Source organism: Fistularia commersonii, chromosome 1 (assembly GCF_037954325.1).
Source record: "Fistularia commersonii isolate RoL2024-O1a breed Wild chromosome 1, RoL_Fcom_v1.0, whole genome shotgun sequence".
Lineage (NCBI taxonomy): Eukaryota > Metazoa > Chordata > Actinopteri > Syngnathiformes > Fistulariidae > Fistularia > Fistularia commersonii.
The window spans coordinates 8,458,710-9,035,425 of record NC_141284.1 but is presented as its reverse complement, the minus strand read 5'-3'; the positions used below and the strand labels follow the sequence as shown (position 1 = coordinate 9,035,425).

At 42.5% G+C, this 576,716-nt stretch overlaps 2 protein-coding genes, 2 long non-coding RNA genes and 1 pseudogene across 9 annotated transcripts; 4 read left to right on the top strand and 1 right to left on the bottom strand.

Moving 5' to 3' along the window:
* Nucleotides 1–117,857: 117,857 nt before the first annotated feature.
* nlgn1 (neuroligin 1) lies at nt 117,858–363,388 on the bottom strand. 4 transcript variants are annotated; one of them, XM_086146633.1, is made up of 12 exons: nt 362,791–363,388; nt 358,875–358,911; nt 318,291–319,177; nt 206,087–206,146; nt 202,276–202,428; nt 138,518–138,730; nt 132,069–132,335; nt 130,257–130,618; nt 128,677–128,837; nt 125,520–125,676; nt 122,419–122,496; nt 117,858–120,333 (listed from the first exon to the last, which is right to left on the bottom strand). In XM_086146633.1, the coding sequence occupies exons 3-12, from the start codon at nt 318,826–318,828 to the stop codon at nt 119,737–119,739; spliced, it is 2,586 nt and encodes an 861-aa protein (XP_086002759.1). In that variant the 5' UTR covers nt 318,829–319,177; nt 358,875–358,911; nt 362,791–363,388; the 3' UTR covers nt 117,858–119,736. The 4 variants fall into 4 exon arrangements, with proteins under 4 accessions (XP_086002759.1, XP_086002768.1, XP_086002751.1 ...); XM_086146642.1 differs by lacking the exons at nt 206,087–206,146; nt 358,875–358,911 and adding an exon at nt 317,607–317,666; XM_086146625.1 differs by lacking the exon at nt 358,875–358,911.
* Nucleotides 301,621–309,341, top strand: LOC147237293 (uncharacterized). Its single transcript, XR_015106151.1, has 3 exons — nt 301,621–301,771; nt 307,187–307,225; nt 309,179–309,341. It is a non-coding gene; the product is annotated as an uncharacterized LOC147237293 (long non-coding RNA).
* Nucleotides 363,389–389,613: 26,225 nt separating the features above from the next.
* Nucleotides 389,614–405,766, top strand: LOC147237291 (uncharacterized). 3 transcript variants are annotated; one of them, XR_015106147.1, is made up of 5 exons: nt 389,614–389,658; nt 390,193–390,285; nt 391,075–391,200; nt 403,121–403,396; nt 403,480–405,766. It is a non-coding gene; the product is annotated as an uncharacterized LOC147237291 (long non-coding RNA). The 3 variants fall into 3 exon arrangements; XR_015106146.1 differs by lacking the exons at nt 389,614–389,658; nt 390,193–390,285 and having other exon boundaries at nt 390,657–391,200; nt 403,207–403,396; XR_015106145.1 differs by lacking the exons at nt 389,614–389,658; nt 390,193–390,285 and having other exon boundaries at nt 390,657–391,200.
* A 96-nt stretch (nt 405,767–405,862) lies between these two features.
* LOC147237290 (uncharacterized) lies at nt 405,863–409,260 on the top strand. The gene is given in 5 exon segments (XM_086167638.1): nt 405,863–405,884; nt 406,171–406,251; nt 406,254–409,027; nt 409,029–409,114; nt 409,116–409,260. Coding segments are annotated over 5 exon segments (3,108 nt in total).
* A 68,707-nt stretch (nt 409,261–477,967) lies between these two features.
* On the top strand, nt 477,968–572,308 carry LOC147237289 (glutaredoxin 3-like; annotated as a pseudogene).
* Nucleotides 572,309–576,716: the final 4,408 nt, after the last annotated feature.

The window sequence follows — 576,716 nt, the reverse complement described above, 5'->3', positions numbered from 1 at the left end:
TTTGAAAAGATTTAGTCATACGGTCAAAAAGTATTTATCTCACCGATTGGAAGCGTTTTTCAATAAAGAGTGTTAATAACTAAAGATTCCTTAGAAGCAGCTTACTGGTGCTGAAATATGTTGAAAAGTACCAGATTCTGCACAATATATGTCAAAATCATTGTGATCCTGCAACATTTTGAAAAGATATGCCATACTTTCAAGAAGTATTTATCACTGAGTTGAAGCATTTTCGATAAAGAGTGGAAATCACTAAAAATTCCGTCGAGGCAGGTTACTGGTGTTGAGATATGTTGAAAAGTACCAGATTCTGCACTATATATGTCAAAATCATTGTGATTCTGCAACATTTTGTAAAGATTTAGTCATACGGTCAAAAAGTGTTTATCTTACAGAGTGGAAGCGTTTTTCAATAAAGAGTTTAAATAACTAAAGATTCCTTAGAAGCAGCTTACTGGACCTTAAATATGTTGAAAAGGACCAGATTCTGCAAAATATATGTCAAAATCATTGTGATCCTGGAACATTTTGAAAAGATATAGTCATGCGGTCAAAAGGTTTTAATCTCATTGAGGTGAAGCGTTTTCGATAAAGAGTGGAAATCACTAAAGATTCCTTAGAAGCAGGTTACTGGTGCTGAAATATGTTGGAAAGGACCAGATTCTGCACAATATATGTAAAAATCATTTTGATCCTGAGACATTTTGAAAAGATATAGTCATTCGGTCAAAGAGTGTTAATCTCATTGAGGTGAAGCGTTTTCGAAAAAGAGTGGAAATAACTAAAAATTCCTTTGAAGCAAAGTTACTGGAGCTTAAATATGATGAAAAGGACCATATACTGCACAATATTTGTCAAAATCATTGCGATCTTAAAAACTTTTGAAAAGATATAGTCATACGGTCAAAAAGTGTTTTTCTCACTGAGTTGAAGCGTTTTCGATAAAGAGTGGAAATCACTAAAGATTCCTTAGAAGCAGGTTACTGGTGCTGAAATATGTTGGAAAGGACCAGATTCTGCACACTATATGTCAAAATCATTGTGATCCTGCAACATTTTGAAAAGATATAGCCATACGGTCAAAGTGTTTATCTCAATGAGTTGAAGCGTTGTCTATAGAGTGGAAATCACTAAAAATTCCTTCGAAGCAGGTTACTGGTGCTGAAATGTGTTGAAAAGGACCAGATTCTGCACAATATATGTCAAAATCATTGTGATCCTGCAACATTTTGAAAAGATATAGCCATACTTTCAAGAAGTATTTATCACTCTGAGTTGAAGCATTTTCGATAAAGAGTGGAAATCACGAAAAATTCCGTCGAAGCAGGTTACTGGTGTTGAGATATGTTGAAAAGTACCAGATTCTGCACTATATATGTCAAAATCATTGTGATTCTGCAACATTTTGAAAAGATTTAGTCATAAGGTCAAAAAGTGTTTATCTTACAGAGTGGAAGCTTTTTTCAATAAAGAGTTTAAATAACTAAAGATTCCTTAGAAGCAGGTTACTGGACCTTAAATATGTTGAAAACGACCTGATTCTGCAAAATATATGTCAAAATCATTGTGATCCTGGAACATTTTGAATAGATATAGTCATGCCGTCAAAGGGTTTTAATCTCATTGAGGTGAAACGTTTTCGATAAAGAGTGGAAATCACTAAAGATTCCTTAGAAGCAGGTTACTGGTGCTGAAATATGTTGGAAAGGACCAGATTCTGCAAAATATATGTAAAAATCATTTTGATCCTGAGACATTTTGAAAAGATATAGTCATTCGGTCAAAGAGTGTTAATCTCATTGAGGTGAAGCGTTTTCGAAAAAGAGTGGAAATAACTAAAAATTCCTTTGAAGCAAAGTTACTGGAGCTTAAATATGATGAAAAGGACTATATACTGCACAATATTTGTCAAAATCATTGCGATCTTAAAACCTTTTGAAAAGATATAGTCATACAGTCAAAAAGTGTTTTTCTCACTGAGTTGAAGCGTTTTCGATAAACAGTGGAAATAACTAAAGATTCCTTAGAGGCAGCTTTCTGGTGCTGAAATATGTTGAAAAGGACCCATTTCTTTACAATATATGTCAAAGACATTGTGAGCCTGCAACATTTTGAAAGGATTTAGTCATACGGTCAAAAAGTATTTATCTCACTGAGTGGAAGCATTTTTCAATAAAGAGTGTAAATAACTAAAGATTCCTTAGAAGCAGCTTACTGGTGCTGAAATATGTTGAAAAGGACCAGATTTTGCACAATATATGTCAAAATAATTGTGACCCTGGAACATTTTGAAAAGATATAGTCATGCGGTCAAAGAGTTTTAATCTCATTGAGGTGAAGCTTTTTCGATAAAGAGTGGATATAACTAAAGATTAATTTGAAGCAACTTTCTGGTGCTGAAATATGTTGAAAAGGACCAGATTCTGCGCAATATATGTCAAAATCATTGTGATCCTGCAACATTTTGAAAAGATATAGTCATACGGTCAAAAAGTGTTTATCTCACTGAGGTGAAGCGTTTTCGATAAAGAGTGGAAATCACTAAAGATTCCTTAGAAGCAGGTTACTGGTACTGAAATATGTTGAAAAGGACCAGATTCTTCACAATATATGTCAAAATCATCGTGATCCTGTACCATTTTGATAAGATATAGCCATACGGTCAAAAATTGTTTATCTCACTGAGTTGAAGCGTTTTCAATAAAGATTGGAAATAACTAAAGATTCCTTGGAAGCATGTTACTGGTGCTGATATATGTTGAAAAGGACCAGATTCTGCACAATATATGTCAAAATCATTGTTATGCTGGAATGTTTTAAAAAGATATAGCCTTACGGTCAAAAATTGTTTATCTCACTGAGTTGAAGCATTTTCGATAAAAAGTGGAAATAACCAAAGATTCCTTGGAAGCAGCTTACTGGTACTGAAATATGTTGAAAAGGACCAGATTCTGCACAATATATGTACAAATCATTGTGATCCTGCAACCTTTTGTAAAGATATAGCCATACGTTCAAAAAGAGTTTATCTCAATGAGTCTAAGCGTTTTCGATAAAAAGTGGAAATCCCTCAATATTCCTTAGAAGCAGGTTACTGGTGCTGAAATATGTTGAAAAGGACCAGATGTTGCACAGTATATGTCAAAATCATTGTGATCCTGCAACATTTTGAAAAGATATAGCCTTACGGTCAAAAGGTGTTTTTCTGACTGAGTTGAAGCGTTTTTTAATAAAGAGTGGAAAAAACTAAAGATTCCTTGGAAGCAGCTTACTGGTACTGAAATATGTTGAGAAGGACCAGATTCTGCACAATATATGTCAAAATCATTGTGATCCTGCAACCTTTTGTAAAGATATAGCCATACGGTCAAAAAGTGTTTATCTCACTGAGTTGAAGCGGTTTCGATAAAGAGTGGAAATCCATAAAGATTCCTTAGAAGAAGGTTACTGGTGCTGAAATATGTTGAAAAGGACCAGATTCTGCACAATATATGTCAAAATCATTGTGATCCTACAATATTTTGAAAAGATATAGCCTTACGGTCAAAAACTGTTTATCTCACAAAGTTGAAACATTTTCGAAAAAGAGTGGAAATCACTGAAGATTCCTTAGAAGCAGCTTACTGGTGCTGAAATATGTTGAAAAGGACCAGATTCTGCACAATATATGTCAAAATCATTGTGATCCTGGAACATTTTGAAAAGATATAGTCATACGGTCAAAAAGTGTTTTTCTCACTGAGTTGAAGCATTCTTTAATAAAGAGTGTAAATAACTAAAGATCCCTTGGAAGCAGGTTAATGGAGCTTAAATATGTTGAATACATAATATATGTAAAAACACTGTGATCCTGCAACCTTTTGAAAAGATATAGCAATACGGTCAAAAAGTGTTTATGTCACGGAGTTGAAGCGGTTTCGATAAAGAGTGGAAATCCATAAAGATTCCTTAGAAGAAGGTTACTGGTGCTGAAATATGTTGAAGAAGGACAAGATTCTGCACAATATATGTCATAATCATTTTGATCCTGCAACATTTTGAAAAGATATAGCCATACGGTCAAAAAGTGTTTATCTCACCGAGTTGAAGCATTTTCGAAAAAGAGTGTAAATCACAAAAGATTCCTTAGAAGCAGCTTACTGGTGTTGAAATATGTTGAAAAGGACCAGATTCTGCACAATATATGACAAAATCATTGTGATCCTGCAACCTTTTGAAAAGATATAGCCATACGGTCAAAAAGTGTTTATCTCACCGAGTTGAAGCATTTTCGAAAAAGAGTGTAAATCACAAAAGATTCCTTAGAAGAAGGTTACTGGTGCTGAAATTTGTTGAAGAAGGACCAGATTCTGCACAATATATGTCAAAATCATTGTGATCCTGCAACCTTTTGAAAAGATATAGCTATACGGTCAAAAAGTGTTTATCTCACTGAGTTGAAGCGTTTTCGATAAAGAGTGGAAATAACTACAGAATCCTTAGAAGCAGCTTACTGGTGCTGAAATATGTTGGAAAGGACCAGATTCTGCAAAATATATGTCAAAATCATTGTGATTCTGCAACATTTTGAAAAGACATAGCCATACGGACAAAAAGTGTTTATCTCACTGAGGTGAAGCGTTTTCAATAAAGATTGGAAATAACTAAAGATTCCTTTGAAGCAGGTTACTGGTGCTGAAATATGTTGAAAAGGACCAGATTCTGCACAATATATGTCAAAATCATTGTGATGCTGGAATGTTTTAAAAAGATATAGCCATACGGTCAAAAATTGTTTATCTCACTGAGTTGAAGCATTTTCGATAAAAAGTGGAAGTAACCAAAGATTCCTTGGAAGCAGCTTACTGGTACTGAAATATGTTGAAAAGGACCAGATTCTGCAAAATATATATCAAAATCATTGTGATCCTGCAAACTTTTGTAAAGATATAGCCATACGTTCAAAAAGAGTTTATCTCAATGAGTTGAAGCGTTTTCGATAAAAAGTGGAAATCCCTCAATATTCCTTAGAAGCAGGTTACTGGTGCTGAAATATGTTGAAAAGGACCAGATGTTGCACAGTATATGTCAAAATCATTGTGATCCTGCAACATTTTGAAAAGATATAGCCTTACGGTCAAAAGGTGTTTTTCTGACTGAGTTGAAGCGTTTTTTAATAAAGAGTGGAAAAAACTAAAGATTCCTTGGAAGCAGCTTACTGGTACTGAAATATGTTGAGAAGGACCAGATTCTGCACAATATATGTCAAAATCATTGTGATCCTGCAACCTTTTGTAAAGATATAGCCATACGTTCAAAAAGTGTTTATCTCACTGAGTTGAAGCGGTTTCGATAAAGAGTGGAAATCCATAAAGATTCCTTAGAAGAAGGTTACTGGTGCTGAAATATGTTGAAAAGGACCAGATTCTGCACAATATATGTCAAAATCATTGTGATCCTACAATATTTTGAAAAGATATAGCCTTACGGTCAAAAACTGTTTATCTCACAAAGTTGAAACATTTTCGAAAAAGAGTGGAAATCACTTAAGATTCCTTAGAAGCAGCTTACTGGTGCTGAAATATGTTGAAAAGGACAAGATTCTGCACAATATATGTCAAAATCATTGTGATCCTGCAACCTTTTGTAAAGATATAGCCATACGTTCAAAAAGTGTTTATCTCACTGAGTTGAAGCGGTTTCGATAAAGAGTGGAAATCCATAAAGATTCCTTAGAAGAAGGTTACTGGTGCTGAAATATGTTGAAAAGGACCAGATTCTGCACAATATATGTCAAAATCATTGTGATCCTACAATATTTTGAAAAGATATAGCCTTACGGTCAAAAAGTGTTTATCTCACAAAGTTGAAACATTTTCGAAAAAGAGTGGAAATCACTGAAGATTCCTTAGAAGCAGCTTACTGGTGCTGAAATATGTTGAAAAGGACAAGATTCTGCACAATATATGTCAAAATCATTGTGATCCTGCAACATTTTGAAAAGATATAGTCATACGGTCAAAAAGTGTTTATCTCACTGATTTGAAGCGTTTTTGATAAACATTGGAAAAAACTAAAGATTCCTTAAAGGCAGCTTTCTGGTGCTGAAATATGTTGAAAAGGACCAAATTCTGCACAATATATGTCAAAGACATTGTGATCCTGCAACTTTTTGAAAAGATTTAGTCATACGGTCAAAAAGTATTTATCTCACCGATTGGAAGCGTTTTTCAATAAAGAGTGTTAATAACTAAAGATTCCTTAGAAGCAGCTTACTGGTGCTGAAATATGTTGAAAAGTACCAGATTCTGCACAATATATGTCAAAATCATTGTGATCCTGCAACATTTTGAAAAGATATGCCATACTTTCAAGAAGTATTTATCACTGAGTTGAAGCATTTTCGATAAAGAGTGGAAATCACTAAAAATTCCGTCGAGGCAGGTTACTGGTGTTGAGATATGTTGAAAAGTACCAGATTCTGCACTATATATGTCAAAATCATTGTGATTCTGCAACATTTTGTAAAGATTTAGTCATACGGTCAAAAAGTGTTTATCTTACAGAGTGGAAGCGTTTTTCAATAAAGAGTTTAAATAACTAAAGATTCCTTAGAAGCAGCTTACTGGACCTTAAATATGTTGAAAAGGACCAGATTCTGCAAAATATATGTCAAAATCATTGTGATCCTGGAACATTTTGAAAAGATATAGTCATGCGGTCAAAAGGTTTTAATCTCATTGAGGTGAAGCGTTTTCGATAAAGAGTGGAAATCACTAAAGATTCCTTAGAAGCAGGTTACTGGTGCTGAAATATGTTGGAAAGGACCAGATTCTGCACAATATATGTAAAAATCATTTTGATCCTGAGACATTTTGAAAAGATATAGTCATTCGGTCAAAGAGTGTTAATCTCATTGAGGTGAAGCGTTTTCGAAAAAGAGTGGAAATAACTAAAAATTCCTTTGAAGCAAAGTTACTGGAGCTTAAATATGATGAAAAGGACCATATACTGCACAATATTTGTCAAAATCATTGCGATCTTAAAAACTTTTGAAAAGATATAGTCATACGGTCAAAAAGTGTTTTTCTCACTGAGTTGAAGCGTTTTCGATAAAGAGTGGAAATCACTAAAGATTCCTTAGAAGCAGGTTACTGGTGCTGAAATATGTTGGAAAGGACCAGATTCTGCACACTATATGTCAAAATCATTGTGATCCTGCAACATTTTGAAAAGATATAGCCATACGGTCAAAGTGTTTATCTCAATGAGTTGAAGCGTTGTCTATAGAGTGGAAATCACTAAAAATTCCTTCGAAGCAGGTTACTGGTGCTGAAATGTGTTGAAAAGGACCAGATTCTGCACAATATATGTCAAAATCATTGTGATCCTGCAACATTTTGAAAAGATATAGCCATACTTTCAAGAAGTATTTATCACTCTGAGTTGAAGCATTTTCGATAAAGAGTGGAAATCACGAAAAATTCCGTCGAAGCAGGTTACTGGTGTTGAGATATGTTGAAAAGTACCAGATTCTGCACTATATATGTCAAAATCATTGTGATTCTGCAACATTTTGAAAAGATTTAGTCATAAGGTCAAAAAGTGTTTATCTTACAGAGTGGAAGCTTTTTTCAATAAAGAGTTTAAATAACTAAAGATTCCTTAGAAGCAGGTTACTGGACCTTAAATATGTTGAAAACGACCTGATTCTGCAAAATATATGTCAAAATCATTGTGATCCTGGAACATTTTGAATAGATATAGTCATGCCGTCAAAGGGTTTTAATCTCATTGAGGTGAAACGTTTTCGATAAAGAGTGGAAATCACTAAAGATTCCTTAGAAGCAGGTTACTGGTGCTGAAATATGTTGGAAAGGACCAGATTCTGCAAAATATATGTAAAAATCATTTTGATCCTGAGACATTTTGAAAAGATATAGTCATTCGGTCAAAGAGTGTTAATCTCATTGAGGTGAAGCGTTTTCGAAAAAGAGTGGAAATAACTAAAAATTCCTTTGAAGCAAAGTTACTGGAGCTTAAATATGATGAAAAGGACTATATACTGCACAATATTTGTCAAAATCATTGCGATCTTAAAACCTTTTGAAAAGATATAGTCATACAGTCAAAAAGTGTTTTTCTCACTGAGTTGAAGCGTTTTCGATAAACAGTGGAAATAACTAAAGATTCCTTAGAGGCAGCTTTCTGGTGCTGAAATATGTTGAAAAGGACCCATTTCTTTACAATATATGTCAAAGACATTGTGAGCCTGCAACATTTTGAAAGGATTTAGTCATACGGTCAAAAAGTATTTATCTCACTGAGTGGAAGCATTTTTCAATAAAGAGTGTAAATAACTAAAGATTCCTTAGAAGCAGCTTACTGGTGCTGAAATATGTTGAAAAGGACCAGATTTTGCACAATATATGTCAAAATAATTGTGACCCTGGAACATTTTGAAAAGATATAGTCATGCGGTCAAAGAGTTTTAATCTCATTGAGGTGAAGCTTTTTCGATAAAGAGTGGATATAACTAAAGATTAATTTGAAGCAACTTTCTGGTGCTGAAATATGTTGAAAAGGACCAGATTCTGCGCAATATATGTCAAAATCATTGTGATCCTGCAACATTTTGAAAAGATATAGTCATACGGTCAAAAAGTGTTTATCTCACTGAGGTGAAGCGTTTTCGATAAAGAGTGGAAATCACTAAAGATTCCTTAGAAGCAGGTTACTGGTACTGAAATATGTTGAAAAGGACCAGATTCTTCACAATATATGTCAAAATCATCGTGATCCTGTACCATTTTGATAAGATATAGCCATACGGTCAAAAATTGTTTATCTCACTGAGTTGAAGCGTTTTCAATAAAGATTGGAAATAACTAAAGATTCCTTGGAAGCATGTTACTGGTGCTGATATATGTTGAAAAGGACCAGATTCTGCACAATATATGTCAAAATCATTGTTATGCTGGAATGTTTTAAAAAGATATAGCCTTACGGTCAAAAATTGTTTATCTCACTGAGTTGAAGCATTTTCGATAAAAAGTGGAAATAACCAAAGATTCCTTGGAAGCAGCTTACTGGTACTGAAATATGTTGAAAAGGACCAGATTCTGCACAATATATGTACAAATCATTGTGATCCTGCAACCTTTTGTAAAGATATAGCCATACGTTCAAAAAGAGTTTATCTCAATGAGTCTAAGCGTTTTCGATAAAAAGTGGAAATCCCTCAATATTCCTTAGAAGCAGGTTACTGGTGCTGAAATATGTTGAAAAGGACCAGATGTTGCACAGTATATGTCAAAATCATTGTGATCCTGCAACATTTTGAAAAGATATAGCCATACGGTCAAAAGGTGTTTTTCTCACTGAGTTGAAGCGTTTTTTCATAATGAGTGGAAAAAACTAAAGATTCCTTGGAAGCAGGTTACTGGTACTGAAATATGTTGAGAAGGACCAGATTCTGCACAATATATGTCAAAATCATTGTGATCCTGCAACCTTTTGTAAAGATATAGCCATACGTTCAAAAAGTGTTTATCTCACTGAGTTGAAGCAGTTTCGATAAAAAGTGGAAATAACTACAGATTCCTTAGAAGCAGGTTACTGGAGCTGAAATATGTTGAAAAGGACCAGATTCTGCAAAATATATGTCAAAATCATTGTGATCCTGCAAACTTTTGTAAAGATATAGCCATACGTTCAAAAAGAGTTTATCTCAATGAGTTGAAGCGTTTTCGATAAAAAGTGGAAATCCCTCAATATTCCTTAGAAGCAGGTTACTGGTGCTGAAATATGTTGAAAAGGACCAGATGTTGCACAGTATATGTCAAAATCATTGTGATCCTGCAACATTTTGAAAAGATATAGCCTTACGGTCAAAAGGTGTTTTTCTGACTGAGTTGAAGCGTTTTTTAATAAAGAGTGGAAAAAACTAAAGATTCCTTGGAAGCAGCTTACTGGTACTGAAATATGTTGAGAAGGACCAGATTCTGCACAATATATGTCAAAATCATTGTGATCCTGCAACCTTTTGTAAAGATATAGCCATACGGTCAAAAAGTGTTTATCTCACTGAGTTGAAGCGGTTTCGATAAAGAGTGGAAATCCATAAAGATTCCTTAGAAGAAGGTTACTGGTGCTGAAATATGTTGAAAAGGACCAGATTCTGCACAATATATGTCAAAATCATTGTGATCCTACAATATTTTGAAAAGATATAGCCTTACGGTCAAAAACTGTTTATCTCACAAAGTTGAAACATTTTCGAAAAAGAGTGGAAATCACTGAAGATTCCTTAGAAGCAGCTTACTGGTGCTGAAATATGTTGAAAAGGAAAGGATTCTGCACAATATATGTCAAAATCATTGTGATCCTGGAACATTTTGAAAAGATATAGTCATACGGTCAAAAAGTGTTTTTCTCACTGAGTTGAAGCATTCTTTAATAAAGAGTGTAAATAACTAAAGATCCCTTGGAAGCAGGTTAATGGAGCTTAAATATGTTGAATACATAATATATGTAAAAACACTGTGATCCTGCAACCTTTTGAAAAGATATAGCCATACGGTCAAAAAGTGTTTATGTCACGGAGTTGAAGCGGTTTCGATAAAGAGTGGAAATCCATAAAGATTCCTTAGAAGAAGGTTACTGGTGCTGAAATATGTTGAAGAAGGACCAGATTCTGCACAATATATGTCATAATCTGTTTTGATCCTGCAACATTTTGAAAAGATATAGCCATACGGTCAAAAAGTGTTTATCTCACCGAGTTGAAGCATTTTCGAAAAAGAGTGTAAATCACAAAAGATTCCTTAGAAGCAGCTTACTGGTGTTGAAATATGTTGAAAAGGACCAGATTCTGCACAATATATGACAAAATCATTGTGATCCTGCAACCTTTTGAAAAGATATAGCCATACGGTCAAAAAGTGTTTATCTCACCGAGTTGAAGCATTTTCGAAAAAGAGTGTAAATCACAAAAGATTCCTTAGAAGAAGGTTACTGGTGCTGAAATTTGTTGAAGAAGGACCAGATTCTGCACAATATATGTCAAAATCATTGTGATCCTGCAACCTTTTGAAAAGATATAGCTATACGGTCAAAAAGTGTTTATCTCACTGAGTTGAAGCGTTTTCGATAAAGAGTGGAAATAACTACAGAATCCTTAGAAGCAGCTTACTGGTGCTGAAATATGTTGGAAAGGACCAGATTCTGCACAATATATGTCAAAATCATTGTGATTCTGCAACATTTTGAAAAGACATAGCCATACGGACAAAAAGTGTTTATCTCACTGAGGTGAAGCGTTTTCAATAAAGATTGGAAATAACTAAAGATTCCTTTGAAGCAGGTTACTGGTGCTGAAATATGTTGAAAAGGACCAGATTCTGCACAATATATGTCAAAATCATTGTGATGCTGGAATGTTTTAAAAAGATATAGCCATACGGTCAAAAATTGTTTATCTCACTGAGTTGAAGCATTTTCGATAAAAAGTGGAAGTAACCAAAGATTCCTTGGAAGCAGCTTACTGGTACTGAAATATGTTGAAAAGGACCAGATTCTGCAAAATATATGTCAAAATCATTGTGATCCTGCAAACTTTTGTAAAGATATAGCCATACGTTCAAAAAGAGTTTATCTCAATGAGTTGAAGCGTTTTCGATAAAAAGTGGAAATCCCTCAATATTCCTTAGAAGCAGGTTACTGGTGCTGAAATATGTTGAAAAGGACCAGATGTTGCACAGTATATGTCAAAATCATTGTGATCCTGCAACATTTTGAAAAGATATAGCCTTACGGTCAAAAGGTGTTTTTCTGACTGAGTTGAAGCGTTTTTTAATAAAGAGTGGAAAAAACTAAAGATTCCTTGGAAGCAGCTTACTGGTACTGAAATATGTTGAGAAGGACCAGATTCTGCACAATATATGTCAAAATCATTGTGATCCTGCAACCTTTTGTAAAGATATAGCCATACGTTCAAAAAGTGTTTATCTCACTGAGTTGAAGCGGTTTCGATAAAGAGTGGAAATCCATAAAGATTCCTTAGAAGAAGGTTACTGGTGCTGAAATATGTTGAAAAGGACCAGATTCTGCACAATATATGTCAAAATCATTGTGATCCTACAATATTTTGAAAAGATATAGCCTTACGGTCAAAAAGTGTTTATCTCACAAAGTTGAAACATTTTCGAAAAAGAGTGGAAATCACTGAAGATTCCTTAGAAGCAGCTTACTGGTGCTGAAATATGTTGAAAAGGACAAGATTCTGCACAATATATGTCAAAATCATTGTGATCCTGGAACATTTTGAAAAGATATAGTCATACGGTCAAAAAGTGTTTTTCTCACTGAGTTGAAGCATTCTTTAATAAAGAGTGTAAATAACTAAAGATCCCTTGGAAGCAGGTTAATGGAGCTTAAATATGTTGAATACATAATATATGTAAAAACACTGTGATCCTGCAACCTTTTGAAAAGATATAGCCATACGGTCAAAAAGTGTTTATGTCACGGAGTTGAAGCGGTTTCGATAAAGAGTGGAAATCCATAAAGATTCCTTAGAAGAAGGTTACTGGTGCTGAAATATGTTGAAGAAGGACCAGATTCTGCACAATATATGTCATAATCATTTTGATCCTGCAACATTTTGAAAAGATATAGCCATACGGTCAAAAACTGTTTATCTCACCGAGTTGAAGTTTTTTCGAAAAAGAGTGTAAATCACAAAAGATTCCTTAGAAGCAGCTTACTGGTGTTGAAATATGTTGAAAAGGACCAGATTCTGCACAATATATGTCAAAATCATTGTGATCCTGCAACCTTTTGAAAAGATATAGCCATACGGTCAAAAAGTGTTTATCTCACCGAGTTGAAGCATTTTCGAAAAAGAGTGTAAATCACAAAAGATTCCTTAGAAGAAGGTTACTGGTGCTGAAATATGTTGAAGAAGGACCAGATTCTGCACAATATATGTCAAAATCATTGTGATCCTGCAACCTTTTGAAAAGATATAGCTATACGGTCAAAAAGTGTTTATGTCACTGAGTTGAAGCGTTTTCGATAAAGAGTGGAAATAACTACAGAATCCTTAGAAGCAGCTTACTGGTGCTGAAATATGTTGGAAAGGACCAGATTCTGCACAATATATGTCAAAATCATTGTGATTCTGCAACATTTTGAAAAGACATAGCCATACGGACAAAAAGTGTTTATCTCACTGAGGTGAAGCGTTTTCAATAAAGATTGGAAATAACTAAAGATTCCTTTGAAGCAGGTTACTGGTGCTGAAATATGTTGAAAAGGACCAGATTCTGCACAATATATGTCAAAATCATTGTGATGCTGGAATGTTTTAAAAAGATATAGCCATACGGTCAAAAATTGTTTATCTCACTGAGTTGAAGCATTTTCGATAAAAAGTGGAAATAACCAAAGATTCCTTGGAAGCAGCTTACTGGTACTGAAATATGTTGAAAAGGACCAGATTCTGCAAAATATATGTCAAAATCATTGTGATCCTGCAAACTTTTGTAAAGATATAGCCATACGTTCAAAAAGAGTTTATCTCAATGAGTTGAAGCGTTTTCGATAAAAAGTGGAAATCCCTCAATATTCCTTAGAAGCAGGTTACTGGTGCTGAAATATGTTGAAAAGGACCAGATGTTGCACAGTATATGTCAAAATCATTGTGATCCTGCAACATTTTGAAAAGATATAGCCTTACGGTCAAAAGGTGTTTTTCTGACTGAGTTGAAGCGTTTTTTAATAAAGAGTGGAAAAAACTAAAGATTCCTTGGAAGCAGCTTACTGGTACTGAAATATGTTGAGAAGGACCAGATTCTGCACAATATATGTCAAAATCATTGTGATCCTGCAACCTTTTGTAAAGATATAGCCATACGTTCAAAAAGTGTTTATCTCACTGAGTTGAAGCGGTTTCGATAAAGAGTGGAAATCCATAAAGATTCCTTAGAAGAAGGTTACTGGTGCTGAAATATGTTGAAAAGGACCAGATTCTGCACAATATATGTCAAAATCATTGTGATCCTACAATATTTTGAAAAGATATAGCCTTACGGTCAAAAACTGTTTATCTCACAAAGTTGAAACATTTTCGAAAAAGAGTGGAAATCACTGAAGATTCCTTAGAAGCAGCTTACTGGTGCTGAAATATGTTGAAAAGGTTAAGATTCTGCACAATATATGTCAAAATCATTGTGATCCTGGAACATTTTGAAAAGATATAGTCATACGGTCAAAAAGTGTTTTTCTCACTGAGTTGAAGCATTTTCGAAAAAGAGTGTAAATCACAAAAGATTCCTTAGAAGAAGGTTACTGGTGCTGAAATTTGTTGAAGAAGGACCAGATTCTGCACAATATATGTCAAAATCATTGTGATCCTGCAACCTTTTGAAAAGATATAGCTATACGGTCAAAAAGTGTTTATCTCACTGAGTTGAAGCGTTTTCGATAAAGAGTGGAAATAACTACAGAATCCTTCGAAGCAGCTTACTGGTGCTGAAATATGTTGGAAAGGACCAGATTCTGCACAATATATGTCAAAATCATTGTGATTCTGCAACATTTTGAAATGACATAGCCATACGGACAAAAAGTGTTTATCTCACTGAGGTGAAGCGTTTTCAATAAAGATTGGAAATAACTAAAGATTCCTTTGAAGCAGGTTACTGGTGCCGAAATATGTTGAAAAGGACCAGATTCTGCACAATATATGTCAAAATCATTGTGATGCTGGAATGTTTTAAAAAGATATAGCCATACGGTCAAAAATTGTTTATCTCACTGAGTTGAAGCATTTTCGATAAAAAGTGGAAATAACCAAAGATTCCTTGGAAGCAGCTTACTGGTACTGAAATATGTTGAAAAGGACCAGATTCTGCAAAATATATGTCAAAATCATTGTGATCCTGCAAACTTTTGTAAAGATATAGCCATACGTTCAAAAAGAGTTTATCTCAATGAGTTGAAGCGTTTTCGATAAAAAGTGGAAATCCCTCAATATTCCTTAGAAGCAGGTTACTGGTGCTGAAATATGTTGAAAAGGACCAGATGTTGCACAGTATATGTCAAAATTATTGTGATCCTGCAACATTTTGAAAAGATATAGCCTTACGGTCAAAAGGTGTTTTTCTGACTGAGTTGAAGCGTTTTTTAATAAAGAGTGGAAAAAACTAAAGATTCCTTGGAAGCAGCTTACTGGTACTGAAATATGTTGAGAAGGACCAGATTCTGCACAATATATGTCAAAATCATTGTGATCCTGCAACCTTTTGTAAAGATATAGCCATACGGTCAAAAAATGTTTATCTCACTGAGTTGAAGCGTTTTGGATAAAGAGTGGAAATAACTAAAGTTTCCATATAAACAGGTTACTGGTGCTGAAATATGTTGAAAAGGACCAGATTCTGCACAATATATGTCAAAATCATTGTGATCCTGGAACATTTTGAAAAGATATAGTCATATGGTCAAAAAGTGTTTTTCTCACTGAGTTGAAGCATTTTTTAATAAAGAGTGTAAATAACTAAAGATCCCTTGGAAGCAGGTTAATGGAGCTTAAATATGTTGAATACATAATATATGTAAAAACACTGTGATCCTGCAACCTTTTGAAAAGATATAGCCATACGGTCAAAAAGTGTTTATGTCACGGAGTTGAAGCGGTTTCGATAAAGAGTGGAAATCCATAAAGATTCCTTTGAAGAAGGTTACTGGTGCTGAAATATGTTGAAGAAGGACCAGATTCTGCACAATATATGTCATAATCATTTTGATCCTGCAACATTTTGAAAAGATATAGCCATACGGTCAAAAAGTGTTTATCTCACCGAGTTGAAGCATTTTCGAAAAAGAGTGTAAATCACAAAAGATTCCTTAGAAGCAGCTTACTGGTACTGAAATACGTTGAGAAGGACCAGATTCTGCACAATATATGTCAAAATCATTGTGATCCTGCAACCTTTTGTAAAGATATAGCCATACGTTCAAAAAGTGTTTATCTCACTGAGTTGAAGCGGTTTCGATAAAGAGTGGAAATCCATAAAGATTCCTTAGAAGAAGGTTACTGGTGCTGAAATATGTTGAAAAGGACCAGATTCTGCACAATATATGTCAAAATCATTGTGATCCTGGAACATTTTGAAAAGATATAGTCATACGGTCAAAAAGTGTTTTTCTCACCGAGTTGAAGCATTTTCGATAAAGAGTGGAAATAACTACAGAATCCTTCGAAGCAGCTTACTGGTGCTGAAATATGTTGGAAAGGACCAGATTCTGCACAATATATGTCAAAATCATTGTGATCCTGGAACATTTTGAAAAGATATAGCCATACGGACAAAAAGTGTTTATCTCACTGAGGTGAAGCGTTTTCAATAAAGATTGGAAATAACTAAAGATTCCTTTGAAGCAGGTTACTGGTGCCGAAATATGTTGAAAAGGACCAGATTCTGCACAATATATGTCAAAATCATTGTGATGCTGGAATGTTTTAAAAAGATATAGCCATACGGTCAAAAATTGTTTATCTCACTGAGTTGAAGCATTTTCGATAAAAAGTGGAAATAACCAAAGATTCCTTGGAAGCAGCTTACTGGTACTGAAATATGTTGAAAAGGACCAGATTCTGCAAAATATATGTCAAAATCATTGTGATCCTGCAAACTTTTGTAAAGATATAGCCATACGTTCAAAAAGAGTTTATCTCAATGAGTTGAAGCGTTTTCGATAAAAAGTGGAAATCCCTCAATATTCCTTAGAAGCAGGTTACTGGTGCTGAAATATGTTGAAAAGGACCAGATGTTGCACAGTATATGTCAAAATCATTGTGATCCTGCAACATTTTGAAAAGATATAGCCTTACGGTCAAAAGGTGTTTTTCTGACTGAGTTGAAGCGTTTTTTAATAAAGAGTGGAAAAAACTAAAGATTCCTTGGAAGCAGCTTACTGGTACTGAAATATGTTGAGAAGGACCAGATTCTGCACAATATATGTCAAAATCATTGTGATCCTGCAACCTTTTGTAAAGATATAGCCATACGTTCAAAAAGTGTTTATCTCACTGAGTTGAAGCGGTTTCGATAAAGAGTGGAAATCCATAAAGATTCCTTAGAAGAAGGTTACTGGTGCTGAAATATGTTGAAAAGGACCAGATTCTGCACAATATATGTCAAAATCATTGTGATCCTACAATATTTTGAAAAGATATAGCCTTACGGTCAAAAACTGTTTATCTCACAAAGTTGAAACATTTTCGAAAAAGAGTGGAAATCACTGAAGATTACTTAGAAGCAGCTTACTGGTGCTGAAATATGTTGAAAAGGACAAGATTCTGCACAATATATGTCAAAATCATTGTGATCCTGGAACATTTTGAAAAGATATAGTCATATGGTCAAAAAGTGTTTTTCTCACTGAGTTGAAGCATTTTTTAATAAAGAGTGTAAATAACTAAAGATCCCTTGGAAGCAGGTTAATGGAGCTTAAATATGTTGAATACATAATATATGTAAAAACACTGTGATCCTGCAACCTTTTGAAAAGATATAGCCATACGGTCAAAAAGTGTTTATGTCACGGAGTTGAAGCGGTTTCGATAAAGAGTGGAAATCCATAAAGATTCCTTTGAAGAAGGTTACTGGTGCTGAAATATGTTGAAGAAGGACCAGATTCTGCACAATATATGTCATAATCATTTTGATCCTGCAACATTTTGAAAAGATATAGCCATACGGTCAAAAAGTGTTTATCTCACCGAGTTGAAGCATTTTCGAAAAAGAGTGTAAATCACAAAAGATTCCTTAGAAGCAGCTTACTGGTACTGAAATACGTTGAGAAGGACCAGATTCTGCACAATATATGTCAAAATCATTGTGATCCTGCAACCTTTTGTAAAGATATAGCCATACGTTCAAAAAGTGTTTATCTCACTGAGTTGAAGCGGTTTCGATAAAGAGTGGAAATCCATAAAGATTCCTTAGATGAAGGTTACTGGTGCTGAAATATGTTGAAAAGGACCAGATTCTGCACAATATATGTCAAAATCATTGTGATCCTACAATATTTTGAAAAGATATAGCCTTACGGTCAAAAACTGTTTATCTCACAAAGTTGAAACATTTTCGAAAAAGAGTGGAAATCACTGAAGATTCCTTAGAAGCAGCTTACTGGTGCTGAAATATGTTGAAAAGGTTAAGATTCTGCACAATATATGTCAAAATCATTGTGATCCTGGAACATTTTGAAAAGATATAGTCATACGGTCAAAAAGTGTTTTTCTTACCGAGTTGAAGCATTTTCGAAAAAGAGTGTAAATCACAAAAGATTCCTTAGAAGAAGGTTACTGGTGCTGAAATATGTTGAAGAAGGACCAGATTCTGCACAATATATGTCAAAATCATTGTGATCCTGCAACCTTTTGAAAAGATATAGCTATACGGTCAAAAAGTGTTTATCTCACTGAGTTGAAGCGTTTTCGATAAAGAGTGGAAATAACTACAGAATCCTTAGAAGCAGCTTACTGGTGCTGAAATATGTTGGAAAGGACCAGATTCTGCACAATATATGTCAAAATCATTGTGATTCTGCAACATTTTGAAAAGACATAGCCATACGGACAAAAAGTGTTTATCTCACTGAGGTGAAGCGTTTTCAATAAAGATTGGAAATAACTAAAGATTCCATTGAAGCAGGTTACTGGTGCCGAAATATGTTGAAAAGGACCAGATTCTGCACAATATATGTCAAAATCATTGTGATGCTGGAATGTTTTAAAAAGATATAGCCATACGGTCAAAAATTGTTTATCTCACTGAGTTGAAGCATTTTCGATAAAAAGTGGAAATAACCAAAGATTCCTTGGAAGCAGCTTACTGGTACTGAAATATGTTGAAAAGGACCAGATTCTGCAAAATATATGTCAAAATCATTGTGATCCTGCAAACTTTTGTAAAGATATAGCCATACGTTCAAAAAGAGTTTATCTCAATGAGTTGAAGCGTTTTCGATAAAAAGTGGAAATCCCTCAATATTCCTTAGAAGCAGGTTACTGGTGCTGAAATATGTTGAAAAGGACCAGATGTTGCACAGTATATGTCAAAATCATTGTGATCCTGCAACATTTTGAAAAGATATAGCCTTACGGTCAAAAGGTGTTTTTCTGACTGAGTTGAAGCGTTTTTTAATAAAGAGTGGAAAAAACTAAAGATTCCTTGGAAGCAGCTTACTGGTACTGAAATATGTTGAGAAGGACCAGATTCTGCACAATATATGTCAAAATCATTGTGATCCTGCAACCTTTTGTAAAGATATAGCCATACGTTCAAAAAGTGTTTATCTCACTGAGTTGAAGCGGTTTCGATAAAGAGTGGAAATCCATAAAGATTCCTTAGAAGAAGGTTACTGGTGCTGAAATATGTTGAAAAGGACCAGATTCTGCACAATATATGTCAAAATCATTGTGATCCTACAATATTTTGAAAAGATATAGCCTTACGGTCAAAAAGTGTTTATCTCACAAAGTTGAAACATTTTCGAAAAAGAGTGGAAATCACTGAAGATTCCTTAGAAGCAGCTTACTGGTGCTGAAATATGTTGAAAAGGACAAGATTCTGCACAATAAATGTCAAAATCATTGTGATCCTGGAACATTTTGAAAAGATATAGTCATACGGTCAAAAAGTGTTTTTCTCACTGAGTTGAAGCATTCTTTAATAAAGAGTGTAAATAACTAAAGATCCCTTGGAAGCAGGTTAATGGAGCTTAAATATGTTGAATACATAATATATGTAAAAACACTGTGATCCTGCAACCTTTTGAAAAGATATAGCCATACGGTCAAAAAGTGTTTATGTCACGGAGTTGAAGCGGTTTCGATAAAGAGTGGAAATCCATAAAGATTCCTTAGAAGAAGGTTACTGGTGCTGAAATATGTTGAAGAAGGACCAGATTCTGCACAATATATGTCATAATCATTTTGATCCTGCAACATTTTGAAAAGATATAGCCATACGGTCAAAAAGTGTTTATCTCACCGAGTTGAAGCATTTTCGAAAAAGAGTGTAAATCACAAAAGATTCCTTAGAAGCAGCTTACTGGTGTTGAAATATGTTGAAAAGGACCAGATTCTGCACAATATATGTCAAAATCATTGTGATCCTGCAACCTTTTGAAAAGATATAGCCATACGGTCAAAAAGTGTTTATCTCACCGAGTTGAAGCATTTTCGAAAAAGAGTGTAAATCACAAAAGATTCCTTAGAAGAAGGTTACTGGTGCTGAAATATGTTGAAGAAGGACCAGATTCTGCACAATATATGTCAAAATCATTGTGATCCTGCAACCTTTTGAAAAGATATAGCTATACGGTCAAAAAGTGTTTATCTCACTGAGTTGAAGCGTTTTCGATAAAGAGTGGAAATAACTACAGAATCCTTAGAAGCAGCTTACTGGTGCTGAAATATGTTGGAAAGGACCAGATTCTGCACAATATATGTCAAAATCATTGTGATTCTGCAACATTTTGAAAAGACATAGCCATACGGACAAAAAGTGTTTATTTCACTGAGGTGAAGCGTTTTCAATAAAGATTGGAAATAACTAAAGATTCCTTTGAAGCAGGTTACTGGTGCTGAAATATGTTGAAAAGGACCAGATTCTGCACAATATATGTCAAAATCATTGTGATGCTGGAATGTTTTAAAAAGATATAGCCATACGGTCAAAAATTGTTTATCTCACTGAGTTGAAGCATTTTCGATAAAAAGTGGAAATAACCAAAGATTCCTTGGAAGCAGCTTACTGGTACTGAAATATGTTGAAAAGGACCAGATTCTGCACAATATATGTCAAAATCATTGTGATCCTGCAACCTTTTGTAAAGATATAGCCATACGTTCAAAAAGTGTTTATCTCACTGAGTTGAAGCGGTTTCGATAAAGAGTGGAAATCCATAAAGATTCCTTAGAAGAAGGTTACTGGTGCTGAAATATGTTGAAAAGGACCAGATTCTGCACAATATATGTCAAAATCATTGTGATCCTACAATATTTTGAAAAGATATAGCCTTACGGTCAAAAACTGTTTATCTCACCAAGTTGAAACATTTTCGAAAAAGAGTGGAAATCACTGAAGATTCCTTAGAAGCAGTTACTGGTGCTGAAATATGTTGAATAGGACAAGATTCTGCACAATATATGTCAAAATCATTGTGATCCTGGAACATTTTGAAAAGATATAGTCATACGGTCAAAAAGTGTTTTTCTTACCGAGTTGAAGCATTTTCGAAAAAGAGTGTAAATCACAAAAGATTCCTTAGAAGAAGGTTACTGGTGCTGAAATATGTTGAAGAAGGACCAGATTCTGCACAATATATGTCAAAATCATTGTGATCCTGCAACCTTTTGAAAAGATATAGCTATACGGTCAAAAAGTGTTTATCTCACTGAGTTGAAGCGTTTTCGATAAAGAGTGGAAATAACTACAGAATCCTTAGAAGCAGCTTACTGGTGCTGAAATATGTTGGAAAGGACCAGATTCTGCACAATATATGTCAAAATCATTGTGATTCTGCAACATTTTGAAAAGACATAGCCATACGGACAAAAAGTGTTTATCTCACTGAGGTGAAGCGTTTTCAATAAAGATTGGAAATAACTAAAGATTCCATTGAAGCAGGTTACTGGTGCCGAAATATGTTGAAAAGGACCAGATTCTGCACAATATATGTCAAAATCATTGTGATGCTGGAATGTTTTAAAAAGATATAGCCATACGGTCAAAAATTGTTTATCTCACTGAGTTGAAGCATTTTCGATAAAAAGTGGAAATAACCAAAGATTCCTTGGAAGCAGCTTACTGGTACTGAAATATGTTGAAAAGGACCAGATTCTGCAAAATATATGTCAAAATCATTGTGATCCTGCAAACTTTTGTAAAGATATAGCCATACGTTCAAAAAGAGTTTATCTCAATGAGTTGAAGCGTTTTCGATAAAAAGTGGAAATCCCTCAATATTCCTTAGAAGCAGGTTACTGGTGCTGAAATATGTTGAAAAGGACCAGATGTTGCACAGTATATGTCAAAATCATTGTGATCCTGCAACATTTTGAAAAGATATAGCCTTACGGTCAAAAGGTGTTTTTCTGACTGAGTTGAAGCGTTTTTTAATAAAGAGTGGAAAAAACTAAAGATTCCTTGGAAGCAGCTTACTGGTACTGAAATATGTTGAGAAGGACCAGATTCTGCACAATATATGTCAAAATCATTGTGATCCTGCAACCTTTTGTAAAGATATAGCCATACGTTCAAAAAGTGTTTATCTCACTGAGTTGAAGCGGTTTCGATAAAGAGTGGAAATCCATAAAGATTCCTTAGAAGAAGGTTACTGGTGCTGAAATATGTTGAAAAGGACCAGATTCTGCACAATATATGTCAAAATCATTGTGATCCTACAATATTTTGAAAAGATATAGCCTTACGGTCAAAAAGTGTTTATCTCACAAAGTTGAAACATTTTCGAAAAAGAGTGGAAATCACTGAAGATTCCTTAGAAGCAGCTTACTGGTGCTGAAATATGTTGAAAAGGACAAGATTCTGCACAATAAATGTCAAAATCATTGTGATCCTGGAACATTTTGAAAAGATATAGTCATACGGTCAAAAAGTGTTTTTCTCACTGAGTTGAAGCATTCTTTAATAAAGAGTGTAAATAACTAAAGATCCCTTGGAAGCAGGTTAATGGAGCTTAAATATGTTGAATACATAATATATGTAAAAACACTGTGATCCTGCAACCTTTTGAAAAGATATAGCCATACGGTCAAAAAGTGTTTATGTCACGGAGTTGAAGCGGTTTCGATAAAGAGTGGAAATCCATAAAGATTCCTTAGAAGAAGGTTACTGGTGCTGAAATATGTTGAAGAAGGACCAGATTCTGCACAATATATGTCATAATCATTTTGATCCTGCAACATTTTGAAAAGATATAGCCATACGGTCAAAAAGTGTTTATCTCACCGAGTTGAAGCATTTTCGAAAAAGAGTGTAAATCACAAAAGATTCCTTAGAAGCAGCTTACTGGTGTTGAAATATGTTGAAAAGGACCAGATTCTGCACAATATATGTCAAAATCATTGTGATCCTGCAACCTTTTGAAAAGATATAGCCATACGGTCAAAAAGTGTTTATCTCACCGAGTTGAAGCATTTTCGAAAAAGAGTGTAAATCACAAAAGATTCCTTAGAAGAAGGTTACTGGTGCTGAAATATGTTGAAGAAGGACCAGATTCTGCACAATATATGTCAAAATCATTGTGATCCTGCAACCTTTTGAAAAGATATAGCTATACGGTCAAAAAGTGTTTATCTCACTGAGTTGAAGCGTTTTCGATAAAGAGTGGAAATAACTACAGAATCCTTAGAAGCAGCTTACTGGTGCTGAAATATGTTGGAAAGGACCAGATTCTGCACAATATATGTCAAAATCATTGTGATTCTGCAACATTTTGAAAAGACATAGCCATACGGACAAAAAGTGTTTATTTCACTGAGGTGAAGCGTTTTCAATAAAGATTGGAAATAACTAAAGATTCCTTTGAAGCAGGTTACTGGTGCTGAAATATGTTGAAAAGGACCAGATTCTGCACAATATATGTCAAAATCATTGTGATGCTGGAATGTTTTAAAAAGATATAGCCATACGGTCAAAAATTGTTTATCTCACTGAGTTGAAGCATTTTCGATAAAAAGTGGAAATAACCAAAGATTCCTTGGAAGCAGCTTACTGGTACTGAAATATGTTGAAAAGGACCAGATTCTGCACAATATATGTCAAAATCATTGTGATCCTGCAACCTTTTGTAAAGATATAGCCATACGTTCAAAAAGTGTTTATCTCACTGAGTTGAAGCGGTTTCGATAAAGAGTGGAAATCCATAAAGATTCCTTAGAAGAAGGTTACTGGTGCTGAAATATGTTGAAAAGGACCAGATTCTGCACAATATATGTCAAAATCATTGTGATCCTACAATATTTTGAAAAGATATAGCCTTACGGTCAAAAACTGTTTATCTCACCAAGTTGAAACATTTTCGAAAAAGAGTGGAAATCACTGAAGATTCCTTAGAAGCAGTTACTGGTGCTGAAATATGTTGAATAGGACAAGATTCTGCACAATATATGTCAAAATCATTGTGATCCTGGAACATTTTGAAAAGATATAGTCATACGGTCAAAAAGTGTTTTTCTTACCGAGTTGAAGCATTTTCGAAAAAGAGTGTAAATCACAAAAGATTCCTTAGAAGAAGGTTACTGGTGCTGAAATATGTTGAAGAAGGACCAGATTCTGCACAATATATGTCAAAATCATTGTGATCCTGCAACCTTTTGAAAAGATATAGCTATACGGTCAAAAAGTGTTTATCTCACTGAGTTGAAGCGTTTTCGATAAAGAGTGGAAATAACTACAGAATCCTTAGAAGCAGCTTACTGGTGCTGAAATATGTTGGAAAGGACCAGATTCTGCACAATATATGTCAAAATCATTGTGATTCTGCAACATTTTGAAAAGACATAGCCATACGGACAAAAAGTGTTTATCTCACTGAGGTGAAGCGTTTTCAATAAAGATTGGAAATAACTAAAGATTCCATTGAAGCAGGTTACTGGTGCCGAAATATGTTGAAAAGGACCAGATTCTGCACAATATATGTCAAAATCATTGTGATGCTGGAATGTTTTAAAAAGATATAGCCATACGGTCAAAAATTGTTTATCTCACTGAGTTGAAGCATTTTCGATAAAAAGTGGAAATAACCAAAGATTCCTTGGAAGCAGCTTACTGGTACTGAAATATGTTGAAAAGGACCAGATTCTGCAAAATATATGTCAAAATCATTGTGATCCTGCAAACTTTTGTAAAGATATAGCCATACGTTCAAAAAGAGTTTATCTCAATGAGTTGAAGCGTTTTCGATAAAAAGTGGAAATCCCTCAATATTCCTTAGAAGCAGGTTACTGGTGCTGAAATATGTTGAAAAGGACCAGATGTTGCACAGTATATGTCAAAATCATTGTGATCCTGCAACATTTTGAAAAGATATAGCCTTACGGTCAAAAGGTGTTTTTCTGACTGAGTTGAAGCGTTTTTTAATAAAGAGTGGAAAAAACTAAAGATTCCTTGGAAGCAGCTTACTGGTACTGAAATATGTTGAGAAGGACCAGATTCTGCACAATATATGTCAAAATCATTGTGATCCTGCAACCTTTTGTAAAGATATAGCCATACGTTCAAAAAGTGTTTATCTCACTGAGTTGAAGCGTTTTCGATAAAGAGTGGAAATCCATAAAGATTCCTTAGAAGAAGGTTACTGGTGCTGAAATATGTTGAAAAGGACCAGATTCTGCACAATATATGTCAAAATCATTGTGATCCTACAATATTTTGAAAAGATATAGCCTTACGGTCAAAAAGTGTTTATCTCACAAAGTTGAAACATTTTCGAAAAAGAGTGGAAATCACTGAAGATTCCTTAGAAGCAGCTTACTGGTGCTGAAATATGTTGAAAAGGACAAGATTCTGCACAATAAATGTCAAAATCATTGTGATCCTGGAACATTTTGAAAAGATATAGTCATACGGTCAAAAAGTGTTTTTCTCACTGAGTTGAAGCATTCTTTAATAAAGAGTGTAAATAACTAAAGATCCCTTGGAAGCAGGTTAATGGAGCTTAAATATGTTGAATACATAATATATGTAAAAACACTGTGATCCTGCAACCTTTTGAAAAGATATAGCCATACGGTCAAAAAGTGTTTATGTCACGGAGTTGAAGCGGTTTCGATAAAGAGTGGAAATCCATAAAGATTCCTTAGAAGAAGGTTACTGGTGCTGAAATATGTTGAAGAAGGACCAGATTCTGCACAATATATGTCATAATCATTTTGATCCTGCAACATTTTGAAAAGATATAGCCATACGGTCAAAAAGTGTTTATCTCACCGAGTTGAAGCATTTTCGAAAAAGAGTGTAAATCACAAAAGATTCCTTAGAAGCAGCTTACTGGTGTTGAAATATGTTGAAAAGGACCAGATTCTGCACAATATATGTCAAAATCATTGTGATCCTGCAACCTTTTGAAAAGATATAGCCATACGGTCAAAAAGTGTTTATCTCACCGAGTTGAAGCATTTTCGAAAAAGAGTGTAAATCACAAAAGATTCCTTAGAAGAAGGTTACTGGTGCTGAAATATGTTGAAGAAGGACCAGATTCTGCACAATATATGTCAAAATCATTGTGATCCTGCAACCTTTTGAAAAGATATAGCTATACGGTCAAAAAGTGTTTATCTCACTGAGTTGAAGCGTTTTCGATAAAGAGTGGAAATAACTACAGAATCCTTAGAAGCAGCTTACTGGTGCTGAAATATGTTGGAAAGGACCAGATTCTGCACAATATATGTCAAAATCATTGTGATTCTGCAACATTTTGAAAAGACATAGCCATACGGACAAAAAGTGTTTATTTCACTGAGGTGAAGCGTTTTCAATAAAGATTGGAAATAACTAAAGATTCCTTTGAAGCAGGTTACTGGTGCTGAAATATGTTGAAAAGGACCAGATTCTGCACAATATATGTCAAAATCATTGTGATGCTGGAATGTTTTAAAAAGATATAGCCATACGGTCAAAAATTGTTTATCTCACTGAGTTGAAGCATTTTCGATAAAAAGTGGAAATAACCAAAGATTCCTTGGAAGCAGCTTACTGGTACTGAAATATGTTGAAAAGGACCAGATTCTGCACAATATATGTCAAAATCATTGTGATCCTGCAACCTTTTGTAAAGATATAGCCATACGTTCAAAAAGTGTTTATCTCACTGAGTTGAAGCGGTTTCGATAAAGAGTGGAAATCCATAAAGATTCCTTAGAAGAAGGTTACTGGTGCTGAAATATGTTGAAAAGGACCAGATTCTGCACAATATATGTCAAAATCATTGTGATCCTACAATATTTTGAAAAGATATAGCCTTACGGTCAAAAACTGTTTATCTCACCAAGTTGAAACATTTTCGAAAAAGAGTGGAAATCACTGAAGATTCCTTAGAAGCAGTTACTGGTGCTGAAATATGTTGAATAGGACAAGATTCTGCACAATATATGTCAAAATCATTGTGATCCTGGAACATTTTGAAAAGATATAGTCATACGGTCAAAAAGTGTTTTTCTCACTGAGTTGAAGCATTTTTTAATAAAGAGTGTAAATAACTAAAGATCCCTTGGAAGCAGGTTAATGGAGCTTAAATATGTTGAATACATAATATATGTAAAAACACTGTGATCCTGCAACCTTTTGAAAAGATATAGCCATACGTTCAAAAAGTGTTTATGTCACGGAGTTGAAGCGGTTTCGATAAAGAGTGGAAATCCATAAAGATTCCTTAGAAGAAGGTTACTGGTGCTGAAATATGTTGAAGAAGGACCAGATTCTGCACAATATATGTCATAATCATTTTTATCCTGCAACATTTTGAAAAGATATAGCCATACGGTCAAAAAGTGTTTATCTCACCGAGTTGAAGCATTTTCGAAAAAGAGTGTAAATCACAAAAGATTCCTTAGAAGCAGCTTACTGGTGTTGAAATATGTTGAAAAGGACCAGATTCTGCACAATATATGTCAAAATCATTGTGATCCTGCAACCTTTTGAAAAGATATAGCTATACGGTTAAAAAGTGTTTATCTCACTGAGTTGAAGCGTTTTCAATAAAGAGTGGAAATAACTAAAGATTCCTTAGAAGCAGGTTACTGGTACTGAAATATGTTGAAAAGGACCAGATTCTTCACAATATATGTCAAAATCATCATGATCCTGTACCATTTTTATAAGATATAGCCATACGGTCAAAAAGTGTTTATCTAACTGAGTTGAAGCGTTTTGGATAAAGAGTGGAAATAACTAAAGACTCCTTAGACGCAGCTTTCTGGTGCTGAAATATGTTGAAAAGGACCAGATTCTGCACAATATATGTCAAAGACATTGTGATCCTGCGACATTTTGAAAAGATATAGCCATACGGTCAAAAATTGATTAATCTCACCGAGTTGAAGCATTTTTGAAAAAGAGTGTAAATCACAAAAGATTCCTCAGAGGCAGCTTTCTGGTGCTGAAATGTGTTGAAAAGGACCAGATTCTGCACAATATATGTCAAAATCATTGTGATCCTGCAACCTTTTGAAAAGATATAGCTATACGGTCAAAAAGTGTTTATCTCACTGAGGTGAAGCGTTTTCGATAAAAAGTGGAAATAACCAAAGATTCCTTGGAAGCAGATTACTGGTACTGAAATATGTTGAAAAGGACCAGATTCTGCACAATATATGTCAAAATCATTGTGATCCTGCAACCTTTTGTAAAGATATAGCCATACGTTCAAAAAGAGTTTATCTCAATGAGTTGAAGAGTTTTCGATAAAAAGTGGAAATCCCTCAATATTCCTTAGAAGCAGGTTACTGGTGCTGACATATGTTGAAAAGGACCAGATGTTGCACAGTATATGTCAAAATCATTGTGATCCTGCAACATTTTGAAAAGATATAGCCTTACGGTCAAAAAGTGTTTTTCTGACTGAGTTGAAGCGTTTTTTAATAAAGAGTGGAAAAAACTAAAGATTCCTTGGAAGCAGCTTACTGGTACTGAAATATGTTGAGAAGGACCAGATTCTGCACAATATATGTCAAAATCATTGTGATCCTACAATATTTTGAAAAGATATAGCCATAAGGTCAAAAACTGTTTATCTCACCAAGTTGAAACATTTTCGAAAAAGAGTGGAAATCACTGAAGATTCCTTAGAAGCAGCTTACTGGTGCTGAAATATGTTGAAAAGGACAAGATTCTGCACAATATATGTCAAAATCATTGTGATCCTGGAACATTTTGAAAAGATATAGTCATACAGTCAAAAAGTGTTTTTCTCACTGAGTTGAAGCATTTTTTAATAAAGAGTGTAAATAACTAAAGATCCCTTGGAAGCAGGTTAATGGAGCTTAAATATGTTGAATACATAATATATGTAAAAACACTGTGATCCTGCAACCTTTGGAAAAGATATAGCCATACGGTCAAAAAGTGTTTATGTCACGGAGTTGAAGCGGTTTCGATAAAGAGTGGAAATCCATAAAGATTCCTTAGAAGAAGGTTACTGGTGCTGAAATATGATGAAGAAGGACCAGATTCTGCACAATATATGTCATAATCATTTTGATCCTGCAACATTTTGAAAAGATATAGCCATACGGTCAAAAAGTGTATATCTCACCGAGTTGAAGCATTTTCGAAAAAGAGTGTAAATCACAAAAGATTCCTTAGAAGCAGCTTACTGGTGTTGAAATATGTTGAAAAGGACCAGATTCTGCACAATATATGTCAAAATCATTGTGATCCTGCAACCTTTTGAAAAGATATAGCTATACGGTCAAAAAGTGTTTATCTCACTTAGTTGAAGCGTTTTCAATAAAGAGTGGAAATAACTAAAGATTCCTTAGAAGCAGGTTACTGGTACTGAAATATGTTGAAAAGGACCAGATTCTTCACAATATATGTCAAAATCATCATGATCCTGTACCATTTTGATAAGATATAGCCATACGGTCAAAAATTGTTTATCTCACTGAGTTGAAGCGTTTTGGATAAAGAGTGGAAATAACTAAAGACTCCTTAGACGCAGCTTTCTGGTGCTGAAATATGTTGAAAAGGACCAGATTCTGCACAACATATGTCAAAGACATTGTGATCCTGTGACATTTTGAAAAGATATAGCCATACGGTCAAAAATTTATTAATCTCACCGAGTTGAAGCATTTTTGAAAAAGAGTGTAAATCACAAAAGATTCCTCGGAGGCAGCTTTCTGGTGCTGAAATGTGTTGAAAAGGACCAGATTCTGCACAATATATGCCAAAATCATTGTGATCCTGCAACCTTTTGAAAAGATATAGCTATACGGTCAAAAAGTGTTTATCTCACCGAGTTGAAGCATTTTCGAAAAAGAGTGTAAATCACAAAAGATTCCTTAGAAGCAGCTTACTGGTGTTGAAATATGTTGAAAAGGACCAGATTCTGCACAATATATGTCAAAATCATTGTGATCCTGCAACCTTTTGAAAAGATATAGCTATACGGTCAAAAAGTGTTTATCTCACTTAGTTGAAGCGTTTTCAATAAAGAGTGGAAATAACTAAAGATTCCTTAGAAGCAGGTTACTGGTACTGAAATATGTTGAAAAGGACCAGATTCTTCACAATATATGTCAAAATCATCATGATCCTGTACCATTTTGATAAGATATAGCCATACGGTCAAAAATTGTTTATCTCACTGAGTTGAAGCGTTTTGGATAAAGAGTGGAAATAACTAAAGACTCCTTAGACGCAGCTTTCTGGTGCTGAAATATGTTGAAAAGGACCAGATTCTGCACAACATATGTCAAAGACATTGTGATCCTGTGACATTTTGAAAAGATATAGCCATACGGTCAAAAATTTATTAATCTCACCGAGTTGAAGCATTTTTGAAAAAGAGTGTAAATCACAAAAGATTCCTCGGAGGCAGCTTTCTGGTGCTGAAATGTGTTGAAAAGGACCAGATTCTGCACAATATATGCCAAAATCATTGTGATCCTGCAACCTTTTGAAAAGATATAGCTATACGGTCAAAAAGTGTTTATCTCACTGAGGTGAAGCGTTTTCGATAAAAAGTGGAAATAACTAAAGATTCCTTGGAAGCAGCTTACTGGTACTGAAATATGTTGAAAAGGACCAGATTCTGCACAATATATGTCAAAATCATTGTGATCCTGCAACCTTTTGTAAAGATATAGCCATACGTTCAAAAAGAGTTTATCTCAATGAGTTGAAGCGTTTTCGATAAAAAGTGGAAATCTCTCAATATTCCTTAGAAGCAGGTTACTGGTGCTGAAATATGTTGAAAAGGACCAGATGTTGCACAGTATATGTCAAAATCATTGTGATCCTGCAACATTTTGAAAAGATATAGCCTTACGGTCAAAAGATGTTTTTCTCACTGAGTTGAAGCGTTTTTTAATAAAGAGTGGAAAAAACTAAAGATTCCTTGGAAGCAGCTTACTGGTACTGAAATATGTTGAGAAGGACCAGATTCTGCACAATATATGTCAAAATCATTGTGATCCTACAATATTTTGAAAAGATATAGCCATACGGTCAAAAACTGTTTATCTCACCAAGTTGAAACATTTTAGAAAAAAGAGTGGAAATCACTGAAGATTCCTTAGAAGCAGCTTACTGGTGCTGAAATATGTTGAAAAGGACAAGATTCTGCACAATATATGTCAAAATCATTGTGATCCTGGAACATTTTGAAAAGATATAGTCATACGGTCAAAAAGTGTTTTTCTCACTGAGTTGAAGCATTTTTTAATAAAGAGTGTAAATAACTAAAGATACCTTGGAAGCAGGTTAATGGAGCTTAAATATGTTGAATACATAATATATGCAAAAACACTGTGATCCTGCAACCTTTTGAAAAGATATAGCCACACGGTCAAAAAGTGTTTATGTCAAGGAGTTGAAGCGGTTTCGATAAAGAGTGGAAATCCATAAAGATTCCTTAGAGGAAGGTAACTGGTGCTGAAATATGTTGAAGAAGGACCTTATTCTGCACAATATATGTCATAATCATTTTGATCCTGCAACATTTTGTAAAGATATAGCCATACGGTCAAAAAGTGTTTATCTCACCGAGTTGAAGCATTTTCGAAAAAGAGTGTAAATCACAAAAGATTCCTTAGAAGCAGCTTACTGGTGTTGAAATATGTTGAAAAGGACCAGATTCTGCACAATATATGTCAAAATCATTGTGATCCCGCAACCTTTTGAAAAGATATAGCTATACGGTCAAAAAGTGTTTATCTCACTTAGTTGAAGCGTTTTCAATAAAGAGTGGAAACAACTAAAGATTCCTTAGAAGCAGGTTACTGGTACTGAAATATGTTGAAAAGGACCAGATTCTTCACAATATATGTCAAAATCATCATGATCCTTTACCATTTTGATAAGATATAGCCATACGGTCAAAAATTGTTTATCTCACTGAGTTGAAGCGTTTTGGATAAAGAGTGGAAATAACTAAAGACTCCTTAGACGCAGCTTTCTGGTGCTGAAATATGTTGAAAAGGACCAGATTCTGCACAATATATGTCAAAGACATTGTGATCCTGCGACATTTTGAAAAGATATAGCCATACGGTCAAAAATTGTTTATCTCACCGAGTTGAAGCATTTTTGAAAAAGAGTGGAAATCACTAAAGATTCCTCAGAGGCAGCTTTCTGGTGCTGAAATGTGTTGAAAAGGACCAGATTTGCACAATATATGTCAATATCATTGTGATCCTGCCACCTTTTGAAAAGATATAGCTATACGGTCAAAAAGTGTTTATCTCACTGAGTTGAAGCGTTTTCAATAAAGAGTGGAAATAACTAAAGATTCCTTAGAAGCAGGATACTGGTACTGAAATATGTTGAAAAGGACCAGATTCTGCACAATATATGTCAAAATCATCGTGATCCTGTACCATTTTGCAAAGATATAGCCATACGGTCAAAAAATGTTTATCTCACTGAGTTGAAGCGTTTTGGATAAAGAGTGGAAATAACTAAAGTTTCCATATAAACAGGTTACTGCTGTTGCAATAAGTTGAAAAGTACAAGATTCTGCAAAATATATGTCAAAATCATTGTGATCCTGCAACATTTTGAAAAGATATAGCTATACGGTCAAAAAGTGTTTATCTCACTGAGTTGAAGCATTTTTTTAATAAAGAGTGTAAATAACTAAAGATTCCTTGGAAGCAGGTTACTGGAGCTTAAATATGTTGAATACATACTATATTTAAAAACACTGTGACCCTGAAATATTTTGAAAAGATATAGTCATACGGTCAAAAAGTGTTTATCTCACTGAGTTGAAGCGGTTTCGATAAAGAGTGGAAATCCCTCAAGATTCCTTAGAAGCAGGTTACTGGTGCTGAAATATGTTGAAGAAGGACCAGATTCTGCACAATATATATCATAATCATTGTGATCCTGCAATCTTTTGTAAAGATATAGCCATATGTTCAAAAAGTGATTTATCTCACTGAGTTGAAGCGGTTTCGATAAAGAGTGGAAATCCATAAAGATTCCTTAGAAGAAGGTTACTGGTGCTGAAATATGTTTAAAAGGACCAGATTCTGCACAATATATGTCAAAATCATTGCGATCTGAAAAAATTTTGAAAAGATATTGTCATAAGGTCAAAAGGTGTTTTTCTTACTGAGTTGAAGCGTTTTCGATAAAAAGTGGAAATAACTACAGATTCCTTAGAAGCAGGTTACTGGAGCTGAAATATGTTGAAAAGGACCAGATTCTGCACAATATATGTCAAAATCATTGTGATCCTGAGACATTTTGAAAAGATATAGTCATGCGGTCAAAGAGGGTTAATGTCATTGAGGTGAAGCGTTTTCAAAAAAGAGTGGAAATAACTAAAGATTCCTTTGAAGCAAAGTTACTGGAGCTTAAATATGATGAAAAGGACCAGATTCTTCACAATATTTTCAAAATCATTGTGATCTTAAAAACTTTTGAAAAGATATAGCCATACGGTCAAAAAGTGTTTATCTCACCAAGTTGAAACAATTTCGAAAAAGAATGGAAATCACTGAAGATTCCTTAGAAGCAGCTTACTGGTGCTGAAATATGTTGAAAAGGACAAGATTCTGCACAATATATGTCAAAATCATTGTGATCCTGGAACATTTTGAAAAGATATAGCCATACGGTCAAAAAGTGTTTATCTCACCGAGTTGAAGCATTTTCGAAAAAGAGTGTAAATCACAAAAGATTCCTTAGAAGCAGCTTACTGGTGTTGAAATATGTTGAAACGGACCAGATTCTGCACGATATATGTCAAAATCATAGTGATCCTGCAACCTTTTGAAAAGATGTAGCTATACGGTCAAAAAGTGTTTATCTCACCAAGTTGAAACAATTTCGAAAAACAGTGGAAATAACTAAAGATTCCTGAGAAGCAGCTTACTGGTGGTGAAATATGTTGAAAAGGACAAGATTCTGCACAATATATGTCAAAATCATTGTGATCCTCGAACATTTTGAAAAGATATAGTCATACGGTCAAAAAGTGGTTTTTCTCATTGAGTTGAAGCATTTTTTAATAAAGAGTGTAAATAACTAAAGATACCTTGGAAGCAGGTTACTGGAGCTTCAATATGTTAAATTCATAATATATTTAAAAACACCGTGATCCTGCAATATTTTGAAAAGATATAGCCACACGGTTAAAAATTGTTTATCTCACTGAGTTGAAGCGGTTTCGATAAAGAGTGGAAATCCATAAAGATTCCTTAGAAGAAGGTTACTGGTGCTGAAATATTTAGAAGAAGGACCAGATTCTGCACAATATATGTCATAATCATTTTGATCCTGCAACATTTTGAAAAGATATAGCCATACGGTCAAAAAGTGTTTATCTCACCGAGTTGAAGCATTTTCGAAAAAGAGTGTAAATCACAAAAGATTCCTTAGAAGCAGCTTACTGGTGTTGAAATATGTTGAAAAGGACAAGATTCTGCACAATATATGTCAAAATCATTGTGATCCTGGAACATTTTGAAAAGATATAGTCATACAGTCAAAAAGTGTTTTTCTCACTGAGTTGAAGCATTTTTTAATAAAGAGTGTAAATAACTAAAGATCCCTTGGAAGCAGGTTAATGGAGCTTAAATATGTTGAATACATAATATATGTAAAAACACTGTGATCCTGCAACCTTTGGAAAAGATATAGCCATACGGTCAAAAAGTGTTTATGTCACGGAGTTGAAGCGGTTTCGATAAAGAGTGGAAATCCATAAAGATTCCTTAGAAGAAGGTTACTGGTGCTGAAATATGATGAAGAAGGACCAGATTCTGCACAATATATGTCATAATCATTTTGATCCTGCAACATTTTGAAAAGATATAGCCATACGGTCAAAAAGTGTATATCTCACCGAGTTGAAGCATTTTCGAAAAAGAGTGTAAATCACAAAAGATTCCTTAGAAGCAGCTTACTGGTGTTGAAATATGTTGAAAAGGACCAGATTCTGCACAATATATGTCAAAATCATTGTGATCCTGCAACCTTTTGAAAAGATATAGCTATACGGTCAAAAAGTGTTTATCTCACTTAGTTGAAGCGTTTTCAATAAAGAGTGGAAATAACTAAAGATTCCTTAGAAGCAGGTTACTGGTACTGAAATATGTTGAAAAGGACCAGATTCTTCACAATATATGTCAAAATCATCATGATCCTGTACCATTTTGATAAGATATAGCCATACGGTCAAAAATTGTTTATCTCACTGAGTTGAAGCGTTTTGGATAAAGAGTGGAAATAACTAAAGACTCCTTAGACGCAGCTTTCTGGTGCTGAAATATGTTGAAAAGGACCAGATTCTGCACAACATATGTCAAAGACATTGTGATCCTGTGACATTTTGAAAAGATATAGCCATACGGTCAAAAATTTATTAATCTCACCGAGTTGAAGCATTTTTGAAAAAGAGTGTAAATCACAAAAGATTCCTCGGAGGCAGCTTTCTGGTGCTGAAATGTGTTGAAAAGGACCAGATTCTGCACAATATATGCCAAAATCATTGTGATCCTGCAACCTTTTGAAAAGATATAGCTATACGGTCAAAAAGTGTTTATCTCACTGAGGTGAAGCGTTTTCGATAAAAAGTGGAAATAACTAAAGATTCCTTGGAAGCAGCTTACTGGTACTGAAATATGTTGAAAAGGACCAGATTCTGCACAATATATGTCAAAATCATTGTGATCCTGCAACCTTTTGTAAAGATATAGCCATACGTTCAAAAAGAGTTTATCTCAATGAGTTGAAGCGTTTTCGATAAAAAGTGGAAATCTCTCAATATTCCTTAGAAGCAGGTTACTGGTGCTGAAATATGTTGAAAAGGACCAGATGTTGCACAGTATATGTCAAAATCATTGTGATCCTGCAACATTTTGAAAAGATATAGCCTTACGGTCAAAAGATGTTTTTCTCACTGAGTTGAAGCGTTTTTTAATAAAGAGTGGAAAAAACTAAAGATTCCTTGGAAGCAGCTTACTGGTACTGAAATATGTTGAGAAGGACCAGATTCTGCACAATATATGTCAAAATCATTGTGATCCTACAATATTTTGAAAAGATATAGCCATACGGTCAAAAACTGTTTATCTCACCAAGTTGAAACATTTTAGAAAAAAGAGTGGAAATCACTGAAGATTCCTTAGAAGCAGCTTACTGGTGCTGAAATATGTTGAAAAGGACAAGATTCTGCACAATATATGTCAAAATCATTGTGATCCTGGAACATTTTGAAAAGATATAGTCATACGGTCAAAAAGTGTTTTTCTCACTGAGTTGAAGCATTTTTTAATAAAGAGTGTAAATAACTAAAGATACCTTGGAAGCAGGTTAATGGAGCTTAAATATGTTGAATACATAATATATGCAAAAACACTGTGATCCTGCAACCTTTTGAAAAGATATAGCCACACGGTCAAAAAGTGTTTATGTCAAGGAGTTGAAGCGGTTTCGATAAAGAGTGGAAATCCATAAAGATTCCTTAGAGGAAGGTAACTGGTGCTGAAATATGTTGAAGAAGGACCTTATTCTGCACAATATATGTCATAATCATTTTGATCCTGCAACATTTTGTAAAGATATAGCCATACGGTCAAAAAGTGTTTATCTCACCGAGTTGAAGCATTTTCGAAAAAGAGTGTAAATCACAAAAGATTCCTTAGAAGCAGCTTACTGGTGTTGAAATATGTTGAAAAGGACCAGATTCTGCACAATATATGTCAAAATCATTGTGATCCCGCAACCTTTTGAAAAGATATAGCTATACGGTCAAAAAGTGTTTATCTCACTTAGTTGAAGCGTTTTCAATAAAGAGTGGAAACAACTAAAGATTCCTTAGAAGCAGGTTACTGGTACTGAAATATGTTGAAAAGGACCAGATTCTTCACAATATATGTCAAAATCATCATGATCCTTTACCATTTTGATAAGATATAGCCATACGGTCAAAAATTGTTTATCTCACTGAGTTGAAGCGTTTTGGATAAAGAGTGGAAATAACTAAAGACTCCTTAGACGCAGCTTTCTGGTGCTGAAATATGTTGAAAAGGACCAGATTCTGCACAATATATGTCAAAGACATTGTGATCCTGCGACATTTTGAAAAGATATAGCCATACGGTCAAAAATTGTTTATCTCACCGAGTTGAAGCATTTTTGAAAAAGAGTGGAAATCACTAAAGATTCCTCAGAGGCAGCTTTCTGGTGCTGAAATGTGTTGAAAAGGACCAGATTTGCACAATATATGTCAATATCATTGTGATCCTGCCACCTTTTGAAAAGATATAGCTATACGGTCAAAAAGTGTTTATCTCACTGAGTTGAAGCGTTTTCAATAAAGAGTGGAAATAACTAAAGATTCCTTAGAAGCAGGATACTGGTACTGAAATATGTTGAAAAGGACCAGATTCTGCACAATATATGTCAAAATCATCGTGATCCTGTACCATTTTGCAAAGATATAGCCATACGGTCAAAAAATGTTTATCTCACTGAGTTGAAGCGTTTTGGATAAAGAGTGGAAATAACTAAAGTTTCCATATAAACAGGTTACTGCTGTTGCAATAAGTTGAAAAGTACAAGATTCTGCAAAATATATGTCAAAATCATTGTGATCCTGCAACATTTTGAAAAGATATAGCTATACGGTCAAAAAGTGTTTATCTCACTGAGTTGAAGCATTTTTTTAATAAAGAGTGTAAATAACTAAAGATTCCTTGGAAGCAGGTTACTGGAGCTTAAATATGTTGAATACATACTATATTTAAAAACACTGTGACCCTGAAATATTTTGAAAAGATATAGTCATACGGTCAAAAAGTGTTTATCTCACTGAGTTGAAGCGGTTTCGATAAAGAGTGGAAATCCCTCAAGATTCCTTAGAAGCAGGTTACTGGTGCTGAAATATGTTGAAGAAGGACCAGATTCTGCACAATATATATCATAATCATTGTGATCCTGCAATCTTTTGTAAAGATATAGCCATATGTTCAAAAAGTGATTTATCTCACTGAGTTGAAGCGGTTTCGATAAAGAGTGGAAATCCATAAAGATTCCTTAGAAGAAGGTTACTGGTGCTGAAATATGTTTAAAAGGACCAGATTCTGCACAATATATGTCAAAATCATTGCGATCTGAAAAAATTTTGAAAAGATATTGTCATAAGGTCAAAAGGTGTTTTTCTTACTGAGTTGAAGCGTTTTCGATAAAAAGTGGAAATAACTACAGATTCCTTAGAAGCAGGTTACTGGAGCTGAAATATGTTGAAAAGGACCAGATTCTGCACAATATATGTCAAAATCATTGTGATCCTGAGACATTTTGAAAAGATATAGTCATGCGGTCAAAGAGGGTTAATGTCATTGAGGTGAAGCGTTTTCAAAAAAGAGTGGAAATAACTAAAGATTCCTTTGAAGCAAAGTTACTGGAGCTTAAATATGATGAAAAGGACCAGATTCTTCACAATATTTTCAAAATCATTGTGATCTTAAAAACTTTTGAAAAGATATAGCCATACGGTCAAAAAGTGTTTATCTCACCAAGTTGAAACAATTTCGAAAAAGAATGGAAATCACTGAAGATTCCTTAGAAGCAGCTTACTGGTGCTGAAATATGTTGAAAAGGACAAGATTCTGCACAATATATGTCAAAATCATTGTGATCCTGGAACATTTTGAAAAGATATAGCCATACGGTCAAAAAGTGTTTATCTCACCGAGTTGAAGCATTTTCGAAAAAGAGTGTAAATCACAAAAGATTCCTTAGAAGCAGCTTACTGGTGTTGAAATATGTTGAAACGGACCAGATTCTGCACGATATATGTCAAAATCATAGTGATCCTGCAACCTTTTGAAAAGATGTAGCTATACGGTCAAAAAGTGTTTATCTCACCAAGTTGAAACAATTTCGAAAAACAGTGGAAATAACTAAAGATTCCTGAGAAGCAGCTTACTGGTGGTGAAATATGTTGAAAAGGACAAGATTCTGCACAATATATGTCAAAATCATTGTGATCCTCGAACATTTTGAAAAGATATAGTCATACGGTCAAAAAGTGGTTTTCTCATTGAGTTGAAGCATTTTTTAATAAAGAGTGTAAATAACTAAAGATACCTTGGAAGCAGGTTACTGGAGCTTCAATATGTTAAATTCATAATATATTTAAAAACACCGTGATCCTGCAATATTTTGAAAAGATATAGCCACACGGTTAAAAATTGTTTATCTCACTGAGTTGAAGCGGTTTCGATAAAGAGTGGAAATCCATAAAGATTCCTTAGAAGAAGGTTACTGGTGCTGAAATATTTAGAAGAAGGACCAGATTCTGCACAATATATGTCATAATCATTTTGATCCTGCAACATTTTGAAAAGATATAGCCATACGGTCAAAAAGTGTTTATCTCACCGAGTTGAAGCATTTTCGAAAAAGAGTGTAAATCACAAAAGATTCCTTAGAAGCAGCTTACTGGTGTTGAAATATGTTGAAAAGGACCAGATTCTGCACAATGTATGTCAAAATCATTGTGATCCTTCAACCTTTTGAAAAGATATAGCCATACGGTCAAAAAGTGTTTATCTCACTGAGTTGAAGCGTTTTCAATAAAGAGTGGAAATAACTAAAGATTCCTTAGAAGCAGGTTACTGGTACTGAAATATGTTGAAAAGGACCAGATTCTTCACAATATATGTCAAAATCATCGCGATCCTGTACCATTTTGAAAAGATATAGCCATACGGTCAAAAATTGTTTATCTCACTGAGTTGAAGCGTTTTGGATAAAGAGTGGAAATAACTAAAGACTCCTTAGACGCAGCTTTTTGGTGCTGAAATATGTTGAAAAGGACCAGATTCTGCAAAATATATGTCAACGACATTGTGATCCTGCGACATTTTGAAAAGATATAGCCATACGGTCAAAAAGTGTTTATCTCACCTAGTTGAAGCATTTTCGAAAAAGAGTGGAAATCACTAAAGATTCCTCAGAGGCAGCTTTCTGGTGCTGAAATATGTTGAAAAGGACCACATTCTGCAAAATATATGTCAAAGACATTGTGATCCTAAGACATTTTGAAAAGATATAGCCATACGGTCAAAAAGTGTTTATCTCACTGAGTTGAAGCGTTTTCAATAAAGAGTGGAAATAACTAAAGATTCCTTAGAAGCAGGATACTGGTACTGAAATATGTTGAAAAGGACCAGATTCTGCACAATATATGTCAAAATCATCGTGATCATGTACCATTTTGCAAAGATATAGCCATACGGTCAAAAAATGTTTATCTCACTGAGTTGAAGCGTTTTGGATAAAGAATTGAAATAACTAAAGTTTCCATATAAACAGGTTACTGGTGTTGCAATAAGTTGAAAAGGACAAGATTCTGCAAAATATATGTCAAAATCATTGTGATCCTGCAACATTTTGAGACCATATAGCCATACAGTCAAAAAGTGTTTATCTCACTGAGTTGAAGCATTTTTTTAATAAAGAGTGTAAATAACTAAAGATTCCTTGGAAGCAGGTTACTGGAGCTTAAATATGTTGAATACATACTATATTTAAAAACACTGTGATCCTGAAATGTTTTGAAAAGATATAGCCATACGGTCAAAAAGTGTTTATCTCACTGAGTTGAAGCGGTTTCGATAAAGAGTGGAAATCCCTAAAGATTCCTTAGAAGCAGGTTACTGGTGCTGAAATATGTTGAAGAAGGACCAGATTCTGAACAATATATGTCATAATCATTTTGATCCTGCAACTTTTTGAAAAGATATAGCCATACGGTCAAAAAGTGTTTATCTCACTGAGTTGAAGCATTTTCGAAAAAGAGTGTAAATCACAAAAGATTCCTTAGAAGCAGCTTAATTGTGTTGAAATATGTTGAAAAGGACCCAATTCTGCACAATATATGTCAAAATCATCGTGATCCTGCATAATGTTGAAAAGATATAGCCACACGGTCAAAAAGTGTTTATCTCACTGAGTTGAATTGTTTTCAATAAAAAGTGGAAATAACTAAAGATTCCTTAGAAGCAGTTTACTGGTACTGATATATGTTGAAAAGGACCAGATTCTGCACAATATATGTCAAAGACATTGTGATCCTGCGACATTTTGAAAAGATATAGCCATACGGTCAAAAAGTGTTTATTGAGTTGAAGCATTTTCGAAAAAGAGTGGAAATCACTAAAGATTCCTCAGAGGCAGCTTTCTGGTGCTGAAATGTGTTGAAAAGGACCAGATTCTGCACAATATAAGTCAAAGTCATTGTGATCCTGCAACCTTTTGAAAAGATATAGCTATACGGTCAAAAAGTGTTTATCTCACTGAGTTGAAGCGTTTTCAATAAAGAGTGGAAATAACTAAAGATTCCTTAGAAGCAGGATACTGGTACTGAAATATGTTGAAAAGGACCAGATTCTGCACAATATATGTCAAAATCATCGTGATCCTGTACCATTTTGCAAAGATATAGCCATACAGTCAAAAAATGTTTATCTCACTGAGTTGAAGCGTTTTGGATAAAGAATTGAAATAACTAAAGTTTCCATATAAACAGGTTACTGGTGTTGCAATAAGTTGAAAAGGACAAGATTCTGCAAAATATATGTCAAAATCATTGTGATCCTGCAACATTTTGAGACCATATAGCCATACAGTCAAAAAGTGTTTATCTCACTGAGTTGAAGCATTTTTTTAATAAAGACTGTAAATAACTAAAGATTCCTTGGAAGCAGGTTACTGGAGCTTAAATATGTTGAATACATACTATATTCAAAATCACTGTGATCCTGAAATGTTTTGAAAAGATATAGCCATACGGTCAAAAAGTGTTTATCTCACTGAGTTGAAGCGGTTTCGATAAAGAGTGGAAATCCCTAAAGATTCCTTAGAAGCAGGTCACTGGTGCTGAAATATGTTGAAGAAGGACCAGATTCTGAACAATATATGTCATAATCATTGTGATCCTGCAACTTTTTGAAAAGATATAGCCATACGGTCAAAAAGTGTTTATCTCACTGAGTTGAAGCATTTTCGAAAAAGAGTGTAAATCACAAAAGATTCCTTAGAAGCAGCTTAATGGTGTTGAAATATGTTGAAAAGGACCCAATTCTGCACAATATATGTCAAAATCATCGTGATCCTGCATAATGTTGAAAAGACATAGCTATACGGTCAAAAAGTGTTTATCTCACTGAGTTGAATTGTTTTCAATAAAAAGTGGAAATAACTAAAGATTCCTTGGAAGCAGTTTACTGGTACTGAAATATGTTGAAGAAGGACCAGATTCTGCACAATATATGTCAAAATCATCGTGATCCTGTACCATTTTGAGAAGATATAGCCATACGGTCAAAAATTGTTTGTCTCAGTGAGTTGAAGCGTTTTCGATAAAGAGTGGAAATAACTAAAGACTCCTTAGACGCAGCTTTCTGGTGCTGAAATATGTTGAAAAGGACCAGATACTGCACAATATATGTCAAAATCATTGTGATCATGCAATCTTTTGAAAAGATATAGCTATACGGTCAAAAAGTGTTTATCTCACTGAGTTGAAGCGTTTTCGATAAAGAGTGGAAATATCTAAAGATTACTTAGACGCAGCTTTCTCGTGCTGAAATATGTTGAAAAGGACCCGATTCTACATAATATATGTAAAAACATTTTGATCCTGCAATATTTTGAAAAGATATAGCCATACGGTCAAAAAGAGTTTATCTCACTGAGTTGAAGCGTTTACGATAAAGAGTGGAAATAACTAAAGATTCCTTAGAGGCAGGTTACTGGACCTTAAATATGTTGAACAGGACCAGATTCTGCACAATATATGTCAAAATCGTTGTGATCCTGCAACATTTTGAATAGATATAGCCATACCTTCAAAAAGTTTTTATCCCACCAAGTTGAAGCCTTTTCGATAAAGAGTGGAAATAACTAAAGATTCCATAGAAGCAGGTTACTGGTGCTGAAGTATGTTGAAAAGGACCATATTCTGCACAATTTATGTCAAATTCATTGTGATCCTGCAACATTTTGAAAAGATATAGCCATACGGTCAAAAAGTTTTTCTCACTGAGTTGAAGCGTTTTTCAATAAAAAGGGTAAATAACAAAAGATTCCATAGAACCAGCTTACTGGTGCTTAAATATGTTGAAAAGGACCGTATTTTCCACAATATATTTCAAAATCATTGTGATCCTGGAACATTTTGAAAAGATATAGCCGTACGGTCAAAAAGAGTTTATCTCACTGAGTTGAAGCGTTTTCGATATATAGTGGAAATCACTAAAGATTCCATCGAAGCAGCTTACTGGTGCTGAAATATGTTGAAAAGGACCAGATTCTGCACAATATAGGTTAAAATAATTTTGATCATGCAAAATTTTGAAAAGATATAGCCATACGGTCAAAAAGTGTTTATCTTACTGAGTTGAAGCGTTTTCGATAAACAGTGGAAATAACTAAAGACTCCTTAGAGGCAGGTTACTGGACCTTAAATATGTTGAAAAGGACCCGATTCTGCAAAATATATGTCAAAATCATTGTGATCCTGCAACATTTTGAAAAGATATAGCCATACGGTCAAAAAGTGTTTATCTCTCTGAGTTGAAACATTTTCGATAAAGAGTGGAAAAAACAAAAGATTCCTTAGAAGCAGCTTACTGGTACTGAAATATGTTGAAAAGGACCAGATTTTGCACAACGTATGTCAAAATCCTTATGATCCTACAACATTTTGAAAAGATATAGCCATACGGTCAAAAAGTTTTTATTTCACTGAGTTGAAGCGTTTTCGATAAAGAGTGAAAATCCCTAAAGATTCCTTAGAAGCAGTTAACTGGTGCTGAAATATGTTGAAAAGGACGAGATTATGCACAATATTCTAAAATCATTGTGATCCTGCAACATTTTGAAAAGATATAGCCATACGGTCAAAAAGTGTTAATCTCACAGACTTGAAGCATTTTTGATCAGAAGTGGAAATCACAAAAGATTCCATAGAAGCAGGTTACTGGTGCTGAAATATGTTGAAAAGAACCAGATTCTGCACAATATATGTCAAAATCATTGTGATCCTGCACCATTTTGAAAAGAAATAGCCATACGGTAAAAAATTGTTTATCTCACTGAGTTGAACCATTTTCGATAAAGAGTGGAAATAACTAAAGATTCCTTAGAAGCAGGTTAATGTTGCTGAAATATGTTGAAAAGGACCAGATTCTTCACAATATATGTAAAAACACTGTGATCCTGCAACCTTTTGAAAAGATATAGCCACACGGTCAAAAAGTGTTTATGTCAAGGAGTTGAAGCGGTTTCGATAAAGAGTGGAAATCCATAAAGATTCCTTAGAGGAAGGTAACTGGTGCTGAAATATGTTGAAGAAGGACCAGATTTTTCACAATATATGTCATAATCATTTTGATCCTGCAACATTTTGTAAAGATATAGCCATACGGTCAAAAAGTGTTTATCTCACCGAGTTGAAGCATTTTCGAAAAAGAGTGTAAATCACAAAAGATTCCTTAGAAGCAGCTTACTGGTGTTGAAATATGTTGAAAAGGACCAGATTCTGCACAATATATGTCAAAATCATTGTGATCCTGAGACATTTTGAAAAGATATAGTCATGCGGTCAAAGAGTGTTAATGTCATTGAGGTGAAGCGTTTTCAAAAAAGAGTGGAAATAACTAAAGATTCCTTTGAAGCAAAGTTACTGGAGCTTAAATATGATGAAAAGGACCAGATTCTTCACAATATTTTCAAAATCATTGTGATCTTAAAAACTTTTGAAAAGATATAGCCATACGGTCAAAAAGTGTTTATCTCACCAAGTTGAAACAATTTCGAAAAAGAATGGAAATCACTGAAGATTCCTTAGAAGCAGCATACTGGTGCTGAAATATGTTGAATAGGACAAGATTCTGCACAATATATGTCAAAATCATTGTGATCCTGGAACATTTTGAAAAGATATAGTCATACGGTCAAAAAGTGTTTTTCTCACTGAGTTGAAGCATTTTTTAATAAAGAGTGTAAATAACTAAAGATACCTTGGAAGCAGGTTACTGGAGCTTCAATATGTTGAATACATAATATATTTAAAAACACTGTGATCCTGCAATATTTATAAAAGATATAGCCATACGGTTAAAAAGTGTTTATCTCACTGAGTTGAAGCGGTTTCGATAAAGAGTGAAAATCCATAAAGATTCCTTAGAAGAAGGTTACTGGTGCTGAAATATGTTGAAAAAGGACCAGATTCTGCACAATATATGTCATAATCATTTTGATCATGCAATATTTTGAAAAGATATAGCCATACGGTTAAAAAGTGTTTATCTCACTGAGTTGAAGCGGTTTCGATAAAGAGTGAAAATCCATAAAGATTCCTTAGAAGAAGGTTACTGGTGCTGAAATATGTTGAAAAAGGACCAGATTCTGCACAATATATGTCATAATCATTTTGATCATGCAAAATTTTGAAAAGATATAGCCATACGGTCAAAAAGTGTTTATCTTACTGAGTTGAAGCGTTTTCGATAAACAGTGGAAATAACTAAAGACTCCTTAGAGGCAGGTTACTGGACCTTAAATATGTTGAAAAGGACCAGATTCTGCACAATATATGTCAAAATCATTGTGATCCTGAGACATTTTGAAAAGATATAGTCATGCGGTCAAAGAGTGTTAATGTCATTGAGGTGAAGCGTTTTCAAAAAAGAGTGGAAATAACTAAAGATTCCTTTGAAGCAAAGTTACTGGAGCTTAAATATGATGAAAAGGACCAGATTCTTCACAATATTTTCAAAATCATTGTGATCTTAAAAACTTTTGAAAAGATATAGCCATACGGTCAAAAAGTGTTTATCTCACCAAGTTGAAACAATTTCGAAAAAGAATGGAAATCACTGAAGATTCCTTAGAAGCAGCTTACTGGTGCTGAAATATGTTGAATAGGACAAGATTCTGCACAATATATGTCAAAATCATTGTGATCCTGGAACATTTTGAAAAGATATAGTCATACGGTCAAAAAGTGTTTTTCTCACTGAGTTGAAGCATTTTTTAATAAAGAGTGTAAATAACTAAAGATACCTTGGAAGCAGGTTACTGGAGCTTCAATATGTTGAATACATAATATATTTAAAAACACTGTGATCCTGCAATATTTTGAAAAGATATAGCCATATGGTTAAAAAGTGTTTATCTCACTGAGTTGAAGCGGTTTCGATAAAGAGTGAAAATCCATAAAGATTCCTTAGAAGAAGGTTACTGGTGCTGAAATATGTTGAAAAAGGACCAGATTCTGCACAATATATGTCATAATCATTTTGATCCTGCAACATTTTGAAAAGATATAGCCATACGGTCAAAAAGTGTTTATCTCACCGAGTTGAAGCATTTTCGAAAAAGAGTGTAAATCACAAAAGATTCCTTAGAAGCAGCTTACTGGTGTTGAAATATGTTGAAACGGACCAGATTCTGCACAATATATGTCAAAATCATAGTGATCCTGCAACCTTTTGAAAAGATGTAGCTATACGGTCAAAAAGTGTTTATCTCACCAAGTTGAAACAATTTCGAAAAAGAGTGGAAATAACTAAAGATTCCTGAGAAGCAGCTTACTGGTGCTGAAATATGTTGAAAAGGACAAGATTCTGCACAATATATGTCAAAATCATTGTGATCCTCGAACATTTTGAAAAGATATAGTCATACGGTCAAAAAGTGTTTTTCTCATTGAGTTGAAGCATTTTTTAATAAAGAGTGTAAATAACTAAAGATACCTTGGAAGCAGGTTACTGGAGCTTCAATATGTTAAATTCATAATATATTTAAAAACACTGTGATCCTGCAATATTTTGAAAAGATATAGACACACGGTTAAAAATTGTTTATCTCACTGAGTTGAAGCGGTTTCGATAAAGAGTGGAAATCCATAAAGATTCCTTAGAAGAAGGTTACTGGTGCTGAAATATTTAGAAGAAGGACCAGATTCTGCACAATATATGTCATAATCATTTTGATCCTGCAACATTTTGAAAAGATATAGCCATACGGTCAAAAAGTGTTTATCTCACCAAGTTGAAGCATTTTCGAAAAAGAGTGTAAATCACAAAAGATTCCTTAGAAGCAGCTTACTGGTGTTGAAATATGTTGAAAAGGACCAGATTCTGCACAATGTATGTCAAAATCATTGTGATCCTGCAACCTTTTGAAAAGATATAGCCATACGGTCAAAAAGTGTTTATCTCACTGAGTTGAAGCGTTTTCAATAAAGAGTGGAAATAACTAAAGATTCCTTAGAAGCAGGTTACTGGTACTGAAATATGTTGAAAAGGACCAGATTCTTCACAATATATGTCAAAATCATTGCGATCCTGTACCATTTTGAAAAGATATAGCCATACGGTCAAAAATTGTTTATCTCACTGAGTTGAAGCGTTTTGGATAAAGAGTGGAAATAACTAAAGACTCCTTAGACGCAGCTTTCTGGTCCTGAAATATGTTGAAAAGGACCAGATTCTGCAAAATATATGTCAACGACATTGTGATCCTGCGACATTTTGAAAAGATATAGCCATACGGTCAAAAAGTGTTTATCTCACCTAGTTGAAGCATTTTCGAAAAAGAGTGGAAATCACTAAAGATTCCTCAGAGGCAGCTTTCTGGTGCTGAAATATGTTGAAAAGGACCACATTCTGCAAAATATATGTCAAAGACATTGTGATCCTAAGACATTTTGAAAAGATATAGCCATACGGTCAAAAAGTATTTATCTCACTGAGTTGAAGCGTTTTCAATAAAGAGTGGAAATAACTAAAGATTCCTTAGAAGCAGGATACTGGTACTGAAATATGTTGAAAAGGACCAGATTCTGCACAATATATGTCAAAATCATCGTGATCCTGTACCATTTTGCAAAGATATAGCCATACGGTCAAAAAATGTTTATCTCACTGAGTTGAAGCGTTTTGGATAAAGAATTGAAATAACTAAAGTTTCCATATAAACAGGTTACTGGTGTTGCAATAAGTTGAAAAGGACAAGATTCTGCAAAATATATGTCAAAATCATTGTGATCCTGCAACATTTTGAGACCATATAGCCATACAGTCAAAAAGTGTTTATCTCACTGAGTTGAAGCATTTTTTTAATAAAGAGTGTAAATAACTAAAGATTCCTTGGAAGCAGGTTACTGGAGCTTAAATATGTTGAATACATACTATATTTAAAAACACTGTGATCCTGAAATGTTTTGAAAAGATATAGCCATACGGTCAAAAAGTGTTTATCTCACTGAGTTGAAGCGGTTTCGATAAAGAGTGGAAATCCCTAAAGATTCCTTAGAAGCAGGTTACTGGTGCTGAAATATGTTGAAGAAGGACCAGATTCTGAACAATATATGTCATAATCATTGTGATCCTGCAACTTTTTGAAAAGATATAGCCATACGGTCAAAAAGTGTTTATCTCACTGAGTTGAAGCATTTTCGAAAAAGAGTGTAAATCACAAAAGATTCCTTAGAAGCAGCTTAATGGTGTTGAAATATGTTGAAAAGGACCCAATTCTGCACAATATATGTCAAAATCATCGTGATCCTGCATAATGTTGAAAAGATATAGCCACACGGTCAAAAAGTGTTTATCTCACTGAGTTGAATTGTTTTCAATAAAAAGTGGAAATAACTAAAGATTCCTTAGAAGCAGTTTACTGGTACTGAAATATGTTGAAAAGGACCAGATTCTGCACAATATATGTCAAAGACATTGTGATCCTGCGACATTTTGAAAAGATATAGCCATACGGTCAAAAAGTGTTTATTGAGTTGAAGCATTTTCGAAAAAGAGTGGAAATCACTAAAGATTCCTCAGAGGCAGCTTTCTGGTGCTGAAATGTGTTGAAAAGGACCAGATTCTGCACAATATAAGTCAAAGTCATTGTGATCCTGCAACCTTTTGAAAAGATATAGCTATACGGTCAAAAAGTGTTTATCTCAGAGTTGAAGCGTTTTCAATAAAGAGTGGAAATAACTAAAGATTCCTTAGAAGCAGGATACTGGTACTGAAATATGTTGAAAAGGACCAGATTCTGCACAATATATGTCAAAATCATCGTGATCCTGTACCATTTTGCAAAGATATAGCCATACAGTCAAAAAATGTTTATCTCACTGAGTTGAAGCGTTTTGGATAAAGAATTGAAATAACTAAAGTTTCCATATAAACAGGTTACTGGTGTTGCAATAAGTTGAAAAGGACAAGATTCTGCAAAATATATGTCAAAATCATTGTGATCCTGCAACATTTTGAGACCATATAGCCATACAGTCAAAAAGTGTTTATCTCACTGAGTTGAAGCATTTTTTTAATAAAGAGTGTAAATAACTAAAGATTCCTTGGAAGCAGGTTACTGGAGCTTAAATATGTTGAATACATACTATATTTAAAAACACTGTGATCCTGAAATGTTTTGAAAAGATATAGCCATACGGTCAAAAAGTGTTTATCTCACTGAGTTGAAGCGGTTTCGATAAAGAGTGGAAATCCCTAAAGATTCCTTAGAAGCAGGTTACTGGTGCTGAAATATGTTGAAGAAGGACCAGATTCTGAACAATATATGTCATAATCATTGTGATCCTGCAACTTTTTGAAAAGATATAGCCATACGGTCAAAAAGTGTTTATCTCACTGAGTTGAAGCATTTTCGAAAAAGAGTGTAAATCACAAAAGATTCCTTAGAAGCAGCTTAATGGTGTTGAAATATGTTGAAAAGGACCCAATTCTGCACAATATATGTCAAAATCATCGTGATCCTGCATAATGTTGAAAAGATATAGCCACACGGTCAAAAAGTGTTTATCTCACTGAGTTGAATTGTTTTCAATAAAAAGTGGAAATAACTAAAGATTCCTTAGAAGCAGTTTACTGGTACTGAAATATGTTGAAAAGGACCAGATTCTGCACAATATATGTCAAAGACATTGTGATCCTGCGACATTTTGAAAAGATATAGCCATACGGTCAAAAAGTGTTTATTGAGTTGAAGCATTTTCGAAAAAGAGTGGAAATCACTAAAGATTCCTCAGAGGCAGCTTTCTGGTGCTGAAATGTGTTGAAAAGGACCAGATTCTGCACAATATAAGTCAAAGTCATTGTGATCCTGCAACCTTTTGAAAAGATATAGCTATACGGTCAAAAAGTGTTTATCTCACTGAGTTGAAGCGTTTTCAATAAAGAGTGGAAATAACTAAAGATTCCTTAGAAGCAGGATACTGGTACTGAAATATGTTGAAAAGGACCAGATTCTGCACAATATATGTCAAAATCATCGTGATCCTGTACCATTTTGCAAAGATATAGCCATACAGTCAAAAAATGTTTATCTCACTGAGTTGAAGCGTTTTGGATAAAGAATTGAAATAACTAAAGTTTCCATATAAACAGGTTACTGGTGTTGCAATAAGTTGAAAGGGACAAGATTCTGCAAAATATATGTCAAAATCATTGTGATCCTGCAACATTTTGAGACCATATAGCCATACAGTCAAAAAGTGTTTATCTCACTGAGTTGAAGCATTTTTTTAATAAAGAGTGTAAATAACTAAAGATTCCTTGGAAGCAGGTTACTGGAGCTTAAATATGTTGAATACATACTATATTTAAAAACACTGTGATCCTGAAATGTTTTGAAAAGATATAGCCATACGGTCAAAAAGTGTTTATCTCACTGAGTTGAAGCGGTTTCGATAAAGAGTGGAAATCCCTAAAGATTCCTTAGAAGCAGGTTACTGGTGCTGAAATATGTTGAAGAAGGACCAGATTCTGAACAATATATGTCATAATCATTGTGATCCTGCAACTTTTTGAAAAGATGTAGCCATACGGTCAAAAAGTGTTTATCTCACTGAGTTGAAGCATTTTCGAAAAAGAGTGTAAATCACAAAAGATTCCTTAGAAGCAGCTTAATGGTGTTGAAATATGTTGAAAAGGACCCAATTCTGCACAATATATGTCAAAATCATCGTGATCCTGCATAATGTTGAAAAGATATAGCTATACGGTCAAAAAGTGTTTATCTCACTGAGTTGAATTGTTTTCAATAAAAAGTGGAAATAACTAAAGATTCCTTAGAAGCAGTTTACTGGTACTGAAATATGTTGAAAAGGACCAGATTCTGCACAATATATGTCAAAATCATCGTGATCCTGTACCATTTTGAGAAGATATAGCCATACGGTCAAAAATTGTTTGTCTCAGTGAGTTGAAGCGTTTTCGATAAAGAGTGGAAATAACTCAAGACTCCTTAGACGCAGCTTTCTGGTGCTGAAATATGTTGAAAAGGACCAGATACTGCACAATATATGTCAAAATCATTGTGATCATGCAATCTTTTGAAAAGATATAGCTATACGGTCAAAAAGTGTTTATCTCACTGAGTTGAAGCGTTTTCGATAAAGAGTGGAAATATCTAAAGATTACTTAGACGCAGCTTTCTCGTGCTGAAATATTTTGAAAAGGACCCGATTCTACATAATATATGTAAAAACATTGTGATCCTGCAATATTTTGAAAAGATATAGCCATACGGTCAAAAAGAGTTTATCTCACTGAGTTGAAGCGTTTACGATAAAGAGTGGAAATAACTAAAGATTCCTTAGAGGCAGGTTACTGGACCTTAAATATGTTGAACAGGACCAGATTCTGCACAATATATGTCAAAATCGTTGTGATCCTGCAACATTTTGAATAGATATAGCCATACGGTCAAAAAGTTTTTATCCCACCAAGTTGAAGCATTTTCGATAAAGAGTGGAAATAACTAAAGATTCCATAGAAGCAGGTTACTGGTGCTGAAGTATGTTGAAAAGGACCATATTCTGCACAATTTATGTCAAATTCATTGTGATCCTGCAACATTTTGAAAAGATATAGCCATACGGTCAAAAAGTTTTTCTCACTGAGTTGAAGCGTTTTTCAATAAAAAGGGTAAATAACAAAAGATTCCATAGAACCAGCTTACTGGTGCTTAAATATGTTGAAAAGGACCGTATTTTCCACAATATATTTCAAAATCATTGTGATCCTGGAACATTTTGAAAAGATATAGCCGTACGGTCAAAAAGAGTTTATCTCACTGAGTTGAAGCGTTTTCGATATATAGTGGAAATCACTAAAGATTCCATCGAAGCAGCTTACTGGTGCTGAAATATGTTGAAAAGGACCAGATTCTGCACAATATAGGTTAAAATAATTTTGATCATGCAAAATTTTGAAAAGATATAGCCATACGGTCAAAAAGTGTTTATCTTACTGAGTTGAAGCGTTTTCGATAAACAGTGGAAATAACTAAAGACTCCTTAGAGGCAGGTTACTGGACCTTAAATATGTTGAAAAGGACCCGATTCTGCAAAATATATGTCAAAATCATTGTGATCCTGCAACATTTTGAAAAGATATAGCCATACGGTCAAAAAGTGTTTATCTCTCTGAGTTGAAACATTTTCGATAAAGAGTGGAAAAAACAAAAGATTCCTTAGAAGCAGCTTACTGGTACTGAAATATGTTGAAAAGGACCAGATTTTGCACAACGTATGTCAAAATCCTTATGATCCTGCAACATTTTGAAAAGATATAGCCATACGGTCAAAAAGTTTTTATTTCACTGAGTTGAAGCGTTTTCGATAAAGAGTGAAAATCCCTAAAGATTCCTTAGAAGCAGTTAACTGGTGCTGAAATATGTTGAAAAGGACGAGATTATGCACAATATATGTCAAAATCATTGTGATCCTGCAACATTTTGAAAAGATATAGCCATACGGTCAAAAAGTGTTAATCTCACAGACTTGAAGCATTTTTGATCAGAAGTGGAAATCACAAAAGATTCCATAGAAGCAGGTTACTGGTGCTGAAATATGTTGAAAAGAACCAGATTCTGCACAATATATGTCAAAATCATTGTGATCCTGCACCATTTTGAAAAGAAATAGCCATACGGTTAAAAATTGTTCATCTCACTGAGTTGAACCATTTTCGATAAAGAGTGGAAATAACTAAAGATTCCTTAGAAGCAGTTAACTGGTGCTGAAATATGTTGAAAAGGACAAGATTATGCACAATATATGTCAAAATCATTGTGATCCTGCAACATTTTGAAAAGATATAGCCATACGGTCAAAAAGTGTTAATCTCACAGACTTGAAGCATTTTTGATCAGAAGTGGAAATCACAAAAGATTCCATAGAAGCAGGTTACTGGTGCTGAAATATGTTGAAAAGAACCAGATTCTGCACAATATATGTCAAAATCATTGTGATCCTGCACCATTTTGAAAAGAAATAGCCATACGGTTAAAAATTGTTTATCTCACTGAGTTGAACCATTTTCGATAAAGAGTGGAAATAACTAAAGATTCCTTAGAAGCAGGTTAATGTTGCTGAAATATGTTGAAAAGGACCAGATTCTTCACAATATATGTCAAAACTATTGTGATCCTGCAACCTTTTAAAAAGATATAGCTATACGGTCAAAAAGTGTTTATCTCACCGAGTTGATCATTTTCGATAAAGAGTGGAAATCACTAAAGATTCCATAGAAGCAGGTTACTGGTGCTGAAATATGTTGAAAAGGACCAGATTCTGCAAAATATATGTCAAAATCATTGTGATCCTGCAACATTTTGAAAATATATAGCCATACGATCAAAAAGTGTTTATCTCACTGAGTTGAAGCGTTTTCGATCGAGTGGAAATAACTAAAGATTCCTTAGAAGTAGCTTACTGGTGCTGAAATATGTCGAAAAGGATCAGATTCTGTACAATATATGTCAAAATCATTGTAATCCTGCAACATTTTGAAAAGATATAGTCATGAGGTCAAAAAGTGCTTATCTTAATGAGTTGAAGCGTTTTTGATAAAGAGTGGAAATAACTAAAGATTCCTTAGAAGCAGCTTACTGGAGTTTAAATATGTTGAATAGGACCAGATTCTGCACAATATATGGCAAAATCATTGTGATCCTGCAACATTTTGAAAAGATATAGCCATACGGTCAAAAAGTGTTTATTTCTCTGAGTTGAAGCGTTTTCAATAAATAGTGGAAATAACTAAAGATTCCTTAGAAGAAGGTCACTGGTGCTTAAATATGTTGAAAAGGACCAGATTCTGCACAATATATTTCAAAATCATTGTGATCTTGCAACATTTTGAAAAGAAATAGCCATACGGTCAAAAAGTGTTTATCTCACTGAGTTGAAGCGTTTTCGATAGAGTGTAAATAACTAAAGACTCCTGTGAGGCAGCTTTCTGGTGCTGAAATATGTTGAAAAGTACCAGATTCTGCACAATATATATCAAAATCATTGTGGTCCTGCAACATTTTGAAAAGAAATAGCCATACGGTCAAAAAGTGTTTATCTCACTGAGTTCAAGCGTTTTCGATAAAGAGTGGAAATAACTCAAGATTCCTTAGACGCAGCTTTCATGTGCTGAAATATGTTGAAAAGGACCAGATTTTGCATACTATATGTCAAAATCCTTATGATCCTGCAACATTTTGAAAAGATTTTGTCATACGGTCAAAAAGTGTTTATCTCACTGAGTTGAAGCGTTTTCCATAAAGAGTGGAAATCCCTAAAGATTCCTTAGAACCAGTTAACTGGTGCTGAAATATGTTGAAAAGGACCAGATTCTTCACAATATATGTCAAAATCATTGTGATCCTGCAACCTTTTGAAAAGATATAGCTATACGGTCAAAAAGTGTTTATCTCACCGAGTTGATCTTTTTCGATAAACAGTTGAAACACTAAAGATTCCATAGAAGCCTGCTACTGATGCAGAAATATGTTGATAAGGACCAGATTCTGCACAATATATGTCAAAATTATTGTGATCCTGCAACATTTTGAAAAGATATAGCCATACGGTCAAAAAGTGTTTATCTCTCTGAGTTGAAGCGTTTTCGATAAATAGTGGAAATAACTAAAGATTCCTTAGAAGAAGGTTTCTGATGCTGAAATATGTTGAAAAGGACCAGATTCTGCACAATATATGTCAAAATCATTGTGATCCTGCAACATTTTGAAAAGAAATAGCCATACGGTCAAAAAGTGTTTATCTCACTGTGTTGAAGCGTTTTCGATAAATAGTGGAAATAACTAAAGATTCCTTAGAAGCAGCTTACTGGTGCTGAAATATGTTGAAAAGGACCAGATTCTGCACAATATATTTCAAAATTACTTAAATCCATCAACTGGTTAAAAATATATAGCCATGTGGTCAAAAAGTGCTTATCTCACTGACTTGAAGCATTTTTCTTACAAATTGTGCAAAACTAATGATTTCCTTCAAGCTGCTTGTTGCTGCTGATATATGTTGAATGGGACATTATTCTGAACGATATATATGTCAAAATCACTGAAATCCAGCCACAGGTTTAAAACATATTGCCATGTGGTCAAAAAATGCATATATCACCGATTTGAAGTATTTATGTTACAAATTGTAAAAAAATTTGAATTCCTTCATGCTGATTTTTGCTGCTGAAATTTGTTGAATTTGACATGATTCTGCATAATATCTGTCAAAGCCACCATTATCTGTCCACAGGTTTAAAATATATAGCCATGTGGCTAAAAAGTGCTTATCTCTCTTAGTTGAAGCATTTTTGTTACAAATTGTGCAAAACTAATGACTTCCTTCATGCCTGTGTCTGCTGCTTAAATAAGTTGAATGGGACATGATTCTGCAAAATATATGTCAAAATCACTGAAAACCAGCCACAGGTTTGAAGGATATAGCCATGTGGTCAAAATTGCTTTTCTCACTGACTTGAAGCATTTTTCTTACAAATTGTGCAAAACTAATGATTTCCTTCAATTTGCTCTTTGCTGCTTAAACATGTTGAATGGGACATGATTCTTAACAATATATATCAAAATCATTGAAATCCAACAACAGGTTTCAAAGATATATCCATGTGGCTAAAAAGTGCTTATCTCACCAAGATGAAGCATTTATGTTACAAATTGTAAAAAACTAATGAATTCTTTCAAGCTGCTTATTGCTGCTGAAATATGTTGATTGGGACATGATTCTGCACAATATATGTCAAAATCACTGAAATCCACCAAGATATAGCCATGCGGTCAAAAGGTCCTTATCTCACTGAGTTGAAGCATTTATGTTACAAATTGTGAAAAACTAATAAATTTCTTCAGGCTGGTGTTCGCTGCTGTAATATGTTGAAATGGACATGATTGTGCACAATATATGTCAAAGTCACTCAAATCCAGCCACAGCTTTAAATGATATAGCCATGTGGTCAAAAAATGCTTATCTCACCAAGTTGAAACATTTATGTGACAAATTGTAAAAAACGTATTACTCTCTTCATGATGGTGTCTGTTTCTGAAATGTATTGAATGGAACATGATTATGCACAATTACTGTCAATATCACTCAAATTCATCTTCATTTGAAAAAGAAAATATAGCCATGTGGTCGAAATGTGCTTATCTTACCGAGTTGGAGCGTTTATGAAACAAATTGTAAATAATTCATGAATTCTTTCATGTTTGTGTCTGATGTTGAAATATGTTGAATTGAACATTTTTCTGCACAATATCTGTCAAAATCACTACAATCCAGCAATATGTACACAAGATATAGCCATGTGGTCGAAATGTGCTTATCTAACCGAGTTGAAGCGTTTTTGGCACAAATTGTAAAAAACTCATGAATTCTTTCAAGTTTGTGTCTGGTGCTGAAATATCTTGAATGGGATATGATTCTGGACAATCTTCTTCTTCTGCTTCTTCTTTCGGCTTTTCCCGTAAGGGGTCGCCACAGCGAGTCAACTTTCTCCATCTAACCCTGTTCTCTGTATCTTCCTCTCTCACACCAACTACCTTCATATCCTCTCTTACTACGTCCATAAATCTTCTCTTTGGTCTTCCTCGAGACCTCTTGCCTGGCAGCTCCAATTTCAGCATCCGTTTACCAATATATTCTCTATCCCTCCTCTGTACACGACCGAACCATCTCAGTCTGGCTCTTCTGACCTTCTCTCCAAAACATCTAACATGTGCTCTTCCTCTGATAGACTCATTCCTGATTCTATTCATCCTGGTCACACCCAAAGAGAACGTCAACATCTTCATCTCTACAACCTCTAGTTCTGCCTGCTGTCACCACTGTCTTGTACACCTTTCCTTTTATTCTGGCTGAAAGTCTTCTGTCACATAGTACCCCTGACACTTTTCTCCACCCATTCCAACCTGCTTGGATACGTCTCTTCACCTCTTTTCCACACTCTCCGTTGCTCTGGACTGTTGACCCTAAGTACCTGAAATCCTCCAGCTTCTTGATCTCCACTCCCTGTAGCCTCAATGTTCCACCCGAGTTCCTCTCGTCACACACATATATTCTGTCTTGCTACGACTAACTTTCATTCCTCTCCTTTCCAGAGCATACCTCCACCTCTCTAGATTTTCCTCTACTCGTTGTCTGCTCTCACTACATATCACAATGTCATCCGCAAACATCATGGTCCATAGGGATTCCTGTCTAGCCTCATCTGTCAGCCTATCCATCACCATTGCAAACAAGAAGGGGCTCAGAGCTGATCCCTGATGGAGTCCCACCTCCACCTTGAACCTCTCTGTTACCCCTACAGCACACCGTACCAGTGTCTCACAGCTAGCATACATGTCCTGCACCAGTCTAACATACTTCTCTGCCACTCCAGACTTCCTCATACAATACCAGAGCTCCTCTCTTGGCACCCTGTCGTGCGCTTTTTTAAGGTCTACAAAAACGCAATGCAACTCCCTCTGACCTTCTCTGTACTTTTCTATTAGCATTCTCAATGCAAATGCTGCATCTGTAGTACTCTTCCTAGGCATGAAACCATACTGCTGTTCACAAATGCTGACTTCTGCTCTCAGTCTAGTTTCCACTACTCTTTCCCATAACTTCATTGTATGGCTCATCAACTTTATCCCTCTATAGTTGTCACAATTCTGCACATCCCCTATATTCTTAAAAATAGGCACCATCACACTTTGTCTCCATTCCTCAGGCATCTTCTCACTCTCTAAGATCCAGTCAGAAAATCGTCCGCTGCCTCTCCTAGACACTTCCACACCTCCACGGGTATATCATCAGGACCAACTGCTTTTCCACTCTTCATCCTCCTCAATGCCTTCCTCACTTCACTTTTACTAATTTGTGCTACTTTGTGGTCTACAATAGTCCCCTCTTCTACCCTTGCTCTCTTTCATTTTCCACATTCATCAGCTCTTCAAAATACTCTTTCCATCTTCTCATCACTCTTCTAGCATCAGTCAATACATTTCCCTCTCTGTCCTTAATCACCCGGACCTGTTGTACATCCTTTCCATCTTTATCTCTTTGTTTCGCCAACCTGTATAGATCATTCTCACCCTCCTTACTATCCAACCGAGCATACAAGTCATCGTACGCCCTTTGTTTTGCCTTTGCTACCTCTATCTTTCCCATTCGCCGCATCTCCCTGAACTCCTGTCTGTTCTCTTCAGTCCTCTCAGTATCGCACTTCTTCTTCGCTAACCTCTTTCTCTGTATACACTCCTGCTGTCAGGGTTTCACACCTGATCCCAATTGTAATCGGCGCCAGCTGCAGCAGATGCTGCTAATCAAGATCCCTATAAAGGGCAGCGGCACGCTCTACCTGGCACCAGGGGATTGTGGCTCTCAGACCACTGCAGAGCCCTGCCATGACTGGTCCCCCAGACCTGTCTGCAACCTGCCCTGGTGAGACCCAGCCCTGTGCAACTCCGTCTCAGGGCCAGAGGCTTACCAGCGACACCCTGCCTGCTGTTTCAATGCAATAAAGTGCTTTTGATCCAGATCCTTGCTGAAGTGTGGTTCCCTGCTCGAGTCCGCCCCTGCGACATGTGACACCTGCACTTCCTCATTCCACCACCAAGTCTCCTTATCTACTTCCCTTCCAGATGACACACCAAGTACTCTTCTACCTGTCTCCCTGATAACACTAGCTGTAGTTGTCAATCATCTGGAAACTCACCCTGACCACCCAGAGCTTTTCTCAACTCCTCCCTGAAAACCATGCAACAGTCCTCCCTTTTCAGCTTCCACCACTTTGTCCTCTGCTCTGCCTTTGTCCTCTTCATCTTCCTTGTCACCAGGGTCATCCTACAAACCACCATCCTATGCTGTCTGGCTACACTCTCACCTACAACTACTTTACAGTCACACTGGTCTCTTTCAGGTTACCTCGTCTACACAAGATGTAGTCAACCTGCGTGCTCCTACCTCCGCTCTTTTAAGTTACCCTATGTTCCTGTTTTTTCTGGAAAAAGGTGTTCACTACAGCCATTTCCATCCTTTTTGCAAAATCTACCACCATCTGTCCCTCTGCATTCCTATCCAGGATACCAAATCTGCCCATCACTTCTTCATCCCCTCTACTGCCTTCACCAACATGTCCATTGAAGTCTGCACTAATTATCACTCTCTCATTTCTGGGAATATTCTGCATCACTTCATCAAACTCATTCCAGAACTTTTCCTTCTCTTCAGATTCACATCCCACCTGCGGGGCATAGCCTCTGACAACATTGAACATCCCACCTTCAATTTCCAATTTCAGACTCATAAGTCTATCTGACATTCTTTGCACCTCTAGGACGTTCCTAACAAACTCCTCCTTCAAGATAACTCCTACTCCATTTCTCTTCTTGTCAGTACCATAATAGTACAACTTAAAGCCTGCTCCTAAGCTTCTTGCCTTACTACCTTTCCACCTGGTCTCCTGGACACACAGTATATCCACCATCCTTCTCTGCATCATGTCGACCAACTCTACCTTTTCCTGTCATAGTCCCAATATTCAAAGTCCCTACTCTCAGTCCCAGACTCTGTCCTTTCCTCCTCTCTCTCTGCTTCCGAACACACACTCCTCTTCTTCTTGTTCTTGTTCTTCGACCCACAGTAGCTCAATTTCCATCAGTACCAATGGCGGTCGTTGTTAACCCGGTCTGCGACCGATCCGGTATGATATAGTTTTGGTTGACTCGCATGTTTGGTTTTGGCAAAAGTTTTACGCCGGATGCCCTTCCTGACGCAACCCTCTGCATTTATCCGGGCTTGGGACCGGCACAGGGAGACACTGCTCTGTGCCCCCCCAAGGCAGCCTTGGAGAGACAGTGCCGCCCTGAGGCTGCATTGGGATATGACTCTGCACAATATATGTCAAAATCACTCAAAAACAACTGTAGGTTCAGATGATAGAGCCATATGGTAAAAAAGTGCTTTTCTCACCAAATGGAGGCAGTTTTGGTAAAAAAAAAAAACCAAAACTTATGTATTCTTTCAAGCTTGTGTCTGGTGCTGAAATATGTTGAAAGGGACATGATTCTGCAAAATATCTGTGAAAATCATTTAAATCCAACTTCATGTACAAAAGCTATAGCCAAGTGGTCTAAAAGTGCATATCTCATTGAGTTGAAGCCTTTACGAAAGATATTGTAAATAACTCATTCATTCTTTCAAGCCTGTGTCAGCAGCTGAAATATGTTGAATGGGACTTGATTCTGCACAACATATGTCAAAAACACTCAAATCCATTGATAGGTTCAGAAGATACAGCCATGTGGTCAAAAAGTGCTTATCTCACCGAGTTGAAGAGTTTATGCTACAAATTGAAAAAAACATATGAATTCTTTCAAGATTATGTCTGGTGCTGAATTATGTTGAATTGAACATGATTTTGCACAATATCTGTCAAAATCACTACAATCCAGCTACATGTACACAAGATAAAGCCATGTGGTCAAAAAATGATATTCTCATCGAGTTGAAGCGTTGTAAAACAAATATAATGGTATAATTTCCTTCAAGGTGGAGGCTATATCTAAGTAGGAGTCAGAGTTTGACCATGTCCATTAGGGTGCATGGCTGGTATCTCCCATTACTGCCATATGCTTGCAGCTGGTGTCATTGTGCATGATGACAGTCCACTGCTACATCCATCACTAGCACGGGTATCTGCATCCTCTCTTAGTAAGGTATGTTAACATAGTTCAGACCTCCTGTTTTAACATAAAGTACATTAGTCCTCAACTAATGCCAAGATTCCATTCCATGTTTTAAAAGTACTTCAAAATAACACAACAAACAATTTTGTAGTCTTAATATTAATGAAAAATCTGAACTGAACTCCTAACTTTACAGTTACATTACTCTTAAACTCTACCAAATGTCTTATTCAGATGCTACAGTGGGCTGTCCTAACTGATGGTAAGTAAACCTTAATTTTGGTTTTCTCATTCTGAAAGGATACTTTCTCTGTTTGACAGGTGACTGTTCATCTTGGTCTTGATCACTGCTCACAGGTTGAGCCTGATGATCCTGGTCAGCATGTTGCAGGTTTTCACTCTCCTGTGTTTCTGCATCCTCATCGTGTTGATCCTGCTCTTTCTGTCAGAGAGTAATTCTAATTCATGCTGGTCTAAGTTGAAGCCTGTAAAGAGGAGACCGAGGTTATAACAAGAAATAACACGGACAAGCGACTATTCTTTTGAGCTCTGCAGGGAGGGAGACTCAGCGCGCTCTTTGGAGGCAAGATCCAGAGAATCCCACCGAGTTCCTCCTTGCTCGGCCTTTTATTGTGTGAAAGTGTATTGGTGTTGTTGACAAAATCAGATACAGGGAGAGGGTAATTCCTGTTTACATTCAGGGGGATAGGTTCCGTATCAGGGGGTAGGTTCCCATTTGGCAGACGCTTTCATCCAAAGCAACTTGCAGTGGAGGTGCCGGGGATTGAACCCAGGACCTTATGCATGCGCTCTACCACTGAGCTGCAACACCTTTATGCTTATTTGAGTTTACGATCATGGGGGTAGGTTCTTGTTTAAGGACGAAGGCCATTTGTGCTCACACATCCTGCTGTCTTCATGTGAGTAGTCGAAATAACATAGCCATGAATATAGCGAGAAAACTCTAACACTTTCTCTGGATCATCCTCACGCTCCAGATACTGTGGTACTGCTGGAACCTCTTCGGGTTCATGTTTAGGTCCCCTTGTCTGCTGATGCTGTCCACTCCATCCCTGGTCATGTGCTGGCAACACTGCAACTCCTCTCCAGTCATCCTCCTCCTCTGAACTGTGATCTTGTTCAAACTGCTCATGTCTTTTGTTCTTTTCTTGTCTTTTCTTTCTTGGTTCTGCATGTGAGTTTTCTTCATTGACTGGCAAGAAATTACACGGCAGCAAGAGATTCCTGTGAACCACATAGATTCGTCCTTTTCCATTTCCTGGCTTAATTTCATACACTGGACTGTCCTTATATTTTTTTCTGTGTCACTACAAACACTTGATCATCCCAGAATGACCTTAAATTTTCCTGGTCCCCCTTTTTCATTTAAATTTCTGACCAGCTCTCTGCATCCTGGATCCAGCTCTGCACCATGGATTTTCCTGTCATATAATGTTTTTCCTCGCCTACTCTCTTCACGTGCTGTCTTTGAGGCAAGTTTGTATGCGTCAGTCATGCGAGTCTTCCACCTCTCAGCATAGTCACTGTGCAACAAACTTTGATCCTTCACCGCGAGATAAAACATCAGGTCAATGGGGAGTCTGGGGTTTCTACCGAATAACAGGAAGTAAGGTGCGTATCCGGTGGCTTCGCTGCGAGTACAGTGGCAAGCGTGGACTACTTTTGCCAGCGATGCTTTCCAGTCTGCTTTAGCTGCCTGCGGGGAGGTTTCGGAGCATTGCAAACAATGTCCTATTAAACCGCTCCTCTTTACCATTCCCCTGGGGGTGGTATGGTGTGGCCCTAAACCCTTTCACTGCACTATATCCTTCTGGCTTGGCAAACAGTTTGTTTTCAAACTCCCTACCTTGATCATGGTGGAGTCGGGTAGGAAAACTAAATCTCAAAACAAAATCCCCAAAGATTTTCTCAGCAGCTGTTTTGGCACTTTTGTCTCAGCAGGGGTAAACCTGGGCGAACCGCGTGAAGTGGTCCATGACGACCAGGATATATTCATGTCCTCCCTTACATTTTTCTAGATGCAAGAAATCCATAGAGACCAGCCCAAACAGGTAGGTGGAAGTGATGTTGATGAGTGGTGCTCAAGTGGGTCTGTTAGGGCGCTTGTTTTTCAGACAGCTGCATTCTTTTGTTAGTGCTCAATCTGTTTCTGCATGTGAGGCCAATAAAAGCGGTCCCGGGTGAGGGTCAAAACTCTCTCAACTCCTAGATGGCCCATATCTTCATGCAGTTCTTTGTAAACAAGCTTGTGAAATTTCTTAGGCAGGAGGAGCTGAGACCAGTTGGGTGTTTTCCTATACAGTAACCCAACCTCGTCCAAGTGCAGTTTCTGTTTTTCTCTCAACAAGACAGCTATCCCCTTGTTGTGGGCTTGTTTTCCGCCTTTTGGCCAGTGGTTGGTGGTTACGTACTTGAACACTTCACCGATTACAGGGTCCTCCTGCTGAGCCTGTCTTAGGTCTGCTTTTGGAATTTACACCACTGACATCCTCACTTCATCGGATATCCCTGCTATAGCTGTTGAAATGGTCAGGGGACACAGCTAAGGCTCACCTTTTTGCAGCTGGACGGCCAGAGCCTCAGTCACACCATTCACTACCTCAGGTGACACAGCTTCTGTGCAGGTCCAGATGTACTGTTCCATACCCAAGGGCATACGTGAAAGACCATCTGCGTCTCTATTTGCCCTGCCTGGTCGATACTTAATGGTGAACTGGAAGTCTGTGAGTTCAGCTATCCATCGATGGGTCGTAGCATTGAACTTTGCAGTTGTGAGCACATATGTGAGGGGGTTATTGATGATTGAGAGAGTTATTGATGATGTAAATAGAGTAATAGAGGTAGTCTCTGAACCTCTCACATATGGCCCACTTCAAGGCAAGAAACTCCAGTTTCCCCGAGTGAAGATGGTAATTCTTTTCTGGGACAGAGTTCTTGATCCATAGGCAACCACAACCAGCTTTCCACCCTGTCACTGATATAGCACAGCCTCAAGTCCCTCCTGCAAAGCATCACAGTGTACCGTGAAGGGCTGTTCAAAATCCGGATATCCCAGAACTGGAGGCTGAATGAGGATGTCAATCAGATGACAAAGCACTTGTTGGTGTTCAGCTGACCACAGAACTGGGTGTGACGATGGTAACTGGCCCCCATTGGTTTGTGTCCTTTTGTTAATTTTTTTTCTTGTGTCTTTCTTTTTTTCAGTGTTTTCTTTTGAGAAGAGGTTATAAAGGGGTTTAGCTATTCGTGAGAAAATTGGGAATATAGTTGCGGTAGTACAAGATAAAACCCAATAACTTTCTCACTTCTCCAATGGTGGTGGGCTTTCTTTGTTTTAGGGCTTGGACTGGAGCCATGTCAGCTGGATCCATGGTGTGACCATCTGGAGCAGGCCTGGCCAACCTGTGGCTCCCAAGCCACATGCGGCTCTTACGTTCATGTCGATTCTTGTATTTGTGTGGTTTTTTTTGCTGTGCGCGGAGAACACTGGAGCGGCACGTGATTGCACAAGTAAAAAACACACAAACACATAAGTTGACATGAACGTAAGAGCCCCATGCGGCTCAGGAGCCACAGGTTGGCCAGGCCTGATCTGGAGTCACCAGCCTCCCCAAAAACCTCACTTTATTCTTAACCTTCTCCAGGCAGATGTTGCAGATTTGCGACAGCTAAATGCTACTTAGCTAATTACGCCACAACTTAATTTGAGCCTGAGAGGGTTAAAGACCTCACATTTTCTGGGTGTCAACTTAACTCCATGACTTTCATAATGTTGCAGGACCCTCCTGAGATCATTTATGTGGTCCTCAAAAGTCCGAGAATGAACAACATTATCATCCAAGTAGGGTAAGCATATGTCATCTCTCAGTCCGGTCAAGCATTCTTTCATTGACCTCTCAAACTCGGCGGGAGCAGAAGTCAAACCAAAAGGGATTCTTACCCACTCGTACAGTCCCCATGGTGTGATAAATGCTGTGAGAGGATGGCTTGACTCCTCCAGGAAGGCCTGATGGTACGCCTTTCCATGGTCAAGTACGGAGAACCATGAACTTCATTTCAGGGTGTTAAGCATATCTTGTATGCGTGGGATTGGATGGCGGTTGGGGACTGAATTCCTATTTAGCTCCCTGTAGTCACAGCACAAGTGGAGGCTCCCATCCTTCTAACGCACACACACAATAGGGCTGGAGTAAGGAGATTTTGATTTTTTTTTTTTACAATTTTTTTTTTTAACAAATCTTCGAGGTACTCTTTAACCTCTTTATGCAGGGGTTTCGAGACCGACATATAGGTTCGTCTTACCGGTGTAGGATCACTGAGGCGAATCTCAAGTTTCAGAGAAGGTATGGTGCAAACATCATAGTCATCACGAGCGAAGACTCTGCACTCTTCTCTTAACAGCTTCTTCACTTCTTGCTGCTGTCCCAGTGTGAGATGGTCAAGGGGAACAGGAGGATCCAAGGTATCTTCATTGCAGTGATTTGTCCTGTCATTTGGTTGTAGTGTTGGATTATTTTGTAATGTCGGTGATTGTTCAGTGGTTGGTGTGATGCTCTCTGTCTGCTTTGTGTTTGCGTTTGCAGGGCAATTGGTTCTGACCCTCTGAGTTTGTCCAAGCACAGTTCTTGGAGGCACTAATAACTCATGAGCTGTGTTAGTCGTAACCGGGATAGTGATGCGTGACCACGTACCTGTCTGTAACTGCACGATACCTTCTTGCACCTCCAAGCCCTCCAACAGCAGTAATGATGGGTTAGGCTCAAACAGGGCATCCTGACATTCTGGAAGTGGACCCACCCTCACGGAGCACTTGACAACTCTAGTCTGGCCAGCTGGGATGCTCATGAGTCTTCTTCCTGTCTTCACTGTACCCTCATCAAGTCCATCCTCTCTACCCTTCATCACACTGAGGAAGACTTCAGCTTTCTTACAGTTTATGGAGAATGCTGTACTGATGGCTTCTGTAGCAACACGTGGTGGTTCTACTCCCCTCTCCAATAGATGTTCAATCACATTGAAGCCAATGATTGGCTCCTCTGCCACCCTATCTTCCTGGGAGACAAGAACTGAGACTAGTAACTCTAGTGGTGCAGGTTTTGCAGTGGGCAGGCTGAATTTAGCTTCAACCCATCCTGATAAGGGGATTGGAGTCTGGTTTACTGCTCTTCAATCTAGGACGCCAGGTCCGATTATTTCAGTTAAACTTACACTTACCTTACACTGGTGTGTGGAATGTTCTGTTGTCTCCATCTTTCATTTATGAGGCAAACCTGTGATCCGGTGTCCCACAGTGCTCTGGTCTTTACGCCTTCCAGTAGACAGGAAATAATGTGCTTCTTCCCAATGAGGTTAAGGAGCTGCTTCCTCCGTTTTGGGGAGAGGAGGCTGATGTTGACTGGCTCATTTCTCTGGTCTTGACTATTTACTGCCATTTTTGTTTCTAAGTGCTTTATACTGTCTGTGATGAGTCTGTATGTGTCTTGTCGCTGTTCACTCTGGACAGGTGTGTCTTGGGGGGAGGTTACAGTGCTAGACTACATATCAATCTGCTCTGATCCGTCTGTGGGTCGGCGTCGGGCTCTGCACCCTTTGGACAGGTGACCACTTTGGCCACATTTAAAGCAATGATCACACTGCTTGTAATGATCCCCGTAATTTTGTGGCGGCACAGATCTTGATTGCTGGTGTGGTTTGTAGTTTTATTCACAACCGTTGAAAACAAAACTTAAAAAACGACAACCACCTAAAAGCTTGTGCCCTATTAAGGGTTCATATCAAAAGGTAGAAAAATAAAACTTCACATAGAGGATGCCGTAACTTTCTCTAGTAAGCGCTATCGCATTACAACCGTTTTTCCGGCGGAAGTAAGAAAATAAAATTCTCTTACCAAAATAAAATATCAAATTCGGAAAACACAATCAAACAACTTACCTAAAATAATAAAACATGTCAGGTGGTTACAGTCTGGAGCCGCGCCTCTTTGCTATCTGATGTGGCCTGGTGGTTCTCTGTGACTCCTGAATGGCACTTTAAATTTCAGCAATTTCTTCCTTTAACTGACTGATGATCTCAAGAAGTTCAGTTTCTTTCCAGGTCACTGTTGGTTGTGTTTTAAATGCTTTATTCTTTGTTGAGGTAGAACATGATCGTTCCTGTCCAGCTACTGCACCAATTATTGTTTCACGGACTGGCCGTGGCTCTACCCTGACCTCTCTCACCCTTGGCTCTCTGCTGTTTTTCTTAAATTTCTGTTGTCTCTCCCACTCAACACTTGCTGCTTCATTGGTCCTAGATATCAAGACATCATTAGTGATGGATGGATCATCTAGACAACTTTTTATCTGATACTTCACACTGTCTCTGATTAAGCCTGTGCTAACAGCTCGCAAGAACTTTTCTGTACGAGTTCAGCACTATACTCATCTGTACCTGGCTCTTTTGATGAGGCTAGAAGTCTCTCCTTCAGCTCTCCCTGAACAGAAAATTTTGTGGGGACTCATTACTTTCCTGAATGATATTTATGAGATGATTATAAAGATTAGTCGAACTGTCCTCTTGTAATGTCCCTTCAGAATGGTGCAAAGTTGTTGGAGTGTGAGGTCTGTTTTGATCTCTAACATGTCACGAAGGCTTAAACCAGGACTGATGGCTCAGACAACAGCTTTAATAATTTCAGCTTCACTGTGATTTCTTTTGAGTCCTATTTCAATATGATGAATCAGATTTGAGTATGACAACTTGTCTTTTTGGCCTCGTTCTCAAATTTGGCCATTAATCCTAAACTCTCAGCGGATGGTCAGTTCTGGTGGCTGCACTGCTGGTAAAGCAGTGAGGTTCAAACTTGGATGATGGACTGGTTTTTGGAAGCTATCGTCTGAGTCAGCTGTGCCATTTCTGCCTCCAACTTCCTAGTTGCCGTTTGGAAACTTAGCTGTAAAGCTGCATACTGCTCCTGCAGACTAGTCAAAGCAATAGCGTCTTGACTCACATCGTCCTCATTATCTGAATGGCCATCATTTTCTTTCAGTTCTTTTGCCCTTTTAATTCATCTTTCCAGAAAGACACATGAAACATCTTCCTTTCCAATAACTGTTTCTGTTGTTTCACTTATAGCTCTGATCAGCAAATGCTTCTTTGACAGTTGTTCTGTGGGGATCTTAACTGGAAAACAAACCTCCCGTAGTTGGTCAAACCTTAGCTGCAGCAGGACCTCACTCAGCTTATCTTGCAGTATCTCCAACTCCATCTTGTCTGTACTGTGATCCCTCGTTGTCAACAGCACCGCTGATCCCCATACGGGTGACCAAATTTGTTGCACACGTGGATGATGATGATTCAGTGTGTAGGTTTTGCGGGTTTTATTGTCGGCTGTAACAAAGACATTAGCCACATTACTGGCGTCTAACCTCTTTGCCGCCGACACAGCACTGAACTAATGCTGTGACCGCGTCTCAGCAAACTAATCACAGTTATTCTTATTTACAAAACCAGTATAGTGTTAAAATTCGCGCAAGATTCACGTGTGGGAATGCATCACGTGATGGCAAAAGTACACCCAACTTTGTATTTTTCCACTAACACCCCCAATGCACTAGCAATGACGTATCCCAAAGGTCCGGAGGTCCAGTCCAAGACACAGCCTGGTACCTAGTTGCCCACTTCCAAAGAATGTGAAAAACAACTCCATATTAGGAAGTAACCTTGACCATCGAGATAGTGGTATAAATCACTGCCACTCCCTGAGAGTGGGGCCGAAACCTCCTCATCTGGACATCCGACTGGACGCGCCTCAGCAGATGTCCAGAGAGGGCAAACGATCCCCTCGGGGTGACATTCATTTTGTATTTCTTGACCTCTAATAAACCACTCATTGCTTAAACAGTTCCTGACAGCTCTGATGTTTTTCTTGGATCACATCTGAACACACCGGGACAACAAAGTCCGGTCCCGTGGCAGAGGCTGCAAAAACGGACAAAGTGGTGACCCAGACGTGATCATCAAACGACGTGATGGTCAACTAACGTGATCCTACTGACGTGATTCTCAGCAGGAGAAAAGCAGGCTTGAAGGTATTCGAGGATGGGAAACCGTTAATTCCACACAGCGTGCACAATTAAAGGTAAGCAGTTTCCTTTTCTAAAAACTGCGATTGGATATTTTAAATTATTGGAATCGACAGGTGACCGTAATCTGATACAGAGTAGAACTTGAGATTGGAAAAAGAAAAAAAAAAGAAATTGGAAAATTAATCAGATAAGAAACAAAGAGAAATTGGAACTGGCTGAGCAAAGTGGAGAGATGGGAAAATTGTGTGGGATCCAGAGTTATCGAAAGAAAGAGAAGTCGAGGTTGAGAGAACCTCAGGAGGAGTCGAGGACTCCCGGAGACCGGTGATTAATCCGTAATCAGTCGAGGTTAGGGAAACCTCTGAGACACTGTGAAACGTGTCGGACATAGTGAGACAAAGGTCCGTGCTCTCCGTTAGTGTTCAATATACCCCCTCTGGAGAAAGGGAGGAGGTGATTTGATGTAAGATTAGTCAAGGTTAGGAGAACCTCTGAGACACTGTGAAAGGAGACAGTGGGAGTCGAGGACTCCACCTAGTGGATCAGCGGAACTGATCTCACCGTGTGGATCGCTAGTGTTCAAAATACCGTTCCCATTTTATAGTAAATGTTTGATTTTGTGTTGGTGTGAATGCTGTGCTGAATCGCTGCAAACGCAAACGGGCAGCCTGTTGAAGTAGGCGTGAAAGTGCAGATTGCTGTGTGAGTGAGAAAAAAAAAAAAAAAGGTCATAAGGTGGCATCGGCGGAGGAGGGTAAAAGTGGCCCCCCCACCTTCGCCGAGAGATGGAAGTTGATTGTTGAAACGCTCACATCTGGGGCGTATACAACCACCCCCCAGATGATGACTCGGAGAGTCAAAAAATTTGAGAAAAATGAGAAACAACGTACCTATTGGCCAAAAGCCAGATTATGTGGGATCGCTCACAAGCATGTTTAAATCACAGTTGTTGAGCGGGAAGGCAGAAGTGTCCTATTACAGGGCCAAGTGGGAGGGAGAACCAGGCAGCGCCTCACAGAAAGGACCGGAGGAAGTAGGCGCAGGCGCTAGTTTCTGTAATGATGATGTCAACAAGCGTATGAGGAAGTGTGAAACCATGATGGAATATTGGACAGATGAGTATGACAGAAACAAAGTCCTACTGGCTGATGCTGTGCAAACTCATGAACGAGTGGAAACAGCCCTAAGTCACTGCAAGGACTTGTTGGAGCGAGCGAAATTGGAACAAGACAAAAGTGCAGCGCTGAAGTGTGTGAAGAGGTCAGAGGTGAAGCAAGCATGGGAAAATCACCAGAGGTATTGAGACATCTTAGTGGTGCTCTCAAATGAAGCAGGACATCAGACAAACAAAACAACAGCAATGCAATCAAAAGAAAGGCAGAGGGTGAAAGGCAAGTCAAGACGATAAGTGAAGGTAAGGATGAAAAACAAGATGTTGTGATTAAAGGGCAAATGATAACAAGGTCAAAGGCTAGAGCCGCAAGAGCAGGAACAAGTTGCGGAAAGAGTAGATCCCACAGTGAGATGGAGAGCGGAACGGAGTCAGAGTGCACCGATGGTGATGATGATTCGGACGGAGCATTGCTGTGTTTCCGCAGTGGGTGTTTGCCCACAAGGCTCACCAGGTGATGCTGCGGTAGCATGGTTCCGGGCGGCAGTGCTAAATGGTTTGCCAGATGCGGTATCAAGTACCCTGAAAGATGCGAGTGGACAGAATGCTCTCTGAAAGCGGCCCATGCTGTGGACAGACATGCGGACAAACAGAAAAAGATTAAAGCCAACCATGACACAACACAGAACTTGTTGATGGAACTCCAATTGAAAGAGGCGCAAAATAAAGCCTTGGAATCTAAGAAGGGTTTTCTACCTCCGGCTTCCCCAATACATGTCGCCCGAGAAGACTTCCCCATCAATTTTTACCAGCAGGCTGCTGGTCATGACGTTGAGGTCATCCAATATGTGGATGACATCCTAATTGCGGCTACAAATCCCCAATCATGTCTAGAAGCCACCAGAAACATCCTTTCACGACTAGCAGACCATGGCTACAAGGTATCTAGGAAGAAGCTTCAGTGTGTTCGTCAATCAGTGGTATTCCTTGGACGCCTCCTTACTCCAGCAGGGCTTTCACTTACAACCACCCAAATGACCTTTTACAATATGCTAGGCCAGAGACAGTGCGAGACATGATGGGATTCCTCGGACTCCTGAACTATCACAGACACCACATTCCTGATTTTGTGAATCAAACGGCCCCCTTGAGACAGATGATGGCCGAAAGAGGATACTCTAACCTCTCTGCCCCTCTTAAGTGGGCTCAGGAAATGGTGCATTTCATCAAGGTAAAAGGCTTGATTAGCCAAGCTGTTGCCCTTGCCATGCCAGATTATTCCAAACCCTTTTGTTTGGAAGTGGCTGAAAACGAGGGCGTTGTCAACGCCGTTCTTTTCGGAAATTGCTCCCATTTTCCCTCTGTACACGTACATTTACATATATTCCAAACCCACACTCGACTCCAATACACAGTAGTCCCACTACGAGGCTACAGTTAGCTAGCGGCTAGTGATCACATGCTATTAGCACTACCCGAGCTACTGTTGACCTCAACCATACAAGTTAAACAGCCATTCACTCACTTCACCGGGACTCTTTAGCTCGTTTATACCTATTTAAGTGTCGTTATAAATCTTTACCTGTAACACAGACATTAGCCACATTACTGGTGCCCAACCTCTTTGCCGCCGACACAGCACTGAGCTATTGCTGTGACTGCGCCTCGGCAAACTAATCACAGTTGGTTTCATGCCATCCTATGGTGGAATGTGGAACTACATACTTAGGAACAGTGAGTGAGAGGAAAGAAGCAAAGTTGCTAACTCAGGGAATAAAATAAATTAAAAATCAAAAAAAAAGGGAGGGGGATGTCTAGTCTTTGCACTCTCATCATACAGCCATTTTGTCAAAAAGTGATATTCTGAACGAGTTGAAACATTTATGATAAAAATTGAAAAAAACGTATGAATTCTTTCAAGCCTCAGTCTGGTGCTGATATATTACGAATGGGACAAGAATTTGCACAATATCTGTCAAAAAAAAGCAAATCCAGCTGCATGTACAAAAGATATAACCATGTGGTCAAAAATTGCTCATCCCATTGAATTGTAGACTTTATGGTATAAATTGTAAATAACTCATGAATTCTTTCAAGCTTGTGTATCCTGCTGAAATATGTTGAATGGGACATGATTCTGCACAACATATGTCAAAATCAATCAAATAAAGCTATACGTTCAGAGGATATAGCCGTGTGGTCAAAAAGTGCTTATCACGGCAAGTTATAAGATTTTATGCTACAAATTGAAAAAAACCTATGAATTCATTCAAGGTTGTGTCTGATGCTGAAATATTTTGAATTGGACATGATTCTGCACAATATCAATCAAAATCACTACAATCCAGCTACATGTAAACAAGTTATAGCCATGTGGTGAAAAAGTGCTTATCTCAGTGAGTTGAAGAGTTTATGCTACGAAAAAAAAACAACTTATGAATTCTTTCAAATTTGTGTCTGCTGCTGAAATATGTTGAATTGGACATTATTCTGCACAAGATCAATCAAAATCACTCAAATCCAGCCATAGGTTCAGAAGATATAGCCATGTTGTCAAAAAGTAATATTCTCAACGAGTTGAAGCGTTTTTGGTACAAATTGTAAAAAACTCATGAATTCTTTCAAGCTTCTGTCTGCTGCTGAAACATGTCGAATGGGACAATATTTTGCACAATATCTGTCAAATAACTCAGATCCAGCTATATGTACAATAGATATAGTCATGTGGTCAAAAAGTGCTTATCTCACCGAGTTGAAGAGTTTATGATACAAAATGTAAATAACTTATGAATTCTTTCCAGTTTGTGTCTGATGCTAAAATATGTTGAATTGAACATGATTTTGCACAATATCTGTCAAAATCACTATAATCCAACTACATGTACACAATATATAGCCATGTGGTCAAAAATTGCTTATCTCATTGAGTTGAAGACTTTATGATAGAAATTGTAAGTAACTCATGAATTCTTTCAAGGCTGTGTCTGGTGCTGAAATATGTTGAATGGGATATGATTCTGCACAATGTCAAAAATCACTCAAACACAACTGCAGGTTCAGAAGATAGAGCCATATGGTGAAAAAGTGCTTATCTCACCAAGTTGAAGCAGTTTTGGGAAAAATTGTAAAAAAAATTATGGATTCTTTCAGGCTTTTATCTGCTGCTGAAATATGTTGAATGGGAAATGATTCTGCACAACAAATGTCAAAATCACGCAAATCCATGTATAGGTTCAGAAGATATAGCCATGTTGTCAAAAAGTGATATTCTCACCGAGTTGAAGCGTTTTTGATACAAATTGAAAAAAACGTATGAATTCCTTCAAGCTTGTGTCTGCTACTGAAATATGTTGAATTGAACCTGATTCTGAGCAGTATCTGTCAAGATCACTACAATCTAGCAACATGTACACAAGATATAGCCATGTGGTCAAAAATTGCTTATCTCTTTGACTTGAAGACTTTATGATAGAAATTGTAAATAACTCATGAATTCTTTCAAGCTTTTGTCTGGTGTTGAATTATGTTGAATGGGATATGATTCTGCACAATATATGTCAAAATCTCTCAAACAGAACGGCAGGTTCAGAAGGTAGAGCCATATGTTTAAAAAGGGCTTACCTCACCAAGTTGAAGCAGTTTTGGTAAAAATGTTAAAAAACTTATGAATTCTTTCAAGCTTTGGTCTGGTGCCAAAAATATGCTGAATGGGAAAAAATTCTGTACAATATCTATCAAATCCACCATAACCCAGCTACATGTACACAAGATATAGCCATGTGGTCAAAAAATGCTTATCTCAGTGAGTTGAAGCGTTAATGGTACAAATTGTAAATAACATATGAATTCTTTCAAGTATGTGCCTGCAGCTAAAATACGTTGAATATGACATGATTCTGCACAATACATGACAAAATCAATGAAATCCAGCGGCAGGTTCAGAATAAAAAGCTACGTGGTCAAAAAGTGATTATCTCACCAAGTTGAAGCGCTGATGATACAAATTGAAAAATCTCATGGATTCTTTCAAGTTTGCGTCTGCTGCTAAAATATGTTGAATTGAACCTGATTCTGAGCAGTATCTGTCAAAATCACTACAATATAGCAACACGTACACAAGATATAGCCATGTGGTCAAAAATTGCTTATCTCATTGAGTAGTAGACTTTATGATAGAAATTGTAAATAACGCATGAATTCTTTCAAGTTTTTGTCTGCAGCTGAAATATGTTGAATGGGACGTTATTCTGCACAACATATGTCAAAATCAGTCAAATAAAGCTATAGGTTCAGAAGATATAGTCATGTGGTCAAAAAGTGCTTATCTCAGCGAGTTGAAGATTCAATGCTACAAATTGAAAAAAAAAACTTTTGAATTCTTTCAAGTTTGTGTCTGCACAATATCAATCAAAATCAATACAATTCAGCTACATGTTAACCAGATATAGCCATGTGGTCAAAAAGTGCTCATCTAACCAAGCTGAAGAGTTTATGCTATGAATTAAAAAAAAAAAACTTGTGAATTATTTCAAGCTTGTGTTTGCTGCTGAAATATGTTGAATTGGACATGACTCTGCACAAGATCTGTCAAAATCACTCAAATTCAGCTTCGGGATAAAAAGATATGATTACTTGCTCAAAATGTATTTTTCTCACTGAGTTGAAGCGTTTATGATACAAATTGTAAATAACTTATGAATTCTTTCACGATTCTTTCACAATCCAGCTACATGGACACAAGATGTAGCCATTTAGTCAAAAAGTGCTTATCTCATTGACTTGAAGACTTTATGAAATATATTGTAAATTACTCATGAATTCTTTCAAGATTGTGTCTGGTGCTGAAATATGTTGAATGGGATATGATTCTGCACAATATATGTCAGAATCACTCAAAAAAGCTGCAGGTCAGAAGATAGAGCCATATGGTCAAAAAGTGCTTATCTCACCAAGTTGAAGCTTTTTTGGGACAAATTGTAAAAACCTTATGAATTCCTTCAAGCTTGTGTCTGCTGCTGAAAAATGTTGAATAGGATATAGTTCTGCAAAATATATATCAAAATCACCCAAATCCTGATACACATTAAAAATTTATAGCCATGTGGTTAAAAAATGTTTATCTCATCGAATTGAAGTGTTTATGGTACATACTGTCAATAACGTGAAATCCAGCAATAGGTTCAGAAGATACATCCATGTAGTCAAAAAGTGCTCATCTAATCAAGTTGAAGAGTTTATGCTACAAATTGAAAAAAACTTATGATTTCCTTCAAGGTGGAGGTTGTTGCTGAAATATGTTGACAATGACATGATTCTGCACAATTCCGTATTTTTCTGACTGTACGTAGCTCCGGATTAGAAGTCGCACCAGCCAAAAATGCATAATAAAGAACGAAAAAAAAACATATATAAGTCGCACTGGAGTATAAGTCACATTTTTGGGGGGGAAATTTATGCATGAAAATCCATCACCAAGAATAGACATTTCATCTTGAAAGGCAATTTAAAATGAAAATAGAGTAGAGAACAACAGGCTGAACAAGTATAGCCTATATGAGCATAAACAATGAACTGAGAACGTACCTGATAGGCTATGTTAACGTAACCTATCACAGTAAGAGTCATTCAAATAACGATAGCATATAGCACATGCTACAACAAAACAATCTGTGCCACTCTTAATCACTAAATCCAACAAAATCTTCTTCTTCGGTGTCACTTCTGAACTAGTTCGCCAACTCCGAAGGTAGACAGTGAACCGCTTCCTCATCTACCGTTACGTCTCTTACATCAGAGTCATCGTCACTTGCAGTTCCAATTATTCCAGCCTTTTTTGATCCCGACATAATGGAGTCCTTGCTCTGATAGAGGGGCGATTGCGTTGCATGACGCGGTAACACCAGGAAGGTGCTCCCACAAAGTCATTTATATTCATCTCCTTGGTAAATGCAACTGTACTGTTCACAAGCCTCTCAGCACGCTGTTCAAGCACCTGTCCGTTTTTGTGACTTCTGCCACGGGACCAGACTTTGTTGTTCCGGTGTGTTCAGATTATCATTCAGGGAAAAACGTCACAACGGCCAGGAACTAATCAAGCAAGAATGGTTCATTCAAAGTCAGGAAAATTCACTTACGAGATATCCCGGGCCAGAATGAATGTCACCCCAAGAGGATCGTTCGGCTCCTCTAGACACCCGCTGAGACGTGTCCAGTCGAATATGTAGATGAAGAAGTTCTGGCCCCGATCCAAAGGATCAGCCTCATTTTATACCTTTTGGCCAAAAGGGTCGGAGGAAGTCCTGACAATAACATCTCCGCCCCACATCTTGGCGCAGTGGTTGAGGTGGAACCACGTCTTATGGCCCTCTATCTGCAGGCTGTGCGATGTTCGCCGTTGCACTCTGAGGGGGCCGAACCATCTTGGCTTCCACCAGCTACTCTTGAACTTTTTTACGTACTCGCTGTGAGGCAATATCACCTTTCTTGGTCCACTTTCCAGTGTTGCGTCTCCATTTAGGCACGCTACATTCTTCCTCCCACCTGGCTTTACAATAAGATATTTCCGTTTTTCCACTTCATAACTGTGTCTTAAACATCCTTATTAGATATCCGGCGTAATCTGGTTTTCGCCAATAAGTTCGCTTTTCTCATGTTTTTCAAATTGTTTAAGTTTTACGCTCATCATCTGGGGGGTGGTCTTATACGCCCCAGACGTGAGCGTTTCTACAATCATATTCCATCAATTGGCAAAGGTGGGGGGACCACCTTTACCCTCCTCCGCCAGCACCATCTTACGATCAGTTTTCCTTGTCATTCACACAGCAATCTGCACTTTCACGCCTACTTCAACAGGCTGCCAGTTTGCGTTTGCACCTTTAGGTTTCCACAGAAACTGCTGCTTCAGCAATCCGGCACAGCATTCACACACAGAATTCAATATACGTATATTATAACCCTTACCCTTACCCTTATTTCCCCCCCTTTTTTTTTCTTTCTGATATTCTATTGTTTTTTGTCTTCCTAATATTCCATTGTTTTTTGTCTTTCTTTGGCTTTTTGAACACTAACAGTCAGCACGGGGTGATAACTCCCGATTGCCCTGTTAGGTGGGGTCGTAAAACCCCCACTGCGCTTCATGGCCAGTGTCTCAGAGATTTCCTTAATCTCGACTGGTTTCAGACCCAGCCACCATAAATTTTCTATATTATTTAATTCTTTTTGGTTCACAAAACAAAATAAACATAAATAATGGGAACGGTATTTTGAACACTAGCAATCCACACGGCACGAACAGTTCCACTGATCCACTAGGTGGAGTTTTCGGCTCCCACTGTCTTCTTTCACAGTGTCACAGAGGTTCTCCTAACCTCGACCAATCCTACATCACATCATCTCCTCCCTGTCCTCGGGGGCAATCTTTTGAACGCTGGCGTCGGCACAGACCATTGTCTCACTATGTCTGATATTCCGTTAGGTGGAGTTTTCGGCTCCAACTGTCTTCTTTCACAGTGTCTCAGAGGTTTTCCTAACCTCGACTGGTTATGGATAGATCAACGTTCTCCAGGAGTCCTCGACTCCTCCGGAGGTTCTCTCTTAACCTCAACTTCACTTCACTTCGGATCCCACACAATAACCCTCTGACTCCCCACTTTGATCGACTAGTTCCTCTCCGTCTCTTTGTTTACCTGTTTTATTTTCCAATTTCTTTTTATTTATATAATTTTTATTTTTCCGATTCCAGGCTCTGATACTCTGTATCAGATTTCGGTCATCCGTTGATTCCAGTAATTTATAATATCCAATCACAGTTTTTGGAAAAGGAAACTGCTTACCTTTAGTCATGCGCACTGTGTGGAATCAACGGATTTCCCTCTTCAAACACCTTCGAGCCTGCTTTTCTCCCGCTGAGAAATCACGTCGGGAAGACATTAGTTAGTTTAGTTTTCTTCATTTCAGTAAGAGTAACCTCCGCTTTTCGCCAGCCCCTAACAAGTTTCTCACATAAGTCGCTCCACAGTGTAAGTCGCATCCCCGGCAAAACTATGAAAAAAACTGCGACTTATTGTCCGAAAAATACGGTATATGTCAAAAGCGCTCAAATCCAGCCCCATGTTCATAAGATATAGCCATGTGGTCAAAAAGTGCTTATCTTACCAAGTTGAAGCGTTAATGGCTAAAATTGTAAATAACTTATTAATTCTTTCAAGTTTTTGTCTGGTGCTGAAATATGTCGAATGGGGCATGACTATGCACAATATGTGTCAAAACCACTCTAATTCAGCTGCATGTTAAAATAAATATATTGCCATGTGGTCAAAGAATGCTTATCTCACTGAGTTGAAGCGTTCAATTTACAAACTGTAAATAACTTGTGAATTCTTTCAAGTTTTTGTCTGGTGCTAAAATATGTTGAATGGGAAATTAATTTGCAGAATATATGTCAAAATCACTCAAATCCAGCAACTTTTTTAAAAGACATAACCTTGTGTTCAAAAAGTGTTTATCTCACCAAGTTGATGTTTGATTGCACATGTTTAAATAACTTTGGAATTCTTTAAAGCTAGTGTCTGGTGGTGATATATAAGGAAAAGGACGTGATTATGTACAATATATGTCAAATTCAGTCAAATCCAGCTTTAGGTTAAAAAGTTTTAGCCACGTGGTCAAAAAGTGTTTATCTCACCAAGTTGAAGCTTTATGGTACAAGTTGTAAATAAGTTTAGGTTCATTCAAGTTGAAGCTTGTACAAGTTGTAAATAAGTTTAGGCTCATTCAGAGGTGGTGCGTGGTGCTGAAATATGCTAAATAGGACATGAATCTGCACAACATATGTCAAAATTACTGAAATCCACTTACAGGTTTAAAAGATAGAGCCATGTGTTGAAAAAGTCTCACCAAGTTGAAGCTTTTGGCACAAGTTTTAAATAACTTTGACAGTATTTACAGCTGGTGTCTGGTGCTGAAATATGTAGAGTTTTATGTGATTGTAGCACTTTCTACAAATATAATCGGGTTTGATCCAAAACTAGGTTTGGGGTAAGAGCAGTTAAAATGATTACAAGATAGAGGAACCACTGACCAATAATTAGTTTAAATGTCAGCTTGTTTATGAAAACAATTTAAGCTGTTAGATCTGTTGTGTAGGACTAGGTATTGATATCCCTCGATAAAAGCATACTTAAGGCATGGATTCAGGTTTCTCACTTGTGCCTAGCTCTACCTCCTCATGGACAGTGGTATTGATGTCCTGCAGACTGTGGTTCGTGTCCTGGTGCTGGACTTTAGTCGACTGACTCGTCCTGCCTATCAAAAAGTAGCTGTCGATGCGACATCCCTGTTGACCCTTCTTTAGGCACCCTTTCTTGCCTTGGTGTATCTTCAGGGCGTGGGTGTAAGTAACCTTTGTTCAGCCACATACGCAGTTCTGGAGCCTGTGTCGTACTTTAGCTGTCAGAGCCTCCTGTGTTCTTTACCATGTTATCTGTCGATGAGCCATCTTCCGCCCATGCTCTCGCAGGCCCAGGGGGTATTTTCTTCATGGCTCTTTTCATTGCAAGTTGTGGGTGTGACCCATTTACCAGTTGTGCTGGATCCCGCCAACCACGTTTAGCTAGCCCATAATGGCCCTGTTGGGGTCTGTTCCCACCTGTCAGCTGGCTTTCCATGCTGTTGCAAGGTCTTTCCCTTGTTGCACTTTCACAGCAGTCACTGGTTAACCAGATCTGCTGCGTAGGACTAGGTATTGATTTGTCACAACGCGAGGGGGGCGGACTCGGGCAGGGAACCACACCTCAGAGCAGGAATCTGGATTGAAAGCGCTTTATTTGGATTGAACGGCAGGTAGGGTGTCGCTGGTAAGCCCCTGGCCCCGAGACAGAGTTGCACAGGGCTGGGTCTCACCAGGACAGGTTCCAGGCAGGGTGACGGCAGGAAGGACTGGGTCTCACCAGGATGGGTCCCAGGCAGGGTGACAGCAGGATCTCAGGCTGGGTCAGATGTTACACCGGCCGGGTCGGGTCGGGTCGTAGCGGGGCGGGGCGGGGCGGGGCGGGGCGGGGCGGGGCTCCGGTCCTGACAGGGATATGGGACAGCCACAATCCTCCGGCGCCAGGCAGAGTGCACTGCTGCCCTTTATAGGGATCTTGATTAGCGGCAGCTGGCGCCGATTGCGAATTAATCCCATCCGTGTCTCCTCTCGGCTGCCGAGAGGAGATCCTGACATGATTATCCTCAATAAAAGCATACTTAAGGCACCGATGAGACTCTGTGGGGTTAAAGTGAACGATGGCTTCCTTTGGGTTGTCAAGTGGGCGCCCTCCTTCATGGATGTTTTGCTGATTGGCCCACGACACCTCCAGAGGGTTCAGCAGTGAATCCCAGTGTCCCAGGTTCACTCCCAAGATGCCATCAGCTCATTTGAAGGCCCAAGTTGGATCCTCTCTCTTCATCCACAGCCACTGGCTCCCGTTCTCAGAGGCCCTGGAGAGGTCTGTTGGCCTCGTACTCCCATCTCCCTGAGATGTTGAAGTGGCTATGAAACCTTTGCAGGCTACTTCCACTGGACAAACCTTCACTTTCCAGCCTTGTTGCTGGGCATCTACAATGAGTTCAGCATATCTCAGCCTCTTCCGTTCATACGCCTCCTCCACTGCACCCTCCCAGGGCACCGTGAGCTCTATGATATAAACAAGCCTGGGGGACGATGACCACAGAACAAGGTCCGGTTGCATGTTGTTGGATGCAATCTCAGCTGGGAAGCAGAGTTACTTGTCCAGGTCCGCCAGTAGCTTTCAGTCCTGTGCACTGCCCAGTTGCTCAAGGTCGGCTCATATGGGGGCGAGGCTGGCTGGTTCCTCCATGATTGGAGTTGGCTGCAAACGGGATGACGGGGGAGGAAGGGCATTCATGCCTGCCTGGCGACTTTCCAGCACTGCTGCAAGACATTTTAGTACCTGGCTGGGCTGCCAGGTATAACGGCCTTGGGTGAGACTGCATAGAGACCTGGTCATCACCATCGACAACATTGTGGTAAGGCCACCCCAACTGAGAGAAACCTGGGTGTGGTCATAGACAACCAACTGTTGTTCTCATCGAACGTCCTAGCACTTGCATCGTCCTCCTTCAGAACACCAGGAAGATTCACAGACACCTCATGGAGGATACAGCGCAGATACTCATCTAGACTCTAGTCACCTCTCGTCTGGACTACTGTAACTCCCACCTTGTCGGTACCCCAGCGGGGACCATCAGGTCTCTGGAGCTTATTCAGAAAGCGGCAGCCCGCCGGGTATTCAGCTGTCCCAAGTTCTCCCACACAACTTCCCTTCTTATGTCCCTTCACTAGCTAACGGAAGCCGCCTGCATCAAGTTCAAGACCCTGGTGCTTGCCTACCGGGCAGTGAATGGGACGCCCCATCATATCTTCAGGATATGGTCAAGTCACATGCCCCTACCCCTCCCCTCCGATCTGCCACCTCTCAGCAACTGTCCACCCCATCCCCATCAGAGCTACTGGCTGCTGATGGCACCAGTCATGGCGCTTCTTGGTCTTGGCTCCTCAGTGGAAGAAGGAATTCCCAGAAAAGGTCAGAACAGCGGGGTCGCTGCCCGTGAGCTGAAAAGGTACCTCTTCACCAAGCACTACCCCACTAATCGCAGTAAGCCCCCCCCCCCCTCCCAAAAAAAAATTATGTATGTACAGTATATGGTTTTGAGATGGCTATTTGGTAGAGTGGTGACTTCTGAATAACAACTACTGGTACTTTGGCTCTTCGGTTATTGAATTGCAATTTTTGTAAGTCACTTTGGTTAAAAGCGTGTGCTAAATGACTGTAATGTAATTTAATGTAATGTGAGGCATGTCTTACATCCCGCTAGGATGTGCTTCAGTGTTGCTGGACGTAGCATAGAGGGCATGTAGGGTTTAGATTTGCAGGAGAAGGCAGGTGGGATATGAGTTTGAGGAGAAGGAGAAGCTCTGGAATGAGCTAGATGAAGTGATGCAGAATATCCTCAGAGATGAGAGGGTGGTAATTGGAGCATGCTTCAATGGACATGTTGGTGAAGGCAATAGAGGGGATGAGGATGCGATGGGCAGATTTGGTATACAGGATAGGATCACAGAGGGACCGATTGGTGTAGATTTTGAAAAAGGATGGAAATGGCTGTGGTGAACACTTTTTTTCCAGAAAAGACAGGAACATAGGATAGCTTATAAGAGCGGAGGTAGGAGCACGCAGGTAGACTATATCTTGTACAGAGGAGGTAACCTGAAAGAGATCAGGGACTGCAAAGAAGTTTTAGGTGAGAATGTAGCCAGACAGCATAGCATGCTGGTTTGTAGAATAACTCTGTTGACAAGGAAGATCAAGAGGACAAAGGCAGAGCAGCGGACAAAGTGGTGGGAGCTGAAAAGGTGCGAGTGTTGTATCATTTTCAGGGAGGAGTTTAGAAAGGCTCTGGGTAGTCAGGTAGAGCTTCCAAATGATTGGACAACAACAGCTAGTGTTATCAGGGAGACAGGTAGGAGAGTATTTGGTGTGTCAAGTAGATGAGGAGACTTGGTGGTGGAACGAGGAAGTGCAGGAGTATATATAGAGAAAGCAGTTAGCAAAGAAGAAGTGGGACACTAAGAGGACTGAGGAGAACAGACAGGAGTACAGGGAGATACAACGTAAGGCAAAGATAGAGGTGGCAAAGGCAAAACAAAGGGAGTGTGATGCCCTGTATGCTTGGCGAGTCAGTGAACAAAGAAAGGAACATATATCATGTATATCTGACGTTTATTTTATCTTTCCAAGTGTTTTATTTAATGTTCTGTCTATGTTGATAGACTGGGGTTACTTTGGACATTTTCCTGCTAAGTTAAGGACTGCATCGCAAGAGAAACGGTGAACTGTTGAGCCCATGCGTCCTGTGCATGGATATGAATGCTGGATGGTGAGCCAGCACAATACTCAACCGGATTTGACATCTGTAGGAGAACCTCCCTACTCTTCTGTTCTCTTTGCTTTTGGGGAACGTGGAGTTTGAGCTGCAAAACCAATAGTACAGTTTTTCCAACTGTCTACCGAGAGTGGATCTCAACACGGTCATAAGAAGGGACAGCTTTGCTTTAACTTGCTAACTCGCATTTACTTGCTAAAGGACTGGTCAAGTAGCAAGATTTTCGTAACTATAGAACTGTATATTTCCTATTGGGCTTCATTTTATGTAGCATATCTTGAAAATGTTGACCTGTGAATCTTATTGTTATTGCAATTGAGGGGGTTCATTTCCTTTTGGTTAAATTGAGATGCTTTCCTATTGGGTCAATTGAGATGCTTAATGTAACTCAATGGTTACTATAGTTGAAATAACCCACAATTAGGAAATAATACTAATACTGGATTTCTTAACACTATAATAGGACTATGTTGATTTAAAAGAAAGATAACTAGTTAAAACAAAATAGCTTACAGCTTAAACATTTAAAAGTTGGAACTGAATAAGAACCTATGATGGGCAAACTGATACTGAATAACTTTAAATCTATGGAAGAATAAGAAATTCATATTTACTTCTTTACTTTTAGGGGAACAACAGGTTGAAACTGAAACACATATTTGTATGTCTATGCAAATGATTTTGTGTACGTACCATTGGGTCTGTGTAAATGTCTATATGGTACCAATTTGTAATTACTACTATTTCTAACTGCTTAAATTGTTTTGATAAACAAGCCGACATTTAAACTAATTATTGGTCTGTGGCGTCTATATCTTCTAACCATTTTAATTGCTCTTCCCCTGAATCGGGTACAGGGGAAGTCCAAGGTTATTTACAACTTTTGCCATAAAGCTTAAACTTGGTGAGATAAGTCTGTTTTGACCAAATGGCTATTTTTTGGCTTTTATTCCTGCTGCTGGATTTCATTGAATTTGAAATCACTTTTTCACACTTTGTCTCCATTCTTCAGGCATCTTCTCCCTCTCTAAGATTCTGTTGAATAATCTGGTCAGAAACTCTACCTTTGCCTCTCCTAGACACTCCTACACCTCCACAGGTAAATCGTCAGGACCCACTGCCTTCCCACTCTTCATCCTCTTCAATGCCTTCCTCACTTCACTATTACAACTCTGTGCTACTTCGTAGTCTACAATAGTCACCGCTTCTACCCTGGCCTCTCTTTCATTTTCCACATTCATTAGCTCTTTAAAGTCCTCTTTCCATCCTCCCATCCCTCTTCCAGCATCTGTCAATACATTTCTCTCTTTATGCTTAATCACCCGGACCTGTTGTACATCCTTTCCATCTTTACGTCTCTGTTTCGCCAACCTTTATAGATCATTGTCTTCCTCCTTACTGTCCAACCGAGCATACAGGTCATTGCACGCCCTTTGTTTTGCCTCTGTCTACCTGTATTTTTACCTAATTTGACAAGTACTGTCCTATCGGTCTACCTGATAACACAAGCTGTTGTTGTCCAGTCATCTGTAAGCTCTCCCTGACCACCCTGACCATTTCTCAACGCCTCCCTGAAAACCATACAACACTCGTCCCTTTTCGGCTTCCACCATCTTGTCATCTTCTCTGCCTTTGACTCTGGTGATAAGGAAGATCAAGAGGACATTCTACCTATCAACATGCTATGCTGTCTGGATCCACTCTCACTTAATACTACTTTGCAGTCACTGATCTCTTTCAGGTTACCTAGTTGTGGTAACCTCCCCAAGTTGTGCAAAAAAGCTTCAACCTGGAGAGATAAACACTTTTTGACCAAGTGGCTATATCTGTTAAAGCTGTGACTGCATTTGAATGATTTTAACATATATTGTGTAGAATCCCCTCCTATCAACATATTTCTTCAGTAGAACCCAGCTTTTATGAAAGCAAAAGTTATTTAAACGTTGTGCCAAAAAGCTTCAGCTTGGTGAGATTAACACTTTTTGACGAGATGGCTATATCTTTTAAACCTATGGCTGGATCTGAGTGATTTTGATTTTTTTGTAGAATCATGTCTTATTCACCATAATTCAGCACCAGAAACCAGGTTAAAAGGATTCCAAAGTTATTTTCAACTTGTGCCAATGAGCTTTAACTTGTTGAGAAAAATTACATCCTGCTTCTTTTAAAAAGAAACGATAAATCTTTGTGGTAAAGCTGACCAATGAACAGAATAGAGTATAGTAAATTTGATCTGTATACAAAATTAAACAAATACCCAAATGACTGAAAACTTAGGGTCAACATAGACAAAGGTTAGAGATCTAAGATGACTCTAGGTTTGACCTCACAGCCAGAACGAGTATGGTAGTTAGTAGTTGGTAGTGACTTCGAGTTACAGTCAGTCCCGTCAGGTGCATGCTGAACTTCAGGATGGTCAAGTGCCATCCTATAGTCTGTCAAATTTGCCTTCAAGACTGGCCTTTGGAGTTTCTTTACCATCGGTCCAAGTTCCCGCGCTTCATGCCCAGGGGCCAAGGCAAAAGACTCATGAGGAGGGGAGGAGTCACTCATCATGTGCCATGGGAGCTGGTCGCTTGTTAACCTGCAGGTAGTTACTACGCCTTCCTGTCCTACATATATGTTTTGGGAGGGTAAATTCCATTCCTCACCCTCTATCAATTGGAACTCATCCGCATAGACATCATTGCCTTCCCTGTTGTAATAGAGTGTACAGTGGCAGGGGTCGGCTGGAACGCAGTAGTGGTGCAGAGTTTTGTGCCACGGTCTTCATAATTGGAAGACTGCTTCCACTCCTCTTCCTGGTTCAAGTTTCATCCAGTAGATGTCAGCAAGTGGGGGGTTAATTGGGGACATCAGGTTCTGACTGTGTGTTCTCAATGTTTGTCCACAGGGCCTTCTTCAAGATCGTTTCCAACCGCCTCATGAGATTTCTGCTGAAGAACACGTACATCAAGGCTTCTGGGCAGAAGGGAGGAGTCCCAGGAGTTCCAGGGTGTATCGAGCACACTGGTGTAGTGACCCAGCTGATTCGTGAAGCAAGAGAGAGCAGGGGTGATCTGGCAGTACTGTGGCTGGACCTTGCCAATGCTTATGGGTCGATTACACATAAGCTGGTGGAATTAGCCCTGAGCAAATATCGTGTCCCAGAAAAGGTGCGCATCCTCATCCTCATCCTCGACTATTATGACAATTTTAGTCTGAGGGTGTCCTCTGGGGCATCTACATCCGATTGACACCATCTGGAGAAAGGCATTGTCACCGGCTGCCCAATCTCTGTGTCCCTGTTCGCCCTTGCCACGAATATGCTGGTGAAGTCTGCAAAAGTAGAGTGCTGAGGCCCACTGTCTTGATCTGGTACCAGACAGCCATCGATCAGAGGCAACATCTTTATCCAAATGCAGATGGCTCCTGCAAGGTCTGGATCGACTCATCACTTGGGCAAGAATGAGCTTCAAGCCCAATAAGTCCAGGTCCCTGGTCTTGAGGAAGGGGAAGGTGACAGATCGCTTCTGATTCAGCCTAGGAGACGCTACTATTCCATCCATGGCAGAGACACCAGTGAAGAGCCTCCGAAAGCTCTTCACCAGCGATCAGAAGGACACATCTGAACGTCAAGCAGCCAGCACCTATCTCAACCAGTGGCTTTCTGCTGTTGACAAGTCTGGACTGCCCGGGAAATTAATTGCCAGATCACAATTAATCACAATTAATAATCACAATTAATAATCACAATTAATAATCACAATTAATCACAATTAATTGTGATCACAATTAATAATCAGCGCCAGCGGCCAGCTGCCGCTCATCAAGATCTCTTTAAAGAGCAGTGGCACGCTCCGTCTGGCACCGGAGAATTGTCATTCTCCACCTGACCTTGTCAGACTACCCCGGACCTTGAACCCTGACCCTGCGAGAGCCCCCCCTCCCTCCATGACCTTCAGACCCCGACCCTGCAAAGTCCCGACCTATCAATAAAGAGACTCTATCAAACTCCAGTTCTGGTGGTGTGGTTCCCTGTCCGAGTCCTTCCGTGCCATGACAGAATTCTCCGGCCAATATGGAGCTGGAGCACAGGGAAACTTCATAGACGAGGCCCTGGTTAAAGAGCTCCTCATCCCCCTACAGCCATTCAACCACCCTGCTGCGCTGTGTCCCTGAACAACCGCCGGCTGGCTCAGGTTCAGCACCAGACCGTCCGCATCCGGATTTCGGGTAATCATCAGAGTCAATCTCCTTCGCCATCCTGTCGGGACTCCACTCCCCACTGGTGCTCGGGTTCCCCTGGCTGCAGATACACAATCCCCACATCGACTGGGCTGCCGGTAAGATCCGAACCTGGAGCACATCATGTCATGTAACCTGTCTGACCTCCGCCCCAACCCCCGGTAGTTCCGCAGCCCCAGAGCAACCATCAACCCCAGACCTATCCTGCGTGCCTCCCGATTATCATGACCTTGCCCCGGTCTTCGACAAAGACCAAGCCCTGACCCTCCCCCCTCACCGGCCTTATGACTGCGCCATAGACCTACATCAGGACGCAGTTCTACCCAGAGGTCGGCTATTGTTAGAGTAATTTACCTTATGTGGCAAAACTGTCTGTGTTATATTATCATGTGTGAGAACCATATTCTGTTTTTGCAAGCTGTACAAGCTGTAATCTTATACTGTTGTACTTCTCTATGCAACCTGTACCCACATCCTCTGATTTAAGCAATCCTGTGAAAAGTGCTGGCTGTACTTAAAACATGATTATCCCGTGAGAAGCGACACCCCACAGGCGTCTACCCACTAACTTTTGTCTTGCTTACGCAAATGTAACAACACCAGTTACAAATAAAAGCTCATTCTATCGAAGGGAGGTCAGAGCTGTCCGGAGACTACTACGGTGGTGCTCCAGCTGACTCTCCTCACGAGCTGAACAGACTTGACTCGTCTCCTGTCTTCCTTATAGTGTTGATGTCGGCCTTTGAACCCCGACATTAATTTGGTCCTTCGAGCCGGATGCCAACATACCTGACGACCCCGACGAAGGACATCAATCAGAAAGACCTTGGCCAAGGCAATTCTCAATTAGACAGAGAATTTCGAGACCCTTTCCGGGACTGATGTGAGTCCTTCCGCCGGAGTCTGACAGTTGAAGGCAGTCCGAGGGACAGCAGGGGTGAGTAGAACTCTGGTTCGTAAATAAGAGTGAAAATTGTTATGAGAGATAACAATACGGTCAAGGATTCTAGACCCTGTTGACCGAATAGAAAAAGGTGGATTAGTAAACAGCGAGTTTTGGGAGGATGTTAGGAAGAAAACATTGGTCCTAAAATTATTTTAATCGCTGTACCACAAAGTATCTGTGTATACAAAATAGTGATTTTGTAGGACACAGATAGAAACTATTCCAAGATGGGAATAGGAAAGAGTACAAATAAATCAGGTCCAAGAGACGGACTTGCTAACAATGATTGGAAGTTACTGGATTGGCAAAAACCTGAACATGTGGGGCCATTAGACAAATGGATAATACATTTTGGGTTCAAAGGTGAACTGAAAGTCAAGCCATTGTTGGAGTTAAGAGAACAGATAATGAAGAAATGTAAAAACAACGCAGGAAAAGCAGAAAAATGGGGAATGAGCAGTGTAGAATACTGGATCCAAATTGCACAAAAACGAGAAGATGGTATGCGGAGAGCGCAGTCGGAGAAACAGGCCAATAAGAAAGATAAAAAGGGGGGGGGTAAAAGAGGAAGAAAAACAGTCAAATGATGAAAAGAAAGATGTGAGGTATCACAGGAAGGAAGATGACGATCCAGTGGTCAGAAGAAGGACCACTGGACCAAAGCCATGGGAACGAGAAAGTAGATCAAAACTGGGGGAACGAGGAAGTGATAGTGAGGAGGACAGTGAAGGATATAAGCGTAGTAGTCGTAATCCAAAAACAACACAGAGAAATATATATCCAGATCTTGGGAATCTGTCACCTCCCCCGTATGAAACAGGGGAGGATGAGAAACAAAATAGAGTGAAAACTAGAAGTACAGACCCAGGTAAAAACGACTGGTCTAAAACATTTGGGAAGGTTTTAAGTCCAAAAGTACAGGATATGAAAAATGACGGAGAATTGTGCGCAGTTAAATGTGACGAAAAAGGTTTGTTTCCCACGGTAGAAGTAGCAAATCCTAATGTAGGAGTAAAAGGGGAAAGACGTACTATTCTAGTGTTCAGAACATGGACGCTGGATGATGTCAAAGCTGCCTTAAAAGGCATAACACCTCACAAAGAAGATATAGAACGATGTGAGGAGGAACTGAGGTGTCTGATAACAATGTATCATCTAAACGGACAAGAAGTTCAAACAGTATTCATGCAACATTTTGGCCTAGATTGGCAGAAAATCAGAGGCGATTGGTCAAGTCTCAGGAATATCACTCTGGATGGTGATAATGAACCACTTACACATGATTCCACAGTACTCCGTGATCGAATCAATGAGGTATTTGAAAGAGCAAGAACAATGTTTAAGAAAAGAGCAAATTATTGCAACATAGGACGAGTCCGACAGGGGGACGATGAGAAATTTGAAGATTATATGTGTCGCATGAACATCTCTTTGAAGGCTTACAGCGGACTAAGGGATAACGGGGAGGCTGATGGTACATTTCAACAGCAACTAAAAAATGCTCTGCACCAGAACTCTAGAGAGCCTGTACAAAATTGGGTGAACAAACATATGATTGGATTTGGGTCAAAAACACTAACAGAATATACCGAACATGCAATACATGCTGATAGAATAACAAGAGCAAAAAAAGCAGCCAAAACTCCTGATGTATTCTTGGAAGATGAAGAAATGAGTCATGATGGCATCTTCTACCAGAATCAAGGGAGAGGACATTACAGAGGCAGGTCCAGAGGAGGTGGACCGAGAGGCCGAGGGTTTCATGGTCAAAGAATGACCAGGAAAGATCTGGGGAAAGAAGAATGCTGGTCATGCGGTAAAGTTGGCCACATGGCAAGAGATTGCCTGAATAATCGTAGTCAAAACCATACGGCCTGACTATCACGGGAGCAGACATCACCTGTACCGGAGGTGGAGTTAAATTTAGAAGAAATCTTTTCTATGAATGTGCCCAGACCTGAAGTCACATTGTTGGTGAATGGACAACCAGTTATATTTCTTTGTGACTCAGGGGCTTGTAGAACTACCTGCAAAGAATCAATACCAGGTGTAACCCCTAGTGATGAAACTGTAACTGTCAGATCAGCCAGCGGAACAGTCTCTACAGTTCCACTCTCTCAACCGGTGTGGATACAAGATCCCGAGGGGATAATGGAGCAATGTCCGGTAAATCTGTTGGGAAGAGATGGCATGGTACAATTACAACTGGCACTGATTCCAACAAATAATGGAAGAATGATTGTAAAAAGACAATGAGAATTGGCTGGTTCCATGGTCATACAAGGTGTAGAAAGCCCACAGATATTTTATACCTTAGATCTGTCCAACTCTGCTCCTACCTGGACAGGAGAAAATTTACTTTCGTTGGCTAAGAAATTGTTAGCAGATCAACAACAATGCCTAACAGCAGGAGAATTACATGTGACCATGTATTTTTGGCATAGTCCAGGACCAGACCAAAACTATGAGAAAAAATTGACATCAGCTACGCCTGCTCAAATTACGATCACACATCTGTATACGGATGGGGAGGGAGGGGCAGCTGCGGGCGTGTTACTCCCCCCAAGGCTGCAGCCTCTGTTTAGGACTGGAGAAACTCCACATATCTCCATATGCAAAAAAACAGAGCAGGAATGGCCTGTCCTATCTAATCTCATAATGAAAGGACAACAAGTAACTGATTGGGAAGAATGTGGCCCCGACCAAGATACCAGTAAAAGAACAGGCCTGATTAGAATGCGTTTGTATTGGTCAGTGCAAGTCTCTATGGGAATTCACATGCTCGAATCAAAAGAATGACAGATATTCTTAACAAAAGATGAAAGGGTATGGCTAAAAGAAGTTCCACAGTCATTATGGTGTAAAGGAGCATCTGATGTAGGACTCATCAGAGGAGCCCTACCGGTAAAAATACGACCCAAAAGTGAATTCAGACCACGAATGAGACAGTATCCCCTCAAACCAGACGCCCTCGAGGGAATACAACCAGTAATAGATGGACTAATCGAAGCAGGTGTTATCATCGAGTGTAACGACTCGCCCTGCAATACACCCATATTTCCAGTAAAAAAGCCTGCACACTCTACGGGTTGGCGCATGGTCCAAGACCTACAAGCTGTAAATAATGCTGTCATCCAAAGAGCACCATGTGTACCCGATCCTCATACATTGTTGAATACCCTCCGAAATGATGCGACAGTCTTCACCGTGGTGGACATCAGCAATGCATTTTTCTCCGTGCCAATACACAAAGAAAGTCAATTCTGGTTCGCATTCACCTTTAAAGGGAAGCGATACACTTATACGCGATTACCACAGGGATACTGCGAGAGCCCAACAATCTATTCCCAGGCAATAGGCTCTAGCATGTCTACATTCGAACCCCCAGGAGGGAGCCAAATTTTACTATATGTCGACAACATATTGCTGGCATCACCTAATCTTGAGACGTGTAAAATAGATACAATGGCGTTGCTAAAACATCTAGCAAAAGAAGGACATAAAGTCAACATAGACAAGGTGCAATTATGCAAAGACACAGTTAAATATTTGGGACATAATTTAAGCGGCAATGCCCGAACGATAACGCCAGGTAGAAAGGAAGCTATATTGCAAGCACCGCAACCGCTAACTAAAAAACAAATGATGTCCTTCCTAGGACTGACCAATTAGTGCAGAACATGGATACCAAATTATGCGGAACTTACAGGACCCTTACAGTCGCTAATATACGCACAAGAGCTAAAAATGAATGAGGAGCTGGTATGGTCCGACGGAGCCATAACTGCATTTAAAGAACTGAAACAAGCTATAGTGTCTAGCTCAGCATTGGCCCTTCCAAATTATAGCAAAACCTTTGTCCAAATGGTAGATTGCAAAGGCAGTTACATGACTTCTGTCTTAACCCAGAAACTTGGTGATGAGCTGCAGCTTGTGTCTTTCTATTCCTCCAAACTGGACAGTGTGGCGTGTGCGTTACCACACTGTGTGCGTGCAGTCATAGCAGCATCTATGGCCGTAGAGGCTCGTGCTGGGATAGTTCTGTATCATCCACTTGTACTGCGAGTACCCCACGCAGTATCAGCGCTACTGTTACAGACGAATATGGTTTTCCTATCACCTGCACAACACCTGTCATGGATGGCTATGTTGCTGTCACAACCTCACGTAACATTAGAAAGATGCACTATGCTAAATCCAGCAACACTGATGCCTATCCCAGAGGATGGGATAGGCATCAGTGTCAAGAAAATTGTCACTCGATACACTCGATTGTCAAGAAAAAGCTGAAACTTTAGCAAAAACCAGACATGATTTACAAAGTGAACCACTATCTGTGGGCGCCACGTTATTTGTGGACGGCTCATCCAGGCGAAATGATATGGGTAAACCTATCACCGGTTACGCAGTAGTAACAATAGACCAGGTGATAGAAGTCAGGTCATTACCATCCCATCACTCTGCACAAGCGGCAGAGTTAGTGGCCCTGACGCGTGCTTGTGAACTATATGAAGGCAAAGATGAAACAATATACACGGATAGTCAATATGCATTCTCCACTGTGCACACTTTTGCACAGTATTGGCAAAATCGCGGAATGGTAACATCAACAGGGAAGCCAGTCACCCACACTATCCTGCTAACCAATTTGTTATCTGCGGTAAAGAAGCCTCAGCAATTGGCTATATGCAAATGTGCCGCCCATACAAAAGGAACCGATTCAGTGACTAGAGGAAATGCATTTGCGGACCTAAACGCAAAGAAAGCAGCTGCTGAGCCGCTTCCTCCATCCCTCTGTACTCTGACACAGGATGTTGACACTAACGTTCTCAAGACTATGCAACTTCAGAGCCCGGCGACTAAGCGTTCTAAATGGACTGCACAGGGCGCGGTTCTGACAGAAGGTATCTATGTCTCCCCAGACGGTAAACCTGTCCTTCCCAGAAATTTGTTTAGGTGGGCTGTAATATTGAGCCATGGACCGACTCATGTCTCAACAGGGGGGATGGTCCAGCAAATGTCATCGTATTATACGATGTATGGATTTCAATAATTTGCAAAAAATTTCTGTAGAGTATGCCTAATATGTGCAAAACACAATGCACAAGGGAATCTAAGACCAAAAAGAGGTAAATTTCCTAAGCCAAATTATCCATTTCAAGTTATACACACAGATTTTATAGAACTCAGCCCAAGCGAGGGAAGGAAATACTGTCTGGTCTTCATAGATGCTTTCTCAAAGTGGGTAGAAATAGTTCCAACAAAAACTCCAGATGCAATAACAGGTGCCAAGGCTTTGTGCAAAGATATCATAGCTAGACACGGAATCCCAGAAACAATCTATAGTGATAACGGAAGTCATTTTGTAAACCAAGTAATAACTAATGTAGGGAAACTATTCAATATCCGATTAAAAAACTACTGTGCCTACCACCCACAAAGCGCAGGACAAGTAGAAAGAATGAATGGAACAATAAAAAACCGCCTAAGAAAAACCATGGAGGAGACTGGACGACCATGGACCCAATGGTTAGACTTAGTAAAAATGCACATTAATGTAATAAGCACAGGAGAATTAACACCATATGAAATTCTACATGGTAGACCATACAGACGACCAGATTTTGGAAATATATGGGAAACAAAGGAAGAGGAAACACTAGCAAATCAAATGTGAAAAGTTGTAGAAAATATAGAAAAAACACCTAAAACCCTGAATAACGATTCTGTCTCCCTGCAGAGCAACGAGTTGGTGAAGCCTGCGGACTGGGTGTTGGTACGCAGCATTAAGAAAAAGCATTGGTACTCGCCTAAGTGGGAGGGACCGTTCCAAGTGCTGCTGACAACGCCAACTGCACTAAAGATAGCGGAGAGATCCACCTGGGTGCACCTAACACACTGTAAAAAGGTAATCCAGTGCCAAGACGGGAACCCTTAGTCAGACCCTGTAACAGGGCAGTGAAGAATGGGGCCCAAAAATGTCTGGAGAAAACCTAAGAAAAGCAGCAGGATGCTGCGGATTTGTGATGTTTGTGCTCCTCTGGGTGGCTCTCATCTGGTTCCCATGGCAAACACCATTGCTCAGGGAAGACTTAGGACAACAAATACATAAAAGAAGTGAAACTGTTAACAATAACCAATGTGGACAGGCAACTAGAGATGCAAAAGACAAATCCTTAAATGTCAAAATATGTGCACCTGGCAATGAATCATCATCAATATTCATTCCGTATAAAGCAATGACGAATACACAAGGGGACAAAGGGACAGATTACCAAAATCATTATGAATGGTACACGCTACTGTCCTGTTACGAACGATGCTATTGTCACGGCTGGTCCTGCTTAATCGGAGAGACCGGGTATGACTGGAAAACATGGTCACAAGGCATAGCAGCTATAGAACGAACCAAATTTAAGATATACAAAACCAAAGAAGGCCTTACACTTGGCAACTACACTCAAGGTGCGCTCGAAGCCGTAGCTGAACAATTGTCAGTGACGTCACTCATGGCCTCCCAGAATCGAATAGCCGTAGATATGTTATTAGCGAACGAAGGAGGAGTGTGCGCTATATTCGGAGAAGCATGTTGTACATTTATACCTAACAACACCGCTGCAGGTGGAAACCTGACAAAAGCTATAGAAGGGTTGAGAACGCTCAATGGGAAAATGAAGGAACATTCTGGAGTAGATACATCAGTATGGGATGAGTGGTTAAGTGTGTTTGGAAAATATAAAGCCTTAGTGTCATCCATCCTGCTGTCAGTAGCCGTATTCTCTGCAATGTTAACCTTATGTGGATGTTGCTGTATACCGTGTATAAGAACTCTCGCCAACAGAATAATCATCACGGCCCTCACACCAGAAACTGAAGAACAAAAGCTACAGTCATACCCATTATTGGAGGATGAAGATAATGACACCAGAGGACTGAAAGAATTGTTCAGCAAGGACGAAAGAGAAGAAGAGTCTCCACTGTACTGAAAGAAAGATGAGCAACGGATGACCTCGCAGCTGAAAATCTGACAAAGAAGAAGCTGTGGAGCGAAGGAAACAAAGTGCTCACAAATGATAAACAGGGGGAAAATGTTAGAGTAATTTACCTTATGTGGCAAAACTGTCTGTGTTATATTATCATGTGTGAGAACCATATTCTGTTTTTGCGAGCTGTACAAGCTGTAATCTTATACTGCTGCACTTCTCTATGCAACCTGTACCCACATCCTCTGATTTAAGCAATCCTGTGAAAAGTGCTGGCTGTACTTAAAACATGATTATCCCGTGAGAAGCGACACCCCACAGGCGTCTACCCACTAACTTTTATCTTGCTTACGCAAATGTAACAACACCAGTTACAAATAAAAGCTCATGCTATCGAAGGGAGGTCAGAGCTGTCCGGAGACTACTACGGTGGTGCTCCAGCTGACTCTCCTCACGAGCTGAACAGACTTGACTCGTCTCCTGTCTTCCTTATAGTGTTGATGTCGGCCTTTGAACCCCGACAGCTATACAACCTGTCAAAACCAGAGAGGACCGCCATGGAAGAGTATAGTAGAGATTCCCTGGCGGCGGGCTTGATCCGACCATCCTCCTCCCCGGCCGGGGCGGGGTTCTTCTTTGTGGGGAAGAAGGATGGGGGCCTCAGACCCTGCGTGGACTACCAGGGTCTGAACAGGATCACCATCCGGAACAGGGTTACCCACTTTCCCTTATCGATTCGGCCTTTACCCCCTTCCATGGGGCCCAGATCTTCACCAAATTGGATCTAAGAAACGCGTATCACTTAGTTAGAATCAGGGAGGGAGATGAATGGAAGACGGCCTTTAATACGCCCCTGGGGCATTTTGAATATCTAGTAATGCCCTTTGGCTTAACCAACGCCCTCGCCGTCTTCCAGCATCTTGTCAATGACGTCCTGCGGGACTTCTTGGGCCGATTTGTCTTTGTTTACCTGGACGACATCTTGATCTTCTCCCGTGGCGAGGAGGAGGAGCGACATGTGAGACAGGTGTTGGAGTGCCTTCTAGAGAACCGCCTTTTCGTAAAGGCGGAGAAGTGTGCGTTCCACGTGCTGTCGGTGTCCTTCTTGGGTTATATCATCACTGCGGGGGAGATCGGTATGGACCCCTCCAAGATAGCGGCGGTGGAGGGTTGGCCGGAGCCCAAGGACCGCAAGCAGCTGCAGCGGTTCCTGGGCTTCGCCAATTTCTACCGCCGCTTCATTCAGAACTACAGCCAAATTGCCGCACCCCTCACCGCACTCACCTCCAGCAAGATTCGCTTCTCATGGACCCCGGCTGCCCGCAACGCATTCCTGACCCTCAAGACCCAGTTCACCACCGCCCCAATCCTCACTCAACCCAACGCCTCACGTCAGTTTATCGTGGAGGTTGACGCCTCGGATACCGGAGTGGGGGCGGTGTTGTCTCAGCGCTCCAGCGGGGACAACAAGCTCCATCCCTGTGCCTTTTTTTCAAAAAAACTGTCGCCGGCCGAGCGGAACTATGACATGGGAAACAGGGAGCTGCTGGCCGTCAAGCTGGCGCTGGAGGAGTGGAGACACTGGCTGGAGGGGGCGGAGATGCCGTTCCTGGTCTGGACCGACCACCGGAACCTGGAGTACCTGCAGACTGCCAAAAGATTGAACCCCAGACAGGCCAGGTGGGCACTCTTTTTCGATCGCTTCAATTTTTCCGTCATACCAACCAAGTGATCGAAATATTAAGCCTGATGCCTTGTCCCGTGTCCACTCTAAAGAGGAGGGTTCTGAGTTGCCCGAGGCCATCCTGTCTCCGTGCCACCTGGCCGACCTAGTCTGGGATGTAGAATCCGCGGTCCAACAGGCCCAAAGGAACCAGGTATTTCCGGAGGCCGGACCCCTGGGGACAAAGTTCGTCCCGGAGATAGCCAGGGCCGACGTTCTCCGGCGGGCCCACTCCAGTCAGTTATCATGCCACCCAGGGAGGTACAGAACTCTGAGGGTGGCGCAGCGGAGATTCTGGTGGCCCTCCATGTTCCGTGACTGCTGCCGGTACGTTTCAGCCTGCTCCGTCTGTGCCCAGAACAAGTCCTCCACCCAACCTACCTCAGGGTGGTTACTGCCCCTCCCGATTCCCCGGCAACCTTGGTCCCACATTGCTTTAGATTTTGTTACTGGTTTACCCCCCTCTAAGAGACACACTGTTATCTTGTCCATTATTGATCGTTTTTCTAATTTCGCGCACCTCATTCCACTTCCCAAACTTCCCTCTGCACTAGACACGGCTAAGTTATTAGTCTGTCACGTTTTCCGTGCTCATGGTATCCCCGTAGACATTGTTTTCGATAGAGGTCCTCAGTTCACGTCCCGCGTTTGGAAGGCTTTTTGTTTAGCAATTGGGGCCAAGGTCAGCCTGTCATCCGGATTCCACCCCCAAAGTAACGGCCAGATGGAGCGGCTGAACCAGGAGGTGGAGGCGGCCCTCCGCTGCGTTACCTCGAGAAACCCCAGCTCCTGGAGTGATCACCTTCCCTGGGTGAAGTACGCGCACAACACCCTCCCGAGCGCCGCTACCCAGCTCTCACCGTTTCATTGCGCGTATGGCTACCAGCCTCCCTTATTTCCCGAGCACGAACGAGAGATCGCGGTCCCCTCGATCGGCGTCCATCTCCGCAGGTGCCCTCGGACCTGGCGTCAGGCACGCGCCGCCCTCCTCCGTGCTTCCCGGCGAACTCAGACCCAGGCTAACCGCCGCCAATCCGAGGTGCCAATCTACGCCCCCGGTCACAAGGTTTGGCTATCTACCCGGGACCTTCCTCTGAAGGCATCCCCCAAGAAACTTTCCCCACTATTCATTGGCCCATTTGAAATCACCGCAATTATCAATCCGTCCGCTATCCGTCTCGGACTCCCGCCTTCACTAAAGATCCACTCTACGTTTCACGTTTCCCAGGTCAAACCGGCCCGCGAAGATCCGCTGGCGCCTCCCGTCTCCAATCCCCCCCCCTCCCCGTTTTGTGGATGGTGATCCCGTGTACACAGTCTCCAGCCTCCTGGACGTTCGCCAACGAGGTAGGGGGCTGCAATATCTGGTGGACTGGGAGGGCTATGGCCTGGAGGAGAGGTCCTGGGTTCCGGCTCGGCGGATTCTGGACCCCTCACTAATCCGGCAGTTCCACCGCGACCACCCAGGCCGGCTCCACGGGGCGCCAGGAGGCGCCCGTTGAGGGAGGGGTACTGTCTGGATCTTCTCTTAGCAGCCAAGAGGAGACACCTGATCACAATGAATAATCAGCGCCAGCGGCCAGCTGCCGCTCATCAAGATGTCTTTAAAGAGAAGTGGCACGCTCCGTCTGGCGCTGGAGAATTGTTATTCTCCATTCCGACCTTGTCAGGATACTCTGGACCTTTGTACCCCGACCCTGCGCGAGCCCCCCCCCCCCCCCCCGGAAAGAGCAGAGGCAAGGCTTCGGCACAGTAGCTTAGTGGGTACCGTGACCACAGGTACCCAATAAGCAGGGCAGGACTAGGCAGCAACACTAAGCCTTGCTACAGCAAGGCCAAAGGGAAGGAGAAGCTTAGGCTCATTCAAGACGAGGTTCGTGCAGAAGTGGAAGAGGCTCGCCTCACCAGAGCGATGGGCAGGGGGCCTGGACCAAGTAGGAGCATGTCACGAGCTGTAAGATCACCTGGACTAATCTGTGGAGGGCGGAGCCACATCATTTCAGGTTCCTCATACAATCTGTGTATGATGTCCTCCCAAGCCCTGGTCACCTGGGGCATGAAAGATGCATCCCAGTGCCAGCTCTGTCAGAGGAAGGGATCATTAGAGCACATCCCCAGCAGTTGCTCAAAGCCCTTGGGAGATGGGAGGTACCGCTGGCGCCACGAGCAGGTCCTCCAGGCAATAGCAGACACCGTCTGCCCCTGCATCAACATCAAGAAGGGACAACGGACCAACAAGAGATCCATTGCCTTTGTCCGAGCAGGGGAGAAACCTCAACCCTCCAAGAAGACAAAAGGGGGCCTGCTTTAAACAACAAGAGACTGGCAACTCTTGGTTGATCTGGGGAGGCAGTTCCGTTTCCCTAACAACATTGCAGCCACGACATTCCGTCCAGACATAGTGTTGATGTCAACTTCCAGCAGGCAGGTGATGCTCCTTGCGCTAATAGTTCCCCAGGACGACAGAATGGAGGGAGCCCAGGAGAGGAAAAGAGGAAGATACGCAGAGCTTGTGGCTGAGTGCCAGAGGAACGGTTGGAATGCCCACTGCGAGTCTATTGAGGTGGGCTGCATGGGCTTTGCAGGCAGATCCCTACATCATTGCCTTGGCGAAGAGCCACCAAGGACATCTAGGAAGCAGCTGAGAAGGCTTCATGGTGGCTCTGGTTGAAACGGGGAGAATCGTGGCATTGTGCGCTACCTGGACACAAGTCAGGGGACTGATCAACCCCAGCTGGGTCGCCTGAGTGAGGGTGTATGACTAAGATCCGAAACATCCAGTGATCTCGGGACAGTCACTGAATATGTGTCCAGGTTGCACCACCAGGTGTATTTCAGGTCTGTAGGATCATATCCTATTCAACATATTTCAGCAATGGTTAAGAGATACTCTGGATGTGCTCCAGAGTTCCCTTCCCTGGCACAATGTGCATGATTGCGTTTCATTCTGGCCCCAAAGAAAGAAGTTTGACGGGCTGGGTAAGATATCATACACCGACTGGATGAGGAATTTTATGCGGAGTGATTCAGCCCTCCACAACTCCGTCCACAAGAGCTTTCTGTCCATGGCTCCCTCCCATCTGGTCCATGCACCTTGTCTAGTCCATGAATGTCTAGTCCTAACCTGCACAAAAGAGGAGGTAGATGTCTACCTCCATGAAACATACAGCAACACTGTGAGGGAGGAGGACCTAGGAGAATGCAGAGAACTGATCAAGCCACCTGAACAAGCTTGAGAGTTTAACACCAAAGCCCCCAGCTGAAAAGAAATTCAGACTGTGGCCAAGACTGCAAGGAACAACTCAGCACCTGGACCCAATGGAGTCCCATACCTACTTTACAAGAGGTGCCCCAAGCTCCTTCAGCGCCTGTGGAAAATCATAAGGGTGATCTGGAGGATGGGGGAGGTTGCCCATCAATAGAGATCCGCAGAAGGGGTGTGGATCCCAAAGGAAGAGAAGTCTACCACCATTGAACAGTTTTGAACCATCTCACTGCTAAACGTCGAGGGACAGATATTTTTCAGCATTCTTTCCCATCGACTGTCTGACTATCTTCTCCAGAACCAATACATTGACCCCTCTGTGCAAAAGTGTGGGATCCCAGGAGTACCAGGATGCCTGGAACAGAGTAGTGACACAGCTGATGAGGGAGGCTCGAGAGGTGAAAGGGAACCTATCTGTGCTTTGGCTTGACCTGGCTAATGCATATGGCTCCATACCCCACAAGCTTGTGGAAGTGGCATTGGAATGGCACCATGTCCCATGTAACATCAAGGCCTTAATCATAGACTACTATAACAGCTTTCACCTGAGATTTTCCTCTGGAACAGTCACATCAGAGTGGCACCGGCTAGAGAAGGGACAATCACTGGATGTACCATTTCAGTGATACTCTTTGCCTTGGCTATGAACAAGTTAGTCAAGTCCACTGAGCCAGAATGCAGAGGGCCCACAACCAAGTCCGGGATCCGTCAGCCCATCATCAGAGCATTAATGGACGACCTGACGGTATAACTGTGTCAGTTTCAGGATGCAGATGGATCCTCCAGGGCTTGGAGAAGCTCACTCCCTGGGCACGCACGCACTTCAAGCCGGAGAAATACAGGTCTCTAGTCCTGAAGGGGGGAAGGGTAACCGACCATTTCCGTTTCTCCTTAGGAGGCTGCCAGATCCCACCAGTCACGGAGAAACCTGTGAAAAGCCTTGGCAAGATCTTTGACTGCTCCCTGAAGGATACAGCCTCTATCAGGGCTACCAACAATCAGCTGGAAGGCTGGCTAATATTAGTGGACAAGTCAGGTCTCCCGGGGAAGTTTAAGGTATGGATGTACCAGCACGGATATTGTGGCCCTTGCTTGTCTATGAATTTCCTATATCCACCGTGGAAGGGTTTGAGCAAAGGATCAGCAGCCACCTCCGACGCTGGTTGGGGCCTCCTGGGAGTCTCAGCAGCATTGCCCTCTATGGCAATAAAAACAAGCCGACCCTACCAATCAAGAGCCTTACTGAGGAGTTCATTGTCACTAGGGCAAGGGAGGTTATCCAGTACAGGGAATCAAAGGACCCAAAGGTTGCTCAAGCCAGTATCATGGTGAGGACAGGCAGAAGGTGGAAGGCGCAAGAGGCGGTGGACCAGGCAGAAGCTCGGTTGTTCCACAAGGAGCTTGTGGGGTCCGTGGCAGCTGGTCGGGCAGGCTTGGGAACTATTCCGACAACGCACCTCAGTAAGCTCAAGGGCAAGGAAAGGTGGGACCAGGTCCAACTCGAGGTGGGGGCTGGTGTCGAAGAGTAGCGTGCGAGCCAGTGGGTCGGGCTAAGGCAGCAAGGTGCATGGACTAGATGGGAGGATGCCACGGACAGGAAGCTCTCATGGACGGAGTTGTGGAGGGCTGAACCACTCCGCATAAAATTCCTCATCCAGTCGGTGTATGATATCTTGCCCAGCCCGTCAAACTTCTTTCTTTGGGGCAAGAGTGAAACGGAATTATGCACATTGTGCCAGGGTAGGGGAACTCTGGAGCACATCCTTGGCAGCTGTCCGAAAGCACTCAGAGAAGGTTGCTATCGTTGGCGCCATGACCAGGTACTTAAGGCGATGGCTGAATCCATCCACTCTGCCATTGACCAGAGCAAGCGCAAAGGACTGGCAGCTAAGGGGGGACCTCTTCAAACAGCTGAGGTTCCCTGAGAACATCATAGAAGCTCGCCTAAGACCAGACATCGTCCTACACCCAGAGTCCTCTAAGCAGGTCATCATACTAGAGCTGACAGAGGCCGCTGAGAAGGCATCCAGATGGCTCTAGATTCAGAGGGACAAAGTGTGGATGAGCGCGTCTTGGACACAGGTCGGGAACTGATCACTCCCGGCCGGGTCACCTGGGTGTGGGGGTCTGAAGTTGTAAGACCCGAAACTCCCCGTGACCTCAGGTACAATCACTGATGATGTGTCCAAGAAACTGCATCACAAGATGTATCTCATAATCATAAACCTGCAGTTTAATCTCAGTGATGGTGACACATATTTTGTAAAATCACGTGCTATTCAATATAATTCAGCATCAGACACCAGCTTTAAAGAAATCCAAAGTTATTGACAAGTTGTGCCCAAAAAATTTAACCACTTTTTGACTAAATTGGTTCGATGTTACGACCCGTCTACCAGACCAGCAAACTGCACCAAAAGATCTCTGTGAGCCAACTGCCCCTCCAGATTGCCAACCCTCTCTCTTCCCTGGTGGTGCGCCCAGAGGACACCTCACTCCTCTTCATGACCACAAATCCACTGCGGGTACAACGCGATCGTCATCAGAATCGGCCCTTCTGTCCTCAAACATCATACATTTTGCAATGAGACCTCCTGACCTGAAGTATGTACATGATAAAAATAATTTATACACATAGTGTGCAGTTATATAAAGTGTTGATTGAATGAAGTGTGATATGAGTGCACGGCAACTTGCCAACGACAGACCCCAATGGAGAAACCTGGTAGCCACGGTTGGCTCTACGCATCTCGTGCAAGAGGACTAACTAACTAACTAACTAACTAACTAACCCCAGAACACAATGGGCAGGCAGCGTCTTCACCCATCCATTGCTTTAAATTCTTCGGCGATGGCAACACGGCATACGTAGCCCATAAACCCATAAACTTAATTCTATTAGCATCCATGCTCCACAACTCTCTCCTCTTCAGGGTTCTTCTTTTCATATTCTCCCAATTCACCCACTGCCATATCATGTTGCTTATCCACCAGTTCCACTGACAAAGACACCCCTTCAGTTTACCCAAGACAGGAATTTATATGCCAAAATAAATAGGCCTGGAACTCCTTTTGGTGAACCGCCTGGCACTTTAGCGACACACACTGTCTCTTTACATTGGTGTACATTGAGTAATGTTTCCAAAATTGCCTCAAATCTCGGAGCAGCAAGCTCTACAAGCTGTTTTTTTTCCAGTACAGGTGTATCCGAAAGTGCTTAGGGTCAAGAATGGCGAGAAACATCATAACTTCTTGGTTCCTTAAATCACTCTGTATCTGGGAAAGAATGACTAGCTAGCATATGGTTTGGCTGATCTCTTGTCACAAGATCCAACTTTTCATGAAAGGTCTTGAAAATAGCGTGGTAAATATTTTCCATCTTTTCTCCTCTTTCAGCTATCATGGGTTAAAAAATACAGTGATAGCTGTTGTTAGCCAACGAATCTCCACGTTTAATTCAGATATTTTGCAAAGTGCCACCTTCCAGGCTCTCATGAATGCTTACCCAGTCTACATGTCAGTGTAAGACCTTCTAACTGGCCTTGGTGTCTCAAAATTGAGGTCTGATTGGCTATCCCAGCTGACTATTTCCATTCAATAACAGCATACATGACCTTGTTCTTGATCCTGAGGGCTTCACGCAGATTTCATCAAATCTGACAAAAGATGATTGCTGAAATATGGATAAAAACTTTACTATAGTATACAACACTGGATGCAATTAAGCCAAATGGATATATTATAGCAGAGAATGTCCAAATGGTCCACCACTGGTAAATACTTCATAAACATTAGATATTTATGTCTTTAATTGACGCAACTAAAACTGTTCAATTTTGAACACGCATTTTACTGTTGGTAACAATTTGTAAAGAATGATCAATGTAACTGAACTGTATAAAGGAAGAGTAGCAAGCTTTTCTCCATGAACTATTTCAAAGTTCTGACAATCCACAACATAGTTCTTGGATACCATCCACCCATCGTCTACACCACATATGTCAAAGTCAAGGCCTTGGTATGTCGAAAAAATTATCTCTGGCCCCTTGGATGAAACTGATTACTATTAGAACCGGCCGGCAGGCCGCAGCCTCCCACCGGTGTTTTGAATGCACCAATACGACATTCCCCACGATGTAATGGTAGCTTGCGAACTCACTGCAGCGCAGAAACCAGGCTTTGGCTTTATTCTTCATCAGCAGTCAGAGCAGATGTCAAATTTCAGCTACCTGCTCCCCAAAAATGGCTAAATGAAAGCTGGACGCTGAGAACAGGAGGTTTCAAGGCAGGTGGGAGGCAAAGTACTTGTTCACGGAGTTAAAAGGAAAACCTGTGCGTCTTTTATGTGGAGAACGTTTGGTTCCAAGATGCAGATAGAAAACTTGAGCCACTTTCCCAGCTGCCAGACCATGAAAGAGAAGCTCTCTATGGCTGTGTTCCCAAGTGCACAATTTGCCAATAGACTGAACATACTTGCTGCCGACCTCCGACTTACGATGCCAATTTGCTGACTTTGAAGCCCAAAAAAGCAGGTTTGCACTGCTTCGCAATCCTTTTGCAGTTGTCGTGGTAAGTGCACCACCAAACCTAGGAATGGAGTCAATTGAGCTCCAGTGCAATGACACACTGAAGGAAAAATATGAGAGTGGGTGCTAAGGAGTTTGCATGTTTCATCCCCGACACAATGCCCCAGCTGCGCATCCAAGCTGCTCAGACGCTCTTTATGTTTGGCAGCACAGACCTATATGAACAACTGTTCTCTATGATGAAGCTAAATAAAACATCACACAGGAGCCGTCTTAGTGATAACAACCTTCACTCAATCCTGAGAATTTCCTCAGCTCAGAGCCTGACCCCGAACATTGATTAACTTGTACAAAAGATGAGACACCACGAAGTATCGTTACATTACATTTACATGACAGTCATTTAGCAGACGCTTTTATTCAAAGTGACTTATAAAAATTGCAATTCAATAACTGAAGATCCAAAGTACCAGTAGTCATTGTTCAGAAGTCACCACTCTACCAAATAGCCATCTCAATACCATATACAGTAACATATACATTATTATATACATTACATTATATACATTAATTTCTTTGTGTTTTTTATTTTATTTTTTATTTTTATTTTTGGGGGGATGGGGGCTAAGTGCGTTTAGTGGGGTAGTGCTTGGTGAAGAGGTATGTTTTTAGCTCACGGCAGAAGATGGACAGCGACCTCGCGGTTCTGACCTTTTCCGGGAGTTCGTTTCACCACTGAGGAGCCAAGACCCAAAAGAGCCGAGACCTGTTCAATCGGTAGCCAGGGGCTTAGAGTGATGGGGTGGACAGTCGCTGAGAGGTGGCAGATTGGAGGGTGACGGGTAGGGACATGTGGCTTGACCATATCCTGAAGATATGACGGGGCTGTCCCATTCACTGCCCGGTAGGCGAGTACAAGGGTCTTGAACTTGATGTGGGCGGCTAGCGGGAGCCAGTGAAGGGACATAAGAAGGGGAGATGTGTTGGAGAATTTGGAAAGGTTGAACACCAAGCGGGCTGCCACTTTTTGATACAGCTCCAGAGACCTGATGGTCACCACTGGGGCACCGGCAAGGAGGGATTTGCAGTCGTCCAGACAAGAGGTGACCAGAGCTTGGATGAGTATCTGCGCTGTATCCTCCCTGAGGAATCTGCGAATCTTCCTGATGTTGTGAAAGAGGAATCTGCAGGAACGTGCGACTGCTGCAACGTTCGCTGAGAACAACAGTTGGTTGTCTAGGACCACACTCAGGTTTCTCACAGTTGTGGTAGGCCTTACCACAGTGTTGTCGATGGTGATGGCCAGGTCTCTATGCGGACAACCTTTACCCGGGAGAAAGAGCAGCTCAGTCTTGTCTAGGTTGAGTTTCAGGTGGTTAGTTGCCATCCAATCTGAGATGTGGGACAGGCAAGCTGTAATTCGGGTTTGCACCTGTGTGTCTGACGGAGGGAAGGACAGGATCAGCTGTGTGTCGTCAGCATAGCAGTGGTAGGAGAAGCCAAGGGAGCGAATGACAGAACCAAGCGATGTCGTGTACTGGGAGAAGAGGAGAGGGCCTAAAAATGAACCTTGTGGAACACCAGTAGACAGTCTGCATGGTTCAGACACAGCCCCCCACCAAGTCACCTGGTAGGACGACCTGTCAGGTAGGATGCAAACAGGGAGCGTGCAGATCCTGTGACACCCAGACCCTTGAGGGTGGAGACAAGGGTCTGGTGGTTGATTGCGGCTGACAGGTCAAGAAGTATAAGCACAGACGAGAGAGAGAGGCCGCTCTTGCTTCCTGCAGTGATTGTGACACTGCAAGGAGGGCCGTCTCTGTCGAGTGACCTACTTTGAGCCCTGACTGAAGAGGGTCCAGGAGTTGTTTTGCTGAAGGTAGTGAGAGAGTTGGTCAAAAACTGCGAGCTCAGGTGTTTTTGAGAGAAAGGGTAGTAGGGAGAGGGGTCTATAGTTTTTGATGTCAGATGGGTCAAGTGCTGGTTTCTTGAACAGAGGGGTGACCCGCGCAGACTTGAGGGCAGATGGAAAGCAGCCTGCATGGAGGGACGTGTTGATGAGGTGAGATGGGAAGGGGAAAAGATCTGGTGCTATGGATTGTAAGAGGGGGGAGGGGACCAGTATCAGGCTCAGCCTCAGACAAGTGAGCATCACAGAGCATGAATGTATTTTTAGTTTTTAATTCAGTTAAATTTTTACTTTTGTTTCAACAAGACTTGTGATTTTTCTTTGAACAAAGTATTGTGTTGTCTATGTGCCATAGATTTTTGTATTATATTGTATTTTATTTATTTATATTTATTTTCAGTCAATGGACTTGCAGATAGGAGCCATGAGAAAGAATACAACTGATTTTATTTATTTATTTTTATTTTCTCATTTCACTATTTGAAAGCAGTAATTGATATGATCATAGAGCAGCGCAATATTGCATTTTCAGATTATAATGCATGCAATTTCATTTATGCATTTAGTTCTTGGTTCAATAGGCTATGTTCAGTCAGTTCAATATGTTTAATAAACACTGAACTAATCCGGCCCTCGGCTTGAAACAATTTTGTTTTTTGCCCTCTGTGTATTTGACTTTGACATCCTTGGTCTATAGCTTATCCTATTCAGGGTCACGGTGGAAGCTGAAGCCTACTCCGGCTGCCTTTGGGTGGGTTGGGCGGGTCGGGTGGAGGGGGGGGGCACATAAACAGACAACCATTCACTCTCTCATTTGCATATCTGGGCAATTTTCACCATTTTTAACCTGCTATACATTTTTGGACTGTGGGAGGAAACAGGTGAACCTAGAGGAAACCCATGCAGACATGGGGAGGGCATGCAAAGGGTCCCTGCCACAATCGAACCAGGGTCCTTTGTGCGGTGCGGCCGAAGCGCGAACGACTGTCTGCTGTGCCGCCATGCCGTCCCGTTCTTGGATACCCTCCAAGAAATTAAAAAAAAAAAATCTTCCCAAATGATGTGCTGGAAACAAGCTTTAGGAACTCGGAAAGCAGACCAAACACAATGATATAGTTTTCTTCTCACTGGCCAGGGAGCGAGAACAAGTATCCTGTGTCTTGCAAAGTATGTAGAGGCCTGTAATTGATCAAACTTCCATAAGCACCATTTATGAATACACAGGACAAGATGTTACCGTCCCTTGTGCCAAAATCCAAGGCAAAGCACATTTAGAAGTCCATAGACTATTGACAACTATGTACTTTAGCCAACAGCAGTCTGTAGCATGCGTTGGGGTTTTCAAGTGGGCACCTTCCTTCACCTGTGTTCCATTAAGTCAGGCCCACAACACAGGCACGCAGGCAGCATCTTCACCCAACCACTGCTTTTGGCTGGGTGAGGATGTTACAAATATTTGGTGAATGGGGGAGGTTAGTGGTTTCATACTTCAACCCGATATAACTATTTACAAAATTAGATACATTATCTTCAGGATTGATTTTTATATGAACTCTGTAAATAATTTAAGTATTTAAGTAGGTTAAGCATAATATTGGTTTCCCAGCTTCATGGTGTATAACACATGTATGCAAACATTTTAAAATTAGCTATATGAGCCAGAGAAAACATGAGCAAATACAGAGGAAATGTAGGGAAGGCATCAGAATATTAAAATTATTTATTGTGCTCTAGAAGAGTAATTACTATTTAACCTGAAAGAAAGACAAGTAACAAACAAATAATCCACATTACAAATGCCAGACAAGCTCATATAGAGCCCCCTATTCAAGAACAACTCCACCTTTTGTTGTTGTCTGACTCAGCAAAAAATCAAAAAACAAACAAAAAACATGACCCCTTTAAAATTGGTGGTGTAAGCTGTGATTTGAAGACAAGTTGTGGTTGGTTGGCACTAGAATAAAGGTGAACACCCCTCAACCAACTCGCCAGAGATCTTTTTATTTATTCTTCATCTTCCTCAGCAATTAAATAGATTTAGTGCATTCCTCTCCGTGTCACTGTTGACAGTGGATGTGAGAAATACATTATACCAGTCAGGGTGCAACTTAACTAGTCATTCATCTGTCTGTGTCTCATTCCCCCTTGAGATTTAGTACAACAATGTTTTTGCTGTTAAAAGCACAGGAAATAAATTGCAATTTTGCGGAGATTATGTATGTTACATGTAAAAAAAAAATCAAAAGTGGTAGCAAATTGAACGTAAAAAACATGAGGAATGTTGCAAATGACATATGCAGTAAGGTTTAATGTTGACTGACAAAATTTGGTTACCAACAGACACAAAGCAAGTTACACAAAACTTATGTGATGGACAGAATTCTGGTATTGCTGACAAACTTTGCTAGGTATGTAATGGACCCACTATCTTTGGAATTATTTGAATGAGAACATTCTATTCATCTCACCTAGGCAGAACTAATTTGGTCTTCAGAATAATGCTCCATTGTACATTCATAATTAAGTCCAAATGTTTAATGCAGCCTCAGGGCGGTACTGGCTGGTGTGTCCCTGAGCCGGTCCCAAGCCTGGGTAAATGCAGAAGGTTGTGTCAGGAAGGGAATCCGGCGGAAAACCTTTGCCAAAACCCAAGATGTGAATCAAACCTAATAATCACATACCGGATCGTTCAAGGCCCAGGTTAACAACGACCGCCATTGGTACTGATGACCTACAGGGTGCCAATGGAAATTGGGCTACTGTAGGTTAAAAAAGGAGAGGAGGAAGGCGTGTTCAGAAGTACAGAGAGAAGAGAAAAGGCAAGAGTCTGGGATTGAAAGTCGATACTTTGAATATCGGGCCAATGACAGGAAAAGGGAGAGAGTTGGTTCACATGATACAGAGAAGGAACATGGATATACTTTGTCTCCAGGAGACCAGGTGGAGAGTTAGTAAGGCTAGAAGTTTAGGAAAAGTCTTTAAGTTGAACTATCATGGTACTGACAGAAAGAGAAATGGAGTAAGAGTTATCTTGAAGGAGGACTTTGTTAGCAATGTTCTGGAGGTGAAAAGAATGTCAGACTTAGACTTAGACTTATGAGTCTGAAACTCGAAATTGAAAATAGGATGCTCAATGTTGTAAAAGACTATGCTTTGCTGGTGGGATGTGAGTTTGAAGAGAAGGAGACGTTTTGGAATGAGATAGATGAAGTACTGCAGAATATCCCAAGAGTTGAGAGAGTGGTAATAGGTGCAGACTTCAATGAGCATGTTGCAACAGGGGGGATGAAGAAGTGATGGGCAGATTTGGTATACAGGATAGGGGCGCAGAGGGACAGATGGTGGTAGACTCTGCATAAAGGATGGAAATGGCTGTAGTGGACACAGGAGGGTAACTTATATGAGCGGAGGTAGAAGCACGGAGGTCGACTACATCTTGCAGTAGACACTGTGAGGTCTGAAGAGAACCGACGGTACAGAAAGTACAGGGATATACAGTGTAAAGTAAAGATAGAGGGAGGAAAGAAAAACAACGGACGTACGATGACTTGTTGGACAGTAAGGAGGGAGAGAATGATCTATCCAGGTTGGTGAAACAGAGATAAAGATGGAAAGGACGTAAAACAGGTCCAGGTAATTAAGGATAGAGAGGGAAATGTATTGACAGATGCTAAAAGAGTGATGGGATAATGTAAAGAGTACTTTGAAGCACTGATGAATGTGGAAAAAGAAAGACGGGGGGCTAGAGGAGGTAACTATTGTAGACCACATAGTAGCAGAGATAGGTAAAAGTGAAGTGAGGAAGGCATTGAAGAGGATGAAGGGTGGAAAAGCAGATGGTCCTGATGATATACCTGTGGAGGTATGGAATTGTCTTGTAGAGGAGGCGGAAGAGTTTCTGACTAGATTATTAAACAAGATCGTAGAGTGAGAAGATGCATGAAGAATGGAGACGAGGTGTGATGGAGCCCATTTTTAAGAATAAAGGGGATGCGCAGAACTGCGGCAACTATAGAGGTATAACGTATAACACAATGAAGTTATGAGATAGAGTATTGCAAATTACACTGAGAGCAGCATGTGGGAACAGGAGATTGTCTTCATGCCTAGAAAGTGCTACAGATGCAGTATTTGCTTTGAAAATGCTAATAGAGAAGCACAGAGAAGGCCAGAGGGGGCTGTATTGTGTTTTGTAGACATAGAAAAAGCATTTGACAGAGTGCAACAAGAGGAACTCTGGCATTGTATGAGGAAGTCTAGAATGACAGAGAAGTATGTTAGACTAGTGCAGGACAAAGGCAGCGCAGAGGACAAAGTGGTGGAAGCTGAAATGGAGGAGTGTCGCATGGTTTTCAGGGAGGAGTTGTGAAAGGGTCTGGGTGGTCAGGGTGAGGTTCCAGATGATTGGGCAACAACAGCTACTGTTATCAGGGATACAGGTAGAAGAGTACTTGGTGTGTCATCTGGAAGGAAAGTAGATAAGGAGACTTGGTGGTGGAATGAGGAAGTGCAGGAGCACATACAGAGAAGTGGGATACTAATAGGACTGAAGAGAACAGACAGGAGTACAGGGCCATACAACGTAAGGTAAAGATAGAGGTAGCAAAGGCAAAACACAGGGTGTACGATGACTTGTATGCTCGGTTGGATAGTAAGGAGGGTGAGAATGATCTATACAGGTTGGCGAAACAGAGAGATAATGATGGAAAGGATGTGCAACAAGTCTGGGTGATTAAGGATAGAGAGGGAAATGTATTGACAGATGCTAGAAGAGTAATGGGAAGATGGAAAGAGTACTTTGAAGAGCTGATGAATGGGGGAAATGAAAGAGAGGCAAGGCTAGAAGAGGTGACTATTGCAGACCACAGAGTAGCAGAAATTAGTAAGAGTGAAGTGAGGAAGGCAACAGGTAGAGGGAAATCTAGAGAGGTGGATGCATGCGTTGGAAAGGAGAGTGATGAAGGTTAGTTGCAGAAAGACACAGTATATGTGTGTGAATAAGAGGAACCTGGGCGTAGCAATGAGGCTACAGGGAGTGAAGATCAAGAAGATGGAGTACTTGGGGTCAACAGTCCAGAGCAGCGGAAATTGTGAAAAAAGGTGAAGAGACAGGTTTAAGCAGGTTGGAATGGGTGGAGAGAAATGTCAGGGGTACTATTTGACAGACGGCTATTAACCGGAATGAAAGGGAAGGTGTACAAGACAGTGGTGAGACCAGCGATGCCAGCAGTCAAGTAGGCAATGACAGTGTGACTTGGAAGGGCATGAGTGAGAGGAATGCCCCCCTCCTCCACGATCTGAACCTGATCTGAACCTGAGCAGTGTTTTGTTATTGGACTTCTGTGCTTGGATTGTCCATCACAAACACCATGCTTGGGCATAAAGGTGTCCATGAGTGCAGTTGGCACAAACGCACCTTAGGCCACAGTTCTTTGATCAACCTTGTGGTCACTTCGTTGGACTTGCAGCTGCATGTCCTGGACGCTTGGGTTAAGAGAAGGGCGGAACTGTCAACTGATCACCACCTGCTGGTGATATGGCTCCGATGGTGGGGGAGGATGTAGGACAGACCTGGTAGACCCATATGTAATGTGAGGGTCTGCTGCAAACATCTGGCAGAGTCCCTTGTCAGAGGGAGTTTCAATTCCAACCTCTGGCAGAACTACGACCATGTCCTGAGGGAAGTGTGAGACAGCGATTTTGAATGGGCCATGTTCCATGCTTCCATTGTCGAGCTGGCAGACTGGAGCTGTGGTTGTAAGCTGGTCAGCGCCTGTCAAGGTGGGGATCCTCGAACATATTGGTGGACTCCAGCGGTGAGGGATGCCGTCAAGCTGAAGAAGGAGTTCGATCAGGCCTTTCTTGCCTCTTTGAGCTCCAGAGGCAGCTGACAAGTCCCGGCAGCACAAGCAGCATGTGGTTTTGGTGGTTGCTGTGGCCAAAACTCAGGTGTGGGAGGAGTTCAGGGAAAACATGGAGAACTACTTCCAGTGGGTGTTGAGTAGATTCTGGTCCACCATGTGACAGCTCAGGAGTTGGAATCAGTGCTCCATTAACACTGTGTACAGTGGGAATGGGGTGCTGCTCATCTCAAATTGAGATCTCCTCAATCATGTCAAAATGCCCTCTCATGAGGAAGCATGGACCAGCTTTATACCCTCAGCAGGGTCCTTGAGGGGCATGGGAGTTTGCCCAACCAGTCAACGTGTTTTGTGGATCTGGAAAAGGCATTTGACAGTGTCCCATGGGCAATCCTGTGGGCGGTGCTCCAGAAGTATGCGGTACCGAATCCCATTATACGGGCTGTTTGATCCCTGTATGATGGGTGTTAGAGCTTGGTTTGCATTGCCAGTCGTAAGTCGGACCCGTTTCCGGTGACAGTTGACTCTGCCAGGGCTGCCCTTTGTCACTGATTCTGATCATAACTTTTATGGACAAAATTTCTAGCCGCAGTCAGGGTGTCGAGGGGATCTGGGTTGATGGCCACAGAATCGTGTCTCTGCTTTTCACGGATGATGTGGTTCTCTTGGCTTCATCAGGCCATGATCTCCAGCTCTCACTGGAGTGGTTCGCAGCCAAGTGTGAAGCAGCTGGGATGAGGATAAGCACTTCTAAATCTGAGACCAGGGTGCTCGACTGGAAACAGGTGCCCACTCCAGGTCGGGGAAGAGGTCCTGCCCACAGTGGAGGAGTTATCTCTGGGCATTGCTCATGAGTGAGGAAAGGATGGAGCGGAAGATGGACAGGTGGATCGATGCAGCGTCTGCAGTGATGTGGACTCTGTACCGGTCAGTCATGGTGAAGAGGGAGCTGAGCCAGAAGGCAAAGCCCTCATTTTAGCGGTTGATCTGCGTTCCTACCCTCATCTTTGGGTATAAGCTGTGGAAAGTGACCGAAACAATGAGATCACGGATACAAGCGGCTGAATGAGTTTTCTCCGCAGGGTCTCCCTTCGAGATAGAGTGAGAATTTTGGTCATCCTGGAGGAGCTTGGAGTCAAGTCGCTGCTCCTCCGCATAGAGAGGAGTCAGATGAGGTGGCTCAGGCATCTGTTCAGGATGCCTTCTGGAAGGCTCCTGGGGGAGGTATTCCAGGCATGTCCATCTGGAGGGAGGCCATGGGGAAGACCCAGGACACACTGGAGAGGCCATGTCTCTTGACTTGCTTAGGAACATCTTGGGGTCCCACCAGACGAGTTGGACCATGCGGCAGGGGAGAGGGGGGTCTGGGACTCACTGCTCCAGTTGCCGTCCCCACGACCCGACTGTGAAACGGTTGAAGATGGATGGATGGATGAAAAGTAACCCTATGTAGAGAGGCTAATTGGGTACAGTGTTAAAATGCAGGCCACATATTATAGCATGTACAGATCAATCCATTATGTGGAAAATTTACACCTCAATGAGTGTTTTTAGTACCACATCCATCATCTTTGAATTCTCTTACTTTCATCAAACATAACATTGAGTGAGGATTACACAAGCAGTCAGAATTGGTGAACACCAGTATGGCTTCATGCCAAAGATTACTAGAGATGGTTTGAGAATGCTAATAGAGAAGTACCAAGAAGGCGAGAGGGAGCCACATTGCACTTTTGTAGACCTAGAAAAAGCACAAGACAGAGTGCCAAGAGAAAAACTCTGGTATTCTATGATGAAGTCTGGAGGAGCAGAGAAGTATGTTAGACTGGTGCAACGTGCAAAATGCTGAGGTTCTCTTTGAGAGTGACGAGGATGGCTAGGATCAGGAATTAGTCTATCAGAGGAACAGCACATGATAGATGTTTTGGAGAAAAGGTCAGAGAAGCCTGACAGAGATGGTTCAGTCATGTATCAAGGAGGGACAGTGAATACCGTATTTTCCGGACTATACGTCGCTCCGGGGTACAAGTCGCACCAGCCATAAAATGGGTAATAAAGAAGGAAAAAACATATATAAGTCGCACTGGAGTAAAGGTCGCATTGTTTGGGGGGGGGATTTATTTAATAAAATCCAACACCAAGAATAGACATTTCGTCTTGAAAGGCAATTTAAAATGAAAATAGAATAGAGGAAAACAGGCTGAACAAGTACAGCCTATTTGACGCATAAACAACGAACTGAGAACGTGCCTGGTAGGCTATGTTAACGTAACATATTACGGTAAAAGTCATTCAAATAACGATAGCATATAGCACATGCTACAACAAAACAATCTGTGTCACTCTTAATCACTAAATCCAACGAAATTTTCTTCTTTGGTGTCACTTCTGAACAACTCCGCCAACCCTGAAGGTAGACAGTGAGCCGCTTCCTCATCTACCGTTACGTCTCTTACGTCAGAGTCATCGTCACTTGCAGTTCCAATTATTCCAGCATTTTTGGATCTCGACACAATGGCGTCCTTGCTCTGATAGAGAGGCAATTGCATTGCATGAAGCGGTAACACCAGGAAGGTCCTCCCGCAAAGTCATTTATATTCATCTTCTTGGCAGATGCAACTGTACTGTTCACAAGCCTCTCCCGGTAGCACATTGTTCAAGCACCCAAGTGTGAACTCATTCCTCTAGCCGTGGCCAGCTAGCTTTTAGCCCGCAATTAGCTTTTATAGTTTCTTCATTTCAGTAAGAGTAACCTCTGCTTTTCGCCAGTCCCTTACAAGTTTCTCAGCAACTTCAAACTTTCTCTCTGCTGCCATTTCCGGCTGCATATTTCACTACTCCCGGCTTGTAACCTGCAGAATATGATTTTCTTTTCGGTGCCATTTTTGTTCAGCCCTTCTCAGTCGTTTTTATATGTTAGTGCGAATGTTGAAATTATCAATTTTAATAGGTACAGAAGTTGGTGGTAGCTTCTTTTTCACACTGCACTTTTGCCATGACCTGCCCCCGCTGAATTTTGATTGGTTGGCATGTGTGTGTGACAATCGTTGTTATATTAAAGACACACGCAGACACAGACACACACACACCAGAGCAAAATAGCTCCATTATTTCACACATAAGTCGCTCCAGGGTATAAGTCGCACCCCCGACAAAACTATGAAAAAAAACGCGACTTATAGTCCGGAAAATACGGTATATTGGTAGACGGATGCTGGAATTGGAGTTGCCAGGCAGGAGGTCTCGATGAAGACCAGGGAGAAGATTTATGGACGTAGTGAGAGAGGATATGAAGGTAGTTTGTGTGAGAGAGGAGGATACAGAGAATAGGGTTAGATGGAGATGGTTGATTCACTGTGGCGAACCCTGACGGGAAAAGCCGAAAGGAGAAGAGCAGTTTTAGAAAAATGTTTTCTCGGTGTCTCTCGAAAATATTAATCAATCTCGGTCAAAATACATTGTGAGGATAATTTCAGTGTGAGTTATTAAGATATCTTGGCCTGCACTGTGTTTGGGATGTTTGGGTGCCAATACAACTATTGCGATTTGATGTTACAAGCTCAAGAATGATAGTCTGGTAGTGGGCTCACCATTTTGTCCTTATATGTTAATATTATGGAAGATATTATTTATTTTATATTGTTATACATGTATGTATATGATGTATTTTATTTTAAGTGAGGGTTCTGAATGATTCGCAGCCATAATCTGTCAGTTTCTTTTGTTTGTTTTTACTAAATATTAAGAAAAGAGGTCTTGGACTTTATGCTTATCGTGTTTTTTGCATTTACAGTCAAAATCTAACACCCTCTGTTTCATATGTTTCAATTTCAATCTTGTGATATTTGTTTTTATTTTCTGAGAAAGAAAAAAAAACAAAGCTGTGCTGCTTGTACATGCACATGCAGAATTTAGCAGAATTAAGGTAATGAAAAAAGACCTCGCTAATAAAATAAAAGAAATACAATTAAAAAAAAAAGGTTGATGGGTCTTGGAATGGTTGTGTTGGGCGTTTGCTGATATATGCATTGTCTGAATATTTTCCTTAGTGAAGATCTTTCAGTTATTTGTTGCCCAGATCCAATATTCTTTCCGTGTAAAATGTCTCTTGCACATAAAGTTAACATATGGTAACAGATCCCAAATTGTTCCTTAAAGTAATTTAAGTCAGAGAGACAAGTAGGAACAAACAGATGAAATTAGTTTATTCAGTTTAAGTCCCATCCCTAAAGGCAACCCCATGACAAAGTTGAATGTAATGCTCATGTTTCCCTTGTACCACAATGTTTTACTGAGTAAAATAAGTCTACACTCCTGTTTGAATGACTGGACAGTGCCTGTGAGTTGGCCTTAAACAGTAGAATATATAATAGCAAAGGAGGACTTCAAAAACCTGCACATCAGTATAGATTAAACAAAGAGATAACGTGTTCTGCTTGCTGAATGATGTCTATGACCCAGCATACACATTTGAATCCCAAGCATACAAATTACTTGGTATTCATCTCTGTATGACTTTGATCTTTGAAATATTCTATTCCAGCCCCAGCCAGTTTTGTTCTATGACTGACCTTACAACACTAGCAATGGCCTACCAAGAGATGGTAAACATGGGAAAGTGAGTGGTAAGTTCTTTGCTGAGGTCAGAATATAAGATAGTTGAATAGAGAAGGTCCAGAGGAAAAAAGACTTGAGTCAAAATGAGAAGTGGTAGCTCCACTAATTGAGCTAAAGAGGACTTACAATGGACATCAAATTATATATTTCCTTCTCTTTCAGACAGTGTACCTCTTTAGTAACTCCACAACTTGTGAATTGGCAACACACTACTTGATCTAAGAGAATTATAACAATCTGAACCCCTGAACATGTTGCCTCCAATGCTCATGTTATTTTTTTCCTTCAGTCAAATTTGTTTGTTTCAAAATAATTATGCTACTCAAACAAGCTGTGGTCAACCACAAAGAATCACAGAGGTAGGAAGCATGAGCCAAATCTTGTCTTAATTTTATGAAGAAAGATACAACATGATTGATTGTGATGTCGATACAATCTGGCAACCCTAATGTTATGAAATATTATGTAACACACATGGCCTTAAAATCCCAGGAAATGTTTGATGATGACAATGTATATGATGAAAAATACATTGTATGGAATGGGTTAAGAAATACAATTTGCTAACAAAACTGATAAAGAATCATCATGGGCTTGACAGACAAACCAATATACCATGGATTTACCCTGGTAATCAATTCCCAACCCTTCACCTTATGGCCAAAACAGAATTCCATTCTGTGCGATCAACTCTTGCTCTTCTTTTGCCTTCCACTTTGAATGTATCTTTTATTTTTGTCCTTATGTATTCATTATTATTATTATTATTAATAATAATAATAATACATAACACAGAATTACCTTGACCACAGGCACCTTCCATTTTTGGCATTGCATTGTGATCAATATGACAACAAAATTCTCAGTTGAAGAAAAAAAAAAATGAAATTGACAAAAAAACGCAAGTAATCCCCTCACTGCAACAACATGGTCCAATAGGTAGAATACCAAAGAACACTGATCTCAACTGAAGGTACAATGATTTTGACTGATACATTGTAATGACATTTAACCACTATCAAAAAGTAGTACCAACATATAGTACAAACAAGTCCTCATTTACCCAGCTCCACTCAAGCTATAATATTTAATGCAAGAAAGTTTACCATTTCCCAGCCTCTCCTCTCTTTGTCCCCATACCATCCACAGCCGAGGACTTCACTTCCAATGGTCCCATGGGGCAGAGGGGGGTGTTTGTTGTAATCCAGTCAGGACTGAAATAGCCCCAATGCAAAGGAGAAGGTGAAAATGAGCCTTAACAATGACATAATCAGCAGAGCAGCCATCAAGCAGGTAAATTGTCATGCGCGTCGTGCTAACATCCAATTATCCTTCTGTCGTCAAGCTCTGTGTTGAAGTTGGAACTCACAGCAAGTATCCATCTTGCTAGCAGATATACAATATAAACTCTCCCTCTAACACACCAGCAGAAGAGGGTTTGAAAAACCTTGGTGCTTAATGTACAGATCTGTATATGTAAATAGTTTCTATACAATAAAACTGCTCATGATCCTCAAAAATAATTGATGAAAAGTATCAATGACACATTTTTCTCAAAAAGTTTCAGTTGTGCATACAAGCTTTCTTCAAATGTTCCATCATTCTTCTACCCTGTTCAACAACTGTCTTATCTTACATTGTTTCCATTGATGAGGTTGACACATTCCTAACTTGTTTCGCTTATTATCTACTGTGCACCCAATAATAGTGGGTGTCTGTAGTGTAAACCCACAGGAAAATAACATGTTTTCATCTTTTTAAAAAATGCCCCCCTTTTCTCAGCTGTGTCTGAATACTCTCTTCTCCTTTCGGGTTATAATATCTGTCCAGAAAGCCATGATTGTGGCCAGATAGATTCTTTTTGGCTGTAAAATCAGAACAAAATAAATCATAGGCCGAAAAAGAGAAAATCTTCACTCTGCTGGGAGGATGTTTTTTCTTCATCTCCTTATTTTGCATTTCTTTCTTAATTAAAAAAAAAAAATATATATATATATAATCATTATTATTATTTTACCTTTATCTTTTTCTTTTGTGGTAAAACAGAATTATTCTACTTCCCTTTCCCCTCATATATCACTTAAATATATTTCTGAACATGGTGTTGTACAATCCCAATCAATCCAGCATACTCCAGGCTGCCATTTATCTCCTGACATATTATTGTATGTCATGATGGCCGTGAGTCACTGCATTAGTAAAGGCATTTGCTGTAGCCATAAGAGTCCTGCCTGTGTCGGTTCATCCATAGGGTTATACCCTAGTGGTGGAGTGTGAATGTGGATGGGGTAGGGTGTTATTCTGCCCACCGCTGGAAAAGGTGTTAAAAGAGTGAATTGCGGTGAGCCCTCCCATGCTGCTTGGGATCATGGATATGGTGTTTGGTGTCATGAGAGGGATGTCGTCCGGTGAGCGCCTCATTGCCAAAGTGTAATCTGGTGGGCAGGTAGTCCTCAGCAGCACATCATGAGGGTGCAAGGAATCATCCATCCCTCTGCAATCCTGGTCCAGGTCTGAGTGCTGCTTCATTTGCAAAGACATAATCTCTTCCTCCTGGGTGTGCGCAAGATCGTTAGCGGCATTCCTTTGAGGACTGCAGCGGCTATGAACATCAAGTCGGCGCTTGTCTTTCTTGTAATAAAGAGCAGCGAAGGCTAGAATATTAAGGAAGAGCAGGGAGGCACCCACAGCAATTGTAACTGACAACTCTGTTGAATAATCACGCTGATCCACAAGGTGGGGCTGGTTGTGACTATCCTGCGTTTCTGTTGGACTGGGAGTGGGGTTTGGGTGTTTGGTTACCAACATTTTTGTCTTTGGGGTGCGGTTTGTAGCTTCTATTGAAGGGATCTGAAAAAGAATAGGAGAATACATCAATATGTGATTTGAATTTTGTCAATGTCAAGATGTTGTTGCACATTTACACAGCGGCTCAGTTCTCCCTGTGGCTGATTGTATTGATTTTTTACTCTGGCCGTATCAACTGTTTTGAAAGAAATCAATGGGATTTATTACAACATCCTGATGTAGCAGAGTACTGTCATATTATACATACAGCACTGCATTGATAGCATCCCTGTAGACAGGAGGACGAGATGCAAGGACCAGGCGAGGCAAAATCAGTTTTCGGACTGAGGGACACATCAATGAATGAGACCTCCAGCGCATCTGGCCAGGCAGCTGACACCTCCCTAACTACAAGGGCATCCAGCATCCAGTGCCGGAGCAGCAACAACCACTCACTGGCTGTGGAGCTCAACCATTTTTTTGCTCGCTTTGAGGTAGTGGACCCTGCAGCTTCACGGCCAACATCTCTCAGGACAACTTCTCTCAGGACCTGCTGCTGTCTTTCTACAGATGATCTGTAGAAAGCAGCCTCTGCCACAGCATCCTGGTGTGGTTTGCAAGCTGCACCAAGGGTGAGAGGAGGGCACTACAGAGTGTCATCAATACTGCACAGAACATCACCAACGCACACCTCCCTGCCCTTGAAGATATCTACAGGTTGTAATGCATACATGCCAACACCATAATAAAAAACTAATCTCCTGGAAATCACCACTTCACCAATCTGGCCTCTGAAAGGCTGTACAGGTGATTCCATACTTCAAGATTCTTGTTCATCTTCTCCCCCTCTGCCATTAAGGAACTGAACAGCAATCAAAATAATCACAATAAACATTCTAAATAGAACAATAAATGAAGGGGTGTCCAATATCTCCTTAAGTGCAATACAAACATCAGAGGATTTCCGACACCGGTGTGTTCACAATTCTTTTTAAACTTTATACCTTTTATATATTTATATTTCATAGAGTAGGATCTGGGCTTCACAATGTCTAGGTCTGGAGTTGTTGAGGTGGTTAGAATGCTCCTCGGTGGCAAGGCCCCAGGGGTGGATGAGATCCACTTGGAGTTCCTCAAGGCTCTGGATGTTGTGGGGCTGTCCTGGTTGGCACGACCATAAAAAAATCAGGTTTGGCCACTGGGGTAATGCTCTGGATTAGCAGATTGGGGTGATGATCCCCCATTTGAAGAAAGGGGGATTCGGAGCATGTGTCCCAACTACAGGGATCACATTCCTGGTCTATTTTGGGGTCCCAGAGAGGCGAGCAGTGAGGTTTTCTTTCCACATGGATCAGTGGATCAGCTCTACATCCTCCGCAGTGTCCTTGAGAATGCAAGGGACATGTGCAACTAGTTTATATGTTTTGTGGATTTGGAGAAAGCATTCAACTGTCCCTCAGGGACTCCAGTGAAGGGGTGCCTGGGGAGTAGTAGCTATCGAACTCCGTAAAACCAGTCATTCTGTTACTGTGGGACTGGTGCCAGAGCCTGGTATTTTTTGCTGGCAGTACTTCCGATCAGTTTTTGGTTGGGTTGGACTACTGCCATGACATCCCTTTGTCATGATACTGTTCAAAACCTTTATGGACAGAACTTCTATCTAGTTGGGATGTTGAGGGAATGCGATTTGGTGACCTCAAGATAGGATTTCTGCTTCTTATAGATGATTTATTCCTAATGGCTTCATTATATCATCAACTCTCCCTGGATTGGCTTGTAGCCAAATGTGAAGCAGCCAGGATGAAAATTAGCAACTCCATATTCAAGACCATTGCTCTTAGCCAGCAAAAGGTGGCCTGGGGATTCCCTTGGCAGAGCTGGATGAAGTGGCTGGGGAGAAACAGGTCTGGGCTTCACTGTCTTTGCTGCTGCCTGGACTCACATAAGTGGTTGAAAGAGAATGGATTGATGGATATATTCCGAATAGTGTTTTTTCATTTTACTTAATATCTTGCCATATAATACAGAAGTAGCAATGGCCACAGTGCAGGGTAGTGGTCGTCGGGAAGATAAAACAGTCAAATACCACCTTGAATTTCTGCTTTGCAAATTCAGCTGGTTTCTTTTAAGGGACAGTTTGATACCAACCTTGGTGGTAGTTGGTATAAGTTGGGTAACCTCATTTAGGCTGTGAAGATGTGGAACCAGTTCTAACCACAAGTTTACCTGAGGAAACAAGATAAATTAATTCAGACAGACAGATCTAACATATGTCATGGAATGATGGATATATACAAAACCTCAAAGTAAGATTACTAAAGTAAGACTATGGTCCCAGTAACAAATTATTCTAATATTTTCTCAAAATATCTAATTAACATTTAAAAAACAAAAACATAACTTATATAAAAAAAAATGAAAATAAAACAATAAAAATTGAAAGGTTGATATTTTCTTATGAGGATAGAGGGAATGGTGTAGAAAGTGAAAGTTATTTTCCCGAATTAAGCTCTGCTTTGATAATTCATAGAGCACTAGTCGCCATTATCAACCCTTGATGTCATTTGTAAGTGACTGAACTATGATCACAACTGTTCAGGATACACCAATCAAAATATAATTAGTATACTATTATAATTGTTTCTCCTGCTGAAAGTGATGAAGCTGTTGTTCTGTTTGACAAACAGGAGTTGAATAGGATATAAAAAAAAAATCTCTGAGCTGACACTGTCATAAGTGTGGCAAATAGTGAATGTGAATTAGTCTTTTTATTTTTCATGCTTTTCATAGTCGCTTCAAAATCATGATGTGGATGCGAGAAACATAATTACCCATATAACTAAAACCCCTTTCAAATAGGTTTAATGAGGTTGTTGCTTGCAGGCCTAACCATAGGCAGGTGTAACTCATGTAGCTATAAATTAATCCTTAGCATGGATACCGATTTAGAAGGTTTTTCAGACAAATAAGCTATGTTTGCACGGCCAGCAATCAAAACTGGTGTATGTGTTTATTTGTTGACTTAAAAAATATGTCAGTTAAATAGAGCTTCTGATTTTGAACATCAATTAAGGGGAAGTAAGAAATACATTATATATATATTTTCTAACCCAAAGTTGTGTTTGTTCCTAAGTTGACATTTCCTTAACTTGTACTGCTTATCTCAAATTTACTCTACAAGGCACTGTCATCACATGTCAAATCCTGTGTGCATTGTACATTTTGGGATTAAAAAGATTCTGGTTCTGATTCTGATTCTGAAAAAACTGGCCATAAGAATATATGCTAGCATTGTAGGTAAAATGTTATATGAAAGAAGAAAACAAACAACAAACAAACAAACAAAAATAGTTGATTCTGAAACTCAAATAAGAGCCAAACTAATATTAAATTCTGATTTGGTCAAAGAGATCCCTTCTTAATTACGTTAACAAAAAATATATTTAAAATCTGATGGTATCCAGCATGGACTGTCTCATTAAATGCTTGGGAGTCCAGAAAAAGCGATCAAATTTTTATTCAAATTTTGACATTTTGAATTTTTTTTTTCCAAGATGGCCCTGGAAGCCGGCAGCCTGCCACAGTAGCTCCTACTGTCTTTACCTCAATTATTTACCCACCCACGCTTTCGTGGGTGGGACAAAAAAAGGTTTCCCCAGTGTACTGTGTTGTTTGCCCGAGTGTTCCCCCTACCAAAACAAAGGAAAATGATGAAATACACCCAGCGGGAACTTCAACTGAGAAAAGGAGCTGGACCTCCCACTGTGTGCATCCCAGAAGAGCTATGGCGGAGCATCGCCGGGGGAGGAAAGCCCCCACGAAGATGAGAGACAGGAAATGCAAGCCAAAAGAGACAGGAAATGCAAGCCCTTCCTGCCCTCAATCATCATGCCCTCAATCATCATGGGGAGCGTGAGGTCGCTTGCCAGCAAATCTGACGAACTGACAACCTCATCGAATACCTGCATGTGTACAGGGAATGTAGCATACTGTGTTTCACAGACACCTGGCTAAAGGTGAACATGCCGGACAGCGCCATTGATCTGCCCGGCTTCACGCTAATAAGAAGCAAGAAGCAAGAAGAGGAGCAAGAAGAGAGGAAGATGCCTAGCCGTCTACATTAACAAGAAATGGTGCAATCCTAGTCATATCACTGAATAGGTCTCTTTGTGCACCCCCAATGCACCCCCGCCATCAACACCTTGCCTCTCCCCCATCCGCCTCCTCCTGCCTACCAGCAGCAGCTTCTAAGGACAGCCCCAGCTCACTCCGCTTCACCATATCCTAAAACCCACATGCTGGTAGCCAGTGCAGTCTTCTTCAGTATAGTGTGCTGGCGGGGCGGTGTCAGGACTGGTTTGGTCAACAGGCTCAACAAGATAGTGAAGAAAGCCTGCTTGGTGGTGGGACTGAACCTTGACTATCATCAATGGGTGGCAGCGGGGGAGGGTGAAGGACAAACTGAGAGGTATCCTTAACAATCCCTCCCACCCGCAGCACGACGAGCTTGGGTTGATGAGGAGCTCTTTCAGCCACCAGTTCATCCCACCCCGGTGCAGAACTGAACGCTTCAGATGCTCGTTTGTGCCCATGGCCATTAGATCGTATAACAGCAGTCTGGATAGCACACAACTCTGACTGGCCTGAGGTGCATTTGTGCTACCACTACCTCACTACCTCACTACCTCACCCATTCACATTTCATGCTCTAACTCTGCTGTTCTTTTGATCCTTGTTGGTCCCGGCCCGCATGCATCCAGCCTATTTTTGTTTATTTATTGTATTCTTCTCATAGCTATTGTCACTCTTTTTATATTGTTTTTTAGTTTTGGTTGTCTATTTTTCACTGTTACTGTTCCATTCTGTTAGCCATTCTTATCCCTGATGTTGTTGCTGTTGTTGTGCCCCCTACTGTCTATTCGTGGATGTATTTGCTATTTCCTGTCTTCTAACTTTCCCCCTATTTATATTTACATTCATGTTTATTTTTTACACTATAACTGTTACGCTGCCGTGACACAATAATTTCCCCTTTGGGGATCAATAAAGTTTATCTTTTGTCTTATAATATCTCCACGTAGAATTCAGACACTATTCACTTTTTCCTCCCAATCTGAGAAATGACCATGTGGGCAGAATGGAAGTTATTTTTTAACTTTTGATTTAAAATTGTGTGCAATAAGGACAAAATTAGCCTACATTATCCTAATAAACTACATTTCCATCAAAAGGATCCTCATAAGAGCTACCTTGTTGGCACGATAATGCTCTTTGACACGAGGTTTCAGGCCAATATGCAGGTAAAGCTGGTCTTTCTGGTTGTAGCGGGTCCAGGCTACCTCCTCAAAGCGGTTTGGCTTGGTGTGGATGAACTTGGTATCCTGAGGTACTGGCTGATTTGGGTCTCTGAGAATAAGAATAAAGAAAAAAAATAGCGATTGGAAATGCATTCTTCAATTAATATAATTGGAGAACTTAAGTATGGGTGGAGCTACAAATCCACCTTAATACTCTACCTCTTTTTTATCTGAACAATACACAGCCCTTCAGAAAACATTTTGTACCTCATGGCCTTGCATTTTCTGAGGCTTGAACATTGAGGTAGTCAAAAAGGATTCACATATCACAGTCAGTTGCAAAAATCTTTACCCTCTTCTGGAGGGATGTGCCAAGGTTGACTTTTTTTGTCCTACAGCAAGGAATCCGTGGTGGCATCTGTATCTCCATCTAGTCCTTCCTTGATATTTTTAATTTCCTTATCAAGATTCTCACTTACCTGTTTTGTATTGAATGTGCCTTGCATTCAATACAATGTCTCTCCCCAATGTCGGTAAACTTGGGGTCATAATCATGTGTTGAAATGTGTGGGAAAAGCAGCGGAAGAAAAACATCTAGATGTAAATTTTGTAGCTGCTTGTAAGCAGGCTAGGGAAATTAAATTTGTATGTATGGAGAAATGACCATTTACCTTCAGGCACAGCTCATGACAGCTAAGTGTAGGCAGGGCTTGGGAGTTGACTCAGCCCTTCCTTGGAGGCTTGTGAGTGTAAGAGAGCTAGGTGTATTGAAATGGCAGCACATGTAGAGCAGCAAGGTTGGAGAGCCTGGGTGTGGACTGCCATGGTTTTGTGGCAAAGTCTGTCATTGCCCTACTAACTGAGTTGGGCATTCGTGGTCGAACCTGAAAATTGTGGTCAGTATAATGTGATTGGCAGCACATCGACCAAGTGAATTATTGTGATTCAGGAGTAAGCATGATTGCTGAAGAGGCAGCTATGGTAGGATTGTTTGCTTGTAGATCAACTATGTGGCATGGGGGGGGGGGGGGGGGGGGGCACTGTTAAGCCTTCTTGAAGTGTTGTGGACCTAACTTCACGAAACAGCAGTGAACATAGGTGTCCACATGAAATCCCAAATGACCCTCTGGAGATTGCTGTTGGTTAGGTTAGGTGGTTGGTGACAGTATATGCATTTTGTTTTTGCTTGTAGCTTGCTTGTAGATTGCTTGTTATTTTCTTCTTTACAATCTGGGTTTGGCTTCTTGATGTCTTGCCTTGGCTTTTAGCACAATGGAAAGCAACATCTTGTTCTTTATTTTTAAATGATTGCTTTAAATGGTAACATTTTTACCCAAAAGTTTTTGCAGTTTGCCAGTTTTTTTGTGTGAACAAATTACATTTATAGACCACTGCATTCACTCTTCATCTACCCTGAGCTGGTATAGACATGTCAGAGGCATCCCCGAAATTCCCCCTGAAGGAAGCCTCCAGAGTCTGTGATGGCGACTCCAAAAACGTTAACACCTTCCTCCACAGAGACTGGACATGCATTGTCTCAAATAAAATCCCTTTACCCCGAGCTAACAGTCTTGAAACTACTAGTTAACTTTTCAGGCCTCCTGAGTTCATTTTCCAGCAGTCAACTACAGGACACCAGAGACTGTGAGGAAACAGACAGAGGCAACACCTGTACAAAGACAATGGTGACTATGTCGTTAGATATTAGCTGGTGGACATGGGATTTGTGGTTCAAAAACACAACCACTGCTTTGTTTATTGCACATGTGAGGTTACTGTGTCCTATTGTGTCTGGCTGCTCACTAACTGCAAGTAGTATTCCTTAGACCAACAGTGCAATGTCTGGCAATGGTATCGGCACACCCTGCTGCAGAGTCAGTGGTAGCATCTCAGAAGGCGCCATGTCCCCAGTTAGCTGCCAAGCAGATGCCTGGGCACACATCCTAAATCAAACAATTCGATACAACACAACTACAAAAAGATAAATAAAAATAGAATTACAACCAAAAAAAGTGGTTCATATATATGCGAAAGTGAGTGAGAAAGTGAACCAAAATTGTCCAAAAGGACATTTTCAATCTCCTCCTCCATCCCAGTCCCATACCGAAAGAAAGAAAGAAAAAAAGAATGAAAGAAAAATAAAAAATGAGCGGCAATTGCTGAATTTTGTTTACAATTTCCCAATTGCAATATCTAATGTAACCGCAATCCTCTAGATTAATCATTATAGTCAAGACCCAACACTACTTGATTAATTTTGGGTATTGTACAAAAGTTTCTGCCACAAAGCTAAAAACTAACAACTCAAAGTCCTCTGGAAATGTCCAGTATTACGGATGGAATTTTTGTTGTTGTCAAAGATAACATTTGTCAGCACATATTTGTCTGTTAATGGTGAAATTAAATGTACTGTATGCAGGAGAATTTGAGTGTTCAGTATTAGAAAATTCTGAAACCTATTTTTGGTAATTGAAAAAATAAATACATGATCATGATGGTAGTAAATAAAGATAATTTTATAAAGCACTTTCCATGTAATTGCTGTACAAACAAGGAGAAATAGGAGTAAGAAAACCAAAAAGAAAATATAGTTAATTGACCAAATAATCAATTGATTTGCTTGATTGGTTTGTTGATTGATAAAATGCAAATCAACAACACAGGTCAGGGCTTACAGGTAAAAGAGTTGGTCTTAAGCTTTGCTTTGAAATGCAAAAGAGGTATCAACATTTTAAGTTGTTTGTGAGACATCAGCAAAATGATCTTTGGAATTTGGAGCCGTTTGTTTTACTAATACATACAGCAAAATGTCAACATTTCTACTTAAATAACATGACCCTGCAATCAGTTTTAAAAATTAGATGATGACATGAAAACATATACTCAGTGTAACACCATTGTGCTCAGAACATGAACCTTATGGGACAACACTACCACCGAGAGTTTTCAGAATATTATGCATATTAATTTTTGAGTTGCTGCTGTGGTCTGAAGCATTCATTGTGGACTAGCTCCCTTCCTTGGACTAAATTACATCTCAGGAGAATTTGAAACAGTTCAGATGCTGCTTTTTGAGGTCAAAGTTGTTAAGATTGTTGTGCCACTGTACCCTGTTTTGGCGAAGTTTGTCCAGTAGGTCATGACAACAGCACTCAACATCACATCATTCTTTGAAAAGTTACAGGGAAACAGCTCCGTAGATCCAATCATTGGCAGGCCAAATACATAAGGTATCTCATCTCCATGTGCTGCATCTGCCCATGGTGGCACCTAATAAGTAAAACCACATTAGCATTATTAAAGGAGTGACACAGGGAACAGGGCACGGCAATACTTAAAGTGTCATGCAATCACAAATGTAAATAATTTCAATACACAGGCCTTATTAAATAATAGGGAGGTTTTTCTATGAAAATTCTATGAATAGCATACTTGCTGATTAGATTATTACAGACCTGGAAAACATGGGAGAGAAAGAGACTGGTAAGGATTCAAAATATAAGTTTGGTGACTAGATTTGAAAAATCTGAAATTTGTTTTCCAAATTTATCTCATTGAAGGGAAAATAGGCCAAAATAAAATCATGGCAGAGTGTGTACCTCGTATCTAAACATATTCCGCTAGGAGCAAAAAGCTAATTAGGAAAATGTGTAATTTTTCTACAGGTCAAGTGCAACTAGATACATTAAAACACAAACCTTGAATATAGGTAGAAAATGAATCACTGGAATTGACAAACAAAATTAACATGCACCATTTGCTGTTTCGATCCCCTGTGTGTTTGCAAATATTCTTGCTCTGTTTCTGTTCTGTCTGTTTGCAACCATCCTAACTCCGTTTTTGTTCCCTGGATGTCCGTAACCATGATTGCTCTGTTTCTGTCTCTTAGGTTTTGCATTCACCCTTCCTCTGTTGCTGTGCCCTTAGACTCCTGTACTGTTGGCGTCATCTGTCATCCTTCCTCCAGTAACTTAAAGCTGTGCCTCTCACTGGTCCGCAACACCCCTGATGGGACCTCCATGTTCTGGTTCTAGTTCTCTCCTACCTGGTCTTGGTTCCAGCTACCTCGTACCTGGACCCCTGTTCTGGTTCCAGCCTCCTCCCACCTCTTCCCCCCTGCCCCCCGTTCTAGTGCCCTCCCACCTGGTCCCTCCTGTTACTGTCCCCACCTGTCATATACCTGCTCTCCCCATAAAAGTAAACTTAGTTTGTAAACTATATCTATTTTGGTGCAGAGTCTTTCGTTGACATCCAGGTCTGACCCCTAATCATGACACATCCATATGTCTAATAAATGAACACGAGAGCTCTTATATGGTGCTTGTTTATACATTTTGGGTCTCTTGAAATGTTACCCTTATGAAACCTGTCCCAATTAAACTACATATCAGTTAACTTGTTTTGGATAAAGTCATGAAGCTACACCTGCAAAGTTGGCCAAATTTATTTGAAATGAAGAGTAATTATTTAAATGTACATATAATGAATGGTTTATTTAGAGCTACAACAATTACTCTAGTAGCAGTTTGTTGGATGTAGCTATTCCCTCCGTAGACCATGAAAAGACATTTTAAGAAATATACAGGATAATTGATAAGTTGTATAAATACAATATGGATGTGTGCCATGTTCTCTTTGTCGAATAAGGGCTTAATCAAAAATACTCAAATCAAATCAAATGAGACCCACCTGATCTGTCTGACAATGGTGATAGAAGGCGTAGAAGTATGTAGGTGATCCAAAACTAGAGTGCAGGTCAGCTGTAGCAACAGCCGGTGCCACCCATTGATGATCAGTGAAAAGGGCCAGTAGTGTCTTCCGGCGTGTTTCTGGGTTGTGCCTATCAGCCCAGTCAGTGTACATGAACTTGATGGTCTCTCTGAGGATGTCTTTACCCTCTGGGTAGCCATAAAGGTCATCCACAAAGCTTGACACAGTGTAGTCAAAATCATTTGCCTGGACACCGTTTTCATTGTCCACAATCAGCTCCACGAATTTTAAGCCCTCGCCTTGGTTCACCCCCAGCATAATGTCATAGTTTAGAAACTCTCCTGGAGAAAGACATTTAGACACATCATGATCTTTCATGTCACAACATTATTGACTTTTATGCATGGAATTAAATGTTGCCACATTTTTTACCTGAGTGTATTGTAAAAACAAAACTGAACTAATTGACTTTTCTATCCCAGTAAATGCTAATGAGGATAGGTTTTTTTTTTAAAGGCCTATCACTTTGTGAAAAAATATCCCATACTCCTACTGATGTTGTAGCAACATGTATTTTGATGTCTTTCACAAATGAATTTAGATATAACAATTTTAGTTTGACTTCACCCATTTAAGTCACTGAATGGCAGATGAAAACAGATCACTTGTATTCAAACTGTGTTCAGTATCAAACTAATCACATCAATGTTGCTGACTGTGAAGCGTGTTTGACTTCAAAGGGAAATATTAACTGCAACACTTATAGTCACATGCAAACATAATATTATATTGTGCCAGAGTGATTCAGTTACAGTAATTACTTGTCTGCCGTGAGCATACACCATTAATTAATTAATTAATTCATCATCTATCGATCCATTATCTATCACAGGGCCATATGTACAAACAATCATTCACTCTCAGCACACTCTATCAAAACAAATAATGTGTGCCCGACTGAATGTTATAACGTGCATTTACCCATGTTATTCAAGATTTGTTTTCAAACAGTGCGAAATATAATATTGCAGGATATGAGCCACTGGTACAGCTTGATTCAACAAATGACCAAGATGTGGTGCTAATTATGCTTCGAAATTCCTACTGTGGTGGATAAAAGCAGAGCTTTTTATACAAGAACTAAAACTAGATCAACTAACTTTAGTCATATGCGAGTTGCACCCAAAAAAAGTCAAATTGATTGTGATTTTGGCAGACATAACCAAGACCTGAGACCCAGTGATCCATTCTACGTTCTACATAGGCAAATGTAATGACGAATGGCTTCTAGTAATGAGTAATTATTTTCTTTTCATCTACCAAAAGCAAAATATGTACATCCTATGATTTCATGTGAGCATCATATTCCACTTCTCAAGAGGCCCTAGAGTTACTGCATATCCGTATGAGGTGTAATATACAATGCACACAGACAAGAACCTAATAGTTAATTTACATTTACCATTCAAGTACGTGATTCATAATTAACATATAATTTCTAACTTGTTCATGTGAGGTGGGTCATGGAAAGAAAAAAAAAAAGAAAGGAAAAAAGTGAGGACCAAACAGCAACCCAAAGGTCTCTCAAGAGAGCAAGACCAAAATAGTTATGTCGGCCATGACCACATTTATTACAGTGCATGTTTATAAAAGTGCAAGTTCACTGTGGAGTTGTTGAGTCTTTAGATTTATATAGCGTGGCCCCCATATCATTAATAAGTAAATGGCCTTGGTATTTCTCATTAAACCCTTTAGAATTATTTCAGTAATTGAGGAAATAATATATTGTACCTTGTTCCATGAGTATTTGGGGATCATCAGGTATAACATCACCATCAATTACAGGTCCAAAGGCGATGTGGTATCGGGCAGGTTGGATGTCTTGATCAACCAGCTCTTTGTAGTGTTTTCTCTGGAGACAGACAACGAGTTCCACAGTGTCTTCCAAGTTACAGCCTACCTTGCGAGCCAGCATCCTGGCATATTTGGCGGGTTGAAAACTGACTGCCCAGCTGGAGAGAGCTGTGCCACTCTGGGTAATGGCCCTTTGGAACAGGCCTGAACATATGGGGAATGGGGAAAAGAAAATAAATTATGGGGATATTTAATAGTTATGAAATTTTCTAAAAGAAAGAATCCAAGCAAGTCAAATGTCACAGTTGAATACATATAAGCAGGGAATTACTTTTTTGCTATTGAAATGATTAATTTTCCTTAATATAATTCAAGTTGAATATGGATCAAGTTGCCAAGTGAACTGGATTCTCTGGGAAGAAGAAAACACATTCAATGCTGAGTTTTGTAGTAGGATGTGCAGACAAAATCAGACCACAATACAACCTAACTCCAAGGAATACTCCAAGCAAGAACATTATAAGCATGACTGCCGATGCAACTTGCTGCCTGCAGCATTTTCTTGGTCTCTTCTGTTGCTTTGTATATGACAAAAACCCAAAAAACTGAGCAGTTGAGTCGTTTCTGTGTTTAATGTGGAATCTAGAACAACATTGTTGTTCAACATTGATGATCCCCCCCACATTGATGAGGTGCTAAGATGTAATAGAAAAGAGCTTAAACCCAGCTGATTCTGCTTGAACTATGTAATAAAAAGTAAATGGATAGTTAACCCTTAAGTCGGTTCACTTGTGATGATTGTTGAAGAACTTACAGCGAGTCCAGATCTAGTTGCCACAATTATTGTAGATGTACTGGAGAAATTTCTTGGAATGCAAAGAATGTGACACATGTGTTATTATTCCTGTTTGGGTAAAAGCAGCTAGAAATTTTATTTTTAAATGAATATACAATTCTGCTTCTTCTTCTCGTGTGGGTATGAGAGAGAGAAGCAGAGATTGAAAGTGACTTTTTGGGCCATTTGGGCCATTTTCTCTACTAACCTTTTCCTGTATATGTACTTTTGTTTATTTATTTTATTTCTGTCTGTTTTTTCCCATCTATGCCCCCCCCCCCGTCTCTCCCGCATGGAGTACCGATTATGCCTCCTGACAGCACAGTGTCCAAGGAGGGTATACTGTGCTGCGACTACAGTGGAACACGAGATGTACGAAATGAACTGAGCAGTGGTTGCCTTCCTGAGGTCAGATGCGCTCATCCATCAGCTGATTGCTAGGTGTTCTGTAAGCAGTGCACGTGTCACTGACCAAGACAAAAGAGGTAATCAGGAATCTTGAATCTGAAAATCGAAATTGAGGAAGGGCTGGGTGGAGGCACAGGCGCTTCTGCTGAGGTCTTGTTGCAGGAAAGGAGACTTGAACTCCATACACCTCTCCAGGAAAGGGTGAAGGGAGCTCTGATCAGGTCCTGGGTCCCCCCCTTAAGATTTTGGATTCACCAAGCTCATTCTTTTTAACCCTAGAAAGATCTAATGTGCAACAAAAACTGATGCTCTGCTTGAGGCTACCTGGAGACAGAACGACCACTGACCCAGCAGAAATGAGGGCTCATGCACTCGGCTTCTACACAGATGTCTTTGGGAGAGTGGACTGCAACTGTGGAAGCTGTAAGGACCTCCTGAAGGACCTTCCTCAACTCAGCATGGAGGAGAGAGACTCTGGACCAGGACCTGTCCATTGAGGAGCTTACCACAGCTGTAAACCAGATGCCCCTGGGCCAGACTCCAGGACCAGATGGGCTCCCCATGGACTTTTTAAACACTTTTGGGACAGTATTGGCCATGACCTTCATGCAGTGCTGGTGGAGTGCAGCCCGACCAGCTCCCTGCTGAGCACGTGCCATAGAGCTATGATTCCAAAGACAGGAGACCTGCCCTTGTTGGAGAACAGGAGGCTGTGTCCCTCCTCTGTGTGGATTACAAAGTCCTGTCCAGTGCACTTTCCAATAGGCTGAAGCATTGTCTTGGTAACATTGTATACAAAGATCAAACCTATTGTGTCGTGGACAGGACTATGATGGACAACATATTTCTAATGAGGGATGTTCTTGATCTATGTGACACTTTGAGGGCTGGTGTAATCACGTTAGATAAAGACAAGGCCTTTGATAGTTTTCAGATTTTGAGCTCTGTTCATTTATTTGAAGCAAGTTGTAATCATGATTTTTTTTATGCAACTTTATCATGGATATTGCTGAAGTTAAGAAAAACAACAGGTTGGTATATAATAACGGTTTCAGAATTCATTTAAGTAGTCACAAAACTTTTTTTTATGTAATCTGTCAGTATGGTAAGTAAATGCCACTTGTTACATTTCTTTAAATAATATTGTTGTACTAACCAGCCCCTTCATCTCTGTGAGATAAGGCTTCTTAAGTTTGAACTACTCCTTCAAAAAGAAATGAAACATAGACCTGTTTTATTTTTTTCCCAATTTTATTTTGATAAATGTTGAGAGGTAATGCTTGTCAATGCAGCCTCAGGGATGCACTGGCCCGTGTCTCCCCAAGCCTGCCTAGGAGGGTTGCGTCAGAGAGGGCATCCGGCGTAAAACTTTTGCCAAAGCCAAACATGCGAGTCAACCATAACCATATCATACCGGATCTGTCGTGGACCGGGTTAACAACGACCGCCATTGGTACTGATGACCTACAGGGTACTAGTGGAAATTGGGCTACTGTGGGTCGAAGAACAAGAACAAGAAGAAGAGGAGGAGTGCGTGTTGGGAAGCAGAGAGAGAGGAAGAAAGGAAAGAGCCCGGGACTGAGAGTAGGGACTTTGAATATTGGGACTATGACAGGAAAAGGTAGAGAGTTGGTCGACAAATAATATCAGATAGACTTATGAGTCTGAAATTGGAAATTGAAGGTGTGATGCTCAATGTTGTTAGTGGCTATGCCGCGCATGTGGGATGTGAATTTGAAGAGATTGAGAAGTTCTGGAATGAGTTAGATGAAGTGATGCAGAATATTCCCAGAAGAGAGAGTGGTAATTGGTGCAGACTTCAATGGTCAAGTTGGTGAAGATAATAGAAGGGTTGGAGAAGTGATGGGCAGATTTGGTATACAGGATAGGAATGCTGAGGGACAGATGGTGGTAGATTTTGCAAAAATGATGGAAATGGCTGTAGTGACCACCTTTTTCCAGAAAAAAACAGGAGCATAAGGTAACTTATAAGAGCGGAGGTAGGAGCACGCAGGTACACTACATCTTGTATAGATGAGGTAACCTGAGAGAGATCAGTGACTGCAAAGTAGTTGTAGGTGAGAGTGTAGCCAGACAGCATAGGATGGTGGTTTGTAGGATGACTCTGGTGACAAGGAAAATGAAGAGGACAAAGGCAGCGCAGAGGACAAAGTGGTGGAAGCTGAAATGGAGGAGTGTCGCATGGTTTTCAGGGAGGAGTTGTGAAAGGGTCTGGGTGGTCAGGGTGAGGCTCCAGATGATTGGGCAACAACAGCTACTGTTATCAGGGATACAGGTAGAAGAGTACTTGGTGTGTCATCTGGAAGGAAAGTAGATAAGGAGACTTGGTGGTGGAATGAGGAAGTGCAGGAGCACATACAGAGAAGTGGGATACTAATAGGACTGAAGAGAACAGACAGGAGTACAGGGCCATACAACGTAAGGTAAAGATAGAGGTAGCAAAGGCAAAACACAGGGTGTACGATGACTTGTATGCTCGGTTGGATAGTAAGGAGGGTGAGAATGATCTATACAGGTTGGCGAAACAGAGAGATAATGATGGAAAGGATGTGCAACAAGTCTGGGTGATTAAGGATAGAGAGGGAAATGTATTGACAGATGCTAGAAGAGTAATGGGAAGATGGAAAGAGTACTTTGAAGAGCTGATGAATGGGGGAAATGAAAGAGAGGCAAGGCTAGAAGAGGTGACTATTGCAGACCACAGAGTAGCAGAAATTAGTAAGAGTGAAGTGAGGAAGGCAATGAAGTGGATGAAGAGGTGAGAGGTAGTTGGTCCTGAAAATATACCTGTGGAGGTGTGGAAGGGTGTAGGAGAGGCAGCGGTAGAATTTCTGACTATACAGGTATTATTCAACAGGATCTTAGAGAGTGAGAAGATACCTGAGACAAAGTGTGATGGTGCCTATTTTTTTAGAATAAAGGGGATGTGCAGAATTGCGGCATCTATAGCGGGATTAAGTTGATGAGCCATACAATGAAGTTATGGGAAAGAGTAGTGGAAACTAGACTGAGAGCAGAAGTCAGCATTTGTGAACAGCAGCATGGCTCCATGCCTAGAAAGAGTACTACAGCTGCAGTATTTGCATTGAGAATGCTATATAGAGAAGTGCAGAAAAGGCCAGAGAGAGCTGCATTGTGTTTTTGTAGACCTAGAAAAAGCATATGACAGGGTGCCAAGAGAGGAGCTCTGGTATTGTATGAGGAAGTCTGGAGTGGCAGAGAATTATGTTAAACTGGTGCAGGACATGTATTCTTGCTGTGAGACAGTGGTACGGTGTTCTGTAGGGGTGACAGAGAAGTTCAAGGTGGAGGTGGGACCCCATCAGGGATCAGCTCTGAGCCCCTTCTTGCTCGCAATGGTGATGGGCAGGCTGACAGATAAGGTTAGAAAGGAATCTCCATGGACAATGATGTTTGCAGATGACATTGTGATCTGTAGTGAGAGCAGAAAACAGGTAGAGGAAAATCTAGAGAGGTGGAGGTATGCTCTGTAAAGGAGAGGAATGAAAGTTGGTCACAGCAAGACAGTGTATATGTGTGTGAATGAGAGGAACTTGGGTGGAACAGTGAGGCTACAGGGAGTGGAGATCTAGAAGCTGGAGGAGTTCAGGTACTTAGGGTCAACAGTCCAGAGCAACGGAGAGTGTGGAAAAGAGGTGAAGAGACGGGTCCAAGCAGGTTGGAATGGGTAAAGAAAAGTGTCAGGGGTACTATGTGATAGAAGACTATCGACCAGAATAAAAGGAAAGGTGTACAAGACAGTGGTGAGACCAGTGAAGCTGTATGCCTAGAAGCTGTTACAATGACGAAAAGACAGGAGGCAGAACTAGAGGTTGCAGAGATGAAGATGTTGAGGTTCTCTTTGGGAGTGACCAGGATGAATAGGATCAGGAATTAGTCTATTAGAGGAATAGCTCATATTAGATGTTTTGGAGAGAAGGTCAAAGAAGCCAGACTGAGATGGTTCAGTCATGTACAAAGGAGGAATAGAGAATATATTGGTAGATGGATGCTGGAATTGGAGCTGCCAGGCAAGAGGTCTCGAGGAAGACCAAAGAGAAGATTTATGGACGTAGTGAGAGAGGATATGAAGGCAGTTGGTGTGAGAGAGGAGGATACAGAGAATAGGGTTAGATGGAGAAAGTTGACTCGCTGTGGCAACCCCTGGAGGTAAAAGCCGAAAGAAGAAGACGAAGAAGAAGAAGAAGGTTGAGAGGTAACTCTTGTCAAAATCTTCTTGAAGTAACTGGACCTGATTCTCTTCTCTTGAAGCCATTTTAGCTCTCATCCAAGAGCCTTCTTTAGTTCCTACTTAACTAAACTGAGAAAGGGTCTACAAGAAGAGGATTTTAACAAGAATTTCCCATGACCTCGATGACTGAGAATCTGCACAAACTTGAGAGATATTGGGACTTGAACTTGGAACATCAATACAAAAGAAAACACTCACGTAATAAATAGATTAAAAAAACGAAATAAAAAATAGAAAACACTTGAAAACAACAGTGTTGAGTTTGTCCAAAATATCTGTGGGAGAGAACTTTAAGACAATTTGTTTCTCAGTATCTAACTTTCTATGACTATGGCTATGTCAGAGAAAACTTAAGAAAACACCCAGTTATGTCTTACTATCACACTTTTGCTTTCTATCTCTACATCCCCTTATCTCTCTCCTTTTTACCGCCCACACTTCTCTCTCCCTCCCGTTCCCCCAACTGATTCACCTGCATTGACTTTGGATCCGGCCAATGTTTCTGCTCGATAAAAGGTGGTTTTTGCAGCTTACCCATTCAGTGTTTGTTGATTGTAGATGATTGTTGGGTTTCTGTTAATAATTTAGGTGTGTGGTCTGGACCTACTCTATATATAAAGTGTCGTGATACAACTCAGTTGTGAATTTGTAAATCGGTGCTATATAAATGAAGTTCAACTTGATGTAACCAGTTTAAAGAAAATAGATGTGTATTTAACCAGGATCTGCAGAGCTGACCTTTATGAATCTTCTTCCGTCCAAATACTAAATCATTGTATAGACATGAAAGTATGTCAATGCACCACATACACCTGGAAGTATACTTGACAATATCCTAAAACTCCACTGACTCATATGTGCATGTATTACCTTTGGTAGAATTGCTCCAACGGTTGCCCTCAGAGTAGTGAGATAAGGTGAGCAGATTGACACAGGAGGCCCCAGCACCAGAGCCAAACACAGTGATACGTAATGGATCGCCTCCAAAGGCAGCAATGTTCTCACTGGTCCAGCGGAGAGCTTGGATCTGGTCTAATAAACCATAATTCCCTTTGGCTGCCTGGTCACCTGTACTCAAGAAACCTGTGAAAAAACAACAAAAATAAAAACAGATATTTCTTATTGTAATTAAAGATACAAAACCAATCATGTCACATATTTATGTACTTGTGGATATATATACACAAAGACATATATACATTTACAGTACATTTAACTCCTAAATGTTCTATTTAGAAGAATAGTTACAAAGTATATACAAATATATTCAGTGGTGTTTGAAACATGGTGAATCATTTAAAATTTTCTGTTAAACATGTTATCTAACAAAAACCCTGTTGATCAAATATGCAAAAACAATAATAAATAGAATTGATTTGGTCATGTATTTATTGAAAAAAACAAAACAAAAAAAAAAACCACATTTGTGTTTGGCAAAAGAAAAAGATTTCTTACAGTGATGCCAAGTGGTTGTGATGGGTGCGGTATGTGGTTTAGTATTGTCTTGCCGGAATTTGCAAGGCCTTCACTTGAAGAGATATCTAGAAAGGACCATATGTTACTCAAAAACCTCTGAGTAGTTTCACCACTGGTGGCGCCTTTCCGAATGTGTAAGCTGCCCACACCACTGGCGCTGATGCAACCCCATCAGAGACGCAGGCTTTTGACTTGTTCATTTTTAAGAAACTGGCTGGTCCTTCTCTTCTTTAATCTACAGGACACAATGTACATGGCTTCCAAATATATTTCAAATTATGATTAATCTGAACAAAGAACTGTTTTTAACTTGCCTCAGACCATTTTAAATGAATTTTAGCCCAGAAAGAAAACAGTGTTTCTTGATTGGTTTCACATGTAGCTTGTCCTTTGCATGATACAGAATAAACCTGCATTTATGGATTACATGGCAAACTCTGTTCACAGACAGTATTTCTGGAAGTGTTCATGAGAACGTCCAGTGATGTCTAGAAGAAAATCATGCTTATTTTTAATATCATGCCCCGCAGACCCCAAAGATTGCAAGCATCCAGTTTAGACTTTTGCCAGTGTCCCTTCCACAAAGTGATTTGTTTTTCACCTGAGTCTTAACACTATAAACTGTAGATGCTAGGATCTCTCAGCTGTACCATGGTTCTCAGCGGGGAAAAAGGTTGAGTGCCCCCTCTGGGTCAGGGATGAGGTCCTGCCCAAAATGAAGGAGTTCAAGTATTTCTGGGTGTTGTTCATGAATTGGGAAAGGATGGAGCGGTAGAAAGACAGGCAGCATCAGCAGTGATGCAGAATCTGCTGTGGTGAAGAAGGAGATGAGCCAAAAGCTTGGGAATGCTGTCAGGAATCCACCCATACGCCAACCATATGTCCAACCAGGAGGAGGGCTCAAAGAAGACCCAGGACATGACGGAGGGCCTATGTGTCTCTGCTGGCCTGGAGATGCCTTGGGACTCCCCGAGAAGAGCTGGACCAGGTATCCGGGGAGAGGGAAGTCTGGGCATCTCTGCTTCAGCTGCTGCCACCACTGCTGACCCCAGCTGTCCTATTATGCTTCTTGGTTTTATATATATATATATATATATACACATGTGTGTGTGTCTGTGTGTGTGTGTGTGTATATATGTACACTTTGAATCTTGAATCTTAGAATCTAATTCAAAATGAGCTAATATTTTCCAATAAATCACAAAATGACTTAATTTTAATCTGATTTTCTATGGGTAATTAAATATTGATTTAGGACATAATGTATTATTATTTACATTTTGCGCAGTGTTCCAATTCATTTTCACAGTTCTTTTTCTAACCTTCCAAAATGCCATTTCCTTTTGCATCTTTTCCTACCATAAACTTGGCAAAGGCTGTAGGCATAACGTTTTCGCAGGCTTTGGACAGAAATGCAGAAGAGGCAGATTAAAATGCCTGATATCATGAGCATTGCATGGAATGTTAGAGCATGGTTTATGTGCCTATTATGATGATGTTGCAGGAGATAATTCATTTTGCAATAAGTTGCTGTGATTTTACCCCTTTGAAATTAGAAGTAGAATAGGGTACCTTGTTGAGGGACAGCTATTAATGAGGAAACATTAATGAAAGAAAAAAGTGAAAAGAAAACATACCAAACCTCCTTAGGAAACAAAATATTTCCAGGAGAACAAAATGTATCAAAATTTCATTGGTACCCACTCCATTTATAAAGCAGCCTATTTGAATTCTAATTCTAATAGGAAAATTATGTTATGTGATAACAACATCTCAAGCATTATTAAAAAAAAAGCAAAAAAATAGAAATATTCGCAGTTAAAAATTTTAAATGCACACAAGCAGGTCAAAGCAGGTTGCAACAGCCTTTGTCTCTAATTTGCCTTGTCATCTGAAATCTTCATTGTCTCACGAGGTTGGACTCCTTTGATCCAAGTCATGAACATGATGTGGTAAGATGTAAAAGGGAAAACAGATGGCTATGATTCTGGGTTGCTTGATGGGGGTCTGGCAAAAAATAATGTGTGCCTCTGCTCCAACTCCCCCCTCAAGTGTGCAGCAGTTTTTTTCATCAATGTATGTTCTGGATTGCATAGTGGTACCACGGTCAGCAGTTCTGCCTAACAACAAGAAGAATTTTGATTCTATTTTGACAGGGGACCTTTCTGTGTGGAGTTTTGATGGTCTTGCAGTGTCTGCATGTGCTTCCTCTGGGTTCTACAGTTCACACCCGCAATCAAAAAACATGTAGGAGGTTAAATTGGCCAGGCATGTGAATGCAAGTTAATTATTTGTTTGTCTCTATATGTGATTGGCAACTGGTCCAAGATGTACTCTACCTCTTGGCCAGTGACAGCTGGTGTAAGGATGACTTTACCCTGAGTGCAGGATAAGCAGTATAGATAATAAAGGAAAATTAATGTTTGTAGATAGAGTGTCATGGAACTAAAAGTTAGGGGTTTGATTCCTGAGCTCTTCCTAGTCTGCCAAAGTCCTCCCGAGCATGACATTGAACCCCTTTCTGCTCTTTGGGCACAACTCAGTGGCTATTGATTGCTCATGGTTACTTATGGCAGTGTTTCCCAACGACTGTGCCACGGCACATTAGTGTGCCGTGAGAGATTATCAGGTGTTCCGTGGAAAATTGACCACTTTCAACTGATTGATCCAAAAATGATTTATTCAACGCAAATAATGTGTCTCCCTACGTCTATCTATATAGGCAGCATGCAGTGAAAGGCAGAACAATTAAATACTCTTCCACTCGAGGACAACAGGTAGTAAATGAACCTGTCTATCTACCAACTAACATCCACTGAACTTACTGAAATAATATTGTCATCCGTGAGCTAGGATGAGAAACCAAATGCACAGCTTAATAACAAAGTTCGCACAAACCTATATTTGTCAAACTCAAGGCCCGCATGCTTGACCAGAACAGTCAATGAATTATCTTTGGCCCATACAATTATATTTAATTACGATTAGAGCTGGCAAACCGGTAGAAAGCAAGCACCATCATAATACCTTTGACAGTGTGGCAAACACTGGGCCAAGCAGCTGGTTTTATTGGTAATCTTTTATATAATTTATTCAATGACTAATGTCATGTTATAGGCTATAACATTTAGTGCTTGTTGGTTCCAGATTCACCATGTTCAATAAGGTCATTTCAAGTTAGGTTTTCAATAAATATTGAACCAGCCCAGCCCTCAACTTCTACCATTTTATATTTTTATTCTTTTTAATTCTGGCTCACTTTGTATTTGAGTTTGACACTCTTGAAATGAAACTCTGTAATGGCAAAGAAGATAGATAGATAGATAGATAGATAGATAGATAGATAGACAGACAGACAGACAGACAGACAGACAGACAGACAGACAGACAGACAGACAGATAGATAGACAGATAGATAGATAGATAGATAGATAGATAGATAGATAGATAGATAGATAGATAGATAGATAGATAGATAGATAGATAGATAGATAGGTAGATATCCCCTTTATTCTTAAAAATAGGCACCATCACACTTTGTCTCCGTTCTTCAAGCATCATCTCACTCTCTAAGATCCTGTTGAATAATACCTGTATAGTCAGAAATTCTACCGCTGCCTCTCCTAGACACTTCCACACCTCCACAGGTATATCATCAGGACCAACAGCTTTTCCACTCTTCATCCTCTTCAATGCCTTCCTCACTTTACTTTTACTAATTAGTGCTACTTTGTGGTCTACAATAGTCCCCTCTTCTACCCTTGCCTCTCTTTAATTTTCCACATTCATCAGCTCTTCAAAGTACTCTTTCCATCTTCCCATCACTCTTCTAGCATCAGTCAATACATTTCCCTCTCTGTCCTTAATCACCCAGACCTGTTGTACATCCTTTCCATCTTTATCTCTCTGTTTTGCCAACCTGTATAGATCATTCTCACCCTCCTTACTATCCAACCGAGCATACAAGTCATCGTACGCCCTTTGTTTTGCCTTTGCTACCTCTATATTTACCTTTCGCCGCATCTCCCCGAACTCCTGTCTGTTCTCTTCAGTCCTCTCAGTGTCCCACTTCTTCTTTGCTAACCACTTTCTCTGCATACACTCCTGCACTTCCTCATTCCACCACCAAGTCTCCTTATCTACTTTCCTTCCAGATGACACACAAAGTACTCTTCTATCTTTCTCTCTGATAACAGTAGCTGTAGTTGTCCAATCATCAGGAAGCCCTCCCTGACCATCCAGTCCCTTTCTCAACTCCTCCCTGAAAACCATGCAACACTCTTCCTTTTTCAGCTCCCACCACTTTGTCCTCTGCTCTGCCTTTGTCCTCTTCATCTTCCTTGTCACAAGTCATCCTACAAACCACTATCCTATGCTGTCTGGCTACACTCTCGCCTACAACTTCTTTATAGTCACTGACCTCTTTCAGGTTACCTTGTCTATACAAGATGTAGTGTACCTGCGTGCTCCTACCTCCGCTCTTATAAGTTACCCTATGTTCCTGTTTTTTTCTGGAAAAAGGTGGTCACTACAGCCATTTCCATCATTTTTGTAAAATCTACCACCATCTGTCCCTCTGCATTCCTATCCTGGATACCAAATCTGCCCATCACTTCTTCATCCCCTCTATTGCCTTCACCAACATGTCCATTTAAGTCTGCACCAATTATCACTCTCTCATTTTTGGGAATATTCTGCATCACTTCATCTAACTCATTCCAGAACTCCTCCTTCTCTTGAGATTCACAGCCACTAACAACATTGAGCATCACACTTCAATTTCCAATTTCAGACTCATAAGTCTATCTGACATTCTTTTCACCTCTAGGACGTTCCCAACAAACTCCTCCTTCAAGATAACTCCTACTCCATTTCTCTTCTTGTCAGTACCAGGATAGTACAACTTAAAGCCTGCTCCTAAGCTTCTAGCCTTATTACCTTTCCACCTGGTCTCCTGGACACACAGTATATCCACCTTCCTTCTCTGCATCATGTCGACCAACTCTCTACCTTTTCCTGTCATAGTCCCGATATTCAAAGTCCCTACTCTCAGTCCCAGGCTCTTTCCTTTCCTCCTCACTCTCTGCTTCCGAACACGCACTCCTCCTCGGCACAGGGAGGCACTGCCCCGTGCCCCCCCAAGGCAGGCTTTGAGAGACATAGGCCAGTGCCGCCCTGAGGCTGCATTGTTATGACCATGACCATGATTTTGAAAATTATAAGGATTATTATAATTGTTGACAATGACTGATTATTATCATTATTACAACACAGTGCCTCCTATTGGGTGGATAGGGTACCATAACCCATACAAGAAACTGATGTCTAAATGCCTGAAATTCATGTTCATTCATTTACATAAATTTTCACTGCTGCTCACTGACAATATATTTTTCATACCCCTATATAACTAACTTTGTTTGCAATAAAGATCTTTAGAAACAATTCATTAATATGAAAATAATTAGCATTTTCTAGACACTAAAAACCCCTCAATTCACCTTTGACATAGACTTTTTTTTTTTTTTAATAGTAAGTAACACCACTTTCATGATATGTTTAAGCCAAGTGTCCAAAACAGAAATGTCCTTTACTGAATAACATATACTGGCTATTTCACTGTCATCATTATGCAATTTGAACATATACCACAGGATTGTTGCTAAAATATCATTATTTTGCACCCTCACTACTTTTGTAACTCAGTTTAAGCGATTTATCGTTCTTTAGTAGTTTTTTACAGTACTTGAATTTTTTTTCGTGATAAAATAGCCATATTCTTGCCTAAGAAGAAAAAAAAACCAATAAAAAATATAGTAAAATTAAACTAAAAGTCATTTTATGAAATAAATACAAGATCTCCTTTGCTAAGCAAAGATACCCAGCGTTGCAAACTATCGCTCCGCCCATTGTACCAGCCCAAAATCTCATATGGAATGAGATTGGCTAATTAGATCCACACTTGGCATGCTGCTCTGTTCCTCATGTTGATTGGTTCATGGAGAAAAGCAACTGATTTCATTGTGGGTTGTGCCCAGCATACATTCTGGTCCAGCTCGCTGACGTTTGTGCTATTGAGTTCAATCCATTAAAATGTCCTTAATTTTTTTTGGACACCCCATGCCTCCTAAATGGCCAGCATCTACCCAAAAATCTCTTATAGACATCACAATAAATGTTACAATTATCCAAAAGTGTTTAATATACTGTATAACAGAAGCGTAATACAGTCTATGGGGGGTTGATAACAGTTTGCGGGAGGTTTGTAAAGGGTTGAGTGAGGTTTGTTGAGTTAATATATCTGTAAATAAATAAATAAATAAATATATATACCCAAAAAATGTTTTGTCTCTCAGACTCCCACTAAACCCTGTATAATAAACTGAATGACAAATGGATAAATACAAACCAGAAAAGGACCAAAGATCCAGACTTTGACAAACTAAAGATGCATGCAATAACAACCCACTGAAGTCGAGATGTTGTAGTGTAGTTCAATTGTATGGATTTTTTTCCTATTTACGATCACTTGTATTGCGGAAAGGCCTAACAATAGCACAAACTATGGGACAAGATAGCAGAGAGACATTTTATACGATATCAAAGGTTAGGGCGCTTTCTACTTTTCACTTCACTTCTCTTTTTCGTTAAAGTATGACTTTCCTTACTTCAGAAACACTGATCTAATGGCTCTATCTTCGCTCGGTATATCTCTAGAGCATTTGCTCATTTATGTCATCCCTTTGTTCCTCTGAATTTCTCTGCCAAGTTATTCATAATCTACTTCATTATTCCAATTATCATTGCCTAAACACACACACACACACACACACACACACACACACACACACACAAAAGAGAAGTATCAAACAGTGCACTCAGAAACCACGATTGTCTGCGATTCTATCTTGTTCCATAATTGTGAGATCCTTGTTGTAGTGTACCAAAAGCCAGCTTCTGTAGCCAAGGGTCAGACCGGAAAGGTCCCCTGCTCATGCCACCGCTATGGGCCTTCTGAGAGTGGGACAAAAAAATATTTAGTCAGCCTCCAATTGTGCGAGTTCTGTTGTTATATAGAAAGGATATATAACAACAGAACATTGTTGGCAATGTTGTTGGTAATGACGGAGCTCAAGCGTTTTCTGTAAGTCTTCCCAAGGTTATCACACACTGTTGCTGGTATTTTGCCCCATTCCTCCATGCAGATCTCCTCTAAAGCAGTGATGTTTTGGGGCTGTCGCTGGGCAACACAGATTTTCAACTCCTCCAAAGACTTTCTATGTGGTAGAAATCTGGAGACTGGCCAGGCCACTCCAGGACCTTGAAATGTTTCTATGAAGCCACTTCTTTTTTGCTCAGGTGGTGAGTTTGGGATCATTGACATGCTGAAAGACCCAGCCATGTTTCATCGTCAGTGCCCTTGCTGATGGAAGGTTTTTACTCAAAATCTCATAATACATGGCCTCGTTCATTCTTTCCTTTACACTGATCAGTCGTCTTGGTCCTTTTGCTGGAAAACAGCCCCAAAACATGATATTTCCAACCGGATGCTTCACAGTAGGTATGGTGTTATCTGGATGCAACTCAGGATTCTTCCTCCTCCAAACATGACAAGTTGAGTTTTTATCAAAAAATTCTATTTTGGTTTCATCTGACCATAGGACATTCTCCCAATCCTCTTCTGGATCATCCAAATGCTCTCTTGCAAACTTCAGCCTGGACATGTACTGGCTTAAGCAAGGGGATATGTCTGGCACTGCAGGATTTGAGTCCCTGGCGGTTTTACTGATGGTATCCTTTGTTACTTTGATCCAAGCTCTCTGCAGGTCATTCACTAGGCCCCCCTCTGTGGCTCTGAGATTTTTGCTCATCATTCTTGTGATCATTCTGACCCCACAGGGTGAGATCTTGTGTGGAGCCCCAGATCGAGACAGATTATCATTGGTCTTGTCTTCCATTTTCTAATAATTGCTCCCACAGTTAATATGCAATAGGTAAGAAGCTTGGTGTAAAGAAATTAACTTCGAACTTAGAAATTAACTTCAGACTGGGAAGTCTTCCCAGTCTGGTGCAGGTTGACAACTTTGTTCCTGGTGTCCTTTGACAGCTCTTTGGTCTTGGCCATAGTGGAGTTTGGAGTGTGACTGTTTTAGGTTGTGGATAGGTGTCTTTTTATCTGATAACCAGTTTAAACAGGTGGCATTAATACAGGTAACGACCAGAGGAGCCTTTTAAAGAAGAAGTTACAGGTCTATGAGAGACAGAAATCTTGCTTGTTTTTAGGTGACCAAATACTTATTTTACTGAGGAATGTACAGATAAATTCATTAAATCCTACAATATGATTTCCTGGATTCATTCTCCCCATTCTGTCTCTCATAGTTGAAGTGTGCCTATGATGAAAATTACAGTCATCTATCATCTTTTTAAACGGAAGAACTTGCACAGTTGGTGGCTAACAAAATACTTTTTCACCCCACTGTGTGGGTGGTGAGGCCAGGGAAAGAGGGACCCATTTTATCCCTTCGGTCTATGCCCGGCCCCATGGATGCCGGCCCAGCCAAATTGATCCCCACCCCCGGGCCTGGCTCCGGTGGATGACTTTTGGTGGTCTTCTGAGGTCGGCCATCTGGAAAGAGCTCAGTAAAGCTGCTTCTCCTCCGCAAAGAGAGGAGTCAGATGAGGTGGCTTGGGCATCTGGTTAGGATGCCCCTGGACGCCTCCCAGGGGAGGTATTCCAGGTATTTCCATGTGGGAGGAGTCCACGGGGATGTCTCTTGGCTGGCTTGGGAATGCCTTGGGATCCCCAAAGAAGAGCTAGACCATGTGGCTGGGGAGAGGGAATTCTGTGCCCTGGTTGCTGCCCCCGCAACTTGATTTGACATAAGGGGAGGGAGATGGATGGATGGATGCTGTGGCAGTGTTCGGGAGTACCATGCTATGAATCATCAGCAATACCCTTTTGGTGCATGACAGTACTTATTACTCATTTAATTCCTGAGTCAAATATGCAGCCACATTCTGGAAATGAAAAAGCATTTCTGCTAGAGCATTTTATTTTTAAAATTTGATAGTTCTAATTGAAATGTGCTTACAATTTGCTGGGATGTGTTTTGAAAATTAAATCTCACATATCTTTTTCTTTTTGATTTGGAATAAATTACAGAATGACCAGTTTGCATTTTAATCTGAATTATGATACCTATATGCTTCCACATGAGTAAAGCAAAATGTAATTCAGGTGAGGAAAGAGTCCAGCATCTTAAGTGGCTCCCATGCTTTGATGTTGGGCTAGATTGTGTGATAATGTTCAATATTTCAACACATACACAAATACACGTCACTCCTGATGGCTCAAGTAATATTAGCTGCAGGTATCATGGACCACTAGCTCACTGAGTGTACAAGAAGAGCTTGATATAGACACAAAATTACGCACATAAACACACTGGCATGAAATATGCAATGACATCAAGAGAAGACAAGAGAAGGCAATTTGCTAAATTTAGTGCTCATTTAATAATGACGCTGCCTGAGAACTGATAGATGCTTTCATCACCACACAGAGAGTCTCACTCATACATAGTCACTGACACATGCAGGCATCTAAGCGCACATGTGTGTGCTCACACATACACAAAATGTGTGCAGACAGATAGAAACACAGGACCTGAATGAGTGAAAGATTGCAGAAAGCTTAGAAGTTTTCTCTTATTTAGGCACTATAGCCTGCTTACAAGTGCCCATTTCAGGTAGTCCACCCTCTGTATATATAGAAAATGTCTTACTTTAAGGGAACCCCACCTGGGAGGACCAATAAGCATATCTATGCTTTACAGTTTGTCTCATACGAGAATGTGTTGTTAAAAAAAGCATAAAAATTATTACTTCAATAGCAAATTATATCATATTTTAACCAGTGTGTGCAGCCAGTGTTTTACTAACGTAATGCATGGTGGGATAATGACATATACAGGTTGCTCGTATTCACTTTGGCTTTCCACAAGTATTAACTTTTGCTCAGGGCGATATGGTATTTATGCAAATTGGGCCACATTGTGCTGCTTTTGGAGGGATTTTTAGTCCAACTGAAAAAAAGAGCTGACGCTAGTATACACAGCTCTCCAAGTGACAAGAAGTGAAGAAAGGAGTAGGAAATTGCATGTGGACAAACACAACACCCATGACTGTGTTCTCAGCCCTTCTCTCCAAATGCATTTGGTGAATTTAGCCAAGATAAGCTGCTGAAAGGGCTCAAGGGTGCTGCTAGTTTAAAACGGGGACTAAAGCCAAACACTGTGTCTACAGTTTTCTTTCACAACCATACAAAAAGTCCTCGGGAAACCAGTAAGACCTGCTCAACAGAATGCCGCAGGGAGGCTGGATGTTCCCCTGCAAGGTTGTCATTGACCTGCTTTGGCAGAAACCTGTCGAGAATGTGTCCTCATTTCTGATAGGACAACATTTTTTCATTCCCAAGCCTGCCTCACATTAGATGTGGCGTCCGATGCATTAGAACCACTTTCTCATAATTTTGACCTTCCTGACAGTCAGCAACTAGTCAAGCACCAAAGACCTCCGCAACCCCCAATGAAATTGAGGCTGAAGATGACGGACACACAGTAACAGATCAGGAAGGTAGAGGCGGTACAGGAAGAGACAGTCAAAATAAACAGGGAGCAGCATGATAGGTTTAACAACTCTGGAAAACGAGGCCATATCCGCAAATGCAATGTCCCACAACGCTTCTGCAGGGCAACCTGAAAGAGGGAGTGGAGAACAAGAAGCAGAGCAAGCTGTTCGAGCCAAGGTAGGGAAGCAAAGGGCAGACTTGGTCAGATAGCTGGAAAAGATCAGCTGAAATCCACGAAGCAGCGACAATAGTTTTATTGTGAAATTTATAAAAGTTTTAGAAATGAAGCCTCAGGGCAGCACAGGCCGTTGTCAGCCTCGGAGGGGTGTGGGCCATAGTCTCCTTGGGCCGGTCCTAAGCCTGGATAAATGCAGAGGGTTTAGTGAGGAAGGACATTTGGCATAAAACTTTTGCCAAAACCAAACATGTGAATCAAAACCGAATAACCAGATCATACTGGATCGGTTCAGGCCTGGGTTAACAACGACTGCATTGGTACCGATGACCTACAGGGTACCAATCGAAACTGGGATACTGTAGGTCAAAGAAGGAGAGGAGGAAGGCGTGTTCGGAAGCAGAGAGAGAGGAGCAAAGGCAAGAGTCTGGGGCTGAGAGTAGGGACTTTGAATATTGGGGCGATGACAGGAAAAGGTAGAGAGTTGGTTGACATGATGCAGAGACGGAAGGTGGATATACTGAGTGTCTAGGAGACCAGGTCAAAAGTTAGTAAGGCTATAAGCTTTGGAGCTGGCTTTAAGTTGTACTATCATGGTACTGATAAGAGAGAGAAAGGTAGGAGTGTACTGGGCGTATCATGTTGAAGGCAAGTAGATAAAAAGACTTGGTGATGGAATGATGAAGTGCAGGAGTATATACAGAGAAAGCGGTTAGCAAAGAATAAGTGGGACACTGAGAAGACACAAGAGAACAGACAGGAGTACAGAGAAATTCTACAGCGAGACAGCAATACAGGTAAAGATAGAGGTAGCAAAGGCAAAACAAAGGGCGTATGATGACTTGTACGGTCAGTTGGACAGTGAGGAGGGTGAGAATGATCTATACAGGTTGGCGAAAAAGAGAGATAAAGATGGAAAGGATGTACAACAGGTCCAGGTGATTAAGGATAGAGAGGGAAATGTATTGACTGATGCTAGAAGAGTGATGGAAAGATGGTAAGAGTAATTTGAAGAGCTGATGAATATGGAAAATGAAGGACAGGGAGGGGTAGAAGAGTTGACCATTGTAGACCACAAAGTAGCAGAGATTGGTAAAAGTGAAGAGAGAAAGCATTGAAGTGGATGAAGAGGTGAAAGGTAATTGGACTTGATGATATACCTGTGGAGGTGTGGAAGTGTCTAGGAGAGGCAGCGGTCGAGTTGCTGACTAGATTATTCAAGAGGATGTTAGAGAGTTAGAATATTCCTGAAGAAAGGAGAAGTGTGATTGCCCATTTTTAAGAAAAAAAGGGGGATGTGCAGAATTGCAGCAACTATAGAGGAATAAAGTTGATGAGCCATACAATGAAGTTATAGAGAAGAGTAATAGAAACTAGACTGAGAGCTGAAGTCCGCACTTGTGAAGAGCAGTATGGCTTCATGTCTATGCCTTCAAGCATATGACAGGGTGCCAAGAGAGGAACTGATGTATCATATGAGAAAATCTGGAGTGGCAGTGAAGTATGTCAGACTGGTGCAGGACATGTATTCTAGCTGTGAAACAGTGTTGTGGTGTGCTGTAGGGGTAACAGAGAAGACAGGAATCTCAATAGACCATTTGCAGATGACATTGTGCTATGTAGTGAGAGCAGAGAAAAGGTTGAGGAAAATCTAGAGATGTAGAGATATGCACAGGAAAGGAGAGGTATGACTATTAGTCACAGCAAGATATAGTACATGTGTGTGAATAAGAGGTTGAACTGTGAGGCTACAGGAAGTGGAGATCAAAAAGTTGGAGGATTTCAGATACTTGAGTTCAACAGTCCTGAGCAATGGAGAGTGTGGAAAAGAGGTGAAGAGACGGGTTCAAGCAAGTTGGAATGGGTAGAGAAAAGTGTCAGGGGTACTATGCGATCAAAGACATGCTGGAGGGAGGTTATAGGTTTTATACATCTGCCATACGTAATCCTATCAGTGGCTGAAATATATCACCGATACAGGAGATTTGAATGCATTTCAGGCGTGAAAACCATGATGGATGACATCATCATGTGGGATTGTTGCCAAATAGAACATGATGATAAATGACTGAGAAAGGTGCAAATAAACATTTTGACACACATTGCAAATAAACTTAAAAGGTAAATGACAATAAGTCATTGACATTTGTGGGGGATGTAGTCCAGACACCAGCCATCCAGAGCATGGAGGCAACCCAAATAAAATCTGAATCAGAGTAACTTTATTTGTCTCCGAGGGACAATTGGGGGGACATAGGGTAGAAGCATCAAATTGTGATAATCAAAGAATAATAAAAAAAGAAAAAAAAAAAAAAAAAAAAAATATATATATATATATATATATATATATATATATATATGAATAAATTCCTGTGCAAATTATAAGTAAGCTTGCTCTGCATTTTCATAATAGTTATATAATGAGCGGCAGGGTTTGCAGGATTGCTGGGAATTAAAGACTTGGACATCTCTGGGGATGACGGTCGCCCTTCTCCTCTGGGTTTTACAGGCAAGGCAGCAGAGTCTGCGACCAGAGGGGAACCACACAAAGGCCAGGTGTAACATGTGGGACTGATCTGCAAGGATCTTTTTGGCTGTTTTTAATATTTGGCTCATTGAAGTGGGAGATAGGTCTGAGGGGTTAGCCAATTATTTTGGAGAAGACCAAGGCAATGCACTCTAGGCAATTCCTGTTTTGTTGGGATGGAACCTGCAGGTGGAGAAGGTCACTACATTCTCAATGAAGGTGTAATAGAACATGGTTAGGATTGTGCTGCGAACCTCAAATGACTTTAACTTCCTGAGCAGGTACTGCCGTTGGTGACCTTTCCTGATGATCTCTTCAGTGTTACACGAGAACCTCAGGAGGTTGTGGTGGCGTGGTATCTATACTCCTTCACCGTTCCCCTTATTTGGTGATGGTGATTGCCTCTGCAAGTTGCCTCTGCCGACTGGAGAACGTGATGACCATGTCCTTGGTCTTACTCACATTCAGCTTCAAGAAGAAGGCTTTGCACCAGAGCATGAAGTCCTGGAGGGCTGAACCGTGGTCCCCTTGTGCAAAGGTTTGCTCCACCTTGTTCTCATAACTCAGCTTGGCAGTTCTTATGGCTTGTTTGACCAGAAGGTTTTGTTACTAAGATGTCTCTTGGAAGAAAAAGAAAATGACTGTACATGGTCACATGAACAGGAAGACCGCTTTATAAATCGCCTCAGAAAAGCGCATATTAGCCAATGCATCACACTATGGACTAGGGGCAATATTGCAGCAGCTCTATGAAAAAGAATGGAGTCTGTTGCCAATGTCTCCAAAGTGTTGACATAAATGGGAACACGATACACTAAAATTCAGTATGTGTATGGTCAACCTTTTGAGGTCGAAACGGATTATTAGCTCCGGTGTCCGGTGATTATTAGACCTGGTGTCCATCAGGTCAAAGCCAATCCACAACATTTTTGTCACAAACACACTTTCTCGTGCAGTTGATAAAAAAGAAAGTGCAGACAAAACAAATAATGCTCAAATACAGGCTTATGAGGACATGATAGAGTCACCCCTTCCTGTTACTGGAGAGAACTTGAAGCATCAAAAAGCGTCAGGCACAGATTTGACCTTCTGAACACTAAAAGAGACGACACTAAGGAGATAGCCTGAACAAAGAAAAACATGTCCAGTGCGGGACAACTGGATATGCTGAAGGGAAGTAAATGTTGTGGATGGCATAATACTCAAGGGAAAAAAAATGTAATTCTACCTGCAATGAGAAAGGAAATGTTACAAAAGACACGCAAATAATTAAGAGAAGAAAAATGAAAACAAAGGCCATGCAAAGTAATGTATGGGCAAAAGAATACAGACATCAGCCATACTACAGATTCTTTTGACCTATGTCTCATATACAGACCAAAAAACAGCAAGCAGAGCCACTGATGCCACACCCTGTGCCCAAATACCCATTCTACAAAGTTGGAGCAGATTTGTTTGAATGCAATGGCAAAAATCTTCTTGTGGTCACAGACTGCTTCTCTATCCATAAGTGGCAACATTACAGTCATAACTGACATAGTTGTCATAGCTTTTCGGAGGACTGTGTTTACAAAACGCAGAGTCACAAATGAACAGTGTTGAGGTAACGGAGCACAGATTTCAAGTTATAAGTTTAAAGAATTCACTTAAGAGTGGGTTTTTTGCCACAACATATCAGGTCCAAACTACCCCAAGTTGAATGGACTTGCAGACAGCTTGATAAGTTCATAAAAGGACTAATGAAAAAAGCTCGCAAAGGAAAAGGGGATTTCCAAAGGTATTCAGTGATCTCAAGGAGCGTGAGCATGCAAAATGGTCACCACCTCAGATGTTGATAGGACATCCCATTTGCACAAATATATCCGGCTATGAAAACCTGCTAAAGCAGGTGGCACGAGCAAAAGAAAAGGAGAAAGAAAAACAGAAAAAATGGCATGACAGAAGTGCAAACCACCGTACCTCCAACCAGGGGACAGAGTCCACCTTTGGGACTACTCCACGGGAACGTGGACACAGTCAGGACTTGTACAGCAGGAGGAGCAGCTCAAGTAATAAAAAGTACATATAGTCATGTCTGTGGAGGTTTTCAGTCATCCGAGTCATGGTCAATGCCTGTCATAATCTTCTTCTCATAGCAACTTGACTTGATATTCTTCCCTTGAAGATGCGCCACCTGTCATCCGGGATGCTTCTTCTGTTCACATGGACCGTGGGGAGTTTCCGGTTATAACCATTATGCTCCTGGTTTGTCAGTATGAGAAACAAACACAAACAAGTTTGTCAACAGAAAAAATAACAAATGTAATGTTTCTTTTTTTTTTAATGTTGCCCATTCTTCTTGTTTGGGAATGACGGTGACATGATAAAATAGATTTTAATATACGACTTGAAAGTCCGATTCGCTGACCTTTGCTGGGTTTGTAAAGTTAAATATTTCCTGTAGAGAGTGGAGGCCCGTCACCTCGTATTAAGCATAAGACAGAGATAATTCATCATTAATTAATCCAAAAAAGCAACTGAAGCCCCATTAAGAGCTACACAATTCGGTTGTGTCGGTTGAATTCACAATTCAACCGGCCCATTTTATGATGGGTCAGCTGTCAAAGAAGAAATGATGATAATTGCTAAAACTGTCTTTGAAGACCAGAAGTGCGGAATCGATGTTATCTCCACTCTCTCTGATGTTTGACTGGGTGCATCCACAATCGTAAGAAGAGTGGCGTCTATGTCCGCAAACTCGGCTGACGAGCTGGACCGTGATTTGGCGAGGTGCAGGTGGTTCAGTATCCAGTATGACGAGTCGGTAGACAGCAGCAGTACAACGCCGCTGATGGGATGGTGTTTGATGATTTCACCACAAAAGAAGTACTTCTTACACTACTGCCCTACCACGGGACAACTACAAGGGGAGTTGACATCTATGAGGCGGTGAAGAAGTTTTGGGTGAAGAAAAAGGTGCCGCTGGAAAAGCTGGTAGCAGTGGTTATGGATGGTGCTCCTGTTATGATCAGCTGACACGCAGGATACATTGCTCACTGTAAAGGTGACAGAGTTCCCAAGCTGTCTGCATTATCACTGCATCATACACCAGCAATCCTTGTGTGCAAAAGTGATCAGCTTTGAATGTGCGATGACTCCCGTTGTAAAGATCATAAACAGCATCCGTTCAAAAGCTAAACAGCACAGAACATTCAAGATACTATTGGAGGAGCTGTCAGCTGAATATGGTGACCTGCTACTACATACAGAAATCTGATGGCTCAGCAGGGGACAAATTCTTCATCATTTTTTTTTTTTTTTACTTTTGGGTCAAATCAAAGAGTTCATGCCGTCCAGAGGGGAAGACACGTTGCAGCTGTAGGACACTGACTGGACACTTGACCTTGCATTTTTAACGGACATTACTGAGAAACTGAATGGTTGACTTCCCACTAACTGACAAAGACACAGATACCAGATTTGGTGTCCAGTTCAAAATGTGTCGTTCATGTCGCTAAATGTGTTGTAAACCGTAACATTTGATAGCACAACTGTGAAGTACATTTTTTTTAGGGTTGTACAGAGTGTTTGTTAAAAATGTTAAAAATGCTGCAGAGGTACATTGTGATTTCCTAGGACTGTTGTAGAAGTGATCATTTGCAAATGTCCAATTTGAAAAAATAGAATTAAACTGTTGCATATTGATATTAATTTATTTCCTATCTTGTTATCATTGCTATTTTTTGTGAGAAATAATTAATATGATCAGTGTCTTTACACAGCTAAACAACATTAATTATTAATAATAACATATAGTTAAAGCTAAATTGAGCAAATTGGCTATTCACAAGTGTGTATCAAACCAGTAGCTCTTTGCCCTAATCAGTAACCAGGAAGTGGCCTTCGGTTTCAAAAAGGTTTGTGACCCCTGTTCTACATGGTCTCCTGGAACTTCTCCCACGCCTGAGTTTTTGCCTCATTTGTGTCTTAGTTTCTGTTCAACTTATATATACATGTATATATACATATACATGTATATATAAATCTTCTGAGGGTGACAGGCGTCGGTTCATCTTCATCGTCTTACATAATGAATGTATGGGGGGGAGCACAATGGGGAGAAGCACAATGAATGTATGATGCACTTAGATGAGATATAAAATATAAACCATATAATTGACTGCAAGCTGTAGCTGATTGCCCACATTTTGAATTATGCCTATTCAAATTAGTTTGGACATCCTTCATATTACTGTGAATGAAATATGACCTTGTGTTTTTTCATAGTGATAGTCCATGTGCTATTCAAGAATCTTCTTCTAACAAACACATTCTTACAATCAATGTTTGATATATTTTTTTAAATATACTGTACTGTAAGTATGTCCTTGCAGCTTCAATTCAGGGTGACGGTTGATCATAGGCAGTTATTGCCTTTGTGCAGTTCTCTGAAATAACTATGGTCCTTTGGTGGGAGGGAAAAGGGCTTTCAGACAGACCATGTTTGGGCTGGGTAAAGACTCAGATAAGGCTAAAAGCTCTGCATATTAATGCTCTTTGTTCATTCAATTCAAGAATCACAGCCAATGTTTTATAATATTTGTCATGTTTTTCTGTCCTGTGTATGACAGCTTTGGCTGACAACATCAGCGAAAGATGACCATCCATCCATCTTCTTCTGCTTATCCTGCACTTAGGGTCGCTGGGGATGCTGGACAAGAGGCGGGGTACACCCTGGACTGGTCGCCACTCAATCACAGGGCCACATATATAGACAAACAACAATTCTCTCACTCATTAGGGGCAATTTTGACAATTTTTTCCAATTACTCTGCATGATTTTGCACTGTGGGAGGAAACCGCAGAACTCGGAAGAAACCTACACAGACATGGGGAGAACATGCAACTCCACACAGAAAAGTCCCCTTGTCGGAATCAAACCAGGGTCCTTCGCGCTGTGAGGCAGACACCTTACTAACCACTGCACCACTGTGCCAGCCTGAAAGTTGACCATTTATTTTAATTCATCATGGATGGACCATGAGCAGAAGGCAGCTACTAAGCATCACCAGTAAAGCAGTTAGGAGATCAGTGTCTTGCTCAACAACACTTCAGCTGACTTTGAGGAGCACGGGAAACAAACCTGTTAGGTTCATGGATGACTGCTCTAACCCCTGAGCTGCTCCACCCTGCTGACTGTGTTGGGACTAATTGCACTAAGACTCAGTGATGCACACAAGGAGGAAAGGCAGGCCTGTGTGATCTGAATCAAAAGGTGTTTCTTAAAAACAAAACAAATGAAAAAACAACAACAAAAAAATGTTTTCATAGGGCATCAGAAGTTGCATCACTGTTTTTGCACATTAAACTACATGAGCACAGGTCAATCGAAGTGTCAATGCTGACAAAGTCAAAAATTTGTTTTTAGTTAATTGTCTATCGCAGTAGCTGACCACAAGGCGCACCTTCAATGAATGGCCTATAATAAAAAATAAAAAAAATCATATATAAGGCGCACTGCATTATAAGGCGCATAGAATAGAAACTACTGTGTTGGCTGGGGTTGTGTTATCCATCCACTAAATGTAGCTGCGGGAATGTCAGGGGAATGTCAACAAAACAGTCAGATAAGTCAGTCCAGCTTTGTTAAAAGAATACAAACCAATGTTCTGACAACTCCATTCACTCCCAAAACAAGTACCGTACGTACGGTAAGTTGCCCTCTGTAAGTGGCACCAGGAAGGTGTAGGCATACTGATGCTCCCCAACTAAACATCTTTATGTTTTAGTTGGACCTGTTGGAGGAGAGAATAGCTTCCCTCCACCTGTGCCACGGATTCTGAATCTGGCAACAGCACTTCAGACTACCCAATATTTGGAGTCCTTGGAGGGGCTGATAGTGCGCATTCCTAACAGGGACTCCCCTCATTCTACTGGGAGGCTTGAATGCTCACATTGGCAGTGACCGTGAGAGCTGGCAGGCTGTGATTGGGAGGAACACCCATCACACCCCAACCTGAACCCGATAGGTGTTTTGTTCCTGGATGTCTGTGCCCATCATGGACTGTCCATAACAAACACAATGTTAAGGCACAAAGGTGTACTTATACTGTATGCACTTGGCACCATTCATCCTAGGCTGCAGTTCAATTTAATTTGTGGTTGTGTTGCTGGACTTTTTGCTGCATCTTCTGGACACTCAGGTGAAGAGAGGGGCAGAGCTGTTAATTAATCACCTCCTGGTGACAAATTGGCTCAATTAGTAGGGGAGGATGCTATTCAGACTTGACAGACTGAGACATATTGTGAGGTTTTGTTTGGTACATCTGGCTGGATCCCCTCTCAGAATAAATTCAACTCCAACCTCCTGCAGAGCTTTGACTATGGGGGAGGCACAGGGCACAGGGCTCTGCTCTGTCGCTCCACTGTCAGGGGGGCAGACTGGAGCAGTAGCCGTAAGGTGGTGCACACCTGTTGACCCAGCTGATGCCAAACCTGTTGGTGGGTACCGGTGGTCAGGTATGCTATTAAACTGAAGGAGGAGTCATATCAGGCCTTTCTGGTCTGTAGGACTCTGGAGGAGGCTGACAGGTACCATCAGGTTAAGACTTAAGTATTTCAGTGGTCCACCAGCAGCTCAGGACGAGGAAACATTAATCTGTAAGTGTGTGCATACATATATACCGCATATATCTTCTTTCTTCTTCTCCTTTTGTCTTTTCCCTTCAGGGGTTGCCATGAAAAATCAGCCTTCTCCATCTAACCCGATTCTCTGTATCCTCCTCTCTCACACCAACTACCTTCATATTCTCTCTCACTACGTCCATAAATCTTCTTGGTGGTCTTCCTCTAGACCTCCTGTCTGGCAGCTCCCATTCCAGCATCTGTCTACGAATATATTCAATATCACTCCTTTGTACATGATCGACCCATCTCAGTCTGGCTTCCTGTCTAAAACGACTAACATGAGCCGTTCCTCTGACAGACTTATTGCTGATTCTATCCATCCTAGTCACTCCTAAAGAGAACCTCAACATCTTCATCCCTGCGAGATGACACTTTTCTTTACCCATTCAAACCTGCTTGAACCCGTCTCTTCCCCTGTTTTCCACACACCATCGTTCTTCTGGACCGTTGACCCCAAGTATCTGAAATCTTCATCTCCACTACAGGGAAATGTATTGACAGATGCTGGAAGAGTAATGGGGAGATGGAAAGAGTACTTTGAAGAGATGATGAATGTGGATAATGACAGAGGCAAGGGTAGAAGAGGTGACTATTGTAGACCACAAATTAGTCGAGATTAGCAAAAGTGAATTGAGGAAGGTATTGAAGAGGATGAAGAGTGGAAAGGCAGTGGAGAGGCAGCGGTAGAATTTCTGACTATACGGGTATTATTCAACAGGGTCTTAGAGAGTGAGAAGATGCCTGAAGAATGAAGAAAAAGTGTGAATGTGCCCATTTCAGAATAAGGAAGATGTGCAGAATTGTGACAACTACAGAGGGATAAAGTTGATGAGCCATACAATGAAATTATGGGAAAAGTAGTGTAAACTAGATTGAGAGCAGATGTCAGCATTTGTGAACAGCAGTATGGCTTCATGCCAAGAAAGAGTATTACAGATGCGGTATTTGCTTGAAGAGATGGTCATAGAGAAGTACAGAGAAGGCCAGAGGCAGCTGCATTGTGTTTCTGTAGACCTAGAAAAACCATATGACAGAGTGCCAAGAGAAGAGCTCTGGCACTATACAATTGAATCTGGAATGGCAGAGAAGTATTTTAGACTGGTGCAGGGCATCTATGCTAGCTGTGAGACACTGGTGCGGTGTGCTTTGGGTGTAACACATAAGTTCAAGGTGGAGGTGGAACTCCATCAGGGATCAGCTCTGAGCCCTTTCTTGTTTGCAATAGTGATGGACAGGCTGAGAGATGAGGTCAGACAGGAATCTCCATGGCCCGTGATGTTTGCAGATGACATTGTGATCTGCATTGAGAGCAGAGAACAGGTTGAGGAAAATCTAGAGAGGTGGAGGAATGCGCAGGAAAGGAGAGGAATGACAGTTAGTCGCAGTTTATGTGTGTGAATGAGAGGAACTCGGGTGGAACAGTGAGGCCACAGGGCGTGGAGATCAAGAAGTTGGAGGATTTGAGGTACTTGGGGTCAACAGTCATGGGCAACGATGGTGTGTGGAAAAGAGGGGAAGAGACTGGTTTAAGCAGGTTGGAATGGGTGAAGAAAAGTGTCAGGGGTACTATGTGATAGAAGAACATCAGCCAGAATGAAAGGAAAAGGTATACAAGACAGTAGTGAGACCAGCGATGCTGTATGGCCTAGAACTGTTACAATGACAAAAAGAAAGGAGGATGAACTAGAGGTTGCAGGGATGAACATGTTGGGGTTCGTTTTGGGAGTGACCAAGATGGATAGGATCAGGAATGAGTCTATCAGAGGAACAGCACATATTAGATGTTTTGAAGAGAAGGATGTTATTGAGATAAGATCAGAAAAGCCAGACTGAGATGGTTCATTTATGTAAAGAGGAGGGATGGTAAATATATTGGTAGACTGATGCTGGAATTGAAGCTGCCAGGCAGGAGGTCTCGAGGCAGACCAAAGAGAAGATTATGGACGTAACGAGAGAGGATATGAAGGTAGTTGGTGTGAGTAAGGAGGTTATGAGGGAGTACCCGGTGGGAGTGCTCTTTAGCAGCCCTTCTAGGGACCCTAAGAAGGGTGGGTAAAGTGAACTATTGTTGGGTACATAACCACAAACAGCAGTCAGATTCCGTCTCCCAACCTGAAGGCAAAGGGAGGCCACCTTCTTGTCCTCTGGGTTGAACTGCGCCAAGGCAATCAATATGCCCACACCTGCCCAACAAATCTCACTGGGGGCAACTCCAGAATAAAAAAAGAGTACAACCCCTCTCGAGCGGCCTGGTTCCAGACCCAACGCTATGCATCCAGGTGAGTACAACTATATGAAGTTGAAAGCTCTCAGCCTCGCGCACCAGCTCGGGTTCCATCCCTGCCAGAAACGTGAAATTCAATGTTCCAAGAGCCAGCTTCTGCAGCAAACCCGGACTGCTGCAAACCCCTCCATTACGGTAAGGTGGGGGCTCATGGAGAATACTAATATCATTTATTTGACAATGCCAGATTCTGGTGTGTGTGTGTGTGTGTGTGTGTGTGTGTGTGTGTGTGTGTGTGTGTGTGTGTGTGTGTTGGACCCGAAAAATGGCAGCAGCCTGCTACTATGTGACCGGGGCCGGCGGGCACAAGGATTGAATAGAACACCAATAGATAATGTCCTGTGCAAAAATTACGTGGGGGTTTGTTTGTTATAGAAAAGAAAGGAAAGCAGAAAGAGTTAGACAAGCAGCAAGCACCAACAAGGTAACACAGCAATGAGATGGGAATATAGTGATTCGAAACATTCGGTTATCACAGGTTGATGACGTCACAGCGTGTACCTTGTTGTGATCCAATGGGTGAGGGTGCTGAGACAGGCCCCCCCATAGTAGGGGGCCTCCCATTTCATCCCTCGAGTATGTACCAGAGTTAACGGGAAGGTTAAAATTACTTTATTGACGCATGGGGGTCGATCCTTGGAACAAAGGATTTAACCCCTTTTGGTCAGCATATGGTGGTTGAATACAGAAATAGGTTGAGTTAACAGAAATAAGTTTCTGTAAATGTCTCAACTTGAGGTACAACAATGTTCAACAAAAAAATAAAGTCCCCTACTCTGTTAAACATGTCCTGTGTTCATCTTCATATTTTGGTTTTGCTGTGAATTTTTATTTGGCCAACACTACTAAACGCATATACTGCAAAAATACACAAACAAAAAAATTGAATGTTAGAGCCACATGAAATCGGGCAAAGAGCTCCCTGCTGCTGAAACCTCAGTAAAGTTGTTTTTGAACTCTTCCTGTTGTTGCCCAGATGTGTGAATGAGACAGTAATTGGTTGTGTGACCATGCAATTGACTGGTTAAGGGTGTACCCTGACTCACCCAGTGAGACCTGGGATAGGCTTATAGTGGCAGTGCTGCCAAACTGAAATATTCCCTTCTCTCCAAACCTGCCGCAGAGAAAGAAACGATAAAGAATCCTCAGTATAATCATATATAAATATTTTTTACATTTTGTAGTGACAAAGTGACTTGGTCATTTATAAGCTCACAAGCTGAAAAATTGTGGGCACCCCTCTTTTACATTCATTTCATTAGTAGAACTAATGAAATGACTGGAGGCAGAGCAGGAGGAAGCAGACATAGCAATGTTGAGGTTATCTTTGAGAGAGAGAAGAATGAATAGATAGTACCAGCAGCATATCCATTGGGGGATGGCACATGCTAGATATAATTGAAAAAAGTCAGAAAGGCCAGACTGATATGGCAGGATATATATACATAGGAGGGATAGTGATGATATAGTTAGAAAGCTGCTGGGGTTGGAAGAGCCAGGCAACAAGACCAAGAGGAGATTTGTTGATGTAGTAAACATAGTGAAATTAAGTTGGTATTAGAGAAAAGGATGCAAAGAATGTCTGGTCTAGAAATAATGAGTTTGCCTCTGTGGCCAGGTGGATGTGAATGTGTGAAGAAAAACTTTACAACAGGATAGATGCATCAAAGTGAAAGATTTGAATTTCTATTCAGATATGTATTGAATATATACAGTTTTGTGTTATCGAGATGCCTTTATGAAAGTATTTGGTTCAGTTTTCCTGCACAGGCTGTGTCTGTGTGAAGCTGTGAAGCCCAGCTTGAACATCTTCATACAAAACATCAAAACATTTTCTGCTGTAAAATAATATTTAAAAAATATATATATATCAATAAATATATTATTATAGTTATTTTATATAAAACATTACTTGAAAATCAACAACTTTTTTTATGTTTGGGAAATAAATATATAAATAAGGGGAAAGAAAGCATATGGCACACACTCTGTATCTCACTGTGTAAGACAAATGATCCTGGCAGTTCCAGGGATGATAGTGTAGTCTATTGGTGTGCTTGTCTAGGCACTAGGCTATACAGAATACTTTCTTTCTCACCATGTATTTTGTCCCTGAGCAATGAGGCTGTGCTTCTCATTGGATTTGTTGAAGTGTGAATAAGTGGCTGACTCTTTAATGCTCATATTGATTTTAAGCCAATTCCTTGGCGAGCTATGGCAAAGTTTTCAATGTCTAGCCTTGAAAAAAACATGGTTATCTGTATGCCTTGGTGCTTCAGTGGAGAAAAGGGGATTACTACAGGTACTGAAGAGAAATTGTATAGTTGGGGGAAAAGAAAGGGAATAAATGCAAATAGAAATTTAGACACCTTAGGTTATCTCTGTGGTGTGTCCATGATGATATTGTCCTTTGAAGGCTGATGGCTGCCCAGTATTTATCTCAGCTCCATTACAGAAAACAGATGGAACTATTCAAAAGAAATCTTACACGATAAGACGGAGGAAAAAGTAAGAGGAGAAAACTATCTGCTGAGCTTTGCTGCAGGCATTAGCAGTGAAGATTGAATGCAGGTTATCAAATCTTAACCCAAAAGAAGTCTACTTCATCAAGCCCTGTACCTTATTCTTGCACTGACTTCTTTCTTTGAGCTACCTTCATAATGTATATAGGGTCCAGGATGCGATAATCAGCTGAGTTAGCAAAGCCTTAGACCAGTGGTTCTTAACCTGGGTTCCATCGAACCCCAGGGGTTCGGTGAGTCAGTCTCAGGGGTTCGGCAGAGGTCAAGACACACATTGGTGATGACATCACTGGCTGCAGGTGAGCACGCTACATAGCTTGGCCTATCCGTGCTGCAGGGATTTTGGCGCGCTCAGTTGTAGTAACTTGTGACTGTCGTGATGGTATGTCATGTGATTTCTTTCTTAATATTTTTATCCCTTCATACTAATTATGTCGGGCAAAAAAAGAAAGCGGTCGGAAGAATACGTACAATACGGATTCACATGTATGATGGAACGTGATTGGAATCGATGTCCTAACTGCATGATTTGGAATGACAAGATGAGCAATTCTAGTCCAGCACCGGCAAAATGAAGGAAAGGCTTCCTTCAGCTGCATGGAGATGGGAGCTACAAGAACATAGCGCTTGCTGAATTCAAGGGGAAGGGAGCCAGATTCGATGAAAAGGCTACTCTGCCTGTTCTTTGTACCCATCAACAAAACGATCCTCGATCCAATAAAGAAGGGTTCAGTGAATGAGCATGTAAAACAGGTGGGGTTCAGTACCTCCAACAAGGTTAAGAACCACTGCCTTAGACTCTTGCCATCATGCCCACAAAAGCTGGTGATGGGAGTTATAAACTCATTCTGTTGATTTATTTCCTTACATTTAATCCTTGAGATCATATTTTACTAATATAATCCTCAGCAATTGCGATGAGGATATTTTTTCATGTGAACTAATAATTGTTGATATATATTAGTTATTACGAACGGCTAATTCTAGATCCATCCACCCATCCATCCATCCATCATCCATCCATCCATCCATCTATCCATCTATCCATCCATCCATTCATCCATCCATCCATCCATCCATCCATCCATCCATCCATCCATCCATCCATCTATCAATCTATCCATCTATCCCTTCTTTTCCTTTCAGCTGTTCCCTTCATAGGGCCCCACAGTTAATAAACTTTCTCCCTCAAACCCTATTCTCTGTATCATCCTCTTTCACACCAACTAATTTCATATCCTCTCTCAGTACATCCATAAATCTTCTCTCTGGTATTCCTCAAGACTTCCTGCCTTGCAGCTCCAGTTATTATCAATATATTCCCTATCCCTCCTCTGTAGATGACCGATCCTTCTCAGTATGGTTTGTCTGACCTCCTCTCCAAAACATCTAAGATGTGCTATCCATCTGCTAAGCTCATTCCTGATCCTAGCCATCCTCCTCATTCCCAGAGAACCCCAACATCTTCATCTCTGCGGCCTCCAGCTCTGCCTCCAGTCTTTTTTTCATTGTCAATGTTTCTAAATCATAGAGCATAACTGGTCTCACCACTATCTTTTACACCTTTCCTTTCATTCTAGCTGGTCTACTCTTGGATAGTACCCCTGACACTATTCTCCACCTATTCCAACCTGCTTTAACCCATTTCTATACCTTTTCCACATTCTCCATTGCTCTGGACTTGAAATCCTCCAACTTCTTGATCTCCACTCCCTGTAGCCTCACCATTCCACCTCTCATTCACACACATATTATGTCTTGCTGTGGCTAACCTTCATTCCTCTCCTTTCATAGCCATACCTCCGCATCTCCAGATTTTCCTCAACTTGTTCCCTTCTCTCATTACAGATAACAATGTCATCTTCAAACATCATGGTCCATGGAGATTCCTGTCGAACCTCATCAGACAGTCTGTCCACCACCAATGCAAAAAAGAAGAGTTGATCCCCAATGAAGCCCCACCTCCACCTTGACCGTCTCTGTTGCACAAATAAACACTGTCTCACAGCTAGCATACATGTCCTGCACCAGTCTAACATACTTCTGTGCCATTCCAGATTTAGTCATACAATACCAGAACTCCTCTCGTGGCACCCTGTCATATGCTTTTCCTAGGTCTACAAAAACACAATGCAGCTCCCTCTGTCCTTCTGTGTACTTCTCAATTAGTATTCTCAAAGCAAATACGACATCTGATGTACTCTTTCAAGGCATGAAGCCATACTATTGGTCATTAATGTTGACTTCTGCTCTCAGTCTAGTTTCCACTACTCTTTCCCATAACTTTGTATGGCTCATCAACTTTATCCAACTATTGATAGCGCAATTCTGCACATAACCCTCATTCGCAGAAATGGGCACCATAACACTTCTTCTCCATTCTTCAGGCATCTTTTCACTCTCTAAGATTCTGTTGAATAATTTAGCCAGAAACTCTACCACTGCCTCTCCTAGACACTTCAATACCTCCACATGTATATCATCAGGACCAACTGCCTTGCCATGCTTCATCCTCTTCAATGCTTTCCTCACTTCATTTATACTCATTCTGCCTTTGCTACCTCTGTCTTTACCTTACTCTGTTCTCCCTGTACAGTTCTTTGTTCTCCTCTAACTCACATCCCACCTGTGGGGCATAGCCACTAACAACATTGAGCATCACACCTTCAATTTCCAGTTTCAGACTCATAAGTCTATCTGACATTCCTTTTACCCTTGTGAATATTCCTCACAAACTCCTCCTTCAAGATAACTCCTACTCCATTTCTCTTCCTATCGGCACCATGATAGTGCAACTTGAAATCTGCTCATAAGCTTCTAGCCTTACTACCTTTCCACCTGGTCTCCTAGACACACAGTATATCCACCTACCTTCTCTGCGTCATTTCAACCAACTCTACCTTTTCCTGTCATCATCCAAATATTCAAAGTTCCTCCTCTTAGCCATAGACTCTTGCCTTTCCTCTTTTCTCTTAACTTCTGAACACACCATGGATGGATGGATGATCCTGTTTATCAAAGCAACAGATGTGTGTAAAATATGTGTGTTAGCTGACAATAAGTGTATCATACCATAAAGCACTACTGAATTAGGTTTCTCGGCTTAACTAAGGGACAATGGACTGTACAGCTTTACATTGATGCTATTCATCTTCGATCATTATCAACACACTGCTAGTCATCAAAGAATCATTCCAAGATTATTCTGTGAGCTAAATTGCTAAAACCTGACTGTGTGCATCAAGATGACGTGAAGAGCAGGAGTGCTTAAGCAGAGCAATCTGGTTGTTGTCCTCACAGTAGAACAGCCATCGTCTCCTGCCTGTAGCTTTTCTTCGAGTGGGCTTCACATTTTGAATGCTTGCAAAAGAAAATTTTCAGCATGGCATTTGCCTTCAGTCTCCGTTTAAAAGTAGCAGCACCTGATTGACTAAATGCGTCAAATGTATCCAGAGGGAAGTGACGAGAACTTAGCCATTGCTTCTTCAGAAGTTCTGTTTGACCAAAAGCCATTTCCCTCTCCTTTCGTCTCTTTTTCGTCCTTTGGGATGCTGTGCAGACTAACATCAATCCCTGTGTTTCCCTTGGACAGGAAATTTTACACAAAAGCAGCACAATGTGGCATTATTTCCATATATACCGTGATGAGCAAACACAAGCAGAAGGCCAAAGTTAAAACAACACAACAGGTATACATCATCAATCCAGGATGTATCGCGAGTATGAGAGAAATTCTTCTTCTTCTTCTTCTTCTTCTTCTTCTTTCGGCTTTTCCCGTCAGGGGTCGCCACAGCGGGTCAACTTTCTCCATCTAACCCTATTCTCTGTATCTTCCTCTCTCACTCCAACTACCTTCATATCCTCTCTCACTACGTCCATAAATCTTCTCTTTGGTCTTCCTCGAGACCTCCTGCCTGGCAGCTCCAATTCCAGCATCCGTCTACCAATATATTCACTATCTCTTCTCTGTACATGACCGAACCATCTCAGTCTGGCTTCTCTGACCTTCTCTCCAAAACATCGAACATGTGCCGTCCCTCTGATAGACTCATTCCTGATCCTCTCCATCCTGGTCACTCCCAAACAGAACCTCAACATCTTCATCTCTGCAACCTCTAGTTCTGCCTGCTGTCTTTTGGTCATTGTAGTTTCTAGTCAATACATCATCGCTGGTCTCACCACTGTCTTGTACACCTTTCCTTTTATTCGGGCTGAAAGTCTTCTATCACATAGTACCCCTGACACTTTTCTCCACCCATTCCAACCTGCTTGGACCCGTCTCTTCACCTCTTTTCCGCACTCTCCGTTGCTCTGGACTGTTGACCCTAAGTACCTGAAATCCTCCAGCTTCTTGATCTCCACTCCCTGTAGCCTCACCGCTCCACCCGAGTTCCTCTCATTCACACACACATATATTCTGTCTTGCTGCGACTAACTTTCATTCCTCTCCTTTCTAGAGCATACCTCCACCTCTCTAGATTTTCCTCTACCTGTTTTCTGCTCTCACTACAGATCACAATGTCATCCGCAAACATCATGGTCCATGGGGATTCCTGTCTAACCTCATCTGTCAGCCTATCCATCACCATTGCGAACAAGAAGGGGCTCAGAGCTGATCCCTGATGGAGTCCCACCTCCACCTTGAACTTCTAGGTTACCCCTACAGCACACAGTACCACTGTCTCACAGCTAGCATACATGTCCTGCACCAGTCTAACATACTTCTCTGCCACTCCAGACTTCCTCATACAATACCAGAGCTCCTCTCTTGGCACCCTGTCATATGCTTTTTCTAGGTCTACAAAAACGCAATGCAACTCCCTCTGGCCTTCTCTGTACTTTTCTATTAGCATTCTCAACACAAATACCGCATCTGTAGTACTCTTCCTAGGCATGACGCAATACTGCTGTTCACAAATGCTGACTTCTGCTCTCAGTCTAGTTTCCACTACTCTTTCCCATAACTTTGTATGGCTCATCAACTTAATCCCTCTATAGTTGCCACAATTCTGCACATCCCCTTTATTCTTAAAAATAGGCACTATCACACTTTGTCTCCATTCTTCAGGCATCTTCTCCCTCTCTAAGATCCTGTTGAATAATCTAGTCAGGAAATCTACCGCTGCCTCTCCTAGGCACTTCCACACCTCCACAGGTATATCATCAGGACCAACTGCTTTTCCACTCTTCATCCTCTTCAATGCCTTCCTCACTTCACTTTTACTAATTTTTGCTACTTTGTGGTCTACAATAATCACCTCTTCTTCCCTTGCCTCTCTTTCATTTTCCACATTCATCAGCTCTTCAAAGTACTCTTTTCATCTTCCCATCACTCTTCTAGCATTAGTCAATACATTTCCCTCTCTGTCCTTAATCACCCGGACCTGTTGTACATCCTTTCCATCTTTGTCTCTCTGTTTCGCCAACCTGTATAGATCATTCTCACCCTCCTTACTATCCAACCGAGCATACAAGTCATCATAAGCCCTTTGTTTTGCCTTTGCTACCTCTATCTTTACCTTCCGCCGCATCTCCCTGAACTCCTGTCTGTTCTCTTCAGTCCTCTCAGTATCCCACTTCTTCTTCGCTAACCGCTTTCTCTGTATACACTCCTGCACTTCCTCATTCCACCACCAAGTCTCCTAATCTACTTTCCTTCCAGATGACCCACCAAGTACTCTTCTACCTGTCTCCCTGATAACACTAGCTGTAGTTGTCCAATCATCTGGAAGCTCTCCCTGACCACCCAGACCCTTTCTCAACTCCTCCCTGAAAACCATGCAACACTCCTCCCTTTTCAGCTTCCACCATTTTGTCCTCTGCTCTGCCTTTATCCTCTTCATCTTCCTTGTCATCAGAGTCATCCTACAAACCACCATCCTATGCTGTCTGGCTACACTCTCACCTACAACTACTTTGCAGTCACTGATCTCTTTCAGGTTACCTCGTCTATACAAGATGTAGTGTACCTGCGTACTCCTACCTCCGCTCTTATAAGTTACCCTATGTTCCTGTTTTTTTTCTGGAAAAAGGTGTTCACTACAGCCATTTCCATCCTTTTTGCAAAATCTACCACCATCTGACCCTCTGCATTCCTATCCTGGATACCAAATCTGCCCATCACTTCTTCATCCCCTCTATTGCCTTCACCAACATGTCCATTGAAGTCAGCACCAATGACCACTCTCTCATTTCTGGGAATATTCTGCATCACTTCATCCAACTCATTCCAGAACTTCTCCTTCTCTTCAGATTCACATCCCACCTGCGGGGCATAGCCGCTAACAACATTGAGCATCACACCTTCAATTTCCAGTTTCAGACTCATAAGTCTATCTGACATTCTTTTCACCTCTAGGACGTTCCTAACAAACTCCTCCTTCAAGATAACTCCTACTCCATTTCTCTTCTTGTCAGCACCATAATAGTACAACTTAAAGCCTGCTCCTAAGCTTCTAGCCTTACTACCTTTCCACCTGGTCTCCTGGACACACAGTATATCCACCTTTCTTCTCTGCATCATGTCGACCAACTCTCTACCTTTTCCTGTCATAGTCCCAATATTCAAAGTCCCTACTCTCAGTCCCAGACTCTTTCCTTTCCTCCTCTCTCTCTGCTTCTGAACACGCACTCCTCCTCTTCTTCTTGTTCTTGTTCTTCGACCCACAGTAGCCCAATTTCCATTAGTACCCTGTAGGTCATCAGTACAAATGGCGGTCGTTGTTAACCCGGTCCGCGACCGATCCGGTATGGTATAGTTTTGGTCGACTCGCATATTTGGTTTTGGCAAAAGTTTTACGCCGGATGCCCTTCCTGACGCAACCCTCTGCATTTATCCGGGCTTGGGACCGGCACAGGGAGACACTGCTCACATACCGCGAGTATGAGAGAAATATTAAAGCATATTTATGCTGATTACTCCTCCCAAGAGGGTTTCTCTTTCACTGTCCTGAAAATCTGTCTCATCTCCGGTTTCATGCAGTTCAAGTCCAAACATTAACCTGTAGCCTTTAGCAGACTCTTTTTTTATCAAATGAATGTTCTTTCTCAGCTCTAATTTATTTTTTCCTTTAATGGAAAAGAAGCTGTGGACTTTTATTGAAAAGACCAACTTTTCATGGTTAGTTTTGCGGTGAACTTCATTTGACATGGACATTTCATGAATGCCTCAACCTATATGATTATTCTGCTCTCAAGAAAAGGGAAAAGTATTTTGTGAAAGATCCCCCTATTCAACAGAAACAGCAGGCCATAGCAGCACTTACTGTCAACACAATTGAATCATGAACAAATTTCCTCTTTGTTTTCAATGTGTGACAAAAGATTCTCCTTATGCCTCTACCTTTCTTCTGTTGCTGCATTACAGAATACATCTGTGCTTTCAATACCCAGCTTTATATTCCATCACCCAGCTGAAATTGTCTTGCTAATTGCGATTATTGAAGATTTATTACCAAATCAGGCTAAGGCGGTAGGCGGGTGCTTAATTAGATGTCTTATTGTAGAACACTAGATGACCTAGGGAATTACTCGCACTGTAATGTTTTTATTTATCGTCGTCTTCTCCTTTTGGCTTTTCCTTTCAGGGTTTGCCACAGCAAATGAACCTTTTACATCTAACCCTTCTGCCTCCTGGCAGCTCCAATTCCAGCATCTATCTACCAATATATTCCTATCAGTATCCCTATCCCCCTATCCCTCCTCTGTACTTGACCAAACCATTTCAGTCTGGTTTCTCTGAACTTATCTCCAAAACATCTAACATGTGCTGTCCATCTGCTTGGATAATTCTTGATCCTAGCCATCTTCATCACTCCCAAAGAGAACCCCAACGCCTTCAACTCTGCGGCCTCAAGCTCTGCCTCAAGTCTTTTTGTATTGTTACTTTTGCTAAATCATATAGCATCACTGGTCTCGCCACTATCTTTTACACCTTTCATTTCATTCCGCTAGTATTCTATCGCATAGTACCCCTGGCACTATTCTCCACCTGCTTGAACCCATCTATTCACCTCTTTTCCACATTCTCCGTCGCTCTGGACTGTTGACCCCAAGTACCTCAAATCCTCCAATTTCTTGACCTCTACTCCCAGTAGCCTCACCATTCCACCCAGGTTTCTCTCATTCATGCACATATATTCGGTCATACTACAACTAACTTTCATTGCTCTCCTTTCCAGCACATACCTCCTCCTCTCTAGATTTTCCTCGACCAGTTTTCTGCTCTCACTGCATATCAAACCTAATCTGTCAGCCTGTCCATCACTATTGCTCAGAGCTGATCCCTGATGCAGTCCCACCTCCACCTTTAACTTCTCTGTTCCCCCTTTCAGCGCACCGTACCACTGTCTCACAGCAAGAATACATGTCCTGCACCAGTCTGGCATACTTCTTTGCCACTACAGATTTCCTTTTACAAAACCAGAGGTCCTCTCTTGGCACCCTGTCATATGCTTTTTCTAGGTCTACAGAAACACAATGCAGCTCCCTCTTTTCTTCCCTGTACTTCTATATTAGCATTCTCAAAGCAAATACTGCATCTGTAGTACTCATTCTAGGCATGAGGCCATACTGCTGTTCACAAATCCTGACTTCTGCTCTCAGTCTGGTTTCCACTACTCTTTCCTATAACTTTATTGTATGGCTCATCAACTTTATCCCTCTAGAGTTGCTGCAATTCTGCACAACCCCCTTATTCTTAAAAATGGGCACCATCACATTTCATATCCATTCTTCAGGGATCTTCTCACTCTCTAAGATCCTGTTGAATAATCTAGTCAGAATCTCTACTGCTGCCTCTCCTAGACACTTCCACACCTCCAGGGGGTAGATCATAGGGACCAACTGCTTTTCCACTCATTATCCTCTTCAATATCTTAATGCAGCCTCAGGGCGGCACTGGCCCGTGTCTCCCCAAGCCTGTCTTGGGGGGGCATTGAGCAGTGTCTCCCTGTGCCAGTCACAAGCCCAAATAAATGCAGAGGGTTGCATCAGGAAGGGCATCCGGCGTAAAACTTTTGTTGCCAAAACCAAATATGCGAGTCAACCATAATCATATCATACCGGATCGGTCGTGGACCGGATTAACAACGACCGCCATTGGTACTGATGACCTACAGGCTACTAATGGAAATTGGGCTACTGTTGGTCAAAGAACAAGAACAAGAAGAAGTGGAGTGCGTATTCGGAAGCTCTTATAAGTTACCCTATGTTCCTGTTTTTCTCTGGAAAAAGGTGTTCACTACAGTCAATCTTATCTTGTTTGCAAAATCTACCACCATCTGTCCCTCTGCATTCCTATCCTGTATACCAAATCTACCCATCACTTCTTCATCCCCTCTGTTGCCTTCACCAACATGTCCATTGAAGTCTGCACCAATTACCACTCTCTCATTTCTGAGAATATTCTGCATCACTTCATCTAGCTCATTCCAGAACCTCTCCCCCTCAAACTCACATCCCACCATTGCAACACTGAGCATCACACTTCAATTTCCAGTTTCAGACTCATAAGTCTATCTGACATTCTTTTCACCTCTAGGACGTTCCCAACAAACTCCTCCTTCAAGATAACTCCTACTCCATTGCTCCTCTTGTCTGTACCATAATAGTACAACTTAAAACCTGCTCCTTAGCTTCTAGTCTTACTATCTTTCCACCTGGTCTCCTGGACACTGAAGACATCATACACTTGCTTTTGCTCATGAAGTAGACATTATACACTTGTTTTTTGCTCATGAAATAGACACTACATTTGCTGGGCTCATGAAGAAGTCAACATATTTGCTTTGCTTATGAGGTAGACATTACATTTGCTTTGCTCAACATATAATCCAATCAAACGGTAGCCCGGACAAACAACGTGAGAGGTCGGTGCCCGAACAGAGACCGAACCAGACGTAGTATGGCACTAACAGCTCGCGGTTGTAGGTGAAAAGACCTTCTCTCAGGTCACAGCTGCTGGGGAGGCCAGGTTGTTTTCTTCTCCTTTCAGACATCAGTGTGAGACGGACGGGATGTGCGAGATAGAGAAGGATGGAGAAGGAACTGGGGCAAAGGGGAAAGACAGACGGGTGGAAAACAACTGCACACCTGGAAGACCCTATCACGCCTCTTATAAATATTCATGTAACAACTGTATGTAACACCCGGGCAGGGAAAGAAGGGGGCTTTTTGCTGGGTGTTCCAAGCATAAGACCCGTTTACTTCAGGCGCTAGGAAAACAGCACAAGTCCGGGCTCCTGTATTAGATGATTTTGTATCAGGGATTTTTGAAGAAACTTTGCTTAATAAACGCATCTCTAAATTGATCCATCTCGTCGCGAATCGTCTTACTCCAGCCCGATTCCCACGACTTCAACACACAGTATATCCACCTTCCTTCTCTGCATCATGTCGACCAACTCTCTTCCTTTTTCTGTCATGGTCCCGATATTCAAAGTCCCTACTCTCAGTCCCAGGCTCTTTCCTTTCCTCCTCTCTCTGCTTCAGAACATGCCCTCCTCAGTTTCTTCTTGTTCTTGTTTTTCGACCCACAGTAGCCCAATTTCCACTGGTAACCTGTAGCTCGTCAGTGCCAATGGCGGTCGTTGTTAACCCGGTCCTCGACCAATCCAGTATGATATGGTCATGGTTGACTCACATGTTTGGTTTTGGCAAAAGTTTTACGCTGGATGCCCTTTCTGACACAACCCTCTGCATTTCTCTGGGACCAGCTCAGGGAGACACTGCCCTGTGCCCCCCCCAAGGCAGGCTTGGGGACACATGGCCCAGTGCCGCCCTGAGGCTGCATTTGGGTGGAATCAAGTGTAACATGATTGAAATCACCCCTTGTGGCAAAAAAGGTATCTGTGTGTTGTTTTTGTAGCCTCACAGCAGTTGTATGGATGATCACAAGCATTGTCAGGAAGGGCTTGTGGTAGGATGTAAACACAATGGTGTGCAAGAACTCTCTGGGGATATAGTACGGTCACAGATTCAGTGCAAGGAACTCCTCGTCTTTCCTGCAGATGGTCTCCTTCACAGTTACATGTTCAGGAAGGCGCTGCTTGTTGTTAACATCACCAGTCCTCCGCCCTTCTATTTCCCAGAAAGTTTATTGTTTCTGTCGAGTCTAACTGAACTGTAACCCAATAGGTCAACATTAGCAGTGAGGATGTTACTCGTTAGCCACGTCTTCGTTGTGCAAATCAGCCCTGTACAGCTTTTGATTCCTTACCAGGGCCGCCAGTTCCTCTGTCTTGTTCACCACCGAATTCATGTTTCCCATCATGATTGCTGGAACAGGGGGCTTGTATCTCCACTTCTTGTCCCTAGCTCTCACAGCGACTCCAGATCTACAGCCTCAGAAGCCAAACACCCCCCTAGGGATGTTCATATTAACTGTGCCGGCAAACTTGTGTCAGCAATCAGGTGATTCCTTTTGTATGCTAGTTTGCTGCTGCCAGACTGTTGCAAAGACTTCGCCATATCCAATATATATTAAGTGCATTACGGGCTCATGAGAACAGGAGTGCATCAACAGAGCAATGTGTCCTCAACCAAAACAATATTTGTGCGGGCAGCTCAGGATGGAGAAGTACAGAAAAAAAGAGCATGCATTGCATGTCAAAAATTGTCATAAAAAATTGTCAACTTGGTACTGAGGGTTCTTTAGATAGAGGACATGTGTACATGTCATTCTTTGTATTATATAAACACTGGGTCAGGGAAACATAGCCAGACAGACTTTGTGAACTGACACTTTGCTTCTTGTCAGGGAATAGAAGATCAGTCCCAGAGCTTTGTATAGTTTATTTTGACTACTGAATTAGATACTGATCCAGGCCTTCTCCAATTGCTTCATCAACAAACATGCAGGATCCACCCACACATAGTGTCGAGGTAGAATGGGACATGATCCAACAATAGGATAGAATAAAGTTTAGAGAGACCAAACAATCTCTGCACAAACGGATGGCCCAACACAGGAAAGCTAACATTTCAGGACAGGATTCCGTGGTCCACCAACATCTGATGGACAAGGGCCATTAATTTGAATACACCAGGGGTGGGCAATTATTTTGGCTAGCAGGCCACATTTCTTATTTGATTCTTATGCGCGGGCCAACTACGTATCATGTAAATTTGACAAAATGAAAATTGCAATTTCAATATTTTCATTATTTGGCATTTTATTTCAACTTTAATATCATTAACAATCATATACTGTATATGTACCAACATTATGTTGTATGTAATCATCCATACAAAATCAAAGAAATTGAAAAAGCTCTTAATTCAATATTGATTGAAAATATTTATTAAAATATTCAAAGAAAATTGTTCGGCCAGCCGGATAGAAAAGCAAAATGGGCTGGATGTGGCCCACGGGCTGTAAAATGCCTAGGTCTGGGAAACAGCAATGTCCATATTCTGGCCAGAGAAGACAGATGGTTCGAGAGAGAAGTCAAAGAAACCATCTTTGTCAAAACGGAAAAAAACATCTCTGAACAGAGGAGGGGGGCCTCAGACACAACCTTTCACAAATGTACAATTCCGCTCTGGGACTACTACCAAGACGGATTTGCACACACAGACCAGGCCCATCTGCACCCACCAAACAAATAGGAAAGTACCACCACCAGAACCACCCCCCCGGCAACGTCCATATGAGCCTCAGTTCATGTGATCCAACAGGTTTCACTGCTTTGTTTAGCTTTACCTTTTCACATTCCAATCAAGATAATCCAGATGATTCCCCAATCCCACTAAATTGCTCTACATTTCCATTAGCATAACAACCCCCTTTACACTGAGTTTCTGCAGATCAACTCTTCAACATACATAACAAGCCACCATAATCTAGACCCACCCAAAAACTTGGCAGTTATATTCAGAATATATAAGAATATATTCAGAATACAAGTCATTAGAACTGAAGAAGCCTCTCTGATGACGTGTGAAATGTCTTCAGGTGAAGAAATTCAAGTTCAGTTCCCAGTACAAGGATATTTCGATAAAAATGTATCATTGTATAAATTTAAAAGTTTAAAAAGCTAAGAAAAAACAAAACAAAACACAGAGACAAACATAAATGACAGAGACACTGAGCTACTCAGACTTGCTGCCACTCTCATCAGCGCCCAGAAGTGACAGATGAATTCAGTCTACTGATGTACTGTCTTTGTCAATGGATAACAGTAATGGCACATTAAGGGAGTGTCGGCATTCGATAAAAACCAAAAACAAAAATGAATAATTAAATTACTGGGAACCTTCACCTCTATTGCCTTTTTGTTTTCAACTTGATCGGGTGGTGGGGCCATTATATCTCCTGATCCTGGAAGCAATGGTGGAAGCAAAGGTTTAACCACGTTGCATTAAAAAGACCAGACAAAACAACACCTGTGCCACCGAGGTGTAGGGTTGAGTGTGGGGCCAACCACCCACCCTTTAAAATTACCATTCCTATACAGAAAGTGCAAGGAAGACTAAAACCTCTATTTGTGGTACTGATGGAATCTCATGTTGAAACAGCAGTGGGGTGACCATGGTTGATGAAATCCCATGGATGGAAGTCAGACATGTGAAAGGGTGTCTACCCCAAACCACCAACTATTTGGCAGCAAGAATTTTGAGGTCAATGTTTGAAACATCCAAAACAGGTTAGGGAAATTCCTGAACTGTATTGTGGGTGCTTTGATAGACACTGGGATAGATCTCTGATAGACAGTCCTAAACAGATCCTGTCTCTCTCAGTGAAACAGTCCTGCAGAGTGCAGTTTCTGGGGTCCAGCAATTTATTTGCTTTGTTACAGCATTTATTTTGATCTTTAGTGAAAAAACAAAGATATATAGTCCAAATTCCAACATCGTTAAGAAAGGTCAGGCCATTCTGAAGCTAGCTAGGCCTGTTACAGTGAGGAAAAGGATTTGTCCGCTAACTATGAGCTCACAGGCTCTGAGGAACCCTGCAAATTGTATCGCTAGGCTTGTTTGTTATTTGCCACTGGTGTTTGGAGATGTTTTTATAGCCATCAAACAGTTTGTGAGGGGTGGATTGATAAATAGAGTATTACAGAAGGCCCAGGTGTGAAATGCACGGCCCGCCACTGGGTAAGAGAGAGTAGAGATAAAGATGGTGGAGGATTTATGAACGGGCAGTCAGTCAAGAGAGAGGGTGTCCAAACTCTCATCTCTGAGGGCCACATGCAGAAAAATATATGACAGGTCCAGCCTACTATGTATTAAAAGGTAAATAGGTTCTGTTGGTGTACTAAGGTTATCAAAATCAATAAAATGAATGCAAGTTATACTTGATAATTAACAGCTTACATGCTTTCTTGTTATTGTTGGCTTTTAATTTATAGTGGGAAGATAATAATACCGATTTGGCTTAGAGGTTTGACAGTCTTAAAAGAACTGCTGAGAGTAAGTTGGAAAAGATGGGAACCCATTCTATGGAAGTTGATAAGTTAGTTTGGATGAAGCAGGTTATACACTCACCGGACACATTAGTAGGTACACCATGCTAGTGATGGGTTGGACCCCCTTTTGCCTTCAGAACTGCCTCAATTCTTCGTGGCATAGATTCAACAAGGTGCTGGAGGCATTCCTCAGAGAGTTTGGTCCATATTGACATGATGGCATCACACAGTTGGCGCAGATTTGTCGGCTGCATATCCATGATGCAAATCTCCCGTTCTGCCACATCCCAAAGATGCTCTATTGGATTGAGTTCTGGTGACTGTGGAGGCCATTTGAGTACAGTGAAATCATTGTCATGTTCAAGAAACCAGTCTGAGATGATTCCAGCTTATGACATGGCGCATTATCCTGCTGAAAGTAGCCATCAGAAGTTGGGTACATTGTGGTCATAAAGGGATGGACATGGTCAGCAACAATACTCAGGTAGGCTGTGGCGTTGCAACGATGCTCAATTGGTACCAAGGGGCCCAAAGAGTGCCAAGAAAATATTCCCCACACCATTACACCACCACCACCAGCCTGAACCGTTGATACAAGGCAGGATGGATCCATGCTTTCATGTTGTTGATGCCAAATTCTGACTCTACCATCCGAATGTCGCAGCAGAAATCGAGACTCATCAGACCAGGCGACGTTTTTCAATCTTCTATTGTCCAATTTCGATGAGCTTGTGCAAATTGTAGCCTCAGTTTCCTGTTCTTAGCTGAAAGGAGTGGCACCCGGCATGGTCTTCTGCTCTTGTAGCCCATTTGCCTCAAAGTTCGACGTGCTGTGTGTTCAGAGATGCTCTTCTACCGACCTTGGTTGTAACGGGTGGTAATTTGAGTCATTGTTGCCTTTCTATCAGCTCGAACCAGTCTGGCCATTCTCCTCTGACCTCTGGCATCAACAAGGCATTTCCGCCCACAGAACTGACACTCACTGGATAATTTTTCTTTTTCGGACCATTATATGTAAACCCTAGAGATGGTTGTGTGTGAAAATCCCAGAAGATCAGCAGTTTCTGAAATACTCAGACCAGCCCTTCTGGCACCAACAACCACGTTCAAAGTCACTCAAATCACCTTTCTTCCCCATACTGATGCTCGGTTTGAACTGCAGGAGATTGTCTTGACCATGTCTACGTGCCTAAATGCACTGAGTTGCCGCCATGTTATTGGCTGATTAGAAATTAAGTGTTAACGAGCAGTTGGACAGGTGTACCTTATAAAGTGGCAGGTGAGTGTACAAGGTGTTGGGTAGAACAGGGGGAATCCTCATTCCCAAAGAAAGGTACTTGTTAGAGATAAGTCAGTTCAGATCAGTTTACTTAATGTTGAAGGGAAGGTTTCCTTTAGTGTTATGGCACAGAGGCAGTCTAGTTACCTAAAAAGAACAGACTATTTCATACTTCAGTGCAAAAGGCTGGAATTCCCAGCTCCTCCAGCTGCTTAAGTACACCTTTAAGATTGGCGCCAAATCCAGTCAGCTACACGTGAGAAGAGAGACTCCCGTGTAGTGTTCTCACACCTAACTAATGCTTTTGGTCACTGTCAAATAGTTTCTTGTGGGAGGCTTTGATATCTTTAGAGTGCCAGGTAGCATAACAAGTTTAGTTGACGCATACTTTATGAACAATAAACTGGACTGGACTGTGAACACCAACGTCATCTTTCAGAAAGGTCAGAGCCACCTGTTCTTCCTCAGGAGGCTCAGATCTGTCAACATCTGCAGGACCATGCTGCAGATGTTTTACCACTCGGTGGTGTCCAGCATCATCTTCTACACTGTTGTGTTCTGGGGCAGCAGGCTCAAGACAGCTGACACCAACAGACTCAACAAGCTCATCAGGAGAGCTGGATCTGTGCTGGGAGTGGAGCTGGAGTCTGTTGTGCAGGTGTCAGAGAGGAAGAAGCTCCTCAGCATCATGGACAATGCCCATCACCCCCTGCATGCCACACTGACATCCTGTCAGAGCTCTTTCAGTCGTTGACTGATACCACAGAAGAGCTCCACAGGAGGTCTTTCCTACCTGAGACTATCAGACTTTTTAATTTCTCTCCCTTCAGCCGCAGGGATCTCAAAATCTTAAACCATAAAAAAAAAAAAAAAAAATCTCACCCACTTACTATAAATCGTAATAATTATCTGTATATTTATTCATAACTATGCAATATTTTATTTCGTAACAGTTCCATGTGCAATATTTTTTCATACTCTTGTGCACTCCTTATCTTTCACCTGGTACTTAAGACCTTAAGAGACTTTATAGCCTTGACTTGTTACTTAGACACTTTATAGTTTTATTTGTAATTCTTATTCTCCCCCCTTTTCATACTGTTCATACAATTTCCTACCATTATTTATTATTGTTATGTTTTACTTGAAACTCTGGCACAACAATTTCCTTTGGTATAAATAAAGTTGATCTTATTCTTATTCTTATTATTTATAGATGTTCCACTCGACTTTGGCACTGTCAGGATCTCCTCTCGGCAGTCGAGAGGAGACGCAGCTGGGAATAATTCGCAATCGGCGCCAGCTGCAGCAGCTGCCGCTAATCAAGAGCGGCATGCTCTGCCTGGTGCCGGGGGATTGTGGATGTCCCAGACCACTGTGGACCCCTACCCTGTCTGAGACTCTGCCCTGCCTTCACCCCGCCTGGGGCCTGTCCTGGTGAGACCCAGCCCTGTGCAACTCTGTCTCGGGGCCAGGGGCTTACCAGCGACACCCTACCTGCCATTCTACTCAAAGCGCTTCAATCTAGATTCCTGCTCTGAGGTGTGGTTCCCTGCCCGAGTCCGCCCCCGTGCTTCGTGACAGGCACAGCAGAAGACACTACAGCAAGGCAGCAGCTGTAGATAGGTATTATAGCAGGGTGTGCAATTTCTCCATTGGCTTTTACCATAGCAATGGAGATAATCATTTGGGCTTCAAAATGGCTGGTAGGTTGAGAAGGGCTGCATCTCCCACCAATTAGGGCCTGCATGGATTACATGATGATTGCGGTGTCAGCCGCACCAAGTACAAGCAGTTTGTTAGATAACTTAAGTAGTAATCTCCAGTGGGCTAGGCTAAAAGTTAAGCAAGTCTAGGTGTATTTCAATCATTACAAGGAAGGAAATTAAAAGAGATTGGTTATAAATGGTGTGGGGTGCCTATGGTGCTAGAGAAACAAGTGAAGAGTCTGAGTAGATTGTTTGATGCAAGTCTTAGTGATAAGGGACAACTTAAGGGATTGAGGCAGAAATTATTCGAGGCACTTCAAGCATTAACAGTTCAGGGCTCCTGGAAAAGCTAAAATTGTCGTGTTTGCAGTGTGGGTTGTTGCCTTGGTTAGTGTCGCCATTGACAGTATATAAGAGACGGTGTGAATTGCGGGTTAGAGTGGTGGTCCGTGGAATCGACGTTCCAAGTTCAATTCCCATGCTCGTCTTAGCCTGTCGAAGTGTTGTTGAGCAAGACACTGAACCTCTAACTGCTCCCCTGGCACTGCTCAGTAGCCGTCTTCTACTCATAGTTTGTCTATGATGGGCTAAATGCAGTGGTTAAATGTCGGCTGATGTTGTGCATGTAATATCCACTGAAATGCCTGTAAAAATAAAGGTCTTTCATCAGGTCCGCCTTTCAAAGGTAGAAGAGCTAGAAAGGATGATTAACTCATTTATTAGGAAATGGTTTTGAGTTCCATGCTGCCAAAGCAGCACAGCCTTGTATGGGAAAGGCATATTCGAGTTGCCAGTCGCTAGCGCATTAGGCGAAAAGCTGAGTAAACCGGGTAAACCGAAGAACCTGGAGGAAACCCATGGAAATACAGGGAGAACATTCAAGCCCCATGCAGACAGGCCCTCCATGAGGAATGAACCCAGGGAACAGTGAGGTGGAAGCCCCAACAACTGTGCCACTGTACAGTCCCATTTTTATTATGTTGATTACAAATCAAATGACTCACCAGTTCATAGTCTATGGTGGATGCTGATTATCTGCCATGGAGGACAGTAATTAAATATGTATACATACAGAATTATTACTGAGTATTAGGTTAGACGTGTATTTGCAAATGTATTTGCGGTCCCTATGTCCTCTATTGTAAATTGCTTTGGATAAACGTGTCTGCCAAATGCAATGTAATGTAATGTAGACAAACGGGGGATTCATCAGTTAATATTGCACCACATAATATCATTAACTGCTTATCTTATAGTCAATCAACATGTCAGTCAAAATAGCTTGTATCCAATAAATGGAGTCATTGAATTTAAGCTCTGTATGGGGATAGAAAAAGTGGAAGGTGCTATGATTAGGTATGAAGAGGCAGGTTAAAGACAAAAAGACAGAGGGACTGGTTAAATCCATCGCCATAAAAATCAAATCCTGCAAAATGCTCTGAATAGAGGGACTGACATAAAGAGTCACAACCCTAAAAAGTAACCCTGGCAACAACCTCACTCCTGCTCAAAATCGTTGGTCGTGGGTCTTCATACTTCATTTTGTTCCATATCAGCATCTGTAATTGTCATAAAAATTAACTGAGTTCATAGAAAACCTAAAGTAAACGTACGGATTGCATTGGAAATATTAAAACGATATGCTGGTCATGACTTTGAGATGCTGTGATAGCACTTGAGTTTGCTCTTCCTTGATGAAACAATCAAATGAATGAACATAATTGGAAACATTAGTATTCTAATTGTTAGAGAGGAACTTCATTGAGGGCACTCAAGTGTTCCAGTTATTAACTGTAGTAATCTTAGGAGACATTTTATGCACCATGAAAATCCAAACAAGTTGGCAAATGACCAGATAAATTAGCTGGCTGACCAACAGTGTGTAGTACACAGAGATTGATGCATATAGGGATGGTGAATTAGCAGAGGTTCAATTTCTATTGATTTGTCACTATAATTTCTATAATTTGTCACTGTGAATTACAGGACTGTAGACATTTTGTGACTTCTTTTTTCACCACATTTGTTTGTATCATTTATCATGTTTTATTTAATAAGTTGACTAGGATCTTGTGGGGTTGACTGTTATGCGATAATCTTCTTTTTCTTCTTTCGGCTTTTCCCTTCAGGGGTCACCAAAGTGAATCAACCTTCACCATCTAACCCTTTTCTCTGTATCCTTTCTCTGTACCTTCATATCTTCTCTCACGACGTCCGTAAATATTCTCTTTGGTCTTCCTCGCAACATCCTGCTTGGCAGCTCCAACTCCAGCATCCATCTACCAATATATTCACTATCTCTCCTCTGTACATGACTGAACCATCTCAGTCTGGCTTCTCTGACCTTCTCTCCAAAACATGTAACATGTGTTGTTCCTCTGACAAACTCATTCCTGATCCTATCCATCCTCGCCCCTCCCAAAAATAACTTAGCATCTTCATCTCTGTGACCTCTAGCTCTGCTTGAACCTGCCTCTTCACCTCTTTTTGACACTCCTTTGCTCTGGACAAGTACCTGAAATCCTCCAACTTCTTGATCTCCACTCCCTGTAGCCTCAACGTTCCACCCAAGTTCACACTCCTGAATGTACTCACGAAAATGCAGTTTGACTGGGCTTGGACTCAGGCCTTCTTCACAACTACTGTGGTGTTTGCTGACCAGGAGAGGTCATCAGAGATCTGCATCCTAAGGCATTTGAAGTTGAGGACCCTCTCCAGCCTAACCTTGTTGATGTGAAGGAGGTGGGATCTATTTAGTGTCTCCTGTAGTCAATGAATATTCAGAGTAAGGTTTTTGACAGTAAACCAATGCTGTAAATTCAAGGATTTTATCCCTGTAAGCTGACTCATAAACCTGTGAATGAGACTCACCTCAGCCAAATGTCTGCAAATGTTATGACAATATCTGAGGAGTTGGTGTAAGTGTAGTCATCTGTCTACAGACTGTACATGAGGGGGGGCTCAGCACACAGCCCTTGGGTCAAGTTTAACTGTGTGTAGGCAGTTGGTAAGAAGGTCTCAAACAGATATAGACATTGGTGGGAAGTCTAGTTGAAATAGTTTTTCAACCAGTTTGTCTCAGGTGATGGTTTTGAAAGCTAAACTTCTTCAATAGTTATTGAAGATCATCCTGACAGAGCTTTCCACTAGTTCCAAGTGCCACAGAGCTAAAAAAGAGCTCTGGAGATGGGGTCTTCTGTGTCCCTGTTTGCCCTGGAGGCAACTTATGCGGGTCAAAGCAAGGAGCGCCCTGATGTGGTCAGCTACCAGCCCATTAAGGCTTTCTTGATAACAGACGTCAGTGCAATTTTCTGTAGGCATTAAGGCTGGGGGATTGGGATGATGGTGGACACTTTTACACAGGATGGAACAATACCCCGTTACAGGGATTGGGTAAATTCCATGATTACAAATATGTACCTGAAAATCATGAATACATTCTCTTTTAATATTGTAACATCAAGTATCATTCACAAAACATAGATATTGCCTTCATTCTTGAATATTCTTAAATATATACATGGTGTCCATCTATATCAATATCGCTGTCCATCTATCTATCTATCTATCTATCTATATATATATACATATATATATATACACACACACACACATATGTATATATATATATATATATATACATATGTATATATATATATATATATATATATATATATATATATATATATATATATATATATATATATATATATATATATATATATATATATATATATATGTTAGAGTTTTCTCTCTATATTCATAGCTATGTTATTTGGACTACTCACATGAAGACAGCCAGACATGTGAGCACAAATGGCCTTTGTCCTCAAACAGGAACCTACCCCCATGATCGTATATTCAAGTAAGCATAAAGGTGTTGCAGCTCAGTGGTAGAGTGGATTCATGTCTGCAAAGCAAATGGGAAACTACCCCCTGATAAGGAACCTAACCCCCTGAATGTAAACAGGAATTACCCTCTTCCTGTATGTGATCTTGTCAACAACACCAATACATTTTCACACAATAAAAGGCCGAGCAAGGAGGAACTTGGTGGGATTCTCTGGATCTGGCCTACAAAGAGCGCACTGAGTCTCCCCCTCTGCAGAGCTCAAAAGAATAGTCACTTGTCTGTGTTACTTCTTGTGATAACCTCGGTCTCCTCTTTACAGGTTTCAACTTAGAAACAGATGTTAACTATATTTTGGCCATGAATACTTATTAAATAATTCTAAATGGTCGGTTCACTTCCTTAAATGCAGCCGCAGGGCAGCATTGGCCAGTGTCTTTCCAAGCCAGCATCGGGGGGGCACAGAGCAGTGTCTCCCTGAGCCAGTCCCAAGCCTGGATAAATGCAGAGGGTTGCGTCAGGACGGGCATCTAGCATAAACTTTTGCCAAAACCAAAAATGCAAATCAACCATAGTAACCAGATCATACCGGATCGCTCAAGGATTGGGTTAACATTGACCGCCATTAGTAGCAATGAGCTACAGGGTACCAGTAGAAATTGGGCTGCTGTGGATCGAAGAAGAAGAGGAGGAGGGTGTTTTCGGAAGCAGAGAGAGAGAAGGAAAGGATAGAGCCTGGGACTGAGAATAGGGACTTTGAATGTCGGGACTATGACAGGAAAAGGTAGAGTTGGTCGACTTGATGCAGAGAAGGAAGGTGGATATACTGTGTTTCCAGGTAGACTACATCTTGTATAGACGAGGTAACCTGAAAGAGATCAGTGACTGCAAAGTAGATCTAGGTGAGAGTGGAGCCAGCCAGCATAGGATGGTGGTTTGTAGAATGACTCTGGTGACAAGAAAGATCGAGGAAACAAAGGCAGCGCAGAGGACCAAGTGGTGGAAGCTGAAATGGGAGGAGTGTTGTAGGTTTTATATATATATATATATATATATATATATATATATATATATATATATATATATATATATATTCCCTTCCCCTCTCCCTCAGAAGGATACTGAGGTTAGAAGATAGTTGCTAAGAATGTATCACTATTCCTCCTCTGGACTGGCATGGAGTGAGGTTCTTGGCCAATGAGGCAATGACTCCTTTGGAGACAGATTAAATGGTACTATATCCATTTTCTTTCACTCTCGGCTGTTCCCTTCAATGATCACCACAGCAAATCTAGTTCTACCATCTAACCCTATGCTCCACATCCTCTTCCCTCACACCAATCCTCTTTCACTACATCCATAAATCTTCTATTTGTCTTTCAAATTGAAAGTGTTGTAGTCCCTTATTAAATTGGTTGTACGCATATTGACTATTGTCAATGTTTCATATTTCATTAGCATTCATCTCACTCACACTAACACAAACACATACACTGGGACATATCTGGCCTAGAAAGAATATTTCATTCATAGCACAAAAGAGACAACATAGCAAATTTGTAATGTGACCTCCATATATTCTAAACAATTCATAGTCCTTCTAACAAAATAAAAGTATCGGGTGGGGGACAATACAATTTTATTTTTGACCCTTTGACTTGATTTTTTAATAGTTCAGTCTAGTGGTTAACCATATGTTGTCTTAACTCTATTTTTATATGAAGTGCACTAGCACCTCATGCATGCCCGTTCACCAATACAGCACAGTACTGTCTTCTTTCTGCAGTTTATTGTCTAATCAGTAGCAGACTAAATCTTGTTCACACGTCCATAAAATAATACCTGTAGAAACTCATGGCTTAAAATTAACCTTTCCACAAACATTATATCGGTGACATCCTGAGAAAAAGAAACAAGCACAGCCCAGTTTGTGAGGGACTGCTTATTCAGAGGTGAGGTAAGGCTATTGATTAAGATATCAAAACTCATTTCCCTTCTTCACTTTCATCCTCCTTTTTCAGACTATACCATACTTAGACTGAAGCCACCAAATCAATATCCCCAAAGTAAAATCTATTGATGTCTTCAACTGCTCACTGATTGTTGCTGCACATTCATGCTAATACTAAAAGACAATGGTTTGACATGAAATTTAGATACATAATATATGAATGAAATTATAAATAAGCAGTTTAAAGTTCTTGTTATCTTGCTGATGACCATTGATGGATTCAAGTAAAATTGTAATCCCCAATGTAAATATGTGTAATTCCAGCTTGGGGATAGTTAGGTTATCCCCAGCCTTCTATGTTTGTGGATTCACTTAATCTAGATAATGTTTTTTTATTGGACGTGGGAAGAATATAGGTTTTAGTATTAATAAATTAAAACCTGCAGCAGCAACCATCTTCTAGATAAGGTCAATATAAAAGAAAAAAAGAGATGAACAGAGATCAAAGAGCATATCAAAGAAAAAAAACAGATGAGCAGATGCTTCACTGAATGGATGCGCACAGAGAACAATAAATCAACATTCAATCTCCCAAACTGTGGCAAGCTAAATGCTGAAAGGCTTTTAAAATCACATATATTCAGTCCTTCTTGGATGAAGCATGAAACCCAATGGCCAATCTCAAACATGCTCAAAATTTTTGTTATATTCATTATTTTTTTCATGAATTAGATACTTCATTGGACATGCTTTGTGTAGGAAACACCACATGGGTGCAACTGAATTTTATTGCAGATAAAAGGATTCTTAGCCAAAAATATTTGATGTTCAGACAAGTCTCAGGGAAGTCTTTGAACTAATGATGTACTTATTAAAAGAGCGGACACCTGTCATGCGCACTGTGGTCATGACACACTTGCTAGTCTGAAGGAATATTTTCTTCCTGTGCGGATGTTATTTTTAGACTTGGAGCAGGCATCTTGTTAAACACATATGGGGCGTCATTTATATTTATGAACATTAACACATAAAGTACAGGATTCATGAGCTTGTTCTTGTTCTTCTTAGAACATGTGTATACATACACACAACTCATGGGAATGGATAAAACCTAGTGGGAGAACAATGAAACTACAAATAGAACACACCGAGTCACAGTGGTCAGCAATATTAAATTGCTCATGACACAGGTTCTTTGTTCCCTCTAATGAATAAGATTTCTCAATGACAGACAGATTACATAGGACAGCTTTGACAGGACAACTTGAAAAGACCTTGAAATGCTCGTGTCATGATTTATATTCCGCTTCTGGGGGATTCTGAGAACTGTGCACTCTGAGGGTTAGTAGACCCTGCTGATCTTCTCAGCAAAAGCACAGAGCGGCTTCTAAGTGGTGGTGAGCTGGCTCCGATGGTAAGGGAGGATGCCGTTAAGACCTGTAATGTAATTTGAGGATCTACTGGGAACGTCCAGCAGAGTCCCCTGTCAGAAGGAGTTCCAACTCTAACCTCCAGCAGAACTACAACAACGTCTTGAGGGAGGCAGGGGACATTGAGTCTGAATGGGCCATGTTCTGTGGTTCTGCTGTCGAGGTGGCAGCCTGGAGCTGCGGCCATAAGGCGGTTAGCGCCTGTCGGGGAGGCAACCCTCAAACCTGCTGGTGGACTCCAGTGGTGAGGGATGCCATCAAACTGAAGAAGGAATCCTATCTAGTTCTGCCCCAAGTGGAGGAGTTCAAGCATCTCGGAGTCTTGTTCACGAGTGAGGGAAGGATGGAGTGGGAGATCAACTGGCAGATTGGTGCGGCAGCTGCAGTGATAGGGACTCTGTACCGGTCTGTTGCTCTAAAAAGGGAGCTGAGCCAAAAGGCGACGCTCTCAATTTACCCGTCGATCTACACTCACCAGCCACTTTATTAGGTACGCCATGCTAGTAACGGGTTGGACCCCCTTTTGCCTTCAGAACTGCCTCAATTCTTCGTGGCATAGATTCAACAAGGTGCTGGAAGCATTCCTCAGAGAGTTTGGTCCATATTGACATGATGGCATCACACAGTTGGCGCAGATTTGTCAGCTGCACATCCATGATGCAAATCTCCCGTTCCACCACATCCCAAAGATGCTCTATTGGATTGAGTTCTGGTGACTGTGGAGGCCATTTGAGTACAGTGAACTCATTGTCATGTTCAAGAAACCAGTCTGAGATGATTCCAGCTTTATGACATGGCGCATTATCCTGCTGAAAGTAGCCATCAGAAGTTGGGTACATTGTGGTCATAAAGGGATGGACATGGTCAGCAACAATACTCAGGTAGGCTGTGGCGTTGCAACGATGCTCAATTGGTACCAAGGGGCCCAAAGAGTGCAAATAAAATATCCCCCACAGCATTACACCACCACCACCAGCCTGAACCGTTGATACAAGGCAGGATGGATCCATGCTTTCAGGTTTTTGACGCCAAATTCTGACCCTACCATCCGAATGTCGCAGCAGCAATCGAGACTCATCAGACCAGGCAACGTTTTTCCAATCGTCTATTGTCCAATTTCAATGAGCTTGTGCAAATTGTAGCCTCAATTTCCTGTTCTTAGCTGAAAGGAGTGGCACCCGGCGTGGTCTTCTGTTGCTGTAGCCCATCTGCCTCAAAGTTCGACGTGCTGTGCTTTCAGAGATGCTCTTCTGCCAACCTTGGTTGTAATGGGTGGTTATTTGAGTCACTGTTGCCTTTCTATCAGCTCGAACCAGTCTGGCCATTCTCCTCTGACATCAACAAGGCATTTCTGCCCACAGAATTGCCGCTCACTGGATATTTTTTTCTTTTTGGGACCATTCCCTGTAAACCCTGGAGATGGTCGTGTGTGAAAATCCCAGTAGATCAGCAGTTTCTGAAATACTCTGACCAGCCCTTCTGGCACCAACAACCATGCCACATTCAAAGTCACTCAAATCACCTTTCTTCCCCATACTGATGCTCGGTTTGAACTGCAGGAGATTGTCTTGACCATGTCTACATGCACTGAGTTGCCGCCATGTGATTGGCTGATTAGATATTAAGTGTTAACGAGCAGTTGGACAGGTGTACCTAATAAAGTGGCTGGTGAGTGTATGTTCCGACCCTAACCTAAAGTTAGGAGCTGTGGATAGTGACCGAAAGAAGGAGATTGGAATACAAACAGCCAAAATGAGTTTCCTCCACAGGGTGGCCAGACTCTCCCTTGGAGGCAGGATGAGAAGTTCGGTCATGTGGGGGTAGCTTGGAGTAGAGCCACTGCTCCTCCACATAGAGAGGAATCAGATGAGGTGGCTTGGGCATCTGGTCAGGATGCCTCCTGGAGGCCTCCCGGGGGAGGTATTTCAGGCATGTCCCTCTGGAAGGAGACCAGAGGAAAGACCCAGGACATGCTGGAGAGACTATCCCCCCAGAGGACCTGGACTATGTGGCGGGGGAGAGGGAGGTCTGGGCCTAACTGCTCCAGCTGCTGCCCCTGCGACCCAAATCTGGTTAAGCGGGGAAAAAGGGATGGATCCACAAATAATCTGCAATCCACATATGACTCTGTTAAATCTAGTTACCATTGGCATGAAGGAATACACGACTCATTCATTCTGCAGATCATCTTAGTGGATTTGTCACTCCAAGTAGACGCGGTTGAGGATGGGTGGCTGTTTGGTGACTCTTGAGATTTATATTCTGGGCTTCATGTGGTTATTATAACATATAGAATAAGATATATAACATACAATAAGAACTCCCTGATGATGCTGACAATAAGTGTATCCATGGGTGAAATCTTGGTTGTTGCTGGGCCTACTCCAGCCAAATATAAACTGTCTTTGGGCCATGACATGCTTTTTGGCAATGGCTTTTATAGGATTACCGCTATCATATATGGTCAATTGAAGGTGTTTCGGAATGCAAATGAGACGAAACAGGCTTGAGGATGGTCATTTCACACAGGTGGGATTTATCAACAGAGATCACCTCCAAGTGTGTGTACAACAAGTTCATCACGTTTGATAAGTACAGATTTTTTTTTACCCACACACACTCTAAATTTCAGTTGTAGGCAAGAATTTAGAACATTCTACGCACAGTTGATGAATGAGGGACGTGGTGTTTTATAAGGGGTGTCATGGGAGTATCAGATGACAAAAGGGTGTGGTTATGACCAGATCTGAGTACCAACAAGCTAATTTCCCCTTGGGGATTAATAAGGTGCCTACCTATCTACTTACCTACCAATCTACCGACCAACTTACCAACCTTTTCACACAAATTATTTTTGCAATCTTCATAATGCAGCCTCAGGGCGGCACTGGCCGGTGTCTCCCCGAGCCGGCCTCGGGGGGGGGGGGGCTTCTGGAATAAAACTTTTGCCAAAACCAAACATGCGAATCAATCATACTAACCAGATCAAACTTGATCGGCCGAGGCCCGGGTTAACATTGGTACCAATGACCTACAGGGAGCAAATGGAACTGGGTTACTGTAGGTCAAAGAAGGAGAGGAGGAAGGCGTGTCCAGAAGCAGAGAGAGAAGAGGAAAGGAAAGAGTCTGGGACTGAGAGTAATTACTTTGAATATTGGGATTACAGAGAAGGGAAGTGGATATACTTATGTGTCCAGGAGAGGAGGTGGAAAGGTAGTAAGGCTAGAAGCCCAAGAGCAGGCTTTAAGTTGTACTATCATGATGCTGACAAAAAGAGAAATGGAGTAGGGGTTATCTTGAAAGAATAGTTTGTCAGAAATGTTCTGGAGGTGAAAAGAATGTCAGATAGACTTATAAGTCTGAAACTGGAAATTGAAGTGTGATGCTCAATGTTGCAATGATGGGATGTGAGTTGGAGGGGGAGAGGTTCTGGAATGACCTAGATGAAGTGATGCAGAATATCCTCAGAGATGAGAGAGTGGTAATTGGTGCAGACTTTAATGGGCATGTTGGGGCAAGCAATAGAGGGGATGAAGAGGTGATGGGCAGATTTGGCATACAGGATAGGAATGCAGAGGGACAGATGGTGGTAGATTTTGCAAAAAGGATTGAAATGGATGTTGTGTACATTTTTTCCAGAAAAAAGAGGAACATAGGACAACTTATAAGAGCGGTGGTAAGAGCACCCAGGGACTACATATTGTATAGACAAAGTAACCTGAAACAGATCAGAGACTGTAGAGTAGTTATAGGTGAGAAGGTCACCAGACAGTGTAGGATGCTGGTTTGTGGGATGACTCTGGTGACAAGGAAAACCAATAGGACAAAGGCAGAGCAGAGGACAAAGTGGTGGAAGTTGAGAAAGGCTCTAGGTGGTAAGGGACAGCTTCCAGGTGATTGGACAACTACAGGGAGAAAGGTAGGAGAGTATTTGGTCCGTCAAGTATGTTAGACTGGTGCAGGACATGTATACTAGCTGTGAGGAAGAGGTGTGGTGTGCTGTTGGGGTAACAGAGAAGTTCAAGGTGGAGGTGGGACTCTCCATGGACAGGAATCTCCATGGAACATGATGTTTGCAGATGACATTGTGATCTGTAGTGACAGCAGAGAACAGGCTGAGGGAGTGAAAGTTAGTGACAGCAAGACAGAGTATATGTGTCTGAATTAGAAAAACTCATGTGGAACAGTGAAGCTACAGAGAGTGGAGATCAGAAAGTTGGAGGATTTCAGGCACTTGGGGTTAACAGATCAGAGGAATGGAGAGTACGGAAAAAAGGTGAAGAGATGGGTTCAAGCAGGCTGGAATGGGTGGAGAAAAGTGTCAGGGGTACTTTGCGATAGAAGACTATCAGCCAGAATGAAAGGAAAGGTGTACAAGACAGTGGTGATAACAGTGATGATGTATGGACTAGAATCAGTTACACTGACCAAAAGACAAGAGGCAGTGCTAGAGGTCGTAAAGATGAATGTGTTGAGGTTCTCTTTGGGAGTGACCAGGATGGATAGGATCAGGAATGAGTCTACTAAATGAACAGCACACGTTAGATGTTTTGGAGAGAAGGTCAGAGAAGCCAGATTGAGATGGTTCAGTCATGTACAGAGGATGTAGTGATTTATGGATGTAGTGAGAGAAGATATGAAGGTAGTTGTTTTGAAAGAGGAGGATACAGAATAGAGTTAGATGGAGAAAGTTGATTCGCTGTGGGACCCCTGAAGGGAAAAGCCAAAAGGAGAATAACAGATATAGAAAGAAGACAGTGTTGATGACAATGCAGTAACTGTTTTCAAAACCCTCAGGGTTTAACCTCTGCAATGGATTTGTCAATCTATGGTAAGAAATCATGTCCCAATATAAATGAAAATAAAGTCAACCACTACAAACTTTTGTCATCAAAAGGAAAACTCAAATAAAAAAAGGCATTGCATCAGACGTTTGCTAATGCTTGCAAATTGAATCTTTTACCATAATTTACATCTTACAATAGACTTTTGTTGAAAGGTTTAGAAGTGTTAGGCCCAGAATTTCTTTAACAGGATTCCAAAACCACATGCAAACCACCTCTATTTACAACAAAAATAGATGTCAGTTTATTGCACTCTTACTAATTCTGCCTAATACATCTGGAAGTCTAAAAACAATATGGGGAAAATCTGTGTTGTCCTTGTTGTGTTAAAAGCTGTGCAACACAATGATTCACTTCAGATAGAGCCAGTGGAAAAGGAAAATATCTCAAAGCCATCATAGAGAAGTTGTTGATATGTCATGGTTATCACTGTAGTAGTCTCTGGGTGTGTATGTGGCAAGTGAAATTAAAGGTTCAAATTTGCACACTTTTTGAAGCAATCAGAGAACCAGAGGGATGGTTGCACCCTGGAAGACTTCCTGGCAGTTTGAACCATATTCAGAAGCAGATAGTTAGGATTTCCCTCTAAAGGGAGGCTCAGTGGGAGCCAGCGAGAGCAGTTAAAGGCAATATTATGGCAGTTGGTGCATATGAGTGCAGCTCAGCTCATTCAACCTTGTCCAAGAGAAAGCAGGAGAAGAGTGGGGTGTTTAAACTGGATTGGAAAGATTAGGCAAAGACAAGGGCATGTCACAGGCCGCGGACTCGGGCAGGGAACCACACATTCATGGCTGAAATCAGGGTTGAAGCGCAGTTAGGCAGGCCAGGGTATATCAGGTAGGGTGTCACTGGCAATTCCCTGGCCCCAAGACAGGGTTGCACCAGGCCGGCTCTCACCAGGACAGGCCCCAGGCAGGGTGGCAGGGCTGGATCAAGGCAGGATCTCAGGCTGGGTCAGGTGGTCCACCAGGGGGTCCCGGTCTACACTCAGGGTCCGGTGGTCCACCAGGGGGCTCTCGCAGGGTAGGGGTCCAGTCATGACAGGGCTCCACCATCGTCAGGGTTGTTGGACAACCACAGTCCCCCAGCACCAGGCAGAGCGTGCCGCTGCCCTTTATAGGGATCTTGATTAGCGGCCGCTGCTGCAGCTGGCGCCGATTACGAATTGAACCCAGGTGTGAGACCCTGACAGGGAAAGGCAAAGGAATGCAGCCTCAGGGCGGCACTGGCCCGTGTCTCTCCAAGCCTGCCTTGGGGGGGCACGGAGCAGTGTCTCCCTGTGCCGGGCCCAAGCCCGGATAAATGCAGAGGGTCGCGTCAGGAAGGGCATCCGGCGTAAAACTTTTACCAAAACCAAACATGCGAGGCAACCAAAACTATACCATACCGGATCGGTCGCGGACCGACATTGGTACTGATGACCTACAGGGCCGACATGATGCAGAGAAGGAAGGTGGATATACTGTGTGTTCAGGAGACCAGGTGGAAAGGTAGTAAGGCTAGAAGTAGGCTTTAAGTTGTACTATGATGGTACTGACAAGAAGAGAAATGGAGTAGGAGTAATCTTGAAGGACAAGTTTGTTAGGAACGTCCTAGAGGTGAAAAGAATGCCAGATAGACTCATGAGTCTGAAATTGGAAATTGAAGGTGTGATGCTCAATGTTGTTAGTGGCTATGCCCCGCGGGTGGGATGTGAATCTGAAGAGAAGAAGTTCTGGAATGAGATAGATGAAGTGATGCAGAATATTCCCAGAAATGAGAGAGTGGTAATTGGTGCAGACTTCGATGGACATGTTGGTGAAGGCAATAGAGGGGATGAAGAAGTGATGGGTAGATTTGGTATACAGGATAGGAATGCAGAGGGACAGATGGTGGTAGATTTTGCAAAAAGGATAGAAATGGCTGTAGTGAACACCTTTTTCCAGAAAAAACAGGAACATAGGGTAACTTATAAGAGTGGAGGTAGGAGCACGCAGGTAGACTACATCTTGTATAGACGAGGTAACCTGAAAGAGGTCAGTGACTATAAAGAAGTTGTAGGCGAGAGTGTAGCTAGACAGCATAGGATGGTGGTTTGTAGGATGACTCTGGTGACAAGGAAGATGAAGAGGACGAAGGCAGAGCAGAGGACAAAGTGGTGGAAGCTGAAAAGGGAGGAGTGTTGCATGGTTTTCAGGTAGGAGTTGAGAAAGGGCCTTGGTGGTCAGGGTGAGCTTCCAGATGATGGACAACTACAGCTAGTGTTATTAGGGAGACAGGTAGAAGAGTACTTTGTGTGTCATCTGGAAGGAAAGTAGATAAGGAGACTTGGTGGTGGAATGAGGAAGTGCAGGAGTATATACAGAGAAAGTGGTTAGCAAAGAAGAAGTGGGATGCTGAGAGGACTGAAGAGAACAGACAGAAGTTCAGGGAGATGCAGCGAAAGGTAAAGATAGAGGTAGCAAAGGCAAAACAAAGGGCGTACGATGACTTGTATGCTCGGTTGGATAGTAAGGAGGGTGAGAATGATCTATACTGGTTGGCGAAACAGAGAGATAAAGATGGAAAGGATGTAAAACAGGTCCGGGTGATGAATGACAGAGAGGGAAATGTATTGACTGATGCTAGAAGAGTGATGGGAAGATGGAAAGAGTACTTTGAAGAGTGGATGAATGTGGAAAATGAAAGAGAGGCAAGGGTAGAAGAGGTGACTATTGTAGACCACAAAGTAGCACAAATTAGTAAAAGTGAAGTGAAGAAGGCATTGAAAAGGATGAAGAGTGGAAAAGCAGTTGGTCCTGATGATATACCTGTGGAGGTGTGGAAGTGTCTAGGAGAGGCAGCTGTAGATTTTCTGACTAGATTATTCAACAGGATCTTAGCGAGTGAGAAGATGCCTGAAGAATGGAGACAAAGTGTGATGGTGCCTATTTTTAAGAATAAGGGGGTTGTGCAGAATTGTGGCAACTATAGAGGGATAGAGTTGATGAACCATACAATGAAGTTATGGAAACAAAGTTATGGTTAGTGGAAACTGGACTGAGAGCAGAAGTCAGCATATGTGAATAGCAGTATTGCGTCATGCCTAGGGAGAGAACTAAAGATGCAGTAGTTGCTTTGAGAATGCTAATAGAAAAGTACAGAGAAGGTCAGAGGGAGTTGCATTGCATTTTTGTAGACCTAGAAAAAACATATGACAGGGTGCCAAGAGAGGAGCTCTGGTATTGTATGAGGAAGTCTGGAGTGGCAGAGAAGTATGTTAGACTGGTGCAGGACATGTATGCTAGCTGTGAGACACTGGTACAGTGTGCTGTAGGGGTAACAGAGAAGTTCAAGTTGAAGTGGGACTCTATCAGGGATCAGCTCTGAGCCCCTTCTTGTTTGCAATGGTGATGGACAGGCTGACAGATGAGGTTAGACAGGAATCCCCATGGACCATGAGGTTTGCAGATGACATTGTGATCTGTAGTGAGAGCAGACAACGGGTAGAGGAAAATCTAGAGAGGTGGAGGTATGCTCTGGAAAGGAGAGGAATGAAAGTTAGTCGCAGCAAGACAGAATATATGTGTGTAAATGAGAGGAACTCGGGTGGAACGGTGAGGCTACAGAGAGTGGAGTTCAAGAAGCTGGAGGATTTCAGGTATTTAGGGCCAACAGTCCAGAGCAACGGAGAGTGTGAAAAAGAGGTGAAGAGACGGGTCCAAGCAGGTTGGAATGGGTGGAGAAAAGTGTCAGGGGTACTATGTGATAGAAGACTATCGGCCAGAATAAAAGGAAAGGTGTACAAGACAGTGGTGAGACCAGCGATGACGTATGGACTAGAAACTGTTACAATGACCAAAAGACAGCAGGCAGAACTAGAGGTTGGAGAGATGAAGATGTTGAGGTTCTCTTTGGGAGTGACCAGGATGGATAGGATCAGGAATGAGTCTATCAGAGGAACAGCACATGTTCGATGTTTTGGAGAGAAGGTCAGAGAAGCCAGACTGAGATGGTTCGGTCATGTACAGAGGAGGGATAGAGAATATATTGGTAGACGGATGCTGGAGTTGGAGCTGCCAAGCAGGATGTTGCGAGGAAGACCAAAGAGAAGATTTATGGACGTAGTGAGAGAGGATATGAAGGTAATTGTTTTGAGAGAGGAGGATACAGAGAATAGGGTTAGATGGAGAAAGTTGACTCACGGTGGCGACCCCTGACGGGAAAAGCCAAAAGAAGAAGAAGAAGAACGGAAAGGCAAAGGGTTAAAAATTCTAAAGCACTTAAAACTGAGACACCAATCAAAATCTCTACACCTACATCTAACACTCTATCTTTCGCTTTCTGAGACCCTGAGAGATCCAATGGACTTGGATCTGGACTCCGCTCCGGCAATACTACGTCCCTCCAGACTTCCGACCCCAGTATATGCGCCAGTCACAACCTGCTAGCAGGCTCAACTTAGGCAGAAAGCGAAGCATGAGTCTCCCTGTCCGACTGCTCTGATCTCCCCTTCCATCACTGTGCCAGTGGTTGAGGTTTCCGATGCTTAGGGCATGATCCTGGTGTTCAGACCCTGGTCAGAGTCCGATGTGGCAAACGCTATGTCACCTATTACAGCGCCAAAGATAATCTCACAAAGTGGGAGACTGATCTTACAAGGCATATAAACCTACGATGTCTGAAATATGATGCCTGATGAACAAATCTTGGGCAATGACTATCACAAGATCCAAGGTGTGTTCACATCAGCTAGAATGTCCCACCGTCTGATCCACCCAGACTTCAAAATGGCCTAACCAGACCTGACCCCATGGGTGTTGAACCACTCGAGCCGTGTGAAGTTCACCCGAGAGAACATTTCCTTTTTTCTCTGTGCCTGACAGTCATTTCTGGTTCGCTTTCACCTTTAACGGTCAAGGGTATGGACAAGGTGACCAATGGTCATGAAAGTCCAGCCGTGTTTCATGGAGCTCTGAGTGAAAACCTGGAATGTTTACATCTCCCCGGGGGTCAGCACTTGTACAGTACGCTGATGATTTGCTAATCTGTAGCACTTCAAAAGAGGCATGCAAAACTGATAGAGTAGCACTACCAAATGAGTTGCTGTAATACAGAAGCTGTCAAATCCTGTAGCTAAAAAAGAAATGATGAACTTTCTAGGAATTACATCATATGGTAGACAATGGATCCCCTACTATTCAGAAAAGGGAATCATATGTTTCTTTACTGGTTCATGGGAAAATATTAGATGCACATGATAAATTACTTTGGACTACTGAGGCAGAGAAAGCATTTGAAGATTTGAAGACATCTATGTCTCAGGCCCCAACTCTGGCCCTACCTAGGCTAATTTACCATTTACTCATTTTATGGATAAGACATCTGGATTTATAACATCTATCTTGTGTGAGCCTCATGGAGGAAAAACTTCATCCAGTTATTCATTTCTCTTCTAAGCCCTAACAATAGGCCTTGTTTACCAAAGGCCCTCTTTCACCCTTATGCCAAGCTCAGTCATGGAAAAGACCACATGGGTAACAAGGTTGTTGTAAATGCTAATTTGTATACTAAAGGATTTTCAACATTTGCTGCAGCTTTTTGCAAACAATATGTTATCTGTGCAGCTAACAATGCAATCAGGAGCAATCAAAGTACAACAATAACACCATTCAGCCCCAGATAAATCTTTTGAACATTTAATGATGGATTTTGTTGAATTGACTCCATCAGAGGGGAACAAGTACTACTTGGTGATAGTGTGTATGTTCAGCAAATTGGTTGAATTGTTTCCTACTTCTAAACAGGCTGCATGAACAATGGTAAAAATACTATTGGAACACATCATTACACGCTGAGGAATACCTGGGCTCATAAGCAGTAACAATGGGCCCAGGTTTGGTAACCGTGCTCTCAATGAAATGTCACAATACTTAGGGTTTAGCATCACGCATCATTGCTCATATCATCCACAGTCCACAGTTGCAGTGGAGCAAGAAAACGGCAGAAGAGTAGGAGGACGTAGCGCCTACATCCATCAGCAGACTGCAAAGCTCCAATGATGGACTGCATTTTGCTAGATAACCCCTTCAAGACACTGTGACTGACCCAAAAGAAGGCTCAGGCCTGGTTCTGTTATTGACAACAATGGGGATGGCCCTTTATGTTATCGTGGAATTGTGGCATACTGGGGAAGACTCCAACTCAGTATGTAATGGCGGGAGGGTTCCCTCGTATTACATTGTCCTGCCACGCAGTGTTGTAAGGATAATTGCATGGTGTACACCATTAAGGATGAAGGTACTAACCTTATTTTAATGAAGGTTGAAGATATTATGACAGGCATAGCATGCGATAGATGAAGCAAAGGTGTCTGTTCCGTATTGTTGCATGAGATATTTGATACTAAGTGTACTCTTCCATTTTGGTGTGAAGAGTTTGGTGTGATTCCTCACAATCATGTGTCACACTCATGTGAGGAATCACCAGCTCACAGAGAATCAGAGTAAAAGGTATCAGCAGTGTCTGCGTGGTCCCCCTTTAGACCAGGTTCGATTAAATTTAAGCGTCCAAAAACAATGCCGTACGGGAGACGAATGCCAGATACACACATTAGGACTTAGCAACTCTAGATATGTTCGTTGGTGGGTTGTCCCTACAGAAGACGTTTTGTCTCAACAAAACAGCCAAAACATTTGTTCTGTTATTGTGTGTAGAAGATACAGTTCAAGTTACGAATATCCATATTGCCGCGATAGACCAGAAGACTGCAACATAGGACCAAACTACCCCACTGAGTTCAATTGGCGGGTCGCATGTAGAGAAAGTATGATAATGAAAGACCTCCCAAATCGAGCACCACTCTTCAAAGTCCCTAGTATAGTGTGTCTATTATGGCAGAGTTTGCTAGAAAGGGCAATTATTTGAATTGTTGAACATGCCACCATTTGCCCACCTCAACTAAATCCCTTATGTTAGTCCCAGTTCCATTTACTGGGGCAGATTGGAGTCTAGTCAATTTGGAGTCAGGGTGTCCATTGTTGCCTCCAATTCAAAGCAAGTAATAGATACTTCTTAGGTGACAGCAAATATTAAGGTAATATTATTACTCTCTTCACACTGTCACAAAAGATTTGCCGCTCCCAGAGCAAGTTTATTTTGTTGCGACATTGTGGCTTATTGATGCGTTCCCCGAATAGGCACAGCTGGAAGTTGTTATTTAGTTTATCTTATACCTTTGATTCTGTTCCATGTACAGTACCAGCACATAATCTCCCGAGGCTCCATACTCTTAAGCATCCTCATACCATCAAATGGTTCGTACATTCGCAAAAGGAAACTGCTGTGCTCTCATCTGTGCTTGAGAGACATATGGAAAAAAAAAAAAAAAAAAAAAACTGTAATTGTCCTTTCTACAATTCAGGGAGAATTGAATGACATTAGACACATGGTGTTTCAAAATAGAATGACATTAGACGTAATGGCCTCAAAAGGAGGTGTTTGCAAATTTATATGTTCAGAATGTTATACTTATATCTCAGATTCTTCTGCTGCTGTACACAATGTAATAGCTGACACAGAACAAGGAAGTAAAGAACTCCACAAGGAACATCAATGGAACCCCTTTGGGGACAGACAGGCGATGGCAGGGTCATAGGGATGGTACCTCATCTCAGGGCTTCTTTGGATAGCAGGAGGAACACTTTTCTTTTTATTTCTCTTTATTTTGATTCAAGCATGATCAAATTACGTATTAAAGGAACTGAAGTTACATTAGCGATAATGGAATACCAAGTCAAATCCGACTTGTTCCTCCTTCCAGGTTGGATTCCCACATATCATGGGAACTTTGATAGTGATGATGATTCAAGAAGTGTTTCAAAGTTTATGAAGAGCAATGACGCAATGTATTGAATCAGTGAGAATTTACATTGTTGATGTTCTACTCTTCACTTGTTATGCTAAGACAAATTAATGACAAAAGGGAGGATTGTGGGGGAAAATCGGGCTGTCCTTCTCATGTTAACCGCTGTGACACAGGCAACAGGCCACATTCGTTCCTCAGTGACTTATTGTGTCAGCAGCTGTGCTGTATGTATTTTACCTGTCTTATCATGCTGTCTGTTGCTCACGTATAGAGCCGATATGTGTATATAAAGGACAGGATAATTTACCAAAGAAAGAATTATTAACTAACTGATGAAATGTGTATGTGTTCTTTCTTTGCTTTTCTCTCTATAAAAGCCTGCCAATAACATTGTTCTGTGTCCATTTTGTAAGGATACTGCACCCTGTTTGGCAAAATAAAGGGACTTGAGCTCTGATTCTGATTGCAGATGACTTCCGATCACTGCTGATCGTTGTTGAATGTTGTTGGCTATCACTGGTTGTTCATATTTATTCGATGCATCATTGTTGTAATAAATTCTTGTGATCTCAGAAGATTTAATGTTGTCTTGCCTCCTCACCAAAGAGACTTTGCCTCTACAAACAGCACCCCAAAAGATTTGAGATCAGGATCAAGATATCTGAACTTGGCAGCAATGAAGTGGAATAAAAGTATTTATAACCAAAGGTAAACTGAAATCACATATATTTGTGTGTACATATTCACACATTCACACACAGACACATACATATAATCATATAATCACAGTCATACACACACATAACCAAACAAGATTAATTTCTGAGGAAGTGTGACTGAAACTGAAAGATGTCACCATAACAGTAAACTGTTAATATCTAATTATTGAACCCCAGCTAAAGATTTGTGTGTAATACAGGCCGGCATGAGCAAGTACCATTGAAGTATGGAAGACATTGGAAAGCCTGCCAGGAAACCACACAGAGGCAGAGAATTGCAAGCCAAAGAACAGTGCAATCAGCAGTAAAGAAAAGAAGGAATATTCTTACCTAAAACACCAAGCCGATAGTTGACAGTTATGACAATCACGTTTCCATAGCTGGCCAGGATGCTGCCATCAAACAAATTTCCTGTTCCTTCCATATAGGAACCACCGTGGATGAAAACCATCACTGGTTTGGGATTTCCGCTCTCCCTAATGTCTGTAAGAAGAGGGAGGATGAGGAAGAGGTGGAAAAGGAAAGGGTCTGATTAAACATCAGATTGAAGGTGGCAGTCAAAGAGACAATTTCACCAATTTGCTTGGGAATTTCTTTAAAGTAATTTGAGAAATCCAGTGAGACCAGCTTTTAACGTGTTTCCCAAGCATCAAACCTTTCACTTTTCTTCTCTGTGCCTTTTTTTGGCAAATGCAGCTTTATTTAGTTGCCCTTTTAAATTACTCAGGCATCCATAAGGGATATGCCAAAGAAGGCAATGAACTGTCAACAGTTAACATGACTGCTTGAACTGGAATTCTTGGGGGCTTGACATATTCGTATGGAGAAAAATTATTAAACTGAACATTTGGCTTGACATTTTTAAGAAGAACATACTAAACATAATACATAAACATATACATAATAAAACAGCATGTTATTGAAACTTTAATAAAACTCCTGCTTTGCACTGCCTTTACACTATTTCACATTGATACAGTGAATATGAAATATTGTAAGTGCTTAATGGTGAACCATAACAAATCATATTTTCTTTTTTAAGATGTTTTTTTTTTTTTTTTCTGCAGAAGTAAAGCTATCTATTTTGCTTTCTGATTATGACTGATAGCCATTAAACCGCAGAATAAAATGTGGTTGATGATAAATTGTCTTTCTGTAATGTTGTCACAGAGCAGGGCAGAGTTCTTTCAGTCGAAAATATGAATTGTGTGTCAAGATCTCAAGACAGAATTAAGACATGGTACATTTGGGTATTTTAAAAGGCATACAGTCGTCTTCAATGGGTTTTCGATAAGTGGAAAGTGATCAGATCAGATTCTCTTTCATCCTGTGATGGACCGTTTCCATTTGAGCTGCTCTCCAACAGTTTTTGCAGCATAGTACAATGTCTATGTCACTGATTTACCCACCAGGATATTTTATCTACATTGTATGTGATTAATAGAAGCTGCCTGACAAGTTTTTTTCTGAAAGTTTCAAGACATCGTCTTTGGTTATGTGTCTTGCCTCGAGGGAAAGTTGAAGTAACACATAAAGGGTAACTGAAGCAATTGTTTTCTTAAAGTGGTGAGATTTTAACATGCTTAATACGCTTGATGATGTAAGTAAAACAGTTTTTAATCCTTGCCAAGTTGCTTAACTGTCTGTGTGGCTAGAAGAAAGACGAAGAAAATGCTCAAATTTAATATTCCAATAAATATGTATTAATGTATTATATGTATATATTATATGTATATATGTATATGTATTATCCTATATATATATATATATATATATATATATATATGTATCCTTTGGCTGCTTCCACATTTGCTTTCTTCTGCCAGCAACACATACATCTACATGTATATTACAAAGTGAGAGATCAATAGTGCACAGGTAGATTAAAATCTCACATGCATTGCTGTCTTACACTATATATAGGCTGACAAGGGCTCTATAAAAGCACTATCATATCCTTGACTCTTCTGATGATATTCTCTGTATAATAGTGGTTGGAAGAAATCCTCAGCTCTTAAGTATCGTTCTGCTTATGTCTCAAATCACAGCAAAAAAGAGATTAAAAACAGCAGATGTACTGAGTTTAAAGGAATCGCACTAGTTGTCTACCCTGCATCTTTTATTAAGTAATACAAGATAATTGCCACAATTCAACTGAATTGAGCTGTGAAACTATTTTATCTTATTGGTGTGTCTGTTTGTGTGTGTGTGGACAACAAAAATAGGATGATGCCACGGATCAAAGGAAGCTGGAAAGTTCCAAGTGTTATTTAGATGAAAATGATGTCTACTTATCGCACTATACAGTAGGGTGTCTCATTAGGATGTTCTGAAACTTGCACTGCAGCAGCCTGGCGGGAAGAGTACAGTATCTCAGAACTTTTGCAGGACATGCTATCTCTAACATGGCTTCTATCTATCTATCTATCTATCTATCTATCTATCTATCTATCTATCTATCTATCTATCTATCTATCTATCTATCTATCTATCTATCTATCCATCCATCCATCCATCCATCCATCCATCCATCCATCCATCCATCCATCCATCCATCTATCTATCTATCTATCTATCTATCTATCTATCTATCTATCTATCTATCTATCTATCTATTTACTGAAAAAAAAACTTCAGTACCTATTTTGATTATGAATAAATTTGATAGATTTTTTTTTGCAAAATATCTATTTCTTTATATCTTCCACTATTGACATCATTAACGGTCATTGTGCCATTGTGAAAAAAGTGGTTAAAGACAACATGAACTTATGGCGGGTGATAAAAGTTCCATAAAAAGCACAACATAACTAGCAAAAAGTAGATGAACATTTTTTTTGTGAATAAAAGCTTGTTTTTAATAATTTTTGAATACAGTTTGCATCTAATGTTCAAGTTCAACAATCAACAGTTGGTTATTTTATCTGGTTTAATGCTTTATTGTAAGTTTCGACCTCAGATTTCGACCAACACATTAAATACTCCTGTTATGTGTCTCTTATTGTGTGTGATACAACAGTTCCCATTCGAGATATGTTCTGAGCATTTTAACCTTCTTCAAGCTAAACATTATCTATTACTTATAACACATCTTTCAGTCAGTCTTTGACCTCTTTTGTTTAACCTTCAATATTGCAAAATATGCTTGAGTTATCTATCTATCTATCTATCTATCTATCTATCTATCTATCTATCTATCTATCTATCTATCTATCTATCTATATATATATATATTTAGATAACTCACTACATTTCAGAGATAATACTATTTTTATCTATGTTCTCTATGTTTTTGTGTGTTTTTTTTGTGTGTCTTTAATTATGATGAATCTATACAGATTCAAGTCACTCAGTGATATTGCATTCTCTGGAATGCATGGATCTCAGAAGAAGCGTCTACAGTATATTTAAGACCTGCTATGACCTGCTAGGTGATGGTTTTGTAAGAAGCAATGTGATTGAAATCATGTATTGTATTATTTTAATTCACCAAACAGTGCTGCTTCCTATTTATTTTATTAAGTTTGTCATGTGGGAATGCCTATCCAACTGATTTTGGAATAAAATAAAATAAAATTAAATAACATGTTAAAAAATGATAATAAAACAACATGTTTGGTCTTGTTCATCCTTTTTGAAGTAAATTAACTAAAACTTTGCACACTTTGCACATATTGTTCAGAGATTTGATGCTTGGAATGGCCACTTAGCCAATTTCTTAGAGAAACCAATGAAAAAAAATGTCAGTCACATGCAAAAGTCTGCCAATATGTTAATGCTGTTTTGCTGGTAGGATGCAACATAGGAAGGGAAGGAAAAAGTTCAAAGAAAGAGAGAGAGCAAACCCAAGCATGTAGAATTCACATTGACAGTGTTAATATAAAAAAAAAAATGTTTTTGGAATTGTAATCTTTACACATCAAGCTGAAAAGGGCAAAACACATCCAGCCTAAAAAAAGATTTCATAAATGAAAAGCAAAAAGAAAATGTTCATCACTGAAAAAAGGTACAAGAAATGCAAGAGAATAAAAGAAGGTAAGAATTGGAAGACCAAAAGTCAATGTTTTTTGCCATGTTTTTCTGTTTTTTTTCTAAAATTCCTTTTCATGCAATTCAGTTGTGCATTAGGGGGGAAAAATACCTTCATCTTCCGTGTGGTCACTATCACTTAAACCATCAGTGTGTTTCTTTGTAAGGGGACCTATAAAGACCAGGGAGGAGAAGGAGGAGGAAAACAGGAAGATCAAGAACACACAGCCTTTAAAAGATGCTATCAAAAGATAAGAAAATCTGCCATTCACCATCACTTGGGGCCCCTTGTTTACTTAATTATTTCATTTTGAAAAATGTTCATAATGTCAACATAACATGTTGACAGAACAAATGTGTCACTTAAGAAAGTCAAGGTGCAAGAAAAGAGGGGCAAAAAGTGAGAAAAATATATTTTTTTGAAGAAAATCAAGAGTTAGCTGAGGATGAACCACAAAAGATAAAGGTTGTTGAAACATTTCAATTAGTAGCATCATAGACACATCATCACTTCAATTGAGTACAGAAGCAGTTAGTGTGTCTAATGGATAAATAGCATCTTTAAGAGAAGATATGAAGCCAGTGAAAGACTCCCCCTCTTTTTTTCAATGTCTGTGTATCATATGTCAGCTTGAATACACAAAAATAGCACTGATCGATGATTTACTAAATCAGAGCTTTATGGTTTTGAGTCTCTTTTGGCAGGAAATTTGCAGGTGAAACTAATGCACTTTTTTACTTCAGTGACTTATTAGTAGTTAAATTTGGATGGGAGGCTCTTTATACTGGTCACACACAGTATAATCATCCATGTTTTCATGGATCTACACCGAGAGACGTTTAAAAAACACTTGTCAAACTCATAAGAGCAGAAAGTTATTGAAACTGTTCTGAGTCAAACTAGACAGAAAGCCAGTCTGAGATTGACGAAACTGGCTTATCAGCACCTCTAAAAAGTATTTATATAATTCTTCTATCATTACTATAGTAAGTGCTAGGATTTTAATTTTTTCTCAACCTATCAGTGTTTCATTGTCCAGATTAATAGTATCTGATAATGCATATTTTATCTAAACAAGTCTCCATTGGTGGCAGTAGAAAGTAAAAAAAAATATTGCTCTAATGTGGGGTTACAAAAGAGTTTGCTACAGCCAAAGCATGGACAACATTCATGTTAGATGTGCTGTTTAAAATGCAAATAAAATTAATACTGATAATGTTTACATGTTTCTCACTTAATTTAAATATTCTTCCTCTGACAGCCATGAGTAATACTTAAATGTTTTGTCTGAGTTAGTAAGACTTGTCCTACTTATTCATTCTTGGCTGAACAGGGAAAAATCAAATGTTTAACAAACGTTCCCCTGGTGGACAGGAGGACAGACAATTGAAAACTGCAGTTATTTGTGAATCTTTTGAGCTGTTACTAATGTCTGAACTAGAGATGTCATGCCTTCCCAAGTATGATATCATCTTAAGCCCTCTGATCTACAAAGCTAACTGTGACTTACAAATTGTGTCTGCCCCAGTGAAAAACATATTTTTTGAACTGTGAACTTGCAAGGCATATTTATTACCCCCACAATGCAGTGTGTATCCATGAAGTAAGTTTCCATTGAGCTGTTTCTGTGATGCAGAGAATTGTGCCACAGAAATTGAAAAAACAATTTCCCACAAGCACACAAACACATGGTTGTCTATTGCTTCATTGAAGCAAATATAGTATAAAGAGTTCTCCATTAAGATTTCAGGAATGAAACAAAGTAGGCAGATGTAGATTTTGATAAATAGTAAGTTATGTTTACAAATTTTTCAGAGGCTAGACACTCCATATTTAGACAAAAGGCCTTGCACTTAATTTCAGCACAGCTGGTAAATATGACACTTTTTATGGGAGTCAGTGGGAGTAATATAATGTTTTAATGTTTAGTGTGCCATCAATGATTACAACGAAACAGTGATTCTTGTTCGGTCAAGGTGGATCGCAACCTTTTGATAGTGAAAATGGGTGTGTGCAGTGGGAGCTTGGCTGGCGCTGCTTGGTGGAATATGTTATGTAAAAAAACAACACTGTATTCAAAAGCACAGCACCCAGCTTCTATTCTTCTGCACAAAAGCAAAAACAGATCTGATTCTTCATTAACAACATTAATTTGACATTTAATACACGTCCTTTGGAAACATGTGCCACACATGCAGCGGTGCTCATGCTATTATGAAAAAGAAACTGACAAATATACATTCACACAAGCACACTGACGTAAAACACTGATTACGACAAAGCAACTAAGTTTACAACATGCACGATATCTTGTATGACAAGTTGATGTGTAGACTTATCATCTTACTATAGTTGTGATTAAACCTTGTGCGCGTGCGCACACACACACACACACACACACACACACACACACACACACACACACACACACACACACACACACACTCACACACACACACACACATACACAGAAGCCCTGTAGTGATAACACAGTCAGAAGAATTTTAAAATGCCTTTACTTTCCAACATCCTTCTTGAGCTGTCCAAAATGAACTTTTTTTCAGCTTATGACATATAATACATCATGAAATATGTGTATGAATAATAAAACATAAAAATAAATTTATACAGAAATGAATGCACACATGTAGAAATATAAGCATCCATTCACACGCGTATACAATTATGTTTGAGATCCCCAGGTGGATCCAACCCTCATCCCTCATTCAGTGATGATTATCTTTCCTTTCTGTGATTGCAAACCCTAATCCTCATCAGTGTTCTTTTCATTCACTTCATTTTGACTTCTAACACATCCAAGATACCATCACAGGCCTAGTGAGGAACTACTTCAAAAATCTGCAATCCTGTATTCATACAACAGAATGCACAACAGCTTGGCATTCTTTGACAAGTGGGAATAATGGCCGGATGTACCATCTGCCCTCTAGCCTTCACCACGGCAATTATCAGCCCAGCCTCCAAGTGGGTTGTGGGAGGAGAATGGCTGCAATCTGGGCATTGTCTACCTCATATTTGTGCGTATATAGATGATTTGACAACCTTGTCCTCGACTGCTGCATGGACGAAACAGCTACTGAGAAAACTTCAGGTTAACATTGACAGGGCACGGATGAAGTTCAAACCCAGTAAATCATGAAGTATATACATCATCAAGAGAAAACTTGTGGACCAGAGGTTCCACATCAAGGAGACACCCATTCCCTTGCTATCAGAGCTGCCAGTCAAGAGCATCTAGTGCGCTGGTACAATGTAAGCCTCAAAGACTCTGACCAGAGTGATCAGCTGAGGAAAGAAACCTGACAAAGGCTTTGACAGCATAGATAAGACCTTGCTTCCTGGGTAAATTGAAACTGTGATGCCTGCAGTTCGAATTGCTCCTCCACCTGATGTGGCCCCTCATTGTCTACAAGATCTGTATGACCAAAGGTGAGAAGCTTGAGAGGGAAATCTGTTCATACATCGAGAACTGGCTTGGTCTCTCAGGGAGATGGAAGAGAGCAAAATAGGCTTCATCATTTATGATATTCTTCCCACATCCACAAACCTAAACCAGTCGTTTGGTGAAGATCCTTATTGTGCACTGCATCAAACCCCCAAAACATTTAGGCACATTCTCAATGGCTGCAAAACCTATTTGTCCCAGGGCCGCTATACCTGGAGACACAACCAGGTTTTACAACTGGCCATCCCCCTGGAAGGAAGGCGAACTACCAACAACGACCTCCCCCCACAGTGCCTTAACACACAACCACCGCACTGTTTTTAAGAGCAGGAAAACTCCCAACAAAAGCAGCTAAAGGGTGGAACCAACTGTCTTAGAAAGTGCCCGGGATTGGAGAATGCAGATTGACTTAGACAAGACTTAGACTCACCTTTCCATAGTACTACCTAGTCCCATAAGCTCAACATTCCCTTTTTTTCCCATGTATTATTTTACATCCATCACATAAATAAACACAGCCTCAATTACCCTGAAAGTCGGGACAATGTGATAGCATAATAAAAGTGGAATGACATCTCACATATACAGGGTACATATCACATTTTATTCCCTACATGACAACAAGCTCCCAGCACCCAGACTCTTCTGTTGGAGAGTCATTTTGTTGTGATGGATAAAGTTTGTGGGTTAGCATTGGCTTGGTTGAAAAATGCAGGGCCTTCCCTGAAAGAGATATCTGAATAGGAGGGAGTATTGCTCTATAGCTTCTATGCACCCTAAAGTGTTTTGTCAAGATGTGTAAGCTACCCACGCTATAGGCACTAATGCAACCCTATACCATGAGCGAGGCAGGCTTTTGAACTGTCTGATAAAAAGCTTCTTCTTCTTCTTTCGGCTTTTCCCTTCAGGGGTCACCGGAGAGAATCCATTTTTTTCCATCTAACCCTATTCTCTGTATCCTCCTCTCTCAAAACAACTACCTTCATATCCTCTCTCACTACATCCATAAATCTTCTCTTTGGTCTTCCTCGAGACCTCTTGCCTGGCAACTCCATTTCCAGCATCCGTCTACCAATATACTCTCTATTCCTCCTATGTACATGACTGAACCATCTCAGTCTGGCTTCTCTGACCTTCTCTCCAAAACATCTAACATGTGCTGTTCCTCTGATAGACTCATTCCTGATCCTAAACATCCTGGTCACTCCCAAAGAGAACCTCAACATATTCATCTTTGCAACCTCTAGTTCTGTCTCCTGTCTTTTTGTCATTGTAACAGCTTCAAGGCATACAGCTTTGCTTGTCTCACCACTGTCTTGTACACCTTTCCTCTAACAGTTGTCTGCTCTAACTACAGATCACAATGTCATCGCAAACATCATGGTCCATGGAGATTCCTGTCTAACCTCAGCACTTCCTCATTTACACTACCAAGACTCCTTATCTACTTTCCTTCCAGATGACACACCAAGTACCCTTCTACCTGTCTCCCTGATATCACTAGCTTTAATTGTCCAGTCATCTGGAAGCAAGCCCTAACCACCCAGACCCTCTTTCAACTCTCCCTGAAAACCATACAACACTCCTCCCTTTTCAGCTTCCCCCACTTTGTCCTCTGCTCTACCTTTGTCCTCTTGATCTTCCTTGTCACCAGGGTCATCCTACAAACCGCCATCCTATGCTGTCTGGCTACACTCTCACCTACAACCACTTTACAGTCACACTGGTCTCTTTCAGGTTACCTCGTCTACACAAGATGTAGTCTACCTGCGTGCTCCTACCTCCGCTCTTATAAGTTACCCATGTTCCTGTTTTTTTTCTGGAAAAAGGTGTTCACTACACCCATTTCCATCCTTTTTGCAAAACCTACCACCATCTGTCCCTCTGCATTCATATCCTGTATGCCAAATCTGTCCATCACTTCTTCATCCCCTCTATTGCCTTCACCAACATGTCCATTGAAGTCTCCACCAATTACCACTCTCTCATTTCTGGGAATATTCTGCATCACTTCATCTATCTCATTCCAGAACTTCTCCTTCCCCTCAAATTCACATCCCACCTGCAGGACATAGCCACGAACAACATTGAGCATCAAACCTTCAATTTCCAGTTTCATACTCATAAGTCTATCTGACATTCTTTTCACCTCTAGAATGTTCCTAACAAACTCCTCCTTCAAGATAACTCCTACACCCTTTCTCTTCTTGTCAGTACCATAATAGTACAACTTAAAGCCTGCTCCTAAGCTTCTAGCCTTACTACCTTTCAACCTGGTCTCCTGGACACACAATACTGTATATCCACCTTCCTTCTCTGCATCATGTCGACCAACTCTCTACCTTTTCCTGTCATAGTCCCAATATTCAAAATCCCTACTCTCAGTCCCAGGCTCTATCCTTTTCTCCTCTCTCTCTGCTTCCAAACATGCACTCCTCTTCTTCTTGTTCTTGTCTGATAACAAGCTGGCTCGTAATAATCCACAAAACAGTTTTCTAGCTTGCCTCAGGCAATGAAATGAGCTTTTGCCTAGAAAAGAGAGACATTTCTGTTCATAAATACATCTTTTTTGCATGATACAACTGTCACTCACATTTGCTAATTGCACTCTGAGGTATGTTCACAGACAAATTTTTGGAAGTGTTGCTAACCTCATTTAGCGAATATACAGCACAGAATCATGCCTGTTATTCATGCAGTGCAGCTCAAGGGCTGGGAGATCACATGCAGTCAGTTTTGACCTACAGCCTTGTCTCTTGATTACACATATTCTTCCAAATTCTCTGAGTCTTTTGATAATATCATACAAAGTAGATGGTGAGCACTTTTCTGGAATGGTTTGAAAATTTTCAAACAGTTGTCAATGCAGTTGTCACAGATTGGTCACATTTTGCCCAGCTATACACCCGGAGGGCTCTGCCAATCTGAAACGTTCTTTGCTCTTGCTGTCATGTTTTATTATTGACAAATACTTTCCCAGCCTTTTGCAATGTTTGCTCCAACATATTTGAGATGTGTTGCTTCCATCAAAGTCAAAATGAGCAAAAATGTCCCAATGAGAAAATGTCTTGGTTTTAATATCCGCTATGCAGAGCAAACTATGTGTTTATGAGATTTGCAAGTCATTGCATTCTGTTTTAATTTACATTTTAAATGTTGTCCCAACTTTTGGGAATTGTGGTTGTATGTATAATACATACTCATTGATTAAAATCTTAAAAAAAATACCTGCAAAGTTTGACAATTAATGACGACTCAGATCGAAATTAACTTGAAGGTAGACAGAAGTAAAAGTTAATGAAAATAGAAAGTGGTCTATGTTGGGAAGAACCCTTATTTTACTGCCCTATGACTCAGATGTAAAATGCTTATATATGACAAAAATGATTTCTATTCTTTACAGGGATATCCTTATCATAAGAATATCTGAAATTAAATTGTATTCTAATAAGCATTCATAAAATGCCAGATATTATTGAATTTTGTCAATAATTGCTAACAAAAACATCATTAACTTATTTATCAGTATGAATGTCGAGTATAAAGTGCATCATTACAATGTTTTGTTGAAAAAGCTGACTCAAATAAACAAAAAAAAAAACTATCTTATTTGAGTCTATTCCTGATAACTGCGACATGAATTACTCCTCACTCCTCCCTTACAAATGTGATTACAAATTAAGTTTGACAAAGACAGGCAGGTTATCTTAGATGTAATTTTTTCATGTAAAGGAGAGCCTCCCCACAACCACAACCACAAAACCTATCAATTTTCTGCCGCTTATCCTACTCAGGGTTGGGGGGAGGCTGGAGCCTATTGCAATTGCGAGTGGGCAAGGGGCCAATCACAGTTGGAAGTCAGTTGCAAATGAAAATAGTCAGGGTTTGTGAACTCTAAGTGCTATCGCTGTGAGAATTATGGTCCGACTAAATCTAAAAATTACAGTCTAACATACCGTTTGTATCTTTGATTTTCAATTTCGGTGGTGTAAGAGGTGGTGTAAGAAATAGATTTTCAAATCTATTTGTATAGATTAGGCGTTGATTTTAAAGATGCCGTGTAGTTTTCTTACTTATGTGGTTGTTTTTAATTAAGATAATGACTGGGCAGGGGCTAAGAAGTCATACAGATCATAAAACAAAGAATCAATAATGGATAATGATTTAATGGGTCACTATATATCTATCTAACTATCAGGGTGCATGGATAGATTACTAGATAGAGAGCACATCCAGCAAATCCAGTGACAAGTGCAAAGTGACATTTCAGGTGTAGAGGAAAAATAGGGACCAGTAAGGTAAGAAAATACACAGACCATTGTCAAGGATTTTTTGGGGGTGAAATTAGATCCTATTGTTTTTGACCAATACATCATCCCTTTGATTGTATCGCTGTTGTGTATTTTGCTTGATCTGAAAAAGTGGATTGTGAAGGTTAACAGATGGTCATGTTGTTACTCTGTACACTACTGCAAGACAACTTAGGTTGTCTCCATTCATCATTTGGCTAATTGACTTTGAGTAGACAATTTTGAAAGGCAATGTCCTCTGGTTCTGATCTATTTATATTTCAAGTATTCAAGTATTAGTAGAACTCACACAAATCAGCAATTTTGTCTTCTAGAAAATAGCTTTTTATGTTTCCTAGAATAGACACTTTTATAGTCATCGGGATATAGAGATAGTCATTGTGGCATGGCATTAACAAAATGTGTTAGGACCAATGAAGGCTCAAGACACTAATAGAAAACTGTGCCATCTGACAACATTTGTTCAAATGACAAGAGTAAGGGGAATGAAAGATGTAAGCAGCTGTGGTAATGCTAAAATTCCACCAACCATTCTTTTACTCTATCTAAAATGTAAAGTGAAAAATCTGTGACGAAAACATGAAAGCTTTAGATTCTACAAACATATACCTGGCTTATCCAGGTATATGTTATCTGGAGAGCAGACAAACTGTTTCCTGTTCAGATACTCAAAATTCATATGCTTTCTTTTGTAATCACCATTCTATCTCCCAAATACATAACATTAAACCATAAAAAAGAAAAATGCTGACCATCATACAAGCTACTTTCTCAATGACCATGTGTACATATACACTCGAAGTCCTGCGAATGCGCTTTTTTGCGCAGGCAGGGTTGGAGTTCGAGGGGGGTCCTTAATGAGCTACTAACTTACACCTTCCAAACATATGTTGATGCTGCATGTATTTCACTCACTCATCTCCCAAACACATGTTAATGCTGCATGCAGTCCCCATTTTAAAGACAGACACATCCTCAAGTCCAGTTAGTCAAGCAAGAAAACCGAGGATGATCACAGACTACGACTGCTTGAAATGTGGTGTTGATGTGCTTGATCAACAACTGCGGGCTTACACAGTTGGCATCAGAACACGGAGATGGCCCATTGCAGTATTCTACAACATGCTGGACATCATTCTACAGAAAAATGTGGCACTTGCCACAAGTACACCGTTTGGAAATGTAGAAAAGGATCTCCATTTGTGTGTAAAAATTGCTAAAAAATGCTAAAACGAAAAAAAAGTGTAGAATATGCTCACAATTTGTTTTCAAGGCAATTTATTTGGAATAGTTTTCATTACAAAGTAAATGTTTTTCTTATTCACTCATGTCCTTGGTTTGCTTTCTCAATACTTTTACCCGTTTTTCTCTATCGACCAGAGAAGGGGGAGGGAGGAAAGTTATAGAATTTGCAATCGCAACGACCAGGTGATAACATTAACACTTCTTGGGAGGGGAGGGGGTCTGCAGGAGAAGCAGAAATTTCCGAGACTTCGAGTATTAATGTGAATAGTTAAACTGAGATGTAATAACACATGTATTGGCAAATTCATAATTCGTACATATACTATTTATTTTTCCTTGTCACGGTCTCGTCGTTGCCCAGACTAGGTGTAACACTAATACCCGATTGGCTAACCCCACTTGTCTGTCTTCTCTGTGTCCACTGGGCATTTGTTAAAAATATTACCATTGTACTGTTGGGATCTGGGCCTAGGGTTCTGGTTGCAACTCTCGGCACCAGTTCCTGTGACTCCTGGCGCATCCCCTTGCCACCTCTTAGTTCCTGTGACTCCTGACACCTCCCCTTGCCAGCTCCTAGATCCTGTGACTCCTGACACCACCCCTTGCCATCTCATAGTTCCTCTGACTCGTGAGCCCTCTCCTTGCCAGCTCCTTGTTCTTGACACCCCCAAGTAGACAACAAATAAACCCCTTAAGACGCCCTACCTGCTAAGGGTTATTGTTAAATTAAGTTATCAAGTAATTAAAATAATACATGATATGGTGACAGGACAGGACCTTGCCAATCAGGTTAGAACAAGTGTCAGGATCTACATTCTCCAGGAAAAGACCCAGAGACTATATATAGACATTTTTACTAGAAGAAGAGTGTCGGTTTGGTCAATACTGTTGCTGTTTGTATTGTTTTAACTTGTTATAATATGTTTGTGACTGAATTAATTTACTATTAGGAAAATAATCATGGTACTTCTAAGTAACTAAAACCTCAATATTTTAGATAAGGCATGGGATGACTTCAAGACAATATTGACCTTGTTAAGATGCCTTCCTTGAAGCAGTTAGATAAAACAAAACAAAATAGAGGATATGGCTAAATACAGGACATGCAGAAAGAATAGTAACAACTACTATGTTTGTAATAACAAATTAGGGTTCCATTTTAGTGGCGGATACAACTTTCTTTTTCATCAACATAAACACTGAAACACTGAACAAACAGCATCAGAGGCCAACAGAGAATTTTTTGTATCAAGAGATACATAACTATGAATCAGAGGTTGGGTTTTCAATGCCGGTTTAAGTTTTGCTCATAAGATCATCTTTCACCACAATAACCTGAGCATTGTTTTGCTAACATTTGACTGTAAGTTATATTAATGGATAAATTAATAAATTGAAGTGAGTAAAACTTAAAACCCAAGATCAGATAGCTTTCGCACAAGGGCATGTTAAACCTGTTAAGAATTCCTCCCTAACCTAAACAATAATTTTCTGCATACAGTTAAAACTCACTTCATCCATACAGCCAACTCTCACTTGCAAGTCTTAACTTCACCGATACTAAAAATTTTATTCTCACACCTTTCTGCTGACCCTGTTACTTGATGTAACAAAAAAGCCTTTTGTCAATGTCAGTGAGTCATTTCAAAGCAAAAATGTATAACATTAAACATAGAAAGAAAAAAAAAAAAGAATTAAATAAAATGCATAAATATATTGGGGCAGCGTAGCGCAGGAGGTAGAGCAATAGTCTGTGGTTTGACAAACCTACATTCGTGGTTTGATTTCGGGCTCCTCCTAGTGTGTCGAAGGGTTGTTGAGCGAGACGCTGAACCCCTAACTGCTCCCCTGGCGCTGGTTGAAGGCAGCCTACTGCCGATGGTTCATCCATGATGGGTTAATTGCAGAATATGAATTTCCCCATGGGATTTATTAATCATTATTATGTAAATAAAAAAGGCCTTGGACAGAAAGACATACAAAATTGCATGAAGGGTGTGCAAATTCGCAGGGCAACTTCTATGTGAAATGAAAAATTCTGTGAGATCTATTTTTTGTGTTTAATATTTTTTGTGTTTTGTGGGTTTTTTTTTGTGTTTAATGATAAAATAATGATAGTACGGATACCAATTACAATGTGTATTATTATTGTTATTATTATTATTATTATTATTAGTAGTAGTAGTAGTAGTAGTAGTAGTAGTAGTGGTAGTAGTAGTAGTAGCATTAGTAGTGGTAGTAGTAGTAGTAGCATTAGTAGTGGTAGTAGTAGTAGAAGTAGTAGTAATATCGAGTGGCAGGTCAAACAAAGGAAGCATTATACTCTTTCATGCCGTTATGGCATTTACTGGGATTTTCACAAATTCTACATTTAACAGATGTTAATTTTTGGAATGTATCAAACCTTGGAAGGGGAAATCTTTGTTTACACTTTGCAACAGTCATGCCCAACTTACAAACTGTAACTATCTGAGGGTAAACATCTTCATTCCAATCTAAGAGTAGGCCATTGCCTTACATTCTAAGTCTGACCTAACAGCAAAACAGTCCATGACAAGAGAAATATTTATTATCAAGCTGGAGAATCCATTTCCATAAACTAAAATGTATGGGGTTTGTTGACATTTTAATTAATACCCTTTGATACTTACCTAATGTACAAAAATAAACTTTGTATGGACTTGTACACACTGTCACGCAGATTTCCAACCTGACATGAGAACGTGCATACCGGCACTTAACCTCTGTCATATGACCGTACCAATCTAAAATGTGCTAAAACACCGTTAAAAGTTAAAATTATGTTCTATGCTTGTGTCTCATAAAGATGTTACACATGTCAATAAGTTCTTGGTTGTGAAGCACACAGATACACACATCAAATTAAAAGCACTCACTCTCACTGAGAAGAAAACAAAATTGAGGATGACCATATTAAATAAGAACAAGTCATGTGAGTTTTTAAATCAACAATGGGTAGTCAATAACATGCAATCTTTATAAATGACTGCATGACAACAGCAGCTTTGGCATTACTATAGGACATGGCCAGTAGAAGAGTTCAGAGTGAGCATATCTACAGCAACAAAGCTGAACTGCCAGAATGATATCTGACTTATCAGCCCATGTTGATTACACTTAACCTTTTTGGCTATCTGTGTTGTACTTGCAGCAACATTTCAGAAGGAGACGAAGGAGAAGTCCCATCAATACAAGTCCACACTTTGCAAAAAGAGGCTTAAAGCAGGAAATGGCTGACAGTTCAGGCATCTCTGAGCTTCGCGTGGCTGGAACACCTAACAAATGTGCACCAACTCACCCTTTGCATCTGGTGTCGAGACATTTTTTCTTTATTTCAGCTGTGATGCAATGTTCTGATCATGATCTGTTTACAGATGCAGTCATACCCTCCCACTCTATATATTTTCTTTTGCCTCTTACACCAGCAGAACAACAACCAAATAAAACATTATTTGAAATTATTCTTCCCTTTTGATGTTTCTAGCGTGTTTGCAATTGTTGTTTCGACAAAAGGTGACAGTATGGTCCATATCTATAATCATTTCAATACATATTATTGGGGAACACAGGGGAACTTGCATTTGCTATGCTCAATTATAAGTCAGTTGGAGTGTATCAAAATACAATAGGTGTGCAGGACCAAGCCAAAACATAGACTCTATATTTGATATTATCCTAGATTTGAATGGATGAAATCTTTCAGTATGAACACACTTTGAAAGATTTATTTAGTCCTTTGCATAGCTCATGTCACAGTGGGAATTAATGGACTGGATTGTAGTTTGATTTAAACTTGTTCACAAAAGTATTTTTTGGAACAATGTGCCTCTGTATTTTCACAAAACTATTTTTCTGAAAACCTTTAAGAAATTCTTCTAATTATACATAGAAAGAGAGAGAGAGACCTGCTATGCATTCTGAAAATGTTGCAGACATCAAAGAATATAATTTTCACTTAACCCTCAACACAACTCCAAAAGTTAAACAAATTAGTCACTGGGTGGCACTGTTGGATTATCTTCATTATTATTTTGCAAAGTGCACCTGTGATCTAAATCCAATTTTTTCTGTGAAGAATTGAGAGGCCTTACTGCAACACCCATCATGTAAACTAGGATGGAAAAATTTAAAATCTTGTAAAATATCACAGAACTTAGTTTTAAATTGTAAGTCATCAGAATGTGTCAAGATCTCAAAGGTGAAGTTGTGGTGTTTCAACGATGACATAATGGCGCAGGCATAAAGGAGTTCGGTTCTTTAATTTTAAACACCAACAAAATACAACTGAAACTTGAACATCCGGGATCATCTAAATATACCCGGCTTAACCACGCGCCGACCGTTAGTCCCATCGGGTGAGAGACCATGCCCCTTTGAGTCCGCCACACAGGGCCCCCCCGAACACCCAGAAGGGACTCAGGAAACACAACTTGCCCTGCACGGGAGTCCTGATGAGTCTGCCGAAACAGCTCCAACGTCCCTCGGGCACGACAACAGGAAGCGCCGGATGTTGGGTTTGCAGGGGTGTTCCTGCAGGCTTGGATGGGGGGCGACCCCGGTGGGGTGCCCGGAAAGGGGACACATCTTCACCTGCCACCCTGTGTGCCGGTTACGCCAGCCCATGTCTAAACAAAAACTCTTGGTGCCTGCCTCAAGCCGGAACTCATCATATGGGGTTGCAGTGGCGAGCGGTGAGCGTCATGCCTATTGAACACGAAACGAGCCGACATGAGCTTTGCTGGCACGAAAGACCACAGGAGACAATGGTGGGCCGGGCCCAGAAAACACGAACCTAGGGGTGCTAACGGCCGGGAAAGTTGAGCAGACCTCTCCAAAAACTCTCCTGGCACACGTAATGGCTGACCGAGCACTTGCTCAGCGGGGGAGGCATCGAGGTCATCCTTAGGAGCTGAGCGTAACCCTAGCAAGACCCATGGAAAATGGTCCACCCAATTGTCGCCTGAGAGCGCAGCCCACAATGCCGCCTTCAGGAGCCGGTGAAACCTCACGCACAAGCCGTTAGCCTAAGGGTGGTACGTCGTCGTACGGTGCACTGTCGTCCCCAAAGATCCAGCCAACGCCAACCAGAGCGACGACACGAACTGCGGACCCCTGTCCAAAAGTAATATCTGATGGGGTACCAAAACGGGCAACCCAAGAAGACAGAAATGCTCGAGACACGTCCGCAGCAGCCGTGGAGGACAACGGGACCAGCTCCGTCCACCTAGTAGTCCTATCCACAATGGTGAGTAGGTGGGTAAAACCCTGCGAAGGGGGTAGAGGGCCCACTAGGGTCAACATGGACATGGTCAAAACGCCTGGCGGGAATCGAGAACGGCGCAAGAGGTGCTCTTACCATGATGCGCTAGCGTGCCACACACGCAGCAGCCCACTCCTTCAAATCCCTACCAATGCCCAGCCAGACAAACTTGGCGCACAGAAGTTTCACTGATGCACGGACTCCCAGGTCTGAGAGCGAGTGCACAGAGTCGAAAACCTGACGCCGCCAAACCTCAGGGATCACCTGTCGGGGCGGCCAGTAGAGACATCGCAGAGAAGGGCAGGGCTACCTTCCTGAACAGCCACATCATCCAGCACGAGAACCGTACCCGACGACCACAGGGCGAGGACATCCGTGTCACTGGGCTGGTCGGCGGCCATAGCTGCAAAATTGATCCTGACATGCACAGGACAGACGATAACCTGCAACAAGCAATCTGCTACAGGGTTTGAACTTCCCAGCCACATGCCTAATGTCCCTGGTGAACTCGGAAATAGCTGCAAGGTGTCGCTGCTGGTGGCCAGACCATGGCTCAGCAACTCTCGACATGGCGAAGTCAACGGCTTGCGATACACACACGCCATGAAGGAGCAACCCTCCAGAAGAAAACGGAAGTGCCGCGTAGCCAGATGCAGGGCCAACAACACTGTAAAACACTGTATTTGCATTCACTGTCCCTCAGTTAGCGGCTAAAGAAGGCAAGCGGCTGCCAGGTATCTGCCACCCACTGTTCGACCACAGCCCCCACCGCCACATCAGACGATTAGTTGTCAATGCTATCGGCGCCGTGGGAGCAGGATGGGCGAGAGGGCCGCATGCGCCAGGGCGCGCTTAGCCCCGTCAAAAGCCTGAACCCATTCCGGAGTCCAGTCAACCTCGTCTTTTACACATCGAGGGAGGAAACAGTTGTAAAAATTGACCATGCCTAAAAACTCCTGCAGTTCTTTGACTGACGACGGACGCGGGAAATCAGTCACCGCTTGCACCTTCGATGGCAACGGAACTGCGCCCTGTGGTGAAATGTGGTGCCCTAAGAAATCAATCGACGAAAGACCAAACTGACACTTAGCTGGATTGATAATTAGGCCATGCTCAGCTAGGCTGCGGAAAACCTGAGTTAGGTGCTCCAGGTGCACATTGGCCGACGGGCTGGCTACCAGAATGTCGTCAAGGTAAACAAAAACGAACGGGAGATCATGCAGCACCGAGTCCATGAGCCAAAATTCTAACAGACCAAACTGTAATAGTTGCCACACAGACGCCAAGACCTGTCGGCCTTGGGCACCATGTGAAGTGGGGAGGCCCACGGACTGTTGGACCACCTCACGGTCCCCGAACGCTCCATGGTAGCGAACTCCTCCCGAGCAGTCGCTTGTTTGGCAGCGTCCAGGCGCCTAGCCTGCGGAAAAAAACTGAGGCCCCGCAGTAGGGATAAAATGCTCCACTCTGTGTCTCAATGAACCGGTGGAATATGTGGGCGTCGTCAGCGACGGAAAATCCGCCAACAACCGATGATAAACATCCCCTGAAACAAAAAAAAATTGGCATGTGCACGTGGCCCAAACCGCTCCGTCTCGCTGGGATAGGTGGCAAAAGACAATGCGTCAATAAGGCAGCGGTTTGCGACGTCCACTAACAGGCCGTTGGCGCACAGAAAGTCCGTGCTGATAATGGGGGTCATGATCGCGGCGATAACAAACTCCCACTCAAAATGGCGGCCATTAGAGCAAACTGACAACGACTGTGAACCGAAGGTGTTTATGGCGGACCCGTTCACAGCACCTAACAGCAGTCCGCTGCCTCTGGCCCGCATGCCCTCCCTTGTCGGTGGAGTCAGGAATCAGGCTGAGGAGCGGAGGAATCAGGCTCTTCTGCGATCCAGAGTCAACCAGGAACCTGAGCCCGGACCTGGAGTCCTGGCAGCTGTGGGCAACCGCCAGCTGCTACTGAGCGTGCCGGCTCTGCCATTTCCCGGCGTTGCGAACGAGCAGGGCGGGACACACCGCCGTGCTCTGCTGCCAAATCGCTGGTGAAAAAACACTCCTCGGCGCGGATACTTCAGCTACGACGATTGCGTCCTCGTCTTCACGCGCCATCCGCGAGGGAGTCGCACTCTGGACAACGAATGTTCTGAAAGTTAGCGAGATGCGCTCAGCCTCCTCCGCCAAGCCGCGGTAGTCGCCAGCGGCTAAACATCGAGCAATCGCCAGGATCGCGCGCACAGGAGCCAGCAGTTGAAGCAGAAAAAACATGTAGAAAAGGGAACCCGCCGTCGTCGGATCCCAGCAGCAACAACATGTTCTCCATAGGATCCACAGCAGACCCGTCTCCCAGGCCAGACATGGAAAGTAGCCTGTCCGTCCACTCCGTAGCAGACAGCTCGTACCTCCGGAGTAGGAACTCCTTTTTCGCGGCATACCAGCCGGGCCGCGGAGGGTCGCGCAACAGCTCCTTGGCCCGTTTCGTGGTCTGTTGGTTCAGCGCCATGACGACCAAAAAGTACTTGGCATCCTCTGACCAAACTCCCCGCAGTTGGAAAATCACCTCCGTGTGTTGGAACCAAGCGGCCGGGGCGCTCTGCCAAAACTCCAGCAGCCGGACGGCCATGACGGTCAAGTCAGGCTGAGCTGGATGGGGTGCCGTAGATGAAGTTGAATCGCGAACTTCACCTAATTCAGACATGCCTGGTTCGGGGTCACCATTGTGGTGTTTCAATGATGAAATAATGGCGGAGGCGTAGAGGAGTTCGGTTCTTTAATTTGAAACACCAACAAAATACAACTGGAACTTGAACATCAGGGATCATCTAAATATACCCGGCTTAACCACGCGTTTCGACCGTTAGTCCCATGGGATGAGAGACCACGCCCCTTTGTGTCCGCCACAAAGTACCTTTTTGAAAATTGTGTTTTGAAAATTGAATTATTTAGACTATGTATACTTTGGTGTCTATCTACTGTATTTAGCTCTGTGGTCATTGGATTTGCATTCAGTAGTACTTTATGTGGCTTCTATAAACAGGCACAAGACCCTGGCATATTGCCATTATTTTTGTATTCAATTATTTATTTATTTGACTACATGTTTGGTTTAAAGTTGATAAGGAAACAAAATGAGAGCAAGCAAAGAAAAAAAAAAATCCTGAGCATTGTAATTCTTGGATGATGAATGAATGTATTAGAAACTAGTTAAAACGAGTTAAAATTTAAAAAGTACTGATATTCTAAATGATAAATATATTGAATAGAAATAAAACTAGCATTAAATAACATGTTATTCAAATGAATATCAAAGAATAATGTTTGAAATATGCATTATGTTGAAAATTATATCGTATTGAATTATTGCAGTCTCTTGCATACTGTTACAGTCCTTAAACCCCTGCTCTTAACCTGTAAACACATTCGAAAGAACTTCAATCTTCCTCTCTACCACATTTTTCAACATAACATCTGTTTTGTGTACATCACCACAGTTACTGAATAGGGATAAAAAAAAGGGTCAGACTCTCACATTCTTGTGACTGGGGTGCTGGTGAAGTCCAGCTCTCCCATGAATATCATCCTCATTGCAAATTGTTGTGGAAATTGTTAAGAAAACGAAATGATGGGCCATAGAGATGGGACTTTTCCTGTCCGTGGAAAAATTCATAATGTACCACTGGTTTAAAATATCGGTGTACATTTTATGCAGACTTACTATGCAATGGTGGGGCATGCAGCTTCAAATGACAAAAGAATACATATTTTCGTGGTGTGTTACTCCTTGTTCTGTTGGAACTTTAAGTTCAAACAGTATAAATACATTATTGTTTGTTTTATATTTTTTTGATTTTTTTTTTGATTCAAACCTCTAGCATATACAGCAGGTAAGTAATGGATGATAAAATGTTGCATCACCTCAAGTTGACATCTACCAAATCCAGTTTAGAGATGAAATAATTGAGCTTAAGTCCGATCACAATTGGTCATTACATGTTGTGCAGGAATAAATTATGCATTTCTACATTGTATGTTACAGCTGATGAGCTCTTACTATCTCAGGCATGTTTGTGACATGCAGTGGCATGATAAAAATCTGAATGTTCTATTTAAGTCCTTATTGTCAGTTTCTCCACATGTACCAGACAAACTGGGGAATCGAGAAGACTTTTCTCACAATCCTACAGTGACATAACAAAAAGTAATAATGTACGCATTAAGCAGTTAAGTGCACAATGAAGATTAAACTATAGATTATGAGTTACATAATCATAAACATAGTGCAAGTTATGTTTTCTGTGTATCATATCTTGTTGCCAAATATATAAGTCTTGTGGATTGTTTTACCATCACACACAGTGACTGATGAGTGTTAGAGTGTGTGTGTGGGAGTGCGTGTCCGTCCATGTGAATGTGTTTGTGTGCGTGTGTGTGTGTGTGTGTGTGTGTGTGTGTGTGTGTTTGTGTTAATGTGTGCAAAAGGATGACAAAATAGTGCAAAATAGTTAAATATTGTGATGCAAGTGCCACAAATCCATCCATCCATTCATCTTCTCCCGCTTATCCGGAGTCGGGTTGCAAGGGCAGCAGCCAGAGCATTTAGGCTGAAACCTCCCTCTCCCTCGTCACATGATCCAGGTCGTCTGGGGGGCTCCAAGGCGTTCCCAGGCCAGCCTTGAGACTATGTCTTCTCCAAGACGGACATGTCCAGAATAGCTCCCCTGGGAGGCGTCCAGGAGGCAACCTAACGAGATGCCTGAGCCACCTCATCTGGCTCCTCTCTATGTGGAGGAGCAGCGGCTCTACTCCAAGCTCCACCTGGATGACTGAACTTCTTACCCTATCTCTAAGGGAGAGCCCAGCCACCCGGAAATGAGGAAACTCATTTCGACCGCTTGTATCCACAATCTCGTTCTTTCGAGATGCCTGAGCCACCTCATCTGGCTCCTCTCTATGTGGAGGAGCAGCGGCTCTACTCCAAGCTCCACCTGGATGACTGAACTTCTTACCCTATCTCTAAGGGAGAGCCCAGCCACCCAGAAATGAGGAAACTCATTTCGACCGCTTGTATCCACAATCTCGTTCTTTCGGTCACTACCCACAGCTTGTCACCATAGTTGAGGTTGGGAACACAGATCGACCGATACAGAGTCCACAGAGTCACTGCAGATGCCACACCAATCTACCTGTTGATCTCCCGGTCCATCCTCCCCTCACTCAAGAACAAAACCCCGAGATACTTGAACTCCTCCACTGGGGGCAGAACCTCTTCCCCAACCCAAAGTGGGCATTCCACCCATCTCCGATTGAGCACCATGGTCTCGGATTTTGGGGTGCTGATCCTCAACCCCGGACGCTTCACAATCGGAGTTGAACCGTTCCAGTGAGAGCTGGAGATCATGGCCTGATGAAGCCAACAGAACCACATAATATGCAAAAAGCAGTCAATCCTGCGGCCACCAAACAGGATTCCCTCAACGCCCTGGCCGTGCCTAGAAATTCTGTCCATAAAACTACAGAATCTGTGATAAAGGGCAGCCCTGGCTGTCCAACTCTCATCGGAAATGAGTCTGACTTACAGCCAGTAATGCGGACCAAGCTGTGCCACTGATCATACAGGAACCAAACAGCCTGTATGACGGGGTTCGGTACCCCATACTCCCAGAGTAGCCCCCACAGGATTGCCGGCAGCACTGGATGGAATGCTTTCTCCCTGTCCACCAAGAAACAAGTTCACATGTTAGGCAAACTCCCATGCACCCTCAAGGACCCTGCCAAGGGTATAGAGCTGGTCCACTGTCCCACAACCAGACCGAAAGCTACACAAGGTTCAATGACCTCTTCTCCACCACCGCTGAATAGACCCTACCAGGGAGGCAGAGGAGTCTCCTTAACTACTTCCAGATGACACATCGAATATTTGTCTCCCTGATACCATTAGCTGTGGTTGTCCAATCATCTGGAGGCTCTCCCTGACCACCCAGAGCCTTTAACTCCCCCCTGAAAATCATAAAACACTCCTCTCTTTTCAGCTCCAACCACTTTATCCTCTGCTCTGCCTTTGTCCTCTTTATCTTCCTTGTCACCAGAGTCATCCTAAAAAACACCATCCTATGCTGTCTGCTACACTCTCACCTACAACTACTTTGCAGTCACTGATCTCTTTCAGGTTACCTCGTCTATACAAGATGTAGTGTACCTGCGTGCTCCTACCTCCGCTCTTATAAGTTACCCTATGTTCCTGTCTTTTCTGGAAAAAATAGCTCACTACAGCCATTCCATCCTTTTTGCAAAATCTACCACCATCTGTCCCTCTGCATTCCTATCCTATATACCAAATCTACCCATCACTTCTTCATCCCCTCTATTCCCGTCACCAACACCCATTGAAGTCTGCACCAATTACCACTCTCTCATTTCTGGGGATGTTCTGCATCACTTCATCTAGCTCACTCTAGAACTTCCCCTTCTCCTCAAACTCGCATCCCACCTGCGGGGCATAGCTACTAACAACATTGAGCATCACACCTTCAATTTCCAATTTCAGACACATAAGTTGATCTGACATTCTTTTCACCTCCAGAACATTCCTAACAAACTCCTCCTTCAAGATGACTCCTACTCCATTTCTCTTCTTGTCAGTGCCATGATAATACTATAATAATTTGATTTGCATGTTTGGTTTTGGCAAACGTTTTACACCGAATGCCCTTCCTGACGCAATCCTGACGCAACCCATTTATCTTGGCTTGTCTCAGGGAGACAATTGATATTTTTAAATACATTTTTAAATAAATACCTTTTTCTTGAGACTGTGTTCCGTTATTTAGGTATCTGTTAACCTGTCCAACACCACTGGAAAAGAAAAACGGCTCAGAGCTGACACCCCACCACTGTCTTCCAGCTTGCATCTTTTGTTGAACGCTTGAAAATCAGGAACATTACATTGTGAAAAAATATAAATTTAAACATGTTCTATTTCTGCAACTTAATGAGCAGCCTCTATATCAGTTTTGCAAGATAATATGAACATTATTGCACTTACTTTCACTTAAGTCCATTCAATGGAACGTGCACAAATAATACAAATACAACAAATTGGCATCTTTTCTTATAGAGAAAAAATTAAAATCTTCCTATTATCCAAACATCCAAGGGGCCGACTCTTCTGTTCTGACAGGACATATCTAAAAGGAATGTCAAGTGGAAGTGTTCAAGTGTATCTAATTAGCACTTTGTAATTGACATAAGTCCAGCTCATCCACGAGGTGTTGGGATCCCGGGTAATGCACATCTGTGTGTGTCGAAGGCAGCTCGTTTCCATCCATCCATCCATCCATCCCTTCCTTCCTTCTTTCCTGGCAGGTCTTCAGCTCCAAACCGCTCGGCCCCGACCACTCCACTTCCCAGTTACAGGAAGGGTTCCATATATCATTAATAGTGGTGATCTGATTATTAAATGAATTGTCCGTTAAGCCTGAGAAGTATTTACATACAAGGCAAAGTGCCAGAAAGGGACGCCAGAGGCAGCAGGCAAGGCTGGGTCAAAAACCTGCTGCCTTGCATCCATTCACCGACTGACAGAGATGGTTTGTTTGTTTGAAACAAATTCTTCTTGAAACTGCACTGCAGAATGCAGGGTTTTTGGATCACATGGTCACATAAATCTCATCTGATCTGATTTTGATGTTGTTGATCAGCTTTTTTTTTTTTTTTTACAGAGACAATAGAAATGTGAAGAAATGAAAACAGCCAGTCAGTATGCAGAGTAACATTATGAATCAGGTTCAAACAAAAAGTAGCCTCTGTGTGTGTCTGTTTTTTGTGGGGGTCATATGGTGTTGTTTTCAGCTTGACAAGTATATCAACCAAAATAAATCATAAAATGTTCAGTTTGGTAAAATAACAATGGTATAATCACAGCCAATAAAGCGACGTACACAGTTATACATAATTTAAGTAGATGATATTATAATTGCCATTGTGATTTCGCTGATCACTTGATTTTCATAAGAATCTCCTTTCAAAACTTATCCTTTCCCACATAATTTCAGTTTAATCACAAGTGACCCATGGTGTCCATTCAACTCTGTTAACTGTCATGTTTTGTTTTGTTTTTAGCTATGGTGTAGATTGAATCTATTGAATGGAGGAATGCTACTTTTATGACAGGGTTTTATCAATCAAGTATATCATTCATTTTTTTCAATTACTTTTTAACAATACTACTATTTCACGGCCACGGAATGAAATTGCACTTACAGAGAGACGGTGATGAAAAATCTGAAATACAAACCATGGGTCAAGTGATTAGAGCAGTCATCTCATAAAAAAAAATTCCTGGTTCAAATGTTGAGCTCTGTTGAATTGTTGCTCAGCTTGACACTAACTGCTCTTGAGGCACTGCTAAGTTTCTGCCAACTGTTCATTGTTCATCCATTAAGGGTTTAATGCAGAGGTCAAATTTTGCCGATCTTGTGCTGCTACAGAATGTGACTAAATAAGGCCTTTTTTCCTTTTAATAAGAACCACCCGCTTGCTTGTCTTGGTTGAAAAGTTACAGATGACTGAAAAAGGTAAATTATCAGTCAAGACATTCTAGCCATTGTAAAGATATAGAGCACAAACAAATTGTAATATCTAGATACAAGACAGGCAGTTTTCTATATCACAGCTAACTGTATTAAATTTAGGTCAAAAACAGTAATTGTGGACTCCACAGTTTGTCAACACCGTCACATTTCAATGATACCACAAAACATTGATTTGGATTATAACTACTATACTGGTGTTGACTTTCTTCAGCGTTCCTCAAAACCTATGCCAGATTGAAGACAATTAATATTGAGCACCAGATACTAAAACAGCTGCAATCATGATGAACTTGGAACACTGAAATACATAGGAGTAAATGCGGGAGGTTCACATCAAAATGTATTTGAACTGAAATGTGGCATTAACTTGACTCAAGCTGAAGGAGATGAACTGCTACATTTAAAAGCTTAAAATATTATACAGTCATGTAAAATATTATCCTTGGTGCTACAGCAAGAAGAGTACCAGACTTATCAGACACATAAAATTACCAACAGGTTCGTCTTATTTTGTGTGTGTGTGTATGTGTGTGCATGAGTGCGTCCGTGATGTGTGTGTGTGTGGTGTGTGTGTGTGTGTGTGTGTGTGTGTGTGTGTGTGTGTGTGTGTGTGTAAAAGCCAAACAAGAGAAATAGACACTGAATTTGCGAAAATCTGTGATTCTTACCTCTAAACTCAAATCTTCAAAAAAAAATCTGAGTAAAATTAATCAAGGCTCTGTGATTTTAGAACTTTGTATTCATGGCACATGGCACCCTTTCAATAATCAAAGCCTGTCAAAGACAGCTGTCACCCAAGCCAAAGACACAAACACCCAAGAAGCTGTTCCTTTCATAACTCATATTTTCATTTCAGGATGTAATCTCTATGGAAGGATCAGCTTGATTCACGCTGGTATGCAAAATTGTGGCTATTTATATATATTCAAGGGTGTGTGCAGATCTGACATAAACTCCATCCTAATCAGATCATTCCTGATCTCTGCTCTTCTGGGAGCTTAACAGCTCACTGGAAAGGGGAGGGCAGCAGCAGAGACAGAGTGGAGCAGAACAGGGCATTTTTGCTCGGGGAGACGCTCATTCAAAGGGTTTGCTTGGCCCAGATGGGACCAGCAAAAACAGCTCATTTGCCACTGCAACTCTATTTTCACATCATTTCAATTTCAAAGAGCCTTCTGTCTGAATTAGCATTTGGCTCAGATAAAAGAAGAGTTGGTGATGAGGTTAAAGGAAAGGGTGGATGAACAAGCAGAGTAATGAATGTTTCCTGCTCATGCTAATACAGACCCTCTCGAACTACTGTTCACTGACTGCACTTGAACTTATACTTGCCCATACCACGCATTCCCAATATTCTTTCTGCTACAATTTTGATCAGAATATCATTATATTGGTGTCTGCCACTTAGAATATTTACAGCCTGGTAATTATACCAGCATATATCATGATGAGGGTACAAAAGAACACACTGGCCCAGATTGGACATGCAAATGAATGGGAAAAATGATTGTAAACATTAGACACAAGAATTTAAGATTTGCAATAGCTATGAACTCTGTATGGAACATCAGTTTTATAATTTGTAATGAAACTATGTAGAACTGTATCATCCCTTTCTAAATAGAATTATGTTTCTAATCTTATTGTGTCTTACTGCATCTCTTTCACTAATGCAACCATGTGGCCTTGTTTCAAATCATAAGCAAATTACATTTCTGTACATTTCTGTAGCATTCCAATGACTCAAAAACATTCCATGTGGAGTCTTGCATGCCCGCTCATTTAACTCATCCATGTCTCTTCAGTTGCTAGGTTTTCATCAAAGAAGGTAAAAAATGATTGTCCAACTCATGCAGTAATTTCTTTTCAATATCACTTGAATAACAGCTTAATAACACTTAAGTTTTGAAATTTTCTTTCACTACCCTGTAATAGCTCCATCCTGCCTTGCAATTTCTTCTGCTTAAAATCTGACAATGCATCATACCATCCACCAATCTTCTGTCACTTATCCTACTGTACACTCAGGGTCGCGGGGAATGCTGGAGCCTATCCCAGCTGTCATTGGGTGAGAGGTGGGCACGGCCACATACAGACAACTTTCGCACACTCACTCGGGGCAATTTTCCCAATTTTGCTGTATGGAGGAAAACCCACACAGACACGGAACACGCAACACAGAAAGGTTCCGTTGTCGACTCGGGGTCCTTCGTCCTGTGACGCCAAAGCACTAACCATTGCACCACCATGCTGCCCATGTTTCATACCACTACAACTGAAAACAAAATAAATTGTAGTAGTTCAAGGGAGTAAAAACTGAAAAAGGTATCTCAGAAAAATATATATAAAATAAAAAAAAAATATGTTAATAAATAAATTAATAAATTGACTGCCAACGAAATCCATCCACCGTCTACCACTTATCCTATGCTTAGGGTCGCAGGGATGTTGGCACCTATCCCAGCTGTCACTGGGTGAGAGGATGGGTACACCCTGGACTGATTGTCAGTTGATTGCAGATAAATCAATCATTGATTTCTCAAATCAAATTATTGAAATTGTATGGAAAATCCATTCTAATCTGAGGAGATGAAAAAAAGTTTTACACTTTGTGAAATCGAATATGATGCACAGTGTTGTCACTGCCAAGATTTTGCACCTTTTTTTACATGCCAGTCTCAAACAAATTGTCAGTGAAAAACAAACAAACATGTTTCACACTTGTCTCCACCATTCATGTTATTCTCTTGTCCCCCAAATAGACCATAGTTAAAGAGGTCTTTGATGCCATCGTACGAATTGCACATTTAGCTTTCTTCTTAATATGTCATCCCTGGCTCAATTCTTTCCAGCTTTCTCGGTCAGACTGAACTGTGAATGGGACAAGGGTCCATTGGCACATTTAGATTTAATTTTTTGATTGGTGGATACTGTTAAAACTGTGTTGTCAGAATTAAATAGTTTCAATAAGCAAACATACTAAAGATTGTTTTACCTTTTACCCTTTTTAAAGGCACAGCTATTGTGTTAGATTGAATCTACATAGCTCAGGGATACCACCACCAACGACAACAGCCAACTGTTACTTAACCTCTGCAGAGCCACCAACCTCTGCATCGCTGACTCTTGGTTCCCCCGAAAACGAATCCACCACTGGACCTGGTACAGCCCGGACGGGAAGACAAAAAAAGCCATAGACCACATCCTCATCTCCCGCCGCTGTAAGACATCGGTTACCAACTGCCGTGTCTTCAGAGGCCCACAGCTTGGCAACACCGACCATCGCATGCTGATAGTCGACCTGCGGCTAAAGCTCAAGGCTGGGGCCTCAGCCAATGCCTCCCCCAAGCTGGACTCTTCCCGTCTCTTAGACCCTGCCATCATGGAGCACTATAGCTGTTGCATCGCTAACCAATTTAGCGCCCTCACCAGCGGGATGTCCCAGGACTGGCCTCACTTTAAAAGCAAGGTGATCATTGCTTCGAAGGGAGTTGCCGGGCGAACAAGACCAGCCCCCAAGAAGCCCTGGATTTCCCAAGCTACGTTGGACATCATTAACAGCCGACGAGCTGCTCGACTGCGTGGGGACATGGTCCTGTACCGGCACCTCAACAGCCAACGGAACATTTCCATCCGTCAAGACAGGGAAACCTACTGGAGAGACCAGGCGATGACCATGGAGTCAGCCTCCAAAAACAACAACCTGCGGCAGCTTTTCAATCTGCCAAGGGAAAGCAGGCCCCCGCAAGCACTGCTTCCTGGTTAAGGATGCAGCCGGAAACGTCCTATCCACTGAAGCTGACTGCCTCAGTCGCTGGAAGGAGCACTTCAGTGAGCTCCTAAACCATCCTCCCCTACCAGAAGCCCCCACCTCCACCACCCACCCCAACAATAACCCAGACTGTCTCATCTCCCCGGTCACCCCAGCCGAAGTGAAGGCAGCCTTGTTAAAGCTCAAAAACGGCAAAGCCCCTGGCCTATGTTCCATCACAGCTGAGATGCTGAAGGCCGGAGGTAACAACATCCTCCTTTGGCTCACACAAATTATCAACCATGTGTGGGTCACTGAGTCGCTGCTTGATGACTGGAGGCGGGGCATTATACTTCCCTTCTGGAAGCATAAGGGCGATCAGCTGACCTGCAGTAACCACAGAGGAATCACCTTCCTCTCCATCCCCAGAAAACTATTCACCCGCATCCTACTAACCCGTGCTCTACCTGCAACCCGAAGCAGACGCCACCAACAGCAAGCCGGCTTCATGACCAATCGGTCCACCACAGATCACATCTCTGCCCTCCGGCTCATAATTGAAAAGGCCCGGGAGTTCAGGAAGGACCGGCACCTCTACATCGCCTTCATCAACCAAAAGCAGCCTTCGACACGGTGGACCACAGCTCTCTCTGGAATATCCTGACATCCCTCAGAGTCCCGACCAAAATAACCGCACTCTTTAGGCAGCTCTACCAAGGGGCCGAAACTGTGTGCATGTGAATGGCCGGGACTCTGAGTGGTTTCCCATCAACAGCGGGGTGAGGCAGGGCTGTGTCGCCGCGCCAGAACTTTTTAATTGTGTCATTGACCATCTGATGACAAAAGTCTCTGAGCGGATCCCTGGGGTCCCCATAGGCAGCTACACCCTCAGGGATCTCAAGTACGCGGATGACACCACACTGTTCAGTGAGACCGCTGACCAGCCTCGTGAAGCCCTCCATGTTTTTGATGAGGAGTCCAGGAAACTCAGCCTGAAGATAAGCTGGCCAAAAACCAAGCTTATGCACATAGGAGAGGGACCTGATCCACCACCACTCCTCTTTGACGGCAGCCCTGTCCACTTTGTCTCTACCTTCAAGTACCTCGCTCGATCCTGTCTGACACCGGAGACCTCAAAGTTGAGATTGACTGGCGCCGTGCCCTTGCGGCGCCAGTCATGCAATCCCTGTGGAGACCATCGTGGCACCACCTGCACGTATCCCGGATGACAAAGCTCCGGGTCTACAATGCCTCAGTCATCTCTGTCCTACTCTATGGCTCCAAAACCTGGCCGCTGAACAACACGCTGGCAGCCAGGCTTGATGGATTTGACTCCAGGGCCCTGAGGACATCAGAAGGTATCAGCGAGACCCAGCATGTCACTAACAAGACCCTAAGAGATCGAACCCAGCAGCCCCCAGCATCTCGCCTCACAGCAATGCGGCGAGTTCGATGGTATGGCCACATCATCCGCTTGCCTGCCGAACATTCCACAAGCACCATCTTGGCCTTTAATCCCCAGCTAGCCGGATGGAGAAGACCCAGAGGTGCCCCCCGCACCCGCTGGCTTGATGTTGTGGCCCAGGACCTCAGGGCCTGCGGTGTGAGCCCTTGCACAGGCACGGCAACTTGCCAACGAAAGACCCGGATGGAGAAACCTGGTAGCCAAGGTTGGCTCTACGCATCTTGTGCAAGAGGACTAACTAACTAACTAACTAACTAACATAGTTCAGATAACGAGACAGAGAAAACTGGAGAAACGATATACTAGCTGCAGTAGAGATGAAGTCAAAGCGAAGACAACTTTATCTTGTTTGTGAGATCCTGGGGGCATCCTTTGCCCCGAGGGGACAAATAAGAAGAAAAGGAATTTGAATTTGAATGAAACAAACACCAAAAAAGGTTAAGAATGACTGAATATATGTGATTTTAAAAGCCTGTCTTGCTTTCACCATTTAGGCTGCCACAGTTAGGGAGTTAAATGTTGATTTATTGTTCTCTGTGTGCATCTATTCAGTAAAGCATCTGCTCATCTTTTTTTCCTGTGATCTGCTCTTTGATCTCTGTTCATTTCTTTTTCTTTGATACTGACCTTATCTAGAAGATGGTTGCTGCTGCAGGTTTTCCAGGAAGTTTCTGTAATCTACGTGACATGTTTATGAAACCTATGCAACCTCTGCCTCTTATTGCAGTTCCACATATCTTGTAACTTGTGGACATACACGCACACACACAGACATGCATGTATTTAGAGACAATTAAGAGACCACTGCCAATCTTTCAGTTTCTCCAATTTTGCTTTTTATGGGGATATGTTTGAGTAAAATGAACATTTTGGTTTTATCGTATAAACTAATAGCACAACCCGCAAATTCCATCTGAAAATAGTCAGAGCATTTGCAGAAAATGAAAAAATACTAAAAAAGGCAGTGTGTTTTTGTGGCTCCAGCCACGGGACCGGACTTTGTTGTCCCGGTGTGTTCAGATTTCATTTTCGAAAACGTCACAATGATCAAGAACAAATCAAGCAAGAATGGTTTCTGCAAAGTCAAGAAATACACTTACGAGAATTCCCAGGCCAGAATGAGTGTCATCCCACGAGGATTGTTCCCCTCTCTCTACACACCCGCTTAGACATGTCCAGTCAAATGTGTAGATGAGGAAGTTCTGGCCCAGAGCCAGGGGGGCACACTCATTTTATACCTTTATACCAAAGGTCAGGTTTACTTCCTTATGAGGTCTTGTTTTTCACACTCTTGGAATGTGGGCACTTGGGGTGCAGGGCCACACAGGGCTGCGTAGGTGTTTTCCACCACTCCTTCACATTGAAATTTGGTGACTTTAGTCCATTCCTGACACAAGAATTTAGGCAGCTCAGCTTTGATGGCCTGTGACCATGCATCTTCCTCTTAATCACATTCCAGATGTTTAAATTGACTTCAAGTCAGGATATTGGGCTGGTGATGCCAAGGTCTTGACCTGGTGGTCCTTCATCCACACCTTGATCAAGCTAGCTTTTGTGGCATGGAGTAATGTTCTGGTAGAAAAAAAATCAAGAGAAGGGGAAAAGTATCACAAAAGAAGGCTGCAAGTTTTCTCCTGGGATTACCATTGCTTGGTTTATGCACCCTTCAAAGACTTATCTGCCCAAACCCAGCCTTGCTGAAGCATCTCCAGATCACCCATCTTCCAACAAATTTCACTGTGGCATGTAGGCCTCTCCAGGTCTCTGTCTAACCATTAGACAGCCAGGTGTTGGATTAACCTGCTAATAAGTCTCAGAGAAGATTACTTTTTTCATTGCTTTTAGCATGGCCACTTTTTATTCCAGTCACTTTTTCTATACTTCTAGGACAGTTTTTGCCTTCCATTGCAAGAGGATAGTGATGAGAGCGGCAATGGGTTTTATACTTTCCCTCATTAAATAAGATTTGGTTCAGGTAATCATCTTATCTCCATCCTATTTGTCATGGATTTTGCAAATACCTGACCCAAATGCAAAACACTCGGAGGTGCTAAGGAGTCTTAAGGAATTTATTACATAGAAATGAATGGATGATTGTGCTGGATCTGGGTTGTTTCTGGAGTTGTGGGGGTCTCAGGAATGTGGAGATGAAGATCCGCCAGGGAGGGACGAATGGAATCCAGGAGAATGAGGCACAAGATTAGGTCCAGGACACTGGTAGAGGTAACCACTGTAGGTTAACACTCTGGCACTGAAGGGCTGGCAACAGGCTCCTCTTAACCTCAGACTGATGAGACTTGATGATCTCTCGTTGTGCACTGCACACCCGTTAAAGTCCACCCTCCTGCAGGGCTGCTGCTCTATGAAACCCCCTGGCGACCTGCGAGAACTGAGAGGTGAAAGGAACTGTACACACTCATAATCCCGGATCCCAACACTATTAGGGAGAGGCACGTGTGCTTGTGTTCGGATTGAAGAAAATCTGGAATATAATTCTCTTCTTCTTCTTCTTCTTCCGGCTTTTCCCGTCAGGGGTCACCACAGCGAGTCAACCTTTTCCATCTAACCCTATTCTCTGTATCTTCCTCTCTCACACCAGCTACCTTCATATCCTCTCTCACTACGTCCATAAATCTTCTCTTTGGTCTTCCTCGAGACCTATTGCCTGGCGCTCCAATTCCAGCATCCGTCTACCAATATATTCACTATCTCTTCTCTGCACATGACCGAACCATCTCAGTCTGGCTTCTCTGACCTTCTCTCCAAAACATCGAACATGTGCCGTCCCTCTGATAGACTCATTCCTGATCCTATCCATCCTGGTCACTCCCAAAGAGAACCTCAACATCTTCATCTCTGCAACCTCTAGTTCTGTCTGCTGTCTTTCGGTCATTGGAACAGTTTCTAGTCCATACATCATCGCTGGTCTCACCACTGTCTTGTACACCTTTCCTTTTATTCTGGCCGATAGTCTTCTATCACATAGTACCCCTGACACTTTTCTCCACCCATTCCAACCTGCTTGGACCCGTCTCTTCACCTCTTTTCCGCACTCCGTTGCTCTGGACTGTTGACCCTAAGTACCTGAAATCCTCCAGCTTCTTGATCTCCACTCCCTGTAGCCTCACCGCTCCACCCGAGTTCCTCTCGTTCACACACATATATTCTGTCTTGCTGCGACTAACTTTCATTCCTCTCCTTTCCAGAGCATACCTCCACCTCTCTAGATTTTCCTCTACCTGTTGTCTGCTCTCACTACAGATTACAATGTCATCCGCAAACATCATGGTCCATGGGGATTCCTGTCTAACCTCATCTGTCAGCCTATCCATCACCATTGCGAACAAGAAGGGGCTCAGAGCTGATCCCTGATGGAGTCCCACCTCCACCTTGAACTTCTCTGTTACCCCTACAGCACACCGTACCAGTGTCTCACAGCTAGCATACATGTCCTGCACCAGTCTAACATACTTCTCTGCCAGTCCAGACTTCCTCATACAATACCAGAGCTCCTCTCTTGGCACCCTGTCATATGCTTTTTCTAGGTCTACGAAAACGCAATGCAGCTCCCTCTGGCCTTCTCTGTACTTTTCTATTAGCATTCTCAACGCAAATACTGCATCTGTAGTACTCTTTCTAGGCATGAGGCCATACTGCTGTTCACAAATGCTGACTTCTGCTCTCAGTCTAGTTTCCACTACTCTTTCCCATAACTTCATTGTATGGCTCATCAACTTTATCCCTCTGTAGTTGCCACAATTCTGCACATCCCCTTTATTCTTAAAAATAGGCACCATCACACTTTGTCTCCATTCTTCAGGCATCTTCTCACTCTCTAAAATCCTGTTGAATAATCTAGTCAGAAAATCTACCGCTGCCTCTCCTAGACACTTCCACACCTCCACAGGTATATCATCAGGACCAACTGCTTTTCCACTCTTCATCCTCTTCAATGCCTTCCTCACTTCACTTTTACTAATTTTTGCTACTTTGTGGTCTACAATAATCACCTCTTCTACCCTTGCCTCTCTTTCATTTTCCGCATTCATCAGCTCTTCAAACTACTCTTTCCATCGTCCCGTCACTCTTCTAGCATCTGTCAATACATTTCCCTCTCTGTCCTTAATCACCCGGACCTGTTTTACATCCTTTCCATCTTTATCTCTCTGTTTCGCCAACCTGTATAGATCATTCTTACCCTCCTTACTAGCATACAAGTCATCATAAGCCCTTTGTTTTGCCTTTGCTACCTCTATCTTTACCTTTCGCCGCATCTCCCTGAACTCCTGTCTGTTCTCTTCAGTCCTCTCAGTATCCCACTTCTTCTTCGCTAACCGCTTTCTCTGTATACACTCCTGCACTTCCTCATTCCACCACCAAGTCTCCTTATCTACTTTCCTTCCAGATGACACACCAAGTACTCTTCTACCTGTCTCCCTGATAACACTAGCTGTTGTTGTCCAATCATCTGGAAGCTCTCCCTGACCACCCAAACCCTTTCTCAACTCCTCCCTGAAAATCATGCAACACTCCTCCCTTTTTCATCTTCCACCATTTTGTCCTCTGCTCTGCCTTTGTCCTCTTCATCTTCCTTGTCACCAGAGTCATCCTACAGACCACCATCCTATGCTGTCTGGCTACACTCTCACCTACAACTACTTTGCAGTCACTGATCTCTTTCAGGTTACCCCGTCTATACAAGATGTAGTCTATCTGCGTGCTCCTACCTCCGCTTTTATAAGTTACCCTATGTTCCTGTTTTTTCTGGAAAAAGGTGTTCACTACAGCCATTTCCATCCTTTTTGCAAAATCTACCACCATCTGTCCCTCTGCATTCCTATCCTGGATACCAAATCTGCCCATCACTTCTTCATCCCCTCTATTGCCTTCACCAACATGTCCATTGAAGTCTGCACCAATGACCACTCTCTCATTTCTGGGAATATTCTGCATCACTTCATCTAACTCATTCCAGAACTTCTCCTTCTCCTCAGATTCACATCCCACCTGTGGGGCATAGCCGCTAACAACATTGAGCATCACACCTTCAATTTCCAGTTTCAGACTCATAAGTCTATCTGACATTCTTTTCACCTCTAGGACGTTCCTAACAAACTCCTCCTTCAAGATAACTCCTACTCCATTTCTCTTCTTGTCAGTACCATAATAGTACAACTTAAAGCCTGCTCCTAAGCTTCTAGCCTTACTACCTTTCCACCTGGTCTCCTGGACACACAGTATATCCACCTTCCTTCTCTGCATCATGTCGACCAACTCTCTACCTTTTCCTGTCATAGTCCCAACATTCAAAGTCCCTACTCTCAGTCCCAGGCTCTTTCCTTTCCTCCTCTCTCTCTGTTTCCGAACACGCACTCCTCCTCTTCTTCTTGTTCTTGTTCTTCGACCCACAGTAGCCCAATTTCCATTAGTACCCTGTAGGTCATCAGTACCAATGGCGGTCGTTGTTAACCCGGTCCGCGACTGATCCGGTATGGTATAGTTTTGGTTGTCTCGCATATTTGGTTTTGGCAAAAGTTTTACGCCGGATGCCCTTCCTGACGCAACCCTCTGCATTTATCCGGGCTTGGGACCGGCACAGTCCCTAAGTATTTATAATTACTATTATAAATAAATAAATAAATAAATAAATAAATAAATATATATATATATATATATATATATATATATATATATATATATATATATATATATATACTATAAGTATATATATACTATAAGAGATGCTGATTTCTGAAAATTTGCAGTGGTCTCAAAATTTTTTAGGGAGCTGCAGGTGCATGACCATATATGCATATGCATATTCATCCAAGAGTGACAAAATCAAACTCATTGATTTTGTCACCCCAGACCAAGGGAAGGCGCAAGACCCCAAGATACATGCAAAACATTACATGAAATGATACCTCCCTTCAACTACTTGATGTGAAATCCACCAGATCTGTTAACATGACAATGACCTGTGAGTCCCCCTCCCCAGCAGTGTAAACCCTTGCATCCTAGCAGGCCGCCACCTCCCTCATCTCTGCTCGCACCTTTTGTCTAGCTGCCCCTCTGTTCCAGACCAATGTTCCTCTGGCTGTTCCTGACCAGCGTTTTGCCGACTATTTCTGACCAGCTTTCTTCCATGGTCTGTGTATGACAGCACCTCGTTCCTGGCCAGCCGTGATCTGACCAGGCTTCTCACACCGGTGTATGGTATCGCCTTCCACCTAACCACCCATTCCTGACAGGGCCTGTCCCTTGACACTGTATGCGAGCATCTTCCATCTAGCCACCAATCTCCGACCGAGCCTCTCCCTCGTTGATGTATGCTAGTGCCTATGAATGCCCTGCGTCCCTTTAAGACAAAGGTTTTCAAAAAATGAAACACATTTGGACAGATTCCAGAGAAGTGATATGTATAATGTCCATTATTACAGGGAATATCTCTTAAGTCTGTCTGTCCACACGCATAATTTTGTTTTCCACATTCATGCAGTTTATATAGTCCATATTATGATGTGTTAACTTGACTCTTTTCCTGAGGAGGGCTCACGCTCAGTTGGAGATCAGGGAAACAATTTGTGGGGTCAAGTTGAGCCCTTCTCTCAGTATATAGCAGGAGGAGACTTGCTTCTTTTGGAGGTAGTTTTTACCTCCTGAATTCCAAACCTCTCTGCACCAGCTGGGTATGTCTTAAAACGCAATATTCAGAGTTAGCCATAGCATCTGAAGACCAACCGACCGACCAGACAACAGCTGACCAGCAGATAAAAAAACAGAGCCCCCCCAAAACATATGACCTAGCCACCAACAGAATACAGCCATACAAAAACGGTAAAAAACAAACACTTTCATCCAAGATTCCGTTCCTTAACTTCTCAACTTATACTTCCGTTCTCCATGAAGAAACAGAAGATGTTGAAGAATGCATCATAAGTATTTGTAAAAAATAAATACAAAATAAATAAATAATTTGAATTACCTATATTTCTAAAATGGCAATAAAGATTTGATTGCAACTTGAAGTGAGATACCTTTAAATATCTTAAGAAATGTTGTGGCCAACTGCATTTGTTAACTGAGAATCCTTTCAAATAAATTAAGGAAACATTTAAGAGCAACTGTAAAATATCTGGATAATTAGCAGGAGGGTGTTAGCAGAACAATGTGTCCTCAACCAAAACAATATTACGTGCACAGGCAGCTCAGCATGGGAAAGTACAGATAAAAGACAAATCGGGAGTGTCCCTGCTCAATCTGAAATCAAAAAAGTTATTACCATATTTAAACAAAGCAGATGAAAAAGCTATGGCAGATCTGGAGAGACAAAACCAGGATGAGAATTGACAGGATTGGTGGTAAAAAAAAAGTGGAAAAAGGAACTTGAGGAGGAGGATGAATAGTGCATGGGATGAAACTGGCATGCGCAATAGTGCACATGCAATATGAATGACAAGACAAGAAGCGTGTGACAGAGATGAAACCTGACAAAGACAAAGTCAACACTCAGATGTTGCAGCGGTCTCCTCTTCAGCCTCCAACACAAACACAGCAGTCTCAGCCCTCACCCACACCTCATATGACACCTTATAAAACTACTGGCCACCACAGCAATACTGGGGCAGTCCCAGACCCGTTCAAAGGGGGGATGGGAGGGAGGGGCAGGGGGACCGAAGCTCTCTATTCACAGCTGCCTCATTTGCCCTGCTTTGTGTGTGGCCAAACTGGTCACAGGCAGAGAAACTGTCGACACCAATCCCTGATCCAACCAACTGGGGTGGATATATCATGGGACCTGGACCACTGCCCAGTACCACGCCCCTGCACAGTCCAGTCCAACTATATGAGCAGGCCCCCATCAAACTCAAAAAATGGCTGCTGCTCCTCCTCAAGATGAGTTTCCATTGACTGACCGGCATGGATTCACCAAACCCAAAAAATGATATTGACGAGGTCCAGGGAATGCATATCAAATGGCAGACCCCTACATGAGAATGAGAGTAATGCATTGTGAACTGCTGTTTTTTGTTGATTCTGGGGCAGAATACTCTAAATTAAATGGTATTGTGCCTTCATCTTGCCTCTCTGACAATACAAATAGGTTTCTCGGGAGCACCCGAATCCCTGCCATTTAACACACCTTTGAGCACCACTGTAGAAGAACAGACTGTTAAACATGTGGCATCCCCTCACTGTCCTATGAATCTGATTGAAAGAGATATTTTGGTAAAAAGTGGAGACTACATTCTATGCAGCCCTGATGGACTGATTGTGACTGTCTGTAATGGAAAGTCCTTTAATTGCTCCGTGGGCAGACTTCCCTCAGGATTGCATATGTTGCTGGCTGCGGATAATTCTCCTGCTGCACTGGGCTAACGGGCTAACATTTACTGGGAATTGGTGTCACCGGTATCTCCAAAAAAGGGGGGTGCACTATCTCTATATAAAACCTGGAAAACATGGATCCACATGCTCCATCCCTACGCCCCTCCGCCTGACCCCTACAATGTCACACATTATAATGATTGCAATAACGACAAGGTGTACTACGACGCTTTTCAGGCTAGTATTGATGGGTATGGAAAGAGGGGCGTGGCAATGACTCTTACACCAGGGCAAGAGCAATGGTATGAAATCACTGATGAAGCTGTCCTGCATGTCACCCTGGCTGTCCACACTAACCATGAGGCAAAAGAACTCGGCCCAATGGGCAACTGGGCAAAAGCTGAGCACTAGCCCCTGAGTAACTAGGCACAAACTCAAATTCTAAATTTACTCTTGTCTCCATCAACAAAATCCTATAGGCTTGACATTGTATCACATGACAAAGTAATTTTGGAATGCAGGCTAATTGAGTGTTTCCACTGGAGAAAAAAAAATGATCACCCTTACTCAGATAGCATGAAGAGCCTACCTGGCTCACTGTGGTCTCAGGGTCTGTTGTGCACTGTTCTACTCTAGCCCCACACGGCGCACCATTTGTGACGCAGTCAGTGGAGCTTGAATTAGTAAAATACCAAGAAACTCCCCTTTTGAAATATAATAAAAGTTTATTTGACAATCCGAGATGCTGGTGTGTGTGTGTGTGTGTGTGTGTGTGTGTGTGTGTGTGTATGTGTGTGTGTGTGTGTGTGTGTGTGTGTGAGTGTATGTGTGTGGTGTGTGTGGTGTGTGTGTGTTGGACTACAACAATGGCGATGGCCTCAGAAAACTACAAATTGGGGCTCTGAATGCAGAACTAGCAAAATGGCTGTGGTTGTTGTCCGAAGGCTACCACCTGGTGCTACCACATGCCGGAGGGCACAATGGAATGCCACTAGATAATGTCCTGTGTAAAAACTACTGTACACGGAGGTATTAAGAAAAGAAAGGGAAGTCGAGAGTCAGATGAGCAGCAAGTAAACAAGGTAACGATAGCAATGACATGGGAATACAGTGATTTCCCAAGACACGACAGGAAAATAGCAGTTACAAACCTACCACAAAACTGAACAATAACTCATGCTTGCCTAGATGCCAATACTAGCCTCTTATAAAGATCTGATCAGGGATGTGCTGTTCCAGGATGGAAGGGCCGCTGTACCGATGACAATCGCGTCCGACGATTTCTGGTTGTCAACAGGAGTGAGGTGTCCTCTGGGCGCACCACCGGGGACGAGAGACGGCTGGCCATCAGGAGACGCAGGTGGTTCTCTGAGATCTTCGGGTGCAGTTTGCAGGTCAGATAGTTGAGTCGGTACATCAAGCTTGGGACCAAGGTCCGGATTGGCAGGAGACATTGTGTTTGCATCTATATACAGCAACCTCTTATGCACTCAAGAGTAGCTGTTAAAGCTGTGATTCAGTTCGAAAAGGCGTGGTGACAACAAGTTTTTGACGTCACAGCATATGCCTCGCTGTGGTTCAATGGGTGAGGGCACAGAGATATGCCCATCTGCAGTAGGTGGCCTCCCCTCTCATCCCTCGCCTCTGGAGTGTGTATCAGAGTTAACGGGAAGGTGAGAATTTGTTTATTGACGCGTTAGGGTGAATCCTTGGAACAACGAATTCAACCCCTTTTGGTCATCACATGGTGGTTGAACACAGAAATAGGTTGAGTAAATGGAAATAAGTTTCTGTTAAACTCCGTACTTGAGGCCCAACAGGGTCCTACAGACGTAGGTTTCAGCACTGCTACAGCTCCTGTGACCATCAAGTTATCCGACTACACACCCAGTTGGAAAACAATAAACCAACAAACCTCCGGCTGAATTAGGAATTGCTGACACCATCCAGGGCTTCATTCTATGTCCTTGGATTTTAATCAGGTTTCCAAAGAACAACTGGGTGACTTGCAGCTTCTCCCAGGGGTTGTGTAATTCAGATTCACTTTCAATTCAGTACATTTTCTGTTGATTACACAGACATGATTGACAGGGGTGAATGAGTATAGATACCTCTTGGTGGCCATGGATGCATACACTGGCTGGCAAGAAGCTGTGCCCAGAAACACCTGAAAATGCTCAAACAGTGATCATATTTCTAATGAAAACACATTAAGTCACAGAGAGTGAGATTGGATAATGGATCCCAATTTAAAAACAAAAGTCTGCAACCGGTTGAGTCTCAGCTAGGCCTGAAACACTCGTTTGGAGCAGTCAATCACCCTCAATCCCAGGGCAAAGTAGAGAGAATGAACCAAACTCTAAAAAAAAGCAAAATTGGCTAAATCTGCACTGAAATGCAGCCTCAGGGCAGCACTAGGCCGTGTCTCTCCAAGCTTGCCTTGTTTGGGCATGGAGCACTGTCTCCCTGTGCCGGTCCAAAGCCCAGATAAATGCAGAGGGTTGCATCAGGAAGGGCATCCGGCGAAAAACTTTTGTCAAAACCAATCATGCAAGTCAATCACAACCATATTATACAGGATTGGTCGTGGACCGGGTTAACAACGACCGCAATTGGTACTGATGACATACAGGGCACTAATGGAGATTGGGCTACTGTGGGTCGAAGAACAAGAACGAGAAGAAGAGGAGTGCATGTTCAGAAGCAGAGAGAGAGGAGGAAAGGAAAGAGCCTGGGACTGAGAGTAGGGACTTTGCATATTGGGACTATGACAGGAAAAGGTAGAGAGTTGGTCAACATGATGCAGAGAAGGAAGGTGGTTATACTGTGTGTCCAGGAGACCAGGTGGAAAGGTAGTGAGGCTAGAAGCTTAGGAGCAGGTTTTAAGTTGTACTATTATGGCAATGAAAAGAGGAGAAATGGAGTAGGAGTTATCTTGAAGGAGGAGTTTGTTGGGAACTTCCTAGAGGTGAAAAGAATGTCAGATAGACTTATGAGTCTGAAACTGGAAATTGAAGGTGTGATGCTCAATGTTGTGAGTGGCTATGCCCCGCAGGTGGGATGTGAATTTGAAGAGAAGGAGAAGTTCTGGAATGAGTTAGATGTAGTGATGCAGAATATTCCCAGAAATGAGAGAGTGGTAATTGGTGCTGAAGACGCTGAGTGGACAGACCACGAGAGTGAGGATGAGGGGTGTAAGGTGGGAGTGTATGGTATAAAGAGGTGATGGTTCTTTATGGGATACTGTGTTATAAGTTGTGTGAATATATTTCTGTGTAGGTTTGTCTACTTCTCTTATGCTTGTGTTGGTGTCATAAAATGAAACCAAAAGGGGGATTTGTGCAGCTTTACATTCATGTTCAATCATTATCAACACACTATTAATCATAAACAAATTATTACCATAATATTCATTAAACTAAATGTTATGAAGAGCAGGAGTGCGTAAGCAGAACAATTTTTCCTCAACCAAAACAACAGTATGTGCACGGGCAGCTTAGGATGGAGAAGTACAGATAAAAAAGAACATGCATTGCACATCAGAAACTGTCATACTTGACTCCAATAGAGGGCCTCAAGTTAAGTAGAGGTGATTGTAGAAAAATGGATAACAACTCTAAATGTTGATGATAAACAAACACAAACAAGTAGGTACTAAGGGTTCTTTAGATAGAAGAGGTGAGTGCTGTGAACATAATGAACTTTTAGTTGCAGCCCCCACTCTGAGGAACTGAAAAGGCGTAAGGATCCAGATAACAATGGTCCAATCCATGGAAGCTACATCTTGGGGAGAGGATCATAACAACAGTCAACGACCAAAGAAAAGAAGAGACCTAGAACTGCACATTACATTTTTTGTATTATAAAAGCACTGGGTGAGGAAAGCATTGCCAGTCAGACTTTGCGAATTGACACACTTGTTTGCTCATCAGGGAATAGAAAATCAGAGCCAAACCTCTGTATACTTTATTTTGACTGCTGAGTTCAATGCTGATTTAAGCCTAAATATCTTCTCCTATTGCTTCATCAACGAACATGCAGGATCCACCCACACATAGCGGCGAGGTAAAATGAGACGAGACAACAGCACAGTCAGTAATAAAGTGGTTTGTCTCTGGCCGCATCCTTTTCTAGATGCTGTAGACAGTTCACCACAACACCGTATGTATTGGCCAGGTCCCATTTCAGATTTCATACGTTGTTGTGTCCCCAAAGAGATTGTCCATCTTTGCTTGGTCTTAACTTGAGCCTCAGTTTATGTGATCCAACAGGTTCACATTCCATTTTGGGTAATACCCAAAAGTTGCTCCTTTGTCTCTAAAAAAACAACAGCACCATTAGCGCAACAACCCCCTCAGACTTGCTGCTGCTGATCAACATCCCATTTACATAAAAAACCTCCATTACCTAGACCCACCCAAAACCTTGGCAGTTATATTCCAAAACCCACAGGTGAGTAGAACTGAAGAAGCCTTTCAGACGAGGGGTAAACCATCTTCAAGTGAAGAAATTCAAGTCCAGTTGCCATTACAAGAAAATTTTGACAAGAATTCACCATGCCCTGGAAGACAGAGAACCCTCACAGACATCCTTGGTCAGTATACCTGTATACCCTGTGTTTGCCTCCCGTGTCATTCTGTCTCCAGACTCTTCATACAGGAGAGCCCTAACCTCCTTCGCCTGTCCCTCTCTTGACTATCCATCTCTTGACTATCCATGCGACACCTGTTGCTCGACCTGTTCCTGACTTCCTGTCTTCCCTTCCAATCTGCATCGTCAGTCCAGTGCACAAACATTGAAAATAAAGTAGAATTTGGCCTGAATTTCAAACTCGAGGTATGAGAAAACCTGGGTCATTACAGTGGTGCTTGAAAGTCAATGAACCTTGAATTATGAAAAAAGTCAATAAAAATATGTCCATAGTTTTGTATAATTGTTATGAGAAACATTGATTTTCAAACAAGTACTTAAAATACATAAAGAAACCATACACAAACAAACAAACAAATAAAACAACCATGAACAATGCTCTCAGTAAGACCCCCTTGTGCAGCAAAAACAGCAACAAAACAATTTTTGGTTGCTGTTTTGTACATTGATTTAGAGGACTTTTAACCCAGTCCTCCATACAAAACAGCTTCAACACCTAGGTATTGGTGGGTTTCACATGAGTGGCTTGCTTTGGGACTTTCTATGACTTTCAATAGGATTCAGGTCAGGACTTGGACTTGGCTATTCCAGAACATTTGCATTCACAAGATAATTTATACTTTATCAATCCCCTGTGAGGAAATTCCTTCTCTGCATTTAACCCATCATGGATGAACCATGAACAGTTGGCAACTGTCCATCAGCACCAGGGGAGCAGTTTGGATTCAGTGTCTTGCTCAGGAGCCGGGAATCAAATCAGGAATGTTCAGTTCTGATGACGAGCAGTTGTGTCCAATGCTGGAATGGATTGTGCTTTCAAGTATGAATGTGCTTTCATTTGAGCCAAAGAGTTATATTTTTGTTTTACAAAACAAAACATTGTTTTACAAAACATTCTTCAGGTATCCTGTGTTGGGCTATAGACAGAGAGCAAAGTTTTTCACCGAGAGCATGAATAAATGACCTTAACCACAACTGCTGTGCAGTATTCTCCTGATGGTGGGCTCATAGATATCAATATGATAGCCCTAAGCCCTCAATTGCTAGAAGTTATCTAGAAGTTATCCTGGGTTGCCTTGTGACTTATCTAACTATTACATGCCTCGTTCTTGGAGTTATCTTTTTAAAGATTCAAGACGTTTTTGTTGTTACACAGAGTGCAACACAATTTAGAGAGAGCAGCTCTCAGGTTCAGTGTGGTCAAAAACTGACACAATGTCAGGGTTCACACCTGATCCCCATTGTAATTGGTGCCAGCTGCAGCAGATGCCGCTAATCAAGATCCCTATAAAGGGCAGCGGCACGCTCTGCCTGGCACTGGGGGATTGTGGCTCTCAGTTCACTGCAGATGCAACCCAACCCAACCCAACCCAACCCAACCCAACCCAACCCAACCCAACCCAACCCAACCCAACCCAACCCAACCCAACCGTGGTCTTCACAAACCACTGTGAAGCCATGCCACGACCGGACCCCATTGTGGCCCTCACAGACCACTGTGAAGCCCTGCCAGGACTGGACCCCAATCCTTGCCGGGACGGGACCCCTTGCCGGGACGGGACCCCTTCCCTCGTCACGACCGGACCCCAGGTGTGACCTCTGTTCCCTTCCCTCGTCACGACCGGACCCCAGGTGTGACCTCTGTTCCCTTCCCTCGTCTCGGCCGTTGTGACCTCTGTTCCTTCCCGCAACCCGTCCAGTCTGCCACCCTGCCTGGGACCCGCCCCGTCTGCAACCCGTCCTGGTGAGTCCCTGCATCCTGTCCTGTCTGCAACCTGTCCCGGTGAGACCCAGCCTCTGCAGTTCTGCCCGGAACCCGCCCTGCCATGTCAACCAAATAAAAGCGCTTTCAACCACCCATCTCTGCTCTGAAGCATGGTTCCCTGCTCGAGTCCGCCCCAGTGCCTTGTGACACACCAACTTAAAAGGCTGGTCACAATACAACAATAGCAGCATCTCTGGGTTAGCTATAAGACAGATCAACCGATTCTGGGAAGTTTAAGAGTGGCCTGGAATTTCCTCCATTTGTATACAATCAGACGGACTGTATTGTTTTGAAACTTGTCACTTTGTCTAGCTTATGAGAATAAACTTTTTTTTCTAGATCATCCAATGCCTTCTTTGTTTGTGCCATGATACACATCCACCAATATGTTACCTGTGTGATCTGGCTTTGCAGGGTCCCTCTTTAGAAAACAAGGTCTCCCAGTCACACCTGACTGTTACTCCATGGATTGAAAGTACATGATAGTCCAAAAGAGTCCTTTACTTTTGCCACACACAATCCACATTGTATTGCTATATTGTACATATGTAAATATATGCTTTTGCTGAGCTTAAAGTATTGCACTTGGTTCATTGATTTTTTTTTTTTTTTTTTTTTTTTTTTTTTTGGCTGTCATACAATTCTGTTTAAAGTTCCTTGCGGTCTGAGCAAATGCATCTAGCTTATACTCTGTAATTAAATGTGACTCTTGCCTTTTGCAAATTTCCACCCCTTTTGCTTGTTCTTATAAGTATCCTTGCCTTATATACCTCTGTCTATTTTTGATGACCGAGGCGGCAGTAGACAATGGATGATAAAATGGATATAGATTTTTCTCACACAGACGACTATCCCCAAGATGATTTAGTAGTTCATCAGGCAGAAATATAGAATTCTTCCCAGCATGTTCATTGACCTGTCCTATAGATACATTAAAATGTCAGCAGGAAATCGTTTCAAGATGTGCCGCAGTGCACACTGACTGTGAACCTTTTCACTTTCATTGATCTCACTGCATCTTTGTGGCCTTGCTTGTTAAGTATTGGTCTCCAGAATGTGGCTCTGCTTTGCTCAACAGACAGAGTGTCATGTACAGTTCATTGCACATGATTGCAGGAAATCAGTATAACTGCTCTTTTGTCCTCATGGGTAGAAAGCATGCTGAACTTCAAATTGGCATCAATTTTCAAGTCAACTTTTCAGCTAAGGTATTTCCATGAAGATACATCTGTCACCTCAATCTAACAAAGTTGGAGTTTACAGTGATGGTATCTTTGGTCTTAAGGGTGCCATTTTTTTTTTGTTTGAAGCCATCGTACTGCAACTGCCGTAACAAAATAAAGTAAAATCAGTAAAATGGGTTATTTTTAACAGTGGCCATTCCAAATCATGAACAAATATATCAGTTAAACACAAAATTAAAATGCCTACATTTTATAAATTTTATAAATTTCTTGGTAAAGAAGTCACACCCTTTTCTAGAATAAAATGGAATCATTTTTTTCTTAAAACAATTTGATAACTGCTTCTTGATGCTCAAATTGCCTCCTTTAATCTATCAGATAATTATTTTTTGCCAAGTGAGAAATTCAATTGCTTTTTGCTATGATTCAGTTGAAGAGGCATTATTTGAAGGACAAAACAATATATATATATATTTTTTTTTAAAAGAGTGATGTTCCAAGACTTTGTAATATCCATGTTGCTAAGGTCTTCAATTAAGGTCTTCAATTTATTGTATTTTGCTCACCAAAAAAAAACCAACATCTCTCCCTTATCCAATCAATGTTGTTCACCTCAGAACAACCAGGGAAAATGCAAAATAGACAGCCATCAGGATTCCAACAAACTAGTCGTTCTCCTCCATGTTCCACAGATGTCAGATTTCTGTCCCTGAATCCAAAATCTGCACACAACTACACAATCATTAATTATGGGAAACTTTTCAGGGTACACAAGCTTGGAATTGAATAGAACTGTTGAACTAGAATTATTCATGTTTGAATAATCATGTAACGTAATAGAATCACAGTATTGTAGATTTTCAAACTAACTTAATCCACTATGAAACAATTGTCATAAACCATGTTATTTACTTTTTAGGGCTGTGAAATTGATACATTTGGACACCGATCTTATATGTTACTAACACCATTACTACAACATATATAGACAAAAACTGTGTTCTGTCTTGTCAGTCTACATTTTCCTTCCGTCCTTTATGATTACTGACGAGGCCTAAGTGTTTTTCACCTTTGTCTTAATAAGTCCCTTCCTCATCTGTATATAATCATCCATCTTCCCCCATTTTTTTTTTCTTGCTACAACTGAGTGGTTGGAAATAAGCAGAGGTTATCTTTCAAAGATATATTATAATAATATTATAGTATTATGGATATATTATCAGATAAACCTACCATACTTTCCGCACTATAAGGCGCATCTAAAACCCTTTAATTTTCTCAAAAACCTACAGTGCGCCTTATAATCTGGTGCGCCTTATATATGGATCGATATTAAGCTGCAAGAGGTCTCGCAACTGCGGGAAGCAGCCGCCGACTCAATTTTCTCCCCTAGAAGAAGTACCGCGCAGTGCATGCTGGGATATACGACTGCGTGAAGCGTGCATTTTCATTTCATTTGTGTGTGTGTGTGTGCACATGCGTCGCTGAAGTAGCAGGAGTAAAAACGGTAAAGGGGAATTCCAGTTCCACATCACTTGTGTGTGTATAAGGACCCCAAAATGTCCCCTTTATAAAGACACGCTTACGACGCAGAGTTCAAACTCAAGGTGATCAGTCACACAGTAGAACATGGGAATAGAGCAGCAGCAAGTGAATTCAACATTAATGAATCAATGGTGCGGAAGTGGATGAAGCAACAAGATGACCTGCGCCAAGTAAAGAAGACTAAACAGAGGGAACAAAGCGATATGGCTACAGTTAGAGGACAAACTTAAACAGTGGATTGTTGAACAGAGAGCAGTAAGTAGAAATGTCTCTACAGTTACTATTCGAATGAAAGCAACTACATTAGCTAAGCGACATGAACATCAATGAATTTAGAGGTAGTTCTTGTTGGTGCTTTCGTTTTATGAAATGATTGAACTGCAACAAATTGAGTTGGAAATACATTGTTTGAACGAAGAACCAAGTACCGGTAAGAGCTAGCGTTACGTACAGTGTGGTATTGTGAATGCACTAACTTGTTTTGGGAGTGAACTGAGTAGTCAGAACGTTGGTTTGTATTCTATTAATAAAGTTTGACTGACTTATCTAACTGTTTTGTTGACATTCCTTTTAGCGCAGTTCCATTTAGTGGATGCATAACGCAACCCCAGCGACTACTGTAGCTTCTATTATATGCGCCTTACAATGGGGTGCGCCTTATATCTGATTTTTTTTTTTAAATAGGCCATTCATTGAAGGTGCGCATTATAATCCAATGCGCCTTATAGTGTGGAAAATACGGTACATAAACCTCCAAAAATAAACATACCTTTCTTGCAGTCAGGTGATGGATATGAGTGATGAATTTAAGGAAGGACTTTATTTCACTTGACCAAACAGTTCTCATAGAAAGAAGTAATCAGTGGAACAATATAGGTCAGGGGTCACCAACCTTTTCGAAACCAAGAGCTACCTCATGGGTACTGAGTCATGAGAAGGGCTACTAGTTTGATAGGCTCCCCTGAAATAACAAATTTGCTTAGTTTGCCTTTAGTTATACATTATTTATAATGATTAATGATACTCATCAATCTGATGACACTGATCACATTAATGATTTCTCACAATAAATATCAACAATGACAACACGGTGGGAATATCAATATTCAGCACTTTATTAATCTAAGTGATTGTTAAATTTTTCAGATGATCACTTACATCACTACATTTCATAGGAAAAATGTCTCATTTTCATGTTGCATCGTATTTACCAATTATGTACTGTTAAAGAAAATCAACTTACATATTTTTGAATAAATCTTGAAAATCTGGAAATTTTAACTAATGACCACATTTTCATCATTTTTAACAAAATACTAACTGCTAAATGTCATGAACACACTTTTAAATTGAACACAATTCTTCAATACTATAATTCAATTTTGCCATGGCAATGCCATGTTGTCACTGACAAAGTCTGGTATCTGTTTCTTTGTTAATTGGAAGACTGACATTGCATTCTGTTCACCAGTGTATTGAAATCTGGTGTGTGACTTGATACAGCAACTGTGAGTGAGTCTTTCAGATGTGCATCAGTGAGGTAACTTACTAAGTTGCTTACTTAAAGCTGCCTTCAGCTCACAGAGTTTTTCTGCTCGTAGTGCGCTTCCCGCTGGTCAGTTAACATGGTAGCTTTTATGACATGTACTAAAGTGTCTCTCCACATTATGATGCTTTGACATTGCCACTCTTGCCCCGCAAATGAGACACACGTTGGTTTCTTTCATAGTTGTAAAAAAGAACTCCTCCTCCCATCCATTTTGAAAGTGATAGTTCTTTTTTTTTTTTCTGCCATGTTTTGGGGTAAGTAACTGCATTCAGCGTCCATCTGCGCTGCGCCTGCTAGCTTACTCTCCACTATCACTGGTTTTGTCACATGCACAATACTGACCTTTGAACTAGAGTAGGTCAGAGGTCACCTAAACTTATCTAATGTTCATGTATAATACACATATTTTTGAGATATTGTCATTTTCAAATCTATATAAATGCAAGTGGGATTATAAAAGAATAGCAACAGAACAAAAACAAATTTTAGAGATGGCTCACTTTTGAGCTGTGCTATTCTTAGAACAGCCTGAGGGCAACTTATCTGGTTGTTGGTGACCCCTGGTATAGGTAATTGAGATAACATCCAAAATTGTCCAGCTGAAAACTAAGAAGTGCTGTCAAATATGTGATGTTGGGTAGAAGTACATAGGATGATATGGGGGTACAATGGAAGTGGCTGTAAATAGGGCGGGTGTCCCTCCAATTGAAAGGTTAGCAGTCCTATACCCAACGAAAGCCCAAATTGCTCTAAATCGGCTGACTTGCACGGTAGCTTTGCTGCCATCAGTGTGTGACTGTGTGTGTGTCTGCTTGTTTGGTTGAATGTGAGTTAGTGTAAAGCGCTTTGGAACCACAATGTGATTAAAGTGCGATATAAGTGGGGACCTCTTCTTCTTCTTCTTCTCCTATCAGCTTTTCCCTTCAGGGGTCGCCACACCGAATCAATTTTCCCCATCAAACCCTGTTCTCTGTATCCTCCTCTCGAACAGACTTCCCTTATATCCTCTCTCACTATGTCCATAAATCTTCTCTTCGGTCTTCCTTGAGACCTACTGCTTGGCAGCTCCAATTCCAGAATCCATCTGCCAATATATTCACCATCCCGCCACTGTGCGTGACTGAACCATCTCAGTCTGGCTTCTCTGACTTTCTCTCCAAAACATTGAACATGTGCTGTTCCTCTGATGGACTCATTCCTGATCCTACCCATCGTGGTCACTCCCAAGAGAACCTTAGCATCTTTATCTCTGCGATCTCTAGCTCTGCCTCCTTTCTTTTCGTCATTGTAACTGTTTCTAGGCCATACAGCATGGCTGTTCTCAAGTGTTCATTCAAGTAAAAAAAAACATTCAAGGTTTTCTCCTTTCTTCTTGGTGAATGATGGAGAGCCTAACTTGCCCCTTGATGTTTTGTTGAACTGTTGTCCCACCCTAACCTCATCTACCCCTGGTAAACCAGCAGCTTATGCTACACACCTTGCGGCACACTTGTCATGTACTTTCAGAGAAGCAGCTCACAACTCTGCTGCAAACAAGCAGCGCTCAGCATGAAAAAAAAGTTGTGGTTCATCCACATCAGCCAGATGATTTGGTTCTTCTGGATGATCCGGCACACAAGATGAACAAGCTAGCACCCAGATGGAAGGGTCCCTATTTGGTTCGACAGCACATGAGCAATAATGGTTACCCAGGTGTTACATATGAGATCAAGGATCCAAGGAGCACTGGCTCAAGACAGTGGATTGTTCATCATTACAGACTGAAAGCCTACAAAAGGACTTTTCCTGCTTCCTCTCCTGTCAGACAGTCACCTGCTGCACCTGCTGAGGTGGGCACTGCACCAGCCCCTCGCCATACACCCTTGTCAGGGGCCTTGCCTTTTTGTCCTCCCACCCCTCCACATGTGCCTGTTGATGCTGGGAGACAGCCGACACTGACGTCCATCAGGGGTGCTATTTGGCGCGATATTCCACCTATGCCTCCTCAGTCTTCCCCCTCTTGAAGTACAAGGACAATAGGAAAATCTTGGAATTCAATGAACAATCCTTTTACAAAACATTTCATGAAACACCTCATATTTCCTTAGACAAAGTGCAATTTAATTTTATCATTCACATGTATGCATTGTAATCATGTGATCATGCGATGATTGTACAAAGGCACAAAACTAACAAGTAATTGGTATTGAAAAATATAGTAATGCACTTTAAGATCAAATGAGACTTGTAAATAAAGGGATTTTTACACCATTTACACATGTGCATATAAAATCTGAATTGAATCCCTGCCTACACCCTACAAACTAAAAAGAGTGCTATTAAATGTGTAGGGAAGAAAGTATTCACCTATCCTGTAAATGTGTAAACTTCATACATGAAACATGCTACACATACAATACATACTGAAAATGTATGGAATTGCATGAAATTGAATTCCACCATACTCGTTTGTAGTGAAGCTGGTGACTAACATTAAATTGCACATTTTCGCTAGCAATTAGGTAGCTGGCTTTTACCGCTGCTTCACTGATTTCTCAGCTATCAGTGAAAGTGGACTGCTGTTTCTTCTAACCCGCCAGCAAATCGTTGATCTTATCTCTGCTCAGTTGTCTTTTTAAGCTGTCATATTTTTCGCTCTGATGAGTCTCGAAGTGGCGCCGAATATTGTATTCCTTAAATACCGAAACTTGTTGCAAACACGACAAGCACAAAGGTTTCCCATGCGTCTCCGTAAATAAATAGGACGTAGTCCATTTTTCTTTGAAAATTCTACACTCTTTAACTACTTTTCTCTGTTTTGATAACAACATTTTGGCTAATGAGGGAGAAGCGGGGAAATAGAGAACGGGGTAAAAACAGCGTCATAACAAGCAGCAGGTGGTGCATTGATAACGTCTGCTGATTGGTCCGTCTCAGTGATGCAGATTGTCATCTACTCTGACCAAAATAGTGCGCCCCCGAGCGGAACATTCTTGATTTGCATTTAATTAAAGAAATTAAATCCTTGTCTTTTATGCCTTTTTTTTCACTTTCAAATTATCCTGCAGACCTGGATGAACCCCATTGCGGGCCGTCAGCCCGCCATCCAGTGGGGGATGGCGGGCTGCTGACCTTGACTTGGAGTATTGTTGATTGGTGAAAGCAATCCTTCCAAGGCTCACTCAAACCTGATGACATGCCTTTCAATAGGGAAACACAGTTGGGGGATTGTGTATATATGTGATTGTGTCTCCGAGTATTGAAAAAGGTGCCTAAAATAAAATACTTTCTTTCTTTCTCTGGAGTGGACACTATTTCTGGGACTGAAGTTGCTGAGGTAGTCAAAAAGCTTCTCAGTGGCAGGGCCCCAGGAGTGGGTGAGATCCACCTGGAGTTCCTTAAGGCTCTTGATGTTGTAGGGCTGTCCTCGCTGACATGCTACTATAACATCACATAGAAGGATTGGGTCTTTGCTTTTTGCAGATAATGAGATAATGCAGATGTGTAATGACAATAAAGTTTAATCTAATCTAATAATGTGGTTTTGTTGGCCTCATTGGACCACAATCTCAAGCTCTTGCTGAAGCAGTTCACATCCGAATATGAGCAGCGAAAATCTGAGACCATGGTTCTCCGCTGGAAAAAGTTGGAGTACCCACTCAAGGTCAGGGAAGAGGTCCTGCCTCACATTGAGTTCAAGAATCTGGGGGGCTGTGTCACTCGTAACGGAAGAATGAGGTGGGAGATCATCAGGTGGATAGGTGCTACATCGGCAGGGATGCAGCGTGCGCTGGTCTAGGTTGGAGAAGAATGAGCTGAGCCAAAAGGCAAAACTCTCAATTTACCAGTCTCTCTATGTTGCTACTCACAACTGTGATCGCAAATTGTGGGACATGTTTGAAAGAAAGATGATCAATGAAGCCTCAGGGCTGCATGGGCCGGTGTCTCCCTGAGCAAGCCTCAGGGGGCACCTGTATATTTTCCCCACTGTCAGGTAATCAAAGGATTATTGTACTCTATTCTTATATTCTACTAAATCTGAACAACAAGAAAAAGAAGAAGAGGAGTGCATGTTCAGAAGCAGAGAGAGGAGGAAAGGAAAGAGCCTGGAACTGAGAGTAGGGATTTTGAATATTGGGACCATGACTGGAAAAGGTAGAGAGTTAGTTGACATGATGCAGAGAAAGTGAATATACTGTGTGTCCAGGAGACCAGGTGGAAAGATAGTAAGGCTAGAAAATAAGGAGCAGGCTTTAAGTTATGCTATCATGGTACTGACAGGAAGAGAAATGGAGACAGAGTTATCTTGAAGGAGGAGTTTATTAGGAATGCTTTGGAGGTGACAAGAATGTCAGATAGACTTATGAGTCTAAATCTAGAAACTGAAGGTGTGATGCTCAATACTATTAGTGGCTATGCTCCGCATTTGGGATGTGAGTTTGAAGAGAAGGAGAAGTTCTGGAATGAGTTAGATGAAGTGATGCAGAATATTCCCAGAAATGAGAGAGTGGTAATTGGTGCAGACTTCAATCGGCATGTTTGTGCAGGAAATAGACGGAATGAAGAAGTGATGGGCAAATTTGGTATACAGGATAGGAATGCAGAGGGACAGAGGGTGGTAGATTTTGCAAAAAGGATGGAATTGGCTGTAGTAAACACTTAATTCCGGAAAAAACAGAAACATAGGGTAACTTAAAGGGGGAAGGGGGGGACTTACAAGAGTGGGGGGAGGAGCACGCAGGTAGACTATATCTTGTATAGATGAGGTAACGTGAAAGAGAGAAGAAGTTGTAGCTGATCTACAACTTCAAAGTAGTTGTAGCTGAGAGTGAAGCCAGACAGCATAGGCTGGTGGTTTGTAGGATGACTCTGGTGACAAGGATGATCAAGAGGAGTACAGGGAGATACAACGTAAAGTGAAGATAGAGGTAGCAAAGGCAAAACAAAGGTCGTACGGGGATGTTTAGCTCATTAACCTGCAGGCTGATGTGATATTGGCAGAGCAATTTAAGTCATTATCATTTCTAGAGTTTTACTTTTCACTAAAAGCAGATAACTTACCAAACATGAGGAGATGTGCTCAAAAGATGTTGGTTCTTTTTGGATCTTACTACATATGTGAGCAAACATTCTCAATGATAACGTTTGCAAATCCAGGTACAGAGCCTCTCTCACTGATGATCATCTGTCAGCTATCCTTTGCCTAGCCACCTCAGACATTCAACCTGATTTCGATGCAATGGTCATGCCAACAGAGACTAGATGTTTCTCACTGAACTAGAAAAACATAACCAAATGACATAGAATGAAGAAGAAAAAATGCTTCAAAATGCTTCATCATGCATAATAATTACATTACATTACAATACATTACAGCCATTTGGCAGCCGCTTTTATCAAAAGCAACTTACAAAAAGTGCAATTCAGTCACCGAATATCCGAAAGTACCCATAGTCGGAAGTAAGAAGTGACCACTCAACCAAATAGCCATCTGAGAACCATAATAGCCATCTCAGAACAATTATATAAATTAATATTAATGTCCGTGCCTGATGTCTGTCTAGGCAGCCACAGTATTTCAATGCTCCTGACTTTTTTCTAGTAGCTTCACCACCATACTATCAATACTATCCCTGTTATTCCTACTATTCTTACTACTTACTGTTTTTCATTTAGTTTTTTACTTAAAAATTTTTACCTAAAATGCCTTTCGTTTGTAGTTGGTTTTTAAAGTTTTGTTTTTTTGAGCATTTGATGCATCATGCGCCAAACTCACGACTGAAAGTCTCTCTTCTCCTAAGAGAGTTGATGCCTCTCGAGCTTTCCCCAACTTTTTTGACTCCATTGCAGGAAATTTAGGGCTCCATCCCTGCTGGAAGACCTGTAGTGCAGACTGGCAAACGAGCACCCTTCCCGGCACTACAGGAGGCGTGGGCCAGCGTCCAGTCCAGATAAGGGAGAAGAGGACGTTGACGTCCATTCCCTGCCATCTGCATATCCAACGTATGTTCTCTTCACAATAAAATGAATGAAATCAAAATACTCTTAAGGTCCAACAATGACTTCCAGAGGAACTCTGTTCCTTTTTTTCTGAAACCTCACAATGCAATTTCAAACGCTGGTGGAGCTACCTTGATTCCAGCTGCGAAGAGTGGACCGAGACACGTAAACTTGCAGGAAATTGAAGGGAGAAGGTTTGTGCTTTGACCTAAATAAAAACTGGTGCATTAATGCAGTGATATTACACCAACACTATTGTTGTATCCTAGAATCAGTTTTCATTGAGTGCAAGCCATGCTACTCCTCGAGAAAGTTTTTCACTATCATCCTCACAGGTGTTTACATCCCAACGCAAGTCCCCGAACATGAAGCACCTCAGTGACTGGCTGAGTAGGTCATAGTTGTGGAAAACTCACAGCCAAACTCAGTAGTTCTTGTTATAGGAGATTCCAACTCATGTAATTTCTCTTATGAGCTGCCAAGATACAAACAGCTGGTAACAAGTGCTACACGCATGTTAATACTCTGGATCACTTCTACTCCACGATAAAACCGCCTTACCGCTCCATCCCCCATACCCTCCTTGGACACTTGGACCACTGCATCATACAGAAGTGTCCAACATACAGGTAGCAACTGATGTTTTTCAAATCATTGAGGACCACAGTGAGGAGGTGGACTACAGAAATCCTCTGCTCTGCCTTTGTCTTCTTGATCGTCCTTGTCACCAGAGTCATCCTACAAACCACCATCCTATGCTGTCTGGCTTCACTCTCAGCTACAACTACTTTGAAGTCACCGGTCTCTTTCACGTTACCTCATCTATACAAGATATAGTCTACCTGCATGCTCCTCTCTCCACTCTTATAAGTTTCCCCCCCTACCCCCTTTAAGTTACCCTATGATTCTGTCTTTCCTGGAATAAAGTGTTTACTACAGCCATATCCATCCTTTTTGCAAAATCTACCACCATCTGTCCCTCTGCATTCCTATCCTGTATATCAAATCTGCCCATCACTTATTCATCCCGTCTATTTCCTGCACAAACATGCCGATTGAAGTCTGCACCAATTACCACTCTCTCATCTCTGGCGATATTCTGCATCACTGAAAGTCTCCTTCTCTTCAAATTCACATCCCACCTGTGGGGCATCGCCACTAATAACATTGCGCATCACACCTTCAATTTCCAATTTTAGACTCATAAGTCTATCCGACATTCTTGTCACCTCCAGAACATTTCTAACAAACTCCTCTTTCAAGATAACTCCTACTCCACTTCTTGTCAGTACCATGATAGTACAACTTAAAGCCTGCTCCTAAGCTTCTAGCCTTACTATCTTTCCTCCTGGTTTCCTGGACACACAGTATATCACTTTCTTTCTATGCATCATGTCGACCAACTCTCTACCTCTTCCTGTCATAGTCCCAATATTCAAAGTCCCTACTCTCAGTCCCAGACTCTTGCCTTTCCTCTTCTCTCTCTACTTCCCTCTAGGTCACCGGTACCAATAGCGGTCATTGTTAACCTGGGCCTTGACCAATCATCTGGTCATTATCTGGTCATTTGATCTGGTTATTATGGTTGATTCGGATTTTTGATTTTGGCAAAAGTTTTACGCTGGATGCCCTTCCAAACACAACATTCCGCATTTATCTGGGCTTGGGGCCGGCTTAGGGGGACACCGGCCCATGCCCCCCCGAGGCTGGCTCAGGGAGACGCCGGCCCGTGCCGCTCTGAGGCTGCATTTCAGGGTGGATCAGAGGTGTTGGTCAATTAATTTGGATATCTGACGGGCTTTGTTGGTGTTCATGATGCTGAAAGTCTACTCATATACATAGGTAAACCCAAACAGTGTAAATATCTTATGTGCTGTTGTTAAGAGATTTGGAAACATACATACTGTCGTCACTAATGTGAATGCCAGAATAAAAATTGCCTTGGTACTCGACTTTTGAATCGTGATTTGTCAGTGAATTTATCTACTTTTTTTGCTGAGTCTGTTAATTTGCCATTAATCTATGCTAACAGAAGTCAAAGCAAGAACGGCATCAATGGCTCAAAGTGACAGCTGATATTGTAATCTTTGAAAAACTGCAAGAGACCCTTGGGGTATCAGGCATACAGCTGTTGACCAGACTTGAGTGAAAAAATATTTTGTCTTCCACCTCTTATTCACTGTCCACTCACTGTCCACTTTTCCCTGATCCGAATTGTGCTCTTGAATGGAGGCACAACTGAGTTATACTGGCTGGGTGTGCATGTGTGAGACGGAGAAGAAGAGGTAGTGTGTTCTGTTTTACTGTACTTGCTGTTGACCATAAGTCAAGTAATATTATTATATGTTACAAGGTTGTCCTTATCACTCAATACACTACAAAAATTAATGACAAGGATTTTGGATATTCACGAAATGTCTGCACACGTTCCTAATGTGTTTGTGCTTTGTCTGGGAGAAGTGATCATGCCCTTTGATATGTGGCTCCGTATCTTCAGTCACTACTTGGTAATGATGCGGCAAGGAACTCTTGGCCAACAGGCTGCCAAGAGAGGTGCTTTACTGCCTTGACGCTGAAGGGCAGAGGATTTCTACTTGCTGCCGGATCCTAATACAACTTTTGAAGACGCTGTGACAGTGTGAGAGGGGCACTTCTCACCAAAAGCTAACATTGTAGTAAGGGCGACACACCTTCTGCTAACAGGTGCAACTGCTGTACAGACAGTGGCTCAGTACATAGCCGCCCTCCGGTCACTTTCCATTAAATGCGCATCGGTTGTTAAAACATCTTCACAGTGACAAAACCAAACTTGACATTGGAGAAGGCTAATACATTAGCAGTAAAAGGTGGAAGCTGCTGTAACCAACATTTGGTTGTTTCTGGTTGAACTGTGTCAATACTGTCATGCCACATCAACACATCTACTTCCAAGACAATCCACTGTTGACAGCCTCTACCAGGTTGGTGACTTACACCAGAGACAACATTCCTGTGCCAGGATACTTGCATGCTCAAGTAAACATGGACAACAGTACCACCATATTCTTCAAAGTGGAGAGAAGGATGGCACTGTTTGGTATGGATTCACTGCCCTGGACCTGTACTTCAGAGGTGATACTGGAGTCGCCGCTCACACCAATGATGTCTACAGATGCTAAAACACAGACTGATTTGGACGCTCCTGACATTGGATGTGTAAAGAACGTTGTGCATAAAGTGAAGCGTACCTCTACCATCACACTACTGCGTTCAGGACCTGAGCCGTCTGCCTTTTGTAAGCTCAGACTCTGAGCTGGATCACTTGCTGAGGGGCTGGAGTCATAGAGAGGATTGATGCTTCTGTCTGGGTTTCTCACATCGTGGTCACTACTAACATAAAAGTGGTTGAATCTGAATGTGTGCTGATCTATGAAAACCAACCAAGGCGGTGGTCACTGATAGGTATCCACTGCCTCCCATTGATCTCGAAAATGCAAACTATCAGTTGCCTCTTCACGAGAACAGTGGAGATCTCTGCTTTCATTACACACAAGGGTTTCTTCAGGTTTTGCAGGGTGCCCTATGGCTTCACACCGTTTGCCTTTCAAAAAATGATGGCGTCAATTCTAGAATGTGTACCTGTCGCACAAAACTTTCAAGATGACCTGATCATCTATGGAGTCACACCTGCTGACCATGATGTAGCCTCAGATATGTTCTGTGAAAACTAAATGAGGCTGGTTAAGTTCTGAACGACAAGTGCCATTTCAAGCAAACTACATTGTGTTTCCTTGGTCATGTCAACACTGCAGAAGGGATACTCCCCAACCAAGCACATGTTAATGCAATCATGAATAAAGTCATCAAGTTCAGCAGGCTGGATTAAAAAGCCCAGTGCGCTGCATATGGCCCATAGTTTGCCCATGCCTGTTGTAATGCATCGCTGCATCTCTTGGTAGTAAATATACTTTACTCTACAGATAAGGAAAGATAAGGAGTTATCAATTTATCTATTATCTACATCTTATCCTACACTTAGGGTTGCAAGGGAGGTTGGAGCCTATCCCAGCTGTCATTGGGCATGAAGGCACACCCTGGACTTGTCACCAGTCAACCGAAGAGCCACATATATAGTCAAATAACCATTCACTCTTAATCACACACAAGGGCAATTTTCCCAATATTTTTTTCAATTAACCTTTTTTTCGACAGTCGGAGGAAACCCACACAGGCATAGGGATGAAATGCAAATGCACACAGAATGATCCCCTGTCAATTGGAAAACCACTTTAAGAAGCCCCACAGGCCACTACAAATATCTGGTGATGCCTTTTGGACTGGAGAACAGCACTGCTGTTTTCCATAGTTTTATGAATAGGGTCTTTCCCCCTGTTATTGAATGAATTAGTAATTGGCTGTATTGTATCTTCATTTACTCAAAGAATAGATCTGACCACTGTTATCACATTCGCCAAGTGCTCTCCATTCTTGTCCAGAACAATCTATTTCTCAAGGCAGAGAAGTGCCAATTCGATCTCACTAAAGGGGAATTTTTTGGTTACTGGATAGGCGCTCAAGGAGACAGCATGGATCGCCGCAAGATTGAGGCAGTAGTAAACTGGCATAAATCCTGTTGTGTAAAGAAACTCCAGCGCTTTCTGGGGTTTTCCAACTTCTACCGTCAGCTTATTCAGAATAACAGTGGGATTTTCACCCCCCTGACATCCCTGCTCTGAAATGGACCCAAGGCCCTGATTTGGACATTAGAGGCAAATGCTGCAGTTGACTCCCTGAAATAGGCCTTCACCACTGGCCCCATGCTGAGATTACCAGACCTGTCTGGGCAGTTTATCAGAGGGACCTTACAACAAACCCACCTTCCTTCAACCCTGTGTGGGGTTGAAGGAACTACTATGTGCTTTTTGGACTGTCTGATGGAGCCAGAGAATCCAGAGGAAGCCCAAACATCGCAATGCAAACTCCTCACAGAAAGAATCCCTGTCTGAATTGAACTAACCTTCCTGGTTCTTGCTGTACTGCATAAATAAGATAAGATAAGATAAGATAAGATAAGATAAGATAAGATAAGATAAGATAAGATAAGATAAGATAAGATAAGATAAGATAAGAACAACTTTATTTATCCCGAAGGAAATTGTTGTGCCAGAGTTTCAAGCAAAACATAACAATAATAGATAATAGTAGGAAGGAGGGAGAATAAGAAATACAATAAAATATAAAGTGTCAAAGTTCAGGCTATCAAGTGTTTTAAGGTATTAAAAAAAAAAAAAAAAAAAAAAAGATTGAATTTTCCCTTCGGCTTAAGGAAGAGGAATTAAAAAGTCTGATAGTCTGAGGTAGGAAAGACCTCCGGGGCGTTCAGTGGAGCACTGGAACCAGGCATGAGGTTTTCCACCGGTCAGGAACAACCATCTGGATCAGGCTCAGGTTGAAGAGATATGTGAAGATCCCACACAGCTGAGAGGCACATCCTTTCAGCACTCTGGGGCTAAGTCCGTCAGGGCCAGCGGCTTCCCTGGGACGAAGGCGACTGAACTCTCTTCTCACCTCCTCAGCGGTGAAGGTGACAGGAGGGGGTGTAGAGAGTCCCAGTGGGGGGCAGGAGGGCTGAGGTGTTGACGAGACGTCGTCCAGGGAAGCAGAAGAAGTGCGTGGGGGAGGGGGGAAAGTCTTAGAGGTGAGGGGTGAATAAGAATAAGAATAAGAATAAGAACAACTTTATTAATCCCGAAGGAAATTGCTGTGCCAGAGTTACAGAAAATATAACAGTAATAAATAATAAAAGAAAGGCAGAATTAGAAATAAAAATAAACTATAAACTATGAAGTGTCTCAGTGAAACTATAAAGTGTCTTAGTAAGCAGTGATAAAACTATAAGTGTCTTAGTAACAAGTGAGGTAAGGAGTGCACAATAGTATGATAGAAGGGAACATTGTAGTGTAGCTGTTATAAGATGAGATGAAATATTGCACAGTGTAGCTGTTATGAGATGAAATATTGCACAGTTTCTGAATATTGCACAGAAATGAGATATTGCACATTTTTGTTTGTTTTTAGGTTAAAGAGAGGTTTTTATGGTTGCCGGCGGCTGAATGGAGAGGAATTAAAAAGTCTGATCGCCTCAGGGAGGAAAGACCTCCTGTGGCGTTCAGTGGAGCTCCTCGGTGGTATCAGTCTACGGCTGAAAGAGCTCTGACAGGACGTCAGTGTGGCATGCAGGGGGTGATGGATGTTGTCCATGATGCTGAGGAGCTTCTTCAGCATCCTCCTCTCTGACACCTGCACCACAGACTCCAGCTCCACGCCCAGGACAGATCCAGCTCTCCTGATGAGCTTGTTGAGTCTGTTAGCGTCAGCTGTCTTGAGCCTGCTGCCCCAGCACACAACAGCGTAGAAGATGACGCTGGACACCACCGAGTGGCAGAACATCTGCAGCATGGTCCTGCAGACATTGAAAGATCTGAGCCTCCTGAGGAAGAACAGGCGGCTCTGACCCTTCTTGAAGATGGCGTTGGTGTTAATAGTCCAGTCCAGTTTATTGTCCAAGTGGACACCCAGGTACTTATAACTGTCCACAATGTCCACCTCTGTACCCCTGATGGTGACTGGGGTCGGATGGGTCCTCTGTTTCCTGAAATCCACCACCAGCTCCTTTGTCTTTGTGACATTGAGCTGGAGGTGGTTCAGTCCACACCACTCCACAAACCTGTCCACCACGCTCCTGTACTCCTCCTCCTGGCCTCTGTTGATGCAGCCCACGATGGCAGAGTCATCTGAGAATTCCTGCAGGTGGCAGGACTGCGAGGAGAACCTGAAGTCTGAGGTGTAGAGCGTGAACAGGAAGGGAGACAGGACTGTCCCCTGTGGAGCCCCCGTGCTGCTCACAATGGTGTCCGATGCGATGTTCCCCAGCCTCACGTACTGCGGCCGACCTGTGAGGTAGTTGTTGATCCAGGCCGCGAGTGGAGCATCTACCTGCATGTCCAGAAGCTTCCTGTTCAGCAGGGCAGGTCGAATGGTGTTAAAAGCACTGGAGAAGTCAAAGAACATGACTCTCACAGTGCTTCCTGCCTCCTCCAGGTGTGTGTAGATTCTGTGCAGCAGGAAGATGATGGCGTCTTCCACTCCTATCCGTGGCTGGTATGCGAACTGCAGGGGGTCCAGCGAAGGTCCGACGACTGTGCGAAGGTGCCTCAGGACGAGCCTCTCCAGCAACTTCATGACGTGTGATGTCAGGGCCACTGGTCTGTAGTCGCTGTGTGTGCTGGGATGCTTCACCTTGGGCACTGGAACCAGGCATGAGGTTTTCCACGGGTCGGGGACAACCATCTGGGTCAGGCTCAGGTTGAAGAGATGTGAGAAGATCCCACACAGCTGAGAGGCACATCCTTTCAGCACTCTGGGGCTAAGGCCGTCAGGGCCAGCGGCTTCCCTGGGACGGAGGCGGCTGAACTCTCTTCTCACCTCCTCAGCGGTGAAGGCGAAAGGAGGGGTTGGAGAGAGTCCTATTGGGGGCAGGAGGGCTGAGGTGTTAACGAGACGTCGTCCAGGGAAGCAGAAGAGGTGCGTGGGGGAGGGGGAAAGCTCCTTAAAGTGAGGGGTGAGGGCACAGGGGGAGGAAAGTCCTGAGAGGAGCTGGGGGGAGGGTGGGCGGAGGAACCTTCATCAAATCTGTTAAAAAACAGGTTTAGTTTGTTTGCCTCATGCAGGTCTCCTTCCATCATCTGGATTGCTTGTTTTCCATGGCCAGTGATGGTTTTCAACCCACTCCACACCTCCCTCATGTTGTTCTGCTGGAGTTTGCTCTCCAGCTTCCTCCTGTAACTGTCCTTTCCCTCTGCGATCTTCTCCCTCAGCTCAGTCTGCACCTTCTTGAGTTCCTCTTTGTCTCCACTCCTGAATGCCGCCTTCTTCCTGTTCAGCGTGTCCTTAATGTCCTTAGTCACCCAGGGTTTGTTGTTTGAGAAACAACGCACAGTCTTGGTGGGGATGATGTTGTCCGTGCAGAAGTTAACATAGTCAGTTATACAGTCGGAGAGTTTTCTGATGTCGTCTCCCTGGTCTTCGCAGAGCACATCCCAGTCCGTCGTCTCGAAGCATCCCTGAAGAGTCAGTTCTGCCTCCTGTGACCACCTCCGGACAGTTCTGGTGATCACAGGTTGCTGCTGGACTTCAGGAACATAGCGAGGCTTCAAGTGGACCAGGTTGTGGTCTGCCCTGCCCAGAGCAGGGAGAGCTGTGCAGCTGTATGCGTCCTTGGCATTAGCATACAGCAGGTCCAGAGTTTTATTGTGTCTTGTCTCGCAGTCCACAAACTGTTTGAACGTGGGCAGAGATGATGACAGGGTGGCGTGGTTGAAATCCCCAGAGATGGCTATGAAGGCACTGGGGTGCCGGGTCTGGAGTCTCGCGACCGCGGAGCTGATAACGTCATTAGCCCGCGGTGCATCGGCAGACGGTGGGATGTAAACAGTGATCATGATTGCGTGGGAAAACTCTCTGGGCAGATAGTATGGCCGGAGACTCACCGCCAACAGTTCGATGTCCGGGCAGCAAACACGCTCCTTCACCGTAACGTGTCCGGGGTTGCACCACTTGTTGTTTACAAACACAGCGACACCTCCTCCCTTCTTCTTGCCGCTTGCCGCTGGGACAACTCCGGTCCCCTCGCACCAACTGAAAGCCGGGTAAACTCACCACAGAGTCCGGTATGTTGTTGTTTAACCAAGTCTCTGTGAAGCACAACACCGAGGCCTCACGAAACACACCGTCACTCCGTGTGAGTGCTGTTAACTCCTCCAACTTGTTGCCCAGCGATCTCACGTTTCCCATCACAATGGAGGGGAGATACGGTCTGTATCTCCTCTTCCTCACCCACCGTCTCCTCCCGGCCCTGCAGCCCCGGTATTTCCTCCGTAGCTCCTTAGGGATTTCGTGCCTCTCCCCCATCTCGCCGCTGTGTCGAAGCTCCATCAGCTGGTCCCGGGTGTAAACAATGGGGCCATTGCGCCAGGACCGGGATTCGGCTCGAAAAAAAGTGCTCCAAGCACCGCGAAAACAAGAAAGAGCGAATGGAGCATCATCTAGTATTGTGGCAAAAACTAAACTAAACTTAACTAAATTGTCACTAAGAAGAAGAGTGGATAAAAATTAAAAAGAAAAGTAGAAGATTTATGAGAGAGAGAGACACTCGGTGAGGAGCAACTCTGGCAGGCAGCCGCCCGAGGCAGCGCTGGAAGTTCCCTTGTGAGGGCACAAGGGAAGGAAAGTCCTGAGCGGAGCTGAAGGGAGGGTGAGCAGAGGCTTCTTCATCAAATCTGTTGAAAAACAGGTTTAGTTTGTTGGCCTCATGCAGGTCTCCTACCATCATCTGGCTTGCTTGTTTTCTAGGCCAGTGATGGCTTTCAACCCACTCCACACCTCCCTCATGTTGTTCTGCTGGAGTTTGCTCTCCAGCTTCCTCCTATAACTGTCCTTGCCCTCTGCAATCTTCCCCCTCAGCTCAGTCTGCACCTTCTTCAGCTCCTCTTTATCTCCTCTCCTGAATGCCGCCTTCCTCCCGTTCAGCGTGTCCTTAATGTCCTTAGTCACCCAGGGTTTGTTATTTGTGAGACAGCGCACCATTTTAGTAGGGATGATGTTGTCAGTGCAGAAGTTCACATAGTCAGTAATGCAGGCAGAAAGTTTTTTAATGTCCTCTCCCTGATCTTTGCAGAGCACATCCTAGTCAGTCGTCTAAAAGCATCCCTGAAGAGTCAGTTCTGCCTCCTGTGACCACCTTTAGACAGTTCTGGTGATCACAGGTTGCCGCTGGACTTCAGGAACATAGCGAGGCTTCAAGTGGACCAGATTGTGGTCTGCCCTGCTCAGAGAAGGGAGAGCTGTGCAGGTGTATGCGTCTGTGGCATTTGCATACAGTAGGTCCAGGGTTTTATTGTCTCTAGTCTTGCAGTCCACAAACTGTTTGAAAGTGGGCAGAGAAGATGACAGTGTGGTGTGGTTAAAATCCCCAGAGATGGCAATGAAGGCACTGGGGTGCTGAGTCTGAATGACGTCATTATCCCGCAGACGGAACGGGAGACAGTGGGATATAAACCATTATGATGATGGCGTGGGAAAACTCTCTGGGCAGATAGTACGGCCGGAGACTCATTGCCAACAGTTCGATGTCCGGGCTGCACACACGCTCCTTCACCGTGATGTGTCCGGGGTGCACCACTTGTTGTTTACAAACACAGCGACACCTCCTCCTTTCTTCTTGCCGCTGCCGGCACAACTCCGGTCCCCTCGCACCAACTGAAAGCCGGGTAAACTCACCACAGAGTCCGGTATGTTGCTATTTAGCCAAGTCTCTGTGAAGCACAACACCGAGGCCTCACGAAACACACCGTCGCTCCGTGTGAGTGCTGTTAACTCCTCCAACTTGTTGCCCAGCGATCTCACGTTTCCCATCACAATGGAGGGGAGATACGGTCTGTATCTCCTCTTCCTCAGCCACCGTCTCCTCCCGGCTCTGCAGCCCCCGTATTTCCTTCGTAGCTCCTTAAGGATTTCGTGCCTCTCCCCGATCCCGCCGCTGCATCTCAGCTCCATCAGCTGATCCTAGGTGTAAACAATGGAGCCGTTGCGCTGCTCTGCCAGGACCGGGATCCAGCTCGAAAAAAGTGCTCCAAGCACCGCAAAATCAAGAAATAGCGAATGGAGCAACATCTCTTGTTTTGGTAAATTCTTAACTAAATTGTTACTAAAGCAAGAAGAAGTAAATAGAAAAATAGAAGTAGAGAATTTAGGAAAAAGAGACACTAAGGTGAGGAGAAACTCTGGCAGGCAGCTGCCCGAGACAGCGCCAGAAGTAGAAGCATTCTACTAGCATAGAAGAAGAAATCATTGTAATAACAAATTAAAAGAACTTACAATAGCTTAACAAGACTCAGAACTCATGCAAAACCAACCAAAAAGGTCTTCAGTTTTGCTTGTACAATGAATGGAAAATGTTTGCCTGGTGTCAAGAAGCAAACATGTTCCACAGAGTTAGTGTGCAAAGAGAACAGGGCCTCTTGCTTTATGGACCTTGGGGTCACAACACTACTGGATATGGACTACTTTATATACTGCTCAAAAAAATAATCCAGACAAACGGCCATTTCAATCAGCAAAATGTGATAAAATAAAATGCATGGATACATGCATGTTCATGTATTTTAATGGCAAGGCGGGTCTGATTGTCCAATCCTTGGACCTTCTCAAGTCTATCCAAGAATATAAGATGATCCAGTGTAAAAAGTTGACTATGACTTCAAATACTAAGCCACATATTTACTTTTGAGGGCCAAAATGTGATCCAGTCAAGCTTAGCTAGTTAAGTCAGACTTCTGCTTGGACTTCAAAATACAAACAAAATCAATGCATTACTACTGTGCATAAAATGAAAGGACACAAAATAAACCAAGATAAACATAACAGTATCAGGGGTTGCTTACATGAGAATACTAGAGTAGTCTTTAAAGACAGTGAAATGCTGGCTGGTAAAATGAAAGCAAGCTTTTATGGGTCAATTTAGTCTGAAAAAAATGTTTGCACAAATAAAACAGGATTCATGCCTGCAGCCCTTTTGAAATCTGCTCTCAAAAAATATGTATGTGTAAAATTGAGTTAAACATGCCATTAATTTCAAGAAAACTATAGCAATCACCTCGCAGCTCAACTTTTTTTTCTTCATTACAACAAAGAAAGCCACAAGAGGGGACTCGTTCATTGAGATCCATAGTTTCAGGGCTTAAAAACATAGGGGGCATTACTCTTTCAGCTTAACATTTATAATGATACAAAGAATAACGAAAAAACAAAGAAAAATAAATAAATAAAGACAGTCTATTACAGTTTCATTATCATCTTTTTGCATTTTTTTCTATCTCAACTGCAGAGTCACTGGATTGGTGGTTACATAATGTGAAGAAAGTTAAGTTTGATTGAGCTGTATAAACCCTTGTACAATCTTCTAAAAAGGGCAAGTCATTCATTTTTTTTTTTGACAAGCAACATTTTTTCTTCATGCTTTGGATTGGAAAATAGGGAATAAAGGATAAGAAGGAGAGAAGGTTCTGTTCTGACTAATTGTCAAAGCAGGAGATCAATATCTGACTAAAGAGAAGAGACCATAGCTCAATGACGAAGACTGCCAATTGGTATCCCGAGTTTAAATGTTCCCTTGGATTACTTTTATTTCCTCTTCAGCACCACTTTTGGGATCTCAATTTGGCTGGGATGCAAATATCATGGACATTTATTTTGAGTCAATTTAGGATTCAAATTATTATAAAAATTAATTAAATATAAACTATATAACTATAATAAATCAATTAAAATACACAACGTTACTTCTCCCTTGACAAATTTGACTGTAGTGTCAAAATGTCAAAATATGTAATATCAAAAATTGTCAAAAGCCAGGAAGTTACAGTTTCAGACACTTCCAAAAAATTATAAATGCAGCCTGCTATCAACTCTTAGAATTGACCTATTAGCTATAAGTTTGGCCATAATATTTTTTTTTCCATAGTATAGAGAACTGCTTTATGTCTTTTTGACCTGTGTGCGATACCTGCTAACAATAGTGCTCCATATCACTTGACCTTCAAATTTGCTACAATTGTGAACATTGGGTACATCTGTTGGAGCCATTCTTCCAGCTTGGGGGTTACTGCTCCCAGTGGCTATCTCTTGCCACTTCTCTACCACCATTATATCCGATTGGTTCACTAACACCAGTTTGTTCATCTGGACCTTGAAGTACCTCAGTGTCTTGGCTTGGGTTTTGTGGATTACTTTTGGATGTATCTTCCGCCTCAATCCTGGTACCTCCAGCCCATACTATGCAAAGATGTCTCTGTGTATGATGTTAGCCACATGATTATGATGCTCCATGCATGCCTTGCCTGCTAAGTATCTTATACCCAGCTGTTATGTGCTGGATTGTCTCAGGGGTGCCTTTGCACAGCCTGCCCCTGGAGTCTTTTCTGGTGTGGCAGCCCCTGGGCTTGGTTCAAGGGATGCTCTTTTGTGGCCATGATAATTGTCTCTGTGCTGTCATTCAACCGTCTTTTTCAACTACTGGTATGGTTTTGCAATATCAACCACTCCCTCAAGCTCTCCACTGGAACTAAAGAAGCCTCTCGGATAAGGAGTGAAACGTCTTCAAGTGAAGAAATTCAAGTCCAGTTGCCACAACAAGAAGATTTTGACAAGAATCCTTCATGACCTGTATGACTGAGAACCGCCATAGACATAGGCTGGTTAAAATACCAAAGTGACATGAAATAAATGGTGCTTTTAAAAAAATATTTTTGTTGAATTCCAAGATGTTAATTTCTTCTTCGTCTTCTCCTTTCGGCTTTTCCCTTCAGGAGTCACCACAGTGAATCAACCTTCTCCATCTAACCCTATTCTCTGTATCCTCCTCTCTCGCAACATCTACCTTCATATCCTCTCTCATTGCATCCATAAATCTTCTCTTTCATCTTCCTCGGGAGCTCCTGCCTGGCACCTCCAATTCCAGCATCCCTCTACAAAAATATTCACTCTCCCTCCTCTGTACATGACTGAACCATCTCAGTCTGTCTCAGTCAATTTTATTTTTACAAAATGTCTTTGTACATTACTCAGTCATGTATGTATATCTTAGGGAATGGAGAAAACTTGCTGAGATTGTCTGGTGTTTTTGAAAGACTAACTTATTGATGTATTTTTAAATTAGTTTCCAAAGGAGGCATGGTGACAGTATTGTGCACATTATTCATGACTCATTCAGGAACAACACAAACAAAGGTTCAGATTGTGATTGTATCCCTATTTAATATCTATTTAAGTACTATTTCTGTCTGCTGCATTCCCCTGTCAGATATTGTATGTCTAAAGACTGTGACAGCCAGAAGAAAAAGAAGGAGCGAGTGATATATATTTTCAAATCAGGGTTGTTAATATTTCCAACGCCTGAGTGGGAGGAGGCTGGAAGTCTCTCTTTCTGGATGTTGGTAGTGGAATGCAGGTTGAGAGTAGGGCCGCAGACTAATTGCCCAGAACATGGTGGTGTGATAAAATGACAAGCAGTTCAGATGGATGGTTGCATTGAATAGAACCAGTTCAACACCATAAAAGCTAATTATTGCCAGACAGAGTTGCCCTTTCCACTGTCCCATTTGGAAAAGAGCAGAGAGAAAAACACTGTTAAAAACAATGAACAAGTGAATAACCTGCTGCAATAAAGACCTATCTAGTAACAATTAGTCCACAGTGCTGCTAATGAGAAAGCTGAGGTAAACCAATAGACAAAATTTAATTGTAGTTGATGCCATTGTCCTGTAAAGGCCTCAGTACTCAGCCTTGCCAATAATCGGTAAATCATCCCAGCGTCATCAGTGTGTTACAGAGAGGGACAAAGAAACAAGCACTCCTTATTGGCGGGGTGTGAATAATAAAGGCTTGAGTCATGATTTCTGATACCACTGAAATGACTGACCTGGTACAATGTGGAGGAAGGCTTCTACAAGAGTGCAGCTACGTCAAGTCAGTAATTGTTGTAATACACATAACACTCATTATATTGTGTAGATACAGTCAATCTGAAAAGTGCTCACAGCACTTCAACTATTCCTTGTTGCAAAATGGAATAAATACATTTTTCCGTCAAATATCTTCACAAATCAACCAAGAATGACACCAATTTTTTTCAGTGTTTGCAAAAAAATAAAATAAAATAAAAAATTCCCATGTACATTAGTGATCACGGACCATGCTCAAAACTCTATTGATGCACCTTTGGCAGTCTAAAGTCTTCTTTGATATGATGCCACACCTATCTTTGGGTAGTTTTTTTTTCCAATTCCTCCACGCGAAACCCCTAAAGCTTCATCATTTGGCAGCATTGGTGCGCAGCCATTTCCAGATCTCTCCAGAGATGTTCAATACTTAAATACATGTGACTTCTCAGCTTTTAATTTTTAATAAATGTGCAAAAATCATTGTCATTATGGGGTATTGTGGGTAGAAATATGGTGGAAAAAATGAATGTAATCAATTTTGGAATGGATTATAAAGAATTCAATCTTTGCCTTGTGAAAACAGACAAGTTTCCTCTGCTAATCCAAAAGGAAGGCTTATTTAGTCCAGGTGTCGGCCGGATCACTTATATTTGTCCTTAAGAAATTCAGGCTCTAACACAGCTATACAGCAATACATACCTTTTTACTTCAAGCTCCTTTATAATGTCTACGGTCCTTACACTAGGCCACACCCTAGTGCAAGCCCCCATTTAAAAAGAAAACTATCGATCAATTGATCGATCAATCCATCCATCCTACCATCCATCCATCTACCTATCTATCTAATAATATGTGTAGCTGCCGCTGAACTATGAGATACAATTAGTTATGGAACTAAAACTGTATTGTACCAAAAACCCTTGATTGGTTGGATTTGACTTTTTCATCAGAAACACTTGGGACAAACAATAAAAACAGACATTGCAAAGTGAATAAAGAGAAGAAAGATAAGCACAATGAGTTGACAACATAGAAATATAACTCACAGAATTCTACCTGTGTGAATTAGAGTCCATTCTGATAGGGGCATCCTTAAGAGAGGAAAAGAGTGGCAATTCCAGCAGGCCCAGTCTGAAATGAGGGGCAATGAGATTTGAAGCTGCTCATTACTATTACCTTGCACAGCAAGGATGCCACTTCTATAGGACAAAACCCTAGCCAGACCATTACATGTGGTAAGCACACTTGAATAAATAAAGTAGGGGAAGAGACGATGCCAGCTCTGTAATGTACTATAATATCATGTAAATTCTCCATCGCTTGCACTAAATGCTGACCAATTAGATGATTAAATGCCAAAGAGATAGATAACTTGTATGGTGAAGCTGTGCACAGTGGTGCTGTAAAAACCCACGAAAAAAAACGCAAAGACAATGAAAGTAGAACATTTGGTTGTTTCTTATATATAATACATTTTCATACATTTTTGCCGATGGAAAACACAAAGTGAAGACAATCCCATTTGGGGGTGGCACGGTTGGGCAGTGGTTAGTGCTTCTGCCTCAAAAAAAGTGGGTCCCTGTTTCAATTCTGACAGTGGTCATTCTGTGGGGATTTTGCATGCTCTTCCTATGTCTGCGTTGGTTTTCTTTGGGTTCTCCAGCTTCCTTTCTCAATTATAAAATATAGTGAGTCAATCAGAGACCCCAAATTGCCCAGATGTGTGAATGAGGGAGTGAATGGATATGTCTTTAATTCTGGCCTAGTTATTGACTGGTGATTGGTTCAGGGCGAGCCTCCCCAGAAGCTCCCGCATCCCAGCCCCTTTAGATTGCACCTCTTTCCGTTAAGTGCTAAGTGAGCCCATGTGGCAGCTTGTCCGTATGATGGAAGTTAGTTCAAATCAAGTTTTCCCAAACTCAATTCTGTTCATTCTCAAAGGTCACTTCAAAACACTACCTAATCATGATGAATTAAAATGATTAGAAATACAATCAATATAATTGTATGTCACCCCTACTTTTATCACCTTTTGTCTCCTCTATACAGAATATTAGAGTTGTCACAAGCGCACACATTTGAGTGCTGCTTGCATTTGTATGCAGTCATAAAAGGTTAGCAAGGTTGTCCATAGCAACGGGATAAGGAGTCTGCCATTCCACAACTTCTAAATTAACTTTCATAACAGTGCCTGGGCCCTGGCTGACAGACAAGAAGCAACACAATGGAGTAAACTGATTCTTAGTTACCCAACTGGACCAAAAAAATCAGGAAGAAAGTCTAATTGGCTGACTTGGTTCTGCATTGACGCCAAGCATATTGAAAGTTTTTGTTTTTTTCTTTGGAATAAGTGATTGTGATTTTTTTAAGAATTGTATTTTATTTTAAGGTTAATATATTTTTTCTCCTTCAGTTTTGTTTGGCATTGCCCAATATATTTGAAATGGAGCACAGCGCATACCAAATAATAACACCAACAAGTGTTGGAATTATTTCAAACATAATATGTGTTCCAGTGAAAAGACAACCAAGAAACATAATTTTAACCATTGGCTGGAAATAATTTGATAGTGGTTAGATGACTTAAGATAGTGGTTTAGATTACTCAATTTGGTTAATCAATTTTCTGTTAAAGTACAGGAAATTGATTTTCAGCCAATTTTTCAAAGTTGCAATTAAAAAAAACAAAAACTAATTGATAGCAATAGACAGACCCAAAAATGAGCTGATGTGACACAAGCCAACTTGAATCAAATGAATGGTCATTTGTATTTGATATATCTTGAGAGTTTCAAAATGATATTTTTAATTGAAAACCTGTCAGGTGAAATTTCAGCCACAAATTAGGGAACAATTACAGATGCAAAGGTATTTACCATGGCAGGAGGGGTTGAGTTTTTAAGTGGAACATGGGCTTATTTAATATTTTGTAAAGTTTTTTATAATACTGTTAAATCCTTGACAATGCTGCTTCATTCCCCTACTCAGCCACATTTAAATAGTAATGCCAGATTGTGCCAGGGTACCACTACGCTTATAAGGACAAATTAAGGATTTCGTTACTGATGAAGGTTACCTTGGAGGGACATTGTGATGATTATTAATGACCTTCATATGAGTTCTTCCACAACTCATTGCAGTTACCTGTCACACCATAAATCATTTTATTTCAAGGTTTAAAGCAGTAAATGAAAATATATAAAAAACATGGATACAATGAACAAAACAACAAAAAAGGCAAAACAAAAAGTGACACTCACAGGCTAGGAGCAAAAAAAAATATGATTGAGTGTCCCTTAAAATGGAGGACTTTTATGATGATTGTCATTTAACTGAATCTTTCACAGCAGCAATTTGGCAAGGTGGTTAGCATTTCTGCTTCACAGCAATAAGGTCCCTGGCTTGGTTCTGAAAATTAGCCCTTCTGTTTCTCTCATGTCTGCATATGTTGCTTCTGGGTTTTCTAGTTTTCCTCCAACAGAGAGGATGGGAGATGTTTAATTTGAGACCCTAAATTGCCCAGATGTGTGAATGTCTCTATATGTGGCCTGTTATCAACTGATATCTGGTCCAGGGTGTATCACACCTATAGACCGATGACAGGTGAGAGCAGATATCATAAATGATGAATGAAAGAATGTCGTTTCACTAGGGTCACTTCATTTTGTTGAGTTACAAAAAAAGAGAGCCATGGAACCTCAGATGTCTGAAAGGTTAAATAAATATCAAAAATGGTTGCAAATATCATAAATTCAAACTTTCCAGTCACTTACAAACATTCAGCCTATGTTTTTCCGGAAGGTGAAGAAGCTAGGGAGAACCCTCACAGGGAAAAGAACGCAAAATACAAAGTCCAGTCATCTACTGGATTGTGTATTTGAGATTAGTAAGGAGACAGGTCGTGGCCCAGCGCTTCACACTTCCACCTGACAGCACAAACGACCCAGGTTTAATTCCCACAGGAGGCCTCTTTGTGAAGAGTTTACATGTTCCTTCCTGTGTCTTTGGGCTCTCCATTTTTCACCCACGGTCTAAAAACATGCAGAAAATGAAAATTAGAAAATTGCTGCCTGGCACAATCAAGCTGTTTATCGATAAAAGGCTGAACCAGCCTTTTATTTTCAGTGTATGCTAGCGCCTTCCGCCTGGCTGCCCGCCCTGATCAGATTTCTTCCCTCGTTGGTGTGTGCCAGAGTGTTTCTATCTCGCTAACCGTCCCTGACCAGGCTTCTTCCTTCATTAGTGTATGCTTACGTCTTTCACCTAGCAGCCAGTCCCTGACCAGGCTTCTCCCTCATCTCCCCCATCGGTGTATGCTAGCATATACCCTGAGCACAAGATAATTAATATTATCATGAGATCAAAATTCATATTCACTATGTATGTGTATTGGGGATTGTAAAATCCTAAATCACATGTGTCAAACTCAAGGCCCGCAGACAAAATGTGGCCCCCACATCATTTTATGTGGCCCCGAGAACATCTTAAAAGGTCTGATTGTCTTAAAATAAATAAGTCAAATGTGTGTATTGACCATAAACAACATTTCCCACAATTTATGCTAATCATGTTACCTGCGAAGTGACGGCATCCAGCCACTAGATTGCGGTGAATCCACATCGGTGCAGTTTTCAACAAGTGGAATTGAGAAATTCAAGGGATCCCTAAATGTCCAGGAAGCAAAAAGTGAATGCAGGTGGAAGGCTGTTTCAAGTAAGATATGAAGGCGAATACATGTTTATGTTTCAAGGAGAAAAACCAGTATGTCTTGTACAACTTTAAATTCATGCTCAATTATTAGCACGATTATTCATTAACACATTATTACAATAACATTCATAAAGCGTAATGTCAAAAGCCTTATTAAGTGCATTGAGATGTCATGAGAGCAGGAGTACCTCAGCAGAGCAATGTGTCCTCAACCAAAACAACATTATGTGCACGGGCAACTCAGGATGGAAAAGTACAGATAAAAGAGTTCAGAAACTGTCAGACATGATCACTATAGAGGGCCTCAAGTAAAGAGCATGATTGCAGAAAAATGGACAGCAACTCCATTTACGATAAACAAAAAACAAACAAGTAGGTACTGAGAGTTCTTTAAGTATTTTGAAGAGCTAAAGAATAAAGAAATTAAAGGTAGGCAAGGGTAGAAGAGGGGACTATTGTAGACCACTAAGTAGCAGAGATTAGTAAAAGTGGAAAAGCAGTTGGTCCTGATGATATACCTGAGGAGGTGTGAAAGTGTCTTGGAGAGGCAGCGGTAGAGTTTCTGACTCAATTATTCAACAGGATCTTAGAGAGTGAGAAGATGCATGAAGAATGGAGACAAAGTGTGATGGGGACCATTTTTGAGAATAAGCGGGATGTGCAGAATTGCAGCAACTATTGAGGGATAAAGTTAATGAGCCATACATTGACGTTATGGGACAGAATAATGGAAACTAGACTGAGAGCAGAAGTCAGCATTTGTGACCAGCAGTATGGCTTTATGCCTAGAAAGAGTACTACAGATGCAGTATTTGCTTTGAGAATGCTAACAGAGAAGTACAGAGGCAGACCCTCCGATAAACCTTCAGCAAGGATTCTGATCACACTGCACTGTCAAGAAATCTTGGGATGTTTAAACAAGGTCAGAAATGTTTCTGAATCTTCTGTTGAATTTAGAACATTTGCTGCTGCATCTAGGTTGAACTCCTCCCCCCGTGCTTTAGAACACCTTTTTTCATATCCGGAACTAATTCAGGTCAGTCAAACCTGCCTACCCCAAGAGGAATGTCAGCAATGAATACGATCCAACCAATGCCTCTACTGTAGATCCTCTGTTCATTTCGTAGCCTTCTGTCCCGTTCAGCCAAAAAAAAGGGGATTTGCCAGAGGAGGCAGGAAGGCTGGTGGGCCATCTAAGAACAGGTACCTCATCTCGACTCATACTCCCTGCTACTCTTGTTTTTAATGGCAACTCTCATTGTAGATTCCGGCTGCAAGCAAAATCTGATCACCCACTCTCTGGTCCTGCAGTCCAATATACAAACCATACCTCTGACCTGAGTGGTAAAGCCTTGCCCCAGATCACCCAAAAGACCAAGCCCTTACAGTTCATTTCCAGAAACCACTGTGAACAAGTCCTTCTATGTCTTCCCCACACCTCACTCATCCATTGTCCTTGGGGTTGACTGGCTCAAATGCCACAATCTCCACAAACTGGTCAGAGTCCTGGTCTTAACTACCTGTCTTGCTGCCTACAGTCCCACAAGCCCCAAGGGTGACGACCCAGTTGATTTGTCCCTCATCCCTGAAGAATATCATGAGTTCAGCCAAGTCTATAAAGGCCCTTTCTCTACCACCCCACAGTCCCTATGATTGCAATAAATCTTCTCCCCGGGGCACCACTACCCTCCAGTTGACTTTATATTTCCCACCCAGAAAGGCAGGCCATGGAAAAGTACATCCATGAGTCAATCTCAGCAGGTGTCTGTCGCCATTCATCTCCCGTGGGGGCAGGCCTCTTTTTTCATCAGTGAGAAAGAAGACTCACTCCAACTTTGTGTCGACTACAAAGGGCTAAACTAAATCACCGTCAAGAATAAATATCCTCCACCTCTCCTTTCCTCAGCCTTCAAACCTGCTCAAGGAGCTGCCATTTTTTCCAAGCTAAACCTCCGCAATGCCTACCATCTTGTTCAGATCTGTCAAGGACATGAATGGAAAAGTTTCTGAATATTGCACAGAAATGAGATATTGCACATTTTTGTTTGTTTTTAGGTTAAAGAGAGGTTTTTATGGTTGCCGGCGGCTGAATGGAGAGGAATTAAAAAGTCTGATCGCCTCAGGGAGGAAAGACCTCCTGTGGCGTTCAGTGGAGCTCCTCGGTGGTATCAGTCTACGGCTGAAAGAGCTCTGACAGGACGTCAGTGTGGCATGCAGGGGGTGATGGATGTTGTCCATGATGCTGAGGAGCTTCTTCAGCATCCTCCTCTCTGACACCTGCACCACAGACTCCAGCTCCACGCCCAGGACAGATCCAGCTCTCCTGATGAGCTTGTTGAGTCTGTTAGCGTCAGCTGTCTTGAGCCTGCTGCCCCAGCACACAACAGCGTAGAAGATGACGCTGGACACCACCGAGTGGCAGAACATCTGCAGCATGGTCCTGCAGACATTGAAAGATCTGAGCCTCCTGAGGAAGAACAGGCGGCTCTGACCCTTCTTGAAGATGGCGTTGGTGTTAATAGTCCAGTCCAGTTTATTGTCCAAGTGGACACCCAGGTACTTATAACTGTCCACAATGTCCACCTCTGTACCCCTGATGGTGACTGGGGTCGGATGGGTCCTCTGTTTCCTGAAATCCACCACCAGCTCCTTTGTCTTTGTGACATTGAGCTGGAGGTGGTTCAGTCCACACCACTCCACAAACCTGTCCACCACGCTCCTGTACTCCTCCTCCTGGCCTCTGTTGATGCAGCCCACGATGGCAGAGTCATCTGAGAATTCCTGCAGGTGGCAGGACTGCGAGGAGAACCTGAAGTCTGAGGTGTAGAGCGTGAACAGGAAGGGAGACAGGACTGTCCCCTGTGGAGCCCCCGTGCTGCTCACAATGGTGTCCGATGCGATGTTCCCCAGCCTCACGTACTGCGGCCGACCTGTGAGGTAGTTGTTGATCCAGGCCGCGAGTGGAGCATCTACCTGCATGTCCAGAAGCTTCCTGTTCAGCAGGGCAGGTCGAATGGTGTTAAAAGCACTGGAGAAGTCAAAGAACATGACTCTCTCAGTGCTTCCTGCCTCCTCCAGGTGTGTGTAGATTCTGTGCAGCAGGAAGATGATGGCGTCTTCCACTCCTATCCGTGGCTGGTATGCGAACTGCAGGGGGTCCAGCGAAGGTCCGACGACTGTGCGAAGGTGCCTCAGGACGAGCCTCTCCAGCAACTTCATGACGTGTGATGTCAGGGCCACTGGTCTGTAGTCGCTGTGTGTGCTGGGATGCTTCACCTTGGGCACTGGAACCAGGCATGAGGTTTTCCACGGGTCGGGGACAACCATCTGGGTCAGGCTCAGGTTGAAGAGATGTGAGAAGATCCCACACAGCTGAGAGGCACATCCTTTCAGCACTCTGGGGCTAAGGCCGTCAGGGCCAGCGGCTTCCCTGGGACGGAGGCGGCTGAACTCTCTTCTCACCTCCTCAGCGGTGAAGGCGAAAGGAGGGGTTGGAGAGAGTCCTATTGGGGGCAGGAGGGCTGAGGTGTTAACGAGACGTCGTCCAGGGAAGCAGAAGAGGTGCGTGGGGGAGGGGGAAAGCTCCTTAAAGTGAGGGGTGAGGGCACAGGGGGAGGAAAGTCCTGAGAGGAGCTGGGGGGAGGGTGGGCGGAGGCACCTTCATCAAATCTGTTAAAAAACAGGTTTAGTTTGTTTGCCTCATGCAGGTCTCCTTCCATCATCTGGATTGCTTGTTTTCCATGGCCAGTGATGGTTTTCAACCCACTCCACACCTCCCTCATGTTGTTCTGCTGGAGTTTGCTCTCCAGCTTCCTCCTGTAACTGTCCTTTCCCTCTGCGATCTTCTCCCTCAGCTCAGTCTGCACCTTCTTGAGTTCCTCTTTGTCTCCACTCCTGAATGCCGCCTTCTTCCTGTTCAGCGTGTCCTTAATGTCCTTAGTCACCCAGGGTTTGTTGTTTGAGAAACAACGCACAGTCTTGGTGGGGATGATGTTGTCCGTGCAGAAGTTAACATAGTCAGTTATACAGTCGGAGAGTTTTCTGATGTCGTCTCCCTGGTCTTCGCAGAGCACATCCCAGTCCGTCGTCTCGAAGCATCCCTGAAGAGTCAGTTCTGCCTCCTGTGACCACCTCCGGACAGTTCTGGTGATCACAGGTTGCCGCTGGACTTCAGGAACATAGCGAGGCTTCAAGTGGACCAGGTTGTGGTCTGCCCTGCCCAGAGCAGGGAGAGCTGTGCAGCTGTATGCGTCCTTGGCATTAGCATACAGCAGGTCCAGAGTTTTATTGTCTCTTGTCTCACAGTCCACAAACTGTTTGAACGTGGGCAGAGATGATGACAGGGTGGCGTGGTTGAAATCCCCAGAGATGGCTATGAAGGCACTGGGGTGCCGGGTCTGGAGTCTCGCGACCGCGGAGCTGATAACGTCATTAGCCCGCGGTGCATCGGCAGACGGTGGGATGTAAACAGTGATCATGATTGCGTGGGAAAACTCTCTGGGCAGATAGTATGGCCGGAGACTCACCGCCAACAGTTCGATGTCCGGGCAGCAAACACGCTCCTTCACCGTAACGTGTCCGGGGTTGCACCACTTGTTGTTTACAAACACAGCGACACCTCCTCCCTTCTTCTTGCCGCTGCCGGCACAACTCCGGTCCCCTCGCACCAACTGAAATCCGGGTAAACTCACCACAGAGTCCGGTATGTTGTTGTTTAGCCAAGTCTCAGTGAAGCACAGCACCGAGGCCTCACGAAACACACCGTCGCTCCGTGTGAGTGCGGTTAACTCCTCCAACTTGTTGCCCAGTGATCTCACGTTTCCCAAAGCGAGGGAAGAGCAGAGAGGGGCATCTGGCTGCTATGGTAAAATAGGAGCTGAGCTGAGAAGCTGTTGATTTGATGTTCCTACCAGCACTCATGGTCAAGAGTTACGAGTGGTACTGAAAACAAAATCACAGATGCAAGCAAGAGACTTTCCTTGCAGGGTTTCTGGGCTTTCCCTTACAGATATGGCTAGAAGCTGGAGAAAAGCCATTGTTTGTCTGCATCAAAAAGAGTGAGATGAGGAGCTCGGGTATCTGGTGAGTTGCTCCAGGAATATTCGACCAGGAGGAGGTCCTTGGGAGGACCAGGACACACTGGAAGGACTGACTACCTTTTGACTGGCCTTGGAATCTCCGCATCCTTATGGAAAAGCTGGAGAGAGTGAAGTCTACCCAACCCTGAATAAGTGGCAGAAGATGGATGGATTTCAGAGTCTGGGATGCCTGCCCTTTACTGCCTCTCCCCAATCCCTGGAGAAACTATTGCTTTGCTACGGTACATCAGAGGTAACTTAAAGGAAGCTTTCCAATTGAAAATAGATACAGAATAAAAATGAATGGGAGGTCCTGGATTTATCCTCTACACAGACTTTATGTGTCGAGTTTGTATGTTCCCCATATGTCTGTGAATCTTAACTCACAAACACGGGTTTCAAATAGTCTGAAAATAAGTCAAATTGACCAGATGTGTGGATTGTGCAATTGACTTGGCTGTACCCCGCCTTTCACCCAATTGCAGTTGGTATAAGCTTGTGCATAATGTATAACTACAAATGTGACGCTTCCCAACAAAAACATGCCAAGTTATCTGGATTAGTCACAAATGCCAAGGTACTTAGCTGTGACCTATTATATTTATTACTGAAAACAATTTGAAAAATTCTCAATATTGATTTTGGTGGTTGCAAAATAAAAACATCTAGTCACAAGTAGATGTAATTATACTTTTAGACTACTCTAAATTCCTTTATAATTGCAAAGGCTCAGTGCAAGGAGAGCGACTGAGCCTCTCTCCCTGTAAGAGAAACAGAAAGTAGGAAAACAATGATTTCAATGTAAAATCTAGATAAAGTGCTGTTGGAAGACTAAACTCAATGATCAGCTAAACCCAATTGATAGACATTGTAAATCAAGTTTCATTACAGGCAATGCATGTTTCATTCATTCGTTCACATTGTTCTTTGCATTTTGTCAAACCTTTTTATCGCCACTAGTGCTTGCTTTGATAAATAGCATCTATCTTTTTTGCCTTTCTATTTCACAAATTGCCCACATCTTCTGCCTATAGGCAGATGCAGTAGCATCTTCCATAGCGTGCATTTTGCTGCTGTACGGAAATGCCTTGAGACACATATAAAGTGACAATCTTAGAGATTTTACAAAGTTCAAATTAAAGGATATTTGCTAAGAGATAAGTAGACAAGTTATAGGACTAAATTTAAGAAAAAGAGTGAGGTCAAGACCGTTAAGTTCTGATCTAAGGAGACTGAGAACCTGTGTACATGATAGCACTTTTGAGTGAAAAAGCGACACTTCAGTTGTATTTGAAAACCCAGAACAATGCAGAAAACAGACTCCAAACTAGAAAGATTTGACACCTGATAACCATCTCCATGTAAATGGGGAAAACACAACACTGAAAATGGGGAGAGGAGTTTCCATTTCCATGTACAGGTGGGTAGCCAGAAATATAGGGTTCCATGGTACTCCAAAGTATTTTTTTACTTCCAGTCTAAAAAATTGGGAAAAGTGGCCCCAAATGATTGAGTGAGTGAATTGTTTGTCTCTGTATGTGGCCCAGCGATTGCTTGCTTACTAGTCCAGGGTGTAACCCGCCTCTCGCCCAAAGACAGCTGGGATGGCATCCCAGCATTCCCCACGACCCTGAGTGCAGGATAAGCAGCAGAAGATGGATGAATGGATGGACTCCCAGTGTACATGTTCTTGGAATGTACCTACCTTGCAGTCTAGGTTAACTCAAAGCAACAATTTCCCCCCATAGGTGGTCCATACAAATACTCAATTGCTTACATTTGTTATTTACACGTGCTGTAGTGCCCACATATTTTCTATCAAACAGAGAAATTAAGGATGAGGTGGAGGAGCTGACCTCTCAGGTAAAGTTCCACCAGGACATGGAGCTACTAACCAAGAACTAGTTTGTTGGGCTTGTGTTGAGGTCCTCCCTAGAAGCTGAATGATACCCAAGCATAACAGAAGGTAAAAGGTCCACTCAGTTGCCATCTGAGAGCACAACACATAGTGCTGTTTGAGTGACCAGTGGAACTGTTCACACATGCAATTAGCCTGAGGTGGTATGCAGTAGTATGGTGCACCTTCACACTCTAAGAGATTGCAAGTGCAGACTAGAGCTCTGACACGACTCTGGACACCTTTCTGAGGTGTCCAGAGGGACGGCTCATTTTAGATGTTTTGGAGGGAAGTTCACAGAAACCTGACTGAGATGGTTCAGTCAAGTACAGAGGAGGGGGAGTGAATATATTGGTCGAGGGATGCTGGAATTGGAGCTGCCAGGCAGGAGGTCTCGAGGGAGACCAAGGAGAAGATTTATGGATGGAGTGAGAGGAGGATACAGAGAATCAGGTTAGATGGAGAATGTTGATTTGCTGTGATGACCCCTGAAGGGAAAAGCCAAAAGGAGAAGAAGAATTTTGAAAGAAAGATGAGCCACGCAGCCAAAGAGAATGTTCTCAGCAGGGTGTCTAGGCTCTCCCTTAGAGATAGAGTCAAAAGAGCCAACCTTTCATCCTAATGCAACTCAGTGCTGAGCTCTCTCCCGTGACGGATCAACACACGCATACTCTGCCTACTCTTCCTAGGCAGAGTACTACAGATGCAGTATTTGCATTGAGAATGCAAATAGAAAAGTACAGAGAAGGCCAGAGGGAGTTGCACACACACATATATATATATGTGTACACACACACACACACACATATATATATATATATATATATATATATATATATGTGTGTGTGTGTGTGTGTGTGTGTGTGTGTGTGTATATATATATATACACATATATATATGTATATATAACAGGAAGCAATGTTTCTCATGATTTATCCCCTAACAGAATATCCTCTTGCTATGAAAATAACAGATGCAGACAAAGACATCATACAGTAATTTGGCAGACTGTGTGAGAGAAAGTGTGACAGTTGATTAGCGGAATGGTTGTTTAATTTAGTAGTAGAAACTGTTACATGATGTGAATATCATATTAATGCACTAAAATTTCAGTCTCAGCGCCTTTGTTTTTGACATGTTTGTAGTACAAAGAGGTATACCTCCCACACACATTTTTCCACTAATTTAAAATGGTTGCTCTCCTACCTACACACACACACAACCACAGACACAAACTACTGATTGTGTGACTCCCTGGCAATACACTTCATGGGATAAGTGATGAGTTATTGACAGGTAGTGTGTAACTGAAGACGCAGAAGTGTCTTACAAATACACAAACACACACATAAACCAACTCAAAAGCTGCAGGAAAGACAGCTGATCTTGGGACACACCTGTATTTAAGTACCCCCTTGTGACCATGATTTGTGTGTGTGCGTGTGTGTGTGGGTGTGTGTGTGTGTGTGTGTGCGTTCGCATTGAGTACATTATGGAATTTGTTAGTAGCAATGAATGAGCAATGAACATATCCTCTTCGAATCTTTGAGAGTGCTTGTCTAGTATTGTTTTTATATACTGTGCTTTTCACTGATACTTTTGAATTTTATTGTACTTCATTTGCAGGAAATCAGCATTTAACCCATCATGGATGAACCATGAACAGTTGGCAGCCAGGAGAGCATTAAAGGGCTCAGTGTTTTGCACAACAACACTTTGGCAAACCAGGAGAAGCCGGAAATCAAACCAAGAATGTTCAGTTCCAAGGACGAATGCTCTAACCCCCTGCGCCACGTCCCCCCCTATGGCTGTGGGGGTTTGAGTTCAATTACAGCCACAAACTCACTGCAGCAGTAGGACTAAATTCTTGATTTATGATAATGAGATAAATAGATAGATTAGAAAATAACCCTTTATTGTCACATTCAGCTCTACATACAGCACAACACAAGCAAAATCTGACCGTTGTATTTAAGTCATTATGGACGAACCAAGAGCAGTTGGCAGCTGCATGAGCAGCGCCAGGGGACCAGCAGGAGGTCCTGTGTCTTGCTCAAGAACACTTTGACGGGCTTGAAGGAGTGTGGGCATCAAACCGGGAATGTTAGGTTTCAAGGCTACCGCTTAACCCCCTGAGACACGCCGCTTTCAAATACAAAAATAGATAAATAGAATAAGAATAAAGAAAAGATATTTGAATTGATACCTAAGTACCTGTATATTTTCCCCACTTTCAGGTAATCAAAGGATTATTGTAATCTATTCTTATATTCTACTAAATCTGAACAACAAGAAAAAGAAGAAGAGGAGGAGTGCGTGTTCGGAAGCAGAGAGAGAGGAGGACAGAAAAGAGCCTGGGACTGAGAGTAGGGACTTTGAATATTGGGACTATGACAGGAAAGGGTAGAGTTGGTCGACATGATGCAGAGAAGGAAGGTGGATATACTGTGTGTCCAGGAGACCAAATGGAAAGGTAGTTAGGCTAGAAGCTTAGGAGCAGGCTTTAAGTTGTACTATTATGGTACTGACGGGAAGAGAAATTGAGTTGGAGGACTTTGTTAGGAACGTCCTAGAGGTGAAAAGAATGTCAGATAGACTTATGAGTCTGAAACTGGAAATTGAAGGTGTGATGCTCAATGTTGTTAGTGGCTATGCCTCGCAGGTGGGATGTGAATCTGAAGAGAAGGAGAAGTTCTGGAATGAGTTAGATGAAGTGATGCAGAATATTCCCAGAAACGAGAGAGTGGTAATGGGTGCAGATTTCAATGGACATGTTGGTGAAGGCAATAGAGGGCATGAAGAAGTGATGGGCAGATTTGGTATCCAGGATAGGAATGCAGAGGGACAGATGGTGGTAGATTTTGCAAAAAGGATGGAAATGGCTGTAGTGAACACCTTTTTCCAGAAAAAAACAGGAACATAGGGTAACTTATAAGAGCGGAGGTAGGAGCACGCAGGTACACTACATCTTGTATAGATGAGGTAACCTGAAAGAGGTCAGTGACTATAAAGAAGTTGTAGGCAAGAGTGTAGCCAGACAGCATAGGATGGTGGTTTGTAGGATGACTCTGGTGACACGAAAGATGAAGAGGACAAAGGCAGAGCAGAGGACAAAGTAGTGGAAGCTGAAAAGGGAGGAGTGTTGCATGGTTTTAAGGGAGGAGTTGAGAAAGGGTCTGGGTGAGCTCCCAGATGATTGGACAACTACAGCTAGTGTTATCAGGGAGATAGGTAGAAGAGTACTTGGTGTGTCATCTGGAAGGAAAGTAGATAAGGAGACTTGGTGGTGGAATGAGGAAGTGCAGAAGTATATACAGAGAAAACGGTTAGCAAAGAAGAAGTGGGATACTGAGAGGACTGAAGAGGACAGACAGGAGTTCAGGAGATGCGGCGAAAGGTAAAGATAGAGGTGGCAAAGGCAAAGCAAAGGGCATACAATAACTTGTATGCTCGGTTCGATAGTAAGGAGGGTGAGAATGATCTATACAGGTCTGCAAAACAGAGAGATAAAGATGGAAAAGATGTGAAACAGGTCCGGGTGATTTAGGACAGAGGGGGAAATGTATTGACAGATGCTAGAAAAGGGATGGGAAGATGGAAAGAGTACTTTGAAGAGCTGATTAATGTGGAAAATGAAAGAGAAGCAATGGTAGAAGAAGGGACTATTGTAGACCACAAAGTAGCACAAATTAGTAAAAGTGAAGTGAGGAAGTCATTGAAGAGGATGAATAGTGGAAAAGCAGTTGGTCCTGATGATATATCTGTGGAGGTGTGGAAATGTCTAGCAGAGGCAGCGGTAGATTTTATGACTAGATTATTCAACAGGATCTTAGAGAGTGAGGAGATGCCTGAAGAATGGAGACAAAGTGTGATGGTGCCTATTTTTAAGAATAAAGGGGATGTGCAGAATTATGGTAACAATTGTGGCAAGGATAAAGTTGATGAGCCATACAATGAAGTTATGGGAAAGAGTAGTGGAAACTAGACTGAGAGCAAAAGTCAGCATTTGTAATAGCAGTATGGCTTCATACCTAGGAAGAGTACTACAGATGCAGTATTTGCGTTGAGAATGCTAATAGAAAAGTACAGAGAAGGCCAGAGGGAGCTGCATTGTGTCTTTGTAGACCTAGAAAAAGCATATGACAGGGTGCCAAGAGAGGAGCTCTGGTATTGTATGAGGAAGTCTGGAGTGGCGGAAAAGTATGTTAGACTGGTGCAGGACATGTATGCTAGCTGTGAGACACTGGTACGGTGTGCTGTAGAGGTAACAGAGAAGTTCAAGGTGGAGATGGGATTCCATCAGCTCTGAGCCCCTTCTTGTTTGCAATGGTGATGGATAGGCTGACAGATGAGGTTAGACAGGAATCCCCATTGACCATTATGTTTGCGGATTACATTGTGATCTGTAGTGAGAGCAGACAACAGGTAGAGGGAAATCTAGAGAGGTGGAGGTATGCTCTGGAAAGGAGAGCAATGAAAGTTAGGCGCAGAAGGACAGAATATATGTGTGTGAATGAAGGGAACTCGGGTGAAACGGTGAGGCTACAGGGAGTGGAGATTAAGAAGCTGGAGGATTTCAGGTACTTAGGGTCAACAGTCCAGAGCAACGGAAAGTGTGGAAAAGAGGTGAAGAGACGGGTCCAAGCAGGTTGGAATGGGTGGAGAAAAGTGTCTGGGGTACTATGTGATAGAAGACTATCGGCCAGAATAAAAGGAAAAGTGTACAAGACAGTGGTGAGACCAGCGATGATGCATGGACTACAAACTGTTACAATGACCAAAAGACAGCAGGCAGAACTAGAGGTTGCAGAGATGAAGATGTTGAAGTTCTCTTTGGGAGTGACCAGGATGGATAGGATCAGGAATGAGTCTATCAGAGGAACAGCACATGTCAGATGTTTTGGAGAGAAGGTCAGAGAAGCCAGACTGAGACTGTTTGGTCATGTACAGAGAAGGGATAGTGAATATATTGGTAGACTGATGCTGGAATTGGGGCTGCCAGGCAAGAGGCCTCGAGGAAGACCAAAGAGAAGATTTATGGACGTAGTGAGAGAGGATATGAAGGTAGTTGTTGTGAGAGAGGAGGATACAGAGAATAGGGTTAGATGGAGAAAGTTGACTCGCTGTGGTGACCCCTGACGGGAAAAGCTGAAAGAAGAAGAAGAATGAGTCAAATGATGGCTTTTCTATTACCTTGGAGTTAGTGGTTACCAATTTGTAATCTGATTTAAAAATTCTCCAAACAAAATCCCCATTTCCAAGTCTCTCTGTAAAAACACTTCCATTCTAAGAAAATAATTGTACTTGGGCCATAGTTTTTTCAAGTTCAGAAAAGTGTCATAAAAAGGAAAACTCTACAGAACTCCATCAATAAATTTGGTTATGCTTTACAACGGCTAATGCTGCACTCATGAATATGCGATTGGTTCACCTATTCTGTGGTCAATCAACAAAAATTTTGTTATTGTTTTTCATCTTTTTTGGTTTATGTGTATGTGTGTCAGTGTGTTAGTAGAAAGAGAGAAAGAGAGATAGAAGTCTGGAAAATAGCATGGTTAATAAGCAGCTTTATTCATTCTATATACCAGTGGTGGGCTATCAGGGTCTGCAAGGTCTTCTCTGCTGGCCTAAAAAAATATCTGAATCACAAACATTACTCATATTTTATTAAATAATTCCAAATGGTCCGTTCACTTCCTTTCACAGCTTTTCTCCTGGTTGTGCCGCTTCCAGACATGCATTTTCATATTAAAGCATTTAAACAATCACATTTCAGCCATAATCTGTTGCCAGGCAGGGTCAAAGTCAAAGGAATCTGCCTGGGGGGGGTCCTGCACAATCGGTTCTGCGAGCCCCCAAAATATAAGTGTTGATGACGCTGTTGCTTCAACCAATCAAATTTTGAGGTGGCAACATCAAAGACCAAAGCTTTCTAACAGGCTACAGCAACATCAGCTTATTCACACCCTCTGATTGCATAGTCAGAGTGGACAAGTGTATTAGCAAGGAGAAGCATACTAGACAGCTGCGAACAGAAATATCGTTGTGCTTGTTTAATTTTGGTGTTGTCAACCCACAATGGCTGTAGTCGGAGAAGAAACGGACATCGTAAAGAAAAGTCGGGCAACTCCTAAGCTAGCGAACCTGTCATAACCAGGAAAAGGATTTGTCCAACATTTTCAAGCCACGAACTACGACCGGTAGCCCTGGCTCACAGGCTCCGAGGTTCACTGCAAATTGTATTGCTGTGCATCTTGTATTTGCAGGTGTATTTGCAGTCCCTATGTCCTCTATTGTAAGTCGCTTTGGATAAAAGCGTCTACCAAATGCAATGTAATGTAATGTAATTGCTGGGAGTGCTTGGAGCTGAAGCGCACGGATAATCGTACAACAGAACAATTGAACTCTTTTTGAGGAAAGAAACGGAGATGGAGTTTGTCAACAAATGATCACACTTTTTGGTAAGTAAAATGCTGCTACTTTCCTAAATAATACTGCAAGTTTATAAGGTTATTATTGGTGTTTTTTCACGTTTCGCAGCTGCTTGCTATAAAGGCATTATAGTGGCTACCTTCCGTTTTTGTGGTCAGGAAATACACTTACGAGATATCCCGGGCCAGAACATATGTCACCCCCAGAGGATCGTTCAACCTCTCTGCACACCCGGACGTTCTGGCCCTGAGCCGAGGAGGCACAGTCATTTTATACCATCGCCTCAACTGTCAGGTTTACTTCCTAATAAGGACTTCTTTACACACTCATGGAATTTGGGCACTTGGGGTGCTGGACTACGCCCCGGACAAAGCCCCAGGGTGCGTGATCGATTACACGCGGGGGTTGTCACTGGAAGAGTACAGAGATGAGCATCCTTTTGTCGTCACGTGATGCGCTCCCGCAGGTGAATTTTCACACTACACGATTTATCTATCTGCAATGTACCTCTCTTAACACTGCATTTATGATTAATAAGATGTTTTGTTTTTTTTTTATGGCCATAAACTAATTATTGGGGGGTGGATTGATTCAGAGAACTACTGAAGGCCTAGGTGTAAAATGCACGGCCCGCCACTGCAATATACATTATCAACTGTCAACTTACCAACTTATATCTCCCCATTTCCTAAATGGGGTGGGAGTTCTGGGACAATCCCTCAGGAAAGCCATAAGTTCACTGTCAGAGGCAGCAGAGCGAAGCAGCAGGTGGATCTGGACAAAGAGGAAGGACCCAAACTGGGCAGTGAAGAACAGCAAAAAGGGTTGAAAGCGGAAAGGGGGCACACTTTGGAAGCCTCTGGATTTGTCGTTCTCAACAAAACACTAATGAAAGAGGGTGCCCAACTTAAAATCCTGATGTTGATCTTACCCCTTTCCCCGCTTGGATCAAGGAAATGCTGATTATTAGGGTTATTGACATCTAGCCGTATAGCTGAGCTGAAAATTTGGAGAATCCTATGACTGCTATGAAAGTGCAGCTGACAACTAAGGGATAGGCCAGGTGACAGAGCAGAAAGACAGCTGACAGGAGGAAAAGACCCCATTGGGGCTGTCATGGACTAGTTATCCATGATGGCAGGCTCAAACAGCTTGATTAGTGAATAGGAGCTACCCCCCACAAATTGTCCAGAGAAAAATAATCGTTGAGTCTGTGAGAGAGGGCAAAAGATGACTCATCACATGAATATACGTTAACGGACCCAGGACCCATTTCAAAAATGACAAAACGAATAACGGACTACAACTGCAAACATACAGTTGCAGCTGGTCCAGGGTAACATCTACCAGAGGCCTTAAAATGCACCGAGGGCGGATGAAGTGCTTAAAGGAGGCAATGCCAGGACCTTGCATTGACCATTATCTAGTAGTTCACATGCGCCTGCATGCAGCCTGTTGCGGTGGCGTCCTGCATGTTTTCCCACATTTTCCTATTTTTATCTACTAACTTAACTTTTCTTTTAAATTTATTTTGTTCAGTAACTCTGTTCAGTATTTTGTTCAGCAATACTGGTGGAGAGAGTTCTGGTCTACCTGTTTTGTTGAGAGCTTACTTTTTTCACCCTAGCAGGCTCTGCAACCACATGGCTATGTTGTTTACACGAGGGATCAGCCGATTGCTCTGAAGCCGGCCAGCATAGTGACTAGATCTGCGGACATTTCCGAAGAGATCTGGAGAGTGTCTTTATTGCTATCTCCAGTGACTTCAATCATGTCAGCATGGACAAAACTCTGCCAAATTTCACCAAGTATGTCAACTGCTCCACCAGGGAGGAGAGTAAACTGGACCTGCTATATGCTAACATGAAGGACGCAAATAGGTCAGACGATAACCTGGTACACCTCAGCGCCTCTAATGTGCCTCTGGTAAAAAGCCTGCTTGCAACCACAAGGACAGTGAGGAAATAGTCGGAAGAGGCTTATGAACTGCAACGGTGCTTTGAGATCACTGACTGCCAGGCACTATGTGAGCTAAATGGTGAGGAAATCAACGGTCTCACAGAGTGCATAACGCACTACATCAACTTCTTTGTCAACTCCATTGTCCCAGCGAAGCTTGTTCAGTGTTACCCAAAGAATAAGCCTTGGACAACAAAGGACATTAAAGTCCTCCTGAACATCAAGAAGAGGGCCCTCGGAATGGAGACAGGGAGGAGGTGAGAACCATCTAGCGACACCTAAAGCTGATGATCACAGAGGCCAAGGAGGAATGCAGTAGGTAACTGGAGAGGAAACTCCAGAAGAACAACACCAGAGAGGTCTGGAGAGGAATGAGGACCATCACTAGTTTTAGGTCAGCAGGAAAAAGAGGACAAACCATGGCTCAGAAGACCACCCATTAAGAGAAAAAAAGGTTTGGACCTTGTTTTCCCTTGCCCAGACACAGATCACCAAGGGGCAAAGGAAGGAAGTCAAAGGAACTTGTGGTGGACCTTTGAAAGACCAAGGAGCCAGTAACCCCTGCTTTTATCAAGAGAGTCAGTGTGGACATTGTGGCCGACTACAAGTATCTGGGGGTAGTCATTGATAACAAACTGGACTGGGGAAAGAACACAGAGACCCTGTAAAAGAAGGGCCAGAGACCCTTCTATCTGCTCAGGCGACTGAGGTCCTTCACCATCTTCAGGACCATGCTTAAAATGTTCTATAAGTCTTTGGTAGCCAGTGCTATCTTCTATACTGTGGTGTGCTGGAGCAGCAGGCTGAGGATAGCGAATGCCAATAGACTGAACAGGCTGAATTGTAAGGCCAGTGACATTGTGGGAGTTAAGTTCGACCCTCTGACGGTAGTGTCAGATCGGTGAACTCTTCACAAGGTAAAGGTGATCTTGGACATTGTGACTCAGCGCCAGACTAATACCACCGGGATGCACCACCGAGCACCATAGGAAATCATTCTTGACGGTATAACTCCTCACTCTGAGAGTCTGAAACTCGGCGTCAGTTGGCTGTCAGTGGAGTCATCATGTTCAAGAATTATCCGTATGTGCAGTAGTTCCATTGTCTTCTGTGCAATGAGTGTTTTACTGTACAACAACCCTAACTTATACACATATTTACTACATGTTATCATATGCATATACTTGTAAAAACACATGTTACATATATTTTTAAATACCTTTAGCTTTATTTTTATTTTTTTATTTTGATCTTTATTGTTTTTTTTTATTTTATTTTTATTATTTGCTTTATTTATTCTTTATTTCTATATAGAGCTCTATTTTGATTCTTTCCCACTTTACTCCCAGGAGCTGCCTTCAACAATAAGAAATTTCCTCTTGGGGGATCGATAAAGTATTCTGACTCTGATTCTGATTCTATCTCTTGAAAGAAAGGTCCAGCCAGGCAAGTGAAACTAAGTGGCCGGAGTCAGCCTACAGTCCAATAAGCATCAGTACCCCCGTCACTAAGACTAATTCAAGCAGCTTCTGAGAACAAGGGACAAAACCAGTCGCAGCCTGCTATAGAGAAGAAAATCGAAGGCCGCAGACCCCAGGTAAGGTGGCCAAAGTCCAGCAGCAAGAATGAGTAGGTAATGACTGATGTAGACCTACGTGTAATCCTGGTAGAGGATAGTGGAGAAGAAACTGGAGAGAATGGTGAACTGATATACTTGTATGGGGCAGAAAGGTCCAGAAAAGAAGAACAAAGGAAGGAAAAAACAACGCCTCCCTAGTTGAGAAGACCACAAAAGGACATAGGAAGGAAACGCCAATCCCTCCCTAGTCCAGGAGACCAGAGAAAATTGAGCACCATATCAGAGTGGAGGGATTTGGGGAAGCAATGAAAGTAATGATCAATGAAAGAGAGAGAGAGAGCAAAGAACTCCTGCAAGAAGGACTGGAGAGACATCTTGGAACTCGAAGGAGAGCAGAAAACCTCTGAATTTGACACAGGGAAAAGGAAAAGGAAAGAACATTCTTTTACAAGGATAGCTTCAGAATTTTCAAAGGCCTTTTTGAAAATGAAAAGAGCGGATCCCTTAAGGTGCCAAAGAGAGAGCTAGAGCACCACCTGTAGATGGCAGACTGAGATGAGCAAAAACTAGAACAAAGAGCACTGCCATTAGACATGATGCCAATTCCCCATCCAGGACACCAATTCAATGACACCCCCCTAAAGTGGTCTGAGATCAAAAACACAACGAGGAATACAAGGACAGCATCTGCACCAGAGCCAAATGGAGATCTTTACCAATTGTATTAGAACACTCCAAGTGTCTTGCGGTTCCAGAGATTAATGAAGACAGTATGGAAGAAACGAACCATCCTAAAAGCATGGCGAAGAGTAGAAAGGGTAGTGATTCACAAGGAGTATGCCTCAAACATCAACAAATCCATCTGCTGAATGTGGAAGGCAAAGTCTTTTTAGCATTGTTGCTCAAAGACTGACTTGTTACCTGAAACAAAACAACTTGAATTACATGTCGTTAAAGAAAACTGGGGCAACAAGTTTCTCAGGATGCCTTGAACACACAAGCATGATTTTGCATCAAATACAATCTGCAAAAAGGGAAACAAGAGACCTGCATGTTTTATTCCTTGATCTAGACAATGTTATTAAATCTGTCCCCATTCTATCACCTGAGCAGCCTTCAACCTGTTCAATGTTCCTGGCCCCATCACAAACCTTGTCAGAAGGTACATCCAAGATATGCAACAACCACAGAACACACAACATCGTGGAAGTCATTGGAAGTGGGCATTTTGGCAAGCTGCACCATATTCCATCTAGCCTTTACATTGACAATGGAGTTGGTCATCAGGGCATCTAGATGGATAGTAGAAAGGGAGCGGCACAGGGAGACGGGCTGTGATTCAAGTGTAGTCTTTACCTGCTGGGGAATTTTCCGAGCTAAAAACACTGTGTGGGGCCCTGTGATGGTCGAGGGGAGCCCCGACTCAAGGAGAGACGAGAAAGGAGCGAAGGTGGAAAAACTTCACCGGTCAAGACCGCAGCAGCAGAGGTAAGCTGTGTGCATGAGGGTGGGGACGTCAAAGGTAGGAATGTGACGCTTCGGCAGGAAGACAGCATGCTGCAGAGGGGCATGTGTGGGTCATCACCTGGCAGTCCTCCTGGGGACGGTGCCTATCCTTGCAAACCAGTGACACTTCTTTATCATCAAGTCCTGATTCAGGTGGTATGCAAGGAGTGACGGTACCATATTTGTTTCATTTTAGGTTGAAAGGCCTGACATACTTGATTTGTTATCTAAAGAGACACCGCAGTGATATCATTGTATTTTCTATTGAAGTAGCGTGACATTGTTTTGTTTGTTTTCTATTGAAGAGGTTGCCATCTTCTGTTTACCGCCCTTTGCCCCAACCCTGGGGTGAAATATTGAAGCTGTGGTGAGAGATACTAAATATTGAAACACAATTTTTGTTGCTTTAATTTACTTTACACAAGGGAACTAAATAAATAATCAATATATTGTTTTACAAAGTGAGCTACATCTCATGTGTGTTATTAACTTATTCAAGAGTTCATCTTGAGTTATTTGCTCTGGGTTGGGGTAATTGAGAGGAGAATTGAATCGGGGCGTGTCAGGGTTCACACCTGATCCCAACTATAATCGGCGCCAGCTGCAGCAAATGCCGCTAATGAAGATCCTTATAAAGGGCAGCGGCACGCTCTGCCTGGTGCCGGGGGATTGTGGTGCGCAGATCCCTGCCACGGCCGGACCCCATCCCTGCCACGGCCGGACCCCATCCCTGCCACGGCCGGACCCCATCCCTGCCACGGCCGGACCCCATCCCTGCCACGGCCGGACCCCATCCCTGCCATTGTGGCTCTCAGATCACTGCAGAGCCCTGCCACGACCGGACCCCATCCCTGCCATTGTGGCTCTCAGATCACTGCAGAGCCCTGCCACGACCGGACCCCATCCCTGCCACGACCGGACCCAGTCGGCCGGTGTAACCTCTGACCCCGTCTGCAACCCGTCCAGTCTGCCACCCTGCCTGGGGCCCGTCCCGTCTGCAACCCGTCCTGCCTGCAACCTGTCCCGTCCGCAGTCGCGTCTGCAACCCGTCTTGCCATTGTGGCTCTCAGATCACGACCGGACCCCATCCTTGCCATGACCGGACCCCTGGTGTAACCTCTGTCCCCTCCCTCGTTACGACCAGACCCAGTCGGCCGGTGTAACCTCTGACTCTGTCCTGGTGAGACCCAGCATCTTCATCCAGTCCCCCCTGCAACCTGTCCCGCTTGCAACCTGTCCTGCCATTTCAACGCAATAAAAGCGCTTTCAACCCATCCCTGCTCTGAAGTGTGATTCCCTGCTCGAGTCCGCCCCAGCGACTCGTGACAGGGCGAGGAGCTAGGACCTCTTTTGGGTTCTCCCAAACACGGGTGCTTTGCGGCTTCGTGGGTTTCCTCCCACATTCCAAAAACATGCAGCAGGTTAATTGGGAAAATTGCCCTGAATAAGTGAGTGAATGATTGTCTTTATGTGATTGACTGACCAGGGTGTACCTCTCCTGATGCCAGCTGTGAAAGAGTGCAGGATAAACAGCAGAAGATAGCAGACATACAGAACATGTCTAGATGAAAGGCAGGCTTAAATTATACAATAGCTTGAGTGAACATATAACCAGGTATATATCAAACTTCACACATCTTTAGCATTAATGTATTTCATTTCAAGCTAAGGGGCACAGTTAAATAGTTTAATTTTAGTCCTTTAAAATAGTCTTTTAATCTTAAACTTTTTTTGTCTTTGTTGTAGTTGATCTTTCCAGGGTGTGGCCTCTCACCCCATGGGACTAAGAGCAAAACGTGGTTAAGCCGGGTACATAGAGGCGATTCCGGATCTTCAAGGTTGTTGTTTGTTTCTATATTAAAATATTAAACTCCTCCACGTCTCCGCCTTAGTTTCCCCTTCAAAACGCCACATTGGTGACCCTGAACTGAGCATGTCCAACTCAGGGGAAATGTCTGAATCTACTTCAGCTACATTGTTTCATCTTGCTCAGCTTGCCCTGCCTGTTATGGCTGTCTGGCCGCCGGAGTTTTGGCAGAGCAACCCAACCGCTTGGTTCCACCTGCATGAAATTTTGTCGGAAGATGTCAGGTACTTCCTGGTTGTTGCAGTGCTGGACCAGCAGACCACGAGGTGGGTATACAGCTTTACATTCATGCTCAATTATTATCAACACACTATGAACAAATGATTACAATAATATTCATTAAGCCAAATCACTAAAGCCATAATAAGTGCATCAAGAGGGGATTGGGGTTGGTGTTGGTGCGTAACATGGGTGTGAACTAAGAGATTTGCTGTGCCCGGAAAAGCAGCCCCAAGAGTGAGACCGGGCCAAACATAGTTCTGTCTAGAAGCTTGTCTCACTGAGACCAGTGAATTGACCTACAGGAGTTATTCACAGCGTACATGTATAATTTCTATGAGTAGTACATGAAATAAGAAATACAAAAGTAAATAACAAAAATACCATAAAGATTATAAATTAATACATGATCAATTAATAAAATTAATCATTTAATTGAATAAGAAGAAGAAATAAAAATGTACAGAGTTAAATATAGAATGTGCAGAATCCAAAGGTTGTAGAGGACAAATAAGGCTCACAGCACGAGCAAAATGGGCGCAGACACAAGAGGAGCTAGCAAAAGGAATGCCGAAAGAAAAGCAGGAAAGAAAAGTTACAGAAAATAGATGACGGATACAGCAAAATGCAAGCAAGTGGGGGGTCCCCGCTCAATCTGAATCAAAAAAAGTTGTTACCATATTCAAACAATGCAGATGAAAAAGCTACAACAGATCAGCCTCAGCCAAACAGCCAACCCCTCAACTACAGTTAGCTAAGTTGCAATTAGATGATGCCATGCATAAAGCCACAAATGCTAAGAAAGCTCACAAAACCAGCCCTGAGATGGTGAAGCAGCCTCCCCCTCAGCCTCCAACACAAACAGAGCCCCGGTTGCAGTCTCAGCTTCCGGCCCCACCTCATGTGATACCTTCATACAACTTTTGGCCACCACAGCAACCACAACAATACTGGGGCGGCCCCAGAGCCGTTCATGGAGGAGGTGACGGAGGGGAAGAGGGAGAGGAGCTCTCTATTCACATCCACCACTGTATCATATATCTAAAAAACAAAATGAGCAAAGTCCGTGCTCAGACTAAACTCAACTGGCTTGAAGCTCTTCGTCTTGCTCTCTTACCAGAATGGAGTTCTGTCAGCTCTGTCACCAGGTTCACCCCTATGAGCATTTAACAGAGTGTCAGTTCCAGGAACCCAGTGCAGGCAGTATCACAAGTAAAGCTGATACTCCATTTTTGGCCTATAAACCATACTATGATCAAATGCTGCCTCAGGGCGGCACTGGCCCGTGTCTCCCCAAGCCTGCCTTGGGGGGGCACGGAGCAGTGTCTCCCTGAGCCGGTACCAAGCCTGAATAAACGCAGAGGGTTCCAACAGGAAGGGCATCCAGCGTAAAGCTTTTGCCAAAACCAAACATGCGAGTCAACCATAACAATATCAGACCGGATAGGTTGAGGACCAGGTTAACAACGACCATTGGTACTTATGACCTACAGTGTACCAGGGGAAATTGGGCAACTGTGGGTCGAAGAACAAGAACAAGAAGAAGAGGAGGAGGGCGTGTTTGGAAGCAGAGAGTGGAGGAAAGAAGAGAGCCCGCAGGTGGGTCGTGAATTTGAGGGGAAGGAGAAGTTCTGGAATGAATTAGATGAAGTGATGCAGAATATTCCCTGAAATGAGGGAGTAGTAATTGATGCAGATTTCAATGGACATGTTGGTGAAGGCAATAGACGGGATGAAGAAGTGATGGGCAGATTTGGTATAAGGATAGGAATGCAGAGGGACAGATGGTGGTAAATTTGCCAAAAGGATGGAAATGGCTGTAGTGAACACCTTTTTCCAGAAAAAACAGGAACATAGGGTAGTTACCCTATGTTCCTGTTTTTATAAGAGCGGAGGTAGGAGTCTGTAGGTAAACTACATCTTGCATAGGCGAGGTCACCTGAAAGAGATCAGTGGCTGCAAACTAGTTTTAGGTGAGAGTGCAGCCAGACAGCTTAGGATGGTGGTTTGTAGGATGTCTCTGGTGACAAGGAAGATCAAAAGGACAAAGGCAGATAAGAGGACAAAGTGGTGGAAGCTGAAAAGGGGGGAGTGTTGTGTGGTTTTCAGGGAGGAGTTGAGAAAGGGTGTGGGTGGTCAGAGTGAGCTTCCAGATGATTGGACAACAACAGCTAGTGTTATCAGGGTGACATGTAGGAGAGTACTTTGGGTGTCATCTGGAAGGAAAGTAGATAAGGAGACTTGGTGGTGGAATGAGGAAGTGCAGGAGTATATACAGAGAAAGCAGTTAGCAAAGAAGAAGTGGGATACTGAGAGGACTGAAGAGAACAGACAGGAGTACAGGGAGATACAACGTAAGGTAAAGATAGAGCTAGCAAAGGCAAAACAAAGGGCGTTCGATGACTTGTATGCTCGGTTGGATAGTAAGGAGGGTGAGCATGATCTATACATGTTGGCAAAAAAGAGAGATAATGATGGAAAGGATGTACGACAGGTCAGGGTGATTAAGGATAGAGTAGGAAATGTATCAACAGATGCTAGAGGAGTGATGGGAAGATGGAAAGAGTACTTTGAAGAGCTGATGAATGGGGAAAATTAAAGAGGCTAAAGTAGAGGAGGCGACTATTAATGATGGGATGAGCGACACTGGTGCGTCAGCACAGTGCCGAGAGCTCAAAAGTGACACCCCCTATCGGTGCGTGTACTGCTTTAAGAAAGAATCACATGACCGATACAGGAACTGTATCGTTTGGATGTGTCACGCCAAAGCGTGTTTATAAGGAAACAAACTGTATCAATGTGTCGTGGGTTTGTTGGATGGAGTTTTGCGTAATTATGGATTGTTCCAAGAGGTTTTCCCCAGTGTGGAATAATTTTGTTCTTGTGACACCAAACAAGGTAAATCTTTTTCTCCTTTGACCATTGTTTACTGTTATTTACTATTTTTTTACGTTGGTGCATTGCATTCACTTTAACAGTTTATCAAGTGAATGACCTGTGATACATATGATAGTCAGTTGAAGAGCCTTACAGTTGCTTTATTCATTTTATCTCGTAATTACGAAATTGTGATCTCGAAATCATGAGATAAGGTGTCTATTTTTTTAACAAGTGAATGCAATGCTCCACCTTAGTTTTGACTCTGTTCTGGTAAGAGGTTTGAATTGTTTTCAGATACATTAACTTTTTATGTTATTGTAGGTCAAGTGTCGACTCTGAAAGAGTATTTTCTAAGGCTGGGGAGCTGGTGTCTAAGAGGAGAAATTGCCTTTGAGTAAAGACACTCCACAAACTTTTGTTCCTCAATAAAAAAATCATAAACTAATAGCTTTTTTGTCTTTTATTTCATATGATTTAACAGTTAACAAAAATGTGTACATAATTTAAAAATTGTAACTGATTAGTTACTCAAATTTGCCATATTTTACAAACCAACTCAGTTCAGCATTTACACAAACAAGGAATTTCTTTACCTGCAATGATTTTATAACTACTGCAGGAGTCACTATTGGGTGACCAACACAGTATCAATACAGTGCCGACACAGTTTGTGTTGTGTGTCAATACACTCCTTGAGGTATCATTGTCCCATCACAAGTGACTATTGTAGACCACTATGTAGCACAAATTAGTAAAAGTGAAGTGAGGACGGCTTTGAAGAGGATGAAGAGTGGAAAAGCAGTTGGTCCTGATGATGGCAGCGGTAGATTTTATGACGAAATTATTCAACAGGATCTTAGAGAGTGAGAAGATGCCAGAAGAATGGACACGAATTGTGATGGTGCCCATTTTTAAGAATAAAGGGGATGTGCAGAATTGCGGCATCTATAGAGGGATAAAGTTGATGAGCCATACAATGAAATTATGGGAAAGAGTAGTGGAAACTAGACTGAGAGCAGAAGTCAGCATTTGTAAACAGCAGTGTGGCTTCATGCCTAGGAAGAGTGCTACAGATGCAGTATTTGCTTTGAGAATGCTAATAGAGAAGTACAGAGAAGGCCAGAGGGAGCTGTGTTGTGTTTTTGTAAACCTAGAAAAAGCATATGACAGGTTGCCAAGAGAGGAATTCTGGTATTGTATGAGGAAATCTTGAGTGGCAGAGAAGTATATTAGACTGGTGCAGGACATGTATGTTAACTGTGAGACAGTGGTGCGGTGTGCTGTAGTGGTAACAGAGAAGTTCAAGATGGAGGTTGGACTTTGAGCTCTGAGCCCCTTCTTGCTGACACATGAGGTTAGACAGGAATCTCCATGGACCATGATGTTTGCAGATGACATTGTGATCTATAGTGAGAGCAGACAACAAGTTGAGGACAATCTAGAGAGATGGAGGTATGCTCTAGAAAGGAGAGGAATGAAAATTAGTCGCAGCAAAATAGAATATATGTGTGTGAATGAGAGGAACTCAGGTGGAACGGTGAGGCTACAGGGAGTGGAGATCAAGAAATTGGAGGATTTCAGGTACTTGGGGTCAACAGTCCAGAGCAACGGAGAGTGTGGAACAGTGGTGAAGAGACGGGTCCAAGCAAGTTGGAATGGGTGGATAAAAGTGTTGGGGGTACTATGTGATAGAAGGCTATCGGCCAGAATGAAAGGAAAGGTGTACGAGACAGTGGTGAGACCAGCGATGCTGTACTGTTACAATAACAAAAAGACAGGAGGCAGAACTAGAGGTTGCAGAGATGAAGATGTTGAGGTTCTCTTTGGGAGTGACAAGGATGGATAGGATCAGGAATGAGTCTGTCAGAAGAACAGCACATGTTATATGTTTTGGAGAGAAGGTCAGAGAAGCCTGACTGAGATGTTTCGGTCATGTACGAAGGAGGGATAGAGAATATATTGGTAGACAGATGCTGGAATTGGAGCTGCCAGGCAAGAGGTCTCGAGGAAGACCAAAGAGAAGATTTATGGACGTAGTGAGAGAGGATATGAAGGTAGTTGGTGTGAAAGAGGAGGATACAGACAATAGGGTTAGATGGAGAGAGTTGATTTGCTGTGGCGACCCCTGAAGGGAAAAGCCGAAAGAAGAAGAAGAAACCATACTATGATCAGCTATTGGCTCTTGTCTCAGCTTTCTCTAAACATGTCTTTTAAGCAAAAGGGGGTGGAACGGTGGGAGCGCCTCAAGTAGCAGAGTGGGTCCTGAAGGTGACCAAACAGAGTTGGTCTGAACCAAGGTGGATAGGACCCTATAAGGTGGTAGAAAGAAGATCTCAGGCTGTCCGCTTACAGGAAAAAGGAAACGTCTGGTTTCACTGGTCTCATTGTGCAGCCACAGATCCTCCCAGTTGGACACTGGGCGAATTCATAATGTCACACTCTGAATGGCAGTAACAGAAATGCTTAGAAAAAACAAACAAACAAACAGACAAAAAAGGGAACGTTTTAATAATTTATTCCATGTTACTTTTGAGTTTGTCCTGTATTACCATAAGGTCAAAAAGGTCAAAAGGTTTAAACCACAGCGGTGGCACTTAAAGACGCTGAGTGGAGAAGAACATTGAAAAGAGTGTGCATTGCACGTCAGAAACTGCCATACTTGACCGCAATAGAGGGCCTCATGTAAAGAACATGATTGTAGAGAAATGGATACCAAGTCTGTAGATGATAAAGAAAAACAAGTATGTACTGAGGGTTCTTTAGATAGAGGAGGTGTGTGTGTGCTGTGAACATGACGACTTTTGAGTTGTATCCCCCGTTCTGAGGAACCCAAAAGATGTCAGGAGACAGATAACAACAGGTCAATCGGCAGGAGCAACATATTTGGAGAAGACAAAACAACTGTCAACGAACAATGAGAAAAAGACACCTACAACCGCATATTTTATTCTATGTGTTATAAAAACAATGTGTCAGGGAAACAGAGCCAGTCTGACTTCATGAACTCACAGACTTTATTGCTTGTCAGGGAATAGAAGATCGGACCCTTAGCTCTGTATACTTTGCCTCATTATCAACCCATCTAAGCGCCTGTTTCATCTGTCGGCAATTGATTTCTTGGGGCAACACATTTCGTTGCCATCGAAAGAACAGATGGTGACTGAATCCCCTCGCCAGGCATCGGTCAAGGCATTACAGGAGTTCTTGGGCATGGTTAATTTTTACAATCAGTTTCTCCCTCAGTTCCTCCCTCAGGCTGCCTCCCTCAAGCCACTTTGCAGGGCTTTACGATCCTGATGGGCTAAGGATGTGGGTGTCTGGACTCCGGAGCAGGTTCGGGCTTAAACAGGGCCAAGCAGGCCCTGGCTAACATGGCCCTCCTTGTCCATTCCGCGCCCAGAGCGCCCATAGCATTGATGACTGATGTGTCTGATGTTGTCATGGGGGCTGTGGTTAAGCAGCGGGCAGCTAATGTCTGGCAGCCCCTTGGGTACTTTAGCTGCAAATTATGGGACAGCCCAGTGAAATGGACGTCCTCTCACTTTTGTCATGACACATTTGCCTCAAGCTGGAAGATGTGGCTGTGCAAGACGGTAGCTCCGCCCTTCTCTGCGACGACTCTACCAGCCGGCCCCGCCCGGTGGTTCCCTTGGCCTGGGGGCGTCAAGTATGGGGTCCGGCCGTTGGTGAAACTTGTTTGTGCCACATTTGTCTGGCCTAGCATTCATCAAGCTGTCAAGAAGTGGGCGTCCGCTTCTATGGCATTCCAGCACACCAACGTTCATCGGCACGTCAGGGCAACCCTTGAGCAACCACATCCATGCCAACCTGGTGGACCCCCTACCTCCTTCGCAGGATTTTATGCACCTGCTCACCATGGTTGATCAAACCATCAGGTGGTCGGCGGTGGTCCCATTGTCCTCCACGACTACCGGGGATGTGTCTCAGCCTTTTCTGTCTTCTTAGGCTACCCATTTCAGCACCCCGTCCAACTTTACTTCAGACAGGGGTCTGAAGTTTGTCTCAGCACTCTGGTCGCGCTGGCAGGGTTTTTGGGGGTGACGGTGCACCGTACGACGGTGTACCACCATCAGGCTAACAGCTTGTGTGAGCAGTTTCACCATCATTTCGTGTTCATTAGGCATGACGCTCACTGCTCACCTCTGCAGCTCCTATACGATGGACTGTTCAGGGTACTTGAGGCAGGCCCTAACAGGTTTGTGATGAAAGTGGGCGGCCTTAGGGAGCACATTACGCTGCATCAGGGTCCCTTCTGGGTGTCTGGGGGTGGAGGGGCTGTGTGACGGACACTAAAGTGTATGGCCTCACACCCCACGGACGAAGAACTGGAGGGGCGTAGTTAAGCCGCGTACATATCGCCGATGCCAGAGGTCATTGTTTCCGTATTAAAATGTTAAACTCCATGCCTCCACCATTATTTTCTCATCAAAACACCACAAAGGGGAGATAAAAAAATATGATTATTACTTCATTTTTAATTATGATTATTACTTTTTTTTTGTTGGCATTTAACAATAACTTACTTATTTCCGTGGGGCTTTTTCAAAGCTATTCCAGCAGGAGTCAGATTTTTTTTAAACAAATAGAGATCTTGTTCAAATGCATACATTTTCATCATTTTTCTTCATTTCTCAATTTTGTCATTTGACTGATTAATTGGATCTACTATATATTTAAAATATCCATCCATCTATTTTCCTACCACTTATCCATCATGGTTGCGGTTTTTCAAATGTGTAAAAAAATAATACCAAAGCATGAATACCAATAAAATGAGTATAGACTATAATTTTATGACTATCTACCTTTATAGGCCTGGGGGACACTGGTTAGAAAGGAATCAGATAACTAATTTGGAACTAAAGAGAACTCATTTGGACTTTGTGTTACAGTAGCAAAGTGCAGCAACAGAAACAATTTAATTTATTATACTTTATTCATCCCTCACGCGAAATTCCTCTCTGTTAGATTCCGCCAAGGGGACCTTTCTGAGTGGAGTTTGCACGTTGTCTCTGTGGTTCTCCAGTTTCCTCAAACAGTCAAAAAACATGCTGCTGGTTATTTGGAAAAAAAAGGGAAAAATTCTCTGTTGCTGTATTTGAGTGGCTTTCCTGCCTTAGCAGTAATCTCACTCAGCATGTAGCCATTTTTCGACTGCTGCATCACTCTCTTTGCTTGCTTTCTTGAAAAAATCTTGCTGCCTCAGTATTAAGATTGTAGACCCGGTCATCTTGCTCGTCTCCTTTGTATTTTGCATACTCCCCAGCATGTCTAGTTGTGTAATGGCGTCTGATGTTGTACTCTGTGCACCACAACTTTATTCATACATATTAGACACGTTGGGATGACCCTGTCCTCAATACTTCTTCCGAAAGCGTCTGTGCTCATCGCTAACCTTTCTCTTCATTGCAGGGTCTGAAAAAGACATGACTGGGGGATGACTATGCCGAGGTAACAGGATATATTTCCCCTTCATTCGGTGACAGTCCCGAAACACATTACAAGTGACCATCATTGCTTATTCGTGACATTGTTACTAGCCTGAGCTATGGTAGCCCACAAGTGTTAGAAAATATAAAAGGCCCAAGGCAATGACTCATGCAGGTGCATGTGAGAAAAAATGTGTGGGCCACACCAACACCAAGCTTTGATTTCAGGTAGGGGGCCCCAAAATATCAACTGGCCCCCAGGCCGGAAATCTTAGACCCTTCCTTCAGACGAACAAATAAAATTGAGTTTGAATTATATTGCACATGACAAGCTGTCAGTTCAAAAAAGTTTTTTTTTTTTTTTTTTTTTTTTTTAATTTTAAGTCATTCTTTTACCAGATGGACTATTTACCTTCATGGCCATCAATCACAGGACATTGCTGCAACAGTCATGAAGCCACACAAAATCAAACAAGCCTAATGATCAAAAAAAGAAATGCCAAAACCTCATAAATAATAGCTTGGAGAGAAAATGAAATGATGAGAAAAGCTGTTACTTTTTATCATGCCATATCAGTAGACGTCTCAAACTATATGTTATGTCTGAAATACAGTATTAAAAATAAAAATAAAATTAAGTATTATTAAAAATAGTATTAAAAATGAAGTATTTCCCTGTGAGGTGAGAATCATGATTTAATTTATTTTTTGAAAGTTAGTTAATCTTAAGAGACATGGACAATGTTATATTTGTACCTATGGCAGTTTGTAAAGTGGCCATTGTTTCAATTTGTGCAACAAGAATAGTTGTTGTCGGCTCTGTGCCAAGGATAGAATGTCCTTCATTTAATATTTAGTAAAGGAAAAACAATAAGCCACTTATTTATGGTAACACAGGGCCATGAATATATATGAGCAGCTATCAAACCAGTCACCTTGAGCAGACTCTGATGTGCAATTGTGAGAGTGATACTCTGATTACAGATTTGGAGAATAAAATTTATGGTTATAAAGTACTCAAAAATGACAATGGACATTCTCTATCCCTTTTGTCACTTGTACAAGATAATAAATAATTAAAAATAAACACAAAAAAATGTGCAAAATTTCAACAAATCAAGGCATATTTCTCAATTCAGGAAGAAAATAGAATATTTCTTCTTCCAAGTGAAATAGTCATGTTTGTCTAGAGCATTCATTCTGCAGAGAGGAAAAATACACCAAATCCACAAAAATAAGAAAGCATCAAATTATAACATATAATGGATTTATATTGAGCTCAATGGAGCCTATGCACATCGATCTTTTTAGTTCTAATTGTCTTATAAAATATTTTTTGTGACCCACAAGCATTATAGAAAGGTGTTAGTGACTCAGTAGATGTATCTGCTGCTAGATATATATATGGTTATGTACCATCATTAAAATGTCATAATTCATTGAAAGTGGAAGTATGCTTTTAATACATTTTGAAAGATCATATTTTACTGATGTGGTAAAATCTGTTTTAAACTTTTCTTTTTTAAATCAGTATAACCATAGCAATAACCTCAAACATTTTCACATTGAATGAATGAATAATGAATCATTGTTTCTAAATTGTTTAACATATTAAGTGCTTGTATAACATTATTCATCATTATTTAAAGGCTAGGCTGCCTAAACTCACAAAAGGCTTCTAATTTGTTAAGTACATTCTAACAAGAGGTTTCCAACACTCAAGACAACTTCATCTTAGAAACAAACACATATACACAATCATGCACACACACAATCACACAAGACTACAGAACAAATTTGAGAGAAATCACACAGGATTTTTTTAAGAAATTACTTGATGACTCTTTTTTTTCCCAAAAAAGTAATTGAGATGTATATCTATTTACATGGAACCAAACATTGTGTTTGTGTGTGTGTGTGTGTGTGTGTGTGTGTGTGTGTGTGTGTGTGGAACCTCCTTCATCTACACTTTAAGTGGGACAAAGCCAGAAGAAAAAGGGAGACCACCAAAGTAGAAGAAAAGTTCAATGTGCAAGTTAGTCCAAAGGTCAAAAGATTGAGATGGATGGATACTTTAGAGAAGAAGCAAACCAGTGCAAGGACAGTAGGAATGATAAAGAAACAGTGAAAAGAAAATTCAGCACATGTGATGCTGCCTCCAAACTGACGTAAGTCACATCTACAATAATGCTTTCTATAGGGGGTTACCCTGGTGACAGACTGTTTATTTATTCATACAAGGTTCACCAGCACCAGTGGGTGAATGAAGAATGAAGAGTATAAACAGTTTGATGAAATAGGCTGTGCAAGTGACAAACAGAGCATGTTTTTAACAAGAATAAATGTTTACAAAAAGTTATACTCCATTCTTATTGTTCCTTTTTTGTAAAGAACATAAAAGAAATTACACCATACTATGATTAAACTCCATTGATGACGTATCAACTGTTTCAGAAAAGGTTGGCAGATGGGCATGGTGGTGTGGTGGCTCAGAGCAAGAAGGAACCTGGTTTGCTCCCCACAGGGCACATTTAGTTTGGAGTATGCCTGTTTACCACTAACTGTGTGGAGAACGGTTAACTGGAATGGTTAACTGTGGTGAATTTTAAGGAAGCGTTTTCCTCTTCAAGACTGCTTATTCTGTAACATAATCCAAATTAAATAGCAAAATATATTTAAGATTTAAATTTCAAAACATACACTGGAAAATTGTTATCAAATTTCAATTAGAAATTCAAATTTGAAAATTGAAAAGCATTAGCAGAAATGCTTTTCTTATTTTCAAAATGTAGCAGCATATTTTGACTCATAACTAAAAATGCGTAATAAGTAATCCTAACTGCATTTTCACCTTTTTCTTGACACAATTAGAAAGAAAACGAGAATACCACTGCTTTCTCTTTTTCATGTCCCACTGTACGAAACAGGTATCAAAATTCAATTTGGATTTGCAATCCGGAGTAACGCAGAAGAGTGACTTCAATATTCTTCCTTCCAGCTTATTTGGGCACTGGAATACGGTGCAACCTCAGCTGTTCACCTACAGGCTGATTGCTGATACTTGCTAGCATGGCACTCCCAAATGCTGTCACACAAATCTTACAGTTACAGGACCAGCTGGATTGCAGACAATTTGTGAAATTGGATGCCCGTGACAGACTTATGCAGATGATAGAGCTTGACTAAATACCCTGCCCTAACAGACACAGTTTGCAACGATGATGCCCGAGAGCCTCTTCCCACTACTCGATGCAGTGGTGCCTGGAAGGGGAGGTCCAACCATCAGCATTCCTTTTGATATAAACAAATATGTACATATAGATATTTAAAAAAAAACAATTCCAATGAAGATGGCATATTGTGTAAAATGTAAATAAAAATAGAATACAATGATTTGCAAATCCCTTTGAACCCATATTCAGTTGAATACAATCCAAATACATTATCTTCAATGTTTAAACAAATAAAAGTTATTGTTTTTTTGGAAATATTCATTTATTTTGAATTTGATGCCTGCAACACATTCCAAATAAGCTGGGATAGTGGCATTTTGATGTCAATGTTAAATCACCTTTCCTTTTAACAACATCCAATAAGCATTTTGGAACTGAAGGCACTTCATTGTTTTAGCTTTGTAAGTGGAATTCTTTCTAGTTCTTGCTTCATGTCCGTGGGAACTATTACATTTTACCCCTCCTTGAGCTGCCACCTTATCGTGGTGGAGGGTTTTGCATGTCCCAGTGATCCTAGAAGCTATGTTGTCAGGGGCGTAAAGCCCCTGACAACAGGGTCCCCCAAGACACTCTGGTCCCAGGGGAGGGACCAGACAAAGCACAGCTCAGAAGACCTCTTATAACAAAGGATGAATGGGACCCAGATTTCCCGTGCCCAGACACAGATCACTGCCCCATCCCGGAGCCAGGCCAAGGGACAGGTCTCAATGGCTACCGCCTGGTGGCCTGGCCTGCACCCATGGGGCTCGGCCGGGCATAGCCTGAAAGGACAACTTGGGCCTCTCTTCCCCTGGGCTCACCAGCCACAGGAAGGGCCAAGGGACTGAGGTGCAGTGAACCGTGTGGTTGCCAGGTGGGGGGACCTTGGCAGTCTGACCCTCGGCTGCAGAAGCTGGCTCTTGGCACATGAAATATCACCTATCTGGCGTGGGAAGAGCCCAAGCTGGTGCGCGAGGCTGAGAGATTCTAACAACATATAGTCGGTCTGAAGTCAATGCACAGTGTGTGGTCTGGAAAAAGGCCCCTTGAGAGGGGCTGGACTCTTTTTGGAGTTGCCCACGGTGAGAGGCGCCAGGCACAGGTGGACCTATTGATTGCCCCCTGACTCAGTGCCTGCTCGTTGGGGTTTAACCCGGTGGACAAGAGGGCCACCATGGGCTGGCTCCAATGGTAGGGGAGGTTGTCGGTAAGACCTGGCAGACGTGAGGGTCTGCAAGGAACATTTCGCAGAGTCCCCTGTCAGGAGTTTCAACTCCCACCTCCGGCAGAACTAAAACCACGACCCGAGGGAGGCAGGGGACATTCAGTCTGAATGGGCCATGTTCCGTGCTTCTATTGTCAAGGCGGCCGACTGGAGCTGCGTCTGTAAGGTGGTCACCACATGTTAGGATAGCAACCCTTGAACCTGCTGGTGGACCTCAGCGATGATGGATGACTCCGAACTGAAGAAGGAGTCCTGTCAGGCCTTGCTGGCCTGTGGGGCTCTGAAGGCAACTGACAGGTACCAGCAGAGCCAAGCAGCTTGCAGCTTCGGTTGTCATCAAGGTAAAAACTCAGGTGTGAGAGGAGTTCAGGGAGATCGTGGCGAATGACTTTCATAGGATTTCGAGGAGATTCTGGTCCACCATCTGACACCTCAGGAAGGGGAACCCCTCCGTCAACACTGTGTACAGTGGGAGCAGGGCACTGTTGACCTCAACTCAAGATGTTGTAGATCAGTGGAAGGAATACTTCTGAGACCTCCTCAATCCCATCTAAATGCCTTCCAATGTGCCTGGGGACTGTGGAGCGGACCCACCTATTTCTGTGGCTTAAGTTGCAGAAACAGTCAAAAAGCTCTTCAGTGGTGGGGCCCCTGGGGTGGATGAGGTCCGCCCTGGCTTCGCCAAGGCTCTGGATGTTGTAGGGCTGTCCTTGCTGATATGCCTCTGCAGCATTGTTTGGATGTCGGGGACAGTGCCACTGGACTGGCAGATTGGGGTGGTGATCCCCCTTTTTAAAAAGGGGGATTGGAGGGTATGCTCCAGATACAGGGAGATCACACTCCTCAGTCTCCCTGGTAAGGTGTATTCAGCAGTGCTGGAGAGGAGGGTCCACCAGGTTGTTGAACATCGGATCTAGGAGGATTTTGTCCGTGGTTTTCGTCCTGGTTGTGGAACAGTGGACCAGCACTATACCCTCAGCAGGGTCCTTGAGGAGGCATGGAGTTTGCCCAACTGGTCTACATGCATTGTGTGGATCTGGAGAAGGCATTCAACCGTGTCCCACAGGCAATCCTGTGGGGGGTGCTCCAGGAATATGGGGTTCTGAAACCCCTGTCTGCGGGCTGTTCAGGCCCTTATGACTAGTATGGGAGCTTGGTCTGCATTACCCGTTCTAAGTCAGATTCGTTTCTGGTAAGAGTTGGACTCTACCACAACTGTCCTTTGTCACCAAGTCTGTTCATAACTTTAATGGTCAGAATTTCTAGATTCTAGCACCCAGCACATTGAGGAGATCTGGTAGCCACAGGATAAAGTCTCTAATTTTTGTGGATAATGTGGTTCTTGTTGGCTTCGTCAGTCCACGATCTCCAGCTCTTACTGGAGCGGCTCACAGCCGAATGTGAAGCAGCCACAATAAGGTTCACCACCTCCAAATCTGAGACCATGGTGTTCAACTGGAAGCAGGTGGGGGTTGGGAAAGCAGTCCTGCCCCAAGTGGAGGAGTTCAAGAGTCTTGGGGTCTTGTTCAAGAGATGGAAGAATGGAGCGGGGGATCGACAGGCAGATTGGTGCAGCGTCTGCAGCTATGCAGACTGTGTACCGGCCTGTCGTGGTGAAGAGGGAGGTGATCGAGATGGCTAAGCTCTCAATTCACCGGTCGATCTCTGGTCCTATCCTCATCTTTGGTCATGACTTGTGGGTAGTGACCGAAAGAACAAAATTGCAGATTCAAGCAGCCGAAATGACTTTTCTCAGCAGGGTGGCCGAACTCTTAGAGATAGGGTGAGAAGTTCGGCCATCCGTGAGAGACTCAGAGTAGAGTCGCTGCTCCTCTGGATAGAAAGGAGTCAGATGAGGTGGCTCGGGTATTTCGTCAGGATGCCTCCCTGGGGAGGATTCCGGGCATGTCCTTCTGCTGGAGATACAATATGTATATATAAAAATCTGGTGAGAGCAGAAAAAAAACTTTGGTCTTTTTTCCAGTTTTCTCTGTGGGTGATTTTATAATATTTTATAGAATTTCAGCGAAATCAACATAAACTACCTGACACAATTTACATTTGCATTCTTTATTGGTTTTCTTTCATCAGTCAACCTTTATCCATCTAAAAAAAGCCTGATAATATGTGATGCTGTGGCCTTTTTTGATGGAGAAAGCACAAAGATACAAACATTTGCATCACTTCTGAATACATACAGATTCCAGCTAAACCAAATGCTTCAGCTCTGTGTTTTCAAGGCCAGACTCCCAGAGGATACACACTCGTGTGTTTAAACCTTTGCTGCACTCAGCCATCATCACAGCTGGAGGCTTGTTTTCAGACAGCATACAAATTTTAGTACATTTTGTCAAGAGGTGCGATAACATATGAGGCAATGATAAAATCAAAAACAGCAACCTCATTTCAAGCTGTTGCACAGATGGGAGAAGAAAAAAAACAAACAAAATAAGAAAAAATAAATTGACACCTATTTTTTACATCTACTTTCCTTCGCCCTCCCACTCTATGTATCTACAGGAGTAGTAATGTCTTCTGACAAGCTATGGGATTGAGGCACACAGATGCATGTAGTTATTTGACATCATGATGCTCAAAGCTCAGCACAAGCAAGGCGATGAGAGAAATTATCCAAGATATGAACACTGCCTTTGTGAAGAAGGCTTGCAGTACTCAAAATTTTCATTTTTTTTCCCTTAAACATTGATTCTTATTTTTCTGTATGTATTCATACATACAGAATATATATACCTAAAATACTTGAAATCCTCCAACTTCATACATTCTGTCTTGCTGCAACTAAGTTTCATTCCCTCTCCTTTCCAGGGCATACCTCCATCTCTCAGGATTTTCCTCAACCTGTTCCCTGCTCTCACAACAGATCACGATGTTATCTACAAACATCATGTTCCATGAGGATTCCTGTCTAACCTCATCTGTCAGCCCATCAATCACCAATGCAAACAAGAAGGGGCTCTCAGCTGATCCCTGATGAAGTCCCACCTCACGAATGTGGTTCTGGCAGAATGATCAAAAATTCCCATAAAGATGCTCCTGAACCTTGTGGATAGCCTTCTCAGAAGAGTTGAAGCTGTTATAGCCCCAAAGGGTGGACCAAGGTCATATTGACCCCTATGGACTAGGAATGGGATGTCACTTGGGTTTATATGTGAGTCAAGGGAGGTGAGCAAATCCTTTTGGCCATATAGTGTACTTCTTTGCCACACCTGACTTTCTCATACAGTACCTGAGTTCCTCTCTTGGCACCCTGTTGTATGCTTTTTCTAGGTTCATAGAAGTGAATTGAATTGGGGTCAACAGTCCAGAAACGGGTTCAACAGGTTGGAATGGGTAGAGAACAATGTCAGGGGTACTATGCGATAGAGGACTATCAGTTAGAATGAAAGGAAGGGTGTACAAGACAGTAATGAGACCAGCCATGCTGTATGGCCTAGAGCTAATTACAATGATGAAAAGACAGGAGGCAGAGCTAGAGGTCGCAGAGATGAAGATGCTAAGGCTCTCTTTGGGAGGGACCAGGATGGATAGGATCAGGAATGAGGAACAGCACATGTTCCTCTGATTTTGGAGAGAAGGTCAGAGCGGCCAGACTGAGATGGTTCGGGTATGTACAAAGGAGGGATAGTGAATATATTGATAGACGTATGCTAGAATTGGAGCTGCCTGGTAGGAGGTGTCGAGGAAGACTAAGGAGAAGACTTATGGATGTAGTGAGAGAGGATATGAAGGCAGTTGGTGTGAGAGAGGAGGATACAGAGAATAGGGTTAGATGGAGAGGGTTGATTCGCTGTGATGACCCCTAAAGGGAAAAGCCAAAAGGAGAAGAAGAAAAAGAAGAAGGCATACAATATGCTCCATTTATGTTTATATTTATAGTTATATAAATATTTAAATTTATTGACACTATAACTCTTATACTGCTGTGACAAAAGAATTTCCCCTATGTGCATCAATACAGTTTATCTTATCTTATCTTATAACACTTAAAACCCTCAAACTTAAACTCATCAAACAGCCATGGACTACCTGAGAATACTCATGCACTGCCTGCACTTGACAGTTTGAATTAGCACGTTCAATTTACACAGTCAGTGCTGCTACAATGCTACATAATCCTATCAATGGGACACTTTGTTAACATTTCTGCAGAGTTAAAATTTAATCATTAGTTAACCATCTGCCTTTTAATGTTTTGTTTTTTTTTTGTTGTGTGATTGTGTATATATTATATACTTAAGATTGTGCTATTTAGCATTCGCTGCAGACAACAAAGAAAAACGTAATTGTGTAGGGAAACCTATTTTCTTACTGTGCATATGACAATAAAGACTTTGAATCTTGAATCTTACAACCTTCAAACATTGGTTGATCATTAAGATGACAGAAACTCTTGTTCTACTGTGTTTTTTGTGACTTCAAAGAGAGCAAAATGTATTTTAGAAATGAAGTACTACAATGGTGCTGAACATATGCAGCATCACATAATTTTATGCAGTTCAAGAGGTCAGGGTTTACATGTATCTGTCTTAAGAGAACAAGCATGAGGTACACTATGTGTTCAAGCTGCTGCCAAGACAACATTAACACCTAGGCTTTATGAAGAACACTGTCAACAGTTGTCTGACTGTTAATGACCCTTTTTCTGTCTCTCTCATACACACACACAAACACGAACATACAAAGTTAGAACAACATTATATTGATGGAACAATGCTTGATACTGTAGCCTTCGCCAATCTGGACAAGCCTGCTTTCTTGAAATGATGATTATAAAGTCAAGGTCCAACTCATCTAGTAAAACACTGCACCAGTGTGACTGTCTGTGAGTGCCTTCATAGGCTGCCATCCCTCACTTATGCTGGGCTTACATTTTACAATTTTCCAGTTGCAGACTTAAAATTTGCAGCTGTAAGGAAATCTTAAGAGTCGTCAGGCAGTCTTAGTGGAGTTTCAGCAAGCTCTCATCATCTCAGCCATAAAGTTTGAGCTGGTAGTCTTTAGTCTTAGCGCAGTTGTACCTCAGTATTTTCCTAGTCTTAGGGCTTATCCAACATGTTATGATATTACCGCAAGTCTTAGCATTTCGTAAGCATTACAACTGATTCAACAATGCTGGGCAACAGATATGATCCAACAAAACCAGGAAAAGGAAACACAATAGATAAACAATCGCCACAGCTGTATTGGGGGCAGAGACTGTATTGCAGAGAAAGAGGAGTGGATGGTGGAGCTGACGGCAGAGCAGTCCAGTTTGTACAATATCAACTCTGCAACGTATCACTACCGATTGGAGAAGGAATGGCAATAATAATGATATGAATGCACCTTGTTTAAGGCGCCTTATTGATGTTAGAGTTACTGCGTTTTATTCTTATTTTATATATTAATAGATGTTTATCAGCAATTACCCCGAGGGGCAAATAAAGAGTCTGATTCTGATAACTGGACAGAAATAGTGGAGGCTCTGCAAATACCTGGTGAAAACATTGCATGGCAGTTAAATTTCTGCACCCTTTGTCTCACTGATCAGTTACATCACTGGTGCAGGGACCATTGTCATTGACACACTGTCTAAAGGTCTACAAATTTTATGACTGATTTGAAGGTGTTGGTAGCAATGTTTCATATCTGGAAGTTAAAAATATGAAAAGAAAAAATGAAATACATTCAAATGGTTGGGATACGGCTGATTAATGTATTTTTAATCATACTTAAACTCAATTAGATGGAGCATTTGGTGTTATGCCTCTAACTTTCATTTATTTTTTAAATTTTTAATAGCTAAGTTTTTAATATAGCAAATGCATTGAGTGGAGACTCGAATAATTTGTAGATGATAATTTGTAATGAGTGATCTATGTTGTATAACATTCACTGTTTGTTTCCTATTACTATTCACAATGTCTTTCTTTTTGGTGGCGTGGTATAGGTTATATCATACATACCTCCTTGTCTACATATTTTCTTGCCCGGTTTCCTGGCACATTCCTTGGAAATTCTTTTGACTGTAAAATGAATAGAAGACTAAAGAATAACATGGGCTCCTGGACGCTCAACGCATACAGGTACTTGCATGCACACACAAAAACACACACACACACGCACGCACACACACACACACACACACACACACACACACACACACACACACACACACACACACACACACACACACACACCGCTGATTGACTTGGGAAAGACACCAACTCAATCAGTGCAGGATTCAGTCTATCAATTTCGGATCCGGTCACTCAGCCGGTCAGACAAAGCATTTAGTCGGGATAATGACAAAGAATGTCTTGTTTAATGACCGCAGCCATTTTGGGGAGGGGACAAGGACTTTGGTGAGTACAGATGAGAGAGGCAGATACAGCAATGGAGACATAGAGAAGTGGTTGATCTTAAGATGGAGGGTCACAAAAGCACTCAGTCAGTCATGTACTATCAGAAGTTCATGCTTATCAAAGATGCAAATGGTCATGCTTTTCCACTACTGTTAGACAGACAAGACTGGAGAAAGGAATCACACACCAGCACAAGACACCAACAACACAATCCTGTCTCTACCAGAATGTTGTGGGTTGTCACCATCCACAACTATCCTGACATTAGCCAGCAGATTTACTCACCATCCTCTGTGGGTACGTAGATGTTCAGATAGAGGCAGTCCTCACTCTGGTCCTGGACGTACGCGGATACGACATCAATGCTGTTGGTGAACCACACGGGAAGCATGACATCTGGAAGGCGGCCCTCTACAATGCTTTGAGGGCACACTGGCGCAAATTGAGTGGCATTGCGGATGTCCGGCCATGGCATAGGTGGTTCAGGTGGCTGAAATCTGTGCTCACCAGTGGGTGGAGCAGCATATGGAACGCCAAGAAATTGCACCACAGGACCCAATATCTCATTGTTAAGCTCTTTTTTAATGCCTCGCAATTTGCCATTGCTGGTTGTGACCACAGGGTCATTCTCATCTAGTTTTTGTGCCCAAATGACAGCTGGAGAAGCATGAAGCAGCAGGAGGCCCAGCCACATCAGAGATGATGCCAATTGACCGGCGCTTGTGTGACTTTCAACACCAGAATATCCAATCACCTTGCAGCCACCATTAGCAGTCTGTAGTAGTCGAAACCCAGTCCTTGGATGGTTCCTCCAACGAGCCATATCTGCTACTTCCTCTGCAAAATGTGTCGTTTGTGGTTTTCTTGTAGATTTTAATTTTTTCGTTAATTTTCTTTCATTTACTCAACATGCAGATACAGACACAAATATTTGTTTTCAGGGTGAACAGATTTTCCCAAAAGTCCTTTGTTAATCCAACCAGTGCAACCTTCGATCAGTGTCCTCCTGTCAGAAAGGGAGAATCATTCCAGACAGCTGTCCTCACAAAGGTGCGACAACACAGATGGAGACATGACATCTTCGTGAAGCATCAGCAATACATATTTCCACTGCTTTTCATGGGTTAATGTGGAGGTGCAGTAGTTCAACTTTGAGTTGCTGGATTTTCTCCCTGAAACAAAAGAGAAAGGACAATTAAATTTGAGTATTGTAGAGTACAGAGTACTGCAGCCTTGTCAGACAGAACTTTATTATAGTTCTGAGCAGCTGAACAAATCAAATAACTAATAAATGAATATTTATTTTGTTTTTTATTGGTTACTTTTATTTCACAAAAGGTGAAAGGTGACTCATGAACATGTTCACTATCAAAGGACCAGCATTTAGCATTTATGTGTCCTCAAACCAGATCAATCCCTGCGAAAGAAATGAATACAGAACACGGCTGTGAACAATGTCCAATACTGATGCACATGGGAGGGAATGAAATATAAAGAAATGAGGACTAATGCCCCCTTCCCTGAAAAACAAAACAATTACAATGATATATAATCCTCATCCAATTGCTTTAAGAACCTTTTAGAAACATTACATTTCTAGAATAAATCACGAATCCCACCCATGCATTGTACTGTAAATTGACTACCTTCCAACCAGAATAATTTTGATTTGGAACATTCTAAAATTGACATGGAACAATTTCACATCATCCGCAAACTCTAAAATAATATCCTTTCTTAGTGATATGCGGTATGTTATGTAGCTGTTATGTAGTTTGGATAGTTAAAATTGTATAATGTGTTATAACTTTGAAAACGTGGAAGAGGAAGTTTACTGTTTACTGTTGAAGTCTACCGTTTCTTTTCTAAACTGTTTAAGCGAAAAAAGTGGTACAAAGCTTTTTAGATTTGCAATAACTAGCGCTATTTTTTTTTCAGAATGCTGTATCTACACTGTGTATTAATTATTTTCTTGTTTCATCATGCTCTTGCTACAAGACATGGCCAACATGTTCGGAAGCCATATACGGTACATTGGCAGTCACGAGCATTTCATCAGTACTTAGAGATTCTTTCTGCCATATTGGACTAAGAATCCTCAGATTATTCTTTTAGACTTTTGAGATGGCAATAGCAGTTTTTCAAACCCTTCAACATTTTAGCACAAATTTGTAGACAAATGTGTGCCAAGTTATGTTTATTAATCTCGACACCCACTGCAAGATGAGAACATGAAGATTGCTGGTTGAATAGTAATAGTAGGAAAATTTGACTTGTGTTTTGCATATACTGTACCCATAAATTATACAGACATACGCAATTGATTTATACCACATTGTGTAAAAAAAGTGAGCAAAAACTCAATAGTTTAACAAGCAATCTTTCAGTTTCCATTGTAACAGATTCTCCCTCTGAGTTTGACATGTTTGTCTAACAGATTAATTTTAGTCCTGCCAATTAATGTGGTCGTCCTCAGCTGTCATAGTGAAACTGCTTGTCAGAGATCTATAGGTACTGCACTACATAAATCATGCACAGTATGACATTCTGTACATTGTCTGCCACAGGGCTTATAATGTGTTAGCTTAAAAATAAAAACAAACAAACAAATAAATAAATAAATAAAATGCATTTGAATATGATGCAATTCTTGAATTAATGTATTTGAAACACATATTTCAACATTTTATCCCTGTTATGTTAGGGGCAGTATGGCGCAGCAGATAGAGCAATTGTATTTAAAAGTGAACATTCCTGGTTAAATTCAAGGCTCCTCATAGTCGAAGTGGTGTTGAGCAAGACACTAAACCCCTGGTGCTGATGGATGGCACCCTACTGCTCATGTTCCAGCGATGATAGGTTAATTGCAGTGAATAAACTTCCCTGTAATGAATGAATAAAGTTTAATTAATAATTATTTTGTGCATTCCATTTTGGTCCTTTTAAATGACATTCAATGAACAGCTGATGCAACCTAATAAGAGCTGATATTTTTAATCCTCATCAATGAAGTTCTTCTGGCAGATCATATTATTCTGCTGCACATTTTCAAGGAGTACCTAATCAAAATACTATCTGAGTCTGTATATATTTCTCACACCACTTAGAAGTCAGTGTTCCATTTGAATGAGCTCACCTTCACATTTCATACACTTAGAAAATCCTATTTGTTGGGCAACAACAAATATGCTGAACCCCCCCCCAAAAAAACAACAAAAAACAAACAAACAAACAAACAAACAAATAAACAAAACTGCATCTTCCTGAAAGGTCCAGTGGGGGATTGTTCTTACTTCATGCAAATAATGTGGCTTTAGCACTATTTGGGCCATCTTTACCAAAGTAATAGTTTGTCAAGAGGAAGTCTAATCAAGAAAACCATTAGTCGTAGTCGTGACGATTCGCAGCAAATACTATGCCCTATATAGGGGGGCCTCATTGGCCATTGTTGATCAAAATGAGAGTTCCTCTCCTTATCTAACCCAAGTTAACGTTGTTGTTATGCTATGCTTATATTCATGTGAATGAGAACTGGATTACTAAAAGGTATGTATGGAAACTAACAAACAGAACACAATATCAAAACATGAGCATATCTGTACACTCCCTCTTTTTAGTTTTGATTTTCTACTGTATTTTTTTTTTCCTTAATAACAGAGGCTTGAGACGACACAAGCACCAATGGAAACTATAACACTGTGGGTCAGCGAAGAAGAAGAGGAAGGTATGTTTGTAAGCACAGAGAAAAAAAGTAAAGGCCAATGTTTGGGACTGAGAGTAGTAACTTTGAATAATGGTATAATGAAAGAAAAGGCAGAGAGACTTTTGACAGGATGCAGAGATGGAAGGGAAATATACGGTGTGTCCAGGAGACAGGATGGAAAGATAGCAAGGCTAGAAGCTTAGACACAGCTTTTAAGTTGTCCTAACATGGTATCATGGTTAGGAAGAGAAGATAGAGTTTGAAAAGAGCGTCAGCTAGAGTAATGGGTCTGGTGTGTTGCTCAACATTGTTAGTGGCTATGGGATGTGAGTAAGAAGGGAATGAAAAATTCTACAGTGGGTTAGATGAAATGATTCAAAATATATTCAGAGGTGAAAGAGTTCTAATTGGTGGAGACTTCTTGGTGGACACAGTGCAGGAAACAGGGATGATAAAGAAAAGATGGGATGGTTTGGTATCCAGGACAGGAACACAGAGGGACAGATGGTGGTAGACTTTGCAAATAGGAGAGATATTCCTGAAGGGAATACTTTTTTCAAGATGAGATAGAAAGAGGAGTCAAGGCGGAAGCACACATGTAGACTATATCTTGAATAGATGATCAGAGGAGATCGGTGTCTATAAATTAGTGGAGGGTGAGTGTTAAGACAGATTGCACAGGATGGTGGTTTGTAGGAATGACTCTGGCAAGAGATAGGATAAAGACAAAAAAGGCAGAACAGAGGATGAAGTGATGGAAGCTGAAAAGGTAAGAGTGTTGTTTGATTTTCAGGGAGGAGTTAAGATAGCCTCTAGGTGGTCAGGATGAGGTTCCAGATGATTGGACAATTGCAGCTAATTTGCCAAGCGAGACAGGTAGGTGAGTGCGTGGTGTGTAATCAAGAAAGAAAGAAGATAAGCAGATTTGGCGGTAGAATGAGGAAGTCTTGGAGTATTTAAAGAGGTTTGAAAGTAAGAAGGGAGAGAATAATTTATATATACCTGTTGGCAAAGATAGATATAGAGATGGGATAGACATGCAGTACGTTCAGGTAATTAAGGATAGAGAGGGGGATGAATTGACAGGTCCCAGAAGAGTGATGGGAGTTTTTTTTTTTTTTTAAGAGCTGTTGAATAAGGAATATAGAGAGAAAGAAGAGTAGAAGAGGTTAACATTGTAGACCACAAAGTAGTGATTGGAAGAGGTGAATTGAGGTGGGCACTTAAAAGAAAGAATAGTGGTGAGGCAGTTGGTCCTGATGATATACCTGTGGACGTATGGAAGTTTCTAGGAGAGGCATTGGTAGTTTTCAACTATATTATTCAACAGGAGCTTACAGAGTGCGGTGTTGTCTGCACTTGTAAGATGCGCATTTTAAAGAATAAGGGAGATGTGCAGAATTGGGGTACCTATAGAGGTATGAAGTTGATGAACCATATAATGAAGTTATGGGAAAGAATAGAAAAAACAAGACTGAGAGTAGAAGTGAGCATTTGTGAGCGGCTGCATGCTTTCATCTCTTGAAAGAGTACTACTGTTGGGATCTGAGGTTATGAGTCTGTGTGCTGTTCCTTTAACCTCTCAGTTCCTGCAGTTCTACACCAGAGAGCCTCACAGAGCAGCAGCCCTGAAGGATTGGTGGACTTCAACTGGTGTGCAGTGCCCACCTGCAGATCATCAAGCCTCTGTAGACTGAGGAGCCTGTTGCCAGCCCTTTGCTGCCGGAGTGTGAATCTACAGTGGCTAACTCTACCGGTGTCTTCAGCCTAATCCTGTGCCCTCCTGATTTCTTGTGAAGAACTGCAAGCCCTCTGTGAGGAATAAACTGTCTCTACCCACAGCTGGCATCACAAGGCTCCTCTTCCTTCCTCAGCCACAGCATAACCTGTCTGTCCTCCAACAAACAACATGATCCAACTCTCCTTGAGTTCAGGATTCAGCTGTCTTCGTTCAATCGACATTCCTGAGTTATCTCCATATGGACTAATTCTCCTGGAATTCCATTCTTCCCTTCCTGTTGGATATTCAGCTCTACATTAAAATCTTTTATCTCCTTATCATTCCCAAGTCCAGAAATCTATGTCTCCTCTTTCCTTGCAGGTTCCTGAAACTCCCACGACTCCAAAAATAACCCACACCCAACACGATCATTCATTTCTTTGCAACTAAACCTCTTACCTCCTCAGTGTTTTGCATTTGGGTCAGGTACTTTCAGAAAACCATGGCAACTATAGATGCAGGATTTTGCTTTATGAATGTAGAAAAAGTACAGAGTGGTTCAGAAATCTCCTTTGTAGATTTAGGAAAAAGCATACAACAGGATGCTGAGCAAGGAAATAGGGTACTGTATGAGTAAGTCTGGAGTAGCAGAGAAATCTATTAGACCAGTGTAGGACATGTATGAGAGCTGTGACAGTGGTGAGGTGTGACAGTGGTGAGGTGTCCCATAGGAGTGTGTATCAAATTCAAAGGACATGTGTGTGGCTTCAATGCAGTAGAACTAGACACCAGTGCCTGTGGTGGGCAGTATAGTGCATACTGCTTCTGCTTTCAACTACTGTCATCAGCTTGCCCCCTTTGTAAGAGGGAAAAGAAATACCACTGCGTAAGTCTCTTCATGCTGGTATATAGCATTTTGGTAGACCCAAGCCAAACTGTAGGGGATCTCAAAGCAGCAGTGGGCCCCAGGGGCACTGTGTGCAGGGCCACCACATGGTGGGCATGCCCTGGCACCCAGCGAGTCCGAATGCCTTGTAGCTCACCCGATGGAGGTAAGGTCTAAGGGTACACACAGCCAAAAAATGCAAGACAGGCCGAAGTTGATGGGGATAATCACAATGGCTGGGAAAGCAGATGGAGGCTACAAAATAGATGGATCCCTGGTTGTCTTGGACTTAATGCCACTGACTCTTGAACCTGCACCAGCGTCCTCATGTTAAACAGCCCACACACAGGCTTTGTCCAGGAAGACCCGACCTCCCAGGTTCAAATTCCACGGCCAGCATCAGCAGGCGGTGATGGGGGCAGGTTTGTGTAATCTTGTAGTCATGTGCCAGAGAACTGGAGATATCAGAGCGACATAGCTGCTCTCTCTGAAACTAAACAGGCAAATGAAGGGCAACTGAAGGAAAAGAAAGTTGGCTACACCTTCTTTTAGAAAGGGAAACCAACAGACTGAATGCCTATTTGTCTCAAAGCACTTATGAGAAATATTAAACAATCCGTTCTCAGTGACCCTTTCCTCACTGCAAAATTTCAAGGAAGGTTGGCCTTTATTACCCCTAAACATCAATGGTTTTCACATACTCAACATGAAATGGGAAGAAAAAAACAAACAAAAAAAAATTCAGATAAATAAGAGGAAAATCTTGCACAAACTTTACAATCATTAGTGTATTGTATAAGATCCAGGTGATTGATGCATGAATAATAGACTCCTAATTATACTTCTAATTTATTCAATTTTCACCCTGATTAATTTCCCGAGTTCCCCCTTGCCTATCAGACTTGTTGAGCAAGAATCCCTTAACTATAACGCTCAAGCTGCTGACTGCATCATAACTATCATCTGATAGTTAAAATACAGCGGAGAATTTCCGGCAAAAGATAAATAATATATCCAACCATGTATAAGAAACTCTGGTACCCTGTAAACTTTGTGTCATCAGTAACTTTAATGCTAAATCATGAATAAAAACAAACCAAATTTAAAACATGAAAGTCTGCATCATTAGTATGTATTTTTTTTATTTAGAAAGCTGAGACATAACAGTGCAACTGCTGATGTTACATTCATTCCAGCACTCAGCAGAGCAGGGAGTGGGAGTAAAGCTTTAAATGGAGCTTTTTACCCTCTGTGTGGTTAGAGTTCGGGGAAGAAATGTCAATTTTTCTCCATCAAACATCTGTTGAGTCATACTTGGTTACTGTGAATGCCATTCAGTCAAGACACCATGGGAGACAGAAACTTTCAGCTCTGAATATCTGAAAAAAACGACTTCCTTGACGATATAATATACACAAAACATACAATGCAGAACAGGATGAGACAGATGCACATTAATGACAGGGGCTATGTGTGGTGTCCATCAAGGTCAAAAGAGTAGATATGACAATCAGCACTTTTATTATTTCTCTGATTGTTCACATGTAATGCTGAAAATATATTATGTTTGAAATTTGAAGAACTGTGTGTTTTTATCTTTTTATTCTTCCACAGACAGACATTGTGAATGACAACTATCCTATTCATCTCATGACAACCGTTGTCTTTCTAAGCTAAATTAATGTTGCATTTAAAAGGACAGGACAACATTCAGGCAGAATCACCACTTTTCAGTAGTCTTTGTAGTAAGATTATTGGATATCTGCTATCCACCCTAATATACTGCAGCTGTCCAGTGAGGTAGTCCGGGATCCAGGTAGTGATGTCTGGGTGAAGTTGCGTACTCAGCAGCTTCTCCATGTGGAGGGCGGGTTGGATGCTGTTGAAGGCACTGGAGAAGTCAAAGAAGGTGAGTCTCACAGTGCTTCCTGCACCCTCAAGGTGGGATAGGGCCCTATGAGTGAGGAAGACGATTGGATCCTCAACACCCATGTGCTGCCTGTACGCAAACTGCAGAGAGTCCAGGGAAGCAGATATCCAGTCATTCAGGTGCTCGAGTACAAGCTTCTAAAATCATTTCACGACATGTGACATTAGTGCCACCGGCCTGTAGTCATTGAAAGTACTTGGATGTCCCTTCTTGGATACTGGGACAATGCAGGCGGTGTTCTAGAGGTCAGGTACCTTCAGCAACCTCAGAGAGAGGCTGAAGAGGTGCTGGAAGACCCCAGCAAGCTGCCCAGCACACACCTTGAGGAACCTGGGGCAGATGTTCCCCGGCTCACTGGTTTTGCTCTCCCTCAACCTGGAGAACTCCCTCTGCACCTGGCTCGAGGTGAGGGTGAAGCTCTGGTTGGGGTTGTCGAGAGGGTGGAGGGGAGTGTCTGCGTCAGTATTCGGGGGGATGGGGGGCTGATGTGGGGGGATACTGACCGAGGGAATGGCTGATGGGCGGGGAGTAGCGGTTGTGTCTTTTTTAATGTTCCATGGATGTAGCAGGGGACTGGGGGGGCTGTCTGTGGAAGCTTCCGGTGGGCAGTGGAAGGGGGGGGCTGGTGATGACCATGTCTGTGCACAGGGAGATGGGATGGTGTGGGGTGGTCTTTGTGTCCGGGTTTGAGGAGATGGGGAGGCAGGGTGAGGGAGGTCTGTCCTTAGTAGCTGATGCTGTTCGCAAGGAGGGGGGACTGTGTGTAGAAGTTCCTTGTGGGCGGAGGAAGTGGGGGCAGGTAGTGGTTGCGTCCGGGTTTGAAGAGCTGATGAGGCGGGGTGATCAGGGGCTGTCCTTCGAAGCTGCTGCTGGTGGGAAGGAGGAGGGGGATGGGGCAGGCAAGGTGTTGATGGGGGGGAGCAGAGCATACAGCAGAAGTGTGAGGGAGTGAGGAGGAGGGGGAAAAAATAAGGAACGCTTCATGAATTTGCACGAACATCCTCCACTGACCATTAACGTATATCAACACCTCTCAGACAGATTCAATCAAAACAGAACATTCTAATCCGTACGAAGGCAGGATTTACCGCAGAGCTGCTGGATTATTTATCCGGAACCACATGTGCAATTCAGCGTATATATCTCATTTATCCACTCTTCCTGTTCACATTGTCATTATCAATGTTTTAAAGGACCTAAAGGAGTTCTTTTACTTTTGATAGGCTACTCAATAAGAAGACTGTGATCCTTGCAGTCCTGCCAGGATAACTGGGGATTGATAATATCTGTAAAATCACATAGTTGCCTCGTGATGTTTTCATTACATAAACATAACTTCAACAACTATCATAAGTCTTACCTTAATCACTCGTATGTTTTTTCTAGGTCTACAAAGGCACATTGCAGCTCCCTCTGATGTTCTCTGTAGTTCTCGACCAGCATTCTTGACTAATGGAGGACTAATGGGCATAGGTATGCTTTTATTTTTGTCTCATACTGGAAAGTATTGTTAAATAATGCACAAAGAATTGCTATTTCTTTAAAAATAGCAATTTACAACATTTTAACTGGTGGGTGCGGCCATTGTTTTACCCGCGCAATGCATGCTGGGTTGATGACCTAAACAGGTTGCATTGTGTTATCTTTGGCTTTCTGCGAGTGTTAACTTTCGATCCGTGAGGTATGGTATATACGCTAATTATGCCACACTGTGCTGCTTCTGATTGCAATTTCTAGAACATGAGAAACAAAGGGATTAATGTCCACACAGCTTTCCAAGGGACAAGAAGAGAGGAAAGGAGTGGGATATTGCTTGAGAACATACACAACTTCCTTGGAACCCGCAGCTGTGTTCTTGTAGCGTCTCTCCAGATGTATTTGATGCATTCAGCTGAGCTAAGCTGCTGAAAGAGCTCACAGGTGCTGCTAGTTTTTAACAGAGACTAAAGCCAGCGTGATTCAACCAGGCTGAAGAGTAATCAATATACTGACACAAAATTTCCACACATAAAGAACAAGTCAAATCAAACAGGCCAAATGTGGGGACATGAAAATCTCTTGACATGTTTGAGAGCCACACAGCAGAGAGAGCCATGACACAGCTCTTTGTGTGGAGGGTGTGCAAAATTAGCCATTGGTAAATCTTTGTGAATAATACGTTACTTTCAAAACATGTGCCATGTGACAATCATGCATCTTACTACAGGCTTCCAAAGCACTATGTTTAAATTATGTTGAGGACAGTGACTTTGAGCTGCGAATGATGTCACCATATCTGGAGGACTCAACAGTCACAGTCCCTGCGGGACAAAAGCGCATAGTAGTCAGCATCTGCCATTGAAGCATTCACACGGAAAACATGGAAAACACTCCTAAAAAGGCTCAGTGCTGCCGTGCAATCAACTCTACGCACACATTCACAACCAACTCCTTCAAGACGTTCAAGACTGCAGAGGCAAAGTGACAGAAAGCAGCCAATATGAGGCAGCTGAGACACAGCCGCTCAGATGCTACTGCACTTTCTTTTATAAGCATGCAATATCACAATAGCACAAATAATTGCCATATTTTCCAGACTATATACCACTACATTTTTCACACAATTTGAACAATGCAGCTTAAACAATGATGCAGCTAATTTATGGATTTTTTTGGGCTGATGAGCCTCATGCCACAAAAACATTTAGCCTTGTCACACCACTGGACCAATGAAATTGTGCTTCATTCATACACCCCCATCATCGAAAACACACAAAGAAATGCATATGATGCAGCTTTTCAGTTAAAGGCGATCTAAAGGCGATCGACCTTGCTGTCAAAGAAGGAAATAGAGCTGCTGCAGGTAGGCTTGGCATCAATGAATCAATGGTGAGACATTGGAAACGGCAGCGTAAAAAAATGGCTCAAAGCAAAAAGGCGGCAAAAGCTTTCGGAGGTAAAAAAAAAAGTAAATGGCCTGGACTTGAAAACGTTCTTGAAGACTGGGTGAATGCAGGTGGATGGATTGATGGAGCCCTTGTGTTATTTGTTATTGATCTTTTTCATCAGCCATGTTACAGGCACTGTTCGGCAAAAAGCATTTCCAGCACGTACAGTATTTGTGGATGTTACCGATATGTATTTAATTAAAAGTAAAATAAAAAATATTTCTGTGTAACATTTTCTGTGTAAATATCTCATGTTACAATGTGGACAGCTGCGGCTTATAGACAAGCGGGGCTTATATAAGTACTGTCGCATTTCAGTGATGAAATAATGGTAGAGACGTGGACGAGTTTGACTCTTTAATTTCGTAACACCAACAAACAACTCAAACTTGAACATCCGGGATCGCCCATATATACCTGGCTTAACCTCGACCCCCAGCCCTTAGTCTCGTGGGGTGAGAGGCCACAACCTTTTCTGTCCACCCAACAGCACATATACAGTATGTACACGTTGTGTTATTTGTTCATTTGTTATGTGTTCATGTTATTTGTGCCAGTGCAGCTTATACTCAGGAGCACTCATATTGTATGGTCGAGTATTTTAATTCAGACACATTTCTTGAAATCATTTTGTTTAGATAAATCAATATATTATATTTTCAATCATATATATAGTTTATGGTCAACTTAACAAATGGATATCTGAACTATTCAATATGCTGCAGGAAAACTATTTTAGACATACATATAATATCCCTAGGCTATTGCATGCGTGTTTGTATGTATGTTTGTGTGTCTATCTTTACATGATTATATTAGTGTTAGTTTCGAAAGTTTCAATGTGTCCAATTATTACAAAGCTGTATGTCAGATTCTTTCTGTTTAATATATATAGCAAAAAGACAAAGGATGTATAATATCTAAGGGCGTGTGTAGTAGAAATACTTTTTTGCAGCTTCCATTTACCCTTGGTTTTGATCATATAGCTTTAGACTTTATTAAGGCTTTTGGAGGTCAGGTAAAACTAAATGTATTCCTCCCAACGACAGTGTTTCAAATGAAATCACACGTTATGAATAGTGAAAGCTCTTCTTTTCTGGCCATTTGCCACAAGTGTTCGTGACGTTCAGTGAATTTCACTGACGTCGCCAATACTAAACTTCCGACTGAACTGAATAAAAAAAACAAACAAAAGTGATTTTAAAACGCAGTAATTTACTATGTGACTGACCAACATCTCTGACGTTATCTTGGCTCTAAATTCTAATAGTTTGTAGGCAGACAAAAATGCTGAACGGCCATGTGTCTGAATTGCTGCCTGCTTTTTTGATTTCATTCGCTCCCTCTGTTGGTCTTTTCACTTTGCAGTTAGTATACCCATTGTTTAATTTGACTGATGATTGAATGCCATGGGGAGTTCAGACCAATTTTTACATGTGGTCAGGACTGGTTAACCAACTGTAAAATCCCTCTTCAATCTTAACCTCACTTCTTCATTCCATTTCCTCTCTCCCACATATTTTCCACACCTCAATTCACTGGTATTGCCTACTTTTTACTGTTTCCTTCTCTCTTCATTTCTTTTTTACATTTACTTTGATGCATATAATACAATATTTAATATCGCTGCTCTCATCGACTTTCAGAAAATTATATGACCAAACAAATCAAGTTATGAATTTTTAAAGGTATTTGTATAAAAGGGAAGGAAGGGTACCTATTCCTGCTTCAGTCATCGTCAAATAAACAAAAAATATTTTTTGATCCCACAGACATTATTTTGCATAATTCCCGAGCTCTCCCGACATTCAGCCATCCTCATAATGGTAGATGTGGAAACTCAACTTCCTCAAACCAAAATGTTTTCCTATTCATAAATATTTTTCATCTTTCAGATATAGTTTGTTGCAACACAAATCAAGCTCCGAATGTAATCAAATGACACCACCCCTTACTAATGGAAAACACATGATTTAGATCTCAGTTTTCTTTTTAATGTAGATTGTATACAGGAAGCTGCCTCTGTTATTCCTTGTGTATTTTTGAGCTATCACCAAATATTTCATTTCTCTGATCAATTTTCTCCCCTTCCTCCTGCCTGATGTCATCCATTGACCATTTTGCCATCCTTCACTGCTCTGTCTCTCTCAGTCTCAACCCTGGGGCACGGGCAGGAGGCCTGCAGCAGTGTAACAAATTCCTTCTGAATCTGCTCACTTGAGCTGCTGTTGTATTGAGTGTGTTTGTGATATTTATGTGTGATGTGGTCGTTTGTCTGTGTCTGTGCATGCATGCATGAATCTTTGTACATGCTTGTGTGTGTTTCCTCCATCCATAGTCTGCCACTTTTCCTACTCAGGGCCTTGAAGGATGCTGGAGATGCCTATCATCAGGCTTCATTGGGCAGGAGGTGGGGTGCACCAAAGACTTGTCATTAGTCTATCACAGGGCCACATATTTCCATATTGTATAGACAGTCAACATTCACTCACTCCACTTCATCCCCCTGTTGTTAAGCCAGGATTTTCACACTTCTATTACCATAAAAGTCAATGCAATGAGATATCTAATTAGGGCTTCACAAGCTATTGTTTCATATTGATGAGCAGCAGTAACATCACGCAAAAATCAAAGCAAATTGACTTGATTGTTTAACAAGATAAAGTGTTGTCTGAGTGATACAGAGGGAATGGTATTTTCTATGAAAAATGTACATAAGCAAAATTTTTCTAAAAGGTTCTAAGACACAGGGTTTAATCCATGAGCAAGATGGAACTTTTATGATTTCACTGTAAACGTAAAAGGCATTGAGATTGCATCAAGAGCTGAAAGATCTGAAATATAACACACCAGTCTTTCCCAAAGGAATTGCTGATATAGCTTTGTCTACTGTTGCATGCTTTGTGGAGCACTGTGATGTTATGTTGGTACTGTAAAAGCTGACCTATGACCTTTTAATCGTAAAAAAGGTCAATTTCTTTCCTGCTTCCTTCAATTCCCGTGAAATATCACCATAATTACCACAAGGTTTCTTAAGTCATAAGCAAAAATAGCTTTTTTCGTGGTATCACCTGTACCATTGAAAGCAAAGCACTCTATCACTGAATCCAAAAGGTTTTTAACCTAAGATTTTATGAAAAAGGGGGAAAAATAACAAAGTATAATAAATTAATATGACATGCAAGTTATCAAAGTGAAAGTTGTCTGTTTTTTGTCTGTTTGTTATTATGTTATTATGTTGTTTATTTTTATTTGTTTTATTTTTGACTTGCCACGGGTTCATGCTTTTTTTTTCTTTCTAAATTAGGTGTGAATTGCCTTAATATTCTATGTAACGAATCCAAATCAACATTTGTATGTGGTTTGAAAGGATTTTCTCTTTCCATTCTTTAAATGTTCAATGTTCAATTCCAAATGTCTTTTTGATGCAACATTGGTGACTGTTGATAGAACATTGACAGTAAACGAAGAACATTGCATTCTGTTTTGGTGTTCAAAGTTCATACAGTCTTTTTGTCTTCTTTTTTGATTTTCAAATATATGACAAAAGAAAACACTGAAAAATATGCAATAACAGTGCCATTAATGATAGAAAACTAAATAGTCAGGATAAAAAGTTAAAAAGCACTTTTTTCTGGTTTTTATTTATTCATTTGAAATTTATAATTACTTATTCTTAGGAACATATTCAAGGCCTACAATGTTTGTTAATGATTTGGATGAAATGCAAAGATTTTTGCTCCTTGAAACTTGATAATGAGACCATTTTACTATAAAAAAAAATGGTCCATAGTATACTATAATGGAAGGTCAGATTTTATGTCTATACTCTTAAGTGTCCAACTACAAATTGCTAGATGCTTTTATCCTGATTGAGAGTTGAGGCAGTCATTTACGCATACCAGGTGTAAAATGTAAAGACATGACACTGTTGCCATTTGAAGCTACTCAAATTAAAGTTGCCAGACTAAACAATGGTAACATATAATAAAGAGTCATTGCGTTTTGATTTTCTGTAAGGGTAGTTGGGGGAAAACTCTGGTCCAATTATTTCATTCAAACTTGTCACCTCACAGAACTTAGTGTTATTTTACAGAGAGACTGGGAGAGAATGGATAGAGAAAGCAAGAGCATGAAGTGACTTATGGCTCACTCAGTCACTGAACTCAACATTCCATCAGCCAACACTTTAGTCACTCTCTAAATCTACTTTACATTTCTTATCATCCATCCAACTATCTCTCCACTCATCACAGTGCTGTAATAAATGTTTGCAACATCCCTGCACTGTAGTCATCCCTCTATCCTTTTCTCTGCCCTAAGCATCACACATACAGCCACACACACACACACACACACACACACACACACACACACACACAAACACACAGACACATCACAGTGTACGTATATTTACTTAAGAGGTGCTTAAGTCTATTTGAAAGATGGGCTTAGCTTGCAGGTTCATCCTGTTACAGCCCCATGCTGGCCGGAGATCCACTTTGCCTGAGAATATGATGTGACACACAGAATGAGCCAAGCTAGTAAGGGGAGAGGAGGGACAGAATTGTAATCGACCAGAGATAGCGCTCATCCATAGCCCGTTTGATGTAGATTTTGATGCAGTTCAACCAATGGCAGTATCTACATGTTTGATTACCATTGATTACCACCCAAACCAGTGGTTTAATCTATTCTTGATAAATCACAAAAGACAAACACAAGAGTCTTCTTACCCCGACCATTACAATCAGGGTTAAGGGTAATCCCCCCCCCCCCCCCCAGAATTAAAGAAATCTCCTTATTTACCTAACTTAACCATCACCTGGATGACTGAGAACCTCCATAGACAAGGATTTATTTTGTTATCCACCCATCCAAATTAGACCTTACAATCCTCTTTTCATATACTGAAACAGGTGAGAGACTGAATATCTTACCTTAGCTTCCCAGAGATGCACAGATTAACATTGCATTGCATCCACCAACATAACATACCCATTCAACTGAGAAAAGAGGCCAGCCTCTATGCCTAGTTGTTGTATTCCAGAAACATCCCTAAGTCTCTTTGGGGTGAATGGAAAAGGGCTCTTGGATGCAAACTCCAGTGAACAAAGTCTAGTTGCAATGATCAGATTAAATGGAGATATACTTAAGGAAGCGATGCCCAAACTTTTTGCAAAAAAGGACAGATTTGATAAAGCAAAAATGCTGTTGGGCTAATAGTTCCTTCTGACAATTTTTTAAACAACAAAAGTTTCATGCAAAATACACAATGTTATTAAAACAATTTTCATTCTCACTATTATCTTTATTTTTGAAATGGCAATGCAGATGCCATATAAGACACTTGGGCAGATGTGAACAACTCAAAGCACACAATTGACAACATTGATCAAACTGTATAGAATACCTTCAATTTCCATGAGTTTTATAAATATCTTTGCCTAGTAATAATTTTAAACAAGGAAATATGAGTAATACAAAGCTGTCTGTTGTAATTAAAACAAATGGAATTTCCTAATGTCTTTAACATGATCTACAGGTACAACCAACCAAATCTTATTCAGTAGGTTAATAAAACAACTGCTACAAGTCCAAGTGCATAAGTGAGCTTTTTTCTTTTTACTATAAACAGTGACAGATGTTACTATTCAAAATACTCAGTTTCGGATTCATCAATGATTCATCAATCATAAAGTCGTTATTTTCTGAGCACATGTTTGCTTTTCTGGAAACCTCTTGACCTCAATGACATCTTTCAACGTATGGGGCTCTGTTTGGGAAAAGTTGCAATTTGGTTCCAAAGACCTCAATGTGAGCTTACAGCACCTCTTGTGCTTGAAAATTAACATTCAGCGCATTTGGCCAAAAAAAAGCCAAATCTGCCACTCGTAGAATCCAACAGTTCTTTCATAAGTTACCCCTTTTCACCCCAAAAAAGTCCAATTTCCTCTCTGAGGGGGAAAAATCATTGCATTGCAGACCTCCAACTATCACGTTGTGATATACTAAATCTCTGTATTCAACCTGGATGTTAAGAATGGATGTTTCCTAATTTCCTGACGCGGAAATTCAATTCCCATAACAGCAATGCAAATAGCGCAAATAGAAATAAAAGAAATCAAACCAAAATCTAAGCTGAAAAAAACAAATATGAGAGAAACAAAAGAAATGCCATGTGATTGGGTGTAGTGCAAAATTGGCATGAGGGAGTTGGGGTGCTTGTGAGCAGCACTGGCACTGTGCTACATGCAGAGAAAGTGCTTATGAGCTTGTGGTGTGGAACGGGTCTCACAACTGATGGGATGGAGGACCTGCGGTAACTGTGCTTCTTGCAGCAAGGCTGCAATCATCTTTGACTGATGGAACTACTTAGAGCCCCACAGAGTAAAAGAGAGTCAGAGGGGTAGCATCCCTGATGGATGCTAGCTCAGCTAACATCCTCCTTGTGTTCACCACCTCAATGGAGTCCAGCGGGCAGTCCAGGACTGAGCTGGCCCACCTGACCAGCTCATTCAGTCTTTTCCCTCTGAGTTTCCACAGCCCCGGAGGACCACTGCATAGAGCAATGCAGACACCACCACAGTGTCATAGAAGTTCCTGAACAGTGTCCTGCACACCAAAGGACCTTAGTCTCCTCAGCAGGTGAAGATGACTTTGGCACTTCTTATACAGGACTTCTGTATTGTGGGACAAGTCAAGCTTGTTTAAGTGAACATCTAGGTATCTGTAATTCTCCACCTTGAAGTCCAGACCTTGGATGTTCACCAATGCAGCCTTCAGTGCACACCTCCAGAAGTCGATAGCCATCCCCTTTGTCTTACTGTCTCTAATCTTCAGGCGCTTAAGATCACCCCAGGTGAAAAAGTTGGGTGCAGATGACCTTTGTATTTCGATCATTTCCCTGCGATACACTTTAGAGCAAAGACAATTGTTTGCCTTTACCACTGGTTTCATCACATGATCAAACTTGATATTTTAGGTACAGGCAGCCTGAGGTTGAATTATACCACTGACTTTTTTGCAGATCAGTGACAATCTGCCTTACTTACAAGTCAAGGCATGTGCACCAGTCATGACCCCAGAAACTGTCTTCTAGTTGTTTCACATCAACACCTTCACAAACAAGGAAATAAAGCTGTTCCTAAAGCTGACTATCAGGCTTTGAAGATTAAGCAGCTCCTTTGTTGCGTTCATGTCATCAACTCCTCTTAAAGAAATCAGTAGCTATGCAATGTCTGATGCATCAGTGCTTTTCATCATGTTACGTGCAAACATTTAATTATTGCTTCTATGGGGCAAATGGTCACAATTTTTATTGCCACAATCTTTAAAAAAATGTAACTTCAAAGGTTTGAAATGTATCATCATTCACACATCCATTTTGTTGCTTGCTTTGGTGATGCTGCTGTTATGCCAGAGCAGCTTGGAGTTTCTTCACTTTTCACACAGTCACTCCCAGTTAACTTGTCGCATGCATTAGCATGTATAGCCTTAGTGTCACTATGATGAAATCCTTAAAGAAGTCAATCTTCTTAAATTAGACACAAATTCCCATCTCCCCTGAAAGGGATGGCTGTAACCGTCTACTTTCTTTGTGGTTGCCATAAGAATAATAAGCAGTGAAGGTTCACAGGAAGGATGCACAGCCAGATAACATTAGAGCAGTGTTGCCACAGTGTGGTTAACAGTGAGGGGGAACATGTTATGAAATCTGTCATGGTTTTTAGCAAGTGCCAAACACAAATGCAAGAACACTGATGAGGTAAGGCCTTTATTTACAAACACATGAATGGATGACAGTGCTGAGTCCAGGTTGTTTCTGAAGTAGCGCAAACTTGAGATGTAGATTTCTGGACTTGGAACACTAGGAGTTGCGGGAGTCTCAGGGATTTACAAAGAAAGGAGGGACATGGATTTCTGAACTTGGGAATGATAAGGAGAAAACAGATCTTACTGTGGAGATGATGAAGATTCACCAGGAAGGGATGAATGGAATCATGGGGAATGAGTCTGTTTGGAGGTAGCTCAGAGGAGTGTCAAGTGAGAAGAGACAGCTGAATCCTGTATTCACAGAGAGTTGGAGCATGGAGTTCATTGGAGGGTGTGGAGGTAGTCGAGAGGAGTGTTAAAGTATGGAAACAGCTGAATCCTCAAAGAGAATTTGCACTCAAGTACAAGAAGCCAGGAGGATGCAAGATTAGATCCAGGACACTGATAGAGGCAAATGCTGTAGTTTAACACTGACATTGAAGGGCTGGCAACAGGCTCCCCTTTACCTCAATCAGACAGAGCTTGATGATCTACAAGTGTGCACTGCACATCTCCTGAAGTCCAACCTCCTACAGGACTCCTGTTCTACGTCGCCATCTGGCGGAGAACTGCAAGAACTGAGGTAAAAGCAACTACACACTAACTCCTAAACCCAAATCCCAACATCTTTATTATCGATTTATTCTGTTAATGGGCTAAAAATGATACATTATAAGACTGAAGCTGTGGGTTATATGAAATTTGACCAGACCAAAGGCCAAAATTGGGCGTTTGGACATGCCTAACTTGAGGTGTTAATAACATCAGCCTCCAGCCATGTCTATTGTAAAAACAAAAATATAAATACATAATGAGTATACCAGGTCCAAAGAAGACTTATTTGCTCATGTTAATAATTTATCTGTAGGCTTATTTAATGAGATCAGGACTTTGGTACAAAGCCAAAAGAGAGACCTTTACTGAGCAATTTTTCAATTCTGGAAGCACATACTCAAGAGTCAGCTAGAATTAATGCAGGCTCGGGGCAACTACAGATGCAACCCAAAATTAAAGGCTTCTCAGTAACATCAGGTAAAACATTTCAGGGTGTCTTATACATCTTTTTGTTCTTTTTCTTCTTCCCCCACAGCGAATAAACCTTCTGCATCTAACCCTATTCTCTGTATCCTCCTCTCTAACACCAACTGCCCTCATATCCTCTCTCACTTATTTCTTGTTCTTCTCCTTTTGGCTTTTCCCTTCAGGGGTTGCCACAGCAAATCAACCTTCTCCATTTAACTCTATTCTCTGTTTCTTCCTCTCTCACACCAACTACCTTCATATCCTCTCTCACTATGTCCATAAATTTTCTCTTTGGTCTTCCTCAAGGCCTCCTGGCTGGCAGCTCCAATTCCAGCATCTGTCTACCAATATATTCACTATCTCTCCTCTGCACATGACCGAACCATCTCAGTCTGGCTTCTCTGACCTCCTCTCCAAAACATCTAACATGTACTGTTCCTCTGATAGACTCATTCCTGATCCTATCCATCCTGGTCACTCCCAAAGAGAACCTTAGCATCTTCATCTCTGCAACCTCTAGCTTTGCCTTCCTTCTTTTGGTCATTGTAATTGTTTCTAGGCCATACAGGATTGCTGGTCTCACCACTGTCTTGTACACCTTTCCGTTCATTTTAGCCGATAGTCGTCTATCACATAGTACCCCTGACACTTTTCTCCACCCATTCCAACCTGCTTGAACTAGTTTCTTCACCTCTTTTCCACATTCCCCGTTGCTCTGGACTGTTGACCCCAAGAAATCCTCCAAATTCTTCATCTCCATTGCCTGTAGCCTCACCATTCCATCCAGGTTTGACACACATACTCTGTCTTGCTGCGACTAACATTCATTCCTCTCCTTTCCAGCACATGCCTCCACCGCTGTAGATTTTCCTCAACTTGTTCTAGAATAGACTACAATCATTTGGCAGACGCTTTTATCCGAAGCAGCTTACAGTGGAGATGCCAAGGGCTGAACCCAGGATCTCATACATGAGCTACATGTTCACAGCCACTGAGCTACACGTTCTCTGCTCTCACTACAGATCACAATGTCATCTGCAATCATGGTCCATGGAGATTCCTGTCTAACCTTGTCTGTCAGCCTGTCCAGCACCACTGTAATCTAGAAGGGGCTCAGTACTGATCCCTGATAGAGTCCCATCTCCACCTTGAACTTCTGTTACACCTACGGCACACCCAACCACTGTCTCACAGCTCGTGTACATGACCTGGATCAACTAACATACTTCTCTGTAGTGATGGGACAATGATACCTCAAGGAGTGGATTGACACACTACACAAACTGTGTCAGCACTGTGTTGATACTCTGTAGGTCACCCAATAGTGACCCCTGGAATAATTATAAAATCATTGCAGGTAAAGAAATTCCTTGTTTGTATAAATGCTAAACTGAGTTGGTATGTAAAATATAGCAAATTTGGGTTACAAATTAGGGTTAAAAATTTTTAACTTACGTACACATTTTTGTTAACTTAACTGTTAAATCATATGAAATACAAGACAAAAAAGTGATTACTTTATGATTTTTTATTGAGGAACAAAAGTTTTTGGAGTGTCTTTGCTCCAAGGCGATTTCTCCTCTTAGACACCAGCTCCCCAGTCTTAGAAAATACTCTTTCAGAGTCAACACTTGACCTAAAATAACATAAAAAGTTAATGTATCTGAAAACAATTCAAACCTCTTACCAGAACAAGGTGGAGCACTGCATTCACTTGTTAAAAAAATAGACACCCTATCTCATGATTTCGAGATGACAATCTCGTAAATACGAGATAAAATTAATAAAGCAACTGTAAGGCTCTTTAACTGACTATCATATGTATCACAGGTCATTCACTTGATAAATTCAGTGCAATGCGCCACCGTAAAAAAGAGTATGTAACAATAAACAATGCTCAAAGGAGAAAAAGTTTTACCTTGTTTGGTGTCACAAGATCAAAATTATTCCACAGTGGGAAAAACTACTTAGAACAATCCATAATTACACAAAACTCCATCCAACAAACCCACGACATCTTGATACAGTTTGTTCCTTATAAACACGCTTGGGCGCGGCATGTCCAAACAATTCAGTTCCTGTATCGGTCACGTCATTCTATCTTAAAGCAATACATGCACCAATATGGGGTTTCACTCTTGAGCTCTCAGCAAGTGCTGACGCACCAGTGTCGCTCGTCCCATCACTACCTACAGTAGCCCAATTTCCATTGGTTCCCTGTAGGTCATTGATACCAATGGCGGTCGTTAATAACCCGGGCCTTGACTGATTCGGTATGATCTGGCTATTATGGTCGATTCACATGTTGGTTTTGGCAAAAGTTTTACGCCAGATGTCCTTCCTGATGCAACCCTCTGCATTTATCCGGGCTTGGGACCGGCTCAGGGAGACACTGCTCTGTTTCCCCCCCGAGGCTGACTCGGGGAGACACTGGCCAGTGCAGCTGAGGTTGGATTGAAATGTGCAGAATTGTGCAGAATGGGGTTGTGCAGAATTGTGGCAACTATAGATGGATAAAGTTGTTGAGCCACAATGAAGTTATGGGAAAGAGTGGTGGAAACTAGACTGAGAGCAGAAGTCAGCATTTGTGAACAGCAGTATGGTTTCATGCCTTGAAAGAGTACTACAGATGCAGTATTTGCTTTGAGAATGCTAATAGAGAATTGTGTTTTTTGTAGACCTTGAAAATGCATATGAAAGGGTGCCAAGAAAGGAGCTCCAGTATTGTATGAGTAAGTCCAGAGTGGCAGAGAAGTATGTTAGACTGGTGCAGGACATGTATGCTAGCTGTGAGACAGTGGTGTGGTGTGCTATAGGGGTAACAGAAAAGTTCAAGATGGAGGGGGAACTCCATCAGGGATCAGCTCTGAGCCCCTTCTAGTTCGCAGTGGTGACAGACATGCTGACAGACGAGGAATCTCCTTGGACCATGATGTTTGCAGATGACATTGTGGTCTGTAGTGAGAGCAGAAAACAGGAAGAGAGAAATCTAGAGAGGTGGAGGTATACGCTAGAAAGGAGAGGAACGAAAGGGGAAGCCACAGAGCCGGTTCCTGAGTCATGAGGGCAAAGGCTCAAATAATAAAGCATAGAGCTGGTCGGAGATGGGGCAGCTTTGTCTTATTTCACGTCTAAAGGCGATCGGCCAGCTCAGCCCTGTGCGCATTTTGACCAGACACTATGCATTATTGTAAAGTAGGCACAGCTAGGATACAAAGTTATTGCCAAAACCAAAAGAGTGCCAAAAATCAGTATAAGTGGTCCACCCTATCAAAGGCCTTGTCTTGATCTACAGCAATTGGGTAAGCCTTCATATAGTAACTGTTGCATACATCAAGCACATCGCTCATTAGAAATATGTTGTCCATCATATTCCTGTCCATGACACAATAGGTTTGGTCTGCGTGAACAATGTTACCAAGACAACCCTTCAGCCTTTGTAATCCGTACACAGGAGGGACCCAGGCCTCCATTTCTTGAGCAAGGCCAGGTCTCCTGTATTCAGAAGCACGGCAAGGATTGCCCCACGACAGGTACTTGGCAGGGAGCCGGTCCGACTGCACTCCACCAGCACTGCATGTGGGCCATGGCCCGTACTGCTCCATAAGTGTTTAAAAAAGTCCTTGGGGAGCCAATCAAGTCCTGGAGCCCAGAGGCATCTGATTTATGTCTGTTGTGAGCTCCTCAATGGTCAGGTCCTGGTCCAGAGTCTCTCTCCTCCATGCAGAGATGGGGAAGGTCCTTCAGGAGATCCTCATGGCTTCCACAGTCACAGTCCACTCTCCCAAAGAGATCTGTATCGTAGCCGAGTGCATGAGCCCTCATTTCTGCTAGGTCGGTAGTCATTTTCCCGCAAGGTGGCCTCAAGCAAAGCATCAGCTTTTGCTGCACACAAGATCTTTCAAGATTGAAAAAAAATGAGCTTTGGGCATCCAAATCCTTATAGTGAAGGAACCAGGACCTGATCAGAGCTCCCTTTACCCTTTTGTGGGGGGGGGGGGGGGGGGGGGGGGGTGCTGAGTTTGAGCCTCCTCCCCTGCAGTCGGGCCTCAGCAGAAGCCCCTGCTATCAGCCCTATCAGCCCTTCGTCGATATTATGAATTTCATGTTCAAGATTCCTGTTTACCTCTTTTGTCTTGGCCTAAGAGTAAGACGTGTACTGCTGAAAGAACAACTGAATCTGGGCCGGGCTCTCTTATTTCTGTCTCTCCCAACATTGATGTCATAAGAGCCTATCCTAAGAAATTATGGGGGAAGAGTGACACCAGGGTGAGAAACTGGACATGAAATACAACAGGGTGATTGAAAGAGCAAGAGTGATACACGGGCTTCTACTTTATTTTCCTAGTAGTTTTGCCTTTCGACTTTCTCACAAGTGTGACCTGTATCAGCTGGCAGTACCGTTTCCTTTCATCCAGAGGGTGCAGATCTTGCTGTTTGTTGATGCCGCTGACCAATTCACCAAAGTCACCAAAGTAGTCTGAGACGTCAACCTTCTTATAAAAGGTATCCTCTAAGAAGTTTAAGGAGCAAAGATCTTTCTGTGCTTGAATGCTGCACCTAACTGAAACAATGTCTGACTTTGACCCACATTCCATGTCTTCGCCCTCACCCAACTGGCATCCTGTCTACCTGTATCCACAATGGTGTCATCATGTGTGTGACCCAACAAGCTGGGAGGCTCACCTGTCCCTGCTGTCATCATGGAGGCCCCAGCTGCACCCCGCTCCGCGATGAGATTGGGGGGCTGCAGTGTGTGCCCTCTCCATACTCCTCATTGACGGGCAAAGGGGCTGGGCACAGTAGACCCAAGGAAACCGGCGGACGCAGTACCACTAGGCACCGATATATCAGCAGGTGGAGCAGCCGCAGCCCTCTGCAGCAGCGGAACCCCACAGCGCCATCATTGCACCATCATTAACCTAATTGCTCCAATTCAAGCTTATACAGACCTAATTGTCTAATCTAATCTAATTCCTAATCTAATTCTTGTCTGGACAAGCATCTCATTTGTGATCCACATCTCCACATTCAAAACATTTCATCTCCCTTGAACTGGCATACACCATATATAAGACATTTAGACAGCACCTCCAAAAAGACCTGCCTCCTCGGAGACTGAACATGCTTTAACCTAGGATCCTTGCACCCCAGGCTCACAGTTTTAAAGCCACTGGCGAACTTTCCAAACCTTTTTAGTTCACTTCCAATGGACCGTTTGGAATGGACGGCGGCAGACCGGAGACGGTGATCCGCATCAAGGGTGCGAGAAGGGGGGACACCTGCACAAACGTATCACCGATGACGACGCCACTAGCAATCAGCTGGTGGACGAGCGCTTCCAACTTCAGTAAGGACATCACAGCATGTCTGGACAGCTCTGTGCTCAGACTCATTGCTGGTAAATTTCTTTCACATTCAACACTGTGATCTCAGTGCCTGGTTGAGTCAAAGGCAAAAAACAAGAACAACAACCGTAATAATAATAATAATAATAATAATAATAATAATAGTATAAGAATTCCCTTTATTCAAACGCTGGTATCTAATAGGTATACATTCAACAAGAATAATGAAAGAATAGCTTAGTGCCAGGGAATCAACTCAGAATGAGAACATCAACTTGTCTGGTTGTGTTCATAACACAAAGCGCCTCTTATCGCCCAAGTAGAAATAAAGTCCCCCAAGTCTCCAGTTAAAGAGAAAAAAAATCAAAATCCACTTTTAGGCGAGTCTTAATCAGTGCTTTTATGCACTGGACTCTCGTTCCCTTCACTTCACACGCAATATCTGGTGGATGAGCGCTTCTGACTTCAGAAGGCGAAACCACATTCATTCTGGACACGTATGTCAGATTTTTGTGTCCTACCGACTCGCTTACTACAAGCAGAATTCCTTCCACAGACACCGTACTGTCAGGGGGCATTATCCATACTCTGTGCTTGAGACAGAGACGGGGCCAGAGGATGCCATGTCTCTGATTAGCTGGCACCACAGGCAGGTGTGCAGGCACACCTCCCAGACCAAACAATCAAACAAAGCAATTAAAACATGACAAAAAACACAGAAAAAAATAGACACAGAAATACACAAAAAAACAAAGTTCATATACAGAAAAGGTGGATGTAAAAAATGGCCCAAAACAAAGTACCGACACATATACAGAAAAGTTCTGACTTAAAAAATTCCCTTTATTCAAGAGGAAGAATATTTTATACATTTATGTATTATTTATTGATTTCAGCTCATGGATAATTGTATCTGATCTCAAAAAAAAAGATATCACAGGGCACAATTTAATTTCTAATAGTTCTAATATTAGCATTTAAGTCTTGCATTGCATTAAACCATCAATCTTGGGGTGCATGCTGACAGACAAGACCTATATTAAGGGAATGTAGCCTGTGTTCTGGCCTGTCAGTCTGAATCATGGTGCTCAGAGCCTTTAGGTCCTGTGAACAGAGTTAAACTCTGAAGCACAGAGCTTCTAGCATTTCATACACACAGCCTTGCTCACAAGCAGACACACACACACACACACACACACACACACACACACACACACACACACACACACACACACACACCCACACACACACACACAAGCGCATGCTATAGCCTAGGGAACAGTAAGGTGTGTGAGTAGTGAGAAGATGTGACAGCTCTCCCCTGTCTTATCCCTCACTTCAACTTCAGATCATCCTCCACCTTCTCCAGTCATGCATCTTATTCCAAATTGCTAACAAACTCAGTGTTTGTATTAAATGTTATAGCATTAGGTTTGAACACTTGATGCTGCATCAAATTAAGCTAGGATTTAAAAATTTTATTACAATCTAAACCCCTAAACTGAGTCTCAGTAAGCTGTGGATGCTGATTTAAAGTGATTGTGTTCAATAGGGTCCTTTATAGCTTGAGTTATTTGGATCAAAACAGCATTTTTGATATTGAAAGAAAGCGTTTGAGTTTTAAAAAATCCCTTTAAAAAATTCAATGGGATTTGACAAGAATACATTCAAGGGAACATGTAAGGATACTCGATTTAATTTAATGGCAGTGGCCAGCTGATCTACTTTGGACCAAAAATTAACAAAAGAAAAGTAGAAAGAAAAGTTACCCTCAGACCCAAAAATAAATCCTTCAAGAACCAGCAACCTGGGGTATTCAATAAACAAATGAGGCAATGTTTTAGGGGTGAGGGTCTTACATCAGCCACCAGCTTGGGGGGGGTCATAGTCAACTTACCAAAATGCTAGGACCTCCCAAGCTTGTTGGATTGAGCTATAGAAGGATGTGATGTGAGTCCAGTCTCATTAGGGATCCTTGGATGGATCAAAAAACCTATCTGTCCAGCCCTAACTGTCTAACCTATTTCAGATGTAGCTTTGCAGTGATCAGATAGTTTGGTCGATACTCATACAGTACCCTCTTTGCTATATGCGATCTGAAACCTGGTGCCTAGCTAGATTAGCCTCTAAGATTAGCCTTAGGATCTCTAGCAAACCCCTTGGTGGTGTTAGTGCAATAAACTTGTGCTTAAAAGTCAAGGCAACAAGGTTGGTGATGACCAGCACTGTTCTCCTATATGACAGCTGAGGGACTAGTCACCTCCACTTTGATAGCTGTGCACTTACTTTGTCTTTTACTCCCATCCAGTTTCTTCCCCACAAGGCCTCAATCTTTCAGCATCCTTCTGGCACCTTAAGCAGGGGTGTCAAACATACTGCCCGCGGGCCGGAATCGGCCCACAAGGAGGTTCAACCAGGCCCGCATGATAATTTGAAAGTGAAAAAAATGCATAAAAGACAAGGATTTAATTTTTTTTAATCAAATGCAATTCAAGAATTTTCCGCTAGAAGGTGCACTATTTTGGTCAGAGTAGACAACAATCCGCATCACTGAGACAGACCAATCAACAGACGTTATCAATGCACCACCTGCTGCTTGTTATGACGTTGTTTCTACCCCGTTCTCTACCAAATCTCCATACAATGGAATCTGCTTGATGAAAGATACAGTCACCCCTTTGTCATTGCCAAAGCCTTTCGCGACAAATTGTATGCCTGGCCTTGTGTGGGCACCCGAGATGGTACTGCATTAAGAAAATATTTTGACTTTCTACGTAGTTGTGACTGTGTCATGTCCCAAAACGTAAAATTGCACACTCTTAATGATCCAGTAGAGAACCAAACAATGGTGCTGAATACACCTCAAAGGAGTTTCAAGAGCATTTGAAGGCTCAAGGGATCCACCATGAAACGACTGTGCCTCACTCACCATAGCAAAATGGTGTTGCTTAAAGAAAAAATAGAACACTCGTCGAAGCAGCAAGGAGCATGCTGTCTCATGCTAAGTTATCGAAGATGTTCTGGGCAGAGGCTGTAGCCACAACAGCTTACATACAGAACAGGCTGCCTACCTCTGTCCTAAAGGGAGAGACACTATACCAAAGATGCTGTGGGAAAACACCTGATGTGAGTCACATGAAGGTGTTTGGCTGCATTGCCTATGCACTTGTCCCAGATGAAGAGAGAAGGAAGCTGGACAAAAAGAATGTGAAGCTTCGCTTTGTGGGTTAATGCAAACAATGCCAAAGGCTATCGCCTGTACAATGAAGAGAAGAGGAGGATTCTGATCCGTCGAGATGTCATCTTTGATTAATCGTAGGATCCAGATGGGTGTTCAAAGTCAAGCATCATAGTGATGGAAGAGTGGACCAATACAAGTGTAGACTCATTGCCAAGGGCTACACACAGTTGTATGGTGCTGACTATGATAAAACGTTTTCATCAGTGGTACGATTCAGCTCTATTCATACATTACTGTCCTTTGCTGTTCAAAAAAATCTAAATGTCCACCAGATGGATGCTATAACTGCATTCCTCTATGGACACCTGGAAGAAATATACATGGAGCAACAAGAGGGCTACATCAAACCAGGGCAGGAACATCTGGTATGCAAACTCAAAAAAATCAATCTATGGACTGAAACAGTCTCCTCACTGTTGGAGCAAGGCTTTTACAGAGTTCATGATGGAAATTGGATTCAAACAGAGCACATCAGACCCCTGCCTGTTTGTGAAATCAAGACAAGGGCTTGAAATACTCGCAGCTTACGTGGATGATTTGATCCTGATCACAGTCAACTGAGAGCATGGACAAGCTCAAAGCATCTCTCAAAGAGTGCTACAAGATGAAAGACATGGGTGAGCTGCTCTACATCCTGGACATCTCTGTGATCCAAGATAAAGAAAAGAATCATGTCATTCTTCAGCAGAAGCATTACATTGAAGCCATACTTTGGAAATATGAAATAGATAATGCCAATCCTGTGGCAACTCCTGCAATGGCAACGTCAAGCTGAAAAAAGAGATGGTATTAGTAAGTCAGTGCACCAACATACCTATCAGTCAATGGTTGGAAGTCTGCTGTATACTGCAATGGCAACAAGACCAGACATAGCTCAAGCTGTGAGTGCTGTGTCAAAGTTCAACCCCAATCCGGACGCTCCACATCTGACTGCTGTCAAGAGGATACTTGAATACTTGAAAGGGACATTGAATCTTGCTCTGAAGTATGAGAGGTCAGACTGGAGCTTTAATCTGATACTCAGATGCTGACTGGGCTGGAGATCAGGATGATCACCGGTCAACAACAGGCAAGATCTCCCTTCTGAGTGGAGGAGCAGTGAGCTGGCTCAGCAAGAAAGAAGCAACAGTTGCACTTTCAACAGCAGAAGCTGAATACGTCGCACTCAGTCAAGCAGTTCAGGAAGGAATCTAGATGAAACAACTACTGTGTGATCTCGGAGTAGATTCTGTGCCCACAGTGTTTCTTGAAGACAATCAAGGAGCCATCACAATTGCAAGGAATCCTGTAAATCACTCCAGGACCAAACACAAACATTCGCTACCACTATATCTGTGAATGTGTGCAGAATGGACAAATAGAACTGCAATATTGTCCAACAAATGACATGGAAATGGATATCTTTACCAAGCCACTAGTTAGACAGAGATTTGAATATCTTAGGGGAGAGATCAGACTTTTTCCTTTTTAAAAATGCTTGACAGGTGTACGAGGAACGCTGCCTGGTCCAAGCAATTTCTGAAAAATGTGGAAAAAGACTTCCAGTAAAACCAATATGAAAGGAATACTGTTTTTGAAAAAAAATGTCTGTGAAGAAGAGTGCCAGAAAAGGGAAGTGTAAAAGAAGTTTACAGTTTTTGGTGTTGTTGAAGAACAAAGCTCTGAAATATTTTTTTCTCAGGACTTGGTGCTATTGTAAAAGTAAGTGGGAGTGTTGTAAATGGGCAGTACTTTTACCAATAGTTGACGCTACTGCTCTATCATTGTGTTACTTCTACTTGTATGTGTCCAGTGAAGAACGAACAATCTGCATGTTCATAATGCTTCCAATAAAGTTCGAGTTCGAAGAACAATACTTCAAGTGAAGAAATTCAAGTCCAGTTGGCAAGATAAGATTTCGACATTAATACTACTACTAAAAATACAACAACAATAATAGTAATAATAAGAAGAAACACAAACATAGCTCAATAAAAACCATGAACAGAACTTACCCTATAAAATTGTAAAAATCTTTCCTTCCAGCTTTACCCTAAAACTTCTGTGACAAATTACCTTAGACCAAAACAAAGAGCTGATAGAGCTTCAAACCTTTATATTAAACAAATCATACCCAAATGACCTGTAATGATTTTTGATTTTTTGACACATTCTAACTCAATGTGAAAATAGAAATAAAAGGATGAAAAGAACCTCCCGCCCCAAAATAGGGCAAAACTTCTGTTTGTTTTTTTATCGATTTCAACATTTCAAAGTATTCATGTCTGGAAATTTCTCACGTCACAACCCTCTGGTATTTGATTTTGCCATTCCTGATGTCTTGCAGTATCTTTAGAAAGAGAACAAAGACCAGAATAGGATGAATATTCTATATTCTATCCAAAGACCTTACTAGAATGTGACACAATGTTTCTGTTGCACATTCCCGTATTTTATTAATGTTAACTCCCATCGATATAAAGGCAACTTCAAAATGGATTTATTTTAAATATTCCACTCGTGGAGGGTGACTCAGTTGTGCAGTGGTTAGCGCCCGAAGGGCAAGGGGGCCTCTCTGTTTGGAGTTTGCATGTTTTCCCCATGTCTGCGTGGGTTTCCTTCCAATTCCAAAACCATGCAGCAGGTTACGGTATTTGTCGGACTAAAGTCACACTTTTTCATGGTTTGGCTGGTCCTGCGTCTTATACTCAGGTGTGAGTACATTAAAATATATAAGGTCATTTCACATGTTCATTATTTTCACACTGACAGCCGCGCGAGTTGCACTCTAGACTTGTGTTCCAGAATCTGCTACTCCTGTACCACGGAAATTTTAAGCACAATGAGAGTCGCTTTCTTTGACTTCTCCAATGCCTCCAACAACGTCTAACACACCCTTCTTAAGGCCAAGCTGATGAGTACACAACTTCACCCTGACACCACTGCCTTGGACTACTGCATGAGACGGCCTCAACATGTCAGGGTGGGCGGCTGTATTTCTGAGGCTGTGGCATGCAGCACAGGAGTGCCCAACAGGATTGTCCTGTCTCCATTCGTCCTCAACCTCTTCACTTCCGACTTCCAGCACAACTCCAGTTCCTGCCACTTCCAGAAGTTCTCCGATGATTCTTCAAACATTGGATGCATCAACGAGGAGGAGGAGGAGAGGTACAGCAATCTGATTGCGAGTTTTGCTGAGTGGACAAACCGGAACCTCCTCCTTCTCAACATCTCCAAGATCAAGGAGGTGGTAAGTACCTCCTACAAGTACCTTGGGGTCCACAATGAACTGGACTGGACACATAACACAGATGCCCTCTACAGGAAGGGTCAGAGCAGGATCTTCTTCCTGAGGAGACTGAGGTCATTTGGTGTATGTAGCGGGCTCCTCAAGACCTTCTACCAGTCCATGATAGCCAGCGCACTCTTCATCAATATAGTGTGCTGCTGGGGCAGTGCCAGGTCTGGTTAGGTCAACAGGCTTAATGAGCTAGTGAGGAAAGCCTGCTCGGTAGTGGGACTATACCTGTACAACCTTGAATCGGTGGCAGTGGGGAGGTTGAAGGAAAAACTGGATGCTACCTGTCCTACCCCCTGCACGATGAGCTGGACTGGATCCAACCCCGGTGCAGACGCTTTAGATGCTCCTTTGTGTCTACAGCCATCAGACTGTATAACAGCAGTCTGGACGGTACACAACTCTGACTGGTCGGAGGTGCATCTGTTCTATCACAACCTCACTACCACACTCACTCACATGTGTCATGCCCTAACTATTTTTTATCCTATCCTGTGTCACTGCATTTGCATCCTGTTTATTTTTGTTGTTGTTATTGTCACTCTGTTTCTATTCTTATCCTTGTTATTGACGTTCTGGTTGTCTATTCTCACCCTTCCTGTTGTTTTTTCATTCAGTTATTTTTATCCTTGTTGTTCCTTTTGCGGTCTATTTTTTTGTGGATGTCTTTTCCTATCTTTTAATTGTCTCTTTTATTTATATTTATCCTCATATTTATTGATATTGCCATTGTTGAGCTGCTGTGACAAAATAATTTCCCCTATGGGCCTCAATAAACTATTATCTTACAAGCCATACCCTGCAATTACAGTCTCCTAAATATTAATCAGGAGGGAGCCCCTCGCAGACCCATCGTTAGCATCATCAACTCTGTCACCAAAAACTTTGCCAGGCATGTGGTAAGGCTTTTGGTACCTCTGGTTGGCAACACCACACACCATTTCCAAATTTCACAGGACTTGACAGGACCCAGATGAAGCCAGGGTGTTGGTTGATTTGACCTCATTGTTCACATATATCACCACAAAACACAGATGGGCCATTGACTAAACCGTATCCCCCATTGTGGCAAACCTTTACATGGAAGAATCTGGGGTATACCGCCAAGCCAATGGTCCACATATGTTGTTGATACATGGGTCAAGATTAAGAAGAAAGAGGTCAAGGCATTTTCTACGCACCTCAACTTGATCAACACCCCCATCAAATTCACTAAGGAGGATGTCATGGATGATAAGCTCCCTTCCTTGGATTGTTGCGATCATATTCAACTAAACAGGAGCCTGGACATAAAGATATACTGGAAACCAACGCATACTGATCCATTGTAGCTCTTTGACTAACATCACCCCATTGAACACAAACTAGGAGTTAACAAAACTCTACACCACTGGGGCCAAGAACATCCCATCAACCGCTCATCAGGCCTTGTCAGGCTGAAGATAAGAGGAGCCTGGTGCCAGGTTGTTGGTTGTTCTTGAGACTTGATGCCTCTCCTCGCAAGTCTCAAGGTCCTGCAATCTCAGAAACAACTTAGATCAAGGACACCCCTCCATTCATCTCTCTTGTCAAATGTCCTTGCGCTAGGGTCAGACACACCCTCTGAAATCATAACACAAGATTCAGTGAGGTAATTAGGGATTTACACCTCTATTCCCAAATATAAATGAAACAGCATCAATAAGTAGTGACAGACACACTGAGGCCTGAGGCGTTAGCTGTGACCATCACAACTTCTCCACAGGCTCATTTGGCTCCTCACAGCTCTGCAGGATAGCAACTCCTCAGTTCCCTTTCTCAATTTGACATGTTAATTACTGTCTTTGAAGCAGACTTTGACTGGGTGTAAACTCAGGTTAGGATGGATTCATAAGGATGAAATTGAATGAGGTGTAAAGCAATGTTTCACAGCCTTGAGATCCAGATTCAAGTTGTAGTAAATGTGCAAATTTTACTGCACAATTGTGTGACTGTTATGTCCCTCTGTCCAACGGGGATCTGTTTTTCACTGCTCCAGTATGGAAGTGAGGAAAGCCTGTTTCACACTAAAACTATTCCCTGCAGAACCCTTACCCTATCATGTGAATGTCACATTATATTCAGGTAAGCCAGTAAAACGGATAACTGATTCCGCCCTGTGTTTTATCTCCACTCCAGACTGCTAAGTATGGATGTCCACCAGTCAACTGTGCTACTGAGAGAAAAGATTGAACATTGAAAATATTGAATTCCACAGAGTCAAGATGATGTAACTGAATGTAGTCCAGGCAGATTGGTGCTTAATGAGCTAGTCCCTCATGTGAGGTTATTAGGTTACTCCTGCTATGTGGACCACATTTTAAAGAGGGTGTGTGTGTACAAAATAGATGCCCAGTCACAGCAAAAATCCCAGCCAGTTATATATGATGGCATTCTTAAACCAGCCAGATTACAATTGATTGATGTTCTGCTTCCCTGTTGTCAGACCGGGTAGTAATACTAACAGGCAGGCCACTGTGTGCAGTGCAGCAGCCCAAGTGGAATTATTAAAACAGGCCCACACATTCTCCCTAAAAATTGAAAGAAAAAAATATTGGAGTATTTCAATTTAATGACCTCACAACACAGTCTCTGCAATTTCTTTTTCAATATGCCATGATATGATTTATGTTATTAATTACCAAGATTTTCTGTTAAATTTACAAGATAACATTAAATGTTGTGAATTTTCTTTTTAACCCTTGAAGATGAGAAAATTGCTGCAGAACAATTTTATCTTTTATCTTTAGTATCTTTTAGTATCTTTAGTAAATAATCTATAATAAAAAATAAACAAATGTTGGAATATCAAATAAATAGAAATGTGTTTTATTGTTGAAAGTAGCATATATTGACAAAAGAAAAACTGTATGTATGTCTAAACAAATCAACCTTTTTTAGACAATTTTTCAATATTAATCTCTCTGTGATATGAAAGCAAGTGAATTGACTGAAGAGAATGTTTGCATTCCTGGAAAGCAATATCAAAACATATAAATTTTGGAAAGTAACCAGTGTAGTAGAACAAGTTTATCCCATGATTAGTATATAATTAATTTAAAGAATGTGTCAGAATATCCCTGCTGAAAGTACCTTTTTGACCCATTTGGGCCATTTTTTTTCTGTCTGTATGTTTGTCGAGGCTCTCTGTCTGTAGAGATTGTGCCTTATTAGTAAAGGGGTTGCTTCCTAACTGAATGTGCTAGAAAATGAATTGAACTATTTTGGGCTATAATTTCCATGTGCATCACCATTTCACCATTTATAATAGTAATTTATAATTTATAATAGTCTATGTTCAGTTTATACTGTAAGATTTATAATGGATATCATCTTATTGAGATATCTGAGGATTTATCTGTATTTTCAAGCAATTATTTTAATGGAAACAAGAAAATACAGATAATTCAAACATATCAAGAAAATTAGCAAAGACAAAAAAGAGAACAGCATCATTTCAAGAAAATGGCAGGCTTTGAATTGCAGCATGATGTATCCAACTATTGTAATTGGATATGTTACTTAATATGATAGTGGATACATTCAATTTATGTTTGGTGATTACTGAATTTCTAAACATTCCAGATGAGTGGATTTTAAAGAATTTCAATTTAGTTGGGTAAAAAAAGATGAATTTGAAAAAAGGGGAAAACATCATAGTACTTGGTATTGTTTTCTCAGACCTGGGTCTTATTAAATTAAGAACAGACGCAATCTCCCTCTGAATGGTCAAGCTGACACTCAAAAGTATGTTGCTTGTTATCGTGGTTTCACAACATAAAATATTAGATGTAAAAATCGTAGTTAGATTTAGCAGACCGGGATAGGTTTCCAAATATAGCATTACAAAATAGAATGCGCCTTCAACTGTCCCACAATGGGGAAATTTCAGTCATGTACATTGTGTACCCTACTCCTAGAAATTCAATCTAAAAAACAGAGAATTTACATTTGATTGCTGCATGTAAGAAAAGGCAAAGTAAAGGTGCAAAGTAAAAAGTTTTTTTTCTCTTTCTCTCCATCTGTGTCTTTCTAAGTTTCTCTTCTGTTAATGTTAAATTAGTGATGTTTTCCTTTCCTTTTTTTCACAATTTACTTGTTTTCTATCCATTTTAGTAATGTTTATATAAATATGTGTCACTGTTAAAAACCATTGTAACAGTGGCTTCTAACCAGGTCTTCATGGGCATTGTATCTGTTTATAATATACTGGATGATAAATGATTCAGTTTAAAATTGTGCCATTAACAGCGAGTAGATTTGAAGATTTAGTTTACATATAGTGTAAAGTTGCGTTGGATGAAATAAATACAGACACAGGATGTTTCTATTCAGATATTGTCCTTATACCTTGCACTTTTCCAGTCGCAGACTTAAAGCTGGAAGTCAGAAGGAACTCTTTGGAGTCGTAGTGGAATCTCGGTGTAGTCACAGCGGTTCGGTCTACTCAGTCATTAAGCATAAGCTTATTAATCTCATTATACTGCTGTAACAGTAGTCTTGGGTGTAAGCACAGCATGAGGCCTTCCTTAAACTGTCAACTTGTTTTCCTTTAGGTCTAGACCTGGAAAATTTTTATTTTAGATGTGCTAGCAATGGGTGTGTCCTTTTAACTATACCTTCAGGATCTGAGTGATTGGTTATTGTTGTTTTACTGTGTTGATATTGCTTAATATTAAACACAGATGAAAAGTACTTTATGATCTACATACTTTTTCTGTCTCTCTGTCTCTCTTTCAGACATAGATACAGGTGTATATAGACAAACAGACAGACAGACAGACAGATACATCTCACAAAATTAATGTGGCTGGTTGGCAACACATTTGTACCTTCCTTTCTAAAAAACAAGACAACAAGATTGAGGTGAAAATGGACCTTAAAAATGTGAGTCATCATTTATCACCTGTCATATTACAGCTTGAATTAGAATAAAGGGAATTCGTAGGGTACAATGTGGTCTGGCTGGCTGCAACATTACTCAATTCAGTGTGATCGCATAATCTTGTCCCAATCCATTTTGTCTGACTTTTTTTTTATCGCCACTAAGGTTTCAGTAGTAGCAGAGAAACAGACAGAATGCTAGATTTGACGTATATTATATTACATTGGACTTAAATCGTGTATACCAAAGGAATGTTCAATATTTGTCTTCTGAAAGGATCATTACAGCCAGTTCTTACCAATTATTTGAATGTAAAAATCAGTACATGGAGAGAAAAAAGTGAAAAGGAGCTTATATTCTCAGATAAGGAACAGCTTATCTACTAAACAATCCTGTCCGGACTTTGCCCCAGTCAATAACTAATTAATTTTCTGCTGTTGCAGTAAATACAGACACATGCCCAAATACCATGATTGCTTCTGTGTCTTAAACTGTCATGAGAGCTGACGAAAATTTGGACAATTCAGCAGCATTTGTCAACACTGATTGGATGACTTATCCTTGAAGACTGGTTACATGATATGTGCTCCAATTCTGACAAGTCCAGTCTTTTCTGGCCTCTGGTTGAAAAATATACACGCTGACAACACCATGATAAACCACATGATAAACACTCCTTATAACAATTCTAATTATAGCTAACCACATCATCAATGGTGAATTATTTTATTAATTTAGCATTATTTTCTTAAAAAAATGCAAATGGATTCATGTGGATTCATAAGAAAATAAATGGCTTAATTAAGATACGAGAAAAAGCATTGGAGCAATAACATAGAACTACATTTGCAACGCAATTTATAGAAAATAGTAAAGCATGGTGTGCATTACTAATAATCTATTATGATATTTTATTTCACAAATATTGAAATTGTTGGGATCTAGAGCTAAGGGTCTATGTGCATTTCCCTTTACCTCTGTTCTTCACCAGAGAGCCTGATTTGGATGTCAACTGGGGGCTGTGCACACCCGCACCTTGTGAGGCCTTGTCAGGGGGAGGATAACAGGAGCCTGCTGCCAGCCCTTCAGTGCCAGACTGCTGGTTGTTCCTCGCAAGTTCCTAGTTCCTGAGACGCGGTGCATCTCCTCGAAGGTTCCTAGTTTCTGAGACTCAACACCTCTCCTCACAAATTTCTAGTTCCTGAAACTCTTGTGACACGACCCGAGAAACAACAAGGACCAAGCAAAGCCTTCCATTCATCCCCCGTCAAATAAACCCCATTAAGATGCCTTACCTCCTGGGTGTCCTTGCGTTTGGGTCAGGAACACCCAGGAGGTAAGGCATCTTAATGGAAATCATGACAGAACAATCTGGCCATTCTGACCCAGCGGACACTCTCAGGTCTCTCAGTCAACCACAAGACAACACCAACCAGCACTTGGATCAGCTACTTCTGAGTCTTACGTCTAATCCATCTCCTCCTCCTACAGAGGTCCCCACTCCTCCGCTAGTCTCTCAGGCCCTCACCACCTGAGATGTCCGCTCAACCATTCGGGAGAAATTCTCAGGAGAGGTAGGCCGTTGTGAGGGATTTCTTTTACAGTGCGCCCTAGATTTCATTCGTCCTGGTACTCCTATCCAGCAAAACCTTAAGATGGGCCGAGGCCCAATTCCATGATCCTTCCAGCTTTGGTTGTACCTACAAGGAATTCATTCAGGAATTCAAGCAAACCTGCGAGAATTCCGACCACACCGCCCAGTCAAGAGATCTTGGGATGTTTAAACAAGGTCAGAAATGTTTCTTACTTCTCCACTGAATTTAGAACATTTGCTGCTGTGTTTCAAGCCCAGGTAAACAAGGTACCTACCGTCTTAACTCGCGTCAATCCTGTTGATCTCTTTTCTTTTCCTGATTCAACCTCCATCTTGTATCACCTAGGTGCCCAAAACTCTCAGCCAGATGCTCTTTCCTGACAGTTCTCGGCAGACGACAAGAAAACCCCGGCTCCTATCCTGATTCCTACCTGCACCATTGGGGCTCTTTCCTGGAACAGTGAAGATGTCATCAACCAGGCCAGGGGTGCTCAATAAGTCGATAACGATCTACCAGTCTATCCAGCCTACCTGCCTATCATCCATCCCATCACTTGAATGATATACAGGGCAGCCAGTCAGATGACATCTGATTTTTTCTGACACTGAGGTCCCTGCACATGCACAAACAACTGCGTGAAATGTAGCAATACTAACAAGCTAGTCAGCAATTTACCTCCAATTTTAAGCCCTCAGTTTTTTCTCTTAAAACTTAAGAAAGGGTATAAAATGAGTGGGGGAGCTGGACCAAGTGAGAAGACAAAAACGTATCACTTTCATACAGAATTGGGGGAAGACTTTTTTTTCCGGACATTTTCGAAGTGTGTTTGCCTCAACTGCCAGTCTAACATCCCAATATCAAAGAAGGGTAATGTGGATCGTCATTTTCGGACTGTTCATGGAAAATACGACACGGACATCCCGCTGAAAAAGCGAGCTGAGAAAGAGAAAGATGAAGGAACTAAAATCCCAGTTGTCCAGACAGCAGTCACATTTCACACAACATAATTCAAAAGCGAAAGCAACGACCAAAGCATCGTTCACCGGGTGAGTAACGTAACGTGATGTAACGTGACTCACCGGGTGAGTCACGTTACATTAATAAGGCTGGCTGTAAGCAGCTAATGTCCGGACTGTGCATACCTGGCTGATTCAATTCAGTGCAAGTCATCAGAGTGAACTTGGGTAATGACAAAAAATGTACATAATTATTTTGTGTTGTGCAATATTGGCTCATGTGGTTATGCAAGGTACATCAACATACATTGTACATATAAAGAATGTTTTACATATTTGTTGCAGGTAGATCATTTTGACTTGGTCATTTTATAAGTAGCTCGCATGGTGAAAAAGTGTGAGCACCCCTGAACTAGGCACTCTAGAAGGAACCAGACACATCCCCACCTCAGTCCGCTCACATCTCATCCAAAGGGCCCACTCTTACAGATTCTCTGCCCATCATGGGATCAGTCGATCAGTTGCCTGAATAAACGGCCACTTCTGGTGGCCGCCCATCCATAAGGACGTCAAAGACTACATTCTCGCTTGTCCTGTTTGCGCACCCAACGAATCCTCCCCTCAACCACCTCTGGGACTCCTTCAATCGTTAACCATTTCGAAGAGACCCAATGCGATGTCCCCTTTCGAGGTCTCCCTGGGCTACCAGCCACCAATCTTCCCCGTGGATGAGGGAGAGATTGTCGTCATCCCATCCGTCGCTGAAGGCACATCTGGTCCACTGCCCTGGCCACAATGCACACCTCCCAACAGAGCCACCGCTTTGCTGACCAGAGGCAGATTCCTGTTCCTGTTTATTCGCCTGGGCATAAGATTTGGCTCTCATTTCACAACATCACCTAGAAGCCCTCCTCTAGGGATTGTCTCCTAGATTCATCACCCCATTTGAAGTTAAATCCGTAATCAGCCTCTCTGCGGTTGGCCTCCGAGCCTCCGCATTCGCCCGACCTTCTTGCACCCCCCTTACGAGCCCCTTCTGTCCACCATTGGGGGGACACCCTGCATACACTGTCCAATGGATTGTCAATTCCCGTCGGGGGTGGCAGTATCTTGCAGATTGGGAGGGCTCTTCCCTCCTGTCTTGTTCCTCTGGGCTGCCAAATGGCGGCAATTGGGAGGGCGGGGGGTGGGGGGGTCATGTTGGGAGCCGGGGCTTTGGATTTAAGTGCATTTACCTTTACCTCTGTTCTTCACCAGACAGCCTGATTTCGAAGTCAACTGGGGGCAGTGCACACCTATGGCTCACCAGGCGAGGGTAAGAGGAGCCTGCAGCCAGCCCTTCGGAGCCAGATTGATGGTTGTTCCTTGTTCCTTGAGTTCTGCATCTCGCCTGTCCTCTCAAGTTCCTAGTTCCTGAGACTCATGACCTCTTCTCGCAAGATCCTTGTTTCTGAAACCCCTGTGGTGCGACCCCAGAAACAATACGGACCCAGCATGGGCCTCCATTCATCTACCTTGACACATAAACCCCTTAAGAGGCCTTACCTCCTGAGTGTCCTTGAGTTTGGGTCAGGCACACCCTCTGAAATCATGACAAATAAATGAAAATATATTTAAATCATACATTCAATGTTACACAAAGCTACTTATCTAATCTAACAATCACTACAATTACTTGTAGAACATTGCCTTTCCTGTTGTATCGTGGTTTGTACACAAACCATGCATTGTACGCAATGTAAAAAGCAGTCACTTCAAAAATAGATAAATCAGATGAATTTAGTTTTGTTTAGCAATGTTCAATGATATCCTAGACGTGGTTTCAGGAAATCCTGGTCAAATACAGTACAAGTTAGCCAATATCGAAAAAGTGTATTCAAGCAATTGCATTACATCGTTTTCAGGGCCTCTTAAGCACATCTCACTTTCAGATGGGTGATAACTTACTTTTATTGTAATATATCAAGATGTCAATTTTTTTTCGCAGTTACAAGTAGTCCTCAAGTAATCCCTGTGAGATGAGTTGCAAATTCAGTCAGACTGAGACAAGACATGATCCTTTCACACACATTCAGTTTCCACCTTCTATTGTCTAACATACTGACATGACATCTCAACAAACGGTACTGCTTTTTTTGGCAGGGGAAATTGTCAACATGATGGCGACAGGTCCATGTCAGAGAAACATTTTGAAATTATATTTAAAGTGGGAAATGTGTAATGTTTACAGGCAAGCAAAACCATGTCTTTGAGAGAGTTTCCTCAACTTTAAGATCGTTATTGATATATATAATTGTTTTGCCTGTATAAATAAGATCACCGCAATAGTTAAAGTTACATCACAGAATGTCCAGTGGAGTGCATGTGTGTGTGTGTATGTGTGTGTGTGTGTGTGTGTGTGTGTGTGTGTGTGTGTGTGTGTGTGTGTGTGTGTGTGTGTGTGTGTGCGTAAGTTTGCATGTGCATGTTTTAGAGGCCGAGATCTTTTATTGACCATCGGCTGAAAGTTAAATTTACCAAAACATTTCTGAACCTAAAGAAGCTGGAGCAATGTATCAATAAATTACACTGCAATAACACTTGAGTGTGCCCAGTTTATTAAAGGGTGCATGCTTCAAACTCCTCAAGTGAATCAGAACTCAAGCCAGGTTCCCATGTTTTATTTGTCACGCAGCACAGCCTCACTTCAGATTAGCTGCCTTTTACTACTAATTAGGTGTTGAGTTCTCTGCACTTAATACTTTATCATACTTTTCAAGTATTACATTTTAAGTGTTCCCTCATATATAGTGCCTTTGTGTTTACTGAAGCAAAAATGTACACAAGTGTATGACATCTTTTGGTTATGAAAACAATATGCAGTCACTGGGCAGTCAACAGAGAAGTGGACCATCTACATAAAAATGAATCTTATTTTTATCATTTTAACTTTGTTGTTTGTTTTGGTCTTGCTTTATATTTACTATCATTTCTGCCTATGCTGGTACAAATCAAACTTGAATAACCTGTTGTTAATAGAATAGGGCCATAACATAACCACAGTGGAACCATACGTGATTGTGCACAGGGACCAAAATTACACAATTTAATAAATTGATGTGGCAATTTTACATTAAAATTATACACTTACCCTAATATTTTAACTTACATTTTAATGTTCAAAATGAATGCTTAACACATTAGGGCAATAGATGGGCCTGAGAGATTCTGACTGCACAGCTGTCTATAGTTAACAACTAAGGTGTTACATTGTCGAGCTGCAACCCCCCTTTGGTGTGCTAGGGCTCTTGTCCTTGGTGAAAGGCAGCCACCAAAGTAGGACACACTTTTCAGACATTAGAAATGAAGACATCAACTCAGACTGGGGACTCATAGTTATTTGTCTTTTTTTTTTTGTTTTATCCTTAACAAACAACTGCTAAGATCACATAGAGTACTATGTGAACTGGAATTTTGATATAATATTCACAGATTGTATAATTTGCTGAAAAGTTAATTCATTTCAGGGAACTTCAAGTACAATCCAAACAAACCTCTAGGTAAGGTAGCCACTTTCACAGAAACAAAGGCACAACAGAGTGAGTCAACAAGGAATCTATAATTTATGAACTAGCTCCCACGTATATATAGAATCAGGAAGCAAAGTAAAAGGGGTTGAGGAGAAGAGGTAAAAGAACAATACATCAACAATACATTAGGAAGAAATGAAGACAGCAGTGAGCAGCAAGTAAATGTTTTCCTGGAGGGCTGAGCTATGTAGATCACAGCCCCTGGGATGCAGCAGTGTGAACTGCTGGAGCCTGCCCACCTACCTCTTGAAACACCAGCCTACACCACCATATGACAACTGCACAATGTCACATCACAAACCCCAAGCAGAAGTGGGCAGGGTCTAAGTAAAAAAAAAAAAATTGAAAAAACTAATAAACTTCATTAAAGGTCATATACAGATCATGATTTTCCTTTGTGCCACACAAGCTCACAGCTTCCATTCCAAACAAGGATCATTTTACTACATTATTCAATATGTTAAGAATGTTTTCAGCCCTGAAACATCAGCATTGTGACTTTTGAACATCATGCAACAGAGTAAAAAATGGCATTTAAAAAAAAGCATTCTAGTCTCAGTGACTCATGTCATATAAGCACATTTGCCCTTTTGCCTTTGTGGTATGTCAGTTGACTTGATTTTCAGAGAATGGAATAATTCTAGTGGACCTTTAGGTGCTGCCATGCAGCACAAGAACCCTCCTTCCTGATAATAAGATGACAAATCTCAATACAAAAGATCACATTAACATGTTGCACTGCTGGAGAGGAATCTCAGTGATTTCACTGAGATTCCTCTCCAGCATGTTGCACTGCTGGAGAGGAAATATAGATAAAATATAGATAAAATAAAATAAAATAAAATAAAATAAAATAAAATAAAATATAGAGAAATATAGATAAAAAGAACAAATAAAAATATCAGGGGCTGTAGGAGATCACCATCTTTTCATGCTCACTTACTTGCCGTCATAAACAATATCTATGGGTGTGCGAGCAATATTTTCATAAAGGATAAATCTACGTTGACAATGTCAAAGGTTCTTTCTGTGATGTATTGGGGAGACTGGTCCCTGGAGTGTGCACACACTAACACACACACACACATTTATGATGTTGGTGCCCCCGCAGTGGCTGATGGGTGCAACTTTCCTCTCCTTCTGATCGAAGAAGGAATGATAGAGGGGCTATTCACCGTGCTAGCGCATACAAACACATACTCTCCATCCTGTTCTGCAATCAGCCTGAGGGAAGTCTTCTTAAATTAAGGATGGACATTTGTGATGTATAATACATAAATAAGTAATTCTCTTTTTAAATGATTAATATGTTTTTTATATGTGTGTTTGTGTGTGTGTGTGTGTGTGTGTGTGTGTGTGTGTGTGTTTGTGTGTGTGTGTGTGTGTGTGTGTGTGTTTGTGTGTGTGTGTGTGTGTTTTAATTGAGACAACAATTTTAGACAGAATAATTACAGTCTGCAGGTGGCTGTGACAGATGGAAGGATGGAAGCTAAATTTGTTATTTCTGCCAGCTGGTTGTTACACTGTGTCTCAAAACAAATTCTTCACCGTACGACCCGCGCCATGATTTTTCTAAGCGGGCTGTTTGACGCAGCTGGCTGGGCGAGATTGTGCAGCTCCGTCCGTCCACACAATTGGCACAAAATGAGAGCATGAAGTGGCAGACAGAAAAAGAAGAAATCAACCTCCTCCTGACCAACCATTTCCACTAAACAGGACGGGAAAAGAAGATATCCTCTCAGCATCGACTTAAAAATATCCCTGGATTATCATTATCGTCATTATAAGTGTCAAATTCACACATCATAATTGCTGCCTTCCTGACTGAAGATGAAATCAAAATGTACATTTACCGTTATGGAAGACACGGATCCGCTGGCCCCTTTTCTTACCTGTGACAATATCCCTCTGTGCGCTGGATCCCGTTCGGAAGAGGTGAAATTCGTCCGAAATCCACAAATCCTGAATGTTTTAAATAAATGAAAACAAATATATATATTACTATATAAATAAAATCCCGTCGCAAATGAAAAATAACCGGGCGAATGAGGCTGGCGCACTTTTCAGCACAAAACATTAAATGCGGTCCAGCATTTTCACGCAAAATGAAAAAAGAATTCGGTAGCCCCCCTTAGTCCACACAGCAGGGTCCGTTGTTACTCCAAAATGAATGTTCTTCTTCCTCCTTTTTGCATCTCTTCACAACTGTGGGCAGAGCAATGTTCTCCTGGACTGCCGAGCCCATCACGCTACGGTTCTAACCGGTCTGCATGTTAATGGCGCTGATGCTGCCGGAGAATAAAGGACACAGGAGTGCGGATGTATATTTTTTGCTCTTCCTTCTATCGTTCGCTTCCCCCTACCCAGGCTCCACTTAGCTGATAAAACACCGTCCTCCCTACCGTCCCTTTCTGCGCCCCCATCCCCCCGCGCGCCTCCTCCAGCCTTCCTCCTGTTAGCATCCATGGAGTAGACACACGCCTAGCGGCCGCGGACATTACGCCTTAGTAGGGGCCTACCACCACCCCGAAAACACACCTCCCTCAGTCATTGCTCGCTTTTTAAGAATCACATAAAGGGAAGAGTCTTATAAAAAAAACATGTCGTAGTAATGTGATGGCCGTCTATAAGTCGTAGACCCACTTGGAGAAGATTTTTTTTTTGTCAGACACGTTTACTTATAGCATAAGAGAGACCCATGTATGCCAGACACACGTCCTTAAGTGCTCTGTATCATCTGTATCAGACATAGACACGTCGATAGCCCTGTTTGCGGTTGAGTGTAAAAATGTAAATACATTTTTTATGGTGTGGAATTTACATTGTCTTTTTTCCATTAAGTCCTTCCATCTGAATAGCTGTTAATTATATATTTATATAATTGTTATTTTGCTTGAGTTGACCTGAAGGTCTGGAATAAAAAATGGCCATCTTATACAAATGAAGATAGACCTGATATAAGAAAATTGTAAAATTTAATTGAAATACAGACCATTACTCATGTTCATAACTATCTACATCCTGAATTGAAACGACCCATGTGTCCCCATGCCTTCACTTCGTTCACCTGGGGCATGAATAATTCATTCCTATAAATTGATGTATATTTTTGGTCCATGAAAGAAACCAGAAAATAAATGTGACGAATTACTGATTTTCAATCAAAATAAAAACTAACGTGAAACCCCTGCATCTGGATTGTCCGGAAAACAGTGTACCTGCAAGCATGGAAGAAGCTAGAATTACTTGAAAATATATAATATACGTTATGTTTTAGCGCTGATGAGCTCCAAACCACTCAGAGGCATCGTAAACTTTTCTAGCTAAGCTCTCAAAAGAGAGAAGCATGAACATATGGGTTGGTAGATATTGGCATGGCAGTTCTCATTGATCTCATCTTGCATCGATTCAGATGGTACACTTCAAAACCTGCAGCTTGGACCCAAGGGTTTCAGTGGAAATTTCATTTCACAACGGGGGTTGGAGTATCGTCATTGTATTTTTAAAGTCAATTTCACATGCTGGGGCTCTGTGTATTGAAGACTTAGATTACAATGAGCAAGAGAGACAGAGGTAGTTCATGCTATTTTTGTTGCTGTTTTTTTTTTATTACATATGAAATTTGGTCTCACTGGACTTCACTCATCGACAAGGAAATGTAACACCTGTGAAACTGATGGTGGGCTGAGTGGTCCACAAAAAAAAAAAAAAAAAAAAACGGATTCTAAGCCTTATATGACATTGAGAATTATTATTGTTTGGAGCCTCAGATGAACTTTAATTGTATTTTCGTGTTTTAATTTTCTCTTTTTAGCCCCAGATCACATCGTTAAACAGTGCTGCAAGAAGCAAGAAATCCAATGACTTTTGAAATATGCCAGCTATATGTGATGCTTTTTTTGTATTGTATTTTTTTTGTATTGTATTTCTCTTAATGATGTTTGTCCCTGCCTCGAGCTGCCACCTTATCGTGGTGGAGGGATTCGTGTGTCCCGGTGATCGTAGGAGCTATGTTGTCGGGGGCTTAATGTCACTGGAAGGGTCACCCAAGGCAAACAAATCCCAGGTGAGGGACCAGACAAAGCGAAGCTTAGAAGACCCTTATGAAGAATAATGCGACTGGAACCAGCTTTCCCCTGCTCGGCCCCGGGTCACTGGAGCCCCCCAAGAGCCATGCCCAGGGGCTCAATGCAGGATGGGCCAAGGGGATTGAGTGCAGTGAGAGCTGGCCCGTGGCTGGATCAGGGGACCTTGGTGGTCTGACTCTCGGCTGCAGAAGCTGGCTCTTGACACATGAAACGTCACCTCTCAGGGAAGGAGCCAGAGCTGGTGCACGAGGCTGAGAGATTCCAACTACATATAATCGGAGTCACCTTGACACACAGAGCGGGATCTGGCACCAGCTTTCTTGAGAGGGGCTCTAATCTTATCTACTCTGGAGTTGCCCCTGGTGAGAAGAGCTGGACGTGGGTGGGCATATTGATTGCCCAGCAACTCAGCGCCTGCACATCAGGGTTCAATCCGGTGTAAAGGGGGTAGCCTCCCTCTGCCTTCAGGTGGAGGGACGGGCTCTGACTGTTGTTTGCGGCTGTGCACCCAACAGCAGTTCAGTTTACCCACCCTTCTGGGGGTCCCTGGAGGTGGCTGCTAGAGAGTGCTCATATTGGGGACTCCCTTGTTCTCCTGGGAGACTTCAATGCTCAAGTGGACTATGACAGTGTCACTCATAAGGGTGTGATCGGGAGGAACGGCCCCCCAGGTCTGAACCCGAGCAGTGTTTGTTTTTGGACTTCTGTGCTTGTTACAGATTGTCCAGTACAAACACCATGCTCAAACATAAAGGTGTCCATGCAGCTATGTGCACTTGACACCAATGCACCTTGGGCCACAGTTCTTTGATTGACCTTGTGGTCATGTCATCAGACTTGCGGCCAAATGTACTGGAGTGTACTATCCTGGCGGCAAGCTGGCTCTGATGGTGGGGAAGAATGTCGGTCACATTCGGAAGGGTGGCAGGGTCATTGAGTCTGAATGGGCCATGGTCCATGCTTCATTGTCGAGGCAACAGACTCTAGCTTTGGCCGTAATCGGTCGGCGCCTGTCAGGGTCGCAACTGCAGAACCAGCTGGTGGACCCCAGTGGTAAGGTATGGCGTCAAACTAAAGAAGGAATCCTACTGGGCCTTTCTGGCCTGTAGGGCTCTGGAGGCAGCTGACAGGGATCAGCAGGCGAAGTGGAATGCAGCCTCAGTGGTTGCCGAGGCAAAGACTTGAGCGAGAGGGGAGTTCAGGGAGACCATGGAGAACAACTTCTGGTGGGCTTCAAGGAGATTCTGGTCCACCATGCGGCAGCTTATCGTGGCAGGGGAAAGCAGAGCTCCATCAACACTTTGTACAGTGGGAGTGGGAAGCTGCTGACGTCAACTCAAGATGTTGCAGTTTGGTGGAGGAAATACTTCCTTAATCCAATGAGGAAGCAGAGCCAAGGAACTCTATTTCTGGGGCTGAAGTTGCTGAGGCAGTCAAAAAGATCTTCAGTAGCGGGGCCCAGGGGGTGGATGAGGTCTGTCCTGGGTTCCTCAAGGTGATGGGTGTTGTAGGGCTGTCCTGGCTGACATGCCTCTGCAGCATTGTGTGGACATTGGGGACCTTGCTGCTAAACTGGCAGACAGGGGTGATGATCCCCCTTTTTAAAAAGGGTGATCGAAGGGTGGGCTCCAAGTACAGGGGGATCACACTCTTCGGCCTCCCTGGTAATGTCTATTCAACGGTGATGGAGAAGAGGATCCGCCAGGTTGTTGAGCCATGGATCCAGGAGGAGCAGTGTGGTTTCATTCTGGTTGTGGAATAGTGGACCAGCTTTATACCCTCGGCAGGCCCAAAGTGGAGAAGTATCAATAAGACATTGTGTCATCGTGCCCTTCAGCAAAGTTCAGAATCAACCAATGAGCTGGTTGGCACCTTGCATAGCAGCCAGCATCGTATGTGTTTTCATGCGAGTTTTGATGGTAGAACAAGGTTACTGTATAAAGTGCCTTGAGTCAGGCGAAGACAGATTTTCACTATCTCACAGCGAGCATATTGGTCCTGCACCAGTCCAAAATATTTCTCCGCCATTCCAGACTCACTCATACAATACCAAAGTTCCTCTCTCGGGACCCTGTCATATAATTTTTCTAGGTCTACAAGAGTGCAATGCAGATCCCTCTGACCTTTTCTTTACTTCTCTAATATCATTCTCAAAGCAAATACTGCATCTTCTAGGCATGAAGCCATACTGCTGCTCACAAATGCTGACTTCTGCTATCAGTCAAGTTTCGACTACTCTTTCCCACAACTTCACTGTATTCTTCTTCTTCTTCTTTTGGGTTTTCCTTTTAGGGTTCGCCACAGCGAATCAACCTTCACCATCTAAACCTATTCTCTGTATCCTCCTCTCTCTCCTCCTCACTAACTTCATATCCTCTCTCACTACGTCCATAAATCTTCTCTTTGGTCTTCTTTGAGACCTCCTACCTGGCAGCTCCAATTCACTGTATGGCTTATCAAATTGATCCCTCTATAGTTACAGCAATTCTACACATCCCCCTAATTCTTAAAAATGGACACATCACACTTCAACTCAATTCCTCAGGCATCTTGTCACCTTCTGAAAAATCAAGCCAGAAACTCTACCACTGCCTCTCCTAGACACTTCCATACCTCCACAGGCATATCATCAGAACCAACTGCCTTTCCACTCTTCATCCTCTTCAATGCCTTCCCCACTTAACTTTTACGAAGCAATGCTACTTTGTGGTCTACAAAAGTCACCTCTTCTACCTTTCCCTCTTTTTAATTTTCCTCATTAATCAGCTCTTCAAAGTACTCTTTCTATCTTCCCATCACTCTTCAAGCATCTGTGAATACATTTCTTTCTCTGTCCTTATACCTCAGACCTGTTGTACATCCTTTCCATCTTTACCTCTCTGTTTCGCCAAACTATGTTAATCATTCATTCCATCCTTAGTGTCCCACTGAGCTTGCAAGTCATTGTACGCCCTTTGTATTGCCTTTGCTACCTCTATCTTTACCTTACACTGTATCTTCCTGTATTCCAGTCTGTTCTCTTGAGTCCTCTCAGTGTCCCACTTCTTCTGTGATAACCGCTTTCTCTGTATACATTCCTGCACCTCCTCATTCCACCACCAAGTCTCCTTATTAGGTTTCCAGATGAAGTGCAGACTCCAAGCACTGTCTTACTTAGCACCCTGATCACATTAACCTAGGTTGTCCAGTCATCTGGAAGCTCTCAACTCCCCTGAAAACTACACAACACTCCTCCCTTTTTAGCTTCCACCACTTTGTACTCTGCTCTGCCTTTCTCCTCTTGAGCTTCCTTGTCACCAGAGTCATCTTACATACCACCATCCAATGCTGTCTGGCTATACTCTCACCTAACACTACTCTGCAGTCACTGATCTCTTTCAGATTATGTTGTCTATACAAGATATAGTCTACCTGTGTGCTCCAACTACTGCTCTTATAAGTTACCCTATGTTCCTCACTTTTCTGGACCAAGTTGTTCACTACAGCCATTTCCATCCTTTTTGCAAAGTCTACCACCATCTGTCCCTCTGTGTTCCTTATCTGGATCCTAAATCCTAAATCTCCCAATCACTTCTTCATCCCCTCTATTACCTTCACCAACATATTCATTGAATTCTGCACCAATTACTACTCTCTCATCTCTGGGGATATTCTGCATCAGAGAAGGTCTGATGCCCAGTGTAATCAGTGGCTATGCCCCACAGGTGGGATGTGATTTGAGGAGAAGGAGAAGTTCTGGAATGAGTTGGATGAAGTGATGCAGAATATATGAAATCCAGGTTATAGGTATATGGGTATATAGGTAGGAATTATAAGTTGTTGGTTAGGTGTCCTACCTGGAAGGCCAATGGGCCGCTGAAGCAGGATGTTAAAATGCAAGATACTAAAGGCAAACCGCTAACGTGAAACGGTGAGCGCTATGATAGCTCGTTTTTGGTTGTACTTTGCTTGTGGATATGTTGCCTAACATGATGTATTGGTCTCGGGTGGAATAAATGGATCACTCTTGATTCAACAAAAAGATTGTTTACAGGCGACTCATCACAGTGAGTTGATAAAGTAGCAAAGCAAGTAACATTTGATCAGATCTAGTGCGTCAGCCAAGCCACCACCGGTTGTTCGGAATTAGTTGGCAAGTTGGAGTCTTCTGCCCTTGTGGAATTAGGAGCATTAAGAACTGTTCGTTGTGGATTTGTTGTTCGGATTCGTGGATGGGCCAGTGACAAGGAGTTTTGTTTGATGGAGAAACCATACATCGAAGCATTCAACAATCACCAGATGTTTGTAGGGACCTGACAAAAGAGTACCCAGGTACAAACACAACACATGTATTAAATGCCGGCAGACATTTGACTGTGGAAATCGTGCGTCGTTTGGACTGAGTGACTTGTGTTACTGATTTTTTACATCAAACTTTTGGTGGATCGATTTGTTTACAATTGACATGCACGATAAGCAGACAGCTGCTCAATCTAGTAATGATGTTAGTGGAGTCGATCAGCAGAGCAAGCGCGCTTGCAGATAAACTTTTGGCTTTACAGGCGGACAGAAAAGTAAAATTTGACAACGCAAGCACTATTAAGAAATCAATGGACGGCTTAAAACAAAATATTCCTCAGTTACAAAACACTCTGAAATGTTTGGTTGAAAAGTGTAATGATGACAAATATATTCATGATGCTTTGGTAAGTTAATTATCCGAAGAAAAAGAAGAAAAAGAAAGGGATGACATTTGGTTTAAAGCAAAAATGATTCCTATTAATGATGTTATTTGGGAAACTAAGGTTTTTCTGACAATGGGCTCTGAAAATGTTCACACTGAGTTGCAAACTACTTTGAATGCAGATGCTGATGCAAGTGTGTCTGTGAATGTAAATGCTGATTGTGGGTCTGGTATTAATCCAAATGACAGTGTTTCTTATGTGGGTAGCAATCGGTCACACAAAACTTGTAGTTGTAGTAGGTCAAACACAAGCCCAACCAGGGTGCTGACTGAGGCAGAAAGAGTGACGCTGATTTCTCACCCAGCTGCTTTCAAGGAGAAGCATGCAATTGAGGAGCAGGAATAACAGTTGAGGAAGTGAAGGGAGCAGCTTGACCTGGATGTAGAGTTGGCTGCGTCAGAGGCTAAATTAGCCATGCTGCAAGCCTCAAACAAAAGGTGTCACGCTGCAGCGCACTCAGATGGCCTGAACTCTTATCTGCATAAGGAAAAAGGGAAAGTGGCTAACCTTAATCCCAATGCAATGGAATTTCAACTTGGTCTCTACCATTAAGGGAGATAACAGTGTTCGACGGGGGCCCTCTCCACTTTTGGCCATTCATGAAGGCCTTTGATACAGGGTTTGGAGAGCATGGCTGGAAAGGGCGACTAGAGCAGTTCACCAAAGATCAGCCCCAGGAGATGGTGTGCAACTGCCAGCATAGGGTTCTCGAGCGTAGCTATGTAGTAGCAAAGGGCCTTCTCATTGAACACTTTGGCAATCCATTCAATTTGGCAACATGCATGAAGAAAGCACTTGCCTGGCAAGCTGTTAAAACGGAGGATGTGAAGTCACTGCAGGCCAACTTGTTCTCACGTGGCTGCTGTAATGTTATGCAGGAATTGAGATATGTGCAGGAGCTTGACATGCCTGTAAACATGAGGGCCATTCTCTCAAAGCTGCCATTTAAAATGAGAGAGCAGTGGCGCACTTCAGCTTATGACATCATGGAGAGAAATCATGACAGAGCCCACATCTTTGATCTGGTGCAGTTCATTGAACGATGTGTCAAAACTCTGTTTGATCCCTTGTTCGGCAATATACAGAATCCACCCCCTGCCTTATCTATGGCAAGGCCTCCATCAAAGTTCAAGCCACAGCCCAGGGGCAATGTAAAGGCAAACATTGTTGCTGCTGTAACATCAATGGCTATGTCTGAGGATAGCAAGGACCAGACTCAAGGTGCGGATGAAGTGAAATGCCTGTGCTGCAATTTTCAACATCTGGTGGAGGAATACAGGCAGTTCAGAGGCAAGAAGCAAAAAGGCAAAATACTCCTCTTGAGGCAAAAGGGAGTATGTTTCACATGTTTACGCACTGGACATATGAGCAAGGACTGTGGGCAGCGCTTGACATGTAAAAGCTGTGGAAAGACTCATCCAACTGTGCTTCATATTAAACAGCAACAGACCCCAGGACAGTCAAAGGACTCTGCTAACACCCAGTGCTCCTCCAGTGAAACATGTGGGCATACAGGGGCTGATAGGGACCAATGTGTATTATCCATTCTACCAGTAAAGGTGAAGTCTGCAAAGTGAAGCCTTATAACAACATATGCCTTCCTGGATCCTGGTAGCTCAGCTACATTTTGTTCGGAACACCTCATGCAAAAACTCAACATCACAGGCAAGAAAACAAGCCTCCTGTTAAGGACAATGGGGCATAAAAAGGTCGTTCCAGCATACACACTGTCTGGTCTTGAGGTGTCTGAGGTAGACAGTAACAACTATCCCGTGCCTGAAGTCTTTACACAGAAGGAAATGTCAGTCACTGTGGAGAACATGATCACATCTGAGGATTTGCCTGGGTGGCCCTACCTGTCAAAGGTGCGCATCCCAAGCGTGAAGGCAAACGTTGATCTGTTGATTGGTAACAGTGAACCTGGGGTATTAGAACCCTGGGAGGTCATTAATAGCCGTGACAACTGGCCCCATGGGATCAGGACCATACTAAGATGGGTGGTCAATGGCCCACTGAGGGAAAGCAGTGGCGCACCAGTACCCTCCGCCACAGTGAACCACATCTCTCTTCAAACTTTGGAGCAAATGCTTGTTAGGCACGACTTCAGTGCAAAGACTGTGGAGGAAAAGGAAATGTCCAGAGATGACTTCAGGTTTAAGGACACCATTGATCAATCAGCAAAGCTGCAAGATGGAAAGTACTGCCTGAAGTTGCCTTTCAAGAGGAAAGAGGTGTCTTTGCCCAAAAACATCAGGTCTTCATCGTGGTGAAGCAATGGATGCAGGGCTTGAGAAGAAGGTTCCTTCATAGCCAAGACTTGCACCAGGAGTATGCTGATTATGTGAATGGCCTTATCAGCAACTCCCGTACTGCTGCAGAAGCTTTAAGGCGAACCTGGTAAAGTGTGGTACATTCACCACCATGCAGTCCACCACCCAAGGAAAGGCACCCTTTGGGTCATGTTTGACTATGGTGCCACCTACCAAGGAGCATGCTTTTACAAAGAGCTGCTTCAGGGGCCTGACCTCACAAGCTCATTACTGGGAGTCCTGCCACGCTTCAGAGAGGAACCTATGGCGTTCCTTGGTGACATACAGGCTATGTTCCATCAAGTGAAGGTCACGGAGGAAGATAGAAACTTTCTCTGCTTTTTGTTGTGCAAAAGAGAGACATCACTCAGGAGCTTAGGAGCTTATTCGGTGCAGAATCCTCACCAAGCTGTGCTAGCTACACACTGAGGAAAAATACTGACGACCACCAGGCTGAGTTCCCCGCTACTGTAAGCCAGTCTGTCAAGGAAAGCTTTTATGTCGATGACTAGTTGAAAAGCTCTGCCACAGAACAGATGCCATTCAGATAATCAGGGACTTGACTGCAACGGGCCAGAAGGGTGGCTTCACCCTGGAGAAGTTTGTCAGCAACAGCCGTGGCATCGTGCAGGCCATAGCAACAGAAAGAAGGGCTAAGGATCTGAAGGAGTTGGATCTTGACTGTGAAAAGCTGCCAGAAGAGAAAGCCCTAGGTCTACTGTGGTGCGTGTAAACAGACTCACGCCAATTCAAGATCGAGATGAAGCAACGGGCACTTGCCAGACCTATGTTGTCCACCACCAGCTCAGTGTATGACCCCCTGGGTTTACTGGCCCAGGGGTCTGCCACCGAAAATAATGCTACAGGAGCTATGCAGGAGAGGATGCAGATGGGATGTTTCCTTGCCACCTGACATCTGGTGCCAGTGGAACTCCTGGCTAAAGGACTTGGAACTGCTCAACACCTTTGTAATACCCAGGTGTGTCAAACCAGCGATGTATGGGAAGGTTGCCTGAGGCCAACCGCATAACTTTGCTGACACCAGTGAAGCTGGATATGGAACCGTGACATACCTGAGCAAAGGCAAGTTCAGGTGTCCTTTCTCCTTGGCAAGCAAGGCCAGAGTTACACCACTGAAGGCAGTGACTATTCCTCAGCTTGAACTGACTGCAGCAGTTTTCGCTGTGCTGATGGACTCGATGCTGAAAGAAGAACTGAAGTGGACGTTTGAGGATTCTGTCTTCTGGATGGACAATGCATCAGTCCTCAAATTCATCAAGAATGAGGATAGGAGGTTTTACACATTGTTGGCAAACAGGATCTGAACCATCAAAGAGTCATCAGACCCATGGCATTGGAGGCATGTCTGGTCCAAAGAAAATCCAGCTGACGACACATCAAGGGGATTGAAGGTGGCAGGCTTCCTGAAGATCAGTAGGTGGTGGGAAGGGCCCTCATTTCTTTGGAGACATGAGGGGGACTGGCCTTACAATGCCTTTGATGTTTCCCTGAGTGCTGATGACCAAGAGGTGAAAAGAGAAGCAGCCACAAATGCTGTTACACAAACTGACCAGTTCATCAATTACTTTTCTGATTGGAAGAGCCTCAAGAGGGCACCTGCTTAGTTTCTCCTTTTCAAAGGCCATCTTGCTGGAGAAGGTGCTGAGGTGGCCTGTGACAATCCAGTCAAATGCAACTGATGGCCAAAGTTTCACTGCTACAACCATGAATAGTATCCTGACAGTCGATAGGCTGCAGGTGGCAGAGGCTGAAGTAATTTGCTATTGACAGCAGCAGCAGTTCAGGGAGAACATTGCTGCACTATCCTCCCCAAAGGCAGGACTGAGTCGGCACAACTCCATATACAGACTTGATCCAGTCTTAGTGGATGGACTATTAAGAGTTGGAGGGAGGCAAATGCAGCCGTCAGGAAAGTGATCACTGAATGCAGCTTCTGTAAATGCTACAATGGACGTCTCCTGGAACAGATTGCGGATCTTCCAGAGGTGCAGATTAAGCCAGACTTACCCCTTCACCAACACAGAGGTATACTACTTTGGTCCTGTGGAAGTGTGGAAAGGAAGAGGAACCTGCAAGCGGTATGGAGCCATATTTATCTGCTTAGCCAGCAGAGTGGTCCATCTGGAGGTGGCAGTTTCTCGGGAGACAGATGCCTGCATCAATGCTCTGAGGCAGTTCATAACCGAAGAGGGCAAGTGACTCGTCTGATATCAGATAAAGGCACAAATTTCATTGGAGCAAACAGGGAGTTGAAAGAAGCCATAGCTTCACAACAACCATCAGTAGATTGAAGGCATCCTCTCACAAGCTGGAATTCGTTGGAGTTGCAACCCAGCAGCAGGCTCACATCATGGTGGTGTCTGGAAGAGGGTGATCCACATGGTGAGAAGGGTCCTAAGTTCGGTGCTACATCAGCAGACACCGGAAAATCACGCTCCGCATACAGTGTTCTGTGAGGCAGAAGCCATCTTGAACGATAGACCTCTTACCAAGCTCTCTGATGATCCAACTTATTTGGAGCCGCTCACACTCAACCACCCACTCTTGCTGAAATAAAAACCCGCTATGCTACCGGGAGTCTTTGAGCCTCAGACGAAAATGGAGACAAGTGCATTATATGGCTGGTTTGCTCTGGAAGAGATGGGTCCCACAGTATTTGCCTTTGCTTGCCTTTGCAGTTTCTTCATCATGGATGCCTGGATGGATGCCTCTGCTCCCCGTGGATCTTGGCCACTTGCCAGGATGCTTGAGGTATTTCCTGATGGGCAGGGCCAGGTGCGTTATGTCAGATTGCAGACAAAATCCAATACTATTGAAAGACCTGTGACCAAACTCTGCTTAGTAGATTGAGTATGATTACGAATTTGTTATTACGTTGTACTTAACACTTGTTTATTTTGCTACATGTTGGTTCCTTTTTGGTTTCTTTTTTTTTCCATCAACAATTAGGGGGCAATGTAGGAGCCAAAATATATGTTTCGTTTTTGGGTGTGGTTTATTTATTTATTTATTGTCCACTTGATGATGCATGTTAAGTAGCCATTTATCAGGTATATAGGTAGGAACTATATTGTAGACACCTTGTTGACGGTGGTAAAATGTCAGTTTATTAAACAATAGCTGTTGTTGGCCACAGCCACACCACACATGCCTGCAATACAAATACTGTTCCTGCTCAATTCCAGGTAAAAAAAAAACAGAATTACTTGCACCCCAAAACCACACCCACAAATTTCCAAGCAACCCCAACATCGCACAGATACAAGCATCAACATAAACCCCAAGATTCGTGGTTGCTACAATATGTTGCTGGTTTGGCGTCCTACCCGGAAGGGCAAAGGGGTTTGACCGCTAAAGCGGGACGATAAACAGACACTAAAGGCAAGAGGCCAACTAGCCAGCTCGTTTTCGGTTGTACTTCGATTGTGGATACGTTGACTAACATAATGTATTGGACTCAGGTGGAATACATGGATCACTCTTGATTCAACAAAAAGACTGTTTACAGGCGTTAAGCTTTGTATCACAGTGAGTTGATGAAGTAACATAGCAAGTAACTTTTGATCAGATCTAGTGCCTCTGCCTAGCCACCACTGGTTGTTCGTGACACCTCAGAAGTTCTGTGTTAGAACAGAGCTCCTATAATAACTGGCAAAATCTTAATAGATAAATAAATAAATCGATACTTTTTGTAGATGATGTCAGTGTCACTTCAAAACTCAGAGATGCTCATACAGATATGTTGATACAAGACAGGTACAGGAATTTGGTAAAAGGCCAGAAGCTGGCTTACTTTATACCAGATTCAAAATGCCTTCCTCCTGAATAAAACGTGCAATTGACATGTGTACTTGAGACCAACAAAGTGAAGAAATCATTAATCATATTATCTGGCAGCTTGAAATTACAAATTACAATGTAGTAACCCTTAACCATCAGAGATCTAAAGACAGTGATAGAATTATGTGGTGTGGCTCAATTTCCCTGGCTTAATTAAGTGTGCTTTTCTTCCTGACCTGGAATGCTCAAATATTCAAACAATGTAAACACTGTAACCGATTCAGGTATGTTGTATAACCCAAGTTAGAACTCCTTCATTTCCATAATCATACTCTGATTGAGGGTGGGATAGTAGCGCAGTGGTTAGAGCGTCGGCCTCAGATGAAGGACTCTGGTTCGATTCCGACAACGGGACCCTCTGTGTGGAGCTTGCTTGTTCTCCCCATGTCTGCACGGGTTTCCTCCAGGTTCTCCATATTCCAAAAACATGCAGCCAATTAACTGGAAAAAATTGTGGAAATTGCCCTGAGTGAGCGAGTGTTGTCAGTCTTTGGTCCTGTGACTAACTGGACCCAGTCCAGGGTGTACCCCTCACCCATAACTGCTGGGATTGGCTCCAGCATCCCCTGTGACCCTGAGTGCATGATAAGCAGCAATGGAAATGGATGCTGTGATTAAGGTCTGAAGACACTGTGCTGTTATGTTTTTGCTCCTTCAAGTGAAAATTGATTATTTATCTCATGGTCTGACCAAATCCAGAAATCCAAGCCCATTGGATAGAACCCAGCCCCCATTAATAGGTCTAACAAGCACTGATAAGGTCTGAAAAGGATGATTCAACAATGTTTCTACTCATCACATCTGCCCAACCACCAAGTACTACAGCAATTCTATTGACACCAGATATGGAATTTTTGTCACAGGTGATTCAAAGACTCAGGCGCGGAACAACAGGACACGAGCAGGACTCAGAATTTAGAAATAAGTATTTAATGATAGCCGATACAAACAGAAATGGAGCCAAACAAAAACTGACTAAGGGACAAGGGGCAACACTAGTGAACAGGTCAACTAAAGGTGACTAGAAAATCTAGTGAACAGACCAAAGTGGCAATACAAACTAACGTTACCAATTATCGAACAGGCTACGAACAAACAGGCGAACTAATGAACTGGCAATTCAGTAAGGCAAGGATTCCTAATCTAAACGATCCTACGGTACACAACTGGTGGGAAGGCAGTGAGTCAAGCAGGGGGTTCCAGGCAGGCAGAGCGTTCCAGGCAGGCAGAGCACAGCGTGTGACAGTGGAGTTGGATGACGAGGTAGCAGACCGGTGGAAGGATCCAGGGGGTTCTGGCAGACAGAAGCTGAGCTGGCAAGGGGGAACTAACAAAACTAGGTAGTCACATGTGTGACCCAGTGGTTGTCATTGTGGAATCTAACGTTCCAGCGATTAGACATCCGGTGTGTGCGGCTTTTAAGCTGCACAGGATGGGTGTGGCCAATCAGCTGTGCCTGGTTTGCTGATTGTCAATTGCTTCCACCTGTCTGCCTCACCGCCACACAACATCACATGCCCACCTAGAATCAGAGAAGGGAGGAACAGGGAGAACACAACAGACATTGCTTCTAACAAACATTCCTAGTGGATGTAACAATTTTTGCCTGTTCCTCGGCACCTTCTGTGAATTGTTGAAAGGGTGTTTGTAGGTTGATACAGCTAATCCTTTCTTAAGCACAGTTTCTTCAATATTCTACAAGAAATTTAACTTCCGCATGTACCATTACAATATACATGACAATGATGCAATTTCCTTTCATTTTTCCTCCTCATCAACCATTGCCCTTGTAGCCCTGTACCTGTTACCCCAGATATCTGAAAAGCCAAATGCCTTTATGTCGGGTTCATGACATCCGCCCAAGACAGTGACATTGGAATTCATAGCTAACATCGTTCCAATCAGCACCTCCAGTAGAAACTTAACAACCTGCGTAATCCCATGGCATTTTTTTTTTTTTGCTGAGCTTGATATCATAAGGCTCCATGTTATAAATGATGGCCTCACAAGATTAAAATATTAAATTCCTGCAATATAGTCTGGTGTAAATGTCAGCAGTCCAGTGTTCAGACTGCTTCCTAAAACCGGATAGACATAAAACAAGTGACATTTCAGAACCAAAACGTATTTGTACATCACAAATCAGTATTTAGAACGGACCTGGGCATTTTACCACCCATTTTACCATTCTAATTCTAACAATAATGTTTCAATGACAATGACAGCATTCTGATTCATTCTGAGGTCACAGACATCCATGACTTTGCTGGTTAAATTTAAAAAGCAGCAAGGCTTTTTTTATGCATCCAGGGATGCAGCAGCCGATACCTTGATGTTATCCTACAAAAATTCTAAACACAGCAAGTCATTCTCTGATGGGGGATTCATAAAAGAGTGTTTGGTGTACTTAGCAGTGCTAATATGCCCCGAGGGGTGACGTGGCGCTGGGGGTAGAGCTACCGTCCTTGGAACTGAACATTCCTGCTCCGATTCTTGGCTCTTCCTGCAAACTGCTCATGCTTGGATTGAATGCAGAGAGGAATTTCCTGCAAGGGGTAAAAATTAAGTATAATAATAAAAAAAAAAAATAGAATATGAATTGTTCAAAAACATGCCCCTTTCCAGACACACTGTTATGAAGAGGATCGAAGACATCGTGGGAAATCTGGAGCTTCAATTGCAAAATGAGATGAACCATTTAAGTTTTTCTTCTTGGCTTTTGCTCTGAGCTCTGATTTCCCAGTTACCAATCTTTGACCCTGGAATAATGACAGATTTTAAGATTGTGGAGAAGCTGGTGACAATCTGGCAATGATGATGGGGAGTGAACTTTTTGGGTCAGGGGCCGCATCGACTTTTAAAATTTGACAGATGGGCCGGGTCACCACAAGATACAATACATAAAAAAAAAAAATTGCATTTGTTAACAGTACATATCAGACTCGTTTGACATGTGCTTTGAAAATAAAACCCGCTTGGTTTTGAAGGCTCTGATGTTTGCTTGCATTTCATGAAGAAACCGTTTTTTCTCTTGTAGCTTCACGTCCAGCTCATTCATGTGTGTCAGTATGTCACACATGAAGGCTAAATCACAAAACCAATCTGTGTCATACAGCTCAGGAAAATTTGCAAGTGTTCTCAAGTAGATCCAAAAAAGGCATACTCTCCATTCATGATCCAATCATTCAATCATTCTCATCAAGTTCATTCTCATCATTCTCACCAATCTTTGGCGGGCTGGATTAAAAAGACCAATAGGCTGGATGTGGCCCATGGGCTGTAGTTTGCCCACCCCTGGTCTATAACTTCCCTGTTGGCCCTGTTGGGGGGCTTTCAGATGAAAAAGATACAATGATAAGCTCATTAACTCATTGGAGAGAAAGCAAGAAGGTGGGAGAAGTACTCAGGTTCAGGGAATATAGCAATGAAAATGAAACAGTGTATGTGTTGTACTAGAGTTGTACTGTTGTACTAGATAAGAAAAAAAGAACCCTGAAATAATGTTTGAAAAAAGGCAGGGTCCCCACACAAAATATGTGCTGGGGAGAAACTCAAAGTTAAAATATAGGGAGACACCTGCAAGAGAAAACATAAGGTGAGAATCACAGAGATTTTGTTGCTGTCATTTTATAGTAAGATCAGACCAATCGGCCTACAAGTATTTCTCTCTCCTCGTCTTTGTACTACACCTTGACTCCTTCTTTTCCTACTCCTTGACCTTATTGCCCTGAACAAAACTGACTCTAACATTGACATCACATTTTTTGTCTTTGCAAGGCCAGCACAGAGATTGTATCCAGATGGCTCATTTAAATTCCTTTCCCTCACCTCATCCCATTTCAGAAAGGTACTTAGAAAACAGGGTGCTGTGCCAACGCTAATGACAGATAACCTTACTCACCTTTAATTGGGATATGTCCGATATATTGTGCTTATTCAGTGATGCAGTTTGCTGGCCAGACACTTACTACTCCTATGAGAAATTTGCCTTCACCTGCCTTTGAGCTAAAATACAAAAGCCATCTTTAATCACCACATCCTCCTCCCCCTCAGTTCCTTCCCAGACACTTCTGGCATATCTTGATGAGAAATAATCCTCAGGCACAAATAAAAACTTTGTTATAAGTTGTCTTAAAGCCCTTTTTTCTGGTTATGAAGCTTTTCAGGGGACATTATCATGGCCAGGTGCCATCTCCTCGGGCCTATGGTTGTTTATATCAGTCTAAGAGAGAGCAGTGCCAGTCTGAAGAAGGACTGCTGCAAATTTCACAACATATCTTTGTCTATTTCCTCAATTCCTATCTGTCATTGTCTGGCAGAACAATGTATTTTCATCATGAGGCCAGCAAAATAAACTGACCTGTATTCAAATGAAAAAAGGTTTGTTGTATCAACAACATATCAATGTTCATGTATCTAGTTAAATTTGAGTGTATATTTACTATTAAGGGCGTACACTGGTCCAGATGATCAAATTGCAACATCAATTGATGATGAATTACAGTGACATTTACAATTAATATAGTTTCTTCCTGTCAACAAGGTCGTCAAAAATTTGTTAGACCCAATAAAGGTGGTCCTCACTTAACGGCAGGGTTACGTTCAAAGGGGTCTGTCATTATTTGAGTTTGTCGTCAAGTGAACTACCTTACAGCAGTACTGTACAGTATTTGAATACATATCCGCCATTTGTACCGGGCTATTTTATCTTTTCTTTCCTTTAATGTTTATATTTGCATGAATATAGACCAATTCTAAGTGTAGGTAAGCGCGTACAATAAATGCTTATTCAAAACTCCGCTGCCAGCGAATTTCACAGGTATTTTAATATTATCACAAAGTCCGTTGTAACTCTGAGTTACGTTTATCGAGAACATCATTAAATAAGAACCATCTGTATTTGACATTGATGGATATCAAGCCATTTCCACTGCTGCCCCATCAGCTACACACATATGGATACTAGCCATAGTGTCTCTTCAGTCGTCAATGTTTATGGTGCAATAATCAGCCAAAATTGAGCTTAAATGGATGGAAGAGAAGTTTCAACTGATGCTATGCTATAGCAATAATGAAGAGCTTATCCTTTCAGTATAATTGTATGTGATTTTTTTGATGGTTTGTTGTTTTGGGGCTCTGATTTTCCATTTATTTGTTTATTTTTTGTAAATCTACTTTTAGTTTTGTGAATGTAATTTTACTTTATGGTTTCACATTTGCTGTTTGTACTTGGCCTCTTGTTTAAAAAACTCTGTTGGGCTCTGAGGCTAGGGGTCTATGTGCCGTGCTTTTCACCTCTCAGTTCTTCACCTGAGAGGCTGATGGAGAAGCAGCCCTGCAGGAGGATGGCTTTCGGCCTCCAGTGTACTTGACTTTGGGTCAGGTACTGGCAAAAAACCATAACAAACTCAATTCTAAACCCCTGATTTTGCCAATGAAAGTTGAATTATTATTATTTTTTTTTTTGCTATTCCTCCCTTTTTGTTATTTCTCTTTTCTGCTACATGCCAAGCAGATACGCAATGTGCTTTGGGGTTTTGCTTTCATTGTGCTGGTAATTGATGAACTTTAGAAAGTAGATTAGCAGTAAGCTTGCATTGCTGTAATTACTGACATTGGTCATGAGCCACCCCACCTTAACGAACACTTAACAGAAAGATAGATCATAGTTGGAGTGCTTTTGCAGCTTGTAAGTCACAGGGAACCTCACCTGTGCATTAAATAGCTGAAAACACAGTTTCTCGACAGGTAAGTACCCTATAACTGGTAGGATGGATCCCCGGACAGATCAGGTGGGTGGAGCTGAAACAACGGTTGTTGGCCTCCTCCATCTTGATAAGGTGAAAAAGAGAAGGCTTGAAGGCTATAGTCTGAAACTTGCCATGCGACAATAGAAGACTTAGCCGACAATGCCAAATACCCCACTGGCCGGCCACCACTCACCATTAGTGACCTGGTAGGCCAAAAATTCGTGGTGTACCAGCAAAATTCCGGTATGCATGCCAAGGAGCAGGACAGCCGTAATGTTGTGCTGGTAGCTCATAATGCTGACCTGCAGGGCCAGCTCCATGAGCCTCAGAGAGAGATTGCCAGACTGAAGCAGGAGAGAGCCAGCCCAGAGAAGTGAGTGCCTCAGAGGAACCAGGCTGAACATTGCGACACGCAGTCACCTCTGTCGAAGCGCATCCCTTCCTTAATAGAGAAGAAGGGATGCACCACGAACTCTGACTTGGCCAGGTAAGTGATGCCACGGAGTCGGAGGAAGACAAACCCTCCAACACCGATATGTCTGATTTGGAGACAACATTGGAACCTCATGCCTCGTTGTCAGATGAGACAACAACTGCCCGCCAGATGAGGACCCTGCAGCACCATGCAGTAGAGCTGTGCTCCCCACAACCCTTGGTCACACCCCCTTAACCAGCAAGCAACATGCATTGCGAGGCTCACCAAAAGAGGGGTACTATCCCAACACCTGAAAGGGTGTGGAGGACTCAAGGTACTATCCCCAGACCCGAAGGGATTTGAAAGGCTCACGGTACTATCCCCATGGCCACAGGGTCATGGAGGAATCAGGTTTTCTCTTAACCTGCAAGTCATACTCACGGCTCACGCCCACCAACTGCTCATGCTCCTCCTCGACAACTGGGAAGAATTCATGCTCATCGCTATGGCGACCTGAGCGACTCTGAGTCAGATCCAGATTATCAGCAGTCAAAACAACTTGGCAACATTTGCAATAAGCAGCTCAAGGAGCTTGCCACAGACATTGAGCGTTTCGATCCAAGCAATGCAGGCTGAAATGTCGACGACTACCTACGGGAGGTTGAAAGCTGTCTTAGAAACTTGCCTGATGCCACATCTTGAGGGAAACTCAAGTTGATCTGATCTGGAGAACCACTGCAAGTAGCGTTCACGCCTTCATTGAAACGGTGTGCACAAGGGACCAGAGACAACCATCTGGTGTTGTGAAGAGCTTTGTGGGAGGAGTACTCACTCTACATTGACTCAGCCTTTGCCACCCGTAAGGCAGTCGCCAACATTGAAACTGTTATGAAGTGAAATATTCCACAGTTATGAACATATATACAGATAAATTATTACAATTTACAGTAAGTGGGTGAGATTTTTTTTTTTTTTTTTTTTTTTTTTTTTTTTTTTTTTTTTTAAGGTTTAGGATTTTAAGATTCTCTGCAGCTGAAGGGAGAGGGATTAAAGAGTCTTATAACCTCAGGTAGGAAAGACCTCCTGTGCCGTTCAGTGGAGCTCCTCAGTGGTATAAGTCTACGACTGAAAGAACTCTTACTGGATGTCAGTGTGGCATGCAGGGGGTGATGGACGTTGTCCATGATGCTGAGGAGCTTCCTCAGTATCCTCCTCTCTGACACCTGCACAACAGACTCCAGCTCGACTCCCAGGACAGATCCAGCTCTCCTGATAAACTTGTTGAGTCTGTTAGTGTCAGTTGTCTTGAGCCTGCTGCCCCAGCACACAACAATGTAGAAGATGACGCTGGACACCACCGGGTGGTAAAACATCTACAGCATGGTTCTGCAGATGTTGAAAGATCTGAGCCTCCTGAGGAAGAACAGGTGGTTTTGACCCTTCTTGAAGATGGCGTTGGTGTTTACAGTCCAGTCCAGTTTATTGTCTAAGTGGACACCCAGGTACTTGTAGTCGTCCACAATGTCCACTTCTGTACCCCTGATGGTGACTGGGTTCAGATGGGTCCTTTGTTTCCTAAAATCCACCACTAGCTCCTTTGTCTTTGTCACATTGAGCTGCAGTCAGCTCAATCCACACCACTCCACAAACCTGTCCAGAGTCATCTGAGAATTTCTGCAGGTGGCAGGACTGCAAGGAGAACCTGAAGTCCGAGGTATGGAGCGTAAAGAGGAAGGGAGATAGGACTGTCCCCTGTGGTGCCCCCGTGCTGCTCACGATGGTGTCTGATGTGATGGGATGTGATGCTCTTGTGGCTCAAGACACTTTCGCAGACACTTTCCCATGGGCCAAGGAAAACCTGGAAGCATGTATAAAGGGAGCTAAGGCCTACTATGACAGGAAAGATTCTAAACACGAGTACCAAGTGGTGGTACCGGTTCACCACACTAGTTGGAATTTCTAGGAAATAAAGGGGGAGAGCCCCTTTCAGTTTGGAGGCAAACTCTCTCCAGTAGCCTACTGGATCCGGACTGCAAAGCCCACTCAAATGCCCGTCTACAAAAGGGTTCATGTGAACCAAATAAAGTCATTTAAGTTGTTTTCTCTCTCTGAAAGGGTGGAACTAGCTCCAACCAGAGGTGGTAAAAATGCAACACCTTAGTCGTAGGATCAACTGCATGCTCCATTCACCCACTCATCCTCCCTCTTCATTCCGTAGCAAACAAATTCAGATTTTGTTACAATACATGGGATTCCTTTGGATTCTGAGCATCTTCCTCGGTCTAACTGCCACAATGCTCCTGGATGTGGTCAAGCCCGGCCAACCTACTGGTGTTTGTTCTTTGAAAAGTGCAGTGTCTCCTAATTACCCATTGCCACATATACACCTTAAGAGTCTAAGCGCGATTAGATCCCTGGGTTGTATATCGCAAACACATTCATCCAGCCCCAAAATTAACCAAGGGTAGACTAAGTAGTGTACAAATAACCAATACCGTTTAACACGACAACCAAACAGCAATCCATGTGCTTGACCAGTTATAGAAGTTTCTGGTCACTGAGGAGTACCTCAGGAATAGCAGATGACCAAAACAGTTACTTGGAGGTTTGCTTGCTGCTTTATCAGTGGTTGCTTCCTTGTTTTCCCTCTGCCTCTCTGCAGCAAACTCCATTAGTATTGGGACGCTTAAAAGAAACCTAGACAGGCTTGAGAAACAAATGCCAGAAATCCAATAGAGGCTCCTTATCCAGCAGGAACAATTACAGGGACTGGGTCAAACCCTTCAGGGTACCATAGTTACTGTAAACTTACATTCTGCCCTCATCAATAACACATTGCATGCCTTAGAGACCCTGTCCGAAGTTTCAAAGAGGACTTAACATATGGGAGGGTAGTGAAAGATCTTGTGCAAGACCTTGTCAGGTAAGTTAGTTCCTCAGTTAACAGTCTGAGTGATGGTAAGATACCGGGTTACCTGGTTTCCTAAGACCTGGTGGAGCAGATTTTAAAACCACCTATCCCCTCTGTGGTGCAACCTCCACAAGTACACCTGGCATTTTGTCTTGGCGGTGCAATCCCCATTTTTGTGAACCCTCAGAACTTAGAAATCAGATTCATCCTCTATGTGCCAGTCATAGAGAGACAAAACATCTACAGGCTGGAGTCAATTTTGAATCTTGGTTTCTGGCAAGACAACACACATGTTCACATCAAAACATCACCCTCAATCGCCTTCCACGACAATCACCACAACAATCAACTTAACTTAAAATGTGCACTAAATCAAAGTATATACACTTGGTCTGCCCAAGCAAGCCCTTTTTGAGAGATGTCCCTATTTATCTCCGCTGTTTGAGAATGCAATCTCTGAAACAGAAATGCTAAGCCAGCATGTCTATTAAAGATGAGGAAACAGGAACCAAGGTAGAGCGAGCGGGTAATCGATAGCTTGTGAGTACACTTGACACGGAAATACTGATGTCCTATGACCTATGTCCTATGATACAGCCACCAAACTAACCCTACCGAACCAAACAGTGTTCCTCACAGTCCCCTTAGGGGCCACTGTACACGTTGATGACCTCGTCCTCCATCATCTCGAACCTGACAGACACCACACAAAGATTGAGATCATGGATGCATTCCAAGGTCACAAACTTACCACACAGAAGGTCGGAAGGGATCAAATTGGTGACATTCAGTCTCAAATCAACTGGACTAACCACCCATTTCACCAGCTGCCCTGGCAGATCACCTTAGGAGGAACACACCTCTAGCTTTGCCGCTATTGGGCTCCTCTTTTGTGATTGGTGAATCACTGCCATAATCGCACACATCATGTACAAACACATCCAAACCTTACAGACCACACTGGACCACCTCACCCTCGTACACCTGCGATTCAAAGACCAGTCTGGGGTTACCCCACTGGCTGACAACTCCTAGCAACCTTTCTCCTTTCTTTACTTCCTCTCTACCTTTTTCTTGTTTCATTTATCATTGTTTATCCTCTGGGTAATAACCAAACAGTAGCTATATAAAGTTCCCTTTTCTATCACCCACACTGTAACTAATGTAGCCAGAGGCATGCCCAGAGGTAACCTCAGATCAATCCCGAGATGCTTACACCTTTGGAACTCTGCAAACTGTTTTGACTATTACAGCATGGTTGTTTCAACCCACAGAACTGTTCGGCCCTCATTTAGTTTAAAAGACTATGCCCAGCAGCCCACTCTTTGAACCAAAAAGGGAGGGTGTTGTGCCTCTATTACTGACTTTAATAGAATCTTATTTCTGTTTACTCAACCTATTTCTGTTTTCAACCACCATGTGTTGACCAAAGGGGGTTGAATCCTTTTTTCTAAAGATTGACTCCCATGCATCAACAAACTAATTCTCACCTTCCCGTTAGCTCCGGTTCACACTCCAGAGGCGAGGAATGAGAGGGGAGGCCACCTACTACATAGGTGCCCAACTCAGCACCCTCACCCATTGGCGCACAATGAGACATATGCTGTGACGTCATAAACTCGATATAACTGCGCTTTTAGAACTGAAACGCCACCCCACAAGCTACGCTCCAACAGCTTCTCTCGAGTGCTCAAGTAGTGGCTGTATATATACACAGAGAAAATTTTACTCACTGATCCAGACTCTGATCCCAAGCTCGACGTCTCGACCCGACTACCAGAGCTGCAGACTACACCTGAGAGCCAACCATGTCTCCAGATCACCAGCCAACTCTTGTCCCTGGTGGTGCGACCAGAGGACACCTAACTCCTGCCGATGACCACAAATCCATTGCTGGTCCGACGCTATCGTCATCAGCACCAGCCCATCCGTCCCGGAACATCACATCTCTTATCAGCTCATTAAAAGAGGCTAGTGTTGGAATATGGGCAAGCATGAGTTATTGATCAGTTTTGTGATAGGGTTGTAACTGCTGTTTTCCTGAAGTGACTTGGGTAATCACCATATTCCCATGCCATTGCTATTGTTACCTTGTTAACTTGTTGCTCGTCTAACTCTCTCTACTTTCCTTTCTTGTCTTAACACAAATGGACCTCCACATAATTTTTACACAGGACATTATCTCTTGGCGTTTCATCCATTCGTTTGTGCCGTCCGACCACAGTCATGTGGTGGCATCAGGTATTAGCCTTCGGATTACAACCGCTGCCGGTTTGGTAGTTCTGCATTCAGACCGCCATTTTGGTAGTTTTCTGAGGCTGCCACAATTTTTGTCGTTCTTCAACACACACACACACACACACACACACACACACACACACACACACACACACACACAAATACACCTGCATCTACAACTGTCAAATAAACTTTATTATATCTCAAGTTTGCGTGACAGGGTCAGTGCTCAGACTTATGCCTTATTCATCTGAAATATCATTAAGTGTTAAAAATTGACTTTTTAGATATATACCCATTTCTTGAGACTGTGAACAACTCATTAGTTATTATTTTGCAGCTTTGCTGGTGGTACCCCAAACGAAGGTTGGTATCATTATTGAGTTAATGATAATCCGAGAACTTTCATTGATAACTTGTAATTATCACTGATAATTGTTAATATTATTAATAACTAATTCTAGTTCCACTCACCGCACCTCAAATGGTGCCCTGTGTGAGGCTAGAGTCGAACAGTGCACAATAATATCACACCAGCGAATTTCTACTGACTGGTTAGAGTTGCTGGTGACAACTAGTCTGTGACAAGATTGACTTCAGTAACACTTCTCAGTAAAGGTTCTCACTGACAGTCCCTGCGACATTATTTTGATGATGTCAGGGTCTCACACCTGGGTTTAATTCATAATTGGCGCCAGCTGCAGCAGCGGCTGCTAATCAAGATCCCAAAAAGGGCAGCGGCCCTGCCATGACCGGACCTAGCCGTGGTTCCTGGACTTCCCCTTTGCCATGTTTACCCCCACGACGCCTGTCAGGACTGGGACCCCCTGGTGGACCACCGGACCCTGAGTGTAGACCGGGACCCTCTGGTGGACCTTCGGACCCTGACCCCGTGAGACCCCCTGGTGGACCACCGGACCCCAAGTGTAGACCGGGACCCCTGGTGGACCACTGGACCCTGACCATGCGAGAGCCCCCTCTGGACCTTCGGACTCTGACCCCCTGGTGGACCACCAGACCCAGCTCGAGATCCTTCCTGCCACCCTGCCTGGGGCCCGTCCTGGTGAGACCCAGCCATGTGTGACTGTCTCTGGGCCAGGGAATTGCCAGTGACACCCTACCTGAGACACCTTGTCTACCTAAATAAAGCGCTTCAACCCTGATTTCAGCCTTGAAGGTGTGGTTCCCTGCCCGAGTCCGCCCTCGTGACAGATGAAGCTTTAAGCCAAGTAGATCTTTTTGGTACTTTGCTTTTGATCCTGTCGATTTGGTTTCTTAGAAGTATGCAATGACTATGCAAAGGGTTAGGAGTCTTCTTCTTTTGGCTTTTCCCCTCAAGAGTTGCCAATGCGAATAAAACTTCTCCATCGAACCCTATTTTCTGTATCCTCCTCTCTCACACCAATTACCTTCATATCCTCTCTCACTAAGTCCATAAATCTTCTCTTTGGTGTTCGTTGAGACCTCCTGCCTGGCAGCTCCAAGTCCAGCATCCGTCTACCGATATATTCACGATCCTTCGTCTGTACATGACCGAACTATCGCAGTCTGGCTTCTCTCCAACATCTAACATGTGCTGATCCCTTGAGACTCATTCCTGATCCTATCCATCCTAGTCACTCCCAAAGACAACCTTAGCATCTTCATCTCTGTGACCTCTAGCTGTGCCTCCTGTCTTTTTGTGATTGTAACTGTCTCTAGGCCATACAGCATCGTTGGTCTCACCACTGTCTTGTACACCTTTCCTTTCATTCTGGTCGATGGTCTTCTATCGCATAGTAACCAAGACACTTTTCTCCATCCATTCCAACCTGCTTGAACCTGTCTCTTCACCTCTTCTCCAAACACTGTGTTGCTCTGAACTGTTGATCCTTAATTCTCTGAAATCCTGCAACTTCTTGATCTCCACTTCCTGTAGCCTCACTGTTCCACCTGAGTTTCTCTCATTCACAAACATATCTTCTGTCTTGCTGCAACTAACTTTCATTCCTCTCCTTTCCAGACCATATCTCCACCTCTATAAATTTTCCTCAACCTGTTCCCTTCTGTCATGACAGATCATGTCATGTCATCTGCAAACATCATGGTCCATGGAGATTCCTGTCTAACCTCATGTGTCAGCCTGTCCATCACTACTGCAAACAAGAAGGGGCTCAGAGATGATCCATTATGGCACATGTGTAAAACTCAAGGCCCGCGGGGCCAGATGTGGCCTGCCATCTCATTTTATGTGGCCCGCGAGAGCTTCAAAGTTTGGAGTGTCAAAAAATTAATACCAAAATACATTAAGAGCGTGGTTTGACCAAAAACTACATTTCCCACAATGCCTTTTAACTACGGTAGCCGCGTCAGTGTTTCCACATCCATGCCAACGAGCGGAATTGAGATATAAATAATGATCCCAGCATGTCAAGAAAGAGAAAAGATGATGCACTCGGAAGACTGTTTCAAGAAAGATGAGAAGGTGAATACTTGTTTGTGCTTCAAAGAGAAAGACCGGTACGTCTTTTGTGTTATGAGGCGGTGTCGGTTGTCAAAGAGTACAATCTGCGTCGACATTTTGACACCAAACACGGAGCTATGTACGCTAAAGCTGGTCTTCAAGAAAAGCAGCATATTGCCCAAGAATTAAAAGGCAAACTGCGGTCGCAGCAGAGTTTGTTCACAAAATCCACAGCCAAAAACAAGGCTGCTGTGGAAGCTTGCTTCATTGTAGCTGTAGAAATCGCTCACGCATCCAAGTCTTTTTCAGAGAGCGTTTTTGAAGCAGTGCATGCTGAAGGTCTGTGACCAGGTGTGTCCTGACCAGTTACAGACCTTTAAAAATGTCAGTTTATCAAGAAACATCATCGTGGACCGAGAGAAGGAACTAGCAGTAAATCTTACAACACAGATGGTCAAGGAGACATGCAGCTACACAGCTTTGTCATTAGCTGTTGATGAAAGCACAGATAACACGGACACAGCGCGGTTATCAATTTTTGTTATTGCCGTAAAGTCGGACCTCTCTATCATTGAGGAGCTGTTGGATGTGGCTGCAATGCATGAGACCACGACGGGACAGGAAATTTTTGATGCGGTGGAGAAGTCCGTAAGTAAAAATGCATTGCAGTGGGAAAACTTGGTGGGATTAACTACAGATGGTGCACCGGCAATGTGTGAAGGAAAAATGGGCTTGGTTGGACTAATGAAGGGACAAATGCAGAAAATGAACTGTCACACGCCTCTGATAACGTATTGTTGCATTATCCATCAAGAAGCTTTGTGTGAGAAGGTGCTGGGGATGGAGGACACTGTGACCACAGTCATGAAAACAGTGAACTTCATTCAGGCGCGTGGCCTGAATCATCGTGAGTTCCAGCAGTTTTTGCTGGAGATGAGCTCCCTGAGCTCAAAAAAATTTAGCAAATGTTCGACACGATCACGGCTTTCCAGTGTAAATTGGACTTATGGATGTGGCAAGTGAAACAGGACCATCTTGTCCACTTTCCTGTTTGTCAGAGCATGTCAGCCTAATTTCCCAAACTTTTTCATGTGCTCAGTCGGCTACCAATCTGAGCTGGTTAAAGACTGAGTTTGATTTCCGCTTCTCTGACTTCAGAGCACAGCAGTCTGGCTTTGACATCTTTGCCAATCCTTTCACCACCAATGTCTGTACTGCACCCCAACACCTTCGGATGGAGCTAATTGAGCTTCAAAGTGACAGTAGCCTGAGAGCAAAGTTCCAGGATGCTGCAATCCAAGTATTTTACCGTCTGCAGCCCCCTGGTTTGATGCCACGGCTTTGACTTCATGCTGCCCCTATTCTGTCCATGTTTGGGAGCACCTATCTGTGCAAACAGTTTTTTTCCATAATGAATCTGGACAAAAACACACACAGATCTCACCTCACGGTTGACAACCTCCATGCTGTTCTACACATTGCCTCAACCCAAGACCTACAGCCAGACATTGACACACTGGCAACGGGAAAACGGTGTCAGACATCTGGTCAGAAAACACACAGGTAAGCAATTTTTTTTTTTTAAATGTAATTAAAATATAATAAAATGTAATTCAACCAAGCAGGAGAACAGTTAAACTGTGTGCAATTTAATGATTGTGCTTGCATTTTGTTTCGTGTTTATCATTTTCAGAACAGGATCAATCGATAGTAGTTAGAGAATCCACTTCGTGTGTTCAAGGACAGGCAGCATCTCCTCATCAAAGACTTTACGGAAAACTTGACCAATACAGTTATGAATTGAGTCAACCATTACTTTGGTATTTTTAGTTGATTACGTATTATTTATGTGTAGCTGCTGTTGTAAGGCTTGGGGAGACTTGGGCCAGTGCCGCCCTGAAGCTGCATTGTATACCAAATTGAATGAGTCTCCATAATGGGCTACACAGGTGTAACCACAGGAGCTGCATAATTCAAATCATTTGGTCATCAAATGGCATAAAAATGATTTGGAAACTGAGAAAAAAAAAAAGATAATGGAAAGGCAGACATAAAAGTGGTGAAGAAATAGGATCTATTATGCCTGTTTATAGAAGCGAAAACTCGGCAGTAGCAACATGTAATGGCCTTTGTTTAACTGCTGATGCCAAATTTGGACTGATAGAAATGTGCACGACCATAACCAAGTAACTAACTCAAATGTTTAATTCTGTTTCTTTTAGCAAAATCAGCAGTACTTGGGCTGGTTCAAGACTAAAAACAATGCTAAAATGTTTGTTGATTTATATATTACTTTATATTAAAAGGATGTTGCCATCTTAAACCTCTTCATCTGTAGAATGCTTTCCAATTATCCTCAAGAGTACTCAAACATAAATAAACTCAACACACACACACACACAGACACACACAAACATGCAGGTACACACATTCACTCACAAACAAGCATGTATCTCTAATTATTCAAGCCGTTTTGTCAAGGGAGAAAACCTCACAAAAGGCTGGATGTGACAGAGACTGTACAGCAAGAAGCATATGCTTTGTTTTGTCATAGCAGCACAGTTAAAAAAACATAACCTTCTCAGAGTGGAGTGACTACATTAACAAACATTCATTCAAATCCGGGTCTGCACAATGTGCAAGTGTGTGTGAAAACACACACACACACACACACACACACACACACACACACACACACACACACACACACACACACACACACACACACACTACATTTATCAGTGGTGCATTATTCATCCGCAGCAGTGTTGCTATTCCTCAAGGTATTTACAGCCAAGAATATATTAGCAGTGAGGAATATAGTATGGAAAAATGAATATTCTCTTGCATTAAGATGCACAACACAGCCTCTACTGGAAGAAAACCAAGCCGTACTGGTCCTATGAAATACAGCAATACAGACTATCAGAATTATTTCCATCAAACATAATTCTGTCTAATCTTATACAATCGCATCAATTCTCTGTAGCACTGAGAGGAGACATTTATGTGAAAATATCGTATTTCACAACTAATTGGAAGGGAAATCAAATTCAGCAATTTGGAAATAGGAAAGTAAAAGCTTCAAATAACTTCCTATTATCAGGATTATTATCATATTATCATTCAATAATGCAATGCAGCCTCAGGGCGGCAAATGCAACCACAGGGTGGCACTTGCCGGGGTCCCCCTGAGCCGGTCCCAAAACCGGATTAATGCAGAGGGCTGCGTCGCTAAAGGCATCCGCCGTAAAACTTTTGCCTAACCCAAACATGTGAATCAACCATAATAACCAGATCATGTCAGATCTGTCAGGGCCGGTCAGGGCTGTTAACAATGCCTGCCTCTGGAACTGATGACCTACAGGGAACCAATGGAAACTGGGCTACTGTACGTCAAATAATGAGAGGAGAAAGGCGTGTTTGGAAGCGGAGAGAGAAAAGAGGAAATGTAAGAGTCTGGGACTGAGAGTAGGGACTTTGAATATTGGGAATATGAGAGGAAAAGGTGGAGAGTTGGTTGACATGATGCAGAGAAGGAAAGTGGATATAGTGTTTATCCAGGAGACCAGGTGGAAAGGTAGAAAGGCTAGAAGCTTAGGAGCAGGCTTTAAGTTGTACTAGCATGGCACTGACAAGAAGAGAAATGGATTAGGAGTTATCTTGGAGGAGTTTTTTAGGAACTATTTGTAGGTGAAAAGAATGTCAGATAGACTTATGAGTCTGAAACTGGAAACTGATGGTGTGATGCACAGTGTTATTAGTGGCTATGCCCCGCAGGTGGGATGTGAGTTTGAGGAGAAGTTCTGGAATGACTTAAATGAAGTAATGCAGAGAGATGAGAGAGTAGTAATTGAATAAAAGAAGTGATGGGCAGATTTGGTATACAGGATAGGAATGCAGAGGGACAGATGGTAGTAGATTTTACAAAAAGGTTGGAAATTGCTGTAGTCTACACCTTTTTCCAGAAAAAACAGGAACATAGGGTAGCTTATAAGAGCGGAGGTAGGAGCACACAAGTAGACTACATCTTGTATAGACGAGGTAACCTGACAGAGATCACCTGACAGTGACTGCAAAGTAGTTGTAGGTGAGAGTGTGGCCAGACAGCATAGGATGGTGGTTTGTAGGATGACTGGTGACAAGAAAGATGAAGAGGAAAAAGGCAGAGCAGAGGACAAAGTGGTGGAAGTTGAAAAAGGAGAAGTGTTGTATGGTTTTCAGGTAGGAGTTGGGACAGGGTCTGGGTGGTCAGAGTGAGCTTTCAGATGATTGGACAACTACAGCTAGTATTATCAGGGAGGCGGGAAGAAGAGTACTTGGTGTGTCTTCTGGAAGGAAAGTAGATAAGGAGACTTGGTGGTGGAATGAGGAAGTGCTGGAGTGCATACAGAGAAAGTGGTTAGCAAAGAAGTGGGACACTGCGAGGACCGAAGAGAACAGACAGGAGTGCATGGAGGTACAATGAAAGGTAAATATAGAGGTAGACCACAAAGTAGCAGAGATGAGTAAAAGTGTAGTGAGGAAGGCATTGAAGAGGATTAAGAGTGTAAAGGCAGTTGGTCCTGATGATATACCTGTGGAGGTGTGGAAGTGTCTAGGAGAGACTGCGGTAGAGTTTCTGATTCAACAGGATCTTAGAGAGTGAGAAGATGCCTGGAGAATGGAGACGAAGTGTGATGGTGCCTATTTTTAAGATTAGGGGGATGTGCAGAATTATGGCAACTATAGAGGGACAAAGTTGATGAGCCATACAATGAAGTTATGGGAAAGAGTAGTGCAAACCAGACTGAGAGCAGAAGTCAACATTTGTGAACAGCAGTATGGCTTCATGGCTAGGAAGAGTACTACAGATGCAGTATTTGCTTTGAGAATGCTAATAGAGAAGTATAGGGAAAGCAAGAAAGAGATGCATTGTGTTTTCTAGACCTAGAAAAAGCATATGACAGGGTGCCAAAAGAGGAGCTCTGGAATTGTATGAGGAAGTCTGGAGGGGCAGTGAAGTATGTTAGATTGATGCAGGACATGTGAGCTAGCTGTGAGACAGTGGTGCGTTGTGCTGTAGGGGTAACAGAAAAGTTCAAGGTGGAGGTGGGACGCCATCAGGGATCAACTCTGAGCCCCTTCTTGTTTGCAATGTTGGTGGGCAGGCTGACAGATGACGTTAGACAGGAATCTCCATGGACCATGATGTTTGCAGATGAGAGTGTGATCTGTAGTGTGAGCAGAAAACAGGTAGAGGAAAATCTAAAGACGTGGGGGTATGATCTCTTCACCTGATACCTGACCTAAAAAAAACCAACTAAAACTGACTAATGCCGACTTCTGTCAGGAGAGAATAGGGTTAGATGGAGAAGGTCTATACGCTGTGGTGACCCTTGAAGGGAAAACCCAGAAGAAGAAGAAGAAGAAACTTAATATTCAAGTCCTGAAAAACATGGGCAACGTTCATCTAGTCATAGAACTAGATGTTGTGTATGGGTTGGCGGTTTGGTAAAAATTAAAGGGTGCTTTTGTGGCAGGAGGAGGAAAACAATTTTTGACGAAGGTTCAAACTTCAAACTATTTCACAGAACAACTTGTACTGGGAACGTATAGTGTGCTCCCGGCTCACAGTCCTATAGGGGGAGAGGTGCTGTCCCTCGTGCTTGCTACATTCTTTTGTAAACATTAAAAGAAATAATAGCTTCCTAAAAGACTGCTTGGACACTAGCAATCATGTGAGAGCAGTGGTGGGATCCGGCTCTAAGGCTCTGGGTGCAGCATGCTACCAGCCCTTTGGTGCCAGATCGTTGGTTGTTTCTCAGTAGTTCATTATCCCCTGCCTTCTTTGTCTTGCGCTTCTTTAGCAGCTTCTAGTTCCTGGTGGTCGATGCCTCTCCTTGCATGCCCCTGTTTCCTGCGATCCCTGAGGCCTCTCCTTGCTATTTCCTGTGACCGCTTAGACTTCTCCTTGCCGTTTCCTGAGACCCCTGTGACATTCCCCAGGAGACAGCTCTGCCCCAGCACAGTAGCCCATTCATCTTCCTTGTCAATAAACCCCTTAAAATGCCCTACCCCCTGAGTGTTGCATTTGGGTCAGGCACATCTTCCTTAAATATTACAGAACAATCTGGCCATTCTGATCCAGCGGATGCTCTCCAGAACTGAACTGAGTTCCCTTGTGCACTCTTACAATGCTGTTAGGTCCTTCAGCCTACAAGAAGGGAACACTAACTAGCGCTTGGTAGGCTCAGCTACTCCTGAGTGAAGGAAAGTCTGCAGCGAACACTATCCAACCAGTGCCTTTACTGCTGATCCTCTTGTCATTTTGTTACCTCCTGTCCCGTTAGGCCAAGGAGAGCGGGTTTGGCAGAAGACGCAGGAAGGCTGGTAGGCCTTCTTGGAACGGAGACCTCTCCTTGACTCTTGCTCCCTGCTACTCTTTTTAACAGCGACACACTTGGTTTCACTGCATTCATTGACTCTGGTTTTGAGCAGAATCTGATCAATCACTCTCTGGTCCAGCAGTCTTACATTGAAACCATACCCCTGTCCACACCACTGAATATTTCTGCCCCAACAGTAGAGCCTTACCTCACAACACCCACAAAACAACACCCTCACAGTTGATAACTTCCAGAAAACACCATGAACAAATATCCTTCTACGTCTTTCCCACGTCACACTCACCCATCGTCCTTGGCTTCAACTTGCTCCAGCACCACAACCTGCACCTTAACTAGTCTGAACTCAGAGTCGAATCATGATCTAACTGCCTATCCCGTTGCCTGTCCCACTAAGCCTGAAAAAGCTGACCTGGTTGACTTGTCCCTTGTCCCCGAAGAATATAATGCGTTCAGCTGAGTCTTTAGTAAAGATAAGGCTCTTTCTTCCTCCTCACTGCCCCTACAATTGTGCAATAAATCTTCTCCCTGGGGCATGGCTACCTTCCAGTCGGCTCTATAATATTTTTCGTCCAGAAAGGTCGGCCCTCGAGAAGTGCTGGCCGTGCTGCAGTGCACCTCCGAGCAATGCCGCTGCTCTTGTGACCCGAGGCGATTCCTGCTCCCCTCTACTCCTCTTGGCAAAGAGTCTGGGTCTCTTCTCATGACATTCCCTTGAAATCCACCTCCCGGAAATTGGCCCCAAGATTCATCGGCCAATTTGAAGTAGTCTGTAATCAGCCCCTCCCCTCCCAGTTCACCCAACATTCATGAGTCCCAGGTCAAGCCTGTCCATGTGAGTGCCTTGTGGCGACAACCCTGCTCCAGCACAGCTCCCCATTCACCTTCCTCATCAATAAATCCCTTAAGATGCCCTAACTCCTAAGTGTGTTTGCGTCAGGCACACCATCCTTAAACATGAGAGGCAGCCGGTGCCCGAGGTTAGGTGGCAGAGCTGCCGTCTTAGATCTGAATGATATTGGTTCAATCCCCCAGCTCCTCCCATCCTGCCCAAGTGTTAGTTGATCAAGACACTAAACCCCTAACTTACTGTTGCCCCATAGCTGCTAAGTGCATATCCATGCACTGGATACATTTTTTGCAAAGGGTTAATGAGGCATAGAAAAAAAATCTCAAGGAAGCACATGAAAAGGGGGAATAATAGATACTACTAGTTGCTTAAAATTTGAGAAAACATGGGAATCACATGGCTTACGTCTGAAAAGAACAGGTTATGAGTTGGGTCAATAGGGGTGCTATAACATGTTATAACCATGAGCAAGGCTAGCTGGATCTTACTAGATCTAAGGTCTGACAAGGATGTGTGTGTGTGTGTGTGTGTGTGTGTGTGTGTCTGTGTGTGTTTGTGTGTGTGTGTGTGTGTGTGTGTGTGTGTGTGTGTGTGTGTGTGTGTGTGTGTGTGTGTGTGTGTGTGTGTTCAACTTTCCCTACTGTGGGATGATAAAAGGAATATTCTATTCTATTGTTTCTTTTTTATTTCGAGAAGGGTCTCTAGATCGGGCACATTGTGTTCCTTTGATAATAGAGGTATGTGAAATACATGTCATAGCCACTGTCCCCTCTAAGCCACGCGTTAAGGTGAGGTGTTCCTTTCATTTCTGGCACCAACTCTGGATATAAAATCCAAAAATAAAATATTATTGCATCCTTACAGATAATTTTTCAATTTTACCCTCATGAATCCTATAATGTGAGACGTGAATGAAAAGCTTAGTTGAGAGAAAAAAAATCCTCCTGTTTGTGAATGATGAATGTGTCTTATCCTTGAAAAAGGGACAATTGGCAAGAATGCACTGAGCGATGAGACTCATTGTTTTCCACATAGACACCTACCCCTGCCAATTCTCCTTTTGTGCAATCTCCAACTAAGCCACCATACCATAATACACAGATTGAATAGAAAATGTGGTAGTTTCTCTTGGCATTGCAACAGCTTAAATGTATCTATTATTCTGATGAAATCCTTGATGAATGAGAGTACCTGACCTGGTTTGTGATCATTACAATACATAATTCCAGTGCAGTGCAGATGCTTCTGGAGACTTTGCCTGTTGAGGGGAGGGTTGGACTCTAAATGCCCCTTCCCTAAAGCTTACTTTCATATGATTCATTGGGCTGCTGTTTGCACATATGACATAGATAAAAATATAATATAGTGTCCTAAATATCACACTGTATGTGTTTTAAACCAGGTCATAATTTTTTGCAACTCTGTGTTTGTGAACAAGATTGCACATGACAACCTCAGTGGGTAGTTTTGTGTGCTTTTTTCACATCTTAGCCTGTCCCTACTGCATCTAGTATACCCGGAGGGAAATTTAAAACTTCAGTCAGTCTACGAATACTACCTCATATCCATTTTTCTTCGATCATGAAAGTTTTCCATAACTTTTAGTTAGAGGAGCAGCGGCTCTCTTTAAGATGCTCAGGAGACAATTGAAATCAGGATGGCATGCTATTTAAGCTGTAGCAGCAGGGATTATAAGATGCACTCCTATCAATACATCCACTCTCTTTCTCACATGGTCAAACCGATGCTCCCTTAAGAAAGACATTTGCGTTTGGCAAATATGCCACCTTTTGCTTAACAAATACTGGTCCAGTAATCATAGCCTGGGCAGTGCTATTTGCTTAGCATTCAACTTTCCAACCCAAACACAGCACAGAGCTGATGTGGAAGAGAAAGTGGTGGATGGAATTTGCTTTTACATTTACAAAGGCTGTGTACAAATGTGAGAGCAATGAAGAAATCACCCAGCCCTCACTTGGAGACCAAATTAATTATCTGCAAGTTGTGAAGAGTATCCTATCTTATCCTGGTCAGTGTTTACTTCCCTTGACCTTATCCCATTACATCTGTCTCCATCCATCTTTATTCTCTGCATTCCCTTATCTCACACCAACTAACTTCATGTCTGCTTTCACTAAGTCCATAAATCCTTTTCAGCCTGCCTACAGGCCTCCTGCCTTACAGTCCCAACCGTGGCATCCTTCAACCAACATAGTCACTATCCCTTCTCTGTTGGAGCCCAAATAACATAAATCTGGCCACTCAGATTTCTATCTTCAAAGCCCTTTATAGACATGAGATTGTTGGAATATGACCCTGATTTGTACAACGAGGGGAGCTCTCTTGAGTGGTGTAAAGAAAACAGATTACAATTTATAATATTTTTGCTGGAGCCATATTCTTTTAGATCCCTGATCAGATGGGCAAAGAAATCATGTCGGGAAAAGGTAAGACAGACCCTATCCATCATACCCATCCTTGTTACTCCCAAAGAGAATCTCAATATCTTCATCACACATTACGGCTGACACTTTCCTCCACCTGTTCAAACCTGATTGACCATGTTACTTCACCGCTTTTCAACACTTTTATTGCACTGGACTGTTGACTTTTGTCGAGGTATCTAATATCCACCACCTTCTTTACCTGTATTCTTGGTAAGCTTACCGTTCCATTTAGTACCCCTTCATTCGCACACATATATTGGTGTTAAGGTTGGACCTATGGCCAGTGATGGGACGAGCGACACTGGTGCATCAGCACTGTGCTGAGAGCTCAAGAGTGAAACACCGTATCTGTGAGTGTATTGCTTTAAGAAAGAATCATGGGAGTGATACAGGAACTGTGTTGTTTGGATGTGCCACGCAAAAGTATGTTTTTCAGGAAACAAACTGTATCAACATGTCGTGGGTTTGTTGGATGGATTTTGCATAATTACGGATCGTTCTAAGAAGTTTTCCCCAGTGTGGAATAATTTTGATCTTGTGACGCCAAACAAGGTAAATCTTTTTCTCCTTTGAGCATTGTTTACTGTAGTATACTAATTTTTACGGTGGCACATTGCCCTCACTTTATCAGTTTATCAAGTGAATGACCTGTGATACATATGATAGTCAGTTTAAGAGCCTTACAGTTGCTTTATTCATTTTATCTTGTAATTACGAGGTCGTGATCTCGAAATCATGAGATAGGGTGTCTATTTTTTTAACAAGTGAATCCAATGCTCCACCTTAATTTTTACTCTTTTCTGGTAAGAGGTTTGAATTGTTTTCAGATAAATTAACTTCTTATTTTATTGTAGGTGAAGTGTCGGCTCTGAAAGAGTATTTTCTAAGGCTTGGGAACTGGTGTCTAAGAGGAGAAATTGCCCTGGAGCAAAGACACTCCAAAAACTTTTGTTCCTCAATAAAAATTCATAAACTAATCACTTTTTTGTCTTTTATTTCATATGATTTAACAGTTAAGTTAACAAAAATGTGTATGTAAGTTAAAAATTGTAACTCTAGTTTTCAACTCAAATTTGCTATATTTTACATAGTAACTCAGTTCAGCATTTACACAAAGAAGGAATTTCTTTACCTGCAATGATTTTATAACTACTGCAGGGGTCACTATTGGGTGACCAACAGAGTATCAACACAGTGCTGAAACAGTTTGTGTAGTGTGTCAATACACTCCTTGAGGTATCATCGTCCCATCACCAGGTAGAACACAGATAAGACAGAGAAATTGGGACTGGAAAAACAGGCAAGGGGGAGCTGGGGTTAGGAAAATCCGACATGAGAATCGGAGAATGCACAAGGCTGGTTCCAGGAGGTCCGGCAGGGGGTCACTAGAAAGTGTTGCATAGCAAAGCACAAGTTGGTAAACAGTGTGATTGTGGATGTGGTACTTATAAAGGAGAGTTGATTGCCTGTGATGAGCGGCAGCTGTCAGCTGAGCAGATTGAACCATGACGATTTCAATACAAAATACATTGGAAAATAGGTTGAATAAAATTATTCGTCTGGAATCAGGATATAAATGGAATTGATAAAACAGAATTAAAAAAATAGAAGATTCGGGCTTGCGGTCATCATTGCTTGACTCAGGGAAGGGGACAGCCCTGCCTTGCAGAGTCCTGGAGGATAATATACCACTTTTTATTTGGCAACTCCCCTCTCTAATTGGGCATGGGATGCAAGCTCAGGACTGATCACCTGGAGCTGTCCACCTTTGTCAGTGGTGTATAGTGTCAGGCATACTCAAGAACACTACTAAAGATGCACTCCCAAATTCAGGCTTGTTTCTCCACTGGTCTCATGTATGTGCTGTCAAGGTAAAGATTGAAACATCTTGTCCTGTGTTTAGGGAATGACAATGAAATGCTTAATAATTCTGATTGAACTGATGCAGTGTCAGGACAGCACAATCCAGTGTTTTCATGAGTAAAGGTTTGCACCAGGAAGTGTATCTGGCATAAAACTTGTGCCAAAACCTAATATGTGAATCAAATCTTCAAGTCTTATGCAGGATCATTTGTTGCCTGGGTTAACGACGGTCATTATTAATCATGCAGGGTTAAAGGCTGAGCTCCCCAAATTTCACAAATCCATAAAGTTTCCAACAAGGGACAATAATATACTGCATCAGATATACTGTAACATTCCAGGTGCATACAAAGCTGCAGCAGTTCCCCACCTTGGAATGTCAGATCAAATCTCAATAGAACTGATCCCTACCTATAAACCTGTCATTAGCAGGCCCAAATCCATCATTGGAGCAATCCAGGTCTGGACTGAGGAAGCCACATTGACCCTACAAGACTGCTTTGAGCCTATGTACTGGGGGGTATTCAAAGGGGGCACCGATCGTGAAGTATACATGTCAGCTGTCTCGCCCTATGTTCATTTCTGCACCAGTGCTGTCCTACCCACAAAGACAACCACTGTCTATCTAAATGTTAGACAGTTCTTCCCATTGACAATGGAAATGCTTCTGGACTTGCTCAGCTTGATTGTTATGTAAGCCAGTTTGATGTTATCTTGGAGCTTTCCTGGTAGCAGTACTGTACAAACCTTGGTTGTGGTAAGCGTTGTGAGGTCACCCATCTAGGCTCTTTGGAAGGGGTCTTTGTAGACGCGTGATCTTGTTTCCCTCCTTCTGTGCCTCTTGTGGAGGTTTTCAGTTCTCCTCAGTGTTACAAGCCAATTCTGAATTTCTTCCTGAAGCAGGTTTATTCCCTCCTCCTCTGTGGCCTTCCTCCATTGTTTCTTCAACTGCCTCCTCTCCTTGACTAGGCGGTCTATTTCTGTCTGCCTTCTGGACTTGGGAGGAATTGATAGATTTGATTATTTGCATTTGACCACACCGAACCGTTCCGCTCCATAGGCATAGATCAGGCTGCCCATTCCCTCCAACTCTTCATGATGGTGCTTTTGGTCCCCTCTAGAATGTTGCGGAGATCTGCATTGATCTCCTTCCACAATGACTTGTCACGGGACTTTGGCCACTTGACTAATCGCCTTCGCCCCAGGAGCTTCTTCTCTGCTGATGGACGTGCTGTGTTGGTTTCAGGTTCCTCTCTTGTGCCTAGCTCTTCCTCTTTTGGGACAGGGGTATTGATATCCCTACAAAATGTGGTGTGTGTCCTGCTGCTGGACTTCAGACAGGACTACAGGGAGTAAAACAGAGAAACAGAGATACAGTATATTGATTGGAAGGATGTGCAGCAAGTTCGTGTGATGAAAGATAGAGAGAGAGAAATGAATTGAAAGGTGCCAGGTGAGTAATTTGAAGATGTAAAGAGTACTTGAAGAGCTGACAAATGAGGAAAATAAAAGCGAGGGAATATTGGAATAAATTACTTGTGGACTAGGAAGTAGCAGAGCTTAGTAAAGGTGAAGTGAGGAGGATATTGAAGAGGATGAAGAATGGAAAGGCAGTTGATCCTGATGATACCTTTGGAGGTATGAAAATGTTTAGGAGAGGCAGCAGTAAAGTTCCTGGTTATGTTATTCAACAGGATTTTAGAGAGTGAGAAGATGCCTGACGAATGGAGAGAAAGTGTGATGGTGGCTATTTTTAAAACTGAGATGAGCAGAATTGCAGTAACTATAGAGTAATAAAGTTGATGAACAATACAGTGAATTTATAGGAAAGGATGGTGGAAAATAGACCGAGAACAGAAGGTGCATATTGTTTTATTTGTAAACTCTATTTTTTTGTGAAAAGGAAGACACGCTGGTGTGCTTGTGTGGCTCCGCAGATGCATTTTCATCAACTGCAAGCAATTTTATTGTCCCCCGTGAGTTTGCCTCGTTCATCCTGGTCAGTGTTTACATCCCACCGCAGGCCAACATGCAGGAGGCACAATGCATGCTGAGCGACCAGATACTGAGTGTGGAGCAGATGAACCCAGACCCTAGTTATTGTCCTCGGTGATTTTAACAAGGAGAACCTCACCCGTGAACTCCCAAAATACAGACAGTTTATCAAATGCCCAACAAGGGAGGAGAGCATTCTAGATCACTGCTACATTACAGTAAGTAATGCTTATCATGCAATCCCCCGAGTTGCATTGAGACTTACTAACTTCACCATGGTCTACCTTATTCTTGCATACAGGAAGAAACTAAACCTCTGCAAACCTGTTGTGAGGAAATCAAAGAAGTGTACCAGTGAAGCTGTGCAGGACCTCAGGAGTGTTTGGACTGCACCAACAGGGGTGTTTTCAGGTCTGCCACCAATGATCTGGACAAGTACGCAGAGGCTGTGACATCATACATCAGCTTCTGGGAGGACAGCTATATGCCAACATATGTGTTATAGAGTTAATCCAACATAGAGGTATAATAAGAACAAACCCTGGTTCTCTGCGAAACTCAAATGGTTAAAGTCAAAAAAGGAAGCAGCATTTCGGAGTGGGGACAGAGTCCTGTTCAGACAGGGTAGTAAGGAGGTGTAGGAAGCTAAACGACTACTCAGAGAATCTCCAGTAAAAAAATTTTGGTTTAGACGAATCAACAATTTTAAACCAAAATCCCCCACTCCATGAACAATGCCCGCCTGGCCAATGACAAGAATGAGTTCTATTGTTGCTTTGAAAGACAGTCCTGACTCCATCCCCCCATGGTCCCTCTCCAGCACCAGCCCAACAGCCCCCCCCTTGTCCATCACAGTCAAAGTTGGTGCTGCAGCACATCCCCTCCCCTCCACAACCCCAGCAACACCTTTTTCATTTATGGAGAGATGTGAAAAGTATTTCCATGAGAGAGAACCCACACAAAGCAGCTGGGCCCTACTCTATGCCCTAATCCACCCTGAAGCACTGTGCTGACCAGCTGTCTCCGGTGCTTACTGATATATTTAATACCCCACAGGAGACATGCCCTGTACCAGCTTACTTCAAGGCTTCGACCATTTTTCCCACGCCCAAAAAACCAAGGACCACAGATATCAGTGACTACAGACCTGCTGCCCTGACCTCTGTGGTGATGAAGTAGTTTGAGCGCCTTGTGTTGTCCCACCTCAAATTCATCATAGACCCCTCCTGCACCCTCTGCAATTCTTCTACAGAACTAACAGGTCTGTAGATGACGCAGTAATCCTGGCCCGCCACTACATCCTACAGCACCTGGACACAGCAGGTACCTACGCTACGATCCCATTTGTAGATTTCGGCTCTGCTTTTAACACAGTTATCCCAGCTCTTTTACAGGACAAGCTCTCCCAGCCAAATGTGCCAGACTCCACCTGCAGGTGGATCACAGACTTCCTGTCAGCCAGAAGGCAACGAGTGAAGCTAGGAAAACATGTCTGACTCCAACACCATCAGAACCGGATCCCCCCAAGGATGTATTATTTTCCCTCTGGTCTTCTCCATCTACATCAACAGCTGCACCTCCAGTCACCAGTCTGCGAAGCTCCTGAAGTTCACAGATGACTCCACCCTCATTGCACTCATCAGCTGATGGAGCTGAGATGCAGTGGCGGGATGAGGGAGAGGCACGAAATCCCTAAGGAGCTGCGGAGGAAATACCGGGGCTGCAGAGCGGGGAGGAGACGGTGGCTGAGGAAGGGGAGATACAGACCGTATCTCCCCTCCATTGTGATGGGAAACGTGAGATAGCTGGGCAGCAAGTTGGAGGAGTTAACAGCACTCACACGGAACGACGATGTGTTTCATGAGGCCTCGGTGTTGTGCTTCACAGAGACTTGGCTAAACAGCGACATACTGGACTCTGTGGTGAGTTTACCCGGCTTTCAGTTGGTGCGAGGGGACCGGAGTTGTGCCGGCAGCGGCAAGAAGAAAGGAGGAGGTGTCGCTGTGTTTGTAAACAAGTGGTGCAACCCCGGACACATCACGGTGAAGGAGCAGTGTGTGCAGCCCGGACATCGAACTGTTAGCAGTGAGTCTCCGGCCGTACTATCTGCCCAGGGCAGACCACAACCTGGTCCATTTAAAGCCTCGCTATGTTCCTGAAGTCCAGCGGTAACCTGTGATCACCAGAACTGTCCGAAGGTGGTCTCAGGAGGCAGAGCTGACTTCAGGGATGCTTTGAGATGACTGACTGGGATGTGCTTTGCAAAGATCAGGGAGAGGACATCGAAAAACTTTCTGCCTGCATTACGGACTATGTGAACTTCTGCACGGACAACATCATCCCCACCAAAACGGTGCGTTGTGACCCTTCTCACCCAGGACATGAACTTTTCCAACCACTCGCATCTGGCGGGAGGTTGTAGTCCATCAGGACCAAAACTATCCACCACAAAAGTTTCTTCCCATTGGCAGCCTGCCTGATAAATAATGCCCCGGACTGACAGTCTGTTGTCTGTTTAGCACCGTCAACTAAAGCAAATTCCTTGTAGTTCAAAATTACTTGGTGAATAAAGCAGTTCTAATTCTGAACAGCTGTGCAGTATGGTTTATAGATAGCAGCATTGAAGAAAAGAGGTAAGAGAGCAGCATGTAGCAGAGATGAAGATGCCGAGATTCTTTGGGAATATGGGAGGATTGGATCAGGAATGTGTCCATCAGAGGAATTCAATTTAATTTAATAATTTATTTTCCTACTTTTTACTGCAACAGACTCATCAGATCTTCACAAACCCATCATATTGAATAATCAGTGAATAGGAAAAGAAGAGAAGTTGTTTGGATGGATGAGAAACTTATTCTCATTCTTTTTTTTCCCCACTAATTAAAAAAAATCACATATACAAATATCCATCAATACATCCATTGTCTACTGCTTATCCTACTCAGGGTCGCAGGGAATGCCGGAGCCTATTCCAGCCGCCATCATGTGTTAGGCAGGGTAAACTCAGGTGTTTCATCTGGTGAGACGCAGGAGGGGCCTTGCCCGGAGTCACCCCACAGTGCTCGGAACCTCCAAGCGTTGCCCTTGCGCGGAGGCGGATCAAGTGGCCAGCAGCTACCATGACTTCACTCTGGAAGCAGTTCGACGATGACGTGGACCAAATCCTGGAGACTGCGTCAAAAGGAGAGGCAGAGCGAAAGCTGCATGCCATGACAGCAATCATTGTCGACATAGCGGTGGAACGGTTTGGCGAAGAGCAGAAGAAAAGCTCAGGAGCATCCTACGCAAGGAACCACAGAGCAGAACAGATCCACCTCATCAGAAGGGAGATGAGAGCGCTGAAGTGCCAGTATAAGGAGGCAGGAGAGGAGGAGCGATCGGGCCTAACCCAATTGATGGCCATCCACCGGAAGAGGATAAGGGTCCTACGCCGAGCAGAGTGGCATCGGAGGCGGCGACGTGAGAGGGCTCGTAAACGAACGGCCTTTATCGAGAACCCCTTCAAGTTCACAAAAGACCTGCAAGGCCAGAAGCGCAGTGGAAAACTTACCTCTTCAAGGGAAGACATCGATCGAGACCTCTCACAGATGTTCGGCGACCCCAGAAGAGAAATGGAGCTGGGAGACTGCAACATCCTCATTGATCCCCCTGAGCCAGAGGTGCAGTTTGACATGTCGGAGCTGAGGCTAATGGAAATCAAGGAGGTTGTCCATAAAGCCAGAGCATGCTCTGCTCCAGGACCAAGCGGCACTTCGTACAAAGTGTACAAGAACTGTCCCAAACTGCTTATGCGTCTGTGGAAAATCCTGAGAGTCTTCTGGAGAAAGGGGAAGATACCAGAGCAATGGCGATGGGCCGAAGGAGTATGGATGCCGAAGGAAGAAGGCTCCACCCGCCTTGATCAGTTCCGCATCATCTCCCTCCTTTGCGTGGAATCGAAGATCTTTTTCAGCACTATCGCCAAGAGATTGGGCTCATACCTGGCTAGAAACACCTACATCGACACATCAGTACAGAAAGGTGGCGTGTCAGGAATGCCAGGCTGTGTGGAGCACACAGGGGTGGTGACACAGCTAATCCGGGAGGCTAGAGAGCTGAGGGGCAATTTGTCAGTGTTATGGCTCGACCTGGCCAATGCATTCGGCTCCATACCCCATAGGTTGGTCCAGCTCACTCTGGCGAAGCATCATGTGCCGAGCAGATGTAGAGACCTCATCGCTGACTACTACAACAACTTCAGCTTGAGGGTTTCTTCAGGAGCAATTTCATCCAGCTGGCACAAGGTGGAGATTGGCATCATCACAGGGTGTACTATCTCTGTGACGCTATTTGCCCTGGCCATGAATATGCTCACCAAGTCTGCTGAGCCAGAGTGCAGAGGACCCCTGATGAGCTCTGGACAACGACAGCCACCCATTAGGGCATTTATGGATGACCTAACAGTTACCAAAGAATCAGTTCCGGGATGTCGGTGGATTCTGAAGGGGCTGGAGAAGATGATGGTGTGGGCCCGGATGAGCTTCAAACCTGCCAAATCTAGGTCGATGGTGCTCAGGAAAGGGAAGGTAGAAGACAAGTTCCGCTTCAACATAGCAGGCGCAGCTATCCCCACGATCTCAGAGAGGCCAGTCAAGAGCCTGGGCAAGATGTTCGACAGCTCTCTCAAAGATGCAGCATCCATAAAGACAGCTTGCGCTGAGTTGGATGTCTGGTTGAAGTCTGTGGACAAGTCCGGTCTGCCTGGAAAATTCAAGGCTTGGGTCTACCAGCACGGCATCGTCCCCAGGATCCTGTGGCCGCTCCTCATCTATGCCGTCCCACTCTCCACAGTAGAAACCCTGGAGAGGAAAGTCAGTAGCCACCTCCGGAGATGGCTGGGGTTACCAAAGAGCCTGAGCAGCATTGCTCTCTATGGGCGCAACAACAAGCTGCAGCTGCCTTTCAAGTCCTTGGAGGAGGAGTTCAAGGTAGCCAAAGCCAGAGAGGTGGTGCTGTACAGGGATTCCAGCGATCCGAAGGTGGCTAATGCTGGAGTCCAGGTAAGGACAGGCAGGAAGTGGAAGGCAGAAGAGGCTGTAGAAACAGCTGAAGCTAGGCTGCGCCATAGGACTCTGGTGGGAGTTTTCACACGGGGCCGAGCTGGCCTAGGATCCTTCCCAACCTCCCAAATGAACACCAGGGGGAAGGAGAGGAGGCGCCTGGTCCAAGAGGAGGTGAGAGCAGCTGTGGAGGAATCAAGATCGTGCAAGGCGGTGGGCATGAGACAGCAGGGTGCCTGGACAAGATGGGAAAATGCGCTTGAGAGGAAAGTTACCTGGACGGAGATCTGGAAAGCTGAGCCCCATCGCATCAAATTTCTTGTCCAGGCAGTGTATGATGTGCTACCCAGTCCATCGAACCTGCATACTTGGGGCTTAGCGGAGTCGCCAGCCTACCCATTGTGTTCTAAGAGAGGCACCTTAGAACACGTCCTAAGCTGCTGCACCACGGCATTAGGAGAAGGGCGCTACCGTTGGAGGCATGACCAAGTCCTGAAGACCATCGCTGAGGCACTCAGCACAGGGTTGGTTTGGGCAAAGCAGTTCCGCCCTGCCAAGAACTCCATTGGCTTTGTCAGAGCTGGGGAGCAGGCAGCCACAGCTCGAAGAACACCAGCAGGCTTCCTGACATCTGCAAGAGACTGGCAGCTGATAGTGGACCTTGGAAAACAGCTTAAGTTCCCTAGCCATATTGCAAGCACCACCCTCCGTCCTGACATTGTCCTTGTATCAGAAGCCACCGAGCAAGTGATAATGTTGGAGTTGACCGTCCCGTGGGAAGACCGCCTGGAAGAGGCTTTTGAGAGGAAGCTCTCCCAAGTACACGGGACTGGTCAGGGGGTGCCAGCGATGGAGGGCAAAATGCCTTCCAGTGGAAGTGGGCTGCAGGGGATTTGCACCGGTCCTTAGCCAGCACTCTGGGTTGTCTGGGCATCATCGGGCAGCATAGGAGAAGAGCCATCCGCAATACCACCGAAGCGGCAGAGAGGGTCTCAAGATGGCTGTGGCTCAAGAGAGGAGAGCCATGGAATCATGGTAGCTAGCGTGCCAACTGGACACAAGTCGGGGCCTGATCAGCCCTGGCTGGGTCACCTGGATGAGGGTGTATGATGTTGAAAGACCCGAAACACCCGATGATCCCAGGAACATCACTGAGGATGTGTCCAGGTGCATCAGTAGATGTATTTACACAGGACTGGTTGCCAGTCAATAGCAGGGCCACATTAACAGACAGCCAGTCATTCTGTTTCTCATTCTCACATCTGGGCAGGTTTTACAGTTTGTCTCATTAACAGGGTTGGGATCTGTTTGAAGGAGGGTTCGGAATTAAAATACTTGATGGACCTGGAAATTAACCCCTCGTAGTGAGACCAGACCAGTGCTGTTGGCCTAGAAGTTTGTCTCACAAGGTCTCCAAATTGACCAAAGGAGTCAGCTTAAGGCAGCTTAAGGACACCATAAATGAGCGAAAAGAAAAGCTGGAGGAATTGGGACAATTCCTAAACTAGTGGGTAGGGCACAGGAGGAGGATCAAAGTAGAGAGGAGAGGTCAATGTCTGTTTTTGTGGCTCCTGCCACGGGACCGGACTTTGTTGTCCCGGTGTGTTCAGATTATCATTCAGGGAAAAACGTCACAACGGCCAGGAACTAATCAAGCAAGAATGGTTTATTCAAAGTCAGGAAAATACACTTACGAGATATCCCGGGCCAGAATGAATGTCACCCCGCGAGGATCGTTTGGCTCCTCTAGACACCCGCTGAGACGCGTCCAGTCGAATGTGTAGATGAAGAAGTTCTGGCCCCGATCCAAAGGATCAGGCTCATTTTATACCTTTTGGCCAAAGGGTCGGAGGGAGTCCCGACAATGGCTTCCCCGACCCCCCCAGTTTTACGCTCTCTCGGAGTGCGGCCATCTGGGGTGAAACTGCGCTTCGATCAAAGCTGTTGGTCGGAGGAAGTTTATCAAAACTTCCTCCGACCCCTGGTTTACACTCTCTTGGACTGTGAGCACCTGGGTTGTGTAAAACCGTGCTTTGATCGAAGTCGCTGTTCGGAAGAAGTCCTGATAACTTCCTCCGACCCCCTGGCTCGAGTCGTTTATCCCCGGGGGGTGTCATTGGAACAGCAGGGTAGCGCATTCCTTCACCTTACATGATGGGGTCTCGCAGTTACATTTTACAGTCTTTGCAATTGATAGTGGAATAATGGTGTAAGGTTGGAGACTCTATAATTTGACGTAGGGGATTTTGCAAGTCCCTCTCTTGACGTGAGCGTCCTCACGTCACACAAGGACTACAATCAAAATAAGTAAATACAATGAATGTATGTAAACACAATCTATTATAACGGAATATTCTAACATCAACCCCTGTGGACCCCACAGGCATGGGAAATAAAAGGGGACTATTCAACGTCAGACTGGAAAGGGAGCAAGAGGCAGACTGTGACACTGACAAAGGGACTGACCTATGCTCACTGCTTGATGAATTGTTGCAGGACTGGATAGACAGCATAGGAAATGATGTTCAAGCAGTCACGCTTAACAGGGAGCTTGGCATTTCAGCCCAAGAGAGCCCCGACCTCAGAACCTGTAGTAGACGTAAGAGAGAACGTTACAATCTAAGATCCCAAACCAGGGCAATGATGATGCTATTGATACAGAAGGGCGAGGGCAAAGGGGAGATCTATCATCCCCCCAGATTCACAGATCTGAATTGTAGAGAAGTTGCCAACCCCCGAGAAAGGGTGGGGCACCCTGGATGAGTATGCTTTGTCAACTTACTGAAGAGATTAAGCTGGCACTAAGAGATTGAAGAGTAGTAACAGGGTGTCACCTGTCACCATGAGACCTGGACCAAGTGGAGCTGGCTGCCAGAGTTAACGGGCTGACCAACCAAGTGTTGTTTGCCTGACATAGGTACAGCCATGAGAAGGAAATACCCTACCCGAGGCAATCCTAGCAGGGGTACCAGAGGAGGTGAAGACGCTGATGGCTTCCAATCCCGATCTCCAAGGGTGGTTCCACAGAGAGATAGGAAGATAGGCAAAGGCAAATGTGGAGTTGTGCAGGTGCAGCTGTTGAAATTACAGTTGGAAGAGGCTAGGCTGCCCAGCTAATCTATGGGGAGAGATATGCTAACTAAATGCAGTGCCTTGGTGCTGTGAGGGCTTGAAGGATTAATGTTGACTTTCCTGGATAGGACAGAGCTGAACTGTTCTATGACTATGTTTATGTGAGGCAAGTAGATGATGATGGCAGAAGACATACGTCCAAAGGCCCTAAAGCCGTGGCTGGATGTGTATTGGGGACTAATCAAGCCACAGTTGGCTGACAGTGATGGAGTTGTGACACTGTACAAGAACTGGGAGTCCTAGATCAAACTGTTGCACCAATACTTCGTGCCCCCTGACCCTCTCCATGTCAGCCTCTATTATAATCCCAATGAAAATGGCTCAAAAAAGGTTGAAAATCACTGATTTAGCAGTTGCTGTGAACAGACCAACACACATGAATGAGCTAAACATGAAGCTACAAGGGAAAAACTGGTTTGTCCATGAAATGCGAGCAATCGCCAGAGCCTCCAATGTCAGATGAGTCTCATTTCTACCGTTTACAAATACTTTTTTTTTTTTTTATATGTATTGTATCTTGTGTTGACCCGGCTTGTCTGTCAAATTTTAAGTCAATCTGGCCCCTCCTTCGATACCCAAGACAAACCACGGGCACAGCACTGACAAATCTCCGACCCCACCATGAATGGTTTTAGTGCACAGATTTGCCCAATCCATTTTTCTGCCCACCACAGGCAAATGAACTGAAGGATGTGTTCTCGGTCAAGTTCAGGGATCATCAGCTGCAGTACACGAGGCTATCCCAGGGTTTTCTCCTGTCCCCAGGGTTGCAACTCTGATGAGGCCTAAAGCAGTGGCAGTGGTTTAGTGCAAAGGACATGATAGGACAGGATCAAGAGTCGCAGAAAGTAGTTAGGTGGCCGATCAGGCGGCCAAACAACCGGTGAGATATGTCAGCTTCATCTGTTTGCTTCACATGGGTGTGTGTGGGGTGGGAGGGTATTTGAAAAAGTATTTGAAAGTATTTGAAAAATCAGTTCGAAGGCAGAGAGAATGTTACGTATGAAGAGCTGCCACACATACTGTAGGTTGTCTGTCAAAGAATGACAGTCCATTCAGCCTGTTTCAATGATTAAACTACTGTCCAGATTGGGGAAAGTAGTAAATCCTTCTGCGTTTAATCCCCTTCAAGTGAGGCTTTCGTAAATTATCCTGTGAATGCTTATGGTTGGTAAAAAGTGTGCGTATTTAGAACTAGAGCGAGAGCAAAACTGAGTTTGGTTTTTATATTTTTTTTACCGGTAATTGTCATCAATCAAACCCATCGAAGCCCTCATCCCCTGTTTCTGATTTGAACAGCTGCGCTTAATCTCCATCAAATATTCCAGGTTCACTTTCTTCACTGTCAGAGTCACTTTCCCTGCCATGCGGCTCCTCGGGAATGATGCCGGCTTTTGCGAAAGCTCGAACAACAGTGACAGAGCAGACACATTAGCCCAAGCATCTACAATCCATTCACAAATTGTGGCGTAACTCGCCTGGCGCTGCCTTCCACTCTTAGTAAAACTGTGGTCTCTTATCGGTCATCCATCGCTCCCATGCTGCTCGCAACCTTACTTTGAACGGCCGGTTCACACCGATGTCCAGTGGTTGGAATTCCTTTGTCAGGCCTCCCGGAATGACAGCAAGCTCAGAGTTCATTTACTTCACTTGTTTTTTCACATCAGCTGTGAGATGGGCACGCATAGAGTCAGAGATCAACAGCGATGGTGATGCGTGGAAAAAACCACACCTCCCTCAGCCACTCTTTCATCATTTCCTCATCCATTTATCCCTTCTCATTTGCTTTAATGATGACTCCTGCTGGAAACCTCTCTTTAGGCAAAGTCTTTCCCTTAAAAATCACCATAGGCGACAGTTTCTGTCCATTAGCATGGCAGCCAAGCAAAACAGTAAAGGAAGACTTTTCGTACCCCTTGTGCGTATCGCTACCGTGCTGGTCCCCTTCTTCTCCACAGTGTGACTCGCCAGTATTTCGAAAGTGAGCGGCACCTCGTCCATGTTAGTGATGTAACTGGGCTGGATGTGTTTGTCAGCGATGTGTTTGCTGCAGTAGGAGCGGAAGATGGCCAGCTTTTCATTATAATCCGCTGGAAGTTGCTGTGCTACCATAGTCCTGGTCAGGATGGAAAAATGGCACCATTTCATGAAACGAAAGCACCACGACAGACCTCCTTGGAAATGTTCAATTTTCATTTCTTCTGCTAGCATTACTGCTTTTAGTCGAATGGTAACCGCTTCTCCCACTTGTTCTTTGCTTGACGATCCACTGCTGGAGTCTTTCCTCCAACTCGTGCCATCTCGCCTTGTGTCCGCCGAAACTCAGCTGTGTCTTCTTGACCTGTCGGAGCTCGTTTTCCAGCTCCCTCAACTTCCAAACCATTGATTCACTAATCTTAAATTCTCTCGTGGCTGCTCGATTTCCATGTTCCTCCGCATAGCTGATGGCCTTCAGTTTAAACTGTGCTTCATAAGCGTGTCTCTTTGCCATTTTCAGGGCTGTTAAAACAACGATGCTCTGCATAACGCACACATCAGTTCTTTTATATAGAATGAACGCCCACACATCCCCCTTTAATGTTCTCATGGTGTTCTCTACTACGTCCGCCTTACAACAACAATACACACAGGGCGCACTGCACTATAGGGCACGCCGCACATTTTGAAGAAAATCTAAGACTTTTATGTGCGCCTTATAGTTGTGAAAATACATTATAGTAAGTGAAATATTAATGATAATTGCATAAACACTACTTTCAAGAGTGCAAGGCCAACCTCATATGCTACATTTAGACTTAATTGTTAAAATATACAAACTCAATAGATCTGAAAGTCACAAATCACAAAGAAAAAAGTAAACAAATTAAGTCTCCTCTATATTACCCTCAGTTATGGAATTTTTAAGATAAGATAAGATAAGATAAGATAAGATAAGGTAAGATAAGATAAGATAAACTTTATTGATCCCTGTCGGGGAAATTCCTTTGTCACAGCAGCGTAAGTCTTAATGTCAAAAATAAATAAAATAGATATGAATTTGAATATAAATAGAGACACAGCTGGAAGACAGAGGATAACAAGACATCCACAAATAAATAGACAGCAGGGGAAAAATCAGGGATAAGAATGGACAACATAATGGAACAGTAAGGGTGAAAAATAGATAACCACAACTAAGCAACACTATAAATAGTAACAATAGCAATGACAAGACAGGACAGTTAGGGCATGACATGTGAATGGGTAAGGTAGTGAATGGGGTGAGGCAGTGAGGTTGTGGTAGCAGCACTGATGCACCTCAGGCTTGTCACAGTTGTGTGCCGTCCAGACTGCTGTTATACAGTCTGATGGTCGTGGGCACAAAAGAGCGTCTGAAGTGTCCAGCTTTGCAATGGGGTGGGATGATCCGTTGGCTGAAGGAGGTGCCCATCAGTCACAGCTTGTCATGCAGGGGGTGGGAAGGACTGTCCAGGATAGCTCCCGGTTTGTCCTCCACCCTCCCCACTGCCACCGAGGTTCAGATTCAGTCCCATCATTGAGCAGGCTTTCCTCACTATCTTGTTGAGCATGTTGACCTCACCAGTCCTGTCACCGCCCTACCAGCACACTATACTGAAGAAGAGTGCGCTGACTACCATAGACCTGTAGAAGGCTACAGATGCAGAACAACCTACGGAAGAACATCCTGCTCTGACCCTTCCTGTAGAATAATGCTGATAAAAAAAAAAATAAAAAAAAAATTTAGATAATTCTCCACATACACAACTGCAGCTTTGATGGTCCAAAATAATCCCCTGTACTTTGTGGCAAAGACAAAGAAAAAAAATTCTGTTTCTGAGGTTTTTAAAAGCAATCTTCAGTATGACAGCACTGTAATGTCCTTTCATTACAATATTAAATAAATCTCATATTTCCTCAAATATCATCAGAAAAGCTCATGTAGTGACTGTGCATGTGATTTATTCAGATATCATGAGGCCCCAAATATAATACTTTTAATATAAAAGATGAAAAAAAATGAATTAAGATAGCAGTTGGCAAAGGATTTATACAAGACAACAAAAGCTATTCTTATGCTCATAACTGTCAGGGACCACTCAGGATTGTGACTGCCAGCTTGACCCCTTTGGGGTCATAGGTTCAAAGGAGCAGACTAGCAAACAAGCAAGTATTAAGCAAATCAAAAATAATAATTATTATTAAATTAACAATGAAATTCTGACCCGTTAGTTTATGCAGTTCAGGCAAAACAAACGAGATCTAAAAATGTAAACATGTCTGAGTATTGGTAAGAGTTCAACTCACAAATATATTTTAACTTGAACACCTTTGTTTTATATAGCTATATATCAAAGTCATGTATCTATAGCAATTCTCCATCCCTCCACAATATTTTCGTTACCTCAATCTAACCATCATTTGTAATCCTTATAATACTTATATAATAATTAATAAATCATTTTATATATATATCCTTCATGAATCCATCATGGGGAAACTCATTAATTAACCCATCATGGATGAACCATGAGCTGCCGTTCGTCAGCTCCAGGGGAACAGTTAGGGGTGTACTGTCGTGCTCAACAACACTTCAACACACGCATGCAGACTGTTGTTAAAATCAGGATTACAAAATCAAATTGTATAAAACAAAGCATACATTTCAATAAAGAGCGCAATTGTGATTGGTAGTGATCTGACAACATACCCAAAATGTGTACACCTAAAGAAGCAGTAAGTACAAAAAAATATTGACATTAAATAATTAAAAACAAACAAAAAAAAACAAACATTGCTTGTCAGTGTAATGCATATGATAAGACCAAGAAGAAAAACCAGTTTTCCAATAGCATATTATTAGTTTCCCAACAAGGTGAGAGCAGCATTGGGCTCAACTCAGCCTTGTCTGGTATCACATAAAAAATCGCCTTCACAATTCTCATGCAAACTAATCTGCAATCAGGTCAAAAATGTAAAGCATTGGTTAATAAACCAAATAATTGCAGGGAGAAGTAAGGGGCAGCATGATGCTCCATTTATGGATTACTATGAAACAGTGCTTGTCAAAGAACAAGAATTTCTCAGTATAAGTTTGTTTGATAATTGGCTAAAGCACTCAAACAAATTAAACTTATGTTTGGTGCCTTGGAAGATGATCATGAGTTTGGTATGCTGCTATTTCATAAACATTTAACTGCTCCAGAACAACAGTTGCCATTAATCTTTGTGATGAGCAAAGAAGATGAGAATTGTTACTATTGCAGCACACTGTGGCCAAAAATAGTCCTAAATACATACACAAGCAGATATGCATAAACAATAAATTTATATTTTCCTGCTGTTTCTTTACCAACTTTAATTGCAGGAGACCGTTTGCTACCTCAATGTCCATAAAATATTATATATCTCTGCTTGCCATGTCAAATTTTCAATAACTAGCTACAATTAAATAATAAAACAATACCTTCAAGGATTCATTCTCATGCACAGGATTTTTGAGGCATGTGAAACGAGTTTATTACAAAGTCCTTGGTGATAAAAGTAATTTTCACTTTTAAAAAATTGGCTTTTGATGTAAATTACACAAAACAATAAAAAACACACAACAGCAGCATCAACAATAACAACAACAATAGTAATAATAATAATAATAATAATAATAATAATAATAATAATAATAATAATAACAATAATAACAATGATGATGATGTTGACCAAGACTCTCATACGATGTTTTAAAGAAGCTGTCTTCAGTGGACTATGAATAACTTAGTTATGTTAAAATCTTGTAACAAACCTGGTAGCATTATCAGGGGCATAAAACTATCCTGACAGTATATGTGTAAAACTGAAACACAGAGGATTTTGAGTCAACAGCATGCCTATTTTGTTTTTGTATAATATCTAGTTTGAATAGTTTTTGAAGATTATTACGGGCTCAATTATGATCAACTCAATTATCTGTTGTCAAAAATATATTTTGTTTGCTGTCTTAATTTATTATCAAACTTTGATACCATTATCAAGATAAACAAAAAACAAAAAAGAAAACAAAGTATAGATTAATCACATCACTTGTAAGATGGATCAGTGTGGACTGTAGACCACTCTCCATGGTACTAAACAAGGGCTTACAAGAGACAGATTGCCTCAGCTGTTTTCTGTACTCAATTGGTATTTGTTGTTGATTGATAGGAAATTAACAAAATATTGAAGTTTAAGATAACCTATGTAATTTATTCATCAAATGAGATTGTTTTATTGAGTGAAACATTGAAAATAAATTGAAATGCAATAACTTCAACTAATTAATTAAATAATCTCTAATTAATTAAATGATTTACCTTTCATAATGTGAAAGTGACTCCTGTATCCCTCATAGTGGCGAACCTATCCAAAGAAGAAGTTGAGAGGAGGGCCTCAACTCGGATCCATCAGGGACACGCCAGTAATTCTTTGGTTAAGATACATTCATGATACAGAAGCAAGTAGTGGAGGCTTTCAGGACACACCCTAACAAAATCAAAACCCACATCAATTTCACAAGGGAGGATTTCACTGATCTGTCTTTTTTTAGGATTGTTGCATTCTCATTCAACAGGATAGGAGCTTAGATATCAAAATGTACTGGAAACCAACACTGTCCAACAATTGTCTATCGAGGTTCTCAGTCATCCAGGTCATGGTTAATTCTTTTCTAAAATCTTCTTGCAGCAACTGGACTTGATTTAACTTGAAGAAAATCTGGTCCAGTTGTCAGGAGAAGATTTTTGACAAGAATTGACCAATACTTGCTCTATGACTCACATCACCCTCCTCTCCTCTCCTCTCCTCTCCTCTCCTCTCCTCTCCTCTCCTCTCCTCTCCTCTCCTCTCCTCTCCTCTCCTCTCCTCTCCTCTCCTCTCCTCTCCTCTCCTCTCCTCTCCTCTCCTCTCCTCTCCTCTCCTCTCCTCTCCTCTCCTCTCCTCTCTTCTCTCTTCGGCTCTTCTCTCCTCCACCATCTCTCTGTAATCAGTCTCTATTCAAATGGGTTAAATAGCAGTAGTTCACACTTAGGACCAGTTACCAAGATTTTAGGGAATCTCTCATGGAGCCCAGGATGGAATATCAACACTAATGATACCACACGGAATTTAGTTGGCAACAGGTGTGAATATATTAATTACAGAAAAACAACATAACAACAAACCATCAATAGAACCAAATTAAAAAAATAACACCATGTGCATAAAACAATAAAAATAAAGAGCAAAATATATGTCCTTGTAGTTGTTCTTATGTTAATTCTGTTATGGCTTTTTCTTTGTTGCAAGCTCAGGTATTTATGTCATTGGGGCCCTTTGATTTGTGTGCATTTCAATGTCCTACCACACCACAGCTAGGGAAACTACATTGTCCTTCACTCGTCTTCTCTGGCTCGCCAAATGGACCTGACAGGTGTTCAGGAAGCCGCCCTGTGGCTGTCTCCTCATGTCCCTGGTGTCAGCTACCTGTGTCTATGTTTTTCCCACCATAAAATCTCCAACAAATTATTTCCAACATAACTGACTGTAATGAAGTTAATTTTAAGTTAATTTTCTCCTTAATGGCTTATGCCAGGGGTGTCCAAACTTTTGGCAAAGAGGGCCATATTTGGTGAGGTGAAAATGTGTCAGGGCCGACCATTGAGCCTGAATTTCCTTGAACCATGAACATTAAATACAAATGAACTATATTATGAAATTTTTACTTTTCACAGAACATTTTTGGTAAAAGTTTTTATCAAAATTACTTTGTCTTTCATATTTGAATACCAGATAAAATGAGGAAAAAGCCTGCTTAAAAAAATCTAATCTTCCAAAAGATTAAATATGTCTAGTTTGATTTGAAATATTACATATTATTCACTATTAAATGCCGACTATGTACTTCTAAATTCAAAATGTGTGAACAGGAAAATAACTTATATTATTCAGTTATATTATTCAGAAATACAGAACACTGAGGACGTTATCAAAAAGGAGAAATTTCAATTACAGACTCAAATGAAAAATATGAAATAGAAAAACAAGCTACCACCAAATTCGATTTTATTATTGATTTTATGACAGAGGCTGTGGGCCAATGTGCCCGCGGTCAGGACTTTGGACATGCCTGGCTTATACACACAAGGTGCTATTTTAGCTAGCAGCAAACAATCACTTTGTACTGCTTTTACTTGACACCTTTTATATCAAATCTCAAATACTTGCTCCTTGGCACCATGATAGGAGGCAGCCTGCAGTAGCAGCTCTCATTGTAACTTGTAACTTTATCTGTTATTTTTTGTGTCTTTTAAGATTCAATAATTTCTGAGTATTTAAGTATTTTAATTTATAATACTTTTGATGTGTTTCTGGAAAAAAAAAAAACCTTGGGGGAATGATTGGACCAAGTTTTTCAATTTTTCTCCCGGTTCTTCTGTTAATTTTGTGACTCTTTGTAACGGAGAACAGCGCAAACAGCAATGGCTTCATTGTTTACACACACGACCATCTGATCATGCTGAACAACCTGGTCCTGCAGCCCACTGAGAGCCCCACGGTCCCAGAAGAGCTGAGGAGGAGACAATGGGGCTGCAGAGCTGGTCTTTGAGTGAAGGAGAGGATGGCAAGGCACAAGCTGGTGGTCCAGGAGATTATCACGGGGCATGTGAGATCCTTGGGAAATAAGACGCACAAATTTAAGGTGCTAGTCCTGACCCAGAGGGAATGAGTGTAGTACTATGTGTTTCAGGGAATCCTGGCTGCACTGGCACATCCTGGGCAACAACATCACAGTACCATGGTTTAAGAGTGTTCAGGTAGACAGAGATGTTATTTACAACAGCAAGGGGGGGTGTTATGCATGTGAACGAGAAGTGGTGTAATCCTGAACATGTGCAACATGTCTGTACCCAGGACATCAAACTTCTGGCTGTGGGAATGCAGCCGTATTATTTGCCATAGGAGTTCACGTCCACCATTGTGGTCTCTGATTACATCCCTCCATCAGCGAATGCATATAATGTCATCAGCTCCATCATCGTTACTGTAATGGCCAAGCACCATGATGCATTTGTGATCATTACTAGGGCTTCCTTGGACACTGTACCGCTAACCTTCCACCAGTATGTCAATTGTCACACACATGAAAATTAAACACTGTATGCACTGTATGCGTATACCAAAGATGCATACAATGCCGCTGTCCTACCCCACCTAGGCAGAGCAGATCACCGCCTGTAGAAGCAGCCTGCTCACAGCGAGGAGGTGGACAGAGGAGGCTTGTAATGCACTACAGGACAACTTTGGGACAACGGACTAAGATGTCATCTATGACCTACATGGGGAGGACATATATGATAAATTGCACCACAGAATGCAAGAAGAAGAGGGTCTTCGGGTCTGGAGACAGAGAGGAACTGAGGAGAGTGCAGCATGAAGTCAGAGACATGATGAGGTCATGCAGGAATGTCTATAGGAGGAAGCTGGAGGCCAAACTCCAGCAGAACAATATGAAGGATGTGTGGACAAGAATTAGGTGCATCACTGGATTTATGGGGAGAGACACAGCCAGCGGGATGCCAGGAGAGAGTTGATGAACTCAATCAGTTCTTCAATAGATTCAACACTCATTCTGTATTCCCCCTAACATGTTCAGAACCTCATGCATCCCCTGTGCAGCTCCTCTCTCCCTCATCTTCCTCAGTCTTTAACACCTATTCTTCCCCCCCTTCGCTCAGGATAACAATAGCCCTACCCACCACCCCTGCCAATCAACTGAGGTTATCATCCCCCGGCCCCCTGTGGCTGTGACCACAGAGCAGGTCAGGAAACAGCTGGAGAGACTTCACCAGCGTAAGGCTGCAGGTCCTGATGGTAACTCCCCCAGGATTCTGAAGACGTGTGCCAGCCAGCTGTCCCCAGTACTGAGACATCTCTACAACCTGAGCCTGAGCCAGGAGAAAGTACAGGTGCTGTGGAAGACGTTCTGCTTGGTTTCGGTGCCCAAAAAGTCGTTGCCATAAGACCTCAAAGGCTATTGACGGGTTGCCCACATATAGAATGTGATGAAAGTACTGGACTGGTGGTTCTGGTGACTGATTTTAGCCCACCTGAGGCCGCAGGTGAAGTCAGTGCTAGACTCTCTGCGGTTTGCCTATCAGCCCCACTTAGGAGTTGAGAACACCATCATCATGCCGACTGCAATGAGCTCATCTGCACCTGAATGGTGGAGGGGGTACTGTTAGAATGACATGGTTCGATTTCTCCAGTGCTTTCAACACCATTCAGCCACTGCTGTTGGGCGAGAAGCTGTGGGTGATGGGTGTCAATGGCTCGGCGATCTCCGGGATTACTGACTACCTGACAGGCAGGCCACAGTTTCTCTGTCTGGAAAGTGTTCTGTGTGATGTGGGACTATACTTTCTCCTTTTCTCTTCACCTTGTACACCACTGACTTCCAGTACAACACAGTCAAGCCACCTACAGAAATTCTCAGATGTCTCGGCTGTTGTAGGGTGTATAAGAGGGGGAGAATAGGGGGAGTGCAGGACGCTGTTAAACAGATTTTTGGACTGGTCTGAGAGGAACCACTTGAGGCTGAATGTCAGCAAGCCTAGGTTAATGATTGACTTCATGGGGAAGATGGACCTGCCAGCACAGCCTCTACAGATCAGGGGTGAGTTTGTGGAGGTGGTTGAGAACAGCAGATTCCTGGTTGCCTATATTGACAACTGTCTGGACTGGATATCCAACACAGAGTCTGTGTACAGGAAAGGTATGAGCAAAATGTCCTTCCTCAGGAAGCTCAGATGATTTAATGTATGCAGCACGATGTTGGAGATCTTTAATTAGTCTATTGTCTCTAGTGTCATCTTTTTCTTTTTTTCAGCTGTGTGTTGGAGGAGCAGTATCAGAGTCAGACTTCCACAGACTACACAGGGTCATTAGGAGAGCTGAATCTGTGATTGGTCTCAGGACGGAGAACGTTGAGACCCGTAGTGGAAATGAGGTCGTTTATTAAACTGTCGTTCATCATAGACAACCCTGACCACCCCCTCTACCTCACACTGGATAGACAATGGAGCAGCTTCTCCAGCAGACTGTTGCAGCTCAGCTGTCGAACAGAAAGATACAGGAAATCTTCCCTACCTCATGCCATAACCCTATCCAATAACTCACTCTAATGAGTTACTATCTTCTTCTTCTTCTTCTTTCGGCAGCAATAATACTGTTCATCTAAAACCTCTCAGCTATTACAGTAAACCCACAGCAAAAGGTGCTCTATTTCTATCAGCTTAACACTAAAAGCCTCTGAAGCCTTTCTTAGTTACTGCAGGTGGATATGCAATGAAAAAGCACAAGCTCACTTTTTCTTCTCCTTTTGACTTTTCCCTTCAGGGGTCGCCACAGCAAATCATCTTTCTCCATCTAACCCCATTTTCCGTATCCTCCTCTCTCACTACGTTCATAAATCTTCTCTTTGGTCTTCCTCGAGACCTCTTGCCTGGCAGCTCCAATTCCAGCATCCGTCTACCAATGTATTCTCTATCCCTCCTCTATACATGTCCGAACCATCTCAGTCTGGCTTCTCTGACCTTCTTACAAAACATCTAACTTGTGGTCTTCCTCTGATAGACTCATTCCTGATCCTATCCATCTGGGTCACTCCCAAAGAGAACCTCAACATCTTCATCTCTGCAACCTCTAGTCCTGCCCCCTGTCTTTGGTCATTGTAACAGGTTCTAGGCCATACAGCATCGCTGGTCTCACCACTGTCTTGTATACCTTTCTTTTTATTCTGGCCGATAGTCTTCTATCACATAGTACCCCTGACATTTTTCTCCACCCATTCCAACCTGCTTGGACCCGTCTCTTCAACTCTTTTCCACACTCTCCGTTGCTCTGGACTGTTGACCCCAAGTACCTGAAATCCTCCAGTTTCTTGATCTCCACTCCCTGTAGCCTCACCGTTCCACCTGAGTTCCTCTCATTTACACACATATATTCTGTCTTACCGCGACTTACTTTCATTCCTCTCCTTTCCAGAGCATACCTCCACTACTCTAGATTTTCCTCTACCTGTTTTCTGCTCTCACCACAGATCACAATGTCATCTGCAAACATCATGGTCCATGGGGATTCCTGTCTAACCTCATCTGTCAGCCTGTCCATCACCATCGCAAACAAGAAGGGGCTCAGAGCTGATCCCTGATAGAGGTGGAGTCCCACCTCCACCTTGAACTTTTCTGTTACCCTTACAGCACACCGCACCACTGTCTCACAGCTAGCATACATGTCCTGCACCAGTTTAACATACTTCTCTGCCACTCCAGAATACAAAATACAATGCAGCTCCCTCTGGCCTTCTCTGTACTTCTGGATTAGCATTCTCAACGCAAATACTGCATCTGTAGTACTCTTCCTAGGCATGAATCCATACTGCTGTTCACAAATGCTGACTTCTGCTCTCAGTCTAGTTTCCACTACTCTTTCCAATAACTTCATTGTATGGCTCATCAACATTATCCATCTATAGTTGCCGCAATTATGCACACCCCCTTTATTCTTAAAAATAGGCACCATCACACTTTGTCCCCATTCTTCAGGCATCTCCTCACTCTCTAAGATCCTGTTGAATAATCTAGTCAGATAATCTACCGCTGCCTCTCCTAAACACTTCCACACCTCCACAGGTATATCATCAGGACCAACTGCTTTTCCACTCTTCATCCTTTTCAATGCCTTCCTCACTTCACTTTTACTAATTTGTGCTACTTTGTGGTCTACAATAGCAATACCTCTTCTACCCTGGCTTTTCTTTCATTTTCACATTCTCAGTTCTTCAAAGTACTCTTTCCATCTTCCCATTACTCTTCTAGCATCTGTCAATACATTTGTCTCTCTATCCTTAATCACATGGACCTGTTGTACATCCTTTCCATTATGATTTCTCAGTTTCACCAACCTGTATAGATCATTCTCACCCTCCTTACTGTCCAGCTGAGCATACAGGTCATCGTATGCCCTTTTGTTTTGCCTTTGCTACCTCCATCTTTACCTGACATTGTATCTCCCTGTACTACTGTCAGTTCTCTTCAGTCCTCTCAGTGTCCCACTTCTTCTTTGCTAACAGCTTTCTCTGTATATACTCCTGCACTTCCTCATTCAACCACCAAGTCTCCTATCTACTTTCCTTCCAGATGATACAACAAATACTCTCCTACCTGTCTCCCTGATAGCACTAACTGGTGCGACACTGGCCAGTGCTGCCCTGAAGCTGCATTTATATTTGAAAAGTGTGTATGTGTCTGTAAATGGATTTATATATTTGCTTTCAGGGATAGTGGGTGTCACTGTACTCTGACACTTTTCTTTTGAAGGTTGGCACCTAAAACACACATGCTATCAGCCTTAACTACTGTTCCACTCATGACTTCTTCTTCTTCTTCTTCTTCTTCTTTCGGCTTTTCCCGTTAGGGGTCGCCACAGCGAGTCAACTTTCTCCATCTAACCCTATTCTCTGTATCTTCCTCTCTCACACCAGCTACTTTCATATCCTCTCTCACTACGTCCATAAATCTTCTCTTTGGTCTTCCTCGAGACCTCTTGCCTGGCAGCTCCAATTCCAGCATCCGTCTACCAATATATTCACTATCTCTTCTCTGTACATGACCGAACCATCTCAGTCTGGCTTCTCTGACCTTCTCTCCAAAACATCGAACATGTGCCGTCCCTCTGATAGATTCATTCCTGATCCTATCCATCCTGGTCACTCCCAAAGAGAACCTCAACATCTTCATCTCTGCAACCTCTAGTTCTGCCTGCTGTCTTTTGGTCATTGTAACAGTTTCTAGTCCATACATCATCGCTGGTCTCACCACTGTCTTGTACACCTTTCCTTTTATTCTGGCCGATAGTCTTCTATCACATAGTACCCCTGACACTTTTCTCCACCCATTCCAACCTGCTTGGACCCGTCTCTTCACCTCTTTTCCGCACTCTCCGTTGCTCTGGACTGTTGACCCTAAGTACCTGAAATCCTCCAGCTTCTTGATCTCCATTCCCTGTAGCCTCACCGCTCCACCCGAGTTCCTCTCATTCACACACATATATTCTGTCTTGCTGCGACTAACTTTCATTCCTCTCCTTTCCAGAGCATACCTCCACCTCTCTAGATTTTCCTCTACCTGTTGTCTGCTCTCACTACAGATCACAATGTCATCCGCAAACATCATGGTCCATGGGGATTCCTGTCTAACCTCATCTGTCAGCCTATCCATCACCATTGCAAACAAGAAGGGGCTCAGTGCTGATCCCTGATGGAGTCCCACCTCCACCTTGAACTTCTCTGTTACCCCTACAGCACACCGTACCAGTGTCTCACAGCTAGCATACATGTCCTGCACCAGTCCAACATACTTCTCTGCCACTCCAGACTTCCTCATACAATACCAGAGCTCCTCTCTTGGCACCCTGTCATATGCTTTTTCTAGGTCTACAAAAACGCAGTGCAACTCCCTCTGGCCTTCTCTGTACTTTTCTATTAGCATTCTCAACGCAAATACTGCATCTGTAGTACTCTTCCTAGGCATGAAGCCATACTGCTGTTCACAAATGCTGACTTCTGCTCTCAGTCTAGTTTCCACTACTCTTTCCCATAACTTCATTGTATGGCTCATCAACTTTATCCCTCTGTAGTTGCCACAATTCTGCACATCCCCTTTATTCTTAAAAATAGGCACCATCACACTTTGTCTCCATTCTTCAGGCATCTTCTCACTCTCTAAGATCCTGTTGAATAATCTAGTCAGAAAATCTACCGCTGCCTCTCCTAGACACTTCCACACCTCCACAGGTATATCATCAGGACCAACTGCTTTTCCACTCTTCATCCTCTTCAATGCCTTCCTCACTTCACTTTTACTAATTTTTGCTACTTTGTGGTCTACAATAGTCACCTCTTCTACCCTTGCCTCTCTTTCATTTTCCACATTCATCAGTTCTTCAAAGTACTCTTTCCATCTTCCCATCACTCTTCTAGCATCTGTCAATACATTTCCCTCTCTGTCCTTTATCACCCGGACCTGTTGTACATCCTTTGCATCTTTATCTCTCTGTTTCGCCAACCTGTATAGATCATTCTCACCCTCCTTACTATCCAACCGAGCATACAAGTCATCATAAGCCCTTTGTTTTGCCTTTGCTACCTCTATCTTTACCTTTCGCCGCACCTCCCTGAACTCCTGTCTGTTCTCTTCAGTCCTCTCAGTATCCCACTTCTTCTTCGCTAACCGCTTTCTCTGTATACACTCCTGCACTTCCTCATTCCACCACCAAGTCTCCTTATCTACTTTCCTTCCAGATGACACACCAAGTACTCTTTTACCTGTCTCCCTGATAACACTAGCTGTAGTTGTCCAATCATCTGGAAGCTCACCCTGACCACCCAGACCCTTTCTCAACTCCTCCCTGAAAACCATGCAACACTCCTCCCTTTTCAGCTTCCACCATTTTGTCCTCTGCTCTGCCTTTGTCCTCTTCATCTTCCTTGTCACCAGAGTCATCCTACAAACCACCATCCTATGCTGTCTGGCTACACTCTCACCTACAACTACTTTGCAGTCACTAATCTCTTTCAGGTTACCTCGTCTATACAAGATGTAGTCTACCTGCGTGCTCCTACCTCCGCTCTTATAAGTTACCCTATGTTCCTGTTTTTTCTGGAAAAAGGTGTTCACTACAGCCATTTCCATCCTTTTTGCAAAATCTACCACCATCTGTCCCTCTGCATTCCTATCCTGGATACCAAATCTGCCCATCACTTCTTCATCCCCTCTATTGCCTTCACCGACATGTCCATTGAAGTCTGCACCAATGACCACTCTCTCATTTCTGGGAATATTCTGCATCACTTCATCTAACTCATTCCAGAACTTCTCCTTCTCTTCAGATTCACATCCCACCTGCGGGGCATAGCCACTAACAACATTGAGCATCACACCTTCGATTTCCAGTTTCAGACTCATAAGTCTATCTGACATTCTTTTCACCTCTAGGACGTTCCTAACAAACTCCTCCTTCAAGATAACTCCTACTCCATTTCTCTTCTTGTCAGTACCATAATAGTACAACTTAAAGCCTGCTCCTAAGCTTCTAGCCTTACTACCTTTCCACCTGGTCTCCTGGACACACAGTATATCCACCTTCCTTCTCTGCATCATGTCGACCAGCTCTCTACCTTTTCCTGTCATAGTCCCAACATTCAAAGTCCCTACTCTCAGTCCCAGACTCTTTCCCTTCCTCCTCTCTCTCTGCTTCCGAACACGCACTCCACCTCTTCTTCTTGTTCTTGTTCTTCGACCCACAGTAGCCCAATTTCCATTAGTACCCTGTAGGTCATCAGTACCAATGGCGGTCGTTGTTAACCCGGTCCGCGACCGATCCGGTATGGTATAGTTTTGGTTGTCTCGCATATTTGGTTTTGGCAAAAGTTTTACGCCGGATGCCCTTCCTGACGCAACCCTCTGCATTTATCCGGGCTTGGGACCGGCACAGGGAGACACTGCTCCGTGCCCCCCCAAGGCAGGCTTGGAGAGGCACGGGCCAGTGCCGCCCTGAGGCTGCATTACTGTTCCACTCATGACTAAATAATATAAATTACATTATGCTGACACATATTACTCTATTCTTCAGGTCTTCTTTAAATATAACATTCCCTCGGGCGCTCAGTCCTCTGAGACCACCAAACTTCCATGCAGCATCCTTGTTTATTGTCTCTGTACTCTCTGTATATCAAGGGCGTCTTACTATGATTATTTATTTATTCATTAATTATATATGTATTTATTGCCAAAGTATCCTTTCAACCTGCATGGTCACACAGATTTTTCCACTCATATACACTCCTCAGGAGAAACAGCCTAAAAACACTCCCTCTCTTTTTTTTTTTTTTTTTTTTTTACTTTCTCTGCACTCTATTAATCTAACTGACAGATACTTATCCCAGACTCTGATTTACCTGCAGATAAATCTGATGCCATATGGATTGGATTAAATGTAGGCACACGGATAAGTTTATAGTGCTGGTTTATGAGGGAAGCTGAGGTATCTGAGATGTGTTTTGGATTAAGGCTCCATCACTCTCTCCTTTTATCCCACTACATCTTTTTCCATCTCATAGCAGGGGATTTTAGCAGGATTAAGATGACAGCTCTCCGTTTTGTTCTGATTTCAACAGTCCTCTAAATGTGAGTGTAACCACATCCACTTTACCTGCTTTCATCGAATTTCTGTATGAGGCATTTTCAATTCTTCCCCACATTATCATCCCACAGAAGCAGGGTGAGATATTTTAACCCTTCTCACTTCCTGGACAGATACAGATGTACAGATTTGTACACATGTACAGTCTATAATACAATTGTACAATTTTATTCATAATTGTTCGCTCCTATCTCTGATGCTAATGCTACCCCAGATGCCCTCCAATTGCCAGGACAAATAAAGTGATCCTGAATGTGATACTGAGAGATTAGTAAAGGGCATTGAAGAGGATGAGTTGAAAGGCAGTTACACCTGATGATATACCTGTGGAGATATGGAAATGCCTGGGAGAGACAGCGGTAGAGTGCCTGGTTAGAGAATTCAAACATGATCCTAGTGAGTGACAAGATGCCTGAGGAATGGAGAAGCGTGTGATGGTTCCTATTTTTAAGAATAAGAGAGATGTGCAAAAAAAATGGGACAGTTGCCCTGAGTGAGTGAATGTTGTCTTTGTATGTGGCCCTGCAATTGACTGGTGACCAGTCCAGGGTGTACCCTGCCTCTACCTTGCCCGTATCCAGCTTGGATAGGCTCCAGCATCCCCCACAACTGCAAGAGCAGGATAAGCGGCAGAAGATGGATACAGCGAATGATGTACCATGACTTGAGTGAGCATGAATTAAACCCAAATTAAATTGTAAGGTCTCTCAGGTAAGATTTTCCTCATAAAAACATAGTAATGGTTAACAATTGGTAAAATCTTACAAATCAAAAAAATGTAAAAATAATGCTAACACATAAAAGCTAAAGTAATTTTGTTAGTGTACATGGGACCATGCAAATTGGCTGGAGCCTTTGTGCGTTCTTCTCCATATATCCTCTATGCCATGGGAAAGTTTAGCTGCCTCCGTGTGGACTTTAAGGCTGAACGAGTTGCTATATAGTAATGATCTAAAAGTTAATTTTTTGTACAATTAAAATAATCAATTGGGAAAACACAACTTAGTCTTTCAATTTCTTGTTGATTCGAAATAAAGTTGTCTCTCTGCACCTTTGTTTTCGGCATAAATATCATGGTCCATGGGGATTCCTGTCTAACCTCATCTGTCAGCCTGTCCATCACCATCGCAAACAAGAAGGGGCTCAGAGCTAACTAAAATGCTAAACTAACTAACCTAACTAAAATGCTCAAGGCAGCTTTTACTAATGGACACCTTCCCTAAACAGCATGCTCTCCATAAATGCAATTTGGAATGAAGGTTCTAGAGAAGAGGAAGCCCACTCCTGCACTAGATAAAGTACCATGGCTCCACACCTGACAATACTCCATTTTATTGCCTTCATCACTGAGTCCCGGAGTGTGACACACATTTAAGACCAAGAATAACCTTTAAATCATACAAAATCTAGGGACAACCTGGCAATGCAACCAGCGGCGCACGTAGAATTTAACAAGACTATGAACAGGAAAGGAACACACACGCGCACGCGGGATTGGATTTATTTAGGCTGCAGTCTGTTCTGTGTGGGCAAGGAACACACAGGCGCACGCATGATTAGATTTATTTAAGCTGCAGTCTGTTCTGTGTGGTCACTGACTAAACACAGAAACATGTTAATTAAGCAAATGCAGTTTAGGTATAGTAACAGGGGAGCTGATTAATAGGGATTTAAAAAAAAGGAAGCTCCTCACCTTATTTCTAAAGGGAGTGCCCAGACACCCGCGACAAAAGCTTAATTCAGGTGCCTGGATATGTGACCTTGTTCTTACAAGAGTCTTGCTGCCACCCTGGAGCACAGGCAAACCATAGCCAACACAAAGACACCCTCAGGAACCAATCGGCAATATTGACCAGGGTCTCTTCGGAATGGTCAGAGGTTGAAGGAGTCCTGTGGGTGGTCGATGGAAGGTTTGTTGTATGCGCAAACAGAACACATGAGATTGTAGTCCTTAAGTCCTTTATGGATGGATGATCACCAGAAGTGGCGGTTTATTAGGGCAACAGGTTGGCTGATACCTGGATGGGCAGGAAATCTGGAAGAATGGGTCAAGTGTATGAGACGAGAGCAGACTGAGTTGGGATATACGTCCTGTTGGGTGGACCAGTGCCTGGTTCTGTCTAGAGCACCTGGTTGATGACCTCCTCAGTGTCACAAGAGCCACAACAGTGCAGTTAAGCAGCAGCATGGGAGCTGGGGTCTTGTCGGTGTCATCCAAGGAGAACTGATGGGAAAGAGCATCAGGCTTCATATTTGGCACCTGGATGATACGAGATGGAGAGGTTGAACTGAGAAAAAAAAGGATTTATGCAAGACGTTTGACTTTAGGTAAAATAGATTTGTGATCTGTCCAGACTAGCACCAGATGCTCGGTACCTACTTTTTGGCTTTGATTTCGGGGTGATTGTCCAAAGAGGCGTTGGAGGACAAGGTGAACATGTTTCTGATGGTCAACGAGGGTCTTGAAATAGATGAGAATGTCCTCCCGGTAAACAAAGATGTTCAAGAAGTCGGAGTATGTCGTTTACCAGGGTTTGAAACACAGCTGGGGCATTCCAAAGTCCGAAAGGACTGACTAAGTATTCAACAGTCTTCCATTCATCTGCCTGACGGATCTGAACGAGATGGTCGGGGTTGGAGGTCCAGCTTGGAAAAAACGGTGACTCCTTGAATGGGTTAGGCTCTACCGTTCAGGACAGAGAGTTCATGGCGTGGATAGGGGTATGGTTACCATTTTTGACTGCAAGACCAGAGAGTGGTCAATCAGGCTCTGCTCGCAACTGGAGTCAACGAAGTGCGCTGAGGCCAGGAGAGTTGCAGTTAAAAAAACGTAACAAGTGTGAGTTGAGGAGTAGGATCTGTTCTAGGATGGGCCGCCAGACCTCCTCCATCCTCTCCCCTTGGCTGAACGGGACAGGAGGCTATGAATTGGCCAGTGGATCTGCAGTAGAAGCACTGATTGGATAGAAAATGCCGCTGACGTGCCTCCGGAGACAGGTGGGTCCGGCCAACCTGCAATGGTTCAGGACCCGGGGTGGCCAACCACCTGAGTCTTGGATGGGGGGTGGGGTGGGGCTGATAGAAGATGAATAGTTAGTTTGGTGTATGACGTGTTTTTATTTCCTTGTTTCTCTGGCTTAGACGATTATCAAGGCGGGTAGCTGGGGATATCAGCTCCTCGAGGTCTTCAGGCTCATCAAGGGGAGCTTATTTATCATTCAAGGGGTCATGAGGGAATGGAAAAAGGCGCTCTTCAGCATGGGGGAGTTCCACCCAGAAGCAGCAGCAAATGTTCTAAATATGATGGCGAAATCAGAAAGTTCATTGACCTTATGTGAGCATCCTTAGATTTCGGGATCGGTGGTGTGGTCATCCTGACCGCAGGTTTGCTTGAATTCCTGAAATAATTCCTTGAAGGTACAATCAAACAAGAAAGGGTCCTGGAACAGGACCTCAGCCCAGCTTAGGGCTTTGCCAGAAAGGAGTCCCAGGACAAACAAAACCTTGGTGTTGTCGTGGGGGAAGCAATGTGGTGAGTGATTGAAGGCTAGGTGTACTGTAAAAGAAATCACCCACAACAGCCTACCCCTCCTGAGAATTTCTCTGGAATGTGTGAGCCAACATCTCACGAGGTGGCCAGGGCCTGGGAGACTGGTGCAGCAGTGGGGACCTCTGTAGGAGTAGGAGATGGATTAGACTGAAGACTCGGAAGCAGCTGATCCAGGTGCTGGTTATCGCTGTGTTGTTGTTGGCTGAGAAACCTAAGAACAGCATAATGAGAGTGGATAATAGAATTCAGTTCAGATAAGGCTCTCCTGAGAGCATCCACTGGGTCACAATGACCAGATTGTTCTGTCATGTTTTTGGGATGGTGTGCCTGACCCAAACCAAGGATACTCAGGAGGTAAGGTGTCTTAAGGGGTTTATTTGACAAGGGAAATGAATAGAGAGCTGCGCTCGGTCCAGCTCGTTTCAGGGGTTGTGTCACGGGAGTCTCAGGAACTGGCAAAGAGGGGTGTCAAGTAGAGAAGCGACACTGGTCCGTCAGCACTGTGCCGAGAGCTCAAGAGTGAAACCCCGTATCGGTGCATGTATTGCTTTAAGAAAGAATCACAAGACCAATAAAGGAACTGTATCGTTTGGATATGCTGCGCCAAAGTGTGTTTATAAAGAAACAAACTGTATCAACATGCCGTGGGTTTGTTGGATGGAGTTTTGCGTAATTATGGATTGTTCTAAGAAGTTTTCCCCAGTGTAGAATAATTTTGTTCTTGTGACACCAAACAAGGTAAATCTTTTTCTCCTTTGACCATTGTTTACTGTTATATACTATTTTTTTTACGTTGGTGCATTGCATTCACTTTAACAGTTTATCAAGTGAATGACATGTGATACATATGATAGTCAATTAAAGTGTCTAAGAGGAGAAATTGCCTTGGAGCAAAGACACTCCAAAAACTTTTGTTCCTCAATAAAAATCCATAAACTGATCACTTTTTTTGTCTTTTATTTAATATGATTTAACAGTTAACAAAAATGTGTACATAAGTTAAAAATTATGACTCTGATTTGTAACTCAATTGTGCTGTATTTTACATACCAACTCAGTTTCACATTTATACAAACTAGGAATTTCTTTACCTGCAATGATTTTATAACTACTGCAGGGGTCACTATTGGGTGACCAACACAGTATCAATACAGTGCAAACACAGTTTGTCTAGTGTGTCAATACACTGCTTGAGGTATCATTGTCCCATCACTAGTGTCGAGAGTCACAGGAACTGGGGAGGCAGCGTACGGGGGACAAGGAACGAGCAAGGGACAACCAACAATCCAGATATGAAAGGCTTGCAGCAGGATCCTCTTATCCTCCGCCTGACGAGGCCTGATGAGCCACAGGTGTGCACTGCTCCCAGCTGACATCCAAATCAGGCTCTCTGGAGAAGAACAGAGTTGAAGGGCAATGCACATAGATCCCTTGCCCTGGATTCCAACACCATCTACCGATCCACAGCGTCCTGTGTTGAGGTCAACAGCCCACTGTCTCCAATACACACAGTGTTGACAGCGTACTGTTTCCCCCTCACGGGCTACCAGATGGCGGACCACAATCTCCTTGGGACCTTCCAAAAGTCATTCTCCATGGCCTATCCAAACTCCTCCCACGTCCAAGTTTTTGCCATTGCAACAACCACAGCTGTGTACAGCTTGGTCTGGCAGTATCTGTCTGCCCCCTGTAGTCCCAGACTCGGTAGGACTCCTTCTCCAGCTTGATGGCATTCCTCACTGCTGGGGTCCACCAACAGGTTTGGGGGTTACAGGCTCTGAACACCTTACCAGTCTGCCACCTAGACAATGGAGACACGGAACATGGGCCACTTGGACGCAATGTCCCATGTCTCCACTGTGATGTTCTTGAAGCTCTGCTGGACATGGAAGTTAAAGCATTATTTGACAGGGGACTCTGCTGGATGTTTCTATTGGACCCTCACTATGCATTTGGGCCAGTTGATTGCAAGTATCCAGAACATGCGACCTCTAGTTCAATGATATGACTACAAAGTCGATCATTGATCTATGGTTTGCTGGTGCCAAGTGCATATATGCACACCTTTATGTCTGACCATGGTGCTTGTTATGGACAGTCCATGATGAGCAGCACAGAAGTCCAGTAACTGACCACCGGAGGCAAACAATATACCTACACCCTCCCTGTGCCTCTCATCAGAGGCAATCCAGAGTGGACAAAAGTTCAAGCCCTCTTGAGAGGCCTGGTTCCAGAATCTGAGCCACGTGTCGAGGTGAGTCTGACTATATCTAGCCAGATCCTCTCAGCCTCATGCACCTGATCAATTTGCTTATTCTTAAAAATGGACATCAGCACTTCCCGTCCACTTCTCAAGCACCTCCTAACTCTCTATTATCCTGCAGAAAAATCTAACCAGGAACTCAACTACTGCCTCTCCTAGGCATTCCCATACCTCCAAATGTATACCATGAGGAGCAGCTGCCTTTCAACACTTTATCCTCTAAACTGCCCTCCTTGTTTCACCTTTAATGATCTCTGCTACATCATGGTATATAGGAGTTACCTCTTCTTCCCTTCCCTCTTTCTTTTTCCTCATTCATCAACTCTTCTATTGTCTATCAATACATTTTCCTCTGTATCCTTAATTGCATGAACCTACTCCATGTCCTTTGCATTTCTATCTTTCTGTTTTTCCAACTTGCCAAAAAATATTTACTACTTCTATTTTCCTTTCAGATGACACACTAAGTACTCTTCTGTCTCCTAAATCATATTACCTGCTGTTTCCAGACATCTGGAAGATCCCTTTGACCACCTAGCAACTCTCCAAACAAGACTACTCCATCTTCAGTTTCCACCACTTTGTTTTCTGCTCTGCCTTTGTCCCGCTTCATCTTTCTTATCAGCTGAGTCATCCTTCAAACCATGGTCCTACGCTTTTGAGCAACAGTCTAACCTGCCACTACTATTCAGGGCTTGCTATTGTTGAATGTGCAAGTGAGGAGTCACAGCAAAACTACTGACATTTACCATACCTGAGACAACCTAACAGCAAATGGATCCATTTGATCCAGGACTCAGACGGGGGTTAAATAAATCACAGAGGGGAAATGGTACGAGCAAGGAGACATTAAGGAGGTACACCAGCTGATGATGTAGAGACATTGGTAGTGCATCACACTGTATCAATCTCCTGGTATCAAATGCTACCATGAAACATACTGTCAATACATTGCCCATCAAATTTGTTTGTTACAATTTTGTGGTAAAATAAACCAGGTAAACCAGGTAAAATAAATATTTATGAAGATATTTCGCAAATATGTACTTTTTATTGTTTACTGACACAGTGATTTTTTTCCGATTTATTATTAAAATTCAGGTCAAGGCTCTGCTAAATGCTCTGAAAGCCCAAAGCTCAAAAGGAGTTCATTACATAAATAAAATTTAATTTTCTCTGTAATACTTTGTGAATTTCAGAAGCAACACACTACACACTTGTTTATATAAAGTATAAAGGTAAAAAAAAACAATATACACATTGGTACCTTTATTTTAGACGTCAAAAAGTAATTGTGGCTCCCAGTGTTTTCGTTTCCGAGGAAACCGGGTCCAAATGGCTCTTTGGGTGTTACGGGTTGCCAACCCCTGACCTAGAAACTGTTACAATGATGAAAAGACAGGAGGCAGAACTAGAGGTTGCAGAGATGAAGACGTTGAGGTTCCCTTTGGGAGTGACCCGGATGGATAGGATCAGGAATGAGTCTATCAGAGGAAGAGCACATGTTAGATGTTTTAGAGAGAAGGTCAGAGAAGCCAGACTGAGATGGTTCGGTCATGTACAGAGGAGGGATAGAGAATATATTGGTAGATTGATGCTGGAATTGGAGCTGCAAGGCAAGAGGTCTCGAGAAAGACCAAAGACAAGATTTATGGACGTAGTGAGAGAAGATATGAAGGTAGTTAGTGAGAGAGGAGGATACAGAGAATAGGATTAGATGGAGAAAGTTGATTCACTGTCACGACCCCTGAGGGGAAAAGTCGAAAGGAGAAGAAAAAGTGAGCTTGTGCTTTTTCATCGCATATCCACCTGCAGTAACTCAGAAAGGCTTCAGAGGCTTTTAGTGTTCAGCTGATAGAACAAGAGCACCTTTTGCCGTGGGTTTATTGTAATAGCTGAGAGGTTTTTGATGAACAGTATTATTGCTGGATCAAATTTCCTTAGCTCTACGTGTTGATCCAGTAACAGCTTAAACTGACCCATAGGAAATATCTTTTATCCAAATGACATTCAGTAATGTTTCATTTCCCGTGATACCCCTCACATCAATCAGCAGCTAGGGAATGGGTAAATATTAGATTTGTGGTTTGGGATGTTGATGGCTTTGAAAAAAAAATTAAGCTTGTGTTAACACCTGTTCAAATGGCATTCAAAAATTAACTGCAACAGTTTTTTTTTGTTTTTTTTTTTCTCATGAAATTCTTTTTTATTTTATTTCTGCCTCCTCAGGACAGAGCATACCATAAGATTAAACAGCAGTGAGTCTGTTTCTCGCAGTGTCTACCTCTACTGGGATTCCAAAAAAATGTCCCGTAGCCCCTTATTGACCTGCAGAATACATACCATAGTTAAGGGAACTTGCGGTGACTCGTGCTACTCCCCTGCACGGACCAAAAGGGAGAGTGAAGCATTATCGAAGTTGTCCCCATCAACCAAGACTGAGATACAGTACAAGACATTAGGAAAGCCTTGAGATCCTGTGGCAACCCTAATTGGGCCTTTGCCAAATCAGAAACCCCCAGGTGCAGGAATGTAGACCAGGAGGAAGACGACAAAAAACGAAAGAATATCATCATACTGTATGTTGCTGGTGTTTCGGAGAAACTCCGAAGGGTGTTCTACAAACACCAGGCCCATCTGCACCCTTCCTAATAAAGACTTGTTTTACACACTCTTAGAATTTGGGCACTTGGGTTGCCGGGCCGTGTCCCGGACAAAGCACAGGGGTGCGCGATCGATTACACAAGGTGGAAGAGTACAGAGTTGGGAATCCTTTTGTTGTCACATGATGCGCTCCCGCAGGCGAAATTAAACACTACACGACTTATCTATCTGTGATGCACCCCTCTTTATACTGCATTTCTGCACAGTTTTTTTTTTTTTAATTGCCATAAACTAATTATTTGGGGGTGGATTGATTTGGAGCACTACTGAAGGCCTAGGTGTAAAAAGCAAGGCCCGCCACTGCATAACAACCCAACATAATCTAGACCTCCCCAAAAACTTGTCAGTATTCAGAAACTCCCCACAGGTCATAAATACTGAGGAGACTCTCAGATGATGGAAGGGTGAAACGTCTTCAGTTGAAGAAATTCAAGTCCAGTTGCCAAGACATGAAGATTTTAACAATAATTCACCATGACTTGGATGACTGAGAACCTCCACAGACATTATCAAACAAGCTATGTAAGTAATTAAATGCACAAAATGCTAAACAAAACACTTTATGATCTTGCATCTCCTCTTCACTAACACTCTTGTTTCTTTAAGTGAATTGCTGTTAAAGTTTTTCTTTAACAGAATACTGCGTGCATATTTTCCCCTCTAGAGAAGGCTGTGTGATCCCCTTAGACTCCTTTTATTTTATTGTAAATCTATTTATTTGTGTTGGACCTTTCCAAGGAAAGTAGCCAAAGCAACCACATACATTTCTGACAACAATCCTATTCAATTTCTATAGGTCCAGAAACTTACATGAATCATTTACTGGACATGCTGTTACCATTCCAGAGTTCCCTGACTTCTTATGTGCTAAAAGAATTGTTATATTTTGGTCAAATAGCTGACATTTTTACTTTTAGTGGTTTAGTGGTCATTGACAGTCTTCCCATATGCGGTTTCACATTTAAAATTTCAAATATCTAAACCAGAAAATTTGTGATCAGTAATCTACTGAATAAGACGAAATGCAATGTCTTCACATTATTTATTTGTTATTATTGTTATTGGTATTATTCATGTTAAACTGATGAATTTCAGAATGAAGCTGGTCTAGTATTACAGTAAAAAAACAAAACAAAATGTCTTTTTTCGGATTATAAGTCGCAGTTTTGTCATAGTTTGGCTGGGGGTGCGACTTCTACTCTGGAGCGACTTATGTGTGAAATTATTGAGCTCTCTTGCTCTGATGTGTGTCTGTCTGAGTCTCCATGTGTGTCTTTAACATGTCAGCAATCATCACACACACACACACACACACACACACACACACACACACACACACACACACACACACACACACACACACACACACACACGCCAACCAATCAAAATTCAGTAGGGACAGAAGTGCGTTGTGAAAATAAGGTGGTACCTGCTACTTCTGTACCTATGAAAATTGATCATATCAACATTCACGGTAACTTATAAAAACAGTACAGTTGCGTCTTCACACCCAGGTAGTTGCCATGGAGATGAATATAAATGACTTGGGACCTTCCTGGTGTTACCGCTTCACGCAACACAATCGCCTCTCTATCAGAGCAAGGACACCATCCTGTCGAGATTCAGAAAGGCTGGAATAATTGGAACTGCAACTGACGACTGACGTAAGATAAGTACCGGTAGAAGAGGAAGCGGCGCATTGTCTACCTTCGGCGTTGCCGGAGTTGTTCAGAAGTGACACCAAAGACGAAGATTTATTTGGATTTAATGATTAAGAGTGACATTGATTGTTTGGTTGTCGTATTTGCCATATGCTATAGTTACTTGAATGACTCTTACCATAATATGTTACGTTAACATAGCCTACCAGGCACGTTCTCTGTTGTTTATGTGTCATAAAGGCTATACAAGGCGATACTTATTCAGCCTGTTGTTATCAATTCTTCTTCTTTCGGCTTTTTCTCTTCGGGGGTCAGTGAATCAACTTTCTCCATCTAATCCTATTCTCTGTATCATCTTCTCCCACCAACTACCATCATATCCTCTCTCACTTAATCCATAAATCTTCTCTTTGGTCTTCCTCAAGACCTCCTGTCTGGCAGCTCCAATTCAAGCATCCAACTACCAATATATTCTCTATCTCTCCTCTGTACATGACCTAACCATCTCAGTCTGGCTTCTCTGACCTTCTCTCCACAACATCTAACATGTGGTCACTCCCAAAGAGAACCTCAACATCCTCATCTCTGCAATGTCTAGTTCTGCCCCCTGTCTTTCGGTCATTGTAATAGTTTCTAGGCCATAAGGCATTGCTGGTCTCACCACTGTCTTGTACACCTTTCCTTTTATTCTGGCCGATAGTCTTCTATCACATAGGATCCCTGATACTTTTCTCCACCCATTCCAACCCGCTGTCACGGCACGGAAGGACTCAGACTGTCAGGGTTCACAGCTGATCCCCCTTGTAATCTGCGCCAGCTGCAGTAGATGCCGCTAATCAAGATCCCTATAAAGGGCAGCGGCACTCTCTGCCAGGCGCCGGGGGATTGTGGGGCCCTGCCACGACCCGGACCTCACCCCTGCCAGCACCGGACCCCAGGTGTGACCTCTGTCCCTTCCCTCGTCACGACCGGACCCAGTCGGCCAGCGTGACCTCTGTTCCCTTCCCGAGTCACGGCCGGGCCCCAGTCGGCCGGCGTGACATTCTGTTCCCTTCCCGAGTCACGGCCCGGCCCAGTTGGCCGGCGTGACCTCTGTTCCCTTCCCGAGTCACGGCCGGGCCCAGTCGGCCGGCGTGACCTCTGTTCCCTCCCGCAACCCGTACTGTTGAGGCCTGACCTCTGCTGTTCTGTCTGCAACTCGTCCTGTCGGCATCCCGTACTGTCCAGTCTGCCACCCTGCCTGGGGCCCGCCCCGTCTGCAACCCGTACTGTTGAGGCCCAGCCTCTGCCGTTCTGTCTGCAACTCGTCCTGTCTGCATCCTGTACTGTCCAGTCTGCCACCCTGCCTGGGGCCCGCCCCGTCTGCAACCCGTACTGTTGAGGCCCAGCCTCTGCCATCCAGTCTGCATCCCGTCCAGTCTGCATCCCGTCCAGTCCCGTCTGCAACCAGCCCCGTCTGCAACCCGTCCTGTCCGCAACCCATCCCGTTCCGCCACTTCAACCAAATAAAAGCGCTTTCAACCCATCTCTGCCCCGAAGTGTGGTTCCCTGCTCGAGTCCGCCCTAGCACTTCGTGACACGGACAGGGAACCACACCACCACAACTGGAATTTGATTAAGTCTCTTTATTGATAGGTCGGAACTTTGCTGGGTCGGGGTCTGAAGGTCCGGGGGGGCTCTCGTAGGGTAGGGGTTCAAGGTCCGGGGGGGGTCTCTCAGGGTCCAAAGGTCCAGAGTGGGGGCTTTTGCAGGATCGGGGTTCAAGGTCCAGGGGGGGGCTCGCAGGGTCGGGGTCCAAAGGTCCAGAGTGGGGGCTTTTGCAGGATCAGGGTTCAAGGTCCAGGGGGGGTCTCGCAGGGTCAGGGTCCAAAGGTCCAGAGTGGGGGGCTTTCGCAGGATCGGGGTTCAAGGTCCAGAGGGGGGGTCTCGCAGGGTCGGGGTCCAAAGGTCCGGAGTGGGGGGGGGGGGGGGGGGGGGGGGCTTTCGCAGGATCAGGGTTCAAGGTCCAGGGTAGTCTGCCAAGGTCGGGTGGAGAATAACAATTCTCCGGCGCCAGACGGAGCGTGCCACTGCTCTTTAAAGAGATCTTGATGAGATCTTCATAATCAGCTGGTCGCTGCAGCTGATTATCAATTGTGATCAGGTGTCTCCTCTTGGCTGCTAAGGAGATCCTAACACCTGCTTGGCCTCGTCTCTTCACCTCTTTTCCACACTCTCCGTTGCTCTGGACTGTTGACCCAAAGTACCTCTAACCTCATCTGTCAGCCTGTCCATCACCATTGCGAACAAGAAGGGGCTCAGAGCTGATCCCTGATGGAGTCCCACCTCCACCTTGAACTTTTCTGTTACCCTTACAGCACACCGCACCACTGTCTGACAGCTAGCATACATGTCCTGCACCAGTTTAACATACTTCTCTGCCACTCCAGATTTCCTCACACAGTACCAGAGCTCCTCTCTTCTAGTCAGAAAATTTACCGCTGCCTCTCCTAGACACTTCCACACCTCCACGGGTATATCCTCAGGACCAACTGCTTTTCCACTCTTCATCCTCATTACTAATTTGTACTTCTTTGTGGTCTACAATAGTCACCTCTTCTACCCTTGCCTCTCTTTCATTTTCCCCATTCATCAGCTCTTCAAAGTACTCTTTCCATCTTCCCATCACTCTTCTAGCATCTGTCAATACATTGCCCTCTCTATTCTTAATCACCTGGACCTGTTGTACATCCTTTCCATCATTATCTCTATGTTTCGCCAGCCTGTATAGATCATTCTCATCCTCCTTACTATCCAACCGAGCATACAAGTCATTGTACGCCCTTTGTTTTGTCTTTGCTACCTCCATCTTTACCTGACGTTGTATCTCCCTTTACTCCTGTCTGTTCTCTTCAGTCCCCTCAGTGTCCCACTTCTTCGCTAACCGCTTTCTCTGTATATACTTCCTGCACTTCCTCAGTCCACCACCAAGTCTCCTTATCTACTTTCCTTCCAGATGACACACCAAGTACTCTTCTACCTGTCTCCCTGATAACACTAGCTGTTGTTGTCCAATCGTTTGGAAGCTCACTCTGACCACCCAGACCCTTTCTCAACTGAAAACCATGTAATACTCTTCCCTTTCAGCTTCCACCACTTTGTCCTCTGTTCTGCCTTTGTCCTCTTGAACTTCCTTGTCACCAGTCATCCTACAAACCACCATCCTATGCTATCTGGCTGCACTCTCACCTACAACTACTTTGCAGTCACTGATCTCTTTCAGGTTCCCTCGTCTATACAAGATGAAGTCTACCTGTGTGGTCCGACCTCCGCTCTTATAAGTTACCCTATGTTCCTGTTTTTTCTGGAAAAAGGTGTTCACTACAGCCATTTCCATCCTTTTTGCAAAATTTACCACCATCTGTCCCTCTGCATTACTATCCTGTATACCAATTCTGTCCATCACTTCTTCATCCCCTCTATTGCCTTCACCAACATGTCCATTGAAGTCTGCACCAATTACTACTCTCTCATTTCTGGGAATATCCTGCATCACTTCATCTAACTCATTCCAGAACTTCTCCTTCTCTTCAAATTCACATCCCACCTGTGGGGCATAGCCACTAACAAGGAGCCTCTGCCTACCTTCCCCCCAGCTCCACTAAGGACTTTCCTTTCCCTGTGTCCTCACCCCTCACTTCAGAGACTTTTCCCCCTCCCCCAAGGACCTCTTCTGCTCCCCTGTACGACGTCTTGTCGACACCTCAGCTCTCCTGCCCCCCACTGGGACTCTCTTCACCCCCTCCTGTCACCTTCACCGTTGAGGAGGTGAGAAGAGAGTTCAGTCGCCTTCGTCCCAGGAAAGCTGCTGGCCCTGACGGCCTTGACCCCAAAGTGCTGAAAGGATGTGCCTCTCAGCTGTGTGGGATCTTCACACATCTTTTCAACCTGAGCCTGATGCAGTTGTTTGTCCCTGACCGGGGGAAAACCTCATGCCTTGTCCCAGTGCCCAAGAAGAAGCATCCCAGCACACACAGCGACTATAGACCAGTGGCCCTGACATCAAACGTCATGAGGTCGCTGGAGAGGCTCGTCCTGAGGCACCTTCGCACAGTTGTCAGACCTTCGCTGGACCCCCTTCAGTTCACATACCAGCCCCGGATAGGAGTGGAAGACGGCATCATCTTCCTGCCGCACAGAGTCTACACCCACCCAGGAAGCATTGTGAGAGTCATGTTCTTTGTCTTCTCCAGTGCTTTTAACACCATTCGACCTGCCCTGCTGAACAGGAAGCTTCTGGACATGCAGGTGGATGCTCCACTTGCGTCCTGGATCAACAACTACCTCACAGGTCGGCCGCAGTACGTGAGCCTGTAAAATATCACATCAGACACCATTGTGAGCAGCACGGGGGCGCCGCAGGGAACATTCCTGTCTCCCTTCCTGTATACCCTCTACACCTCGGACTTCAGGTTCTCCTTGCAGTCTTGCCACCCGCAGAAGTTCTCAGATGACTCTGCCATCATGGGCTGCATCAACGGAGGCCAGGAGGAGGAGTACAGAAGCGTGGTGGACAGGTTTGTGGAGTGGTGTGGACTGAACCACCTGCTGTTGTGCAGGTGTCAGACAGGAGGATGCTGAGGAAGCTCCTCAGCATCATGGACAATGTCCATCACCCCCTGCATACCACACTGACATCCTGTCAGAGCTCTTTCAGCCGCAGACTGATACCACCAAGGAGCTCCACTGAACGCCACAGGAGGTCTTTCCTACCCGAGGCTATCAGACTTTTTAATTCCTCTTCCTTCAGCCGAAGGGAATATTCAAATCTTTGTACTTTTTAAGACCTTAAAACACTTGATAGCCTTAACTTTGACACTTTATATTTTATTGTATTTCTTATTCTCCCTCCTTCCTACTATTATCTATTATTGTTATGTTTTACTTGAAACTCTGGCACAACAATTTCCTTCGGGATAAATAAAGTTGTTCTTATCTTATCTAATACTCAGACTGTTCTATGAGTCTGTAGTAGCCAGTGCTGCCTTCTGTGCTGGGGCACCAGAGTGAGAATAGTGGATGATAATAGACTGAACAGGCTGATCCACAAGTGAAATTGTGGGACGGAAGCTAGATACTCTGACAGTGGTGTCAAATAGGCAAATGCTTTACAAGGTGAAGGTTGTCTTGGATACTGTACCCAACCCACTCCATAACATGTTGGTCAGATAAAGGAGTTCTCTCAGCACCAGACTGATCATACTACAATGCAAAACAGAGCCCCACAGGAATGCATTATTTTTTCCATCAAACTATATACAGCGGGGCAAAAAAAGTGTCAGTCAGTCACCGATTGTGCAAGTTCTCCCACTTAAAAAGATGATAGAGGCCTGTAATTTTCATCATAGGTGCACTTCAACCATGAGACAGAATGCAAAAAAAAATCCAGAAAATCACATTATCTGATTTTTAAAGAATTTATTTGCAAATTATGGTGAAAATAGGTATTTGGTCACCTATAAACAAGCAAGATTTCTGGCTCTCACAGACCTTTAACTTCTTTTGTAAGAGGCGCCTCAGTCTTAAATACATTACCTGTATGAATGGGACCTGTTTGAATCGGTTATCAGAATAAAAGACACCTGTCCACACCTCAAATACACACACACTCCAAACTCCACTATGGCCAAGACCAAAGAGCTGTCAAAGGACACCATAAACAAAACTGAAGACCTGCATCAAGCAGATTGCAGACTGAATCTGCAATAGGTAAGCAACTTGGTGCGACAAAATCAAATGTGGGAGCAATTATTAGAAAATGTAAGACATACAAAACCATTGATAATCTCCCTCGATCTTACTCTGTGTGGTCAAAATGATCACAAGAAGAGTGAGCAAAAATCCCAGAACCATGCAGAAGGACCTAGTGGATTACCTACAGAGAGCTGGGACCAAAGTAACAAAGGCTACCATGAGTAACACACTACTGTCACGGGCCGCTGGGGACAGACTCGGAATGGGAACCACACCACCAAGGCCGAAATCAGGGTTGGAGCTCTTTTAGGGCCCCACAATCCTTCAGCCCTGGGACCTCCAGTCCTTCCTTCCTTCCTTCCTTCCTTCCTTCCTTCCTTCCTTCCTTCCTTCCTTCCTTCCTTCCTTCCTTCCTTCCTTCCTTCCTTCCTTCCTTCCTTCCTTCCTTCCTTCCTTCCTTCCTTCCTTCCTTCCTTCCTTCCTTCCTTCCTTCCTTCCTTCCTTCCTTCCTTCCTTCCTTCCTTCCTTCCTTCCTTCCTTCCTTCCTTCCTTCCTTCCTTCCTTCCTTCCTTCCTTCCTTCCTTCCTTCCTTCCTTCCTTCCTTCCTTTGAGCCTTCTCAATCCCTCGCAAATTCCCCGGCCCCGAGCAGAGCGTGCCGCTGCTCTTTATGGGGCAGGGTAATTAGCGGCAGCTGGCTCAGATTACGAATTGGACCCAGGTGTGAGACCCTGACAACTACGCCGCCAGGGAGTCAAATCCTGCAGTGCCAGATGCTGCATCCAATAACACCATACCTACTGTGAAGCGTGACGGTGGAAAGATCATTCTTTAGGGCTGTTTTGCTGCAAAGGAAACCAGGATGACTGATTCATGTAAAGTAGTGGTCCCCAAACTACAGCCCAGGGGCAAGATACAGCCCGTCTCCACTTTTTGCCCAGCCCCTGAATAATACCAGAGATGCATTATGATTTTTTTTTCATTCTGGCCACATAATCGTGACTTGTACATGCATAGAACATAATGTTCTATTCTGCCCCTCTGCAGTCTGTGCCTTATCTGGCCTTTTTTTCTGTGAAAAACTTGAGGAGTTATTTGGTTATTATTTATTTCATAAATAGGATTATTTATTTCATTAATAATGTTATCATTTATTTTCTGATTTTTCTTTCCTGTCAAGATCCCAGAAAGGGTCAATTTCTGGTTATATGTGGCTTTCTGGAAAACTATTTTTACATTAAGACATCTCTGCGATTGTCACACTTTTTGTTACAAACTGGCCTGGCCCCCCGTCAGAGAAAGGAAAAGTTATTTGGCCTTTGAGGAAAAAGTTGAAATGAAATAATTCATTAAATAGATTATTGCAATTCAATCATTTTCACTATGTTCTTCTTTCTACTGTTACAGAGAACTGAAGTGATTAATTGTTATATGGCTGTAACATATCCATTTGAATGATATGCTTGTTTTTGGCAATTAATTTATTATTCACTCACTTATCCACTTATGTAGGTATTCATTTGTGTCTCTGAAATTGTGTTTTACCACATCTCTAAGTTGTTCAAGTTTGCAGTGTTTTTTTTTTTGTTTTTTTTTGTGACAACTGGTATGAGTACAACCCCCAAATGCAACATCAGACACAGCACCACAACACGTTTACTTAGGGTCCAGCGGAAGATGAACAGTTATTTGAAAACTGGTGATTGCAGGTACGGAAGGCCAAGGAGGGGGTGTGGGCCACCTTACCATGCAGCTAGCAGGAGAATGCAGAGGTTTGGCTGATGAACTGCTGGAAGGTCTCAGCCGGCATGAAAGGAATCCTGTCATTGGCCCTCAGGAAAGAGGAAAGAAAGCAAAGGGAGTACAAGACAGAGGACATTGACAGAAAGAAACTGTTGTGTACTGTTCTACTCACACATGGCATCATTTGTTGTGCAGTGAGTGGCGCTCGAATTAGTTATTAATAACAACTAACAATTATCTATGATCATTATGAGTTATCAATCAAAGTTCTTGGAATATCATTAACTCAATAATGATACCAACCCTCATTTGGGGCATCACAAACAAAGCTGGAAAATAATAACTAGTTAGTGTAACAGTCTCAAGAAGCAAGCGTTTATCTAAAATGTCAAAATTTAACAACAATATCTCAGGTTCATAAGGTGTAAGTTTGAACGCTGACACTGTCACACAATCTTGTCGCAATATTTGCACACAAAATACCAAGAAACTCCCTTTTTAAAATATAAGAAAGTTTATTTGACAATCCGAACTGCATTTGTTGTAGGACTACAAAAATGTCAGAGGTCTCAGAAAACTACAAAACGGCTGTCTGAACGTAGAACTACCAACAGGGCAGCAGTTGTAGTCCAAAGGCTGCCACTTCGTCTTACCTCGTGACCAGGCCATGAAAGAATGAATGGGATGCCAGTAGATAATGTCCCGTGTAAAAGTACTTGGAGGTGCGTTTATGTTATGAAACTACAGGAAAGCAGAGAATTAGATGAGCAGCAACAATGCTAAGTTGACAAGGTAACAATATCAATGGCCCGAGAATACAGTGATTACTCAAGGCACGACAGGAAAACTGCAGTTACAACACTAACATAACACTGACCAATGATCCTCGCCCAGATTGTAATACTAGCCTCTTGTAATGAACTGATCCGTGATGCGATGTTCCGGGGACAGAAGGGCCGGCAGGAGTGAGGTGTCTTCTGGATGCACCACCGGGGGTGAGAGACGGCTGGCAATCTGGAAACATGGTTGGCTCTCAGGTTTTTGTGTGTCGTCTGCAGTTCCTGGAATTGGGTTGGGATGCTGAGCTTGGAGATATGGTCCAGCTCAGCGGGAAATAAAATGTCTTTGCGTCATTATACAGCCACCTCTTGTGAACTGGAGAGTAGCTGTTAGAGCATTGTCTCAGTTCAAAACAAGCGGTTATAAATGGGTTGTTGGGTTGATGACATCTCAATGTGTGCCTCGTCGTGGTCCATAGTGCGGGTGCTTGGACTGACCCCCGTAATAGGTGGCCTCCCCTATCATCACTCGCCTCTGGAATGTGTACCGGAATTAGCGGGAAGGTGAGAATTAGCTTGGAGGTCAATCTTTATGTGATTGGGAACTCTGGCCCTTTCATTTTTAAGTAGCTTTATGGTCATGTGACATGACATGACATTGGTAGCTCAAAGCACAGGATTCCTCTTTGTTCTTTTAAACTGCATTCATGTGGCAAACACCAAAAGGCAAGCGCCTGTACTACTTAGCTGTGCCGGCGGTGAGAAAACACCAAGATAGAGTCATCTTCTTGGATTTTAGTGACTCAAATTCAGTTGAACATGAAGCAGAGGAGAAATGGCACTTTAGAACAATATTCCGGAGGGACTGAACTATATAGAGGTTACTAACCATTTCCTTGTGCTGACTTATTATTATCTTCTTCTTCTTCTTCTTCTTCTTCATCTTTCAGCTTTTCCCTTCGGGGGTCGCCACAGCGAGTCAACTTTCTCCATCCAACCCTATTCTCCGTATCCTCCTCACTCACACCAACTGCCTTCATATCCTCTCTCACTACGTCCATAAATCTTCTCTTTGGTCTTCCTCGAGACCTCTTGCCTGGCAGCTCCAATTCCAGCATCCGTCTACCAATATATTCACTATCCCTCCTCTGTATATGACCGAACCGTCTCAGTCTGGCTTCTCTGACCTTCTCTCCAAAACATCTAACATGTGCTGTTCCTCTGATAGACTCATTCCTGATCCTATCCATCCTGGTCACTCCCGAAGAGAACTTCAACATCTTCATCTCTGCAACCTTTAGTTCTGCCTGCTGTCTTTTGGTCATTGTAACAGTTTCTAGGCCATACAGCATCGCTGGTCTCACCACTGTCTGCAATTTTTCTGCTCTCTGTTTGTTTTGGAGGTGGTTAGTAACAAGTTACAGTAGACTGGAAAAACAGTGGTTGCATTTATGAGGGCTCATTACCCATTGAACTCAAGTACCCCATCCGTTGTCCTCAAACACTCCATCCATCGTACTCAAGTACGCCAGGTCTCTCCTCAACATGTCTGACTTTGAAAACCTGGAGGAACAGGTGAGGTCCCTCACAGAGTTGATGAAGAAGCTGAAGGCTCTTAGTCAGCGGCTATGAGGTACTCCAGCTACCTGGGGCAGATTAGGCTCTCCCCTGCAACCACCTCCCCAACCTGCCAGCGTTGCATCAGGTCAGACCCCCACAGAACGGTTGGTGTGTGTGCCATGGGAGCAAAAATGTCCCCGGTTTTCAGGCAAGAGATCAGTTGATAGCATTTCAGTGGAGGATTGGATTGACCAAGAATAAGAATAAGAATAAGAATAAGAATAAGAATAAGAATAAGAATAAGAATAAGAATAAGAATAGAACAACTTTATTTATCCCAAAGGAAATTGTTGTGCCAGAGTTACAGGTAAAACATAATAATAAATAATAGTGGAAAATTGTATAAACAGTGCAGCCTCAGGGCGGCACTGGCCCGTGTCTCTCCAAGCCTGCCTTGGGGGGGCACGGAGCAGTGTCTCCCTGAGCCGGTCCCAAGCCCAGATAAATGCAGAGGGTTGCGTCAGGAAGGGCATCCGGCGTAAAACTTTTGCCAAAACCAAACATACGAGTCAACCATAACAATACCATACCGGATCGGTCGCGGACCGGGTTAACAATGACCGCCATTGGTACTGATGACCTACAGGGTACTAATGGAAATTGGGCTACTGTGGGTCGATGAACAAGAACAAGAAGAAGAGGAGAAGTGCGTGTTTGGAAGCAGAGAGAGAGGAGGGACTGAGAGTAGGGACTTTGAATATTGGGACTATGACAGGAAGAGGTAAAGAGTTGGTCGACATGATGCAGAGAAGGAAGGTGGATATACTGTGTGTCCAGGAGACCAGGTGGAAAGGTAGTAAGGCTAGAAGCTTAAGAGCAGGCTTTAAGTTGTACTGTTATGGTACTGACAAGAAGAGAAATGGAGTAGGAGTTATCCTAACAGTTAAGACAATTTATATTTAATTGTATTCTTATTCTTCCTCCTTTCTACTGTTATCTATTACTGTTATGTTTTTACTTGAAACTCTGGCACAACAATTTCCTTCAGGATAAATAAAATTGTTCTCGTCTCATCTCATCTCATCTTAAAGGAGGAGTTTGTTTGGAACGTCTTAGAGGTGACAAGGATGTCAGATAGACTTATGAGTCTGAAATTGGAAATTGAAGGTGTGTTGCTCAATGTTAGTGGCTATGCCCCACAGGTGGGATGTGAATCTGAAGAGAAGGAGAAGTTCTGGAATGAGTTTGATGAAATGATGCAGAATATTCCCAGAAATTAGAGAGTGGTAATTGGTGCAGACTTCAATGGACATGTTGGTGAAGGCAATAGAGGGGATGAAAAAGTGATGGGCAGATTTGGTATCCAGGATAGGAATGCAGAGGGACAGATGGTGGTAGATTGTGCAAAAAGGATGGAAATGGCTGTAGTGAACACCTTTTTCCAGAAAAAAACAGGAACATAGGGTAACTTATAAGAGCGGAGGTAGGAGCATGCAGGTAGACTACATCTTGTATAGACAAGGTAACCTGAAAGAGATCAGTGACTGCAAAGTAGTTGAAGGTGAGAGTGTAGTCAGACAGCATAGGATGGTGGTTTGTAGGATGACTCTGGTGACAAGGAAGATGAAGAGGACAAAGGCAGAGCAGAGGACAAAATGGTGGAAGCTGAAAAGGGAGGAGTGTTGCATGGTTTTCAGGGAGGAGTTGAGAAAGGGTCTGGGTGGTCAGGGTGAGCTTCCAGATGATTGAACAACAGCTAGTGTTATCAGGGAGACAGGTAGAAGAGTACTTAGTGTGTCATCTGGAAGGAAAGTAGATAAGGAGACTTGGTGGTGGAATGAGGAAGTGCAGGAGTATATACAGAGAAAACGGTTAGCGAAGAAGAAGTGGGATACTGAGAGGACTGAAGAGAACAGACAGGAGTTCAGGGAGATGTGGCGAAAGGTAAAGATAGAGGTAGAAAAGGCAAAATACAGGGCGTACGATGACTTGGATGCGCGGATACTGCAAGGATGCTGCATGGAAGTTTGGTGGTCTCAGAGGACTGAGCGCCCGAAGGAATGTTATATTTAAAGAAGACCTGAAGAATAGAGTAATATGTGTCAGCATAATGTAATTTATATTATTTAGTCATGAGTGGAACAGTAGTTAAGGCTGATAGCATGCGTGTTTTAGGTGCCAACCTTCAAAAGAAAAGTGTCAGAGTACATTGACACCCACTATCCCTGAAAGCAAATATATAAATCCATTTACAGACACATACACACTTTTCAAATATAAATGCAGCTTCAGGGCAGCACTGGCCAGTGTCGCACCAGTTAGTGCTATCAGGGAGAAAGGGAGGAGAGTATTTGTTGTATCATCTGGAAGGAAAGTAGATAGGAGACTTGGTGATTGAATGAGGAAGTGCAGGAGTATATACAGAGAAAGCAGTTAGCAAAGAAGAAGTGGGACACTGAGAGGACTGAAGAGAACTGACAGTAGTACAGGGAGATACAATGTCAGGTAAAGATGGAGGTAGCAAAGGCAAAACAAAAGGGCATACGATGACCTGTATGCTCGGCTGGACAGTAAGGAGGGTGAGAATGATCTATACAGGTTGGTGAAACAGAGAGATAATGTAATAAAGATGGAAAGGATGTACAACAGGTCCGGGTGATTAAGGACAGAGAGGGAAATGTATTGACAGATGCTAGAACAGTAATGGGAAGATGGAAAGAGTACTTTGAAGAGCTGATGAATGTGGAAAATGAAAGAGAGGCAAGGGTAGAAGAGGGGACTATTGTAGACCACAAAGTAGCACAAATTAGTTAAAGTGAAGTGAGGAAGGCATTGAGAGGATGAAGAGTGGAAAAGCAGTTGGTCCTGATGATAACGTGTGGAGGTGTGGAAGTGTCTAGGAGAGGCAGCGGTAGATTTTCTGACTAGATTACTCAACAGGATCTTAGAGACTGAGAAGATGCCTGAAGAATGGAGACAAAGTATGATGGTGCCTATTTTTAAGAATAAAGGGGATGTGCAGAATTGTGGCAGTTATAGAGGGATAAAGTTGATGAGCCATACAATGAAGTTATGGGAAAGAGTAGTGGAAACTAGACTGAGAGCAGAAGTCAGTATTTGTGAACAGCAGTATGGCTTCATCCCTAGGAAGAGTACTACAGATGCAGTATTTGCGTTGAGAATGCTAATAGGAAAGTTCAGAGAAGGTCAGAAGGAGCTGCATTGTGTTTTTGTAGACCTTGAAAAAGCATATGACAGGGTGCCAAGAGAGGAGCTCTGGTATTGTATGAGGAAGTCTGGAGTGGCAGAGAAGTATGTTAGACTGGTGCAGGACATATATGCTAGCTGTGAGACACTGGTACAGTGTGCTGTAGGGGTAACAGAGAAGTTCAACGTGGAGGTGGGACTCCATCAGGGATCAGCTCTGAGCCCCTTCTTGTTCGCAATGGTGATGGACAGGCTGACAGATGAGGTTTGACAGGAATCCCCATGGACCATGATGTTTGCAGATGACATTGTGATCTGTAGTGAGAGCAGACAACAGGTAGAGGAAAATCTATAGCGGTGGAGCTATGCTCTGGAAAGGAGAGGAATGAAAGTTAGTCGCAGCAAGACAGAATATATGTGCGTGAATGAGGGGAACTCGGGTGGAACGGTGAGTCTACAGGGAGTGGAGATCAAGAAACTGGAGGATTTCAGGTACTTTGGGTCAACAGTCCAGAGCAACGGAGATTGTGGAAAAGAGGTGAAGAGACGGGTCCAAGCAGGTTGGAATGGGTGGAGAAAAGTGTCAGGGTCACTATGTGATAGAAGACTATCAGCCAGAATAAAAAGAAAGGTGTACAAGACAGTGGTGAGACGAGCAATGATGTATGGACTAGAAACTGTTACATTGACCAAAAGACAGCCAGCAGAACTAAAGGTTGCAGAGATGAGGATGTTGAGGTTCTCTTTGGGAGTGACCAGGATGGATAGGATCAGGAATGAGTCTATCAGAGGAACAGCACAGGTTAGATGTTTTGGAGAGAAGGTCAGAGAAGCCAGACTGAGATGGTTCGGTCATGTACAGAGGAGGGATAGAGAATATCTTGGTAGACGGATGCTGGAATTGGAGCTGCCAGGCAAGAGGTCTCGAGGAAGACCAAAGAGAAGATTTGTGGACGTAGTGAGAGAGGATATGAAGGTAGTTGGTGTGAGAGAGGAGGATACAGAGAATAGGGTTGGAAGGAGAAAGTTGACTCGCTGTGGTGACCCCTGAAGGGAAAAGCCGAAAGAAGAAGAAGAAGAAGAAGAAGAAGAAGAAGTAGAAAATTGTATAAACAGTAAAAAAAAAGGGGGGGGCAGAATAAGAAATCCAAATAAACTATAAAGTATCTAAGTAACAAGCCAAGGCTATAAAGTGTCTTAAGGTCTTAAGTACCTGATGAAAGATGAGGAGTGCACAAGAGTATGAAAAAATATTGCACATGCAGCTGTTATGAAATGAAATATTGCAAAGTTATTAATATATATACAGATAAAATATTACGATTTACAGTTAGTGGGCGAGATTTTTTTTTTTTTTCAGATTTAAGATTTTGAGATTTTCTGCAGCTGAAGGGAGAGGAATTAAAAAGTCTGATAGCCTCAGGTAGGAAAGACCTCCTGTGGCGTTCAGTCGATCTCTTTGGTGGTATCAGTCTGCAGCTGAAAGAGCTCTGACAGGACGTCAGTGTGGCATGCAGGGGGTGATGGACATTGTCCATGATGCTGAGGAGCTTCCTCAGCATCCTCCTCTCTGACACCTGCACAACAGACTCCAGCTCCACTCCCGGGACAGATCCAGCTCTCCTGATGAGCTTGTTGAGTCTGTTGGTGTCAGCTGTCTTGAGCCTGCTGCCCCAGCACACAACAGCATAGAAGATGACACTGGACACCACCCAGTGGTAAATCATCTGCTGCATGGTCCTGCAGACGTTGAAAGATGTGAGCCTCCTGAGGAAGAACAGGCGGCTCTGACCCTTCTTAAAGATGGCGTTGGTGTTCACAGTCCTGTCCCGTTTATTGTTCAAGTGGACACCCAGGTTCTTGTAGTTGTCCACAATGTCCACTAATACATCCCTAATGGTGGTGAGTATTTGAGAAACAATGCACCGTCTTGGTGGGGATGATGTTCACATAGTCTGTGATGCAGTCGGAAAGTTTTTCAATGTCCTCACCCTGATCTTCGCAAAGCGCATCCCAGTCAGTCGTCTCAAAGCATCCCTGAAGAGTGAGTTCTGCCTCCTGTGACCACCTCCGGACAGTTCTGGTGATCAATCACAGGTTGCCGCTGGACTTCAGGAACATTGCAAGGCTTTAAATGGACCGGATTGTGGTCTGATCTGCCCAGAGCAGGGAGAGCTGTGCAGCTGAGGGTCATGCGACTTCAGAGTTGATGACGTCATTAGCCTGAGGCGCATCAGCAGACAGTGGGATGTAAGGGGTGATGATTATGGTGTTGAATTACTCTCTGGGCAGATAGTATGGCTGGAGACTCACTGCCAACAGTTCAATGTCCGGGCTGCACACATGCTCCTTCACCGTGACGTGTCTGGAGTTGCACCACTTGTTGTTCACAAACACAGCGAAACCTCCTCTTTTCTTCTTGCTGCTGCTGGCACAACTCCTGTCCCCTCGCACCAACTGAAAGCCGGGTGAACACACCACAGAGTCCGTTATGTTGTTGTTTAGCCAAGTCTCTGTGAAGCACTACACCGAGGCCTCATGAAACACACCGTTGCTCCGTGTGAGTGCTGTTAGCTCCTCCAGCTTGTTACCCAGCGATCTCATGTTTCCCATCACAATGGTGGGGAGATACGGTCTGTATCTCCTCTTCCTCAGCCACTGTCTCCTCCGAGCTCTACTGCCTATTTCCTATTATTCCTATTTCCCAGCTCTATTTCCTCCGTAGCTCCTTAGGGATTTCGTGCCTCTCCCCCAGCCTGTTGTTGCATCTCAGCTCCATCAGCTGATCCCGGATGTAAACAATGGAGCCATTGCGCTGCTCCGCCAGGACCGGGATCTGGCTCGAAAAAGTGCTCCAAGCACCGTGAAGACAAGAAAGAGCGGATGGAGCAGCATCTCTTTTTTTGGTAAATTCTTAACTAAATTGCTACTAAAGCAAGAAGAAGTAAATAGAAAAAAAAAAAAAAAAGTAGAAAATTTAGGAAAAAGAGACACTAAGGTCAGGAGAAACTCTGGCTGCTGCCTGCCAGAATGACACTGAGAAGATATTTGCTATTTTAAAAGGAATGATGTCTTAACATAGTGTACTGCAAGTTTTATCAACAGGAAAGTGAATCAGTTGGGGAATATTCCTATGTTTTGATGGAGCTCATGGAGCAAATTAAGGATAGGGATGAGAACCTAGATAATGATAACTGTGTATTGCATGACCAGCTTGTTGAAGGACTTCGTGATGACAAACTGCAAGGTGATTTATTCGAAAAATTTTCTTCTAATGGCACCCTGACCTTTTGCAGTATATGCCATGAAGCTCTGGTGTGGCTCTTATGAGGCAGATACCAATGCCGTCACTGTTGGCCTTGTGTCGGATTTCACTGAGCTCAAAGAATGTTTTAATAAGCAACAGGTGCAGCTCAAGTCAGCTGGGACAGGCATGTGCTGACCCTACTTCCCTTCAACGTCCATCTGGCCATAGACCTCAATCCATTATCAGGCGGATGGGAAACCCAGCTACATGGGTTATAATAAAGCAGATCACAAAGCCATAGTATGTAGGGCTGTCTTCCCAGCAGAACCAGGTCCAGTTCCTCATAGTGGAGCTGCCAGCAGGGGGCAGTATATGGGTGTAGCCAGTAGTATAGTGCCACAGGCAAACTAGCGTCCTATGGTGTTAAGAGCCAGGCACTGGGAGGGGTTTTGCTGGACCCAATAGAAAGTCAGCTCCGTCACCATCGACATTACAACTTATTGGAAACTACCCCATTATCAATGTCTCTTTTGGGGGGGAGACTACTCGTTGCATTTTAGACACTGGCTCGATGGTGACTACAGTAACAGAGCCTTTTTCCATCAATCCATACAGCCTCGAATCATTGAAGACATGCCATCATGCAATTGGCTTCAGTTGAAAGCTGCCAATGGGCTAGCCGTTCCATACTTGGGCACCTTTGAACTTGACCTGGAGATCCTGGGTAGAGTTCTCGTAGTCAAAGACTCCCTGGATCCCATTACAAAGCAACAGAAGAAGTCTGTCCCAGGCTTACTTGGGATGGATGCCATCCGCAGCTGTTATCAAGAGCTCTTCCGTGAACATGGCCAGCATATGTTCCAGAACCCTCTGGTCCAAATGCCAAGCAAGGAATGGAGGTAAGCTCTTTCTGAATGTCAAAGTTTGGATCACATTTCCATCTCTGGGTGAATTGGTGGGCAACAGTTCAGCAAGATCGTACAGGCAGTCTTCTGTTCGTCCCTGCTACTTGTTCTGAGGGTCACTTGCCAGCAAATCTTCTCATCTTGGCAGCCCTTTTGCCCATTACACAAGGGAGAGTACACATCCCAGTGGTCAATGCTGGTAAGGAAGACCAGTAGCACCACTCCTGCACTGTACTTGGGACATTGTATGTCACAAGCTGCCCACCTTTGCATAATACAGATGCTGACCACCTGGCAGTCGTTCAGTCAACAGAGGCTGTCAACACGACCAAAGTGAATTTTACTGGTCTTCAGTGGCCAAAACTTTCCTCTCTCAATCAATTGGAGGAGAAGGCACTCTTGGAGAAGGTGTTTAGTCAACACAATGGGGCCATAGATTGTTAGAGCGTGTTCCTACAGCAGATCCCCTTGTTGGATGAAGCTCTGGTGTGCGAATGTTGTCGGCGACTATTACCCCAACAGTTTGCTGTTGTCAAAGCTCATATTCAGGACTTGGTGGACAAAAGTGTAGCTCAACCCAGTTGCAGTCCCTACGCCCCTACGCCTAGGCTGAAGCTAGACAAATGCCATCTTTTCCAGGGTGAAATAAAGTATCTAGGCCATATGATCTCTGCAAATGGTTTGGCCACCAAACCAGCATGTGCTAGAGTGGAAACGCCCACACAACCCCACTGAGCTTAGATCCTTCCTTGGCTTTGCGTCTTACTATCGCCTTTTTGTGGAGGGCTTTGCACGACATGCTGGTCCCCTCCACCACCTACTTGCAGAGGCACAAGGAACAGGCAAGACAGCTGCTTGAAGTTCCTATGTGAAGTTGGGGGCCGTTGGGATGACCGCTGTGAATATGCTTTCCAGACCCTAAAGAAAGAGTTGACCAGTGCTACCATTTAGACGTACGCTGATTTACAAAGCCTTTTGTACTTGAAACTTTTGTACTCCCAGCAAAGACGTGCAGTCAGTAGAGGCAGGGGAGACTGGGCCTCACCTGTCATCACGGAAAGAAAAAAATGCAAAATGAAAAAATAAATTAAATGGTTGTATGTATTCAGTGATTTATTTATTCAGTTTATTTTCCACATAGCTTCACCATTTTTAGTTATTTTTTTTTGAAAACACTTAAAATATATGAACTAAATTCCCGTAGTTTAGCTGATCTGTTTAATGTTTTTCGTCAACAACTGTAATGTGTTTCTCGTGTTCTCGTAATCACAAAATGACTGCGAAGAGACATTAAGTGAGGCACGCAGTGACGATGCCTCATGGTAGGGGCACCGCTGATCCCAGGGATCCTTCTTACTACTCGGCTACAGAATAATAGAATCAGCAATAGCAAGCTATGGTAAACAGTTAGCGAGTCAAGTGCAGCCATCCAGCTATTTTTTTGCCGATCTCATCGGGCCGTATAGCTCACAAACGGTGAGGGATGGATGTAAATCCCCTTAGCAGCTTCTCAACTTTTTGGCCCAGAAGGATCTCATTCAAATTGTTCCTGAGGCGACAAAGTTGCTCTGGCCGGTGGTCACCGTTTCGACTAAGACAGCATTGGCGGAGCGGTCATTCTCGGCACAGAAAAGACCCAAAACATACAGTCGGAACAGGACTGATCAAGGATGTCTGTCTTCACTGGCAGTGATTTCCATTGAGACAGAGAGACTTTTAAAACTGAGGAAAGAAATGGAAGACTTCTACAAGCAAGTTATCGATGCTTCAGACGGAGCAGCGCATGGACTTCATTTATAAGTAAAGGTAAGAGATAATAACGTTTACCGTAATAACGTCATCTGCTGCCAATAAAATGGTGAATAAGCTACTCTGTAGGGTTCATATATATGTAAATCCGACTGTGATGACATCAGTGCCTCACCAGCCATGAACCTCATCGCACGTCACTGCATCCCAGTATCCTCCTGTATTACCGTCCCCCCCAGAAGTGACCACCACCGTAAGTTAGGGACAACAGAACCTGACAGCCATGACCTGGGCAGTTGATGCAATCCCTGTCTTTCAGCCAGCTGATGTGCAAGGGTTACAGGCCAAGGATATACATTCCCTGTAGACATGCTGATTGTTGACAAGGGTTGCTTGTTCATCGGATTTGTTGACGAGCAACTTCGCGTTCCCCATGATGACCGAGGGCAGCAAGGGCTTGCATCTCCTGTCTTCCTCACCTTTGCGTCCACTTTTCTCCACCGGCGGGTGCTCGGCCATAGCTCCCCTGGGATGCACGGTGCAGTGAGTCCAGCTCCTTTTCTCAGTTTGAGAAGTTCCTTCCGGTTTGTATTTTATCATTTTCCTTAGTATTGGCAGGGGCAACCGCAGCAAACAACGCAGTGCAGCAGAGAAACGGTGTATAGTCCTACCTGCGAAAGAAGAGTGGACAGGTAAATAAGTCAAGAAAATAGAGATAGAGTCAAATATTGTAGGAGTTGCTGCAACAGGCTGCTGTCTTCCACTGCAATCTTGAAAAAAAATCCTGTCCCTAACATGGTCCTGGGAGAATATTTTAGATTTTAATAATTATTGAGAGGGTAAACATCAAATCTAATGACAAGGATGCGAAATTAAATGATCAAAAAGCTTTCCAAACACTGTGGTTCAATTTTGTTCAGCCTTTGACACTCTGTGAAACTGTTCAATACCACAAGCACATTATTCGTTTTTTCTTTATGTAGCTCAGCGCAGATGCTGCTCACATACATCCCAAAATATCATTTTCATTTTGCACTTCCCTACTACTTCCATCCCTATTTTGCACCGCCTCCAATCACAAGACTTTTATTTTGTTATGTTCATATTTTATGTTTAGTGTTTCTGTTGTTTATATTGATATATTGTTGTTTATAACTTGAGATAGTCTTCAGGCCTTTCGATATTCCACTGATGTTGCTCTACTTAAGTTAGTTCTCAATATCTCTCCTGTCGTCCTTCTTCCCCTGTATAATCCTCCACCTCAACTCCCTGTGCACCGCCTTCAGTTCCAGTTTGTTTCCTTCTCCTCAGTTATGTCAGGGTGAAACCAGGGTTTTTGAGGTTGTCTAAGTCCTAACAATGAGGGTCACAAAGTTCTCCCCACACATTTGTTAAAAACAGCCCCACAGAGCCTCTTTGGATAGTTCGAGGCATCTTCTCACTAGATCAACAGCATCTGTGCTATCACCTTTAACATCACCAAACACGTGGCAAAGATTTTGTCACCTTTGGTTGGCAACACAACAGACCCTATCCAGAATCCATACAGCCTCACCAGTAAGACAAAGCAGATCAGGTCGGACCTAAATGACACCATGGTGCCATATGATGTAACCTCACTGTTCACAGGTATCCCCACATCAGGTGCAGTCAAAGCAGTGAGGGAACCTCTTATTAAGGACAATACCTTGATAAATAGAACAAAACTTACCACAGATCATAATTGCACCCTACTGGACCTCTGTCTACAGACCACCTTTTTCCAGTTATTTCTATCGTCAAAAACTTTGATGTGCCTTGGGGTCACCTGTATCCCCCATAGTGGTGAACTTATACATGGGGGAGGCTGAGAGCAAAGCTCTCATTTCTTTCAGGGGCACATCACCAAGCCACTGGTTCAGCTATGCAGACAAAACAGGGGTCAAGATCAAGAAGAATGAGGTGGAAGCGTTCACCCCTCACCTCATCATGATCGACGCCAACATCAAATTCACAAGGAAGGACATCAACTATGACCAACAGCCCTTCTTGGACTGTTGCGTTCACAGGAAACCAACACACACTGGCCAGTATTTACTTTTCGACTCAAACCACTCCCATGTGCACAAACTGGGGGGGATCAGAACTCTAAATCACCAGGCCAAGAACATCCCATCAACCGCCAAAGGTAGCAAGACTGAGGTAAAATATATTTGGAAAGCCCCAAGATCCTTTAACTACCCTAATTGGGCCATCACCAAATCAGAAATCACCAGATGCAAGAACATAGAATAGGAGGAAGACAACAACAAGGAAAATAATATCATCATACCCTATGTTGCTGGTGTTTTGGAAAAACTCCCAAGGGTGCTCAACAAACATCATATACCGGTACATTTCAAACCCCACAACATACTGAGACAAAGAATGGTGCCCCCCAAGGACATAACACCTATTTACACAACAAGCCACCATAATCTAGACCTTCCCAAAACCCTCGCGGTTATATTTGGAAACTCCTCATAGGTCTTTTGAGCCAAAGAAGCCTCTCAAATGAGGGGTGAAATATCTTCAAGTGAAGAGATTCAAGTTCAGTTACCAAACAAGAAGATTTCAACAAGAAACCAATGTTTTGTTTTCCATGGTGTAATGCATGACGTACTGGGCGAATTAAAGCAGGATAGATGAAAAGAGAAGCATGGTTTAAGTCTCCAGGGATAAGGAAGAGGGCATGTGAGAGCTTTGTGTGCAGCCTACTTAGGATTGGAAGCGGGACATCACAGGTTTCCTCATCATTAGCAGAGGAGGAAATATACACAGCAATAACAACTGTATGAGAAAATTCCCATGGTAGATGGCATGTCATTATGTTCCCAGATGGTGGGGCCCTAGTTCGCTTTGGCAGCACGGACACTCAACAGTTTCCTCTTCAGCACTCCCCTCTGGAACTGGCTGCTAGACTTCCTTACCCAATGGCCACAGTCGGTGCAGGTTGGAGAGAACACCTCCAGGTGCATCTCTCTCAGCACAGACTCGCCCCAGGCCTTCATCTCAGCTCTCCACTGGTCATGTTTATGACTCACCACAAACCACATTGGGAAACTGACAAATGACACAACCATGGTTGGCCTTACTGGGGACAATGCAGTGAGCAGCTGGTGGGCTGGTGCAAAGAAAGCAGACAGATCCTGAATGTGGATAAGACAAAAGAGATCATTGTCAACTTCAGGAAGAACTGGCCCAGCCACGCCCTGCTCATCATCAACAACACAGCCATAATGCCATAATGCCATAATGCCATAATGCAACACAGCCCAGGGTCATGTGAACCCTGGGGGTGTTGACTGTGACGGCAACTTCACCTGGTCGTTAAACACTATCAACTGGCCAAGAGGGCACAAAAGCAGATGTACTTCCTGCAGAGGATGAGATGAACCCACTTGCCCTCACCCATCCATCACCACATTCTACAGGAGCACTATAGAGAGTATCCTTACCAACTGCATCTCTGTGTGATTACTACAGAGCCTCCAACTGGAAAGATATTAGGAGAGCAGTAAAGACACCAGAGAGGATCATTGGGACCTCTCACTTCTCCATCCAGGACATTGCAAAGAATAACTGTGTGTCTCAGGCCAGGAAGATCTGCAGCGGCTCCACACACCCACTCCATGGACTGTTTATCCCGCTGGTCTCTGGAAAGAGGAGTAACTCTCCGGAGGTCACTTCCAGACCACCAGGTTCTGCAAAAGCTAACAGCTTTGTCCCCCAGGATATCACTATTGAACTGCTATATAATGGACAATACTCACTGTAACTGGACAATAAAAGCAATGCTTTTACAACAATCTGCTGTAGAAAATCATTCATCAGCTGTATATATTAACTGCCTTGAACAAACTGTTCAGCCACATCTCTTGTTATACATATGTAACCCTTATGAAAATAGGGCAACTAAAATGTAGTAATATTGGAATTACAAATAGATGGCGCACTACGCTGCCCAGAGAATAGTGATCAACTAGGTTCTTCTGCTTTTTTCCCCCCTCTTCAGCCCACACTTTGAATGTGAGATAATTAGCTTGGAATTTATTATTGGACCAAGAACTGAATTATTTTTGTTATTGATTTGAAGAACTTTTCTTTTTCTTTTGGAAAATAAGTATTTCTTTTCTTTATTTCCTGATTCATTTAGTCAATAAATTTGTCAACTGTTCAACCTATTTTTGCTGGTTTCTAACTAATTATTTACTGCTTTTGTGAGATACCTAAGCCTATGTAGATGTTCAGTGCTTGTTTTTTTTTTTTTACAGATCCAATTCTACAAGTGCTAAACAAAAAGTGGCAAGCCAACCAGGAGAGGTACTGAGCTTTTTTTTAAGCTGAAAGTTGGCATTTGTATTGCATTCCAGCTGTGAATATCGATATCCACCACTTTGAACTCTTTTTGGTGGTAAAATAGGCTGAACTATAGATGCAATTTAAGCAGAGAGCGAGAAAGTGTCAAATTAACTCCTAGTAGGGAGGGAACTGGGGATGCGGAAGATAATGACGTTATGTGGACAATGGAGATGAGTTTTTTGCCCGATTCCTGAACACCAACCAGAAACCACCAATCTTCAGCTTATGTGTAACTATATTGGAAAATCCTGAGCAAAGTTATGAAGGGATGTGGCATTGTTGCTGCTGAGTCAGACGACCAGCTTCCAGAGCAGTTTTGTAGAGGCTGCTGAAATCGGTTAGAGCAGGAGAAGAAAGACCCACCCCCATTTTCTGAGTTGCTTCATTTGCTGCGTACTGAAGAGAACCGGCAAGCTGCTAAGACGAGCCATATGAAAAAGCACCTGGGTAACCCAAAGCCAAAGCACAGGCGAATGTCCACTTTGTGGAAGAGTATACAATGAGTGATACAGACCTGGAACCTTCCCCTGACACATACACATTCACCAGCCACTTTACTAGGTACACCTGTCCAACTGCTGGTTAACACTTAATTTCTAATCAGCCAATCAAATGGCGGCAACTCAGTGCATTTAGGCATGTAGACATGGTCAAGACAATCTCCTGCAGTTCAAACCGAGCATCAGTATGGGGAAGAAAGGTGATTTGAGTGACTTTGAACGTGGCATGGTTGTTGGTGCCAGACAGGCTGGTCTGAGTATTTCAAAAACTGCTGATCTACTGGGATTCTCACGCACAACCATCTCTAGGGTTTACAGAGAATGGTCCGAAAAAGAAAAAATATCCAGTGAGTGGCAGTTCTGTGGGCGGAAATGCCTTGTTGATGCCAGAGGTCAGAGGAGAATGGCCAGACTGGTTCGAGCTGATAGAAAGGCAACAGTGACTCAAATAACCACCCGTTACAACCAAGGTAGGCAGAAGAGCATCTCTTAACGCACAGTACGTCGAACTTTGAGGCAGATGGGCTACAGTAGCAGAAGACCACGCCAGGTGCCACTCCTTTCAGCTAAGAACAGGAAACTGAGGCTACAATTTGCACAAGCTCATGGAAATTGGACAATAGAGGTTTGGAAAAACATTGCCTGGTCTGATGAGTCTCGATTTCTGCTGTGACATTCGGATGGTAGGGTCAGAATTTGGCGTCAACAACATGAAAGTATGGATCCATCCTGCCTTGTATCAACGGTTCAGGCTGGTGATGGTGGTGTAATGGTGTGGGGAATATTTTCTTGGCACCCTTTGGGCCCCTTGGTACCAATTGAGCATCGTTGCAACGCCACAGCCTACCTGAGTATTGTTACTGACCATGTCCATCCCTTTATGACCACAATGTACCCAACTTCTGATGGCTACTTTCAGCAGGATAATGCGCCATGTCATAAAGCTGGAATCATCTCAGATTGGTTTCTTGAACGTGACAATGAATTCACTGTACTCAAATGGCCTCCGCAGTCACCAGATCTCAATCCAATAGAGCATGTTTGGGATGTGGTGGAATGGGAGATTCGCATCATGGATGTACAGCCAACAAATCTGCCCCAACTGTGTGATGCCATCATGTCAATATGGACCAAACTCTCTGAGGAATGCTTCCAGCACCTTGTTGAATCTATGCCACGAAGAATTGAGGCAGTTCTGAAGGCAAAAGGGGTTCCAACCTGTTACTAGCATGGTGTACCTAATAAAGTGTCCGGTGAGTGTAAGCTTGAAGAGCAAATTGCAATGGTGCAGACTCAGATGGCTTCTATAAAAGTGTCTTATGAGCAATAGCTCATACCAGAAAACTGTGAAACAAAGTGAGAAACATAAGCCCAAAGCAAAATTCTTCTTTGATGAAAACACCCAAACTGAATCAAAAATCACAAAGAAACCCCACCCAGGGTACTGCTTAAGATGTGGTGAGGACGGTCACATTGCACCATCCTTCAGTAACGAACAAAACCCTCAGCAAGCACATGACAAGAGCACAGGCTTTGAGCAGAGGCTACAGTCCTGGGAAGAAGAGAATAAGCTACAGTTAAACTGAACTCATCTCCTGAGGCAGGACTGTCAGGAGCTGTGAACGTGAATGTCCCAATGTCAAATCTACACTGAAAGTATCCAGGCAAAATATAGCATATCTGGGCTATAAGCCTTTCAGTCAGCAGTTTCCAAAGTAGTTTGTTGAAACTGAACCTGAAGTTTGTACTCTAGCTTTAGTAACTCCAGACGTGGATAGTGCAGAACAACCTGTCTACGTTAAACAGAAATGCTGATAGTGTGAATTGCTCTGCTATTTACATTACAGTCATATGGCAGACGCTTTTATCCAACGCGACTTACAAGAAGTGCAATTCAGTCACCAAAGATCCAAAGTACCAGTAGTCGGAAGTCAAAAGTGACCACTCAACCAAATAGCCATCTTGGCACCATATACATACATACATTCATTTCATCCTTTTTTTTTTTTTTGGGTGGGGGGGTTGGGGGCTAAGTGCCATTAGTAGGGGAGAGCTTGGTGAAGAGGTCTGTTTTCAGCTCACAGCAAAAGATGGGTAGCAACCCCGCTGTTCTGACATTTTTCCTCGTTCCACCACTGAGGAGCCAAGACCAAGAAGAGTTGAGACCAGTTCTATCGGCAGCCAGGGGCTCTGAATGATGGGGCTGACAGTTGCCCAGAGGTGGTAGGTCAGAGGGGACGGGTAGGGACATGGGTCTTGGAGTCTAGGCCATGTGCGAAGAACACTGACGTTTTAATAATCAGTTTCTACACCTTTTCTTGGAACAATGTCCCCCAAGTAACTCACTGAGCTTTGGAAAAAAAACTGCATTTTGAGAGAGAGAGTTTCAAGCTGTATTCTCTTAAATGCTGGAGCACATGTAAAAGTCTGTTCTTCTCAGGTGCTTTAGAAGACTGTTAAAACTGTAAAAACACTAGTACTTCTTTCAGGTTAAGATTCACTCCTCACTTTTTCCTTCCACTCTTTGGAGAGTGGGTAAGAGTGGTTCCACTCTTTATCTAGTACCTTTTTAAGCTCACAAAGTTATCAACCCTTTGAATATTTCTTCATTTTGTAACATATCGACCACAAATGTGAAAATATTTTATTGGAATTTTAATGAGAAAAACAAACACACAGTGGGACGCAATTGTAAAGTTTAAAATAAATAAATGATTTTATTTTTTTCACAAAGAAAAAAACTAAAAAATGCTGTATTCAAAAGTATTCAGCCCTCCCTGAATCAGTACTTTGTAGAAGCTTCTTTTGCTGTAATTATGGCTGCAAGTCTTTTGGGGTATGTCTCTACCAGCTTTGCACATCTGAAATTTGCACTGAAATATTTGCCTGTTCTTCTTTGCAAAAAAGCTCAAGCTCAGTCAGATTTGATGGAGAGCATTTGTGAATGACAGTTTTTATTTTGCCACAGATTCTTGACTGGATTCAAGGTCTGATTTGATTTGATTTGCTCTAGACTTTGACTGGGCCATTCCAAAACATGAATATGTTTTGTTTTAGACAATTTGTTTTGTTTTAGACTATTATGGGTGAAATTATGCCGCCGTCTCAAGTCTTTTAGACTCCAACCGTTTTTCTTCCATAATTGCCTTATATTTGACTCTGTCCATCTCCCCATCAACTCTGACCAAAATCCCTATCCCTGCTGAAGAGAAGCACTCCAAGAGCATGATGCAGCCACCGCTATATTTAGCAGTGGGAATGATGCATTCAGAATGATGTGCAGTGTTGCTTGTGCAAACCTTCTGATATGCTTTTTTTAACAATCCTTTCCTTTTTTCTAATCTTCCATGAAGGTCAGATTTGTGCAGTTTGCGACCAAAAAATGTTCGGTGGACAGATTCCCCTATCTCAGCTGTGGATTGCTGCAAGTTGGCCAGAGTCACTGTGATATTGAGCTGAAGCATATGCATGTCCCTTGGCAGCATCTTTGATCAGTGCTCTCCTTGTTCTGCCTGTGTGTTTAGGGGGATGGTAGGTTTGCAGTTTTGCCATGCTGTTTCCATTTATGGATGATGGCTTGAACTGTGCTCCATGAGATTTTCGAAGCTTGGGAAATCGTTTTATAGCCTAACACTGCTTGAACCTTCTCCACAACCTTATCCCTGGTGTGTTCCTCAGACTTCATGACGCTGTTTGCTTGCAATATTCTTCTAACAAACCTCTGAGATGTCACAGAACTGCTTTATTTGTGCTGAGACTACATTACACACAGGCGGACTGCATTTAGTAATGAAGTCAACATTCGATCCGTCAGGAATCATCAGGCAACTTCTGAAGGCAATCGCTTGCACTCCGGGAAAAAGGGGCTGAATAAGTTTGAACAGCAGTTTTCAATTTTTTATTTGTACATAACTTTAGTTCTCCTTCACACGTGTGTGCCATTCTGTGTTGGTCTTTCACATAAAATTTTAATGAAAAACATTTATGTTTATAACATGACCAGTAACATTGTAAAATGACAAAATGTTAAAATTTCAAGGGGTATGAATACTTTTAGTCTCGGCCATCTGTACAGCCACAGTGCTAACAACAGTTGAAATGAAAGCTCGTTAAACTTTAATGCATCTGCATATTTTTCCAATGACAACTGAACTGACTATCAAAATGCAACATTATAAGAAACAGGGAATAAATCTGTTTATATATTTCTATTCAGTTCAAATGTAATGCAGTTTGGCAAGCCAATTTGTGACTTATACTTTTAGAAAGCTAAACCAGCATATTCCAAAGAGAAATTATAAGATGTAGACCAAACAGTTTCTTTTGAGTTCAAACCAAGACAACAACAGGCACATTGCGCATCATCATTTTATGATAAGAATTTATGTCTATATTTTACTTTATTTCTATTTTTTTTTTCTTGTCAGAAACTTATATATACAATATATTTGTTAGTAAACTGACAATGTTTTGCAAAGTGTTTTACACATCATAGTAAGTGCTCTGTAAGTTTTAAGATGATGCTATTTGTGTGATGGTTTCACCTCCATGCACAGCTGCGCTCCTTACAGGATACATGGCTACTGACAATTAGTCAGGCTTAATAGCCCTAGTTTCAACCTCACCAGTTGCGGGATTGTTGTCACGCTATTGGCCTGCTCAGTCGTAGCTGTCACTCAGAGTTTGTACAGGCTTTGCTCCTACTACTCCCTCATATTTCTTTTCTGTTGTTCTGAGTCTGTATGAGGCTACTCTTGTCCCTGTCTGCCTTATCCCCTTGTCTTGTCTGTCTATTGTTCTGGATTTGTTCATGGGTTATGTTGCCTTTTGTTGTCGCCTTTGAGTTCCATGCCCCCGGGCATTGTCATCTTAGGGGCTGTGTCTCCCATTCTGTCACCTTTCCTTCCCCATGTGTAATGGACACAAAGCACCTATGTTGTGGGGGTGTGAATTTATCTCACACTGGTCAGCCGGGAGAGGCCAAAAGATGTCCTAGCCCCTCGCCCCAACTCAATTCACCCCTTAATTACCCTGCAACCAATTAACAAGTGGTATGAGTAGGGCCCAGTGTCGATTATGATCACGACGACAACCTACGGTGTAGTTTGTACGAGTAAGGTGGTGTATCCTACCTTGTGTATCTCCCACACCCGAGATGTAGCTCAAATTGTGAAACAATATATTGAGAACTTATTTAATCCCCTTTTGTAAAGGCAAATTAAAGTAACAAAAATAAAGAATATTTCAATATTTGGTACCTCTCACAACAACTTCAATATTTCACCCCAGAATTGGGGCAAATGGGGATAAACAGAAAATGACAATCTCTTCAATGGAAAACAAACAAATCCATGTCACTCTACTTCAATAGAAAATACAATTATATCACTGTCAGTGACTCTTTAAATAACAAATCGAAAGTATCTCAGCCCTTTCAAAATAAATTGAAACAATCATAATACCGTTACTCCTCGCACAGCACCTCCATGAGGACCTGATGATGAAGAAGTGTCACTTGTTGGCAGAGATAGGTACTGTCCTCTGAAGGATCATCAGGCAATGACCCACAGGTGTGTATCTGCACCATGCTGTCTTCCTACCAACAACTCACAGTCCTACCCTTGACTTCCCCACCCTCACACCCTCACGCACACAGCTCCCCTCTACAGCTGCGGTCTTGACCGGCGAAGCAGCTTGATGGAGATACGGGTGTAGCTTAGCTTGACCATGCAACCACTCAACACGGTTCACCATTTCCCTTGTGTTGACAGATGAGAAATGTTCGGATTTTATGTCATAATTGTAATGCACTGTTTACATGCATTCATTGTATTTACTGTTTATTTTGATTGTAGTCCTTGTGTGTCGTGAGTCGTGTAGTCCTTGTGTGACGTGAGGACGCTCAGGTCACGAGAGGGACTTGCAAAATCCCCTACGTCAAATTTTAGAATCTCCAACCTCACACCATTATTTCACTATCAATTGCAAAGACTGTTAAAATGTAACTGCGAGACCCCATCACGTGATGTCAAGAAATGCGCTACCCTGTGCTTTTCCAATGACACCCCCTGTGGATAATCAACCAGAGCCAGGGGGTCAGAGGAAGCTTATCAGGACTTCTTCCGAACCGCAACTTCAATCAAAGCACGGTTTTACACAGCCACGGTGCTCACATTCCAAGAGAGCATAAAACCAGGGGGTCAGGAGAAGTTCATCTGAATTTCCTCCAACCAGCGGCTTCGATCGAAGCGCAATTTTATGAGGCCCCGTACCCCAGACGCCCGCACTCCAAGAGAATGTAAAACCGGGGGGGTCAAAGAAGTCATTATCAGGACTTCCTCCAACCCTTTGGCCATGAGGTAAAAAATGAGCCTTATCCTTGGTTTGGGGCCAGAACTTCTTCATCTACACATTGAATGTTCCTCGTGGGGTGACATTCATTCTGGCCCCGGATATCTCGCAAATGAATTTTCCAGACTTTGAATAAACCATTCTTGCTTGATTAGTTCCTGGCCGTTGTGACATTTTTTCCCTGAATGATAATCTGAACACACCGGGACCACAAAGTCCAGTCCCTTGGCAGGAGCCACTAAAACGGGCACAAATCTGAACTCTCCCTCGACCACGTTAATTTGTTCCCCAATAAGGGTCTGTGTCCGCCCACCCACGGCTCGTGGCATGACACGGATCAGGCTCAACTCGTGAAGCTAACATTAGCACGTCATTGAGGCAGCTGCCCCTCTTGCTAAAAACGGAGCCAGTTCTACCTTGTGCCTCAACAAACAGTCCATATTTAACTCACAATGGTCCTGTTTTCTCACACAATCCTACCCAACGCTACTTGTATGGAAATATGGCAAATTTCTTTCAATTTTTCCACCTTTTTCAACCTCCACTCCTTTTTTTCTTTTTGGTTTTTTCCTCTCACTCCACTCTCTGGGGCAGGGCTCCCCTTGGCACAACTGTTTGACACTATCAAAACAGGTGTCCACCCAGTGTTTGCTGTGCAGAAAATCCCTCGGTAGGAAAACACTTCACTTGAATCACAGCCCATTTATCTCTCCGTCACACAGGGCCAGTGACAGAAATCCCTCCGTGCCATGTGAGACTATCGAGTGGTTCTTCAGCCAGATCTTCCAAACCTCAGCATTCTCCTGCCTGGCTCACAGTACTGGGCAAGCCCTGCCCTGACGGTGGATATTAGCACCGACCCTGGTCTCCTGGTAACGACTTTGCCTCTTCTGGTTTGCGGGCCTGTTGGCAGATACCTACATCTCCCTCCCTGTTCTTGCTCTCATCTGTTTTCGAGTTCACCTACTGCTGAAACCTAGGTAAACTTCCTTTTTGAAATCGCTCTCTGTTGTGGAGCCAAAGTGTTTTACTTGGGTCAGTACATGCCTCCAATCATGACAATTTGTGTGTGTATATGAATCCAGTCAGAGATGAAGATATTGAGGTTCTCTTTGGGAATGACAAGGCTGGATAGCATCAGGAATTAGTTCAGACAGACCACATATGTTAAGCTTTGGAGAAATTAGGTCAGAAGCCAAACTGAAATGGTTTGGCTTCCTCATGTACAGAGGAGGGGATAGTGAATTTATTGGCAGAAAGATGCTGTGGTTGGAAATGCCATACAGGAGGACTAGAAGAAGACCAAAGGGAAGATTTTTGGATGAAGGGAAAGAGGACAAGTTAGATGGAGTGAGGGAGGAGGGTACAGAGAATGCGGTCAGATGGAGGTGGTTGATTCACTGTGGCGACCCCTAAAGGGAGTAGCTGAGTAGATGTTTCACTTTACTTCTACGTTGTAAATAATGATTTTTTTTGTACCTTGCTACAGAACATCTAGACATGGTTTCAGCCAGAGATAACTGAAATCGAGTTACCCTCTTGCAACATAATAGTCCTACTCAAAACTACTAGGTAAAGTTGCATATCAGCAGGCTTGCCCTGTCATTACTCTGTGACCATAATCAGAAACCGTATGGAAGAACAAAAAGGCATAAGGGAAAATGTGGACAGGGTGCTAAACATCAATTACTGCATCTCACAGCAGCAGCCTTGAAATAATAAAGGCTACAGATGCTTGTCAGTCATTTGTGTCGCACCTCCCTTGGATACTTGTTTTGACTGCATAGGGTCTGCATATTAATGCCCAAGTACTCCTATATACTCAACATTATATCACTGTTTGTATTGCATTAACATATCTATAGACATATTTTCTGTATATTAAGAAAATAAACTTCTTACTCAGCTCAGACCTACCTGTGCAGTGGTTGCATATTCACCCTAAAGTCCAAAATGCAACCCAGTGTTCCAAATAATTGATGTGATATCCCAACAGTATTCAATAACACCCTCACTGTAAAAAGAAAACACAAAAAGGAAAAAAATGCCATTTAAAAAATCTATCCAATAAACCAACATCTAGAAATCCACAAGCTGATCATGTAATCTAATACGTTTCCCTAACTCTGATGTTGCAGATATGTCCATTTCATAACAGCATGTTCTTCACGAGGATCAAAAATACAATCCAGATCTCACATGCATGCAAAAAATAGGAAATGGAGATCCGTCATGGTAACAAATTCATGACATACTACAAATACAAGACAGAGCTGTACAGACACTATTCTGTCCTAAATTGATTTTGTGGTTGATTATCAAACAATCATCAGTTTGAAAAATTTGATTTTGAATATCCGGTCTTGATTTCTAAACCTGAATAATAGTTTGGGTGTGTCAAATGTGGCTATTCATTATTTCATCTCTGCTGATATGGAAGTTGTTTTTGTTGTTTTTCTCTCCAGAGCAGAGAGAAATAGCCCATGTCATCTTAGATGTGGCGAAAATTAGGGGTGCTGCCACTTTCCCAGCAGGATTACCAGCCAGGGGTATGGTTTACGTCCCGGGTGTTTCTGTTATGTGTTCCTTTGTATGTTTGGCTAAGGTCTAGAGAAATAAGGATTGAACTCACCTTCTTCTCCATTATTTTTCCTCATTTTGCCACATTGGTGTCTGCCAATTGAATATGACTGACTCAGGAGTGTGTGAGACCACATTGCCCCAATTCTCATAGCTGGCAGTTCTCGATGCGGCAGAGTGACCCAGCCTCTGTCACGACTCATCGGGTCCCTGGGCAAGCGGCACAGCAATCACTGCAATTATCCTCCGCACCTGGTGACCACGCCTCACCAGGGAACAATCAGCTAATCTAGCAAGGAGTATTTAAGGCGGACCCAACGTTTCAGTCCTTGTCCAGTCTCATTTTGAATGCTAGAATAAACAAACCTGCAAGTCAATGTACCTGTGTCTGGCCTCCTGGGAGCCAAGCGTAACAGAAGACTGGACCTGGTATGGAGCCCACACGCTCTTCCACACCTCATCAGGTCATCCATGCTGCCCTGATGGCTAGCCCGGCCACCTACTCCAGCTCCCTAGAAAGTTGTAAGGGCTTTCTGTTACAATGCTCTCTGTTTGAGATGCAGCCCACTCGGTTCCCCACTGAGAAGTCCAAGATTGCCTACATCATCTCCTTCCTGTTGGGTAAGGCACTCCAGTGGGCTGAAGCAATATGGAATACCCCAGGCTCGGTGACGGCGCAGAGCTTCATGGAGCGCTTCCTAGAAGTCTTCAGCCTTCCGGATGGGGATTCCTCCCTTCAGGCCCAACTTTTCAACCTCCGCCAGGGGAAAGGGTCCATTGCGGAGTACGCCCTACAGTTCCGGACACTAGCAGCCGCCAGTGGATGGAATGAGCCAGCCCTTCTGGCTGAGTTTTGACAAGGCCTGAACACCTCCTTGTGCCTCCACTTGGCGGCGTATGACACCATGGGGTTGGAGAGGTTCATCCAGCAGGCCATCTGAGTATCGCACCAGAGAGAGGCCTGTTTCTCTGGCCCTGGAAGGTCTGCCACGGCCACAGGGCCATCCCGGAGCAAGCAGAAGAGGCCATGGAGGTGGATGCCCTCTGATTATCAACCACCGAGGGATGCAGACTCATAGACAACCGCCTCTACTGTGGAAATAAGGATCACCAGATATCACACTGCCCCAAGACCTCCAAAACTCCAGGTGGGTGCTGCGACTTCTCCTGACGTCCATTTAACACCATTTACTATCCCAGCTTAGTGTGTCTGACTCTACCCACCTTCTCCATGCTCTCCTAGACTCCAGCTCGGCAGGGAACTTCATCTCCGGTGCGCTCTGCTGACAGCTACAAATTCCCCGGATCCCATGTTCCCCCTCCATTGTACGATCAGTAATGGGAAAACCTCTATCTCCCAGGCAAGTCAACTCAGACCTCCTCCCTTCAGCTTAGAATAGGGGTTCTACATGTTTAACATTTCGTTTCATGTCCTGGAGGAGTCACAGATGGATCTGGTGTTCGGCAGACCTTGGTTGATGGCGCATGAGCCTATGGTTTCCTGGGCCACTTGGGGAAATCCTGCGCTGGGGTGAGATTTGCAAGGAGCAATGTTTTCCCCAGCTCCCTCTAACGAGTGTAGTGCCCCTCAATGCCACATCAGTGGAAAGCCCCAAGCAAGACCACCGGGCCCAGATCCCTTCTCAATATGCTGGTTTTCGGGATGTCTTCAGTCCCCAACGAGTCACTGCGCTTTCTCCACATCGTCCCTGGGACTGTGCGATCAATCTCATTCCCGGCCATCCTCTGCCGAACGGAAAGATCTACTCTCTCTCCCAAAACAGGCGGCCATGGAGACCTATATAGAGGAAGCCCTGCGCCAGGGCTATATCCGACCGTCGAAATCCCCTGCGGCCTCGCCGTTCATCGCGAAGAAGGATGGAGGGTTAAGGTATTGTATTTCAAGAACTAACTTTATTGCAGGCAGCATGAACACACGGAACATTCTTCTACACGAGACGCAAAACACGCAGACGTAATACACCGATATAGCAGTAGCACCACCTATAGGTAAAAGTACTGCCCATTTACAACACTCCCACTTACTTTTCCCAATAGCACCAAGTCCTGAGAAAAATATTTCAAAGCTGTGTTCCTCCACAATAAAAACTGTAAATTTGTTTTACACCCCATTTTTAAGACAGTATTCCTTTCACATTGGTTGTACTGGAACTCTTTCACATTTTTTTAGAAATTCCTTTGACCAGGCAGCGGTCTTCGTACACCTGTCAAGCATTTTTAAACAAAAAGTCCGATCTCGCCCCTGAGATATTCAAATCTCTGTCTAACGAGTGGCTTGGTAAAGATATCGCTTTCATGTCATTTGTTGGACAATATTGCAATTCAATTTGTCCGTTCTGCACACATTCACGGATATAGTGGTAACGAATGTCTATGTGTTTGGTCCTGGAGTGATTTACAGGATTCTTTGCGATGGCTCCTCGGTTATCCTCAAGGATCACTGGACATACTCTGAAACGACTACGGTGTGATCTATGTGTAGCCAGATTCCTTCTTGAGCTGCTTGACTGAGTGAGATGTATTCAGCTTCTGCTGTTGAAAGTGCTACTGTTTGTTTCTTGCTGAGCCAGCTCACTGCTCCTCCTCTCAGAAGGAAGATGTTACCTGTTGTTGACCGGTGATCATCTTTATCTCCAGCCCAGTCAGCAGCCGATTAAAGCTCTGGAGTCTGACCTCTCCTATTTCAGAGCAAGATTCAATGTCCCTTTCAAGTATCGAAGTATCCTCTTTAGAGCAGTCAGATGTGAAGCATCTGGATTTGCATTGAACTTCGACACAGCACTCACAGCTTGAGCTATGTCTGGTCTTGTCACCATTGACAGCCTAAAAAAAAGTGGTGTCAGTGCACCAGCATACCTGACGTTGGCACCTGCAGGAGTTGCTGCAGAATTTGCATTCTCCATTCCATACTTCCGAAGTATGGCTTCAATGTAATGCTTCTGCTGAAGTATGATACGATTCTTTATCTTGGGTGAGCTGTCCTACATCCTAGGCATCTGTCTTTCATCTTGTAGCGCTCCTTGAGAGCTGCTTTGAGCTTGTCCATGATCTCGGTCGACTCATCAGGATCAAATCCTCCACGTAAACTGCTAGTATTTCAAGCTCTTGTCTTGATCTCACAAACACGCAGGGGTCTGATGTGCTCTGTTTGAATCCAATTTCCATCATGAACTCTGTAAAAGCCTTGCTCCAACAGTGAGGAGACTGTTTCAGTCCTTTTTTTTTTTTTTTTGAGTTTGCATACCAGATGTTCCTGCCCTGGTTTGATGTAGCCCTCTTGTTGCTCCATGTATATTTCTTCCAGGTGTCCATTGAGGAATGCAGTTGCAACATCCATCGGGTGGACATTTAGACCCTTTTGAACGGCAAAGGACAGTAATGTACGAATAGAGCTAAATCGTACCACTGGTGAAAACGTTTCATCATAGTCAGCACCATACAACTGTGTGTAGCCCTTGGCACCAAGTCTACACTTGTATAGTTTCACTGTGATGCTTGACTTTGAAGACCCACCTGGATCCTACTGCCTTTCTGTCTCTTGGCAAGTCGACTAAGTCCCATGTCTCGTTTTCCAGCAGTGACTCATATTCCAAGTCAGCTGCCTCCTGCCAGTCTTTAGCATTAGGACTCTCCATTGCCTCTTTTAGTGAGTGGCTCTGTCACAACACATGTTTGCTGATGTAGTGACTGATCATTATGTAAACTCATCATATCCAAATCTTATTGGAGGCTTTCTGATTCTGTCACTTTTTCTGAGCGTGACTTCATATTTTGTTTCATTCATCTATTTGCATAGTTATCTCTGTTTCTGTGCAGTGTCCTTTCGGTTCCTGCTTGAAGTTGGATTCCTCGAAGACGACCTCTCGACGGATCAGAATTCTTTTTATCGTGCAGGCGATAGCCTTTGGCATTGTTTGCATATCCTGCGAAGCTTCTCAGTCTTTTTGTCCAGCTTCTTTCTCATCTGGGACAAGTGCATAGGCAATACAGCCAAACACCTTCATGTGACCCACATTCGTGGTTTTTTTTTTTTTTTTTTTTTTTTTTTTTTTTTTTCCCCCCCACACAATCTCTGGTACGGTGTCTCTCCCTTTGCCCAGAACAGGCTGCCTACTTCTGTCCTGAGGCTGTTGCCACAGCAGCTTACATACAGAACATCTTTGGTAACTTAGCATGAGACAACATGCTCCTTGCTGCTTCATCAAGTGTTCTATTTTTTTTTCTTTCAGCAACTCCGTTTTGCTACGGTGAGTGAGGTACAGTCATTTCATGGTGGATGCCTTGAACCTTCAAATATTCTTGAAACTCCCTTGAGGTGTACTCACCACCATTGTCTGCTCAGCCTCTGGATGCTTAGTCCACACTCGTTTGTGAATGTCTTCTCAAATTCCTTGTATTTACACAGCTCTTCATGAAGTATACCTTGGAGCATCTTGAGTAATCGTCTATGAAAGTCACAATATTTTGATTCACTTATCGATTCAGTTTGTATGGGACCACAGACCTCACTATGAATCAACTGCATCTTGCGCTTGGAACGTATTTCTCCAATCGACTTTGACTTTTTAGCCAGCTTGCCCTCCACACGTCCTTCACAGAAGGGAACTTCTTTGTCTGCAGAAAAGTCCACTCCGTTCACCAGAGCTTTAAGTTCCTTCAGCTTGGTAGTGTGACCAAGGTACTGGTGCCACAAGATAGCAGCTACTGATGCACTGTGAGTGACTGATTCATTTACTTTCACATCCAGCTGATATAGTCCATCAGCTAGCTCTTTGTGTTCCCATTCCTTTAAGAGTTCCATCTTTTCCATGAATGTAGCAGCAGGACCTCTTAAACTGAACTGTATTTCCCTTTTTGGTGGCAGAAAGTTTTGGAACATACAGCACATCATACATTGTGGCTTTTTTTTTTTTTTTTTTTTTTTTTTTTTTTTTATTTATTATACACCTTTCTTGACTTGAAGCTCAGTCATGTTGACATTTCCAATTCCTAGGGCATCAACCACCCTGCTGTCACCGAGCTTCAGTGACTGTTCTTTTGAGGAACTGCTGGTATTCCTTAAGAATTCCTTGCTCACATGTCATGTGCTTTGATGCTCCAGAATCAAGTAACCGCTCAAACTGATGTGGTTTTTCTGAGCTTTCTAGCTACAAAGGCACTTTCAGATGAACCATCTTCATCCTCACACACCACATTTTTAGCCTTGTGGATTTTCTTTTTTGACTTGTTTTTCCAGCTTGGACAGCCACGTTTAATGCGGCCTTCCTTCCCACATTTATAGCATCTCCACATGCTTTGTCCTGCTTCCACTGCTTTGGAGCGATCCTGCAGATTGCCACACACCTGTGATGACATTGCTGCTGCACCATCTGAAGGACCACCACTGTAATCATTTGCTCGCTTTTGCTCCTCATTGACAACCTGACACTCAAATTTGTTCAAGCATTAATCAATCTTTGTTTCCAGTGCAGTGACAACTGTAGCATAACTTGGTGGTAAACTTCCCGACTGTTACAATTTGGTCTTCCTCTTCTATTGCTGATAACTGATCAGTCAGTTCTATTAGTTTGAGGTGCTCAGTCAAACCATCTCCTTCCTTTATTTCTGAAGAAAAAAAATATTTCAGGTGCGAAATATTTATTTGCCAGCGTGTCTGTCAAAAATATCTTTCAGTGTAGTCCACATTTCTTTGGGAGTCTTACAGTTTGTAATCAGTGCTCAATGAAGTTAATTCCTGTTGTACCTAACATAGAATGCTTTCTCTGTTTCATGAACTCACCCTGTGCTGCTGCGTTAGCATCTGGGGCTAATGCATCTTCCTCTGTTAGCATTCGCCAAAGTCCTTTAGCAGATGTTCCATTTGAAACTTCCACATTGCCCAATTCTCCGGTCCGCTCAGCTTGTCCTCCGTTGTGAGTTCCCACAATACTGTTCACTATCACACAATATTCAGTGTAATCCAGCCTTAGCGACGCTCTGGGCCCATAACCTATTGTATTTTAAGAACTAACTCTATTGCAGGCAGTATGAACACACAGAACGTTCTTACACACGAGATGCAAAACAAGCAGATGTGCTACTGATATAGCAGTAGCACCACCTATAGGTAAAAGTACCGCACATTTACAACACAAGTTCCTGTGTGTACTACCAGGCCACCATAAAATTCCGTTCTCTACCCTTGGTGCCAGCGGCTTTTGAGTCCCTCCGGGGGTCCAAGATATTTACCAAACTGGACCTCCAGAGCGCCTATAACCTGGTGCGCATCTGTAGAGGGGATGAGTGGGAAAACTGCCTTCGTAACCCCCTCTGGTCACTGGGAATACAAGGTCATGCCATATTGCCTAGCCAATGCCCCTTCCGTGTTCCAAGGCTTTATGAACGAGATATTCAGGGACTTCTTCCAAAAATTTGTGGTCGTCTATAGATGACATCGTGATCTGTCCAGTCACATTCGCCATGTCACCCAGGTCCTCACCAGGCTTTGCCAACACCAACTGTTTCTCAAGGCAGAGAAATGCCTGTTCCACCGTCCAGGTCCTCGGCTACCACCTCCATCCTCAGGGAGTGAGTATGGATGGAGACAAGGTCAGTGCTGTCCGCTCATGGCCTCGACCCCAAACCATCAAGCAACTCCAAAGGTTTCTGGGGTTCTCTAACTTCTTCCGACGGTCCATAAAGAACTTCAGCCAACTGGCTATGCCGCTCACCCCCATGTTGTGCGGCAAACCAAAACCTCTTCAGTGGAACCCAACCGCCACACGAGCCTTCTTGGAGCTCAAGAAGGCCTTCACGACCACTCCTCTGCTGTGCCACCCTGACCCAGATCTTCCCTTCACGGTGGAGGTTGACTGTTCGACTACCGGGGTGGGAGTGGTCCTGTCCCAACCACATGGAAAGCCGACCCGACTCCAGCCCTGTGCCTTTTTTTTTTTTTTTTTTTTTTTTTTTTTTTTTTTTTTTTTTCCCCCCCCAAAAAGAAGAGTTCCGCTGAGAGCAACTATATCGGGAATGGAGAGCTCCTGGCCATAAAGTTGGCTTTAGAAGAGTGGCGCCACTGGCTTGAGGGAGCAAAATATCCCTTCATTGTGCTCACTGACCACAAGAGCTTGCACTACCTACACGAAGCAAAGAGGTTGAACCCCCGCCAGGCCAGCTGGGCTCTCTTCTTTACCAGATTTCAGTTCACCATCCAATATCGCCCCAGTACTCTCAATGGCCGTGCAGATGCTCTTTCACGTATTCACTCACCTGAAAATGCCCCTGAAGAACCAGAGAACATTTTGCCTGACAAGGCGCTCGTGAGCCCCATCCGGTAGAGCCTGGATGAGGAAATCCAGGACTCATCAGTGTCCGACCCCGCAACACTCCTGCCGACCATACCCACGTACCACAAACCATCCGGGACTCTCACCTCTGCACACTCAACACCAGGTACAGGGCATCCAGGTATAAGTGCAACGCTTAACATTCTTCGAGGCAAATACTGGTGGCCAGGTATGTCGACGTCCAAAGATTTGTCAGCCAATGCTCTGATTGTGCCATGGCGAAAACCCCTCGTCACCTACCAGCAGGGAAACTGGAACCCTTACCAATCCCAAATAGACCCTGGTCCCATCTTGGCATTGATTATGCCACAGACCTTCCCCCCCCCCCCCCCCCTCCAAGGGATACACGAGCATCCTAGTGGTCGTGGATAGCTTCCCCCATGGTGATCAACTTGCTTGCCTTAGAGGCGTCCCTACAGTATCGGAGACCGCAGAGGCCCTCTTCACCCAGGTCTTCCGGAACTTTGGACTGCCGGAGGACATCGTCTCTGACCGAGGACCGCAGTTCATATCCAGGTTTTGGCGAGCTTTCCTCCGCCTACTGGGGGTGACCGTGAGCTTGTTGTCGGGTAACCATCCCCAAACTAATGGACAAACGGAACGCAAAATCCAAGAGGTTTGCCGCTACCTCAGAACGTACTGCCAGCACCACCCTGCAAACTGGAGTCAATTCCTTCCCTTGGCAGAATACGCTCAGAATTCCCTCCAGCAGCCAACCACCGGGCTGACGCCTTTCCAGTGCGTGCTCGACCACCAACCACCCATGTTTCCCTGGACAGGAGAATTGTCAGAAGTCCCAGCAACCGATCAGTGGTTCAGGGAGAGTGAGAGAGTGTGGGCCAGAGTCCACCGGCATTTGCAAGGGGCTCTACGCTGCCGCTGTGCGGATGCCCACCGAGCACAGGCCCCTAACTATGTCGTGGGGCAGAAAGTGTGGCTCAAATGAAACACCCCTGCAAAAAACTCAGGCCGAAATATATCAGTCCCTTCAGGATCTCCCACCTGAATTTGAAAGTCACACAGTATTTCATGTGTCTGTTAAAACCGTGCTATTCATCTGACTCTTCCTCTGCTGCAGACCCGGAGGTTGCTGTGCCTCCTGAACTGCCTCCCCTCCTAGACAAGGGGCCCATCTACGCAGTCCGCCAGATACTCCAATCTCGACGCTGCAGGGGCCAGCTGGAGTACCTGGTCGACTGGGAGGGGTACGGGCCAGGGGAACGCTCCTGGGTCCGCCGCAAGGACATCCTGGACCCACGGCTGTTGGAGTTCCATAGCGTCCATGCGGGTCAACCGGCTCCGCGTCCCCCTGGCCGTGTGCTGGGGGGGGTACTGTCACGACTGATTGGGTCCCCGGGCAAGCGGCACGGCAATTATCCTCCGCACCTCACCAGGGAACAATCAGCGAATCAAGCGAGGAGTATTTAAGGCGGACCCAAAGTTCCAGTCTCGTTTTGAATGCTTGAATAAACAAACCTGCCAGTCAACGTACCTGTCCTCCTGGGAGCCAAGCGTAACAGCCTCCTTGTTTCAACATGTCTAAGAGCTTTTTAACCTGAATAAAATTTTCATAGACGACTCCCTATGCTTTTTGATCATCGCAGCACTGAACCAACAGTCCAAGCAATATGCCTTGCAGCCATTTTGCGACTCAAATGATAGATACGTTGCTATCATACTCCAGCACTGGAAGTGCAGTCTGTCAGTCATACAATGGGCAGATAGACTCCTCCCTGTCTGGTTTGGGAGACGAAAAGGCCATGGACCTTATGGACAACATGCTGTCACTGCTAGGATCTGACAAAGGTGGTTTCCTTTTCCTGCTCCCTCTTCTGGTGCACATGGCTTTGGCTAACTTCCAATGTCTGGCTGCCAGTGACGATAAAGGTCTGGTGGAGGAGGCAGATTGGGTTCCTACCGGATACAGTTGGCCATCCAGAGTGGGGTGTCATAGCTCCTGCAGATGGTGCCTGTAGACTGATGGTGGCTAGAGTGACTCCTGGACACTATGCAGGATCGGCCTCTGCTCTTCCAACCAGCAGTTCAGCAAAAGGGGAGGCCCAGTCTCTCTCCATACTTTTTTGAGGTACCAACTCCTTGCCCATTGCTCAACTGGCAGCTGTGGATGCTGGAAGACAAGCTGCTCTTCATTAAGGACTCAAGATCAGAACAATGGTTTCTGGTGGACTCTTGCTCGCAAAAGAGTCTTCTCCCTCTGGCTAGAGTAGACATACAGGCCAAAGGTAGTGCCTTCACCTTTGGTACTGTTATCTGCACACTGTGTGGTCTGCTCATCATAAACTGGCGTGTAATTGATGCTGTTTTTTTGCCACCTTTCCTCGTGTGACAGGGGAAGCTGGGCCACCAACACTCTATTAAGCATTGTATGATATTTTTCAAGATTTACTTGTGGATTTTCCCTCAATGTGGCCCAAGGGCAGCACTGGCTGGTGTCTCCCCAAAGCATCCTCGGGGGGACACGGAGCACTGTCTCAGAGCATGGAAAATGCAGAGGGTTGCGTCAGGAAGGGCATCCGGCGTAAAAGTTTTGCCAAAACCAAACATGCAAATCGAACATAATAACCAGATCATACAGGATCGGTCAAGGACCGGGTTTACAACGAAGACCGATGACCTAAAGGGAACCAGTGGAAACTGGTCTACTGTTGGTCAAAGAAGGAGATGAGGAAGGCATGTTCAGAAACAGTCAGAAGTGGAAAGGCAAGGGTCTGGTACTGAGAGTAGGGACTTTGAATATTGGGAATATGACAGGAAAAGGTAGAAAGTTGGTTGACATGATGCAGAGAGGGAAAGTGGATATACTGTTTGTCCAGGAGACCAGGCGGAAAGGTGGTAAGGGTAGAAGCTTAGGAGCAGGCTTTAAGTTGTACTACCATGGTACTGACAAGAACAGAAATGGAATAGGAGTTATCTTCAAAGAGGAGTTTGTTAGGAACGTTCTGAAGGTCAAAAGAATGTCAAAAAGACTTATAAGTCTGATTTTGGAAATTGAAGGTGTGATGCTCAATGTTGTTAGTGGCTATTCCCCGAAGGTGGGATGTGAATTTGAAGAGAAGGAGAAGTTCTGGAATGAGTTGGATGAAGTGTTGCAGAGTATTCCCAGAGATGAGAGAGTAGTAATTGGTGCATCTTTCAATGAGCATGTTGTTGAAGGGAAAAGAGGGGATGAAGAAGTAATGGGCAGATTTGGTATATAGGATAGGCATGCAGAGGGACAGATGGTGGTAGATTTTGCAAAAAGGATGGAAATGGCTGTAGTGAACATCTTTTTCCAGAAAAAAAAGGAACATAGGGTAACTTATGAGAGCGGAGGCAGGAGCACGCAGGTAGACTACATCTTGAACAGATGAGGTATCCTGAGAGAGATCAGTTACTGCAAAGTAGCTGCAGGTGAGAGTGTAGCCAGACAGCATAGGATGGTAGTTTGTGGGATGACTCTGGTGACAAGGAACATGTAGAGGACAAAGGCTGACCAGAGGTCAAAGTGGTGGAAGCTGAAAAGGTAGGAGTGTTGTGTGGTTTTCATAGAGGTAGCAAAGGCAAAACAAAGGCCATACAATGACCTGTATGCTAGGTTGGAGAGTCAAGAAGGAAGGGAATGATCCATACAGGTTGGCAAAGCAGAGAGATAAAGGTGGAAAGGATGTACAACAGGTCTGGGTGATTATGGATAAAGAGGGAAATGTATTGACAGACATGTCCAACATGTGCTGTTCCTCTGATAGACTCTTTCCTGATCCTATCCATCCTGGTCATTCCCAAAGAGACCCTCAACATCTTCATCTCTGTAACCTCTTCCTCTTCCTCTTGTCTTTTCGTCATTGTAACAATTTCTAGGCCGTACAGCATCACTGGTCTCACCACTGTCTTGTACACCTTTCCTTTTATTCTGGCTGAAAGTCTTCTATCACATAGTACCCCTGACACTTTTCTCCACCCATTCCAACCTGCTTGGACCCGTCTATTCACCACTTTTCCACACTCTCTGTTGCTCTGGACTGTTGACCCTAAGTACCTAAAATCCTCCAGCTTCTTGATCTCCACTCCCTGTAGCCTCACTGTTCCACCCGAGTTCCCCTCATTCACGCACATATATTCTGTCTTGCTGCGACTAACTTTCATTCGTCTCCTTTCCAGAGCATACCTCCATTTCCACTCTTCATCCTCTTCAATGGCTTCCTCACTTCACTTTTACTAATCTCTGCTACTTTGTGGTCTACAATAGTCACCTCTTCTACCCTTGCCTCTCTTTCATTTTCCACATTCATCAGCTCTTCAAAGTACTATTTCCATCTTCCCTTCACTCTTCTAGCATCTGTCAATACATTTCCCTCTCTATCCTAATCATCCGGACCTGCTGTACATCCTTTCCATCATTATCTCTCTGTTTTGCCAACCTGTATAGATCATTCTCACCCTCCTTACTATCCAACCGAGCATACAAGTCATCATAAGCCCTTTGTTTTGCCTTTGCTACCTCTATCTTTACCTTTCGCCGCATCTCCCTGAACTCCTATCTGTTCTCTTCAGTCCTCTCAGTATCCCACTTCTTCTTCGCTAACCCCTTTCTCTGTATATACTCCTGCACTTCCTCATTCCACCACCAAGTCTCCTTATCTACTTTCCTTCCAGATGATACAGCAAGTACTCTTCTACCTGTTTCCCTGATAACACTAGCTGTTGTCCAATCATCTGGAAGCTCACCCTTACCACCCAGACCCTTTCTCAACTCCTCCCTGAAAACCATGCAACACTCCTCCCTTTTCAACTTCCACCACTTTGTCCTCTGCTCCTATCCTGGATACTAAATCTGTCCATCACTTCCTCATCCCCTCTATTGCCTTCACCAACATGTCCATTGAAGTCTGCACCAATTACCACTCTCTCATTTCTGGGAATATTCTGCATCACTTCATCCAACTTATTCCAGAACTTCTCCTTCTCTTCAGATTCACATCCCACCTGCGGGGCATAGCGACTAACAACATTTAGCATCACACCTTCAATTTCCAATTTCAGACTCATAAGTCTATCTGACATTCTTTTCACCTCTAGGACGCTCCTAACAAACTCCTCCTTCAAGATAACTCCTACTCCATTTCTTTTCTTGTCAGTACCATAATAGTACAACTTAAAGCCTTCTCCTAAGCTTCTAGCCTTTCTACCTTTCCACCTGGTCTCCTTGACACACAGTATATCCACCTTCCTTCCCTGCATCATGTCGACCAACTCACGTTTCCTGTCATAGTCCCAATATTCAAATTGAGCATTGATTAAATGCTCTAATATGAAAATGCATGTCTGGAAGCAGCATAACCAGGAGAAAATCTATGAAAGGAAGTGAGCAGACCATTTGGAATTATTTGATAAGTATTTATGAACAAAATTTAATTAACATCTGTGATTCAGATATTTTTTAGGCCAGCAGGGAAGGCCTTGCAGCCCCTGACTGCCCCCACTGCCTAATATATCTTCAGTGCTAATGAAAAACTCAGTGCTGGGATATTTGATCAGTGCAGTTAAATAGGTTATCCACAACAAAACAAAATGAAAACCAAAATCCCCATCTTCACAACCCCCAACACTCCCCCATCCGACCTCTCTTGTTTCTTTTTTTGCTATCCCTCCTCACATTTTCCATCCTTACAGCTGTCAGAAGGTCACAAAGGTTATTATCTTCATATGAGATAGCACGTCAGCCTTGGGCATCTCTTTCTCTCTCTGTTTCTTCGCGCATACTCCCCTTCATGCCTTCTCTTTGCTCTTGTATCTGGTAATGAGTATATTGATTTCATAAGCCTGGTGACAGTTGGAACAACTGGGATTAAGTAGTTGCTCTGCATTATTGGCATAGTTGCTCTTTAACTCTCTTTGTTGTGTGTTTGTTGTGTGTGTGTTTAAAATTCAAAAACCCTGTATTATGTTTGTGTGTGAGTATTCACATGTTACAAATAAGAAGACATTTAATTTTCTTCCTCCAAACCAAGGATATTTCTAGAAATTTCCACTTCTTCTGCAGAACCCCTTCCCCTCCATGAAGTGTTAATGTTATCACCTGGTCGTTGCAGTTGCAAATTTGATCAGTACCTTCTCCCTCTGTGGTCGAAAGAAAAAAAGGGTAAGAGTAATGAGTGAGCATACAGAGGACTTGAGTGTATAAGAAAAACATTTATTGCGTAATGAAAACTATTCCGAATAAATTGCCTTGAAAGCAAATTGTGAGCATATTCTACAACTTTTTTTGTTTTTAGCATATTTTAGCAAGTTTTACGTATCAGACGAGGAATTGGTGGGGATAAACTCTGATTCACAAATGAAGGAATCTTCTTCACTACATCCAGAGTCCACATCTGGAAGTGCTTGTAAAATAGCTAAGGCTTCCTGAGCAGTGTACATCTTGGTAGGTCGTCTTGCTGCCATTGCGATGCTTGACTAACTGGACTCGAGGATGTGTCTGTTTTTAAAATGGGGACTGCATGCAACATTAACATATGTTTGGGAGGTGAGTGAGTGGAATGGATGCAGCATTAACATATGTTTGGGAGGTGTGACTTTGTGGCTCATTAAGTATCCCCCTCCAAGTCTACACCTGCCTGTGCAAAAAGGACTTTGAGTGTTTTTGTTAGACTATACCGTCATGATTATAATGCATTGTGTTTACATACATTCATTGTATTTACCGTTTATTTTGATTGTAGTCCTTGTGTGACGCGAGGATGCTCACGTCAAGAGAGGGACTTGCAAAATCTCCTAAGTCAAATTATAGAATCTCCAACCTCACATCATTATTTCACTATCAATTGCAAAGACTGTTAAAATGTAACTGCGAGACCCCATCATGTAATGTGAAGGAATGCACTACCCTGCTTTTCCAATGACACCCCCTGTGGATAATCGACCAGAGCCTGGCGGTCAGGAGAGGTTTATCAGGACTTCTTCCAAACCGCGACTTCGATCAAAGCACGGTTTTACACAACCCAGGCGCTCACATTCCAAGAGAGCATAAACCAGGGGTCAGGAGAAGTTTATCAGGACTTCCTCTGACCAACAGCTTTGATCGAAGCGCAGTCTTACGAGGCCCCGCACCCCAGATGCCCGCACTCCTAGAGAGCGTAAAACCGGGGGGGTCAGGGAAGTCATTATCAGGACTTCCTCCGACCCTTTGGCCAAGAGGTATAAAATGAGCCTGATCCTTTGGATCGGGGCCAGAACTTCTTCATCTACACGTTCGACTGGATGCGTCCCAGCGGGTGTCTAGAGGAGCCGAACGATCCTCTTGGGGTGACATTCATTCTGGCCCGGGATATCTCGTAAGTGAATTTTCCTGACTTTGAATAAACCATTCTTGCTTGATTAGTTCCTGGCTGTTGTGACGTTTTTTCCCTGAACACATTGAGACAACAAAGTCTGGTCCCGTGGCAGTAGCCACAAAAACTGACATTTTAATGTCCCTGATAAGCTGATTGCATGCCAGTTGAAATTTGATGATGTTTACTTCAGCTCCCAGCATTCAGTATGATTTGGAAAGGTAGCTTAACTCAACTTCTAAGACCTATGTTCACCAAAGACCTCTTGATACTACTCTTTCTTTTTGTTTACTATAAAAAAGACTGACAGCTGACAAATGTCATGAATGAGTCAGTACTTAGAACATTATGCCTCAGGTGAAAAGGGAACAGGGAAGGGACACACATAAAATAACTGAGGACTCTTTGGCTTCAAATAGGTTTCCTGCACAACAATTTGGACAATGACTGTTGGTTCTCCAAGTGGCTGAGCTGCACAGTGAAGTAAAATAGATTAATAAATGATCACATTTTAAAAATGGAGAAGCCTACCCTCAGTGAGTGATGCATTTTTAAACTTAATCCATTATGTCTTGTTAAGATTGAGGCATCACACTCACTTTGACTGCCATCCCTTTAATGTGTATCTGTCTGAAATTTTAAAGTATTTTCCATTAGTATGGAAAACAGCTTACTGCATCTGGACCAGCTGTCATAAAATAAACATATAACACTTTACACACAGGGTGGATCTCATCCCTGGGTTCCTCAAGGTCTGTCCTGGCTGACATGCCTCTGCAGAATTGTGTGGACGTCAGGGACAGTGCTGCTGGACTGACAGACTGGGGTGGCGATCCCCCCTTTTTAAAAAGGGGGATAGGAGGGTATGCCACAACTACATTGGTATCACACTCCACAGCCTCCGTGGGAAGGTCTATCCAGCGGCGCTGGAGAGGAGGGTCTGCCGCGCTGTTAAACCTTGGATCCAGGAGGAGCAGTGTGATTTTTGCCCTGGTCTTGTAACAGTGGACCAGCTCTATACCTTCAGCAGGGTCTTCGAGGGGGCGTGGGAGTTTACCCAACCAGTCACCATGTTTTTCAGGGGTTTGGAGAGGGCATTTGTCCATGGCTTGAGAGCAATCCTGTGTGGAGTGATATGGGAATATGGGGTACTAAACCCTGTCATACGGGCTGTTTAGTCCCTGTATGACCCACGTCATGGTATGCATTGCCAGTTGTAAGTCAGATTTGTTTCCGGTGGAGTTGGACTCCACCAGGGCTGCCTTTTGTCACCGATTCTGTTCATAACTTTCATGGACAGAATTTCTTGGCACAGCCAGGGTGTCAAGGGGATCCGGTTTGGTGGGCAGAGGATCGAGTCTCTACACTTTGCAGATTGGCGGCTCTGTTGTCTTCATCAGTCCATGATCTCCAGCTCTCACTGGAGCGGTTTCTCAGCTGAATGTGAACTGGATCAGCACCTCCAAATCCGAGACCATGGTACTCAACTGGAAACAGGTGGAGTGCGACTCCAGGTGGTTCCCCAAGCGGAGGAGTTCAAGTATCTCTTGTTCATGACAAAGGGAATTATGGAGTGGGAGATCGACAGGGGGATTGGTGCAGCGTCTGCAGTGATGCAGACTCTCCGGTATGTCATGGTGAAGGAAAAGCTGAACCAGAAGGGGAAGCCCTCAATTTACTGGTCAATCTATGTTCCTACCCTTGCTTAAGGTCACAAGCTGTGGGTCGTGACAGAAAGAATTAAATTGGCTGAAATTGTCTCTGCAGGGGGGTAGGACTCTCCCTAAGAGTTAAAGGTAAGAAGTTTGGCCATCTGGGAAGAGCTCAGAATAGACACAATGCTCCTCCGTATAGAGAGTAGTCAGATGAGGTGGTTCGGGCATCTGATCCAGATGCCTCCTATACGCCTCCCAGGGGAGGTATTCTGGGCACGTCCATCTGGGAGGAGGCCACAGGGAGGACCCAGGACACAATGGAGAGACTGTGTCTCTAGGCTGGCCTCGAGACACATTGGGATTGTCCTGGAAGAGCTGTACCATGTGGCTGGGGAGAGGGAAGTCTGGGCCTCCCTGTTCCAGCTGCTGCCCGTGCGACCCAACTACAGATAAGCTTCAGAGGATGGATGGGTTGAATTTACACCCACTGCACACTAAAACGACTTGCAGTCAATTATTGTGCAATATTGTGAATAACTTCTGCATCCTATCAATCTGTACCTTTTCACAAGTATCAGTGTGCTAATTATTTGTATTTTGCTTACTTTAAGAGTAAATATAGGTTTCCTGCATCTTTTTTGATTAGGTGTTTATTTTTTAATTATCTGAAAATTCAAAGAAATATAAGTAATAGTAGATGTACTTGTAATATTCATTGCAAATATTTGTGTTTTCAGCTGTGTTTGACAGGTAAATCATTCACTGAAGAAAAAAGTCCCCCTTTTACAGCTATTTTACTATTCTATGCTAATTAAAACAGTGGGGTAAAACAAAAAAATCCCTGTCAGTGAATACACACTGTTAATAAATGGGGTAATATTGCCACCCACTGTTCATGGTTCTGTCAGATTTACATTTTTTTGACAAGAATCTACAATTTTTCAAGCAGTAACTACCGGGTGACAAAAAAAAAAAATCATCAGAAAAGAGTCCTGGCTAGTGAACCCATACATCCTTGCAGTTAAAAAGTCATATTTCATGTGGAACACTGCAGTATCCGATGATGTGTGCATATATATATATGTATTTTGTTGCTGTCAACCCATCAAAACTGATTAATCAAATCCAGTGGGAGCTACAAAGGAAGCGAAACACTGCAATGGAGAGAGATGCACACAATGCTGATTGCCATGTCCCCAGTCAATACATGACGTATAACATTGCACAAGTACAGTTTGAGGATTAACATCAGTTGATAGACTTGTTGGACTACATTCAGTGTGCCTGGGGGACCAATAGAGTATGATGTTATAATCATTCCGCCTTGTAGGATTGGCTGACTTTGTATAATAAAATCCTGTTGCTATTCAATGCATCCACTTTGAGAGGGCAAAGTCAAAGTGGCACTTGTGGCCATGTGGATATATATATCACTTTTTTAGTTTGTTCATTCATGTTTATTTATGTATCAATCACTCCATCTTTAGCCACTTATCCAGGGGACATAATGCAAGGGCAGCTACCAAAGCAGAAGTTCAGACTGTGGACAAGGGTGTCCTGACAGAGGTACTCTCTAGCACCCAAGGACTCTAAAGGGGGCGGTAATTTTGACCTGTCTATTCAGTGCATATATACAAACAGTAAGAACCCATCCTACCACATGAAAGTTGAGGGAGGCTACTCTCTTGTCCACCTGGACAATCACAGAAGAGGGTTGCAATAAATATACCAAAACTTCAGTACCTCTAACTTTGGGCATCCTCATAGTGGGAGGGAGTCTAACCTCTCTCAAGAAGACTAGTTCTAGAGCCTAAGCTGTGTGTTTAGATGATCTCAACTCTGTCAAGCCAGATCCTCTAAGGCCTAGAGTCTAGGCCTTACGCACCTTGCTCAACTCAAGCTCCTTCCCTATGAGTGTGAGTGGCTCAAAGCCCACAGCCAGGGGGATCCAGATCATCCTTTCAGGCTGCATCTGATACAGACTGGCTTTTCTTTGTAGTGCAATGGCAATAGACACCCCTTTTATATGACATGCTTATTTTCCCAGTATAAAATAAAGCAAAATAAAATAAACATACGCTGTGTGATCTACAATATCCAAGAACATATCAACCAACACTTGGTTGTTGTCTAATCTCTTAATACTGTTCACAATAGCCCTGAGAAACTAATTTCATCTGAAGCTTTAAATGAGCTCAGAACACAAAGCTGAAAGTTTTCAGTTCAGGGTTGCAACTAAACACACACAGTTAGCTGACAAGAACATACTGCAAAGTGTACTGGTGAATCTGGGCAGCTGAGTGCCGAGTGTCATTGAGGCCATAAAACACAGAGGCTGTTTTTACAGAGACATCTCAAAGGATTAGAATGTGGAAAAGTTTGATATTTTTGTAACTCGTTTCAGAAAGCGAAACTCATAGAGCATATAGTTTCATTACAAAAAGTCTGATATATTTAAAGCCTCTATGTCTTTATTTTGATGAATATGGCTTACAATAATGAATATAATATAATAATAATATAATAATAACAAGCTTAATTAAATTTCAGTTTCCATCAAAACCTTTTACAATGAGAGATCCCATCACATTAGAGTTAGCTAACACTATCCTTTATGTGTGAATGTGAAATTATCATAGAGAAGGTACTAATTGTATTCCTAAAGGATGAAGCGTGACTGCAAGGATCATAAAAATCAGAATGACTAGAACAACACACTCCTCAGGAGCTGGCATTGGGCCACAAAGCAGTGAAGGAGAAACCCAAGAACAGTGAGCTGAAATGTCTATGTAAATAATCATTCTTGCAGTTTTCATAATTTGGTGAAAGATGATGTGGGCAGTGATGAGTTTTATATGAACATATGAATTCAACTGACGTCAGCATTAGTTGTTAAAGCATCTTAATTCATTTTGGTAACATCACAAAAGTCACCAACAATGACTGCCCTTGATGAATCTTCCAGTGACGTGCGGTGAGGTTCATGGCTGGTGAGGCACTGACGTCATCAGGCAGATTTACAAACATATGAACCCTATGGGTTCGCTTATTCACCATTTTATCGACAGCAGTTAACGTGTTTTGTTTAAGATATCATATGAGCATTCTTTACATATACAAAGTGTAGCGTAGAAAAAATCACATAAAAAAATGCTATTATCTCTTACCTTTACTTATAAAGAAAGTCCATGCACCACTGAGTGGCGCTGAGTGGTTTTCCTTTACCTTAGCATTGTGGATGCTGATGTTGAGTCTTTGCTGTTCATTCAAAGCCAAATCTATATTGGACCTCCCAAATGTATTAGTGCGATTTGACTTTGAATGTGAGTGGCCGACCGCTCATGTTTGATTGTCAGAAGTTGAGAAAAGAATGCAGGAAAAGCAGAAAAGGCACTCTCTTACTGGACATCCACACAGCCAGCCTTTTTGTGTGTACCACTCCGTTTGAACAGACCAAGTCTTCGGTCTCCTGGTCTGAAGCGAATCCGTTAGCACCGGCGTCGGTCTGCCCTTACTTATTATCTCCTGCTTCAACTGAAAGTCCAGTTTAGAAAATTCTTTCAGTTTAGCTATGTAATCCTCCATTTTGGAAATAAAGCCAAGCAAGAGGAAAAAATACCTGGATGGCTGTACTTCTTTTTCTTTTGCTGCCTCTTGTCCAGGACTCCTTTGAAAAAGAGGTTTTTAATCTCAATGGGACTTTCCTGGTTAAATAAAGGAGAAAAAAAAAAAAACAACTTGACTTGGTAACTGTTTACAGTAGCTTGCTATTGCAAATTCTATTATTCTTCAGCCGAGTAGTAAAAAGGATCCCTGGGATTGCCAGTGCCCCCAACCATGAGGCCCCGTCACTGCATGCCTCACTTAGTGTGTCTTTGCTGCCGCTTTACGATCGCTCGGAACGAGAAACACGTTACAGGTTTCGACGGAAAAAAAAATACACATCAGCTAAAGTATGGAAATTTAGTTCACATATTAGTGCTTAAAGTGTTTGAAAATTTTAATTGTGACATCCACAGAGACAGCAATACGGTCTCAGCTGCATAGCATGGCAGTGCAGTTATTGCGCTGGGTATAGTGGGCTCTGCTGGCTGCCGTGTCACCGCACGGCTCTTCTTCATAACGCTAAATGGGATTTTTTTTTCAGCGATTTTGAAAAACAATGACTAAAAATGGGTGAAGTTAGGTTGAAAATAACTTTATAGTACAACTCACTGAATGAATAGAACCATTCAAATTATTTTTTCATTTTACATTTTTTTTTTCCATTATGCCAGGTGAGGCCCGGCCTCACCTGCCTCTACTGACTGCATGTCACTAGAATCTTCATTTATTTAAAAAAAAAAAATATATATGTTGCTCTTCAAAATCTTGGAGTGCTATTGAAGCTATTTTCCAACATTTCCACATTTCTGCAGTTAACTCCTTCTGATCACAAGTATCAGTTACACCCTGTCAATCCAAAAATGCCGAGATAGTAAGGCATCACGAAGCACATCCATACAACACACGAAGCAATCAAGCTGGATTTTAAATGCCCCGCCCTGCAGACATGCATCACATTGACATAGTGACAGAATGTTAAATTCAATTTTTCACAATGTCAAGTTTGATCCATGTATTTGCAGTGGCCTATGTTATAACTCCATCTCAGCACATAAACTGTACATGCAAATTCACACACAGACACTGCATTCAGTCTCATGCATGCACAATGACAGCAGAGACACTGGAATGTTTGCATTAGCAAGGAATTGAAGCTATTGTCTGCTGCCTTGCCTGACATATCTACCCTGACACAGTAAAGAGTACAAAGACAAGGAAAAAACTGTCAAATTCTCTACTTCGGTTCAGTCAGATTAAATACTGACTGCAGATGGTAGCTTTGGTTGCCCCTAATTCGCAAGTGGCTGGGTATTGTCAGAAAAGTTAAAAGTAGTGTCTAAATAACAGTCTTATGATAAGTGCTAATTTCAGTATTTTCAGTGCCTTGGCATTTGATCTTGAGTCATTACTTAAGGGGCTGCACAAATCACTGAAACCTTATTCTTATCAACCATATGGCTTCACATTTTGTGGATTTTTTTCCTCCTTTCCTGGAGTGCCCTCCATCTTGTTATGATTTCCTTTAGAGCACTGCCATGTTCAGAAAGTATCTCATGTGAAATCATTGATTACATTTTAAACAATTTTTAACACACTTGGCATTAATTTGTCCCCTCTGTGAGCTGCCACCTTACCGTGGTGGAGGGGTTTGCATGTCTCAGTGATCCTGGGAGCTATATTGTCAGGGGTTTTATGCCCCTTGAATGGTCACCCGAGGCAAACTGGTCCCAGGTGAGGGACCAGACAAAGTGTGTCTCAGATGACCACCCTCCCATGAAGAAGACAATCATTGTACCCAGTTTTCCATTGCCCAGGCGCGGGTCACTGGGGCCCCACCTGGAGCCAGGTGTGGGGACAGGGCTCGATGGCGAGTGCCTGGTGGCCATGACTTTACTTTACTTTATAGGGCACAGTCTGAAGGAAAAACATGGGTCCCTCTTCCCCTGAGCTCACCAACCATAGGAAGGGCCAAGGTGGTCAGGTGCAGCGTGAGCCCTGGCGGTAGCCGGAGGGGGGTACCTTAGCAGTCCAATCCTCAGCTGCAGAAGCTGGCTCTTGGAACATGGAATGTCACCTCTCTGGGGAGGGAGAAGGAGCCCAAGCTGGTGTGCGAAGCTGAGAGATTATGACTAGATATAGTTGGATTCATCTCAACGCACAGCGTGGGGTCTGGAACCAGGCGTCCCGAAAGGGGCTGGACTCTTTTTTTTATTCTGGAGGGGCACTGGCCCATGTCTCCCCAATCCTGCCTTGGGGGGGGCACGAAGCAGTGTCTCCCTGTGCCGGCACTTATGGAAATTGGGCTACTGTAGGTCGAAAAACAAGAACAAGAAGAATAGGAGGAGCGCGTGTTTGGAAGCAGAGAGAGAGGAGGAAAGGAAAGAACCTGGGACTGAGAGTAGGGACTTTGAATATCGTGATTAGGACAGGAAAAGGTAGAGAGTTGGTCAACCTGATGCAAAGGAGGAAGGTGGATATACTGTGTCCAGGGGACCAGGTGGAAAGGTAGTAAGGTTAGAAGCTTGAGAGCAGGCTTTAAGTTGTACTATTATGGTACTGACAAGAACAGAAATGGAGTAGGAGTTATCTTGAAGGAGGAGTTTATTAGGAACGTCCTAGAGGTGAAAAGAATGTCAGAGTTATGAGTCTGAAACTGGAAATTGAAGGTGTGATGCTCAGTGTTGTTAGTGGCTATTCCCTGCAGGTGGGATGTGAATTTGAAGAGAAGGAGAAGTTCTGGAATGAGTTAGATGAAGTGATGCAGAATATTCCCAGAAATGAGAGAGTGGTCATTGGTGCAGACTTCAATGGACATGTTGGTGAAGGCAGGAGAGGGGATGAAGAAGTGATGGGCAGATTTGGTATAAAGGATAGGAATGCAGAGGGACAGATGGTGGCAGATTTTGCAAAAAATGATGGAAATGGCTGTAGTGAACACCTTTATCCAGAAAAAAACAGGAACATAGGGTAACTTATAAGAGCGGCGGTAGGAGCACGCAGGAAGACTACATCTTGTATAGACGAGGTAACCTGAAGGAGATCAGTGACTGCAAAGTAGTTGTAGGTGAGAGTGTAGCCAGACAGCATAGGATGGTGGTTTGTAGGATGACTCTGGTGACAAGGAAGATGAAGAGGACAAAGGTAGAGCAGAGGACAAAGTGGTGAAAGCTGAAAAGGGAGGAGTGTTGTGTGGTTTTCAGGGAGGAGTTGAGAAAGGGTCTGGGTGGGCAGGGTGAGCTTCAAGATGATTGGACAACAACAGCTACTGTTATCAGGGAGACAGGTAGAAGAGTACTTGGTCTGTCATCTGGAAGGAAAGTCGATAAGGAGACTTGGTTGTGGAATGAGGAAGTGCAGGAGTATATACAGAGAAAGCGGTTAGCAAAGAAGAAGTGGGATACAGGAAGTGGGTTGCAGGAAGGGCAGGGTCTCACCAGGACAGGGTCTCAGGAAGGATCTCAGGAAGGGCCCCAGGCAGAGTTACAGGAAGGGCCCCAGGCAGGGTTACAGGAAGGGCGACAGGCAGGGTTACAGGAAGGGCGACAGGCAGGGTTACAGGAAGGGCCACACAATCCTTCAACCCTGGGCCCTTTAGTCGCTTCTTCCTTCGAGCCCTCTCGAGCCTTCTCGATCCCTCGCCAATTCCCCGGCCCCGAGCAGAGCGTGCCGCTGCTCTTTATTGGGTTGGCACAGATTACCAATTGGGCCCAGGTGTGTGAGACCCTGACAACAGGTTGGCGAAACAGAGAGATAAAGATGGAAAGGATGTACAATGGGTCCGGGTGATTAAGGATAGAGAGGGAAATGTATTGACAGATGCAAGAAGAGTGAAGGGAAGATGGAAAGAGTACTTTGAAGAGCTGATGAATGGGGAAAATGAAAGAGAGGCAAGGGTAGAAGAGGTGACTATTGTGGACCACAAAGTAGCAGAGATTAGTAAAAGTGAAGGGAGGAAGCCTTTGAAGAGGATGAAGAGTGGAAAAGCAGTTGGTCCTGATGGTATACCTGTGGAGGTGCGGAAGTGTCTAGGAGAGGCAGCGGTATATTTTCTGACTAGATTATTCAAGAGGATCTTAGAGAGTGAGAAGGTGCCTGAAGAATGGAGACAAAGTGTGATGGTGCCTATTTTTAAGAATGAAGGGGATGTGCAGAATTGTGGCAACTATAGAGGGACAGGCTGACAGATGAGGTGAGTCAGGATTCCCCATGGACCATGATGTTTGCAGATGACATTGTGATTTTCTAGAAAATCTAGAGAGGTGGAGGTATGCTCTGGAAAGGAGAGGAATGAAAGTTAGTCGCAGCAAGACAGAATATATGTGAGTGAATAAGGGGAACTCGGGTGGAACGGTGAGGCTACAGGGAGCGGCAGGCAAGAAGTTGGGGGACTTCAGGTACTTGGGGTCAACAGTCCAGAGCAACAGAGTGTGGAAAAGAGGTGTAGAGACGGGTCCAAGCAGGTTGGAATGGGTTGAGAAAAGTGTCAGGGGTACGATCTGATAGAAGACTATCGGCAAGAATAAAAGTAAAGGTGTACAAGACAGTGGTGAGACCAGTGATGCTGTATGGCCTAGAAACTGTTACAATAACCAAAAGACAGGAGGCAGAACTAGAGGTTGCAGAGATGAAGATGTTGAGGTTCTCTTTGGGAATGACCAGGATGGATAGGATCAGGAATGAGTCTATCAGAGGAACAGCACATGTTAGATGTTTTGGAGAGAAGGTCAGAGAAGCCAGACTGAGATAGTTCGGTCATGTACAGAGGAGGATAGTGAATAAATTGGTTGACGGATGCTGGAATTGGAGCTGCCAGGCAGGAGGTCTCGGGGAAGACCAGAGTTGATTTATGGACGTAGTGAGAGAGAATATGAAGGTAGTTGGTGTGAGAGAGGAGGATACAGAGAATAGCGGTAGATGGAGAAAGTTGACTCGCTGTGGTGACCCCTGAATGGAAAAGTCGAAAGAAGAAGAGGAAGAAGAAGTTGCCCCCAGTGATATGCGCCGGGCAGGTGTGGACATATTGATTTCCCCCCTTCTCAAAGCCTGCACATTGGGGTTCAACCCGCTGGACGAGAGGGTAACCTCCCTCCGCCTTCAGGTGGGGGGTGGGTTCTGACTTTTATTTGTGGCTGTGCACCCGACAACAGTTCAATTTACCCACTCTTCTTAGGGTCCCTAGAGGGGTTGCTTGGGAACACTCCTACTGGGGTGTCCCGCGTTTAACTGGGAGACTTCAAGGCTCACGTGGGCAACCACAGTGTGACTTGGAAAGGCGTGATTGGGAGGAATGGCCCTCAGCGATCTGAACCAGAGCAGTGCTTTGTTATTGGACTTCTGTGCTTGTCATGTTTTGTCAATAAACACAATATAAGGTATCCACAAACATTTTCAAGCTCTCTGACAACATGTACTGTACCTCAAAACCACCACTGTTGTACCCATCCCCTATGAAACACATTAATAGCCTAAATGACAACAGACCAGTAGCACAAGTATCAACTGTAAATTAGTGTTTTGAGAGGCTTGTCCAAGCACTTGTCAAAGCAGCACTGCCACCCTTTCTTGAGCAACAGCGATTTGCATATAAAGCCAACAGGTCAACGGAGGATGCCATTAACACCACACTTCACCCAGTATTGATCCACCTGGAACATCCTGCTTCATATTTAAAGATTCTGTTTGTAGACTTCAGCTCTGCATTTAATACATTCATCCCCAGCAGACTAGTAGACAGCCTACTGGAACTACGAATTGCTGGGAGCTGAGTGGAACTTCAAGATGAAGGGCATGTCACCTGCTCCTCTGTATATCAAAAGGAGTGGAGGTCAGCAGGGTAAAGGAATTTAGGCTCCTGGGCACACCCACATCTCCTGGGACCTCAAACACCAACACCCTTGCAAAGAAGGCACAGCACCGGCTCTATTTAGAACAGATTCAACTTTAGTCATTAGGATGCAGAGTAAAAAAATGCAGTAGTTCCTGAGGTTATCAGGAAAAGTCAACCTCTCTTTGGGGCTGCTGTTGTTTTTCTACAGATGCTCCACAGAAAGCATCCTCTGCCACTGCACCTTGGTGTGGTTTCTGAGCTGTGCCAAGGCTGAGAGGAAGGCAATACAGAGAGTTATCAGTAAGGCACAGAACATCAGCAACACACACTTCCCCACCTTGAAGACATCTACAGGTTCCGATGTGTGCAACGTGCCTACAGCATTGTCAGAAACTCATCCCACCCAGGGAATCACAACTTCATCTTTCTGCCTTCTACACTGCACGCACAATTAGTTGGCAAGTTGTATTTGAGGATTAATTTTATTATTGTGCAACTACAGTGCTCTTGGTCAATCCAAAATGTTAAACCCTCAAACCTGAACATTTAGGTAGTAAAAGTTAAGGTTTGGCTTTCTTCAGAAAATATAAGTACACCATTATTAGGCAACTATTGGTGTGCAGAATTATGCAACTAAATGAAGAACAAAGATTTTCCCATCTCCCTTTTTATTCATCTGTTAAAATGAGGATAATGATTTAAAAAATGTGCAAAGAAAAAAAATCTGAAATTAAAGAACCCCCGCAGTGACCAATATAGCCACCCTTCTTTTTGATAATAGTGACAAGCCTCTGATTCATGGAGTCAGTCGGTTTCCTGATCTGGTCAGATAAAATTTTTTGTGCAGCCACAACCAGAGTCTCCCAGACACTATTTAGAGAGGCATACGGTTTACCATGACTGAAAATTTCCTGCTTAAGAAGGGCCCAAAAGTTCTCCATTTTTTGTACCCTGATGACTTTGCAACAAAATGTTTGATGGTTCTGTGATCATGGCCCAATATCTTAGATATTACAAGAGTGTACTCTTTACAGTTTTTGACCTCTGAGTCAGTCAAATCTCTTTTTTGGCCCATTTTTCCTGAGAAGAATCTGCCTAATATTTATGCACACCTTGATATAGGGTGTTTATCTCCTCAGGCCAGACCACCCCTTGTTACACAAGTACACTTCACCTGATATCCATTAAAACCATAATCGTGCACACAGTGTATACCACCATTGGTTGAGGCCCATTGTCTGATAGTTGTGCCCCAATGGCCGAAAACACCAGTCCTCTAACCATGTACCGTATTTTCCGCACTATAAGGCGCACCTAAAAGCCTTTAATCTTCTCAAAAACTGACAGTATGCCTTATAACCCGGTGCGCCTTATATATGGATCAATACTGAGCCGCAAGAGGTCTCGCAACTACGGGAAGCAGCCGCCGACTCTATTTTCTGTCACGGCTCAGAAGGACTCAGACAGGGAACCACACCACCAGAACTGGAGTTTGATAGAGTCTCTTTATTTTTAGATCGGGATTTTGCAGGGTCGGGGTCCGAAGGTCCGGGGGGGGTCTCTCGCAGGGTAGGGGTTCAAGGTCCAGAGTGGGTTCTTGCAGGGTCGGGGTTCAAGGGCCTGGGTGGTCTCACAAGGTCGGGTGGAGAATAGCAATTCTCCGGTGCCAGACGGAGCGTGCCACTGCTCTTTAAAGAGATCTTGATGAGTGGCAGCTGGCTGCTGGCGCTGATTATTAATTGTGATCAGGTGTCTCCTCTTGGCTGCCAAGAGGAGATCCTGACATTTTCTCCCATAGAAGAAGTAGCACACTGTGCATGCTGGGATATATGACTGCACCAAGTGTGGATTTTCATTTCCATATGTCTGTGTATGTGCGCACACGCGCGTCGACGAAGTAGCAGCAGAAAAAACGGTAAAGGGGAATTCCAGTCCCACACTAAAAGACACGCTTACGACGCAGAGTTTAAACTCATGGTGATCAGTCATGCAGTCGAAAAAGGGAAAAGAGCAGCAGCAAGAGAATTCAATGTTAACAAATCAATGGTGTGGAAGTGGAGGAAGCAATAAGATGACCTGCGCCAAGTAAAGAAGAGTAAACAGAGTTTCTGAGGTAACAAAGCGAGATGGCCATTGTTGGAGGAAAAGCCTGAGCAGTGGGTTGTTAAACAGAGAGCAGCAAGTAGAAGTGTTGCTATAGTCACTCTAATGAAGGCAACAGCGCTAGCTAGCGACATGAACATCAATGAATTTAGGGGCGGTCCTTCTTGGTGCTTTTGTTTTATGAAACGCTTTGAACTGTGACAAATTGAGTTGGAAATAAATTGTTTTCAACGAAGGCGGCGCAAGTCCCGGAAAGAGCTATCGGTACGTATGTTACCGTATTGTGAATGCACTAATTTCTTTTGGGAGTGAATGTTGGTTTGTATTCTATTAACAAAGTTTGACTGACTTATCTGACTGTTTTGTTGAATTCCATTTAGTGCACCTCCATTTACTGGATGCATAACGCAACCCCAGCCACTTCTATTATATGCGCCTTATAATGTGGTGCGGCTTACGGTGCGGAAAATATGGTACTTCCTTGCCCTTTATTGCTAGTTATTCCCTTAGAGAAACTGTTCGGTGTATCCATGGCCTGTGCAAAACTTCCATTTTCTGTTGTGTAATTAGAAATTAATGTACAGCATTTGTTGCTGAACATAGCACAAACACCTCTCTTTTCGGCTAATATCATGTCCAGCGTTATTCTGTTTTGCCATGACATCCTGCAGTTAGCCACCACTTGCTTACTTAGGGCCTGTAGGGCGTGTCTGGTGTAATTGATGAATCTTTGCTGGTTAGAATACACATAATTTAGCCAATAATAATTATGTCTGATTTGGGCCCACGGTAATATGGAGCGGCAAAAGAATCCCGTCCCAATTCCTGTATGGAATTCTGTTGGGACCCCCTGTGGCAATCCATTCCATCCTACCCATACTGTTCAATCTGTATGAGGGACCATTTTTGTCGAAATCATGTCCTAATCCGATTACTGGAGAGAATTGGTCGGAGGATGTTATTTCCATACATCCACCACATGCCACTGATGTTTCCCCCTTGTTTACTGATATAGTAATTTTTCTACAAGATTGATGGCTGCTGGATCATTTGCAACTGGGTTGGTACCGCCATCCCAAGTGTGGGATGCAAATGCTCAGGTAAGGGACAGCGCATGGGAACTGGGTTTAATGGAGTATTGTAAGGAGATGTGATAGATACCAGTGACGTGTAGTCAGGCATCATGGATAGAAAAAATAAGTAAAATGAAAAAATAATTTGAATGGTTCCATTTGTGCAATAACTGCGCTGACATGTTATGCGGCTGAGACCGTATTGCTGTCTCTGTGGATGTCACCATTAAAATTTTCAAACACTTTAAGCACTAATATGTGAACTAAATTTCCATACTTTAGCTGATGTGTATTTTTTTTCCGTCGAAACCTGTAACGTGTTTCTCGTTCCGAGCGATCGTAAAGCGGCAGCAAAGACACACTAAGTGAGGCACGCAGTGACGGGGCCTCATGGTAGGGGGCACTGGCAATCCCAGGGATCCTTATTACTACTCGGCTGAAGAATAATAGAATTTGCAATAGCAAGCTACTGTAAACAGTTACCAAGTCAAGTGCAGGCATCCAGGTATTTTTTCGTCTTGCTTGGCTTTATTTCCAAAATGGAGGATTACATAGCTAAACTGAAAGAATTTTCTAAACTGGACTTTCAGTTGGAGCAAGAGATGATAAGTAAGGGAAGACCGACGCCGGCACTAATGGATTTGCTTCAGACTAGGAGACCGAAGACTTGGTCTGTTCAAACGGAGTGGTACACACAAAAAGGCTGGCTGTGTGGATGTCCAGTAAGAGAGCGCCTTTTCTGCTTTTCCTGCATTCTTTTCTCAACTTCTGAGAATCAAACATGAGCGGTTGGCCACTCACATTCACAGTCAAATCGCGCTAAAAACATTCAATATACAAACTGCTCAGCGGCGCATGGTCTTCATTTATAAGTAAAAGTAAGAGATAATAACGTTTTTTTAATGTGCTTTTTTCTATGCTACAGTTTGTATATGTAAAGAATGTTGATATGATATTTTAAACAAAACACGTTAACTGCTGTTGATAAAATGGTGAATAAGCTACTCCGTAGGGTTCATAGGTTTGTAAATCTGACTGATGACTTCAGTGCCTCACCAGCCATGAACTTCACGGCACGTCACTGACAGGTACAATAATGCCTTGCTCTAAAAGGGTGTTAGTGATTGTTTGCAATCCCTCTACCTTGTCCTTTCACATGTTGTCATGTATCTGTCATTCTATTCTTTACATCCTTTTTTTTTCGTTTGTTATCATTTTCAACTGTTTCATGTGATGATCTGTGAATGATCCCTCGAGTGGGAATAGGTTGATCCATTTCTCAGAGTTGTTGATTGCTGATTCACAGAATAGGTATGTTTACTATGATCCACAAGTTCTTGCCACATATTGTATTCACCAGGAAGAGTGCCTGTTTTGTGGCTCCCGCCACAGGACCAGACTTTGTTGTTATGTATTCAGATTCTCATTCAGGGAAAGATGTCAGAACGATCAGGAAGTAATCAAACAAGAATGGTTCGTTCAAAGTCAGGAAATACACTTACGGGATATCCCGGGTCAGAGATATCCCAGACCAGAATGAATGTCAGCCCGAGAGGATCGTTCACCCTCTCTAGACACCCGCTGAGACACGTCCAGTCAAATGTGTAGATGAAGAGGTTCTGGCCCGGAGCCAAGGAGGGCACGCTCATTTTTATACCTTTGACCAAAAGGTCGGGTTTACTTCCTCATAAGGACTTGTTTTACACGCTCTTGGAATGTGGGCACTTTGGGTGCAGGGCCACGCTCGGACAAAGCTGCGGGGTGTGTGATCGATCACGTGTGGGGGGTGTCAATGGAAATGTACAGTTGTGCATTCTTTTGTCATCAAGTGATGCGTTCCCACAGGTAAATTTTAACAAGAGGCACCACTGAAATTGTGACGCCTTCAGATTTATTCACATTTTTTGGAACATCAGTCGATGTTTTTCTAAATGATCAGTTCGCCATTTATGTTTTTGGTAAGCATAACATCTCATTCTACGCTTACCTTAGCGTTGATGATCCCACTTCTGACACTAAATTGTTGAGGACGGTCTTGAGGCGAGGTAGTGGTGGAGACCCCCAGGAACCGCAGGGGAGGGCACTCCTCGTCCTCTCAATCCAAGGCTAAGGTCCAGATCTCCTAGCCGATGGTGGATGATCATATTGTATCAGAGATTTGTTTGTTGCCACAGGGAGCAGAGAGAAACAGACTGTGTCTGTTTTTCTTCCAGGACTCTGCTTTATTAGTTATAGGGGGTCTCTTTTATACAAGGGGTGAACAATACAGGCATATTGAAGTACAGTGCTGCCCACAAAATAGGGGGTGCAACAGATAAAGATAACATGTGAATGGTACCTAGCTCCAAGGCTGTTGTGAGAAGCCCAGAGCTGCCCATAAACAAAAGGTGTCACACAAGGGACAAAGGATGATCAAGGGGAGTGAGGGCATTGTGTCTCAGGGTGAGAAGGGGAAAAGTAATGTAATAAAATGTGATAAAATCATGTCCAATACAAACATATTATATTATTTACTGTCACAGCCCATGATCCTAAGCTGTAAACATTTTATTTACACATTTTTGATAACTTTATCGACACAAGACAATCATTTACTGGTACAGAAACAGTCAGATAAAGGTCAACAGTTTGACTTCTTTTGGTGCAGCTAAGAAATATAATACTAGCGCCTCTTAATTTTATTTACTCTTAGATTGAGCATGGTCCAGAAAAAACAGAATCAAACCATTAAATGTACAGCATTTTCTGAACAATGTGGTCTCTGCTTGACTCCTGTTTGAATTCATGTGCGATAATCTTGACCAAAGAGACTGTGACAATAACAACAGAAAAGAAATAGTGAGCAAAACTTAAATTTCCATATTATATGGGGTTTTTATTATTTGACAGTATTATTCCCAGCATTATTATTAATATGAAAATATTGAGGATAAGGTAAAATTGATATATATCATCTTCATATATGTAGCTAAAATTGATTGTTGAAAAGGATGACCAAATTATAGTATCACTTTCTGTTTTGTTTTCAATACAAGTAGTACCCCTGCCTTTTCATAATATGGATAAAGGGGGGCAGTAATGTATTCTCTGAATTGATTAATTTGAATTCAATTCATGAGATAATCATCAACCCTATAAGGTTCCATTGACATGCTGAGAATTACCACTTTTAGGTGTCTACATTTGTCTGTTGCCCAAAACAAACAACTCCTTGATGTCTCCCCGTGTGGGCAGTGAGCCCTTGGGGTAGCGGCTCCTAGTTGCTTATCCAGGCTATGCTTAACTGAGCACTGTGTGCCAAGGTTTTGATAACCAGGATCTTGCTAGTCAGCCACCAATTGTCCACTTAAAAAGGTGATAAAGGCGTGTAATTTTCAACATAGGTACACTTTAACTATGAGTGACAGAATGTGAAAAAATATCCAGAAAATCACATTATCTGATTTTTAAAGAATTTATTTGCAAATTATCGTGGAAAATAAGTATAAGGTCAAGAACAAAAGTTCACCTCAATACTTTCTTATATACCCTTTGTTGGCAAAGACAGAGGTCAAACAGTTTCTGCAAGTCTTCACAAAGTTTTCACACACTGTTGTGTTTTGTCCTATTCCTCCATCCAGATCTCCCTGAGAACAGTAATGTTTTGGGGCTGTCGCTGGATAACACGGATTTTCAATTCCCTTCAAAGATTTTCTATGGGTTGAGATCTGGAGAGTGGCAAGGCCACTCTGGGACCTTGAAATGCTTCTTACAAAGCCACTCCTCCGTTGCTCGGGCGGTGTGTTTGGGATCGTCATGCTGAAAGACCCAGCCACTTTTCATCTTCACTGCCCTTGCTGATGGAAGGAGGTTTTCATTCACAATCTCCCAATACATGGCCCTGTTCATTCTTTCCTCCACATGGATCAGTCGTCCTAGTCCCTTTGCAGAAAAAAACAGCCCCAAAGCATGATGTTTCCACAGCCATGCTTCACAGTAGGTTTAGCATTATTCGGATACAACTCAGCATTCTTTCTCCTCCGAACACGGCAAGTTGAGTTTTTACCAAAATGTTCTATTTTGGTTTCATCTGAATATAGGACATTCTTCCAATCCTCTTCTGGATCATCAACATGCTCTCTAGCAAACTTCAGACGAGCCTGAACATGTACTGGCTTAAGCAGGGGGGCATGTCTGGCACTGCAGGATTTGACTCCCTGGCGTGTTACTCATGGTAACCTTTGTTACTTTGGTTCCAGCTCTCTGCAGGTCACCCAGAAGTTCCCCCCTCATGGGTTTTTCTTTACCATTTTTGTGATCATTTTGACCCCACAGGGTGAGATCTTTTGTGGAGCCCCAGATCGAGGGGGAAATTATCAGTGGTCTTGTATGTCTTCCATTTTCAAATAATTGCTTCCACAGTTGATTTCCCCACACAGAGTTGCTTACCTATTGCAGATTCAGTCTTCCCAGCCTGGTGCAGGTCTATGGTTTTGTTTATGGTGTCCTTTGACAGCTCTTTGGTCTTGGCCATAGTGGAGTTTGGAGTGTGCGTGTTTGAGGTGTGGACAGGTGTCTTTTATTCTGATAACCGATTCAAACAGGTGCAATTAATACAGGTAATGTATTTAAGACTGAGGCGCCTCTTACTAAAGAAATTACAGGTCTGTGGGAGACAGAAATCTTGCTTGTTTGTAGGTGATCAAATACTTATTTCACCATAATTTGCAAAAGAATGCTATAAAAATCAAATAATATGATTTTCTGGATTTTTTTTCTTGCATTCTGTCTCTCATGGTTGAATTGTACCTATAATGTAATTGTACCTACAATATATATAATCACTTTACAAAATTGTGCAAATTGTCGGTTAGAAATTGCCCTGCATTTGTATACTAAATGGAGGGGGGGCTTGGCGATGAGGGGTTTTGATGGGTTGCTGAGAATTGAAGAGTTGGACAGCTTCGGGGACGAAAGTTGCCCCTGGGTTTTGCAGGTGGGCAGCAGAGTCTGCGGCCAGAGGGGAGCCACTCGAAAGCAAGGTGTAGGATGTGGGACTGATCTGCGAGGATCTTTTTGGCCGTTTTTAATATTTGAGTGTCATTAAACCAGGTGAGAGGTTGATTATTTTGGAGTAGACCAAGGTGGTGCGGTCCAGGGTAATCTTGACGTGTTGAGTAATCAAGTGGAACCAGCAGGTTCAGGAGAAGGTGTTATAATAACAATAATAATTTATCCTTTGTTAATCCCTGTGGGAAAATTCATTCTCAGCAATTAACCCAGCATGGATGAACCATGAGCAGTAGTGTTGGGGTTCAAAGGCCGACATCAAAACTATAAGGAAAACGGGACACGAGTCTAGGCTGTTCAGCTCGCAAGGAGAGTCAGTTGGAGCACCACCGTAGTAGTCTCCAGACAGCTCTGACCTCCCTTCGATAGCATAAGCTTTTATTTGTAATGAGTGTTGTTCCATTTGTGTAAGCAAGATAATAGTTAACGGGTAGATGCATGAGGGGTGTAGCTTCTCACGGGATAATCATGTTTTTAGTACAGCCAGCACTTTTCACAGGATTGTTTGCATCAGAGGGCGTGGGTACAGGTAGCATAGCAAAAGAATAACAGGATAAGGTGACAGCTTGTACAGCTCGCAAAACAGAATATGGTTCTCACATATGATAATATAACACAGACAGTTTTGCCACAAAAGGTAAATTACTCTAACAGTTCCCCCTGTTTATCATTTGTGAGCATTTTGTTTCCTTTGCTCCACAGCTTCTTCTTCGTCAGATTTTCAGCTGCGAGGTCATTCGTTGCTCATCGTTCAGTACAGACGAGACTCTTTTTCTCTTTCGTCCTCGCTAAACAGTTCTTTCAGTCCTCTGGTGTCATTATCTTCATTCTCCAATAATGGGTACAACTGTAGCTTTTGTTCTTCAGTTTCTGGTGTGAGGGCTGTGATGATTATTCTGTTGGCGAGAGTTCTTATACACAATATACAGCAACATCCACATAATGTTAACATTGCAGCGAATACGGCTATTGACAGGAGGATGGATGACACTAAGGCTTTATATTTTCCAAACACACTTAACCACTCATCCCATTCTGATGTATCTACTCCAGAATGTTCCTTAATTTTCCCATTGAGTGTTCTCAACCCTTCAATAGCTTTTGTCAGGCTTCCATCTGCAGCGGTGTTATTAGGTATAAATGTACAACATACTTCTCCGAATATAGCGCACACTCCTCCTTCATTCGCTAATAACATATCTACGGCTATTCGATTCTGGAAGGCCATGGGTGACGTTGCTGACAATTGTTCAGCTACGGCTTCGAGCGCACCTTGAGTGTAGTTGCCAAGTCTCTGTACATTATAATGGATGTAGTTGATGCGGTCTACATTTTTGTTTGTGGAACACCACCAGCAGATGGCAGACTCGAAACCTGCCGCAACATGATCTGCTAATTTATACTCATCTGCACTCCGCGTGGTACTCCTATTGCATCTATGTAGGTTGGATCTGTCGTTCCAAGCCATTCTGCGGAGCGCTTTCCACGATGTAGGCTACTTTTTTTTCCCATTAGTATTAAGGGTTTATCTAAATCAGTTTGATTGAGACCTATCACATCTACCGGCAATAGTAGAGTTACTAATGCACATATTCCTGTTCTATTCCTCGGTAATCCATCGTATAGTTTATCTTTACCACACCACCACCACACATCAGCACGTCATATGGTTTCATTACCATGGGGCAATGGCAACGTTTCTATGCAGGTTTGGACTGCAGGTGCGTTTCCAATTCTGGTGGTTCCTTCAGTGAGATTTACACACATAAAACTTAGGTTAGCCACTTCTTGTGAGAATATTGGTTTCCATACGGCTGTCTTTGCTAACGGAAATGTCTTGTCCCATTTGGCCCAATTGGTCTTATTTATATTATCCTTAGTCATTACTTCTATTATGCATTTCTTTGGTATGGGAGACGGTGCTATTCGCAGCACTGGTCGCGCTCCTAGGCACACCACACAATCTTGGTTTGCTGATCGTGCAGCTTGCTTTGCCATTAGTGACCAATTATTGATGATTCCGCCTACTCCGGATATTGACATTGTTTGTCTATTCTCCCATCTTTTCCTTTTCTTCTGTTAGGTATATACATTTTTACTCCTAAATTTTTTGGTCCCCCTGCTATTTCAGTGGAGTTATATCCATAGCATAATTCAAGGGTAAATGATGGATCCCGTCCACCGGAGTATGGTCTCAAAATAATGGTCATACACTTTCTGTGTGTGTTATCATATGTAAGTTTAAGACCTTCTGTGGTTTTATATATCTTAAATTTGGTTTGTTCTGTAGCTGCTATGCCTTGTGACCATGTTTTCCAATCATACCCGGTCTCTCCTATTAAGCAGGACCAGCCGTGACAGTAGCATTGTTCGTAACAGGATAGTAGTGCGTACCAATCATAATGATTTTGGTAATCTGTCCCTTTGTCCCCTAGTGTATTCGTCATTGCTTTAAACAGAATGAATATTGATGATTCGTTGCCAGGTGCACATATTTTGACATCTATGGATTTGTCTTTTGTATCTCTAGTTGCCTGTCCACATTGGTTTTTGTTAACAGTTTCACTTCTCTTATGTATTTGTTGTCCTGAGTCTTCCCTGAGCAATGGTGTTTGCCATGGGAACCAGATGAGAGCCACCCAGAGGAGCACGAACATTACGAATCCGCAGCATCCTGCTGCTTTTCTTAGTTTTTTTTCCAGACATCTTTGGGCCCCTATTCTTCACTGCCCTATTACAGGGTCAGACTGAGGGTTCCCGTTTTGGTACTGGATTACCTTTTTACAGTGTGTTAGGTGCACCCAGGTGGATCTCTCCACTATCTTTAGCGCGGTTGGCATAATCAGCAGCACTTGGAATGGTCCCTCCCACTTAGGCGAGTGCCAATGCTTTTTCTTGACACTGCGTACCAACACCCAGTCCGCGAGCTTCACCAACTCGCTGCTCTGCAGGGAGACAAAATCGTTATTTAGGGTTTTAGGTGTTTTTTCTATATTCTCTACATCTTTCCTCATGTGATTTGCTAATGTTTCCTCTTCCTGTGTTTTGCATATATTTCCAAAATCTGGTCGTCTGTATGGTCTACCATGTAGAATTTCATATGGTGTTAATCCTCCTGTGCTTATGACATTAATATGCATTTTTACTAAGTCCAAGCATTGGGTCCATGGTCGTCCAGTTTCCTCCATGATTTTTCTTAGGCGTTTTTTTATCATTCCATTCATTCTTTCCACTAGTCCTGCGCTTTGTGGGTGGTGGGCACAGTGATTTTGTAATCTGATATCGAATAGTTTTCCTACATTAGCTATTACTTGGTATACAAAATGACTTCCGTTATCACTATAGATTGTTTCTGGGATTCCGTGTCTAGCTATAATATCTTTGCACAAAGCCTTGGCAACTGTTATTGCAACTGGAGTTTTTGTTGGAACTTTTTCTACCCACTTTGAGAAAGCATCTATGAGGACCAGACAGTATTTCCTTCCCTCGCTTGGGCTGAGTTTTATAAAATCCATGTATATAACTTGAAATGGATCATTTGGCTCTGGAAATTTACTTCTTTGTGGTCTTAGATTCCCATGTGCATTGTGTTTTGCACATATTAGACACGCTCTACAGAAATGTTTTGCAAATGATTGTAATCCATATATCGTATAATACGATGACATTTGCTGGACCATCCCCCCTGTTGAGACATGAGTCGGTCCATGGCTCAATACTGCGGCCCACCTAAACAAATTTCTTGGAAGGACAGGTTTACCGTCTGGGTAAACATAGATACCTTCTGTCAGAACCTCGCCCTGTGGAGTCCATTTAGAACGCTCAGTCGCCGGGCTCTGCTGTTGCATAGTCTTAAGAACGTTAGTGCCAACATCCTGTGTCAGAGAACAGAGAGATGGAGGAGGTGGCTCAGCAGCTGCTTTCTTTGCGTTTAGGTCAACAAATGCATTTCATTTAGTCACAGAATTGGTTCCTTTTGTGTGGGCGGTGCATTTGCATATAGCCAATTGCCGAGGCTTCCTTACTGCAGATAGTAAATTGGTTAGCAGGGTAGCGTGGGTGACTGGCTTCCCTGTTGATGTTACCATTCCGCGATTTTGCCAATACTGCGCGAAAGTGTGCGGAGTGGAGAATGCATATTGACTATCAGTGTATATCATTACATCTTTGCCTTCATATAATTCGCAAGTGTGCGTCAGTGCCACTAATTCTGCCGCTTGTGCAGAGTAATGCGATGGTAATGACCTGGCTTCTATCACCTGGTCTATTGTTACTACTGCGTAACTAGTGATAGGTTTACCCATATCATTTTTTCTGGATGAGCCGTCCACAAATAACATGGCGCCCACAGATAGAGGTTCACTATGCAATCATGTATGGCTTTGGCTACAGTTTCAGCTTTTTCTTGACAATCGTGTGGTGTCCATCCTCTGGGATGGGCATCAGTGTTGCTGGATTTAGCGTAGTGCATCTATCTAATGTTATGTGAGGTTGTGATAGCAACGTAGCAATGCACGACGGGTGTTGTGCGGGTTCTAGGAAAACCATATTTGTCTGTAACAGTAACGCTGATACTGCTTGGGGTACTCGCAGTACAAGTGGATGATACAGAACTATCCCGGCACTAGCCTCTACGGCCATAGATGCTGCTATGACTGCACGCACACAGTGTGTTAACGCTCACGCCACACTGTCCAGTTTGAAGGAATAGAAAGACACAGGCTGCAGCTTATCACCAAATTTCTGGGTTAAGATAGAAGTCAAGTAACTGCCTTTGCAATCTACCATTTGGACAAAGGTTTTGCTATAATTTGGAAGGGCCAATGCTGAGCTAGACACTATAGCTTGTTTCAGTTCTTTAAATGCAGTTACGGCTTCGTCGGACCATACCAGATCCTCATTTATTTTTAGCTCTTGCACGTACATTAGCTGCTGTAAGGGTCCTGTAAGTTACACATAATTTGGTATCCATGTTCTGGAATAATTGGTCAGTCCTAGGAAGGAAATCATTTGTTTCTTAGTCAGCGGTTGCGGTGCTTGCAATATAGCTTCCTTTCTACCTGGCGTTATCATTCGTCCATTGCTGCTTAATTGTATCCCAAATATCTAACTGTGTCTTTGCATAATTGCACCTTGTCTACGCTGACTTTATGTCCTTCTTTTGCTAGATGTTTTAACAATGCCATTGTGTCTATTTTACACATTTCGAGATCAGGTGATGCCAGCAATATGTTTTCGACATAGAGTAAAATTTGACTCCCTCCTGGTGGTTCGAATGTAGACATACTGAAGCCCATCACCTGGGATTACATTGTTGGGCCCTCGCAGTATCCCTGTGGTAATCGCGTATAAGTGTATCGCTTCCCTTTAAAGGTGAATGCGAACCAGAATTGACTTTCTTTGTGCATTGGTACGGAGAAAAATGCATTGCTAATATCCACCACGGTGAAGACTGTTGCATCATTCCGGAGGGTATTCAGCAATGTATGAGGATCGGGTACACACCGTGCTCTTTGGATTACAGCATTATTTACAGCTTGTAACGCTGTTAGCCTTAAAAGCGTCGTTCATGCAACACATATAATCTTCAAATTTCTCATCATCCCTCTGTCGGGCTCGTCCTATGTCACAATAATTTGCTCTTTTCTTCAACATTGTTCTTGCTCTTCCAAATACCTCATTGATTCGATCACGGTGTACCGTGGAATCATGTGTAGGTGGTTCATTATCACCATCCAGAGTGATATTCCTGAGACATGACCAATCGCCTTGGATTTTCTGCCAATCTAGGCCAAAATGTTGCATGAATACTGTTTGGACTTCTTGTCCGTTTAGATGATACATCTTTGTCAGACATCTCAGTTCCTCCTTTTGTTCTATATCTTCTTTGAGAGGTGTTATGCCTTTTAAGGCAGCTTTGACGTCATCCAGCGTCCATATTCTGAACACTAGAATAGTACGTCTCTCCCCTTTTACTCCTGCATTAGGATTTGCTACTTCTACCATGGGAAACAAACCTTTTTCGTCACATTTACTTGCATACAATTCTCCATCATCTTTCATATCTTGTACTTTTGGTCTTGGACTTAAGACCTTCCCAAATGTTTTAGACCAGTCGATTTACCTGGGTCTGTACTTCTAGTTTTCACTATTTTGTTTCTCATCCTGCCCTGTTTCATACAGGGGGGGGGTGAGAGATTCCCAAGATCTGGATATATAGTTCTCGGTGTTGTTTTTGGATTACGACTACTACGCTTATCACCTTCACTGTCCTCCTCACTATCATTTCCTAGTTCCCTCGGCTTTGGTCTACTTTCTCGTTCCCTTGGCTTTGGTCCAGTGGTCTGTCTTCTGACCACTGGAATGTCATCTTCCTTCCTGTGATACATCACATCTTTCTTTTCATCATCTGACTGTTTTTCTTCCTCTTATCCTTCCCCCTTTTTATCTTTCTTATTGTCCTGTTTCTCCGACTGCGCTCTCCCCACACCATCTTCTCGTTTTCGTGCAATTTGGATCCAGTATTCTAAACTGCTCATTCCCCACTTTTCTGCTTTTCCTGCGTTGTTTTTACATTTCTTCAGGATCTGTTCTCTGAACTCCAACAATCGTTTGATTTCAGTTCACCCTTAAACCCAAAATGTGTTAGCCATTTGTCTAATGGCACCACATGTTTGGGTTTTTGCCAATCCACTAACTCCTAATCATTGTTAGCGAGTCTGTCTCTTGGACTCGATTTACTCTTACTCTTACCTATTCCCATCTTGGAATAGTTTCTATCTGTGTCCGGCAAAATCTCTATTTTATATACACAGATACTTTGTGGTACAGTGATTAAGATAATTTTAGGACCAATGTTTTCTTTCTAACATCCTCCGAAAACTCACTGTTTACCAATCCACCTTTTTCTTATCGGTCAACAGGGTCTAGAATCCTTGACCGTATTGTTGTCACTTATAACGATTTTCACTCTTATTTACGAACCAGAGTTCTACTCACCCCTGCCATCACTCGGACTGCCTTCAACCATCAGACTCTGGAAAGACTCACATCAGTCCCGGAAAGGGTCTCATAATTCTCTGTTTAATCGAGAATTGCCTTGATCAAGGCTTTCTGATCGATGTCGTCCGTCGGGGTCGTCAGATATCTTGGCCTCCAGCTCAATAGACCAAATTAATGTCGGGGTTCAAAGGCCAACATCAACGCTATAAGGAAGACAGGAGACGCGTCAAGTCTGTTCAGCTCGCGAGGAGAGTCAGTTGGAGCACCACCGTAGTAGTCTCCAGACAGCTCTGACCTCCCTTCAATAGCATGAGCTTTTATTTGTAATGGGTGTCATTTCATTTGCAGCCATTCCAGGGCAGCCTATGATGTCCTGCCTTCTCCTGCTAATCTAAACCAGTGGTATGGCGAAGACCCTACATGCCCTCTATGCTCAAGCCCAGCAACATTGAAGCACAGCCTTGTGGGATGCAAGACCAGCCTCACCCAAGGCCGTTATACCTGGTGACACAACCAGGTACTAAAATGTCTTGCAGCTGTGCTGGAAACTCGCCGAACGAGCATGAACGCCCTTCCTCCCCCGTCGTCCTGTTGGGACACAACTCCATTCATGTGGGACGGGCAAGCCAGCCCCGCCCCCACGAGAACTGACCTTGGGCAAGTTCACGGGACTGGAAGCTGCTAGCGGTCCTGGACAAGAAACTTTGCTTCCCAGCTGAGATCGCATCCACCAACCTGCGACCAGACCTCGATCTGTGGTCATTGTCTCTCAGGCTCGCCTACATCATAGAGCACACGGTGCCCTGGGAGGGGGCAGTGGAGGAGGGCTATGAACGGAAGAAGCTGAGATATGCTGAACTTGTCGCAGATGCTCAGCGACAAGGCTGGAAAGTGAAGGTTCCTCCAGTGGAAGTAGGCTGCAGAGGTTTCATAGCCACGTCAACATCTAGGCTACTCAGGGAGATGGGAATAAAAGGACGCGCCCACAGACAGGCAGTCAAGGACTTCTCCAGGGCTGCTGAAAATGGGAGTCAGTGGCTGTGGCTGAAGAGAAGAGATCCAATGTGGGCCTTCAAGTGAGCTTCAAGTGAGGGAGTGAACCTGGGATGCTAGGATTTACTTCACTGCTGGACCCTATGGTGATGTCATGGGCCAATCAGCGAAACATCCATGAAGGAGGGCACCCACTTGACAACCCGAAGGAAACCATCACTCACTTGAACCCCACTCAGTCTCATTGGTGCCTTGAGTATGCTTTTATCAAGGGATATCAACACCTAGTCCTACACAACAGATCTCTTTTTCGTTATCTTCCTCCTGTTCAATGTTCTTGCATCAGGTGGTTTCTGATTTGGCAAAGGCCCAATTACAGTAGCCACAGGATCTAATATGTTGGACATTGGCCTTGCTGCCTTTGGCGGTTGATGGGATGTTCTTGGCCCGGTGGTGCTGAAAATGTTTTATTCCAAACAGCAAGAGTAACATCTGTGTCCCTCTTAATCACTAAATTCAACAAAATCTTCTTCTTCTGTGTCACTTCTGAACAACTCCGCCAACTCCGAAGGTAGACAGTGCGCCGCTTCCTCATCTACCGGTAGGTCACTTACGTCAGAGTCATCGTCACTTGCAGTTCCAATTATTCCAGCCTTTCTGGATCCTGACAGGATGGCGTCCTTGCTCTGATAGAGAGGCGATTGCGTTGCATGAAGCGGTAACACCAGGAAGGTCCTCCCGCAAAGTCATTTATATTCATCTCCTTGGCAGACGCAACTGTACTGTTGACAAGCCTCTCCTGGCAGCACGTTGTTCAAGCACCCAAGAGTGAACTTGTTCCTCTAGCCGTGGCCAGCAAGCTTTTAACCCGCGATTAGCTTTTTTAGTTTACTTCATTTCAGTAAGAGTAACCTCTGCACCCCCGGCAAAACTATGAAAAAAAACTATGACTTATAGTCAGAAAAATACGGTATGTTCAGGTAATTTTCTTGCAATTGTTTTATTGCTGGTTACAACAGAAATAGTTTGAAATTTCTTGCAATGCTAATTTGACTGGTTAAACATGAACCCTGTTCATGTCCAACATAACACAGTCACTGTATACTGTACTGCTTCACTTCAAACTCAAAACTAAAAGCAAAAACATCTCACCTGCTCTTCAGAATACAGAGAGGGCAATAAATCTTGAATATTTAACAATGCATACTGCATATTCTGGATTTACTTTCTCCCAATTGAAAACTGATGAGTTTGAATTTTTCCTCTTTGTTTTTCATATCTCTCCTCTGGTAGTGTGTGGCAAGAGTCCACAAAATAAAAAAAAAAGAGGACTGCTTTTATTTATGACGTATCGTATGATGCAGATGCAAGAATATTTATGAACAAGTTCAATACATACAACAATACATGACATGTCCCTTAAGTGAGTTAAAGTAATTGTGGATAATTAAGATGGTCACTTAGAGGTGGTCATAAGTAGATCCTAAGTCAGCGGAAAGATATGAGCACATGCCTTGGGAACAAGATACGTGAATTTCGGACAACTGGACTGTGCGCCTCGTTATGCTAGTAACTCAGGTTGTCCATTAAGACAAATTGTGAGTTATCGAAATCTAGGTCTACATACAGTACACTCAGAGGGATCTGTTTTTAAGTTGGGGATTCTGTTTAAGATTATTTTGAAGACTAACAACATATTCTCCTTGTTGCATTAGCTAGGTTTTCTGGATGAGTTTTGAATCAGTGTAAATTGAGTAAACTATATTGAAATACAAATGAATGCTATAACCTTTTACCTTAATAAGCACTTTAAACTTCAGGAATTTGCAAAAAGCACAAGGACAGTCGTCTTTCCTTCGGGATTAATAAAGGTGTTCTTATTCTTAATGTTAAAGAACACACACCATTACCATGAAGCAAAAAAACGGAAAGATTCAGTCCCCTGCCAATGTCTGTTCAAGTTTCAGGGTCTCAGGGGGATTGAGGCCTATGCAGACTAGCAGTGCATGGGATGCTCACATCTGCAATTTGCTTTGAGTTGACTTCGAACGTTACCTTGCAGAGTCCCATCGGGTTCTTCATTAAGGTTATAAGTGTCCTGTTGACCTTACACAGCTTTAGGCACTCCATTGTACATGCGTGGGATATTTATTTGAAGGCCTTCTTGTAATCAATCCAGGCTCTACACAGGTTGGTACCTTTTGTCTCACAGTCCTGGGTGATTACCCTGTCAGCCAGTAGCCTGCATTTGCCTCTATTGGTATTGTTGTCAATTGCTTTCTGTGCCCTGCTCATGTACTGGTCAATGTGCCCGCTCATCTTAGCTGATATGATGCTTGAAAGGAGATTCAATGTGGTACTTATAGCCCTTTAGTATGATAGTAACAGCCCCCTCTATTGGTAATTCATGATGAGGACTGTACAGCCTTGGGTCAGTCACTCTGGGTGGACTCTTGCTCTTAGCAATTGGTTACTGTGTGTTGCCTGTTGTTCATGGAGTGCAGTTACCTTACCTTCTTGAGCCAGTAGAAGATCATGTCATGCCCTGTTGCATCTCTTCATCTTTATCACACTTGTTCTTGAATGTTTGCTGTGGTAATTTCTACTAGAGCTACAGTTTTGGGAGGCTATTAGCCGGTGTTGTATGATGCCTCCTTCCCCTAGATAGTCCAGCAGAACCAAATTTTGTGAGTTACTACTTTGCAGTCTCCATAGATTTATCTATGGCATCTTGTTGTATCTGTCTGGCTCTTTCTTAATGTTCTCAGCCTTTCTGTAGCTCATTTAGCAAGCTAACCTCTCACCTTGTTGCATTGATCGTGTTTTCCAGTTATCTCTTCTATGGAGGACTTCCCTGCTCCTTCATTTTGTACCTAAGCATCAGTCAAATGACTGTTGTCACTACAGACATCAGATATCAGATGATTGGTCTCAGTGATGGTCTCTGTGGGAAGAAAAAAAAAATCATTGAAGCTGCATCCAAGTCATCTATTCCAGATTTACTTGAAACAGAACCAGCATTATTGTCCAAGTGTATGATTTCACTTTGTCCTAATGTGAAGGTTAACAGAGACTGGGCAACAGGACAGTACACAGAATAGAAAATACAATGTGCAAAGTGCAATGTGGTTAAGTAATGAGTGATTTGGTCAGAAAGGTAGTGCAAAGACATAAATGGAAAAACAGTTTGTATGCATGCAGTATCATTACATTACCATTACATATCATTACATCAGAGGCATGTATCACTGCAGGCACTACAATAGGTGAGCAGCATATAGTGCGATGATCTTTGTCCTCTCCTTCTTCTTCTTCTTTCTTCTTCTCGTTATTCTTCTTTCCTCTTCTCCTTTCGGCTTTTCCCTTCAGGTGACGATACAGCAAATCAACATTCTCCATCTAACCCTATTCTCTATATCCTCCTCTCTCACTCCAACTATCATCATAACCTCTCTCACTATGTCCATAAATTTTCTCAGTGGTCTTCCTCTAGACCACCTGTCTAGCAGCTCCAAGTTCAGCATCTGTCTACGAATACATTCACTATCCCTCCTCTGTACATGAACGAACCATCTCAGTCTGGCTTCTCTGACCATCCCTCCAAAATGTCTAACATACAGTATGCTATTCATCTGATTGACTCATTCCTGATCCTATCCATCCTCGTCACACCCAAAGAGAACCTTAGCGTCTTCATCTCAGCGACCTTTAGCTCTGCCTCCTGTCTTTTTGTCATTGTTCCTGTTCCATACAGAATTCCTGGTCCCACCATTATCCTGAACATCTTTCATTTCAGTCTAGCTGATAGTTGCTGAAGTACTCTGGGGAAATAAAGTGGAACATTTTGACAGGACTATTCAATATATTTCTAACAATATCAGTGAGCCTTGTGTGGGGATGAGCGGTCACATTGGAAAAGTTGACAGGAATTCATCATGCTCTGTAATCCCATAGACTTTTTTGTAGAATAATGATGATTTAAGTGAAAACAAAGTAGCTGGTTTAAATAATTCTTATTCCAAAATTGCCAGTCACTACTTCACAACACTGCCTTCAATGCCATTAACTGTACTCTCTGTCCATTTTCACTTTCCTTTCTCCCGAAATCACTTAACTAACAACAATGAATAATAAGGAACATTTTTCAATGGCCGTATCAACTGCTCATGTGAAAAACATGAAAACAGGAGTTTCATGGTGAATCCTTTTACAGAAAAGGCTTCATATTAAAACAAATGCAGGAATGTTTTGTTTTGGATACGAGTTTAATTTTATATGTACAACTTCCCATTCTTTCTTTCATTAACAAATTGAAATGTATTTCAATGGGAAAAAAAACAAAAACAAACAAAAACTAAATACTAACAGAATAGTACCGTATTTTCCGCACCAAAAGGGGCATTGGATTATAAGGCGCACCTTCAATGAATGCCTGTTTTAAAACTGTTTTCATACATAGGGCGCCCCGGATTATAAGGCGCATAGAATAGAAACTACTGTAGTGGATGGGTTTGCGTTATGCATCCACTAGATGAAGCTCTACTAAATGGAATGTCAACAAAACAGTGTGATAAGTCAGTCAGTTTAACTTCATTAAGTGAGAGCAAACCAACGTTCTGACAACTCTGTTCACTTCCAAAACTAGTTAGTATGTATTGGTAGCTTTCAGTGGTATTTGCGTCGCCTTCATTGAAAACAATGTTTTTCCAACTCCATGTGTCACAGTTCAAATCTTTTCATAAAAGGAAAGCTCCAAGGACAGCCTCTAAATTCATTGATGTCCATATCATTGATCGAATACAAGGCACACTGACAGTTTTTGAGAAAATTAAAGGGTTTTAGATATGCCTTATATTGTGGAAAATACGGTACTTTCAACCATTGCAGTGCAATGGATTGTCAAAAAAACCTGAAATTTATATTTTCAAGAATTACAAGATGAATGCCAACGCTGCTCTTCAAGCTGCCACCTTACCATTGTGGACGGGATGTGTGTCCCGCCTAGCTAGGCGAGGCACCTAGCTAGGTGGGACACCTTGCTAAGTTTATTAGCTAATAAACCCTGACTAGACAGGAGACTGCCGCAACACGACTGAAAACACTCTGCCCCTGTCACCAAAAATTCCTTGGACTCCTTCCTGGGTGCCTTCTTTTAAATGGATTCTATGTTGATTCAAAAATACCAAACTTCTACTCAGTCTGTGAACCCATTAAAATTATTACCTGGCCGTACTAGCCTAAATATCTTACTCTGTCTAGAAGACATCAAGCAGAACTGATTTGCTCACATGCTAACATGCAGTAGATCAAATATGTCATGTAAGTTAAACCTACTGAAAAACAAAGTCTCACAATAATGAAGAGAAGAACAGTTTCCAACTTAAATTAAAGCACACATATTTGCAATTCTGGTTTTGCAAAGTATTAAAGACAAAGTCAAGGGAATGCTGTGGAAGCTGTTAAAGAAAGAAAATGTGTCCTCGTTGAGGGAGAGCAATGCAATTATCCCTTGCATTTAACCCAACAATTCCACTTCTTGCCTCTTGCTCCAGCACACGATACCATTAACTTCCCATAAAGGCAAGGGGAAAAGAGAATTTGTTAAAAATGTATTTACTGGAAAAATATATTTTATATGACATAGTTCTTGCAGTGGTTAATGTTTCTGCCTCACAGCACAAAGGACCCTCGTTTGACTCCAACAGGAGATCTTTTTGTGTAGAATTTGTATGTTCTCCCCATGTCTGCATGCGTTTCCTGCGGTTTTCCTCCCATAGTCCAAAACCATGCTGCAGGTTAATTGGAAAAATTGTGACAGCTGCCTTGATGTGTGAATGACAAACTGAGTGGTTGTCTGTCTCGGCATGTGACTACATGAGGCCCAGCGATTGACTGGTGACCAGTCCATGGTGTACCCCTCTTGCCTGATGGCAGATAGGATAGGCTCTAACATACCCCATGACCCTCAGAAGAATAAGTGGTAGATAATGGATGGATGGATGGATGGATGGATGGATATAGTTCCACACCAATAGACCTTGGCTGGCTGAGACCTGACTTGCTGTGATGATCATGCAGTCCTGAGTAAATACTACATCATAATGCTGAACGCTGGTCAAACATGTTTTTTTTTTTAATTTCTGAGGAAAAAAAAGGTTCAAATAAACACTGAACAGGGTAAAGAAGACCAAGATTAAGTCTGCCTGTGAAATTAAAACATTTTATTCAAGCAACCTCTAGAGCAGGCCAGGTCAACCTGCAGCAAGCTGCATGCAGCTTTTTGCCAGGTTTCATACAGCTCTTAGATTCATATTAATTTTTTTGTTGGTGATTTGTACGTGTATGTGAGTTAATTTTGCTTGAGTTCAATAGGCTACAGCATTTTTGTCTTACACTTGCACACATTTTCAGGAGGGAAAATCTCATTGTTTATTATTGTGTCAAGTTTTCTTTCCAAATAACAGCAAAAAAATGCACAGCAAAATGAACACAGGACATTTTTATCAAAGTGGGAGAGGCTTTTTTTTCTCTTATTGAATCCAATAGCAAGGTGTTCTGCCTTAAATGTGAAATGTCTTCAGCGCCTTTCAAGGCTTCGGTGCCACTTCAGTTCACTTCATGCCAACATCAACCAGTTGTTCAAAAAATGTATGGAGAACTCGCTTGCATCGTTTTAACTGGCTGTGAATTTTGCAAACAAGATTTAAAAAGAACTGTTCAAGGCAATGAATGCCAGAGGTCCCATTAAGCAAATTGCATGTTAAAAGAAAAAAAAAAAAACGGTAAAAATAGATTCAGCCACCCATTAATAAATGTTAGTTTTGAGAAAAGGAATTTCCGAAGATGCAGTTATTCAATCAATGTATTCAGAACCTTTTTTGTTCAGTTTTTAATTAAATTTGGATTTTTGGTAAATTTAATGTTGTGCAAACATTGCACAAACAACACGTAAATAGTTCACAAAAAGATTAAAAAAAAAAGATTTGTTTAGAGATATGTAAGAGTGAAATGCCAAAAATATGAAGTTAGCATCCGGAAAGGAAAAGTTTGGAAAATGTTTTGGAAGATATCATAGATCTGATAAAACCCTTTTTTTTAAATAAATAACTAATAAAGAAACAGATTTATTTTTTTATAGTAATTGCTAGGTGTGAAAGACAGTTTTTAACCAAAAAAGCTATTGTGAATTATTTTTTTGTTTAGACTTGGTTTAACTGAGAAGGTGCACACAATGTTCATTGTTTAAACAACTGGCCTGTGGTCTTCATGAAGTAGCAATTTATGTCATTATCATGTGAGATATCATCCAAGAGATCAGTGACTGCAAAGTAGGTGTAGGTGAGAGTGCCAGACAGCATAGGATGGTGGTTTGTAGGATGACTCTGGTGACAAGGAAGATCAAGAGTATAAAGGCAGAGCAGAGGACAAAGTGGTGGAAGTGTCCGTTTTTGTGGCTCCTGCCACGGGACCGGACTTTGTTGTCCCGGTGTGTTCAGATTATCATTCAGGGAAAAACGTCACAACGGCCAGGAACTAATCAAGCAAGAATGGTTTATTCAAAGTCAGGAAAATACACTTACGAGATATCCCGGGCCAGAATGAATGTCACCCCGCGAGGATCGTTCGGCTCCTCTAGACACCCGCTGAGACGCGTCCAGTCGAATGTGTAGATGAAGAAGTTCTGGCCCCGATCCAAAGGATCAGGCTCATTTTATACCTTTTGGCCAAAAGGGTCGAAGGGAGTCCTGACAATGGCTTCCCCGACCCCCCCAGTTTTACACTCTCTAGGAGTGCGGCCATCTGGGGTGCGGGCCTCGTAAACTGCGCTTCGATCAAAGCTGTTGGTCGCGTAAACGAGGGGTCGGAGGAAGTTTATCAAAACTTCCTCCGACCCCTCGTTTACGCTTTCTTGGAATATGAGCACCTGGGTTGTGTAAAACCGTGCTTTGATCGAAGTCGCGGTTCGGAAGAAGTCCTGATAGTGACTTCCTCCGACCCCTGGCTCTAGTCAATTATCCCCAGGGGGTGTCATTTGAACAGCAGGGTAGCGCATTCCTTCACCTTACATGATGGGGTCTCGCAGTTACATTTTACAGTCTTTGCAATTGATAGTGAAATAATGATGTGAGGTTGGAGATTCTACAATTTGACGTAGGAGATTTTGCAAGTCCCTCTCTTGACGTGAGCGTCCCCACGTCACACAAGGACTACAAAAATAAGTAAATACAACAAATGCGTGCAAACACAAGGTATTATAACGGAATATTCTGACAGAAGCCAAAAAGGGAGGAGTGTTGAGTGGTTTTCAGGGAGGAGTTGAGAAAGGCTCTGGGTGGTCAGGGAGAGCTTTCAGGTGATTGGATAACAGCTAGTGTTACCAGGGAGACAGGTAGAAGAGTACTTGGTGTGTTATCTGGAAGGAAAGTAGATAAGGAGACTCGGCCGTGGAATGAGGCCGTGCAGAAGTAAATGCAGAGAAAGAGGTTAGCAAAGAAAAAGTGGGATACTGAGAAGACAAAAGAGAACAGACAGGAGTACAAGGAGATACAACGTCAGGTAAAGATAGAGGTAGCAAAGGCTAAACAAAGGGCGTATGATGACTTGTATGCTTGGTTGGACACTATGGAGGGAGAATGATCTATACGGGTTGGCAAAAAAGAGAGTAAAGATGGAAAGGATGTACAACAGGTCCTGGTGATTAAGGATAGAGAGGGAAAAGTATTGACTGTTGATAGAAGAGTGATGGGACCATGGAAAGAATACTTTGAAGAGCTGATGGATGTGGAAAATGGAAGAGAGGCGAGGCTAGAAGAGGTGGCTCTTGTAGACCAAAAAGTTGCACGGATCAGTAAAAGTGAAGTGAGGACAGCATTGAAGAGGATGAAGAGTGGAAAGGCAGTGGGTCCTGATGTGGAAGTGTCTAGGAGAGGCAGCGGTAGAGTGTCTGACGAGATAATTCAACAGGATCTTAGAGAGCGAGAAGATGTCTGAAGATTTGAGACAAACTGTGATGGTACCCATTTTTAAGAATTATGTGGATGTGCAGAATTGCGGCAACTATATAGGGACGAAGTTGATGAACGATACATGCAACCATACTGAGAGCAGAAGTCAGCATTTATGAACAGCAATATGGCCTAATGCCTAGAAAGAGCACTACAGATGCAGTATTTGCTTTGCGAATGCTAATAGAGAAGTACAGAGAAGGTCAGAGGGAGCTGCTGTCACGGGGCGGACTCGGAGCCACACCACCAAGGCTGAAATCAGGGTTGGAGGACTTTATTTGGGTAGAGCAAGAAGAGGGGGACATGGTGGGCCGAGCTACATGGTAAGGGTCACACACAGGCAGGGTCTCTGGCAATTCCCTGGCCCCGAGACAGAGTCGCACAAGGCTGGGTCTCACCAGGCTGGGTCCCAGGAAGGGTCCCAGGCAGAGTTGCAGGAAGGGCCCCAGGCAGGATTGCAGGAAGGGCCCCAGGCAGGGTTGCAGGAAGGGCCCCAGGCAGGGTTGCAGGAAGGGCCCCAGGCAGGGTTGCAGGAAGGGCCCCAGGAAGGATCTCACAGGCAGGGTCACGGGCAGGGTAGGGTCACAGGCAGGGTTACCGGAAGGGTCAGGGCAGGATCTCAGGAAGGGTCTCCGGAAGGATCTCAGGAAGGGTCCAGGCAGAGTTACAGGAAAGGGCCCCACAATCTTTCAGCCCTGGGACCTCCAGTCGCTCCTTCCTTCGAGCCTTCTCGATCCCTTGCGAATTCCCCAGCCCCGAGCAGAGCGTGCCGCTGCTCTTTATGGGGCCGGGTAATTACCGGCAGCTGGTGCTGATAACCAATTGGACCAAGGTGTGTGACCCTGACAGCTGCATTGTGTTTTTGTAGGCCTAGAAAAAATATATGGCAGGGTGCCATGAGAGGAGCTCTGGTATTGAATGAGGAAGTCTGGAGTGGCAGAGAAGAAGAAATACTATCCATTGATGAAATAGTTGACAGCCATCCTGGCCAACTTCTCCAAAAGTTACTTTTGTTCCAGTCACTTCTTACTGTCGCCACATCTGTTTCTATGTTGCTATATCTACTTCTCTGAAGTGACAAAACAAAGAATAATGTAGTTTTACCTTACAATGAAATTGTCACCTCATCATCGTGGAGGAGTCTCTGTGTCTGCATGATTCTGGGAGCTGTGTATTTTGGGGTATTAGCCACTGGTAGGATCTCGCGAGGCAAAAAGGTCCTGGATGGGGGCCCAGACTAATATAAAGTCAAGCAACCCCAATGATAGCCAACAACAAAAGCAAGAAGAGGCCCAAGATAGGGAGACCAGGGCACCATCTGAGTCCGGTTCCGGGTCACGGCTCGTGCGGTGACTGGATGGCACACAACTTTTTCAGCTTTTTTTTTTTTTTTCTACATTTTTTGGCTTTCTACATTTTTTATCTTAAATTTTTTATGTTTATTTTTTTTTCCTATGTTTTTTTTTTTTTTCCTATGTTTATCCCCCTTTACACCTTCCCTATCTCCTCTTCATCCTGGATGTCTCCCCTTTCACCTCACCTCCCACTGTAGCATACATTTTTCTCTGACGGACTACAGTATAAATAAGCTAATTGTGTTGGCTGTGACCATAACAAAATCTTTGTTATGGTTACAGCCAACACAATCAGCGTTATCAGCTAACTCCTTATACAATGAAAATGCAGTGATTCTCTGGCCCTGTGTACCCTGCTACGCTGCCCGGACCTCTGGTACCTGCCTGGATCTCCGGTACCTCTTTGCCGTAAGATGCTGAGCGGACAGAAGATTATGTACTCCGGGGAACGGCTAATCCAACTGTTCCACCCTTCAAACAATGCTGTGATCCAGGGACATCCCAGATGATATTCCATTACGGCTTCATTGAGAACATAATGGAGGCATTATGGTGTAGTTGCAGCCAGCGGGGTCCACTTCCTCCTAGTTGCCAGGATGGGGGTCCCTTGGGCTACGAATGGGTCGCTTGAATCCAATAGCATCATCTCCAATCTGACTTTGGCGCACTTGTATGCCTCTGCCAGACTGGAAATGGGCAGGTGTAGCATCCCTTTGCTGTAGAGCCCAATACTGCTGAAGCACCTGGGAAGGCCAAGCCACTTCCTTGCATATGAGTGGACCAGTCTCTCCAGCTTTTCTACCTTTGAGAGCGGAACTTCATAGAGGGTAAGTGGCCACAGGAGGCATGGGAGTAGGCCATACTGCATGCACCAGAGCTTTAGCTTGCCCGGAAGCAGGATTCTGTCAATGTTCTCCAGGCCCCTGGCAACCTCTTTCCTGAGCTGCTGTATTTGCTCTTTGTCCTTGAAGGAGGCATCATATCAACGACCTAGGATCTTCACAGGCTTCTCCGAAACCGTTGGAATGGGTTCCTTGCCAATGTATAAGCGGTGGTCTAACAGTTTCCCCTTGACAATGGAAATGGTTCTGGACTTGCTCGGCTTGATCTTCATGCGAGCCAGCTTGATGTTATATAATCAAACACCCTGCCACTACATTCATTACCCTTCTTGATTTGCTCAAACTATATATAATGCATGAAGATTTTACATATCACATCATTACAAATTGTTTTCACAAAAAGACAACAATCTAACAACAGTAATACAACCACAACCTCCACCATCACATAAGATTACCATATTTTAGGTTTTAAAGCCAACTCAAACATTGCAAAATGTTCTATGGTGCTGATGACGTGCTATCATACCTAACAACCCTCTCAACACCCCTCCCATCAGTCTACCATCTGCTTTACAGTTTTGGCAAGGTTGACTGTTCTATCAACTGGTCTACATCTCAGAATGAGCCTGCAAAGTCATTTCAAAATCAGGAGGTTAGGGCTTAAATATTTAAGCACAGAACTCAACCTATTAAATATTTTAGTGTACATTTACATCCTACAGGTATACCAAAAGGCATATTTGAGGAGAAATTGAGATTGTCAAAGCTGTGCAGTCTTTGAAACTGAAGATTACAGTGCGTGCAAAATTATTAGGCAAGTTGTATTTCTGAGGATAAATTTTGTTATTGTACTAGAATTGTAAGAGAATATCTGTATGTACACTGTTATTAGGCAACTATTAGTGTGCAGAATTATGATGTAACTAGAAGAAAATCAAACATCTTCCAATTTCACTTGTTCATTTTCACCTGTTAAAGTGAGAACAATAAACAAATGAAATATTTACAAATAAACATTTCAAACATTTAAAAAAAAAAAAAAAATCCTCTGACCAATATAATCATCCCTCTTTTTCACAACAGTCATAAGCCTTCCATTAATCAGTCAGTTTTTGTGCAGCCACAACTACAGCCTCCCAGACACTGTTTAGAGAGGAGTAGTTTACTTTCACTGTAAATTTCCTGCTTAAGAAGGGCTAAAAAGTTCTTAATAAAGTTTAAGTCAGGTGAAGAAGGAGGCCATGTCATTAGTTTTTCATCTTCCAGGCCTTTACTGAACAGCTACACAGTGGAGTGCTGTGATGCATGTGATGGTTGTTGTCTTGCATAAGTCAAAATTTTCTTGAAAGATGCAAACTTTTTCCTGTACCATTGCTTAGTGTCTTCTAAAAATTGGCAGTAAATCTGAGTTGAATTTGAGTCAATCTTCAACCCCAAAAAGTCCAACTAGCCCATCTAATAATAGGTGGCCATACCAGTACCCCACCTCCACCTTGCTGGCATCTGAGTCAAAACTGAGCTCTGTGTCCATTACTAGTCAAACCACAGGCCCGTCCATCTGGTCCGTTAAGAGTCACTCTCAGCTCATCAGTTCACAAAACCTTCTGTAGCACCCAACCCAAGTAGCTAGGTATTAACCTCTTAGTTAATGCAGTGATAGTACAATGGGTGGGGCCCTGGGAACGTTACTTAGGTGAGTTTTTTTAGTGGTAAACAGGAGAAACAATAATACTTATTTTTTTAAACCTAAACTTATTTATGCTTTTTAATTATGGCAGTGCCTCCATCTCCTAAGGAGAAAATATGAATTAAAACAAAACACAGATCTCTTTAAGTAAAAAGTTAAAGTTTAGTTTCACAAAATTAAAAGAAAAAAAAATTGAAATAAAATTGGTAGTGCGTTCATTTGAGATTCTGTCGCTTTGCAACTACATTAACATATTCAAAAACCATGTAAATCCCTTCAAGTTCAGTTCAGTTCAAAACCATAACCTAAAAGTCCTTTTTGTTTCTCTCAAAAAGTTCAATCGTGGAAGGCCTGATTCGATGCTCGGGTTCGTTGGACCAGAAAAACAGAAAATGTCCCTTTCACTTGTTCACAAACCCCAAAATACAATGTACGTGCTTTGATGTACTCACAAATCCTTTTGGTTCAGAAGCAATGGATAGTAAAACGTTGTCCATCACCATGCGATTCCCTCTTGGCAAACGGGTTGGCAATGACTTGGCATGATGGCATTATGAAGTGTACTCGGTGAAACTCATGGGTTAAGCCTCAGCAGAAGAGTCCAGAGAATTCCTCTCGGTCCACTCAGCATCAAAAGTCTCCAATGAGTCTCATATATTCATCCAAGCTCATATACTTTACATACAGAATATGAAATTAACTCGCGGTAAAATGCTAACAATGCTAACGCTCGATTAGCATCGCATATGTGCACTTAAACATATCATCTAAGCATAAAAATCATATACATCGAGTCCTCACTCATCACAGGGTTAAATAGTCGAAAATAGCAACGTAGACTCTGCATCCAAAATGTTTTATGACCATTCTCTTTTCAGCTTAGTTTCACAAACTTCCCTCAGGCAAACGCAGCATTCGAAAGTCTCGCGCCCAGATGTTCTATTGCCCTTCCTCATTCAGATCCCGCCCTCACGCATGGGATTGGACACTAAGTTTACATCAACCAATACAATTAAAGAAAATACCATATTGACACTTAACAGTTCGAATGCAAACAAAAGCACATGTTGAGCAGTGCGTTTCACACAAGCTTGCGGCGATTAAAAAGCACGATTCCCAAATAAATGACGAAAATCTTAGATAAGATTAAACCTTGTTTTTAACCATTTATGAACACATTTTAAACATGAAATATTAAATGTTTTACTGCCATTTCAGTCTTATTTAATTTTACTTAAATGTTAAAACATATTTACATTTTAGCCTGTATGGTCTGTAATGAAATTTTAGACCGGGCTACATCCTCCCCCTTCAAAAAGGTGTAGATGTCCTCATCTAACTGTACTGTTTAGACTTAGATCTGTAGGGGCGTGTTTTAGGATGTTTCACAAGATCAGGGTTTCCTCTGGCACTGAGGTTCAAGTGAATGACCATGCCCTGGTGCACAATTGTCACAGGTTCCTCAGCTTGAGTTCCAGGTTTATCATAGGTCAAGCGGATCACTGGTTTTACTTCAAGCGTTGGCTTTCTGGTTCCAGGGCTCGTTTGAGTTCTCAACTCCACATCAGTGTCTTCAGCTGTATCATTAGTATCTGCTTCCTCGTTGGAGGACTGATATTCCTCTTCCTGTGAACTGACAGAATGTACTTTCTCCACCTCCAGTTCACTCTCAGATGAGGGGGAATTTTCAGAGGGAGTATGCTATGGGGTGGTTCGGTCTGGTATGGACAGTGGTTTCCTGACCTTATTATAGGTTGGGCACACGTAGACACGCTCATACTCAGATTCAGAGTTTGAAGAGATGTCAGATGTCTGATCATTTTGGTGATGTGTTTGATGTCTTAGAGCATGTTGTCTCCTGGTAACTGATGTTCTGACTCTTTTAGTTTGTTCAGAATTATCTGGAATCCTGACAAGATAACCAATTTGTAGAAGGTGGTCTCTGTGTAGAGTTTCGACACTTCCAGTTCCTTGTTCGGGTTTGACTCTGTATACAGGTAAGTTGGAAAACTTTTTAATCACAATATAGGGTGTGGATTTCCATCTATCTTGTAGTTCATGTTTCCCAGTAAGGCCACCATTTCCTATGAGGACTCGGTCTCCTTCTTGTAGAGGTTGGTCTCTTACTCGTTGATCATAACGGGTTTTGTTTCTCAGATGGCTCTTGGTTGCACACTCTGCAGCTAAATGGTAAGCTTTTTGGAGTTCTTTTCTCATTTTGTCCACATACTGTAGGTGAGACATCTCTGAATTACCGTCGAGAGCTGTACCAAAACAGAGGTCAACAGGCAATCTGGCATTGCGCCCGAACATTAAGTAGTATGGGGAATATCCGGTGGACTCATTTCTAGTGCAGTTATACGCATGTACAAACTGACTGATATGTTGACTCCAGTTTTGTTTCTGCACATTTCTTGGCATGCACAAGAGTTCCAAGCATTGAGAGAAGTGTTCTGTTGAAACGTTCAGGTTGAGCATCACCTTGCGGATGACAAGGTGAGGTGCGCAACTTTCTTACTCCTTGCATGGATAAGAGTTCTTTTATAAGGCGGCTTTCAAAATCTCTACCTTGGTCTGAATGTATTCTGGCGGGTAGTCCATAATGAACAAAGTACTTTTCCCACACTACTTTGGCAACTGTAACTGACTTTTGGTCCTTTGTAGGAAATGCCTGAGCATACCTTGTATAATGATCGGTTACTACTAGCACATTAGCGACTCCTTTATTGTCTGTCTCTATTTGAAGGAAATCAATGCAGACTAAATCTAAAGGGCCATTACTAGTAATTTGATTCAGTGGGGATGAAAGTTGTCCGAGTGTCTTCCTGGAGACACAGTGTCCACAAGTTTTTATGTACTGTTCCACATCAGCATTCATTCGAGGCCAATAGAAACGACCCTTGAGCAGTTCTGTGGTTTTCTCTACTCCAAGATGTCCACATTCATCATGTAGGGATCTCATCACACTTGTTCGGTATCGCTCTGGCAGAACCGGTTGTTTGTTGACTGTTCCGTTGGGTAGTTTCCGTTGTCTGTACAGAATGTCATCATTTAGTTCCAGCTTTGAACTCTCACAACTGAGCAAAGTCAGATCGGGTGACTGATCTTTTGATGAAACCAGTGGTTGTCCAGTTTGAATGACTTGTTTTACAGGACCAATGACTGGATCAAAATCTTGAGCAACTTGCAAGTCTTTGGGAGTTAACTGGTCCAATGTGGTTACTTTTAAACTCACAGGAAAAGCATAAGCCTCTGGAATCACAGATGGAGAGACTCCAAGTTGGTCCACTAATCTAGAACAAGACTTAGTAGTTTCCTTGTTGGACTCTTTTTTGCAGATGGCTTTTATAGCAGACTGTGGAACATCTGTCCATTGCTCAGTATAATGGGCGTACTGTCGGGATAATAGGTCAGCATCTACATTGTGACGACCAGGACGATATTGGATGTTAAAGTCATATGTGGCTAATGCTGCAAGCCACCGATGTCCGACAGCATTTAACTTTGCCGTAGTCAGTACATAAGTTAATGGATTATTGTCAGTTCTCAACATGAACTTTGCTCCGTAGAGATAGTCATGAAACTTATCCACAATTGCCCAATTCAGTGCCAAGAACTCTAGTTGATGGACTGGATGGTTTCGTTCAGAGTCACTGAGTTTTCAGCTCGCGAAGGCAACTGGCTTAAGACCCTCAGGATACTCTTGATTCAACACGGCACCTAATCCATTCATGCTGGCATCTACGTGCAGGACATACGGTTTGATGGGATCTGCAAATGCTAACACAGGAGCATTTGTTAGACAGTCAATAATCTGTTTAAATGCTTGGTGACAAGTTTGGTCCCATCGTTCTTTGAATGGTTCTGATGGTTTGAGGTAAGTCTTGGTTGGATCTTTTGTTTGAGCCTTCTTGTTTTTCTGTGTGGGTGGAAAGCCTTTAGTTAGCTCAGTCAAAGGACGGACAATGCTTGAGTAATTGGCTATAAATCTGCGATAATATCCACAGAAACCAAGAAATGATCGGAGGGTTTTCAGGTCTGTTGGTTCTGGCCAGTTTTTGACAACAGCCACTTTTTCTGGATCGGTGGCTATGCCAGCTTCTAAGACAATGTGACCAACGTATTTTACTTGGGACTGACAGAACTGACATTTGTCTATGGAAACCTTGAGACCGAATTCTGCAAGGCGATTCAAGACTTTTAGAATATATTGTTTATGTTCTTCAAGTGTTCTACCAAACACTATTATGTCGTCAAGGTACACGATGACTTGGAAAAGATGCATGTCGCCGACGGCTTCCTCCATAAGCCTCTGAAAAGTGGCAGGTGCTCCTGTAATACCTTGCGGCATTCTTTCAAATTGATAGAATCCGAGGGGACAGATAAACGCAGTCTTCTCCTTATCTTCCTCGCTCATGGGAATCTGATAATATCCACTCCAGAGATCCAGTACTGAGAACCATTTACTGCCTGAAAGACAGTCTAAGGCATCGTTGATCCGGGGGATAGTACACTGATCTGGGATGGTACGACTGTTCAAAGTTCTGCAGTCAATGCAGATTCTGATCGATCCATTCTTTTTTCGTACGACTACGATAGGTGATGCAAATGGGCTACGAGACTCCTTAATGATTCCAGCAGCTAACAGCTGCTGTAAGTGTTGCCTTACGTCCCCAATGTCTGCGGGAGCTAAGCGGCGTGATCACTCTCTGAAGGGGGTAGAGTTGCTAAGCCTGATTTGGTGTTCTACATCTTTAGCTAAACCCACGTCCCATTCATGTAAAGAGAATACATTTTTCCTCTCAGCTAACTTTTACTGTAGCCTTTGCTTCCACTCTTTAGGGACAGGTGAATCACCAAAACAGAAGAGTTCTGGGTCTAGAACACTAGTCTCAGACTCTAGAGCTTTAGAGTTTGTGACTACATCTACAGCATGCATTTCAGCGATAACTGTGCCGGCTTGAATAGAGGTAGGTTTCTCTGACTCATTATGTAGCAGAACTACAAAGTGGTTCTCATCTATGTCACTCTCTGGGACAACACCTGGCTGTACTAACGCACCAGATGGAAGTTGGGACATAGTTTGTGCCTCTACAAGAACAATATCTCTGGGCTTAGTAGCCTTCTGTTCTACTTTAAAAGTGGCATAAAACTTTTCACCAGGGGCAATAGTAAGTGGTCCTGGACCTAGCCATTTCACTTGTCCTATTGGGTTGTGTTCTGCCTCTGGTTTCAGGGATTGGGGTTGGATTTGGTCATACACTGCTTGGACTCGCATGGAGCTAACTTTGCATTCACTGCCGCCATCCTTACACAACTGAAATAGGCGGGGGAACCGAAAAGCATTTGTACCTACACTAATGGGATTGGACATTAAGTTTACATCAACCAATACTTCTTCTTCTTCTCTCGGCTTTTCCCGTCAGGGGTTGCCACAGCGAGTCAACTTACTCCATCTAACCCTATTCTCTGTATCTTCCTCTCTCACACCAACTACCTTCATATCCTCTCTCACTACGTCCATAAATCTTCTCTTTGGTCTTCCTCGAGACCTCTTGCCTGGCAGCTCCAATTCCAGCATCCGTCTGCCAATATATTCTCTATCCCTCCTCTGTACATGACCGAACCATCTCAGCCTGGGTTCTCTGACCTTCTCTCGAAAACATCGAACATGTGCCGTCCCTCTGATAGACTCATTCCTGATCCTATCCATCCTGGTCACTCCCAGAGAGAACCTCAACATCTTCATCTCTGCAACCTCTAGTTCTGCCTGCTGTCTTTTGGTCATTGTAACAGTTTCTAGTCCATACATCATCGCTGGTCTCACCACTGTCTTGTACACCTTTCCTTTTATTCGGGCTGAAAGTCTTCTATCACATAGTACCCCTGACACTTTTCTCCACCAATTCCAACCTGCTTGGACCCGTCTATTCACCTCTTTTCCACACTCTCCATTGCTCTTGACTGTTGACCCTAAGTACCTGAAATCCTCCGGCTTCTTGATCTCCACTCCCTGTAGCCTCACCGTTCCACCTGAGTTCCTCTCATTCACACACATATATTCTGTCTTGCTGCGATAAAAACACAATGCAGCCCCCTCTGGCCTTCTCTGTACTTTTCTATGCATTCTCAACGCAATAACTGCATCTGTAGTACTTTTTCTAGATATGAAGCCATACTGCTGTTCACAAATGCTAACTTCTGCTCTCAGTCTAGTTTCCACTACTCTTTCCCATAACTTCATTGAATGGCTCATCAACTTTATCCCTCTAGAGTTACCACAATTCTGCACATCCTCTTTATTCTTAAAAAAATAGGCACCATCACAGTTTGTCTTCATTCTTCAGGCATCTTCTCACTCTCTAAGATCCTGTTGAATAATCTAGTCAGAAAATCTACCGCTGCCTCTCTTAGACACTGCCACACCTCCACAGTTATATCATCAGGACCAACTGCTTTTCCACTCTTCATCCTCTTCAATGATTTCCTTACTTCACTTTTACTAATTTGTGCTACTTTGTGGTCTACAATAGTCAAGTCTTCTACCCTTGCCTCTCTTTCATTTTCCACATTCATCAACTCTCCAAAGTACTCTTTCCATTTTCCCATCACTCCTCTAGCATCTGTCAATACATTTCCCTCTCTGTCCTTAATCACCCAGTTCTGTTGTACATCCTTTCCATCATTATCTCTCTGCTTCGCCAAACTGTATAGATCATTCTCACCCTCCTTACTATCCAACCGAGCATACAAGTCACCATAAGCCCTTTGTTTTGCCTTTGCTACCTCTATCTTTACCCGCATCTCCCTGAACTCCTGTCTGTTCTCTTCAGTTCTCTCAGTATCCCACTTCTTCTTCGCTAACCGCTTTCTCTGTATATACTCCTGCACTTCCTCATTCCACCACCAAGTCTCCTTATCTACTTTCCTTCCAGATGACAAACCAAGTACTCTTCTACCTGTCTCCCTGATAAGACTAGCTGTTGTTGTCCAATCATCTGGAAGCTCACCCTGACCACCCAGACCCTTTCTCAACTCCTCCCTGAAAACCATACAACACTCCTCCCTTTTCAGCTTCCACCATTTTGTCATCTGCTCTGCCTTTGTCCTCTTCATCTTCCTTGTCACCAGAGTCATCCTACAAACCACCTTCCTATGCTGTCTGGCTACACTCTCATCTACAACTACTTTGCAGTCACTGATCTCTTTCAGGTTACCTCTCTCTATACAAGATGTAGTCTACCTGCATGCTCCTACCGCCGCTCTTATAAGTTACCCTATGTTCCTGTTTTTTTCTGGAAAAAGGTATTCACTACAGCCATTTCCATCCTTTTTGCAAAATCTACCACCCTCTGTCCCTCTACATTCCTATCCTGGATACCAAATCTGCCCATCACTTCTTCATCCCCTCTATTGCCTTCACCAACATGTCCATTGAAGTCTGCACCAATTACCACCCTCTCATTTCTGGGAATATTCTGCATCACTTCATCTAACTCATTCCAGAACTTCTCCTTCTCTTCAGATTCACATCCCAAATGCAGGGCATAGCCACTAACAACATTGAGCATCACACCTTCAATTTCCAATTTCAGACTCATAAGTCTATCTGACATTCTTTTCACCTCTAGGACGTTCCTAACAAACTCCTCCTTCAAGATAACTCCCACTCCATTTCTCCTCTTGTCAGTACCATGATAGTACAATTTAAAGCCTGCTCCTAAGCTTCTAGCCTTACTACCTTTCCACCTGGTCTCCTGGACACACAGTATATCCACCTTCCTTCTCTGCATCATGTCGACCAACTCTCTACCTTTTCCTGTCATAGTCCCAATATTCAAAGTCCCCACTCTCAGTCCCAGGCTCTTTCCTTTCCTCCTCTCTCTCTGCTTCCGAACACGCACTCCTCCTCTTCTTCTTGTTCTTGTTCTTCGACCCTCAGTAGCCCAATTTCCATTAGTACCCTATAGGTCATCAGTACCAATGGCGGTCATCGTTAACCCGGTCCGCGACCGATCCGGTATGGTATAGTTTTGGTTGACTCGCATGTTTGGTTTTGACAAAAGTTTTACGCCGGATGCCCTTCCTGACGCAACCCTCTGCATTTATGCGGGCTTGGGACCGGCACAGGGAGACGCTGCTCTGTGCCCCCCCAAGGCAGGCTTGGATAGACACAGGCCAGTGCCGCCCTGTGGCTGCATTTTTACATCAACCAATACAATTAAAGAAAATACCATATTGACACTTAACAAGTTCGGATGCAAATAAAAGCACATGCTGTGCTGTATGTTTCACACAAGCTTGCGGCAATTAAAAGCACGATTCCAAAATAAATGACAAAAACCTTAGATAAGATTAAACCTAGTTTTTAACCATTTCTGAACACATTTTAAACATGAAATATTAAATGTTTTCCGGCCATTTCAGTCTTATTCAATTTTACTTAAATGTTAAAACATATTTACATTTTAGCCTGTATGGTCTGTAATGAAATTTTAGGCTACACTTCGAAAAATCTGTCTTCAGATAGTTCTTGGCCCATTCTTGACATTTCAACTTATGTCATGTTCAGAGGTGGTCGGGTTTCAGCCCTTCTTACCTTGGCCATGTCTCTGAGAACCGAGCACCTCGTACTTCTTGACACTCCAGGTAGGTTGCAGTTGTGGAATATGGCAGCACTTGAGGATAATGGGTTCCTTATAGCTTCATGCTTGACTCTTCTCAAATCTTTAGAGTTTAATTTGTGTCTTTTCTTCTCAATACATGCCTTGCGACCCTGTTAACTTTTTGCAACAAAATGTTTGATGGTTCTGTGATCACGCCCCAATATCTTAGATATTTCAGTGCTGCATCCCCCTGAAAGAGTTTTTACAATTTTTGACCTTTCAGTCAGTTAAAGCTCTTTTTTGGCCCATTTTTATTGAGGAGAAGAATCTTCCTAATAATTATTCACACCTTTATATTGGGTGTTGATCTTCTTAGGCCACACTCTCCCTCATTACACAAATACACATCACCAGATATGCATTAAATCAAATAAGCAATAAAGTTTATATAGCTTGGAAATTATGGATACATTTATGATATGGTCAAAATAATCACTTGCCTAATAAATGTGCACACAGTGTAGTTCTGACAAGAAAGAACATTTTTCAAAAAACAAATGTACAAATTGACATTGTACTGTTGTGGGCCTGTCAAATGGATAATGAGATGGATGTGAGAACAGCAAAACCAGACACAAGTGTTGAAAAGGGAAAAAATAAAATATTCGCACTCATACTTGCACTGGTACTCATACTCATGCTCATGATGACTATAAGTGATTTGTAAGACAATCTATACTTCTAGAGAAAAAGAAAGTAGTGTTTACAACAGGGGAACGAAGAATATAGAACAAGGTAACTTAGAATTAGAAATTCAAAATTAAACTTTGGAATCATAATCTATTAGTAGCAACTTTCAAACTACAAACTTTACTTTGAAAAAACACCCACAGAAAAACTACTTAAGATATCCAAATTTAGTTTTATTTTAAGATTAAATATTTAATGTTGAATTCCATCTGAGTTCAGTCAAATTCTCTTTATTTACCTGAGGTAAATAGACATAATTAAAATGTTGAATAAATCATATCTAAAATAAAAAAATAAAAAACTCAAGAGCTTTTAATGTTTTCCACTGCATTGGTTTTATATTTTACAGTTTATATCCTGTGGTAGATGACTGACACACTTTCTGATGTCTGCTGTCACTCATTAAAATCTATTTCATAATAATGTTTGAACCATCTTAATATTTTTCCCTCTCCCCCACTTTCCTCTTTTGCCCGTTTTCCATCTTAGCTCTGATGAGAGCAGTCAGTGTGCATCAATATTTTTTCCTGCTCCATAAAATATCTATAAGGGATTTGCACTGTGCTGCTCCGCTGCATTGGTGCTTTATTATTTCGACTCCGTCGGGTCTATTTCCAGAAACTGGCTTCCACTTCACTCTTCTTCAAATCAACTTCATCCTTCCCTCTCTGGCCCTCTGTGACTCTCTTTGTTCGCCCGGTCCTTCATTTCTTATTGACCTCTCTCACATTTGTTTTTTATATCACTCATTTTTTGCTGAGGCTTCATCTTGTGTTTGAGTGTTCTTCCTGCCATTAACTTTTCTTCCTCATACCAGATTGAGTCGCACACAAAAAGTGGTTGTTCCAGAGTGGGAGTGAAATGATCTACACCATGTTTAGCAAAAGGCAGGTATATTGAGAGAAGGAAAATCCACCAGCAAACATTGAATGCATAAAGTTTAGTGAGTGTGGCAGTGGCTCTGTCTGGCACAGAAATGTGGCAAAAGACACATCATTAATAAAAGGTGGTTCTTCACATCCACAAGCAGACCACAAGTACAAAGAAAATCTGCGCCGATTATAGGAGCAATAATGGAGTTAATTACAAAGTCTCAATCAAAATGCCACCCACTGAATCAAACAGTCACAGATTTTGTGCCAAATGTCGTAATGGACGAACTGTCAGTTCCACTCAGTTTGCAGCTAGACAAGGGTCTTCTGGGTTGTTGAACCTGGGATCTAGGGAGAGCAGTGTGGTTTTCACCTTGTGGAACAGTGGACCAGCGCTATACCCGCAGCAGGTTCCTTGAGGGCTGATGGTAATTTGCCCCACCAGTCTACATGTGTTTTGCCCCACCAGTCTACAAGGAATTTGATCATGTCTTGCTGGGAATCCTGTGGGGGGTGCTCCATGAGTATTGGTTACTGAATCCTGTAACAGGGTGGTTCGGTATGATCAGTGTCAGAGCCTGGTCTGTTTTGCCAGTTATAAGTTGGATTTGTTTCAGGTGAGGGTTGGACTCTGCCAGGACTACCCATTTCACCCATTTCACCCACTTTCACCCATAAAAGTTTCACCCAAACTTTTATGGACAGAGCTTCTAGTCACAGCCAGGGTATTGAAGGGATCTGCACTGAGGAGATTGATGGATAGACATTTGTCCTCCATTGTGTCAGACCAAATAGAGCAAAAAGGCTGCAATAAAAGATGTCTCCAATTGTAATATAAAGCTGAAAAATTATGCTAAAAAATGTTTTACTTTCCACTAAATTTGCATCTTGAGGTAATATGTTGGAGCATATGATCATAATTGTGGGGGGCGTGGTTGTGCAGTGGTTAGCGCTTTGGCCTCACAGCATAAAGGACCCTAGTTAGATTTTGATAGGAATTTCCAACCTTTCTGTGTGGATTTCTCCCACTGTCTGTGTAGGTTTCATCCAGGTACTCCCGTTTCTTCCCACATTCCAAAGACATGCAGCAGGTTAACCGGGGAAAATTGTCCCAAATGAGTGAGTGAGTGACTGTTGTCTGTCTTTGTGTTATACTCTGTCTTTCAATTGTCTCTCTATTTATATTGATACCCATATTTATTGATTTCAAGGAGAGGCAGCGGTAGAGTTTCTGACACGATTATTCAACAGGACCTGAAAGAGTGAGAAGATGCCTGAAGAATGGAGATGAAGTGTGATGGTGCCTATTTTTAAGAATAAGAGGGATTTGCAGAATTGCGGCAACTATAGAGGGATAAAGTTAATGAGCCAAACAATGAAGTTATGGGAAAGAGTAGTGGAAACAAGACTAAGAGCAGAAGTCAGCATGTGTGAAGAGCAGTATGGCCTATATCTAGAAAAAGTACTACAGATGCAGTTATTGCTTTGAGAATGCTGATAGAGAAATACAGAGAAGGCCAGAGGGAGCTGCATTGTGTTTTTGGAGACCCAGAAAAAGTATATGGAAGTAAGTAAGTAAGAATGGATTCCAGCAGGTGACAGATTAAAAACAAAAAAAAATTAAGGTATGCAGTTTCAAGGTATTGCAGTAGCATCAATCACCACTGCCTTGAAATCAAAGAAACAAAATAACGCATTTAGATCTCTCGTTTTTATTGTGTTGCTGTTTTCCTCATGTCCTTTGTTCTAACCTGTACAGGACTGTGATCTAGCTCCTGCTTCTTAAAGTACTTCATAAATTAAGGAAATGATGGCGATTTAAATCAACGTTTTTCTTTTTATTTCGGGTAATCCTTGATGCAAGGATCCTACATGATGAGGGGCCATCAACTTAAAGCAACAGTCATTCTAAAAAAAAATAAATTTTTTTCTCTCCTAGCCAAAGCATCCAGACTCTAACCACAGTAGTCCAGATTCATTCTGGTCATGCAGCAGAGCATGCTCAATATTATCTCGCTGCTGATTATAACCTATCTTTTCATTAAGAATGGTTGCAAAGCTGCTATCGCTCATGCCCTTGAAGCAAATCGCTTTTCCATAAAATAATTGCATCACGTTTGGAAGTACTGTACAAATGCTGGCCAGTATTTCAGAGTAATCATAAAACTATAAAAAAAGATTTAACCATCACACATAGATATCCCTTTTACTGTTCTAATAATGAACATCAAAGGGATGTGCAAACAGTCAAAACAGCATAACACACTCCTAACAACAGCAAGCGGGCCAGTTGGGAGTGAGGTGAATGAATCCTGTTCAAACAAGTTGAAATTCACAAAGTTAGGCCCAGAAATATTTGGACAGTGACACAGGTTTTGTTATTTTAGCTGTTTATCAAAACATATTCAGGATACACTTAAATAATCAATATGGGCTTAAAGTGCAGACTCACAGCTGTAATTTGAGAGTATTCACATCCAAATTTAGGTTTAGGAATTACAGCTCTTTAATACGTAGCCACCTCATTTACAAGGGACCAAAAGTAATTGGACAATTGACTCAGAGGGCTGCAAAAACATAACAAGACTACATGGGCTCTTTCCTTGGTAACCTGTCGTCAATTGAGCAGTTATAAGGTCTGTAATTGATTCCACGGTTGGCATTTGAATTTGGAACCTGTTGTTGTGAACACACACCATGCTGGCAAAGGAGCTCTCAATGGAGGTGAAACAGACCATCCTGACGTTGAAAAAAAGAAGAAATCCATCAGAGATAGCAGAAACGTTGGGAGTGTACAGTTTCTTTAAATCAGAGATGACTGAATTGCTGCAAAGTGCCAAAAAAAAAGTATTTCAACCTTTCCTGATCAGTCTACCAAAACAAATAACTGAATCTGCTGTTGCCAAATACTATGGTACAGTTTTGTACATTGTGAGAAAAAAAGAGAGTACTGATAAGTTTAGGAACCCAAAAAGGCCTGGGTGTCCATTGGAGACAACAGTCGTGGATGATCACAGAATCCTTTCCGTGGTGAAGGAAAAACCCCGTCACAACATTCACTCAAGTGAAGAACACTCTCCGGAAAGTTGGTGTATCAGTACCTAAGTCTACCATAAAGATGATAGTAAATACATAGGCTTCACCACAAGGTGCAATCCAATAATCAGCTTCAAAAATAGAAAGGCCAGAATCGACTCTGCCAAACAACGCCCAAAGAAGTCAGCCCAATTCTGTAACAGCATCCTTTGGAGAGACGAGACTAAGATCAACCTGCACCAGAATGATGGGAAGAAGAAAGTTTGGAGAAGAATTGGAATCGCTTATGATCCAAGGCACACCACATCTGTAAAATATGGTGGAGGCAAAACAGAAACAGCCAGATGAGTTCTGAAGTGTCCAGGGATATGGTTTCTGCTCAGATTTACCCAAATGCAGCAAAGTTGATTGGACAGTGCTTCACAGTACAGATGGACAATGATCCAAAACATACTGCAAAAGCAACACAGGAGTTTTTTTAAAACAAGTATTCTGTATTCAGTCAATCACCAGTTATCAAGCATGCATTTCATTTGCTCTAGCCAAACTCAAGGCAGAAAGACCCACAAACAAGCAACAATTGAAGACCGCTGCGGTAAAGGCCATGTCGTCTCTTGTCCCCAGTGGTGCGCGCAAAAGACACCACACTCTTGTCGATGACCACAAGTCCAATCATCATTGGAACCGGCACTTCCATCCCAGAAGATCACATCCCTGATCAGCTCATTACAAGAGGCAAGTATTAGCTTCTGGGCAAGCGTGAGTTATTGATCACTTTTGTGGTAGGATTGTAACTGCTGTTTTAATCACTGTATTCCCATGCCATTACAATTGTAAACTTGTTAACTTGCTGCTCTTCTAACTCTCTCTCCTTTCCTTTCTTTTCTTAACATAAATGCGCCTCTAAAGAGTTTTTACACAGGACACTATCGATTGACATTCCATTCATTCCTTTACACCCCCCCGCCCCGGTCACGCAACAACACCAGATGGTAGCCTTTGGACTACAAATGCTGCCATTTTAGTAGTTCTGCATTACGGTCGCTACTTTGTAGTTTTCTGAGGCTGTTGCCATTTTTGTGGTATTATAACACCGCGCCATCTCGCATTGTCAAATAATCATTATATTTTAAAAGGGTAGTGTCAGAGTTTTCTCTCTCTATTCATAGCTTTTTTATTTCGACTACTCACATGAAGACAGCCAGACTTGTGAGCACAAATGACCTATGTCCTTAAACAGGAACCTACCCCCATGATCGTAAATTCAAATAAGCATAAAGATATTGCAGCTCTGTGGTAGAGCGCATGCATGAGGTCCTGGGCTCAATCCCCGGCACCTCCACTGTAAGTCGCTTTGGATCGAACCATATGCCAAATGACTGCAAAGCCAATGGAATGTAAACAGAAATTAACCTCTCCCTGTATTTGATCTTGTCAGCAACACCAATACACTTTCACACAATAAAAGGCCGAGCAAGGAGTAACTCAGTGGGATTCTCTGGATCTTGCCTCCAAAGAGCATGCAGAGACTCCCCCTCTGCAGAGCTCAAAAGAATAGTCACTTGTCTGTGTTATTTCTTGTGATAACCTCTGTCTCGTCTTTACAGGCTTCAACATAAACCAGCATGAATTAGAATTACTCTCTAACAGGGAGTTTCTTGGTATTTGGCGTGCGAGTAATGTGACAAGACAGTGACAGGGTAAGTGCTTGAACAAACACCTTATTAACCTAAAATATCATTATTGTTAAATATTGACATTTTAGATAAACATCTATTTCTTGAGACTGTGTTCCTCTCAGTTATGATTTTCCAGCTTTGCTGGTGTTGCCCCAAATGAAGGTTGGTATCATTATTGAGTGATATTCCAAATCTTTGATCGATCAGTAATAATCATCATTCATAATTGTTAAATATGACTAATAACTAATTCTAGCTCCACTCACCACACCACAAATGGTGCCTCTTGTGATGCTAGAGTAGAACAGTGCACAATAAGCATGTTATATGCTGGATTCAAATTTCTCTCTTGTGCTCTCTTTTTCTATGGTAAAAAAAAAAAATATATATATATATATATATATTTCTGTCTTTCATTTTACAACAAGAATTTAATACGAACATGTTCTTTAACCGCCCTCATCCCAGTTTATCCACAGTGGGTGTCACTTGAGACTGCAGCTGTGGCAGATCAAACATGCGCACACACACACACAAACACACACGCATACACATGCTTTGAAGCTATGATGATTCTCTTTTCAGTCTAAACATACTTCTTCATAAGAACATGTAAGCATATAACACATCATTTTGCATTATCATACTAGGAATTTGTCAATGTGCATCAGCGCACATTCCAAGTGCATGTATACGTTCCATGCCCACGCACATGCAAACACACCTACGCAAATGCCCCCTGCCACACACACACACACACACACACGCGCTCACAGACACACCTGGAAATAATTGGATGTTAATTCACGGCCTGGTGAGTTGTTTACAGTGAGTGTCGGGCCAGACGGATTCAGGATTTAAGGGTGCTCACGCTTAGGTTAGCTGGAATTACAACAGGTTCTCCGTGAGTGACTGTAAGATGCCATGACCAGCAATAAAAGAAATGCAGAACTTGTGATTGGCAAATACATGAGGTGGAATCATGATTGGACTTCCCACACCATTTATCAAATTGTTTTCCATCTATTATATTTAATTTTATTCTATTATTATCTCATGTCACACCACTTTCACACTCTTGTGACACATAAGCTTTTCTTGCATATTATTTATATCATGCGTCACACTGCTCCATAACAGTCGTCACATATATTCCAAAATTATGCTGTTCTGATTGAAGGGTTTTTATTTTTATTTTATTCATTTTTTTGACCAGGTCCCATTTGACCAGGGGAAAAATAAACCTGCCTTATCTGTCCCTCAAAAATGCGCTTTAATCACTGTCATATTAGAAACAACCACATCAACTGACAATTGAAACTACCATCTGGGAGCTATCCTGGATAATCCTTCCCACCCCCTGCACGAAAAGCTGTGACTGATATGCAGCTCCTTCAACCAACGGTTCATCCCATCCCCATGCAGAACCAAATGTTTCAGACGCTCCTTTGTGCCCAAGGCCATCAGACTGTACAACAGCAGTCTGGACGGCACACAACTCTGACCGGCCAGTGCACCTGTGCTGCTTCCCCATTCACTACCCTTTCCCATTCATTACCTTACCCACTCACGTCATGTCCTAACTCTGCTGTTTCTCCTTGTTTGTCCCAGCCAGCACACATCCTGCCTATGTTTTTATTTTATTCATTGCTATTCATTTTTTCACTAAATTTAAATGGTTGTTTAGCAGTCACTCTATTTATATTGTTTAGTTCTAGCTGTCACTAAATTTATTTATTTTTATTATTATTATTGTTGTTTAGTTCTAGTTGTGTATTTTTCACTCTCACTGTTCCTTGATGTCGCCCATTGTCATCCCTGATGATGTTGTTTTTTGTTGTAGTCGTTGACTACAGTTGACCACAATATCTACTTTTCTGCTGTCTATTTATTCGTGTATTTTTTGTCTTGCTATATCCTGTCTTATCCTGTCTGCTATATCCTTTCTATTTATATTTATGTTCATATTTATTTCCTTTTTTTGGCATTAAAACTGTTACGCTGCTGTGACAAAGGAATCTCCCCTATGAGGATCAATAAAGTTTATCTTACCTTATCTTGATATTACATAAAATATTTGCATCAACAGTGATTCTCGCCATGAATTCAAAATGCGAGATGAAAACAAAGGGCAAAGACACTGGCAAAGGTAAAAAATAGGAATATATATATATTAAAAAAAAAGAATACTTGAACATTAAATTTCAAGTTGAAAAAAAGGCAATCGATACAAATAACAAAAACATGATAAAATTAAAATGAAATTATTTTGTTGACTCCCCTTTTTTCATGACCTAAACAAGATAGGGAAGAGATAAACCTGGGCAGTTGATGGCTAAAACATGACAGTATGCGTATGAGTTTTTGTTTACAAGGTGAGAATGGACGTAAGTGTTCGTGGGTGGTCTGTCAGATGTTCAAAATGCATAGCATTTCTGCTCATTGTGTGTGTAGTCTGTCAATTAAAACCAAAAAAGAATCTGCAATGTTGCTATCCACCCACCACCTGGTATGCTATGCATTTTCTGCTGAAAACACCTGCTGTCGAAGAAACGATATATTCATATAATACGCTTGGCACAAATGGGCTGCTTACTTCAGGCCAAAGTTAGCTTAATTTCACTGACACCAATTCATTATGAGTGTATTACTGTACGTGCAAAATGCACAGGATTTTCTGCAAGTGGAATGTGTTGTCATATTGATCCATGTTTGAGTGAGTGACTGAAACATGGAGGACTCATATTTTGGGCACCTATATGTTCATTGCACTTTAGCTAGTCCTCAGAAATGAAGTAACAATTGCCAAATAATGAATGTTTTTGTTTTGGGATTTTTTTAGAGTAATTAACATTTATTCTTAATTGGTTACCATATTATCTGTGTGAATTACATAATCATTAGATCAGCACGTATGTGTGTTTGGATGGAAACCTTGTGTGTCTAAGACCATTCTTTTAATAGTATAATTATTGGTGAAAATAGCAGATCTACAAGCTCACAATATGTTGAAGTCATAGATCTGCGATTGTTCTCAACTCGTGCTACTGTCTTGTACACTCAATTCATGAAAAAAACAAAACATTTAAATATGTTGGAAAAAAAGTTGAATATGGAGATAAAGTGTTTCTGCCCAACAGCAAATTTCAATATATCTGACATAAATAGATTTGTTATGAGACTGTACTTCTTTTTTTCACTAAAACTGACTAGAACTGACTGAAAATATATGGAAAATTGAATAAAACTATCATAAATGAAAAATGACTAATATTTGACTAAAACTTATAAGTGTTTGAATCCAAAAGACTAAGACTCAATCTAAAATGGCTGCCAAAAACAAAAATATTTTGGAGATGGTCTGATCCGGTCATCTACCCACCATATTTTGGACCATGATGCCATTTTTATCCTTTAAGAATAAGAATAAGAATAAGAATAAGAATAAGAATAAGAATAAGAATAAGAATAAGAATACGAATACGAATACGAATAAAAATAAGAATAAGAATAAGAATAAGAATAAGAATAAGAATAAGAACAACGTTATTAATCCCGAAGGAAATTGCTGTGCCAGAGTTACAGAAAATATAACAGTAATAAATAATAAAAGAAAGGCAGAATTAGAAATAAAAATAAACTATAAACTATAAAGTGTATCAGTGAAACTATAAAGTGTCTTAGTAAGCAGTGATAAAACTACAAGTGTCTTAGTAACAAGTGAGGTAAGGAGTGCACAATAGTATGATAGAAGGGAACATTGTAGCGTAGCTGTTATGAGATGAGATGAAATATTGCACAGTGTAGCTGTTATGAGATGAAATATTGCACAGTTTCTGAATATTGCACAGAAATGAGATATTGCACATTTTTGTTTGTTTTTAGGTTAAAGATAGGTTTTTATGGTTGCCGGCGGCTGAATGGAGAGGAATTAAAAAGTCCGATCGCCTCAGGGAGGAAAGACCTCCTGTGGCGTTCAGTGGAGCTCCTCGGTGGTATCAGTCTACGGCTGAAAGAGCTCTGACAGGACGTCAGTGTAGCATGCAGGGGGTGATGGATGTTGTCCATGATGCTGAGGAGCTTCTTCAGCATCCTCCTCTCTGACACCTGCACCACAGACTCCAGCTCCACGCCCAGGACAGATCCAGCTCTCCTGATGAGCTTGTTGAGTCTGTTAGCGTCAGCTGTCTTGAGCCTGCTGCCCCAGCACACAACAGCGTAGAAGATGACGCTGGACACCACCGAGTGGTAGAACATCTGCAGCATGGTCCTGCAGACATTGAAAGATCTGAGCCTCCTGAGGAAGAACAGGCGGCTCTGACCCTTCTTGAAGATGGAACACCCTTTGCTTGCCCACTTTAAAAGTCCAACTCATCAAATTGGAGGTGAAGCGGCTCCCCTATATTTATCCATCACACTGCCCTGCTATGTATCATAACGTTACCGCACATTGGTATAGCTTGGGCTTATAATCAAATTAACAAAACAACTTGCAGAATCTGATAAGAATGTTAATCCCTCTCAAAGACAAAACTGTTATCCAGAGTGAATCTTAAATATTTGTAATTGTTAGTCCATGGCAAAAGTCTTAAACTAAATTGAAGTTAGTGTGTCACAGTGTTGTTGAGGAAGATACTGAATCCCTAACTGCTGGTGGATGGCAGCCTACTGTTCATGGTTCATCCATGATGGGTTTATCGCAGAAAATGAATTTCTCCATGGGGATTAATAAATTATTATGTGTTCTTGAGCAAGAAAAATAAATAAAAGCTAAATAAACAAGAACATGTATATATTTACATTACCTGGAGGTGTGTAACTTCTCATCAACTCTGTCTCAGTTAACAAGTCTTCAGATTAAAGGTAAATGTTATACATTGGATTTGTTCTGTGGCTGCAGTCACATTAGCTTCTTAGTGCATGATAACTGCCACCCATTGTTGGGTATGTGTGAACACTGGATCCCTAATAGTGGTTTTCTGCAGTATCTTGCACAACTTGGCTTGAGACATCTTGACTAAATATGGATCAATTTCCATCACTTCAAAGTGCAATGTCAATGTGGGTAGGATTGTTATAGCACAGGGGGTTGAAACTGCTGTGATGCTGTGTAATTCAGGACACTAAACACACAGCACTAGACAGTAAGGGGATGGCGCACTTGCTTCTCAGTCTGTGCTTTTTTTCCATGCACAGGGCCAGCACAGTGACCCAGAGGAGGCTTCAAGCAGTAATTCTTTTGCACATATTTTTAAAAAATAGGGGGAGATAATTGTGGTAAGCGTTGTGCTCAGTGTCATTATAGCTGGTGAAAAAATTAGGAACCAGCAGTGTATTGACATCACATTAGAGTATCAGCTCTGCTCATTTGGAACATTACAAGAGCAGGTACTAAAAAAAATGCCAATTACCAGATACAATCCCTAATGGAAGCATAAATAGAGTCAAGTTGAGCTGCTTCTTCTCCTTTAGGCTTTTCCCTTAAGGGGTTGCCACTGCAAATCAATCTTCTCTATCTAACCCTATTCTGTGTACCCTCCTCTCATACCAACTACCTTCATATTCTCTTTTACTACAGCTATATATATTCTCTTTTTATTCTTCCTCTAGACCTCCTGAGCTGTGTTGTGGAAAAGTGCCAACAGTGACTTAACTAGTGAACTGTACACCACTGAAAAATGAAGTTTTAAGCTCCTTCCTCCTCCTCCTCCTCCTCCTCCTCCGGGTTCTTCTCATTCACACACATATATTCTATCTTCTGCGACTATCTTTCATTCCTCTCCTTTCCAGAGCATACCTCCACCTCTCTTGATTTTCCTCTACCTGTTTTCCACTCTCACTACTGATCACAATGTAATCTGCAAACATCATGGTCCATGGAGATTCCTGTCTAACCTCATCTGTCAGCCTGTCCATCCCCATTGCGAACAAGAAGCGTCTCAGAGCTGATCCCTGATGGGGTCCGACCTCCACCTTGAGCCTCTCTGTGACCCTCACAGCACAATGCAGCACTGTGTCACAGCTAGCGTACATGTCACTCCAGACTTCCTCATACAATACCAGAGTTCCTCTCTTGGCAACCTGTCACATGCTTTTTCTAGGTCTCTAAAAATACAGTGCAGCTCCCTCTGGCATTCTCTATATGTCTCTATTAGCATTCTCAAAGCAAATACTGCATCTGTAGTACTCTTTCTAGGCATGAAGCTGTACTGCTATTCACAAATGACTTCCCCTCTCAGTCTAGTTTCCACTACTCTTTCCCATGACTTCATTGCATGACTCATCAACTTTATCCCTCTGTAGTTGCCGCAATTCTGCACATGACCTTATTCTTAAAAATAGGCACCATCACACATCATCTCCATTCTTCAGGCATCTTCTCATTCTCCAAGATCCTGTTGAATAATCAAGTCAGAAAGTCTACCGCTGTCTCACCTAGACAATTCCCACCTCCACAGGTATATCATCAGGACCAACTGGTTTTCCACTCTTCATCCTCTTCAATGCCTTCCTCACTTCACTTTTACGAATCTCTGCTACTTTGTGGTCTGCAATAGTCATGTCTTCTACCCTTGCCTCTCTTTCATTTTCCTCATTCTTCAGCTCTTCAAAGTACTCTTTCCATCTTCCAATCACTCTTCTAGCATCTCTCAATACCTGCTGCACATCATTTCCATCATTATCTCTGTTTCGCCAACCTGTATAGATCATTCTCTCCCTCCTTACTGTCCAACTGAACATACAGGTCATCGTAAGCCCTTTGTTTTGCCTTTGCTACCTCTATCTTTAACTCATGTTGTATCTTCCTGTACTCCTGTCTGTTCTCTTCAGTCCTCTCAGTATCCCACTTCTTCTTTGCTAACCGCTTTCTCTGTGTATAATCCTGCACTTCCTCATTCCACCACCAAGTCTCCTTATCTACTTTCCTTCCAGATGACACACCAAGTACTCTCCTACCTGTCTTCCTGATAACACTAGCTGTTTTCCAATCATCTGGAAGCTCAACCTAATCAGCCTTTCTCAACTCTTCCTTGAAAACCATACAACACTCCTCTGTGTTCAGCTTCCACCACTTTGTCCTCTGCTCTGCCTTTGTCCTCTTGATCTTCTTTGTCACCAGAGTCATCCTACAAACCACCATCCTATGCCAATTGGATACCGTCTCACCGACAACTACTTTGCCGTCACTGATCTCTTTCACGTTACCTCGTGTATACAAGATAGTAGTCTACCTGTGTGCTCCTAACTCAGCTCTTATGAGTTACCCTATGTTCCTGTTTTTTTCTGGAAAACGTTTTCACTACTGCCTTATCCATTCTTTTTGCAAAAGCAACCACAATCTGTCCCTCAGCATTCGTATCCCGTATACCAAATCTGCCCATCATGTCTTCATCCCCTCTATTGCCTTCACCAACATGTCCATTGAAGTCTGGACCAATTACCACTCTCTCATTTCTGGGGATTTCTCATGTCTCATTTCTCTCATTTCTATCACTTCATCCAAGTCATTCCAGAACTTCTCCTTGTCTTCAAATTCACATCCCACCTGCGGGGCATGGCCATTAACAACATTGAGCATCACACCTTCAATTTCCAGTTTCCAACTCATAAGTCTATCTGACATTCTTTTCACTCCCAGAATGTTCCTGACAAACTTCTCCTTCAAGATGACTCCTACTCCATTTCTCTTCTTGTCAGTACCATGACAGTACAACTTAAAGCCTGCTCCTAAGCTTATGGCGTTACTACCTATCCACCTGGTCTCCCGGACACACAGTATATCCACCTTCCTTCTCAGCATCATGTTGACCAACTCTCTACCTTTTCCTGTCATATTCCCAATATTCAAAGGCCCTACTCTCAGTCCCAGGCTCTTTCCTCTTCTCTCCTTGCTTCTGAACACGTCTTCCTCACCTCTTTCTGTGACCTACAGTAGCCCAGTTTCCATTGGTTCTCTGAAGTTCATCAGAACTAATGGCGGTCGTTGTTAAGTGGTCCTCAACCAATCCGGAATGCTCTTGTTATCATGGTCGATTCGCATGTTTGGTTTTGGCAAAATATTTATGCTTGATGCCTTTCCTGGCGCAACCCTCTGCATTTATCTGCGCTTGAGACCGGCTTAGGGAGACACTGCCCCCTCCGAGACTGGCTCGGGGAGACACCGGCCAGTGCCGCCCTGAAGCTGCATTGAGTGAAGATCTCAGCTACAAAACCTTATTCAAGACATGTAGTCACAATCAAAATCTGAATTTCATCTCTTTAAAACTATTAATAGATTCAACGATTATCCATCCATCTATTGTCTGCCTCTTTTCCTGCACTCAGGCTCGCAGGTGATGGTTGAGCCCATTTCAGCTGTCATTGGGCAAGAAGGGGGGTACACCATGGACTGGTTGCCAGTCAGTCGCAGGGTCACATATACAGACAAACATCCATTCACTCATTTGGGGCAATTTTTCCCTACTTTCTTCAAATTAACCTGCTGCATGATTTTGGGCTGTGGGCAGAAACCCACACAGACACAGGGAGGTCATACAAACTCTATCTAGGTTGATAGGTAGAAGGTTGTTGGACTCGAACCAGAGTCCTTTGTGCTCTGAGGCTCAAAACCCTAACCACTGTGCTACTTTGTCACCCTCAAAGGTATATCACAATTTAATTTAGTGCATATAAATCTAAACAGATCAATTGAAACAAACATAAATGAATAAAAACCTAACACCTTGGTCTTCAACACCAATGAATAGTAAGTTAGCAATTCCTTGAATGCACCTTTTAGTGCAACAAGAACACTCTGTCAATCATGTTCCTGGGGTCATTGGGTGTACATCAGCCACCATCACCCAGGCGGCGCAACCAGGGGTGATCAGGTGCACTACCAGGTAGTGCACTACACTGCTGGTCTCCCTTTCTTAAGCAGAGAAACTAGCTTGGTGCCACATCCAAAGAAAGCAATACTACTTACTCTCTGTCGCAAGCCCAGCCACTTATGGTAACTGGGACTTAAATAAGTCCCAATTATAAATATAGTAAATATAAGTAATACATTAGTAGTGGCCAGAGGAAACAGGATAGGATGCCATGCTGGTAAATCCAGGCCCTGAACTTACCAGGAAGTCCTGACTGTCAAGACCCATGTTTGAAAAAGAAGGAACCAGCTCCAAACTGTTCCCAAAAAGTTGAAAGCAAAATGACTTGGTATGCTGAAGTGTCTCTTTTACTGGAACTAAGGGACCAAGCCCAGCTCCTGAAAAACAACCCCACACCGTAATTCCCTCTCTCCAACAAACTTCACACTTAGCACAGTGCAGTCAGACAAGTACCGTTGTCCTTGCAACTATCAAACCCAGCCTCGTCCATCAGCTTGCCAGATTGAGAAGTCTGATTCGTCACTCCAGAGAACGCATTTCCACTGTTCAAGGGTCCACTGTGGGTGTATTTTACAAAACTGCATCTGACGCATGGCATTGCACTTGGTGATGTGTGGCTTGGATGCAGCTGCTTGGCCATGCAAACCCATTCTCTGAAGCTCTATAAGCACTCTTCTTGAGCTAATCTCAAGGTCATATGAAATTTGGAGGTCTGTAGCAAATGACTGCAGAAAGTTGGTGAAATTTGGCTCCTCGCACTCCGCAACTCAGCATCCACTGACGCCGCTCCATCAGTCTACCATGGTTGAGTTGCTGTCGTTCCTAAATACTTCCATGTTCTTATAATACATCTGACAGTTGACTGTGGAATATTTAGGAGTCAGGAAATGTCACGACTGGACTTTTTCCACAGGTGACATCTTATCACAGTTCCATGCTGGAATTCAGAGCTCCTGAGAGTGGCCTAGTCTTTCACAAATGTTTGTAAAACCAGGCTGCGGGCCACGGAAGTGATTGGAACTCTGATTCCAATTATTTGAATGGGTGAGGAAATACGTTTGGCCATATTATGTACATACAGGAGCAACATAATCCCTGAGCACCTTATCCTATCAGTGCCACTGAAAGACCATGGCAAAAGTCGGGGACAGACCTGTTGGTCCTGGAGAATAAAGCATACTTGCTTGTTGTTGATTACTTGTCCAAGTAAGTTGAGATTGCACACCTATCTCACGTCAGGCCCACTGACAACATTGTTCATTTGAAGTTAATCTTCACTTGCCATGGCATCCCAGAGGTCTTGATGTCAGATATTGAGCCAAAATTTTCTGGAAAAGTCTTCACTTCCTTTGCAACTTTACATGGGTTCAGGCACATAACAACAAGCCTGGTATTTCCTCAGAGTAATTGTGAACACGACACTAGTGGGATACACTGCTCCAACAGACTGCACGATTCCAATAACAGTCCTTCCTGGCAATGTGGTGTCATGAGTGGTCGGCTTTTACGCTGTGACAAAAATTTTGGAAGTCATGCCAGCCTTGAATGACACGAGACTGTCACAAAACTCGAGTCCTTTTGACATTGTTGAGTTTCATGAGGCTCGAAAATCAGTCTTGTCCTCCTCAAAAGGTGCAGGTTGTACTTGACATTTCAGTTGAATGGAGCTGTGTTTGGTGCTGTTCTCACTTTGTGTTCACAACGCTGCCCTACACTCACTGTGTTAATGAAGGCATTTGTTTTATTTATTTTCCTCAAGAGGGGGAAAGCTATATATAGAGTTTTTATGAGATTTACAAGTGTGCAGTGCCCACCTGTAGATCATCAAGTCTCATCAGACTGAGGTTAAGAGGTGTCTATTGCCAGCCCTTGCCAGCACCAGAGTGTTAACCTACTGTGGTTACCTCTACCAGTGTCCTGGCCCTAACATTGCTCCCTCTCGGCTTCTTGTGATCAACAACAAACTCTGTGACAATTCAGTTGTCTCTACCCATGACTGGCCTCAAAGGATAACCTTTGGGATAGGATAACCTAGCCCTCCAACGAACTCCATGATCCAACTCTCCATGAATACAGTATTCAGCTGTCTCCTCTCACTCAACTCTCCTCTAACCTTCCTCCACACAGACTTATTCTTCCATATTCCATTCACCCCTTCCTGGCGGATCTTCATCTCCACATTCCCGAGACTCCTGAGACTCCAGAAACAACTGGGACACAGCACAATCAGTCATTCATTTTTGTAATGAAATGCTTTGAGATGTCTTCCCTCCTCAGAGTGCTCTGTATTTGAGTCAGGTACTTGCAAAAAATCATGACAGAACACTCTCAGGAGATCCGTATCTGGACAGTGTTCTCTTATCCACTCATGATACAGTTCTAGGGTCTCAGTGAACAAACCATCTTCTACTGAACCTGAAATTCTTCAACAAAGCGCTAACTCTGAATGGAACATGTTCCATGTGTCCATTGTCGAGGCAGCCGAACAGAGAGTAAGATGGTGAGGTATGCTGTCAAACTGAAGAAGGAGTACTGTAGGTCCATTTTGGCCTGTGGGGTTTTAGAGGCGGTGATAGTACCAGCAGGCCAGGTAGACTGCAGCTTCGAAGGTAAAGGCAAAAACTTGGGTGTGTGAATTTAGTAAGTTCAGCGTCGAGTTTGCTCATGATAGTGAGTGTCAACAATGTTTTGTTTGCTATGTATCATGCAGATGTGACATGACCGACCTCAATTCAGGACGGTGTTGGGTTGGATATGGGAATACTTCAAAGACCTCTCAAATCCCACCAACATACCCTCCAAAATGGAAGTAGAGTCCTAGCACTCTTTCACCTCTGCTGCTGAAACACTAATCCATGCATTCATCACCTCCAGACTCGACTATTGCAATAGTATCTTATATAGCCTCTCCTCTAATGCCCTTCAAAAACTGCAATATGTCCAAAACTCTGCTGCCCGATTACCTACCCACTCCCCTTCCAGAGAACACATCACTCCCATCCTCCATCAACTTCACAGGCTGCCCATCAAACAACGCATTCACCTCAAGATTCTCCTTACCACCTACAAAGCCCTCAATAACCTCGCCCCCCCATATCTCACCGATCTCCTACATCGCCACTCTCCAGCTCGTCGTCTTCACTCCTCGGATACAAACCTCCTCACTCCAATCTTCAAGACCAAGTACCGCACCTTGGGGGACAGAGCCTTCGCCATCGCCGCCCCCACCCTCTGGAACTCCCTCCCCCCAGCCATCTGAGAGTCCAATTCACTGTCATCCTTTAAACAAAACCTAAAGACCCACCTCTTTCTAAACCACTTACAACACCTACAGCGCTTCCCAATAATTGTGTGTATGTCCTGTGTCTTCTGTCTTTCACTTGTAAAGCGTCTTTGAGTACCATGAAAAGCGCTACACAAATCTTATGTGTTATTATTATTATATTATTAGTTGTATATCTGGAACAGTGCCGTCGGACTTGCAAACCTGGGTGATTGTACTCCTCTTTAAAAAGGGGGACTGAAGGATTTTGCCGACTGCATGGTGGGATCACACTCCTCAGCCTGCCTGATAGCATCTTTGTGGGTCCTTGAGACAATGGTCTATTGGATAATTGAACCACAGATTCAGGAGTAGCATTGTGATTAGCTAAGGGATGGCAATGCTTTGTCCTGGTTATGGAAGAGTGAACCAGCTCTACACCCATAGCAGTGTCCTAAAGGGAGCCATGGAATTTGTCCAGCCAGTCTTTGTGGACTCTGAGAAGGCCTTTTAACAGAAAGGATAGCTCTGGGTGTATGGGGTGCCAAGTCCTCTAATACAGGCTGTTCAGTCCTTGTAGGACTAGTGTGGTCTGTATTGTTGGCAGTTAGTTGGATTCATTTTCAGTGAGGGTTGTCAGGGCTGCCCTTTGTTACAAATTTTGTTAAAAACCTTTATGAAGAGACCTTCTAGGCACAACCGGGTAGTGAGAGTATCTGGTTTAGAGGCTTCAGGATTGCATCTCTGCCTTTTGCAGATACTGTGGTTCTGTTGGCTTCATTCAACTGTGATCTCAGCACTTCACTCCCAGGTGTGAAATGGCTCCAATGAAAATAAAACACCCCCTAATTTGAGACAATAGTCACCAGGCAGGAAAGGATAGATTGACTTGGGGATGAGACTTGCCCCAAGTGGAGGGTATCTTGGGGTATTATTAAGTGAAGGAGAGATAGAGCAAGAGATCAACAGGCAGAGTGGGGTGGTGTCTGCTGTGATGCAGACTCTGTATTGATATAATATGGTGAGGAGGAGCAGAGCCAAAAGAAAGGATTCACAATTTACTTGTCAATCTATGTTCCTACCCTCACTCATGGTTGTGAGATTTAGGTGGTCATCCAGGGTGCAAGGAGCTGAAACCAGTTCCTTCTGCCGGATGTATGGACTCTCCCCTAGAGAGAGGATAAGAAGCTCGGCCATCTGGGAGGATCTCAGAGTCAGGCTGTTATTTCAGCATAAAGATGAGCCCTTCAAGTGGCTCGGGCATTAGTCAGGAAGTCTCCTAAACATCTCCCTGGTGTACGTTCCTAAACATCTCCCTGGTGTGATGTTCTGGACACATCCTGCTGGGAAGAGGACTTGATGAGGACAAAGGTCATGCTATGGGATCTAAGTCCCTCAGCTGGTATTTTGAATGCCCTTGGATTACCCCAGAAATGCATTGACAAAAAGTGACATGTCCTCAACTTCTTGCTTAAAAGGTTATTAAAATGAAAACTGGATACTTCAAAAATTTGTAGAAAAGAAAAAACGTTTCATTTTTAGGTTTTTGTGTTGATGTTGAAAAAACAGTCCAAGTTGCAGCCCTTATTCTATATTTCAAATTTAATGACGTGCAAACTTTAATGAAAGGACTTGTATAATTAAGTGTTAGTTGTAAAACATAACTATTTTATGTCGCAATTTTGTATAGTTCACAGTATACAGTTGTAATGTCTACATTGTAGCTTATCTTTTTTTGACAGGGGGAGTCAGGTGGGAGTTTAATTCAACCAAAAGTTTCTGTTACAAATGAATGTTTGTATCAGTTGGTCCTGCCTGTACTCAGAAGACATCGGGTGACTGGGGTCTGGCATCCTGTTGGCTCTGGTCCTATTCAGCACAGAACAAATTTGATTCCAACTGAGCATTTTTACAATGCTGTTCAGACGGTTCCTATCCCTTACAGTGAGGAACCAAATCAGCAAATAAAAGAGAAGGTTAAAACAGACTCAGTTAAACAAGTGGGGCTTAATCAAAGAAGGCTCATAACATGAAAAAAACATGTCTGAATTCCTTTCACCCAGGGCAATTTATAGGAAATTGATTGAATGGTTTATTCACTCTAGCAATTCTTTATGGTATGATTTTAATATGATGGCATAACTAAATTGTCATAAATTCACTTCAATTGTATGAGATAAGTTATGTAAGAAAGTTTTTTTTTTTCTCTCACAGTATACCTGCCAAATATTGCACTTAAGACCATTACCTCATGTGTCACCTTATCTTATCTGTTTCTCCCATTTAAAAAATAAATATTTAAGTTCTTTGAACATCCACTTATTTATTAGTCTCCTCATTAAGCGGGCCATTACATAGGCCTTTCAGCAAGTTACCGGGTTAATGTGTGACTATTCAGAGGCAGGCCCGGGGCAAGATTAAACTAAAACAAAAACTAAAACTAAAACTGTTTTGAATGCGGCATGCTGGGACAAACAGCAGTCACTATGCAGGAGGTCTGACGAGGAAACTCTTACAGAAGCATATTTTGTCTTGCCACCCATGGGCGAGAGTGAGAGAAAATTACGCAGGGAATAAATGGAGCCAAATGAATAAAAAATAACACGTCAAGAACAGCGATGTTTCAATAAAACACAAAAACAGCATAATTTATTTATATTGCTTTGCTCCTTTGGTCAAAAGTGAAAAGAAATAATCTTTCATAGTCCAAATTTCATTTTTTTGGGATAAGATAACTTGGTGAGCAACTTGTGACCTTTGATATGAAAACAAACATATTGTGTTTATTTTTGAACACACTTAGATTTGGACGGTATGATGGTAAAATGGTCAGCACTCTCATCTAAAAGGAATCCTCAGTTCATTCCAGTGGCTGACTGTGTTTTTTTAGTTTTGTTTGCACGTTTTACCTGTGCCAGCATACGTTCCCTCTGGATACTTCTGCTTCATCCAAATGACAAAAAAACATGCATTAGGTCAAGAGATTACTCCATATTCCCTGGAGATATAAAAGAGAAATAATGATTGTGTGTCTCTGTAAGTGGCCCCACATGCACACACAGTTGTGTGTGCAGGGAAACCAGCATAGGTACTAAACTTAATTAATCAATGTATCTCACTGGAAAACATTGGAAATTGCAGTCATTTTATTACAATATTTTTTCTCCTGCCTCTCCTATCGGCTTTTCCCTTCGGGGGTCACCACAGCAAATCAACCTTCTCCATCTAACTCTATTCTCTGTATCCTCCTCTTCTCTGTATCCTCCTCCTCTCTCACACACCAACTACCTTCATATCCTCTCTCACTATGTCCATAGATCTTCTCGATGGTCTTCCTTGAGACCTCCTGACTGGCATCTCCAGTTCCAGCATCCATCTACCAATATATTCACTGTCCCTCTATACATGACAGAATCTCAGTCTGGCTTCTCTGTCCTTCTCTCCAAAACATCTAACATGTAGTGTTCCTCTGCTAGCCTCATTCCTGATCCTATCCATCCTGGTTACTCCCAAAGAGAACCTTAGCATCTTTGTCTTTTTACTTTTTGCTTCACTTCTGGCGCTGGGCCGGGAGGAGACAGTGGGTGAGGAAGGGGAGATACAGACCGTATCTCCCCTCCATTGTGATGGGAAATGTGTGATCACTGGGCAACAAGTTGGAGGAGCTAACAGCACTCACACGGAGCGACGGTGTGTTTCGTGAGGCCTCGGTGTTGTGCTTCACAGAAACGTGGCTGAACAACAACATACCGGACTCTGTGGTGAGTTTACCTGGCTTTCAGTTGGTGCGAGGGGACAGGAGTTGTGCCGGCAGCGGCAAGAAGAAAGGAGGGGGTGTCGCTGTGTTTGTAAACAACAAGTGGTGCAACCCCGGAAACGTTATGGTGAAGGAGCGTGTTTGCTGCCCGGACATCGAACTGTTGGCGGTGAGTCTCCGGCCATACTATCTGCACAGAGAGTTTTCCCACGCCATCATCATCACTGTTTACATCCCACCGTCTGCCGATGCACCGCGGGCTAATGACGTCATCAGCTCTGCGGTCGCGAGACTCCAGATCCGGCACCCCAGTGCCTTCATAGCCATCTCTGGGGATTTCAACCACGCCACCCTGTCATCATCTCTGCCCACTTTCAAACAGTTTGTGGACTGCAAGACAAGAGACAATAAAACTCTTGACCTGCTGTATGTCAATGCCAAGGATGCATACAGCTGCACAGCTCTCCCTGCTCTGGGCAGATCAGACCACAATCTGGTCCACTTGAAGCCTCGCTATGTTCCTGAAGTCCAGCGGCAACCTGTGATCACTAGAACTGTCCGGAGGTGGTCACAGGAGGCAGAACTGACTCTTCAGGGATGCTTCGAGACGACGGACTGAGATGTGCTCTGCGAAGACCAGGGAGACGACATCGGAAAACTCTCTGACTGCATAACTGACAATGTCAACTTCTGCACGGACAACATCATCCCCACCAAGACTGTGCGTTGTTTCTCAAACAGCAAACCCTGGGAGACTAAGGACATTAAGGACACGCTGAACAGGAAGAAGGCGGCATTCAGGAGTGGAGACATAGAGGAACTGAAGAAGGTGCAGACTGAGCTGAGGGAGAAGATCGCAGAGGGAAAGGACAGTTACAGGAGGAAGCTGGAGAGCAAACTCCAGCAGAACAACATGAAGGAGGTGTGGAGTGGGTTGAAAACCATCACTGGCCATGGAAAACAAGGAAGCCAGATGATGGTTGGAGACCTGCAGGAGGCAAACGAACTTAACCTGTTTTTTAACAGATTTGATGAAGGTGCCTCCGCCCACCCTCCGCCCAGCTCCTCTCAGGACTTTCCTTCCCCTGTGCCCTCACCCCTCACTTTAGGGAGCTTTCCCCCTCCCCCACGCACCTCTTCTGCTTCCCTGGACGATGTCTCGTTAACACCTCAGCCCCCCTGCCCCCCAATGGGACTCTCTCCACCCCCTCCTGTCGCCTTCACCGCTGAGGAGGTGAGAAGGGAGTTCAGCCGCCTTCGTCCCAGGAAAGCTGCTGGCCCTGACGGCCTTAGCCCCAGAGTGATGAAAGGATGTGCCTCTCAGCTGTGTGGGATCTTCTCACATCTCTTCAACCTGAGCCTGACCCAGACGGTTGTCCCCGACCGGTGGAAAACCTCATGCCTGGTTCCAGTGCCCAAGGTGAAGCATCCCAGCACACACAGCGACTACAGACCAGTGGCCCTGACATCACACGTCATGAAGTCGCTGGAGAGGCTCGTCCTGAGGCACCTTCGCACAGTCGTCAGACCTTCGCTGGACCCCCTGCAGTTCGCATACCAGCCACGGATAGGAGTGGAAGACGCCATCATCTTCCTGCTGCACAGAATCTACACACACCTAGAGGAGGCAGGAAGCACTGTGAGAGTCATGTTCTTTGACTTCTCCAGTGCTTTTAACACCATTCGACCTGCCCTGCTGAACAGGAAGCTTCTGGACATGCAGGTAGATGCTCCACTCGCGGCCTGGATCAATAACTACCTCACAGGCCGGCCGCAGTACGTGAGGCTGGGGAACATCGCATCAGACAGCATTGTGAGCAGCACAGGGGCGCCGCAGGGGACAGTCCTGTCTCCCTTCCTGTTCACGCTCTACACCTCAGACTTCAGGTTCTCCTCGCAGTCCTGCCACCTGCAGAAATTCTCAGATGACTCTGCCATCGTGGGCTGCATCAACGGAGGCAAGGAGGAGGAGTACAGGAGCGTGGTGGACAGGTTTGTGGAGTGGTGTGGACTGAACCACCTCCAGCTCAATGTCACAAAGACAAAGGAGCTGGTGGTGGATTTCAGGAAACAGAGGACCCATCCAACCCCAGTCACCATCAGGGGTACAGAGGTGGACATTGTGGACAGTTATAAGTACCTGGGTGTCCACTTGGACAATGGACTGGACTGTTGACACCAACGCCATCTTCAAGAAGGGTCAGAGCCGCCTGTTCTTCCTCAGGAGGCTCAGATCTTTCAATGTCTGCAGGACCATGCTGCAGATGTTCTACCACTCGGTGGTGTCCAGCATCATCTTCTACGCTGTTGTGTGCTGGGGCAGCAGGCTCAAGACAGCTGACGCTAACAGACTCAACAAGCTCATCAGGAGAGTGAAAAGAGTGGAACAGACTTTTTAATTCCTCTCCATTCAGCCGCCGGCAACCATATATTTCATTTCACTGTGCAATATGCAGACCTGTGCAATACTTCATTTCATAACAGCTACACTGTGCAATTTTTCCTTTTTATCTTACTATTGTGCACTCCTTACCTCACTTGTTACTAAGACACTTATAGTTTTTATCACTTGTTTTCTTAGACACTTTATAGTTTCACTGAGACACTTCTATAGTTTATGGTTTATTTTTATTTCTAATTCTGCCTTTTCTTTTTATAATTTATTACTGTTATATTTTCTGTAACTCTGGCACAACAATTTCCTTCGGGATTAATAAAGTTGTTCTTATCTTCATCTCTGCGACACCTACCTCTGCCTCCTGTCTTTTTGTCATTGTAACTGTTTCTAGGCCATACAGTATCGCTGATCTCAGCAAAATTTTGTACACCTCTCCTTTCATTCTGGCTGATCATCTTCTATCACACAGTACCCCTGACACTTTTCTCCAACCTGCATGAACCCGTCTCTTCACCTCTTTTCCAAACTTTCCATTGCTCTGGACTGTTGACCCCAAGTACATGAAATCCTCCAACCTCTTGATCTCCACTCCCTGTAGCCTCACCGTTCTACCCAGGTTCCTCTCATTCACACACATATACTCTGTCTTGCTGCGACTGACCTTCTTTCCTCCCCTTTCCCGAGCATACCTCCACCTCTCTAGATTTTCCTTTACCTGTTTTCTGCTCTCACTACAGATCACAATGTCATCTGCAAACATCATGGTCCATGTAGATTCATTTCTAACCTCATCTGTCAGCCTGTCCATCATAATTGCGAACAAGAAGCGGCTCAGAGCTGATTCCTGAAGAAGTCCCACCTCCAACTTGAACTTCTCTGTTAGCTCTACAGCACACCGCACCGCATGTGCTCTGCGAAGACCAGGGAGACGACGTGTATGCTAGCTGTCTCACAGCTAGCATACACGTCCTGCACCAGTTAAACATACTTCTCTTCCACTGCAGACTTCCTCATGCAATACCAGAGCTCCTCTCCTTGCCTGGACACCTCCACAGCCATATCATCAGGACCAACAGCCTTTCCACTCTTCAAAGCCTTCCTCACTTCACTTTTACTAATCTCTGCTACTTTGTGGTCTACAATAGTCACCTCTTCTACTCTTGCCTTTCTTTCATTGTCCACATTCATCAGCTCTTCAAAGTACTCTTTCTATCTTCCCATCACTCCTCTACTATCTGTCAATACATTTCCCTCTCTGTCCTTGGTCACCCAGACCTGTTGTACATCCTTTCCATCATTATCTCTCTTTTCTGGCTACACTCTCACCTGCAACTACTTTGCAGACACTGATCTCTTTCAGGTTACCTCGTGTATATAAGATGTAGTCTACCTGTGTGCTCCTGACTCTGCTCTTATAAGTTACCCTATGTTCCTGTCTTTTCTGGAAAAAGGTGTTCACTGCGGCCATTTCTATAATTTTTGCAAAATCTACCACCATCTGTCCTTCTGTGTTCCTATCCTGTATACCAAATCTGCCCATCGCTTCTTCATCATCTCTATTGCCTGCACCAACATGCCCTTTGAAGTCTGCACCACTCTCTCATCTCTGGGGATATTCTGCATCACTTCATCTAACTCATTCCAGAACTTCTCCTTCTCCTCAAACTCACATCCCACCTCCGAGGCATGGCCACCAACGTCACTGAGCATTAGAACTTTAATTTCTAGTTTCAGACTCATAAGTCTATTAGACATTCTTTTCACCTAACAAACTCCTCCTTCAAGATAACTCCTACTCCATTTCTCTATTATCAATATTTTTATTGTTGCGCTGCAGTTCAAAACGAATTTCCCCTATGGGGGTCATAAAGCAATATCTTATCGTATCTTCTTCCTCAACCAACTCAGGGCAACCAACCAAAGAGCTGTCAAAGGACACCAGAAACAAAATTGTAGACCTTCACTGGGCTGGGAAGACTGAATCTGCAATATGTAAGCAGCTTGGTGTGAAGAAATCAACTGTTGGAGCAATCATAAGAAAATGGAAGACATACAAGACCACTGAAAGTCTCCCTCGATCTGGGGCTTTACGCAAGATCTCTCCCTGTGGGATCAAAATGATCACAAGAATAGTGAACAAAAATCCCAGAGCCACACAGGGGGACCTAGTGAATGACCTGCAGAGAGCTGGGACCAAAGTAACAAAGGCTACCATCAGTTACACACGATGTGAGCAGGGACTCAAATCCTGCAGTGCCAGATGTGTCCCCCTGTCAGGGTGTCACACCTGGGTTAAATTCGTAATCAGCGCCAGCTGCAGCAGTGGACGCTAATCAAGATCCCTATAAAGGGCAGCGGCACGCGCTGGGGGATTGTGGTTGCCCAACATCCGTGACCACTGTGGAGCCCCGTGACCCCTGGTTCATCCGGACCTGGCGAGAACCCCGTTATGACTGGACCCAGCTGGCCGGTGTAACGTTGAACCCTGACCTTGTGAGGCCTCCTGGCGGACCACCAGACCCCGAGTGTAGACCAGGACCCCCCTGGTGGACCACCGGACCCTGACCCTGTGAGAGCCCCCTCTGGACCACCTGACCCTGTGAGAGCCCCCTGTGGACCTTCGGACCCTGACCATGAGACCCCCTGGTGGACCTTTGGACCCTGACCCTGGGAGAGCCCCCTCTGGACCTTCGGACCCTGACCCCGTGAGACCCCCTGGTGGACCACTGGACCCCGAGTGTAGACCGGGACCACCTGACCCTGGGAGAGCCCCCTGGTGGACCTTTGGACCCCGACCCTGCGAGAGCCCCCTTTGGAGCCCGAGTGTAGATCGGTACCCCCTGGTGGACCACCGGACCCTGACCCTGCGAGAGCCCCCTTTGGACCGTGACATGTGAGACCCCCCTGGTGGACCTTCGGACCCCGACCCTGCGAGAGCCCCCTCTGGACCTTCGGACCCTGACCCTGTGAGATCCCCTGGTGGACCTTCGGACCCTGACCCCTGGTGGACCACCGGACCCCGACCCTTCCTGAGATCCTGCCGTGACCCTTCCTGCCTGGGGCCCGTCTTGCAACCCTGCCTTCCTGAGACGCCCTGCCTGCAACTCCCCCTGGGACCCAGTCTGGGGAGACCCAGCCTTGTGCGACTCTGTCTCGGGGCCAGGGAATTGCCAGCGACACCCTACCTGCCTAAAATAAAGAGCTCAGACCCTGATTTCAGCCTTGAAGGTGTGGTTCCCTTCCCTTGCCCCCGCGACCCTTGACACCCCCTGCTTAAGCCAGTACATGTCCGGGCCTGTCTGAAGTTTGCTAGAGTGCTTTTGGATGATTCAGAAGAGGATTGGGAGAATGTCCTATGGTCTGACGAAACCAAAATAGAACTTTTTGGTAAAAAATCAACTTGTGTTTGGAGGAGAAAGAATGCTGACTTGCATCAAAATAACACCATACCTACTATGAACCATGAAGGTGGAAACATCATGCTTTGGGGCTTTTTTTCTACAAAGGGTAGTTGAGAGTCCGTGTTTCCCAGCAACGGCCCCAAAACATCACTGCTCTAGAGGTGATCTTAGAGGAATGGGCCAAAAACCAGTAACAGTGTGTGAAAACCTTTTGAAGACATACAGAAAACATTTGACCTCTGTCATTGCCAACAAAGGGTATAACAAAGTATTGAGATGAACTTTTGGTATTGACTAAATACTTATTTTCCACCCTAATTAGCAAATATATTCTTTAAAAATGAGACCATGTGATTTTTCTGGATTTTTTTTTTCTCATTCTGTCTTTCATAGTTGAAGTGTACCTATGATGAAAATTCCGAGCCTCTCATCTTTTTAAGTAGGAGAACTTGCACAATTAGTGGTTGACAAAATACTTGTTTGCCCCACTGTACATGATTTTTATCCGAGGATAAAACTGATTTGTACTGCAACTGGACAGCAGTTGGGCTTTTGGAATTGAGCAACCTACTTACTCACACATTACATTAGGATTATTTGTGATTACCTCTGTACATGCACAAATACTCATGCATGAAAACACACACAACCGCATCCACACACATCCCCTCTGTCATCAAACAAAAATCCAAACACATGTTCAAACACACACTTTCACTATTATTACTTGCTCACACATGCACAAACATGCAGATAAAATCACAACCTTGGAGTATCAAGGGGGCTCCCTCTCCTGTCTGAATCCTCTGTCTCTATATTTTTCTGCCTGTCTACCCCTCTCGTCAGTGGGCGAGAGAGAGACAGATCGACATTCAGTCTGTCTCTCTTTCCTCTTACCCACTCTTTCACTCACTGACACATACACTCACCAACACACAGACAGTTAGTATTCCAGTCCAGGCTCTGCTTACTGCTGAGCAAAATTCAAAACTTTATTAAAATGAACTGGCTTTTTTTTTTTTTTCTTTTTCTTTATGTGTGTTGCCATTGTGCTGCTTTTAGCTGCATACCAATGGCACCAGAGGCCATATGCATTCATGTTCATCAGAGCTCCCAACAGAGATTTTTTTTTTTTTACTCACTGAAGTCTCACGAAAACACTCACACAAAGAAGCCCCGGATTTGGTATGAAGCAACATAAGCTCTAGAAAGTTATCCCAGTTCCCCAGTGTATGGTCAATAAGATAACGTGCTGGTCCATGGGAGCTCCTTCCATACAGTTATGGGGGCCCTGTTGCAGTTCTACAGAGGATATTAGCGGCTGGTCTGAAGCTTCACCCTGACAAATGCTGCTTGGCCATTTCCATCCTTTTTGCAAGGTTTACCAAATCCTACCTCACTGTGCTCCTATCCTTCATACCTTACCTTCCGAACAGTCCTTCATTAACTATTGCCTGCATCAACATAACATGATGGCTGAAATGTGATTGGTTAAATGCTTTAATATGAAAATGCACGTCTGGAAGCAGCACAACCAAGGGAATTATTTAATAAGTATTCATGGACAAAATGTAATTGACATCTGTGATTCAGATATTTTCTTAGGCCAGCAGAGAAGGCCTTGCAGGCCCTGACGGCTCAGCACTGCTCAAACTGCCTCAGCCGCCTTCCAGAGAGACCAAGCATGTGATTGATGACCTGTACTGTGGGCCGGATACAGCAGCTGTTTGAAGACTGCACAAAGACCAGCCTGGTTCAGCATGTCAGGGGCGGAGATGGATCATATGGGTTCTACTAATGTCATAGCAGAGCCCATATGATCCATCTACTGTTTACCAAGCGGTCTGCAGCTGAACAGAAGATAAAAGAAATCGGGAAGCCCGGAACCATAATGCCGTCAACCAGTCCAGCTGTTCCGATAAAGAAAAAGAACCAATCTTGGTGCTTCTGTGTTGATCACCTACTAAAAGAGTCACCAATAAGAATACCTAGCCCCAGCCATGGGTGGATGAGGCCCAGAACTACATCACTGATTTCTACTGGATAAGCTCCCTCAACCTAAGGAGTGGCTATTGACAGGTGGAGTTGGCACCAGAGGCATGCCCCAAGATATTTTTTTTTCAATATGTCATGGTCTGTGGCAGTTCAGGGTGATGCCTTTTGGGCTTTGCAATGCTCCTGCCACCTTTGAATATCTTACACATAACTGTCGGGGTTAAAACTCACCAGAAATGGAATCTGAAAAGGCAACTGACTGCCTATTCCAATTCCAACTCAGGGGAGTTCCCTGAAATCTTACATTTTCTCACTAAACGACAACCACATAATGACACAGAAGACAACATAATAAGCTCTTTCAGCCAAATTGCTGCACAGCTTCATATACAGCAGCATAACAAAGCCCTTTCAGCTTAGGTGCTCTCCCCCACCCCTTGCAGTCTGAAATCTATAAGAACTGAAGAAGTCTCTTGGATAAGGAGTGACACTTCTTTAAGGACAGAAATTAAGTCCAGTTGCCTTGATCAGATTTGACAATGAACATACCGTATTTTTCGGACTGTAAGTCGCACTTTTTTATATGGTTTAGCCGGTCCTGTGACTAATATATTTAAGTATACACAGTCATTTTACATGCTTGTTATTTTCATACAGACAGCCATGAGTGTACGCTCTAGGCTGGTTTGCCAGTACACGGAAACTTAAAGATTGCACAACTTATACATTTCAACTTAGAAAGACAACTGAGAAAGACTGAACACCCAGGTAGTTGCCAAGGTGATGAATATAAATGACTTTAGGGGAGGACGCTCTCGGTGTTATTGTTTCTTGCTATGCAACTGCCTCTCTATTAGAGCATGGACAAAGATGTCCAAAAAACAGCCACGCAGAAGAGGAAGTAGTGCACCTCCTACCTCCGGAGTTGGTGGAGTTGCTCAGAAGTGACACAAAGGATGAAAAATGTTATGGATTTGGTAATTTGGAGTGAAATGCAGCCTCAGGGCGGCAATGGCCCGTGCCCGTTATCTTGTATGAGGAGTTTCTTAGGAACGTCACAGAGGTGAAAAGAATGTCAGATAGACTTGTGAGTCTGAAACTAGAAATTGAAGGTGTGATGCTCAGTGTTGTTAGTGGCTATACCCCGCAGGCGGGATGTGAATTTGAAGGGAAGGAGAAGTTCTGGAATGAGTTAGATGAAATGATGCAGAATATTCCCAGAAATGAGAGAGTGGTATTTGGTCCAGACTTCAATGGACATGTTGATGAAGGCAATAGAGGGAATGAAGAAGTGATGGCCGGATTTGGTATACAGGATAGGAATGCAGAGGGACAGATGGTGGTAGATTTTGGAAAAAGGATGGAAATTGCTGTAGTGAACACTCTTTTCCAGAAAAAAACAGGACCATAGGGTAACTTATAAGAACGGAGGTAGGAGTATGCAGGTAGACTACATCTTGTATAGACGAAGTCACCTGAAAGAGATCAGTAACTGCAAAGTAATTGTAGATGAGAGTGTAGCCAGACTTCATGGGATGGTGGTTTGTAGGATGACTCTGGTGACAAGGAAGATCAAGAGGATAAAGGCAGAGCAAAGGAAAAAGTGGTGGAAGCTGAAAAGGAAGGAGTGTTGTATGGTTTTCAGGGGGGAGTTGAGAAAGGGTCTGGGTGGTCAGGGTGAGCCTCCAGATGATTGGACAACTACAGCTAGTGTTATCAGGGAGACAGGTAGAAGTGTACTTGGTGTGTCTTCTGGAAGGAAAGTAGATAAGGAGACTTGGTGGTGGAATGAGGAAGTGCAGGAGTATACACAGAGAAAGAGGTTAGCAAAGAAGAAGTGGGATACTGAGAGGAATGAAGAGAACAGACGGGAGTATAGGGAGATATAACATAAGGTAAAGATAGAGGTAAAAGGGAAAAGAAAGACTGTACGATGACCTGTATGCTCGGCTGGACAGTAAGGAGGGAGAGAATGATCTATACAGGTTGGCGAAACAGAGAGATAATGATGGAAATGATGTATAGCAGGCCCGGGGGATTAAGGACAGAGAGGGAAATGTATTGACAGATGCTAGAAGAGTGATGGGAAGATGGAAAGAGTACTTTGAAGAGCTGATGAAAGTGGAAAATGAAAGAGAGGCAAGGGTAGAAGACGTGACTATTGTAGACCACAAAGGAGAACAAATTAGTAAAAGTGAAGTGAGCAAGGCATTGAAGAGAATAAAGAATGGAAAAGCAGTTGGTCCTTATGATATACCTGTGGAAGTGTGGAAGTGTCTAGGAGAGGCAACGGTAGATTTTCTGACTAGTTTATTCAACAGGATCTTAGAGACTGAGACGATGCCAGAAGAATGGAGAAGAAGTGTGATGGTGCCTATTTTTAAGAATAAAGGGGATGTGCAGAATAGCGGCAACTATAGAGGGATAAAGTTGATGAGCCATACAATGAAATTATGGGAAAGTGTATTGGAAACTAGACAGAGAGCAAAAGTCGGAATTTGTGAACAGCAGTTTGGCCTCACGCCTAGAAAGAGTACTACAGATGCAGTATTTGCGTTGAGAAAGCTAATAGAGAAGTACATGAAGGCCAGAGGGAGCTGCATGGTGTTTTTGTAGACCTAGAAAAAGCATGCCAAGAGAGGAGCTCTGGTATTGTATGAGGAAGTCTGGAGTGGCAGAGAAGTATGTTAAACTGGTGCAGGGCATGTGTGGTAGCTTTGAGACAGTGGTACGGTGTGCTGTTGGGGTAACAGAGAAGTTCAGGTTGAGGTGGCACTCCATCAGGAATCAGCTCAGAGCCCCTTCTTGTTCGCAATGGTGATGGACAGGCTGACAGATGAGGTTTGACAGGAATCTCCATGGACCATGATGTTTGTGGATGACATTGCGATCTGCAGTGAGAGCAGAAAACAGGTAGAGGACAATCTAGAGAGGTGGAGATATGCTCTGGAAAGGAGAGGGATGAAAAATAGTCGCAGCAAGACAGAATATATGTGTGTGAATGAGAGGAACTTGGGTGTAACGGTGAGGCTACAGGGAGTGGAGATCAAGAAGCTGGAGGATTTCAGGTACTTGGGGTCAACAGTCCAGAGCAACGGAGAGTGTGGAAAAGAGGTGAAGAGACGGGTCAAATCAGGTTGGAATGGGTCAGTGTGATAGAGTGAGTGTGATAGAAGTGTGATAGAAGTGTGATAGAAGACTATCGGCCAGAATAAAAGGCAAGGTGTACAAGACAGTGGTGAGACCAGCGATACTGTATGGCCTAGAAACTGTTACAATGACCAAAAGACAGCAGGCAGAACTAGAGGTTGCAGAGATGAAGATGTTGAGGTTTTCTTTTGGAGTGACCAGGATGGAAAGGATCAGGAATGAGTCTATCAGAGGAACAGCACATGTTAGATGTTTTGGAGAGAGGGTCAGAGAGGCCAGACTGAGATGGTTTGGTCATGTACAGAGGAGGGATAGAGAATATATTGGTCGATGGATGCTGGAATTGGAGCTGCCAGGCAGTAGGTCTCGAGGAAGACCAAAGAGAAGATATATTGACATAGTGAGAGAGGATTTGAAGGCAGTTGGTGTAAGAGAGGAGGATACAGAGCATAGGGTTAGATGGAGAAAGTAGATCCACTGTGGTGACCCCTGAAGGGAAAAGCTGAAAGAAGAAAAAGAAGACTGTATTTTTCAGCACATCTTTTTTGGCCAGTTAGCCTTAGTATTTTGCTTACGGAAATTCTCAAGTTGTTTCTTAGTATCTAGAGATTCTTAAATTGGTAATTTGCTCATTTTCAGTTTTTGTGAGGTCCATGCTTGATCTTTTTCCTATTGAGATATTCTGTTTACCTTATTATAGAATCATTTGTTACTCTCCTGTGAGTTGTGTGCTCAGGATCTGTATTGCTTGTTATTTGGGGTTGTCATGACATTTCTTATCAGCTTTTTTCAAATAAGATTCACCTACTTTCCTAAGTGACATTAGACTAATGGTGTCATGTATGTTCCTTGGGTCACATCATTCTCAATGGGCAGAATGTTTTCATTCATCTCTTGACTGGCTTTGATTTATTACCTGGCCATGATTGAAAAGTTAATTTCATCCTGAAAGTTCCCACTCTGTGTGCAGGCCAACCACGCTATTGGTTGGGCTGCACAAAGTAGCTGTGGGATCCTCCCCAGTATGGTTGTGTAAGAAAACATTTGGCATTCATCCAATACTGGTATCTTTGAGGTGTCATTGAACGCTTTAGTCACTTTTGAGAACTCTCTCCAAATTAATTCATTAACATTTAAGGATATCAGAGTACCCCGAAGGTCATTTTTTACCCAAGGCGCAATTGCTGAGAGCGACTTGACTCATTATTTGCTTTTCTTTTCTCTTGATGACATTTCACCTCTTGTCCAAGAGCTTTCATCATAACAAAAATCAAAAATCGTATTCTTTATTAACCTGTAATCAGACTTATTTTTGTCAACGTATTTGTGCAACACTCAAGCGTTTCAACAAGTTTATTTCTTCTTGTAATTTTGCCATTTCTGGCCATTTTGTTTCTGCTTTTGTTGCATTTATATAAGGTCTGTTCAGTGTTTTGAACAACAGAAATACATCACCCATTGATGGTTGATAATTTGACAAAACGGTTGATAAAATGAAAATTTTTATCCAGCTGAAAGCAATTTGTAAGCTAAAATTTGGTATATGAATATCAATAACATGAAAACAACATTAGGGTATCTCTGCCCTTAAGATACATACATTAACAAAGTGAAAAAGTGGTAGTGGGTGTGATAATTAAGGAATAACCAGGAAATCTTGGTGGAAAATGTAAGTCTTAGTTCGCCTTTTCTATATGCCCCTATTCTGTTTTGCAGGACGCAGCCATACAACTTCTAGGCTTTGTAGTTTAACCAAGTCTAAGTTACCTGTGACAACAAAGGCATGCTCATGCACACACAAGTGAACACACATTGTCACAGTGTAAAAAGCAAAACAAACAACCTACATTTTCTGAGGACTAACTAATATATGTTGCGCTTTCCCCCAGGAGCACAGACGCAGGTTCTTGTGGTCAGTGAGCACAGTGAAAGGGTATTTTGCTCCCTCAAGCCAGTGGCGCCACTCTTCCAAAGCCAGCTTGATGGCCAGGAGCTCTCTATTCCCAATATCATAATTGCTCTCTGTGGAACTCATCTTTTTCGAAAGCACAGGGCTGGAGACAGGCCAGCTTTCCATGTGGTTGGACAGGACGGCTCCCACCCCAGGAGTCGAAACGTCGACCTCCACCATGAAGGGAAGATCTGGGTCAGGGTGGCACAGCAGAGGAGTGGTCGTGAAGGCCTTCTTGAGATCCGCGAAGGCTTGTGTAGCGGCTGGATTCCATAGCAGGTGTTTTGGTTTGCTGCGCAACAGGGAGGTGAGCTGCGTAGCTAGTCGGCTGAAGTTTTCAATGAACCATCGGTAGAAATTGGCCATCCCCAGAAACCTCTGGAGTTGCTTGATGATCTGAGGTTGAGGCCACGAGTGGACGGCACTGACCTTGTCTACATCCATACTCACTCCCTGAGGATGGAGGTTGTAGCCGAGGAACTGGACTGTGGACTGATGAAACAGGCATTTCTCTGCCTTGAGAAACAGCTGGTGTTCCCAAAGCCTGGTGAGAACCTGGGTGACGTGGCGAATGTGGCTGGACAGATCTGGGGAGTGGATCTGGATGTCATCTGTGTAAACGACCACAAATTTCAGGAGGAAGTCTCGGAATATTTCATTCATGAAGTCTTGGAACACGGAAGGGGCATTGGCTAGGCCATATGGCATGACCTTGTACTCCCAGTGACCAGTTGGGGTTACGAAGGCATACTCCGTGATGGGCTGTTTTCCCTGGCAGAGGGCGTAAAGCCGGGCCTGAAGGGACGAATCACCCTCTGGAATGCTGAAGATTTCCTTGAATTGTTCCATGAAGTGCTGAGCCATTTCTGTCACCGTGCCCGGGGAATTCCAAATTGCCTCCGCCTACTGGAGTGCTCTGCCCAACAGGAGGGAGATGATGTAGGCAATTTTGGACCTCTCCGTGGGGAACCGAGCGGGCTGCATCTCGAACATCAGCGTACATTGGAGAAGAAAGCCCTTACAGCTTTCTGGGGAGCCGGAGTAAGTGGCCAGGCTGGCCACCAGAGCAGCATGGATGAACTGGGGAGGCTGAGGTGCTGGAGAGTTTGTAGGCTGGTCTGGTCATCTGTTCCGCTTTCCCCCAGGAGCGCAGTCACAGTTTGAAGAAATCCTCGCCGTGGCTGGAAAATGCCTGACTGTGGTACATTTCCACGCGGCTTGGGCACCACAATGCGGCATCATGAATGAAGCAATGGCTGAACTTGCCAAGGAACATGCGAACGTCACGTTTGGAAGCTGGAAGCGGAAGCGGTGCCGGAGGTCTCACAGAAGTACAAGATCGCATCGGTACCCACGTTCATTTTCTTCAAGGGGGTGAGAAAGTGGACCGGCTAGACGGGGCCCACGCTCACCAAATAGGTGCAGCGGTTGGCGGTGAGCGGAAGTTTGGGTGGGACCGGGGAAAGTTCCCCCACCGACCTGAACCAGCAGTTGAACAAGCTGATCAACGCAGCGCCGTGCATGCTCTTCATGAAGGGTACACTGCAGGAGCCCAGCTGTGGCTTTAGCAGGCAGATAGTGGCCCTGCTGAAGGAACACAGCATTCAGTTCAGCAGCTTTGACATATTGTTCGACGAGGAAGTACACCAGGGGCTGAAGATGTACTCCAACTGGCCCACCTATCCTCAGCTATACGCAAATGGAGAATTGGTGGGAGGATTGGACATTGTGAAGGAGCTTGCAGAGACAGGGGAGGTGGAGAACACCTGCCCAAAGGCCGAAACCTCGGAGCACCGGCTGAAGACCCTCATCAACAAGAGCCCAGTCATGCTTTTCTTGAGGGGCAATAAAGAGGAAGTGAAATGTGGCTTTAGCAGGCAGATTGTGGGGATTTTGAATGGCACTGGAGTGGATTATGACACCTTCGATATCCTCAAGGACGAAGAGTGCGTCAGTGTCTAAAGACCTACTAAAATTGGCCCACCTATCCCCAGCTGTATGTAAAGGGAGACCTGATAGGCGGTTTGGACATAGTCAAAGAGATGCAAGAAAGTGGACACCTGGGATCAATACTGAAGGGGGAGTAGCAGGTTGAAAGGTCAAGCGTTTGAAGAAGGAGTTTATGTTGTCATAGACTCTTCTTTGTATGGAAATGGTCCAGATTGAGAAAACATTAAACCAACCTGCAAATCTACTAACCTGCGTCTGTGCTCCTGGGGGAAAGCGTAACACTATACTCCTCAACTGATAAAACTTGTGCATATTCAGCATTTTTTTCATTCTGAGCTCTGTAACTGAGTCGTCACTCAGCTATGGACACCCTGAGCTCATTAAAATTAAAGATATACACAATATGCCTCATTGTGACTGTTAGCTTGTAATATAACCAAGAAATTTGTGAGATGGTACAGCTGTGCTCTTATCCCTCATCCGTGAAAAATACAAATATCTGAACCTGTTGGCACAATAACTGGTTACTGGGTGACATTGTTTTACATCATCTTTAATAAAGATAATGAAGTATTAGCTACTGTTAACTGTTTGATTGATTAGGACCCTGATTAGGACCCTGTCACTAAAAAGGTGATTTGTTTTTCACCTATTCTCTGCTATTATTACAACTTATTCTGTCAAAACCAATACTTGCACAATGTGAGTTACAGTAAATAAATTGATTAATTAATCACAATAAATAAAAACATTCATGCATGCATAAAAAAAAACCACACAAAATGATAGACCACAACATGTATCTATCTGGTCTTTATGACTGCCTTTCAGTTTCATATACATTTGGAAATACAAAAGATTAAACAAAAAAGGTAAAAAGGGAAATCAATTTAACCTGATTATTGAAATGCTATTTGACACTTACAATTGGATATGCTGAGTATCAATAAATTAACAGACTTTGGGAGAATTTTGATGTAAGGTCCGGGTGGAACTTAAATTGCTCAGGATAAGAGGAGGAAACACAGATTTTCATTTTAAAAGAGTTACTGTGAAAAAACACATTGCAAGATGACACAATTTATATGCAAACGCAAAAGATGGATTTTTACAGGTGGATATACAGTAAAATGTGAATTATCTTATAGTTGACACTTCTCTATCGCTGCTGTAAATTTACTGTATTTCTCAGGGGAGAGTTTTGAGATTCCTAAGGAAGGCATGCCATTTCACATGGCTTAGCTAGAGCATTCAAGTGATTCACCAGAGGGATCTTGGGAATTTTATCAGCAATAGGTCTCAAATTCACATAGTATGTAGTGCCAAGAACATCCTGAGTCCTATATGACAGACAACAAATTTGTAGTATTGACCCTGAGTGTAAATGTACTTGGGATTAATGCAGCTACAGCTGAAAGGTGACCACCCCTCCTTTAAAGTAGAACAATATTACTAATTGTAATCCTGAGTATTAGGACCACCTTTTTTAACTTCATCAGTGATGACAAAATTAAACATGACTTGATGTTCTCATCTTGATATTCTGATGATCTCATGATGTTAATTTGGAGATGAAGAAGGTCACCACAACAAATTATCTTCCTACATCCAACCCTCTTCTCCCAGACCAAATAACCTCATAGCCACTTTCACTACATTCCTAAACTCCATCCATCCATTATCTACTTCTTATCCTGCAGTCAGGGTCACGGGGATGCTCGAGCCTATCCCAACTGTCATTGGGCAAGAGGCGGGATACACCCTAGACTGGTCACCAGTCGATAGCAGGGCCACATTTAGACAAACAAGCTTTCACTCACTCATTCACACTTATGGGCAATTTTTCAATCAACCTCCGAGTATTACAATCGTATTTCAATCAACCTCCGAGGTTGAAGGAGGTAGAACCTCCTGCATATTTTTGGACTGTGGGAAGAACCCGGAGAACCCGGAGGGAACCCTCATAAAATGACACAGAAAGGCCCCCCAGTAGAAATCAAGCCATGATCCATTTTTAACCATGTGGTTGACAAAAAGCAAAAAATAAATTCAGAATAAAATGATATAAGAGGAGATGGTCTACACTTAGATTGTGCTTTCATCATCATGTAGTTTCAAAGCACTTTACACAGGGTACACAGGGTTTACACATTCCTGTTCTAGCCCCTGATTTTTGAAGTGATTTAAAAATAAAGGTGATGATTCAGAAACACATCGCTAGCAGCAAAGTTGCCATTTAACGGGCCAATGGGATAATCACTGATTGGAAACATTCCAAGATTGTTCCTGACCTTCAAATACAGTTTAAAAAAAAAGAGACAATCTTATTTCTTTCTTATTCCAAATTTAAACAGCAAGTTTGGGCCCTAACATGCTTACATTACCTTGTGGCTGTAATGACTGGCTCAAAATACAAGTATTTACTGTACGTGCCTTGTGTAGATCATACCTAATCTTTCAAAATAATAAAAAATAATCATATTTGTTCTATTGCATTTGAAATTGTGATTTTTTTTTATCTGTCATGAAGGGGGTAATTGTGGATCCAAAAGCAAGCAGGGAAAACAGGAACTTGAAAAAGGGTGTAATTTAACATTGAAGGCAGATGATGGGTGGATCTGGCAGGAACACAGTGGTGGGAACATGCCATTCAGAAAGTTGCACAGAGGATCTTCCCACTCGGGGGCACTAAAAGTCGTGAGGCTGGAGAGCAGATCTACCACTGAACGGCGAAGCACTGACATCGGCCTCAAAGCTTCTCTAAATGCAAATGGGGAACAGGTGTGTCAGCCTCATCTCCTTAGCCCCGCCAAGCCACTGTAAAAGAAACAACAGGGAGGCCCCAAAGCAAAACGGCATCCAGTCACCATGTTTCAGCTGCTCCATTCAGGGGTCACCACAGCGAATCAACCTCATCCATCCAGCCCTATTTCCTGTATCCTCTTCTCTCACACCAGCTAACATGTTCTCCTCAGCACAACCACATACCCTATCTATGGTCTTATTCTAGGCCTCCTTCTTGGAAATCTAACCTTAGCATCCTTGTACCAATAAATTTACTATCCCTCCTCTGTGCAAGTCCAAAACCATCTCAGTCTGGTCTCTCCGACTTTATCTCCAAATCATCTAGCATGGGCTGTCCCTCTAATAGACTATTTCCTGAACACATCCATCTTCATCACTCCTAGTTAATACTGCAAGATTTTCATCTCCGCTACCTCCATGTCCTATTCCTGTCTTATCTTCAGTGCCGCTGACTCAAAAACCATACAAGATTGCTAGTCACACCATTGTTTCCTTTTACTCTGGCTGATACCGTTTTATCACACCCTACCCCTGACACTTTTCTTCAGCCATTCCAACCTGCTTGAACATGTCTTTTTATCTCTTTTCCCTTTCCTTTCAAAACTCATTCTATTTATCTAATTATGTACTTATTTATACAGATAATATACTGCACTCAGCCGAGTATTCTGCTGCTATTCTTTTCCTCTTACTCGCTGTTCAAATTCAAACTCCCTGTCTACTAGATGTCTGGAGCCTCAGGCCAACCTTGTTAACTCAGCTGTCTCTGGTTCTTTTTTTTTCCTTTTGTGCTGCAGTTCTTCATTTGCCTTGGCTGAGGTTCAACCTTTCCCTGAAAAGTCTTTTTTTTTTATGAGGTGTCCTGCATTACATTACAGGCATTTGGCAGACGCTTTTATCAAAAGCGACTTACAAAAAGTGCAATTCAGTCACCGAAGATCCAAAGTACCAGTAATCAGCAGTCAGAAGTGACCAATAAACCTAATAGCCATCTCAGAACTGTATACATACGTACATTCATTTTATCGTTAACATTTTTTTTCTGGGGGGGTTGGCGGCTAAGTGCGATTAGTAGGGCAGTGCTTGGTGAGGATTATATATATAGTTTCAGCTCAGGGGCTCTGAGTGATGGGGTGGACAGTCGCCTAGAGGGGGCAGATTGGAGGGGTCGGGCAGGGACATATGGCTTGATCATGTCCTGGAGATAAGATGGGGCTATCCCATTTACTGCCTGGTAGGCAAGCACTAGAGTCTTGAACTTGATGGCTACCGGGAGCCAGTGTCGAGACATAAGAAGGGGAGTTGTGGGGGAGAATTTGGGACGGTTGAACACCAGGCGGACTGCTGCTTTCTGAATAAGCTCCAGAGGCCTTATGGTCACTACTGGGGCACCGGCAAGAAGGGAGTTGCACTAGTCCAAACGAGAGATGACTAGAGCCTGAATGATTATCTGTGCTGTATCCTCCGTGAGGATACAGCACAGATAATCGAATCATCCTGATGTTGTGGAGGAGGAATCTGCAGGAATGTGCGACTGCTGCGACGTTCGCTGAGAATGACAGTTGGTTGTCTAGACCACACCCAGGTTTCTCGCAGTTGTGGTTGGCATACCATATGCTTGGGAAAGTGCTGGTCCTGGAAAGTGCTGCAGTGACAATAGATAGACAGACACTCAATGATATGTCAAGTACATTGTCAAATATTGGTTGGGCTATTGGATTTGTCAATAAGACCTATCCTTTTTAAGGTTAGATACAGTTTGATGGTGTTGTGTCAAAGAAGCACATTGAAAGTGTTACATCCCACAATCATGGTGAGAAGTGAACTGCCTTGGTGCATATTTATGCTTTCAGCAACCTACTTATATAAC

Bases quoted from the DNA above. Each gene is read 5' to 3' on its own strand.
- nlgn1 (XM_086146633.1), bottom strand. From the start codon at position 318,828: ATGGCTCGTTGGAGGAACCATCCAAGGACTGGGTTTCGACTACTACAG. The intron at 138,731-202,275 runs GTAAGAATATTC...GTTTTTTCACAG, and splicing joins CTATCGGCTTGGTGTTTTAG to GTTTCTTGAGTACAGGTGAC. The intron at 120,334-122,418 runs GTTGGTATCAAA...ATTCTTTTTCAG, and splicing joins TTATACCAACTACCACCAAG to ATCCCTTCAATAGAAGCTAC.